Genomic DNA, 572,148 nt, shown 5'->3' with positions numbered 1-572,148 from the left:
CAGTATTCAACAGATGCAGTGTCTCTATAATGCTATAATAATTACCCTGCGGTACTCCTGTTAACTTGAGTACGCTGTATGATGTCTTTGTGAGCAACAGTAAGAAGGCAAAAGCAAAAAGATCCTTTTTTCGGGCGGCCGGAGGGGTGGTACTGGGTTCTGCGCTGGTCATTTCATTTAGCAATTTTGTAGAAACTAGGAAATTTAAGAGCAGCTGGAAATTCATTTTCTTTTGTTTAGTCATATCTTTGTACCTGAATAAGCGGTGTCTGAAACGCAAAAAAAAACTGAATGGGCATTCTTGGACAACGGTGGAAAGGGAACAGCAAGCCGCTGTGCGTTAATTCATGAAAACGTGAAGACATCAGACTCCCTTGCTTTCCTGACACGTTCAACTGAAGCTCTTTCTTTAAGGTTGTCATCATTCTCAAGAGTAGAAAGAGAGGAAGGTGTGTTACTGTACCTTTTGAAACCTGCATTATAAAGCAAGGAGACAAGAAACTGTACGAGATAACACCTTAGATTAAGGGTGCCATGTACATTATCAATGATTTGCATTAACACGATCATTTCACTGGTCTGTAGCTATGTTTTGTTTATCATGAGCAGACTTGTTGTTGTGAGTGTTTATAATCGGCAGTTACAAAGATGGTGGCAAGCCCTCTACAAGTTGTAATTCTTCATTCCTCAAACCTTTTGCTACTTTTTGTTCAGCTGAGGACTTGGGAAGAGGCTCCTAACTGATATGTATGTTTATTGATCATCTATACGGGACTCTGAAGAGTTACCAAACATTTAACGCAAACGGTTTATTTCACTTTTTAAACAAAGTCTTTCCAGTAGGTAGTACAGCAGCTCAAAATATTAGCGAACTCTCTTATTGAACCTTCTTCGGCAGAAGGCCTTTGTGATGCATGGGCCAGGGCTAGCCTGGTGCATCAAGAAGACGGTGTTACTCATCCTCTCCTGCCTTGTGCATGGTGGGCTGTGTTAGTATTAACTCTCAGGAAGAGTTGGGGCAAAGCCAGTGGAGCTAAATCCGGATCTCCCAGAAGACAGGCGTGGTGTTAAGTACGCGTGTATTTATGTGTGTGTGTGAGTGTGTGTGTGAGTGTGTGTCTTTCAAGTGCTTCCTAATTTTCAAGGTTGATATTGACCTATTTTTTGGATGTAATGAAGTAGCCTCAAAGACATACTGTATTATAGAAAATCCAGACCCACGTGTATTTATTTTAAATTAATGTATGTAGGAAAATCAAATAGAAAAAGGTATACCCCCAGAGCATGTAGAAACGAATTTTCATCATTATTTTAGGGGATCTGATCTATTTTTATTTATGTTTTTTTGTACCAGTTCAATTTTATGTGCACTGTTGCTCTGCATTTACCTGGAAATTATTTTTGGTTTTATGTTTTGTTTTTGTTTAGACAGACAAAATAAATATGCTCAATTCAATTGTGTTTCTTTTTTATTGTTCCCCGGTTTTAAAACTGAAGAACCTTCCAATTGATTCTCAGTCTCTCCTGAAAAAACTGCATTTATTTTGTCTGCCCTTAAATCCATGTTTTATTGTAACTCCTGATTCCTTGAAGGACTTTCCTTTGTGTGCAGAATTAACCTGATTGTCAGGTATTTTGTACAGGAAATAAGAGTCAGTATTTGTTGCAATACTACAGTATATGAGCTGCTAGCAGGTTTGTAAAGGATTGATAATGATAAATGTACAGTTAAAAAAGCTGACTTCGCCATTACTTGAACTCACAGCTGGCTCAGAAGCCGATCCCGATAAGTACCATGCTACTAAAAACAATAAAAACTTGTCTGTGTGCCAAGAGAAGAACAAGAAAGCAATGCATTACAATCGAAAGATGTGATAAAATGAACTTCACGGGTATTCAAGCTTCCAGGATTCAGGCATTATCATCTTTCAGTGAATGCACATAAGATGGGTCGCAGTAAGATTAATAATGGTTTATTCAATTCTACGCACAAACATATTTCTGTATCTAATTTCTTACAGCAACTTTTTTCCACATTTTATATCTTTGAATTGTTTGATGATTTGTTTAAACAAGTTCATGAACAGGAACTCCGAATGCTGTTTGGGACTTGACCTCTAGCATATAGGTGCAACCATCTGATTATACACTTCGAAACATAGGCAGTTCATGCTCAACAAAGGGAACACATGACAACATCAGAATTAACTATAGCTTCAAGTTGCCCGAAGAAAAAAAAACACAATGCAAAAAAAACTTTCACAATGTAGAGACAGAGACATTTCTCTCCGGTATATAAAAAGGTAGTCATCATATCTATTTGCCTTAATTTATAATGTAGCATTTGAGCACAACCAAGACTCAGGGTGAGAGGGAGGAGAACCTCGTCCCTCTTTTAATGTATAAAGGTTTTTTTCTTTACATTATTAGTTTTTATTTAAAAAAAAATGTCACAACTCATTTTGAAATGTTCTGCCCATCAGCAAAATATTAAGCTTATGTGGAGACCTTACTGAGACCCATCTTTTGCCTTACCAGTCAGGATATAAAGCAGTCATTTTGCTGTCTTGCAGTAAATCTCACTGGACAAAGATTTGTTGACGAGCTATAAGATAGTGTTCTAAGGCAAGTGAAAGAGTTTTACAAAAAATACTTTTTGACAAGTACTACAGTGAATAACACATTTTGGTAGCATGTTCCTAGACTTTCCAGTAACTGACTTACTGAACACGTCTTTTCAACTTTTGGGTACTAAAGCTACCTATGATACTTAACTGAATATTAAACTAAGTTTTAGTTATAGTGGGGATACCAGCTGTATAATTGAATATCTGCCTAATTTTGTATTTTCTTTAATAATTAAAATTATAATTAAAAATTCAATGCCTGCCAATTTACAGAAGTCCATTTTAACACTGTGTTGTGTTAGTGGATTAAAGTATTTCTTTTTCATAACTTGGGCAAATTAGTTTTGCGAGAGGCAAGTGAAATAAACTGAGATAATGCACTAACATTACACTTGTTTACTTCAATTACAATCTCATTTGTTTTGTTTTTATGCTTTTTGTAAAGAAAAGGAAATTAAGAACGATTCACCTTTATTTTTCGTCAGCGAAGTAGGATACAATTTCATTTGTTCAGTATTGTATGGTTTAATTATGTATTTTATTTTATTTTATATATACAGTTTGAATGTAAGTTAGCAAATCAGTATTCCCTGATTAATTTCAGTTTGTCCTGAAGGGGGTGACAGTTCTGAAGAATGTAAGAAACAGTGAGTTGCTAAAACAAGGATTTTGCTTTGATATGCTACGTGATTTTCAGAAGAGACTGGAAATAGTTTGTGTATGGATTGACCAAACCATAATGAAGGAATATCTGTAAATATATGAATGTTTCCCAGATGTAAAAAATAAACTACTAAACAATTATACATTTTGTATCATTATTATTACTATTACTGTTAATGTGATTGCATGTGGATGAAAAGGTCTGCATTAAAGAGATTCTTTAATGCCTTCACTTATGTGGTAACCGAGTTTCATTTTATTCAGAGATAATCGGTACATTTTCTTTACATTTTGCCTAGTGTTTTTTTTTTCATAGTGGCTAACATCTTTTTGTTCAGGAAAAAAAAAACAGATGTCTAATTCAAATCCAATCTCAGGTTGTTGTTTCTTTTTAAAGTCTTTTGCTTTTAATGTACCATTCTGGAAATAAATGAATATAACCGTAATAATATACATGACCATCCATTTCCAACCACTGCTTCCAATTCACAAGAGCCTATCCCAGCAAGCAACGGTACACCCAGGTCAATATGCCAGTCCATCACAGGGCACACACAGACACAAACACATTCCCATCAGGGTCAACTTTCCCTGAAGCCAGTTAGCCTACAGGTATGTCTTTGGACTGTGGGAGGAAACCCACATAAACACAGGGAGAACACACAAACTATGCAGACATCACCCAGATCCAGAATTGAACGCAGGGCTCCAGTGCTGCAAGTCAAATCTAATCACTGTGACAACAAATGTGCAATATCAATATATAATAAATGATGATAATCTTGTTTTTTATGCTGGACTAAAATATGACATCATATGATAATGTATTGCTATTCAGGCGGCTCTTTCTACCTTGGGACAGTAAAAACTGCAATACCCGACTTGCCCAGAATTCTGTGGTTTGTGAGCAACTTAAATGTACTCTGCATCAGATAACTCCAGTGACCAGTAAAATTTACATTGGACTTTAAAGCTCTCCTATATAAGGCACCCAATGTTACAACATCTTTATAATTATACCGTACTTAGTAGGCTAGATGGACCAAATGATTTCCTTCTGTTGAGTGACAGGTTATCTTAAAGACGTATTATATAAGAAGAGATTACAAATCAGTTCTTAATCTGAGATCTGATGAGTGACTGAGCCTTCTCATGAATAGCACCTCATCTGTGGAACTCACTGCCCAAGTCTAGAAGCAGTAGTAGAAGACATTTTTCAAACTTGCTTAAAGCCCTACGTTTCATCAGTGTGATTTCCAATAATTCATCTGACTCTTTTTTTCAGAGATGATTGCTGTGCTTGTGTACAGTGTTTTGGGATAGTCGCAAAGCTTTCTTATAGACAACGTATTTCGTATTAAGCAAAGCTAAACAAAGAGATGAGGATGACAATGACAGCCTGGAATCTGGCATCTGGGATATAGAGCGGTTGTGTAGACACATAAGATCAGACCCAGAGGCAGAAAAGACCCCTCCATTAAGCATTCTGAATAACAATGACAGGTCAAATCCTAAGAAAGTAAAAAGCAAACACAGACTTCAAAGAGATGTGACGAACAGCGCATATTCACTTGTTAATGACAGAACAACTCTAATACCGAATACCATACAGCCACTGCCCTTCGGCATTTCCCAGAATGCCCAGCGCTCAGCATAAACAATGCTCTTCCGAACTGTAACAACTGCTCACTCTAGAACCATGACCTGGAAACCCATGATCTAGATGGAGGCAAAAGAGCAGCAACAAAAAGATGCGAAATGCAGCCACTGCCAGATGAGCCGAGGAACATTTTCCAGAAACAAGAAGGCAGCTGATCCCATGCACAGCAAACTTTAAGCAATCACCAGGACTCACAACAGACAACACTATTCCACCCCCGCAGTAGTTCCACTTCCTAGAAACCTGGACCTGTGGCCACTGACATGAAGTCTCATTGGCCAGCAGCACAAGTGATGGGAATCATCATAGCACTACAAAAAGGCCAGAAATGAGAGACAGTTTTTGGCCCATCAAGCTTTGTTGGTAGTTAGGAGTTAACTGATGCAGGGATCTTTGAAAGAAGCCAGGATATCGGCTTTGACAACATGGCTGGCGAGCTTGTTCCATACTCCCACCTCCCTTCGGGTAAAGAAGTGCCTCCTGCACACAGATTGAAATGCACTGACAAAGTTTCAACTCATACAGTTTAAAAAAAAGGGCAGTAAACAGTTTTAAAAACACGGCAATTTTTTTCCATGCACTTGCCTTGAGACAGAGCTCATCAAGTACAACCGATATTCATTAGCATTAGAGAGAGCCCTTGATTCTTTAGAGAGCGGAAAAAGCCACCCATATGTAAGTCCAGTATGTTGTCTGGGTGGCCCCACAGAGACAGGAGCATGATGATGATCATGTCATGATGGTGTCCATGACATGAATTCCCTGCCTCCTGAACTATTCCTCCACACATCTGACAGTTCAAATACATGTGCATTGTAGAGTTGAGATTCACTATTGTGTATACACACTTACACAAGTAAAGGAAAGGGAACTGGCACAGCTTCCCAATAGTCACTGGTCTTGTCAGGTAATTTCTCCAAACGCACTGATAAATCTTCTAGATATTAGCCGGTGCAAAATGTCAACAGTTTACTTTTGTTTAACATTCCATTAACTACTTCGTCAACTCACCCCAAAAAGAAAATATTGATTTGGCTGAAGCAATAGATGTCGATGAAATAAAAAACAGAGATTTTGAGAAAGGTGGCCAAATGCAAAGGCGTTGAAGCGACAGAGCCCAATCCCGGTGCACTAGCAATGACGCCAACAAAAGAGGAAGCAAAAAAGGAGGATTTTGTGTTGGAATCTGCATGTGGTTTAAATCAGGCTGAGGATGTCAGCACAACCAGTAATTTCAGCACGAAATGATTTTATTCCCATTAAACCTAGATAAGCCCCTGAAATTTCAGGGAACATTTTTTTTATCCCTTTTAAAACTTTACTTCATGTACTTCAGAAATTACTTTAGAAATTAGATGATCTCGGGCATAAGCAGAAAACATCCTGGCATCCTGTGGCCCACTCTCCGAAAAACGTTTGTTCATGGGCTACTTAAGCACACTTGCTAAGCATGATGAAACTGTGGAAATGCGTTGCTGAAAATTACTTTGCAACATGTTAATGACGGGGAGCATGCAATGAAAAGCTTAGACTGAAACCTGAACCCTCTTGTTTTCGCCGGTAAGAAGAAATTATACAAGTAGGGCCTTCACTGGCAACAACTGCAGCTCTGACAGGCCATTCAGAGAATGACACACCTGGGTGAGACGCACAACAGGACAAAAACACACTGCAGCTCCTTGCTTTGCTTTCCATTTAAAAAAATGCAAGAAAACCCCTTTGTTGCTTTGCGAAGATCCAACAAACGATGCACACTGAGACATCCTAAATCAAGAGGGTGCTTACAAATATAATTTCCTGAAATAGTAAAGAAAAGCTATGGTAGCAGATGTGGCAGGTACAGTACCCTTTACAAGTCCAAGTTATGTTCTTAAGTACTGCAACGTATAGCAAAACGATTTACTGTATAAAGGGGAAATAATATGCATAACAAATAATGTACAGTAATAAGCTTCATATATGTACGTTGCCAATGCATGTACATATAATTATAGCTATCATCCATGAGAAATAGAAAAACAGCAGACAAGTGTGTTATTCTTCCTAGTTTGTAAATGGATCTGCTGAAAAGTAATCCAGGAAGGGCTATCCCTGTCAGCAGCTGCTTGATGGTGGAGGAGGTGTCTTTTCACAGCGAGAATCTCACTAACGCATCGCCGCTCACAAATAGCACATCACGTTATACAAACACATGATTTCCCAGTCATGGCTGAAGGTTTACACAATTACATTGATAAGATGACGCAAGTGCTCTTCAAAATTTACAGCCAGTGAGCAGGACGACGCAGAGGAGTGTGGTGTGACTTCTGCTGTCAACACTACAGCGCCTACAGAAACGCATCCAGGCTGCCCGGCCTACATCACTGACTTGTGGCAATCTGGAAGCAACGTAAGTGAGGATGTGTGTGACATATAATTAATTTACTTTCCTTAATTAATTGCTGACAAATATGTGCAAAATGACAAATTTCAAGGCAACAGATAATGGTGACCCCCTGTAACAGCTTTGAATCAGTCAGCCTCCATCTTCACGTACAGTATGAATAGTAATATACTTTATGTGCAAGGGGTTGTTTTACTGATGCCAGCCTAATTAACTTTACTTAAGCAATTATTTGTTTCATGCACGTCGCTGTGCTGCGCTTGCTATCTCACAAATGGTTAAAAGGAGACATCCGTTGAGGATGCTTTATCCTGACAGTCTGAGCAGCCAGTCTTTGTCTGGAGGTGCTGGTGGCTGGGGGAAAGGGGAGGAGGCCTGAATCTTTTCAGTAGTTAGCAACACCCCGCTGTCAGATAGGCACTCATCAAGGTCAGAGTGCACAAATGAATCCCGTGCCCCCATGATACCATGAACCCCAACACAGCACACATTCACATTCTGCAGGAGGAAACGCATGCAGACTCCAGAGCAATCCAGGGCAATCTGTTCCCAGTCCTGGTCCTGGTGACCCACATGCCTGCCGGTTTCTGTACCAGCCGAGCCCCCAGTTACACAATCAAAGCCAACAGAGCTTCAGCGGTTGTATTTTGCCAGTGAAATAAAATCTCAAATCTTGTGCCGGGAAACAAAAGCTAAATATTTCAGTGAAGTGACTTCTTAGATCAAGTAAGGCTTCACTTATGTACTGAATGTACTGGGCTGGAATTAAAACCAGCAGGACCAGGACTGGGAACCACCAGCACAGGACAAACCACTGGCCCCCCCGACGGGACGCCACTCTGCAACAAGGGGGTGCAGAAAGGGATCCCACAAACGCAGAGGGGGCATACAAACCCCCTAACCACCGTGCCACATCTGCCCCCGATAATGAGTGTCAAGAATAACAATAACAGAGTTTGCATTTTGCACCAGTTAAAGGAAAGCTCTATATTTTCTCAGGATCCCTGCCAAGAACACTAGTATTTGAAGTGAATCGTTTGAGGCCAATGGCATTAAAATAAAACATTTTAAGCATGCTTTTATGTTGTCAGCTTAAAGCAAAAATATGACTTTTCCATCTACCTTGGTTTTCGATACTCGTACCATACAGACCCTTCAGAGTTTTGTTCCTGCTTAGATTAACTTACAGACAGGGCAATTTCTAAAGGAATCCTAAACAAAACCAGCAAGTCTGGTACCATTTCAAGCACCTCTTTCCTGGGGAGTAGTCCTCATCACAGTAGTAAAATCTCTTAAGTGCTATTAAATCATATAAGTATCTTAAAAGACCAATAAGTTAGGAATCTGGGCATACTTATTCCTTTAACGCCACCAGCATCACTCTATACATCACATCTTTTTTGCTCTCAAGGCATTTTGTTTTTAATTGCAAGGCCAAAACATTTACAAACTGATGTAAGCAACACAATCCGGGATACCTACTCTCACTGCTGGTGAAGATAATTATTTAATTTCATCTGCGTTCCTTAAGAATACCATTAACTACAGGTAATTTAAAAAGTTTAGCGATTCACCTGTGTCTGAATGAAAAAAAAATAGTTGATGCTAACCTATATATATATATTTCACAAAATACTGGACTATATAAAATTTTAGCATTATGTTGATTTTTAAATCTTTGAAATATTTCAGGTTTAAGCTTTAAGATACCAATTAAAATTGTGAGACCTTTGGAATAAAAAAATGCAAATCATAGGACTTTTGTCTGTCTTGGGGTGTACTAAATGTTTCAATTCTAAAGATCCAAGTAAAAATATTCTAGGTCTAGGTTTCGGTCAAGCTGAATTAAGTTGTGCAATACACTTTTGTTTCCTCAGCAACAGCTATCTGTTACAGACCTCATCCTCCATACTCCTCTAAAAACAAAATAATGTTTATATTAGGATAATGACGTATTGCAAAAAGACTGTGCATTATTCATCTGAGTACCAAAGTATTTGTACAAAACAATCTTTATTGAAACAAAGTGACCAAAATTTGCCACAAACATTGCACAGTACGAAAGTAAGAAATCACATAATAGGGTGTCTTCTCACATTATTGATGCACAGCGTTATTTAATTTTCATCTAACAGTTTTTAGCGGTGATATAAAAAAGTCTTGAATTCTAACTAGCGTAGTGTTGTATTTCCAGTTCACGCATATGATACAGGTCCCACTAACGTGACACAAGGCACCTTCTAGCGCATATGTTCCCTTAGCAAAGTTACTGGCCATTTCTACTCAGTATCATGGCTCAGATAAATGTGGAACTGCTACAAAAGTAAAGTTTAAATGCCCCCTATCAGTGAGAAAAGCTAACAAATAACTGAACAAAAAATGACCTCTCTTTCAAAAGTAAAAAAACTATACTTATTTATAACACGAAACAAAGAACCTCTTAAACTACAGTAGTGACTAAGCTCATCTTTTATATCAAAAAAAGGTACAAATTAAGACAGGGAAATGACCTTTTTGGCCCTAATGTGCAAATGAACAAGGCAGAAGTATTGCAAACTTGTTTGCAAAAAAAAAAAACACAACTGGAAACGAAGAGTCCCACTGAGACTTGATTTTATAATAACAAACCATTTATGTTCAGGAGACTCCCGTCTCAGAATAAGGGATTGTAAGAAAGCTGCAGTCTGCCTTGTTTTTTGGTCCTCTGTTTACGTAAGAAAATAACAAAAGTAAACAAGGCGTCACAACACTGTCCACCAGGTCCTCCATGTGACTGGATGAGTCCACCGAAATGGAAACGAGCAGGCGTGGTCTCCAAGGTGGCCCGTCAGCGGCGTAGTTCAGTTCGGACCATCCAGTTGACGCTTAAGACACGAGCTGTTTGGCCTGCAGTTCCATCTCCGCTGCCCGTTTCAGTGCAACATCCACCAGCAGCTGAAAGCCACTGAAGTCCTGCGTCAGGTCCGGGGGGGTGGGGGGAGGAGTGTTGAAAAGCCCGCCCTGAGGGCTGGAGTTCCCCTCCAGCGGTCCCGCGCCATGGCACTTGTGCAGGCCTGGAGCCGCCGAGGAATGCAGGTCTGTGGGTCTGTCCGTGCTGATGGCCTGGTAGTAATGCACAGGGCCGCCCTGCACCGCGGTGATCGTAGTGTGGCATATTACTGACGGCCGGGGGAGTGCGGGCCCCGGAGAGGGGCCCTTCGGGGACGGGCTTTTCTTGGCCAGGACAGGATCCATGCTCGAAGGGTGGAAGGACCTCTTGTCCACGCCTTCTGAAACGAGAGACTTGGGGGACAGAGAGCTCTCCGTCGCACCGGCCTCACAAACCTTACTTCCCTTCCGCGAAATGGTGAACTGGTTCGGGTCCTTCCCGTCTTTCCTCAGCATTTCTGGGAGCAGTCTCCGGCGGGCATTGATGAACCAGTTACAGACCTAGAGAGCACAACGTCAGGAGGCCTGGTTTTTACAGAGGTCTTCAAAGCTTTTATTTTTTTTCACGGATACAGCTTTTTTAAACTACTATTGCTGCGGAAAATTAGACACCCGAAATACACAGCTTTTATACAGCACGGACTGTTTAAAACTCACACTTAACTAGATGATCTTTTCCAGATGTAAATCTAAGGGGATAAGCCAGTGCACTTTGACAGAGACACTGAACCACCAATACTTCACATACTGTACAGCAGTTACAGCATTGAAGGAAAATCTTCCCAGTCATCCCAGTGAGGCACGTCTAAATCAGTAAGCGTAATCAAAACCTAATTTTGGACATACTGACCACGGGATATTTAAATACTTCAATCTACTGACAATCACCCTTCTGCTAAATGTCACTACTGTATTTGAATAAGATTTAAATAATTAAACTATTTTTAAAAAAAGATTTAAATAATGAAACTACTATCAACTAGTGGTCTACCTTGTACTATCAGCATATACGGGCAACCAAACCACAGAAATAATGTTCTGTGAGAGAGAGATGTCAGCCCTAGAAACACCAGTAATTTATTAATCCCGTGAGGGAAATTGCAGAAAAAAAGTACCAGGAAGAGTAAAACAGCGCTTTTCCTTTTTTGTGCAGGCAAAAGACAACGTGAGGGGGAGGCTGTAGTCGGCAGGACACATGCACTGACATAAAACAATAAGACTAAATAAGTAAAAAAAAGCCAAAAAAGCTGCACTGTGTGAAATGTAACCATTGAGTTATAATGCTACTTGAACTATCATCTGTAATTATAAATGTGATAAGGTTAAGTACTCAAAGGCCCTACAGTACTTAGGGAAAACAATGTGAAGAGCAACTGTCTTGGTTTAGAATAGATGGCTCAGAAATGCGCAACACTTAACATGCAAATGTCTCTGTCACACTATTGTTCACAAGCAGCAGGGTAATGAAAAGCAGGGGAAATTCCTGTGTGAATACTGTAGCACCTCCCACAGAAAGTGAGTAATTTTCCTTGCTCAACTGACTGTGTAATCTTCAGTGCCAGGCATTACGTCATCTGAATTTGACTTTATCACACTGTTTACATATCAAGCCACTTTTCTGCTCTGCAGCCAAAGGACTGGGTAACATACAGTTTTGTTTCTTTTTTGAAAAGTGGAAGGTTTGTGAACTTCTAGACATGGCTTTATCACAAAAACACAGAATGACAGCTCTGTCAACACAAGTCAACTGTGTGTTCCTGAAAGCCAGTGAGCAAACAGGCACATTTTAGGTACCTTTCAAGAGCATGCCTGAGTCACATGCACGCTTATTCACACAGCTTTTAAAAAGGCACGACAGAAATTAAAGCGACAATACAGTGCCATCGAGTTACTCCAACATTTTGGAAAAACTGAATATCACTCTGTAAGCGAGTCTTACTTGTAGTGTTGAGAGGCGTGTCTGCTTGGAGAGAAGTGCTTTCTCTTGTTCTGACGGATAGGCATTGTAGCGGTGCTCATACAGCCACTCCCTCAGGATCTGCACCGACTCTTTGGGAAGATTCCCCCGTCTCTTCCTCTTCCCGCTCCCCGTGCTGGAGGACAAGTCCAGCGGAGCGTCCATGCTGTCCTCGTCCTCCGTCTCGCTGCCGGACAGCGATGGCATGGCTGTGAAAATAAGGCACGGAGCTCAGTTCGCTCTGCGGGCCTGAGACAGGCCAACGGCTGATCCCCCCCCAAAAAAAAACAAAAACCTGCTCAAAATCCACAGTCACTGTCCTCAAGCTACGTTGAGAGACAAGGTGAGAGGGAATCACACGCTCCAGTGCGACGAGGTGTCAAGTGAAAACCTGCCCAAACAGACGCAGAACACGCCTCCATTTCTGGCAGACGCACAACACTTCAGGAAGCCCGTCTCAGGGCTTCAGGGCCAAAACCACTGGGACAGGTCCTTCGATGGAAAAAAATCGTCCTAATTTGTGCAGGAAAATACCAAGTGGCCGTGTGTAGTGGGACAGCAATGTGAGTGCACTTCACTGGTGAACCAGGTGGGGCTGCACACAGGTGGAGGTGGAGCAGAGACCCCATTACCTGTAAAGCGCTTTGAGCGGAGTGTCCAGAAAAGCGCTACATAAGCATAAGCAATTATTATTATTTTTACTATGTGTTAAGTCAATACAAATACAAATGCAAGCAGTTATTGTTGTAAAGAGACTTGAATTGATCAATTACATGGGAATTGTTTTGGGTTTTTTTTTGGGGGGGTGGGGGTTGCTAAAGCTTCTTCAGAAATTCACTTGTTGTGTGTTGAATGTGCTTTAACTCATTTTCGAAACACAAGAGAGGGACAAGATTGACAAATTAACCAGGTTGCCAAGGCCTCTACACAAAGCTTATAGGCCTAGAAGGTTCAAAACCGCAGAACAGACAGTTGTCCGAAACCTTAAATCTCACCCTCCCCTCAGAACTTCCTCTTACAGCTAAGAGAACATACAGTAATTTCTGAAAGTCCCAACAAATACAGAGATGCCAAGACGGCATGCAAAGTTCTAATCAAATTCCAAAGAGCAGCTATATAAATGTGCTCTGAATCCTTTATCCTGTCAGGCAACTTTCTCTGACAGCTGTTACAACTGTGTAATTAACTCTTTGCAACCCAATTTCCCAAACGCCTCCCATAATGTCGAAGCAGGCGACGTTAGCCTTTGGTAAACAAATAAATCCACCAAAAACACATTACAAAACATTAAAAGGAGAGGAAGCTGCTTTAAACTTTTACTCCATTAAGGAACATAGATGTTCACTCACATCTTTAAACAGAAAATGTCTGAGACACACGTGGCATGTTTTCAATGAAGTCATGTCGAGGTTTGTCAAATTGTAATTCATGAAAGGACACATCGCTAAGAGGCCAACCTAAAAACCGTCTGACTACTCCGGATTAATGAGTAATTTTATAGCTGTGTCGCTGTCAATGGTTCGATGACGTTATCTTTAAAATTGGGGTAGAAAACGAGACAAGCACCGCAAAGTATGCAGCCATGACGTAAAACGTTTTTAATTAATATAGACGAAAATCACTAAATCAGTGGATGTTTTTGTTTTGTAAAGATTATTCCCTGGTTAACACACGTTTCAGGATTTATGTTTCTAGCGTCAAATCTGTTTTTCTTTTCTTAAAAGAAAACTTCACGCTTCTTGAAGACCTGTTGCAGGACTTAACAAAAGAATCTCAGTCTCCGTCCGCGTCCTGTGCAATTCAATCTGTGCTATTTCACACTTTCCAACCGCACATTTTGAAAAATAAAATACCCAGGTTTTACCGGGGAAAAATGCTACGGGGGAAATACATCGAGTCCTGATTTTATTTTTTAAGTCGTTTGCAACACGGGTGAAAAACAAAAGGAAAAAGGCTGATCCGAAACTAGTTCTATTGTGTGCTCAGTAACACGAGGTTGAAGAATGTCTAAGCCCAGCCTGAGGCAGGAAGGAAGACAAACAGTAACTTGATAAAGGAGGTCAGGTTATAACGTTTTGTTACCAGACGCTGAGCTAGACACAAGTTACACGAGTCTGCACGTTTCCAAATCTAATATTAAACAAAAAACCCGAAAGAAAGTTAAAAGATGTAACCACTGCACTGACCGTGTACGTATAAGTGCAGTCGAGTGTGAATAAGTGAAAAGTTAAAAAAAGAGACTGCGTAATAAAGCTAGCGTTTCGAGCACACGGAAACTACCAACTTTAACTGCGTTTCTCTTATTAAACGCGTACTTTTGAAGCCGTCGAAATTCATTCTTTTTTTTAATTTAACAGATAAAAGTCGACCCGTCTCAAACTAAGTTGTAAACGAAAACAGCATGCCTCACGAAGTCCTATTTGTTTTACAAAAATCTTGGGGGTTTTTATCCTACGTGCTAAGTGAATTTAAATAAATTTGAACACGTTTAGTCCGTTGTATTACTTCAGTTTACGTTAGCGTAAAAAACAAGGCGAACAAGGAAACCAAACAATTTTGACAGCCCGCCAGCACATGGAAAAAACATGTTTTGTCTGGAGCGGAAAAAAATGGCACACACGCCTCGAACATCATACAAAGCCTTTTTCAAAATGTAAAGTGCAGGTCTGGGTTACACAACATCTACGTATAACAATATTACTAAATTGGGTTTTGAAAAACCAACAGTTTGCGAGCGTGACACGTACCTTTTTTTGCTTTCATCCTGGTCCACAATTTCCTTTCACGTTACAACAGAAATGCAGATACGAGAGTTTTATATTCCAAAGTCGCAGTTCGTCTTTTCCAGTTAAACCACACCGAAAATCCAGAGAGCGAAATCGTTTTTGCGCTGGTTTCTTGAGGTCTTAAATGTCTCTCCGGCGTGCTCATTTGTTGCAAACAAAACACATTGTCGAAGTACCTGAAATCTCCAGTTACCCTCGGCTTCGCTTCTTGCTCAATGTGTGTTTGATCATTAAACAGGGTGACAGCTATCTTTGACAGCTGCGTGACTCAACGCTGTAAGGTCCACCCACCAGCGCGAAAGAAAAAAAAATCTGACATCAGCATGCTAAACCCAGTGAAATGAAAACTTATTTTCTCCAACTCAGCTTGTACGTTAAGGACAATCAGCTACTCTAATTGAAAAGGAGTATATTACGAAGAAGGTGGCTGCTTGCTGAAAGAGAAATTAAATAATATTTTACAGAAGCCGAGGTAATGTTTAATCGGTCTTTTTAAAAGGTTAAACACATGATTAATGACAAGAAATTGACTCAGTGAAGCGGTATTATTTGTTGTAAAGACAGTAGTAGTGCCTGTGGTATTTAATCTTAAGACTCTGTAGTATTTCCACATTTTTAAGTGTAGTTGTAGCTGTAATAGGCCCATTTTATTTTTTTCTTTTCAATAAATGTTTGAACCTCAGACTAATGCTAGGTATGTATTTCTAAAATACATTTCATCTTATTTCTTTGACACAAAACCTAATCTTTTCTGTATGCATCATTCATCTGTCGTATAACCTTATATAATAAGAAATATACAAAAGTATCCAGTTACTGGTAACTTTCTAGGGCTAAGCAAAGACCAGCGTCATTGATTAACATATCTGCTTCGTCTAGCACATCTGTAGAGGTCTATAGATTGTGCATCATGTGAAAGAGAGAGTAAGGTTTATTTAGTTTTTAGATAACATGAACTATTTCTCAGTTAAACATGAATTTCTGCAGAAAGGTAATTACGCAGTGATGCAGGAACTACCTGAATATTCAATATCCTTAAGGTGCTGTGTATGGATTTTGTTGCCATGTAATAAAAAGAACTTTGCTGCTCTGGAATCAGATCAAGGCAGGGTAGCAGCAAACATCATCGCCTTAGTGAAAGGTAGTGATAGGTTAAGGAAAATGAACATCTTGAGTCTCAAACAGAGGACACTACGAAATGACCTGATATTTTAAAAATCCTAGAAAGTATTAGGCTCGTCTCTAAAAAGTAAGGAGAGATCGTTGAATTTATGAATTTCCATTTTTCCTCCCCTCTGAGGAAGTTAGACACAGACATCTGATACTCATGTTAAAGTTGCCCATTTCTGTTACTTCAGCTTGTGTGCTTGTGTGGGCTGTGTGCAGCTCAGGTGTGGCAGACCCGTGCATTAACATGTTAATTGCAAGGTTCACATTCCAGTCATCTGCTGCTGTGGTTGGACTGTGTACACCACTGCTTTGATATTCAAACACCTTTCAAGACAGGGCCATTGAAGCTGACAGACCCCTGAAAGAATAGGTGTAACTCTCATTTGATTGCACTAGTCTGACCAGCGAATATTTAAAGAACCTGAGAGTGGTGACTAACAAGATGGGGCCATTTGGCGCAGCAAGCTCATGTGGTTTTTCAGTAGATAAATGATCCAAGGATGTCATCCAGCCATTTGTTGAAAGAAGCCAGGGTATTGGCTTCAATAGCATAGTTGGGCAGCCTGGTCCTTACTCCCACCTCCCTTTGTGTAAAGTTATCAGGTGTAAATGCACTTCTCTGTAGCTTACACTTTTGTCTTCTGCTTTATGTTGACTCTGAAGACACCCAGTGGGTTGACTTTATCACTGCCCTTGAAGATGTGAATACTTAAATTGCCTTCCCTGCTTCCCCTCTGTTCAAGATGAAAAAGGTTCAATGCTTTTAAACTGTCAGTGTAGAAGATTCCTTTTAACCACAGGAATGTTTCTCATTGCTCTTCTGTTGACTGACTCAAGAGAAGAAATATCTGTTTTTGTATCTTGGTGACCAAATTTACACACAGTATTTTCAAAGAGGTCTTACTAAGGCACTCTACATTTTCAACATAACATTAGCGGATTTGAATTTTACAAATTTAACTCAACAGTGTATTCCTTTTGATTGTTTCCCCACAATGTCTAAAAGATGAAAACAAAGTGTCTACATAAATACCGGAGTCTTTGTCATAAGTAGCCTACAACACCTGCAAGAAAGAACTGAAACCAGACTGAAGATTTATTGTTTAGACATCAAACAGTATTCTGTGCTCTACATGGTAAGGAAAGGCTTTCTGAGCTGTGCCCTCTACCATCAGAGATACAGAGACACTCTGGTTGTTCAAATAAGAGCACTCTTCACAAAGTGTTGGATTTGTATAAAGAATGTGATGGATGGCAAGAAAAAGTCTGGGAAGGGACACAATTTTGTCCTCAAGGTTATAACTTTGAAAAGACTTCTAAAGACCAGTGTATTTGCCCCTATCGGTCTATTGGTCCCAAACTGCATCCTAGCCTCTGAAGGAGAGACAGCTTGAATCCCATCTTAAGAGTGAGTCATTGCACGAAACCGTTTACATTATAGTGCAGCAAATGCAAATGAAGGTGGGAAAGCTATCTCCTGATGCAAGTTGCCTGTGGATATTTCAGTTTCAGGGGGGGAAATGAAGTGCTTGAACCCAGATGGAAGCCCCATTATTGTTTCTATTAATTCCATCAACCTGAGAAAGGTATGACATGAAAGATGAGCTTCTTCTGTGCACAATGCAAGGCACTGTTGAAAATCCAGTATTCTGATAAGTGACAGAGTGACTATTCACTGCTACAATTTCAGGTATAGCCCCCAAAACTCAGAGGATTGTGAGCAGACATGCCACATTTGTATATCTTGAAAGCAGTGAGGGAATGCACAAATGTATTATATCTTGCTTTGTTTTTTTTTTTGTTGGGAGTCTAGCTGAGATTTGCTAACAGTGAAAGGAAAACTAAGCTAAGATGCAGTGAAAGCAAACCACTAGTTTGATATTTATGCCCTCTGAAAAGATTTGATGTGTTAGACACTGAAAAATGTTAAGCTTCCACAGCAGGGCTCTGGAAGAACAAAACAACTTCTGTCATGTTATTCATGATGATAGAAGAAACATTTGAAACTTTAGAGGCAGAACATAGCACCTCTATGTTTATAGGTGTCAGCATTTCTGAATGTGTGTGGTGATGGGTACAGCACTTTTACTTACTTGATTGCTTATTCAGAGTTTCCTCTAATAAAGTCATGCATGATTGCTTTAAAATAGAAACCTTTCTGATTGCTTTAGAACAGAAACATCTCTGGGTTTTGGGGGTGCAAAAATTAAACCATTAGTATATTAATGAGTCTACAGATAGTTTACAATATTTTGACCAGTAAGCTTAAGCATTAACATTTCAACACTTAGGTTGCACAGTGACCCAGTGATTAGCATTGCTGCCTCGCAGCGCTGGGGTTCTGGGTTCAAATCCCAGACCTGGACTGCTGTCTGTGTGGAGCTTGTATGTTCTCCCCACGTTCGTGTGGGTTTCCTCTGAGTGCCTTCGTTTCTTCCCACAGTCCAAAGACAAACTGGACGGTTATAACATTGGATTCTTGGAAAACTGGCACTGCTGTGAGTGTGTGTGCCTGTGTGGCCTGTGATGGACTGGCATCCTGTCCAGGGTGTATCCTGCCTTGTGCCCATCTCTTGCCAGGATAGACTCCAGCTGCCCCTCGATTTCTTTGTCCTGTATTGGATAAAGCAGATCACAAGTGGAAGGATGATTTTTAAACTGTTTTCATAGATGCTGTCTTTTTCACCCAGCTTGATGATTTTATTTGTGGTTTCCATATAATAACTCTTTTCTTAGCAGTGCTCGGCAGCACCAGAGAGGGGTCATATGACTGTGTGCTAATGCAACGGGGCCCGGGAGCCGACCTGATTGTCTTGAACGGTCTTGTGGTGTTGGGGAGTTCGCCAATGTCTGAATAGTTGTGCAGTGTAGGCTCTGAGCTCGCATGCGACCCTAATCCTGCCCCAGGAAGAACATGGCAGCATCCACCACATTAGGACTCTGCACAACAGCTTTGCCAAGAGAATGACCCCAACCCTGAGGATGATACATTGGTACAAGTAGCTTAGAGAAGACCAGTTTTTAAAGTGATATCGACAAGATGGCAGTTATATAAGCTCTTTACACCCTGTCTCTCTCTGTAGGTTAGGATTTGCCATGCAGCAAGTGTGCCCATCCCAATACCAGTGGAATATATACTTGTATGTATGTGTCCATATGTCTGCATCAAGGCATCAAGGCGATGAAGGTTTCCGAGAATCCGCATATAAATATGCTCAGGAGAAAATTGAGAAATTGGGAATGAAAGCAGTCATACCATTCGCACCAAAATAAATGCAAATACACGGAGAAATAAATTTGTGTAATAGAACACAGCTGAGCCCTGGACTCTTACTGGATGTTAGTTAGAGGTCACATTAAATAAATTTCATATTCAGAAAACGTATCACATTAGTGATATTTGGCATACCAGAAACAAAATTTGCCCAGATTTAGGGCGTGGAGACCAAATGTCGTCATGCAGGCACAACACCAGAATTATGGGAACACATCTGTGTACAATCTGTGTAAGTGTTGTGACCCCTAAACTGCACCACAAATGCAAACAAAGAGGCGTGCTCCCTTTCCAGGAGTTAGCATGTTTTAAAACATTCTCCTGCAGCCCAAGGCTTGCTCGATGAATTTGACATTTTCTGTACTAATCGAGCTTCCTTCACTTCATAAGCTATGAGGAAAGGGACATTGACAACTGCCCTTCCTCACCTTAAAGATTTTCATCCTTGAAATCCATATGCCCCTGTAGCCGACTGTTAACAGCCTGAATTTTAAGCACATATTTAGTCTCTTCTTAAAGTTTCTGGATCATGATTTAAAAACCCTCCGAATTATCAACTCCAGACATTTTGTTCATAGTCTTCTCCACATTGCAGAAATGGTTTTAATATGCTTCTGACACTCTGAATGACTACATATTAATTACTTTTCCAGTCCGACCCCACCAGGCCTGGAATATATGAACTTCACAGTATGATGTTATTGCCCAGAGGTCTTGAACTAGGCACAACTAGAATGTTTATATGTGTGTTGTGTGTCTTGTAAATCCTTGACCAGATTCACAGGGGTTCACTGTTGCCCACTAGCTCTTTACTTATGATATTCAAATCCATGTCATTTATGAATGCACTGCAGATATGTCTGTAGAGATACAGTATCTCTGTTGGAAGATAATAGAGATTTTGTAAGAAAAAATAATAAGTGACTTAACATGCATAAAATGAAAAATAATGAAAAGACAGCCTTTACAAATGTACTGTATGTGGGAACTCAGTACAGGAGAGGAGACTTTGCTGAAAGGAGTGCCAAGTATTGTTGACGGACTGGAAAATGTGGGGAAAAAAGCATATAGATTAACCCGAGAAAATCATGAGATGACTGTAAAAGATCTGACAAAAGACGTGACAGAATGGCTCAGAAGATCCTGAGCAAACAACTGAACGATATCTTTGCAAGATAAATTTTCATAAAACCAAGGTGCCAGCCTGTTTAAAGCAGTATGCAAAAGGAAGTGATTGGTCTTTTCCATTCATTTTTCAAAGATGCCAAATTGTCTGGGGTGAGAAATACAAAACGTTTTTTTTAACTAAGAAAGTTACAGAAGAGGAGAACGTAAAGTTGTCGGAGATTAAACATGTTGGAGCTCATGTGATGTAATGATCTCAATCACGGATCAAAAACCATCTACGTTCTACATTTTTCTGTGTTAATCAATTGCAAAAGGCTGGCAGAAATTTGTATTCTAGCATCATACTTGTCCACAGCATTTTGTGAAGTCTTCAATGGAATTTCTTCAAAAAAGAAAATCCGGGATGTGCATTTGCCTTTTCAGTCCTCAGACTCGAAGCCCATTGAGGTGTTGTGGATTCTCTCAATGGCTGAGTTTGCAAAGAGGAAGTCACAGTCAATAACAGATCACAAAGATGTATTCGTTGATGAATGGGCGAGACGTCATGAACTGATTTCAGAAGTACATCTCAAACGTTTAAGCTATAAACCACCAAGGGCTTGGGCAGACAAAAATCCTACAATAAATTCTTGTTCTGGATATTGATTTAGACTCATCATGATTAATTGATTATTCACGACTTGCTGTCATACCCTCAAGTGACTTTGACTGATGATTAATCATTAAATCACATCTTTAGTGAGTCGATGGGTACAAGTGATTTAACCTGACAAATGTCAAGTTTGGAGAAAATTAAAAAAGGAAAACAAAGGAAGGGACCAATATTGCTCACATACAGGATCTAGAGAACGCCATCAGTGTGTTACAAGCTGAACTAAAATGCACAAATGATTGCAATGTGGGTGAGCCAATTTCTGACAACATGACAAATCAGCACAACCAAACACAGCCCGTCAGTGATAGGCTCTGATCTGGGAGACCGTGAGTGCATGTGTGAAGGTCTCAGCAGGAGTGTCTAGCTGCTACAGAAACACACATGCAGTGTGTGATCGCCACCACACTACATGGCCCTGCGTTGATCAAGCAGCAGAGCAATGCGCCCTCTTGTGCTGCTCACGTAACAATAGCCCTCTTGTGTGCTGAGAATATGACTCTGATGCTGGAGTTGCCTTACTCACCAGACTTGAGACTCATTGAACTTTTATGGGATGACATGTGGCTTCAGAGCTCAGAGACCAATAAACATCTACAGGAGGAAGAGGACAGAATCTCGACCTGTTGTTAAGCATGCGTCACAGATTTACAGCACGTATTGCTTCCTAGCCACAGATGCTACTAGGCTGTGACTTTCACAGGAGATCCCCTGTTGTTCAAGGCTGTTATTGACAATTGTTAAAGAGCTTAATTGATTTACTTACATCATGTCTGTGAAATGAAACGTCAGTTCACCTGCTGCAAAAAAGGTTTGTTCCTCTTAACTGATAATAACATTCAGGAATGGTTGAAAGTTTAAGCGATACGCTTCTTTTGATGTGTAGTATGCATACTGAGAGAAATTCAAACCACAACCAAAGAGTATTAGAACCAACAGAATTGTTTAATGTCTCAGTATATATTATGGGAATGTGAGTATTACTGTATATACAAATAATGTGGTTCACTTCTGTCATCTAAGAAAAATGTGTGGACAACTGCAATCTCTCTCATTGGACAGCCAAAAAGCATTGAGCTTATAAATCTTTTACAACCAAGAACCGGGACTGAATTCTTCATAAAGAAATACGAGAGGTTTCTGCACTGCACATGAACTAGAGGTTTGAGGACAGAGCCTTAGTGTGGCTCCAAAGTCTGGGACACTGGGAAAAGATGGGAAACATGGATACACCAGATCCAAACCCAAACCTACTGCAAGTGTGGAGTGGCATCAAAGACATTTTAAAAATCAGCATATCTACAGATTGTTCAGAATAAATATCTTGAAATTTTCGAAGTGGCCATTGTATGTTCCAGGCTTTGTACTGTATGTTGCTGTTCATCTAACACTTCGACTCCGTTAAGGAACTTTGAATTTGCAGCAATATTGCTTAGCCTTCCCTGTTGTTTCTTCATATTTGTATTAAGTGTGGTGTACCACTACAGACATGTTTTGATTAAAAGCAGTGGCAACAAAAGTTGGAATGTCCTACTCCGACAGGTTTAAAACACAAAAAAGTTCATCTCAAATAGAGGAGACTAAAATGAGAACCCACTGAACCCACTTCAAGACTTTTACAAAGTTAACCCAATGGACTTCTTCAGAACCAAGGGAGAAACACAAACCAGAGGACACAACGCAAAACTAAGGGACAGTGCCTGAGACATGAAAGGACTTTTTTTTACACAACATTATAGTGAGAGTGTGGAACAGGCTAGCCAGCTGTGTGGCCACAAGTGACGGGCTTCTTTCAAGACCTGGGAGGATGGGATTCTCTGATCAATGAGCTACTACAATTCCAATGAGCTAGACAGGCTGAATGGTCTCTTATTTGTGTTTATCTATACACATCTTTGGACAAGCAAGGGGGGAGTATTTAAGCCATGTCAAGTAAATCATGTCAAAAACCAAATTCACATTCCCCAAAAATTATTTGTGCATTATAAAATTATAAATTATAAATGCTAAGGAACAAAGGAACATACATAGTTACAAAATCCAAAAATAAATTTGGGCTTCTATTCAGACAAAAGGTAAAGTCTTTTTTTTTTTGTTTCGTTATTATTATTGAACTAACAATTTCTTCAGAAAGCAGCTGTGCAACATGTTCATTCAGTCCTTGGCCTTCAAAACTGTACCTGTTCAGCTGCTGGCACAGGTTTAGTGCTGCCACCTGCTGGTTATGAACTAATACAGCATTGAAAGTTAAGTTCATCTATGCTCATTTTAGAAAATCAGTTTAAGAAGTCAAAATCGAAAAGCATATAAATACAATGTAATTCTGTTATTTTAATTTAAAAAATATAATATTTTAAAAATTAATTAAGAATAAAAGAGAAATATTAAGAATAATGACAATTCATCTTTACCTTCTTCAAATGTCTGCAATCTTTCAAACTGAATTTACTCTTTGCAATTATTCACTGACTGGGAGTGTTTTCATTTTTTGTGTACGCGTACTATAACACAACATCAACAAATAATCCTTATTTAAATCGAACAGATCAGGTCATTTAAAGTCAGGTGAAAACTAAGAATTAATTCTGATTTACAATGACGAAACTTGCCAAGAGAAAACAAAGCCATAAAAGGGAGAAAGTACAATCAAAAAAAATTATAAATAACATACCAGGACATGGTAGTGTTAGATTGAATGATGCAATTGAATAGCTTCAGATTCAGAGGCGGGTAGTTCCTGCTCACTTTGCAGATCACTCCAGAGATTAGTGGTACAGGGAGATCCTGTCTGATAAATGTACTGCACCTTAAACTGGGAGGTGGGACAGGCAACTACAATAAATGATTAAGACAGAACAGTGTTCTCTCAATTAAAGATCTGGAAATCATTCTAAACAAGTGAAGGATTCATCTGGTATGAGGAAAGTATATGTCATGAGTATATGTCATAAGTATGAGGATATGTCATTGGTATGACAACATTTAAAGAATCTTGATCACAACAATGAACCACAACAGTGATAAATCTATTCAGAGAATGATATAACATCAACAAGAACAGCTTTTTGTAGGCCACCGTGAACAGTACACCACCCCAATATAGATCAAGGTGTGGACATTTAAGTAGTATATACATAGAGTAATATGCAAAACACATTAAATCTATTTGTCTGTAAAAGGGGTTTGTTGATATAAAAAAATCAAGAAATTAGCTTTAATTTATTAAACAGCATTTTCATTATTCCATATTTCTAAACAGGCCTTGCCCCATCTTGGTTTCACTCGAAGTAAAAAGATCATCATCATTACTAAGCAAGCATTTTGAATGTTTTTTAGAGGCATTAATGTAGTTATATGACAGTTTAGTAGAAGATGCAATCCAATAAAATCTGATTAATTTCATTCACAGACTCAAATGTTAAGTCACTACTGGCCATACAATGGTATGGCTAGCACATAGGCGGCTATGAGACCTATTGACTGAGCAAAATCGTTCATATAGATGGAAGAAAGTGGAGCAGCAGCTCTGTGGCTGAGGATCTGCGCCTGTGGCTGGAAGATTGCCGGTTCGTATCCCGCGGCCAGCAGAGGAATCCTACTCCGTTGGGCCCCTGAGCAAGGCCCTTCACCCCAACTGCTCCAGGGGCGGACCCTGCGCTCTGACCCCAAGCTTCTCTCCCTGTCTGTGTGTCTCATGGAGAGCAAGCTGGGGTATGTGAAAAGACAAATTCCTAATGCAAGAAATCGTATAGGGCTAATAAAGTGATCTTATACGAAATAGGAGGGTCCAGGATAGAAACCTAGAAGACTCCCTAAATAACAGGTATAGGATATGAAAAAATATTTCAGATTTTAAACATTGTACATGGCTTTGAAAGTATTCTGACACCATACAAGGGTGTTCATATCAAGCCAAACACTACATTTTTTCAGAATATTTGAGTCTTCTGCATTTTCAAGACTGTTGTGTATCAGGATAGCGCAGAATGATATTAAAGGCCAAAGCACAAACTCACCATAACTGAAACATGGTAGAATAGCGATTCTCTAAAGGCAGAAAAAAATGAATGTTGATTCGTTCAGTCAAATGCGATGAACGCAGGGCGTTGAGAAAGACGTACAGAGGGGAACTCAGAAGGAGAGTTTTTATACGCTAGAGTGCAGATTAGAATCTGATCTTCTCCTGAGCTTCAAAGCCTTTTATTCCAGCTCAAACTCTTAAATTAACTTAATTGCTTAATTGATCCAAATTGATCTCAAATTATTTAATTATTATTCTCAGAGGAAGAAAATAGAGTAGAGATTTCGCCATGAATAGAGAGGTATTTAGATGGTAGAGGTGATTTTGCTTTTGGAAACCTTTAGGTAGGAAGTCAACTTGTGGATGAGATAGAGTAAAGCCCAGCTCTCGTCGGGAGTGTACTGTATAGATGAAACAAAGACCAGATAGGCATACTAAAGTCCTGGAACTGAAATTTCAGTCATTAATACCAGTGTTTATCAGCCATCTGGATTGAGTAGCTTGATATACAGTATGAATGGTGCAAATTATAAATTAGTTTGTGAAAACACCTGGTTGAGGAATCTTGCTCTGCGTTCACAATATGGTGAATTTTGATAACAACCTAAGTTCCGCCCTGCAGTCCAAGGAGATGGAGGGACACAGAGAGCAGACAGAAGAAAAGACAAGGAGACGTGGTGTGCCTATGAAATAAATATTACTTGCTGTCTGTTTCACTTTGGGGTGTCGTAGAACTACGCTTCTGAGAAACGATGTACATAGTGAAAGTCAAATGCCCATAAATAGTGAGACGTTCGCACTTTGAAAGGGAAAAAGCAAAGGCAAGTGGAGAGGAACTTGATGATATGATCGCTTGTGGCAAGCCCCAGAAACTAAAGAACTAAGGGGGGTTTCATGTGAAGGAGTGTTGAAAAGTTTTTTTGGGCTTTTCTAGAAAATGTATTTGTGCGTGTGAACCACTAGATGGCGCAAAGGCATTACACAAATGGTAGGAAAGGAAACTGTTCGAGCTCCACAATTTGAGGAGGGGGACGTCCAGAGGAGTTGATTCCCATAGGTACAGTACATGTAATTTGTAACTCAGTCTCATGTACTGGTCAAATAAAGTCTTAATTCTTACACGAAAAAGTAGAACTTATGACCGTGAGATAATTATACCAGATAATTACACATTGAATGGTCAAATTTACCGCCGACCTAATTTTGTAAAAATAACCTGAAGGTATCCGTATATACAGTACCGTATATGTCCAGAATATCTGTAGAAACCTCAAGTCTATAGAGCCTGATATGCCATTAGTTGGTTATTTTCATTTGGGCTGATTCAAGTCTATTTCTAACGGCACTAAAATATTAAACATGCTCTACTGAGTAAATAACTGAATCAGATACGTAGCTTAAAAGTAGAAAACCTTTACTCCTGAAGGACTGGAGTTTTTTTTTGTTTTACCAAAGTACCAAGTCTTCGGAAAGCCCTCATGGTTTTGAAACACCGATCTTTACTACATCTTGAAAATTGTGAGCAAACAAAAAATGGGACTTAATCTTTATAAAAATATATTAGATGGAACTGTTCACAAATATTTCCAAGTACTGTTCTTCGTTGTTATTATGACGATTATTATTTAAGCTTAACTCATTACCCTTACAGTCATCTGTAGATATGCTGTCGCCTAACTGAAATGATATATTGTAGAAAAGTCAATTCAATTTAGAAACGAAAAAGAAATTGGGAACCAAATGCACTAAAATTTCACAGCTCCGTGAAGTTGGCCACCCTACAGACAGCACAAACGATGAAACCCACCTCATTTGTTAGTGCTACGTTTGTGTCGGTTTGTGCCGTTGAAAGTAGCGTTTGTGTGACCAGTATCTTCTGGGCGTTTGTGTGAAAACGGCGAACATTAGCAAGCAACTGCATGTTCTTAGAAAGAGGCTTTGACTAGCACGTCTCAATATTTCGTAGCTGTGTCCTGACTGTTACACATGCTAGTGAAACTTGAAAAATAGTGTTACAGTTGTGAATATAGATCACCCTGAAGATACTGCTATTAAAAGCAAAATCGACCGCCGCCCCTCACCCGGGCAAACAGAGAAACATGATTGCAGAGCTGTTACCCGTGTCAAATGTGCCAGTGAGCAGGTGAACAGTCCACAAGAACTTCATCCCGACCGTGGATGGTAGGAGTATCGTGGTTTGGGTCTGCTTTGCCACCACAGGACCTGGGAGCCTCGTCGTTATTGATGGAGCCATGAAGTCAGCAAATTCTGGAAGAGAATGTTGCATGTTTTGGATCGGCCATCAAGGTCTGGACCTGAGCCCAGGAACCCAGGAACCCAGGACTCCAAGAACAGCGAGGCTATAATAATAATAATAATAATAATAATAATAATAATAATAATAATGGCAGCTGGCTCAACAGCCCTTCCTTGCGTTGCTACCTTCCTGTCCTTGCCCGAGTGAATAGCAAAAGAGATATAAACGAGTGAGCTGCAGTTCCAGTCTCCTGCCTCTCTTCTTACACCGCCGCTCCCCTGGAGAGTGAATTAAGGGAGAACGGCTGCAGTATTATTCACTTTATAAAGAGCTTTTTCATCCCAAGATACTTTAAATAATCCACCCCAGATGAGCTACAGTACCGAATGTATTCTAATATGCTAGGAGCACACCATGAATAAATAACTCGCCATTCTCCCATCTGTCAGGTCACTTACATCGTAACTGTGAACCTAGATATGTATACAATAGGTTATCCCAAAACCGAGCGGGCAAGAGAAAACTAATTCCAAGTACTGTATATAAAAAAATACAGACCAACGTCGGTAGAGGGAGCACTCGTATAAATTAAATCTTGAAACCTCTACAGAGAGACTCCGTTTTTCTTATCGTCAAAGCCAAGAACACCGTGATCGCAAAACAGAGAAGTAGAAATAATATTTTAAAAGTCTGGTTAATCCAGGTCCTTCGCAAACCTTGCATTCAAAAGAAAGGAAAATGTAATACTATGCATTATTATATTATTAATATTATATTATTATTATTTTAAATTATATAGCCCTTTTATGTTACACATGTAACCATTATATTAACATAAAGCAGACAGAGATGTCACAGAACGGCTGGAAGTGATATCTTTCACAGACGTATTTCACTCTCCCACCTTGTGAACTAATTGTGGTAAAACTCTTCTTACAAGATCACTCATCCAAGGGCACGATGGGCTCTTCCCACCAATTTAAGGCTCCGTAATCAGAAGAAAATTCTGATCCGTGTAGAAAAAAGACAGTTCTACAGGGAAGTTCTGTATAAAGCAATGTGTTGATCAACACATTCTGAAACGCAATCCGCTCAAAACAACACAATCGGGCAAATGTTAACACACTGAACGATAAGGCTGCAGGTTCTTTCTTAGAGACATGTTGGCTGTTGAAATGTATACCAATCAAAAAGTGAAGTAAGCGTGCTCTTGCATCGTGTGTTGCAGCAGGACACAAAAGATGTCTAGCGGGAACGCAAAAAAAGGAACAAAAAAAAACACTTAAAGAATTAATTTTAAACACCCCAGCACTTTATTACTCTGGCGCCAGAAAGACATTTGTCATTCAACCAGAGCATCAGCCATCCTCAGAATTAACTTGGGGAAAATTTGTCTGAGGAGCCCTCACAGACTCTGAAAGAACTCATGAATGGGCACAAGGGGAAGATGTGCACATTATTTTAATCGAATATTTAAGAAACACGACTGAATATTATGCATTTTACATTTTATTTATGTCACATGTGCAGGAGATATTTTGGCTCTGACACACACCAGCCAAATTCTAGCAATGTACGAATAACCCAAAAGGATTTCCATGTTCTCTATTTGGCAAGTTTAAGCAAATTGGATTGGATTGGCATTGCTCAGTGACAACCAATCCACATGTACCCCTCACATACCATTCAAGTGAAAATTACAGCCAACCTCGATGCAGGCGCACCTGTTGAAGTAATTTACCTGTTGAATGTTAAACCCAGTGAAAATCAGGTCAGATAAACATAGAAAGGAACCAATATTGCCCCCTTATCTAGAGACAAATGCCTTTGTGCCAGCTGTGTGGACTTTGTAAATGCACTGTCACTTATTTTCACTGCCAGCTATTTCTCATCTGGCGAGACATTACAACCAAGTTAAAAGAGTTAATGAATGCTGTGATCTGATAGACCATGAGACCTCTTCAAGATCGATGGGGGGGTCTGGCCAGGAGTATCACGTTGCTACAGAACTCCGTCTATACTGACTGATGGATTGATGACAATCTAACTACTGTGCCCTCCACTGATCAAGAGTTAACACCTCTCTTCCTGTTCCTGCGGGCTGCCCACATGACAACATTCCTCTTGCTGCTCATGTGAACACAGCTTTCCTTTGTGATGAGCACCACCAGGATGCCAGGCTTGCCAGACCTGAGCCCCACTAAGCATTTGTGGGATAAAGTGGGACAGCATGTGGCATCTAGGATTCAGAGACCAATGAGCTGGCACATGCTTGTCCAGACTCTGCAAGAGGAAGGGGACAGAGTCCCACAAAACAGCATCTGCAACATGGTGTAAAGCACAGCTGGTACTGCTTCCCAGCCAACACTGCTAGCCTGTGATCTTCAGTATGACCCCTTGGTGATCATCCCTATTGATGATAAATGTTTATCAGGTTAATGGATTTACCTATGCCATGTCTGTTCAATAATATATCAGTGCCCCTGCCCCTGCTACTAAGATTTTGCTTCTTTTCCAGATAACATTGTTAATCTGTTACAGGTAGAAGTGATACAGTTTAGATGCTCAGCATATGCAATGAGATGCAATAAAATGCAACAAAGGAGTATTTGAATCAATAGTATTTTCAATGCCTCTCAGTATAAATTATGGGACATGAATGTTAATTAGCTCTGTCTGTTTCACAATACTAGAAAGCAGTCATCTAAACAGTCTTCTAATTCTGCTTTGCATATACTGTATATACAGCCATCCACGACTGATATTTGATATTTAATAGTTATTGTCTGTTGTTATAGAATACCACAACCCAAAAGGTAAAGGTTAGAACATTTAAAATTGGCTTATGTATATGCTGATGTACAGAAGAAATACAACAGTCAGGACTAATGAATTAAATTAAAATACTTAAAACTAGATATCAAATGTGAATGAAATCAAATCTGCTCAAAAATAAAGACCAAGAATATTTTTTTTCAAACTTTCTCAGTATGAAACAAAGCACTCATAATTAGTATTGGGTATGACCTCCTAGACCTTTAACACAGTCCTGGAAGTATTTACACAAAGACCTAATTAGCCCCTGGCCAGACTGCTGTGAGCTGTTATTTGACTCTTTCTGTGCAGTTACAGACAGGTAGCAAATGCTGGCTGATTGCAGTTGTCTCCTGTTGATGGAATTGGCGAGTTGGTCCCACAGGTGTTCTACTGGAGTCAGGTTAGCAGAAAAAGGTAGCCACCAAGACAAAGATCATTTCTTGAAGCCATGCTTTTGGAATTCCACCACTGATAGGTTTTGCATTTTTCTGATCAGAAATCCTACACATCTGGCTTGACGTGCAAGACTGGAAAAACTCTTGCTTCATTACTGAACAGTAAGATTATCATCACTACACTGAAATCATTCTTGTGTCAGAGGAGGAGATTCTCTACACATCATCACACTTTCTCTAGAACTTGGCTTCAATGAGGAAACAGTTAGCATAACTCCCACCATGACATCTCTGCACACCTCTCCCACCACTCTCTGTGCCTCAACCTCAGATGTTCTCTAGACCCCACAAAACATCAATTTCATATCTTATCTGTCAGCAGGTTACCCCCAATTTTTCCCATGCATCCAGATCATTCTAATTCAGATAGTAAGCTACAGTCATCCTGCTCATCATCTGGTTACTTCTTCCTTGAATTTATCATGCTATGCTCAATGCAGTCTGAAAAATAGATTAAACGGATAGATCAAAAGGCTATGATGGTTCTGGTCTGATCCATTTCTGGGCTTCCTCTCTTTCAGGATATGGTTTGTGCTTCACAGAGTCTGTTACTTGTTTGCCCTGGACTAGACTGTTAATTACATGAAGATGAGAATATAATAATAGAATTTTTCAGGTAGGTCTCACCTGAAATGTGATTGTTATTTACAGTGCAAGTAAATAAATCTGTTTATGCTCAACAGGCTGTTGATACACAACTTGAGATGTTGCATTTTCTTTGTGCATCAGTGTTTTAAGTAACTTAGCTAGAACTAGTAATAATCTCTGAAAATTACTTTGTAATAACTTTGCTCTTTTTGAGATAATACAGTCACAAAATGGCAACAGAAGAAAATAATATATCATAGAGTGTTTAATTTAAATCCAAGCAGGTAAGACGTTTGTCATTAAGTTTCCAGCTGAAAATCTTCCTACTAAAGCATCCCAGTTTGGACATCATAAGGATAATACTGCTCAGGAGATTGTTAAAGATACATCCCATATTCTGTGGACAATGAAACTTAATATCTTTAGTCAAATTGCAAAAGAAGAGTTCTTCACATTTCTGAAAATATTTGCAGAGACTCCACTCAGAGCATTGCTTCACACTCTGTTCAGAAGAACATAAGTGTCAATAATGTAAATCTATTCAGAAGTGATGACAGAAGACATGGTTACACAGCGGGCTGGAGATTTTTAGAGCAGTCTGCCAGCGAATTGTTGCTGACTCACTGAGACGCTAAAACACTGAAGATGACTCTAAATAGGTTACACTTTGAAAAATAAACTTTTGGGAAGAGGAAAACCAGGATACGTCTTTCTTTGGTATGTAATCATTCCTATGTTTTTTTTTTTTATGTATGGGGTGATAAAGGATTAAACAGAAATTTAGGAGACAAAAGTAAGAAAAAAATGTGGAATACAAATAACTGTAAACTTAGTACCTTCTTATAGCTTTGTAGTGGAAACACTGCGAATCCAGTGTCAAAATTTAGCATACAATGAGAGCCTTTTCATTCATTCATCTCACTGAATAGATCGAATCTCTCCACACCCCATGACCATACATTTTAATTTGTCTGGCAATCTGCAAAGCGAGCGCATCCTGTTTATAACCTTAACAGGCCATTTCTCCGGCTGAGGCACATGTGCTCGGATTCCCAGGCATCCGCCGTGTTTCGCAGCTTGCGCTGGCAGCCGGAGCTGACACCCTGACCTCCTTAATCACCGCTTGAGACACAGCGGACGGGACGGCCCGGCCGCGGCACGTTACCAGCCAGAACTGGAGGTAGCAGGTCAGGCAGTGTTCAGCCCTAACTATTATAGGCTATTCAGCCTTGCTCTCACCTCGGTACCGAAACGTGTGCTAAGGCGCGTGCTTCGCCTAAAAATAAAAAAATCGTAATAATAAGACGTTCAACTTCAAAAGACGTCTTTGCTGAATGTATTAAAGTGTCCGCAGTGTTTTAGAAATCACAATAACAAACAACAACAACAAAAACAAAAACATGTTTGTTTATACTTACTGTACCTAACTACAGTGAATTTCGCCGATATAATGTTTTTTTTTTACCCTTTTATGGAATAAAATGATTCCGGAATGATTCATTAGACTCGTTTTTGTTGCCCCAAAACACTTTGCTGAAACCTGTACCATAATTTGATTTTGTAAAAAAAAATGTCTTAGAAAAAACTGAATACCCTATTTGTTTTACTCATCAAACAAGCATTTATACTATTTTATTTCGACTATTAACATTATTGTCTTTTCAAATTGTTCTAACCCTTTTCTGTTTGTTTTTCCTCGGCGGGGGGAAATAAAACCGTTATCAGAATGTAAACCTTCGGTACAAACACCTCAGAAACGACGTACAAACGTTGAGGTCTTTAACCCAGGATATGTACCAATGGGCCTGTACAAACCAGAGAGCTGACCTGTGCACGACTTCCCGGTGCCCGCGTGACAAGCGCAGCTGTGCTCTGCCCTCGAGCACGCGCGGCCCCCGCGCGCCTCCCCACTGCCGAGGTGTCAAGGAGGTGACGGTATTGAGCCCTCGTAAACAACACATCACAGCTTCTGCCATTTCTAATGCTGTTCTTCTTATAAAACCATAAGAACGTGACAAGTACCCATAACCGGGAGGTAGATGGTAGGCACTCCGTGATCTGATCCCATAGACATTTAAAACCTTGTAGCTGGTCACTCATGCGAGTCCCTTCCTGTCGCATGTCACCTGCAAACCCTTCGCAAAGCTACAAAGCCATGTGCATGATGTCACTACTAGTGAATCTGGCTGGGCTCCTGGCCACATTTTTCTCTGGCCCTTACCAATCATGGCCTCCTAATAATCCCCATCTCTGAACTGGCCTCATCACTCTGTTCTCCTCCCCACTGAGAGCTGGTGTGTGGTGAGTGTTCTGGCGCACTATGGCTGCTGTCACATCATCCAGGTGGGGCTGCACACTGGTGGTGGTGGAGGGGAGTCCCCATTACCTGTAAAGCGCTTTGAGTGGAGTGTCCAGAAGAGCGCTATGTAATTTTAAGGATTATAATTAGTAGTAGAAACAGCACTCAATACCCCTCTTACTAACCATAATACAATTGTGTTACCTTTGCAAGACCTTGAAGTAATGAGTGCTTTATGGGCCAACCATGGCATCACTGTCATCAGATTGAAGACAGAAAGCATGGTTATTATAACCTCTTAGACAGGCTACTGTACACTGTATTTATTTCTTAATGAAGAATCTCTTGATTTAGAACTGGAGTAGCATCTACCTGCCTTTTACCGAACAAAAGTGGGCTTGAGAGAATAAGATTCACATATATGTAACTGTAAACTAATAATCAGTTGTGTTGGACTGGAGTCACACTTTAGGTTGTCACCCACCCCAGTCAGACAAACTTTTTTACCAGTTGCCCTGGGGCAGGAAGCTGAAAGAGTGGTTTTGTCCCTGTTTAACAGAAATTGTATTGTTTTCATCATCATTTCTAAATATGTTACAATTTCTATAAGTATCCCATGTTTCATTTGATATATACATGCAGATCATGTAATTGGTGCATTATTTGCAACAAGAAAACTTGAGTTCAAGTTAATAAAACAAACACAACTGTGAAACTATGGTTTGCCTTCTATTTGGCCCTACTTGTCAATTTAAAAGGAAACAGAAAACGGTACCTGAACTCTCACTGAATTGAATTCTTTAACTGTAACATTGTACAGTTTCCCATGACAGTCCATTCCTTTTTCTGAAGCCGACAAAGGCCTAATCTTCTCCGACTGCTGCATTCAGCTAAACTGTTAAATGTTCGGCTTGTTAAAACTTGCTTTCATCGAGATTTACAAACCCAATTTTGTGTTCTTGCTGAGAGAAAAAGAAAAAATCACTACAAGCTTATCTGTTAAAGGTTTCTCTGTAGAACGAAACGGCTTCTTCCTTTATACCCCAGCAATGTCCGCTCTCATTCTTAAACACAGTATCTGAAAACAGCCAATCGCCTGAACCTCGACAGAACCATGGAGACCTTCTCCACTGGTTTATACTCTGAATTCTAATCCACCATGACTATGTTCAATGAGAGAACATCTCATTTATAATGTTCCCTGTTGTACTGTCTGCTCAGGAAACGCAAGTGTTGGTATTCCCATGGTCAGCGTGCGCTCTGCAGCTACTGCTGGCAGTGAGATGTGTGACACTCGTAAATCCATTGTAGGGAGGTGGTGGTCACGGTCCCGTCTGAGCAGAATCGGCAAAGGACTCCTTCTGCTCAGCGACCAGGCAGAATTCAGGTACCAGTCCAGGGTTCCTCTGTGGGGTGACAATCAATCGTGCAGGTGTTTCCTTTGGGTCGCAGTGCCACACGCAAGTTTTCCAGTCACAGAAAGGGGTTTTTGTGGCGAAGCATGGCTTTTTGTGTTTTGACATTCTGTGGCAGTAACCCGTTTGAGGGGCTTAGACTCCCTTACTTCCTTAACGCCTGTGAAAGTCTGCTCGAGGAAGACACGGGACGTCCACATCGTTAGCCTATTGTACTGCATTTTCTTGCAAATAAACTCCATTAAATAAGTAGCATATACTCTTGGCAATTGGTGATGAGGGCAAATCTTTTTTACTCTTTGGGTTACAAAATAGGTCAATTCACCCTTTATCTCTGAACAAAAGATCCTCTTTGTTATATAAATAATCTTTTTTATTAAAAATGTCGGTATTTAGATTAAATTTATATGAAAATATACATTCATTATATTAAAATAACAGATTCTTTCCTCCTTTTTTACAGTAATAAGAGCCTAAAGCAGTCGTATATCCTGTATAGGTTTTCCTCTCCTCACAAGAACATGTGTTAGACAAGGCCAATCAAGGTTATGAGTGACAGTGGAAGAGAAAATAAATCCCTTATGCAAAGCCATCTGTACCAGCTTAAATTTATTTAGCAAAAAAACGGACTTCATGATAATTGTAAAGAATGATATTACATCGTTGCTATGGACTTTAAAATTAAAGTAGAACAATCTGAAGATGACTCAATTTTCCATACCGGAAAACACATTTACAGAATGTTAGGAATAAAAACGCTACAATTTCGAGCAGTTTTCTGTCGATAGGAAGATGCAATATCCTATTATCTTTTTCAGCGCGGTAATCCTCTTAAGGGTCACTCGGCCCCTGGGTCGCACCCTTGTGATTTGTGTCGTCTGGGGGAATTAAAGGAGACGTGAGAGCGACAGTCAAAAGACGATCGAATTCAAACAGGAGCAACACAATGACAAAAAAGTTTCATATTTTTGGTAAGACGAAGCCAGTATTGTGCCGCATTGCACGTTAAGAATGGTCGCAGGCGGGAGCTGCTCTTCCCGATTAATGACGCAAGAACTCTCCTGTATGTGAAACACCTCGGAATGGAAAGCATTATCGAAATGCGAGCTTTAATTATATTACCACTAACTTTGTTTCACTTTTGAAGGCGTGGATTATTTTATTTTTTATGTGTGTTTTAGGTTTTGCTTTCAACGCTGATTTTGTATTCATGTTTTGTATAGACCGATGTATAATTTTCCACGGATGATGCATTTTATAATTCGTGACGGGTCTGCAAACGCGCAAGTAAAAACAAATAAAATGCGCAAGTCACTTAAGTACCAGAAGGTGGAGCTAAGTGCCACGGGCAAGCCGAAAGACTACATCTAATCGATATAACACGGCATATCCGTGTGTTTCAGCATTTTAAGATATAGTTCACATATGTGAACATGATCAGAAACAATTGGCACATTATAGAATCGCATATCAAATAAATGACTACATGAATTTGCAAAAACTGGTTACAATATTGTGTCCCAAACTCTGGCACCTTGATTATATATTTAATTGCAGCAACTATCGATCTTCCCGGGGTAAACAGTGCACCCACACAACCTCTGAGCAGTGTGAAAACAGTACCATCGGCTTGTGGTATTTCTTGCTTGCCTGTCCACCTGTAATACAGTTTGAAATCTGACTAATCTTGAAATGTATTACCCTTTGTAGTGGCTTTCACAGTTCAAAGTGAGTTTTGTGAGAAGTTGGTAACCTGGAAGCCTTCAGGAGGGCTGATAAAGATGCAGTGAACTAAACGACAGTGCAGTAAATATGTGCGGCAGAATAACTTCTTGCATCTTGAACGGGGCGCCACACGTCTTGACAGTGTTTTGTGAGAACAGTAGATAGACCTATAAAAAACGTAACGATAAAAACGATTTCAAGTCCCTTACCAGACCGCTTCTGCAGAGTGTTGCACTCGAAACCCACTCTCAAAACAAAGCGTTTCAGATGGAACAGAAGCTCTGTAATGCTTGAGTTCATTTTTTAAAAAAATGTAGAAAAACAAAATAAATATCGTGCCGTGTGTTTTATCAATTTATGTTAATTATAAGGGCAGCCTTTATATAAAAACTTGTTTCTATGAGCACAAACTGGGTTAAAACCCAGAACGCGGCAGACCCAGGGAATCTGAAAGGTCTTGTGTAGTTGTTGCAACATGTAGAAACTAGAGGTTATTTCTCTCCAGGAAACACGGAATTTCTAAAACTGGACAATAGCCTAAATGTTTGAGTGTGACAATTAAAGCCTCCAGGTTTCCTTATAAAAACTGACTTGTTCGTCTCTCAGCCGACCCGATTGTAATGTTTCAGCGCTAAGCAGAACCTGATGCATTAATCTTGAGAAATAAGCCATCTATTCACTGACTCCTTCCCCGAAAACAAAGTCGGGGGGGGGGGGGGAACCTCAAGCGTCTCCACTGTACCAAACACTTATTTGTCTTACAAGCTGCAAAGCGAGCGCAGCTCATTTATAAAGTTGGCTGGGTGTTTCAGTGACTGGAGCTGAGCAAGTGTTCGGATTCCCACGGACCGGCGTTCGCGGTGCAGCTTGCCTCGGTGCTGCGCGCTTCTGCACTTTTCAGACTCCGCTTTCTGTTCCTAACAAAGTGACCCCCACTGTCTTGACATGAATGAGTGTGAATACGAGTTGTTTATAGATCACTACCAGTAAGAAGCTCAGGTACCAGCGTAATTTGTTTTGAGGTGTCTGACAGACGGCCTCTTTGGCTACTACTGTGAGGGCACACAGCTTTTATTGCTACACCAGCACCTTCATAATAAACCGTACATAGTGCAGTAAATAACCTTTTGCTTCTACACTGGTGTTCCCCCCCACCAGTTTTTCAAGGATGTGGATAATTGCCGCAAGCGGAATACGCATGTGATATCAAGAAAGGACGTTTTAAAAGCGCACGAAAAAGCTTTCCATTTAGGGCAACCATTAATAAAATGACGAATAACAGACCCAAGAATAAGAGCGTACAATTCTGGCCCCAAAAAGACTTCAAAGGTTTCGTTATAGATCTATTCAGTGTTTTGTCGCTCACCTAAAATGTAAATGCTTTGAAACATTAAATGTATAAGTTTGAGATAAAAGTTTTTTTTTTATTACTCCAAAGTTGACCCAGAATAATCTAATGAAAACTATTCTACGTTTTCACCAGCCGTTGACAGGTTTATCAGTATGCTGGACTGTTAGATTTTAAAGAGGCAACAATCAGGGCTATAGATCGCAATATGATTTTAATCCTATTTTTGTAACTATGGCTCAACAAGTTGATAGCGGCTGTGTTTATACACCATTTCGCAAAATAGAAAACGAAATGCTCAGACACGTTTTGGAAAAAGGTTCAAACGATTCCATAAGTTAAATAAATGTTGGCACCATTTCATGCAGCTTCGGCAAACTGTATCTGTCAGAAAATTATTTTTTATGTCACTTAGTTTTTACGAAAGTAGCCAAAAAAAACGATATTACACCAAGTAACATTACCGTAGTTTGTCAGTCACGCAAAGATGAAAACTCTTAAATTTGACCCAAAAATGTCAATTGTACGATTAAGGTGCCACTGAGTTATCGGAGACTGGAATAACTACCTGTATGTCAATAATACCTGCGTTGAATTGGGATTATTCAGAAAACCATAGTTTTGTCTCTGCTGTTAAAAACAGTTCCGTCCGCATGACGCACCCCAACCACTCTTCTGTTGACAGTGAACCTGTCAGAAGAGAAATGCATTTTACGAAACAAACCTAAAAATAAGCACTGGCGACGAGGAACACTCCATTTAGCCAATAATCCGGAGTCATACCCGTTTAATAAATTATTGAAAACACGAACAAATGTAAATGCACCTCGAATAAGGTCAAAATCGAAAGCGTTTGCGAATATCAAAACGAGGTGCAATACAGAGTTATTTTAATGATTCTGGGTCTAATCAGTCACCAATTGTAAATTACCTTGCAGCAATAGACGTCCTCTGTCGAATATTAAACCATTGCTCTACATTTAAAAGCTTTAACCTTACATACTGTACACTGGTCTGCCTTTATTCTCTAACACATTACCACGGTGGAAAAGGCTTCCAGTGCTTTAAGACGTAGTTTTATTATACGAAATTCTGTTCTAATAAGGCGTTCCAATACCAATGATGATCCGCATTGTTCAACTTTTTAATCCAAAGCGTTAAGCAGTTTTTATCCTTTCTCTCGTTTTCGCCATATCACCTATTTCTTATATCGTCAAGGACCCTGATTAAAGAAAACGCCCATATTGCACCAGATGTCCGGAAAAATACAATTTGGTTTCTGTGATTCTCAAGGACATTTGGATTCATATTTCCAAAGTCTGAAATGTGAAAGTGTTGGGTTTTTTTCATCTTGTCTTGGATAACTGCATTAATAGTCTTATCTGCTCCTTTTTCTGCAAAACTGTTACCCATCTGATTGTGCGAAACACGTGCGATCACAATGATTGCAGATTAGAAGCATCAATTTGAGTGCCGTTTCCAAAAGCCTGTTAATTTGCAGAAACATCCCATTAGCCCAGATAAGTGATAATCCTCTCCCATCATTTACCGGCGCTTTAAGCTTGAGCCTTTTTTTTTCTCTATTTGTACAAAAAAAAACATCTTTCCAATATTAGGTTCTTCCTTTTTGTCATTTCTATTCATTCAAATAGTCGATTCGCGGTTTCTAAACACAAGTTTAATGAGACTCTTTTGGCTTCATAAAAAGCAATCTTTAGAGATGGAGACCCTCTTTAGAAACAAATGCTCTGGTGGACCTTTGGTCATGTAGCAAGTGTCCACTCCGCTCGTGTTTTGTGGTCGTTTCATTATGTGTTCCTTTCAGGGTTTTTAAAGATAGAGACACCTTATTGTCATAAATTAGCCGTTCACGGTGACTGAAAGTAGTTGCCTTTGAAAAGCAAGGAACGCCCCTGCTTTGTCAGTAAAGTAGTCTCCCATTCTCCGTTGATTGCTGCATGAACAGGCAAGTGTCCACTGCACAGACACAATCGCGCAAACCACCGCCGTAAAACTCGTGATTGATGAGGACTCCTTTCCCCTTATGTGTTTTAGCCTTAAAGGACGATGCCTTTCAATGGGGTCAGTCTTTTACAAATGTTTGTGCTACATTGTATAGGTCTGTGCGCAAAGCCAGAAAAGAGTTAAAGTGAAGGCGGATGCCCAGACAATTAATTAGGTAGTCGATGCAGCAGCTTCTTCCAGCACGCTGCAGGGATTAGTAGTATTGTGTGACGGAGACCTACCTGTATTATGACACTGTTTTTAGGCGCCGTCGAAGGTTAATAATAGGAACTCTTTCCCTGACTTATCCAGCTAACAGGTGATAACCAAGCTGCCTTTAAAGTGTTCAGAAATGGTTAGCACGTTAGAAGGAGCGCTGAATGAAAGCGATGGTCTACTACCCATGCCCAAGGCGCACGGGTAGTAAGCAGAAGGAAGTTGCATCTGCTCGCGTTAAGAGAATCAGCTCCCGTTGAAAGCATTGTGCGTCGGTGTTGAACATCCTTAAATAAAACCGACCACCGCGGAACGAAGCTTCTCACGCGTCGAATTCAAAATGCAAAGGTCGTGAAGCCGAACTTTTAAAAGTAGGTGGTGATTTTAATGGCAATGACGCGCCGGACCTTGACGACGCTTCGGTGGTGCACCTGCTGTAAGACCTGGGGCCTCCGCTGCCGGCCTGCAGTTTCCATTCGCCAGGAAGACAGGCGCTCAGACTCGGCCTTTAGAGGTCATTTTGAGAGAATATGCCATGTTTTGCCACATGTTTATTGGGAGAAACCCCAAACACTTCCCTTTGTCATACGATGCTTTGACGCGGTGGAGTTGTGCTCATTTTTTCCAGAAGAAGATATAAAACTCTTTCATGCGCGTAAACCTTATGTGGGTTTTTAAAATTAAATGCCTGCAGCTCCCGATAAAGATGATTAACCATACTGTAAGGCAGACTATTCCATTCAATTCACAACTAACGCGACTTCCAAACTTTTGGAATAAATACGACTGGCGCACACCGGCAAAGCTTTACAGACGCGTTTATTAAGATATGACTCGTGTTTGATGTAGCGGATTGAGTGAGGGGCTGCTTTAAATGACGAAGTCAAACGTAAAAGTCAAAAGTACAGATGAGCAATTGGAAAACAGGACTGTATTTTCCGAGGCAGAACAGAATGCGATTCTGGTTTGGTTGTTTTTTTTTTTAACCTCTGGATATTTCGGGTGATGTAACACAATGTCTTAAGCAGACACAAAAAATACCCTTTACCCCCCACACAACAACCTCTTGTGTGCCGCTTTGTCGGACGCACACCGACTCCGGAGTGAACTTCAGCGCTATCTGGCCGGCCGGCCGGCGGCGGCCGCAGAGGCTGTCTCTAGGTGTGTATCCCTCTCTCCCAGCGCAGGGATGCCTGGGCTCTGATTGGCTGGCGCCTCTGGTTAATGGCACGCGACTGTGGATGTAGTTATAAGAGTCCTCGCGTGCCAGCCTTCAGCTGAAGCAACTCTTGAACATCCAGAAGACAGAGCAAAGAGCAGGCAACCGCTGTTACTGGGCAACAGGGAGACGAGTCGAGAGAGAGAGAGAGAGAGGGGGGAAAAATGGACACAGTGTTGGATCAATTCACGGGGCTGGACTCCTTCTCCTCCCCTTATTTCGACGAAGAGGATTTTTTTACAGATCAGTCCTCCCGCGACCATTTGGACACGGACGAGTTCCTGGACGAAGACGTGGACTTCCTGACCAGCCAGATCCAAGACTACTACCAGGACAGCAGGGTGGTGGCGCACGATGGGGAGTACTGCGACGCCGGCAACTTCTCGTTCTCCTCCTCGTCGTCCACGTTTTCTTACAGCTGCGCGGACAGCACTTCCGAGATGTCCCCCCAGCTGAAAGGAGAGGGGTCGCTGCTGAAGAGGCGGCGGCGCTTGAGATCAGAGGCCGAGATGCAACAGTTGAGGCAGGCTGCCAATGTCAGGGAGCGCCGGAGGATGCAATCCATTAATGACGCTTTTGAGGGGCTGCGGTCCCACATCCCCACGCTGCCTTACGAGAAGAGACTCTCCAAAGTCGACACTTTGCGCCTGGCCATAGGCTACATTAACTTCCTCGCAGAGCTGGTGCAGTCCGACATGCCTATCCGGAACAGCCACAGCGATGCGTCCAGCCAGCCCAAGAAAGTCATCATCTGTCACCGGGGCACAAGTGAGTGCGTTCGAGAGCAACAAGAGCACTACCGAGACAAACCCCAAGCTTGCGCCGCCGCAGTCCCGCGGAAACGAGATCAGCACCAAGCGTGTGCTTTGGCTAAATTCGCGAGTTCTCAAAAAGCTTAGACGTAGGCAGGTAAACTTTAAATCAGGGGGTCTCAAATACAGTTTCTGGAGAGACTTCTGTCTGCTGGTTATTGTGTGAACTTGTCCTCTCAAGTTCTCAGTTATATAGCTAGTCTAATGATTTAATGAGCTGCGTAATGGTAATTCTTCTCATCAGGATCGGGGGTGCATTACAGGTAACTGTACCTTTAATGGAGTGGACGTGTGGTGTAATCAACTGTAAAAGACCTCAGGCAAACTCCTATATATATGCCTGACGTAGTAAATAATTCGGTTAATTGTTTAATTGAGTATTCAATTTGGGACAACAAGCAGCAGGCCCTCGGAGAGTGAGTCTGAAACGCCTGCTTTAGATATTCGTTTTTTGAAATACCGCTATTGAATACAACGCTTCTGCTTCACCGTGGTTTTAAACAGACGCTGTTTGCGCGGTACTAACCGGTTTATCTCTCTTCTCAGGATCTCCGTCTCCGAGTGATCCCGACTATGGGCTTCCTCCGCTGGCCGGTCATTCTCTGTCCTGGACGGATGAGAAGCAGCTGAAGGAGCAGAATATCATCAGGACCGCGAAGGTCTGGACTCCAGAGGACCCACGGAAATTAAACTTAAAATCCTCTTTGAACAACATTGAGAATGAACCTCCATTTGAATTCATATCATAGGAGCTCCCGCGCCTTCTTGGGAATGATGTTATTTGTGTGTTAACTAACTTAATGATGTGGATGTAAATAAGCGAATGTACAGATGATTGATTGTAAAGGTGTGTATATATTGAGGTTTTCAAAGCTGTTCAATCTAAATGGGGAAAAAAAGCCAATGGCAATCAATGTATTTATTGTATTTATTGAAGAGATTACATGATCTAGAATCATAGAGACTGAATGTATTTGTATTTAATTGTTTTCAATTAATCAATAATATATGATCTAATTTAATTTAAAAATAAACTTTTGCTACGTGTAAGTAAGGGAAATATAGATCTATATTTTGGAATTTTTAAGAATATTTTGAAATTATTTATTTTTCTTGTGTGATTTGCGAAATAAAAACGATCAATAACGTGTACTCGTTGTATTTTCTGTTGTGAATCCAAATCATTTTCAAAAATGGAATCATTTTCAAAAAAAGATGGAAGGATTATACGTTTTATCCATTATAAAACATTAAGCCAACATTACCCACGTAGTTGACCATATTGTCCAGCACAAAATCCGGTTTGATTTTGAGTTCTCCTTAAGAAATAAACACCTTTATTTCAAATTAGATTGTTAGTAATCCGTAATGTGGAAGAAATAGTTTCCACCCCTTTAAACACTCCTTATCAATTATGTTAAATAACAGCTTTATATGTATGACTTTAGAGTTACAAAGTCAATTTGCATATCAATAGCACCAAAATGCCCCTGGTATCTAACACTTATCTTTGGAGTGCATTGGAAATAAAATGCATATCAAATTAGTTTCCTGCATTCAGAGCTGTACTTTTATACGACTAATTCCATTGTTTCTTATGGACAGCTTTAATAATGGAGGGAGACAACTAAGGCTATGGTTCCATTAGTTCAAGCGTTTTCTAAGTTATAATAAAGTTTATACTACATACTCAGACTGTTTTTGTTTCAAATGAATGACGTGTTCCACTGCAGAATATAGGCATAAGAGCAAATGCGCTGGAGTCTGAGCTCTTTGGAAAAACGCTTTGCTCAAAGCACAGTAATGCAAAATCCTAACTGGGAAAAGACGCAGACTGACATAAGCTTTTTTGCATATCACTTTAAAAAAATGGATATAATATGGTCATTTATTTGTGCCACGGAATCTACCTGATTAAGAAACCAGCCATTTCTGATTTGGATAAGAAAGGTTAATTAAATTGCTCAAAGAAGCATGACAAACCCAGTTCGCAGCAGCATGACTATCTCCCTACTCGGCAGGTGCGCCAGGAGAGAGTTTTCCCGTGGTACCAGTCCTGGTTCTGCGGCCCTGCTGGCTGTTCCTACGTCAGCTACCCTAGGAGTTAAGAGGTAGTCCCAGACTAGGACAGATGTCCATGCGTAGACATTCACTTGCACACCAGTCACCCACGATGCAGGTTTTGGAAAGTAAAATCTCGGGAGCGGATGCGAACTGGAACACCGAGCTGAAGGTATAATTATTTCATTTACTAACTTCCTACAATGAATGAAAAAGATATACAACATTAGTTCAACAGAAATGACCGCGTTCCGTATCACTCGATAGCCTTTTATCCTTATTGGTTAGTGTACATATGTCTGTTGTGAAGTAAATTAACAGGTACGTAAATAACGCTAGCTTTCAGACATAACTAAAATAGTGTCAATTATTATGTGATTGTAACAACACGTTCTAAAAATCTATTATTTGTATTATTATTAAACACGCTCTGCCCGATGCACATAGTAAAGCAAGGGGTGTGCATTCACAAAATTTCAATAATTTGATTTCGTAATGCATTAGAGCCTCATTAACAGCACTAACAGCACAGAAGTTCGCGTCTGAAACGCGATACAATCAGCCATGTAATCTCATTACATTCATTATAAAGTCAAATGTTAGCAAGTCAGACTTTAACCTAATAAAGGAGATTGAAAGTCTTGTACTGGCTTCTTCTGTTTTGTCGAGGCAACATTTCAATTTGATTTGGTAAAGTGGCACCGCACAATGAAACAACACTGCAATCTTTGTTTATGGGCACCTATAGCTATTGAGAGGCAGTGTTTTTGCCAGCACAATACTCCAACACATCCTTTAGTACGATGTCGATCAAGCGGAATGGTTGAGCTTCCAACGTGAAACGCCAGGGTCTCTATCTTGTCACTCTCGTGCTCTAGCTTGGCAACTCGTTCAAGCGCTCTCTTCAAAGCCTGACAGGTTTTATCGTTTGCTTACGCTATTAAACATTCATACTGTCGCCGTCCCTCACCAAGCTTCATTTCGGCTAGCTGGTTTGACTATAGGACTTAAAAGGTTTTGCCGTGCTAGGTCTTACTTTGTCAAAATATTAGACCTCTCTGAATACCTGTTGCACAGTGAATGAGCGACTTTGGCATGCAAGTCGAGTTTGTACTGGTCAGTAAGTGTGCTGCAGGGTATTGTGAGCATCAGCGTGTGGGCAGCCATGAAAGACAACTATTCAGCCACTCTCTAATCACCGTGCCTTTTCTTAGAAAAACGCACTCAGAGAAGTTATTTTCTGGGGTTTCATAGAAAAAAGTAAATAATATGGAACATGTAAAAACCCTACACTTAAGGGCAGGCGCATCCTTTCCCAAACTATTCTTATCGTTTCTTGTGTCGAGTAAATGCTGTACAGTATATTTAATTTTAATAAGACGATTAAATAAACGTGGTTATCAAATGTTTTTTCCCCCCAAAACTATAACTGCTGTAAATTGTAAAATGTACGTTTTCAGTTTCGGAGACTCTATGTTATGATTAAAAATGATTGGGGAAACTTCACCAAAAATATTTATAAATAGAAGAGTGGGGGGAATAAACACATCACATAAATTAAATTTAATTTATTTGCTTTTAAAATCATAGTCAATCTTGCTGGGTTATGTTAAGATATAGTGATATTGGTGTTTATGTTTTAGGAGTTCGTTAACTAGTCTCTCTCTTTGAAGAAACATCAACAGTAGTATAGATTACGTTTCCAACATTTACAAAGGTGTGTTTTCCATTGTTTGCGAGCAAATTTATAAAAAGCAAATTTAACATCACTACCAAGGAGTTCCATCCTCTTTAAATCCCGTGTATTCATGGCGGAGTACAAATCTGAAATACAGTATCATTGATTAAAAGAGTTTTGATATTTATGTTGTCGCTAAACCTAAATGGGGCAAAATATGATAAATATTTATATTAAAAAAAAACGCTGAAAGAGCAAAACAAACGCGCTGTCTTCGCGAGCAGCAATGCGCGCTAAACTGGTCAGGCACTGAGAACCGCTCCTAATAAAATTCCCATAAGCTTGGAATCTGCTAACATTGGGATTATCGCACTTAAATATATAGGGTGTGAAACCCCTTAAATCCACGAACTCATCACATTTTCATCAATGTATTTTTTTTTCTGTGGCATCGAGTACCAGCTGCGAGGCTGTACAAACACCAGTTGAGTCTCCCTCGTACACCCTCGTGAGCAAATCCCTTCCAACCACGCATTCTACAGCTTGTGGGAATGGCCGGAAAAATAATTCCACAACAAATTTTACATATCTGGAATCATTCAAAGGAAACGATTCCCACGACTGGATGTGAGGTCTGGCCAACAGGTGTTCGGATTTGGCTGAGGGAGATTTCTGGCTTGCAGGGCAGCCCAGGGAGGGAAAGTATCGCTGCCAGAAAGCAGGCAGCTCTGGCGCCTCTCGTTTTACATGGCGTGGAAGCTCCTAACAATTGAAATGATATCTTTATTGCTAGGTTCATGTCCTAGGCTGTAACATTTCCATCCCCGTCGTGGTTCTCTCGGATGCACCTGGTATTTCAAACTTGTTCTTTTTGTGTCTCTGGGTCCTGGACTGCAGCTGCTTAAAACAAGCAAAGAGAGAGGCCCTTACAATGTCTCCAAGACGTGTTGGCATGGTGTTCTTGTCTTTAATGTACCATTAACTATTGTCTTTACACAATATGGGAACTGTAAAGCATGACATTTGTTATAATAAAACACATTTTCAATGATACACTTGGGCTGAAAGCTCGAATGCGAGCCAGCAAACAGTCCAAAATCCCGTTTTGTCTCCCTGGCTAGATCTACTAGCAATTAGACTCAAGCCTACAGCTTCAGGCTGATCAGCCAATTAAATTTATGTCCTCTAATTTTTCACATAGAAAAAAAGGTCTTAGTGCTGGCCCCTAAAGACATTGATTTTCTTACGATCACCTGGCGTTCAGATCTTAGTTCCATTTATCAAGGAGGGAAACGTCAGGCGTTACATGAAGTGACTCTGTTACCATAAGGCTCTCACCATCCTGCCCCATTGTTTTCCCTTGTTAATAACTCATTACCAGGATTTAACAAATCAACCATTACATATGTTTTGTGTCTCCATATTTTGATCCGTACGATTAAGCAGATGTTACGATTGAAAATGGAAAAGTCCAAGGCTACTCTCGTCTGAAAGAAAGAGGCCAGACTCAACGACGAGCTAACAAAGAGCTTCAGGAGATCTTCAGAAAAACATTTACGACCAATAAACAGACTTCAACCTGCTCTATTTCAACCATTGTGTCGTTTTTGAATAATTAAGGTTAATAGGAATAGGTTTGTATACTTTGAATGCCAAGACCACAGGTGCGGGGTGGCATGATGAATGATTTGCCTGATTTTTGCCAAGCTCAAGGGCCCTTCTCCTGGACCTTCAAGCTGATAGAAAATATTGTCATTTCTTTAATTCACAGCATTACTTTCATTCCGAACAAAGCCGAGTGATGAAAAGCTTATGCTGTAATGAAACACGCTACGTGGTGGCCGCTACGCTTCCTAAAGAAAGGGCGAGTTAATGCCAAAAGCGCGCTTTGGTTTGTGCGCAAGTACTCCATCTAAATCAAATAAAAGACCCTTTCCAACCTTTAAAAGACAACGTTTTACCTTTATTAAGCTTTTAGGGCTTTATTCACTAAGCATATGGTGCTAAGGAACCAGCCTTTTGCATCGGAGAAGCCCTGGAGTCAGCAGCGCGTTCAGGCACCGAGTTATTGTACCTTTTCCAAACTTCTACCAACTTACCTCCCCTAACAAGTGCACAAAGACGCGCATGCGTGCAGGATTGTCTTTAAACGAACTTTGTGCCACGGAGCGTATCAGTAGCAAAGAAATAAGATGAGCATCAAGGACGTACCCCTATGTAGCCGAAGGGAACTTAGAATCGCCCAGAAATAATCACTGATCTTTTTTTAGAAGCAAGTGAAACGAATATCGGCGAATGAGGCTCTGTGGCGCATGGAACTGCCCGTGGATGAACTGAACAGATAGAAGTGGAGAGTTAGTGCGCACTGTGCGCTCAGGAAGCCCGGGGGTGTGCTTGCGCTAGAGCTACATCAATCCACAAAAGACCCACAAATATATATCGTGCACTTGGTACCTCTCCAGCCCTTATCTTTTCCTAAAATGACCATAAACAAGATATTCAGAAACCGCCTTTTTGGTACTCCCCAGTCCTTTTTTTTTCTTGTTTCAAATATTTACAAAGCCAAAATGCAGTTGGTGGTTTCCCACGAGTGGCCCCTTTCCACAGAGTCTTGGCACAGAGTACCGAAATAAAAATTAACCTTTTATTGTGAAGTCAGACCTTTTTCGGCCTTGATTAGTAACACCCAAACATAACTCCTGAGTAAAAACAAACTGCTACGTACACTTTAAACGATTTCATACTGCCGTTTTTAAACCAGAAATGCGCAAAGCACAGAACAAGTAAAGCACTGAATTAAACTAAATTAGAAAATTGTAAATATGGTTTAAACATGGACACATAGAGCTGACATTGTTTGTTAGGCTTTAGTAAAATAAAACTTCATATATTCAGCATAGAGAGTCAAATTATTTTATAAAATTCCTTTGTCAAAAACACACAAACCCACTGTAAATAGCGCATGACAGAAAGTCAGAAATGCTGACGAGTTGATTACGCAAAATAATATTAATGACTAATATTTTTGTTCTTCAAAATGCCTTCAGTGTTTGTTTTTTTAAAGAAAATATAGCTACAATAACTGTTTTTTAGCTAACTTATCGGAAGGCTAGCATGGATGTGAGATCTCGCACTTTAACTACCTAGAGAATTTACAGTAAAAAAAAAACTTCCGCAGGTAGATATTGTTTTCTTAGTATTTCAATATATTCTAGATAATTGCGTACATTTAACCTAAATGTCTTCACAAGAAGTGAAAAACGACATAATCTAAGACAGTTAGTAATATCAATTTACTGTATATAAAACACCAGTCTGCACATTAGCATGTTGATCAGAAAACATTCCACTTACATGATTTTACACCAGTAAAACACGCGTTTAAACGTAAAATGCATGTTTATGAAAGAAAATAAGTATTTTAAACTGGTCTTTTAAAAAAAACTACGTCTAAAGAAGGGAAAATCCTAGCGATGGAGTTTCCTGATAGCACTGATTTATTCTGTTTAAAAACGACAGTAAGAGGGTACTTATAGGCCACATGAAGTGGTGGGGTACTATTATTTGTTTTCTCCGTGCGCGCATAATTCAAAATTAAGGCCGGAACAAGAGGCCCTTCAGTTTAGGACAAAACTATTACACTTATTGCAATTATTTGACCGTTTTACCAAAGTTTTGAACATGAAAATCCTTTGATGTGGGCCCCACAAGGGCGGGCTATGTTTCTCGGCTGGTACATACCCAACTACCCCATAGTTTTCAGTGCTTTTTTTTTTTGCCAATGGTCCCTTTGTTTTGCTTGAATTCCTTAAACAAAAAAGTTGAAAAGTGTTGGAAATCAGTATATTTTGCAGGTGTAGAATGGTTCTAACAGCCATGCCCAGTGTGTTCTCTCCCAATAGTGAGAGTATGACAGAGACAGCTGGCTCAGTCTTTGCTGTGAAAACACCCCCTTGGTGGACCAAACACAACGACACTGACCTTTCTGCAGGGGAATCAGGGATGTGCCTTTGACTGAATTAGCCATAAAGACGTCTTGCTATGACTTTTGTTTGACACCAAAGAGAAAGAAGATCGCGTTTAATATGAGGAGCATTGTATCCAGATTTTCGGTGCCCCCTATGAAATATTACAGTTCTTTATTTACTGCCTCATTTCTTAAGCCTGGGATGTGTTCTTTTTATTCCACAGGAACACTCACTCCACTGTTAACTCTCGTGATTCTGCTTGGCCTCTGCGTTCACTATAAATAAATATTGGTGCTTTAAAGCATGCATTTGAACACACTGTCCCTGTCCCTACTAATACTTCATATATACGCAAAAGGCTGGGAAACGACTCACTGAAGAGGTATGGTTGTGGTTTGGATGTAGTTGCGCACTCAGAATATAACGATTTTTAACAAAATTAATTATTTCACGTTTTTAGATGGTTGAATGCCCTAGCCATTTTACTCACTTGTGATAATTGATGTTCCTTAGCCTTTTGACAATTTATTAAATCCAAAGACTAATCCAAAGGCATATTTAAGGGAATGTGCTTAGTAGCATACAAATATCGCGAAACCGTCTTAATGTAAACAATAAATAGCCCGACTCAATCTTACAGAGCTGATATTTTAAAAGCAGTTGTTCTTACAATGTCTGCCTGAATAAAATGTATTGGAAGGGCTTGGTGTAGCCTACTGATTTATTTCAAACCTTCCTTTTATGTATACCTCTTCAAAAGCGCAGTAGGATGGTGGAATTAGATTTGTTCCACAATTTTGGTGCGTTTTCTAACTTGCAAGAACGTTTTGATAAACGTGCCTTCCCTTTTTCCCGAGAAGAGGGGAAACTTGGGTGAATTGTATAGCTTTCTCTATTTTGATGATTGATCTGGTTTTATTCAGGGCACTTTTTTACCTTGCAGAAAAAAAAGTCGAACTAAAATGTGATAAATTACTAATATGCAAATTTCTTTCAGCGGTCTTGTAAGTGTGTCTAGCAGGAACTGAATAACGCCTTGCAGTCAGTCTGTGCGCACCCAGGACCCCAGTGAGCTGATCAAAGCTCCCATTCTCTTTCATCCCCAGTATTCTCCTCCAAACTATTTCGATACAATATGTTTCCATGATGCACGTAATGTGCTGGAGACACAGAACTCGTTACAACTTAGCTCGATGTGTCGACCTCTTTTGTTCAGCAGGACGAAGTTAAAAAGGGCTTTGCCAGTTGCCAGCTTTCTGAAGTGTAAAAGCATGCGTCATTTTTCACCAGGTCTCGTTTTAATATCCTCAATAGACAATCTATGAAACCGGCTCTTGGCTTTTTCTGGCATTAATTACACTGCTGTCCAGCTGACCCGTTTCCCTATTATATGCATTTCTCAGCAGGCACTTTTTTGCAAGACAAATGCAGCTGGGAGTTGAGCTATAAAAGCATTTTCATTAAGCAAAATAAGGTGATAAGCGAATTCGCGTTCGCGTAAAAAAAGTCAAAGAACTGTGCGCGTATTTATCCCTGCGAAATCCGAGCTCTGTTTTAACAGATCGGATTCCTCTGTGTTTAGAATGAATTTAGTACATTTTTAAGGCATGAACTAGACTTCTGCATTTGGGAAGTACGATTCATTTAAGCGACGCAAAAGTATTCCGTTCATTAATTAAAAAGGAACAGGATCGTTTCCTTAGAATTTCAATTAGCATGACAGAAAAAAAAACCCATAAAATACCCTGAAACGGTTTCTTTAACCTAACAGTAGTTTTAGTAAAGAATAAATATAAAAATTAATTAATAAAAGCTGAAATGGCACATCCTGTTTTACCTATTCGTGTTTGCCCTTTAATGCAAAGTTATTACAGGGTGATATTTAAGACTGGCACTTGACAGTTTTATTATTATAGGAGTCTCATAGAGACTGTTAACAGTTGTGCAGTTGTTTTTGAAGTAAATACAAACACCATAGGGACATCTTGAATAGAGACCGATCAGCATAATCTAGCTATAAGTTTGGGTGATTGGTTGTAATGGCTGGAAGCCAGTTCTGGGAAAGTTTCCAGCACTGACTCCGATTAACCCTCTATGGTGAAACTCTGCTGGAATCCAACTTACCAGCAATTGCCATTTATCTAACAACTAATGAATCCAATTAATTTCCAGAGTTTAAAAATCGCCTTTTTGTTGTTTTACAAACCAATGGAGAAAAAAAGTGAAAGAAGTAGCAAACTGCTTTAGTGTAAACTTTCCAAAGAGTGTTAAGGTAATGATATATATCTGACACCTGAAGGAAGTTTCTATGACAACAGTCTCTTTCCAACTACACCATTCTCCATGCAAGTAGTTTATTCAAAACTACGCTTGAATGGAAAAGGCTGTATGTACCTGGTCAGGCCTCATCGGTTAAAGAAAATATGGGGACCTTGGATATTCTAAGCTCATTTCTAAACTTGGGAAAATGTTGTTCAGTATGAAATGAGACATGTCAAAGATGGAATTGGTAATTGATTATAAGCTTGTAGTTGAAGGTCACGGGGTCTGAGACACACAAAGCTTTTTGTTAATTCAATAGACATCGTGATTGAGATACTGGAGTTTCAGACTGTTAATTCAGTTGTTAACTAGAGTTAAGAGCCTTTTTCCTTATTTGGACAATGTATATCATAGTCAAAATCCACCTAACAGACAGAACCATAAAAACAAAAGAAAGTAAAGGCTTCAGAGGAGAAGCCTTTACTTTGAAGGAGGAAAATCATTCAGTGGATTCAGTTTTTTCCTTAGAGCTGGCAAATATCTTACAGCTCCCGAACCGAAACCAGAGCTGATTTTTCGCTCCTTTGTAGCTGCCATGCATGTTTTGCTACCTCTGTATTTCACTGACGTAAATACAAAAGCCCACATGAATCAGAGCTAAAAAGTGATTGTGAGTGTACCCACATTTCCATTGATTGTATCCCAAAAGCCTTACATTCCAGCCTTTTGTGCTGTATAGAGCATTCGGGAAGCTAAATACATTCTCCAGTGCAAATGTCAAACACTGCAGTAAGCCAGTGTATTCCACAGCTCTTGTTCCAAGAACTTTACACTCAAGAACAAACTGCCTTCTGTTTATGTGATATCTGATCTAAAAACAGATTAAAATACAAGAAAAACAGTATCAATGGAATTGTTAACTCAAAATATGACTTAACAATGTCAAGTAGCTAACTTAATTAAACGTTCTCTCAATTACTGTGTGGCAGATGCATTCAGAAATATAATACAATGATAATAATCAAAACAATAATACAATGAATCAGAAAAGATTCGAAGTACTTGTCTTACAGTATTTCTATAAGTGAATTACAGCTGAAATATTAAGAGATAGTCATAGCCATGTTTGCAGCAGAATACTAGATTCTTTCTAGCCATTTGGAATACATTCTATCTCATGGTATTTCAAAGTTTTGACGGTACTAGGTTTGCCGGTACATGAAGGGAGGCAAAGAAAGACACCTATATCATGGGACTCTTTGAGCTCGTTTAATACTTTCTCTTGCAATATCTCTTTACTCTGGTGCACTCTGCTACGGAACATTTGGAGAAGACGGAGACTGTCTGCAACTGGATGGTGGACACGGAAGAGGAAGAGCAGAACTTATCTCCTCTTCTTCCTCATCTTCAGACAGTATTTGGGATTCTGGAAATAAAAGACATTCTTACTAGACTCCACAAAAGACAGGTATGAAGCAGAACAAATGAGTAGTTCTACATTTAGAGAGCATTCTTAGGCAAACATAAAGAGCCTTTAATGCATCTGTATATGTATTAATAAACACATGCTGGAAATACCAATTAAAAATAAAAAATCCACTGCCCCAAAATTAACACATTCAGATAATAAGGTAAACAAGTAAATAAAATACTATTCAAAAAATCATGTTCTGCACGAAATACTTAAAAATAAGACTAAATGTAACATATTATTATATTTAGAAAAACAAACAAGAGAAGAATTGTCTTAAAAAGACTAATAGCATTTCACAGGTAATGCAATTTGGAAAGAAACATTTCCATGTTTTCTTTTCCAACAATGTGCATTTTTGTAAAGTGGTATAAATTGCAATTCAAAAGCAGTGATCTAACCATCCCCAATCATTTTTTATTCCGATCAAATGAATGCAGATACTCCCATTGGGAGGGGCAACATGACATTTCCCTGGGCAATTCTAAACAGGTCACAGACCTTTTACAGACCCCAAGGCAGTGGGAGGAGGCACTTAACTAAACCGTGTAACCGAATCAAGCCAATGGTCACCCCTTTTCAATACCATTGGAATGGTGTGCACAATGCTATTCACATAGCAGCACAGACGAAACAGTCCTGCAAGACTGGGAAGCTGTTTAGTGCTTAATGTTAGAGAGCTCTGACACGCTTTGTGCTTTCGAATGTGCTTTCTAAGAGTAAACCTTTGTAAAAGAAGTTTCGATGTCAAAACATATACGGGATCATAAAAATAACTCCACAAGCAACACGTTTAAAAGGAGACACAAAGAGACAACAATGATGCCCTGGTGATGACCTATAGCTTTCAGGTTGCTTGAACACATCAGAATTTCTATTGTTAAAGTTGATTAATTGAGACTGATAAGTCACCATGAATAAAGATTGTTTTTCTGTTTAATGTGGTGGGCCTGATTTTGTAAATGCCTTATTCACGTGGCTTTGTAGTGCAGCATATGGGCAAGACGTATTCAGCAGCAAAAAGTTACACAATTTATTATGCTTGTGCGGTTCAGCAGTTTTTGATTTTTTTCCCCCCTACTTTGTTTGCACTGCTCAGTTGTACTTTCTGTTACTCAGAACAAAAGTAGGAAAACTGTTCTATAGAAGAATTAAAAGCTCGAGAAAACTCAATGGCATATGTACCGTTGCTTATAGAATGTTTTAGACAGTGTACTGTATGTAGAGATTTTAGAGATTAGAGATTTCAGAGTGTACTGTATGTAGAGCTTTTATACTAGCGTTAATTGTAATTTTAAAATAAAAGGACAAGTATTTGTACTAAAGATACAATCCCAACATTGCATCTTTATATGTGTCATTGGTATTAAAACATTCTGCTTTTACTATGTTATATTCTCACTAAAGAATTCATTTTCAATATTGCAAAATACACTGACCATTATGCTTTCAATTAATGCTCAATTCAATATCCAGTATATATTTTGCCTCTGATGTGTCAAAAAGTGTTTATTTTTGTTCAGAGTTGATAAAAACACAGAGTATATGTTGGGTTAATATAAGTAATTAGTTTGATTAAGCATGTAAAACCTTCTTTAGATGATCTTTCAGGCAGAACATACATACTGATTCCAAATCTGTTTACCTGCTGGTGCAAACAAAACTTGTAACATTGTTAATATTTCCACACTGCCTAAACCAATCCCTTTAGGCAAAGCCTATATTTAAGCCAAGGAAAATCACAAAAATGTCTTGCTTCTTATAAGAATCAATTCATCCAGGCCACTTTGGATCACCACTTCACAGAATAAACATTCTGCTGTGCGACAACACTGTTTGTAGACTCTTTCCAAGTGACAAGACTTGCACAGGCTGGTGTCTTATCTCTAATGTTTCAATTAAAGAGTGTCAATGCTGATCTCTGGTCTGAATTCCCATGGCTGAGCCCAGGGCTCACTGAATCTTTGAAAGGTCAGTGCCATAGTCCTTTCCTTCCTGCTGAAGACCAGTGGCTTTAACATTTGTCACCCTACAGCACGCTGCTTGTCACAGATATAGACAGACCCTATTATAGCTTATCAAGAGCTCTGCCAGCCCTTCAAATACAAAGCCTCCATACCGAAGTCATGTATTGACACTTTCTGGTTAAAGACTTGTGAGAAGACGATTATACCCAAAGCTGCAACAGCTTTAGGACCTTTGTACAGCTACTGTATGTTTCTATCATGCATAATATATATATATATTCCTTAAAATATTTTTCACTTTCAATTAATTCATCTACAATTCACATAACTGATTAATATAAAAATAAAATCTGAATCATTTCTGGTCGTAAATTGTTAATGCAAAAATCAACTTTATGCTGGTATAAACCTTGAAAGAACCTCACAAAAGTGATAACATATTAAATGGACCATGTTTCTTCCAACCTTCACAATTCCATAGCAAAAACAATAGTAACAAACATGCTATTACAATATATGTGTAATAGCATGTCAACAAAATAAATATATATATTTTTTAAATTATAATATAAAACATTCTTAACGTTTTATACACATGGTAAAGAGAGAAAAAAGCTACAGAAAATAACATAGCTTCATTGTCTTTGATTATTGGAATGTATAGATACTTCAGAAAAACACAATGTAATCTATCAGATTAATGTGTTAGCTCCTGTGCATCAGATACCTTTGTTAGAGCACTTCCATATTGACAAACAGCATTCAAACACTGCTATCTATGAGAGTCATATCTGTGAAGATCATTAGTGAAGTTTCCAATGATCAAAAAATCAATAACTCACAGGTAGAGGTTAAATACAGCATTGTGAGAAAGATTCTGCATGTGCTCCTCAAGTAAAAACGATCTTAGATTACATAATACAATGTTTAACGCAAAAACATGCTTGAAAAATAATAAAATAATAACATTGAGAAATTATGAAATGAACCTATAACAATGCGTGTGGCATCCTTTTCAAACTGCAGTAATAGCTTATGTCTGGAGCTATCTAGCTGTAATATAAGAACTCACATATCACACCTTGACATTTATTCAAATCTTTTTTGTTTCACTCAGCCCTCTGGGATACAAATATCATTTTAACATACTGTAATTTGTTTTCCCAAGGCTGTATTGTTTTAGTTTTAAATGTAATTAATCCTATACAGTAATGCCATCAGCTATATCACCCTGCAACTGAAAAAACTGGAAGCCCACTGAAGCTCTGCAGGTGTGAGCCTGGCTGGCAGCCGGATGGGAGACCTCCTGGGAAAAACTAAGGTTGCTCACCCTGTGGTCTGTGTGGGTCCTAATCCCCCAGTATAGTGATGGGGACACTATACTGTAAAAAGACACCGTCCTTCGGATGATAGGATAAGATCACTTTATTGGCCATATACAATTTCTTGCATAAGGAATTTGTCTTTTCACATACCCCAATTTGCTTTCCATGAGACACACAGACAGGGAGAGAAGCTGGGCGTCAGAGCGCAGGGTCAGCCATTTATACAGCACCCCTGGAGATGTTGGGGTGAAGGGCCTTGCTCAGGGGCCCAACAGAGTAGGATTCTTCTGCCAGCCTTGGGATTTGAACCAGCAGCCTTCCAGCCACAGGCGCAGATCCTGAGCCACAGAGCCACCACTCCGCCCGTTTTATGAGACATAAAACCGAGGTCCTGACTCTCTGTGGTCATTAAAAATCCCAGGGCATTTCTTAAAAAGAGTAGGGGTTTTACCCTTGTGTCCTGGCCAAATTTCTCCCTGGCCTCCTAATAATCTCTATGAACTGGCTTCATCACTCTGTTCTCCTCACTGGTAGCTGATGTGTGGCGAGCGTACTAGTGTACTTTGGCTGCCGTCTCTGTAAAAGCACTTTATACTGTATATAAAGACATTATTATTATTTTAAGTTAGTCATGATAATTGTAGTACCAGCAGTACAACTTTTAACACACTAAAATCTTGCTGCAGTTAAAGCCTGAATTGTATATTTCATGGGAATCTATAGTTTTCACAAGTAACATCAGGCATTATATGAGTTCACTTGTACCTATCTGCAATTTAATTAATTTTGAAGTTCTATTTGTATTAAAAATGAAAGTAATAAACTAACCTTTGGATGGGAAAACATCTGATCCCGCTGCATTGAGAGCATCATCATCAATGGCTGCCTTAGTCTGGGGGGAAGGTCCAGAACCAATATCAGGCTAGTGAACAGGAAAAAAAAATGTAAAAACTTCCAAAAATAATAATCAAGAATTCATTTTAATTTAAAGTTAGAAGCAAATAAGCAACCAGAGGCATTTCCGAAGAATAACTTGGCATTCCAAGTCCATCTTCTACTGGGGCCTTTCCATGGAACGCTGCAGGCATATCAAACTGTAAGGAAGACACAATTATTCTAGTTAGTGTGATCCAGCCTTTCCTTTCCAGGGGAATACTTACTGCTCCTTCATACAGCAGAGGTACGGGGCACAAGATAGGATTCTACAGCCCAGATACTACAGCAAAAAAAAAACAACACCTTTTTTATACAACCCCAGTCAACCAAAACCAACTTTGTTCGGTACAAAGATTCTCCAACAAACACCACAAAAAGTGTACAACATTTGTCAATGAACACAAAGTTTGTACTGTACAAGGTATGACCAGCCCTTCAATTTAGTTCCATTGAATTAAGAAAATAATTAAAAAACTCCTTTTGGACAGTCAGAATACACACAGAGATTTATGGTTTTATGAAGGTACTCTAAAAATAGTACCTTCAAATAGTTGAGATTCTGCTTCTATTTGTTTAACGATAGAGCCTTTGGGCAAGATACAAACACAAGGTATTTGGGCTGCTTTTTCTCCTTTGTGGAATAGAGAACTGAACAAAATAGTAAACAAACCGTATCTACACATTTTGAACAGACCATACACAAAAATACTTTCTTTATGTCAAAGCAGTCTTTAACCTGTTGCTTTTATTGCTTCCAAGGGTGGTTTCAGGGCTGTTTTTCTCTTGTAGTGGTTAAATAAAGAAATGTCAGGCAGACTTCTCCATTGATATAATAATGGTAAGTGAGAATACACCAACATGAGCCAAAACTTATGAATATTTATAAGGCAGCAACAATCATGGAAGGGGATGGAGGGCTTAATGGTGCTGCACCTGTTAATTTCTGTTTTCTTTTATTTCTACATGTGTTTCTCATAAACAGTCAAGAGAAAGAAGATAAAAGACAAAACACAAGCTCGACACATTTTAACAGCTGTGGAGGACTAAAATAACAAATAAATACTGCAGGGCTGTGTTTTAACAAAATTCATATACAGCAAAAATAAAAAATATATATATATTTTGCTGTATGGTGGAAAGTCAGGACAACTGCACTTTATTTACTCAGTTGTTATTAATGGAGTACGTTGTTGGGTGTAGATAATACAGTAAACCCTCAGTTTTATAGGACTTCTCTTTAATGGACTACAGATTTAACAGGCACAATCTGCTGAAGGGGAATTCTGTCTCTAAAATCAGAAATACTGGGCTTTTCCCACAATAACAGACAACATATCGTGTTGTTTTGTGTTTTGTATGCTTTGGCAAATTCAATGTATTTAGAAATACTTTAAAATGCCTACAAAATGTCTCTGTAAAATAAAATGCACAAATAATAAAACAAGGTAAAAATAAAATACATGGGACTCAGGAGGTTTCAGAATTCCACTGAGGTAGGTCAATTTCTTACAATGGCGGTTGTTTGTGTTTCGTGTGCCTTAGTGAATTTTATACAAATATTAACATGACACAAGAAATAGAGAGCTTGGGTATTTATGGTAATAAACGGCACAGGAGCAACTGTCACTTGACTGTGTTGATTGCAACTGTTGAAATATAAGATCTATAATTCTCATATAACAGAGTGTTGATGCACTGAAAAAGTGTCAGGATATAATGTACACTGAACGTACGTTCAGCAATAAGGCACAGCCTTTCCCCCTTCCCTCAGTTTAATGGACCAAAAATTTACTTTACATACATAACTATGTTGGTACAATGCCTATCTCCCTATTGCAAGAAAGTCATATCCTGTAGCGGTGTAGATTTTATAAGACCTACCGTATAACTAACGGAGGCGTGGTGGAGCGTGGCAGCCTGCCTTTGCAGCATCTGGCGCAAGAACATCTCGTCCTTTATGGCATGGAAACTTTCCGTTTGTGGAGTTCATTACCGGAAAGCAATGGAACATACACTGATTAAAAGTGATCAAATCCTTCAAAGAAACAGACCTCATAATCAGGCCGCTGCCCCACTAGAAGTGAAGACGGAAGGAGACTATTATTACTTCTGGGGACGGCCAGTATCGGTAAAAGGTACTGTATTCTGCTGAACTAACGCTTCTGAGATCTACTGTACTTCACCTGAGGAGTTTCTGTCAGCACAGTTGTTGGTTTTAACCAGGAGCGTCCTTAAGGAACATCCTAATAATTACAACTTTGATTTTGGAAGCCTGTTATCTGTTCTTTAAGCAATGTACACAAAATTTAAAGACAGAATAAAGGATAAAATGTCAGTAAGCATAGATGCTTTTTTTTAATCTGAGCTCCTAATTTTGCAGTACCTTTGCTTTAGAATGTCAAACTTCTTCTCCCACATTCGGATTGTCCGATCGAGTTGTTTTCTCAAGCTGCGATAAAAGACAAAATTCCACTTCCAATAATAAGACATTAAAGTAAAATGCTCATTTCAAGACACCCAAATCCCATGATTTAGAATGTGTGCTGTCATTGTTAAGCAGGCAGCATCAATATTGAGAAACTTGCATTTCAAGAATTTCACATCTCCAATTCTACAAAGAGACAGATATGGCCAAAACAGTAGAAAGTACAGTATAAGACTTCCATCGTCTGACCACTGCATGGTGGTGAGTGAACCATTATTAGAAATTTCACTTTCAGACACAAGCTCCAGTGTGAAAATAATGGTAATAATAACAATAGCAATAAACAATAAAGAGTTTTGAGGCATTAACAGTGGTTTAAAGTTTGGAATCTTCCTGGACAAATGCTTATCAGAAACATATTGAGGTAAGACATTTTAATCCTCCTAGCTCATGTGTGATTGTGTTCAAACTCTCCAGTATTCGAGGCATTGTTCACTACTCTGGCTCGAGGGAACCAACAACTGTTACTTATTATAATGAAATACATTCTGAAAGCTCTGAAAGCAAAGTCTGAAGTAAAAGGTTAGCATGATCACATCCCTGAACGGATAAAAAACATCACCTGGAGAATGATGCATATCACACCTATTACAAAAGTGAAGTCTTGACAGTAACTTCAGTAAGCTCAACTACTCCCAAAGCTGCCCATGAATCAGTCAGACTTATTTCAGATGTTTAAATCATGATGTTAATCGAAACCACTGGCCTGGTTATTATTTTCTGTTATTTTAACACTGTATTGCATCATGAAGGTATAAGAGAATTGTGGTTATTGGGAAATAACCTATTCTGTCAATTGGTTCTCTGAGGTCTCAGATCTTGTCTGTTATTTTTTCTTTTAGCCATTAGAGCTCCATATCACACCATATAGCCATATAGCCATATAGCTCCATATAGCCATGCATTCAAGGTTACTGAATTTCCTTCATCTTTGGTCTAAACGTAGGTTTAAATGGCAGATGCCTCTGAAACCTGCTTCAGTCGTGCCCACAGATATCCACCTTTCTTTCCATTTTCAAACCCCTTTATCTATTTTCAAAAATGGGTTGTTCTGTGGCTCAGGATCTGTGCCTGTGGCTGGAAGGCTGCTGGTTCAAATCCCGTGGCCGGTAGAGGAATCCTACTCCATTGGGCCCCTGAGCAAGGCCCTTCACCCCAACTGCTCCAGGGGTGCCGTATAAATGACTGACCCTGCTCTCTGACCCCCAGCTTCTCTCCCCGTCTGTGTGTCTCATGGAGAGCAAGCTGTGGTATGCAAAAAGACAAATTCCTAAAGCAAGAAATTGTATATGGCCAATCTGATCTGATCAAATCCAGGGCCATCCCAGCAAGCAAGGGATGCAAGGCAGGCTACACTTCAGAGGGGACGCCAGTCCACAGCAGGCAGACAGACACACACTCACAGCAGGGCCGATGTTCTTAGAAACAGATCGACCTGGACTGTAGGTGAAAACTCACATGAACAAGGAGAGAACGCGTGAGTTCTACAAAGATTGCACCTCAAACTGAGCTCTGGGCTTCAACGCTGTGAGGCAGCAGTGCTAATCACTGCAACACCATGCTGCCGCCTGCTTTATATTCTGACAATTAAGTCAACTTTTTGTGGTGGTGAATCACAGATTATTAAATAATCTGTGAATGAACACTACTCCTTGTGCAATGTACAGTAAAATGTACAGACCTGATTTACTGTTGGGTAACCAAACCCAACGTTTCGCTGCTTACAGAATCAGTTATGATGTTCCCCCATCATGCTGAAACTATTTAGCAGTACAAACATTGAAAGAGTGCTCCTTTAATAGTGAAAAACGCCTGATATTATCAGTTACCTTTCAATTTGTTTTCTCTGCTGCTTTTCAATCCTCTGTACTCCTTCAAGCTGTCCCAGTAGCTCCTGTTCACCATTTTTTACCTGTTTAGAAAGGAAAATATTAGGAATTGTAGTTGCAAATAATAAATAAAAGTCATCATAGACAACGGGATGCAGTATAGTTACCATTTTTGGCTGAGCAGGCTTTCTTAAAATCTCTTCCTGTTCCCACATAAGTTGCTTTTCTTGTTCTATTTTTGCCAATCTTATAGCATTTTCTTCTTGCTGGTATTAAAACAAAATCACAAATTAATTCACACACACATCATAATTAAGTTGTTAACAGTTAACATAATTAACAGTTTTAACGTCATTATGGATTAAAATTAAATTGACCTTTTTACGTCCAAATAATGTACTGAAAAGTACACACACTGACAGCATATAAACACTCTTATTCTTAGAAAATAAAAAAGCAGTTCTTAGCTGTTTGAAGTGACACAGATTTTGTCCTGTATAATTCTATAAACTTACACTGTGGTGACATCATAATTGCCAATTCAAAGTTTACTCAGCATGTCCTTCTAAGCATGTCAATTCAAGATTTAAATGTCTTTGTGGTTCTTCTTGTTAGTTGGTTTTGTCTGAATGCCTGTGGAGGTGTGAAGAGCATGTTAACTGCTGGTTTTCTTAACCATTTAACTTTCCAAGGAGACACGGAAGGCATCTCCAGAGTGGGAGTATTCCAAGGTCTATCTTTGTGTTTTAGATAATACAGGATTGAGGGCTTTGTTGATCTTGTACTCTTAACCTTATTTAGGAATGGTGACAGCAATATCTGACTTGAAAAAGTCAAACTGTTTTTTTGCATATTTCTGATCTTTATTTTTGGCTGGAAACATCTGATTGATCACAGGATAGTCTATGCCAGCATGATGTAAGCACTGACCCCAAGACTAGAAGTGAGTGCTCCAGCTAGTAATGCAGACAAACACTCAAAAACATGAATAGCAATTGAGTTCACGTTCAGTGCAATGCACTGCAGAACTTGGCATTTAGCATTTGCACTTCAGCTTTTTCCTGATTTAGTTCAAAAGATTAATTAAGCAGTTAATATTAACGCATTGCTTCCACTATAGCTTCCTGAATAAGGCTTTCTAGAACACAATAAATATCCCTATCAGGAGGCACAACCCAGCCTGTATTGTTAGCTCTTCTCTATGAAGTGGACTTTCAACTCTGTCATTGTACAATACAGTGAATCAGGGCCCTTCCTCTCCAGACCATCACTTTGTTTTGTCAGCTGCTGACACATTCCACTTTCTCTGCTTTTGAGACGCTCGTCTCTATGTGGTCAGTTTGTTGACAGAATCTCTCGTGTGACATGGATGAATAGGTAGAGGTGATGAAGCATTGTATTACTATGCATGCGGCAAACAAAATAGGGTGGCTTAGTTCTCTTACAGTTAACCCGTGTCACCAGAAGAAAGCCGCGAGCAAATTTATTCCACGGCTGTTGAACGGGTTCAATTTGTGCTTTAGTTAGAGCACAAAATAACAACAAACAATGTATGCATGAATGTGAAAGTAGCTCAAGTAAAATAACAAGAGAAATCTGTACCATCAAAGAAATAAAACACATTTTTCAAATCCATATAAAAATTATGAAGGACAAAACATCTTAATTTAATGTAGAATTGGAGATGTAGACATTTTCATGTGTACAAACACAAATGCATTTGAATGCCCCCAAATATCAGCCAAAACACAATATTTGTAGACGATAATTATTTAGATATGAGTGCTTAATTTACAATGTGTAAACTTACTTTTCTTTTTCGGGAAATATTTTATATATAATATGTAATAAAAAAACATAAGTAAAAATTACTAGTGCAATCAATACTAGCAGAATGAAATGTAGAGCCTGACAATAAAATACAAAGTTTTATTATTATTATTTCTGTTTTCTTTTTATGCAGTCTTTGAAAGTCTGAAACATTTGGGGATTAATTTAAAAAGAATCAGAATTGTGTTTCTGATGTAAACACCTTTCTCCCGATAACACATCCTGCATGGATTAATAGTGTTAAAATCACGAGGAGAGAAATGGGGTGATAACTCTGAAGTCCACATTATAGGAATCTGGAGATCTTGTCACATTTTGTCTCTGTAGTACTGTATACAGTACCTAATGAAGCCAGGGAATAAATTATAAGGTACATAACATTGTGAATAGCTCTTCCTTTCAAATACATAGGCAGGACATACAGACAGTAATGATGTTAAAACATAAATAACATGTTTCAATCAACCTGTTGTTGTCATTTATAAGTAAAAATATTATTAAATAAAAATACCTCTCAAACTTGTTATTTGTGATCATTTTAATCCTATTGGTTTACATGTGAAAATCTTAATACTTAGATACAAGAATGTGTCATGACATCTTGATCAATGCTTTTTGCTGTTGATACAATGATGCAGATTGCTTTTTATCAAACCCACATGGCTAAAATCAATACCTGGGAGACACAGCATGTTTAGAGTACGTTATCCTTTCTTTGTTTTTAGAATCTTAAGTTTTCATTGACTGGACAACTGGCCTTCCAGATATGGCTTTGAAACCTCTGAAGTATTGAATGAGCTACCATCATTAAAATTGATTAAGTTAGATGTCCTTACCTACTTGCTCCTCATGCTGTACACGTTTTTAAAAGAAAATGCTTCACTCTTTTCCTAACTGCAACTAAAGAGTTTCAGTATGGTTGGAAAAAAAGAAAGCTTCTGAAAAACCTTTAAAAGCTTACCTTTACCTATTCATATTACAAAGTCTAAAGTCTAATAAAAATTAGTCCAGTGGAAACATTTGACCTTTAATGTTTCAACACATAAATACTAGTCAACAAATTAATTGATGCATCTTTGGAAAACAATTAAAACGACTTCATTTTGACATTTTAAAAGTATTTTTAAATACCTGCATTGCAAAAGTATTTGAATACTTGCGCCTTCGACAAGTTTGTGGTTTCAAGATCTGTGGTCATTGTACTTTGATGTAGCAATTAACATTTGTTATATAAACAACCTGCTCCACACATTTAAAGCAACAATCATAGGAATTCTGGTAACGTTTCTGCTTTCTGCTTTAAAGTAAAACCCCACAAAATTCTTCAAGCATAGCTAATTTCACAATCCATAAAACGAGTGGGGAAAAATCCAAGGTAAGTCTACCAAAACAGAAAGCACAAGAACATCTTGCTGTGAGAACAGAAGATGATGCCAAATTCTTAGAGCTTCTTAGAGCAAAACATGGAAAATGCAAGTTAAACCTTATGGGGAATCATCATGAGCCTTAGGAAATATGTGATCTGAAGACTGAGATGAAGAAGGAACTCAAGGAGTTAAAAGATGAATTTAAAAGAACTCGAAGATCTCAATAATGATACAGTATAAACCAGAAGGTACCAATGTTAGTGACATACTGAATGTATTTAGGAGCTCGAAGTAGTCAAATGTTGATCTGAGGGACATCCTGATCCATGCACTGAGGCAACAGAGCAACACAGGCTAAAGTGACTAACCTCGAGGGAGATTAATTTTATGTTTGGTAGAGAAAGGCATAAAGTGAAAGAATACTGATCTGGTGGATCACTCAGCTGTGTTTCTTGTTTTACATTTAAACAGTAGACCAAGAAGCACAGTTTGGAGAATGAATACAGGTATACTCAATAATAAATCAGCTGCTGAACAAACAAGAACTGGCCTTTAGTTATATTCAGTAAATAATGACAACAAAGACGAGAACCCTGCCATACTCTGGGATGCTGCCAAGACTACTTATAGGAATGAATGATAACTAACACCAATCTCAGAAGAAGTTATGGTAGTAAAAAAAATAGAGGGCAAATTAAAATGTTTAGAAGACCAACATAAGAAGAACAATGATTCATTAGTCTTGGGACAGATTAAAAATACAAGGAAAGAAATAGATGCATAATACAAGGAAGAACTTGGGAAGAAGTACAGATTTTTGTGGCAAACCTACTATGAATCAAGCCCTAGGGCTACAAAAAAGTGGGCAAGAAGGCTGTGTAAACAGCAAGCCTCAAACACAATCTGATGTATAAGACCAAAAAAATGTCCAACACCCTCAATGACATAGACAAGGCATTTGAGAATCCTATTATAAAACTCTGTATACCCAAACCAGCACAGGAAAGCAATGAGATTATAAAAACCTTTTTAGACTCTTTGGATCAGCCATCAATTGGAACAGAGCAAAATGCCCTCTTGACAAAAGAAATCAAACAAGATGAATCAGACACGCCAATAAGTAAGAAAAAAACTAACAAATCACCAGGTAGCGATGAGCTACCATCAGAGTGGTATAAGACTTTTTGAAAAGAAATGTCCACTCTTCTCCCTTCTTCTTTCAGTTGGACCCTTAAATAGGGGGTTGGTCCCACCTCTTGTTGAGAGGCAATAATCTCATTTACTCCTAAGAGGAAGAAAGACAGGGAACTACAGCATGCAGTTTGTTTGGGACAATTTCAATTTTAAATATGGACTTAGAGCTATATGCCTCGATTACATCTAAAAGGTTGGAGACTTTTAAATCAGAATTTACAGAGGAGGATTAGACTGGATTTATTCATGTTCGTCAAACTCAGGACAATGTTTAGGCCAGGACTCCACACACTTCAACATATTGAAAATGAACAGATCAGCACAATCCTAGTGAGCTTAGATGCAGAAAAAGCTTTTGACTGTGTAAATAGGGAACATTTTTTCAGGTATTGGAGAGGTTTGGTTTCACAGAAGAGCCAGTTAAGCCTTTTAGAAGTCCATACTCAAATCCCCTAGTCAGAGTGTGAGTAAATGGCCACCACACAAGCAACATTGTTTAAGAAAGCCAGACATGTCAAGGATACCGACTATCTCCCATCCTATTTGTTCTTTACATTGACCCCTTGCCCAAAGAATCAGATCAGGACATAAAGCATATATATATATATTTAAAGGAACACAAGGCAGCCCTTTATGCTGGTATTCTGTATCTAAGAGATCGTGAAATCTCCCACACCAACCTATTTCATCTTTTTAACAACTATGGCTGATACTCGGGTTACAAACTCAATGTACAGAAAACAGATTCTGTCTTCCAAAATTTAAATGCAATAAAGTATTTAGGGGTTTGTTCATTCTAAAATCATATTATAAGTGTCATTCTAAAATCATTCAAACAATACTAACACTGTTAGAATAAAAAGATTTTGAAAATGATGTACCTTTACACTGTATAAGAGCAGTTTCATTACCTACCGTTTTCTTGCTTGAGGTCTGCATACTTTGTATTTCTTTTTCCATTTCCTCTTTCAGTTTCTTTAACTGCAAAAATATAACATTTCCAGTTAATTGTGCATACTGTACTTCCATAAACTTCAAAAGATGTATTATAGTCATCTTTCAATGTTTTACTCAGATGAATACACAAAAAGTATTTGTTTATTGATGTTTATTATTAATTATTAATTATTTTATTTTCATATTCAGAATAATGCACAAAATCATCCATCCATCCATCCATCTTCTAAACTGTTTTATCCAGTAGAGTCATGGGGGAGCTGGAGCCTTAGACTACAAGAGAGCAAGCACCAGGCGCAAGGCGGGATACACCCTGGACAGGATGCCAGTTCGTCACAGGGCAATGCCAACAATCATTATCCATAAATACTGGGTTTACAAAACATTTTGATCCAGTAAAATAAATAAATGGAGCTGCCTGTTCCACCCATATATGTCTGCAAGACTTTTAGTTACGGGTTATGGTCTAAAGTATAGGTATGACCAGATATTTTATAAGACAACTTAAGATAAGATAAGATCATTTTATTAGCCATATTACAATTTCTTGCATTATGAATTCATCTTTTCGCATACCCCAGCTTGCTCTCCATGAGACACAGACACAAAGATAGGGAGAGAGAAGCCTGGGGTCAGAGCGCAGGGTCTGCCATTGTACAGCACCCCTGGAACAGTTGGGGTTAAGGGCCTTGCTCAGGGGCCCAACGGAGTAGGGAACTTCCAACTTAGTGGAAATGTGTAGATTTGCAACATCGTACCACATGAGTCACCTCTGTTTACCCCCAGGACTAAAGTGCAGCAACCATCTAAATTGATGTTCTAAAATCTATGGGAAGTAAGATATTAGTAGCAACCTTGTATTCGCTAGTATTACAAAAGCTGTAATTAACTATGTGTATCTAACATCTGAGATTTAGAGAATCGAATCAACTTCTTGTGCGAAGAAGACCACACAGGGACTTTCAGCAGCAGAAGATCCAAGAAAGACTGCCATCTACATTAACAGTGTGAGACAACAAAGAAAACAGTGAATACATGAAAGACAGGCAAACAGAATCTCTGAGGCCAGATCTAATGCAAGTGTGTGAGATATGGGCTGTACAGGGCTCATGTAAGAGAAAATGAAGTTCCACACTGCATACATACACGCTTGCAGAGGATGCAAAAGAACCTTCAGAGCGCTCTGGTGACAGAACATTATTACAGATTGTGTTGAAATTGAAATATAGAATCACTAAGATAGATCCATACATTTGCAGGTCCCTTATCAACCCAGCTCTTGTTGAGTCTTTTCCTTAGATGCAGAGAAGGCATTTTGTCAGTTAGGACAGAGCTACCATTCGGTTGTTCTGGAATGGTACAGTTTTGACCACTTAAAACATCTGTACACGGTCAATTAATTTGTGTTCGGATTGGGTCAGTGATGCCCTCTCAGATCAGAGGGCACAGGGAGAGGTACAGTACAGGGCTCTCCATTGTCACCTCTAATATTTCTTCTCTTTTTACAACTACTAGCTATTAGACTACGTGTTAGTGGAGCCCCTGTTGACTTACAGTGATCAAAAAAAGGTTTCACTTTATGTGATCATCTTCTTTTTTTCTCGCAGATATTTCTAGCTCAGTCCCTCATGTTATGAACTTATTTGATAACTTTGGTAGGTCTCTTTGGCGAAAAAAATAAATCACTGAAATCCAATCTTTCTGCCCCTGAATCCTGAAATCGGAAAAAGGTTTAGAAAAGGTTCGCCTTTACCTCATTGTCCTATTCGTTACATATCATTTCAAAATTTCCAAATGAACAACAAATTCCTAAGGAGGATGTACATGAGATCCTAAATAAAGCAGACTTGGCTAGATCTTTTTCTTCTCCAGGTGACACTACATCGTAAAATGTGTGAACAAATATTACAGAAAAGTCTCCTGTTAGTTATAATGTTGTTTGCTGGCAGGTCCTCCCAGTACCAAAAACATGTTATTGTACTAGGCTGAGAGATACCAGATATACCTCTGGAACAGATTTGGCTGCATTCTCTTACAGACATTGTTTTGCAAAATGAGATACGAGTATAGAAATAGATATAAACCATAAATATAGAAATTTAGAGAGTGTTATTTTCCTTTGGGTAGCTCCAGAGTAGCTCAAACCAGTAAAAGACCTTGCCTAAGCACAGGGTGAACTCTATGATCCAGGCGTTACAGCTCTGAGACCGGGTCGGGTTGCAAGCCTGGGTCATCGACCACAGTCCCTGAGCCACAGGACACAATGGCCAGCGTGCTGCCAAAGAAAAGGCTGTGCTTAGGCAGCCAGGACCCTCTGGGCTCCCAGCAACTTGTCCTGGACATGTGGTTTAAAGCAACGTCCTACTCTGACAGGCGAAAAGAAATGAACCCTTTGTCTTGAACAGAGAAGACTATGAGGGTGACAGATCCAAGAATTCAAAAGCCTGAAAGGCACTAACAAAGTTAACCCAGTGGATTCCCTCAGAATTAGATCTGATCCGGAGTCCTGAAACTGTGGTAACATTACTTAACATTGTCTCAGAATTAACTAAACATTAACTAAATAAGTAAACATTCTGATGATTGACATGAATAATTTACCTTAGGTTATTTTAAGATCAGGTTTGTGAAGATTCAGATCATTGATATCATGACATATACTCATCCACACTAATAAAATGAGTATAAGTCATGATATCAATGATCTGAATCTTCAAAAACCTGATCTTAATAAAATTCACAATTGTTATAATGGTAGTGGGAGCTTTGAGTAAATAGTGGATAATCATATATTGTAACTGCTGATGGTGGCTAAGATGTATAAGATTTTTGCATGCCAATGGATTTACTAAATAAATCATTTTAACTATATTTTCTTTATTGAGAGTATAATTTTCTCAAATTATATCATCTTACTTCCTGATTTGAATTCATCAGGAACTCTTTAAATGATAAGCTAAAGTATTGAACTTTGTGTCTACTGGTCAGAAGTCAAGTGATTAGGCTGTGGCTGTTAAGTCTTTTCACCAGGAAAAGCTTATTTCCAACTGTGCTTTCTAAAGAAAACACTGGGAAATGCTATGGCTTCTCATTAGGAACCTCCCTCAAAGATTTTCAACTATGGAGGCAAATTTTCTGCATCATTGATCAAAGTCACCAAAAATAATGTGGAAAAAGTTCCATTTTTACATTTTTATGCATACGTACTATGTAGAACTTAACATTGAGTTTGTCAGTCACAACACAAAGGATATTGTGGCAATGCAAACAAAAGGAGAAAACGTCAACTGCTACACTAAAAATGTATAATCCTTTTCACTGATGATTGAAATGACATTAAGGAAGTCTTTATTGGTAGTTTTTCATTTTTTTTAGAACATTAAAGGTCTTGGGCGCCATCTGCTCTCGTGCCATAACCTTTCTATTCCCAGTTGTTTGTTTTGTATTTGTTTAAGCACATAAAATATATCAGCAGCCAGCAAGGGCTGTCACACGTCATTGTCAGAGAATTCACTGGGGTTCTTGAATACGTTCAATGTGGCATTTGCAAAGAAGCAGCGCACCTATTAAAAACACTTTCTAATCTATAACATTCAGTACTGCATACAGCACAATAGTGCAGTCAAACAAGATTGTACATAAAAGAACAGCAAACATAGTTTAGCTAGGAAAAAAATACATTTTTTGTCTATATATACTTCCAATGTTACAATAAGTTATTAGCAATAACAAACAGGATGAAAACTGTAAAAAATATACATATTTATGTTGTAAAATAGCATCATCTGAAAAGAACTTGATCTCTGAATACTTTTATTACTCTATAAACAGGTCATTATCGTGAAAACTGAAAAACAGATCTAAAACATGAAGTAAAATGTCAAAAGCCTTATTTAGTTACTTATTCAGTTACTAAGGCAGGAAGCAGTAATGACAGCAGGATGTCATCAAGATGTGAGAATGAAGTCAGCATTAGGGATATTCTAATGCACAATGTCTTCTATCTCTTCATTAGTTTCATAAGGTACACAGTCAGCCCAGGAGTGAATCCCTTGCAAACACTCCTCTGAATAATTTGGGAACTGTGCAGATGCAGCATAGATTTTAAGCTCCTTGAGAATGAAAATATCTTCTACTTCGAGGCATGGACATTTGAAATTCATTCCCAACATTTCAAAGCAATTGCAACCAGCCAGCTTCTCAGTCTCAACAAGAACCTGTTGTTAGTTTTGTTTTTGGATCACACTATGAAGTTTGCCAGTAATCATTTCCCAATAACTGCAGTGTAGATTCGATTTGAAGATTCTAACAGACATAAGTAAACTTAGATTTAAGACAGACATTAGGTAGGACAAAAATAGATGTATTCTGTTATCTTTGATTGTGAGGCTACTTACTTTGTGCAATCAGGATTCTAACAAGCACTCCTGAAACTCATGTGCAACATGAATTCATGCTTGCAAACCCCATACAGTGATGAATATGCTGAGTGTCATATAGCTCAAAAGCATAAATGCAATTTGAGTGTCATCGGTTGGTGAAGACATTTCACAGAGATCACTGGAATGTTCCTACATTCAATCTGTAAAGAAAATGACAGATCAGTGTGGCTTTCTTTGGCAGTGATTCAAATTAACATGCCTGTCTGTCAAAGTGTGCCATACATTAGACTTAAATCCAGTCATACAGCAGCAGGCCTTACATGACTTAAATTTCTGTTTAAGGTGAAAGTTTGGTGTGGTCCTTGGTTTGCAGGTGTATGCATTGTTTTACTGAAAGATGAAAGAACAGCTTTATCTGCAAATTTGTCATTAGAGTATCTAAGCTTTATGTTCATAATAATAATGAACCTTTTACAATTCACAGGGAAACATAAAGCAGAGGAAATGGAAACTAGACAGAAATGCATTTAAAGCCGAGAGCATTTTCTATCCAAATTGTTATGTGAGTATGGAACAAGCTACCCAGCCAAGCTGTGGCTAATACCCTAAGTTCTTTGGAGAGTGGCACCGATCCTCCAGTCAGTGCTAACTCACCTGCAGGGCACTACAGAGCGTGCGTGCAGTGTGTGTAATGATCAGTGGCCCAAAATGTAAGACTTTTAGAGGAGCATTTCTACATTTCATATTCTCTTTCAAATGGTACACGTGCATCTGCAAAGATAGGTCATAGAACCTTGGCAAAACTAAACTTGATAATTCTAAAACAAAACAAACAATTGGCAAATTTTAAAAAGCGCATCCAGGGCAGTGCGATCAGTGGCTGTGACAGACTGACCACTGGTATTAATGACTCGTCAATAATGTTACCCCCACAAAGATATTGTTTCCTTACATAGGCACAGTTAACTTGCCATAGTTTCTCCATTATGAGTTGTAACATTACCAAATAACACATATCAATGGGTATCATTAGAAAATACCAACCTCTGACAACATTCGTTCATGTTTAAATACCAACTTCAGGAGTACAATCCATAAATTTCCGCGGCATGAAGTTGCCATTGTAGATTTATCAAAAGATTGTAACCAAAATGTATGCATTGTCTCCAAATCTGAAGATCCAGGAACAGCTAACTGGGTCTGGGTTGTTCTAGATGCTCATCAGCTGGTTGTACTAAAAGAACTGTAGTGATGGTCTAGTAGATGCACGGACACTATCTGAATGAAATCTCCTAACCTCTTCAATGTGATGATGCAGTGATGAAGTGTCACTGCTTCAGTCTGGAATCAATGGCACCCCCCTATGACATATCGGGTATGTATGTATTGCACAACGGTGTCAGTCACTGCTAGGTTGACATCCATGTGGGACATGTGTGAAGTCACTGCCAGTCAATCTCATATCTTTTGCACGCTTGAGTTTGAGCTCTAAATGAACACAGAAACTTTTGATAACTTGAATAGGAGTACCTGACTAAGATGCACCACATGACCTACACCACATTCCCCACTTTCCTGTCATAAATGTGTTTTAAAACGATAAAATGATGCCATAGCCAAAACCGAAATCTAGGGATGTGTTTCACTATGAACATCAATGCTTAGCTTTTACCTTTTGAGCAGTATTCCCACTTTATACCCAATTCACAGTACACCTAAATAAATTTACTGAATGGAATTCGTAATAGAACTTGATGTGTTTGTAATGTCTGCTAGTATATTAATAATTCTTACAGGACATTTTTTTAAAAATGACATATAACCAGAAAGGGGTGTTTTTGGTAATATTTAACTACCCATAAACACTCTTAACATGAAAGACAGGTATTTCAGGGTCACTGATAACATTATCAAGAAAGAGTTAATTCAGAGAATACAAAAAAAAGATATGGAAACTTCAGTTTGTGGAAATAAACTTAGTTTAAGAATTCATAATAACAAAGAAAATGTGAATATTCAGTACTTCTGTTTATATTATAAAACAATTGTTGGACGTTGTCCAACTAGAACTATCACAGAATCAAAAAAATGGAAATTTGGGATATGTGTTGCAAATTAACTTTATCCCAGAAACTGAACAGCTCCATTACACTACAGGCTTTTTATGAAGTACAACAAAAAAAATGAATAAAAGCATTAGGCATCATGAAATCTCATGCAATACACTACAAAAGTAATTGTAATGAAAATGGTGGTAGTTGCAAGCTTCTTACTATAAGTTGTGCTAAAATGTTCATATGTCTGGCACTTTCCCATGATAAAAACTAGAACAGTTAATCAACAAAAAGATAATCAATCTTTATGGTGATAATAAAAGATCAAAATGATTCTTTTCCAATTCACATCAAAATAATGCCGACAAATCCCATTTGCCAACTGGTGTTCATTGAATCCATGAGACATGTTTATACATTCCTATCTGTAATAGGATAGACTTTACACTGTCTAACTATTAACTTGAGTGTTCTCATTGAAGACAGATAACCCACCATAAAATAATTTAGGCTTCACTTTCTTCACTTACCAGTTGCTACCCAATCTGAATGTGTTGGTTAGCACTATTCATCCTTCATGTCTATGATAAACACTAACTGTGCTGAAATCTTTATAAACACAGTAGCCTTTAATTAACTTCACACATGGTGTAAGGTTTGAGAGGCGAAAAAGAAGTGTCAATAAAAAAGTGCTAATATTTTTGTTATGGCTGTTGATATGGAAGGTTTTCTTCCCCCCATTTTACATCTGCAGCAAGATTTTTCTTTTATTTTCTTGTCTGAATCAAACATACAGGACTTTCATTAAAACAAAAGCATCTCTGGGCACTTCTGTAGGGTAAGAACTAGCTAGTGAGAACCACAGGGTGAGAAGCAGTCAGAAGGCTGAAGAAAGGAACTGCCTGCAGGAAGCCCTGGGGCTTTTTTTGCATTTTGTTTCAGTTTTCAACCATATAAAACAGAAAACAGAGCTGCAGTTTGCTGACACCGATCCAAAGATTCTTAATAGTTAGGCAGCATAGTTCATCATCAAGTGAAAAAAAAACACATAAAGAAAAGATCTCTTCAAAATTAGAATAAATAAATGGACCTCCTGCTCTCCCTCCAGCAGAAATATTCCCTGCTTAGGACTGGGTTAGTGGATGGAGTCTGTTCGCAAGGTTAAAGTTATCCGGATGGTTTCCATTGACACGAACAAGGAAAACAAAAGTGTTTTGTTGGGGCAAACACATTTTTAAGACGGAGTCCCGGTAGCCTGTTTCTGTATGTTTACAATGGTAAAGTCAATGAAATCTGCTCCTTTTGAACGATGTGTTTTCTCCAGGAGTACAGTACTAAACTGGCTCTCTATGGTTCCAGATCTGCTGAATGCCACCCCGGAGCAGATACAAAGGGAACGATGCCACAAAGGTGAGATGCTGTCCAATAAGGCAATAAGTTTGGCTTTTTATCACATTTTTTCTAAAATACTCCAAAATAAAATGAGGACAAAAGGAAACTGTAAGGAATTACCCTAATACCATTTCACCATTTCTGCTAGTACCACCTCTGCTCTACAACAGAATGGTCAGCTCCTGTCCATTGACCTGACTCTCTATGGAAGCACTGGGAACACTGCTCCAAGCCTCTGCTGTCAGAAATCCACAGATCCTATTAAGGGTCCATAAAAATTAAAGTTTCCTATTAAGGTAAGACAGGGTAAACAAGTTTTATTCGAAGAGACAATGCAACATCTAAACCTCAGTGGGTAAGAACTGCTTACGTAAGGGTCTTTGATCTTTCAGTATCTGCACATTATATTTTTAAACAGTACCAAAGGTGTCATGTACATGTCGCCCACAGGTCATTGCACATTTAAAATGATGACAAAATAATCTACCTACCTTACTTCTGCCTGCATCTTTTTCTACATGTAGGTCTCTTTTCAAATTCTCATTCTCAGCAACTAACTGGAAAGAAATAACAATAATACATTAAAATATGTGATTAATAAAAAATAATACGCATAATACATATTTATTACTAGTAGATCGTAAGAACACATATTTAATATTGCTTTTAATTACTCTCATACCAGTAACATATTTTGAAGCTGAACTTTTAAAGTTACTGACATAAATGTATGTTCCATCAATGCTTTTTAACAAGTCTATTTAAATATTCATTTTACAAATGAATAGATTTTACATTATAAACACTACACTCGAGAAATAGAATTATTCAAGTCAAATATAAATTGCCATCTAATTAAATGACGCTTGATGCCAGTTCTCAATTTGTTGAGATAAAGAGGAAATCACAAAACCGAGAAGTTTATTTTTAGTGCATTGCATTTTAAAAACTGGCTCAAGATTATATATAATAACTCCTTGCATTAAAACAGTGCATATAGGAGGCAACCCACTTCACTCACCTGGGTGACACATGGCATTCAGTGTTCAACTTTGCTACACAGCAAATCACATAGTGCAATAAGACACTGCTCCACCAGCTGATACAGGGAGAGCTTCAGCTAAGCCAGGCTGTACAAGCCAAGGCTGGACGTTAGCCACGACACCCCGTTTAACACCCCGATAATTTTGAAGAGCGACATAGGATTGTTCATTGCCAAGTAGTCAGGACCTTGGTTTTTAACGCGTCACCCGAAGGAGAACACCTCCTACAGTGTCCACAGTCGGCACACTGGGACAATCGTCTTAGAAGAGCAAGAGTGACACCTGCAGGTCCGCCAACACCACTTAAAGCAGCAATCAGGTTTTCATCAGTCAGGAGAGGACAACCACTGTGCACCCTTACACACAGCGGTTGGTGTAGCTGCCGAAGAAGGCAAGGCTCTGAGATGGACAGAGCAATACGAGCAGACGTGTCTTTGAGGGAACACAGTATATTGCCGATATGAGTTGGTAGCACAATGGATACATCTTTATAAAAACATCTAAACACCTAAACATAAAAACATCTTCCACATACAAAAAAATAATCTTTTAGAACTTGAAACTGAATTCCTGGTTATCTTTCCTGCTCTTTTTAGATTATTGTTACTTCTGGTGCCAAATGTAACTACTCATGGGACTACATCTGTAGTCACAACTATCCACAGCCCAGCCTGATGGCTTTTTACGATTATGTGGCTTTCACATACAAGAATAACACACTTAAAGTTCAATTTGTTTGTAGATGAATTTTAATTTTCCTAGTGCAGATTTAAAACTAAACACACAATTATAGCTAGTAAAGCAAACCACAATGCTTTTCTTTTTAGCGGCATCTCATAAGCTCAAATTCATGAATAAAATATTTTGATATTTTTAATGGCAGGAGAGTAAAACCCAGCTCAACACACATCGGAACATGTTCCGCTGGTGTTTAAATAATTAATCAGCTCGAAAAACAATTCATTACAAGCACACGACGGAAATAACAGTTAACACCTTTTAAGTGCTATTTAACAGGTATTTAACATAAAAATGGACAATGATATAATTGATCTATTATCTGGAGGCAATTAAATCATAATTAAGAAGGCTGATGACATAAAGTGCACTGAGATGTTCCCGATCACTTCCCGAACAAAAACTATCCAGAATTATCATCATCAGGAACAAGACGTGTACCTTATTTATGGTGATCTGATCATTTTCTGCCTTTTCTTTCATTGTTTGAAGACTGAGGCCTGTAAACAATAGAGGGATAAAGCAGACCATGAAATGATATGCCTACACCCCTTTGTTTTCCTCTGGAGTGGTACAGGTCAGCCTGAGAAAGTCCACTTGAACTCAGTGTAGCTCAAGGTCCTGGCAAGACTCTGACCCTTAGCTCTGCCCTTGACGTTCACTGGCTTCCTCCCGCTGCTCAGCCGGCTGGACAGAGAGATGTTATGGGGTAAGTTCAAGGGCCAAGTGTGGGTCTGTGCCCAGTTTTCTTTAGCAATGCTAACCCTGGACATCCCCTAGAGTTTGTCACAGCCAATACAAAGTGCTTTAGCAGGTGGTTCTTTATTTGTTGAAAGGATCATACATCAAAAGACGGGATGCTCCATTAAATCAGAAAACAAACAGCATTAAGGAATATGGTTGATGTCGATCGCATCTTTTTAATATCTACTAGATTGCTGTGTCTAATCCATTTGAGGGAATGGAGGTCTGAGAGCCTCTGTTTTCAGATAAAGATTTTTGAACCTGTTTTGTCTTTCTGACCAAACTAAGCAAGATACTGTGCAGCATTTAATATTTATTTTGAAAGCACATCCCCGACAAAGCCTATTCGAGCTCTTTCCTAAGCTACAATAGCAAATGATTTCATATTAAATATGTAGACAAACAAAAACCCAAGCACCTGCCTTAACCCTTGGAGATAATCCACCTGCTGTATTTTTACTATCTCTTACTTGCCTCTCGCATATGGAGATAACAAATGTAATGCTTAAAATGATCAAAAATGATGCTGCATGACTTCTGATTAATATAAAAATAGGACAATATCCATACTACAGTGGTGCTATAACAGCCATAGAGAAACAAAATATCCATAAATCCTATTTCTCTGAAAAGAACATATATGTGGTGTGTACAAATAAAACTAAACTAGAAGGACCTTACATAAAAAATAAATAATATTCTTTACTGTACTGCTGGATGCTGTGCTATTAGTCTTTGTTCACCTCACCCCAATTTACTTTTTGATTAAAAAAACTACAAAGTTAAAAAAAATAACCTACAAAAAGAAAAAAGAAAAGCACAATGATCATCCACATCCAGTTCCGGTCACTTCGGTTCCTCTACTGAAATGATTGAGGCTGGCCAATCCCACATATTTCGCAAATCCAAAAGCTATAGACCCATTGTAACACTACTGATTAATCAGCAACAATGATTTTTAAACACGGCGAACGTTAATACTTTACAGTACCAAGGTGCTCCAGCTGCTTGTCTTTGCAGTCCAGGCAGTCGCTGAGCCTCTCAATATCGACATGCAGGGTGTCAATCTCATCTTTTAACTTTTCATTCTCATGTGCGAGCAGCTCTTTCTCAGGATCCTCGTATGGCTGCAGGCTGGTCTAAAAAAATTACAGAACTCTTTTGACTTTTTTTTTTACCGGCAAAACAAAAGGCGCACACTTCAAGCTGCGTAGCAAATATGAGTGGTATTCAACAACAAAGCGATCGTACAACTTTCTGCCTCCTACGATTGATTCTGAATAATAAAAGGAAAAGCACAAAAAAGAAAAAACTTGGGCCCAGAATAGTTTTGCCGGAAGAAAGAAGCCAGTACATTATATACAAAGACCATAATTCATGGGGACATTTTTATTGACAGGAATAATACATATCATACTGTTTGTGTGCCCCTGTCATTCAGGTCAATTTATTATGGAAGTCCAGTGAGGCAGCTGGGCTTTTCCACCCACATTTCTCCCTGTGCATCTAACAAGTGCTCTTGGTAACTAGGCAGAGAGGGGGAGTATAGATGGGGCAACACCAGGGGGTTTGCAAAGTGCACGGCTTCGGGGGGGGGGCTTGTTGCCTTTGTACCATTCCTCAGTGACTGTGCTGCCAGTGTCAGGAGGATCACATCACATGTCAAAGTGGTGAAGTTTGCAGACTGGAAGCCACATGGAGTCCATCAGGTCCTGTGATATCTCCACAGTTGGTTTTCCACTTTGTGCTGGAGCCACCCGGAGGCAATTCATATTCTGAACATTAACATGGCTTTGCATGCCTGTCACACTTAAGACTGCGCAAGGCGTTTCAAAGGCTTTGAATGCTTCAGGGTGTTTTTTTTTTTGTTTTGTTTTTACATTTCTTTTGCCTTTTGAAAAGCGGTCGGTACCTTGTTAGTAGAGCTCAGAATAGAATTAGACAAAAGCTTAAGTTTTGATTCCGTGAATATGGTTTTGTTTTAGATGGGAATACTGTAAAAGTCACAGACCTCACTGTCCAATTGATTAGGTACGTCTGAAGAAAAGGACAGTTTTTAATTTCAAAACTCAGCAAAATATCAGCATCACCATTATGTGTTGAACAATGTCATCTGTTCATGAATGAAGTATTCATTTCACTGTACTATATTGTTGTTCTGCAATGATGTTTCACAGCTACAAAACATCCAACTACTAATTTAGTGGAAGGAAAGATTATCTATAAATATAACTAATATATACAACAAGTGTTTAATTTGACATTTTCTGCTAAAACCATCAGTATTACAATAATTGGCCTCAAACTTCACAGCTATAAATAGCTAAATGAAATGTCCTATCAGTCAGACTATGTAAGGATGGGATAATTTACACATTGACTGATTCCATGGTTGTAAGGGGAAATCATTTCTGTTTCATTTAGCCCGACTTTTTAAATTGAGGGAACACAAGATGGAAACCGCATGTGAAACCGTGAACGTACTTCAGACACGCATGAACTATGGAACTGTACCAACTGCTCTTCATCCTAATAGGCTTGGGCATCAGTTTCTCTGCTTTGGCAGAGTTTGAGCATCAACAGCTGATTGTATGCAGATCGGTTTTTACATAAGCAACACATAAAAAAATGTTGCAATTAATTTTGTGAACTGAAGTGTGAAATTTCTAAACTGCCCCTCTTCAATGTGTTTTTATGTACTATTGTCTGACATGACTTAAGTTAGAAGAGGATCTCTGATTTCCCTTAATAGAGCAGTAAAAACTGGGTTTTGGACTAGTTTCCCTTAGCTCTGGCTCCACCATCTGTTTCAGAGCAGAACTGCAGATGATTAACTATTCAGTCTCCTGTTGCAATGAGTACCCTCATTAGCAAAAGGAACAAAGAAACAATTCTCTGTAGCTACAGTCATCTGTTACACTTTGAGTGGCAGGTTTTGTGCTGGTGTTCTCTCCACCATCTGCCCACAGCAGCAGTCCTTAGTCTGATGAAACTAAAACACTAAGGGCAAGGGGGAGTGGGAAGAGGAGCGGGTGAAACCCATTAAAAATGGCAATTAAAACAAATCACCTCACCTTTTGATTCCTAATATCTAATTAATGAAAATCTTCTCTGATTTTTGTTTTGCTACAACAAAGACGTAAGTGAAGGTGAGATGAGACTTTGATTCGCCCCAATTGCACAAAGCCCTGCCTTGTCTTTCGCAGGTTAAAAAACAAAACAAAACAAAACTTGCGATGAGCCTTTGACAGCCTGATAAAAAAAAACTCTGTTTTAAAAATTTTATTCAGATAACTTAGTGCGTTTGGGTGGAAAATTGTTAAAAAAGAATGAATCACAGGCTATAAGGAACTCAAGAGACTTGGAACGCAAGCCAGAAGATTAGTACAGTATGTGACAGCAAATACCTCTTCAAAGGCCTGTTCTTCATATTCCTTCAGCTGTGCACTTAGATAGTCAATCATAGCATTTTTCTCCTGGACTTCATTGATGAGTTCGTGCAATCTGCCTGCCTTCGTCGATCCAGAAGACTGATCTTTTTCCTCCTTCCTTGAATAATATTTCTTAATCGAGAAAGAAAAATGTTTTGGTAAAAATTTTAAAGAAGATAAATTAAAAAGCACTTTTTGTAATTGCCATACCACACAAAAAGCATGTGTTTGATATCAAAACATCCTTCAACATTTTATAACAATGAACTACAACAAATTGTATATGATGAATATCCAGTTATTTAAGGCTCAGAAAAATAAAATTAAACACAAAACACCTCTTAAATTTGAACTCTTAATGTTAACTCACACATACCATTAATATATATTTTTATTTTGTAAAACACACAACACAAGCATTATATTCAGGTACTGAATTAATTTATTTGACATACACTTAAATTAAACTCCAATTCAGTTACATTTGTGAATCTGCAAACACCACAAATGTTAATTAACAGAGCAGTTCAATATATTGAGATAGCATTCTAGTCCAGAGTAATTACCTGGATTCAAACTTGCTTTGTGATACAAACAAACACCTTTTGATTCTGTGCCAGAGACTATCAAAGGATTGCAGACATGACTGTAAGATTTCAGAGTATCTGATCATCACAAATATGGATTTTTTCTTGGAAAACAGAAACAATTGAGTTGTATGTAGAATATCAACCTTAACATATTGTATTATGTTAACTAGAAAATAAACGTTGCATATATATTTAAAAATACATAAAAAATAAAGCAGGCCACAGCTTCTGAGTTACTAATATTTGAAGAAGCCTAATAGTGGAAATAGCGTTACTAACTTTATTATTGATTATTTGTCAGAATAGCTACCTTTAGTATTTTATTTTGAAAACTAGTATTATAATAATTCTGCAATGTCAAATAGTTTGCAATATCATGTTGGGTTTTTAAATTGGGGATCTCCACTGAAAATAATACCCTAAAAACATAATCCTTCAACCAGAAAATTTTCATTATCCCAGATCTGGCTTTTTAATTTTAAATATCAAAGCTTAGAAAAGTCTCTTACAATATCTTGCATTATTAATTTCGTTGTCTAGTTTGAACTTTTGCACCAAGTTCAGTGTTTAGCCTTGGCTATAACAGACTCGATTGAACAAAAAAGGCAACAGTCTCTCAAATGCCAACCAGACACTGCTGTACAGACAGAAGGTGCTGTGTGACTAAAAATAACAGATGCAACATGACAAACTTCAAGGACCAGGCACCTGTCACCACGCTAAAACAACAATAATATCAATTTACAAATGGAAAGGTTTAATAAACATCAAATATGCTTTTTTTTAAGATGTTACCTCTGAATTTCAATAAAATCATAAATGTGATCAACTAAAAAAACAAACTCCTAAAATTCAGACCTAAAAAAAAAGTTTAGGAGAGAAATTTAAAAAATGATTGAAGCAGATGGCTCAAACAATTGATTTCACACTGCATGGAAACACCTAACATGAAACATCCACACAGGCGAGCTGCAATAAACACGCCTTTGTAAGGCTCTAAAATCTGTGATCCCTCTTCAATGAAACTGTCAAAGAAAGAGGACTTTGTCACATACACGCACGGCTCTGATGAAGGGTACAACTCTTACCTATACTGAAATCAAAATTAACAACTAAGATCCTGTGAACCATGAAATTATATATTTTAAACAGAAATGTTGGAAAACACACAACCATTTTCATTAAAATATCATGTTCAGTATATATTGTGCATATTACCTGTATAAAACCTTCATAGTTTATCTATGGCAATAAAACCTGCTCCCAATTTGTTACATGCTCTGTCGTTCATATGAGGTATATTCTTCATCTTGGCACCAATACTAAAATTTATCTCTGTAAAACCAAAATACCACTTAATCCATAAACAGTGATGATCCTTGTCACTTACAGTACTTCTTGTCATTTCTCAGTGACTATTACCTAACTCGAAACTAGAAAAAAACCTTCCTTCGATCAGTGAGCATTGATTATTAAATGTTATTTGTAAGTACTTAAAAAAAAAACATTATCCACACCAATTTCTAGACCAAATATTAAATATTAAACACGTAATGGACAGACAGTCCCACGAAACTGTTGGCAAACAATTCAAAGAGTTTTTAGCTGTATAATTCTTACCTTGTAGCTGGCTCTAAGGACAGCGAGCCCATCACACAGTTGCTGCTGAAAACTTTTTCGGAGAACTGCAACTTTCTAAATAAAATGATACTTAATTACAGACTTGAAAAATAAAAAATCGTTGGTATTTTGGTCATTTCCTTTCTAAAAAGCAAAATATAAAATAATATTTTCCTGATTTATGGACTCTTTTTGAAACAGGAAAATATCTTACTGTATGTTTCTTTATTCAAATGTGCTTTAATATGACTGTCGCACCCACAAATACCAACAGATATAATTATATTTATTACTATACAAAATACTAAAGAATATGCAATGTTTTCATGAATATTGTTCAGATAATAAAATAACTGAAAATTGTTCACATATTTTTTAAAAACAATTCTCATACACAGTTTATAAAAGATCTTACTCTGAAGAACAGAAATTACAAACCTCTTTGTGTTGACGTTCTAAATCTAAAACCTTTTCATTTATTCTCATATACAGAAACAGTGAATGTTGTTGTAGTTTTTCTTCATAATCTGTCTGCAAAAACTTATGTTTATACTCAAGGTCACTCTTCACAGCCTTCATATCCTAATAAAAATAATGAAAAAGAGAGAAAAGCTTTAGATTTTGTAAAACACACAAATCAACATCACACCATCTCTTGTGGACATTAAAACAAAAGGAAGCAAGCCAGGCCATAAATGCATGATCCCTCTTCACAAGATTTCAACATTTTTGACACATTTACTTTACACGGCTACATTAATTTTCAGCACACTTGGCAACTCACCAGAATAAAATTTGATTTAACAAGAATAATTCAAATCCATACACTAACACTTGTAATAAGACTGAGGGGTGGCTGGTCAGGTATGCAGTCTAAACACATAAACCCACATGAACCTGAAAGCATCAAGAGAGGTTAATACCACACTGAGAAGTGAAAGAAAAAACATGATTATTCAGCTGTGGAAGCATAGTGTGTTTTTGCATTTCCCTTTAATCGTAGAACTCACCTCTCATTTGACCACTCTAGCTTGTCCAACCTACAGTATGTAGTACTAGCAATCAAATGGCTTTCTTTGGTGGTGCACTCTGCTCTCAGAGATTTTGTAACCAGAAATAGCACCCAACCCGCAAGAATAATTCTGAAGAAATCTCTTTCAGAAACACAAAACATGTCAAAACATGAAGTCCTTAAGTAAACTGATTTAATCTTAAACTAGTTTAACACTTAGGTTTCATAGGGTTTAACTTTTCATTTTATTGTATTAAATCCAGGATGGCAATATTATTCATCAATTAAGAGAAAGAATAGGTAACTCGTGAATCCTTTGGACTATTTAAAGATGTATTCTGCTGGCAGGAAGAAGAATCAACACAGTCTTACATTGCTTGATGTCGTACAGTATTTTGGTATGTTTATTTTAAGCAATCAGTGAAGATGCCATTCAGAATGGGAGAAAAAATCTCAACAACTGCAGTCAAAACATTGCAGTTTTCAGTGCATGGGGGGAACCGATAAGTAGTTATAGGTGCTGAAATATTTGGCTTCTTGTTTATGTAGGATGATGCTGAAAAGGGAATCCAAATTACTTTTTATAATTTTCTTACAGAAGTGCATGAATGAAACATCAAACTGTAAACAAAGACACAAAATGTGGACTACATGTGTTACGTGAATTTATAAATTAATGTTATTTAGTTCAGTTTCTTCTGGTGAAATAACATAAAGAAATGTCAAAGGGCCTTGTGAGAAATGCTTCAGACGTCCAAAGGAACTGTACAAGCTTGCCGCCAGTTGATCAATTTGTCTTTCTCTGCAGGAAGAGCTGTCGAGGACACTAAACATGTTTTCCTTCTTTTCCAAAGCCCATCTCAGAAGAAGGGCAGTGCTGCTACCAAAACAAAGCCACCATATGTCCTCTCAACAGGGAGCAAGGTTTAAGTATGGGTCTGACATACAGAACTGAAGTCATACTGTATATTGGAATTTTCCTCTTCCGATGAAAGGAGTGCATCATGAATAAATTAACAGGGGGGAATCTTTTGGTCTATAGAACCAGTGGACCTATAACTTTACTTCCTTAAATTGCCTCTCTTGTAATTGTGCTAAGTGCTTGTTTCACAAAGAGACGATCATGTTTGTGTGCTCCTTAGACCATGCCTTGTGAAGTGTTGTGACAATATGGTTCAGCAAATACTTTCATCTTGCTGAAGTCCCTTCTGTAGCCTACATTGCATCTGCATGTTCAGAAACAAAGCTGGTTATCTCATCTAACATGCAGGTAACAGACAAAAGGCAAAAAATAAGGGAATCAATTCAATTTTATGTATAACAAGAATATCTGGCTTTATATTAGGCTAAGGAGCAAGATTTCTAAGTGTTATAGAAAACTGCAGATTTTTGCAGAGTAACCCTATGATGTTTTTAATCAGTTCATGATTGATTGATCTATGCCGTTTGCATGCCAAGACAGGTCACAAAAAGGCACGGCCATTGTTTACTAACTCGGAATCGATCAATGAGCCAACAGCATTCCGGATCATGCGAGAAACTGGTAAAGTGGAAATAGTGCACATTTGTGTGTTCTTCCCTCGTTCGGTTTCCTCCGGGTGCCATGGGTTGCTCACACAGTCCAAAGACTCTGCTAGATTAACTGGCTTCTGGGATGACTGCGTGTCTGTGTTTGTGTTGGCGTGTCTAGCCTATAATGGACTGGTGTCCCGTCCAGAAATCAATATAGAGATCAGTTGTTTAAAAATGTTTAAGAGTTCTTTAAGGTCAATTTTCAAGTACACCTTAGTTCAATTCTTGAACAAGTTGCCAGTATTAACAAAAAGAGTGGCTATAGGTTTTTCAATTTCTTCAATTGTTCAAAAAACATAATAAAAATATGAAGGAAATTAATTTTACTTGACTAAGAGCTCACACCCGAAGAAGGCTCCACGGCCGAAACTTTGTGTTTTCTTTCTTCTCTTTTCAGCATGGAATAAACCTATCACTTGTTCCTTAATAGCTAACATATGCAGATATTTGTCTGTGTGCACTGTATTTTTTTAGAGTTAACAAGCTCATTCCCTGATACAGGTCCAACGGCACATGTAACAGCAAGCTTCTTCCTTGCCAGGAATTCCAGGCCTTTTGGGATCCAGTAATGTGCCTGCCTGCAGTGCAAGAGAGCTCCATGCCCTGGCTGGTCCATCTAACCGTTTACCACGGGATTAGACAAAGTGCAATCTGAAAGTAAAACTTGGCTGTCCAGTCAAGCAATTGGCATGCACAGTCACGAGATCAATGATAAAAGCAATGTAATATACATTTATATTTGAATTATTTAATGTATTAACAGGAAATTGATTATATTAGGACAAAACAATATTTTGTTTACACCCCAGTGATTTCAAGTATCCACACTGTAAGTCTTCGGCTGCAGTCACTTTAAGTACACTTCAGAATGTAATCGTGAATAGATGGTTACATACCCCTTTTATACCATAACTGCGTGAACTGTGATACCCACTGAGCTCACCATCTCATTGAGATGCTTTGAACTGGTGCCTACTCTTGGAGTTTACCGACTTCAGTCTATTCTTTAGTGTGTGAAATGATGCTCAATGGCACTTAAATCTGGAGGTTTACATGACCAGTCTTCGATTTTCCATCTTTTTGTAATGGTGAACTCCTTTACTTGTACAGTATCTGCTACTTGTTTTGTCATGCTACTCGTTTTAAAGCACTGCTCAATAATTATGGAAGCACTTTCTTTTACTGAAGCAGGCAATGGCAGTGTCAGTAGTCATTGTTTTGTTGCATCACCAGTACAGACAAGTGAGCCAGTTACACTGCTGGTGTTAAGTGGTGTTGGCAGACCAACAGGTGACACTGTCTCAAGAAACTTTAGGATTAAACACATGATTGCAAATTCAAGGAAAGTCAATTTACCAGTTTCAGACACATAAATAAAACAAAACTTTAACTACACAACTATAATTGACTGCATGAGTCAGTACTCTGAAGAAAATTAAAAATCGCGTAGGCAGGGGCAGAAGAAAACTTAATTCTGAATGTTAATTTTCTCTGCTTGAAAGAAAAAGAGTAGTTATTGTTTTGATGCATCATCAATACAGAGAAGTCAGCCAGTTCCAGAAGCAGCCACGCTGACTTCAATGGCAGTGGAACAGACTACTTCCTTGATCAAGTGACAAATCTGCAGCACCAGTCGTCACAAACAACAAAACCTCAAATTATTATTTTAAGGAAACAAATACGCTATTAACAAACACCATTAGCAACCCAGACACATTGGTGAACCTTTAAATATACTTTTTAAAGTGCACATGACTTTAAATTGCACATGGTGTGGTCTTTCCACAACCTTTGAAGATTGATAACAATATCCTGTTTAATGGACTAAGGGGCACTAGTCATGTAGTAATAATACACGACATTGAAAGATTTTGTTTTAGGATGTGAACTAAATTAGACTGTTTGAAGTACGCCTCATCCATTTCCCCTAACCACATTCTTACATGTCCTTGCAAACATTTTGCTTGCTAGACTACAAGAAAATGTCTTAATAATCATTACTTTACCCTTTTGGTCTCAGCAGTGACGAGCACAGTTTTACCTCGAGTAAAGTACAGGTGACTTCTGACAGCTCCTTCACTCTTGGCAGTTCAATGACATCGGTCTGTGTGGAGGCGTCTCTTCCAAAGTAACCGTATCTCAGTTGATTTCCCAATGAGTACCTTTAAACGCGTGTTGTTAATGAAAAAATAAATACATTAATGTGACAGTTAACACATCTTACAATGTTTGGTGTTTGGAGTAGTGGTCAGGGGAGGGTCAGTGGTCCAGCTCGTAACTGGAAGGTTGACATCCCATTTGACACACTGGTGTTGGACCGAGATATTTCACCTGAGACTCTCCAGCAGAATATCCAGTTATAATAATTATTATAATAATAATAATAATTTCTTACACTTATATAGCGCTTTTCTGGACACTCAAAGCGCTTTACAGGTAATGGGGATCCCCTCCACCACCACCAGTGTGCAGCTCCACCTGGATGATGCGACGGCAGCCATAGTGCGCCAGAACGCTCCCCACACACCAGCTCTCAGTGGGGAGGAGAGCAGAGTGATGAAGTCAATTCATAGATGGGGATTATTAGGAGGCCATGATTAGTAAGGGCCAATGGGAAACTTGCCAGGACACCGGGGTAACGCCCCTACTCTTTTCGAGAAACACCCTGGAATTTTTAAAGACCACAGAGAGTCAGGACCTCGGTTTTACGTCTCATCCGAACGATGGTGCCTGTTTACAGTATAGTGTCCCCATCACTGGGGCATTAGGACCCACATGGACCACAGGGTGAGCACCCCCTGCTGGCCCCACTAACACCTCTTCCAGCAGCAGCCTTAGTTTTTCCCAGGAGGTCTCCCATCCAGGTACTGACCAGGCTCACACCTGCTGAGCTTCAGTGGGCTGCCAGGTGTAAGTTGCAGGGTGATATCTACAACTATCCTACAAAGTTAAAGCCTACACGTTATAAACCTGATGCGATATGTAACCTATCACAGCTATGATACTTGTAGTGCATGGAACAAAAAAATAATCATTTGTATTGCATGTAGGTTTAATATTATTTAAAATATTCTGTTATTAATGTAAAAACCAAATAAAAAATAATCTGAACTGAACCCGAAGGCACAACATCACTTTGCGAGGCGGTAGGGGGGGGTTGTTTTTATTTTAACCCGACTGCCGGCAGAAATAGCGCGGACAACAGAAAAAAAAAGACTGAAACCCATCAAAACCCATTCAGTACCAAAGATTTATACCTCTCGATATCCCGAAGTTCTGAGGAATACAGTCTCTCCTCCTGCTCCTCGGAGTTTCCCTGCACAAGCACGTCCATGTTACCGGCGTGATCGACACGGGGGCGCCGCTTGCGTCGGTTTCCATAGCGACGGATCTCGCCCGCTCGGCGGTCAAGACCCGGATAGAGTTGAAGGAAGCGATGGGCACGGACAGTTTGCCTTATTTCCTTCAGGATTATTATCGGTATAAACACAAGTTTCAAGCTGCTGTTTGTAAAAAAAAACCCCACACCGTCATGTAGTCAGATCAGATCGCTGTACGCTGACCATTTACGTTTGTGCAAAGCCGGTGGTGTTAAGGGAGGAAAGGCGCAGTGTGCTCTTTGACACACTTTCTCATTCGGGCTCCCATTTGGGACTGAAACGGAAAAACCTCTGAGAATAAATGCTTATTTGAAATGCATTAAGGAATAAGGAATACAAATGAACGCGTAAAAAGTTATATAAAAAATAATAAAAACCGTAACATCACTATACTGTACTTGATAGGGATCCCTATGAATAAAAGGGATTTCAGAAATGGGGCAGTCTAGTCAAAAGTGCTAGAAGGTTGTTTGAATAATTCAGTAATAATGAAGCATTTACAATAGGGAATAAAAACCCATCCTTCACAATACAAATGGTATAATATACTCTATTGTTCAGCAGAACTGTGGTGACAGTTTTAAAATGTTTTCTACTTCTGCGCTGCTTCCTTTGTCTAACGAACTCCTGTGAATTTAGAGCATTTTCATAATTAAAATGATAACAACGATTCGACTGACAAAGTGGGTGAAGTTGCTGGCGTTGTTACCTCACAGCCCAGGGCTGCCTGGGGTGCAGTTTGTGGGGAGTCTGTATGTTCTGCCTGTGTGGGTTTTCGCCGGGCGCTCCGTTTTCCTCCCACACTCATGGGGGAACTCGACCCTGCTGTGGGTGTGTGTGTATCTGTGTTTGTGTGTGTGTGCCCTGCAATCGGCTGGCCCAGGCACTGGCGTCACGCCCAGGGTGTTTTATCGCCTTGCGCCCTTTGCTTGCTGAGATCCTAAATTGGATGGAAACGTTAGCAAATTGATGGGTGGACTTAACGAGGTCTTCCCAAAATCCAGCGTGACACCAGTCTTTATTTTGCAAATGCAAAATGAAGCATACTGACTGCAGATGGGCAAGGCATACAGTACCATCCAGCCGACAAGCGCAAGGCTATGGTTTTCGGAAAGTGTTTTACATCACTTGGTACATTCGAAACAAAAAAAAAAGGAAAACTGTCAACATAAAGAACTGCAAAGGGCTGTGTTATAAGGCAATACAGGACCGCACTGTAGTCCTTAGTTTGATCATGACGTGAGCAGATGCTGAATGTCTTCCCTCTGAGACACCCATGAGAAATAATGCGTCACATCCCGTCGCCCATCATCTTCTATAGACGTGTGGATGCACATGCCGTTCAGAGCGAAGATGGCCCATCGGTGACGGCAGTGTCTTTTAAAGCGCGGCTTTAGCCAAAAGGTTGTGGAAACACTACGCGCATTACTATGGCCATGCTCACTACTTCACAAGGGGGGAACGCCCACCCCCGTCAGCGTGGGATATTTTGCCAAAAGGCTGGTGTCAGTCTCTGCGCGCTTCCCCTCCGTGAAGCCCGCAAGCCGGCGTAAATAAAAATAAAAAATAAAAGCCAATAAGATCGCGGTAGAGGCGGAACTTCCTGATTTCCTCCCCCCCCAACACCACCTCCCTTGAGGTCAGCGCAGTGTGTTTAGTAACTTACGCGTAATGGTTTTCCGTCAGTGCTGGCGAGGGTCTGGCATTCCAGCGCACTGACGCCACAGGCTTTAGGGGGGTAAACAGAGCTCCAGCCGAGCGCAGTCCCCAAAGTGTCCCGTGACACATCAAATAGTTCCCATTCCAGCTGCACAGTCAGCAGCCGGGGCAGGCGCCCGGGGGGACTCTGTTATAAGAGGATATGAAGAGAGCCGGGGTCCGGTTACATTGTTCCGGGCTATAATTAGCGGAGCTCAGCGCTGACGCAAGATGGCTAAAGTTGGATCTTCTGTGTGTGACAGCGGGAATTAGGATCAGGAGCGCCGCAGGAATAACTTCACGGCCCGGACTGCGATGAGTGATGACACTGGCTATTTTTGAGCGGCGGGATCATCGCGTGTGGCTACCTGGGACCTCGGCGTTTCATATATAAAGGGTGCGCGGTTGGGAAAAAAATGCAGCTCTACAGCAGCGCGTTGACACATTACCCCGGGTCGTCCTGCAAAGTTTCGATTCCCATTGCAAATATTGACGGTAACGCGCCAGCGACTGCGACTGCAAACACCGTTGCCGCGAGTAACGCTGATTATCAAATTCCTGCACACGGAGTGGAGGAGACGGGGGCTACGACTGCGCCTGCCGCGAAGATGCCTGCCTTTTCCTGTTATGAACCAGTTCCCAGCTCGGCGAGCAAGCCGAGCTACTACACTTCCACCGCTCAGATCCTGGTTACCAAGCCCGGTGGGGTGGAGAGGTTCGTGCCAGTCCAGATTATGAAGGACTCCCGACGTGGCGCAGTAGACCTCTCCGGAACATACTTCGCTAGTCCGGCAAGCTCGCCGGTTCTGGACGCGAAGGGCTCCTGCTCGCCCAGCGCCCTGTGGCTGGGGGACTTAATCGACACGATGAACGGCGAACTGGGCGCGCTGGACGAATACCAGAAGGTCCTGGAGCACAACATGATCAGCTTCGACAGGAAAGCGGACGGAAAGCGTTTCACGAAGGGCAGCGCCCTGAGTGGTCTGGACCACGAGTGGCACCAGAGCGCCTGCTCTCCGGGCGAGGGTCCCCACGACGCCGAGGCGCCCGACACGCTTTTGAACGACAGGGTGTCAAACGCCTGCGAGGATTTGGCGTCTCCAGAAGCTCGGCTTGTTGGCCGGCGTTGCCAGGAGAGCACGGAGCCCGCTGGCACAGACCTTGCCGGGGAAGCGCCAGGCGACAGCCTCCTTCAGCCCTCCGCCCCCGGCGTGGGGGGCAGCCGAGGTGAGAAGAACGAGCAGGTGGCACACTATCTCGCCGAGGTGGAGAAGCAGAACAAGTATCTCCAGGAGAGGGAAAAGTACAGGTTCCACGTCATACCCGACGGGAACTGCCTGTACAGGGCTGTGAGCAAAGCAGTGTACGGCAACCAGTCGGCGCACAAAGAGCTGCGGGAGCAGACGATGCACCACATCGCGGATCACCTGGACGAGTTCTGCCCCATCATCGAAGGCGACGTGGGCGAGTTCTTGATCAACGCCGCCCAGGACGGCGCCTGGGCTGGGTATCCGGAGCTGCTCGCCATGGGCCAGATGCTGAACATCAACATCCACCTCACTACCGGGGGCAGCGTGGAGAGCCCCACCGTGTCCACCATGGTCCACTACCTGGGCGACGAGGACCCCTCTAGGCCGAGCATCTGGCTAAGCTGGCTCAGCAACGGACACTACGACGCCTTATTTGACCGGCCCCTACCCAACCCGGAGTACGAGAGCTGGAGCAGGCAGGCGCAGGTCCAGAGGAAACGGGACGAAGAACTGGCCAAGTCTATGGCGGCGTCTCTGTCCAAAATGTACATCGAGCAGAATGGATCTACGTGACCTGCTCTTAGGGTTCCGAGATGGCGTACCGTACAATTGTGCGTTCTGTCCGAAACCGAAATGTATGTTTCTGAAATAGGGCACCTTAATCACAGTTTGATGGCACTTTAAAACGCATGCAACATGCCGTACAGAAATTGCCTTAATTTATTTTTTTCTAAACCGAATGTTTTTAATGCATTCACGTGGAGCTACTGAAGGTTGCGGTGCACCTGCGTGTTGTATAGATTTTTTTATCATTATTTTTGTATGGAAGTGCTGAATTTATATCCACAGGTCGGATTCCTTACGTTGTGCGTAGAGGTCGCAAAGAAAGAAGTTTACATTACTGTGTTACTAGTACCAGTCCAACTAGAGATAAAGCACAGGACTGAAGTTTGGGAAGAGAAAGAACAGTTTTTTGACAACTTATTTTTCAGGTGTGCGAAATTATATATGTGTACATTTATAAACTTTATACACTTAACCGCTGATTGGTAATTGCGTAATGAGTCTATTTAATTGCCTTTTTGTGTTTTGCTGGGTCGAACACTTGTTTTGCTGCAAGATCATTCTATTCCAGGCTGTTTGCTTGTCTTGAAAGCGCGGTATTTTGTATCGAAGATCTGAATCTTATTTTTTTAAATACTATTTTTTTTCTAAGTAGATTGCTGGATCGGAGACGTACCATTGTAAGACTGAAAGTTTTGTTTCGTGGTTGCATTATCATTTTGAAGTAAAGGTTTAATTTTTCTGGACGATTTAAGGTGTTTCGTTTTTACTATTTGTGCTGTTCATTTTGGGAGGATCGGTTTGTGATGTATTATTTTTAATGATAATAATGGCGGTAGGAGCACTTTCGACACCACCAACGTGAAAGCTGACAGGAATAATGCCAAGGTCATTACAATGTTGTGAAATATTACGAATGAGGTAAAACCAACTATTCCCACACAAGAGAAAATTCCAAATCTTCCACTTACTGATAAATGTCGGTATTGCCAAATATCAGGCTGTGTGGACAAAGCCTACTGTTTTCCAGACGTTGACTTTTATCAGTACTATGTTTTAGTTTTAAAATAGTTATGCATTGCATTTATCAATGAGTGATTATATTGCACCCTGACCTGAATATTGTAACGCAACGGGGGCTCAGGCGGGCGCCCTTGCCGCATCTGGTCGGCCCAAAGTATAGGTGGCTCGAACCCGGGACTTCCGCGTCTCTCTGCAGCGACCCAGCCCCGTGAGCTAAAGAGAGATCTCTCCACAGCCCAGTCGCTGTAGTCCTGCTATCACAGGGAAGGGCGGTGACGTCACCCGCTCTGGTACGCCGGCTCTTACACACAGTGCTTGTCGGCCGTAAGCATTACAATATGAAATCTAAGAACAACCAGCACAAGTTGGTTACCTGTTTTTCTTCTTGCTTTTTTGGTATCATAAAATGAAATTATAATAATAATAACAATAGTTGCTTACACTTATATAGCGCTTTTCTGGACACTCCACTCAAAGCGCTTTACAGGTAATGGGGATCCCCTCCACCACCACCAATGTGCAGCATCCACCTTATTGGAGCCCCCCCTAATTTAACTTCACTTCTATGTTGTGTAGGAGAGAAGGAATGTTCTACATTCTTTTTATTACATGTTTTATTGCAGTAGCAAGTTGATGGTGGAAAAGCAGTTGACAGTTTAAAAAAAATAAAGCTATTACTGCTCTTAAATGTTACGTATAGGCTTATAGTTTATGAAATGCTTGATTATGAAATGTCTGAATTTTGGCAGGGAGCTTGGGGGCAGTTTGTAGATTTTTAAAATGTTTTTGTTTGTTTTTGGTGTTTGTGATTTAAGAATATATTCTTTTCATTCCTAGAATTCCTCTAAGCTCCCCCTTCAGTTCGTGACTTCATGTAGTCAGAATGAGCAAAACAACTCCTGATGAAATAGTTGGGTCATAAACCAGTTAAGGGCCAAGATAATTCTCTTTTTTTTTCAAGCAGCGTTGATACAACATTCAGAATAAGTTTTCTTCTGCCCCTGCCTACATGGTTCTTAGTTGTCTTCAGAATACTGACTCATGCAGTCAATTATAGACGTGTAGTTAAAATTGTTTTATTTCTGTATCTGAAACTGGTAAATTGACTTTCCTTGAATTGGTAGTAATGCGTTTAATCCTAACATTTCTTGAAAAAGTGTCACCTGCTGGTCTGTCAACACCACTTAACACCAGCAGCCTGATTTTCCTTAAACGTATCTTACATGACCAGAGTCAGAAAAAAGTAAAAACAAAATAGTCTCTTATTTATAATGGACTTCTGAAAAAGCAGGAAATTAGCATTGCATCTAATTAAGGTGCTTCAGTGCTAAGGACAACGAGGCAGACTAATTAATTTGGCAACATATAAACTGTGGTTTAATGTTTATATACATTGCCATATACGCGGCTGTGCAAAAATACGGTATAAAGCCACAGTATAGCAATACAACTGTACATAGAAGCACAAGTGACTGAGAAGTCCACAAATCTTTAGTATCTAAAGCCAGAAGCTATGATATGCTGATGTAGGCTGTTGTTACCATGTTACACATGTTTCTGTTATCACTGTTCACACAATACCTAAACAAAAGAATAAGTGGTTACTGTCTGTTTACAAGATAAGTGGGTGTTGAAAACCAGCAATGACTGACAGTGATGTGACGTTTGTCTGTATTGGTTTTGTACAGTTATTTTCATAGCTTTTCATTTGGTCTTCCACATTTTTACTTTGTTGTGTTTGTGCACTCATGTTGCACTTTTCAAGCTCCATTAAGAAATGTCTGTATTGAACAGAGTTGCAAATAAGTTAGTTGCAGTAATAAAAATGCAGGCTGAAGAGTTACAGCAAACCTTTTTGAAAACATTCATAACCTTTATTGTACCACAGTGGTATAAGAAATTTGATCCAACAACTTTACTAAAGTGAGTATTGATATTGGTCATAGTATGTTTCTTACAGCAGTTATAGAGACTGTTGTCTAGGTTGCAGGCTAGGGTTGTGTGCTGAAACCCGTGTCCCACACTGGAATGAGTGCTTGTCGTGTCCTCAGGAGGCTACCAGAGCAAGCAGCAGTGTTGGCTCAAAACTGGCCATAGTCTGGTGCTGAGCCAAAATGGCTGCTGAGAGGCCAGCAATTGAAAGCAGGTGTTGTTTAAGCCAAGCGTGGCTGGGCGTTACTTACAGCGAGAGTTACATGCATACAAGAGAGAAGGGTAAAAGAATAAAAGAAAAAGAAGACTGGTTGGGAAACAGATAGGTTCATGGGACAGGCAGAAAGGGATTGTTTGCCTGCACAGTAATAAACATGTTTTGGGTGAGGGAGCAGGATTTAGCCTTTCCTGCAATAGAAACAGGACTACCTCTTATCTAAAGTGCAAATAGAGTTTGATCTGTGTTTTTTGCTTATGAAAGTGTATAAACATTCCCAATAAAAGTCCCAGATGCACCAACAAAGTTGCATGAGTCTTTATTCGTTGCAGAAGTGCAAGTTAAATCCTGAGCAGACGAAGGCTACCTGACAGGGGGTCTTCAGTGTTTGGAGCTGAAGATCCTGTAGCAGTGTGACAGCATGGCAGGCTGTTGCACACCTTAAAGAAAGTTATTACATTGTTTCCATCTTCACCCTCGCAAGTTCAGAATACTGTAGCACTTTCAGGTTCACATGGGTATGCACCCTCACTGCTGCTTCCTCAGGTCGGCCCCCCACAGCTGGGGGCTTGAACCCAGGCCTCTGGTGTCACTCGAATGGGAACCAGCCAGCTGAGCGGAAATCTCCCGACAGCCCGGCAGCTGAGGTCCCTCCTATTCACAGAGAAGGGCGGTGACGTCACCGTGCTGGCAAGCCGGCTCACACAACCTGTAATGTCGGCCGTATGCGTTACAATACATTCTATCATGCAAACTGTTCATGTGGTTTGTACAATATTTTTGGATGTGGTCTTGATACTATATATAATTAATTATATCAAATCCAATAAGAGAACATTAAGAATGTCATTATATGCTTAAAACACTAATCATACCTTCATCATTCTATTGTTTAATGGCTGTGTCTCATAAACTTAAAGAGTGATATCGTGTCAGGCAAAAAGTGCGTAGTTTTGGGTAAAAGCTTTGTACCTGACTTAGTCTTTTCTCCCTTTTCTATACATCAACGGCAGTTTCTTTGAAATAAAACTGACATCTCCTGTAACAATACCAGGTGCTTTCTTTCTCCCTTGTCTCCTCCTGCCACACGGCTCATCAACCCTGCTGGGACCCTCTGGAGTGATCCTGTGGGGTCAATTAGGAGTTTACCTGTGGGTGGATGAAGGTGGAAAACTTGAGTCCTAGCTCCTGAGCTGATGGGTGTTTGACTGGAGAAAACCCACCCGACTTAACATTGAATCATGACATGGCATTCAAGAAGATTAAATGCTTTCAAGTTACTTAGAAGAAGGAGTTTTCCTCATTTGTAGGGTTTTGTATGGCTAAGCCTTGCTAAAAAAGTTTCTGTACCAGAGCGTTTTGCTTGCAATCATTAACAGGTCTGTGTCAGTCAGACCCCAACTCCAGGACTGGGGTCTCAAATTCAGTTCCTAGATTATCTTCTGGTTTGTGTCCCAATTTAAGTAGTAAATTGAACCATTAAATTAATTATTTTAATTAAGGCACATATACAGTACAATGGGGAGCAACAGTGGCACAGTGGTAGCATTGCTGTAATGCAGTGTTGAGGCCCTGGTTTAAGCTCCTGGATGTGGGGGTGCTGTCTGTGTGAGGTTTGTACGTTCTCTCAGTGTTTGTGTGGGTTTCCTTTCACAGTCCAAAACCATACTGCTGGGTTAATTGGCCCTAGGTGTGAGTTTGTGTGGGTCTGTGTGTCTGCTCTGCAATGTCCTGAGCCTGCCTTGAACCTATTGCTTGCCAGGATAGGCTTAAAATCCCCCACAGCCCTGCAATGCAAAAAGTGATTAGAAAATGTCTGGATGGATATAAACAGTGTTTGGGGACAGTGAAGAGAAATTCTTGTACTTCAGGTAAAAAGAATAGTATGAGGCAGAAGTGTAGAATTTCAGCTTTTGTCTTTGGATATTGCTCTGCATACATTTGTAGCCACGGTAGGACAATGTCATATGTTGTGTTCAATCCTCCCCATTTCAGGAGTCTAGGCTGCCAGGTGATTTTAATTTCTCAGGTCTTCCATGTTGTATTAATTATGAATACATAAAAAAAGCTGCCCATATACACCCTTGGATCCAGACAACAAACTTTGGAGTTCACCTTTTGGGTTTGCCTCTTGAGGTGAACAGCACTAAAAACCAAACAAGGTTTTATGGATAGACAAGCTGAAGATTAACCTTTATCACAGGGATGGAAAAGCAGGAGTGTGGAGAAAGAGGGGAACAGCCAACGATCGTAAACACATCACCTCATGCAGTCACTGCATATAAGGGGTATGACCAAAAACATTAGTTACACTAGTTTAATTTACTAGTTTTTTCTTTATTTAATTTGTTCCAGTACTTATGCTGACCTGAAATTGGGGGAGAGGGATTGAACACAGACACATTTTTGTTCTAACAGGCGCAAAATCTTCTGATCCAAAAAACAAACTTTAAAAGTACACAGAAAATGTAAAAAAAAATCACTTTACCTTCCCAAATCTTACACTTTCAATAGTAGGATTTTCTTAAGATCATTTACAACTGATTACGGTAACAATCACTTCATTATAGTTACAGCTGCCTACTGTATAACTCAGGGGTGGAGGGGTGGCTCTGTGGCTAAGGATCTGCACCTATGGTTGGAATGTTTAGGGGCCAAATCCCATGGCTGGCAGAAGAATCCTACTCTGTTGGGCCCCTGAGCAAGGCCCTTAACCCCAGCTGCTCCAGGGGTGCTGTACAATGGCTGACCCTGTGCTCTGACCCCAAGCTTCTCTCCCTGTCTGTGTGTCTCATGGAGAGCAAGCTGGGGTATGTGAAAAGACAAATTCCTAATGCAAGAAATTGTATAGGGCCAATAAAGTGATCTTATCTAACTAATCACCTCTGAGCCTGGTTGGAAGTATTACAATTATGCATTTAATTAACTAATTAGACCAACTATATAACTGTGAATATCGACTCTTGGACTGGATAATTGTCTTGTACTTGTCTGTGGTGCACTGGTGGTTCTGGGAACTGCAAAGAACCTGTTGTGGGGGAAAAGGGCCCCAGGCCCCTTAAATAATAATAATAATAATAATAATAATTGCTTACACTTATATAGCGCTTTTCTGGACACTCCACTCAAAGCGCTTTACAGGTAATGGGGATCCCCTCCACCACCACCAATGTGCAGCATCCACCTGGATGATGGGACGGCAGCCATAGTGCGCCAGAACGCTCCTCACACATCAGCTCTCAGTGGGGAGGAAATAGTCAGGGGGCATAGCTGGCTACAAGTTCAAACTTCCTGCAAAACTGGCACTACGTTAGCGAGGGTGTAAAAGACAGGTCGCTAATAAGCGCCGGCCTAGAATGTTGGCTTTGTGCTAAAATGGCCATTCTGTCTTCTGTCTTCTGTCTTCTGCAATTCTGCTATAGGGTTTGGAGTTCATAACAGAAATCTGGGAGGAATGTTGGATCCTAATCTGCCACTCTTCCATCCACCTGCACCGATAAGTCTTGCACCCAGGATGGTCTTCCACGTATCTCTCTCACATCTGCCCCCCTGCCTCCCCATCTACAGCCCCGAGCAAACTGCCCAGCTCAATCCTCACAACAGCCCGAGCAGGTGGGCTGGGAAGCCTGTCCAGTCCTGGATAGGCTGCCTTTCCCTCAGCTGGGCGAGTCAGGCAACATACTCTGTACACATTCATCTCTGTTTCACCATCTTTAGGACACTGAAATGCTATTTGGAGAAAACACTGAAGGTTAGTTATGTGTGGCCAAAAAGCTTCTTAGATGTAATTCGTCCTGAGAGGGAGTTTAAAAATGTTTTAATAAACAGCAGAATTCTGAGACGCAATCATCAATGTGTCATTCTCAGGCATTTGCTCAGTTAATACAGTATTTCCTGATGGCTGTAATACAGCCTCCAAAACCTGAACCTTACTTTTTAATGGTGTTAAATGGACTCTAGGTACTCAATAACAGTTTACATAGGCTGCTGCACATATTATATTAAAAACTACCACATGGGAACTGCTTTTGAATTCATTTTAAGTTAAACCTTTCCTTTGACGTACAGAGTTTTTCTGTTTCAGATTGCCATTGGCCGCTTTCATAATTGTCAAGTGAAACCTGTAAAGCAATGAGATTTGCAAAGCAAATTTTTCTCATTTTTTTTCTCCTCCAACTGTCATCTGTTTGATCGAGTGTGCAGATGCTTCGTTTATCTTGACTAATAATCCATCCATCCATTTCCTACCCAGGTCGTCCAATTCAGGGTTGCAGGGGAGCCGGCGCCTATCCCAGCATGCAGCGGGCGCATGGCGGGGTACGTCCCGGACAGGACGCCAGTCCATACGAGGGCACACACTGCCCAGGGCCAATTTTCCTAGAACCCAATTAACTTACCAGCTTGTCTTTGCAGTGTGGACGGAAACTGGAGCACCTGGAGGAAACCCACATGAGCAGAGGGAGAACATGCAAACTCCACACAGACAGCAACTCAGGTCTGGAATGAAACCCAGGGCCCCAGGGCAACAACACATTGACTCTATATCTGCAATGTAGGACATGACACCGTTTATTCAAATTCTGTTAAAGCAGTAAAGTTAGTCTGACACTTGAGAAAAACCTGAAAAGGCTGAAATGTTTTGAATTTAGATGACTTACTCGATGGTGAGAGAGAATAAAAAAAACAGAACATTGCTGTCGATAATACCAGGTTAATTAATTTCCAAAACTTCAGCCTGTATTGAAATCAGTCCAGTTCCAATACTGTTCACAACTGCAAGTTCATTGAAAATTTAAAAAACATCACTTGCAGACATACTGTACAGTATGTGGAGAAGAAAATTCTTTATTATTCTTCACTGGAATCCAGTTCACTAATCTCTAGGTAACTCTGAAGCACTTTCCTCTTTCATGATGTCTGACTTTGATCATGCTTTTTTATTGTATGAATTTATCCACATATTTTATTAATTAGAAAGTACAAGCTAAAATAAAAGTAAACAACATTTAAATGCCTTTTTTGTAACTATTAACTCGATATTTATGTCACTTCCCAAATTGTTGTCATTTTATATGAAAATGATCAATGTTTCATGAATGTGGTCATATGTGCGTTTGGATACCAATGTGCTCTTCTTTTACTAGGAAAGAGTTTATCTGCTGAATCGACTTAACAGCTTTGCATATCAAATGTTACGGCTTTGTCTGAATACAAGTGAAACCATCATAATCATTTAATATCTATTCACTCTTTTGGATAAACAATATGTAGAAAGAGATTAGGGACATGTTGGTGGGCCTTCTTTACTGTAACTTTTGTTCCCTGAACAACCATCTGTCTCCTTTTTTAAACGTATTACACATATTGATGGAGATGTTGTCTGATGAAGCTTTTGCATGATGGAAGCTAAGCTGATCCCCCTAGGAAAGCTGTGCAGGTCTTCAGGGTGAGTGGTACCTAATCGATTGTTTTATAATGTACGTATCTGAAGTGTTATGTACGAGTAAAAATCTTGTGTACTCAGAGAAACTAATATGCATATGCTAAGCTGATTTATTTGGTTAAACACACAGAAGAACAGTTTTTTTTTCCTTTGAAAGCTCCCTGTATACAGTGTTTCCAAATGTTTATATGGTATTGTAGGCCTTATAATTAATACACACCTAATGTCAAGTGGTCCATTCAAATAAAATGCACAAATTGATTAAACCTAAAGGCAGACCAGAATCCTCAAATTCTTCCTTGTCAATGAAGCCCAGAGTCCGAGGCAGTTTATAAAGGCTAATCTCTGGATTGGAAATGTAGTGCAGGCTTTATCCAAAGTCCCACACAAAAGCGGACTTTTGGTCTGGTCTGTCTCCCCCCCCACATACACACACCCCCACAGAGATAATGCGCTGTTTCTACTGTAAGAGTCTGCCCTCAGGGGAGCAATATGGCGCTTCAGTTAATTAAACTGTTATTCTGTCTCTGAGGAATGACAGCTTATGCTGTTATTATTTTTTACTCATTCTCATGACCTGAAATGTAGTTCTTTCTGTAAGGTGGGGCTGAAATTAAAGGACACTTCATTTACAGATTGGACAATTAGCGTTCTGTAGTAAGTGAACTGTAATACTAGAGACACTGTCACATCACAGTAGCCAGAAATAAATAGTCAGTTACAAACTGCTTTGTTTTCCATCCTGTGTTGTAAATGAACCAGGAATTTAGTGTAAAGTAAAATGCATGTCTCAGAGAGATTATAGGAATACATCTAATAAATAACACTATTTGTTTTATGTTTCATAGCAGTAGTGTGCTGCACCTTTTAGATACTACAGAGCAGAGTCATTTAAGCCTCAGTACATCCAAACAATAGACCATCTGCAGCCAAGAACAATGTCACATTTTCTGGAAGAGCACTGGGGCTTATATTCAGATACTTTTAAACATGTATTTTCAAAAGGACAGTTGATGTGCAGAAGTACCAAAAAAACTAAAGCAGTAACATAAGGGAGATGAAAATGACAGTTTAATCTGTAATTTCAAGATTCATAGGAAAATAAAAAGAAATTGACCCAGAAAGACACCCATTAATACCCACAAGAGTTCATGTAATGAGATGATTTATTGTACCGTGCTTGATAGGTAGGCAGTGCTGCATACAACATCTGTGTGCACTTTATTTTTGTTATATTGAATATAATATCTGTTTTTTAATATTGATAATACTCCTGAAATGGTAAAAATCAAATCATTTGAACTAAATATTAAATGGACGATAAAATGCTTTCAAAATATGAAGCAATATTGTAATTAAAACTGTTGAAACAAGGGCCAAAGTGATTTTGTTAGTGCACCATCAAACAAATTACAGTTTTAGTAAAACAACCTTCAAAATCTATGACAGACACAAAGTCAAAACAATATTAAGATGATTTTTATCTCTTCTCCCCTGTGTACAGTATGTCTTTACCATTTTAAGTTTTGCTCATAAAAGTGACTTACATCTTTATCTTGCATCTAATTCTAATGGCTACCCGCTTGCTAACTATACCTGTTCATGTTAAAGTTTCTGATCAATCCCATTCTAAGGGAGACCTTCATATAAGGCTAGCTTTTAAGCAGGTCTGCTACTATTGGAGCTTCCCATACCAAACCAAACAATGTTAATTTGAGTTTTCTCTCTCTTTGAAGGACATTTATTACAGGTGATGTTATTTTTAATTGACCATGGAGTTTGGATTTGCACACATTTCTGCTCAGTCAATTGTCCTAAATTGGAGACTGTAATACTTATGTGTGTCGGATACGTATTTCTAGGAGCTACTGTATAGCTAAAGGCTTAATAGTACAAGCAGAAATGTACTAGAATGTGCCACTAATTGTACCTCAATGAAAAAAGGTTTGGAGTATTTACGAAAGCCACTTTTACTTTATGGTCAAGCCGAATGTTCAAACAATACAAAAGCCAACTTCAGCAGCTACAGACCCCAGATTGTAAATCAGGACTGTGTGCACAAAATTCCCCCAGACCAAGCCCCTGCTGACAGAGGAATGATTTCCTTAATTCTCTACGCCTAGCCAGTCGGCCAGCAAAGTTCCCTGGCCCCTCGTGTCCTACATCAGAACAATTTCTTCAGCAGGCTGTCACACTAAATTTAATTGACTATTGTAACTACCAGACCTAGCTTTGCAGTACTGATGGGTCAGTGTAGAACTACAGGAAACTGAAAGAATAATTGGAAAATGTGTTTCCTTAATTGGGAAAACATGAGAAGATGTCATTCACTTGTCACTAATTGATATTAGTCCCTCAGATATCTTAGAAGTGTGGCTAGGCCAGCCTTTGTTACACTTTAATTCATTAATTGCAGCTGACAGGACAAGAGAAAGAGATCTGATATTTTAAATACTTTGACACAGAAAAGGTAAAGATATTTACATCCATGTACAGTAAATCTTTAGAGTGTGTTTTGTAGCATGGTCTTTAAATGTGTCTCTTAATGGTAGTTACTGCTGCAGGAATTTGTGTAACTCTCTGTGTGACCTGAAATTAATTAAAAAGGTTTATTAAACAAAACTTGGCATCTAGACTGACTTTGTCTGTTTCCGTAGAACCCCCTACTGGATATGCAGTGCAATTGAAACAACTCAAGCTACAGTAATGCCCTATAGCCTCCAGGACATATGGACATCATATGATAGGATAATCATATGATTGGATAAACTGTCTGATTTCTCAGAACTTTATCTTGTATCAAAGCAGCTATGTTTCATACAGAAAGAAACTCACATTACATTACGTTATTTAACAAACATTACAAGTAAACAATCCATTCAAAATAAATAGAACACTGCATATGGAATTGAACTAAGAGCAGCAAGACATTGACTAATAATGTTTTTTTATATATATCTGCAACGTAGGTTATGACAGCTTTTATTAAAATTCTGTTAAAGCAGTAAAATTAGTCTGAAACCTTGAGCACTTGAAAAGGCTGTAATATTTTGACTTGTGATGAATAGATGGTGAGAGAAAGAATAAGAAAACAGAATATTGCTATTGATAAATTGCATAACAGAAATCAACACATGCACATTCATTTAACGTGAATCCTACAGGAATCCACACAGCTGTATCAGAACCCTGTAAATTTACACCTCCACCCCAATTACACTAAACTCATATAATTCCACATCACCCCCTCACTTTTGCACATAATCCACTGATTGCATTTGCTCATAAACCATTATTTGATTGAGTATGGGATAAAACAATTGCTCATTTTAATATGTCTGCTTTGAGCAACTCTAAAACACCTGTTTGAAGGCATGAGTTCATATGCTTCATGCAGCATGTGTGGAGGATTAGAGGAGATACTAAGACACAGTCTCAACAGTCTCTTCTGTAGACTAAGAGTACAATTTATGAAAATGCAAACCAGGTTAAATTCATGATGAAGCAAGGTAAATGCCATATGGATTGATCACCAGTTTGTAAAGCATATTTTTGAAGAACAGGTGATTGAGAAGGGAAACAATTTCAATTTCAATTTGGTTCACACGTTTTTATAGCATGGTCTATTTATAATTGTAACTCCTCATAATAGATTAATTATCTAATTGTTGGTGGCAGGTACTGTACATTCAAGGCAATGAATGTATTTGAGAACTGGTAAACAGAAAACCGAGAATACAGGGAAGGGGTGAAACTGATGTTGTGTAATTAATTATTACCACAGGTATCTGTATAAGGACCACTGTTCTACCTAATTAAAAACAGTTATTTAGATTCTGGTACATTCAGTAAAATAGTCACAGTTACAGATGATACAAGAACAGGAGGATTAGCAAACACCATAGAAACTGAAAAGTTAATTCAAAAAGATTTCAGATGAAATTCAAGACTGTAAAAACACCTGGCAGACAGATGACTTTTGATCAAGTAGACCCTGAGTTTATCAGCTCATCCCCTACAGTACAGGGTCCCAGGTCACTGTGCTGTTCTGAAATGACGAAAGATTTCACAATTATGGTCCCCTGATTAAATGGACCAAATTAGAGCTGTGAACCAAGAGTGATTTCTGGATATTTTATTTGTGTGAACTTTGTATGAACTTTTGGCCTTTAAACATTTTGTATATGCAGGAGAATACAAAAGAGAACTAAAAGTTTTAATAATAGTCGTGATTCAATAATACAAATGTATATTGTTCAGATAAAATGATGTATACGTTACACTACACAGTATTAACAAAAACACGTCGTTCCTTATAATTTCTATGTTACACACTGCCACCTCGTGGTGAAAAGTATTCAGAAATATTGACAGACACCAACAATATTTAGAAACTGTACAAAAAAGGTTTCGTAGAAAATATATATACTTTATTTGAGTACAGATCAGTTAATTTGGAGAAAATATCATTCAGACACAAGGAGTGAATTAAAAGAAAATTTTGCGACTTCATTAATATTTTCTTCTTATAAATCTAGGAATTATTTGAAAGCCCTGCAAATAGGCTAAATCTACTACAACCATCGTCAACAAAATGAAATGCTCTCGATCCTCGATCCTCATTGTGTAAATCACCACACCATTCATCCTGTACCAGAAATGAGGTCAGCAATCTGTCTGGCTGTTAGTTCGAGCAGCAAAAGTGGAATTAGGCCTGGAGCCAAATACTCGTTAGGACTCCCACAACAGAAGTTTGTGTAATACAACTAGTGCTTATAAATGGATGTATCTGTTATATAGCTAATGCAATTTAATCCATCATCAAATTAACCTATTTCTTTTTGGATTTGGATTTGGATTTTTTTTTGTATTGTTCAGTTGTATTTTAAAATGTTTTTGAAAGCTTCTTCATGCTACAAAGTCATATTTCAAATTATTATTGTACATTACAAAGCACTTCTCTGACATGCGATTGTATTAGCCGAGTGGAAAGAATAAGCTGTGTTATTACAGGCTAATGCAATTGTTAAATATCTTACAAGCTGAACATATGATCTATTCTTAAAATGAAAGACGTGGAGTAGGACAATTATAATAGGCTTTAACATTCACAGCATATTAACCCTGTAGGATCTGCAGTTGACGATCTCCTATGCTGATATCAACTGAAGCTTAATTGATGCACATATATAACGCAATTTTGTGATGTGAATGTGGAAAAAACACATGACTCTTATGCTTTCCAAAACATACGGACTGATTGTGTGAGTCCCGTAGTGGTACATAAACACGCCATGCAGATGCAGGTTTGTATACATCGGCAGAGTTTGCTGATTTATACCAACAGGATTAAAAAGCCAGGCTTCCTTTTATTAGGGGGCTAAATAACAGGAATGAGCGTGAGAAAAAGAGATTTAATGGAAACAAAAATGAATAAACCAGTCAACAAAACCACAAAATGCTTTCATATAACAGTCAAGACCAAAGCTACAGTACAATTGTGTTTTCACCAGAGGGCACCAGAGGTACATTTTTGGGTTTTATTTACTAAAACTTGCACTGTAACGTGTTGCCATCGTGCATTTTGCACAAGTGTTTAGATCCCTGGAGCTGCCTTCTTCAAACAGACTTACGAGAGTCTAAGGCATGTTGTTGCAACCAATCCAGCAAGACTCGTTGGCAGTTCTCAACTTTCTCCATCCGGTTTCGTCTTGTCTTGGGATCAATGTGATTATAATTTGACCTCATTTTTTGGGGAAAAAAAGTGAGATCTGAAATCATAAGGACATAAGAAAAGGCGACAAACGGCGTCTTCTCGTTTTGTAAACTTTCTTAAGCTTTTGCTGTCGGGGAGGGAGTCGACCGGAAACGGGAAGAAACAGCGGGAAGAACGGAAGAGGGGGGGCGGCCGCGGTTGCTCGGGCTACGGGTAGTCAGCGAGTATCTGTACGTGCAGTTGGAGAGCGGAAGGACACGATTAGGCTTTGACCACCTCTTGAACTTCTGTTTAACAGCACCAATTAGCTTGATTGCTTTAGCCCCCTTTCAGTTTACATTACTGTAACACTTACATCTACCCTCACTTTGACTGATAGACCCAAAGAAAAAGGGTTTATGCTTATTGGCACCCAGTGGCGGATTAAGGTGATCAGAGGCCCCTAGGCTACACGTTGTGTACCCCCCCTCCCCCAGCCCATTACCAAAAAAAAGCGAGAGAAAATACACGTACACAGGGAGCCCAGATACACACACAGTACTGTAGCCTGTAATGCAAGTACAGCAATGCAACCAATAAATCAGATTCACAGCCAACCTGTGAGCTGACAACAGAAATCATGCGCACGCTTACTTTAAAACCGACGAAACACAACAAGATCAGCACAGCAGAGAACAATGACCACCCTGTTTGACCGCATTATTTCAAGAACAGGAGGACATGCCCCACTATCATTTATTGTACCCCAGCATGCTGGGTCCGAGCTATAGGAAGCAGGAGCTGCTGTTGTGGCCTCTGTTAGCTCCATGGCAGCAGGTGCAACAGCCATGGCAGCGGCTCAGACACGGCTCGGTGGTCTTGTGGCGATGGTGGTGGCGTTTCAGATGGCTCTGCCTCGGACTCATGTTCCTTTGATTCCGTTGTGGCAGCTGCTCGTCCTCATGAGCGGCGTGGATGTAGACTGTGCCCAGGCTAACAATGTTAACCGTAAACTGGGGATCGGGGTCCGGCTCAGCAAACTTGAAATAACCAGTCAACCTGGGGATCTTTTTAAGTAGATCCTGTTCTTTTAACCGGCTTGACATTAGACCCATATGTGCAACATATTGTCAAAACATATTTTTTTCACCGCAGTAATATCGCTAGACTACGTCCTATGTTATCACTAACTGTGGCTGAAAAGGTGGTCAACAAATTTGTCTTCTCCCGATTCCGCTACTGTAATACTCTACTCACTAGGGTTTCTTAATCCACATTGAACAAACTCTAGTATGTCCAAAATTCAGCAGCCAAAATCCTGACCAGGTCTAGTGCAAGTGATCACATTACTCCTATCCTGGAGTCCTTGCACTGGCTTCCTGTCAAGTTTCATGTCGACTTCAAAGACCTCTTGCTCACCTACAAGGCTCTACGTGGCTTAGCACCTCAGTACCTGTCTGAACTATTATCACCCTACTCCGCACTTCGCAACCTTCGCTCTTCTAATTCTGGTCTCCTAACTGTCTCCCAAGCCCGTCTACACTCTATGGGTGACAGGGCCTTCTCCTGTTATGCCCCCAAGCTCTGGAACTCTCCGCCCAAGGTTATCAGAGAGTCACCTTCTCTAAACTCCTTCAAATCCAGACTCAAATCCTTCTTCTTTAGCAGAGCCTTTACTGAACTGGTTCTGTTCTTTATCCCTCTGCTCCTACTGTATTCAGTACCCCCCTACTGTCCTACTGTCTCCTCTCACTGTGTATTCTCATCGTGCTTATCTTGTGTATTTTTTATTGTTGTTGTCATTCTGTAAAGTGCTTTGAGAAGCCACCTTTAAAGGCGCTATGTAAAATAAAGTTGATTATTATTATTATGATGATGATTATGATGATGATGATGATGATGATGATGATGATGATGATGATTATTATTATTATTATTATTATTATTATTATTATTATTATTATTATTATTATAACTATAAAGTCAAAGCTTCTACGGTATATTAGATTTTTGAGTTCAATTAAATTTATCAATACAAGATATCTTAGCTCCTACCCGGAATGTACCGTTCCTGTGCCCCTTGTCCCTTCTGTTCTGACTCCCTCTTCCCACATTTTTAAAGCCCTATAAAAGGACTGAGAGGCCCCTGCTTGCACTCTTTCCTCCTGGAATCATTCAGGAGCAGCATTTCTCTGTTTGTCTCCTACCCCCTCCTCCACCCCTGCTGTAAATCAAAGGCCGATAAAGCCTCCAGCCTCCCTCCTTCCACTAACTGCCTGAGAAACGCTCAGTAACATAGGGTTGTTATCTAAATATGTTCAGGTGCAAAAAAACTGACATTGTTGTCTCGTAGTGTCTTTCGGTTGTTTCACAGATGTGATAAACGAGCTTTTCCAATAGCCCGGTCAACAGAAAGCGTCTTTAAAGACAATGATGATATTTAGAATAAGCTGAAGTCGGCACTGTCACACTGTTCAGATCGTGAAAGATAAAGAGCAAATCTGAAAAAACAATGCAGCATGTATAAGCAGGTGGTGTGCTTTGAACTCAATAAAATTAGAAAAAAAGATTTGTTGAAACACAGCAGAGTTTGCTGAATCCGCAAAATCAAGATGCATACCTCATGATAAGAAAAGTCACCCTGTGCTGCAAAGAGCTGGCACTTTTCATTTTGTAGGACACCGGTTAACCTGGGGGATGTGACATTACAGAGCAGCGTTTGCTGAATATATAATTGCCAATTTGGGATAAAAAATGGTTGGCATTACTCTCACGAGCTTTCACAATTAAAGAGCTATCATTTCCTGAGAGGTTCAGGCAGATGTTGAACATAAAAAAACTCCACATCTCAAATTTCACAATGTCCACAACCTTAAGCAATAATTCCAAAAGACTTCCTGGTTTACATCTCATTAATGAGTAAAGCATTCTTAAGCATAAATGATATAAGCCAGAAGATGCATCAAAGACAGTCGAATAATGATATAAAGTTTTAAACCAATACACTGTAATTACGTATGTACAAGGTATACAGTATATCATACACTTTGATGTACTTGTATGCTCTGCAAGGAAAAAAAGAAGGTACAAGCACAAAATGGTATTCAGATAATTTTCCAGTTACCTCCTCATGTATATTCTAAAGGTATATCTTAATACACTTGACTTCACAAAACAGGAAAACAAAGAGAAACTGCACCAGGTATGATATTGAAGTAAAACAAAACCCAACAGAAACATACTAAGGTTTCAACTAAATGCCATAAAGCCCTGTTGTGTGAAAGGGCTCTTGGGTCCTGAGTGAAACTAAATGGCTCCACTGAGCTATCATCTAAATACAGCTGCGATTTCTTGTTCTTCAGATAGCACGTGCCGACTTCCTCCTTCTGTTTTGTCAGGAAGCAAACATTTTACTGCGAATCCAAATCCAGAGAGTGAGCCACCTAGCTTGTATCTTGGTAATGCTCAGGTGTGTTTTCAGCTATGAACATCAAAGACATCAAAGTGCAATTTGTTAACTTCCAGCTTGCTCTATCCCACCCTAAGGTTTGCGTTGGGGCCTTTTGCATTCTTCTCACCAACAGCAACAGTGGAAAAAGGGTGGACAGAAATTAATATTCTGCAGTGAGCAATGCATGTTAGTAGGCTACACATCAACGGTAACAGGTGCCATTTAAACTGATTAAAACGAATGACCTCCACAAGAAAGTCTAATTATCTTCCACTTGTGGAGTGAATGCATTTATTATGTCAGAAGACCTCAATTTAAATTAGCTAAAAAGCTTTATTACTTATTAGATGACCACAGCTTTTTTACTGTCTAGGAGTTAACACTGTTTTTTCCATCTAGGAGTTAACACTGTTGAAATTTGTGGAATCAGGCAGTTTTTCCATTTTTTCTTGGCATGGAAGGCCATACTGTACATGCTTTAGATACAACCATTTGTGTTAAAGTGTATCTTTTATTTCCTATCCATACTAAGACTCGTCTGTTAATGAAAAAAAAAAAATGAAATCCTGGAGTATTTCTATTAGGTGAAATAAAAAGCGTTTGGATTATAAAATATCTTGCAGCTTTTGCATATTCTGTCTGATGTCAGACTGGGGAGTCTAGTTTCTCCTAATTTCCTGTGAAGAGGCATGGGAGCACACTAGCTAGTTTAACTGGAATCCAGCCTTATCTATGTGCGTGTGTGTGTGTGTGTCACATTCGTCATCCCTCCTCTAGGCGGCGCTCCGTCCCTTTTGTATTTTAGTTTCAATATCACGTCCACCTGCCCCTTGTTCTGTTTATTATTTCAACCCGGTGCTCTGGAAGCTCGGAACTCTGCATTGGAAGACAGACGCCCGGTGGCCCGCCAAGCATCAAGTCGCCCTACGTCCGCGGCTTAAAAGCTTAGGCTTCCGATCGGCATCCTGACCTGCTGAGTCCGGGGCCTGGAGCGCCTGGCCTCGTCACTCCGTTTTCCATTTCCTAGTTCCTTGCCCCCGTTCCTGTTTTTAATCGTCTTGTCTTGGATGGTCCTCCTGGTTTTGAATTTTTGGACCGCGCCCGGGATTTCCTACACTGGACTTGTTTCCCTGTGTGACCGTGGCGGTTCCGCGTGAAGCTTGGGCCCTCGCCGCTCCACCCCGCTGATTCATACCGCAACACCTGGGCGCGAACCCGGGTCTCCGGCGTAACGCAACAGGGAACCAGCCGAGTGAGCTAAAGGAGACCTCCCCCAGCCCAGGCGGCTGAGGTCCCTGCTACGCGCAGGGAGGACGATGACGTCACCGTGCCCAAACGAGCTCCGCTACACCTGCGCTCCTCCCTTGCACCTGGATTCACTGTCGGCACCGCCCCCCGTTCGCCATCCCTTCCATTCCTCACTGTGTTTTCCCCATAGCCCTTTTCCAGCCACTCCCGGATTTTACCGTCTGCACAGGCTCCTGAACTACACAACTACACGGGAGTCAGGACTGGCTCCCGTTACAGTGTGTGTTCCCTACCCTGGGATTATTTCCACCCACTCCCACTATGGGTTTGTGATCAGAAAAATCAACTTGCACCAGAATGAGCTGCTCTTTAAAGATTAGACACACAGCATCATATTTCCCTGATTCCACTAATTGTGTTTGATATTACTCTGGTTTTTAATTTAGTGTGTACTTGACATTGCTTGATTGCACTAACAGAGTACACTAACAGATTGTTTTGTGTTTTTAATTAAGACTAATTATCTAGCAAAGACTCTGAAGCCAGACATACTCTACTGTATGTACTCACACACTGACCACGTTAATTATATGAAAACTATGAAAAACAAGCTATGAAAGACATATCAATGTGTAGAATGACAGTGAGGAGGAGGGGACAAGCCCTTTAATTTAAAAGGACATCCCACAAAATTCCCAATAGCACACAACCAAAACTACAGTTTATTTTATCCCACCACCATCCAAATTAACCAAATATGTTCTAAACATTGGAATTTGAATTTATGTGTGATTAGAAAACTCTATAAAGCTATCATTTCCACTCCTGCACACACACATTCATGTTGAGAAACCCAATTTCCTATAAGATAGTCAATACTCTGAGAGGAAATCAATGTTACAGTGATCTAATTGTGTTACTTTCTATACTATACTGTGCCTAATTCTAATTGGGCAAGAAATGAGGACAACAATGAATACATCAGTGAACATTAAATAAAGTTTTGGATACATGCATCCTATCTATATAAACACCAGGAGAATATAAAATAAATGTTGTGACTATTTACAGTGGTGTAGTGGGGCGATGTGAAGTTCAAAAGGTCACCAGAATCTAAGTTATGTAGCTCACTTTAGAGTGATCTTATCAAGTAAACTCTGATAGATATTCATCATATTCCATTCAACTCTTGCACCTTTTTTTTCCACCAGTTGTTATGAATATGAAATTTAAAACACTCAGGCACTTGTATTTTCATTGCCTCCTAGGGGCTTGTAAGTGAAGGTGTTTTTTTAATATAAGGCTCTGTGTATTAATTATTGTTTGCCAGAGTATCTTAACAATTAGTCAAACATTATTAAACGATTTCAATATGGGACCTAAAACTGAATGTTGTGCAATGAGCTGCTTTTCTATATCTCAGAAAAAAACTCAACAATAATTACAGCAGCTGCCTTTTGTTATTCCATGTTTGCCCTCACTAGATGATGCCATACAGCATCATCCAAACTTCACTCTTTACACAGTCCTGTGTAGCGGCAGTGTTTATCGCCTCGTCGGCTTCACCAGACGTCGCAAGCTGAGTAAAGCTAGGCCTTCATGGAAAATCAGGATGCTGTTGGACACTGTAAGAACATGATCGAGGAGAGGCCATTCGTCCATGTAGCACATGTGTAGTTAGCGGCTCACAGATCCAAGGACTTCAATTAAATCCAATGATTTCAATGAAATCAGAGTGTTAGCTTCAACAGCATGGCTGGGTACACTCCCGCAAACGTTTGTATCAAGAAGTGCCCCCTATTCTCAATTTTAAATGCAGATCCGCATAGTGTCCATTAGTGTCCTCTGGCTCAGGCATCACTCTTGATGCTTAAAAAAATCTGCAGGATTGACTTTGATGACGCCTTTTGATTAGGTTGGACTTTGAACACATAAATCAGCTCCCCTCATTATCTTCTCTGTCCAAGAGAATCCTTGGTTCTTTTGCAATGTCTGTGGAGGACAGTTCTTTTGAGCCCAGGAATGTTCTCAGTTGCTCTTCTCTGGCTGGAGTCCAGAGCAAGTTGTGATGATGGACACTCCAATCTCCAGACTGGAATTTCAAAACCAGGGGCCCCGTGTAACCAGAGACACTGCGCGGCAGGTGGTGATTACTGTCAGACGAGAAATTAAACCAAGGCCCCAGTAGACTTTTTGGAAGAGTTGTTAACCCTGGTTTCCAGCCTGAATTCTGCTCCACTATAAAAGACTTCCAGCCCGCATGAAGTTCACGAAAGTGTCAAAGCAGTTTTTCACTTCTCTTCCTGAAACTCTGTCTGATTGGGCTGTTGGTGCATAATGGCCACTGTGTGTCACGCAGGTGAGAGTTGCCCTTCAAGACTGAATGAAGTGGATCCACTCCTACACTTAAAGCACTTTGAGATCCTTTGGGTTTGAGAAGCACTATGGAATTGGAAGAAATTACAAATAATCAGGATAATAAATACACCTAAATGGACTTAATGTGTAATATTTAAAGATTATGAAAAATAAAAATAACAATGCTTGAATAATTATTGTAGATGCTTTATGACATTTCAGAAAATTAACTGGTACTGTGATGTACCATAATATCAAACCAACTGTTTGTTTTTCCAAACTGTTTGTTTATTGGTCTACAGAAAGCACCTGTTCAAAAATACTCACGTTGGTGACTATAACCCAGTGTCTGTTTAACTCAGGCAATTTCCTTGATGTAATTCTCTATTCTGTAGAAAAGGTGCATTCTCTGCCACAAGCAGCCCAGAATTTTTAATTGTACCATTTTTTAGATTACTTGTTTGTTCTCGGTGCCTTGCAAGCAACATTTGAAAGGTACACAACTGAATATTCTCACCCCTCACAAAAGTGAACACAGTCATAAACAGAACATTTAATTCAATATTACAATAATACGACTGCTTACTTGAAAGGAGGTATTAATCTCTTTGAAACCAGTCACTTGATTTCACAGTTAAGCCTCCAGCTCCTTGTCGCTGTCATTTGATTTCTCCTGAGAACATGTTGTTCACTTTACATTGATTAAAGGAAAATTCGCATTGCTCGTTTTCCAGACAATACACAGCCCAGTCCAACTGAAGTCACTGAACCTAAGTGGCACCAAGCAAATTATATATTTATATGTATTATTTTCACCATTTTATTTTATTCACTTAGTCACTGTTTTGGGAATTCTGCTTTTCCCATTTTGTTTTGTGCAGAGCTACTGTAATTGATTAAAAATGTTAACTCATTAAGGAACTGGTTAGTTAAGACGTCTTTCAACTTTTACTTATATCTCGTCACTGCCTCCTCTCTTGTGCACTGGCCACTGTATCTGCATCTTTTCATATGATCTAAAACGTCTTTTCAATAAATCTTAAACAGTGTAAACATGCACAGCCACTGTGTTGTTAATGCTATTGTCCTTAGATTTTAGTGTCTTGAGTACAGTCAATAACTGCTTAAACATGTATCCTGTCTCATTGCTCTGCTCAGACAACATTTCTCTCCTTGATTACAAGAACCTGAGTTTGGCCAAACAGCTCCAATAACAAGGATGAAGGTTACATTTGTATAACATCCCCTGGGTGTACAGTGCTGTATAAACTATAATGACATATTAATAATGAACACATTAATAATCATGTCCTTAAACAGGGAACAGACTTACCATTATTTGAACTTTAGATATACTTTAGAGTCAATAGGAAAGACCTAATGTTATAGGAAAGACCTTGTATAATATTGTCAATATCATACTAAAGACAGCAAAAGTAAAGCAATCGTGATTCATACACCGTTGAATGTTTTTCCATTACACTCTCTCCTCTTTATTTTTCTACGGTCCTTTTTTTTGCAAATCTACTTTCCCACATGTGGATTATTTTAATTATGTTGATTGCTATACGGTATGTGTTCTAACCCACAGATCTCAACTCCAGTTTCTTAGTGGTCTTAGTGTGTCTGTGGTTTTGTTGCCTTGTCAAAATACTGTTCCATGGAAAGGTTAATTATGGGAGGCAGGTGGAAAAGGGAATGGGGTTGTTAAAGTTGGATGCTTTGATTTCATTAAATCCCGCTGTTGGTCTTGTTTGTACAAAAGCAAGAAGCATTTTATATCCAAGAATGGAAAGCACACAGTGTGGATGACATAAGCTAACATTTTGTGCAGGAAGTTGTTAGTGCATCAGACATTCTTAAATATCTGGATGGAACGTTCTTTGCACAGCTAAAATAATTTCCTGCTCTGATAATATCCTTCACAGGTAACATGTTTGCACAGGTCTTTGTGATATCCTCTTGAATAACAGATGGTGTGTTGGGTATTGGGATGCCAGACCGTTTTAGCCTCATTAGAAAATCTGTGGTCCTAATTTTCAACCTGACAAGGTCTCAATGCTCATAATCATACGCAATGCGATGCAGAGGGAAATTTGGCAGTTTGAAATCGTCCCTTTCCTTATTGCCCTGCTATGAAATGGCATCCTATCTCAAGCTTCTGAACTAAGCTTCCAGGATACACTCCAGCTTGATGTGAACCTTACCAGGATGGACAGGTTTCTAGTTATGACTGGAAGAAGCATTGTTACCAGGTAAAATCTGTCTACGAGTAACACGTGCGAATAAGAAGACCAGCTTTAGCTGGCACTAGCTAAGACTCGAACAAAACTGTGACCAGTCACAGCAAATCGACCCGGTTGTTTTGGGTTAGAAAGATTTAGAATGGTTGAACAATTAGCTGTCATCAACACTGAAAAACAAAAACAGGAGTAAAACCTCCTTCTGGCTTTCAGCATGTCCTGAGAACTAATTTAATCCTGCCCAGAGGCACACTTCATGTTGGTGTTCAGGTTCAGGAGGTTTGTCGTGTACTATTTTATTAAAATACTTATTTCTTTTTGCATCACCTGCTTTCTCAGCAGCATTTAACACAATGTTAAAAATTGCCAGGGGCAAGGTTTCAAAGTGTACAAGAATACTGGGTATTAAAAGGTGTCGCCACAATTCAATTTCTGAACAGTATGACAGATTTTCCCTAGGGCGGTCATCCAACAGGGAAAGCATAAATAATCCCTACTGTGCTCGCCAAAATCTTAAGTATTCATCATCGTGACCTAATATTTAAAATAATTATGTAGAGATATTTGATTTTTAGTATAAAGTGGCTTTTTTTTACTTATGCAGCAGTAAAGGTTATTGACTGAACAAGGATAAGGAAAATGGGTATTATTTATTACCTGTGTTGGCTCTTGATGATGTTCTATGTCTGTCAATTTAACTACATCATCAGATCAAGCTTGTACAGTTGGTCTCATTGGCCCCACCCACTTTTTCAGTCCTCCTACACGCTGCTAATGAACTTCAGGGCAAACACCAGGATGCTAATGTGAAGAGGTTTTGCAATGTTGGCGGAGACATCTCCAAAAAGACTCTGCTGTTTTTGCTGCCAAAAGGGCTTTGGCAGAAGGCAAGTGTTGACTCAGGAGAGTGAATACTTACTGTATGAAATCAACATATTTTGTGTCTTGGTTTTTCTTTGCAGTTTTTTGCTGACATTTAACTTTCACCCACAGAAGTGTTCAGTTTGGCCATTTAAGTTTTTGATTAAAAATATTCAGTGTTTTCGCAGAATGTGTATACAGCATTTGGAATTCAGCAGAATGGGACATCGTTGCAAAGGAGTGAATACGTTTTCAATGCACTGTATAAATACAAGGATGCTCAATTATAATGCAGCACAGCAGTTGACTATTTATATTTACTATAAATACTTGCTTATTTAAAATCAGTTCAAAATAGCTTGCCTAAATATCCACTTTAACTGCATTTTATACAGAAAAGCACATAGGCAACAGGCTTATTTTGAAGACGTACTGTATTTTCAACAGAGAGCTTACATAACCAGCACATTCCATTCATAGCCTTTACAGATGTACTGTAGTTCACTGTTGTGTGGTCTACATCTCTGTGGCATTTCCTTCCAGACATTTGGTGTGGGCCGTGGTTTCAAAATGTTATTTTAAAGCCAAAACAAAATAAGAACAAAACAAAGTGGCGTATCAGAAGTGTGTACACTGTGTCCTGTTCATCAGTGGTATCTCCTCCTGGAACACCTAGACACAGCTGTGATCGGAGCGCAGTTCCGTAAGGATCTGTCTGCCGTCACCCTGGACAACATGGACCTGAGCAGGAGAAAGTTCCATATAAACGATCTCGAAATGCCGGATTCAAGACTGTTATAGCAGAAAGTGTGCCACCACTGAGCTATCATCCTATTAGCTGTGGTGAGGAATAAGGAATGTCCTTGTTTAGATTAGTAAGCAAAGGAGAAGCCGTCTGTTTCTAAAACCTAACCATATCCGGACATTTCCAGAAACACGTATAAAGCCGTCAACAATGACTCCTGGACAAGGCACACACACAGAGGGGACTGTGGACAAGCTTCATATGATAGTGTCTATGAAGGGTCAAGTGCACCCTGTGAGGAAAATTTCACTGAAGCATTTGATGGTTAGGAAAAGATTTAAATGCACTTCCTCATAGTTTCCACATGTGTCCTCTGTGTTTCGCTGGTGACCTGCTAGTTGCGAAGAGATGGACCCTATGCGGGTGACGAGATCACGAGTGACCCGTTAACAGTATAAACAGTGGAATCCGAGGTTGAGGTCTAAAGACCAGCAAAAGGTCAAAAAGACAAAAGGGAGACAAAGCATAAGATACCCAAGACAAAATCCAGAAATCGAGATCAAAAAGTCAAGCCAAAAACCAAGAAGGAGTCCCAGGGAGAATAACACAGAGAGAAAGATGGGCAGCTCACAAGGTAAAACCCAATACTGAGCAAAGTTGGAACAGAGAGCAGGGTTTACGTAGGCTGGGGAGGGGAGGAGTGGTGATGTAAGAGGATAGCAATTGATGAACGAAGTCTGGTTGATCTGCACTTCGCCTGAGTAGATGAGGTAGGCACCAGCAGTTAAGGTGCCCTCTGGTGGCGGGATGCTGGTACTGTAACACTCTGATGTTTCGCTGCTTATTCTGAAGGAATCCCTTGGGTTGACTTAGTCAGTGGTTTTGAGGATTTTGAATACTTCGGTTAGGTTGTAGTTGTAACATAGCCTTCTCTGTTCAAGACTAAAAAAGTTCTGTTTGTGTGTAGGACACTCCCTTAAGCCCTGGTAGGTATCTGCTAACTCTTCCCCTGACTGATTGCAGAGCAACAGCAATATTTTTCCTACAACATGCTGACAATAATTTACACAATATTTAAATTATACATCCTGGCATTTTGATTTTCTTTTTAATGCTTCCCGGCACTATCTAGGGGGTGTAAATAACATAATTGACATATTCTTTGCATGAAACCAGTTACAGAAATGTGTGGAGGAAACCAGCTGAGATAAATGCACTGGTTAGTGTTAAAACACGAGTGTGCACTATGAACTTGCAAGCATAGCCTGAACTCTGGATACTCATCACAGACTTGCAGTACTTTAGCTCAGATGTCACTTCATGGAAATCATGAAAATCAGGAAATGGACTGATAAAAGGTGTCCCTCAGCAGAACCCAGCGTCCTGGGACCACTCCCTCGGCACGGCACTCGACGATGGACGATGTCTGGCTGAAGTCTTACGCTGGCTTTTTCCTCTCGTTCGCCCGCATTTCCCAGTGGTTTGCTGTTGCGAGGGTCCCATCGCTCTTTGCTGCCTTTACCACACCACCCACACCCTCCTGACCTAACAAAGCGGGTTAAATGAGGGCCCTGGGTGAGCTGTTTCGGCTTCCTCTTTGCCTTCTCTAGTCCATTCACCAGCGATGTCGGTATCTGGTCAGGGTGGCATCCCGCGGGGGCGTGTCCAGCGTGGGGGCGGAGCCGTTGTCGTCCCAGTAGTCCTGGCTGGTAGAGGATGAGCTGCAGCGGTAAGGGCTCTATAAAGGCACACTGGACACCCCACCCCACCCCAGGGGACGAGCAGGGCCACCCCCGGAAGGGGAGCATCTTTTCACAAGCAGTCCCGGAGAGAATTGTACCTGCGTAAGGCGTTATTTTTCTTTTCGCCTTTCCCCTCACATATTTTCACTGGGGCAGGCAGATATTCTTCACACACCTCTTTTTTTTATTTTGTTTTTGGTCTTACACACCCTGCTCTTTCAGAGGGGACCCCGTTAACGTCCAGTCTGGTCGCCGCTGTGCTAGCGGTTCTTCTTTTTCCCAGGCTGGACCCCGTTAAATAGGGCAAGCCCAGCCTGGATGTCGCGATGCACAGCAGCACACTTTTCTTGTTGCCATTTTGTTTCATTCTTCGCCCCTCTGTGTGTTATTCTCGGTCCCTGCTAGCCTCACAGCGGTGCTTCCGACCCTCAGGGAGGGGCGTGGACTTGTTACCGGTGCTCGCCGCGGCTCCGTCCACTCCCACACTGTTACAGCAGGTCGCCACCAAAATCTCCCACCTGACAGGAGGACAGCGTGTGCTCCGCACAGCGTGCAGTAAGGACATGTATGGAGGTTGGTTAATGTGGGAAAAATTAATACAAATAAGAATGTTATATCTTCACTTTGTGACAGTATTGCCATGTTCACATGCTGCAGTTAATTTTCTGAGCAGTAATTTGTTGCAGCTCATATAAAATAATCAGATTTGAAGAAATAAAATCCCCAAAACTTAATTCTTATCTCACATTCTGCATTATATAAAACATCTGTGCTTTAACTGTTCATGTACAGTATACACAGCTGGCACACTGTGGAAAGCACAGCGTGGGTCTTTTTAAAATGTTAACCATGTAATATACCGCCCCTTGAGTAGGACTTAAACCGCAGCTGTGAGTTGTAAGGTGAACTGTGGAGGGGGGAGGCTGGCGAGGGGAATGGACACTGTGGTGTGTGCACTAAACACGCATATGTGGGAACAAACACAGGAAACAGGATGTCGTGGTCAAGCGCAGCAAAGGTTAGAATCCAGGAAGGTACGAATCCCAATACGAGCCTAAGTAGGCAAGCCGAGTCCGCATCCGAGAGCAGAGTGTAAAGGGAAATCCAGAAACCGAGGTCGGAGCGAAGCAGGATCGAAGCCAATTAACAGGGTGAAGCATAGCAGGCACAGGGGTGATCCAGAAGTGTGGATCCAGGAGTGTGGAGAGAGGGCGCTCACCTGCAGTCTGTGTGGGTCCTAATGCCCCAGTATAGTGACAGGGACACTATACTGTAAACAGGCGCCGTCCTTCAGATGAGATGTAAAACTGAGGTCCTGACTCTCAGTGGTCATTAAAAATCCCAGGGCGTTTCTCGAAAAGAGTAGGGGTGTAACCCCGGCGTCCTGGCCAGATTTCCCATTGGCCCTTACCAATCATGGCCTCCTAGTAATCCCCCTCTGAACTGGCTTCATCCCTCTGCTCTCCTCCCCACTGAGAGCTGGTGTGTGGGGAGCAGACTGGTGCAGTCTGGCTGCTGTCACATCATCCAGGTTGGTGGTGATCGAGGGGAGTCCCCATTGTGGACCGTCCAGCGAAGTGCCATATAAGCGAAAGGAAATATTATTATTATTATTATAGAAAAGGGCAATAAAAACACATATTGAGGGTGAAATAATTTTATGACTCCAAGAATATTCGCTTGCCAAAAACATTCTTTTAGTTCATCAATACAAGTCAACAGTCAAAGGGAAGCAAGACGTCCCAGTGTACTGCAGTGTATTTGTGAAATACGTTTTTTACAGAAGACCGTTCAGAGACTAAGCAGAGACACCACGTTCTCTTCAAGATCAGCTTTAAAAGCACACAGTGTTTCTGCATGCTTTAACACCAATAGAGACAACGTGAACTGACTTTTTTGTTGCCAGAAATGTCATATTGGGAAAAAGAACCTATGTGGAAAGAATGTATGTTTAAACGGCAACACAGAAAGAATATTTCTGACCTTCGCAAAATGCCAGCCTTTAATGTCCATTGTCCTAGTCAGTCTAGACTTGTGTGGTAGTAAAGGTAGTGAACCAGCCTCTGCAAGAGGAAACCACCACAGTTTACACTGGCATGGACTGACAGTGACAAAGCAGATATCAAGAACACTGGCTGGGATCACTGATAGCTGGTAATGAGGGTGACATGACCAGTTTCCCCCCTGATGCATTTCTGAAGTTGACAGCATGTCAGCCAACACAGACTTTTCACAAGGACCTGTGGGAAAGCTGCTCAGTGATGCAGCATGACAGAACAACACTGCATTGGCTTTGGCTCTGAATGGTGCAGAGTTTCATCATGCCTATTGAATAGCTGGTATAGATTTGGCGATCCTGGAGGTCAGTTCTGTGCTTGATGATTGTGTAACTTTAAGTTGGGTAAGTTGGGTGTGCATGTAAGGTAACAAGCTGTATGGGTTACATTATGAGATATGCACTGAAATCAGTGATCAGGATTGCTGTCTCACAGCGCTGGGGCCCTGGGTTCAATTCTAGACCAAGGCACACAGACACAAACACACACCCTAGACAGGACACCGGTCTATCACAGGGCACACAGACACTTGAACTTGAATCAGTAGTTAAACTAAGTTTGGCACATTTGCAGGGCCAATACGTCAATCAGTCAGAGTCAATCAGTGCAACACTGTTCATGTTTCGGTAGTAAAATGTTTTGTCTATTTTTTTTTGCTGATTTTTTTTATCATCTACATAGTGTGACAAGTCAGGCCTTGCAGAGCTTGAATGTCATAAGGGATCCTGTTGCAGGACCTCTGTTGAGGTCTCTCATGTACTCTCCTTCATTATTACTAACATGTCTCAACTTCGTAGTTCCAGGAGAAGTGTAAACAGAGGACACCACATCTTTGTAATTATATTTTGCTTATTGAAAATAAGTATAGTTCATGCGTTCGTGTGTCAATGTTGTTGTACTTGTCTTACCTGTTGTGACCTCACAAGGCTGTCCTTATCTCTAGTCTGTCCAACCATTTTGCATCAGGTTACAGACTCTGACACACCCTTAACTGGAGCCTGACCTGCCCACGAAGAGGAGCTGGGTATTTAACATGGCTCTCTTGATGCTGCAGTCAGTCTAGCCTCGTCTTAGTCTTCGTGGCAAGTCTATCCATGTCTGTGTGCTGTCACACATCTTTGTTTATATTAAAGCAGTACCAATAAACTGCTAGTAGAAAATTCCCTGGAGAAACAATAGGTCATAATCTTTGTTGAATATTTTATCTTTTCGTCTTTCTTGCACATGAGAACTACTGTAAGTAAACGGGCACTTTTTGCACTTTAGTTATTCATCTGGCCTGTATTTATATGGCTTCTGTGACCAAACCCTGGACCGTTACAGGGAACAGAAATGTGGGTTTCACCTACAATGAAATTAAATTTGATGCCATTCCCAATGGTAACCTATAGATTCTAAAAGACAGCCTTGAGTGATGCCAGATGTGATCTGGGGCACATTGAGGAGCAACGAACAATTTGTACAAATTTCTTTCTTAGTTAGTCAGTAAGATAAGCTTTAAACCACAGCAAAGCAACTCCATTAGTTCAGGCAAACCTTTCTAATCTATTCAGCAAGATGGTATGATCACCAGTATCAAAATACAGTTTTGAGGTCCAGCCCAGAGGGAAAATAGATAAAAATTCACCATCCATTAGCAGATCATTAGTAATCCTGACAAAAGCAGTTTCTTTACTGTACATTGACATGAACCCAGATGGTAAAGACTTGTGTAGATTATTTATACATAATTGAGGTTACAACTAAACATTTTATTTAAGGTCTAATTTCTGTGTTTTTAATAGAGCAATAATAACAGCAAATTTAAAGGCTGAGTGACCAATTCCAGATCTCGAACATTCATCAGTATTACATGTGACAATGGGGCAGAGAACTCCAGAACTGGAACACAGCAGGGCAGTGGGAATAGAATCCAAGGAACAGGTAGTGGGTTTCAATTTTAGCGATCATTTCAGATAGCGGCAGAGGACAAACTGTTTGAAACTCTGTAAGGTACGGGACACTGAGCTTGAGATACAGAAATTATTCTTGGAAGTGCAACCACAAGATACAATCTAACTCAAGATGTTATCAACTGTGATTGAACATACCCTGAAAAACCATTGCATTGGACCATAGACTCTACAGGGGCACTATTCTTAACGGGATTTAAGAGGTGATGAATTGTGGAAAAATAGTTCTAGGATTACTCTTCCCACATCAATTAGCTTCCCAAAAATTGTTAAACATATAGCAGGCAGTGCATTACTATAAGAGTGCTGATGTTGCCTGAAGGTCAGCAAATATACAGACAAGCCAATTCTGACTAAAAATAAACTTAGATTTAATTAACTCCCCATATGATCACTCCTCGTCCACAAAACTTATCTTAATCAACAACACATTTCCGTGTAAACCATTCTCTGTGGTATCAATAGACAAGGAGTTGGCCATCAGAAAATCTCCCATTAAACATTGATTAATCAGAGAAAATAATCTTCCAACCTTTCTGTGCAAACTGAAGGCCATAAAGCATGGTGTGCTGGAAGTCGTCAGACTGTTTTGTCACTAATTGGGCTGTTCCTTGTTCTGATGATGATGACTACAGCATTTGTTACAGCTTTGGCCAATTGAAACCCATTGAAAGGTGTTGAAGATGAGTTTTCAGATCCTGTCTTGCTTGATATGTGGAGTACCAGAACTGTGACAGCCCGGTATTTCTCATCCTAAGTGCCTGGTTCCTCTCTCTGGTCATTGTATTGTTTTTATTGAGCTGGGAAATGTATAGCTCACACATATCACTTTCATTCTTCAAAATGTGTGCACTATTTTTCAAACGTTTTTATTGCAAATTCAGATTACTGACATAAATGACCTGAGAATTTACTTTGGGATTTCCTTAAGGAGTATGTCAGTATTGTTTTATTTCCTCTGTGTAAATAATGATGTGTTCACAATTGTGTGGGACAAAGTGCAAAAAAATGAAGGTTTTGCATAAGGGAGTGCACTCAACAGATGCTGAAAAACTAGTTGCTATGCAAACAAAAGTAGAGAAGGCACAAAGATGTCTACACCTGAATGAGAACATTTTATAAATATATGTCTTTTTAAGTCATTCTTGTAGTAGGGAATAAATAAATTCCAGGTCTCTTCTTTGTTCAGAGCAAACAGCACAGATGAACACTGAATTATAAATATCGTTAAAAAGATAAATAGATTAGAGTTGCAAGAGCAAACAATAGGTGACAAAACTTTTCAGCTGCAAAAGAAAACAGTCAAGAGAAGAAAGAACAGGAGATCATCAGAATGTTTTGGAAAATCAGAATGCTATTGTAGATGGAGGGGGTGATACAGTATGTTCCACAGTATGCTTATGAAGATGACTTGATAGTGGATGGTTCCTTTTCCAACATTCTAATGACACACAACACACAGTCCAAACCTAAGTGACCAAAAAGAAGAGGGAAACGTCTGGATATCAATGTACTCACCTCCCAGGTTACTACATACTGTATAACCCAACCGAAATCTGGTTCCAGAAACCTAACTGGGATGAATGTCATACTACAATGAAAAAGATTGTAGCTGTGCAGACGAATAACTACAACAAGATGGGTAAAACAAACAGACACCTGCTGGGAAAGCTGTTTGACAGAACTCCTATTCTGTAGATTGCATCATGTCTAGAAAGCAAGTGTTAGAGGAGAAATGTTCATAGTGCCAGCAAACTTTTTCTGCTGCTGTTGTGTTTTCATTTGAAAATGTTAAAACACTTTCATATAAATTAGTACTTTATGATTCTCCTTTCTTTCTTTGCTGCGTTTCAGAATGACTTCCTTTCCCCCATAATTTTGGCCACCAGTGTATGTCCTGATTCTAAAGTTAGCCTGACACGCTGTCCTCTAATTATAACTCGGCTGGTTATGTCTTTAAGAGAATAATCCCTATAGTCTCTACATGCACAAGAGAAAAGGAAAAAAACATTCTGCAACACACACTTTATAGTTTAATTATCACATTCTAGTTTAGATTTTAAACTTTAGTGTGCATTGGGTCTTCCATGGAATATCACAAAGATACTATAATTCCTGTACACACATGCTCATTTTACTCTATAACAAAACAGTGCTGCAGTAGTTCGGTCATTGTTTTTTATTACCATTGCATACTGGAAAGAGAAATGCAGTTCCTATTATATTTATTATAGTTATTAGAAAAATGTGAAACAGGTCTGTCACTAGCTTTTAAAGAAATGTACAGTATATTGTCTCCTTTTGGCAGGGTCTCATTTAGATTTCAGCGAGCATGTCTATTTCTGAATCAAAAATATCTACAGCTCTGGAGAAAACGTAGAGTATGATGATAGCAATGTTTGGAAAAGATCACCATGTAACAAGGTTAAGGGAATTATTTGGAGATTAAATTGATTCATTAGTGAATACCGGGCCAGTAAGGTGATCTATATCTGTATTTTTTCAAAGCATTCAAAGCATATTGTTTGTTGGGACTGAAACACTAAATAAAGCGTCATTTTCGCCATTTATTTTTATTTGAGGACAAACCCCTATCTGTGTGGTGTTTGTATGATCTCCCCATGTTTTTGTGGGGTTCCTCTGGGTGCTCTGGTTTCCTCCCACAGTCCAAAAACGTGCTGGCAGGTGAACTGGATGCTGTGAAAACTGGCCCTGGTGTGAGTGTGTGTGCTTGTGTCTGCCTGCCCTGTGAAGTACTGGTGTCCTGTCCAGAGTGTATCCTGCCCTGTACCTGTTGCTTCCTGGGATAGACTCCTGCTCCTTTGCAATCCTGTATTGGATAAAGCGATTGGAAAACGGAGGGATGGAATACTGAATAAAATTGTATTCATTTCAAAATCAGAGTTTGGCGTGCTGAACTGGAAAACTACATGAAATGTTAGATGCATGTGAAGGCCAGAAAAGTACTTTTCTTAAAATGACATCTCCTGTAGAATCTTCATCAAGTTACAATTGGAGCCAATCTTAATTCTATTAACACCTGTACAATTTAGAAGAGATTATGTTGAAGCCCCAAAATAAAAAAAAAATGCTTGAGCAGTTTAGAAGGTTATTTGAAGAAATTTCAGAGCTTCATATATAACAAGGTAAATTTTCACTGCATAGGAAAATATTATACAGTACTAAACATCTCCAGATACTTAAGTTAAAAACTTAACGTAACCTTGCTTGTGGTCATTTTCTCTATGCAATTTTGTTTGGGGGCAGGAGGCTATAATGTTTTTCAAGACTGTTCGAATTAAATTCACAATACCTGTGTGAGCTAAAAGAATACTGGTCTTCACACAGCAGCTGCTCTGTCATTGTTTATATGTACTGCATGTCTTGGAATCACGATTTGCGGTGCAGCTGGTGTAGTGGAGCCACCTATTGATTTTTCTCATCTGCATGAGGGATTCTTCCAAATTCAAAACCTCTGCACCCTTTCTGACCCATCCTGTCCTGTACTACAAGAATACAAGTATACAAGCAACCAGCGAGAGTAAACCTATAAAGAGGAGACGTTAGACGAGCAATCAGATGAAAGTGCTGAAATTCATATTGCAGAAAATACTATATAGAGTATGCAGTGAATACTGTATGCTGTTAATAACACTTTAAGGTGATGTGTTTAACATTAACCACTTCTGATAAGTATATTTATGTTACAATAATAAGAGGGCCTGAAAAAGTTAAGTTGCTTAAGTGGATACAGTCAAATGACTATTAATATTACTGTTGCCACACCCAGTGAGAAAAAGATAATTGAAAACTAAGGAGCTGAAATCCATCCCAGCAAGAGTTCTGTTCTTTTCACTGAGATTCTGCTTAGTGCACAGAACGGATCTGCAGTTTGGCTACAAGTTTATAAAAATTTAAGAGAGAAACATCCGACACCCAGTCGTCAGCTCTCACACATTTTACTTCCAGTAATTGTCGGATCACTTTTTTAATGTCTTGAAATACATAAATAACATTCTAAAATAAGGCTACAGAGTGCGTTATGCCCCTTTATTTGTTGACCCACAGCCCACTAAAAGACTGAGACTAATTCAGTAATTCAATAGTCTGGGTTTACAGGACGGAAATGACATTTGACAAGCTTTCTCCGTTTAACGTGTGCCTTTTTATAGACGGCGGTTACGGATAGGAATAAACTGATACCAAATGTAGTTTCTTTTACCCACAATCATATTTCAGTGCCTTTTCTGTAGTGACGTAATGCCCGCAGTCATGTGAAGATTGAAGTTTTTTTTTCCCACTACACTCAAACATCCCTGTTCCGATAATGCCACCCTCTTCCCCAAGTACTGAAATGCCTTCATTCCCGTTCGCTCCGCGTATTGCCATACCATCAGGTGAAAAACGCTGTTTCCGGAGGACAGGGACTGTGCGTCTACTGCAGTCTTGGCATGAAATGAAACTGCAACTCTGACAGAAAAATTGAAGGCAGAGAAAGAGAGAGAGAGAGAAAGGAGATTCTACAAGCAGATGTCTAGTCGCGCAGAAGAAGGCGTTTCCTAAACGAGACTGATTCATTGCTTTAGTTTCGGACACTTTCAAAGCACAACCTAACATATAAGATCCCGGCGCAAGCTTGTCCGTGAAAGGTGTGGGAAATGTCTGGGAACCGGGTGCAATTTGCAGACCTTCCTCCTCAAAACGAGCGGAAAGGGAGCCCGAAATTAACTAGTAAGAACTTTGAATTTCTGCTGGCTTTGGGGTCCAATAAGTTGAGATAACCGCGGTTTGATATTGACCTTGTATGTACTGCGCTGTGTGAGAGATGACGGTACACTGGTGCTTGCGTTACGAAAGCTGCTTTTTGAATGATGTGGTCACAAAGTCTTCATCTTTCATGAATGCTGACAGTAATTAATTGACTGATAACAGTCGAAGGTGATGTTGTTGAGTTTAACCCTTCCTTTTCCAATACACCATGTCTTTGTAGTTATGATCTCGCTTTGATGGATTTGTGACAATATATTTTGACGTTTTTGGCATGTCGGCAGGTAAGAAGTAAGAAGTCTTACTGCAGTGCAATAATCATATTCCACAGAAGGTGGGATTGCAATCGATCGTGTTCATTTGCAGTCCCTGTGTATATACAGTACCTGTTGCATTTTCATACACATTTTCCTATTGTCCATGCTGTTATCTCATGACTCGGAACATTTATTATTTCCATCGATTTGAAAATCAAATAGGTTACTTTAAAGGGGATATCCCGGGAGCAACGGTGAAGACAGGTTTGCAGTGGAAACGATTACAGTAATAGATTAAAAATTTTGAAAAACACCGCTTTGCGGTACAAATCTCGCAAACTTTCTTGCTAGAACTAGTGTTTCGTGTGACAAACTATATGGAGAATGGAACCTATCCTAAGAAAAAAATACCCGAAGTTTACAACTTTACATCAAGCACGAAGCTAATAAACAGTATGACTGTATTTCGTAAGGAAATGTATTTCGTAAGGCGTTTTAAAAAGGGCTATTTAGCTTTAACAGCAGCTGTAATAGCATTTATGAATACGCTAGGTTTTGTGTGTAAATTTATTTTAGTGATGAAAAATGTTGATAGGAGAATCATAGTCCTGGAGTAGCAGTAGCAGAGGTATTGGAAGAGTAATTAAACTGCGCTGTGGAGCAGACATTGTTACAGTCTCCCAGTGTTTCGTAGCATCCTCTCCCTTGCCTGATTTCACAAAGGCAGCGTTCATTAACGTTTATTTTACTCCTGCCCTGTAAAAAATAAACAGAATGGTTTGTTTAGAAAACAATTATACAGTTTTGTTTACTTTAAAGAACAGACGTATTTGCTTTGTCTTTAATATTAATGATTATATATGTTTGTACACCACATTGTACCACACGTATTTGGCCAGTAAGGATTTTTTTATATCTTTATTTTATAACGCATCTGTCACGATATATCACCTCAGCGCGCTTGGCAGTAAAACAGTAGAGACTAGTATGCTGTACATATGTTAATACAGTAACATTCTGTGATAGTCGCTTTATTATTTCAGCAAAGACTGAGATACTATTACAGTAGAAAGGTGATGTGGCCAGAAGCCCTATCACCCTGCAACTCCCAGCTAGCAGCCAAGTGGAGCTCACAGGTGTGAGCCTGGTCAGTACCTGGATGGGAGGCTCCTGGGAAAGCTGAGGCTGCTGTTGGAAGAGGTGTTAGTGGGGCCAGTAGGGGGCGCTCACCCTGCAGTCTGTGTGGGTCCTAATGCCCCAGTATAGTGACGGGGACACTATGCTGTCATCAGATGAGATGTAAAACCGAGGTCCTGACTCTCTGTGGCCATTAAAAATCCCAGAGTGTTTTTCGAATAGTGTAGGGGTATTAACCCTGGACAAATTCCCCCCTGGCCTTTACCAATCATGGCCTCCTAATAACCCTAATCTATGAACTGGCTTCATCACTCTGTTCTCCTCCCCACTGAGAGCTGGTGTGTTGGTAATGTACTGGCGCATCATCCAGGTGGGGCTGCACACTGGTGGTGTTGGAGGGGAGTCCCCATGACCTGTAAAGCACTTGGAGTGGAGTGTCCAGGAATGTGCTATATAAATGTAAGAAACTATTCTTCTTATTCTAAGGTGCCTGTGTTTTTTTCTGAGAAGAGAAACAGCGTTGCTATGGTTTGCAGCTGCAGGGTCGGGGTGACACTCAGACAACTGAAGTGCAGCTCCATTAGAAGTCAGGTTTACAGCACAGGACTGACCATATAGGGTCCATTGACATGTCCGACGATTGACGTGAAGGCCCCAGCTCCTCCTGGCACTTTGTGCCCAGCTGCATGCCCTCTCTAGTAGTAGTGTGCCTGTCACGATTGTAATCCCTCCTCTTAAGGGCGCTCTGGCTCGATCTTATTTTGCTAATTACATGCACCTGCCCCCAATCCTGCCCTTCATATTTAAGCTGGGCGCTCTCGCTACTTCTGGCTCTGCATTGGAAGACGGACGCCCGGATGCCCGTCTACCACCAAGTTGCCCTATGCCACCGGCTTGAGGGCATAGGCCTCCTATTGGCATCCTGACCCAGCTGAGCCTGGGGCTTGGAGCGCCTGGCCTCGTCGTCCCGTTTATATTCCCAGTCCGTGTACTGGATCCCATTGTGGTTTTTAACTCTGTTTTGTCACGTCTTGGCTGGATCACCCCGTTTGGACTTTTGGACTTCGCCAAGGATTTCCCCCCTGGACTCCTCTGGACTAGTTCGCCCTGGTTACACCCCCCCCCCCCCGAGCACCAGCTCACTGTCGTCAACCCCTCCTGATCCTCATCCTCTCCTCCCCACCCTTTTCCACTTACTTCCGGATTATACCGTCTGCATAGGGTCCAGAACTACGTGCCCCTCATGGGCACAGACTTTCGGTGCCACAGTATCAGAGACATACAGTATGAAGTATCAAACCCAAAGCAGATACTTTTTTGTCCGTGGCCTTGCCACATCCAAATGGCTGTGTTATATTCATACGTTTCATAATAATATGTGTGAAAAAATATAAATCCTGAAGAAGTTTTATACTGAAATCAGGCCTACCTAAAATAGAGATAACAAGGATATCAGAGAGTCACCTACCTTGAGCGCATTCAAATGCAGACTCAGAACCTCCTTCTTCGGAAAGGCTTTTATTTAATTGGTATCTGTGTTTGCTTCTAGTGCATTTCTAATCCCTTGTGGTTCCTTGTGCTGATTTTGTTAGTTTTCTCCTATCATTACTTTTTTGTTTAACTGTTTGATATACATTTCCTGTAAAGAGCTTTGAGAAGATACTTTTAAAGGCACTATATAAAATAGTTTATTATTATAAAGACACAAATATCTAATGGAAATAAGAAATTGAATTAACAGTTTTTATCTGTTTGACTGTTTTACCAATAATACATGACCTTTAGTCTAGGTTAAGATAATTCAGTTTTCTCTCTCTAGAAATCATTTTTAACCAATCTGAAATAATATCCTCTGCAGTCCTTTTCTTAATAAATTATGCTTTTATTGATCTTTTTTCCCAGATGAATTTCATTTCAAACTGACACTGTCTAGAAAAAAAAGCTTTATTTCTAATTTGGTGACCCAATTGGACTGTAAGTGTTCAAAATGAAAACAGGAATTTTCAAGTGCAAAAAATGTTCATTCAGATCTACTAGGTAGTCATGCAGCTGCAAATGTTATTGTGTGGAATGCTCTTTTGAAAGCTGGTTTGATCTTTTAGAGAACATGAGAAGCTGATAAACTGTAATCAACTGTAATCCTCAAGCACCAGTGCTTCAGACAAGGGTTCGACTGGCCCCTGACGGCCTAGCTCAGGGGTGTCCAGTCCTGATCCTTTAGGGATTTTTGAGGTCGCTTTAAAGGAACAGCACCCGAAGAGCTGAGAGAAGATGTGGAAAGCGCTCCAGTTAAGCCAGAAACTAGCATGTTTTGCTTGTTAAGAACTGAGTTGGGATGAAAACCCATAGACTCACTGGCCCAGCAGTACCTGGGTCAGACACCCCTGGCCTAGATCCTACCCATTCAGCCACTCTAGCTGAGTGTCCTCCCTGCCTCCAGGCCTATCCGTCATGCCCTCTACATCTAGGGGGCACTCCTGCTCTGTCCTGTTCCTAGTTTCCCTGTGCTTTATATTTCCGGGTCTCCCTATCCTCCTGGCTCAGCATTGGGATTCAGTTGTCGAGAGGCTCGCCTCACCAGGTCGCCCCACGTCCGCTGCCTGAGGGCTCCTGTCTCGTTCCGACTCCGGCCGATACCTTGAGCCCCGACCGAACCCCCATGTTTGCTCCGTTCCTGCCACTACGCATAGGGTCCCCCCGTCTCGCCGGTCTCTCTCCACGGCTAGCCCCCGGCTTCCTTGACACCATCATGGTATTAGTGGCTTCAACAGAGATGTGACCATGGTCTCCTATAACCTCAATGCATTTTCCCGTGCTATTGATCTGATCCTAGAATCTCCCAAAGATTCCAAAACCAAAATCCTGCGGGATGGTAGAGTGCATATGAAATTGTGAAAATAACCAGGGTTATTTAAAAAACTCTCTGTAAGATGCCTGTACATTCCAACTCCTCTACAATTCTTAATTTAATCACAGTAGGCCAAGACCTAAGTTATGTGAAATACTTCTGCATTCAACTTTGAAGTTTCCTTAGTTTGTTGAGTCTTGATGGTAAGAAAGGAAAGAGCATTCAATTTAAACCTGACTATTTTGACTATAATAGCTACAGTGAGCATTGATTATTCAGACAAGAACCCAACCAGTAATCACAATAACTGTAAATAGGTTTGATAGGATCAAAGTATTTAAAATAATCAAATCCATTTAATCTTTGCCTTATCATGGTGTTTCTTTAATTTCAGGGTGATTTGTCTTTGTCTCCAGGCTCGTGTTAATGTTAATCTTAGCCAGTCAAAACAGATATTCAGCAAGTAAAAGGGAACAACTAATCAATTTGTCATCTGACAGCGCATGAAAAGAGATGTTGAAGACAGAAATTTTTATGTCTGAGAGTGGAATACTCTTGAATATGTGAATACTGAACTATCATGTTAATATATTTGGTGACATTTCATCTGTTATTTCCTGTAGTGGCGGTAAAGTCCTGATATGTTTCTCCGTTTCTTAAATTGCTGCTGAAATGCAAAGAGCTTACTAAGCAAAAACAGGCACAGTGATCACAGTCTTGATAATAATTTAATATTTAGCAGAAATGACATTTTGTTAAAATGTGATTTAAACAAAATGCTTATTATAAAACACCGCCATGTCTGTTAAAGTTTGTTTTCTTTGCTTGTATCAGCACAATCTGGTATCTGGTATTTCTTCCTGGTAACAGCTACACACATATTTCAGTTTTAATCATCTAGCCTGGAGTTGTGGAGGTAACAGACAGCATGGGTGGTGACTGTACGTTCCTGTCAAGGTTTTAACAAGTACAACCGTGATTAATTCCACATGTGTATCAGAAGCAACGTTTTGGGACTGCGTTTAAAATTCTTTACACATTTCTTCTAGGTGCCTGTCTACCTCTCCCAAACAGTGGCCATTCTTTCTTCTTCACTGTTAAATGTTTAATGAGGTCTTGCTTCAGTCTTTTCAACCGCTCATTTTCAGACATGATTCTGTTGAGCATCAAGAGAAACTTATCACTATATTTCTACATGCGTGTTTTAAAAGAATACAGTATGGGGATTATGGATATGGCTTAAATGTTATCTGTGTCAACTTGATTAAGTCATCATTCATCACTGGCTGTGATGCACTTGACTGACTGCTGCACTAATTCACCTCATTAGTGAGCGAGTTGATCGGCCACAGAGGTCAGGAGGTGATTTAACCTGCCGGATATCAAGCCTGGTAAAACTACAAGAAGGAAAGACACAGAAAGGAATCATTATGTTGTCTGGGGTGCTCACAGCCAACAATTTATAACCTGACAAGACATTCCAGCCAAGCACAATCTGTCAATAATAGGTCACAACCTGGAAATCACAAGTCACAACACCTCACTAAAATCTATGGGAAAGCGCATGTACTTAGGGCAGGTGTGTTTAGTCAATACAGACCTCTACTTGTGTAGCAGCACCTTTCTTGTTAGATGAGAATCTGACAGTGATGTTGTGGATATCGGAGCTGTGCTACAGTTGTCAGACTTGTGCTCCGTTGAACATCTGTGGGAATGAGCTGGGATAATGTGTGTCATCTAGGGCTCAGCGACCAATGAACAGGCACATGCTTGCCCAGGCTCTGCAAGAGGAAAGGGCCGAGTCCCAAAAGACAGCATCTGCAAGCTGTGTAAAGCATGTGGTGTAGATGTACAGCTTGTACCGACTCCAGTGGTGGTCACACACGCTACTTGCATAACCTCAGATCAACCCTGTTAGTGACAAATGCTTGTCAGTGTAATGAATTTACCTAAGCCATGTCTGTTCGATAAATAAGTTAGCGCACCTGCTACAAAAAAAGATGTTGTAATTTTCCTGATAATACCCCTGTACAGTCCTTGCAGTTGTAAGTGATAGTTTATTCTTTTGCTCAGTATTTTATTTAAATAAATGATTTCATCCTCCAAGCATCTGTGATCTGTGTACTTTTTAATGTGAAGATTAATGTAATTAAGGTAAATTACCTATGATTCGCTGATTATGTAATTAACCTTGAACCACACCCCAAAGAGCTACCATGTTCCATCCAAACGTTGCGGAGAGGTTAATATCGAAGGAGATCTGAAACTGAATTGACAGAAAACCAAAGTGATGGTTAACAAATATGCATTTTGAAGGAAATTATCATAAATTGTGGCAAGCTTGGAATGGCCTGAAATTGTGTGCATTACTATCATGAGCAGAATACCAGATGCCCTTAATAAGAAGAAAAGGAAAAATGGGTTGGAGTGCTTTGGAAGATTAAGTCTAATTCTTTAGGGGTAAAATGGATTTATGATTTAAAAGGAAAGTGTTTGAGCTGCTAGTATTAACATCTGGATGGGAAATCTGGACCCTGAATACAAAGTGATCTAGAAATTACAGGTGACTTGAAGAAGCTTATCAGGATGTATGTTCTGAATAACAAGAGACAGTAGGTGAAATGAAGGGGTCATTTCACATCAAGACACAACTCATTGCAGGAGCAATGAAACACTGAACTGGGTGCAAAGAGAGCAAATATGATATCCTATACAATTCGAAGTTCACTACCTGCTCACCCCTGGACCTGTGAGCCAGTGATCACTGGTTGGTATTCCAGTAATTTGAGTGAGATTCCCTTACTTTTACTGTATACTGTGAATGGTACAGCAACTTTTTATCCTGTTAAAAATCAAGTTTCCAATTTTTTGTAACATAAACAAAAAAGCAGTAATACTAAACATACATCTACATCTACTAATACATCTACATCTACATCTAATAATACATCTACTAATTATAACAATGGTAATGAAAGAAGCCTGTCATATGTATTATTGAGTTCAATAGTACATGGCAAGCTTCTTTAAAACAATGCCTTTAAAAGAAAACCACAAAACACTGATGGTTGTTAACTGATGAACAAATAGACCTGCGTTCAAAGTGTGTACTGAATATTTCTGTATATTTTGTATTTGGTGGAGAATGGACAAAAAGAATTGCAGATTTCTTATATCATTACAGATGCCTTTAAGTGAAAATGGGATAACAGACTAGTGTAATTAAGACCATGATTTTTACTGCTAAATCTTTTTTTCTTTCCATTACAAAGGTGGTTTTCTAATTTGGACCCACAATTTAATCTCCTGGCTCTTACTATCATTAATGTAACACTGTAGAATCATCACACAAACTCCCAGGCTTGTTGTTAACTAGCAGGAAAGTTGTATTCAGTGGGTGTTGGAGAGCCCAGCTCTGGGAACTGGCAAGTGATAATTTTAGGGTATACAGAATAGAAAAATTACAGGACTTGGACTCCATTGTTTGATGTTATTTGTCTTGCAGTGGTTTGAAAGTGGGGGTAATTATAGAGGTTAATGCAATATTCCATCATGGTAACGTATGCTGTCGTTTATGAAAATGGTACATATACAGTATGTGGCTTTTAACGGATTATGTTTAAGGTAGTGTTTCATTTTTTAAGAGCATCATTGATCTCACAGATATGGCTCTGCACTGAAGCTCCGTCTGTGACAGTTCTGTGGTCTCTTGACTGCTGTTTACATCTTCCAATTCATTTTAAAAAAGCAAATGAGAAGTGGTTCTGAGCCTTTTCATTACCATGCAGAAAAATACGTTATTTTGTTCAATGATGCAGAGCAGATGTTTTCTGCAGTTTAATTGTACTGACCAGGATGCAAGCTGCTGCCTATGTCCTTTTTATAGAAAAATATAATACTTTAAGCTTTTCCTTAACCTGCATTGGGGGGGGGGAAGGGGGTTGAGGTACAAGCCACCTAAAAAAAACAACATTTCCTTGCAGAACCTTTGCCAGCGGGTTGTGCACAAACACGATCAAAATGATAATAAATCTGTTGAGATTTGAAACTTGGTTCCAGTCATCGTGAGCTGCACATTGAGTCCCTATAAATACGGAAGAAAAGGGGTTTCTCACTTATTCCTTCCATGTGTGGGCCTTGTAAGCAATTAAGACGTGACGTTTTCTGGATCACAGTGTCGAGATTCATTCCCACTTATTACTGAGGACTTGTAATCAAGCACTAGTTAAATGTAATATATCTGAGAGGTCTCATAGTCTTGACTGTGTATGCACACTTCCTCCTAACCCTCGTTTTGGCATAATCGTCCCCAAGCTCGGTTCCAGCTGCGCGCACTTCCTGTTTCTTTCTTCGCTGAGCTTCGATACCGTCGCCCGCAGCCCATGCGTTTTCGCCCAGAAATTATTTTGCCCCCGTCAAAATGAGCAAACGGGGAAAAGCAGGGGAAAGGAGTGCACTTCGCCATCCTCGCTGTCGGATTCACCGACCGCCCGCCTCCTCGACGCCTCGTCGTGCGTAGTCACCTACTGTACCGTAGTGTCGTCACGGCTTCCTGAAGGTTACTGCTCTCTGTAATCACAGTACAGTGCGCACTTCATGTGCATTTTAATAGTACCTTTGTAATACAAAAATCTTTATACTAGTGTATTCAATTTCTGTCATGGTCTTTTGCTCATTGGGATATTAATGTTAATTAGCATGGTGTATTAGTTATATACCTGTGGGATATTTATTGTAAGGAATTGTTTGTGTTAGTTCAGGAACTTATGTCGTGCAAATGGTGAGGAGGGGCATGTACATATTTTGTTATCCCTTAGCTAAGAGCCTTCAGATGTATCCACACACTAACCACTGAAATAAGACACTTCTGACAAAACTAATAGACTGTCCATGTCTTCCCTTCATGAGTGCACACTCGATATTTGTTGTGTTACCTTGCTGGTGTGTTAAATGGCACATTTCACAAATATTCCATTTTAGATTAGAATTCATCCTGACTAATGTTTTAATGGGAAGCGTATTGGCTAGTAATTGTTTAAAAGAGCTTTGATATCACAGATGTCACAGTGTAGCATACTGTAAAAACTTGTGCCGTACATTTGAATTTATGTGTAATAGTTGATGAAATAAAGTCATGTTATACAGTAGAAGGCTTTGAACCTTTCAATGGGTTTCAAGAAGTGTGGATGTTGGTCATGGTGGATGATTCCAGTTGGTCATGAGCAGTATTTAAGATTTAGAAGTCATATAATGTTTTTATTTGTGGAAAACCATTAGAGCTTCAAATGTAGACCTTACAATAAACTGCATATATTACATTACTATATTTTTAACACTATTAATGCCAGAATTACAGCCCTTTTCAACAAGGATAGCAGGATACCCTATCTCCCATATGAGATCATACTGCTGAACTTTTTTGCATTCATTTTTGGAAACATTCAGGGTTTTTGTGGTGGGCTCAGAGAAAAAGAACATTATGATACACTGAAATGAAAAATAAATGGTTGATTGGTGTCTGTAAAAGAGATAGCCAGTCCGTAAACTGAAAAACTTTCCAACCGTATAGCCAAGCACAGTGAGACAATTGCAATGCAAAAATTAAACAGCATTCTTATTTGTTCCTTTCAGTATCCTCTGTTCTTTAACCATCGGGGAGAATGTAAGCATGTGATATTGTGGCTTTAGAAAAGCATGTAATTCTATGAGCATAAATAGTGTTATGCTATTGGAAAGTGAACCACTCTATGTGCAGAAGAGGAATGATTCTTATTCTGTATGTGTGCCAACAAGCCTAACCCAAAAGCTGTGTGAAGTGTTTAACCTTATAATGCAGCTTGATTTGAGTTTCAATTTACTGTAGGTTTCAGGAAAAAGTAAAGACGATTTTTTATTTCCTATAAAACATTTGTTTATTGGAGTTGCCTACTGATTTTTCCAATTGAAAAAATAATGTGAATTGAATACATTATTAATGGTCTGTTGATGTTTACAAGACCCCTAGTAGTGTGGCAAAAAACTATTTTCTTAAGAATTTTAGTGTTTCGTTTTTCATTTTTATTTTTATTTTTGATTGTTGCAGGTTTGCATGAACATATATTTTAAGTGTACTTGAAATCCATTCTGATTTTACTTTTGAACTTTAACATTTTTTGACTTTCGACATTCTTGTACTAAATCAGAAACGCAACACAGTCTTGTTGGATTTAATCCAACATTTTAAATATTGATATCAAACAAAATTACAGAAAAGCTTAACAAGATCCAGATCAAATAATTATGATGAGTTTTGGCATGAAACATGACATTCTGTCAAAATACAAATATTTCAAGGTTTGTAATGGGTATGACCTCTCTGACCATTAACATACTGCTGATCTGGCTCTGAACAGACTGCTGTGGAACATTTCCTGTACAGCTTGCCTGTTGAAGAAATCAACATCTTTCCCTTGCACTCAGTTCAGGAGAAAAAGCTAGCCATGGTGAGACCCTGATATTGGTCAAATTCTTGAAGTTGTGCTGTTGTGCCACTGTAATCCTTGAACTGAGTGGTCTTGCATTGCCCTGCTGGGAAATGTATACTTCTGGATTGGCTTGCAGGTAAAGGACTATCTGTTGTTTCAAGGATTTTGTAGATGTATAGCTGGATAGTAAGGTTGTCGTCATCTTTTAGTGACCCACTGGTCGGTTTTTGAACAAATCCACAGTTGGCATAACAGTCACTTCCAAGAGCAAAACTGTATTTATCTGTGAAAAAAATCACCTCTTCACGCCTTGTAACAGCCTCAGATGTTCTCTGGCCTACAAAAGACAGAGATTCAACTACATGCATGCAGAGCACTGTTATACAGTATGTACAGTGCACTGCTGTCGTTCCACTTACTGTGTATAGGGGAAACCAGTTACCCAGAATGGACAGGATGGCTGTAACTGTCTTGTAATCAGCGTCTTGGATCGGTCTTGGATCAGAGCGGTGATCCTCCGCCTTCCTGGACTTGACCTATTCCTCACAGAGCCGGTTTCCCAATGTCTCTGAACTCGTCTGGTGATTATAGCAGAAGAATACAGTTTCTCTTTCTCTTCCATCTCAGGCAACTTCATTCAGAGAGAGTTCTCCTTCTATCATGCCAGTAGCAACCAGGTAATTTGTCATTACTCCTGTGGTATATAACAATATCTCACTGAGGTATTTGTATGAAATCCCATTTATTATTTTGTAATCTGAAGAGACAATACAATAAACCACAACCTAGCTCTGCACTATTTAAAATTTTAATATTATCTAGGTGCCTAATCAGCACAACATAGACTGTTGTGTTTTCATTTCGCGTCACTATGGTCACAACTTGTTGACGTTCGTGGATAGTTGTCATATTTCTCATGTGCACTCCTGGTTTGAAAAACAAATTATATCACTCATGTCATTAAGACAGTGAGAGGCCGCTAACTATGGCAAATTGCAATGAAAAATGTAATGCAAGCATTATGAAACGTGTGAAATGATTCTCTTTGAAGGCATTTCGCCAGTGGTAATTTAATGATTACCTATGATGGATATTTTGGAGAATATGCTTGTCCAAAAATAGCAGCCCTCTGAAATGTTAAACAGCTGTTTTCACATTGGTTTTAAAACAAAATCCCCTCTGGATACTTAAATTGCAACAACTGAAACAATAGATTTTACATCATCAGTCCATGAAATAACACGTTCTTCCTGTGCACTGAGGGAACGTTTGTAAAAGAAAGACTCAAGTGGTAGTTTTCAATAAAATGTTCTGTCTGAATGGAGGTGGTCCCCTTTTTTGCAAAACGCATGAACATTGCCGCAGCTCAGCAGCTTGTTCTGAATTATCATAGTTTTTCTTATTGTCCCCATTTTCTTATTATCCTCATTTTTAACAAAGAAGTTTCTCCAACATTGACAATTCTCTTCATGGACAGTATGAATTCCCCAAGTACTAAATAGTGTTACCTGTGAGTGTAGCAAGGGATTATTTCCAGACTGGTTGGAAACACTTTAGAACTTTTGAATGTAAAGAAGTTTATAAAATATGGAAGTAAAGGGCAGTGTGGAATAAATTATTTCTGTCTGAAGACTTGACAGCTGATCAGGAGGGTAATTTGCTTTCATAGCAGACGAAGGAAGACAGTTGAACAGGACCTTGGGAGTCCTGGGGGAGATCAGTTTACGCGCAATATACTGAAATCAGGTTTGCTCACTTTGAAGTTCTAGTAAGCGAAAGAAGAAACAAAAATAAACTGACAGTTTAAAAATGTGTCTTTGAGGTTGTTTGTTTATCACGGCGTCCACCGTTGTCAGGCATGGTGTTTTCTTTCCCTCATGCTACGCTTCTCATTTCCTGTAAGAAGAGTGGGGGAGTTTCTGACCCTCAGCGCCGCAGCTGAGAGTTGAAATTTATACCTGTGTGAAACACTTTTCATAAGCTTCGACTTCTCCTTTGGAAGCACGCTGTGAGGCAGGTGCTAGGCTCATTTCAAACTGGATGTATCTATAGCTAAAAAACATTCAAATCCTTAGATAAGGACATTCAGTCCTGTGAATGATTAAAAGCCTTTGGATTTTATTTACTGTACAAGCCGTATGGCCATTAGCACAGCTACCTCACAACTCCTGTGTTTGATTATGTACTGGAGTCTGCATATTTCACCTTTGGCATGGAGGGTGTATATTCTGGTCAGTCTGTGTGACTTCAGCTTATACTTAACGTACACTAAGTGTGAGTGGTGCCTTGTGATGCACTCTTGTCCAATCTAAAAAGTTAGATTTGCCACAGCAAAACAAGTAAGTAGGATTTGTCTGCGAAACTGTCTCGAAGTCTATTGGATTAAAGTGTTAAGTGTTAAATTAAGTGTCATATGACGTCACACCTCACTGGAAGTTTTGTTTCCTCGTTCTGAATCACAGACAATGACGGCAATATGGCGCTGTTCATACCTGGAGCTTTCGTCTATTTTGTTATGTAAATTGGAGGTTTTACAGGTTACTGTGTACATTTCACTTTTATTGCAGTTTGAAATGCACTCATCAGTGCTGATTCTGTTTAACCCCTAAATATGAAAATGCCATTGCAGTTCCCCTTTAATTAATTACTTAATTAATTTTTTTCATTTTATATAAGATAAGATCAATATTGGCTATATACAATTTCTTGCATTAGGAATTTGTCTTTTTGCGTACTCAAACTTGCTCTCCATGAGGCACACAGACAGGGAGAGAAGCTGAGGGTCAGAGTGCAGGGCCAGCCATTCATACAGCGCCCCTGGAGCAGCTGGGGTTAAGGGCCTTGCTCAGGAGCCCAATGGAGTAGGATTATTCTGCCAGCCGCAGGATTTGAACTGGCAGCCTTCCAGCCACAGACACAGATCCTGAGCCGCAGAGCCACCACACCGCCCTAACAAAAAGCAATTTCAGCAATTGCGTTTCAAGTCAGTAGAAGGGGGGTCTTCACAGAAGCACCTGGCAGCGGTGGGACATGTTACAAGAGTAAAGAGCAAGAATTTCCTTGGTGGATGAATACAGTGGCCTGAGCGCAGTGCGTCTCCAGCAGGGCTCTCTTATATACTTCATTCTCTCTTCGCTTTTTCACACGTATGGTGACTTCTGCACATTATCTTGCACTTTTGCACGGAAAGCCGTGACTAACCAGCACTGCACTGTTGCACTGTCTAATCACAGGGTTTTAAAATGTTTTCATTTATTGTTATGTCATTGCATTTGTTTTCTCAGTTATCTGTACTTCAAGTGTTTTACATATTTCTGCCGGTTGGTCTTCGTTTTGCCTAGGCTTACGTTTATAGGCATTTGGGATCCAAATCCTGTTAAAAAAAAAATCCTAAAAAATCCTTTTTAGGATCCTTGACCAATGAAGGAAATTACTTGCTGGCTCAATCTCTGTTGGTTTATTGGTTGCCTAAAAATGTTCTTTGCTTCTTTTTTGTCTTTTGCCACAAATATTCCATTCTAAATCCAACGGATCAAGGGCAGACTAAACATTTAATCAATTCCCACCACAGCTGCAGTTAAGCTTGAGGGACATTCAATAAGAAAGGTTTTGTTTCAAGCTTAAATCACCTATTAGTTTGAAGTATGAAAGCAGCCATGCATCGTTATTAGTATTGTGTTATTTATATGTTCTGTTTGGTTATGTTGTTCTGAAATATTATATCCAAAAACAAAATCTGTTCAAAAACGGCATTATGTTTTCATAGAAATAGAATAATAAATTAAAATGGAAGTCTTTTTTTATCAATTAGAACAGTAAGAATGTGATGTATGTCTTCTGGCACACCTCCAGTATAGTTTTTTTGGCATACACTTTTGTGTATTTTGTTTGGTTTGTTTAACTTTATCTTCTTAGGAAACTGTTGTTGACAACAGGGAATTTCGAGAATTTGGCTGCTGCCTCTCTCTGTAGTGCTGAAGAAGGTTTTAATGCATTTTCATTTCCCTGAAGGCCTCTAAATTGCAACATGCAAAATTGCTCAATAGAGTCACTCAGTGCTTGCAGTGCCTTGGGATTAACATCCTGTTTTAAATTACTTGTGCTGCTCTAACTGTATTCTAGTAGGCTATGTTAATCTCTGATCCCATATTAAGTTAATATATTTACTTCATTGCCCTGAAAATACAAACTACAGCAGCAGTAGATGTGATTAAATTATATATCAAAAGTGAGAATTGACATGGTGTTTTGCCAGATCTTTGAATATTCAATGCTGTTTGCACAGTACTGATAGCAGCATAAGAAAACCAATCCACTACTAGGAAACAGCCCCCTACAAGGGTGTGTCACTGCAGAAACTGCAGACAGAGCCAATCTTCTGAAGGGCTTGCTTTAGAACTCCATCCTGTATTTATTAATGTAATTAATAAGAATGGGATCAGAAAGGCCTTCCTGCAGTGCAGAATAGTGATTTACATGTGCATCATGGATGGATCTGCTGTGCATTATGTTCAGCATGATTGTTCTGGAAAGCACAGTTATCCGTTGTTATAAATATCTCCTGCCAGTGAGACCAGTTCACCCCGGAGGCAGAACTGGACTACAGTGTGGTGCACGCCCCCGAGTTAAAAAAACGCACTCGGTGTCGGGGCTTGACTGTTGTCATTACTCTTAGAACCGAATGAATGAAGGTAAGAATACAGGGTCCTTCAGCTGTGCTTCAAATCAAAGTGTCACGCAACACTGGCTGTGGAGCCTGGTTCACATTTTCTAAAAATAATAAAAAGGTGAAATTGTAGCCTACAGAAAATGGCCAGAGAGGAGGAAATTCTGTATGTTGAATTTCTTGTAGCTCTCCTCTCAGACAAAACAATGTACCTTCTATGTAATTCTCCTTGTTATTAAGTTACATTTGACTTATATGATCACTTCATTAGCCATAGATAAAGTCTTGCATCAGGAATTTGTCTTTTTGCATATGCCAGCTTGCTCTCCATGAAACACACAGACAGGGAGAGACGCTTGGGGTCGGAGTACAGGGTCAGCCATTGTACAGCATCCCTGGAGCAGCTGGGGTTAAGGGCCTTGCGCAGGGGCCCAACAGAGAAGAATTCCTCTGTCAGCTGTGGGATTTGAACTGGCAAACTTCCAGCCACAGGCACAGATCCTTAGCCACAGTGCCACCGCTCCGCCCCAATGTAGGGCAGCATGGGGGTACAGTGGTTCACTTGTGTGATCCCCCCATTTTCCTCAATGCGTTTCCTCCAGGTGTTCCAGTTTCCTCTCACAGTCCAGAAACATACTGTACTAATGGGTAAATTGGTTTCTGTGAAAACTGGCCCTGGTGTGAGTATGTGTTTGTGTCAGTGTATCTGTCTGCCTTGTGATGGACTGGCGTCCTATCCAGGGCGTACCCTGCCTCGCGCCTGTGACAGGCTCGGGCTCTCCTGAGACCCTGATCTGGAAAAGTGGTTAGGAAATGAATGGATGGATAGATGGGTGGATTTTACTTGTGTCGTCTTTTTATACCATAAGTTGTGAAACAGGTTTTCTTCTTTCGACACTTTGTTAAGAGTAATATTACATAAATATGCAAATAATGCAAAATTTTCATCTTCAGAAGCAAAGCAGGAAATGCAGCATTACTGTTTAGTCATTTCGATAGTCTTTATTTTTGTCTTGATGTCTTTGTCCTAAAAAAACAAAGGAGAAAAGAATGCTAAGAGTTATGGGGCTGGAAATGAACAGCTTTCACATCTTGTTTCATTAAACAGACAATATACTTTATCGTGCTTTTATGGAGGCACAATGTAAGACGCTGAATGTGCTTTAAACAACTGACTCCTTTTTGTGACCTTGGGTGTGTCAGATGACTTTTTGTTCCATTTCAATCCCACCCAGCTGTTACTTTGTGTAGAATATTACGCAGAAGAAGAATGTCGGAAGGAAAAGATGTTGGTCCCTGGCTGGAATTTGCAGTTTCTTAAATTACAGCTGCAAATGGTAAGAGTAAATGAAAGCTTTAGGAGTGTTCACATTTTCTGGCATGTGACCCGGCCCTCCCACAAGTGTCTGAGTACAGACACATACATTTTAAAGAATAAGAAAAGATAACTGAGCCATCCACTCCATTCCTCAGACATAGAAGTCAGCTGTTCTGTTTTCTTGAAAGAAAGAAAAGTCAAAAAGCGTTCAAAGTTTATGCAATAGAAGATACATTCTATGACTTGTCAGATGTTTTTAGATACTGTTTTCATCTGGCACTGAAGAGAACCACAGCTCACACATTTAGTTAAAACACAGGCCTGGGTGAAAGAGCATTCCATTTCTAATGCTGCAAGACCCAGCGAATGAACAGGAGATGACAGCTCTGCTTACTGAATGTTCGCGAGAATCTGATTTAATTTGTACATTAAAACCACATGCCAATAACCGGACTGTGGTCAATTAATTTGTCTTAGCAGATCTTCATCAGAAGGACAAGCATGGACTGGTGTAAAGAAAAAGTATTTAAAAAATTGTATAAATGGTATAATTGTATAAAAAATATCCTAGTGTTATATCTGTAGTTAGAAAACATTGATTTATATTGATTCCTAAACCACAAGACTGAGGCCACACAAATTGGATATATTGCAAAGTTTATTCAGAGTTAAGCCTGAAAAACAAAGAACAAAGAACAGTATAAGGTTATTTCATCCACCCTGTTGCACATACAGTACTTCCCAGTCTTTAAAACCCATGTCTTCAAATACATGAGGCAGAATCATGTCCTGAATGCCAAGAGATGACACATTTCACCACTATGGGGCACTGCTTTTTCCCTGGGACACTAAGAAACCAGACATTGTTTCTGACTTTATCTTCTGAATTTACAGACATAAGAATTGATAAAGTGTAACACTTTATAAAAGTGTCACAGTAGCTTATATTCAGAGGCAGCAATAGAATTCCTTTCTAATTTTGCACAGCACAAATGAAGATAATTGATCGTAAATAAAGGTTTTTTTGGTTTATTTGAGAATAGTCATTTTCCACAGGCATACTCACACAAAATCTTATTCTCACTTTAGGTCAGGGCTTTGTGTGAATCAGTGAGTTAACATTTGAGCGAGCTTATCTGGAATTGACTGAGTCAGTTGAAAGTACAGTTAAGTCGCAGTAAAAGGCAAAATAAACAGTAGGCTTGCGTAAGGATGTTCTCTTTCTTTTAAAAAGGTCAGGATTTTGAGACGTCCTGAGAGTGACTTGAAATTGGCAATCCCTTTGAACTCTGTGCTCCTTGCTCCTAAGAACGCTGTGGGTGTTATTTAGCTTTGTCCAGGATCATTTTCTGAATCCCAGGTGACTCTAAAAAAGTCTAACAACCGCTGCTCTCCATATGAGGCCCACATTGATGTAACAACCCTAAATTTACCTGGGCTGCTGAGAAAAGTTTTCACATGTTTATGATGTACATTGTTACGCTCAAAAGTGTTGCTCTACATCAGTTACAATATGTTGCTCTCTTTTGTGGATTGTACACCATACTAGGGGGAAAGTATAAAAGATATGGATGTTTATAATGCCTCTTTTTTTAAAAAAGGAGAAGCTCTTATCAGGGTAAAAAGAATACAAAATATATAAGTATGTGGAGGCATTTGTGATGAAATTCTTATAATGGTGTGCACAGAAAAACACTTAATAATAGTAAATGGTCTCATATACCTTGAAAATGTAATGATCCATAAGAAAAGCATGATTGTTATTAAGATTTGGAGAAAGAAATTGGTTTCTCCACAGATGAGTGAGAAGTCAAATAATCTCTCTTTGAATTTGTAGAAGAGGTCATGTTCAGAAGGGCAGCACAAATAGGTAATGGGAGGAAAACAAGTTGGAAGAGAGCCCAGATCTCAGTGCTGATGTGGAACGACAGAAAATATAATTTGTGACATTGTGTTAGCATTACTACTGTGCTGCTAAACTAGATCTTATTGATGAGTTAGAACCGAAATACGAAGACCTAATGAAGACTGAAGCTGTGCTGTGAGATATTCGGTTCATAATCTTGCAAATGCTTCATTACAACACTTACAAGGTGGTAACAGTTTTCTTCCCTTCCTGGTATAGTTTAACTTGGAACCATTTAACAGAAACTGTTAAAAATTAGCTGCCGTACTACAGTATATACAGGTTATTTGAATTATATTATATTTAATCTTCTGTATTGGTTTTATTATGTTCTTAAATGTTTAAAATGACCAGAAACACTTTTGCAATGTACCTGCATTGGGCGTGACAAGAGTCAGCTCTCTGAGTCACTTTTCTTTTCTTCTCATCCACACAGATTCCTAGACGTTTCCTTTACAGAGTTTCTACTGTTTCACATTTGAATTCCGAAAATCAGAATCATGCCTACAGTATATGTTTTAGTATAATGTTGAACCTCTTTATCAACTTAAATGTATTATTTCCAACCGTATTAAAACTCATAGTTTGCACTTTTTTGTGTCCTATTTGATTTATGCATCAGGCCTCAGTGATATGTGAGGTAAAGTTGATATATAAACTTTCTACCTCTGAAGATTGGCCTACTGAAAATGCTTAATTGCAGTTAAAAACATAGTCATGATTTTGTATTTGTTCTTGCCATGATATCTTAATCTTTCATTTTGGAACATTTAGGGCCTCTCACTTGGTGATTGTGGTCACAGTAATGTTCTTGGAGCAGCTACAACACATTAGTGTGTTGTTTTACAGTACCTTCTATGAAAAGCAAAGCGAGTTAGGACTCTCAGAATACTGTGTGTCTCTAGATGAGAATGAGTGAAGTGAACAAGTCTCTGCTTTACAACAAAATTACGCCATAAGAAGTCTTTATTAACCCTCATTTGAGATAATGCGCAGCTTTCATTCACTAAATGTTTATTGTCTTAAAATACATCTCATGCTATTTAACGGTGTTGTATAGCTGTATTTTTTGAGATGCTAATAGTAAATGAAACAGGATATGTGACAGTGAAATTGAGATTGCAAGACGAAAAAAGGTCAAGTTTGCGATGAAGAGTTTCTCACAAAGCAGCTTCGTGCTCTTTTGGTGGTGAAGTGCCTCAAAAGGAGACTGTTTGTCAGGGTTTGAGCTGTCATGGTGAACGTTGAGCCACTGCTCTTCTAATCAGTCCTGGAGATCTGAATGGCTCTCAGCCTTGTCTGAAATCAATGGAAGTGTTTTGAAAGAAGAAAGAGAACGATTATGCAGTGTTAAGCAAAATGAGATTAATTTTGTATCATTAGTTTCTGAGGGGATATGAAGGGAATTGAATTGAGCAGCTACAGAAAAGCTATTTTTAATTGCCAGCATTTTTAATAAGAAGTTAAACTAGGCAACTGAATTGATCATCGTGCACTGCAGAAGAAAGTGTCTGGGGGAAAAAGCACTCCTTGACTATAAATGATACACTTCTGAATGTTACAGTCAAAGAATTTGTTGGATAGAAAACAGAATTCTTTAGGAGCTTCAAGAAATTGTGCACGGTCGGCAGGGAAAGCTTTATTTAATTTTGTTGAAATGCATGGTGTCAAATAATTCTAATGGAAGCCTGTATTTTGTTGACTTTTTATTGTCTGAAATTTATATTTCTGAATATATTTGATTCCTCCTGTCTGAAACTGAAATTCCAAGTTCGTAGACCTTTTTTACATGGTTTATAGTTTCTGAGTTTTAGGTTATGTTTTCATGTGTATCAAAGCATTAACGTTATCCACTTCTTTGATGGACAGGCAGATCGCTTTTTTCAAATCTGCAGTCATTTTCAATGGACACTCCTCTGTTCTTGCAGGTACTGTACTGTATATCTTTGGAATCTGAGCAGTTCCAATGGAAATGCTTTGTGCTTTGTGCTTGAATACCAGTCGACACGGATCTTTTTCATCACGTGATAATTGTATGGAACTGTAGCATTTCATTTATTCTATTTTTGATTGGGCAAAATGAGTCTTTCTCTGTTCTTTGGCTGTGTAGAGCCGCTTATTTCTAGAATCCCATGTAGTTTTATTCCAGATTGATTGCAGACTGTTTATTAAAATGGACAGTTTTCAGAAAGACCATTGCCAGCAAACGCAGATGTAAAATTCCTTTCATTCATACTAAATGGGAAACGGGATGGCCAGAGGTGGACTCAAGGAGAAGGTCATGCTTTCTACTTCCAGCTTGGAAAACAAGATAAAGCCTAAACCTATTACAATGCTGTGCATTGTGGTGGTTAAATGTTGATCATGCTGAGAAATGTTTAGAACAGCAGGCTTTTATGGCCATCTGTCCCAGATGAGCTCTATTCAGCCAATTACAGCTGTTTCTTTGCACTTCTGTGTTCAAGGGGGAGTTGGGTATCTGTTAACCTTATACAAGGCAAGGTCTTTCAAAGGTAAACATGAGCGAAGAACTTAGCGTGTGCCACCGCGTAAGCAGCAGTGGTATTGAAACCAGGCCTCAAGCAGATGGTTCTCTTGACTGAAGCGCATGTTTATATAGACTAGGCAACAAGGAGAAAAAATGCCAGCAATAAAAAATAAGCCAGTGAGAGAAGCTTTACAATGAGAAGAATGTGTTACCAATATAATCATTTTTTTTTTAGAAAAGATTCTTTTTAGAGGCTATGTTTTATTTAATCTTTTTGTTACTTATTTTGATTTGAGTTTTGTATTTAACTCTTTTGAAAATAATATCAGCATTAGTTTCAAACATTACACACATCACACTACCCTAAGTTGCAACAATTCTCTCTTGACACATTTTTGCGCTAATAATATCAGGCATGTTAGTGGCAGTCAACTTCTGTAAAGTTTTTATCAAGCCACTCAGGTTGTCAGGCCTTAATAATTAATGGTCCCTTTGTCCATCACATTGTTTGTTGAGAACATCTTACGTAAAAAGGCATTGTTGTCTTGAATGCTTGGTGTTATACGGAGATTTAAAAGAAACATAAATCCGTTTCCAGAATAAAAAAACCCTTATTACCTTTTTTTTATAAACAGATGAAACACGGTCCTAGACAATATGCAGATACTTCAGCAGTGGTACTCTTCATGTTTTCAACAATGTTTAAAGGGGAAGGTTCTATCTCTGCTGTTTTCATGTGGATTGGATGGATGTTGGACACACCTTTCCCTTTCCAATGAAATTGTGGGATTTCCAGTTCCAGACTGGCTGTCGTTAGTAATCACTGGTTTTCTTTTTAACATCACAGACTCTCGCCGCTCGCACAGCTCCCCAGTCTGAACACTGGACACAAACCAGTTGTATCAAGGCCTTACAATCCAGTTTGAACAATGCCCAAACTTATTTTCTTCTGCAGACCCCCAGTAAATAAATTGGACGGGTAATCTACACAGAGATAAAACTGGGCATGAAATATTTTGGCTGAAGGAAGCTTTAGCAGAACATCCATAAGCAACAGCTCTTTTAAATTAGAACTGGCAAAACTATTCTTTATATTCTAAACTTTCCAAGCACAAATGCTAAAAATTAAAAAAATGTAAAACTCTGCACAGATTTCGATGGCTTTGGATGGGGACAATCTCCAGCCCGTGTACACTAGATCAGGGGGCCAGTGCTCGGTAATGTTTTTACTTGCCAAATTTGTACTGGCAGACACAGAGAACTGGAATGGATAAATAAAAAAAACAGCTTTTATTTACTTTTTTTTTTACAATTTGAACAATACGTGTTCTGCTTGATGAACTGCATTAATTTGGCACCAAGATATAATACTCTGTTGGTCTACAGTCACAGTATTCATATACCTTCTGAAGCACATTTTAGGATAAACAATATGTAGAGAATGTCGTTAAAAACCACAAAACTCTATTTACTCTCCGGCATTCATTTCTTTCTCACAGAGAATGTTGAAAATGCTGCAGTGTCATTTTTTTTAATCCTAGTCATGTCACAGTAGTCTATATGCCAGGAAGCTGACTAAATAAGAACATAATAACTTACAAAGAAGAGGAGGGCATTCAACCATCTAGCTCGTTTGGAAGTAGCTAATTGATCCAAGGATCTCATCCAACCATTTCTTTTAAAAAAAGCCAGGACTTCTCCGAAGTCTTTTAAATGCACGTCCACCTAGTTATCTCGTGTGTCCTTTAGTTCCGGTTTCATGGTGTATTCTGAAAAAGTCTGTTGACTTGATTATGTCAGTGGCAGTCCTTGAATCCATGGAACGTAAGCCAATTGGATAAAGCGGAGATACAGTAGAGCATGCATCGTCCGTCATCTCCAGACAGAGCGTACCTCCCAGAGGAAACCAGGTAATGGCGTGCAGTAGCCAAAAGAAGGTGCTGGCAGTGCACAAACAGAATCATGGCTTTGAATAATGCCTCAGTAGAAAACCTAGATATCAGAATTTGAATTTAGACACCACCCTTCTGATAGCCGGGCTGGGCTTGATCTGGCATCTATCTCTGTTCCATACCCAGCCGAACACAGATCAGATATTCCACACTGGACCAGCCATCAGCCACATTAACACAAGGGATTGCATCACCTTGTAAAACCCTCTGCTGAATGCAAACGTACAAAAGATGGATCTATACAACTCGTTTTGGTTTTGGGCCAGCAAATATGCTCGTTTGCTATAAGGGACCCCAGTATTTATCAAGAGACACTTCTGTGTATTCTGGCATTCGTACTAATCAATGCAGAGTTTTCAAAGTGCTATTAGCAATTGAACAGAAATAGGCTTATCTCTTGATGAAGCATTCTGCAGAGAGACAGGCTGATAAAGAAACATCAGGCATTCCACTGCAGCAGAGCTGAACAGTTTGATTTCGTATTTTAACAAAGTTATGAATATGAGACACTAATTAATCATCTGGGAATAATAACAGCTGATAAAGAAATACAGCAGTTTATTTCCATCTTTTCATAGTAGGAATTGCAGTATTATTCATTTAAGAATGAAGTATACTGTATGCAGAATGTATTTATGAAGGAAGCACACATTGATTTTGGAGTTAACTATTGAACCTTATATTCAGTTTCCTGGTTTCATTTACTATTTACTATTAACATGAATAATAAGTAATGTCAATATAATAGTTCCTAAGTTTCCAATGTGTGAACTCACTAAAGGTAATATGTAAGTTTAAACTCACTATTCTTCCTTTTAACCAAAAGGCTACAGTATACAAACCAACAATATACTGTATAAAGTCATATCATTAAAAATTGAAATCTGTTTTATTTGGACTATTTCATGTATTTCTGTGTGGATGCTGTTGTTCAGAAGCAGTCATGGTCCATAATCTTACGTTTTTCTTTGGGTGACATACTTTACTATAACTACTGCTGAGGTAAACAATTCTGTACTTATTGCTGCTTTTTAATACAAACAATCCTAAATCAACTAAACCTTCAAAATAAACGCTATGTCTTATATACTCTCCCTCTTTCACTAAAACACATACTGTATAGATCCAAAAATTATGGCATTAAAGTACTGTATAACTTAAACTGATCAAGTGGTTAGTTTTCCTTTAATTCCTTGCCGATCAAAGTTTTCAGTCCACTTGCTGGGACAAATATTACAAAACACAGGAAGAAAGGCAGTGGTTTTGTGCACGTAACACAATCCCAGGAAAACTATATATATATACAAACAATTATTCATATCCAATAACGTGATAATTAATCTAAATAATGTGTGATAAGTTTAACATCTAAGTCTTTGATGATAATCTCAAAGTTATTAAGTTTCATGCACTAGAGGGCATGGTTTGCATATGGAATGTGTAGTTGAATTTTGCTACATACAGTATACATATACTGTAATACAGAATGGGTGCAGAATTATTTGCAACAGTGACATTCTTGGTGGGCAATGTGCCAGTAATTACCCAGTGCTATTTTAAAATAGACACAGTAGACAATTAATCGAATTACCACTAAAACAATGAGTGATATTATTTCAGGCAAATGGCTGCACTGTGTCTCTAACCTAATGGTGCCAAAAATGACTGTTAAACAGAGAGCTACCATAATTGCTCTAGAACTAAGTAATTATTTCATTAAAAGAGAGGTAAATAGATCATACAGTAGCCTTACATTTTAGGTCTGAAAGTGTATTATGAATAGCTTCTGATGGATATCATGAACACTTAAATTGGAACTTCAGCACAAATAAGAGCTTTTTTCCTTCAAAGTTTACGTAAACCGTTCCTTAATAGTTAAAAGGAATAGTGGACAAATGGCTGGGGTTTGAGCAGGCCAGTAGTTCTGAGGAGTTTCAGCTGACCTACTAGAGGTTGTGAAGGGCTCTATATAGGTTCACACGTGGCACATTAGTTATTTCATTAGATAATTGGTGAAGGAATGAGAGTCACATTCTCACTTAGGGATCAGTGGGAATAGTTTGATGTATAAAGGGACTTATGGGGTAGGTGATGTTGTGTTGTTTTAGAGTAACTGTTTAATTTCCAGAGAAGACTATTTTGGGGGAGCAATTGTGGGTGAATAATGTCTGCAAAACTAGTTTGCTGTCCTTTGTGATTTCCATGTGCTCACGCTTCACAAGTAAGTGTTAATTCAGGCAGGCATGTCACATGTATATATTGTAAGTTGTTTTTCTTGTACAATGATACAATACATTCAACTTAATGTAATACTAATTGATGTACGCAATTTTGTTCATTGTGTTTTATTACAAGTCTTATGAGTGCCTCTGTAACACATTCCATACTTACACCTGTGTTTCCTGGTTTAACAAGCCTGGTGTTAACGAGCCTGTTTGGACATTACGAAACTCCTTTCTGGAAAATTTCATAAATACGTGTGTCAGTCTAAGAGTGTGAGAACAGACGACCCTCTAGCCCAGGCTTGGTGAAGTCATGCATTTCGTTCTTCAGCATTGACTCCCAAAGGAATCATTCCTGGTGCAGAGTTCTACTCTTCATTCTGTGATAATAATGTGAATATTTGGAGTTTTCAGGTGAATTATGAGCTATGCTGCAAGACTGTTACATGGTAGTGAAAAAGGAAATACAGAAAAAACAATTCTGTAAGAGTTTCTCTAGCTGTGCATATAACACGATGCTCTACTGTTGTCTCTTTCTCAAGAATGTGTCATTCCTGATTCCCAACAATGGTCTCCGTGTAGTTTCGCCAACTTAAAAAGGGCACCCAGGTCAAGCAGACAAGTATAGAAGCTTTTGAATATGCTGAAGCCTTTCAAGACCTAGCAAAAAGAAAAAAAGCACACAACAAAACAGGATCTGGGTTTAAATGAGAAAACTGAAATGTGCGTAATAAATATTTGCAGTGTTTTGGTGAAGTAAGGAAGGACATTCAGCAAATAAGAACTTTCCTTAAAATATGTGGTTTAAGTAGAAATTATCAGTAACAACTACAAGTTCTTTAGTGCTCTTCATCAACTTTAGGATACCCGACTGTCACGGAAGCCGGGTTGGTCTCCTGGGGAGGGTGGTGTTTAGACCGTATGCAAAGCAGCTATTCTGGAGCCGTACACAGGGTCCAGGGGAGACACACAGGGTTTATTGGTGCTCACAGTGAAGTAGGGAAGTTCGTGCAGGTGTGCGGGGCTAATCCGAAGGCAAACATATCCAGGGACGTTCAAGGGGATGTAAGGAAGCAGTCCATATGTCTATAGCCGAGAGATCGCTCAGGAGACCCAGACGCATGGGAACACTGAAGAGACGAGACGAAAGTCCAGCGAATATGGGGCTCCCTTGCAAGCCCTGGGCTCAGCAGGTCAGGGAGCGTAAACAGGCCTGTGCCCTCGGGCTTCCTCCCGAAGCCTGGCGGTAGGTGGCCATCGGGCTACCGTGTACCAAAGATCAGCCCCAAAGGCAGGAAGGAGTAAACTTAAACAGGGAAACTAAAACAAGGCACACCACGAAATAAAGCAGGTAAGAATTAAAAGAACTAGCATGAGGAGGCTGGAGGGCCCTCTTGAGGACAGGATGGTGACCGTGACACAGACCACTCAAATTACTCCAGCTGTAATTACAGCATTACTGTAATTACTGCATTACTCAAGCAACAGTTGTGAATTGTCACCATCTATAATGTTACTAAAACACTAATTTCAAGACAATGATGGTCTTTATTTATTTTGATAAAATGTTATTTTAATATAATATTCAATTGAAATTCCATATTAAAATGCTTAATAAATCGTTCGCAGATAATGCAGCAGTTTTCTGTTCAAAAGACAAAAAAAAAACTGAAAAAAATGTTGCTTCATGGCTAACCCTGAATTATATAGGGTTTGCACAGGAGTTCAAGGTACGTTTCTCCAGGCTCCATGTGTGGTAATTAAGCTGACAGACAACAAAATGAATGCTCAGGGAAAAATACTAGTGCTTAACAAGTGAAAGTAATTAGATCAAGGAGTCACACTAAAGCAGGCTTGCAGCAGTTCCAGTCTAGGCCATGGTTAATATTAAAAGCTTTAGACTGCTAGGATATAGTAAGGTGCCAGAAGCAAAATAAGCTGTAATTGTGATTAGAAATCAAATCTTGTGCTCATTGTACTGTTGTTAATGACATGTCTCTATACCCTTTTATTCCTTTTTACATTATCCAAGTCTTACATTATAAGGTAAAACATTGCATGCACCTAAGAATTTAGAGTAAATATTGTTCTTATTTGCTTGATTTTTTAACCACTTTTCTTTAATTTTCTTATTTCTGGAAGGGGTTGAATTACATGAGATAGGATGTAAAACTGGGACAGTGCCTGTTTTTTTTACTAAGGATACACTATGTATTATGTTATGTTACTATATAGTTATGTAATGCGATATGTTAGGTGTGGTGGGAGAGAGCAGCCGATGTGAAGCTCATTAGATGACTTCATGCTGTACTGTACATCCATCACTTGAAACCGTGGCGCAAGAACATTCTTTTGATTTCCCGTGAGTAAACGAAACTTACTGATGGGTCTTTCCTATTCCTATTCCAGCACTGTTGCTACCATAATCCAAAGTTTAACTAGCAACCATTCTAAAGACAAAACATCCTGTCCTTGTACTTTATTAACAGGGGTCGCTCAGCCTTACGCTCAGACAGATGCCGTTCAGACAGTATACATGACCAGCGATATCAGGAGAAGAATTCTGCCAAAAAAGAAGAATGGGGAGAGTCAACGTGAATATTAAAATCTGCTAAAATTCACATCTGTGTCAAAATCAGGCACTGGTTGACTTCATAAAAAAGGGCTGAACATTTAAAATAATCAGAATTGTGCTTTGGCGGCTTGTATACAAAGACTATTGCTATGGACAACTTAGAAATGAGTTTCAGGGCCCTGAATTGCAAGTTGTACAACTACCAGCCCCAACAGACAACACAGATGTTTCATTTTAATGATGCTAAAAAACTCTAGTCCTTTCTTAGTAATAACTTCATTCAGTAGTAATGCCTTGTTGGTCAGGAAGTAAAATACTTCCTGAAAATACAGTATTTTCAGGTGAATTGCTGCAGCAGGCAACATTGGGAAGACTATGCAAACATCTTAAATCAATACCAGGACATCTAGAAAAAAACTGACAGTTTCACTGAAGTGGTCCTGAACATAGCTCTTATCTAAAAAGCTAGTGTCAGATGGACGAGACATCCTGCCTCAGAGCATTTCACTCTGGATCTGGAGAGCAGGCACTGCGTGATGCTGAATCCTAGGGCACGAATTGCCCACGAAGATATTGTCACCATGTTGTCTAGTGGAGTTTAGAAAGGCTGTCTTTTCCTCCTGGTGTGACTAAAGTGACACTGAGTAAGATTTGGTGCTGTGGGTTTCACAGTATCTATGTTTAGCAGGCATGTGCAAAATGAAAGACTTTGCAGTGAATCAGTGAAAAGGCAGAATGGAAAACATCTGACATTGATTTCTACTGAAGCCCGTTATCACCCTTAATTGGCTTTTCTTCCTGGTCCTTTGTTTCATGCAGTTAAAGTAAAATCAGATGCGATTTCCTTTTTGTCTGTTAAATTTAAACTACTGTAATGCTGTGCTATTCTAATGTTTCAGATTTCTCAGAGCAAATCTTAAGGTAAGTAAGAATAATATTCTGCCTCCTCACAACATACTGACTTCCCATGAGAGTGAAAAAATAAAAAGTGAGATTTTGACTACAGTGCAACAGAAAAGTTGTCAAAATGTTCAGTGAACAAAATGAAAAATGAACAAAATGTTCAGTGTAGGTGCTAGCAAAACATTGATGGTATGAGACTAGTTACTGTACTCTGGAGTGAAGAAAATAAAACCCTTTACTAAAAGCTATTGTCTGAACTGTACATGAGCTTCTGAATTGTGAGGACCTTTTCCCATTCAAAAGATGGCATTCACTATTAAAACTGTATGGAATATTGGGTAGTGAATGTCAGATGGCATTTTTTAGCTTAGTCCTTTCCGTGTTTTTTAATAATAGCCGCCTGTATAACAGACTCCTACAGTAAGTGCATTTAAAGAGTTTGAATTTAAGCGCCATCATGCTGACAGAAGACATTTTATGTATGTAAGTATGAAAGAGTAGGGCGAAATTAGAGGAATTGTTAAAATGAGTCTAAGCTGAGCATCATAGAGAAAAATGGCCATAAATGTTTGAAAAGAGTATTGAGATGTTAATGAAAACTCCCAAAGCAGATGCCCTGCCTGTGGGATACTAAAGTGAGACCAGTACAGTTTTTAAAGAAGAATGAACATACTGTACAGTAGCAAGATGAGAAGAAGGCACTTATATTAATGGTTCAGAATAATTGGGAAAAGAACAATTTTTTTTCTGGAAGCACAAAATGCTCCGATAATACAAGTGTAAATGACTTATCGTCCTTTACTGTAAAAAGTACAGCACTATTGGTTTAAGAATCTTGGCTCTAGTGTTTTTATTGCTTACAGAAACTTTTTTCTTGGCCTTACAGTACCCCCAGGGTTGTGGACATTGAAGACCTATGAAGACTGCAATATTACACATTCAAGAATCAAGCCACAGTTAAAAATGTGATGTGATGTGATGCTTTTTTTTACATAATGTTTATTTAATGTTGGAAAATAACACTGAGAACAGTAATAGTGCTCTTTTAAAGGGACAGTTTAGCTAGAACAAAGACGCTCAATAAAGACGTGTCTTTAATAATAATAAGAATCCGTTACTTAGGTACTTCAGAAGTAGTTCATATCAGAAAAACATTTGTCTTCACGTCATGCTCTTATATTAATGATAGTTACTATTCATAGTTCATAAGCTATCCTGGTATTTAATTTGCAAATAATTACCCTCATGGCTTTTGGGAGCCTCGTGGCTCACATTTGGTAAAGTATGTTTTTAAAGATATGTGATTTCACAATATACAGTTTCACATAAACTGTTTTAGTTACAGACCATCTTTGCTAAAAGGCTGAACTTTTTAATCACCTTTTAGAATCACACAACTGACATTAGTTTGTCCTTTAATGTTAACATTTACTTCATTTTCTGTGGTTGTGCTTTCCCCCGCTGATTGAGACGGAATAGTTTAATTGTGTTTTTTTTTCGTGTGACCTCTCGCTGCTGGGTTTCTTTTCGGGTAATCATTTCTTATTAGTAAACATAAGAAAATTCCAAGCAGATGGCAGGTAACATTAATGTCCTTGGAGTGGTACGTCTGGGTTCAGACCTCAGCTGGGTTTGACTCACTGTTGTCATAAAGACATAATCTTTGTGTACCATTGTACCTGCTGTGTCCCTAATAGAAATCCCCCCCTCTTCCTCTTTCCTCTTGTGTAAGGGAAGTAACTTGAATCATTCTTGTCATATTGCCAAGACCCCCTGATGGAAATGAGATGTGTATCTCCACGGTTCATCTCCTGGTTAAATTAAAACTGAATAAGAATCTGTGAATCATTAAGCTGGAGGGGAGATAGTCTGCTTGTTTTGGTTGGTTAGTTTCTTCTTTTCAAGTTTAGAGAAACAGGAGAGAAAAATGGGGGCAATCCTTCTACTTTGTGATTGGGTTTTACACATGTGTTGCTGACACATCTCCCCAGTACCTGATCTCCTCAGTTGTGTGCATAAAAACCTAGGCGTGATTTCCTTTGATCTTCCCCACTGTTCAGGCAGTTATGGGTTCTTAAGAACAGCAAAAAGAGAATGAAAACTAGTATTACAACTTGCCAAGCTAAATTTAAACTGAGACTATGGAGTTTTGTTTCAGAAAAAAAAAAGAATCTTCAATGTATTTTTTTACTCTTGATGGAGAGCAGACACTGATCTTATCATTGTCTACTTCCAGTCCATGCTGTGAGGAGTAGAAGAATATACAGTAATGTCCAAACCAGCTGTTAAGTTTCATCCTTAAAGCAGCGTTGATTGCTTTATATGTCTATTCCCAGAGTGAGTTTGTGTGTTTGGCAGAACATTTGTGTGATGATGAATATGAATCTTGTTTGTAAAACACTCCATGCTCAGTAACAATACCTAGGGGGACACAGAGGCGTGATTGCATATTCTAAACAGAAAGATCGTTGATAGAGCTGGTAAATATGCCTCCACTCCATAATATAAAGCAGACATCCCTAAGGAGCTCACTGTGGCTCTGAGAAAGGGCTGTGGCAGGAGAGGATACACTGTGTCAAACCTCAAGGCCTTCATGTCTCCCTAATGAGCTCAATTGTGCTTAATTACACATCATGGTATAAGTCTCTGGCTCGCAGGGCGTGAGCATTCTCATGAAAAGGTCTTCTTTAAAAAAGGCGGACCTGAAGACAACAGCTTGTTATAAAGTAACTTTCATCATAGACAAAAGTAGGAAAGCTTACTACTGTAAGTGCCAGGGAGAAAAAGTATTTAGACGAGATGATATTGTGTTTAAACAAGATATGTTTTGTGTTTAAATGTGATAATATTGCATTTAAACAAGATTTTTTTGTTTTTACGTGAGATAATGTTACATTTAAATGAGATACATTTTGTGTTTAATGAGATAACTTTGCCTTAAAACACAATAATTACTTCATAAACAATATTGCCTAATGTGTTAATATCTTGAAATATATATTCATTATTATTGTCCCATGCAAAGTAGCTTTGTCATTAATAATGGAAGAATATCGCTACAATCCTCTTTGTACAAATGAATTAGTCAAAAGGGGCATCTTTACTGTCTTTTGTATACAAGAAGTAAAACACTTGTGATTGAACATTCCTGGGATAAACATGTGTCTTTTTCTCCATTTCTGTTAATAGCAGAAATGACATAGATTTACATATTTTATTCTTTATGTGAAACTGCAGAAACATGTATATAACCGCAGAAACATGTACTGTAGGTTTTTCCCTAATCTTTAAACTTTAAACAGAATGTATTTACATTGACCTAACAGTAAGACTTTCTGTACCTTGCTATTGCCTTACTCTTATTATTGGTCAGTCATTAAATATTTAAGAACAAAAATCTCAAAAGCTTTCAGCCTATGCTGACATTAAATTTAGAATTACACAGCCAAATCCAGGAAACGTGTCATTTGAATGGAAAAGAAACAGACAGTATTTCTGTGTCTATTTGCACAGACATGAATGTGAAGAGATATGGGAATGCAAGATGAATTGAAAAACAATTCCAGGGCATCGCGCAAGGCAGGGAGGGATGTGTTAGCAGCACTATCACATTTTAACGTAACTTTATCTTGCTTATTACCTCTTTTAAAAGCAAAAAGTATCTTGTTTTAAGGTAATACTATATTGTTCAATCCCATAAAGTATGTAGTCTAAACTCAAAATTGTCTCGTTTAAATGCAATATTTTAGAATTGATAGAAAAGGCTTTTGAAATTGGTATGATGGTGTGAGGTTTCTGACCTTCAATTTTTGTTATTATAGGAAACACACACCCCTGGCTGGATGTGAGGGATGACTTTAAAGTAAAATGTTCTAAGAATTCATGGATAGCATTACAATTTTTAGCTCTGCATGGTCAATAAAATAATAAAAATTTATTTTATATCAGGTCTTAAAAAGAAGCCATACAGGTAGCAATACATAAAAAGCACACTACCCAAATTAGCCCAGGAAATCACTGTACTTTGAGCCCTGTCACACCCAGAGTGTAGATGAAGAGTAAACCAGTAAACCAGAATCAGCTGAGTGAGGGTCAAATTGAGGGGAGTAAACAGACATCATATTGGGATTATACTAGGGAGATCAACCATCCAGATCCTTGAACATAAGGAGAAGGATTTTACAATGAATTAGTAACCTGACAGGAAGCCAGTGCAAGGACTCCAAGACAGGAGTGATGTGATGACTTACATGTGTACCAGACAGGATTCTAATTAATGATTTCTAGACACTTTGTTACATTTTGCATGTACTTTTAGACATTCCTGCATGCAGGAGGTTAATCAGTCCTTCGTATTGTCCTCTCTCGTTTTGTCCTGGGCATTTTCTTTCAACAACAAAGGACAAATGTGTGTTCAAAGTGTACGGATATTGAATCACATTGAATGATTACTCGTGATTTAAAAGGAAAATTTTGTGTGTGCTAAAAGTGTGTTTGCATTTAAAAAAGTTCTCCCACATGTTAATTTGGGAACAGGGTACTGTGACAATAATTTATTGTTACCACAGGAAATGGGCAGTGTGCAGATAATGATTTATGACTCATGGATGCCCTAATCGTTCCTCATTTATAGTGAAGCCTGCGTTTGTATCTAAGAAACCAACAGGACTGACCGAAACTTGGGGGAGTCTGGAACACTATTATCATTCTTCAGCCAAAAAAGCTTCTTTCTGTGAAATTGATTATTTTTAGTACCGTATCTTTATTGTTTAGAACAGAACTATGTTCTATAAACTCCTTTAAAAATGGTCCTTTCATTAGAAGAATAAAGACTTTTTTTTTAAATTGGACCAACCCACATGTACAGTAGCTGGTGTAAGATTTAAAGTATCCCTACCAAGAACAATGAGTGGACAGCCACAGAAAAACTATTGTAAAATACTTATGCAATTCCAGTAGTTTTTAATAGGTGTGCTTTTTTGAGATAATGATTTTTACACTGGGTGTACCCACCTTTCCATTTATCTTAGAACAGAACTCGGTGTTTCTAGTATGTTGTATGAAGCAGTCCTGTATATATCATTCAAGATGTGAAGGTAATGAGACCTGTGTTACTGTACATACTGTATATTGGAACAGAAGATGTTTAGCCCTGCAGGAATGCCAGACATTTCATCTTGTGTAATTTATTATTTCCTGTATGGCTTATAATAATCTCCCTGTCTACCTCTGCTTCGGGTATTCTGCACTATTCACCTTGTTTAATCCAGGTGTCTTCAACACCATGGAGCTGGACACCAATCAGAACCTTTACTTTGACTTTCTTAAGGGCTCATGTTTCCTTATCAGTGGCTTGAATTCTCAGCTTTTTGCAGTCTTGGGAAGTATGTCAAAAGAAGACCCATTTACCTTTCTTTCACTCTGAAATTACAATGAACTGTTGTTAGCCAAGCCGCCATTGGTACTGAACAATAGAATCTGGAATTGTAATAATTTGATAATAAACCCACAGTTTGTTGTTCACTGTAGGGTATGTATTCCTGAAATATCATGGCTAACATAACTACAGTTGCTGCTGTTATGCAGAATACTGTTATGTTTTCTCTGTGAAATGAATTCGCTGGAGAGTGACGTCAAAAACAAACCCAGGGGCAGTCATTGCAATCCGATGTTTCCTAAGCATCCTTCACCCACTGAATATGGTTAATGGTGGGAAAAACATCGCTGGGGAGAGGTAATCATGTGACAAAATAGGATTGTTCTGTTTTTTATCTCATTTTTGCATTGTTCCTTTCTAAAAATGGTATCCCAAAACAGTGAGGTGGTCTTCTTATCTTGAGCATCTCAGATGTAATCCTGCTATTTGTTTTTCCCCTGAGGCAGACTTGTTTTTCACAGCATTGCATGAGAGACTGGTGCTGCACCCTTTTCCATTCGCTCAGAAGCAGCACGAAACTCTTCATGCTCAGTATTGCTATCCTTACGCGTGTACCTGCATACCCTGTAGTAAACTGTTATCTCATCTCTAAGTGTGCAAACCTTGTATTCTGAAAGGAAAAACCAAACCCCGGCGATTATAAACATGTGTGTTTTAGTGAGAATTCACCATGTCTTCCCTGTAGCAACTGTAGTTAGAAAAAGCAATAAAACTTAGCAGCAGTCTGTGGAGGACAAATTTGCATTTACAATGATGGCTGGGACAGGAGATTTACACCACTGCTGCGCAGCAGAACACAAATCCAAGAATGAAGAGAATAACACTCAGTATGATGTACATGCTGTAGCCTACCAGTATGTGGCAGAATAACCAAATGCTCGGGTCAGGTTTCCTTACTGATTATACTTTACCCTTATGTAAAGTTGTTGTAGAAGCTATTGTAAAAATTCTAATAAGAACAAAACCCATTAAATACATTTATTTTACATGAAAAGGAATGGGAGTTTGGAAATTGCAATGTTCTGGACAGTGTGGCACTGAAACTGCAGCAGTTTCACTAGATGGGAGTTGTCTGTCACTTGTCTAAAACTCTGAGTGACTTACTTAAAAAGCAGAAACCTTTCAAATTTCCTTAATTTTGGATCATTTATTTTTAATTTAGTTTTTAGGCCATTTTATTCCATTATATTTGCTTTGTATGATTTTATTCATTCATATCTTTTATAAATCTTATCTTTTCTAACAGATGTGAATTTGATATGTACTGTACAGTATGTGTATGATTACATACAATCAACAAACAATTAAACTAATGTAATCTAATAATCTCTAAATAGATGAGTGAAGGGAATATATATTAATGAGTGAAAATAACCTTATATTTTGAGTAATTGGCAACTTCTGCTCTTGTTATCGGTTAATGGTGAAAGGTGGAACTAGAGTAGCCATATCACCCTGCAACTCACAATATTATTAGAATTATTATTATACCCCGGCCTCCTGGGGAAATGTCCCATTGGCCTTTACCAGTCATGGCCTCCTCTCAATCCCCATCTATGAACTGTCTTCATCACTCTGTTCTCCTCCCCACTGATAGCTGGTGTGTGGGGAGCGTTCTGGCGCACTATGGCTGCTGTCGCATCATCCAGGTGGGGCTGCACACTGGTGGTGGTGGAGGGGATCCCCATTACCTGTAAAGCGCTTTGAGTGGAGTGTCCAGGAAAATGTTATATAAGTGTAAGGAATTATTATTATTATTATTATTATTATTATTATTATTATTATTATTATTATTAACTGAGGGTAACACTCAATATTTAACGTTTAGCCGTAATTCATTCAAGCTTTCAGTTCCACTAGAATTTCAAAGCAGCATTAGAAAGTGAAGGTTTACAGCCTAGGAAGGTTTTTAATCTGCAATCTAGATCTGCGGTTGAAGTTTTTGTTCCATTATTAATTCAAAACATTTTGGCTTATGGTTGTGTGTAGTTACCGGTTACAAAGGTACAATAATGATGAAGCTAAGTCAAAACAGCAAGTTAATGTTTTGTTAAAAACCAGAACCATTGAACAATGACAAAAGAAAGTGTTTATGAAGAGCTGAGAACTGTTTCTCTAGATCCAATGAAAAGTGATCTTAATGAGGAGTCGTTAGCTTTGTGAAACGCCCATTCAATGATTCCTGTTAATCTTCTTGTTTGCGACATCATAACCAGTAATATACTGGTTTGGTTGTGCTACTGTATATTGTGTCTTCAAATGTGATTCTTTACAGCAAAAGCATGACCATTATTGAAAGGTCATTTCGCACACAGGCAAAATACTGAATGTTTTTAGGTCAGTATGAAATGGTTTTGAATCCTGTAAATAATGTAGTTTTTAAGAGAGTTTTTTTCTGGCAAGTCATTTCATCAGTTGCCTGAAAAGTCTTTCTGAGAGATGCCTTTTGTTCTGCTAAAATTTCTTATTTTCTCTTACACCTGAGAATCTATATGGATGCAATTAGTCTCAGATACTCTCAAGGGTACTTCACGAAATGGCATCTATCCTATGTGCCGCTGAGGTGATGAAGACAATCAGCGGAGGTAAGCTAATTGATTTGTAGTGATTATAAGACATCGCTGCAATTGCGTTGACAAGTCTGCAGTATAATTGATTAAGAATGTAATTCGCATAAGAGCAGCAGAGCACGTTCGGATAGAGTTTAGTAGTATCAGATTGGGCTGGTTTACAGGCCTATGGACTAAACGAATTACGGATGTGTGAGAAAATACAGTTTAGGCAATACTGATGGGTGACACGGGCATTGGAGAGGCGGTCTGTACGGTAGTTTGGTTTTCAGGTTCAACGTGCTGCTGAGGAACACAGTTGATCCTGGGCTGACTAGGGGTGTTGGCACCTGGAGGAATGGGGTGTGTCTTAGCGGTGTAGCAGCGTAGTTTGTCCTCACAGCAGAGAGAGGGGAGTCGAGATGGCACAGGTGTGAGTCCCAAGTGCTCCCTGTGCCTTCCCATCTCAGGGCACACACATGGTGACAGCCAGATGACATCATATATTCCCAGCAGCCTCATTTTCTGCTTCTCATGCAGAGGTTGCCGTTTACACTGGAATGAAAGGACGGAGACAGGCAGACCAATTCAGGGAACATGTCAGAGCTGTGAGGATCAAAGATCTCTCCAAACCGACAGTACCCTATTTCATCTCTAATGACCACGATCTTTCTGATCTTTCCATCTGCGTCCTCACTGAGGAGTTCCAGAACTCCTACTGCAGAAAGACACCTGAAACCCAAATTAAAATTGTTCTGAAACTCAGATCACACCTTCCCCCTTCTCTCAATGACGGACTCATCTCCTTCTAAATCTTTTCCATTCATTTTCACATTTCAGCTTTCCACTCCTCTCCTCCTCTCTCTCCCTGAGCTTGGACACTCATTCTCGTCTGCTTCATGCCCATTTCCTCCCTGCTCCCTGCTTGTCGGGACTGAGTGATGACAGTCTGTCCATGAAGCTCAAGGAGCTGGAACCCCGCTAGTGGACCAGGCCAAGGTGCAGGCCCAGGAGTTGTGCTGGGGTCAGTGAAGGGCTGAGCAACAGTGAGCGCAGGGAAACTAGAATTGTACTTTGCGTTACTTTAAGTAATTTTGCTTTGCTTTATCAGGGAAGTGCCAAACAGGTAAGTACCTCATTTTACTTAAGTAACCTGAGGGATACAAAGTACTGTATATTGAGGGCAGGTTCTTCCAGACAGGTGTGGTAAATTAAGCAATTATCATCCCATCATGCTCAGGGTCATGTATAAAAATGCTGGACAGGCCCAGTTGTCCATTATTTAGTCCCCGTGGCTAGATGAAAAGATCTCAGTGACTCTGAGAGAAGGGTGATTGTTGGCAGGAGCTCCAGTGACAAAGACTGTTCAACTTGCTGATGTTTCATGAGGAACTGTGGCTGGGGTGATGTTGGCATGGACGTCTGAGGGAAAGACATCTTTAACTAAGGGTAACTGTGGAGAAAAGCAGAAACTCCTCGATCGTGATGTGTGTGAATTGGTTCGAGATACAAGGTAAAAAAGGTGAACAGCTCTGAGTCAGTTGACTGTAAATGTCAATCCAAGGCATGGACAGGCAGATTCATCAAGTGCAGTCTGTTGAGAACTTCACACAGAGAAATACTATGGTTGGGTTGCAGTGCATCAATCCCTAATTACACCCAAAAAAGGCACTTTTACGAATAAAGTGGTGCAAACAACACAAGAGCAGTGGAAAAAAGTTATGTGGTCAAATGAGTCATCCTTCACCCTTCTCAACACGTGGATGAGTACATGTGCAGTGCACACCAAAAGTAGCATACAGGCTTGAGTGCTTGTTTCCCAGAAGGGGCAACAGCTGTTCCCCATGCAGGATTTGAACCCTAAACCTCCAAAAGGTTCAGAGCCCTAACCACAGCTTCATGCTGCAGTGACATACTGTAGAGCACCATGCCCGGACAGCCAGAAGAATCTGAAAGTGGAATGATTACAGATGCTCCAAGTACATTTTGTTCTAACAGGAGCAGTCTAACACTGTAACAGAGCTGGCTGACAATGTAGAAGGTGACAGAATATATGTAAAGCGTGCTTTTTAAATACATGTAAATTACTTAAGATTTAATAGGTCAGACATGTAAAAGGCGTAACTCTTGAGTTAATGACTGTACCTGTACATATACTGTTGATAATCCCCAGACCATGAAGTACTGAGTTTAAGTATTCAGTTGATTTCACAAATGTCTGGAATATTGATCAAGCAGAAAAGCAGTTATTACTGCCCTGAGATGGAAGATATCTGTTATTAGGATATTTGAGTTGTCATTTCAGGTGGTAGCACTCACACAGAGCTCTTCATGTAATTTTAGGGGATAAATAGCTTTGAGTGTGAGAAGAAAACGCTTCTGAAATTTGAATGAACAAGAGCAGACCAGGGGAATGGTCTCTATTAACTGCCCAAGTGATACATGTCGTGTTTTTTACAGTTGGCAAGGTTATCCGTGGCACTTACTATACATGAGATACATAGTGTGAATAAAAAGGGATTGCTCTGGGTTATTAGATCATTTCTGTAGTTTCATACACTGGTAAAATGCAGCTGATTATGTCTGCACTCATCAGGGCAGACAAAGACAACAGGATATCTTTTACAGGAATTAAGCTTAAATGAAATTCGAATCACCTTACCTACTGTATATTTTACTGCTTTCCTTTACATCTAAATACTGATCAGAAACATGTAGAACATTTATTCTATACTAAAAAGTAAAACCCAACATCTTGGCCGGGAAGCCTTTGGACAGAGTCTCTTGACTTGCCAGCGTGAAATGAATCTCTGTTCGCTCTTCTGCAGCTCTGCAAAATCCCGTGGTGCAGCTCACTGCTCTCATCCTCATCAAAGGCCAATATCGCAGTGGATTGGGGGTGTGATGTAACCTCCATGTACTGTAAAATGTTTTGCGCTTTAGTACTTGTAGGAACAGAAACTCAGCACATTTCTTAACTCTGGCGACAGAATTGATGTCCAGCCCCTGTGCTGTGCTGGGGCCTGTTGGGACTGGCACTCTTAAGAGAGCAGTATCTTCGCTCTGCGTGGCTGAACAGTGCCACAGCCATCGCTCTTCCTGTGCGCCATCCTGGATTTCCGTGTCAAGACTCGACAGGATCAGCCCTAGGGCTGTACATTTCAGCATGCTGGAGCAGGTCATTTTCTTAGCTGGGGCACAGTCCCATAGTGCCCAGCTTTGCAGGCAGCTACAAAGGCATCAATCTACGAGGAAAGAAAGCCAAGGGATTCAGATATTGCTTTATATATTTCCATAGAATATGATAAAAAATCTTCACATAAGCATAAATGAAGATGCAGTGCTATATTGCATTGGAAGATTAGAAGGAATTGCATTAATCCTCTCATGGCTATAGATTATCACATGCAAGAGCCAGATTGAGAAGCAGGAGAAAGGGTAAAACAAAGCCTTCTAGTCATTAACTAAGAGGCGAGGAATCGGTATCAAAACTGCTGCAATTTAAGAGGAATATTTATATTACAGTGATATGTATCTTCTGTAGGTTTATCTTGTAAACTGTCATCTGTTTAATCCCCATATTCACCCAATTATTTTTAATTTTTTATACATTGTTATGCATCAATATATCATTTTTAGAAGTCGCTGTTTTACTCCCCTCCAGCTAGGAATGACCCATATAAAAAATATTCTGCTGGCTTGTCATGATGTTATGGCTTAATACTGTCATATCTGATCTACACATTTTTTTGCATTGCACTTCTCAGTGTCTTACTCTTATTTCATACATCCTGAGTCTTACATGCTGAGAAGTTACTCACCTTGTTTCCTGCCATTGAAAAAGTGTGGCTAGCTGAGGTTAAGTAAAAAAAATAACTTCCATTCTCACATTGTTATCTATTTTTGTATGGCAAAGTCCCACATCTTGATTATTTTTATTAAGGTTACTTAAAGTTCTAGTCACCCTGAGGATGACACACAGTGACACAGAGCTCATTGCGGACGATGGACTAAGGGAGCCCCAGACACCCTCTGCAAGTAAGAATGTTCCTTACTGTTCACAAACGGGCTGTAAAATTGCCCAATATCAACAGTCACAGTAGGTTATGGGGTTGAAAAGCAGACACAGTTACTGAGATGAGGTAAAGTGAAATGTACAGTCTGTGCGCAATGGAGAAGCCTTTGATTACTCAGTCTTCATTGTGAGTCACTGAAACTGTGGGGGTTTGCTTTGTACGACGGAATCCCTCTCCCTCACATTTTGTCTGAAAGAGATCCACTTTGTTGAGCAAAGAAGAATATTCTTAAGAAAGAATATTTTATTTCTTGTGTACATTGTGAGCTCAGATGTGCCTTCACAATAAGCAGTACACCTGGCTGGGTCAATGCCGTTAGCAACAGCTTGGCACATGGAAAACCTAAAGAAAAGTTAAACTCCCACCAGAGTAAATGAGAAAGAAGAGTAAATCAATATAATTGATTTCCAAAGACCCAGGGGCTCTGTTCAGCATTCCAGTAAATGCTTGATGAAAATATCTTCACAATATGCACGGTAACTTTAGGTGCTGGCAAAGCACCTAAAAGACGCTTGACAAATGCATTGCACTAATGTGTTTCTAAACCTATTATACATGAAAATAATTTTGCTATTTTAAATAAATATGTAATTAATCATTATTATCAGTGGGTTACAAGCATATAACTGACTCTCTCTTAATATGCTTTGTGTTACAAGTTACAATAAAATTATAAAGGCAGTTTACATTATCTAAACTAAAGTGCTTCTATAGAATGGTTGAGCAGAGAGGGAATAATGGAATAGTCTTATTTCTTGTGAAAAACTAAGAAATTGTAATCAACTTAATCTGCTCTTGGCATATTTACATTCTATTTGTGATCTGATTGAATCTTTTTTTAAGTAGTATTTGTTTCATGGTTGGTATATATCTCAAAAAACACTTGATTTAGGAAGTAAGAGTTGAATGAATTCATTCATGTTGCACATCGAGTAACAAAAAAGGGCATTAAAGCAAACAATCGTAAATAAGAAACTCAATGGGTGGAAAACTGAGAACTGTCAGTCATTGTAGCCATCACTGCTCAAGGCCAAGCACAGATGCTTCAGTGATGTGGGTGGAACCTGGTCTTTAAATATGAAATGTGCGAATGATGCATAGGGTTGTATTCAAAAAACAGTTTTACCTATACCATCGTGTTGCATTTACACAACCATTTGTCCAAATAAGAAAACAAACATTATGTTGTAAAACATCCTACAGTGAAATAAAAAAAAAATCAATGTTTTAAATTGTGTGTCTTTATGTGCCTTTTGTCAAAGAATGACAATGAGATTAGTGTGGCAGACCAGTGTATGAATTATGCCCATTGTCTTCAGTATGAATTGTAGGTCTTGTTGCCATTTTTCCAAAACAACAAGTAAAGATAATATTCCTGAGGGAAGGTCATTTATATTAAATGTGATAATTATGTGAAAATGGCACTCTGTTTCTATGTGCGTCAGAGTATCTCTCTGTAGAGCTTAAAAAAGAGTTGATGTTATACATGAAACTACTGCATATTCATTTTACCAGTGATCATTTTTACAGTTACTTTACACTCTGATTTCTTATGGTATCTTTAAATCTGTTATTTCCTTAGAAAAGAATATCTAAGAATTAAATATATATGTTGAAGATGAAACATTATTCCAAACTTTTGGACAGTATAATGTATGTTAAATAGGCATTTATTTTGTCTTAACACACCTTAAGGTTAATAACCTTATATTTTTGGTTTGGCTCTGGGGATAGACCCAGCGAAGCAAAAGCCATTATTGCCTGGTGATCCACAAAAGTAATGAGCTTTTGCTTTGCACCCTAATTATACTCCATAAATAAACCATTTTCCAGTCTTAACATTACACAGAGTGTAGCACACAGAATGTCAGGCTGTAATAAAACACTGGAATATTTTACTGCTGAAACTCGACTGATGCAAGAAGAATGCAATTAAAATGAATGGCCATATTAGAAAGTTAAAGAATGTTCTTAACATGTAGCAGAAACGTAAAACTATTTGACTTGCTTAACAGGGCTGGGGATGGGTGTGGAGGGTTGAGAATAGAAGCTGAAGATGCTGCTTAGTTTTAACTATGAAATATAACCATGATATATGGAGAAACCATAGGTATCCAAATTCCACACTCTTTGAAAGTAGTGATGTGACAGCAGAATGAAAACAGCAGATGTGTAGTACTCCTTAATCCTATGAGACCTACAACAAAATGTAAAAGATTTTTGGTCATGAGAAAATTAACATGTGATTATTTCAAGAGAACACCGTATTGTAAATTGGTACAGTGTAATAACCTGTGAAGCATAGTGCACTTTCTGGTGGTATTAAAACATTTTAATGTTTTAATGTCTGTTGCTAGAGTAGAGTAAAGGAGTTTATTGCTATATGTACATGCACATTGGAATTCTTATGTGCACTGATCTCTTGGGACATACACAGTACAACAGACGGCACCACACATTGTAGACAACAGGAGCAATAAATATGTAGCAGAGAGACAAAAAAACGTGGTAGACCATGCAAAGTGCGTAGTGCAGATGTGTACTGAGTCTGAGGCACTGCAGTTAGCTGTTGAGGATGCGTACTGCAGTGGGATAGAAGCTGTTCTTGAGTCTAGTGGTCCGTGCTTTAACAGTGTGGTACCGCATGTCAGAGTGCAGGTGGGAGAACAGTCTGTGGCCGGGATATCTGGGATCCTAAATGATGGACTGGGCTTTAATGTGACAGCAAATGGTGAGAATCTTACCAATTAATGGTAAATCACATCCTATAACCCTCTGTGCCGTTGTCACAACCCTTTGTAGTGTGTCTCTGTCATGCCTGGTAGTACTGCTGTACCACACAGTGAGGCCTCTAGTGAGGGCACTTTCTATGGTGCTGCAGTAAACGTTAATGAGGAAATGCTTCCCCATACCGCATCTCTTCAAGCACTGCAGGAAGTGCAGGCGCTGTTGTGCCTTGTTCAGACTGCCAACAGTGTTGTGAGACCAAGCCAAGTCAGTGGTAATCTGCAGGCCAAGGAAACTGCTAGGAAAACAGTTTTGGCTCTCTGCTACTGTACATACTGTAGATTTTTCATAGTTTTCCAGTTTTCTACCCTGGTTCATCTTTTCTTCTTTTCTCTTGTTTCAAAGTTGAGGATTTTGAAATGCACAATCGTCTGACACCTTGGAGTCAGTAAGCAACAATCCATCCAGTCATGTTGTTGAATGGCTTAAGTGAATAAAAAGCTTAATCAGACCCTTGGCTTATTTAACTACTAACTACCAAACAGACTGACTAGTTGGAATGGTTTCCTTGTTTTTAACTGTTATTATATTCTTGTGTGTTCTTATGTGACACTTATGATCAACAGTAAGGAGCCTAACTCCTTCTGGTAATTAACTCCTGGAGTTAATTGGTCTGGTCATGGTAGTAGGTTTGCAAGACATGTGAGGGAAAGTGAATGAACCCATCTTCCCAAACATGACTTTATGGAATGCATTTGTATTGTAATATTTTATGTTATAAAGATTCAAGTTCCTCCTTACAACCCTAATTCACTCATTCATAACACAATGCTAACAAGAATGCACAGAAGCAATATTTATCTTTTGATTATCTGTAGCCTGCTTTAACACATTTTAACCAGTATTCCTTTCTATCTTGTATTAATAATAGAGGGTTCACAATTCAAAGATCTTTTTTTCAAAAGTTGAGAAATAAAAACAGACTTGAGTAAATATACAAAATATGTTATTACAAGTTTGTGGTAGACTTAATCACAGAGAGGGATTTGCTGTCAAACAGCAAGAAATGACATTTCAATTACTTAATATGGGACCTCGTATCAATCCCTAGACGTTTGTCTAGCATTTTTATAGCAAGCTTAATACCTTATATAAAATGTTGGCAGAGAACCAGAAAAATTGAAAAACTAGTTGTTGATGTACAGTATATAGTTCTGGTCTATCTCTTGCAGAACAGGCCCATTAAAAACAGTATTCTTGCAAGTGCATAGTAGTGTGTCTGTCATGGTTGGCATCCCTCCCCCAGGGGGCACCCTTACTCTTAGACGCTACTGATTCTAGTATAATCCCTGATTGCTTTCCTGGTGTGTCTAATCAGTGTTTAATTATAGGAGCCTAGTACCTCCCATGCTCTGGGCTCAGCTTTGGAAGAGGGATGTCTGAGCTCTGGAGTAGCCCGAGGGCATAGGCCTTATTCCCAGACGTCCTGACCTCTGAGCCCGGGGCTTGGAGCGCCTTGTCCCGTGTCTGTCTGATGCCATGTTTCTCCCTGTCTGTGTTCCCCCCTTCCGGGGATTTTAATCCGTCTTTGTCTTGATTGATTGCCTGGCTCAGGAGTTCTGGACTGATTCCTGGTTACCCCTTGGACCTGAATGGATTTGGATGTTATCGGATCTTTCCCCCTTTTTTGCTATGGCACGGATTACCACTGCATCACTATTGTCACAATAAACCCTGTGTGTCTTTCCCGAAGTCCGTCTCCTGAACTCTACGGATAAACAGCCTCGCACAAGGTTTTATTACAATCCCACACGGGAGACTGAGCTCTCCATCCCCAAACGCTGAGTCTCCCGTGACAGTGTCCCACGAAGTGATGAACTGGCCCCTGGCAAAGGCTGCAGGTACAAATGCGCTGCTTGTAGGGTGTTGTTATGGGTTAGCTAGCAAAATGCATTTCTGAGCTCCACTCCACCAATGGGAAGTGAAGAGTATTACAAGCTCAAAGTGCTACAGGTTTGGTTAGAATCTCGTAAATATGATGGTTTTCCTAGATTCTAAAACTGAAAAATAGATCAGATATTTGTTATACAAAAAAGTGTTAGTGTCTCAGTTTAATTTTAAAGTCCTTTCTAAAGAGATATATTCATCTTTTTCTATATAATCTAGGTAATGTTTTTTAGATGTTTTCACTTTGTTGGCCCTTTAAAATAGGTTGTTGTAGCCCTGCACGTGAATCTCCATAATGACTCAATGGTTAGAAATGCCGTGATCAGTGTTTTCATCTTCCTAGTCATGGATGCTCAGATAGTGCTAACTTGGGGATTATTAGTGTTGGGGGACTTTGATTTTGCTCAGCAGTTTGATGGACTGGCTGCTTGTGATGATAAGGGATTACAGTTTGCTTTCACAGCTAATTGTCTATGCATTGTCAACGTGCACAAAAGAGAGCATGTCAGCATTCGAGTCGGCACACCCAGTTCCACCGGTAAACATAATGGGTTACTCACTGGCAGAAATCAGGCGTGTTTTGTTTTCCATAAGATTGCAGCAAAGCCTATCTCTATGATTCCTCTAAATAATGAAGTACTGTATCTTATAACAGAGCCAGATTGGTCTATTCCCTGATAATAAGCAAGCAGTTGTTCCATTGAGTTGAACATACTTAAGAACATCCAGATAAAAATTGCCCAAACACCAGCCAACTTGTTTCCTTGCCACTCCTGAATTGTCCCATGTCCAGGTATAACTACAGATGCTTCTTTGTAGCTGCCAGTCAGCTTCTAGCTAAAGCTTCTTCTCTGCTTTTTCCTCCTGGCTTGCTCAGGATTTCTGTGCTCTTCAACATATCCCCTGTCATCTCCACCAACCCCACAGCCCTCTCCCAGCTATGTCCTGTCACACTCCCCTGGGGTCATTGGACTGCTGATCTCTTCCTTTTGGCTGTTGTGTGTCCCTTCTTCTCTTTCCTCTCTTTCTGTTACCTGTACATTACTAGAAACTTTCTGCAAAATCTGTAAATTCCTGTCTTATTATTATCCTGTATGACTCATTGTCTCAATAATCTAGGGTTTCCCCCTCCGCTTCTGTGATCTTGCTAGATGGCTGCAACATTCACGTTGCCAATTAAAGCTTCACAGTTGGGCTACAGGCTCTTATGCATTCTTCCCAAGTGATTGTGATGGCCGTGAACTGGAGCTTATTGACTGCATGCTCCTTGTCGCCCCTCCTGACTATTCCATCTCCTTTCTTCTCCTCTCCTTTTGTTTTTAGTGCGCATCTCGTGCCTCCACCAGCTCCTGTTCTTACCTTGCACCAGAATCTCACCCTCCACCTTCTGCCTCTTCTGCACTCTCCAGCTATTGTCCCATTCTTTGAATGAAGTGTAGACTTCACTCTCTTCTCTCTTCTTAGCTCATCCCTTGACTCTACTCCGTGTCACCTCCTTCCCTGCCCACTCTTGTTCCCAGCCATGGTTCTCCTCTGTGATCCACGTGACCTGAACCAGGCTGTACTCAGACGAAAAGAAATAGAGGAGGTCTAAATTGCCTTCTGCTTTGAAACTCTGTCATTTGTTAAACCTTTCTAAGCACATCTGCCAAGCCCTTCCATTTTCAATCAATCACCTGGTCTTCTCCCAACAGTCTTCACAAGCTGTGATCCAGTTTATTCTACCTCTTCCGATAAAAACAATTTTGACGTTTTTTTTAGCCCTTTTCTCATCCAGATATTCTGACATGATTTTTTCGTACTGATTGACACTTCATCTCCTTGATCACCCTTCAGCTCCTTGCTCAGCCTGCTCATTTCCTGTTTTATCCTACTTCCCAGTGCCTCTCCCTGTTTGACATCTCCTTCCTGCCCCGGGGGCCTGTGAACGTACTACTTGCATTCAGGTAATCACTCAGTTCTTCCAGTCTCTCCTTGCTGCCTTACACCTCTCTGTCCTCAGGCTGTTTTACTTTGCATTTAAACAGGTCTGCATTACAAGTGTTACAAAAAAACACCCTTGATCCATCATCCCTTCCGAGCTATTGCCCTGTGTCTTTTCTCCACGGCCTCTCAATACCCACAAGCAGGCAGTGCAGCTCAGGCTCTCGGTTTTCCTCTTGCAGCACTCATTGCTTGACACTTTCCACTCTGTTAGTTTCTTCACTCAGCTCATGGTGCCTTCCAGCCCTCTTACTTACTTCTTCTGGATCTCTCTGCCTTCTTTAACACTGCAATCAGTCTGTTCTCCTGTTGTCCAGGAATTGGCTGGCACGGTGCAAACCTGGCTCTCTTCCTGCCTTGACCCTACCAGGTCTCCTGGTGCGGCTCGTTCTCTCCTCCTTGTACTCGTTCCTCTGGTGTGTCCCTGGCATGCTGTCATTGGTCCCCTTTTTATTACAGTTCCACCTTCTTGCCACCAGAGGGCGCCTCAGGCACCAGTTGCTGGCCTGGCTCCGCAGTCCTGCACAGACTGACCAGTGCAGGACTCCACACCTCCCTTACCCAGTTCTTTATATCCTTCACTCTCATTCACTTCAGTGCTCAGTCATGTAACCTCTGGTTTGAGCTCTGGACTGTTACTGGTTTTTCCTGATTCTTGTAGCTGGTTTCTTGCCTCACTCTTCACTCTTGTCTCGTTTCAGCTCTTTGTCCTTTTCTTTGTCTAAATTTCTTTTTTTTCTTGTTTTTTTCCTGCCTCTACCATCTACCATCCATCTAACAGCCTCTTGTGTTGTTTTTCCTTGGATTGCCTTCCTTGGTTTCTGAATTCAGCTTGTTCTTGGACTTCGTCTGTGGATTTAATCTTCTGCTTATTTCTAGTTCGCGGTCTGCTGGTATCTGTGCAGATTTCACATTTCTGGTCATTTGGCAGTCCCTGAATTTTAAACTCTAAAATAAATGAAGAAAAAGCCTTCAGTCACTCTGTTTTCATACTGTATGATGGAGCATTTCCTTCTTTGTGATGTGGCAGTGTTTTACTGACACAGTAGGGTGCTAAAGACACAAAACAAAAAATGAATTCATTTTACTACTGAGAGTTTTGCGTATAATGTCTTAATATTCAGAACAATAATGTCACTATGCAGCAGACTTTTGGTCGCTCTCATCTCAACCTTTGCCTTTATTGTCTTAGGTGTCTACACGAATGACCATTTCCTCTTGTCTGCCCTGAAATAGCTGTATTATTTCTTTAAAAAAGTTGCACATTATTGGATATATCATTGGTTGATATTTTCGGTTTCATGCACTACAATGGATTGCTGTCCTAAAGTGTATGTTGCCAAGTCTTTGTGTCCTGTGCTTCTGGAACAGGCTCTTGGTTACCTTTACCCCTACTAAGACGTCTTCCTGGTAACAGATGGATGGATTTTCTGCTTTAGAAACAAGCATTGGAACACTTGCATTTGTTTTAAAATTCAGTATTTTGGCAATGGTCACATATGAACATGTTCGAGAGGCCACTGCTTATTTGTGTGCCTTTATTCATATATGTCACAACTTGCAGCTTATTTGCTGTCTGGTTTTTAAGATGCTGTGCTCTTTATATAGGTTCTGAATTGTGTTTGCTGTGACATGTACAAATAGCCTAAGTGTACTTTGCCAGTGACAGAATGCTACCAGCTGGTAGCGAATTTACTTTCTTGACAAAACCAAACAGGAATCCACATAGCTTTAAAGAGCATGGCTGCAGCACAATCATCCTCATTGCAGTCTATAAAAGAGAAACGTGATTGGGCCATTACATTTATAAAATTAGAGTAAAGTTTTTTCAGACTATCTGTAGTCATTATTTTGAAATATAAGCAGCAGGCAACTATAACAAAGAAAGAAATCAAACTCTGAGGCTTTACTCCAGTGCTACTTTTTTATCAAAGGCACTTTTTGATTTTTTCCTCTCTGCTTATGTATGGGGACTGCTGACCAATCTTTGTATTTGCCAAGAAAACAATGATATATTAATGTCATAAAATTATTCCTCATCAGCTTGTCTTTCTTAAAGATGGCATTTACTTCTTTTAGTCTGCAATGTAAATGTAAATGTAAATGTAAAAGGAAATGTAAATGTAACGTACGTGTTCAGTACATACTGAACTTGCCTTCGTTTTTTTTGTAATTTAAGAAATACTTGGTGTTCAGAAGCACCGAGCATTTTGTCGAGGGATTTGAATTGACATGATTTTAATAATGCATGCTCAGTCACTTTGCAGATCAATTTTGAATGCACTTCACATATTTCTCAGTTGACGGCTTTTCTCTTTAAAACTTGTAGGTTAATTGATTGTTGACAACAACATTACCATTGTTTGTACGGTGTATATTTCTTATCATTCTAACTAAACAGTATTATTCTGAGCAAGACGTTATTTGATCGCAACTAATCTGATTTAATAGGATTCATCAATGATGAAAGCTCCCCAGATGTTTCCTGAGAGAGAGCTTTCTGTTTGAGATGCGTTGCTCTTTGCGATTTTCTGTCTGCGTTATCATTGTGTTCTTTTTGCTATTCAGGCTCTGTTTATTATTTCGTGTGTATGGAGGTATTGAGGTAATAAGCCTTTTTTCATTTGAATGGTGTGGCAAGTGACACAGGGACACATTATTTGTATTGATTTCCCATCAATGATTGTGATTGCATGAAAAAAACCCCAGTGGTTAATTTAACAGAATCGCAGGTCAGAATTCCAAAATTTGTATTTATTCGACCTAGACTTGATGCAAATGCAGAACAAGGGATGGGACGTGAGATTTGGTCCCACTGCCGGTGAGACTTGTGAGCTGTGTGATTTTGCAGCATCGCGGCTGCTGGCTGGCAAATGATCTGGACTGGGGTGATGACAATGAAACAGGAGGGTCTTGAGAGATTTATTTGAATATGTTAGGAGTGTGAATTTCATGCACACTCCCGACTAGTCTCTTTAGATCTCTGAAGCGATGTGTAACGACAGCGTTCTTTGTGGACCCTATGCAGAATATACAGAATCCGGGGAAGAGTGAGGAAAACATGAGGGGGAAGCATGCAGGAGTCGGGAATGAAAACAGGGGGTGTGTCCATGGTGCGCAGGTGTTCTGGGGGGTGAGTCCGGGGCAAACAGCCCAAAAGGAAGTCCAAAGGGAAATGTCCAGAGCCGGGTGGTCCATCAGAGACAACACTGTTGTAGGAGTTGCCTTCCTTCAGAAGAGACATTAAACCAAGGTCCTGAATACTTGGTCCTGCGATGGAAATTATAATACCTGGAAGAACATCAGTGCTTTATCTTTGAGAAACACAGCTCTGTTGGAGACCAGCACACAATCCCTTACGTGTCAAAGCCTTTGTTTGAAGGATTAATGTACGAAAGATAAACAACACGAGACAATAATATTATAATGTGGTGTCACCTACAGTATCAATTAAGTAAAAAATGAAAATATAAATTTCTTCAATTAATAGCTTAAAAAGGTTGGTTTGTCCACCATATACTGATTGTGTTAGCTAATTACTTAGATGTATTTTACTTCAAATTCACATGAATGTATATGAAATTATACATTACGTTATATATTTAAAAAATAGTAAATTTGTATGCTCAGTATACCGTTGCAGAAACTTTTGGAGTGTTCTTACCACATCTTAATTTTGGTAGCTAGTGAAAGTCTGGAAACACGACAACCACGTTGCAAATAGGCCAAGTGACAACAATTGGGTCTACTGAGTTACATTTTGGACTGTTTCTACAAATTAAGTCTTTAAAGTAATTCTTGGAAACATAAATTCCGAATCTTCTTATTAGTACACAAAGGTGCCTTATAGTACGTTGCCATAGTTACTCTTCTGTACACCTTGTTATTTGGGTGTCTCTATGTGTGTTGTAAACTTTCTCATAAATAAAAGGCACTATTTGTACATTTACTGTCCTTCTTTGATAGAGTCCCTTTGGAAACAGTTTCCTAGTTGCAAACATAAAATGAAGAAAAACGTATGTACACGAGTTTCTGAACTGCATCTTTTCCAAGCAACTTTTCAAAGATGTTATAGTAGAAAAGGAGCTCTAGGGGACAGAGGAATTGGCCAGTCCTATGTCTGTGGAGATCTGCACCCATAATTGGCACAGCATCAACACACAGAAGCTGATAGAGTGGACCTGCAAACAGGCAGTCAGGATGCCAACATCACAAATGCCCACACGCCCATAAAATATCACTGATATTGGATCCGCTGCTTTGTTTTAAAATCAATATTCAAGACATCTCGTTGCTCACAATCATAATCTCATAGATACTTTTTTTATGGAGTTATGGGCAAATGAGTAGGATATTTTTGATGGAACATTGGTAAGAAATGTTGGCAATAAGCTACATGAAAGAAACTACTGGACACGATCCAGACAACATACAGTATTCATCAGGGCAAACACTTCACTGTTTTTTTAAATGACATATTAGTTTTTCATATAACAGTGATATTTCATATAACACCCTTTTTCAGGTGTGACAAATTCTCCTCTGCACCTGTTAGGCATGCTGTGGCAGGTGTTTTCACTTTTTTTGGGGGGGGTCATTTAAATACATTTTCCTTCATAAGCGTTTTGACTGAGACTCCCTTCCAACACACAAACAAGAGAACATATCTAAGGGAAAAATGCTTCAGGAATACATAGTATTTTTTAGTACCTCTTTTACCTCTTTAGTTTCCACTTGCTCCATACTAGTACAACCCAAAGTACCCAAATAATATCAATTTGGTCTTTTGGGTATTAATTTCTATACAAAATTGATAATAAAATTGTGGTTTGTGCAGAATAGAGGATAGGAACTGTCTGAATATTTTAAAGCTAAGATCCTCAGTATGACAAGCTTGCAATGGAAAAAAAACCCTTTATTTAGGTAGTTATTAAAAGCTTGAAAAATGAACCTAAATCTCTCTCACTTGCTGTCTTACTGATCCAACAAAAATGCTTCACAACTTGGAAATTATCCCACACAAGCTTTTTTATCTCCATACCTGAGCCCCAATTACTAATTTTCACATATTTCTTTTGAATAAACAATGACAAGAGGGATATCAATCAGTACTCCATGTGAATCACAGAAATGTTTAAAAGTTTTATTTTTGTTTCCAAACGAACTGTACTGTATTAAAACCTGCATATAAGGCACCCTTTTGTCTTAATATCGTTTACTGGTTAGTCAAGGAAAGACTTGTACAGTACATATTTTATAGAAACAGATGCAGAAATAGAAACAACTTTTTTGAGGCAAAGAGGTTTAACTACCCAATCAGCCAACAGCTTTTGTTTAGAAAGCCTTAATAATATGGGTGGTAGACTAATACATAGTCATTCAAGCAGGCATGGCTGGGGTTGATTGACATTTATAGGTGTTCATGTTGCAGAGACCTATGATCGCCTACGGACTGTGCTGTTGTGGTGTTAAGGCAGAAATCACTGACATGCAAGCATAGATGAACACTTTGAAGAATTGCACACCTGAAAATCGTTGGCAACAAACTGAATCCTTATAGGAGCTGATCAAACACAGCATGGTCAATTACTGCATTGCAAAACTAGGATCATAATCCATATCTAACATGTTTAGTTCCCCTGGCAGTTCTCCAGTTTTCCTCTGTAATTAGATTCTGGTGGTGGAAAATAAACCTGAAAATAGAGCTGAATGGAAAATACACTGTATTAGTCCTGTTCATCTGTAGCTTGCTTTCAGACACTGAGATAATTAAATCTTGTTCCTTTATAATGTACACCTGAGTTTCATTTCACTACAATGTAATGAAAGAGTAGTGATGAAAAAGTGAGAAATGCAATGATAGAGACATGAGGAAAAATGGAAAGTACTTTAACCTGCTGAGATAAAGGGCATTCTCATTGAACACAAGGATGTGGAGTTCTGTAAAATGTTCTCTTAGAAGGGCCATGGGCAATTTCCTTATGCCAGCACTGATTTTTGTCACACTGCAAAAAAGCATGCAAGAGATTTCAGCATTACATTTATCCTATCAGTTTTAAAGCAAAAAAAAAAAACATCTTGTTAAAGTTGCATGCACCTTGACCCCACTACAGCACATGGAACACAGGTTCTGTTTTGTGCAGGATCTGGTTACGGAGCATCAGGAAGAACCCTGTGCAGGTCAGTCCTGTAGGCAAGAGCAGACAAATCCGAAGGGGCCAGACGAAGTCAATGTTGGTGAGGCAAGCAGTGTCAGTATCCAGAGCAGGACAAGGGCTTATTCACTGAAGGTCTTCAGGAAGACAAGGAGCTCAGGGAAAACAGCAGGCTGTTCAATACCGAGCAGTGCAGTCCAGCCTGATGAGGGTTTAAATAGAGAGTCATGTGCGGAATGTTGATTGGTAGTTAATGAGGTCCGGCTGTGCCCGTAGCAGATCCTACAAAATGGGCATTTTTGTACCACTACCAGAGCCTAAAACCAAGAAAGAAAATGCCTGAGTGACATTTGAGCCATTCAACACAAATGCTGAGGCAAGTTTGCCATTTCATCTTTGCATTTTTCTCTTCAAGTTACCAAATGAATTAGTGGAATAACACAAGAATCTGTATTATGACCATTGCTCTTCCTAATACATATACCAATGTTCTAGATCTGTAGTCTTCACTTCTGGTCCTGGAGGGCTGCAGTCCGTCGGGTTTTATAGGAAACTTATAATCGTCTATGAGTAAACACCTGCTAATAAAGACCATTAAATGCATAAGTGAGTCAAATCATTGTGGAATGGATTCTAAAAGACAGGGCTTCAATACAGAATCACAAATGAATATCGGTGATCTCGATTGCTGTAGTCACTAATCAAGTTAACAGATGGTACCAAAACTAGAGGGTCATTCTAGTGCTGATGTGACCCACCCTTTTCTAACCTCTGAGACTGCCTGTCAGGAGCAGATGAAGAAAGCCATGTCTTCCTGACAGGCTCAAGAATCCAATTGCTAGAGCCCAGTGATAGATCAGAGACAGTGGAGAGTTGATGGGGACTGCTGAAGCAGGACAGAAAGTGGAGGCGGACAGATTTCTGGGACAGGGCAGAGAGCGGTGGCACATGAAAGCAGACGAATGTTGCCATCAAGGCTGATCCAGGCGGGGTGGCTGTGCTGCCACGCGGGATTATGGGAATAAGGGTTCAGAAACATGGCACTGGTCCGGGACTCGGCTGAACAAACAGGGTGCAGACAGGCAGAGCGGGTTCGACACAGACGGAGAATCTCCTGGGCAGGCCGAGGGTCCTTCTGAGACACAGGTTAGTAATGCTGAGAGCACTACCCAGGTTGGAAGTAGCTCAATGACAGAGCACTGGCTTAGTGGCAGATCAGGCTTAAATATCCTGTTGACTGGAGGAATGTGGCTGGGACAGTCAGCCTGGGAGAGTCCAAACAGTCCCAGGAGGTGTTTGCATCTGAGGAGGCCGAGGGCGGCGAGTTCTAGTTCACCAGGCTTAACAACTACACCTCAGTTTATTGAATTGCTTTCTTTTTATGCGTTTTGTGTGGGCTAAAGCTCTTTTTGTGAAATACCTTTATTGGCAGTCTGCTGGGTAGTATGCAAATTTACCAGTCTGCAAGAAGAAGGGTGATGCGTGGACATGTACAGTGGCTATCAAAAGGATTCACCCGCTTGGGACTTTTCATTTGATTGTGTACAATAATGAATCATAATGTTTTTAATTGGGATATTTTGCCATTGGTCGATACAAAGCGCTCTATAGTGTCACGTTGCAACCAAAATTCTGCAGATCCTTGTAAATTAATATAACAAAGGTATTTACACACCTTTAAGTCAATATTTGGTAGAGGCCTCTTTTGCAGAAAAGACATGAGTCTTCCTGGATAAGTTACTACCAGCTTTTCACCTCTGGCCAGTACACATTTTGTTGATTCTTCTTTGCTGAATTGCTCACGCTCTCCCTCCAGTTGGATGGGGACCATGGGTGAACAGACATTTTCAGCTCTTGGCACAGATTGTCGACTGGATTTAGGTCCAACTCCCTGGTCTCTTGCAGACTGCTGCAGGTCTTCCTCCAGGATTTCTCTGTACTTTGCTGCATCCATTTTGCATTCTATCTTCACAAGTCGTCCAGGCCCTGATGCAGTGAAGCATGATACTCCCACCACCATGCTTCACTGTAGGGACAGTGTTCTCAGCATGATGTTTGTGCCAAACATAGCACTTAGTACTGAGGCAAAAAAGATCACTTTTAATCACAACAGACCACAGAATCTTTTTCACCTTTGTCTCAGAGTCTCCCACATGCCTTCTGGCACAATGTAGTAGAGATCTGGTGAAGCACCTGGGCAATTGTCATCTGTATGTCACAGTTATTTTCTTTATTGTGCTTTGGGGAGTATTCAATGCCTTGGAAATGTTCTAATATCCTTTCTCTGATTGGCACTTTTCAATAACCTTATCCTTGATTTGTTTTGAATGTTTCATTGTCTTTTTTTTGTTGGAAGCCATCCTAAGGAACTGTGGGACTTTCCAGAGACAGGAATATTTAACCTGAACTCATGTGAAAAATCTTAATTGCACACATGTGAACTCCATTCAACTAATTACATGACTTCTTACAACAATTGGTTACACCAGAGCCTGCTCAGGTTTGGCATAGAAAACGGGATGAAATCAGTGCGGTTTTGTGTTTTATAATTAAGGAGTATCTGTAGCATTTTGTTTTCACTCTGACATTATAAAGAGTTTTGTGTTGATAAGTGGCAAAACAATCCAAATTAAATACATTATGATTCCATACTGTAACACAATGAAATGTAAAAAAGTCAAAGGAGGAGAATACTTTCGATAGCCACAGTATTTCCCATGTTATTGATGCATGGAGATTTCAAGATGTGACTCATGTTACAGTACCATAAATTCAATTTTTCTGATATGCTTTGTCCTGCATATGTCACCATTTCTTTCTGTGACACTGAAATGGAAAGACAAGCTGTCTATGCAATCTTTGAAATAATCTAAAAAAAGAATCATTTGATAGCATCTTCCTGGCCATCTGAAAACCAACATGTCCTTCAGTCTATTTTACCAGTCTGAAATTAGTCATTCTAAATGTTTTAAGTGTTCACTGAGTTTGTAGCATTTCATTTCCTGTGGGAAGGAATGCAAGAACATAAAGCTGTAACAGATCTCAGCAGATACAAGAAATGATTTTGGTGCAGTGTGACTAGTAGAACTAAATTTTAAGGCATGTCACGGAAACCTTTGGTTCACAGTGTAGACAGGACTGGTAGCCTGTGATTTACACCAAGAGACATTTTTATAATTCAAATGTATGTCCTATGGACAATTGTGCTTATTGTCAATGTGTGAACTGATAAATAGTGATCAGTTGTTTGTGACCTAGAAGGACATACTGTAGTTTGAGGTTTAAAAGAAAAAAAGAAAACATGTTAGAAGTTATAAACTTTATGCCCAGACTTAATTAATAAGAATAAGAATCCTAACCTCATTATATACAGCATGCTTATAATACAATGCACTAAATGTATAAAAATATAAAATGTGACATTACTGTACACTAAGAAGCACAAATAGAAACAGTTTACATAATCAATTTGAATTTTCAGATTTCTGGTTGAGAGGTCTGTTTGGGCTTTTAGAGTACACTAATACTACAGTACAATTCACCGCTTCACCGCAGTGTCCTGACCTCTGAGTCCGGGGCTCGGAGCGCCTTGTCCCGTCAAGGCTTAAACTATCCGTATTCCTAGTTCCCTGTTCCCTGTGTTCTGCTTGGATGGATCTCCCGGCACCTGGACCTTGGACCGCGCCCTGAATTCCCCCAGTGGCCTTCCTGTTGGACTGGTTCACCTGTGCTCCCCCGTGCTGTCACCACCCCTTGTGTTTCTACCCACCCTGGTCCTGCTGTGTCTTCCCTGATGTCCTCCTCCAGTCACTTCCGGATTATACCGGCTCGCATAGGGTCTTAAACTACGCATTTTACTACGCCGGTTCTGACTCCCGTGGCACAAGGCTATTTTTATTTTTTGGGGGTTAGAAAGAATCAGCATTGATGAGTCTATTTCAAACCACAATAAAAGTAAAATGTACACGGTCACATGTAAAACCTCCAGTTTCCATCACAAAATTTATGAAAATTGCAGGTATGCACAGCTCCGTGTTCTGCGATTCAGAGTGAGGCAACAAGACTTCCAGTGACATGTTGCAGCCTGATTACATTGTAAACAAGCAGGCGTGTGAATAATCCGACAGAAATATTGCTTTCGATCTCAAGATTGGGTTTTTCTGACAAATACTACTTGTTAACTCAGCATGTAGATCATGTTGAAACATTTCTGCAGTGAAATGTCTGATGCACAACCTGTACTTATTCAATTGTACATCTCAGTACATTAGTAATTACAGGGACTAGCGAGCAGGAAGGGCTGCTTGATGTCACAATTCGTGTGAACTCGAATGCGAGTTTTGGTAACTTGGTGACGCAAAGTACACAGTTTTGTGCTTAATTCAAAATTTGTCAAATTCGTCAATGAATTTGTTTCTTTACCGAGATTTAATAACCGGTCTGAGAAACTGGGACTGCAATTCCCGTTTATGGAAATTGAGGGGGCCTTGGATAAATTATCCCAACTCCCCCCAATCTCATTGTCGGCAATCAGCATATTGTCTGCCACCATTTGTGGCTGGACAGCTTGGTGAAGTGCGTTTTCTTGCCTGTACTATTTCCCCTTTAAGCTTGTCAAGGATTAGAAACCTGGTTGTTCTGTCTTTCTTTGTAATAAAAAGTGCTGCCACAATTTTTTTTTTCCCTTTAGACCCATCTTCAAATCTGTTGTTTTGCAGGCTGGGCTGTTTATGATAATAACCAAGATAGTTTATTGTTCATAGGTGTAGAACATTACACAAAAATAATCTCAAATTACCAAATACACAAAAAAAAAACTAAAAAAAATTGAGCTTTTAGTTCTCACCATTACTTTTTTGTTGTTCTTCAAGCACAACACCACATGCACATTCAAACGAATCAGAAAGCCTTGAGATTCACAATGCACAGAGCATTCCATTTTTTTCCATTATGGAAAAAGATGTGGTCCTGAGAAGATAAATGTGTCCTTGTGCAAATATAGCTATTAGCCATGCCTTCTTCAGATTTCTAAAATATCTTAGAACACTGTGCTTCATCTCTAGGGTTTGTAGTATGATACTACTGTTCTGCAAATAATCATGAGTTGGACACAAACATTCCTGTGTGAATAACTGTTGTTGGTTTCACATCAGTGAAATCAATCACATTGTGTAATAAATCACTGTTTTCATCACCTAAAAATCAATATTTCTCTGATAAAGCAGTTTGTTTTGTAGTCCATTCCTACACAAGTATCTGATCCTTGTTTTGTCTGTAGTAATCTTTCTCTTACTCATTAAGTTGGTAGTAACCCAGAATGAAATATATCTTTGTACATCTGGCTTGAGGAGACTCTAGACTTTACTTTTTTATTTTTTCCAATGTCTAAAATTTATGCAGCATTTGATTTTTTTTTTCTCCAAATGAAAACAAGAAATCGATACTTTCGAGAAGCTGTTCTCCTTCTATTCTTTATTTAAATCTTTGGTGACCAGGTTTACAGTGAGACTGCGGTTGACGTGTTCTGCTTTAGAATCACTCTACGTACCAAAATTTCTTTAAGTACAGGTCATCAAACCAGCAGTACATTCAAACAAGCACAGTCAAATCCAGCCTACAAATACACAATGTTTTGTATGTGGATCCTTAAGTATTTCACCAGATTTCTGTTTACTCTTCAGTCAAGAATTAGCCTCCACTTGTTTCTTTGTACCTTGTATGCTGATGTACTATAGCTGTCTACTGTCATCACTGTGGCTCCATATACAGCGCCTGTATGCTGCTTTCTTTCTGCCATGGATATTTAGCATCTTACAGTTTTTAGATCATTGTAATTCAGTCATTTTTGCTGTCTTGCTGTATTTATTTGTTAAAAGAACAATTTTATTCATTTTCTATGTTCATATACATCTGTGACAGCTTTATGCACAACTTACAGGTGACAGAAGGTTCTGTTTTTTTCTCCCATGCCCAGAAAATGCAGCAAGATGCCAGATCTCCCTTTTATGGTATGCATGTTTTGTCTCGATTGCTTCTGCTGTGCCAAAACCATTTCTTATAAGACCTGGCATTCTCTGGAACGAAACCTTCAAATCACATTGTGCTCTCTGTGACAGATCTGATAATCCTCCAAGGTGTGGCTATGATTTTAATCAGGGTTTATTTTTTTTTTGTGTTCTTAAAAGGAAATGATTGTATAAAGATATGCCACAAGTATTATATTTGGACCCTAGAAATAACGAACCCCATATTTAATTTCACTACTTGAATATAAGTGACATCTTTATTATCTGGTCTAATGGAGAATAAAAACTTTCAGTTTCAAATTTAATTTCTTTCTACTTTCAAATTGAGCTCAGTCATTCTACTGAGACAATAAACTTTCTCGACACTACCATCAGTCTATCTGGCCAAATGTAAAATAAAAATCAATAAACCATAAAGCAACTGACAAACCTTCTTATTTACATCACCTAAAACATCACTTGTGTTCCCCTTAGATGAGGCACTGTAATGCTAAAGGACTTATTTATGTGATCTGCAGATATAATCCTGTCTGGTTTATCCCAGAAAAGCATTAAAAGATTAAGAAGATAAAACCTCATTTGTTGATAAATGACTCTCTAGAATCTAACCCTAAAACCAAAATCAATATTGTTGCTACAACTGCTCACGCAGATTTCTGGTTGATCACTATCTACTGTACTTACTTTGTCCCCAGGAGTTGTAAGGATTACCCAGAGTTAACTTAACTCCTTCGGGTTATTTTAACCAGGACCACCTGCATTTTTATTTGGAGGTGTCTGTATGTTTCATAATGCTGATGCTCTTTCTGTAGCTATGTTAACCCTGGATTTTCAGGTTTGCTGTTATTTTGTAGCTAAATTACATTTTAGCCCCTTGTCCACAGAAATTAGAAATAAAAATTATATAAACATTAGACAGTTTGGAAAAAGATCTCTATGTTCTTAATATGCATTCTTTTTTAAACTACACAAACCAGGGGGACACAAGTGGAAACTTTGTGGAGGTAGATTTACAACCAAGATGCGGAGGCACTTCTTTGCTCCAAGTGTTGTGGGAGGAAGGAACAAGCTTCCCAGCCATGTTGTTGAAGCCGAGACCCTGGTGTCTTCCAAGTAAGGGCTGGATGAAATCCTGGGATTCATTTGGAACCGGAAGTGTTACGGTTGACATCCCTCCACTAGAGGGCGCTTCATTTACTCCTGTCAGTAGTCCCCTGGGATTGTTGATTATGCGTTCCAGGTGTGCCTATTTAACCCCAGCACCTCCAGTGCTCAGGGCTCATCATTAGGGTACAGATGTCGCGAGGCCCGCCTAGCACCAGGATGCTCTACGTCCGTCTCCTGAGGGCACAGGCCTCATCCCCGACACCTCCCCCTTCCTGAGCCCGGGGTCTGGAGGACCTCGCCCCGTCATCCCAGGCCCTCCATGTTCTCCGTGTGTTTGTGTTTTCCTCCTTCCCGGGGATTTTATCCTCGTCGCGTCCCAGGATGGATCGACTGTTGACGGACTCGGGGGCTGTGCCCGGACCTGCTCGGATCTGGTCGCCTCTCTTGGTTTCCCCCCGCTCACCGTCCCGCCAGCTATCACTGTTACTTTAGCGCACCATTAAACCCCTGTGTGTCTTCCTGTGCTCCACCTCCTGTCTCCTTCAGCTCTTGCCGCTTCTCATGGGGTCTAACATAACTACGGAGCCCTTCGTAACAAAAAGGAATAGATGAGCCAAATGCCGTCCTCTCATTTGTCACGTTTGTGACAGTTCTTATTTCACAGTGCCCCACCACACCTACAGATATAATTATCTTAGGGCTGCGTGGAATGTGCCTCTAATGACAACATATAACTGTTGCTGTTTGGCCTGTTTACGGATGAGAAGAAATCCCTTTACTGTATCTAGTATGTGGTTGTAACCTCACAGACGGGGAGGCTCTGAGGTGGGTTCAACATACATGTGGAGTAAAAACGCAGTGTGCAGAAACTGAAGGGAACGCGCCTTGTGAGCAGGGGAAGTTTGAATTCCCCAGCAACACCAATGAATATGAGCTTCAGGCACAGTGAGACTTTAAGTTTTTTAATGCACTGGTTCTTAGCTTTCATTGTTGTAAAAAATGGAAGTCGTTGTTTCTTGCCGATAAAATGCACTGAATTTATTTTTTTTCATTCTTGACGGAAATGGGAACTCAGTAAGGCTCTTTTAATTTCACGTTGATAGTTAATAATCTTTTGACTGTATTCGCATTTGTCTAAATGTTTGTGCTGTGTTGCATACATTGTAAAAATTCTGAAACATCCTGAACTCAATATGTCATGTTCTATAGCAGTCTCCTTTCTGTAACCTACAGTAGCGTGATGATCTACTATACTAGGGCATTAGGACTCATGCAGTCCACGGGGTGAGTGCCCCCTACTGGTCCAGATAGGAATTATTCATGCTCTTTAGATATTAGATTTGTTCAGGGACAGCAATGAATGCTGCTGTACAAGGGCTAGAAGCAGGGATCATTGTAATGGTCAAGATAAGTAATTAACTAATTGATGGAAGTACTGTATCTAATCAGCTGTTTTCTGAAAGAAATCAGGGTATCTGCTTGAACAGCCTGACTTTGTAGCTTGTTCCACATTCCCACAACCCTTTGAGTGAAGACGTAAGCTCCCGTTCTCAGTTTTAAATGTCTTTCCAAGAAATTCCCAGTGGTGCCCTTTGGTTTGGGTTTCACTGCAAATTCTTGTTTCTTTCGAGGGTTTGAAATGCTTGGAACAGGTCCGCTCATGGTTTTCTCTATTCAAAGACTATAGAGAAAAATTATTTAAAAGATGTAAACAAGGTGTCAACAGAAACACCGAAGTCTTTTTTCATCACGTAGACTCTTATGAGTCTAGGTCACCTTTTCCTGTTCAGTATCTATAGTTTGCGTACACTAAATCCTGCACTTGTCTATATTAGAAACCAACTGCTGGGTGTTTGGCCTGTCGTGAGTTTGCTCTAAATCTTTAAGAATTAAATTTGCTGCTTCTGCAGTGCTTGCTAATCCTCCTGTTTTGGTATCATTATAGGCTCCAAGTTGCTGTGGATCCCACTAGTATAAGTGACTTCTGACAAAAGATGGAATTCTAAAAGCTTTACAATCTACGTTTCCAAAAATGCCATTTTTACCTTGCCACAAAAAGTGGTGGATTATGCTTTAAGAACTGTAAATGTAAAGAGATTTTACTTTTTTTTTTCATTCTATACCTTACAAATGTTAAGCCGACAGGCTCAGAAAGATGTTAAGGTAGATGTCAAGTAAGACAGTAAGGCGGATCGGTGGCTCTGTGGCTGAGGATCTGCGCCTGTCGCTGGAAGGTTGCCGGTTTGTGTCCCAGGGCCAGCAGGGGAATCCTGCTCTGTTGGACCTCTGAGCAAGGCCCTTCACCCCAGCTGCTCCAGGGGTGCTGTATAAATGGCTGACCCTGCGCTCTGACCCCCAGCTTCTCTCCCTGTCTGTGTGTCTCATGGAGAGCAAGCTGGGGTATGTGAGAGGACAAATTTCTAATGCAAGAAATTGTATATGGCCAATAAAGTGATCTTATCTTAACTAAAGTACATATTATGAGATGACAAAGGAACTGCAGTAACTGTCTATACATGACAGTGTTATACTTTTGAGAATATTGCCACATCTAAACCAAATCAGTTATCTTTCCACATGTATGACTTCTTCTTAGGTTACTCAACAAAATAGAAAATATTATTTGCAGCTGCAGTGTTTGCCCAGTACTAGAAAATACCAGAAGAACTCAATATAGGGGCAAAACATACAATACAGAGTTATACATCTTTAGTACTTTTGAAGGCTGCACTACATCATTTATTTAATAAAGTTTTTCATTTAAAACACAAGTAATTTTGCAGAAATGTGTTTAATATTGTGGGTCATATAACACTGGTGTCTCTGTTCTTTTCATCTGAGATTAAAATAGTCTTAAAATCCCGTTTAAGGCGGTTAAGATAGACATGATCACAACATGTAATTCAGATGTACTTTAATTTACAGTGACATATGTTCTGTTCAAAATCTTAAGGTTCTTTTTTTTGCAGTGCCTTGATTCTGCATCATGTGCTTGTCTAAATCCTTCCTAAAAAAGAACCACAGATGGCACGACATCATCAGCCTTATTCTGCTGTAGAAGTGCACAGGACTGATACTCAAAGACAGAGCCAGCCTGCTGCCGCCTCAAGATAAATAGCAAAATGCTGCACAAAAGCAAACAGACAACTAGGGACAAAAGAGCCCAGATATCCAGGTCTGTTTTTTTAGATCAACTGTTGTGCATTAGCATCCTAAATTTATAGGCGGTGTCTAGTGGTAAAACTGCATGTCGTGCCAGACCTTGTTAAGTTTGAATTTTCCAAACGATTTTAATTTTAAATACATTACATAGCCATGAGCTAAATTGCTTTTCTAAATTGTGGTGTTGCTTATGAGCTATTCATGAAGTTGATTAGCTTCATTAGTTGATTTATTCTTGATCTGAGTTAATAAAAATGAGAAAAACAAAATATTTGCGGTATATATATTTTAAATTTTTGTGCATTGGTGACTAATTCTTCCCAATATTTAGGTGAATTTCCTCCTGGTACTCAAAAACCTGCTAGATAAATTTTATTGGTTACTCCTAGGTTTCAATCCCTCATCCCCATAATTTGTTCCTTATGTTCAGAATCTAGTATGAATTGGATAGACAGCCAAACAGGGAGACATCTGATAAATTAATCTCTTCGTCTGACTGAACTGTCGTACAACTTCATATGTCTTCTGTCGTCTGACTTTTTGCATGTATGAAAGATAGCAAAGTTGATGTGATTGGACAAAGATCTAATTTCAACGTATGTCCATAATTCAATGTTGGTAATAACTCCCACTGTAACCTGGAAGGATCTTCATTCTAAAATATTTTTAACCAGAATAAAAGACTGTTAGTTACCCAAAATGTTAGTTAAGGAAAAAGTAAACAACGGTTTTGTTACAAATCAGATTGGTTACTCTAGTCAACTTAAATATGGATGAACTTTGCCTAATACCTGTTACATCAAGCACAGCAGAACACTCATGGTATCAAAAAACCCAGATGGTGGCTAATCTAAAGTGTGTATCGCATGTCCAGTGTGGAAAAGGACAAAATTAAGGACTCAAATAAGAAAGCTACAGTAAGTCAGCACGCATAGGCCGCAAAAAGAACAGGTAGAGGTTAATTCCATGCTAGAAAGAGAAGAAACACAAGGTTTCAGCTGTAGAGCCTTCTTCAGGTGTGGGGAGGGAGGGAAACCCTACAATGTCAGTCATAATTTCTCTTTAGAGCACATCCAGGATGTTCGTGTGTGTCCAGGATGCGGGGGCGAGACAGGTCGATCAGGGCCGCTGACATCTGTGATCGCCTTCAGACAGGAGACACGACACACAGAAGAGATGGCCTGTAAGAGGCACAAGTGCCTTACTGTCCTTGATTTACCTTATGATGAATAGGCAATGACATTCAATGGATGTTAAGACCTTAGCTAAATTGTGTTTGTTGTTGTTTATGTTGATGCTTTTAATGACATCATAAATTACGTCACAACTCTTGCATGTCATGTCTAATTCATTAACAGGGCATACCACTTCCTTGATTATGTCAGAGATGTACCAGTTTTAGTGCCCAAGGGTTACATTAACTTATTATATTTTTGGCTTGATGCACTTCTCCACATCAATGAAATTAGTACACATTTGAATATTCTATGTACTAAGAGTATTTTTATCTGCATGCCTGGAAAACATTTGCTTACAGCTTTTCTGTAGCTGCATTTGATTGCAGTTTTGTCTAACAGCTATTAGACAAATGGAATTATTTATTGACATTTAAAGTTAAACTTGTTTATATTCAAAGAGAAACTCAGATGGGAAGCTTTAATATGTTGTTGTTTGCATTCTAGAGATACAGTACATTCTAACACTTTAAGGTAGGATAACTGTCACATATGGTCAAGTGCTGCACTTACGAATACCACACAAAATGTATATTTTAATATGATCCTCTGTCAGACTAATGTGCACACATGTTTTTTAGAGCTGTCCTGGAAGAACAAACTGAGTGCCTGTGTCATGACATGGGCAGCTGGCACAACATAAAGACACCATGTCTTCAGGGGCAAGTGATCCACCAGCACAATGGATCAAAATGCCTGATGAGTGCTTCCTCTATATCACTCAATTTTCCTTTCTGTCGTGGCTTGCTAACCAAATACACGCATATATTCTGAACCATAATCAAGTCCTCTTGCCCCCCGATGTGAGATATTGAATCACCCTAATCACTCCGGGGTAGTGTGGCTGTAGAAGCAGTTGTGATTCTGTTAACATACAGTATGTATAGTTCTTATCCCGAAGGATCCCAACGTGCTTTCCCTATGGGCATCCCCGCGACACAACGGATCACATGGAGAAGTGAGAGTCCAATCAGTTAAATTAAAGAGGGGCTTTAGGGAGGCCGGATAGTCGAGCCCAGAAACGAATTTATCCAAGACACCAGGATAACACTACAGTTAGGCCAATGGGATCTTTAATGTCGAAGTACTGTAGTCAGGACTTCAGTTTAACACCCCTTCCATGGGCCACACCTCCTACAGCAGGGTTTCCAGTAACCAGACCTGGGCATTGGTTACAGGAAAAGAGTAGAGCGCCACCTTGTGGTTCACTAGGACCATGTTCAGCAGCATCCAGATCTTCCTTAGACCAGAGGGTTCCCAGTCCTGGTGCTGGTGAGCCACACACCTGCTGGCTTTTGTTCCAGCCAAGCCTGCAGTCACATGAGCATTTAATAATAAGAACTGAACTGTTGGCTGCCAGCTCTTACACATGGAGCTTCAGCTCTTGTATTTTTTGTAGGTGAAGATATGAAAACCAGTAGGTTTGGGGGTGACCAGAACCAGAACTGGGAACCCCATTCTGTAGAGGTTTCCATCCCAGTGCTGACCAGCCTCACAAGACTGGGCAATAAAGAGGTTATGCAGGCTGGCAGACAATTTTGTGAAAATAACTTTTTCTTTATATTCCTGTGAGTCAAAAGTGACGTTCGGAAATATAAAGGAGATTCAAAACTCAGCTGTACAAAAGTGGGACTAATAAGAGAAATCAGAAAGAAATGGATATGCCGGGGTTTCAGATCTGTAAAGCATCTGGCAACGTTGTAAAAACTCCACCTTCAGTTAGTTTGGAGCCCAGATAAATCCGGTTTTCCTTTAATCTGAAGCGATTTAGATTACACTTTGCTGCAAACCCTTTGATACATCTTGTGGCATGTGGTTCCTTGGATTCTGTGAGCGAGCTTTTAACTCGAGTATGGTAATTGTAATGTCTTTGCCTCAAGATTCAAAGCTAAATATCTAATTGCAGAGAGCTCATTCTGAAGTTCAGAAGATTGAAACTTCTGCTGTATTTGAGATGTCTTCTTATTAACTGCATTAAGAAGATTCTTTCTGGCATACAGTAGTTGCTGGCAAGTTTCCAGATGTTTCTGAATTAAATCTGCATTTTAGTTAAATTATAAATATAATCTAGAGCTACTGCTGCATATAGAGCTTTCTCACCCAAGCCTGATTCCAGTGTAAATTGTCTTTGTCTGTAAGATGTTCATGTTATGTTAGATTTTGCAGTGGTTAAGAAACACTTAATGTGCTTAATCTTCCTAACACAAAAATCACAACACTTAATGTTTATCTGCTGTGTACATTGTTTTGTGTCATGTCCAAATGTATGCTGACACTACTTTAAGTACAATTAAAAATCTAACAAAAATATTTTAATCAGAGATTTAATTTACTTCACAGCAGTTCCTTGTGAGCGCCTTTGATAATAGTGATGAAGAAGTTTTGCATAACAAAGAAAATAATCATTTAAGATTTAGAAATAAAAGCACATGTTCCTATCAGAAGTATACCATAAACACCCCAACTATTTTCCCTGTATTCAAGGGTCCTCTGTTAAAAAAATGAATAGGCAGAGGCACCTTACAATAATAAAGTACTGGTGTTATTAAAGAATGAAGTACCGGTACACTTAGGTGGACTTAAATGGGCTTACTGCTGAAAGCATTTGAGCTGCTACAAAAATTCTGTGAATCTGTGAAGTATTTTTTTTTTCTCTGGTTGATGTGTACAGACAGACGCGATCATGCCATGAATTGTTCTGAGCCTTCATGAATCCACACAGCCAGAAATTCTGCCCCAATGTGTATGTTTCCCTTATGCAGTACTTGTGGTGTTTTGATGTATTATGCGCGCTTTAACCGATAAATTAATGTTTATTTCACATCACACAATAAAGTAGGATTGCTGCTGTGTGTGCCTGTACTTTATTTGGATCATGTAGGATGTAGCATGGAAAATCAGCATGAATACAAGAAGCTTTTACTTACCCTGTCATTGTTATTAACTGTAGAACTCAGAGCAGGGGCAGGATCTTTATAGAGTACAGTACTTGATCCAGAGCACAAGCATTCTTTCCAAATTCCCCAAGACAAGAGTATTACAGTAGATTCCTTTTTGTTTAGTATTGTATGTTGCTACGAGCTATGCCAAGATTTTTTCCTCCTATAAATTGAGAGTGCTTGTCAAAACCGAACGTTTAGCCTGCACATGTGAACTCATTTGTTCAATAAGTTCCTCTCAAAGATTCGACTAAGAACTTTTCATAGTTAATGAGGACTGTACTAATGAGCAAAGATATGGCACAGAAAAGCCAGTACTTGCAAGGTCAGTTTGGATTTTGAGGACCAAAAAGGAAAAAAAATGAAAACATATTTTGTTTTGAACAGGGTAAATCTGCTGAAATGATTTTTGGAAATCGGTGCCTGTGTGTAACTAGTTAAGTTGTCTGAATTATGCAGAACTACCATTAATAAATATTAGAGTATAATACTTAGGGACCTTATTCCATATTGATGTTTTCCCATCAACATGAATTTCAGCTTTTAAAAGTCTGCCTACTTTTCACAAGGTAGTGCAGTTATTGGTGCTAGATTTTGTGAAACTTGGACTCTAGAGGGTAAGAATGAGTATACAGATATAACAGGGATGTGTTAACAGAGCACTGTCACATGCTATGATACTGAAACTTTTGGGCACAAAAAGTCTTTGTAAATTTAAATCGTCGATTTTCATTATGACAAAGTAACACCAAGACTATACTAACATCACTTTCTATGTAGGTATTGTAGTTGATAACACAGCACATAAGGCTTTCTATTCAATATTAAGAAATGTTTTGAAAAATATTTAGCAATTATTCAAATTATGGAAATTGTTTTTTGCCTATCTACATATGCTTTGTTAATCATTCTCAAAAACTGGAGATCAGTGCTGAACATTTGACTTTAAGCTCTAGATACTCAATTATTATTAAAAAATCAATTATTATTAAATAATAATAAAGTTCTTGTTGCATTTGCTAATGCAATATTGAAGAAAAGAGCACATTACAATCAGAGATTTTTACAGTGTTGCTGCAGAATAATAAATAATATTTTATGAATATATGTCTCTTTAATACAGCATACATACTGTAACTGAAAAAGAAATGGAGGGTTTTCTTCCTGGATGTACAGTATGTTTATATGCTTTTCTGTTTGTTGTTTCAGAATTAGACATTAGAAATTATTCTGTATACGGTATGTAGGAGACATGGTTTTGCATTAAATCATTTAATTTATAGAAAGAATGACATTTTATATGATCTAGGATCATCTATACATTTGGAATATATATGTCTGTATGTAAATTAAGATGGTATTGCCAAGATTCCTTTCAAGTATGAATTTAACATATTAATATTTCAATAAGAAAGATTTCAGGATAATTGAAAAAATACTGTAGCTGTTGTTGTTGAACAAATCATCCATTAACATGTTAAGAACATGTTTTAATGTACAGTAGCCAGTTGTTAAGTACTTTGCACTTAAGAAGTTTGTGCTATTTAACTCATCAGTACTTGATACCTTATTATTTCTGATCACATGTAGTAGAATTTTCAGTGACAAATACTGTCAATACAGGGTTCTGTTTAGAAGCCATTAAAAAGTGTATTATCTGCAGATATCATCGTTCATATAGGTGAAGTAGTAGTTAAATCTAAGTATAATTTTGTCTATGTTGTGATAATGCAGTCACTGCCCCATTCCCAAAATGCAAGATAAAGACGTCAGGAATTAAGCAAGCTAAAAATACCACTATAACTCACAAGTGACCATTTTCCTGCAGCCTTGTTTTCATAGCACACAATATCATACAACAGCTATCGAGTACTCATATCTTCTTTTGTTTCTAACCTTCAAAATCCATTCTGCCTCTTATCAGTTCTTGGAAGGACATTTGGTGATGCTTGTGTATTAAACACACACATAAAAACACATGATGTTGCATACTGAAAGAAAGTTGTCTATTTCTGTCTATATTACTAGGTCCAGATATTTCCTTTTTTTGGTGTAACACGCCGTGTGTTTTTCAATGTATTTATTTGGTAGCATGGTACACAGGTAATATGCTTTCCATTTTTAGACAGCAAGCTGATGCAGATCAGTGACAGGCTGGGTTGCAGTAAGAGGTAAGCCTGGTCTAAAATGAAAGACTGACACCTCATTCCTTATTGTATTAAAATGTAGCCAAAAGGCTTCTGTTCTTCGAGTCAAAGCAAAATTGTAGAGTAGATTAAATATCAAAATAATGTTGACAGCTTTTTTTACTTTGGTGCTCCTGCAGAAGATTCTGTAAATAATTTACAAGCTAGCCAAGCTTATTTGTGAGATTTCAGATACAGTATTATTTTACAGCAATAATACATGATGTTATGTACTATATGAACACAGAATGCTTGTCTAATTTACATGCTTACTATCTGTTAAAAATGTATGTGCTGCTTCTCACTGTATAGACTAGTTGCACAACTGCCAGGATGTGCATTTACTAACAAGCTTAGACTTTAAAAAAATATTTCAACTCCACTGTGTTGTAATAGTTGTGCTTTCTCAGCTTTCTCACGGTTAGGAAAGCTGGAAAAGGTTAAGCGCTGCTGGCTCTTAGAGTTTGTGGTAGGAAATGATTAATGCTCAAAATAGACTAGAAATTAGGTTCATGGATTTTAATGCTTTGTTTCTTTCTTAAAGGCCAAAAACAAAAGCTGTTCACATTTTTCACCTCCGTTTTAAGTCAACTGTTTTATCCATTTTCATTGTGTGTCCAAATGGGTGCAGAAAACCAGTAAGTACAGGATGAGCAAAACTGGCCCCAGTCACACCTCTGGCACAGTGACAAATGGAAGTGAAGTGCGGGAGACTTTATTGAAGCCCTTTTCAGGACCGCAAAGAAAAAGTCAGCATTCAACGTCAGCCCTCAGCTGCAATCCCTTCCTAAGCTGGCCTGCCACTGTGATCAATGCAATGTTAAATGCTGGCAATAATGATCAAGTTGAAGGATGTGTTTTTCTACCCAAGCTAACATAGCACCTGCTGTTTCCTGTAGGGACCACAAATTCCAGTGTTTTGGAGCTGAGAGCTCCAGTACTGTGGGTTACTTTGTACACAGAGCACCACTCTATAGTTTGCACTTCCCTGTGCTTTAAAACTGGCACCCAGAGCCTCAGCACACTGCCAGGCAGCAGTGCTTACCAGTGCGCCACCATGTTGCCCACAAAGACACATAAGATAAGAAATGTATCTTAGTAAAAACCTACACTGTTGATTTAAAAAAAAAACTCTCATGCAAATATTCCCCTTTGAAGGTCTGATAAGATTGTAAATGTTTCCCAGTGTATACTGTGCTAGAGTATAGGCCATCCTCACCGACAGCCCCAAATTATGTATCATAATGTGCCTCTTAAATGTTAATAACAAATAGTGGGTTGATTTTGTCAATGCCCTTCAACAGCCCTTTGAATCGTTCTGTCAAGTCATGAGTACACACTTTCATGTGCAAACAGCAATTAAGTAGATTTGATATGTTGAGTCAAGACATTGCCATTGTAGGGGCACCAGGGGAGTGGAATCGATCTACTATGTTAGTTGAAGATGTTCAAGAAGGTAGCTGCATCAGCATGCGTCCTGTAGGCTGCAAAGGAAGAAGAAGGCTCCACAGGCAAAACATTGTCTCTTTCCTTTTCCTTTCAGCGTTGAATACACCTTTTCCCGTTCCTTTACTGTCTTATTTATAAGACTTTAATTTTATGAAGCGTCTTCCATGATGTCAAAATAGCCGTTGTAAATGCATCTTGGAGCCCTCTAACAATCTTGTTGGTCCATCACAGTTGGTTGTCCCTGTCACTGGTGCTCCTGCAGTCACTTCTCTGCTTTGACAGAAAGGACTAGTGCTAGATTAATAACTAGATTAAAGTATATGTTATGTAATTGAATTATATGATGGGGGGGGGGAGTACAGTCATTGATGTACTATTTGTGATGAAAGTTAATTGCTGAGAAAATCCATATACAGTAAAGCATTTTGTCATTGGGGAAAATTAGAAGAATTTCGAGGTGGCAGTTTTTGAATACAATTGCATTTATTACATCATTGCTTCTTCACAAAATATTGGTTGAAATAAGAGATACAAGAGCACAAAATGGATTGGCTGTCTTCTTCCCAGAATTCTGCATCTCAGAATTGAGGAAACAATTATTCTCCTGAGTGCAGAATGTATTTCTGATGGTAAGTCACTTGTGGATGTTTCAGTGCTTTGTTGATATGGAGGACAGTTTAACTCAGAGCTGTTTTTTATGCAGTTGACAGGACTTTTCGTAATTAAAAGTAGCAGACTTACATGCCGATAACATCTGGGTTTTTATCCTGGGCCATCAGCTGACGTCTTTGAATTGTACGATACTCCTGATAATGACAAAAAAAAGCTCTTGCAACTGTTGCTACAGTATGTCAATAAATTGCACAGGCAAAATAAATAACCATGGAGGGTTTGCTAAGCATGACTGCTTTCCATTCAAACACAGTGAACTGAGATTTATTTTCATTTATTTAATTTTGCATTTGAGTCAAGAGCTGAAAAGAAAACTGAAAGAAAACATACTATGCACAACAGAAAAACTGGTCATCTATGGGCTGCAAAGACAGAAAACAACAGAAGTTTCTCTTCTTCTGATCAGTTGTTTTCTTTCAGGGCTTTGGAGGTGTTTTATATATTGTTGTAGACAGTATATGTGCAGCAGACTCCTCTTTGTATACCAAAAGCAGAAATGCTTGCAGAAACTCCAGTGTGCAGCAACAGAGCCTCAACCATCCCAGGAGTGATATGTTTACCTTGGAAATTCTGACACGTAGTCACGGTGCTCTGTCAAACACATTGTGTGACTGATGGTTAAGGCAGGAGAATAAAGAAGTCTACACACTGCGTGCTTTGTCTCTCACCACCTTCTGGAGACAGCAGAGAGATCCCTCTGTCATTTCCACAGTTGGATTTGCCCCTTATTCTTGAAGATTGCCATAAAGGTCACTTGGGACTGTGTCTTCATTCCAGATCTATATGACAATAGCATGGAGGAGTTGTGTTAGTTTAAGTATTTCAGAGGGAACTCAATCACTTCTGATGCTTAGTTGTTCTACATCTGTGTGATGGCTTTCATCACATATGTAAGTGTTGGTACACGTCCAAGCTCATCTCTTGTTGGGATGGAATGTAAGATTGAATTATATCTTGAACCAAAAATGCAGTACAACATTTCGGACTTGCAAGTATGGATAATCAAGGGTCCAGGTGGCAAATTTTAATAGACTTTTGTGTTTTTCACCCACATAAAGATGTTCCTTCTGCGATCCAGTCAGAAGTGAGGAGGCAAACTGTGTTTACGACAACTGAGCAAAACAGATCTTAAAAAGAGTTACTCAGTCACAGTTACAGTTGCTAAAATATGATCCTGGTATAGTTGCTAATTCTGTAGACATTTCAGTGTTTTTGGTATTAGGTGATCATTGAGGTATTTAATCTGATGGATTTAGAGCAATTCAAGGTGCTTTGAAGGACATTCATGCACCCATGTAAAAGGCATGTGACATGTTCCACCTATGCTGCAGAGCTTTTATTTTCTCTGTCTAGTTTTATCATGGCCGTAAAACACATTAGTGTGAGAGACCATATTAGCCCAAAATACTGCTCTCACGAGAAAACCTGGTGGTTATTTGCAGTCGATCTTCTGTCAATTTAAAAGTAGAAATTGACCATTCATTACATTGTGCCAAGACTGGTACATCGGTTGTAAAAATACAGCAAAAGCTTACACTTTGATAGCACTTTTCATAAAGGTTCTGAAAAGTACATTACATACAGTATAGGAAACAACTCCCTTCAAATATTTGAGTACTTCGTGACTGTGTATTCAACCCTACTACACAACAGATCGGGTGATTAGAGCAATCTAATCTCATCCACCATCATCCAGGTGGGGCTGCACATTGGTGGTGGTGGAGGGGAGTCCCCATTACCTGTAAAGTGCTTTGAGTGGAGTGTCCAGAAAAGCGCTATATAAGCAATTATTATTAATTAATTATTTATTAAAAATTAATTATTATTAATTTCTTTACCAGCAGAATTGAGGTAGAACCTTATGGAGGCCAGGTTGTATGAGCCTATATTGGAATTTAATCAGGGCACTGGAGTTAACACTCATATATGTTTTAAAAGTGCCCTTATTAATTACCTTGGACCTAATGATCCCAGTCTATTGTCAGATATGAAGGAGGACAGTGTCCTTGTTCACCATATAGAGACATTGGTTTAGAAATACCGGCCCACGGAGAAGATCACCATCTATTATCTACTACTATTAAAATGTATATTGTCATTTTTTAAAAGACTTTTTGTCTTTTTATTGTTCTGTTGAAAGATCTTCTACAATATGTTCTTAAAGTTAGTACTGAAGCTAAAATTCCCATTTAAGTAAAAACAGATATTCATTAAACAGCAGCTTTCAGTGTTGAAACAATTGAGAATCTTAATTATGCTTTTCCTGCTTTCACACATTTATTTTTACACATTTTACTCTAAAGAGATCAGCAGTATGCAGTAGCTTTTTATTTTGACAAATGGGTTAGCGTAGTGGCAAGTGGAGAGATGAAGAGTTCATTTTTATTGCTTGGAGAATTTGCTAAATTTGCCAATTAGTAAAACTGAAACAGAGTTTCATCTTATGCCATGTTTCAGACGTGCCTAGCTAACATATTGGTGCTTTACTCTCTTGCATAGAAATAATATCTAGTTCCCATTTTGATGACAAATTTTGTCATATTTTATCACAAACAGCAAACAAAACTAATAATTATCGGACTTCAACTTTATAGAGCTTAACATTGATTGGCAATCTTGATGCAGGGTGACTTCCACAAAAAAATACTGGGATCCTGTTCCCATTGACATATTGACCAACTCCTTAAGATAATATCAACTATGTTCCATGTTGTGTGGCATTGCCTATTCTAAAATGATTAACTTTAATTATTAATGTTCTCTCTTAGTTACGGCACTTCTGAAAGGAAAAACAAAGTGCAACAAAGGTACTATAAAGGACTGAATGAGAAAACAATTTTGTTAAGTTTTAATTCTGTTTAGTTTTTAGTAATTAATTGATAAAGTTTAAGTGTTTTAAAGATCCAATATTCACTTAGATGCTTGCATGTTTCAAAAACAACTGAGCACCTGCAAGGGATTATATTACAGTCATACGGTATGCTGCTTCAAAATGAAAACAGTACGTGGAATAGCACAATGGTGTATTACTGACGAGTACGAAACCCCAACAAGAAAATAACTCAATCAATGAATATAACATGTATACAGAAGAAACCATAAAAGGTTCATTGAGGTCTGTGTAAAGGATCAAATCATTCCTAAAACTGTGTGCACACCTCACTTATCCAAGTTTTAATGTTTTAAATCTTGGTTCCTAAAATATCACACAGAGGGGTAAATGTAAGTCATGTGGCCAGCATCATGGACATCCTGAAGGGCTCTAAATTACAGTTATGTTTGGAACTGTAGCATCTGTGAGGCAATTACACAGATTGTGTTCCTGTGACATTGGAAGCATTTTGCTACAGCTTTCTGGGACAATCCAGCCTCAACAATAGACAAGCTTGATTACATTCGTTACAGAGTAATTGTGACATCACTATGAAGGGGACAGAGATTTTCCTATCGAGAATTTAATGATGCCAGATTCATGTTTTTAAGCAGGGCACATGTTTCAGTGAATGAACTGGGTCAACACTTTGTGTATGGAATTCAAGGAAATTGTACCAACATGCTTGGATAGTTTTCTTTGTCACTCGTTTTCATTTGAAAGATGCGTTTCTTTGCAGTACAGACAATGTGTGAATCACAAACATTAACTGGACAGTATGTACTTTCATTTATGGAGGCACAGTATCAAGACAAAAAGACAACGATGTAGTTTATGTCAACTGAACAGGATTAATTCCCTGCCTGTGAGATCTCAATCTTTTTTTTACTCCTAAATTTTCCTGCAGTGCCCTTTTGTAACTGTATAAACAGATTAAAGCTGAGTATTGCTATTTTTTTTACTGGTTACAGAGGAAGAGCACTTTGATACAGACAGTGAGCTTTACAGGGGATAACTCACCAGGCTGATGAGGTTGGGACTGAAAGACCTCCCTGCCCTTTAATGAGGAATGAGCCAGGGAGCTGCTGAATGATAGGGTTGGGGTGGAAGGAGGGATGTCAAAACAAGTGAGCCAGTCAGCAAGAATTCAATTCAACTTTTCAATTCAACTTTATTGTCATTAAACGTACACAGGTGCATAGTATAATGAAAAGTGTTTCTCATTAGTCACTCAGGTGCAGTATATAAAAAGGACAGAAGATAAGACAATTGACAGTTACACAATAGCAATGACAGTAGCATGTAATAACATAACATAAATAACACACATGTAAGAAGCAAGTTATTTACAGTAAATGTGGGTTGGCAGAAGTGCGGTGGAGTGCAAGGTTAATTTAATATCTGACCTCCTACTGCAAATGTGTTTAAAACTCCATTTGTTACGAATAACTAGAGCAGGGGTTCCAAACCAGGGTTCGGGAACCCCTAAGGGTTCATGACTGTACTGCAGGGGGTTCGTGAGATTGTGATGGAAGCATCAATGTAAGATTAAATAGTCCTATTAATAAATAACAATGTCATAATAAGAATAAGAAAAACAACAGTATTGATATTAATATTTTACCAAGTGAAAAGAAGAATGTTCAGAGGGTTGCTGTAGCATTTATCTACATTCATTGCAAGGTTTGATTTAGTTAAAATCTCAAGGGGATACTTGAGGCAAATAATTTAGGTTGAAGGGGTTCAGCTGACAAAAAAGGTTTGGGAACCCCTGAACCAGAGTATGTGATCAATACAGACAGATAGTCATCTGGTACATCACACATTTAGCAGTACTTATGTCCTGATTTACTTGTTAGTTTTAATAAGATACAAAAAATGTTACACTCAGTTTTGCCACCAAAGCTGAAAATGTCCTTTCAGAACTCTGATGAGGATATCCGGTGTTTGCAAAGACTGTAGCTTTGGCATCAGCTGTACTCATCCCCTGAGGCTGAGACATTGGAAGAGTTCCATTAAAGCAACTGCACTCCTTGTCACAGCTCTACAGTGCGTCTGATGCAGAGGTTTGTATAAAGGCTTTTTTCCCCTGCCGTTCCTAGCTTCTGCCATATCATATCATACGTGTCTGGTATCTCTAACTAAAAATGAAAGAATATGACTGATTTGTTTTAAAATGGTACCGGTAACTCATTTTCAGGATTTATTTTTGTTGTTGTTGTTGTTGTTGTTGTTGTTGTTGTTGTTGTTGTTGTTGTTATCAGTAGCAAGACATGAAACAAGCACCATTTAAACAACGAAAATGCAGGTCTGGAAGTCAGGTAAAAGTCTCAGGTACAAATGGCTCTAAGGGCGACTTTAAGCTGAATGTGAGCATCCTGGTGTGTTTTCAATTGTGAGCCAGAACCATGCGGCAGGGCGTGGAGACCAGCCTTGCCTGTTTGTCTTTTTGGTCAGGTGAATTATCACTATAAGAGTTTAGGAAGCACAGCCTCACTGCAAAGCATCATTGACTTAGAACTACAGCACAACATCTATGTTCCACTTCAGTTCTTCCAGTTCATTGAATTGGCCCTTTCTCTCCACTTGACTTCTCTTTTGCAGCCTGTAAGCGTTGGCTAGTTAGGAGTACAGTACTGTATATAATATAAAATCGTTTTTCCCAGGACTTCCTGAGAGGGATACTTAGTTATCATGTCCTGAGGCTAAGAAGCAGAACTAACGTTAGTTTTTTCCCATTGTCTTTGCATCACTCCGTGACTCCCAGTGCCTTTCAGAATTGGTCCCAGGGGGCAATTTAAAACAGAATGGACATATCACGTGGAACTAAACATCCATACTTTTCTCTGCACTGTTGCCAGAGAAAAATCTAATATGGCCATGGATAGTGAACTATTTTTATTTTCAAACTTTCCTTTTCTTGTGGAAATATTAAAATGTGATGTTGCAATGTGACTACGTCAACCTTTTAAAACCTTTTTACATATCTGGTTTTACATAACTACATTGCACTGAATATGCTTTTGTTAAGGTTTCTGATGATGATATTCATCACCGCTGATTTTAATTCTCTTCAATCTCAGTGCTGCATTTGCACCACAGTGCTGCGTTCGATCCGCAGTGCTGCATTGGTGCAGTTGGGAGTTTGTTTGACATCTCTATAACTGCCCTTAGGTGTTATACTGTACATCATACTGTGTGTCAGGGTTTTATTGCTCATAGAGGCTTCAGTTAGTGAGATTGTGTTAGTTATGTCTGGTGTTCCACAGGGCTCAGTACTGGGAACACTGCTATTTACAGTATCATGTATACATTGGCAAGACTAAGGCTATGTCATTGGGTTCCTTCCATCAGCTAAATAAAATTAGTGCTGTAATCTTGTAAATTGATAGTAACAGTTCATTTTGCAGAATATTGTAATGAAATCGAAGAAACATTGCCGCACTGTGTTCATAGCGGAAAAATGGTGCATATGATGCAGACGTATCAGTGACTATAACATATTTCTATTTGTTCAGGATACACCCAACATGTGCTGCCTATCAATTTCAGGACGCACACTTGGGGGTCAATTTAGAGATTGCTAACTAATCTAGATGCCATGTTTTTGTATTGTAAGAGGAAACTGGAGCATCCAGGAAAAACTGAGCCAGCCATGTGGAGAACGGCATGCTCCACACGGAACTCACCCCTGGCCAGGCCTTAAATGCAGCAAGACTAAAGATCACACTATCATGACACACATTATAATTTAACATCAAGAGCTGGCCCAATTCAAAAACTGACTGTAATTTAGGTGCCAATTAACACTGTGAAACACACTAAAACATTTAAAGTCAGCAAGGGATTTCCTGACCATTCTAGCAGTCACACAACAGAAATAATGTGTAGTCATTAGTGTAATTTGATCATTCATTGTTAGGCTGGTAAATTCTCTTTTGAAGAGGGTAATTGGACTGCAAAGCACAATGTTTTTAATCTCCGCAACTATCAACTGTTCTTTTCGGTCTTTCAGTTACCACAAGCTTGGCTGTCAGCATCTGAAAATGGAACTGTTTGTCCTAAGAAAGGCAGTGCAGGATACAAAACAATCTTATTTTTTTATTACACGCATGCCAAGTGTTCAAGAATTAGTAGAGTTTCTTCTGCAATTACAAATATGAGAACCAAGATTTTACTGTATTCGTCTGCCCTTAATTAGCTTGAAAAGCATTTAATTGCCTTTCTTAGCACACTTGCCCAAATCCTGAAAATTAAAATACCAGATCCTGTTGAGGAAGAGCAGGTGTCTAAAAAAAAAACTGTTAATTTTGCACAGAGTGAAGCTACCTAACCCAGGTAGATTCATGGTGAAATGTTAATTACTTCTGTCAATCACAAGACATCAGAAGCAGCACTGTCTCCTTAGTATTGCAGCATTTTGCAACAACACTGTTAGATTTTTTAATACAGTAGTTTCAGAAAGGGGATGGTGGTATAACTGTAACGCACCGGAAGGTACAGCAAGGGGATTGGACCCTATGTGGTGCTGAGCTAACGATGTTAGACAGGGGAATTTTATGGAGAGCGGAAGCCGGGTGTACTTAGTCAAGTCAGGTTGCCAAAAGTCGTGGGCAGGAGGATGTGTAGGTCTAAAAGCCGGGTTTTCTCAAGACGGTGCTTTTCTCAGACGAAGAGTTTATAACGAAGGGGAGCTCTATAAGTACAAACTTAATACTGAGCAAGGAGGTGCAGGTGAAGAGCCCTTAAGTAGGGGGGTGGTTGGACGGTGTGGTGCAGGACAAGGGACGTGGTTGAATAATAAACAACAACAGCAACATCACTTTATTAGCCCTATACAATTTCTTGCATTAGGAATTCGTCTTTTCACATACCCCAGCTTGCTCTCCATGAGACGCAGACACACAGATGGGGAGAGAGAAGCCTGGGGTCAGAGCGCAGGGTCAGCCATTGTACAGCACCCCTGGAGCAGTTGGGGTTTGCTCCAGGGGCCTTGCTCAGGGGCCCAACGGAGTAGGATTCCTCTGCCAGCTGCAGGATTTGAACCGGCAACCTTCCAGCGCAGATCCTTAGCCCCAGAGCCACCACTAGGACGCGCGTTGGGGTCTGTGGGAAGAAGAACCAGGTATCTACAAAATTACAAATCTTTGCCGAAGGTACACCAGCTCAGGAACTAAGTATTCACAGATGCAATTCCCGAATTTGGCACCCCCTAGTGTCCCTTTGTAGCCCCTTCCTTAAAAAATAGGTTCTTGCCCTTTTAAATTTGTGTTCATCTACTGAGATTTTCTTATTTTCTCATTGATCAAAAACACTCGATCCCAAATCTGAATGCATTGCAAAAGAAACATCATCATAGAAAGTATGACTTTATGGAGGAATTAATTTGAATAGTGAGCACCAAGACTAATTGTTCTTGTTAATTTGAGTATTTTTTTAACTATGAAGAATATTATCACCTAAATTGTGGTTCCTGGAGATCTGAACTTGTAAAAAAGAACCCAAGTTTGTTAATATTAATAAGAATCTTTCTAGTATGTTCAAAAAGAGTGGAATATTGGTATAAACATTTTGATAAAAGTCTATTGGGATCTGTTTGGATTATTGAAAATGAAATAATCTAATCTATTCATTTGAAAATGGAGAGAGAAATGAAGTCTGATTTTCTTTTAAGATGTATTTCTCTGTGGCCTATGCAGTAGTTTCTCAGTCTATGGTTCACTTGGTACAATAACAGACTTGACAGCTGCAAAGGTTTGCAATAAGAAACAGCATTAGCACAAAATGGAATAAGAAAGTACACGCTCTAAGGCATGGGCTGGAGACAAAATTCATGCCTTTCTTGGTATGCTTTTTTCACGTCGAGGGTCTATGTGAGCATGCAGAAAATAGACTAACAGCTATTAAAAAGAGATTATGATGACAGTAAACCCAAGGACTTTAATTTATAGTCCTATTACTTGACAAAGTGAGTGTCTGAAACCCTAAATAGGCTAAAGAAGAAACAGACTTTGATAGAGTTTTTATTATTTCATTGAAGCAATTTTTGCAGTTTTTAAATATATGGAAACATTTTTCGCATATCACATTGTGCCTCAGCATGTACAACAGAAATTGTGTTGCAGGTAAAATGCGACTCATCATGTCTTTTTGTGAGCATCACTGTGATGGAATGTGAAGGAAATCATTCAGAACTCATACAGTATCTGCTTTGGTCTAATGGAGATTCATGACACACACTCTTCTCTACTTCAGACAAATGTAAGCAGTGCACTCACCATGCATAATTTTGATTTTCTACAAAATGAAACATTAGTGCATGTTTACATACTGTAGGTATTTGCAATGAAAATACAAAAACATATTTATAACAGATAGCCACAGGTGAGGTATAGTAGACTGAACTCTTTTTCTTATTTAGTTAAAACCCTGTAGCCTGTAAAAAACAGTGCCCCAAAAGTATTTGTACTACAAAGTCAAAACATTTATTCTGGATTTATTGTATAGTCAAGCAATTTGTATTTGTTATCATGAGATTTATAGGGGAATGACAATCTAACTTATCTTTTAGTTTTTGGCAGTTCTGTGTCTAAATTGTAAATCATTGTAGAACAAAAGGATACATTTTGTTAGACTCAGTGATTTCAAGTGATTACAGTATATGTATTGGGACATTGTAAATTAAGTACATTTCATAGTGCAAAAGTCACAAAAATCTGTGACCTACTGTGACTTGCACCTCTGTGCAATCATTTCAGATGGTTTTCCAAATCCCTGCTGCAGCCACTCTGAGTTCCTGTCTGTTCTTGGGGTGTCCTGACAATATTTTCTTCATTGTGTGTATTGCTGCTCAGTTAGACTTGGTCACTCTTAGATTTTCCACTTTTGGTGTGTGATGAATTCCTTGGTTACACCAGCTGTGGGTGTTTTGGGTCATTATTATTCTGCACAGTTAAGGACTGCCCAACACGTAGGTACACACATAGAAGCATGTTCTTCTGCATGCAGACAGATTGGCTCTGCAGACTTCAGACTTCATTCTGCTTCTGCCATCTTTAGTTACACCTTCAGTAACAGTGAGTGAGTCGGAGGCGACCATGCATTCCCAGGCCATGACATTACCTCAGGCATGCTCCAGAATTTGCTTGGACAAAGATGAACCGACAACGTTTTATGGACAAATGAGGCCAAGATACACATTTTTCAAAGTGAGGGAAAAGTTAAAGTTTGAAGAGGGAAAGGGACTGCAGATGCTCCAGAGATCACCACCTCATCTGTGAAGCATGCTGGAGGTAATGTCACTGGTCCTTGTTGATGATGTACTGTAACTGATGAGAGTAGCAGCAGAATGAATGCATCATTCAGATAATGTCTATGTATTCTGAACGTGCAACTGTTCTTTCTCCCCTTCCTTGTTTTCTTCTCTGCCTCATTTGACACGGACATTCGTCATAATCTTAATTTGGCAAAGAATACGAATTCACGATACCCAGTGGAGAAAATGAAGTTTTGATTTAGGCAATTCAACTTCTGTTCAGAAAATCAGTTTTAGACGTTTCCCCCTGGCTCCTATAACTTTGCTCTGCGCTGCCTCCTGATGTAGTAAGATGTGTGACTTGCAGCAGTAAAACCTGTGGGATTTGTACTTTGAGCCACCCTTTAAATACCCTCCACTGAAGTCCATGAGACATAACGGGGACAAGTGATGTCTTTACACAATCAGCACTCGTATCATCTGCGCAAAACGTGTCAAAGCCATCAGTTTCTATCATGAAGGCAGAGTCAGAAAACCACATTCTGAAAGCACAATCGTCATGCACTGGGTGAGCAGAGTGACAGCTGTAGTGGGCAGAAACTACAATGACAGCCGAACGCTGCAATATGAGAGATATCCCATCTGATGAACTGCATTTGAAATAAATGCTAATGAACCCTCAGTACATTGTTCATGGGAAGCTACTGAAACACAAGAAAAGATTCTTACTCAGTAGAGCATGACTTAGCTCAGCCTTTTTTTCATGCTTGTCAAGTCAATCTGAGCAATATGCGTAGTTTATTCTGGGGCTGCTCCAAGGTGCAAATTTAGTTTGAATCGCTTAATTATTTAAATATTATTGGTGCAAAGTTATGTGAAGGTATAGATGGTGCCGTATGCTACAGTAAGCTCCATAATATGAGAAAAAAATCCTTTTTCAGCTTTGTTTGACAGAAATGTAACTTACTAAGGCAAGTGAAAGCGACCCTGCCAAATCATTCCAATAACTTCCAATAATAAAAAAATATAGATCACCTTTCAAATTACAGCAAAAATAAAATATGCAGAGGTCAGTAAGTTCTTAAGAGCGCTCTGACTTTTTTGTGTGGATACTGCCATAGAACAGCCTCAGTGACCTGGAATAACACCCACTGGCCCTGGACTCAGAACTAGGCTCTACACCACTGTAAGTTAATTAGAAAATACCAGAGAATCACTCAGACCCATTTCCTTCACTGCTTGCTTTAACCTCTGTCAAAGCGTCTTGTCAATTGCCTTACCAAGTGAATGAGTTGCCTCTTTTCCCTGCCTCTGTTTATGTGTGAGATCTCTGGAAACAAACTTATGTAGCTCAGCTCACAATGAGAATACAGTTTTAGCTCTGGCTCATACTAATCCAGAGGTGAGCTCTGCACAGAGAGGAGGGTCTCTACGAGAGTGGAAACACTGTCATTAGTGCGGGGAAAAGCTTCAGGGGATAAGAATAACTATGAATCACTGCAAATGAAATGCATAGCTCACTTCTTTCTCTTTAAACAGGGAAGCAAATTGATACTGGTAAGGCGGGGAAACTGTCTCTCTCTCCATAACTTGTCTAAACCTGTAAACTCTTGTAAAACATTAAATCTTTTACAAGAGTTTGTCTCTTGTAAAACATGAAAACATAAACAGTACCAACAATTGTATTGCAAAAGAAATATTTTGAGTCCTTATAAACGTTTATCATTATAACACCGCATGGGGTTTTTAAAAGTTCTTGTATTTTATATGCTTGGTATTGGACTTGACTGTACTCCTCACTGTGCTTTCTCTGTGTTATATAATGGAAAATGTTCCCTTAAAAGAGAGTTGAGAATAGCAATGCCATTTTCTATTTGAGATAGGTGACTGATGGGACTTTTAGGATTATACATCCCAGCTGGTTACATGCCCACACTGGAAGGAAAATAATGGTACTGTAGCACTCTGACTGTGATCACCTGAATACAAGTACAGACACATCAATGATACTTTCATTTTCATGATTCTTTTGTTTGGTTATCCAAATTGTTAGCATACAATAATGTTCATATCTCTTCTAGAAGAGCAATTTTCATTTTTGTCATTTAAAGTACACACAGGCGATTTGTTTTTGACTACATGTCAAAATTCATACGGTATTGGGGTTGTTGCTTTAGTGACATGACTAGCTCAAGACTTTATATGACAATATAAAAGACTTTTAAAAAATATTTGAAAGGTTTGTGTTTTGAAACCGTAAATGTTCTGAAGTTATCAGCTGCTGAAAGATACAATTTTGTTTAATTTAAGAAGATAATTTTAATTCCTTTGCAGTTTTACATAATTTACACTTTATATCAATTTAGTTTACTACTCTTCATTTTAGTAAACATCTTTTATTTACTTATTGCTACCCCACTGCAACATACTCTCCACTCATAGTAATATGTTGCAGTTTTGCTCTTGTGCTTTATAGCTACTGGATATATAAAATATTACAATGAGCATTCTAAATATGCATTTTCTTGTTTTTTGTTTATTCCAATATTCTCTTGAATGAAACAATTGTGTATTCTGCAGTTTTAGGTTGTTACTAAAGTATTTCCTATTTCAGAACAAAGTTTATTTTTTCTTTTTAGTGATAATGAATTATCAGAGGGACTAAGGTTTTCATGTTTTGGAGTGTGAAAAGATGAATAATTGTGAATAATTAGTGAATAATTACTTGGACATTGTAGAAAACACAAAAACACAGTAGACTGTGGCTAATAAAAAGCTATATAGAAAGTACAATTACGCATTATCATCAGTTTTGAAAATCACTGTACTTGAAGATAACAAATTATAGCGAAATATTTCAATAGGGCACAAGCGAGGACGATGTGGTAGTGCACTTCAAGCCAAGAACAGGAGGCATGTCCTTACCCACAGGGCTGTGGGAGACTGGAACAAGATTGTGTGTTCCTAGCTGTTGAGGAAACTGATACCCTGGCTTCTTTCGAGACATGGCTGGATTAGATCCTCAATCTGTTAGCTACTAACTACTGCTGTATAACAGGTTAGATGGGCAGGACAGCCTCATTTCTTCTGTAACCTTTCATATGTTCAATAGAAATCATTCTTAACAGTGCACATTTACAGGAATTTGACTACATTTTAGGGTAAAAATACATAACAAACAATACAGGAAAATGAAAACAGTAAAACAGAATGGCATAATAAATGGAGTTTGCCCTAAAGTGTGCCCCAAGGGGGGAGAGACTTTGATTGAACAGGAAGAGGTCCACTGGAGGGTTAGACTAATTTAAGGGAAGAAGAAATGGTGGTCATTCTTTAAAGAATGGACACATTCATGTCAGAAAAATTCTTAAAGGAAACAAAAGATTAGTACAAATAGATACAGTGCCTTGCGAAAGTATTCGGCCCCCTTGAAGTTTTCAACCTTTTGCCACATTTCAGGCTTCAAACATAAAGATATAATTTTTTTATTTTATGTGAAGAATCACCAACAAGTGGGACACAATTGTGAAGTGGAATGAAATCTATTGGATTTTTGAAACTTTTTTAACTAATAAAAAAATGAAAAGTGGGGCGTGCAAAATTATTCGGCCCCTTTACTTTCAGTGCAGCAAACTCACTCCAGAAGTTCAGCGAGGATCTCTGAATGATCCAATGTTGTCCTAAATGACTGATGGTGATAAATAGAATCCACCTGTGTGTAATCAAGTCTCTGTATAAATGCACCTGCTCTGTGATAGTCTCAAGGTTCTGTTGAAAGCGCAGAGAGCATCATGAAGACCAAGGAACACACCAGGCAGGTCCGTAATACTGTTGTGGAGAAGTTTAAAGCCGGATTTGGATACAAAAAGATTTCCCAAGCTTCAAACATCCCAAGGAGCACTGTGCAAGCGATCATCTTGAAATGGAAGGAGTATCAGACCACTGCAAATCTACCAAGACCTGGCCGTCCCTCTAAACTTTCAGCTCAGACAAGGAGAAGACTGATCAGAGATGCAGCCAAGAGGCCCATGATCACTCTGGATGAACTGCAGAGAACTACAGCTGAGGTGGGAGAGTCTGTCCATAGGACAACAATCAGTCTTACACTCCACAAATCTGGCCTTTATGGAAGAGTGGCAAGAAGAAAGCCATTTCTCAAAGATATCCATAAAAAGTCTCGTCTAAAGTTTGCCACAAGCCACCTGGGAGACACCCCAAACATGTGGAAGAAGGTGCTCTGGTCAGATGAAACCAAAATTGAACTTTTTGGCCACAATGCAAAACGATATGTTTGGCGTAAAAGCAACACAGCTCATCACCCTCAACACACCATCCCCACTGTCAAACATGGTGGTGGCAGCATCATGGTTTGGGCCTGCTTTTCTTCAGCAGGGACAGGGAAGATGGTTAAAATTGAGGGGAAGATGGATGCAGCCAAATACAGGACCATTCTGGATGAAAACCTGTTGGAGTCTGCAAAAGACCTGAAACTGGGACGGAGATTTATCTTCCAACAAGACAATGATCCCAAACATACAGCAAAATCTACAAAGGAATGGTTCACAAATTAACGTATCCAGGTGTTTGAATGGCCAAGTCAAAGTCCAGACCTGAATCCAATCGAGAATCTGTGGAAAGAGCTGAAAACTGCTGTTCACAAACGCTCTCCATCCAACCTCACTGAGCTCGAGCTGTTTTGCAAGGAAGAATGGGCAAGATTTTCAGTCTCTCGATGTGCAAAACTGATAGAGACATACCCCAAGCGACTTGCAGCTGTAATCGCAGCAAAAGGTGGCTCTACAAAGTATTAACGCAAGGGGGCCGAATAATTTTGCACGCCCCACTTTTCATTTTTTTATTAGTTAAAAAAGTTTCAAAAATCCAATAGATTTCGTTCCACTTCACAATTGTGTCCCACTTGTTGGTGATTCTTCACATAAAATAAAAAATTAATATCTTTATGTTTGAAGCCTGAAATGTGGCAAAAGGTTGAAAAGTTCAAGGGGGCCGAATACTTTCGCAAGGCACTGTATGTCCGCACCAAAATGTTGGTTCCTTCTCCCTTTCTGTGCAAATTTCGCACTCACTGTAGCTGATGGCCTGGCCCAGTAACCTGCTTCACTCCATTTAAACCAGAATTAATTCTGCAGAGGAGCTGTGCGTCTCTATGTCCTCAGAATTTATCAGCGGGAAACTGTATACCTAATATGAATGATTATCAAAACTTCACACAGCAATTTGCAGCTTTTAAGTTGTAAATGTAATTGAAATAATGCTCCCCTTTAGAAATAAAAAATAATAAACAACATCAACAATATAAACGGCGCCATCTTGAAAAGATCGTTACGATTGCACAGAGATTATTTATAACGTTTATTAGTGGGGATGTGCCAGTCTGGTGGTAAGTCGGGAATTATTGTAAAAATAAAACTTCTATTCATGTGCAATGTGGCGTAGCAGTAAGCAAGGCCGCAGCTCTCCCTGGGTGTCAGTCTCTGTGGATCCTGCTGTTTGCTGTTGTTTTTCCTGTGGTCTGTCACTTATTTTCTGCTCTCCCAGCTACATAAGGGATCGGTTTTAATCAATCCTTCCTTGCTCCTCCCGGACAGTCTTCATCTTTCTACCTACCCTACCAGAATAACTGGAATAGTGGTAATATATCAAATGGATGGATTATAGAATAATACTGAGCATCAATTCACTTGAAAATAGGTTTGAAAAGTACCTGCTAAATATATGAAACGTTTAGAATAATTACTATACAAGGAACTGAAAACATTCATCATACAAGCTCTTTTAAGAACTTGCTTGGCATAGATGAACATGAAATAGCATGTATGCTTAAACACAAAATTCTTGTTGTATGCTAGCATAGTAGTCCCTGTGCTGGTTTTCAGATGCCCACTTTTCCCGTAAAATAGGTTGTTATTGTGGAGTATTACCTCTCCTTAGCCACTTTGGGTTTGCATTTCAGCAGTCAGCAGTCCTTATCACCAGATAATTAGTCTGGCATTCACTGGAGACTCACACAGGATTTAAATGTCTTTCAATTTTGTTCCATTTTTACACATTTGTTTTCTCGCTGGCCTTTCAGAGATTCATATTACAGACCAGAAGTCAACTACATGGTATACATCAAGCTTGGGGAAGATTGCTTATCATTGTGTTGTGAAATTGCCATTATTATATATTTTTTTTATTGTGTTACAGATAAAAGCACAGATCCCAGACTTTTTTTTGCCTCACTGAAAATAAAATTGTTTTCCTGTTACTGTACATAGCTCTCCAGGAAAAGCAGCTATTAACATTACATAGGTATAATCTGATGTTCTGGTTTTCATTAGTTTGCAGTCATTAGAGAGTACTGTAATTTTATTCAGATGTCATTTCAAGTGAAACTAACCTTTGCTGTTTGTGCGTTACGTGCTTACGCAAGAACAGGTGAAAAAGTTACTTTCAATACCAGTTGTGTCTGCCTCTCACAGTAAGAAGAGGCATAGCCACAGTGACCTGCTCAAGTCTACTCCATTTCTGAGACCAATCTTTTTTAAAATTTTCATTCCATGTTCTTATGATCTCCCACTTAGTGTCCATTTGGGGTCTGGGGCAGCTTTTGAAAAACGCAAACCTAACAATTAATTATGTACCAGAAATAATTATTCAGTAGTTCAGTCAAACCTTAATTAGGGCGTAGAAAGCTCAGTTAGTGAGCTTTAATGGGGTAACTCGGCAAACTCTGGCTGAGACAGCCTACAGTATACATAAGTATATATATGAAGAAAACACGCAAGCAAGTGACCAAGAAGCATGATATTTAAATGAAGTTAGGCAGTAATGGGTGAGATTAGTGTTTGACCTCCTCCTGAACGCTTCTTATAAACTCTATATGAGATCATGGATCATCCCGTCTCCTGGAGCAAGACGGGAGTGCTGAGCAGGCTTTCAAGAATGGATTTCTCTTTCGCTTAGACACCTCAGAATAGTACCGGTGCCAATCCTAGCATGTCCAGTGACTGTTTTCACAGTTTGACGAGCCTTTTGGAAGTGTTGATAAAGATTCTTTCCTCTGATAAAATGGTCCTGGGGGAGGACTCTCAGCTCTTAATCATCCACTTTGATGTGGGTTACCTGGGGTCTCAGTTGCTTGATAACAGCTTCTGAAACTGTGGACAGTCATGCTTGACACATCAAAAAGTCATGCAGTATGTAGTTAAGGAGCATGTCTGTAGGTGTCAAAAGATGTGATTCCCCAAACTGAGTCTGAAAAAAAAAAGATTTTACATTGCTAATGTTTTTCTTTGTAGACTTCAAGCTCTAAACATTCACAGTGATGTTCAGAAAAATAGGTTCAATTTCTTCTCTGAGGTACAACACTGTGAATAGTATTGTTTATAGTAACAATAAAGTATTATTGTTTTTACTTACAAATGCAATAATAAAAAAGTTGTATTTTCAGTTAAATCTCTATACAAATAGTGATTCACGGATGAGTTTGTTTAAGATGTAACTCAGTGCCTCAGCATTCCAGCACCAGAATAATCCACTGCTGAAGTGTTTTTTCTGCACACTACACACTACAGGCAAGTCTTACTGCACCAGCCTATCAGAGCAGCACACATGACTGAACATCTTTATGTCTCATTAGCTTTATGTTGCACAGAAGTGAGGCACAACTGCATGCAGTGGCTGAATGATAACCCCACTCTTCTTTTAATTAATGTTTCTTAACTGCTTTTCACGGCGTACAACTGTGTCTCCAGGAGCTCCTGCTCACAAACAATTCACTTATTTTTGGAGTTTGCATGCAGAGTCCACAAAGCAAAGGGGGGAAAAAGTGATACAAGCTGGCAAAAATCCTCTGGCCGGCTTGTGAAGCTGTAAGAATAACAGGCTGGCTTGCGAGAAAAAAGCTCACATCTGGATTGGCTTCCTGCTGGTATACCTGAGGAGGCGGGCTCTGTTGGAATGTTTTGCTCGGCTGTAGTTCTGCCCTGTGTCTAGTCTGTGCTTGCTAGAGGGTTTTAACAGCCACTGACAGAGCATCTGTTCTTCAGTGTGCCGTGAGATAGGGAGCGAGCCAGAGAGAGAGAGAGAGAGGGAGAAAAAGGCAGGATTCACTGACACAGGGGCAGATTATTCATCTGCTTTTATCCCAGCAACATCCTCACATTCCACAGGTCTGATAACTGTCTGCCGACCACACAGTGCCTTTTTTGTTTTGAAGGGGAGATGAGCTCCAACGGCAGGGCATGTTAATCCAGCTGCAGGAGCGCAACTTCCAAAGCAAACAACCAGCTCTCCCCTCACCTCCATCCCCATCGTCAACTTTCCGAAACGGGACCCAGAGAGTAGGGATTATTACAGCACGACACAGCCGGAGAGGACTGGACGGGAGCAGATACAGAAGGGCTGGAAGTAAATCCGGACTCTCAGCAAGGCAAGATGTCCAAGCCTTCGCGTTTAGCAAGACCCTCATCAGCTGGTGCCATGTCCAAGCTCCCGTCGGCCAGGAAGGAAAATTTCAACAGCCGATCCAAAACAATCAGCTTAGGTGAAAAGCTGCTGCGAGCTGGCAGTGAGGGGAACCTGGTTAAAAACAAGCCGCAGCAGCAGGTGCAGATGGAAGATGTGGCTTCTCACAGGAGAATCGGTCACCCAAAAGGTAGGATTCCCTCAAGTGCTGAGAGGTTACAGGAGTGGTGAACATACTGTACTGTGGAGTACAGCAGTGCATTGAAAAGTCCTGGGGCCAGTCTGAGTTACACTTGTCTGTTCTGTGTGAAAAACGGTTCCCAGAGCAGTTTGTGGTGCCCAAATTGCAGTGCCCTGAAGTTCATTCTCATGTTTGTGTTTGCAGTCACTGTGATAGTTGTCGACCTCTGTGTGTCTGTACCTGGGTCCCTATGTTTTTTTGGTGGCGGTGATGTTCAGTGCAGCAGGACTGTTTTTCTCCATTTTAACCCCAAATTGTGCTGTGAAATCAGAGCATCCCAGCAGTTATGTTTCCTATTTTGTCCACAGCACTGCAAGGCACTTTGTGACTGCAAATCACATGAGCCTACAGGACACATTGTTTTCTGAATCCCCTCACAGTGAGGGGTGGATTAAACTGGGGTTAGATTTTTTGGGGGTTAGATAGATGATGTGGCTGATTAGGTACTTTCCTCGAACATTATGTTTCTTCAGTGGAATTGCATTAATCCTGGAGGTGCTGCAGTTTTAAAATGGCCAGTTAATTGTTTTTGCGTAACTCATGGTTATGAAAAGTAACGAGGCTTCCTATAGCATTAAACAGGTAACTTAAGAAATGCTAGCACAGAATGCAAGTGTAAGGTTTCAGGTTTACAGCCATGTCTTAAATGACTCCTTCTGCCTAAATTTGTGCAAGTTGGGTATGGCCACAGGATTCACAGATAAGAGATAAGCTTTCTAAATTAACAACATGCTTTGTCAGTCTTGTTGAGCTCTGCCTGCAGAAAACACTGGGGAAATTAGTTTGAATGAGAATGCCTTTTAAAGTATAGCTTGTATGTTTTAAACAGTTGCACTTATTTTGTTTCTCTTTCTCATTGTAATATACAAATGATCAATCAATATTGATGTTTTTCTCTTTTTTTTTTTTTGCATTTCTGACCAATTCAAATAAGAAAGTTTTTTTTCCACTGGCCCCAACTTAGGGTTAATAAAATGCCAAGACATCCTAATATTCAGTCACAGCTAAGTTTCTAACTTTGATATCCATTTTCTGACCTTGGGCAACTTTACCTGCCTATGCCACAGTCCCACCCTCCAGTAAATCAGTTTATTACAAGACGTCCCTTCTGAAAACCAGATGTCTCATCACAGCAGGTCTTAAATTCCATTTTAAAATGGAATCATGCTAAACATCTGGTTCTGAAGAAGGATCCTCAATCAGCAGTTATTTTAAATGAGCAGCATCACTATTTGAAACACAATGTGCTGTTTCTTGTGTGTATTGCTGGAAATCTGAATTTATTTTAAAGTGATGGCAGTTACAATAACAAAGAACCATGGACAAGAATGCACTGAAGATAAGAATGCACTAGATATTGGAATTTTTTTTAAATATTACAGTAGGTGAGACCCTGCTGAGAAGCAATCTTGGCCTTTTGTATATCGGTTTACTGGATCTTAGCTGAAATGAGTGTAGTTTCTCAAACAAACGTTTCCCATTGTGATGTTAGTGGTGTCAGTACCAGGCAGCACAGCAGACTCAAGTAGTTATTTATTAGCATGATGAAGGAGAGGCAAACTGTACTTTGTTTCATGTATTACTTCAAACGATCAGTAATACATTACTTCTGATTAACATAAGCAGTTAAGAAATGTCTGGGAGCCTGATTAGTTCCATTAATAAACACTAGCCTCTTTCTTGAATGTTTCTTTTGATCATAGAACAGTTGTTTTCCCACTTGTGTAGGCTGTGTTTAAAGGCCGAAACGTTGTGTTTTCTCTCTTCTCTTTTCAGCATGGGATAAACCTATTACTTGCTCCTAAAGGGATTGTGTGTGAGGCTGTGCTTGACTCTGTTAGTGGAAAGGATAAAACTGCTGCATCTTTGCCTTACATTTCTTTAAAACTGTGGTGGTGAAGGTGTAATTTGGGATGCTTAACCCAGTTAAAAGGGGAAGTTATGAAATGCACCATCTATAAAGTGTTTATATTTAACCTTTTAAACAGACTAAGGAGCACACAGGTATAAGAGAGCTAAAGATTGTGTTTTAAAGTTTTCAATGCAGACGTACTGAATACAAAACAGACTAGCTTGCAGTTCCTTGAGAAGAAGCAGAACAGGGATATGTCTGCAGTGGTGGGGGTCTGTGGAACATGAAAGTCGTCTTAAAACATTAAGGATGTCTGCACAGCCTCATTGAAGACTGACATTTCTAGCATGTGTAAATCCTTCTCTGCTGACAGTGTCTAGAAACTGCCTGGATTTTACTTGCTTGAAAGGCTTGCTTATCCTTTAAGACCTCACTTTGAAAATCACAATCACTGGAAGCATGATGCAAGCTTGTTCTCCTACACACAACTTTTTTCAAACATCCAGCAAGAAGTATATTTCGTCCATACACACTGGTTCTTGTTTTCAGTGTGGGCAAGCTGTAGGCTCTCTGCCCACTCTACAGTAAATGACTTAGATGGGTAGTTTCCACACAGTTTGCCCACAGGGAAAATTAGGCCCTTTGTCTTTTGTGCAGGGGCAGCCTGGAAATATTTTGTAATGAAAAGGGCTTAATCATTATCTTGACCTAGCTCGAGGTAACACTTGTAAAAAAAACACACACACACATTTCTGTTTGTTAGGGCATTTTTAACTTCCATCAAAAAACAGACTTAAACGTTTAAGGAGCTCAGGGGTCAGGTTACATTTTTATAACGTTGTCGTGGTTTCCCCATCAGTATGCGTGCGTCTCTTAAAAGGTACGCCGTTAGTGCTCCAAGTTATCTACCAATGTTTCTGGCAGTGAGCCTCAGCACCAGGTAGGGAACGAGAGTGTTTGTATCTGGAGCACTCCCGACTCAAGAAAGAGAAATGCTTACTTCTAGCCGTGGAAGCCTTAAGAACTCAATTAGGGCAGAACCACCTCTGGTTTAACAAACTTTTTTAGGAGTGGCTGTGCTGCTGTGTTGTGCAGCCAGGGTCTGTTCAAAGGTTATTTGCTCACCAGCACCTGGGCCCCTGAAGTTAACATTCCAATGTCTATGTTACAGGAAGGGTTTGTCAGGCTCCAGAGCTGACTGGAAGGCAAGACAGCGATGACACCTTATTTGGCTGAGTGTGACTGATGGTGTGTGTGCAGGGGGAAGGGTGGAACAAAAGGGTTAAGGTTGGGGGAAAAGTCAGCAGATAAAGCACCCTGTTCAGCAGTGGTTTCCTCAGAATGTCCTCCGGCTCTACGAGAATTTTAAAAAGCACACACCGTTGAGTGTGGAGCCTTTATTCATCAAGTGATGGACAGCCAAGTTTCTTTTTTTAATTATTGGAGGCAGATACGGTTTTATATGGGATTTGTCCTTACAGGATCTTGAGTGTTTATTTTTCCTGTAACATACCTGTGTTCAAAATCTGGATACTTTTGCTTGTGTACGTGGGAGGAATTCGCACAGACAATGCCTAGTTTAAGAGTTCTAACGACTTCCTCTCGTTATCCAAGGCATGTATTTACCTGTTTTTACAGAAATAGTTTTTTTGGCTTCATCATGTTCAATGGCCCATTAATGAACTGTATTACCTGTATAGTTTTTCACATACTGTAAGTCTAAGTCTTTTGGTAAAGCATTCTGAATAGGTGGCCTGGTATTTGGTTAGGTCAATTAAGGCTTTTTACTGGAAATTACCCCAGTACCTTACACATATGTTACTTGTTAATGTGCTGTAGGCTTTTAATTCCCATCCTGTAAAACGCAGCTTAAAAGCAGTTGTAAAACTAAGAGAATGTTCATTGAAGAAGACTTAAACAAGACAATGGGTTACATTAATGCTATTCATCAGGGCAATGGGACATCTCAAAGGCAAGCAATCTAACTCCCAAGGATAATCTGTGATTTTAGTTCAGATAAATGCTGACCACTGAAAAAACTCAGCGAGCTATGCCATGCAAAGTTTTCATGCATATCAGTGTGGGGTATGATACAGACACAGTGTGTTATTCAGTGGTTCAGCCTAGTTTAAAGAGCTCCTACATGATTATTAAGTACTGTAACTCCATAGGATATCTTTTCTACTCATGCTGTTAAACTCCCTGTTTAACAATGGTAAAGCTGTTTATGTGGATACTAACGAAATTACTGTCCTGTCAAAGCTCATTGAAGGCTTGTTAAATAGGCCAGCTCATTCTACTGCAAGCTGACTTTTTTTTAAAGTGCATCACCATTCTGTCATGTTGTGATGTGTGTTTTCTCATTTCTCGCAAGAGACAACATGTATGTTTATTCAGAATGTTAAAAAGTGTAAAATCCCTGATAGGTACTTGCCTGACACATCTTGTTGTCTTAAGTATACATACAGGTTAGTGGCTTGGGGCTGTTGGGCATCATTCCTTGCCTGTCTCTTTGAGAAACCACTCAGTGTATGAAGCTTTATACATGGGATAAGATGTCACATTAGGAATATACATGGATTTGGAATAGGTGGCGTTAATACTTTAATTTAGAGAATAACAATTATAATAATAAAATTTATTTATAAGCACTTAAAATAACTTCAATAAAACTTGGTTTTCAAGAAATTGCATTTCTGTTAAGATGGAATACATTGGCAGTGTGTTAAATGCATCATTAAAATTGTAGTGAGGGCCTGTGCTGATTAATTGCATGTCATTAACAAGCTGTGGAAGATGTACAGTACACTGTACCCATGTTTAGAAATGAAATAATACTATACATTTAGATCTCTTGAATAATTCTATTTTATCTCTGACCAAAATCAAACTGTATTTTCAAAAAATGATAGTAGCTTACGACCTATTTAATATAAATATATTATTGTTTTCATCCCACCTGTATACAGTAAGCCTGTGATTATGGCTTTGTTAAAGGAGATGTGTTCTCCCTGCTGAGCAGAATGAGAACAATTGTGGTTCTGTAACACAGTGTGCTGTTCTCTAGAGCTTGCACCTGGAGGGAGTTAAAGATATTTTTGTTACAGGAGACTTTTGGTATTTACAGCTGTGTAAACTAATATTTACCAAATACCTGGCACAAGTGAAAGGTCTAATGATTTGTTTTCCAGGTCCTGGTTGAATATCATTGTAATTCATTTCTGTTTGTCTGTACAGTCTACAGCTGGAAAAAGAGCAGTTTGTTGTTTTTTAAGCCAACATTTTGAAGCATGTGTTGATAAATAAGTAATAAAACCTGTGTATAGACGCTTCAGTCAGTTGAGGAGGCTTACCACTTTGAGTTAAAACATTCTCACTTTTACTGTAAACACATGAGGTGTGAAAAGACTCAAAACAGTTCATAGCCTGGCCCAGAAAAACAGAACTAACCCATTCTTAGTCATGGGTAACAAACCCCAAATCTGATCTGAGCTTTCTATTTGTATGAAGACTGCTCTTCCTATCCCAGTGGCTCAGTATCAGTATCCAGTGTGGTCTGTAATTTGTGATTGGCAGGTGCCTGCAGTTTGGATGTGGCCCGATGTTTTAACTACAGTATGTTGATGCAACAACAGTTGTCAGATGTTGAGAACAAACATCTGAAGACATCTTCAGGCTGCCGCAGAGTGGCTGGGAAGATTACCGCTGGCAGACTTTGAGAAGTGCTGGCTTGCTAAGAAGGGGAATAGCTGACCGTTACAACAGCTGCCAGGACCGTTTTGTCATGTGAAAAAAACCTTTTGTCATCACTTCTCTGTGAACCCTGAAATCTCACTAGGCTGGATATACACCGTGAGTTTCACTGTATTCACGTGCGTGTGATTTCCCATCTGGCAGAATCAGGAAAGATGCATTCGTATTTTTTAACCCAAATACTTTTCATCGAAATCTGAATTCTCAGGCTGGACACTTTCAAGGGTTCAAGAATGTAAAGGAGGATGTGAATGAAAACGTGACATTACATATTTTAATTGATGGTTGACCACTGATACAGGTAGCAGGCCTTTTGGTAGTGCAGTCATTGGCTTTCTTGTTAAGCCAATAACCTTAGTCTGATCCTCGCACACTGTGTATAATAATTATAATGTCTGGATTTGAGATAAATTATTTTCTAAATAGGGCATCGTTTGTATAAATTCCCAATCATTTTCATAGTTTCTGCAACAGTATAATTTTGAGGGGGATATTATGAGAAATGATTAATTTTAACAAAAAAACATTTAATAAAAACATTAAGTACTGTATTTTCCCTAATATTGGAAGGGTAAGCCAGTGAGACCTTAGAGATCAAGTGGGTACGCTGTGCATTATGACATTTACTGGAAATGATATTAAACAAAAAACACTATCATCATCAAATTGTAGTAGGAAAGACAGTAAGATGTCTTCCCAGTCTGCTGGAGTTCTTTTTGTCTGAATCACAAAAATATTTTTTTATGGACTGGAAGTGTTAGTTCTAAAATCAAAATCCCTGGAGGATCAGCTTTTGTCTGGCTCCTACCCTTTGACCACTCCTGCATCAGACACTCTGCCAGAGGCATCGTTCTGAGAGTCCGAGGTACAGTCGAGCTTCCCATCCTTTTTAGAGTGCAAATCTCTGGGATTAATCAGATTTAAAAGAACATTGAAGCCGTTCTAAATTTGGGGGATCTGCAATCTTTATAATTAAACAGAAAGTCTGGAGGTACATTTAAGTGTTCAAAGTAAAACATGAATCTTAAACCCCTTCCTCTCATTTACTCCTAGTTATTGATCTTCTCATAATGGGGTTCCTTAGATCTGCTAACAGTGTTTATATGTTTAGCCTGGAGTTTTTACATTATGAGAACCTAATGATTTTTTTTTCACTCCAAAGGCGGTAGACGCTGTGCTTCAGTTAAACTACTGCCTCTATGTTAGGAGGTCCTTCTTTGACTCCTGCTGCTGTTGTAGGCATCACCCAGTGTATTCTTTCTATGCTTCATGACGCAGAACAAGTTGTTGGCAAGTCCTCAGAATCGCATGAGCAGTTGACAGAAAGGTTGTGGTGGCACCACAGTTAACCTTGTGCACCACAGGATCATGCTGTGAGTCCTGACTCTTGAGAAAGTCCATCCATCCATCCATTTTCACTTCGCTTTTCCTGGTGAGGGTCGCGGTCCTGAGAAAGTCTAAATGATAAAATCAAGACTACTGCTGCAGTGCCCTTCACAGGTCCTGAAAGTTAAAAAGTTGAAAACATGCCTCAGTTTAAAATACTTAAATTCTACATCTTCTCTTCAATATAATAGATAACATGTTTAAAACAGAGGAAGGAATTTCTTATGTCCAGGTACAGATTGAAATTTAAAAACATGATCTACATATTGCAGCTTGTCTACATTACTGAGATACATACATTTCAGTCTATTTCACTAAAAGTACTGTACAAGTCTTTCATTTACACATAAAACTTATTCAGTTTTCTTTGAAGACATTAATGTATGTTTTGTTAGAGAAAATTAAAAAACCCTAATCGCTTTGCTAATGTGTCACACAAAATTGATATTGCTCACCAAAATGCTGCTGTGGTGGGATTTTGTTTGGGGAGTGCTGTTACACAGCTACAACGGAGAATATTTTGACAAATTAATTATAATGCAGATTCTATTGACTAGTGTGTCAACATTTTGGATAATGAAAGCTTGATTAATAATTAACTCAGTTTAATGCACATAACTTCATTATAATTATTCAAAATTCAAATCCACTGTACTTTGAACTGATATATGGTTTCCCTTTGAATTCTAATTGATTTTACTGACAGAGAGGATCAATAAATACTTTACTCCTATGCAGTGCTCCAATAATTTATCAGGAACGGAGGCTTTACTGGGACTTGCACATTTCGTACTGTATATGTTAAACGTGGGTTTCCTAGGGGTTGTGTAAAAGACCATGTCCACAAGGTTCAAACAAGAAAACTAGGATTCCTCCCACTGCTGAATAACTGTGAGCAGTGTCCGAGACCAACAGAAATTTACATTAACTTAATTTTGTCTGGGGAAGTTATCAGTCAGGAAATAAAAATTCCTCGCATTTATATAGCACTTTTCATCCCAAAGGATCCCAAAATGATTTACATATAGAACAGGGCTCACTTCATCCGCCACTGAGCTTCAGCACTTACTGTAAATATCTCCAGCCCCACCATCCTGCAGATCAGGTACAGAGGTGAAATAAGCTGCTTTACCAGTTGAATTAAGGCGGAGCATTAGCTAGGCCAGACTGTACCGGCACAGAGTGGATTTTAGCCAGAACACCAGACTTAACACCTCTCTTCTTACAAACAGTGTCAGGTGTCATCTTCGTCATCTTTAATACCTCAGGAGTCAGACATTTGATCTAATATCTCATCTGAAGGACAGTCCCTCCTACAGCACAGTGTCCCGGGTTTGAAAACTGTTCCAGAGGAAGAAGTCTCACCTGCAGGTCCCCCAACACCTCGTACAGTACAGCACCAACCCGCTTTTTCCTTAGAGGCCTCCCATCCCCAGTACTGACCAGACCCAAGACTGCTTACAGTAGCTCCTGACATCTGACAAGATCAGCCAAAAAAGAAATATTCAGACAAATCACATGAAACGATAAAAGGAATTTGTAAATACATCATTCTCCATTGTTAAAAAAAAACGAATAACTCTGAATGTAAGTCATCAGCATTTAAATGACAACGTTTTCTTTTTTGTGAATAAAATATTTTCACTTTAGTCAAAAAGGAAATCGCAGAATGTCCTCTTTGCCATTCTGTAACTTTTAGACTAATATACATGCATTTCTGTTATTTTTGGTTGCCTCCTCTACTGATTTGACAATCCTATTTAATTTGATCCTTTTATATCAAAGTGTGTGCAAACAGTTGTTTGTAAATTCTGCATCTTAAGTAACTTTTTTTTCATAAACAGACATTACGCTCTTCATCTAATCAGTGGTGAGTGATTAGGTCAGACAGCTGTTATTCCCCAAACGATGTACATAAATAAACAAGTTATTTAATAGTTCCTGAACGCTGTGTAACATTTACAATGGGGAGAATTGCCCAGTGGAGCTGTTTGTTATGATGCATGTGCAGCACAGCAAGAACCGCGCTTGGATTGATATTTAGATTCGGGTCCCTAATCATAAATGTTGCAGCATCTGGGTCAGTTTGTTTCTCATGTCAGCCCCCCCGGATGGTCCTGGGTATGTAGAGAAGCACGGTCTAAGCACTGTTACTCGGAGTCTCAAGCCGCCTCACAGCTGTTTGTCTCCTTCTTGTGTTACGTGCAGCATGACGTGTTCGAAAATGAAGGAGCTGCATCAGTGGTCTCCTCCATAGAATAATGTGACCTGCGTATGAAGAACACTCCAGGGATTACATTTCTGTTTAAAAAGCCATGAATGTGAAGTATTTAAATCAACTGGGCCTGTAAACTGACTTTGAAGCATCATTGGAGGTAGAACTGAAAGCTGTGTGTAGCTTGTGGCCTTTCCTATGCTATTGAAACAGGGCACTGTTGGTACCAATAATACTATATAGATGGCTAATAAAATTACAGAGATAGTATACGACAAAGCCTCTACCTTCTTGATTCTATTAATATTCAGCTTTCCCTGTGACATTAAGCATTTTTGTTGGAGAGACAGTCCATATTTTAAGCAGTATTCTTGTTGAGACATGTTTACTCTGTCACAACTTCACACTGCACTGAAGCCCAAGGCCTGTGTTCAGGTTTTGTCTCTGGCGTGTTAATCAATGGGCTGTGTGACCAGTGGTTCCCCGGTGGGTGATATTCACAGTGACCCTGCCTGCTAAAGCAGGTAATTTAGTCTGACTCCCTGTAGGCAGGAGGAGCTGCTGCCTTTATTCACTTTGGCTCCCAGCTCCCTCTGTGCAGGTTCTGCTCATTTGTAACTCATATTTTGGACTTCAGGCTGTCATGGTACAGGACATGTGCAGTACAGTATATGATTGTCCAGACTATAGCTATGCAACTAGTAATATCCCACAGATTTACTTTTTTATTTTTAGTATTTTTCGTGGTGCCCATTTCACATGCCTACTTGCTCCCTTTCTTGAACAGTTTTCACTGTTACTGTTTGGTTTGATTTGATTTCATTATACATTTTAGCACAGGATGGCCTGTTCTTGAATATATTAAAAGTTTAGTCAACTGGTAGCCTCTTCTACTTAAAAAATGCCTTCATACAGAATATATAAAATTCAGAAAGAAAAGCATAGCAATTTGAAACTCGGTATTGTACGAATTAATGCTGATGTTGTCAGTAGCAGCATCTTCGAAAGGTTACAGTACATCCAAATCTCATGTTTTGGAAAAATGTAGTCTTCTTTCATAGCAATGACATTTTTAGCACCTGCCTTCCTGCAACATCTTGCAAATGCCTACCCACGATTTCTGTTAAAAACGTCAAGACTTTTTGAGTCATGTGAGGGCCAGGCTGTCGCGGATGTCGGAAGGGCATGCTGTGGAATGACAAGGAGAGCAGTAGAGACCCTATGCCTAGCGGGAAAAGGGGCAACACAGAGGTTAGCTCAGGCTCAGGGGGTCAGACAATGTTGGTATAGAAACCTATGCCCTCAGGCCACGGAGAGGAGTGACCTGGTGCTAGGCGGGTCTCAGGACATCTGTACCCTCAGTGCTGAGCCAGGAGCAGAGCAGACACAGGAAGTAAACAGGCTACACAACATGACACACCAGAAAAACATGAATAATCACAGGGAACTAGGAACATGACAAAGCCAAGGATATGACCAATATTTCTTGAACTTGAACTTTATTGCCATATGTAACTGGTACATGTACTGGTACAATGGAATTCTTACTTACAGAAAGTCTCTCGACCGTTAAAAACAAAGTGTAAAACACAAAGTGCAGACAGTGCATCAAATCAATATGCAAACAAACAGTAGACAATGTACAAGCAAACAAGTAAACAGTTTGAATGTATACAATGCAGACGTGTAAACAATGACTGGAGATGTACAATAAATAAGAAATCATAATTAGGTAGATGGTGTATAGGTGTGGTCCGAGGGGCACGGCTAAATGTGTTCACCAATCGCACTGCTTGTGGGTAGAAGCTATTGAGGAATCTGGTGGTAAGTGTCTGTGTGCTCTTGTATCTCTTGCCTGAGGGCAGTGGGGTGAAGAGCTCATGCCCGGGGTGGTGACTGTCCTCTGTGATGGCCAGAATTCTACCACTGCAGTGGTCCTCATAGAGCTGTTTAACCTCGGTGAGACCACAGCCGATGAACTTCTAGGCCATATTGACCATTCCCTGCAGTGCCTTTCTTTCTCGAGAAGAGGTGTTGCCGTATCAAACGGTGATCCTGTTGGTGAGGATGCTCCTGATGGTGCAGCGGTAGAAGTTCACCAACACATGTACTGGCATCCCCCATCAGTAGAGGCACCTCAATAAATAAAGGCGCCACTGAGCCTTCTTCAAGATAGAGTCAGTGTTCAGAGTCCAGGTTAGATCTTTAGAAATCTGGATTCCCAAAAACCTAGAGCTGGTGACTGTTTCAACTTCTGTTCCATCAATACTGAGTGGGCTGTGAGTGTGTGGCCTGTGTCTCCGAAAGTCCACTATAAGCTCTTTCGTTTTATTTACGTTCAAGTCGAGGTTATTGCCATGACACCACCTAAGCAGCTGTATGACTTCATCCCTGTAAGTGGACTCGTCATCATCGCTGATCTGGCCTATTATAGTGGTGTCATCCGCAAACCTAATGATGCGGTTGTTGCTGTGTCTTGCTGTGCAGTCGTGAGTGAACAGGGAGTACAACCTTGGACTCAGACAGCAGCCTTGTGGGGTTCCAGTGCTCAGGGTGAGTGGTGTTGATGTTTTATTGCCTGTCCGCACCACCTGTGGTCTCTCGATAAGAAAGTCCAGCAGCCAGTTGCAGACAGTTGCACAGACCTAATCCCCTGAGCTTTGCCACCAGTTGACTGGGTATGATGGAATTGAATGCTGAACTGTACTACACAAACAACATTTTCACATATGAGTTCTTAGTGTCCAGGTGTTCCAAGGCTGTATGTAGAGCCAGGAAGACAGCATCATCCACTGATCTGTTGTTCTGGTAGGCAAACCGCAAAGGGTCCAGGGACTCCTTGATGGAGGAGTTGATGTGTGACAACACCAGCTTCTCCAGGCATTTCATCACCACAGATGTTAATGCTACTAGGCAGTAATCGTTCAGGCACGTCACTTTTTCCTTTTTGGGGAGTGGAACAATAGTGTTTTTTTAGGCAGGTGGGGACAATGGACTGTGACAGGGAGGAGTTAAAGATGTCTGTAAACACTGTGGTCAGCTGGGCTGCACATGTCCTCAGGACGCGAGGTGGTTTCCCATCAGGCCCTGCAGCCTTATGGATTTTCACCCTGCTCAGAGTCTTCTGCACGTCCTGCTCTGAGAGTTTCAGAACAAACTCACCCTGCACATTTGGGGTCTTCTCAGCAGTGCCCGTGTTCAGAGCATCAAAGCAGGCATAGAAATGGTTCAGCTTGGTGTTTTCATAGATTGCTCTGACTTTTAAGAGGGGGTGCAGGGGGTACAATATAAATAATTTGCAAAGTTTGATTCAATAGTCAGTAAATCAATAGAAAATTTAAAGGAGCCGGGTGCAATCCATTTCGCAATTTTATTTATTGAATTCTGTAAATTATTTTTACTGTAGATGTTGTTGTCATTCCCCTTGGAAATTCTATGCCAAGAGTGTCCAGGCATGTTTTTTTTTAACTCCAGAAATTCGGTTTGAAGTTTTTCAAAGGAGAGCTCTCGAAGGAATGAAGTTCTGCATCGGTTTTTCCCCAACAAAGTAAAACTCGAGGTAGTTGTGTATGACGGTTTTCTCCTTCGCATATCTTTTGAATGCTAAGAATATCTGACTGTGGTTTTTTTTTATCAAGACCTGTTTTGACAGATATTTTGCTAGTACTGTACCTGCTGTAAATATTGGTTGTTTAAAAGCATTAATATTTAAGGGTTTATGAATAAGAAATGCAGTGCAAATCATCATTGCAGGCAGTGAAGACTATGCTGGTATGGTGGTGATGTTATACCCCCGGGAAACAGTTTTTCACCTTTGGAAACACGCACAATTATATTCCTTGTTCATTGAATACCGTGTCTTGGCTGCCTCCCAGATAAAATGTTTCCTAAAAATGTTTGCTTTTCCTAGAGCACTACATGTTGGATGAAGCGCATTTGTCCAGTTACCAGAGAAAACTGGCTGTCCATTTGTTTTAAAACGTCACACTTTTGAGAACAGAAATGTGTTTGTTTTGCATACAGAATCACTAATGTGAGGGGGAAATTAAACACTAGTGCAACCTCAGAATTGGATACTATGCGTTTTCCTTAATTGATACAAAAAATAAGCTACTGTTAGGCACAGTATTCACCTTTTTATTTTTTTCTTTATTTTTAAATGAGACATGTTTACATAAATGCAACATTAATATTTCATTATTAATATTTCAATTGTATTTTGTGTACAATTTGTATCGCATCAATTATACCTTCCAGTGCAATTAAAAATGTCTTGACTTTCAATTGCAATATGGCTGACAATAACATTGTTAATAAGTACCACGTTCTGAGATGTCTAAAGTTATATGAAACTCTGTATAAGAGACTTACAGTATAAAGTCTCAGGATACCCCAGAAGATGTCCCATAACTTTGATATATACTGTATGTACCGTATATTCTGTAAATATAATAAGAAAAATGTACCCCTGATTAATGAGTGCATGCATATGGCACATTTTTTGTGTATACTTCTTAATAGGCTGAGTGTTTTGTCATTAATGGATCCACCAAGGCAGAGCCTACTACCAGATAAATAGCAGTCAGGGGAGTGGAGAGACTACAGGAAAAGTAACACACTCATAGAGAACATACAGTATGTTAGACTGATTGCCACTTTGAGACAAAGAGCTATAACATGCTGTACTGTTATTGCTAAAATGTTTCAGTGCTGTTTGTTCATTCACATTCAGCAGTTCAGAAAACATACTGTAATTGTGTAATGCTGTTTTTGCAAGTACAATTACAAATGAGAGGAGGGCATTCTGGCTATCTACTATAACACCTCTGGTAGTTAGCAGCTAATTGCTTCAAATACCTCATCAAGCCACTTCTTGCTGTGATATAGACGAACATGGTGCAGACTAAGACAAGACATTTTATAGACTTATTTAGTAAGTATGAGACAATGTGAGATGAATCCAAGTGACTCATCCCTTGGCACAACTGGGTATTAATATTGTCTTGACTTCTCAGTCAAGTTGCCTCAAGTTGTCTTGACTTCTAAGTCAAGTGAGAGCTATTTGAGAAATGATTGAATTTTTGAAGCACATTACACCATAAAAATCAGAGTATGTAAATGAAGAGCTATCAGTACACCATGCCATATGCTCTGCATACTGTATGTGTGCTGTTTCTTTATTGTCCCATTACTGTTCTTTCTTGTTTAAAGAACATTAACCAGGTAGTCAAACAAGATCTAACTTTTCAAAATCTAGGTAGACATTTTTCCAGAATCTGATTTTCGATTAAGGTGATCCTCTAGTTCACTTTTAAGAATTGCTTCCATATCTTCACATGTAGTAGGAGTCAGACTTATTGGGTTTTAATTATGTTTTTCATTTTTCTGAACCTTGTTATAGATGAGCACTATATTGGCTGTTCTCCAGTCTGAGGGTAGAATTTTGGTCTTCTGTTGGAAGAGTTTATTGAATCAAATGTAACATATTAGACTCTTGGTCAAATCTTTAGACCAGAAACTCATTATTAAAATGTTATACAATTTTGAATACTCAGAGTTTTTGGTCTTCCATTAGGTACTTCCCCTAATGTTTGCAACTTACACTGTGGATACATGAGGTATGTGAAAGCCCACCCAAAAACATATTTGTAATATGAGACTCTGTTTTGCCTGTGGTATGTTACTTGTTGTTGTCAGTCAAAACAAAAGTAGGCAACAGAATGATTAGAGACCACTCCCTGTTATTGTTGATGATAAAAGGCTTGAAGTGAGTACTTTGAAGTTATTTCAAGAACAAAAGATTGATTTAGACATCCTGTCTCATGCGACTGAATTCAAAAGGCACATCTTTTCCACTATGGCAGATGTGCAACAGGTAATAAACTTGGAGAAAAAGTCCTCGAATATAAGACTCTGCTCCAATCTCAGATAAAGAGACATTATGACATATTTTGCTGTTTTAGTTCCAAAATAAATGTGCTAATTTCTCCAGTGAAAAGGGTAGGAAAATAACTATTTTAAGAGAGACATTTTAGGACAACGAAACGTCTTGTATCCAGCAATTTGGGGATCTTTGTTTTGGCTGCATCATGTCCAAATAATATATTTGATCCTGTCTAAAAGTGCAGTGTTCTGAATGTAAATACTGTAGCTGTTGTTTCCACAATGAAAGACTTGAGTTAAAGGTAAGAAAAGCCTTTTGCCTTTGAAAACATTTCTTCTATGTTCAAATATAGGTCTGTGTTTTTTTTTTCCCCAGTTGAGGGAGACCTCAAAATTTAAGATGAGAGAAATGATAAAAAAAATGTTTAATCATGTTTGCAGTGTGTATGTTTTTATTTTTATGGAGTTATTTTGTTCTTTGAAAAATGTTATTTCATTTTAAAGGTTGGAAATGTACTAGTATTTGCCATACTTTTTTTCCATAAAGGATATTTTTTGTGCGTGTGTGTAACATATTTTACATTTGTTACAGGGGGTGAAAATGAAGTAGAAGATATCTGTGACATTTGTGATTTATACCTGCAAGCTAAAACAGCATATTTTATGCAGTGTATTCATCAAAAGTGTCAATGTCTGTTTATGATAACACTACATGGTTGGAACAGCTAGATGAGAAGCCCCTTTATATGGAATGATGGTTTTTCTGGAGATGTTGTTTTCAGTTTGTCAAGTAGGGAATTTAAGGTAAATTAAAAAAGTGTTTACTGGCAAGGAAGGGCATCACTGAAGGTAACCCAGAGCCTAGATATAGAGGCAAAATGTGGTAATGGTCTAAACATTTCAATAAATGTAGGGAAATCTGGTTTCTTCCAAATAGGTTTTAGAAAGCAAACAGAAAAATCTGTCAGGTGTAAACTGGGAATTGAACGACTGTTCAGACAGACCCAACAAGAGCAAAATATCAAAGATAATCTGCTCGCAGTTGTACCAGATTATTTTAAATGCCAAAAACATTCTAAACTTTCCATTGATGCTAAAAAAGTTTATGTTCACTTTGATCACACTTTAGTATGCAAAAAAAGTTTTGCATAAATTGTAATGTTTACTGGAAAATATTAAGATCTTATAAAAAAAGAATGGAAAACATTAATAAATTATATATCTCCTCAAAACGACTCCATCCTCTTTAAAACTTCATCTACTCTAGAGTTCCTCTGTTGACAGTTTTTGAAGTCTGAGTAGTTTGTCTGAATGGTGATATATATGGAATCATAAATACTCAATAACTAGACAGGTTAGCAATAACATTTTAGAAGTCGGTCCTGCAGTGTTCTTTGGTAATATTTCTCACAGTAGATGGTCTAAAGTCCGATTCAACATTTACTGCAAAATGTAAATGTCAGACTTTCGAATGTGGCCTGGGGCCACAATAAGGCATGACGTGATATAAAAATGAAATCATCTGAATTGTAATAGCCCCTAGAAGTTCAGAATAGGATTCATATTTCTCTGTAATACACTGGGTAGTGTACAGTACAAGGATATCTGAATTATTTTCTAGACCCCATGGTATAATAGGATACACTATTATACCTACCCCAAGCGTTCATGTTATACTGTACTCCATAAATCATGGAAAGGTTCAAAAGGGAATGTGACTTTTATGTCTTTTATCACTGCATTGTACTTGCGAACCCATTCAGCATTTTCATGTCAAACAAAATGTTGTTCCCTAATTGAGAAAAATGCAAACATGAGTCTGTCTCCTAAAAATGAGAACATTCTGACTTCAGTTGAGGTTGACCCCTGAGGGGAGGAGGTAGAGAATACTCCACTGTCTCCATTACTCTTTCGTGTCAGTATGGACTGTTCCTGGGTTTCTGTAGAGGAAAAAGCTGTTTACAAAAATACAGTGAATCGTGTCGCAGGACGTGTGAAGTGCGAGGCGTTTTCATCCAATGAAGAGAAGAGAGGAACACTACAGAACAGGCAGGTGACGTACAGTACAGGTGGAGAGATTAGCTGATTGGAAGACTTCTCTATCTTTGTATGGACAACATGGTTCTGACAGCCATCAATGCTATATCTTATTGGGTAATCACGCAGTCAGATGATCTTCCACTGGCCTCGGCGCTCAGAAGGAAAGACACATATTGTCTTCCTATCTTACTGTGATTTTGCGTACCATTCTTGATATTATATGCATGGTGCCTTGTAGTATCATATTGCCCTGCCTGACACAAGCTAAAACATTTCCCAGGTTGTATTTCAGCTTTTAAAAAAATAACATATTAATTCAATGAACTTTTGTGGTGATAGTGCATTCAACAGAGACTGTAAGCTGCTCTAAAACTGGCAGCTTAGCAATGGCAGATGTGCTTGTATTAGACTTTTGCTCAGAGCCAAATTAAAGACATATTAGCATGACCTGATTGGCATTGTGCTTAAGAAATGCTTTTAGGACTAACGATTTATATTAGAGTTTAAATAATCAATTTTAAAATGAATGATGTGAAACTGCTGAGCTATAATCAGTAAAGTTTTATCTAGAGATTTTCCAGAATGTGTATCGCTCCCCAAATGTTTTGACTTTTTTTCCACAATAATTTATAAATTTACTCTTCCACCTTGAGCAAGTACTTTTCTCAACTCTAGAGAAACCAGCTCAAGTTAGACTCAGTGCTGAAATTCAGTGTTAATTTATTTTCCCCCACCTAAGACTACACCAGATGTTGCAGAAACTGACAGACTCTTGCTTTTTGTGCAACATTGTATTTGATCGCACATTTCTGAGTTAATTTTATGTTTTCTGCTCATAAATCTACAGTTTTTAGAAGGTCCTCTTACATAAAAAGTTATCTTATATAAGTCAACCCCTCATCGATATTATTCAACTGTAACTTCAGTTTTGAGACAGTCAGCTAAACCTATTACTCCACTGCTACAGCATTTCACACAGCACAGAGAATAAAGAGTTTTGACTTAGCTTCTGAAGTGACCTGAAGCCCCAGGGCACTAATGGATTCAGAAAAATGTTCTGCTGTAAGAAGACCCTGATACAAGCATATTCTCATCTCTATAAATGTTAGCTCTTCTTTGCAGAACTTCAGACGATTGTTTTTTTGCAGTGGTTATACCCTGCTAAATCATGTTGGGAGTGCTTTAGCACACAGCATGAAGTCTCAGATCATTTGTATATTATTTTTTGCAAAATGCCAAAGAAAATCCCAGATCTTGGCAGTTTGTTGGGAAGACTCAATGGGTTAATTAGAAATATGCTGTTTAAATATTTATTCAACGCTTAATAGGCAGTGGGTGAGGTCCTTGCATCAATGAGCTATTAACTGCCCAACAGATTACACAGTCTGATTGGCCTCCTCTGTTTGTGACATCTTTCTCATCTTTTTATTTTATACTGGTTTTTAATGTTCTGTCTTTGTGGGTTGTTTTTTTTATTTGCATCCTGTGATTTTACCGTGCTCACTCAGTGAGGTGAAGTAAACATGAAATAAAAGCATCTGTTTCTTTTCTACCCTCACATTATAGTTGTTAAAAATGAGCTTGTACTGCGTGTGTATAAAGGAGTAGAGCTTTCATGTTGTGGAACCCATTATTTCACTCACTGTGAGGGGAACATTTGTGCCCTTTCTGGATTTTAACACTTGCTGAATTTAAAACATCATAGTAACAGTACTGAAACAAAACAAAGTTTGTCCAGTGCTGACACCAAAGCTTCACCCTTACTTCGTCATCCTGTAAGAGAGAAAATATTTAAATAAAATGAAACAATTTAAATTCCTGTACCCATTGAGAAGCCCTGGTAACACACCTAAAGTGGACACAATGGTCATTGATAGGTAAACTGTCAATTCACACAAAATCAGAAACGTTTCAGCCTCTCTTATATGGTACAATTCATGACATGAGATTTTTATTCTGAAAATATTAAAATGTTGATAAAGTAGTAAATGATCCTGTTGTTGCATGTACACATTTGAAACTTTGAAAAGATCACATTGTTAGTTTTATTATATTATTTATTATGGTGGAGTTGCTGGATCACAGCTCTTTGGCCCAGGGATTGTGGATTAACATGTACTGGGCAATCTTCTGTGTGGAATCTTCATGTTTTCCTTGTTTGTGTAGGTTTTAACTAGATGCTCCAGTTCTTTCCCAAAATCCATACTAGTGAGGTTAAATTATGTTCCTAAATTGTCCCTGTGTGGATACACTGTGATGTACAGCCATCTACGTATTCTTATACTAAGACTATTAAGCCAAGTATATGAAAACAATTGCTACTTTTTAACAGTTAATTCCTAAAATTATACAATGCAGAGTAAAAGACACCATTTTGATATACAGTTTGAAATAGGGACATAGCATTTTCCATACAGTATCCCATCAGTAGATTCCCAGTGAAACTTTCTCCATAGCATTTTCAGTTTTGTAATTACCAAAAACACTGCAAGTATCTGTAACAAGTGCAAACTGTAAGGGAACCATTTCCTGAGAACAACAAACATTTTCCTCTCCTAAATCTTCTATTAGCATTTGCCAATTATGGTGATGTACATGTACTGTATAATCCACACTCTCTTTGCTGATTGCTGGAGTTTTATGTGTAGAACAGCCTAATGTATACTGTAGTTACACATGATCATTACCGCAATGACACTGAATGGACTTAATATTTTGAGTTTCTTGGTTGTGCACCTATTAGAAATAATTCAGGTGGGGAGCTGCGTCAGCATGCGTGGGCTGCAAAGGAACAAGTAATAGGTTTGTTCCATGCTGTGAAGAGAAGAAAGAAAACACAACGTTTCGGCTGTGGACCATTATTAGAAATAATGATGTGACAACAGAAGAAGTAATAAAAGTTGACAACCGCGAGAAACGTTTCTTAATAGAAGTCATTGCATCAATGTTTTAAGATTTGGACTATTTAAAATAGCTCAGAAATGCTGGATTTTAATGGCTTTGCCGTAAGGGTTATACCACTATGAGTACAGGACAAGCATGATGATAAACCATGTTTGTGTTTAATTTTATTAGTCATCTTACCTACAGTATCAATTGAGTTTTGTATTCTAATTAGCTACATCAAACAAAATTTCTTAGGCTTGTTTTACACTTCATTTCTTTTCATCTCTAGGATAAAAAAGCCTTTGTCTGCTTGAAGGTACTTACATGAATTGGATTAGATCAATCGTGTTGGTAAGACAGCGCTAGCAGAAAACCCATTTGTTCCCCTGAGGGTATGGATGACTTTATTTTAATGGTCTTGTGAAAGAGCGCCTTCAGAAGTTGCACGTGAGAACAGTTACAAACACTGGGATTTGTTTTTTTTCCCAAAATATGGCTACTCAAGTTCAATCCCAGGTCATGCAAATTAAATTATACATATGCATTTACTGTATTATCTATTAAAAAATCAAATTATCAAAAGAATCTTCCAAAACAAGATTAAATGTTTGATTTGGATTGAATTCTTAGCTGTCCTCTGCTCTTACTGTTTTTAAGCATCAGATGTCTTTTTTGCAAACAAAGTCCACAGGAATAGAATATCTCTAGATTCAAAACACTGACATTGACATGCATACATTTTGCATAAGAGTATAATCTGGAAAATTCCAGATAAATCCTGCATCTTTATTTGCGTTTGTTTGTGGGATAGTTTGAAATTCGGTTATGCTAAGAGTCAGCTAGATAAATTAAAGACGGGTATGAATCACTGGACTACACGAAATGAGTAATTGTTTTAAAGAAGAGTCTGTGCCCATATCATGTAACTACTGTCTGATGGTCATTCCTTGGTTTAGGTTTCAAAACCACAGTTAAATATTTTCAGCACAGTATTTTGCAGATTGCTTTGAGAACAAAAGAACCATAACTAATATGGTTATGAGTTAAAGCTTTAAATATAATTAATATAGTTTACCTAGATAAATCAACCATTCAAAGGGCATCGTGTTAGAAAAATAGTGCAGAGCACCATATTCAATTCAAATAAGAATTTTGAATGTGTTATATAATGAAATTAGGGATGTATTTGTAAAGGAAGAAGTGTTTCTTATTGAAGATTTTAACTTCACTTGTACAGATTAGAAAAAATCAGTACGAATGCCTATAATGAAATGGTAGACACGACTCATGACCGCTTACTTACTCTTACCTTTCAATCACTTCATAACAATTCTAAAGGAAGGTAAAATAAATCTTTTATACAGAAAAAAGGGAGGAAAAAGTATCTTTTGAGGCATTAAAAAAACAGAAAGCTAAAGGAAAAAATACACAGCAAGTACTGTTTAAGAACATAAACTACACATTTGAATTGTGAATCACAGAGATTGAAGAGGCTTCCTATGTGAAATGGTGAGCTGTTTGTGTACATACAGTCACTTTTATATTCTAGTGTGAGGAAACAAAAAGAGAAAAAAGTATTATAGTTAAAAATCCTTCCCCCACTTTCTAACTGCTTTATCCAGTACAGGGACTCAGGGGGAGCTGGAGTCCATCCCAGCAAGCAACAGGTGCAAGGCAGGATACACCCTGGACAGGACGCCCGTCCATCACAGGACAGACAGACTCAATCTAGGACTGATTTTACAGAAGCCATTTCAACCTACCCACACTTCCTTGGACTGAGTGGAAAAACATGGGAACACAGGAGAACATACAGTACAAGCCCCATGGAGATAACACCCCTGGAATTGAACCCAGAGCCTCAGTGCTGTAAGGCAGCCATGCTAGCCACTGCGCCACCATGCCGCCCTATTGCTGTTACAACTATGGAATTCAAATCAATGTATGTTAAAATCACACAGGGCAATCGTCAAACCCCATTTAGAATATTTAATTCCATTTAGGACACGAATGTTAAAAAAAATTGCTGCTCTGGAGTCAGGCCAGTGCAGGATAAGCAGGCACATTCCAAAGGAAAGTTCTGCATTCACAGGCTAAAACATCTGAACCCGAAGACACAACTGTGTCTTCATACAGTACAGCGTGTGGAAGTGCATTTTCAAATTGAGAAGTGGAGGCACTTTTCTACAGAACGAGTTTTGAGGGTCTGGAACAAGCAGCCCAGACGGTATACTGTTGTCTTTCAATGGCCTTTCAATGGCTTTCTTTTACTGGCAACTCAAATGAGTTAGAATGGCCAAATGACGCATTCACCTTCGTAACCATTTATGACCTTATTAGAAACCTTTGTAACCTTATGTTCTTATTCTAGCATCTTAGCCTAACATTCTTTATTCAAACACTGGACATGTGTCCACTTTCATCTACACCAGCCACCAGCTGCAGGGGGCACCAGGATGCCACAGGGGTCAGCGTTACTGCCTTGCAGCGCTGGAGCCCCGGAGGTGGTATCTGCGTGGAGCTGGTCGGTTCTCCCCGTGTGCGTGTGGGTTTCCTCCCGGTGCTCCAGTCTCATCCCGCGGTCCAGAGACACTCGGCCCTGCTGTGAGTGCGTGCACGTCTGTGTGTGTTCTGCGCTGGACTGGCGTCCCATGCAGGCTGTACCCAGGCACTCTGGGATAGGCTCAGGCTCCCTCCCAACCCTGAACTGGAAGAAGCTGTTAGTAAATGGATGGATGGATCAGCTGTATAAGGGAAATAGAATTCCTATCATTGTCATTCTGAGTGATGAGCCAATAGCACCTCCCTAGGTCAAACACCACCAAAACAACAGGGGCTCAGACATAAGACTTCACCCTACATTTCCTTGTTAACTTGAGATCTAACAAACCTCAGTTTATTTAATGAAGTTCAGTAAAGGTTACAGAAGAAGGAAGCATGGAAATGACCCCTGCATGCACTAGTTTTTGTATCACTGATGTCACCACTTATGAGCTCGTAAATTTGTGCATTGCATTCTTCTGCATGAACCCCCTTTTGGTCTATATGCCACATAAATCGTCAGTGTAATTTAGATCACATTTAACTTGGGAAGATATCTGGTCTGCCTTTCATTTCTTGCATTTCGGCACGGTTTTCAACAAGTTATCTAATATATCACTGAGGTCGTACAAATAGGTTAGCTCACTGTTGTTTTGCCTTCTAGAGGAATTTTTGTGGTGTCTGAAATTTAATACAAGATGAACTCATTGTTACTGGTTGATCAGGCAAAACATTGTTTAATGATTCATGTCCTTGGTATCATTAACTGACTGTGAACTCAATGTGAACAGTCTCCCTGTTCTTTTTGCCTTGAACTTTTTTTTTAAAGAATCCAGACATCAACAGGAAAATGGCAGGACTGCTCAAATAAATGCAGGTATTTCCTTGCTACAAAATTTATCATAATTATATTTTCACCCCGAATAGCTGCTATGTAGTTAAACAGTACATACTGGATGCAATTAGCTGCAATATATGGATATTACAAGCTTTCCACACATCTGCTGTGTCTGAAAAAGAAATATACAAGGGGGGTACAGGGATGTCTTGAAAAGAAGAATCCCTGAAGGCCAGGTATGCCTGAAGAAGAACAAATTGTTTGAATGAATTTGTAAGAGATTATGGGGTAAGGTCTATGAATTAGATAAATGGTTATTTAAAATGTTGATGTCTATGGCCATGCGTACATTAGTACTAAAGCAGGCAATGGTGACATGATGCTTGTACCATATAAGATCACTTTATTGACCATATACAATTTCTTGCATTAGGAATTTGTCTTTTTGCAGACCCCAGCTTGCTCTCCATGAGTCACACAGGCAGGGAGAGAGAAGCTTGGGGTCAGAGCGCAGGGTCCGCCCCTGGAGCAGCTGGGGTTTAGGGCCTTGCTCAGGGGCCCAATGGAGTAGGATTCCCCTGCCGGCCGCGGGATGTGTACCTGTGTACTAGTCTATTTCAGTCTTACTTAATTCTACTGCGATCACCTTCTTTTCACTGCCACACGCAGATATTTCTGTGTGTTCATTTTATCTTGCCTTTTCTATCCATTCTCTAAGAAAGCGGACTTAGTGAGTTATCTAGAATTGCTTTTATCTTGATTATGAGTTAGTACAGTGCTCTGGCTGTGTTTCAAGGACCAAACAGGTCTGTAACAGGTATGTAAATACTCATAGAATGGTCATTGTTTTAACTTACTGTATAGCAGTGGTTCTCATGTACCAAGTACCACCCCTGATCAAACCAAAGCATCCAAGTACCACCTCCAAGTCACCTTCTCATAGGAACCCCAGAAAATCTCAATGACCAACATGAGCGTGTGCACACACGCTCACACACAGCTAGAGGGTAAGCAGCTTTTTCCTCATGGCTAATGTGTCATATGGGGCAGTGGCCACGTTCCAATGTCCTAATATGGTGGCAGGAGACACTGTGCTGGTCATTAAAGATAAGAACACAACAAAGGTTGCAAATGAGAGGAGGCCATTCAGCACACCTCATCCATTTGGTATTGAGTAGCTAATTGGTCCAAGGATCTCCTCTGGCTGTTTTTTTAAACAAACCGGATTATTGCATTTGAAAGAAACCAGATCCCATGGCACTGTTCATAAGAGTAGAGCTGTTAACTTAACCCGGCTGTTCTGACTAAATTCCTCTGTGGGCTTGCAGAAAGTGGTTTATCCAACTTCCATTCTTAATTGAAATGGTAAAGTGATTTCACACCCCTCTAGCTGATCTGTGAGATGGGGCTGCTGGCACATAATAGCTTTGTCTGCTAGCTTGTTTTTCTCACCTATTGTCTTTTTTGTTAATTGGTTCATGTCGTGCTACATGTATTAGGCATCGTGTCTCTTACCTGCCACAAAAACAAAGGTGCCACCCGAGACAATAAAGGAAGCAAGGAGGTAGCTGTGTAGCATCATCCAGGTGGGTAATGCTCTTCTGTAGTGGATGAATTGGATCTCATCCTACGGGATGTGTAAAACACATTGGAATCCTTTGAGATAAAAATATAAGTGGAATTATAATGGTAAATGTGCCAGATTGCCACTGGCCATAGAGCTTCTTCATTTTCATTATCTTGAAGTTGAGGATGTTTATTAACATTCTAAAAGATGAAGAGTTTATGCTGACAATTGACTTGCTGTAATAATAGGTGGGGTGCAGGCATTACAATGTGACCACAATACTGCTGTGTCAGGAGACTGAACTTCAACAGCAACAAGCCAGCTCTTTATACTAATGTCACACCAATCCACCAGTTGGCCACCAAAGTAGTGTTGAATCACATGATACTGTGGGAGTTCTGTGTGGGGGTTGTAATAGGATTTAGGAGTTTTCTGTGGGAGACAATTGTTAGCAGCCATAGTTTTTACTGGAAAATAGTCATCTTTCTTGTGGTCCCTTTCAGAGTGGTGGATTTTACACACAACTGTGATCCCAAATACTGATTTGTGCGTATGATGTGTAGGTCTTATTGCCATTTCTCACAGTGAGCAAATTTCAGGGGTTTCTTTTCACTGCAGCTAGTAATGGCTTATGCAATGGTGATGGTTTAATTATTTGATGGGCTGTTACATTTACTGAATATGTGCTATTTACATACAGTAGCAATTATTATAAAGACAGTTCTCATTCAGTCCTGAGTAACATAGTGATAAAGTTTGTGAAAACTCACTTAAAGACCTACTGTATATTTTCACTGTAACATACTGTATATGTTCAATGTCTAGTTTTAGTATTGATTTTATTTTCTGTTTTAATGCTGCTCTGTGCTTTAGGTTTGTGGCATTATATAGCACTTTAAGACCTTGAGAACCATTCATAAATAAGATTGTATATTTGTTTTATTTATGAGAGCATAACTATTCAGTGTTGTGACTTTGAATTAGGTGGTGATGATGCAATATGAGAATCCTGTTTTCTGCAAAGGGCCTTAAGGGTTTAATAAGCAGGTTTGTGAACATTGTGGCATTGAGTCTAGTAACATGTTTATATAGCTCATTATAACTCTGGGTTAAGTCAATATGCATTTTTGGGCTTTGTAAACTGTATGTGAGAAAGAGACAAAGCTAAATACTGAACTATATACAGTTTCATTAAATATACTGTATTTTCCTGGAGCTGTGAAATACATTATAGGTCTCGATAAGATATTTTAATATTTGAAATGTGAAATACACTAAAATCCTTTGCATTAACCAAGAGACGGCACAGAGAGGCAGTGCTTAGCATTGCTGTCTTGCAGCGCTGGGTTCAGCTACTGGATTGTTGTCGAGTTTGTATGTTCACAGTCCAAAGGCATACTGGTAAGTTCACTGGCTTCTGGGAAACCTGACCCTGGTGAGAGTGTGTGTTTGTGTCTGTGTGTCTGCCCTGCACTGGACAGGCTGTCCACTGGTTGCTGGGACAGGCTCTGACACCACCTCGATGTTGTATTTGAATAAACAGGTCAGAAAATGGATGGATGTATGGCATTAACAACCGTGTATGCAGACATTACTGTACATGATTGACTTTGCTTTGCTTTGGAGCACATTACAACCTACGCACTGGTTAGAAAGTCTTTTAGTCACATCATTGCCTGTTGGCCATTGATGTTTTTAGTCCAAATACGATCATAAACGTACAATTATTTTACAGTGAAAGAATCGCAAATTATGGAATGACACCCAGTCCTCCTTTTTCGCGTCCCTGCCTAAACTGTCTGCAGATTACAAACACTGCACTACCATAAAATAAACCATGGGTTTACCTACACTGTGTAAATCAGCCAAGTCACAAAAGTACATGACGGAAAATGAATACAGTACTGGCTGAATTCAATTAAATTCAAGCTTGATTATCCTCTGGGGGAAATTTGTTTTATGGCACTGCCCAAAACAATAATAAAAAAAGGAAGACAAACATTACCAACAGAAAACCTGATACTGGTGTTACAGGTGATAAAAGAGTAATTGCATTGCATAATGTTGCAGTGCGGATGAAATATTTAAAACTAATATGAAGGGAAAAGAAGAAAGAAAGGCAACTAAATAACTAGAAAACACTCATGGACAAAGACAAAGATGTGGTACAACAACACAAAGCATGTACCTTAGCGAGTCACTGAGTTTAGTCAGCCTCTGGAAAATGTGACGAAGAGGGAAAGATGCAGAACAAAACACGTGTGAATTTTGCACTGAGCCTCAGAGACAGTCTGAGAAACTTCAGGCTTCCAAGAATGTTCTAGAAGCTCCAGGCCTCAAAGAATGTTCTAGGAGCTTCAGGAATCTGAGAATATTCTAGATGCTTAAGGCTTCGGGGAATGTTCTAGAAACTTCAGGCCTCCGAGAACCTTCTAGGTGTTTCCAGAATGCATTTTCTGAGTGACACAGCAACTCTATAACAGTTGTTGAGAAGGAAGGGGTGTATAATGCATCTGTCTCTTAATGAAATCTGTCCAACTAATGTAATCTGGTGGATATAAAGATTTATCTAATTCTGAGAGACATTCTTTTGCATAGCACTATTGGTACAATAGAGCAGTTGATCTAGATAGTCCTGAGGGTGGATTTGTACTAGATCAGTCAGCTCAGCTGCATTAAAAAGAAACCTACAATTCTCTGTTTCCCATCTGTGTCCATACCGAGGATATTTAGTGACTGTAGTTGCCATTCTGTAACCTAATTATGTCATGTTCATTTGAGGAAGCTGTATCTCACAATTTTGATGTGAAACTGCAGATATCTCATATTTATTTTAAGATTTTAAGCATTAAAGAAAAAATACTGGACTTTAAAGAAAAATATGTATTTGACTGATATATATTTGTCTATGTGCATATACAAAGTTTCAAGGAAAAACTTTGAACTCTGGTTTCCATTTTAATGGAGGGAGAGCACAATATTTTACACCACAGAACTCTGCTTACTGGGAAATTAATGGCTGCTGAAATTCCTCAACTGAATGCTTTAGAAACATTTCTAATACAGCTATTCAGGTAAATGTTTGGTCTTTTTAATGCAATGGAGCTATGGAATGTCATATTTATGGTCACAGTGAGCATTTGCATTGTCTCAGACACACAATTACATGGTGAGTTTAGCACTTTATTGGACCTTATTGACATGTTACTAGATGAAAAGTGTCAGAGTTGTCCCTTAGCAGATTCTAGATCTGTAAAAAGATATGCCCTTCTCTTGCAATTTTTTTCTCTTATGAAAATCTGTGTTAATACAAATATACAATAATAGTACACAATATAACCAGAGGCAGAAAACTTCTGAGAATTGAAAAGTTCATATTAAATCAGGATTTTCCTGCTCTTTGGATATTGCTGCCCCAGTTCCAGGGAGTCTCAAACATCACAAAAATGGAGAAAAGAATCAACAAAAGAGCGTTTATTAATTTCTCACTTGTGAGGGCTAATATCGATGATCCCTTGAGATATATTGCTGCTATGAGCACTGCAAAGTATATTCCACTGTCTTAGTCAGACCAAAGTGCTTTAGAACAACATACTCATGGTTATACTCAGGCTGGTTGAAATGTAAATGATGCAGGTCCCCACACCAACTCTTCAGAAAGGGCAGAGTAAGCCAGAAGAAATAAAACGAGACACAAAATAATTCCAACCTGTTTGTAAGTAACAGTTTCAGACCTTAGATTGACATTGCTTTGAAATCCTTAAGAAAAAAAAACATGTGCCACATTCTCGTCGTGAATTATTAAACCCTTTAAAGCACAAACCAAGGTTCGGACAGGCTCAATATGTAGGATGTTATGGTCTGGAGTGCTTCCTATAGAACAGATTTGTTTTGTACTGCCTAATCTGAATGTGTATGACCAATAGACTGTTTACTGAACAAAAAAAAACTTAATCCCCAGTCATATTTATTTCCTTAACTCTTAACTAACATAAATTGTAAATTAAACTAACTGTAAATGTTTAATTAAAAAAACCAACACATCTAGCTAGAATTGTTATCATTTTAAAATAGTTTGGGTAGATTAACTGGGTTTCCTTGGAGGCTTCTACTGTCATAAACAGGCCTTCAATATAAATTACAGATATGGTGAAGTTGTCTTCAATGGCATATGGTACATGCACTAACCCGAGAGATTAAACTTTTATGAGGATGAGGGAACAGTATCTGTCCAGGTGCTTTTACAGTCTGGGGGTGAAAATGACTCTCTGAGCTGTGCTACAAACACTGTGCACAAAGTTTCTGAAGTGTTTACATGTCCAAGGGGCTTATACAGCATTGTGACCCTTCTTTCAAATAGTCCATCATTTTTGTACTGCACTAATGAGCGAAGAAATACTATAATTGTTTACTCAGGAATGCAAACAGAAATAAGCTAAAATGGAACAAAACTCTTTCACTCTTCACTTTTAAACTTTCAGATAAAAGATATATTCTACACATGTGGAACTGGCGTGAGCAGCCTTTTGCTACTGTACGCAATCTGAGCTCAATCTCCAGCCTGAGCCGAGTGAGAATGTAAGTAACAGCAGCGCTGTCAACGTTTCCCCTTGAGGCCTTGATTGGGGGGGTAATGAAAAGGTGATTTCTCACTCAAGGAATGAAGAAGCAGCGCTTTGAACTGGAGTCAGGAGCTCATTCATCTTCGCATGGTCCACCTCTCGCTCTGTTTATATCCGCAAACAGTGGGACTTAACCAGTACATTCCACACCCCCTTAAAGTTGTGCCTCAGTGGGAGTCCACAGCAGGAAATCCTGCACATGTTTCCCTTTAACTGGCAAGGAGCTCCCGGCCCTGCCTGACACACTCCACACTGCTGGGAGCAGAGGTGGGCCGTGCAGGGGTGCGGATCACTAGGATTACAAAAAACCCGTTCGGGAGGGCCGGCTACGCTCCCGTTTCATGAAAAATTCATCCTCCGAGGCTGCTGAACAAGTGCCCCGCGCCAGGTCAAGCAGGGGGGCGGGGAGGCGGCAAGAGCGTCCCAGCGTCTGAGATGATTTAGATCACCGGCCGGGGAAGACAGAGCTCTGGGAGCTTCAGGAGGGGGAGAAAAAGTAAAACTGAAACTAGCAGGGTGGACTCTGTTCAACAGCTGCATCGCGCCGGGCTCCTGTAACCAATTCAGCACCAGCAAAAGGGGGTGAGTACGTAGCGACCCACCGCCCAGACTCTCATGAGGTCTGCGTTATTGACCACCTGTGCCTGTGGTCGGGGCTGGAGGAATTCGTGTGCTAAGGAACTTGCGCATGGTTTTTCGAACACGGAACTCATTTTTCTGCAGTGCTTCAAGAAGGACACTTCGGCTCCTTACCAGATTAGTGGTTTTAAGACTAATGAAGCTGAAGTCTAAACCGTCGTGTTATGAGACTCGGTGGCCCAATTCTAGTCATCTGGCATATAAAAAAAAGGAGTAAAGAAGTCATTATGTGTTATAATATTGATATGAGATAAATGTTTTGCTCCTGTGCTGCTGTTCATAGATGTGTTTAATTACTGATGGGGTTTGTTCTTCAGGCACACACATTCTCTGTTGTGTTTGAAACTGTTCTGTAATGCTAGAAATGTGTAGATAATCCCATAGTAAGAACAGCTTGCTCTCACATTGTGCCAGTGCCTCTTTTATTAAACTCATTCATATTGAAGGACCTGGCATGCTGGTTTTTAAGGTTTTAAATTTCACTTCTAAATGTCTCCACCTTTGTTAACTTCAACAAAAGCAGTTTATTTGTCTGCATCTTAAAAAAAGCAAAGACTTAAGGACTGAGAAAGCAGAGCTCACAAAATGCCTACATTTGTGTTTTTGCTTGTAAAATGTTGTATTGCTAAGTTGATAACGAATGTGCCAATAATAAGTAAAGGAAGGCTTTTTTCTGCTTCTACTTCAGAAAAGCACAAATGTACTGAGGATGACAGAGTGGCACTGCAGTCCTAATATACATTTTTAATGCTAGTTTGTACTGTACCAAGGTACAGTACGTTTAAGCCTGTAAAACAATGGCAGAAGTTAGTTGAAAAAATCTGGTTTGAAATTGCCTAGATGGAGATGAATTCTTCTTCCTGATGAGAATGCGACTCGGTTATACAGTATATGAATAAAAAATACATACATGTGAATTATTCATGTGTTTTTCGTAATTGAACAAAAGCAAGTTGTGCTCATTGTAATAATAATGCTGCTTGGTGCAACACAGATCTCAGCAAGTGTATACAGAATGTTTTTAAGTTAATTAACATTCCATTATGTTACACTGTTCCTTTTTTTAACAATGGCAGTGTGGACAGCTCCCTCTTCAACAGGTCCCTGTTTTGTAGTTCAAATATTTTTCTACTTTATAGGCCCTTTTTATAGCTTGTTGGGAATATGCACAGTCTGCAGAGTAGCCCTCCTTATGGAATATCAACCTTACCATTTAAGGAGATTTAAGTACCTCCAGCACTACTGCACTGCTCATTTTGAATCAGTTTTCAATAAAACAGAACAACCGTATCAGTAGTTGACTTCAATTTAAGTTATCTGTTGATGATACGATTGTTTTCTGAAATTTTAATAATTCTGTCTTTTACAGATCCTCTTTCTCTACACATTAACTGTTGTTTATTTCAGTTTCCGAAGTTAAAATTGTTTCTTCTTTCTGGGGTAGCCAGAATATCTTCTATTATAATACATCTGGGATTATGAAAGTTCGGGTGTACAAGGACTGCGTACAGTAGGGGCTCCCTAAATCTTCAGGAAATGCACTGCTGTCCACTTCTGTTTGAGGAACAACTGCGAGCGCCAAGGCAGATACATGGTTTCAGATTAAGATTAAGGGGACGGGACATTTAAATATCTCTGTCAGATATTAAGAACAACAGCTGATACTGGAAATTGATTGCTGCCTGTTAATTTCTCCCCGTGTTCTCTGGAATGAACAGGGTGCTGTCCCACTGTGCTCATCCTTATCGTGACCCTAAAGCGACTGTCCGAACCTGGATGGATGTTTATCCTATGAGAAGCCAGCTATGGGTTGCGAGGGTTAATAATGTAGTGGTTAACATTGATTCTCGATATGTAACGGGCGTGAGGTCGGCTAATTTCAGATGATTTAAAGTCCATCTCCCCACACCTCGTTGTCCACATAAAACGATTCCTTTTAATTAGATTACCAGAAAGTTGTGTTTTTGTAATATCCTATATAAACACGCCTGTGGCAATAAATTATTAAAGATTCACTTTACTTACGCGCAGCCTTTAATATCTTCGCTTTGACACAGCTGGTGTTCTCCGGGATGTCGGGGTGCTTATTTGCTGAACGCAGGTTACAGCTAGGCGAGTTGCCTAGGGCAATTTTTTTCTGCCTCCAGTATAAATGCTGTTTTCAAAACGTTTATAACGTAAAGAAATAGGCGATTTCCGGTTCTGACGTTTTTGCTGATAGTCTAAACATTGCGCTTCGAACCGATATGTACCTGTAAACCACGACAAAGTTTCTACAAAGCGTTTAGACATTTAAACAAGTTATAAAGATATTTAAACAAAAGATTTTCACCTCTGCGTGTTCCGTGATTTATGCCTAGAGCTACTGAAAGGTTATCTCAGGACCGAGGAACAAATAAGTATTACTCTTGCGCTCTTCAGTAGTGTGGTATTTTGAAGACAAGAATCATTTTCTGCTGATTGATTATTTGCATTATGCTTGTAAGCTTGTATGCAGTAAGCTTCGTACTAAACTTCTGAAAGAAAAATGATCAAACCTATCTGCCAACCCATTTTAAATCCCAGGTAGTACAGATCGTACAGATTGCTGGAAATAAGAACGCTGATGCTGAATGAAGGCACTGTGAGTTATTCTTGGACTCACAAACAGATTTGAAGGACGTGAAGTTACTGTGGTGTGTCAGTAGTTGTCTAAACGTATCTTTCATTCACTGTGTTCTCTGTGTTGTTTGTCGGGTGGCAGGGAAAGAATTGCGACATCTCTGTCCATAGTTTGATTTGAATGCACAGACTCTCGTGACTCCTTTCCACGAAAGATACTGTGGGTGGTGACTGGAATTTACTTTTTCAGCTTTCAAAGACGGTGTCTCCTTATCTCCGTCACTGAGTGTATCTTTGTTTATTCAGACAATAACTCTTTTTCAGGCCCTTGAACCTGTTCCTTGCATTTATGTAACTATTTTCACCCTCCGATGCCGAATATGCCGAACTATAGATCATACAGTCATACTTAATGTGCTTCTTGTTAAGCACCGTTCCAGTCCAAAAAAAATGTCATTTAGTGCCCAAGCTACTTTCTGTTCTGTGTAATCTGTTTAATAAGGTGGCTTTAAAAAGTGCTAGCTACTGAAAATCAAATGCATATCCAAATGCTGATGTGCACAACTCCATTGTGTCAGACCCAGAGCACACCACAAAGCTTTTGATCCATATTATTTGTGAAAGAGGTTTCCTGGTTGGCTTTGTGCTCTGTCACATTCCTTTGGTTTGCTGACAGAGGTTTTAATTGGTATACAGTGACTAATGAGCATGAATACCCCAGAGGAACCAGAGCAGAATTCTCCTGGCATGTACTTAAGATGTTGCACTAGACACAGCCAGTGCAACAGCTGTTCATGGGCTGAGGTTTGGAGCGAGGGTGCAATTAGAAAGTTAGTTGCATTAATACTAGACAATGGAAAACACTGCATGCCTGAGGACAGCCCGCTGTGTAGGAATTGAAAGTTTGGAGATCAGCAGACGCTTGAAAGAGCAATATAACAGATCACACCAGTTTTCTGTCAACATGGTGTCAATGTTTTTAGTGGACTGATTCTTGGTTGTTTAATAAGACACAGTAGTAAAGCACAGCATTTTGCTAGGCTTGAAAGCTGTTTTTTTTTTAAAGAACAAGAAAGACCTGTGTATCAGTCTTATTCTGAGTTTAATGTGCTTTTCTTTCCACCTCAGACAGGCTTTTTGTGTGTTGTGGTTTAGTGTAAGAGACAAAACTGCTTTCTAATAGAAATGCCATGCCGTTTGAAGTCCCCAAATAACAAGCTGCTCTTGGTGCACAAAGAATACTCACAAAGTCAATCGTTTGTTTAAAACAAGAAAGGAGAAAATAAGTGCCTGCTGTCTTTGTAGATTTCATGCCATAGTCCTTGCTAAAGAGGTGGGTAAGAAGTTCACTCACCAATCAAATAAACATACAAATATACTTTACAGTTACATTTATTTGTTACAACTAATTCCTTTTAAAGGCCATCATTAATGACCATCAGGTGTGTCTTTTACTAATTATATTGTTTATAATGTAATTGGCTAATGCTTTTATCCAAAGCAATTTAAACTTGCACCCATTTACAGTAGATACTGTACTGGAGTAATCTGATGGGTATTTCACTGGAGTAATCAGGTATTTCACTGGAGTGATCTGATGGGTATTTTACTGGAATGATCTGACAGGTGTTTCACTGGAGTGATCTGATGGGTATTTCACTGGAGTGATCTGATGGGTATTTTACCGGAATGATCTGACAGGTGTTTCACTGGAGTGATCTGATGGGTATTTCACTGGAGTAATCAGGTATTTCACTGGAGTGATCTGATGGGTATTTTACTGGAATGATCTGACAGGTGTTTCACTGGAGTGATCTGATGGGTATTTTACTGGAATGATCTGACAGGTGTTTCACTGGAGTGATCTGATGGGTATTTCACTGGAGTGATCTGGCAGGTATTTCACTGGCATAATCCGATGGGTATTTTTAATGAAATAATCTGATGAGTATTTCACTGCAGAGGTCTGATAAGTATTTTAGGGGTGTAATCTAAGTAAAGATCCTTGCTCAAGGCTGCAACAGCCGTGTCTCACCCACATAAAACAGCTAAGTAACAGGGGTAGCATCTAAAAAATCTATCTGCTTCTGAGACAAAGTTCCAGCTTTCTTTGCTGCTGCTGAAAAATTTCAATTCCAAAAGCCGAAGTACCAGAGGGTTTAAATTACTATACATACCAACTCTGGTACACCACATATCCCATAATAATCTGGTCCCTAGGTTTTAAGATTGCACTAATGGGCAATACAGTACATAGTTACAGTATAGTGAAAGGCGACCTTTATTATTGTATATTGTATTGTACTGTACATGTACTTGTGTGCATCATATGCTTTTTGTGCATCCTAGCAGACGACCAGAAACTGTAATTAGTTGCCATTAATAAGGATCCCAGCTGCTGGGACTCTAACCCCATGTTTAAGAGGGACGGTGCTAGTTGGATGGAGGGATTTGGAGTGAATGATCAGAGAGCAGGGCCTTAATCTCAGCGACTGACTTAATGCATTTATTGTATTCACTCCGTAGGTACTGTATGTACATCACTCTCTGTATCTGGACTAATATACTGCTCTTTTCATTTCATTTAAACTGGTAGAAGAGTTCATTTTTTATTACTTAATACAGGGAGCATGTGGTCTCCAGTCATCCTCTGAAAGTCTTCAGGACTCACAAGGTGACCTGCTCTGGCTAAAATGACAGAGACAGATGTGTGACTATAAGGTGTAACTATATATGGGTTTTAGACGTAATCTTTTTCAATGTGTACAATACAGTGTTGACCCATGATAGCCATTCCAGACTAGACTTTTCATTCTGAGAATGTTTATTGGAGGCCACTACTGGAGAACTTCATCTCTGAAAGCTTACCCTCCCTGCTCTTGTCATAACACCAGGAATGCCCAGAAAGAGATGAAGAAGTGATTATTATACCACTACTGTCAGGCTTCACATTTTACTTTGATATTTCCTGTATTACATAAAACCCAGAAGCAATACTGTACATATATAAATTCTTGTTTTAAATGAGGTTAACACACTGTGTGAAGGAATACATTTTGTGCTTATTTAATGTAGAATTTATATAATCCATATGCATAGCTGAATATTGCTTCTTTGGCAATTATTATTATATTATTTGTTTACCCTTGTAGACTGGCAATTTAGTGTAATAATACTAAAATTAAAATACTTTTTCATTTTTTTTCTTTGATAGACACCTACACTTGCTGTTTGTTTCTCAAACTCATTAGTGTCATGTTGTAGATCTTTTAGCCACTAACTCCAGGTACATGTTGCTGCTGTACAGGGACTTTCCAGGCAACTAAGGCCACAGACGAGGCCTGCACCCTGGACAGGACTGGTGTCTGTCACAGGACACACATTCACGCACAATTTGCACACCTCAATCACCTAGCAAGCATGTGACCCGACCCGTCCCCGGAAGGTGGGAGGAAACTTGAGTTCCCAGTGGGGGAAATTCACTTGAGCATGCGGAGAACGTGACAATCAATAATAATCATATTTATGAATATATATGAATTTATTTGATAATGTGAGAGGAATAAAGAAGTAGGACTTTCATGTTTCTCCTATTTTTGTCCACCCATATAATTTGATGCTACAGTAAATGTGTTTGCCACCCTCAGATCGATATTTCACCAGACAGTAATAAAACTACCTTAAGTGAAAATGGAATCCCAGGAGATCACACTTGAGACTAAGAGCATGGTATTGTGTATTTTTGATTATTGATAATGAAAGAATAAAATTATGGTATCTCATATTATGTTTGATCATATCTATAGTTTATAATATCATTGTTTATAATGTCTATTAATTCTTTTTTGATCAGCGCTTTAAAATAGTTTTTTGCTATTGTTTTTAAGAATTACTACGTTGCTGAAGATAAAACATCCTTTATTTGTTAGAAATGTACTATACTTTTCCTTTCTGACCAAATTACAAAAACTCATAAAATTCCCTATATAAATACAGTGTACATTAAATGACGTTCTCTAGGATACAAAGACTGGCCTATCTGTAGAGAAAAAAACATCTGTTGATAAGGTTCTATGGAAAACAGATTATTCTATGCTTGGCTCTGCACCAAGAGCCACTGTAATTGGTCGTCTGCATTTCTTTAGAGTTGAGAAAAAACATATATGTACTAAAGAATGGATAACAATGCTGTATTGCAGGAAAGTTTTATCTGTAATTGCTGGTGATGTCTCTTACATCCAGTCCAATAAAGAGACAGCAAAGCCACATCTAAGTCTCACTATTGCTAATCATGTCTTTGAAATTAAAGTGACTTTAAAACGAAAATGTACTAAAGATCAATTTAGATTAAGCAAGTGATTGTTCAGTAGTTTGTAGTGGTGCTTTGTTTTTGGTGGTTAAATGTACATCTGTTTAAATTGTACTTGAATTCCTAAAGGTTTATGATAGGAGTCTTAAATAAAGCACAGTCTTTGATGCAAATCGTAGCACGTTGTTGCAGATCTCTTCAAGATTAGTCCCCTATCAATGATCAATAACAATGAGTCTGAGCAAAAATTCCATATTCAAAACTATAGTTTATATATAGTCCCCTGCAGACATATTCAGACACTTCCAATGGTTTCCTGGTTTGTGAAATAATAAAAACATTATAAGCATTTATGAACTGCTCATAAATGTTCAAACTGAAGACTTTTAAGGGTCTGAGGTTTGATCGCAGACTGTGGCTCCTTCTGTCTGGAGTTTTCATGTGGTCCACATCCAGACATGGAGAACTAATCGAGCCATGCAGGTTGGGTGTGTTAATGTCTAAATTATCCCTGTGTGTGCACACCAGAGCACAGGCATGCTGTCCCAGGTGTAATCAGACTTGTGCCTTGTGTCTCCAAGATTGACTTTGGGTTGTTGTGACCCTTACCAGCATGAAGTTGCTTTGTGATAATGGTTGGATGGATGGATGCAATTTAACTGGTTTGCCATTATATTAAACGTGATATTTTATAAATCAGATACAGTAGGTTCCCAATATATAGTAAGAAGTTGTATTTCAGGCAAGAGTATAGAGTTCCAGCTTTTGTTTCTGGGTATAACATGTTTTGCATACATGTTTAGTCATGTTAAGAACAATATCATTTGTTGGGTTCAATCCCCCATTTCAGGTGAGCTTAAGTCTTGGGACAAATGGCTGACAGGTGATTAATTGCTCTGGTGCTCCATGATGCATTAATTCTTAAAATATAAAAGAGCAGTGAATGCAAAACCTTGGTTCCAGCCTTTGGATTTTACTTTTTGGCTCTGTCTATTACAAAATAGAAATTATAGTGTTAATTAAGCATTACCCAAAGTGAAGACTAGAGAATTGTCTATGATGGAAAAGAAGGCAATTGTGACAATCAGAGCAAAGAAAATTTCCAGTTAGGCGATCGACAAAGACCGGGTCATCTAAAGAACACGACAGCAGTTGCTGACAGAAAAATCATCAGATCTGCAAATAAAAACCTTAAAATAACAGCCAAAAAGATGGCAGACAATCTCCAGAGTGCAGGGGTGAAAGCATCTCAATTCACTGTGCGCTGAAGACTTCGGAAGGAGAATTACAAAGGCTTCACTGAAAGCTGTAAACCTCTCATCAGCACGAAAAACAGAAAAACAGGCCAGGATTTGCAAAGAAGTACAAAGATGAGCCACAACAGTCCAGGAACAACATTTTATGGGCAGACAAGGCAGAGATAAACCTTTATCAGAGAGACAGATAGGCACACATGTGGAGAAAGAGAAGAACTGCACCACCTCATCAGAGAAACATGGTGAGGCAGTGTCATGGCTGATTCTGGAACTGGCTCCTTTCTTATTGATTGCATAACTGATGGTGGCAGCAGCAGAATGAATTCTGAAGGGGACAGAAACGTCTTGTCTGCCATGTCCATAAACTGACTCCATACTTATTGAGCAGCAGTTCACCTTGCAATAAGAAAATGACCAAAAACATACTACACATTTACCAAGGAGTTGAGTTTACTCTCCCAATACTTTAAGTTAAAGCAATGAGGCTTGTGTGTGTTTCACTTGTAGACACTTATAACATTTTAATACAATTTTTACTCTAAAGTATCACTTCCGTCAGTACATTTACAGTATCTTACACCATATCATTTTATGCACTTTGAGCGAACTACTTTATATAACAACCATATCCTATCAAAACACTTGTTTATACGATTTTACATTGAAAAGTGTAGAAGCTGTGCTCGATTCTTAATGCTTTTGTGCTTCTTCACTAGCACTAACTGGAATGGATGAAAAGATAAAGTGACACGTTCAGCACCAGCTACGCAAAACAAGACATTCAAGACTCTTCTAAACAAAAGTCACTTTTGTGAGAATTTGTATGTGTCATTCTCAAAATTTTAACCATGTTAGCTTGGGGAGATATACACCATGGAAACTGACAACTTGTATTTTAATTTAGAAATTTCACAAACTTAGTTTAACTTTCAAACTTGAAAAAACTTTTTGATTTTTGACAGAAATTTGCTAAAAGAGCCTGAAACCACACTCTATTTGCACTACTGTATGTTCCTTGTTGTTTGTTTTAGTTCCTTCATCATCCTTTTCTCAGAGTGAATAAGTACAGAGATAAAAGTACTTTAAGCAGTTAAATCACTGAGCTGAAAGTATGGCCTTGAAGATGCTGAAGTTTTGTCCTAGGACTAGTGCTGAGTACTTTGCTGTGTGTGTGCTAGAGACTGAAAAGAGGAATGTAAACTAACACAAGAGTGTAATTTCAACTTTGGCTCTCAGAGTAGTTTATCCAATATGGGAGATATTTACTTTTCATTGGTAGATGTCAAAAGCTCCTTCTTTGTCTGAGAATGTAGGTGGTTTACCACCAATATAATAAAAGTGGGAGACGGGATCAGTTTCTGAAGTTCTATGTTTGGTTTAAGTTAAATGTATTTAACCTTACTCGAAACGTTGTATACTGTATAAGGTAAAAAGAACAGTCAGTTATTTTTTCTCCCAGGAATCATAATCTTTTTCTATCTTAGCTCACATAATCAGTTATTGTTGTTCCAATGCCAGCAGGATGCCATTACTTGCAGGTGACTGTTAGACGAAGGGCAAATGTTAGTACACTGTTACTAGTCCAGCTTTGCAAATTTGCTGGTGAAACCAACAGAGTATTACTGTTTGTGCTGTTTAGGGTGCATTAGTCATGGGTGTGGATGAGAATCTGGGGTCCTGTGTAAACGGTGAGAAAACCTTTGGGAGTTAAGACCAAAAGAGAGGTTACAGACATGAGAAGTGTTGAGGGAAACACCAGCTGTTTCTTGAAGGAAGCCAGAGCATCAGCTCAGAAACTTGGCCGGGTGGCTTGTTCCATTCTTCCACAACCCTTAAGGTAAAGAAGTGTCTCCTGCTCCCAGTTTTAAATGCACTTCCAGGCAGTTTCCACTTGTCCACTCCAATTCGTGTGTCACTGTTCTTTCAGAAGAAGTCCACTAGGTTGACTTAGTCAGTGGCCTTAAGGAAAAATAACACTTTTATCATGTCCCCTTGTAGTCTGCTCTCTGTAGAAGAGTCCTTGGTATTCCCCAGGAAGAGCTGAGTATCTGTTGACAGAAAAATATGCTTTTTTCTTCTTACTTAAGTATGCGACTACGACTGCGACCGGGACAAAGGGGCTGAAAATGAGCAGATAATATTAAAATTATAATCAGTGATCTGGTGGCCAATGAAAAATTGCATGAACATCATTAATATTAAATAAATTCACTAGTATAGGTTGGAGGCAAATTTAAATACCAGGTAATATATAGATGTTTGCTTTAACATATGTGTTACCTACACTATCATGATGTCCCTATTAATAATTCTGAGGTACAAGCCAGTGAAAAGAAAGCATTAAAAGCAAAAGGAAGAAAGTTTCCTACAGCAAGGCTTTCAATAGACTATAACCACACACAATGCCTGGAAATGAAGAGCTTTCTATAGATTTGTCTTTAGTTTTAAACTTCCTGTTCTTTTTATAGACCCGCACAGTGCTGAGTGTTGTTTAGATTAAGAAGTATGCAGGTTTTAAGAGAGAGGAAGGGATTTCTAAATCAGGCCCCAACTGTTATAGAATTCCCAGCCATTCATGGCATCCTTTTTTAAATAATCAAACAGTTGTGACAAGGGTTGACAACTGGCGTACTTTCACTGCAAACCTATTCATGGCAAGAATTCTTTCAAATTTATGTCTGGTATGGTTCACTGCAGTAATTCCTTACCTAATTTAAATAATTAATGACTTTTTAGGCTGGGTGCATTTTTGCTCACAGTATAGCAAACATTTATACTTTGACTGTACTAGTACTAGTGCAAACAATATCATCTTTTTATACAGTAGTGAGTGCATTGAGAAAGTGTTCACTGTTAAGGTATATAGACAGTACAGAGAAATTTTAAAAGTGATTGCTACCAAGTACCTCGAAACTATCAAATATTTTACTTTCACATGACTCTAGATGAAAACATATCTAAAAAAAATAGGTATGTACCCGATTCCCAAATTAATGGAAATATATGTGTATCCTTAAAATATGTAAGGCAGTTTTCTGCTCAGTTAAATGGTGTTCACAATATATTCAGTATTTTTTACCAAATTTGGGAGGGCGTTTGTGCCTTGAGAAGGTGGTACCATCTACATTGGCCACTGGTATTCCTCAAGAATTCATCTCAGCTTTGAACAAAAAACTTTATAATGCACTGCACGTTGAATGATTAAGTTAGGATGTATAGGAACATATAATACTTGAATAATGTGGGTTTTTTTTTTGTTTTCTTACCACAAAAACAATTGTGCCACACTGGTACCATACATGATTGTACCATACAAAGTAATGCCAACAAACAGATTACTATAGTAGTAAGTAACAAAGATGTACATTAGCATTAAATTCCCTATATTTTCTGTCCAGATATACAGTATCTGTCTGCCCAGGAGATCATGTCCAACTTACCAGTTTTCAGATTTACTGTAGTGGGCAACACTAGGCTGTTTGGTGAAGTGCTATTTATTCAGGTCATATTTTAAAATCAAATTAGGATCTTATTTGGATTGACTCGTTGTTGTGCCTGAGAGGTTATGTGAATAATCCCTTATGACCATTAATGCTGTCTTTAGTTATATCTGTCTTTCTGATCTCCAAAAGGCCTTATTTTATCTTCTCTCCAGGGGAAGATGGAAAAAGCAATGTTTACTGAACTGCCATAAAAGGAACTGTACTTAAACATAGTGCCCAATTGTTTATCTTTATGAAATCACTATTTTTTTACCAGAATCTCTCCTAAAGGCAGCTAGATAAACAGAAGAATTAAAGAAACTTTTATGTAGGTCTTGAAAGACATAACGACTATAGTATATATCAATATACAGTTGTTATATAACAATAACTATAGTTGTAATGTTTTTTTGAAGTGATGTGCCATGTACTTTATGTATTTATATAGTATGTGCGTGCAATTTATCAAGCTTTTCATGCACAAATAATCCAATTTGTGCACAGCATCATTTTTACACAAGAACTTTACAAGGATTTTTGGTTAATTTGTGATGGTTTTGCAGTTTCAATGTCTGAGGGTTTCTATCACAGGAAAATCACAATATCACTGTACAGCTGACTTGATTGGCCTTTGTAAGTGATGTTGGAACAACAACTCGTAAACAGGTCAGGAAAACAATGATGTTCAGTTATCAGACATTAAAAGTTAGTCTTACCTCGTTAGTTGTACCAGAGGTAATATAATAATTTCTAACTGATACATAGTATATGAAAGTACTTAGAAAATAATAAACATTTTTCAACTGTATTTATGTATTAGTGTATTTTTTAAGAACCACTATGACATTTGAAACCACTGCCATACTGCTTGATTGACGTGAAGAATCGGAAACTAAATTAAGTGGAGATTAATACAGACGTATGCTTACTGAAAATATAGGATTTCAGAACTTTCAGACTAATGATCAGTTTGTGGAAACTGCAGATTGCCCCACACATGTTTGCTTTAAATGCAATTTAATTTTATGTCCCTTTCCTTATGAGGCCTTCATGTTCTTGAACATTAATTATCCTGTTTTTCACTGCTTGTGATCCAGGAAAGCTGTACTTTCTCTCTTTTGTGGAGGATTTAATGAGGCATCAGAATGTTCTTAAAATTAGATTATTAAACTCCACTAATCCCAAGGAAATGCCGGGACATATTCATAATATGAGCAATCTGGTGCCAGCCTCTTTCTTGTGACTTTTACTGTATTTCATAAACTGTTGGAGACATAAATTAACTGTGCTGAAAATGAAATCCATTCTAATTCTTGATTATTATGGAGTGTTTTAAAGTAGATCACTTCAACAGAAGCAGCTAGACAAATTGTAAAATGTACAGTAGTGATTGTGTAGGTATTCAGCACTTGGAAGAAGCACCTTTGGCAGAAATGACTGATGTCATTATTTTTGGCTGGGCTCTTGATCTGCTTTTCACACCGCGATGGTGTAATTTGGCCCATTCTTCCTGGCTCTAGCAAAAATACTCTAGTTCTGACAAGTTTATTAGGGATCGTTGACCGCAAATGCCAAACCTCACCATACATTTTCTGTTGGATTCGTATCAAGGCCTGGCCTCATCCAGTACTTTTTTTCTTTGGCCCAGTTTTAGATTCCCGGGTAATCCAATGGGTTTTCCTGTAGGATTCACCCGTTCTTTAAACCATCCATTTCTCCTTCGGTCCTCACAAGCTTCTCGGTCCTTAATGATGAGGCACGTCTCGAGAAAGTGGTTCTGCCACCATCAAGCTTGGCAGCTGGGATGTTGCTCACTGGCTTTTGTACTCTTTTGGGTCGGCTCCAGACATTTTTATGCTTCATATTCACACCAAAAAGTTCAATTTCTGTCATGCCTGACCATAAACACCTCCGCCACATGTCTGCAATGTATCTCATTAGAGATTTCAGATGGGTCTTTCTCTTTGAAGGACTCTTTCTTGCCACTTACCCCTGCAGGCCAGATACAGTACAGTATGTGTACAGTAGGTCTCGCATGTCGTATGAACAAGCACTTGCATTTCAGTCACATAACCCAGCAAACTTTTCAAAGTTAAGGTAAAGTAAAGGTTTATTCCATGCTGAAAAGAGAAGAAACGAAACAACATTTTTCTGAAGGTATCACAGCTGAAGAAGACTGCACAGCCAAAACGTTGTGTTTCTTTTCTTCTCTTCTCTGATGCAGCTACCTACTTGAACTAGTTTTCTTCCTTGCCCAGTTGCTCAATCTGGAAGGTCAGTCTGATATAATGACACACATTCCACTTTTAAATGGTGGATTTCCCTGTACTCAAAGGGATAAGTAACCTTCTCCTGATCTGTGCCTTTCTGCCACTTTATCCTTGATTTGGTTTGAAAGCTCTTTGGTCTTTATGGTCTATTTCCTATGTGCGTTAGACCACTTTGATTACACACAGATAGACCATTCCACTCACATGTTTCTATGACTTTCTAAACTGTTTTTGTACCTGAGCTCTTTGAGGGTTACCATAGTAAATGGGCTGAATACTTAAGCAACAGAAAATCTTGAAATTGTCTTTAAAATCTAATGTATTTACTGTACATACTATCAGTATTTCATGACTTTATCACTTTGGGGTAGATGGTGTATATTTTAAATATATAAAGTATATATAAAATGTATAAAGTCTTATTTTAAAGTGTCATGATTGTAACCTTACAGCACCAAAATGTGGGCATTTTGTATAAGGTGAATACAAAGGAACTGTATGTGTTTTGAGAATAAGGCTTTATATGATTTATATAAGCTCCAGTATCATTATACAGTAGATTAAACATCTGGAAAGACGCATACTGAAAGCAATAATTGTGATTACTTGGGCATGTGTGTTATGTGGTTGGAAGAGAAACAGCCTCTTTTTTTACCAGATTCTCCCTGAAGCAAAAAGGCAATACCATACGTATTGCACAAACGTTTACAACATTTCTTTAGGCAAAAGCATCTGAAAAAATGGTTTACAAAAGAAGTGAACAGCTAACTTTCGTTTGTCCAAAACATACAGAAGCAATAACAGTGGTGGGTTTCAGAATACCATGATGTAATTTTGATGATGGAGACTGTGGATATTTCTAAAATTCCCTGAAACTGTAAATAAAAGATTGTTAAAAGTATGAAAAAAAAACAGAATATTGTAAAATGTAAAATCTGCTTGTCTATAATGATTTTGGTCTAAAAAACACAAGGCTTGAGGCTTTCCAATTTACTGTATAGCACCTGTTTAGCATATCCTTTAAGTGCAAAACAGAATTTTGTTTAAACTAGGTCAGAAAAACTCATAACAGAGATTTTAAATCAATTTTTTTTAATGTGTCTAAAAGTAATTATCCACATTTTTTGCTTTTCTTCTTCAAAGATGGAAATTGTAAGTACGTTTGTGAAGAAAGATATAAGAAAATGTAAACAATTCCGTTAAATTAACCACAGACTTAATATATTGAAATACAGAAGTCAATCTATTATCAGAAAGCGACTTATTACTGTTGTCACAGCATTATTGAATTATTTATATATAACACGTTGTGGTACTGAAAACATCAATCTATATGTATATCCTGTAATAGTGAAGCACTTTGGTTTATGGTTGATTCCATTTTTATTTCTATGATTGACAAAGCTAATATTTTGGCTTTTCTACCGTATCTTTGAGAAGTGTAGTAAAAGGGACTCCTACACGCTGAGAGTAATGAAAATAAACATAATTTACTGCAAAAAGAATTGAATTGTCTTTGAAACGAGACTTAAATCGTTAGATATTTTCTGTCCACAATGCACGTTATCATCTTTATAATATTTTTCTTTGTTTCTTTTAGCAAGGTCTTGAATTGTCTTTTCCGAGAGTAAATTGACAATGGCTTCTTGTTTTTTAGTCGTTCTTTTTGTTTGTTCTCATCCATCAGGGCGTTTGTTTTGTCAGCCTAGTACATGAAACAGTGTGCTCGAACGCTCAAAGCCATGGGCCAAAATGTATGATCATTTTTTATCTTCCATTATATCGGTTCATGTTGTTATGAATGTGTCTTTGATTGATTGTAATTCTTTGGGTTTGATGTTTTGGAGAATCCCCCTAATGACCTAACACTGAAATGGTACACCTGAAGAAGCTCCACAGCCGAAACGTTGTGTTTTCTTTCTTCTCTTTTCAGCATGGAATAAACCTATTACTTGTTCCTTTGTAGCCTACGCATGCTGACGCAGCTACCCACCTGAACTACATTTGATAATAGTTGTGATGGGCTATGTACTGTATTACATCAATGCATTTTTGTACTAACTCCTTTTTAAGTGGTTAAACAGTGCCTGTTATTTCCTGAAGAAAAAGTACAATTTCTTACAATATTTCTGTTATATTAACGAAGTTCTAATTGTGTCACCTGTCCTAGATAGTAACTTTCATATGAATAAACAAAAACCCTTTAAACATCTACACTGCCTTGCAAAGGCCAGACTTTAAGATGAGTACTGAAGAGTTTTACATATCTATGCTGGTCATGATATTGTGCCAGCAAAAGTAATTTTCCAAGCTATTCTTCCAGTGAAGGTTCTGTGCTGATTCTCATCTTATAAAGCACTCGTTTAAGACCAGACGTTCAGAGGATTTGCAGGAAAAGTGTTTTATTATTTTTTTCCAGCTAGATAATTTGGTAAGCATACAAAATATGAGTCAATAATGAAAAGAAAAAAAAGACACAGACTCCCCAAATCAAAATGAAATAAATTTATTTTCTGACCTGTATAAATATGAATGCAGGGTAGACATTGTAAGATATTTTCTTTAGGTTTTTAGCATTCAATTTAATACATATAATTGGATTTCCAATGCTACAGGAGTGGTGGCATTTTTGAAATATTTGTGTAATCATATTTTTAACAGCTTACAGAATGGTGCCACATCCTTTTGATAGACATAACATTTTCTGATCTGAAAGAATGTCTGACCAAGAGAAAAAATGTTTTGACCTTTCCCTGCATATTTCAAAGAAATCTGTTCTTGTATTCAGACTGGATTGGAGCTTACAACTTTTGTTACATCAAAATAAGATGTTTAGGAACACACATCAAGACCATGGAAACTTTGAGACAACAAATGTTTTCTAAAATCTGTTCCTACCTTTCTGCAATAAACTGTACATAAAATGGAAGAAATGGTTTTCAAATAGAAAGTAAATAATCAAAGACCTTTAAAAAATAAACCATATAAATAACTGTAGGTACTCAAGAACAGAGAGCAAACGTCAGTAAAGATGAGTATAAAAATGCTATTGAAATTCATTAGTAGACATTTTTCTACCAGGAAAATAAAAAGCATAAACTGCTGAGTTAGAAACCATAAATGTATATTCTCCCACTTGTCTTTTATATTGAACTAATATTGAAATAATTCATTTTGCACCAGCTAAATAAAATATTACTCCCATTTACTCGAGCAGATGGCAAATTAGAGTATATCTTTTTTTCAGAATTTTTATTAAAGTGCTGATTTACTTCTGTTGCGTGTTGGAAAAGGCATAGTAACATGCATATAGTTTTTTAGGTTTGTTTGTGCTGAACATCTGGGTTTAAATAGAACTGATTTTGCATTAACTTGACTTTCCATTACCAAACTGGCATTAACATAAGAAAATTCAAAAATCTATTCTATTTGCTAAGCACAGGGAACCATAAGAAGAACTGTAACATCACTTCCATTTTCAAACACTTGCTTGAATGGTCATTTTATATATTGTGGGTAATTTGGACAGTACACTGTACGTTCAAGAGGAACATACCTTTGTATTCTGATGGCCCCAGTTAAAAAACGAGCAAAGAAAAGTGAGTGGAAAGATTTTTTCCCTGAAGGATAAAATGTTTAAGATGTTTTTTCCATGACTGAAAGTTGTGGATTTTTTCTGCTGCTGTCACACTATAGTTTTGCGCTGGCATATAGTATCAGTAAAGTTAGCAAAGAATATTGTGGCTCCTAGAGAATATAATCAAAGGAAATAGGTGGCATGCCAAAACCCTGAACAATAGTATGTGCTCCACTAAACCCTGAAATTCTGTATTGTCTTCAGGCCTTCTTTAAAAAGTTTGCTTTCCATCTGTTTTCCTAATAAAAAAATCTGCATTGTTCCCACATAATAAAACAATAACCCGTTTAACTGCTGCTGTGTGAAGTCACTGGAGTCATTTACTGTTGCGTGTTTCTGCTATTAGTGTCAAGGTCAGTTCACGGAAAAACAGACCCATTCAGACTGCCCACACCATATGTGGGTAACAAATAACACTACGTGAAGCAGTGCTTCACTTTAGTGTCCTTATGTCACTAGTTCAGTTCCCCTGCTATAAATTGCAGTATTAATAAGGTTTCTATTTGTAGTAACTCGTTTTTTTTTTTATAATGCAACAAAGGGAAACAGCTGATGTCTTAACTCCTAGTATGGCATGTGTAAGGAATAAATAGGGAAGATCTTTATTTTATTTTGATATGGTAATAATAGATACATGTCATGCAATGCAGAGGAAAAGTACTTGTTCCCAGTTGTAGTTATCCTACAGTATGTCTGTTACACTAAGACCCATAACACACGTCAGTCTCCTTCAGACCTGTGTATTAATGGTTAGCTGTGGCTGGTCCTTTCTATTGGTGAATTAAAAAAGGCTAATATCTTCGCTTAACACTGCAATCCCGGGGAAGTTTGTCTTCTTTTCGAGAAATATCTTAGAGAAATATTTTTATCGTTTGTTAGTCAAAAATAATCTGGCTACATTAAGTTTGCTAATATTTCCCACATTCTGAATTATTCATACATTCATGTGGGCGGAATATTTTGAGACAATTTAAAAATAGTTTTTAAATTACAACAAATGTCTACCAACTACTTTATCATTTGGCTCCTTGAAAGAACTAACCTACAATGACACATGCAATTGTATTTTACAGTGTAAAGAATTGTTCTTTATTAAAATTCATAAACATAAATGGAGTTGTTCTGAAAGCTATTCCTATTATTTAAAATGTCTTCTATTATGTGCTGAAGTATGTATCTAATGAAGTAGGCAGCAGTAAATTTTTGCTTGCTGTAATACTTTTACATTCCACTAAAACTTAAGTTATTTCTTTGTCAGACCTGTAGTTACTGAAAAGCATGCAAACTAAGTTGTAGAAAACTACATATTTGCTGTGACAGATTTTAAAAACCTGGGATAAACAAGACCAGGAAGGCATTTAACATATTAACTGGTGATCCCAGTAACTTCCAAATTGTGTGATAATGACTGGCAGTGAAAATGTAGCAGGAATGCATACAACTCTTTTTCTCATATTATTTTTTGTAAAGCTCAGACATGTTGTACAAGGCCTTGTGCAAGCTGACAAACCTTGTACACCTTCTGCAAAATATGCAGATCAAAGAGATTATGTTGGAAACCAATAAAGGGCGGACCTACACAATTCATATACTATCACAATGGGCACACGAAGTTACTATAGGAATGTGCATTCATTTCCACCAAACTATATTGTGTACCAGAACAAGTAATAGGTTCATTCCATGCTGAAAAAAATAAGAAAGAAAACACAACGTTTCGGCCGCGGAGCCTTCTTCAGGTGTGAGAAAGACAAGGCAGCAAGCTTGATTGGCCTCTCTTTCTGTCCCTTGCTCCCTCCTCTCACTCCTCCTCTCTCCCAGCCTTTGTTCTCCCGCTACATTACCTTTGCTTACTTCCCTGTCTTTCTCACACCTGAAGAAGGCTCCAAGGCCGAAACGTTGTGTTTTCTTTCTTCTTTTTTTCAGCATGGAATAAACCTATTACTTGTTCCTTTGCAGCCTACGCATGCTGACGCAGCTACCCACCTGAACTATATTGTGTGCTTAAGAGCAATGTTGATATTTGCAAACTGGGGTACTGTAATAGATCCACAAAAAGAGAAAAGCTTGGAGATGCATTCAAAAAGTTTCATGCACAAACCACTGATCGCAGAAAATGACATGATTGCAGTCATCTTAATTTACATTACTCCTATCCTAAAGTCCTTGCACTGGCTTCCTGTCAGGTTTCGTGTCGACTTCAAAATCCTCATGTTCACCTACAAGCCTCTGCATGCACCTCAGTACCTGTCTGAGCTATTATCGCCCTACTCCCCACCTCGCAAGCTTCACTCCTCTAATTATGGTCTCCTAACTGTCCCCCAAGCCCGTCTACACTCTATGGGTGACAGGGCCTTCTCCTGTTATGCCCCTAAGCTCTGAAACTCTCTCTCCAAGGATATCAGAGACTCACCTTCTCTAAACTCCTTCAAATCCAGACTCAAAACCTTCTTCTTTAGAAGAGCCTTTACTGAACTGGTTCTGTTCTTTACCCCTCTGCTCCTACTGTATTTAGTACCACCATCTACTGTCTCCTTTGCGTAATCTCATCGTGTTTAGCTTGTGTATATTTTATTGTTTATTTTTAATTGTTGTTACTGCTGTTGTCATTGTGTAAAGCACTCTAAAAAGCCACCTTTAAAAGCAAAAGCCACAGCCATGTCTCTTTTCTTTTCAGCATGGAATAAACCTTTACTAATTCCATTGCACTGTGCAATATGCAAGAGAAAAAGGCAATATTAATGATCCGCCCACAAGGTCTAGCTGAAACTCGGTTTATTTGAAATGAATACGAGATTAGCTGAAATCTCCTCATTCCCTCAAGACCACAGAAAAAGAAATTGCAATCTCACTTTGAGAGAATACCCTAGAATGAAAAATCCCTTTGAATGTGGATGAAACACTGACAGCTACACACTGATTTGTGCTTTATACAAATATAAAGGGAGCTCACTTTCATTATATAAGCTTAGTTCAACAGGTGACTTTTAAAATGTTCCAACATTAAATGTCTTCATTATCTACAAATAGTAGGGCATACCACAGAGAAAACGCAAACTAGTCAGGCTTTAATTAAAGGGCCTAACTTTAATACTATACTATTTAATACTATACTAATACTAATAATATATGTACAGTAAAACCACAGTAACCACACCCTGTGGTTTCCCCCAACACATTTTTGCTGTAATGTGTAAAAGAAAATGGTTGAAGTTTCACCATAGCGTGATCGATCCTTGAAATGACTTTGCGGAATCTAGGGTTATGTCTCAAATGTATGTGAACATCATTCCCCGGAAACACTCTGATGCTGGAAAGAGCTACATAAATCTTCTGATCCCCACTTTTTAAACCTGATCTCTTCTGATACCAGGGCACACCTCAGGTCTGTCCTTGTCATGCCGGTGGGCTGCAGCACACAGATTTGGAAAAACCTCCACAGGGAATTCGGTGTGCAGGAGGAATCCACTTATTCAGGACAGTGATCTGGCAGCCCCGTGCCTATCCCAGAGGCACAGACTGGAACGCTGGAATATTCCCAGGAGGACGCCAGTCCGTGGAATGCTGTGCATACAAAATGTAGAAATACTGATTAACCACAGCCAGCATGTCTTAGAAAGGAGGGGAAAAGCTGGAGCACCCAGAGAGAACCCAAATGGACACAGGGAGAACACACACATGCCATGCTGCTGGCTCCACAGCCTGCAGATATATAAGCCCCTGCAACTCACCAGTAGCAGCCCACTGGAGCTCAGCAGGTGTGAGCCTGGTCAGTACCTGGATGGGAGACCTCCTGGGAGAAAGCTGAGGTTGCAGCTGGAAGAGGTGTTAGTGGGGCCAGTAGGGGGCGCTCACCCTGCAGTCTGTGTAGGTCCTAATGCCCCAGTATAGTGATGGGGACACTATACTGTAAAACACAATGCTGTCTTTCATTTACAATGTAAAACTGAGGTTCTGACTCTCTGTGGTCATTAAAAATCCCAGGGTGTTTCTTGAAAAGAGTAGAGGTGTAACCCTGGCTTCCTGGACAAATTGGATTTTACCTATCATGACCACTTAATAATCCCCATCTCTGAACTGGCCGCATCACTCTGTTCTCCCCACTGACAGCTGGTGTGTGGGGAGTGGACTGGCGCACTCTGGTACAGAGTGGTGGTGGAGCAGAGGAAGCAGAACTAACAACTGTGCTACCATGCGGCATCACGCCGAATTACCTCCTGAAGAAAATGGCTGACTAAACAGCCCATTAATCCGTTTCAGTGTTGAATCATTTTCACATGGACAAGCTCAAAATCTGTATCTGCCACTCCTGATTAGGACATTAGTGTGGACCTTTTCATTTAAGATTACTGTGTATCCTGTGGGGAAAAAAACTTTTTTGTTGCTTATTCAAGTTCGTACAACAGACGGGGTACTAAGCCAATTGTAACAGAGCCAGAAAGGTGAAGTAGAGTTATTTTAGAAGTAATGTCCTTTGCACCTCTTATCTTACTTTTTAGGTTTACATTTTGTTCCTTGAAGGTGGATCAAAGTGTTTGCTTCATTTGCTGTCACATCACACACTGAACTCAGAACTGAATACAATTATCAATAAATGCAGAACCCTACTTCATTATTTGGAATACATTTTAGGTAATGATACTTGTAATCAAATTGGGCTTAGCCCATTTTCAAAGCTCAAGAAAGCATGATCCTTCATAATCTGCAATGCTAATTACCCATCAAACTGTGTTTTCTGCTGATTATATTTAAACATAAACACAAGTTACTTTCAAGAGTTTCTGGCACAGGGATTCACAATATTTACATTTTACAATTACATTCCTTTTCTGCTTCATTAAGCAACCATTTAATCAATTTTGTTTAGTATGCCTGCACAAAAGTGAATGTTAATAAAGAATCCTTTCTGAAAATAAATATTTGAAAACTGGGGATGTTTATGTACAACTAATATTCTATTTTTAAATATTATTAATTTCTTAAATATCCAACAACAAAGCTAAATACTTCAATCATATATAGACCAAAATAATCTATTTTAAAATGCTTTACTTTGGAAGCAAAAAATGAAGTCGACCCCTCTCACAGTAATCTTAGCAATACAGAGAAGGGTGCACTGGAGCTCTAGTGATTAGGGGAAAATTAATGTAAAATCCCTTTTAAACGCGTATGCCTAGAATCATGCAAGTAATGTGATTAAAATAACCGATGTAGCCAATTTTAAAAACTCGTTGTCCTCTTTTTCTAAACTGCTGTCTGTCTGCAGGACCTCATTACAATGCTAACGACAGTATGTTGTAGTTTCAGGTTTACCGACCTAGCAGTGTAGGAGAATCTCCACGATGAACGTGAAAATGTGGTTCTGGAAATGGAGGTTTACCTAAATCCGATTTCACTCTAGAGCCACTACCAATATTAGGAACAAGTAATAGGTTTATTACTATTATTAATATTACTATCAGGTGTGAGCACCTGAAGAAGGCTCCACGGCCGAAACGTTGTGTTTTCTTTCTTCTTTTTTCAGCAGGGAATAAACCTATTACTTGTTCCTTTGCAGCCTACGCATGCTGACGCAGCTCCCCACCTGAACTAACTATATTATACTTTGATGGTTTCCTGTTCTATGCACTGCTTAGCTCACATCAACAGATTTTGTAATACAGCGAATCCACTGTATTTTTTTTGCAACTGGATTATATCTATTTAAATGGATTAAACAGTCTGCAGATATTATGTAAAAATAAGAAAATAAAATGTCACGTGTTAAATAAGTTTTTCCAAAGGTACGCTATTTCGACTCGAGTAGCTCCTGCTTGTATTTCCAGTTTAGCCAAATGTGTTTTTACGTGGAACTGAATTTGCGCAAGTGGAGCGTAGCGATGTAACGTACCTTCAGAGTGCCTGTATATACGTAGGGGTTTACGACACTACCGCGCTTTACGGTACTTGCGTGCCTTGGCGGGTTTTTGCCATTCTGTGTCAGTGACGAGTTATGCACGATAAAGAGCGGACGATTGTGATATCTGTCCGTCTCTGTCCCTGGTCTTCCGCGGTGTAACAAGTAGCCACAGTGATGTTGATGCCCATGTTTGACACTTGTCACCACACTTTTTTCATCTAAATAATTGAACTTGCGGGTGTAGTTCAGGCGTGCGTAGTAACTGCAAGTTAATCAACCCCCATTAGAACACTGTTTTCATCGACCCGTTTCCTAACTGCTTCATCCGCGTCAATCATTTCCTTAAGTTATAATGGAAGAAGTGTATAGTTTTAATTCATCCCATCCGTCCGTTGTCTAATCACTTCATCCAGTGCAGGGTCGCAGGGGAGCCGGTCTCAGTCCTTGGCAGTAAATCCAAACTTGTTCATGTGTAAGCTTTACTAGTTTCATTTTTGTTTTCAAGTCCCCTTCTTCCTCTGCTGTTGATTGTGTTTTAAATGGCATGTAGTGGGCTTATTAGGAGAAGATGCCTAAAAATATTTTGTCTATGTGAGTATTTGTGGTTTTACAAATTTAAAAACGTGCTTCTGTCGACACCAGGGGGCGACAAAAAATTCCACATATTGTATTTGGTTGAATAAAAAATATTTTCTGTCCAGATAGTTACAATTTGAATTTTCCTATCTTCTGCTTTTACTGGGCCCTCACTTAACTCCCGCGGTGACTGTTTCATCAGGCCTAAGAACCATTTCAGTCATATCAGGCGCTTTATTTTTCGTTTTTGAACAGGTCTAAATAACACATTGTGCAGCACTGTTTTGAATGAGGGAGGGATTAAAACAGCAGCATTTTAAAGGTTTGATAGTCAATTGCATATTTAAATGATTTGTGAGCATGGATCCATTGTTTCTTTGATCAGTCAATGAGGCAGCAAACTTCAGATAGATACACCGGTTCTAAATATTTACTGCTTGCCTGCTACTATGGACAACCTAAGGCTTTATTCCATTTGCTCATACAGCAAGGCTCACTGGACCCAACATCAAGAGTTTGCATATGCAAAGAGTGCACCATGAATGCTCACATTGAATACCCTCTTCTCTGCCTTTTGAGTGCTTGCTTGTCAGGATCAATGCAGTTAGTGTAAGAGTTGGGCTGTGAGGAACCTCTGCAGTACAGCTTCTTTCTGGAGGAAAACAAAAACTGACCAAATGTTTTTTTTTTAAAGGCGAGATTTGAAAACAATATTTTCTACATGGAGGGATTTGCTGAGATTGTAATCGGTGAAAATGATTACAGGTCAGGTTCAAGTTTGAATTAAATATATGCTCCACTGTTTGCAGATTGTTCATACACTAAGTAATGCAGATATTCTGCAATTTTATTATCATGGGCAATAATAAAATATTGGTGTTGTACTATAATCACTGTGAAACATTTACATCAGAAACACTAGATGGCAGTGATGAGACAGTGCCTTTTATATGAGAAATTATTGGCTGTGTTCAGTTCATTTGAGCAGCAAGTTTTACAGTTAGTCCTTGTTTTGCTCGGGTCTGTTTGAGGAAATTACATATCTGGTCACTATCATGGTTTATGAAACTGTGCCATTCTGTGGTGTGAAATGGTTGTAAAAGCTTTGGGCAAGGACTGGATCTTTGATTCAGTTTTGGGTTCATGTCTCAGGTGTTTCATGTGCTTGCAATTCTTAAAGAAAAAATGTTTTTTTTCGATTGTGTTGTTTTATGACTTTCCATGCACACAGATTTGTGCATGCTGTAAGTCTGTTAGCCATTGCTTTGCTCTTCAACAACGGATTGTAGGTGTTTTTCTTAGGGATCAGATTTCCATAATCAGGGTCTTCTTTGCCTAATGAACACTAACACCTATTAACTACCTGAACCCTATTTCCCTAAACCTCTTTTATTTTAAGTTTCAAACTACACAGCATGGAGACCATGAGACAAATATTTCACTGTGAATCCTAACACAGAATTCACCTTGTATTGTTTTAAGATTTTTTCCGTTCTTGACTTGACAGATACGCAGATTTACTGTGTTGACCATTGCCTACTAAGAATGCATGGACAAACAGGGGCAGGTTTTGAAATAAAGACCATTTGAATATTTTGGCATCTATACAGGAATCCATCAAAACGTTCCACTACTGTGGTGTAGTGAAGTGCTTTATAAAATCCTGCAAAAAAATGAATGAAGATGTAGTTTGCTTCAAGGCTGTACAATTATTTTTGCTATTGTTAAAGCCCTGCAGCGATTAAACCCAAAATAAAAGAGAAATAAAAATGAAGTCTTGTAAAGTAAAAATGTAATTTTACTGCAAATAATGAATATCCTGCAAATTGCTTTGCACCAGTGATCGATTGTTCCCATACAAAGTTAATGAGACTGTGTAAATCTTTAATACAAGCAGTAATAAACTGAAGAGGAGGAAAAAAAATGTTTTCAGTAAAACCAGGCCACAAACGAGAAACAGATACTGCCCTGCATGCTTTCTCATCAAGAAAGAAAAAATATATTATCAAGACCCTGCGATGAAGTATTTCTGAAAGTAGCTTGAGACCTTATTCAGGTCATTTGCACGAGATTTTGTCTTGTGGGACCCCCAGCTCGTTTCCACTGCTGCGTTACGAATATCCCAGACTAAGTCTATTTCTGTAAGAAGTTTTGGTTCTCATTTCCTCCATGTAACGGTCTACAGCGTGTCCATGTGGAAGCAAGAACTGTCTGGCAGCAGCTCAGGCCACATCCAGGCATTCATACACAAGTCCACTCGGAGCGCAATATAGCGCCACAGTAAAAACAGCCACTTGATGTGTGGCAGGCAGGAATGCACTGTGGGAGCCCAGAGCTGTTGCAGTGTTTTTCTCGAATGGATGTCAATATAATTAAAACGTTTTCAGAGAGGTAGGAGAAAAGTAATGAGAGGCAGTCAATAATCCGCACGAATTTAAATGAAAAAAAAAAAACAAAGTCTCATCTACAACAGAATTAGAATGCAAAATGCATTAAAACTGTAAAACTTTTGTTTGTTTTTTTCTTGGGGGATGTTTTTCTTGCTGTCATTAATCTTGTTTGTGCCAAAAAGATTTATATGAGGTTGCATGTAGCATGCTAATTTTGCTTTCTTAAAGTTTTCCCGTTTTGTTGCCTTTTCTTTTTTTTTTCTTCCGTGTAAGACTTTTCACGTTGCAGTTCGTGATAAAAGGACATGTGAACTCTTGCATTGTCATTTGTATTACAGTGCATGTTACTTACTAGTGGCATTAACTGAGTCCATATTATTATATAAAAAGGAGTAGACAGAAGTCCACCACACTTGCCTCACAGTTCTTGAAATCTCTATTCACTAACAAAAACAACCATATATTTTCTGCATGCTTAAGGTTAAGTTGCTTGACACCTCCAGCTACCTTCGGTGTTGCAATAATGCCATTTAGAGAGCCGTTCCAGTATTGTCCTTTCCACCAGTGATCTGACTGTCAGTGCTGAAGCCTGATCCATTATAATTAGTGTCAAGTTTTTAAACACTTCCACTGAAGCTGTCAAGGAGACTCGTGGGTACTGTAAATGTATTGCTTCCTCCTTGTCAATGTCTCCTTCCTTGTACTGTACATTGGGAGAAGCAGACCACATTCTCAACTGTCCTATAGTGTGCGGGGATACAGATTATTCTGGCTCTGACCAAGGCAGACTGAAAGCTTTATCATGGGATGTACTCTTGTACTCTTATCACAGGTGGTATCTATTGTACTGAACCTCCGAGAGCACTTTTCAAGATGAGGTCGTTTATTTTGTGGCTTTATCATTTTCTCACAATCCGCATTGAATGGATAAGTTCCTGGTCCTTGCTGCTTAATGTGATTTATATATTTTGATTGCTGTTTTGATTTCCAGTACTTATCTCATGTTGGGCGGTTGGTGTTAGCATATTCCCGGTTGTGTGCTGTCCGCTGTCACTGCAGGCATTACCTCCTTCCAGCTTGATCTCGGAGGGCCTGGGTCAGTACCGAGCTGGGGAAACCAGGGTGCTGCTAGAAGTGGTGATAGTAGACCAGTAGGTGGTGCTCTTTACTCTATACCACGATTTCCAGAAGAGTTGCCCCAGTGCTTGTCACAGCGTGCGATAAAGACAGTATAATCCAGAAGAGGCTGGAGACGGACATCAGGGAAAGACACACAAGGGTTTATTTGGATTGACAGACAGGGGGCGGTGACAGCAGTGGTCCGGTGCATGGGGAAAAGCAAAGGCAACCAAGTCCAGAGAGGTCCGAAAGGGTAGTCAGGGCACAGTCCATATTCCATGAGCCGGGAGATCCATCCGGGACAAAGACCAAGACCAAGACCAGGAACACAGAGAAATAAAACCTTAACGGGACCTGGCGCTCCGAGCCCCGGGCTCAGTAGGACAGGACACCGGGGTGAAGGCCTGTGCCCTCAGGTGCGGGCCTGGTGATAGGCGGGCCTTCGGACGTCCGTCTTCTCCCAGCTTACACAACACAAAAGAGACAAGACCCAGCTGGGGATAATGAAACTAAAATCAATACCAAAGAAAGTAGGAGCGCCCTCTAGAGGAGGGAAGACGACCATAACAGTGCTGTCCTTTAGTTGAGATGTTAAATGGAGGTCTTGACTCCTTGGTTTTTAAGGCTTCTCAAAAACAAGGAGAAAAGGAAGGGACACACAATATACACCCAAAGATTATAGATGTGCTGTCTGGGAAAAAAAAAATCAATGAAATTAGTAGGATCAACTGAGATCTCGCTCTTACTACTGTAAAAGGATTTGTTTGTTAACTCTTGTCAATGTTTCGTCAAGCTCTCATCATTAAAGATCCCATAACACCCTTTGTAAGAGTAGAGATGTGTTACCCTGCTGTCCTGGCTAAACTCCACTTTAGGATTCAAGTCATCTGCAAGCTCCGTGAAGTTGGCCCCCCTACAGACAGTACACACTATGGAACCCACCTCATTCGTTAGTGCTAAGTTTGTGCCGTTGAAAGTAGTGTTTGTGCTGCTTTCATTCCCGAGATAAAGCACCTTGTTTTTCGGGTGATCACATGACCAAGCACAGTGACTTTGACCTCTAGTGACCCCGTCTGCAGAGTTCAAGCGTCTGTTACTGGTGCGAGAGTAACAATTCTATATATATATACGAATTATATCTCAGCAATGAAAGTAGCACAAATGCTACTTTCAACTGCACAAACGCAGCAGTAACGAATGAGACCGGTCTGGTTCCCCTACGACATTGTAGGGGGGCTGAGTGACGTCACACCCCCAAAAAAGAAGGTGCTATATTTCGTGAAAGAAAGAAGCTGGGGAGTTACTTTCAACGGCACAAACTGGCACAAACGTAGCAACCAATGAGTTGGTTTTCATGGTTTGTGCTGTCTGTAGGGGGGGGGGGGCAACTTCACAGAGCTTCATCTGCAGCCGAACGTTTCTCCCTTCATTCAGTTTCACTCGTCTATGTGATTTGCTGTGTAGTGGGGCCACTGGTGCATCGTGTCTACTCCACATCCCTTCAGTGGGGGGTGAAATGGGTCCTCACCTATCTGCTAAGCCGAGGATGCTTTGGGATGAGAAGAGCAGTATAAACGCAGTTCATTACTACAGTATGAGCTGGTTAAGTAGGTCTCGTTTTGTAACATGGCATTGTTTCACACACTTCAATTCTGTTGCCAGACTGCAGAGATCCAAGCGTGCTGAGTAAATAGGCATATTATGTACATTAACCTCCATTTCCCTAACTGGCATATTAATATTGTCTGAAGAGGCTCGGGAGGGGAGGCTCATCAGCATGTGAGCTCCCAGGGAACAAACAGCGGTTAATTCCTGCTGAAACTGAGCAGAGTGAAGAACGTATATCTTCCCTTTAACTGTATTGACAGTATGCACTATCTGGGCAACAGGGAGACTTGCAAGAGGCTGGGACATATGTGTATCTTGCAGGATTACAGTAAAGGGAATTTTAAGTGGGTTTGGTTTAAAGGATACGTTTATTTTTGGAGCAGGGAAAATCAGACTAAAAACGAAAGAGTCAATTACAGATTGCAGAACAAAGTACACATTGAATAAAGCGGAGCCACACATTGGAAATTTCTCGATTCACATTTAAAACATGGGATTTTCATTTTAACAGAGTTCAAGCAACAGAGGCACTTTGTAGTTCTGTAATTTGAACCAGTCTTATAGTAACGGGCTCTAAAATGCACTGAAGTCCCTGACACCAGTCCTCTGGCAGAGTAGCCTCTACTACCATTCGGGCAGTGTGGGCTCAGGAATTTGGAACTGGGCCTCTAAAAGTAGCTAAGTTCTGATGCTCAACCACTTTCGATACATTATCATGTCCCTTGACATGTGAAGAACAATATTTTTTGGAGATTTTCCCAAATTCAAAACCTATTTATTGACAATCTGCCCTACAGCTGTGTTTACCTTTCTGGTTCAAAAGCATAATTGGCATGGGCTACTTGATTCTAGTGGGATACCGGTTGGCACTACACAAACAGGAAGTAGCTGCCAAAATGTGAAGTTTGTTTACCTTTTGTTTATCACTGTTGAAACCTTTGTACTGTAGATTTGCTAAAGAAATGAGCCAACCTCACTCCTGGAAATTTATTCTGGTTCCTTGTAGAGGGTGTGTTGAATTTTTTTCCTCAGGGTGATGCCTGAGTTTTCACCTTCTCATATTCAATCCAGTCCAAACCAACCAGTTTCACACAAATAGGCAGGCACGCTAAAGTAGTAGATTTCATTAAATGACTGTAGCAGAGTGGTAGGAACTTCATTTTCACATGTAAATTCTCAGTTTGGTTTAGCTGATCTGTAGAGCACAGTTCTTTTATAACCTTTCACATAGTTATGTATCAAGTTACACAAGTAGTCTATATCTTGCTACCACCTGCCATACATAATAACACTAAAATACCTCACATAGTGAGGTTCAACATACCAGTAATTTAAAATCTTAAGTTATAATAAATTCTCTTATTTCTTGATAATCCTTTAAATTAGCATGTGTCTTTGTTTTTCCCTTTTCCCTCTTAACGTTTGGCTATTTTTGAAGTAAAGGTTTTCTTTCTGCCTTCAACTCATAGTTCTTTATGGCTTGCGGTATGAGTTCATCTGGGAATAACATCAGCTAATTGACTACCATGAGTCCAAGATCCATGGGCTGGAGACTCAGCTTACTGATCTTCAGCAGAGAAAGAGCAACAACTAGTTAACATGTCCTATAGGGGTGATTCTAGGAGTGTATTTAGGGTGAGGAATAGGATATCCCACTCCACTCAATGGGTTGGGATATCTGGAACAGGCCAGGTGGTTGAAGCTCACACTAAGCAGCTCCATCAAGGAACGACTGAATAAAATTCAGTTACCACACTACCAAGCAAGCAAGATGGGCTCAATCTGCTTCCTTCAGCTGTAACCTTATCTTATGTTTTTTTTCAAAAACAGGAAAGTTTAACAGGCAATATTGTTGGCATGATAATTCAATGTATTTCTCAAATACACAGGTGCTCTCTAAACCAAGGAAAGCACTAACATTGGTTGTGCTTTTTCTCAGTTTATGTAAAGCAAAATGCACAAAATTCAGAGAAGGTATGTCCTGTGTCAGGATAAATGCAAAATGCTGTCTTTCAGGCTGTTACCTTACTCCCACTCATCAGACTGCAATGCAGCTGAGACTCTGATACCGGTGTCAGCTTGCTTTTGAAAATATGTGATGGCATTAACAGGTATTATTATAGGTGCACTTAAATGAGCCTCTTCATACGTGCTGTTTTTTAAGCATTGTAGCTGAAAAAAAATGAATTAAGCTGAAATTCCAGATTCTGTTTGCTCTGATATTATTTATGGACTCTGTGGTAGAGCTTTTTTGCTCTAGTTTTTTAAAGTAATATCTTTTCATGTTTGGACCATGAAAACTTCAAAGCTTTGAAAATCCTTTGTGATACCCCTGACTATCAGCTGGGAAGACCGAAAACCCAAGAACTTAAATGACCCAGCCAAGCTGTAACATTTAGAGACTTTTAATTTGTATTATGATTCAATTCAGAGTTGGTGTTTTTATATTTGCAGAGAACCCTAGGCTGTACTCCTCTTTGTTATCTGTTATACCTTCCCTTGTGAAAGTTAAAAGCCATGTCCTCCCTCTTCGTGTTGTTTTATCTGCAGTGACTGGCACCACAGAGCCAGACTTGTAGTAATTAGGATGCTGCACAGACAGCTGGAACATTCATAGGTTTGTCTTAGGAAGCATTTTAAATACTCCTGTTTCAAAAACTGTGCATTTCCTTCAGGAAATTTGTAAAATTGTTCTATTGGCTCTCAATCTGAAAGTCTCTAAAATTCATCTTGTAATGTTTTGGTGTTTCTAAAATATGTGATTACAGAACCAAATAAACAAATAATGTACGTAAAATAAACATTTGTCAAAAGAAACCAGACCAGAAAGCAATAGAAAAGAAGTCTTCGAGTGGTAATTTAACACACAAGGCAGCGTATGCATTAAATAAAATGGGAGCTGGTGAAAGTCAGTATGGGCTTCCTCTCCTCTTTTGTTACCTGGAGATCTAAAGTAGTTGTGTTTTGACAGTGACATGTAAAAAGAAAGACACGAGGGTCAGTATAGGATCACAGATGCTTTGTTGGCTAACAATGTTCAGGACCAAAATACAGGCATTACAAGTGGAGGAAACAGCCTGGGATTCTACATGGGAAAATAAGACTTACAAGCCCATTGAAGACCTGAACCTGAACCTGATGATTATTTCATCATAGAAATGTGTGATGCCACTCTCATTTCCCATTATTAATTATTGTTATTATTAACATTATAACATTATTATTGTTGTTATTATTACAAGTTTTCATGCATTTAATCATTAAACAGATCAATGCATATTGCTAGAATCTTTAAAAGATATAATTTTGTTTTTGCAATTAAATGTACACTTTTAAAATGATGGTTATGGTCCTTGGTAAATCAAATCCACAGATTAATTCACTGCTCGCCTACATTAAATCAATCCATCCATATAGGATATTGAGCATATGATTGGAATTTCTCTGGTGAATTTCACATGTTGAATTCTGCTGAAAGCATTTTAAAATCCTCCTCGGATTAATACCAGCAATTTCAAATGATCTTCGGGGACTACTGTTTAGAGCTACACCAGATCTAATTAAAAAGTGATTCACAAGCTGCCATGAGATCTTAAACGAGAAGAACAAGCAAAATAAAGCAAAGCCTTGACAGCACATTGCACTTGCCTGAGGACTGAGGATGCTTCAAATACGTCTTGCAGGAAGAGAGCTAAAATGTCATTCTAGGGGACATGTTTGAAGTAAAAGCACTGCATGGTTTTGTAACCTCTCTGCTACAGGGATCTATGGCAGGCCAGTGGCTTAGTGACTTATTGAACCACTTCTATAGTGGAAAAAGCTGTTGAATTATTGTGGGTGAATGCATGTGAGTATTTGATTAAGTGGATAGACTGACAGAGGTCACTGTATAATTGATTACAAAGTTAACAAGGTTCATAATTATCCACAGTGATGTTCCAGCACATAAAGCCACCTTGTTAAGTGGACTTAATCAATAGGATAATTAACTTTAGCATCGATCTCCGTGGCCTGACTTTATTAGTCCGGGTTGCTGAAGTACTTAAACAACTGAAGGTTGTTTTAATCAGATCCTTGATGTTATCCACCATCTAAAACTAGACAAGCACATGATTTAAATCCCCAGACTGGGCATCAGTCCATTTATTTAGCCCGCAGACTACAGGTAATATTCATCATAAATATAACTTAAAAAATCTTCATTTCTCTGTAACTGGGAAGTATTATTTGTAAAATGATACAGAAAGGAAGAATGTAATATTGTATTCACCAGAACTATATCATAACTACAGTGGGATGAGAATTGGACTCTCAGCAGGGCAGACTAATGAGGAGGAGTGCAACTCTTGCTCCTCCTGCTACAGGACATGGTCATTTAGTATAGCAAGCAACCTATCAGCATCATGTTTTTGTGAGCTGGGAGGAAACAGGAGCACCTGGAGAGTCCATTGTGGACTAAAGGAGCACATTCAAACCCCACACAGAAAAATCCATCTTCAAACCCTGAACATATTACCCTGAATTCCTGCAGGTTCTAGTTAAGCTTTACAGAAGGACCTCATCAAAAGGTTCTGCAAATTTAATATATCATACCATATGCTTTGGAGATGGCAACCTTTACTGTTGCTTGTTCGAAAAATCCTAGCAACATGGTGAAAACATGCAAACTCCACACAGACAGCACCCCACGCAGAATTGAATCCAGACTCCAGGCACTGTCTGACAGCAGTGCCAACCCCTGCATCATCGTGCCAAACTTTATCCAATCCATAAGAATAAATAAGCTGTTAACTAAGAAAGTACTGGTATCTTTTTTGCTTGCATTTTTCGAACAAAAGCACCAGATCATGTTTTAATGCTGTAATGATCTTCATTTCTATTATTTTATAATAAGCAAGGGACTTTTCTGAAATTTAGAGTCGCATAATCCACTTTCTCATTTCGCTGGACACATGCTTGTAGAAGAGAGGATCTTTGATTAAACTGAAGGTGACAGATGGTTTCCAGTTAACAGAGCACAAGCCCTCTAAAGCTGCTCAAAAAAAAAAAAAGAGCTCGAATTACTTGTTAATAAACTAAACTGAAGTGCTGTGCCTGCAGAGAATATAAACCTTAATTGCATAGCCACACAATGTTACTGTCAAATGCGTGTTGTACCTGTATGTGGTCACTTTTTAAAACTGATTTTTATTCACTCAGCACTCAACTACTGTAAAGGCTTATTGCATGAATATAGTCTTAATTAAATGAACACTTAATTTCAGATCTGTGGATACAAGACTTCTTATTCTGCCTAAGACCAGGCTCCACACAAAGGGCAACAAAACCTTCTCCCGCGCAAATCTATGATTGTGGAAGTCATTACCCAAGTTCAGAGATTCTAGAGACTCTGTGACAGGGGGCGTCTTTTAAACTCTTATACATCTCTTTTTACTATACTTTTTGCCATATAATTTGGTTTTACTCTTGACTTCCTTTGGTTATTGTATAATGCAGTCTTTTTAAAACGTTGTTCTGTGTTTTTCACATGTAGTTTTGAGTACAGTAGTGTTTTTTAGATGTTTTGAAAAATGGATATTGTATTGTTATTGTGTACTGCTGTGTCAGTGTAGCATGTTTGTTTATTTCCTTACATCTTTGGAAATTGCTTGCCACCCACAAATTTGCATTCCAAATCACCATCACTCCTACCAGTATCCACTTTCCGATGCTGTTTTTAGAGTTGCTTTTTACAACGGACACAAATGGAAACCAAGAGAAAGTAGGTTAAAGACTGAGAACGGGAGGCCCTTTATCACACAAAGGGTTGTTTGGAGTGCAGCATTATTAATACCCCGGTCTCCTTCAGAAAATGGATGAGACCGCTATGATCTTTTATCTGCAACCAAATAAACTAGATTGGCTGAACGGCCTCTTCTTGCTTTGCTAATGTTTGGAGAACGGTGTTTATTTTAGGTTGCAGTTCCTCTTGATACAGAGAAAGGAAAGGAGAAAAAATGAGGGACAGATCCTATGAAAGCTACCTGTTCTGCCACAGGTGGCCATACCATGCCTGCAGAGCAGTCTGTCCTTGTCTTGAGTCAACCAGGGACAGCGTCGAATTCTCACTTCCTGGCTCGGCTAAACATGAATTCCAAAGAACTTTCAAATTAAAATATAATCAATGCTTTGACAACATTAGTTTCAAATGCAGGAACTTTTCGTAAGGAATTTACTATCACTGTGTAATAATGATGGTGTTATCCTATCCTTGAGCCCTTCTTCACTGCAAGGCAAACAGCTCAGTGGCTAATTTGAGCATGGATTATCCTGGAACTTCCCTGAAATCATTTCTAATTCGACTTTCATTTCGCAGGCATTAGTAGTGGAAAGTAGCATTTGAAGTTCCTCTGAAGTAAAAGGTGTATAATTTCAAGTTTAAAAAACTAGCAAGTATTCATAATATTTGAGCAGAAAAAAAGCAGAACCTACATTAAATAATGCCAATAAGATATTTAGAGCAGAAAGATGCCTTTTATTTATGGTTTTGAAAGTTCAGACTCCCTTACTCATTTTAACAGGCCCTGCCAACCCTGGGTTTAAAGACTAAAGGGTTTGAGAGTGAAACCCTAATGAATGTCTTGTTGATAAAACTAGGTAAACGCAAAAAACCAACAAAGTGTACAAAAGGTCACCAGGCAGCAACACAAACAGTCCAGTCTTGGTCTTTAGCTCTGTCTCCAGCTTTTTTTGGGACGTCGTATTAATGTGGAAACTTGAGAAGTTGTAACAATGCCTAATCAAATAACGGTATCCTGATGAAGACTAGTGGATATCCTGTTAACTGCTCGGCTTAAAACGTGCAACCATGTGCTGGAAAAATGTGGAAGCAATCACTGGATTTCCTACGACATGAGGCTGATGGCCGTGCAGGACTTTTGGGAAGAGTGAGGAAAAGGTTGACCATGTGGCCGAGGGTATAAGTTCATGGTGCAGAATTCACAGGGGCTTCCCACATGTCTGGTGGTTTCCTAAACGGAAATGTGTTTCTTTGGCAGGAAGCTAGAAACCAATACTGCAGGGAATATACTACAGCTAATGGGTGGATCTGAGGGGGACCTTCAGTACTTATGTCAACAGCTCAGATTTTTTTTATGTTTAGACAAAGTGTTTTATATGGCCATTCCATGACTTTCTGTGTTCCATATGGGAATTGGCAATATGTTTATCAAGGAAATGTTAGAGTTTTCGTTCATTTTTAACTCTCTCACTGCTTAAGTGTGTTTGTGTTTTGGCATCAGGGTGGTGGCAGCAGACAAAGACTGGATTTAGCCTTTCATTGTCAAACCACAGCCTGGATCCTGAAGCACCAAAGGATTTTTTTTTTCTTCCTGCCCGATGTTTCTTTGGTGTGATAAGTAACAGACAAGAAGAATGTGAAACAATGAAGGACAACCAGGCCATAGTAGTGTCCCTGTGTAAAGAGTTTAAAGTTCTAAGCTTGAAAGCTAACAGCTACGTTAGTGGAAGATGTGTTTACTCTCCTGTGAAGTACTGTGGTGTTAGAAGACTGTCCTTATTCTCCATACTTTATACCAGGAGCACAGTAGCCAGTCTAGCTGTAAAAACGAGTTGAACCGATTCTGCTTTTTAACAAACATGTTAAAATCAAATATTTCTGGTGCATGGTTAAAAAGACAACAGCAACAAATAAAGTGCACTGCAAATGTTTTCACGATCTCCCGTTTTGTTTATCACAAACGATGTAGACACATTTTTATTAATGAATATTGTTAATCAAAACTTGAAGGCTGCAATGAATACTTCTGTTAAAGAAGTTAAATGTCAGCTGCAAAGATAAATCAAAAACTACTTTACATACTGCATACATCTTCCACCCCCTAGATCACTATGTGGTGAATGTGTCTTTGGCAGCAATAACAGCTACAAGTCTTTTTGGCTCTCTACCAACTTTGGTATCATTGGGATGGTGCAATTGCCACCCATTCTTCTTTGCAGGTCAGTTTCAGCTCTGTCAGAGTGGTAGGTAGATAGCTGATGGATAGCAATTTGCTAGTCTTGCTACCGATTTTCTGTTGGATGGAAGTCAGGACTTTGACTGGGCCACTGAAAGACAGTTTCTTCTTGTTAAGCCACTCGTCCTGATGAATCGTCCTGATGAAAGTTAAACTTTGTCATAGGTTTACATCTGCAGCAAGTTTTTGTCCAGGGTAATGTTCCATCACTCTTGCTGTATCGGTGCACCCAGCTGGTGAAGGCTGGCAAGCTGCAGTTGTATCCTGTTAGCGACACTGGGGAGTCAGTCTAACAGATTCCCATTGGACTGAGTCAGGAGAAAAATCCTACCTAGTCATGGTCTTGACCATAACAATCACATGCTTTCTTAGAGTCATGGGAACCGTAGGACTGTGTAGTTTTGCCTTGTCCTGTTGGAAAACCAATTCTTCTAGACGGGTTAGAAGAAATAAAACAGTCCCAGGATTTTGTCAATTAAAAACATATTGTAACGCAACGGGGGCTCAGGCGGGCGCCCTTGCCGCATCTGGTTGGCCCCATCCCGACTGAGGCTCGAACCCGGGACTTCCGCGTCTCTCTGCAGCGACCTAGCCCCGTGAGCTAAAGAGAGATCTCTCCACAGCCCAGTAGCTGTGGTCCTGCTATCACAGGGAAGGGCGGTGACGTCACCTGCTCTGGTACGCCGGCTCTTACACAGTACCTGTCGGCCGTAAGCGTTACAATATCAATAAGGTTGCAACTTGTACAAAGACATTCTTACATTAAAGGAGATTCCACTGCATCTCAACACACTGCTACCAACCCGCTGGTTGTGTTGAACAACACAATAGTCAGCTCAGTTCTCACCGTGTCATCTCCACACACATCTTCATCTGTTTGGGCCATCAAGGGCAAACCGGTATCAGTGAATAAGGCTACCAGTCTCTCAGTCACCTCGTCTGAAGACAGTGATTTGGTCTCCTAGAGGTCAATATTGTCACGATATTAGTCCCCCCTCCTTAAGGGTGCTCCAGCCCTTTCACTTAAGACTTTATTCTCTGCACCTGTTTCCCATTCCCAGCCCACCTTAAAAGCCAGGCGCTGACACTCATCCGGGCTCTGCATCTGATTTCCATATCGTGCGAGTCCGGGACCTGGAAGCGCCTGGTCCTGTTAAGGTTTTAACCTCTGTTCCCGTTCCTGTTCCCCGTCCGCCGGTTCCGACCTGGCCTTCGTGGTTTTTAATTCTTTGTTCTGATGGATCTCCTGGTTTTGGACTTACCCTTGTGTTTTGGATATTCCCTAAGGACTTCTCTTTTGGATTGTTCGCCTCGGCCACACCTCCCCCGTGCACCAGCGCACCTTGGACACGCCCCCCTTGTCTTCAGCCCCGTTTTCCTGCATGACGTTTCCCTACTGTTTCCCCACTCCGTCGGACTGTGTCGTCCGCATAGGGTCCGGAAAGAACTGTTCGTTACAAATATGTTAACCCTGAATGGCCACTGCAGTCTGACAAAAAAACTCTGCTGATGGATACGACAGTGCTGGTCTGGATTCGGGACATGGCCTGCCCCTCCCCAGGCCAGTTTCCTGCCTTCTCTCTCCCACTCTACTGACTGATACAGCAGGGAGTTTTCCTGGAGCCCTGTTTCATAAAGGAAGAAGAAAACTGGGACTCTAAGAGAACAAAGGTCATTAAATGTAAGCCATTTTTTTCTGGCAATTTTAGAGCACGTACGATTTGTTTTTATTAATTCTATAAAAGCCTTTTACTTTGTGTTAACTTTCTGGATTTGTCACTGGGGGTACCGCACAAAGCAGCTTTATTAATTAAGCTCCTGCTCGGTGTTTCCTATATGACAGACTTTCAACTTTTGCCAGGACTGCTGATCTTATTCTGATGAGCTGTTTTGGATTTTTCTCCTGAATCACTTTACCACTCCATGTCCTTTGAGGGTGTGGAGCTAAGACATACTAATCTGGAAAATCTTAATTTTGTACCTGCCTCCGGTTTTCCATAACATTTCTTATTGTCGAATCCTGTCGCTCCTGTTTTTACTGCAAAGGTCATGTATGGTGCAGACAGTATGGATTACACTGGTCACTGCTTTCTTACCTACACATACAGTACCCAAGGAAGTCATCATTCAGACATCATGTAGGCACATCAGTCTTCTGCCCTCTGTTTTGATTTCTGGCCTTTGGATTGTCTGTTTTTCACGCAGTTTGCTTTTCCAGGGTGTTTTACTGGTCGTCTATACTGCAGTAGTTCTGTCTCTGTTGGGTAACTTGTCCTGCAGACAATAAAATATAGTTACTGAATATTTCATGAAATAAGTCAGATTTTGATTCCATTATATCACTTCCATGTAGTTCATTCAACACTGAAGCTGCGTAACAACAGCAGCTTGCAGGGCTATTTTGTTTTCTGTGTTTGAGCTCTGTGCTCGTTTCCACTTCAGCGAAAGGTTTTGCTTTGCCCATCTTTATAATGAGCCAGGAAGTGAACTTTTTACTGAAAGCAAACAGGAGGTCTGACACCGCATTGTTTATCTGACCCCTGACCCTCTCAATTGCTCAAGCACTTCAGCCACTGGGTTTCAAATAACAACTTGGGGTAACGGGTGGCAATTGGGCTTGTCAGCACCCCTGCAAGCGTCCTACTAATTTTTGGGTAGTAATGGCCTGCATTTCAGCAGGGGATACAGATTTCCAGGGGATAGTGAATTGCTGAATTGAATATGTCTTCAGAGAAGTAATGTTTTTGTCTTACCGTGATTTTTGTAATTTAAATAGTCTAGGCTTTCTTCACCTTAACATGTGTGGCCAGCCTCTTAAACTTCATCAACAAATAGTCTTTGAGCTGTCACCAGATCCATCCATTTTCTCACTGCTGTATCCAGTTCAGGGTCACAGGGGAGATGCAGGATGCAGTCCATCCCAGCAAGCAACGGGCACGTGGCAGGACACGCCGTGGACAGGACGTCAGTCCATCACAGGGCATACCAATACTCCAGATGGGATAGTTCCTTCAGATGCTTGGTTAAAATATCTCTTTTTATACTGAAGAGTACCTAAATTAATGCGATCTGTTTTGTGCATATTGATTTTGAGAGCTGCCAAGGGACTCCTGTGTCCTACTGTTTTCGGTTTCCAGTTTTAATCATTAATGCTAAATCTTGCCTATAATTCAGACTTTTGTGTGTCTGTTTTTCCACTCAGTTGTTGTTTTCAAAAACAACCAGCGTCAAGGGTATTCTTCCAACATCGGCGTACTAATGTTATACTGTCTCACTTTTTAATTTCAGCAATCGCTCCTTTCTTTGTGTCTGAACAGCTCTGAATAGGTGATCGATTTATACTGAACAGACACCGCTGGGAACAATACTGTATCAAACACTGCTACAGTAAGAACTGATCAGTAAGAACTGCTTCTGTCACCATTTCAGTCAACCTTGTTTGACATCATACTCACTAATACCTTTGCCGAGACTACTTGACTACAGTATGTTGTGTAAGGATCTCAGCAATCATTGTTTCATAGCTGGAGTTAGAAGCAGCTTGAAAGAGAATGGGATTTCTCTTTCAAGCTGTTCTGGGAGAGAGAGTTAGAGGGAGTTTTTGACGGCTTACGTACATTTATTTCCAATTTGCCCGAAAGCCATTTGGATCTTCAGAAGCTTGGGCCATCTGCCAAGCTAGAATCTACTTTTAATTAGACTTGAAATTGACAGTTTGAGGCAAAACCAGGGGACACCGCGGTTTTACCTCTAACCCTGATCACTACTGCTCGTCTTTTGACAACATAATTGTCAAAACCATTAAGAAAAGATTTAAGTATCTTCCACTTATGGGATCGGAGAAATTCTGCTCCAGTTTCTGAAAGTCAGATCATATAGAGAGGCCCACTCATTCAAATTCTTAAAACCTCTTCTATGGGCAGTCCCCCCTCACACATAGAACTGCAGAGGCCAGCGAGTGCTACTTGCACACTCACACATGTGGCAGCTTGTTACTGTTCCTGCACTACCTAGGCACATACCCCTCCCTTGGGATGGCGTGTGTGTGTAATACTCCCTTCAGCATGGACTTCTACTGCGAGGCATTGCTCCTGAAACTGAGGTGCAGCATTCCCTGTACAATCCCAAATGTAATTGCCTCTGTCTGACCCTACTTCTCACCCAAAGGCCAATAGCACGACAGGACAGTCTCCTATATCCCTGCCTGTTCTTGCAAAGCAAGCAGCACTAACATAGTGTAAAGACATCCACAGCAGCCCCAAATAAAGGCAAAGAAACTGGCGTCTTCGTTTCATTTCATTCTTGTTGGTCTAGGGAGTACGATTAAAAAATTGTTGTTAGAATCATAACGCTGTGGAGACACCGTCATATGAACTATGACTTAATTATACGTTAATTAAAATGGCTCAGGCATCTGAGTGGAAATCGTTACTTTCTAAATAGAACAGTCTTAGAAAGAAAAAATAACTAAATTCAATATCACCCTTTCAGGACAATTTTGAACCTTAAAACTACAGATGATTGTCCTAGAACCATTGAGAATGGTGACACTTTTGCTTGATTTTTACATTTTTATTGCTGGGCACTTGGAGGCTGATGAAAATGTGTTTCTGAGATGTCTTTAGCCCACAAACCAACAAAAGGATCCCCGGTGAGCAGTCCTGAATAGGAACATCGCTCTAAAGAATCGCATCAGAATGGACATGCTGCTGAGTCACTTATCTAATCCTCCCACGCCAAAGCAATGGCAAGCAATCTGTTTGAATTTCTCAAAGCCTTGCTGAAGTCATCCCCTCAGGTCTTCATCAAAACACCAATTACTGACGGGGAAAAAGATCCGTTTTGTGAGGTGAAGTAGAACATGACAAAAGATCGGGTCTATGCACATCAGCTTTCTTCCAGTTTTTTACATCAGACTCTTGTATGGTTCTTTCTTTTTATATATTTTGTAACCACAAATAGTTGTGACTGTGCTTAATTCACTTTGAAACTTGGATATGTTCCCCAGAAATTAGCTACTTTGAACGACATCGTAATGAAGACAGAACAGGCATGAGCTCTGTAGTACTGATATTTATGAATCCCAATATATGCAATGGTTTAGGAACCTTAACACATTGGTCATTTAACAATTTTGTTATTTTTTTTAAAGCTTAGAACACTTTTTTGAGGCATTCCTTCGAGAACAAAATGCAAAGAAAACTCTATACAGCACGTTCAGAAATATAACAGTGAAGAGTTAATTGTTTGATATTTTTATATGCCTAAAACAATTTGTGTATTTGTGAGGCAGAAATAATTATTTTCTCAGAAGGCTCAGAAAGAAATGAGAAACAGCTTACCATTCAGCTCTTTTTAAATTACAGTTTCTGGCAAAGTGTACTTAGCTGTGAAAATACCCTCTTATATCCTGTTGTAACCTTTAATAAACTGAACATCTAAATACACGTACTGTATGGAAGATGTTTCAAAGCCCAGGTCAGAGTTTCTTTTGAAAAAAAAAAAGAATAATGTTTTTTCACAGACCTTTTAGGCTAATAACCCATCTGATCTTCAACCACACAAGCAATTGGAATTTTATGTCAATTTAAGTGTATAAAAACACTAAAAGTGTCTTCAATAAACTGATGAATAACATGTAGATACACTGTCAGCCATTTGCCTATCATAAAATCTGTTTCTGCAAATTATATGCAGCAGCTGGGATAAACATCTCATAACAATAACTGGCATAGCTACTGTACATTTCTATAAAATCTCTCTCTCTATATAAATATATATCTTGCAAGTTTTTGAAAGTGAAGGTGGTTCTCATGGTAGTCATCAGGGCAAGATCGTTCAATCCAAGATAGCAAAACCAAGTACACACAGCTGCAAGACATTACTCACAGACTAAACTCTTCCCATTAAAGTTGAAAGATTAAAATAAATGTATGTCTTTATAAAGAATGTCTATCATTGAACCGGAGGTCTTTGAAGAGTTTTTTGCTCCTCTGCAAACTGTGGCAGATTGTCTCAAAATCCAAATAATCTTCAGTTAAATGTCTAAAAGTATATTTAATTGAAAAATAAGTTAGCACAAAGTGATGTGATTACTGTCTTTGTATACTAGGAAGAATTGTATATGTAAAATTGTAATGAATTAATGCGATAAAAATCACTTTAACAGAGAGCAGTAAGTTTTATGTTCAGCATTTAATGTTTTCTGCTTTGTTTCTCTGTGGCTTTTTTTATAGAACATGGGTACATTTAGTTTGCCTGTGGGTTACAGTGTTTCGGCTATAATCTCTGGAAAGGTTGGATTCTGTTTTTAATTAAGCCAGAACTGAATGAATTGAAATGTGTTTGCTGTCTGACCAGCAGGTGAACTTAGCTTCACAGAAAGCAGGTTTAAAGTAGGTTAGAATCATAATAAACTTAATACCAGCAGACACTGGGTAGTTAAAGCTGTGATTCCATATGTACAGTGCATCTTTCCAGTTATTTCTGAAAGAAGTACTCTCAGGAAGGAAATTTTAAGGTATTTTCTAAGAAGGCCAAATCTAAACACATTTGTCTGCTGTTCACACTAGTATTGCTTTAATTCTTTTTTATTAACCTGGAGACAGTTTCATCACTGTCAACATCATGTAGATTGTATTATGTGTTCAAGGATATTTCAGATTTTCCTCCAGACCTCAAAAGAACACTCTGCATGCCTTAACACCTCGGCTCATTCACCCAGTGTAGAGTACAGTATTATTTTAACAGCACTGATGAGTGAGGGGCAGCATCTGTGTGGAAGCAGGAGGTGGAACAATAGAGGTTAATTTCATGCTGAAAAGCAGAGAGAAAAAGCACAACCTTTCAGCCATTAAGCCTTCTTATGTGTGAGTGCAGCAGGTGAAACTGTTTTTCTCTCTGCTATTCAGTGTGGAATTAACCTCTGTTTGTCCTTTATTTTTAATACTCCCTTCAGTTATAACATATATTTCCTACTTAAATAATTAGGCATGAAGCATTTTTCCTGTGCATCTAGCAATCTTTTTTGGAGCAATATTTTCCCCTCCTATTGTTTTGGACACCTGGGATTTTGGGCAGAGTTCCAGTGAAACTGTTCTGAAAGTATTTTTATTAAAAACATTCTGGCCTAAGCCCGGAAAGCAGAAGGTTGTTAATTATGAATGCAATCAAATACTTGGATTTCCTCCGTGATCACAAGTATTGCAGAACGTGATTTTTTAAATGTTTTCACTAATCACAGAAAGAAATTTAATCTGTTGCATTGACTACATCCTTCTAAATGGAGTATTTTGAGACTTTTTAATTTCACAGTTGTATCCCATTTGTGCAGTTTTTGCACGGTTGTAGAATTAATTATGTGTTTCATCCTTTGTTCATTTATTTGTTTTTATTAAAATGTGTTTATTCGTTGCATTCTGATCTTGTAGGTGATTAGTAGCAACACATAATTTCATGCCCTGCAAGGCATGTAAGTAAAATCTGACTTGAGCTAAATATATATCACTTGGAAACCTATTCTAAATGTAAATGTTGACTAAATTCTTAAGAAGTTGATTGTAATTTTCTAGATAGAAAAGAATGACGGTGGATAATGTATTTTGCAGTCTATAAATCACAAGGATATACAGTAGTACTCTCTGGGTTAAGAATGCTTTTCTGTAAAGGGTTGGAGAATCACCAATGTTACAAATTAAAAACAATACCATAAAACATTTCTAACCCGCATAAAGGCAACCACCATGCAAATCCGAAAGAATCCAGAGAAATAAGAAAGGCTGTGTTCGCTTGGAAAACAAGGTTTGGTGTCCAGCAGAAGGGACTTCAGTCACACTAAATGGAAACCTTTAAGTTATTTATTTACAACCCCACATCATTTCTTCCTTCATATATTTATGATAACTATTGTAAACATTCTGCTTTCCTACAGCGGCGGCGCATTTACAGTATATATGGGACACTTCCCAGTTCAGCAGCTCTTTTGCCGTGCTTTTTTTGGAGGGACCTAATGTATAAGAAACGCAGATGTGAAATGCATGTTTGTCAGGGCTGAAGTCAAGCCACCCTGCAGTCTTGGGTGTATTGAACAGCAGCTGAAAAGAAGTGATTGGGCTTGCCTGGTGCGTCCTGCACAGGCTGACACCTGTTGGGCCTCTTGGTGCAGCTCAGAGACCATTTTAGCCCGAGTTTAAAAGCACTGCTCACAGTTCCAGCGCTGTGGGCAATTCCTTCTCAATGGAAGACAGTCACGGCTGTGGTATGCAGCTTACTTTTCGAACTCCCAGAGGACTCTGTGTGGGGTTAGGCTCTTTTAAACCTTTTTTCGCAAAGGCAGATTGGAATTCGAACTCTGCAAATGCGGGGCTTTCCCTTCCTTTCTCTCGCTTGCTGTTCTGATCTTGTTTAGAAGAAAATGGATGAAGACTCAGCGGGCGAAGAAAGTGGCTGTGGTTCACACAGCTGGCATGCTGAAGGTAAGCGGTTTAAAGATTAAAACTGGCCACAGAAGCAGTCGATTTTATTTCCTTACGCTTGTTTAACCCCATATCCACGTGAGAGGCTGTAGAATCTGTGGCTGTTAAAAATAGGTCTGAAATTGTGCCTGCTATCCTGCAATGCTAATCCGGGGAAAGGTATTTTTTTAGTGCCCGCTGCCTGGTATGTGTATGTCACCCAGTGTGATGGAGGATGTAATATGACACTGGCCAGCATTTACTTAAAGGCAAAAAGGGGGAATATAACTCGGTGTCTAATGAGCTCTTTTATTTGTTCATTCCCTTTACGCAGCTTTTTTAAGGATCAGTAACATGCATTATAGCAGCATATAGGAAAACCTGAGACTATGGCTTAGCAAAGTACTTTTCGTCTGGGATGTTCAGATAAACTGGATGCTGTGCTTTGGAACAATACAAACTGCGTTGTGGTGTAATCTCACAGATAGCCAAGGAACAATGGATATCTGAAGTCACTTTACATTTTGTTTTTGTAACCCTCCGTCTGTAAAGTTCATAGATGTGTCATATATATACCATAGATTTTTATATGTACTGTATATATAAGGACTTTCTTAAAAAAGCAGATTATTGTGTGGTGGCCTGGTCTATCACCAGGCTTGGCAACTGTGGGACATTTTGGGCAGTTAAAGTGCTGGTTAGTACATATTGCAAAAGGTTTTATGGTACTGTATGTCTGAGAGTATGTAATGTGTCTGGAATGCTCATTCAATTAAGTGCACAATCACTTTTAAATTAATGCCTCTTTGAGTAGTTTTTCCCATACCATCGAAGCTTTGCAAGTAAACCTAATCTTGATTTGAATACCTGCAGCTAACTTTTTCCTGGGTGTGTTCCAGATAAGGATTCTGAAACAGTCTAAATCCTATCAGATTGAGCAGTGGTTTTGTGATATGGTTATGCTGCTAGGTCCATCACAATACTGAAGGTGAATAAACTGCTAAATAGTTCTGGCTTGCCTTTACTTGCAATTCAATTTACTTTTGAACTATTTATGTTATAAGAGTTTAGTATCCAGTCATGCCCCTTTTGTATTTCAATAAACATATGCCCCTTCTCAGAAACCTTAAAGGAAGTACTTTATTTCTCTGTAACTTTAGACAACTCTGTAACTTTCCATATGTTGGAAAAAATGAAGCGACTTTATTTAACCAGTCCTCTCATACTACTTGATTTTAATCACCGCAGTTCAATTTTATAGGCCTTAAATATGTTTTTCATGCAAATGTGGAGAAAGTAACTGTGACATTGTAATGCAGATGTTATTGTGGAATCCAAAAGCGAAAAGTATCTGGCTAGGGGAAAAAACTGAGTTATAGAACTTTGGAAGGAAGGTTAGATCCTAATCATGTCTACTCCCACTCTCCTACACATATATATCTTGCATCTTGGACTTAATTTCACCCTTCTCCCTCACATTCTCCTCGGACCCCCAAGCTACACCCTTGGAGCAGCTCCCTGGCTCATTCCTCACCGTACTGAAGGGGGCTTTGGGCATTTGCCATTCCCTCAGCTAGGGCAGTCACAGCAAGTATGCTCTCTACACATTTTGTCCATCCATCACATTCTTTACAATACAGTATAAATATTTTACAATATTCTTTACAAAATTCTTTACAATACAGTACTAAAATACAGCACAGGTCAATTGGTAACAAATTCTCTTTTTCATAACACAATGGTGAGTGCTTGTTTACAGAGCACGGCCCTTAGTGGAGCCACTGTCAGTGAGAGATACAAGGCAGCATGCAACAGCAGCATCTGATGTAGGAGTTGATCCCATGACTTTGTGATCCAGAGCCCTAGACCGTAAGCACTTCTTCATGCTGCCAGAGTGGTGGCTATAGTTCATTGAAATAGGTAAGCATTTGCTGAAATTTATATATATGCAATGTCAGTATACATTAGTTTATACAGACTTCCGTCAGGACTGAGCAATATAAAAATATCAAACAGTTTCACAGAGAGTCGATACTACACAGATTTCCGCAGAAATCAGAATAGATCATTTTAAACAATTTTGTTAAGAGTTACAAGGTAATCACAGGAGGAACATTGTATTTTACACTTTTGTGCTTAAAGAATAACAATTACATTAAAAAATAAAAAAGGGTTTATAATTTTTTTAATTATAGTTTAATATTATAGTATATAGTATATGTTCAGGTGGGGAGCTGCGTCAGCATGCATAGGCTGCAAAGGAACAAGTAATAGGTTTATTCCAGGCTCAAAAGAGAAGAAAGAGAACACAACGTTTCGGCCGTGGAGCTTCTTCAGGTGTGAGCAACCCGTGAGCAACCCTCACACCTGAAGAAGGCTCCACAGCCGAAACGTTGTAGATAGTATATGAGTCAAGAAAGATTTGGACCAAAGCTCACACTGGTTTATGGACAGATGGGATCTTGATAACCCTTCATGAAAGGTTCAAATGAGGAGGTCAGAAAGGAACTTCTGATGCTTCAAAGAAACCACTTCTACATGAAGCATGGTGATGCTAATCTCCTGCATGGTGCCTCTGGAAAGAGCTCACTCATTCTTATTGACTATACCATTAAAGACAGTAGCAGCAGAATGTATTATGGGGTCTGCATAAGCTTTTGGTTTGATTATGTAGAAGAAAATGCTTCCATACTTATTGACTGGTGGTTTACCATAGCAGCATGACAATGACCCAAAACATACAGGGCAGCCATACAGGACAGCCCCTAAGGAGTTCATTAGGCGAAAAGAACATTTTAAAATCTTAGACTGGCTACTGTTTGTCAGTCTTCAGATTTATATCTAATTGAGCATGTTTTCTATGGGTGGAGGAAGTCAGAGCACCAAGAACACAGGGCAGCTGCAGGAGAGCATTTCATATGGGTCACAGACTTCATGCAGTTACTGCCTCAAAAGGGTATGCAACCACTTACTGACGTTTACACTCTGAAATGTCAATTAATTAAATTGAATGTGTCCCAATACTTACCGTCACTTAATGTAAGTAGATTGCATACAGATGTTTTTCTATTCTCATACAAATGTATTGGGACTCCTGGGGTTGGTGGTCACTGTACGTGGGCCTTTTCTTGTTTTTTTCCTCAAGAGTATGGGAGAATTTGCTTGCTGCTATTACTTAAAGTGAAGGATCTAGCGTTTCACTTCTTCAAAGGAAGTCTGAAAACTGCCTACAACCTACAGCTGCCTACAATTCTCCAGGTGGATGCTGCACATTGGTGGTGGTGGAGGGGATCCCCATTACCTGTAAAGCGCTTTGAATGGAGTGTCCAGAAAAGTGCTATATAAGTGTAAGCAATTATTATTATTATTATTATTATTATTATTATTATTATTATTATTATTACAACCTATCCCAGCACCATCCCTTGCAAGAAGCAGGCCAGGAATGTCCTAAAACAAAAAGAATGTACTCCCAGAGAAGGAACCTGCCAGCTTGCTCCATGCAAAACTACCTAACCACCCCCAGAGGAAAAGCACTCAGTCTGCAGTTTCCTTCAATTCAATTCAATGTTCAGGTTCAAAAGGTTTTTACTTTTCATTCAAGCTGTCGCAACTCGTTGTTTTATTGGGCTCTATAACTGACAATTTAATCTATTTGCTGAACTCTTGTATATACTCAGCGCAGGCCACTATTGACACCACCTGCAATTATCGTGTGGTTAACTAGGGAATGTAATTCCCACAGCTCCTGAAGAGCCCCTCAGACTCCCCAGACCAAATATGGAGAGATATAGGCATTAAGGACTACCTCTGATTATCACCAGAATCTGGTTCAGCTGCTATTTAACACTTTAGCCTTGTAGTGGCGGTAATATAAAATTCAATTTTGTAACTTCTTAAACTGAGGACGCTGTTATATTACTTTGTTTCAGCCCAGGAACCAGTGTTCTACTAATCAGTGTAATTGCGACTCTGCAGTGCACAGAGTGATCTCATGCTCAGTCTGACCACAGAGAATTTTTGTGAAACTGGAAAGAACTTGTTCAGTCAAATAATATCTAAGTCAACAGTGCATCACAGCAGGTTTGTAATTTGAGGATTTTGGCTGTTTGCATGCAGAAGTATAACTGAAGAGCCATTTCAATTATTGCTTTACTTCTTAATGCATGTGAACCTATGTGCCTGTTGTGTGCACAAACACCACTTTCCCAGGCGCCGATTCGCCAGGGATCATTTCTTTCCATGCCATCATAGAATTTACCATTATCACATGCCATCATGGAATTTGTTTTTCATACTCAGAAGGTAAAAAGGAGCATGATAGCAAACTTAGATTTTCACAAGTATATTGTATTGTTTATTGCAGTCATCTCACAGCATTTGTAAACTCTGGTGTTATATCGATACTGTTGATAAACAGCCCATGTATACACACTCTGGCTACAGCTGCAGGATCTCCAGTCAGATGAATACACGCTCAGTGGCAGGCCATGAGTGGGTGGTTTGAGTCGGAGAACAAGTCTGCTATCACTTTTCCTGACCAGAACAAGTTGCAGACATCAGTCCTGTTGTAAAGTGGAAGAGCCAGTGGAATGTGCATTTCAGTCTGACAGATTATTTATTACCTTTGTCACAAGCTCATCTGAAAGTGATTTGAGACGGAAGAATGAAACCAGACTGCATTTCAAGCACGTCGAAATCTTGAGACGTACATTCTGTCACGGCTGTCTTGCTGCTCGAAGAGGCCCAGCACATTGTTCAATGGGGGGGTGTATATACAGTACATGCGTATACCAAGAGGCATTTAAAACGCAATTTGAATTCCACCATGTACTGTATGGGGTGTTACAAAACCCAGGTGACCGTGATCTGCTTTTTACATTTGTTTAATTGATTTCTCTGAAAGTGAAGTGAATGAAGTGATTTTAACTGGTAAAGGTAAAGTCTATATTAGAGCCTAGAGAGTTTCTTTAGCATCAATTGGACAAGAGAGCATGTGACTCCTGCCCTCTATGGAATAATAGTCCTCTGTTCCTCAGTACTGTACAGCTTATATCAGGTACGCCTCCTCCCACAAACTCCTGTTTGGAGTTATCTTGTGAACTCAGGAGGATAGAACATATATATTCTATACTTTCTATATTTTGAATGTAATTTTTCTTTCAGAAACCTTTTCATGGAATGGCTACATTATGCATTTCCCTCGTGTAGAACTTTTTGTTTTTCAATTATTCTGAATGACGATTTTGTGTTCATAAAACCTTCTTCTGCTCTACAGCCCAATGTTCAGAACAAAATACAAACTGATGTATTTGTCTTTAAGATATTCATGTCTGAGGGCATACATCTATAATATAATGCATTAAGCTCTGAGATCTATTTCTGAAATTAACCGCTGTAAAACATGCTAAAGCAGTCTTTAAAGGCCACAGAGCTTCACACCCCTAGTAGGTTATGGTAATCTGTGTTTTCCAAAGTTATTTTCCTCAAGCTCTGTTATTCCAAGCATTTCACAGATTATGTACTTATTTATTTATCATTTCCTTAGTGTCTAAAATAATCCTATTAATATAAGCTCTAAATCCTTTAAATGCACAACTGAGTCTTTCTCCCATTGTTTTGACCATAAAAAGTATTATCACATGACACAGTTTTACACTTTACTGGAAGTTGAGCCCAGCAGTTTCCAAAAAACATTCCCATCAAGAGGATGTTGCTATACTGTGCAGATATTGGTGTGGTTAAGAGGTTGTTTAAACTTTGTAGTGTGTTTCCGGAAGGAAAAAATAATTTCCACTGTACTTTACGTATCTTACAAGACATTGTAAATGACTGTAGTGGTTGATTCTGTTTTCTTTCAGGGCCTTGATATCCTAAGTAATTTAAACAAGAACCAAAGCAGACAGTATAAACAAAATTAGAGATGTCAGCTTTTGATAGATAAAAATTAAAGTGCAGCCTAAAGTCTTATTTGAAAGCTACCATGAGTACAGTATGACAGTTTCTCAGAGATAATGTTTTTATCTTTTTGCTTAGATTAATTTGCTGTCATGTTAAATTATCTTTTTGAGTGAATGGGTGACTAAAATATAGAATACTCCGAACTCTCTTAGAATCTATAATATGGTATGAAACATTGTTCTTCACAAATTACATCACCTTATCAAATATCAGGGCAGTGAATTTTTAAACTGCATCACAATCATGTTCAGTAATTATTTTAAAAGGTTAGGATGTTTTAGGATTGGTGACTGGGTTAAAAAGCAGGAAATGTTTTATTACAATAAAGTTTATTGTAAATTTAAATATAATTTCTTTTCTTAGGAGGTGTTTTTGTGCATGCATAGATGTAAGGTTGCCTTTATTATTTTATTTATATTATTGTGTAATCAACTGATAGGTAAAATGTACAGACATACTGGGAAACTTGTACAATTACACAAGATAAGGACACTAAATGTTAATTTTGCAGATCTGCACATTCTTTTGTTATACTTTTCCTCTGTGACATTAATAACTTTTCAACTCTAGATTCCCTTTGTGTGAATGTATTGCTTTCAGATTACAGATGACACTGATAGGGTGTGAATGGTTCTGTCATCTCAGCATTTTCCAGGACTCACTTTTGAAATCTTTAATTGTAGAGGGTTTATGAGCCCTGTACATAAACTCATAATATAAGAAAAATAATAATAATAAAATAAATTATATATTAATATGAGTATACTGTATATTAATATATTATTAATAAATAATAAAAATGATCTTACTGCTAAAAATGCTACATTCAAGGAGGTTGTGCAGCTTGGTTTCGGATGAAAAGTTGTAGATTATCATTTCTCTTGCTTTCTGTTTTATTTTCTTGTGTGGTTGATTGTAACTTTAATTTCTATGTCACCGTAAGTGAAGTGCAGTAGAGAGCTCTGAGAAGAGAGGTCTGGGGAGAGGGATTTTGCATGTCTTAATGGAGAACATAATATACTGTAAAGCAAAGGAGGGATGGAACTTGTGACACTTTGATGTGAGAAAATTGACTCATGTTCTGGTTGAAATACAGCAATAATTTAACTTAGTAACAGAACAGTTATTATCTAGTTGTCACCTTTTCTTCTCATAGAAATGTTGTGTTGTGTGCAACTGTTAAAGTATGAAAATGTTTCAATTTAGGTAGCACTTCTCAGAAAAGATATGGGACAGCAGTGTTTCTTTTCACGTCATTTAGATACACTATCTATTACCTGCAATTGAACTTTAAAAATGGTACAATTAGTGTTCAAACTTTCCATCACATCTGAAAAATACTGTAGCACATTGATCGGCATTTCAAACATACTTCAAAGTGTCTTCAAATATGGAATTTATTTCTCAAATTAAGTGTTTGAGCTTAAAGGATTGGTATTGTATTGTTAAATATGACATCCTGAAAAGTAAAAGGAAGATGTCTCTGCCACACTGTAAAATTACCAAGAGCATTACTGGAATTGAGAATCTGCTTGATAATGAGTTAAATATGCTCCAACATTCTGTTTTTTCACATTTATGTAAAAACATTCTAAATAGAACTTCTTTCTGTCCAATGATGGGAAGAGTAATTAAAGTAATTAAATGTCAAATTGATTAATTAGGTAGGAAACCATCATTGAAAAACAGCCCAGAGTAACACATATGAATAATCCCTGTCTAATTCATTTTTAAAAGCCTGGCTGGATGAAGAACTGGCAGGTGTTATTGCCAGCGACTCCTTTTTGTGCTCTGTCTTTTTCTGTGTAAATTCTTAGTGGAGTTCAATATCTTTTTTGACTTGCACACAATCTCATACTGTACTTGGGCTGCTTGGCTCCAAACTGGCATTTCAACACAGCCTTGGTCTGCTACTGTACGAACACACGTTTTAAACCAGCATAAGCGTTTGTTTGACATTTCCAAGAGCATCATTCTCATTAGAAATGCATATACGTAAGAACCCACAGTACTAGGCAGTGTATTAATATGAATTTCTGTTCATTCTAGTTATGTACAAAATACTACATTTTTTTTATTCCGTTTTTTTAATAACAAATTTAGATTTTTTTCCTGAGGTAGCTGCCTGAAATGTGTTGTGTGACATTGGTGGTATATCAACATATGGTACTGTATCTGGAGGTGCCAAGGGGAATCGTTGGCTCATGTTTTTTCCTATGAAATCTTGTTTGCAGAACAAGGGAAAAGCAACCTGAGAGTGACATCGCCAGAGGATGCAGAGCACCTTAGCAAAAAACAGGGCGCAGGTAATGGGAGTAACCGGACAGACTCGAAGCCTTCCAGGAACATCCCAAGAAGACACACTGTAGGAGGCCCCAGGAGCTCCAGAGAGATTCTCGGAATGCAGCCCTCGGACATGGACAAGAAGAGAGAGGCCTTCTTGGAGCACCTGAAGCAGAAGTACCCACACCATGCGTCGGCGATCATGGGGCACCAGGAGCGGCTCAGAGAACAGGTAGGGTGGACCTAGCCTGAAACACAGGAAGGCAGAATGGGGAAGTGCAAGCAGGAGAGCGCAGTTCACATGGTGTAAACCGCAGAAAACGCCAGCTGTAACGAACCAAACTCCACATAAGTGATAAAACATCATCCAGTTGCACAAATCTTGAATTGTGAGAAGTGTGTATGCACTGTGTATGATTTTGTTTGAAAAGCATCTGATCTGTTGAAAAGCATCTAAAGCACTGGAGATTGGACTATTCATAGGCGGTGCACGATGGTTTTTCCACAGTGTTTTTCGTGAACATTAAAGGACCGTGAATTGTAGGAGAGGAACTGTTGTGATTCTTCAAATACTGGATTAAAACTCCCGCTCAGGCAATTAAAAGGAAATATCCATAAAATACGTTTGCCGGCTCAGTTGATGAAGTAGGTCACATGAAGGTCTGAGGGAAAATACACCTAAGTAAAGAGAGTAATTCACATTTCATATTTCTTCAAAACAGGAAAAGTTCTCAAATCCGTACTAAATTTCTTAGAGCGATTCGGGACCAGTTCGCCATCCACTACTGCAGGTTTGTCTGAATGTTTCCCGATTTGCTTGGTTTGGTGCTTTTTCAAAAACATTTCAATCACATTTATGCGTGGAAATATGAGGTTTTCATTTTGCTTTTTTTTCCACTCAGGGCAGACAGGATAATTGCCTTAGGAAATTATTAAATACGTCTATGGAATAGCTATATACAGTGCCTAGCAAAAATATTCAGACCCTGTATGTGGTGTCCAATTTTTGTGAAAGAATGATGCATATACCCTTTTAATCTTAATATTTTGTTCCAAACCTGAATACTCAAAATGAAAGACTTTTAAGGGTAAAATGATATACAGCAAATGTCAGCAAAAACCATAGAAATAAAAAACTGAAATGTCTTGATTTCAGAAGTATCGAGACCCATGAACTCTATTGGGTGAAAGCACCTTTGAGAGAAATTACAAGCAAAAGTCTTTTTGGATAAGTCTCTGCCAGCTTTGTATGCCAGCTTGGTGCAATTTTTGTCCATTCTTTGTGGGAGTCTTTCTTAAAATCTCTCACGTTGCTTTAGTGATTGCTTATGGATGGGGACTTTCAGTAAAATGTATGTAAGAACCCTGACTGGGTCACTCAAGGACATTGGGTTTCTTATGGTTAAACCATTCCAGTGCAGCTTTGACCTTCTGCTTTGGGTCATTGCCCTTCTTTAAGCTGAGTTTTTATTCCCTGTTTTAGATCTGAAGCAGGATTTCTTCTAACATTCACCAGTACTTTGCTCCGTCTACATTTCCATCGGTCTCGACAAGCTTCCTAGTTTCTCCTGATAAGAAGCAGAAATATAAATAATGCCGCCACCATCGTGCTTGCAAGGAGGGATGGTGTTGAAATGTCACAGGGGGACCGAACACTTTGAATCAAGAAAAAATGTCCGAGTTACGTACACCGCAGAGCTTCTTTTCAATTCTCTCCGTTTTCACCTCCGACTCCACTCTCCTGTCTGTAGGTGAACAACGTCTTTCACTATTTATAAAAGTTCCCGCACTTGTCTTGAATCACAATCCGTAAATCGTTGTCTGTTTTCGTTCTTTGTATGTCACCGTTTAGGGAAGTTACCACACCAGTCCTGAATCACAATCCGTAAACCGTTGTCTGTTTTGTACCAGTCCGTTATTCCTTAAGTTCAAGTTCAATACAAATTTTAGTTACCACCCAACACTTCCTACTTCTTACTTCCTGCTTCCTGCTTCCTGCTTCCTGCTTCCTACTTCCTACTTCCTACTTCCTACTTCCTACTTCTTGCATCCACCTACTGGCTTCTGCACCGCTTTATATTTTGTCCTACCTAATAGAGCTCGCTTGTTTCCACTTGTATTGTTGGTTAAGGCCCTTCTTTTGATAGGTCAGCTGCCATCTTGCTTAGGTCCTTTCCGAGTATTTTAAGAATATCATTGCGGAAATACCTATTGTTGATGATCCTCCCACGGGCGACCTTACAGTGTTCACTGTGTAATGCACTGTGGTTCTTTGAATTGAGACCAATATTGCATTGTCTGACCACATTTGGACACATCTGCAGTGTCAGCGCTGGGTTTTCCACTCTGCTGCACAGGCCAGCTTTGTGAGGGGACTTGGATATTATTGAACCATTATTGACATTTTATCCCACTAAATTCTGTCACGCCTCCAAAGTCACCATTGGGTCTTTGAAATGTTTGTATACCTCTCCCCTGATCTGTGTCTTTATACAACTTTATCCCTGCTTTGTTTTGAAAGCAACTTGGTCTTCATGATTGAATCTTTGCTAGAAATTCATGACCTCACTGAGGACCTTACCTCGTATCTGAATTCTGAAATGAACCACCTTTATTGCACACATTAAATAATTTTAGATTTGCCACAGAAGAGGGTTTGAATTCCTGTGGAATCATGACATTTCCATTTTTATTTCAGATTAGTTATATTTATTTCTTTTTGTTTTTGTTTTGAATGTGCTCAGTACACTGCGTATATAACAAATTTTAATTGCTACTTTAAAGTGTCATGACTGCAATGAGAAATGAGGGTCAAAAGTCAAACCAGGATTAAACATCACCCCTAAATTCTTTAATTCTGATTGAAATTCAAGCACAGTGCCATTCATAGACAGGGTTATTGTACTTGCTGTACAGAGGTGGTGGGAGGTGCTGAGTAGCACAACCTCAGTCTTGTTCCAATTTAAGTGAAGGAAACTATGAATCACTCAGGTTTTTATATTAGAGGCGCAATTAGTGCAGAGATGGCTACTTTTTTTGTCAGGTTTAGTATGGGCATAGATGTGAGTAGCAGCAGCATGGATATGATCGTTTAGAGCATGTCATTTCAATCCATAACCAAGTGTGAACATGTAGATGCTGAATCGCAGGGGGTCCAGTATCAAGCCATGGGAAACAACAGACTCAACAAAACCCAACTTCAGAACTAAGAACCCCCAAGAGAAATAAACCAGAGCCGAGAGTCAAAACCAGAACGAGAGCAAAAGTACCAAAACCGAAACCAGGAGATGTAGACGGAGAACAAACCAGGGTCAGGAAGCCAAAAACCAAGTAGTGAATAACAATGTGACTGGGAGTAGCTCTAGCCAGGAAAACCCTAATTCTGAGCACCAGGAAGAGTGTGAGGCAGCATTAAACAGGCTGGGGAAAAGGGATAACTGGGAACAGTTTTGGAATGTCAGGTGGAATGCCGATTCCTCTGGGGGCGTGGCGTAACACACTTAGGTCTAGGAGAATTAGGATGTGTCTGTTCAGAGGAACGTGTGAGATCTTTTCTAACTATATAGTTATTTTTTCAACAGTATCATTCTTAAAAAGAAAGTGGAACTTTGTGTACATGAAAAATATGCATTTGACCATTTATTGCATACTGAACAATTGCTCAATTGAAAAGGTGTCCTGTGGGTAACCTGTCTATAACCAGGAACTATAGCATTACTGTACCTTATTTAACAAGCTACCTGCTGTTGATGGTGTTTTGTAATTTCTTGTGTAATTTTTCTGCAACCCTTAAGACACAAAACTAGAATTAATTCATCTAACTTGTTAAAATCTTTCTTATCATCTTTTGAAATACTGAAGACATAAAAAAATCTTCAGAAATAAATAAATGTGGACTGTACGTTGGATGAATCTGCCTGTTGGGTATGGTTGTTTTACAGTAAATCATTAGGTCTTTGTCATCTCTAAAAAATGCAAGTCTAATGGGGTTTCCTGTTCTTCTAGTTCTTTTCTCACAAGTGTCATCTTGTATAAGGAAAACTGTCAACTGACAAAACAAACTACACTCTTTCTTTCGCTCAACAACTGCACTCAGACTCCACCCAGCAAAAAGTTTCATAAAGTTTGCATTGTTCATAACACCAGGCTTCCAGCCTCCGAACAAATTAAACAATATGAATTAAAGTATTATATTTTGTCTTATGAATCATTTTCTGTACGCTGTCAGAAACTAGGAATCACTATATGTGTGCTATCATTAATAAAGGTTAATTCCAATAAAGGCTAATTCCACAGTGTGAAACAGAAATACTGAAGCTGAAATACTGTGCTTCTCCTCTGTATTTCTCATCATGGAATGAACCTTTACTTGTTCCTTTGCAGCCATCACACACTGGCGCAGCTCCCCACTCCACCCTCTTCACATATTTAATACATCTCATTTGTCACGAGGCTCTGAATGGCATTTTGAATTAAATAAAATGAATCGTTATAAATTTGAGCATTTGTAATCAAAAGGTGATTAAGCGGAGTTGAGCCCATTTCCAGTGGATTTAAAGAGGCTGTCAGCCTGCTCTTGAGTGATAAACTCTGAAGTTTTGATTCTTGCCAACCAGAAAGGAGCTCACCAGGAAAAAGATAGTTGCAGAGTGGAGAAGAGTAACGTGATTTCTAGTAGGACACCGCAGTGCTCTCTGAACGAGTGAAAGCTTCCATTCCACTTTAGTGCTTCAGCAGATTAAAAAAAAACACATTGTGCTGAGGCAAAAGAGTATCTAGAATCATACTGACAGGTGCTCACAGACAGTCCTTCTCAGACAAGGTTTTAATTGACTTTATATTTCAGGTGCTTTTTAGTATTGAATATTTGGCAAAGTTCAGCAAGTAAATAACTAAGACATTGAAAAGAGCGGCACGTGTTCCCCAAGGGCAGGGAGGGAGCATGAGGAACTGGACTGTAGACTTTAGCTTTCGGTGTTTAAAGGCTCAGTGGCAATCAGGGTGCTTACTGGAGCTCAACAGACACAACACCATCAGGGCAAGCCTGCTTTGCACAGGCAAGTCAGCCTTGTTGTGACTTTCATAGGGTTTACTGCAAACCCCGTCTAGCAAAACACTCATATGAATGGCAGCCCAACTGCAGTGCTGGAGAGTAACATGGACTTGGGGGGTTCTTGGACACATGACTGAAAGTGGCCTACAAATCATTTTGAGTCAGTGCTACAGGCTCCTTTTAAAACCATGTGACTTGGTAATTTACAGTGCCCTCCAAATGTGTCGCTACTGCTGTTGTTTTCCTCTTTATAATGCAATTTGTATCTGTGATCATGAAAGTAATATGAATTATGAGTAGAATATAGAATATGATTTATTTTGGGTAACTCATATGCATATATTCAGTCATATTAGAATAGAAAACAGACTGGGTGTTGACAAACCCAGTAATGTCAAGTGATCAGAAGTATTTATGTTAGTTTACAGTATACAAATTACATTATGTGGTCCCATAGCTCTTTCAAACAATAAGAACGCAACTCATTGGCAATGCTTTGCCAAGACTTTGCTAGAGGAGCTTGAGTTCTTGCCCATTCCTGGGGTATTCTGTATTCTGACCTTTTCCTCAGCATGTACAACACATGTTGAATGGGATTTAAATCTAGTGATTGATGATTTTCTAAAATTTGTTTTCTCCTGCTGAACATCTTGATTGCATTGGCTGTATATATATTATAGGGGGTGTAAAACAGAAGTTCAATCTAATGTTTTTATAGAATTCATGTAGTAACTAATTGCTTCTTGCCAGTATTCCAAATACAGTCATAAACATTTAAACTGTTGGCTAAAGTTTTCAAGCTTGACCAGTATTTAAGACCTGTTTGGAGACCTGGAAACACAATACTGTATACTGAAAGCAGTTTAAAGTTTACCCTAGTGCTTTTATATTAGTCAGTTCAGTATGTGTGCTTTACGTGTGGCTGCAAAAAGGTCAAAAATGGCTAACATTTAGAAAGCAATAAACAATATATTTACACACTGGTGCACAATCCAAACACCACAGCCTATGTTTTACATCAACTGTTTATTGGGCACATACCATACGACATTGTAATTTACATTTCAGGTCACGAGAAGGTTTTGTTGATTGTTTGAGTTGTACTAATCCACGGGAAAAGAAAACACTGAATTCAGGTCATGTGGTTTTATGGAAAAAACAGGTGTTCATAAAATTGCCAAAATTAGCTGCTCAACAGCCAATATTAACAGCCATTGAACATGATTTTAATTAGCAATGAAGATCACCTTCATCAAACAACATGCTGACCAAGAGAAACCAGGAAACGATAGATAGATCATACCCTGAAAGACAATGCATCACCTCTCCAACTCTGGACCATCGCACCCAACTGATACATTGGGCATGTTTTTGGACTCCAGTGGCCAGAGCAGGAGAACTTTCAGCTTTGAAACAGCTTACAGTACTCATCAGAATGACTGTAGATCTCTTTCTGCGTGAAAATCATCTGCATGTACAGGGAATATTCAGGAGAACCGTGGTCACAGCCGAGTGATGAAATGATGGTGATGAAATCACCGATGAACATGTAATTGTGAAGTAATTGTGCAGGAGTTGTGATAAGCATTATGCAGCCTTTTGCATTGTTCAAGCCAGAAGGTGGGATGGTAGAGGAACTGATGGGAACCTTGAACCAACAGATGTGTCACTCCCGCAGCCCAATCTAGAAGTGCAGATTCTGCAGCAGGACAGTGCCGTAATTGGTAAATTGCCGTAACCACAGTTGCACATGTTCAAGGAGACAATGTAGAGATTTATGGGACCACCTTTCCAAAGCCATCAACAGGAGAGACCGAGGTCATAGTAAGCCCTCGCCAGCTGGCAGCAGCTGCACAGAGGAGTGATGAAACATCACAGCAGCCTGTGCAGAGGCTGATCAGATCTGTGCATCAGGACCAGTAGGAATGTGTCAATGTGCAGGGAGCTTTTTCATGTGTTCATTTTGACAGTGGCAGACTGAGAACATATCATGGATCTTTGTTTTCATGGATCTGCTTTGATTTTTAACATTTAAAATGTTAATTAGGTCTTGAGGGTTGAAAATCTGAGGTTGTAAGCTTGAGGGTTGTTTCCTTTGTACATTTCTGTTACGTAGCTTTGACATTTCACATTAAATTATAAAGCAAAACATATGGCTGTACTTTCTATGTCCAAATAGAAAAAAAACATAACATAAGTAATACAATAAGTAGGATACTGCTTCTACCGTGTCATTTAAAACAAGAAAGATTCTCAAATCTGATAAAAAATATAATTATTCTAAAATGCTAACTCTAAATACCTCGGGTTCACTTATGATTCTATGAGAGGATGTTATCTATGGTCTTAAGTTGAACATTTTAACATTTTTTTCAGCAGAAAATATCTCATTATCAGACTGAATAGAGAATATTAACCCTTTTTCAACAGCAAGTGTTTAATAACAATAAAACCAGAAATAAAAGCTTTTAGTTTTTAAAAAGATTTTTACCATGGAAATGTTATATGAAACATCATGTACTATATAAAGAGTATATTTATATATTGCGCAGTCCAGGAAGTCCAGGAAAAGAGTGCAAGTCACTGCTTCTCCAACACCACCTGCAGCAGCAACCCACAGAGGCTGTCTTTACAATTCTCCTGCTCTGGTATTGATAACCTTTGTTTGGCTTTTGAGACCTGACAAGAACAGACCAGGAGGCTCTTGAATTTCACCCCCATTTATTCCTGTGAAAATAATATTCCCTGTGTGGATTTTACACAACCCCTTCTGCCCTTTTAGTCAGAGGGCTTCACACCTCTTTCACAACATAAGGTATTTTAGGATAACACTAAAGGGAGCTGAAGTAACAAATTAGCGTGTGACCTGCAAAGGAATGGGTAGAGGTACTGTAAATACCACTCTGAGTAACAAGATTTCTTCTCATTTTCCACCATAGTATTATCCTTTACTTTTATTAATAGAATTATTTTAGACAAAAGACCCATAAAGAAACATGGGACCAACCAAGGCAATTGTCTAGGTTAACTTCAAGGGTACCTAAAGGGGAGCAGCAATTTGTTAAGTTCAACATATATGATTATATACCCCTTACTGTGTATACTATAATATACAACACCACCAGCTCTATAAATTATAATGTAATGTAAGGCAACTCACTGATTACTGATGTTCCTGTGAAGGTAGAATATGCAATTAGAAAAAAAGCTCTCTTTAGGAAATGGTACTCTATTAAAGAAACTGCAGAAAATATCTGCCAAGAAACTGTTCATTATTGGAGTACCACAGGGTTCTATAGTAGGACCACCACTCTTTTTAATTTATATTACAAATCTAGGTTTCGGTATACTTATTAAACTAGCCAAGGTTGCAGATGATACCAAATTAGGAGGATAAGTAAACATTGAAATTTAAAAAAGATGTAGAACAAATTAAAGACTGGCCAAACTCGGCAGATCATGTTTAATATAGACAAGTGCAGGGTCTTGCCTATAGGTAGAAAAAACATCATATGAAAATACAAAATAAGAAATGCTGAGCTACATGTGAAAAAGTTCAAGTAGGTAGCTGCGTCAGCATGTGTAGGCTGCAAAGGAACAAGTAAAGGTTTATTCCAGGCTGAAAACAGAAGACAAGAGACACAAAGCTTTGCCTGTGGAGCCTTCTTCGTTGTGTCTCTTTTCTTCTCTATTCAGCCTGGAATAAACCTTTACTTGTTCCTTTGCAGCCTACGTGGACAAAGACTTGTGTTTATGTTGCCATATCATTTAAATCTACTAGACACTGTGCAGAAGACACTAATAGAGCAAACAAACTGGTTGGAATATATTTTAAATATAAAATACATGATTATTTATTTTAACATAACATTTAATAATATTTACTTGTAAAATATATTAAATGTGTAAAACATATGGCAGTGCATTTAAACCCAGGAACAGGAGGAACAATACACAAAGGATAGTGGGAGTATGGAACAAGCTGACCAGCTATTGTTGTTGTAGCTGACATCCTGGTTTCTTTCAATACATGGCATCCTGAGATCAACTGATCACTTATTGAGAAAAGACAAAAGGCCTTCTCTCATTTGTAACCTGTCTTATATTTTTATGATAAGCACCACAAATCTAAGGGGAAAAAAACCCATCCTGAAAAATACAGTTAAAAGGTAATAAAACACATTGGCAGGTGGAAACAGAATGAAAAATAATTTTACAGACTGATAAAAACGTCATATTTTCAGAACGAAATGGTTGTACGTGGATAAAACAGGACAGGGCAGGCCAGAATGCTGCGTAGTGCCTACAGTAAAAGATTGATGTGATGTAAGGCATCTTTTGGGTGAAGAGGTTTTTTTTTTTCACGGCCAAACTTTAAACATACTATCAGACTGAGTCTAAATTACTCAGATAATAAAGAGGAGCAGTGAGTATGGAAACTTATGCAGCAGTTGCTCTGGTGTCCTGACTGCGGCAGTACTTTGGAATGCTAAAAAGCACCAAAAGGCACCTGCAGGCAGATCTGACCCTTTTGTGAGGAAGTGATACTGTATGTGCCTCTTGGGACTTGAGTTTGCTCACCCTGTGCCCACACAACCGTGTTTCAAAAAATGCTTGGAAAGCAGCCAGTGGCCCTTAAAAGAGTTGTTGCAGTGTGGCATGTGATTCAAGCCCTCCGGTCATCAGTGAAAGGGCAAGTAGGCACACTGAGTGCAGTGTAGCATGTTCCCCTTCTTTGCTTCTGAGGGATATTTCACTTCTACATCAGCACACACGGACCTTATAGCACACACACGTGGGTACGGATAATGTTATACAGTATGGGAACAAGTAACAGGTTTATTCCATGCTGAAAAGAGAAGAAAGAAAACACAACGTTTCGGCCGTGGAGCTGTACATGTTATACAGTTGGTCTGGTTTTAAAGTAATAGTGTTGCTTCACAAGAAAAGGAAATTATTGTATTGATTATTACACACAATAACCTCCTATAGCATGAGAACTCAAATTGAATTAAATATTGAGGATTTACTGAGTCATGTGCAAGCTGAATTGGCTGCCTTACTTCGCAATTGGAACATAATACTGGATGTAGACTATAGGATACTATTTGAGGTAGGTAGATGCAGAAACCCTTTATGCAGTGTCCTGCAGCTATTATCAGGTTTATAACATGGTTATCTGACTCTATGACATGTAAACAAGAAGGTAGATGATATCAATAAATTAATTTAAATTATTTTTTCAGTTCACTCATACTGTTCACACTAGTTTTCAAAAAGGTCATCTAGTATTAACTTGTTAATTACAGGTTGTCAGATGTAATGGCAACTAAATGCATCTTTCTTTAAAAGGAAGGCTAGACAGGTAAAAGATCAAGAAAGAGCGGCAAACTTTAATTTTCAAACATTGCACATGCAGATTTCAGCACAACGTTACGGTTGCAGGGATTTAAAATTGTGAACAAGTTATACAGAAGAAAACCCAATTCACACTGCTATGACAGCAATGTACTCCAGGGTTAAAGTCCCTGTATGGATGAGACTACTATGGCTAAATGAGAAACTTCCTGGGAAATATATTTTTTTTACTTAATTGCACACATTACAATAAAAGTGTACGTCAAAGGACATTTAATTCATAGGATTTTGTTTTCCTTCGCTACATTATGCGGACGAAGGAAATACAGTTTGCCGAAAAACAAGCAGCATTTCCAGTCGGGCCACTTGTACGTGAACCTTTGGGTTGTGTTTGTTGCTTTTCAGAAAAGTGATGTAATCATGACCCAGAAAGATTCAGTTCTTCTGCATTATGGGTTTGAAAGCCCCTCCTTGCATTTTCAGAGAGCCTCATAATCCCTGTAAATTCGATGCCCAAGGGTTTTACATTCATTGCCGATAAGTGACAGCAGGACCGGCCCTTGGCACAGGCGGACTAGGCGATGCCCTGGGGCCCAAAGGCCAGCAGTAGGGCCCTAGGCCCCTCACTGTGCGACACAACATATTGATTTTAAATCGCCAAGTTCAAATGTGATGGAAAAATTCCCTATAGCGGCTCTCTCTGTTGCTGCTGAGGATGATCAATAATGGACGCCAGGCCATAAAAATGACTAATTATAATCGAGTACATAATATGTTTCTGAAGCGTAGAAAAGAAGAGCGGGACAAGCGGTCTCGGACTGGAGAGAGACACGCCTCTCTATCTAGATAATCAAGTCGTGGTAATAACGCACAATCTGCGGAGTAATGTTATCATGTGTATTTCGTCTGGTTTGGAGTCCGTCGGATACGCGTAAGTAGCGAACCACGTAGGTGGACATGTCACATTTTCAAGATACACACGTGGACTGCTTGAGGTGTTTGAGTAGGAGTTGACCGATTCACGTTTCCCGCAATTGTACACAGGCCGTGCGGGTCGCCTGGCTGGAAATCGGCGCTGGTCCGCCGAACACAAACGTGGCGATAGCGAACGTGCAGTACAAGAGACTGTTCAGCGATTATACGTAATCTGCACTAAAACGCGTTGTTTTCCTTGCGGGTTCTCCTGTATGTCATTAAATGGGGTTATTCTGGACCCTTCGGATTGCAATCTCTCTCCCAGTTACGGCAGCAGGAGCAGAGAGGAGCTTTACGAAGCTCAAATTGATGAAAACGTACCCGAGGTCGAAAATATAGGCAAAGTGATTTATAGAACGATTTTCTTAATAAAACTTTCCCTTCTGCTCTGCCTTTCTGATCCCACATCCCTTGTTATTTAGTGCGCTTGTTTTTTTCTTATTTCTTAATTTAATATTTCTGCATATTTCTTTCTACAAAGGTTTCCGTGCAGTACTTTTGAAGTTATGATTTGCTATAATTTGGAAGTAACAAAGGTCCCGTTTGGCATTATTTATTGTTATTAATGCTCCATTTTATTACTTTCAATGTTAAAATACGTTATCATTTTGCCATTTTGTGAAATGTGTGCCTTGTGTTCTTGTTTATAAGTTATTTATAAAGTGTTTTTCAAAGCTGGTTACTGAAACTGTTCTTGTTATATAATTAATTTATTTTATTGTTCTAAACAGTGAGATAAGGTTGAGTTGGGAGCTAATAGTAGTAGTATATGTGCAAATCTTACACTGCCCTCCTGGGATGACTGAAGTATTTTGAATTGAATTGAAATGTTATCTCAAGGGGGTCTCTTTATACAGTCTTCACTAGGCCCCCCAAAAAGCTTGGGCTGGCCCTGAGTGACAGTGTGCAGTCGCTCATACAGAGTCATTTTCCTCTTGATGTTTGATTTTAGCCCTGCTAGTCTTATTTATATAGCCTTGAGGGGGTAATTGTCTGGCTCTGAATCTCCATCAGAGGAGGCTCTTGGCCGAAATGAGCAACAGCTCCCCGGAACAATGTAGGCATGTCATTCTGAGGGTAATAGCGCACAATACATTTGACTAGGGCTCTGAGTTTATATATAGAATCACTATATACCAACAAGCAGTACATACAGTACAGTGACTTGCAAAAACATTCCAGTGATGTGTATCCATCCATTAACTTATCGCTTTATTCAATACGGGGTCGCAGGGGAGCCGGGATCTCTCCCAGCAAGCAGTGGGCGTAAGGCAGGACACACCCTGGGTGGGAGGCCAGTCTATGGCAGGGCAAACACAGACATGTACATGCTCACGTCTAGGGCCAGTTGTCCCAGAATCCAATCAATCTGCTGATACAGTCTGTCTTTGGACTGTGAGAGGAATCCGGCACCCGTGGAGAAACCACATATACTGTACAAAACTCCACACAGACAGCACCCCAGGAGCTGAGCCCAGGGACCGCGCTCTGCAAAGGAGCTAACGCTAACCACTGCACCTCTGTGCTGCCCTCCCAGCAAAGCTGTTGAATTCCCTAATGATGAAAACACATTTTCCTCACTCTTTTGTTGATCCAATACATATTCCACAAGAGTCATACAACGCTGCTCAAGCCTATTTTGTTATGCATGTTAGCATGTGAAACGTTTTGTTCCTCTTTGTGGTTTAGATGAAAATACATAAAAAACGTAAGAAAAGGAGATTATTTGACCCAACTAGTCTGTTTGGTAGTCAATTGGTAATGGATCCAATGATCTCATCCAGTGGGTTATTGTAAGTAGCCAGGTTATTACATTCAGAAACATGGCAGGGTAGCTTGTTCCATGCTCCCACAACCCTTTGGGTAAAACCAGAAGGTTGTGGGAGCATGGAACAAGCTACCCTGCCATGTGTCTCCTGTTTTCAGTTGTAAATGCACTACAGGACTACGACATCAGTAAGGCAGATTTTTAAATCTGCTGCTCAGTCAGGTTAAATGAAGGAAAGCAACTCAATGCAGCTGGGCGTTTGTGGGAAAAAAAATGATGAGTTAAGATGTTCGAGATCATGAAATGCCGTTTTGCAGAAATTTGACATGTAAATGACGGCAACTTTATTTATTGCTTCGGTACTGCTGAATCCGTGTTCCAGTACAGCTTGAGAAAATGTTTCGTTCTGCTGCAGGCACTTTTATGCATTTTAAAAATACGCTTAGCCACAGTTTCAAGGCTGAAGAACACTGGGGTGTTGTTGTTGTTTTTTTTCCCCCATGAGAAAAAATAGTATACAGGGTAACAGCTCGATCCCCAAATAGGAGAGCTTCGCAAAGGCAATGAAAGAAGGTGCGGGGGACGTTATCCCCAGACCTGCGAAACGGTTTTGATGAACAGGGTTTCACTCTCCGAAAGCTCCGGCGGCAGTGTCGCCCGACAGGTAAATTGGGCGAGCAGCGAGGTGGAGTTAGTTACCATGGAGCTGCCGTGATGTCAGTGAGCGCGTCCAGCTCGTTTTACATGTACATGCCTGCAAGTCGGAGCGGTAGCCAGCGAGCGCTCTGCCTGGGAGCTGCATGCAAACAGCCGAGCGGCACTCGAGAGAAAGTTAGGAAACCTGAAATGCGGTGGAGCCGTGGAATACGCTCGTCTCGTACCTGGCTTTCGTCTTTTGGAATATAAATAAAACTTCTGCGTGCCGAGGGGCGAGCGAAGCGAAATACTTAAAGATTGACGGACCAATACCGCCGCAGCGCGAGTGAGTATATATATATAAATGAAACTGGAAAAAAGTTCGGGGGTGGAAAAACTGCAGGAACACTCGAGGTATATCGGCTGGCTAATTGCTTTTCATGTGTGGGGATTTTTCTAATAAAAAGGTGGGGGGGACAAACTTTTAAAACAGTTATTAGACTCTCAGGTGACACTCCGGGCTTTGTTGAATGATTGGAGAAACCAGATGCAAATGCCAGTTCTCCCGAAATGATAAAAGATTTACATTTTTGATGGGCTGCAGCAGGCATTCAAATGGTAATTTAGTGTAATCCTAGCACTCGTGAGCTCCTACTAGGGTGCCCTGGGCAGAGTTACGAGAGGTGGAGTTTAGGTTATGAAGCCGTATTTTTTTTTTTTACGACAGTGGTTAAATCTACCAATTGTACTTAATCGTGGTGGGATATAACGTTTTATTTAGATATTAATTTGGTAGTACTATGTGACACTGCGTACATGATTAAGGATAGTTAACCAAATTCTTAGCAAGTACATTTTAATAATTACCGAGGAGCAACTTCGAGCGCCATTGCTGTAAAAGTTAAATTGCTCTGTGCCTACCTGGATCACTTAACACCACGCTGGTGCACAGTGTAACGATCGTGTTAGGAAGACTGGAGAAATGATCGTGTTTCTTCGGTCCTGAAGGGATACAAACGCACGCACAAAGTCTGATGCTATCCAGTTAGACGATAACACAGTAACACTCGTGTTCCGTCTCGACTCTCGATCAAGGGATTGGAATATCAATCTTTGTAGACTGCGGCGACAAAAGGGGAGGTGGTCGATAAGAGTTTCACATGGTCGGGAGACAGCGTGCAAAAATGAATCGAGAATTGCCAGTATTCCCAGCCCCAACTAGAATATTGCCCTGCTAAAAAAAAATATATATATATTGTTTTGGGAACATTGCTCAAGAGGGTGTATGTGCCCTATGTATTGGAAATTAAGCGGGTGGTTTCCGAGGCGAGAGAAGCTTTGCGTAAACATTAGATAGCATCGAGTCGATACATAACACTTTAATTCTTGAAACGTACTGTAGATAGACTGTGTTCACGTGTTGCGCAAGCTTCATTCGATACGGCCTTTTGGGTTTTAACTCTTGACCTTTTCGTGTTTTAGCGTTTGGTGGTGCCATCAATTTCGAGTTTAAAAACCTCTCCAAGCGACGCATGCTTAATATAGAATAGTCGGAAAAACATAAAATATTGAGGAAAGCTTGGGTCTAAAACATTTTTTTTTTACTCATTTGTTTATTGTTAAATTCAGTATAAGCAATAATAGTAATAATTTTAATGTTACTGTACATGCTGTTTTGAAACTTCTGAAATCGAATTGACCGGTTATAATTATGTGCATCTTTAGTTACGGCTAACTAGTCATTTTGGATGCATTTTAATGTAATTCAGTTATCAGACATTCAACACTTTAAAATATTACCAGAGATATGGGCCTTATATAAATCCATCTTATGTTGAATACATTTAAAAAACGTGACGTTTGTTCTTATTTTTCTTTGCATGGCACACTTTTCAGAATTTGAATTCCATGCCGTGAAATGTGGTTGACACTTAAAAACAAAAATAAACATTCACAATTCAACATTTCACATTGGGTTTCAGTTTAAATTGCCGTAGCTTCCTGTAATGTGCTCTATGTAAGGCATGGGAATATTTAATTGGAGATATATTGCAGAATTTCGAGTTTGCTTTCAACTTCTTGATGAATGTTTGCTCAGGGTGCTGTTGAATTTTGCAACGCGTGTGCGAAGGCTTCTTGAGCAATTTGCTGACGAAGAACTGTAGCTCGAAATTTAAAATCCATGGATCTGAATAACGTTTCTAAGCCCGTGATGTAATGGCAGTGGGGGTCTGAATACCTATGAGAGATGTCTTCCTCTTCACGGTAGAGTGACATAAAATATTGTGCCGGATGTCATGTTAATAAAACAGTATGAAACCAGCCATGAGAGTTCGATTCCTGGAACAAAGTGAAGAGGTGGTCATATTTCCTTGCTTTGTCCCTGCCCAAGACGGATAATTTGCATTTAAAAATAATTAAATATGCTTAACCTCAGCTGTTCTTTTTTTTGTTTTGATTTGCGCTGAATGCCTTGTGATCATTTGCTTAACTGCAGGGTTCTTACATGCGCTGAACTGGGCAGGTGCTGTCACGTTTGGGTGTCTTTTGAAATTTGCCAGCAGCAAAACAGTTCCAAATGAAGAGTTTGTGGAGGCCGATATCCCGTTGTAATAGCAGAAACGTTGGGAGCCACATCTGGGTGCTGAAGCTTTAGTCGTTGCATCTGTTCAAGTTCAAGTTTATTGTCATTATAGTCATATACAGGTATATGGTATAACGAAATGCTATTTAGCTAGCTCTCAGACGATAAGTAGTACAAAAAAAACCAACAGTACAATTGTATAATAAAACAAAGACAGAGACAACAACAGATGTGCAAAAACATGCATCAACAGAATGAAATAAAGGATAGAAAATTATGGTGAGTGAGCTTTTTGACATGTGAGGTAGAGGCAGATTTCCATGTGCGTTTGAGTTTTTGGTCAGAGAGAAGGCACTGTGAGGTTCAGATCGTAGGTGAGAGGGGCTGGGAGTTTAACACTTTGATAGTGCGGGGGTAAAAACTGGATGCCCCTTCGGAATATTCTCCCCTATCTGTTATTTTCTTGCTGTAGTCTTTAAACATTAGGTAACCCTAAGCGACGTTAGTCTTCGCAGCCGGACTGTGGTATGCTGCATGATGGGGAAGGATGCAAGAGCATCTTTCTCACGTCAGCTTGTGTAAAGCCAGAAAACCAAAAGCAGCTCAGTGCAAAATGATCAACTCGACCCCGAGGACAGTGCCCGTGAATCCCAGGAGAGAACACGGCCCCCGCAGTGGCTTTCCCTCCAAGCCAGAAGGTTATTCTCTTTTTATTTTGTTTTTATTGACAAAACCGTAATATGTGCTGTGGGCCTGAGAAACCTTTTCCTCAGTGCTCTTCTGTTCCACGTCGTACGTGTTAACCAAGTGTCGTGCTGTGCTGCCTTTAGGGAATCCAGGGGTTTTTCTGGTTTGGGATTTTTGTTTTCTGCTTTTTTGGTGACTTTGGTAACGGGAGGAATGAAAACCACATAAGTTCAATACAGGAGATTCAGATTTTAAGATGGAAAAAGGAAGTAACTTACTTAAAAGCAGAAAGTAACTATCTTGGAATATGCATGCCAAAGAAATGGACTGAAGATTCCTGAAGTATTGTAATTTGGTGAAAAGGGCCAGAATCAGTGGCTCACCTCCAAATCTACTTTTGATAAAAACGTTTTAACGATTTCTACCAGTCTGCCACTAATTGGTTTTTGGAGATGATTTGTGGAATTATCTGGGTTGTAGCTTTGGATCGATAAGCTTCTAAAAACAGAACACTCAGGATGTATGGCTTCCTGTGGCGAGACCAGTGCATCAAGTTCCAGGCTTATTGGTCATTGTTATCTAGGCAGTAATCTAGTGTGATATGTGGCTGTGTGTTTAATGTCATTATCATGTGGACAAACCTTGCCTTTGCGCCACCTTTGAGCAGATGCTACATGATGCACATTCTAAGAACAGAGTCACATGGTGCCTTTACTGCTCTATGCAAGATTGATCCATTATCAATATATTTTTGGGGAAGAGCCCGAGTCTCCATGTTAGTACACCTGTGTTTCACCACCACATTCTGCACACCACCTGACTCCTTGTCTTCTTCCAGGCTGTATTCTTCTTGGAAATAAGAAAGGTGTCTTTGTGGGTCCCTGCACTCTTCTCTGTCTTTATGTCATCCTAGACCGTTTTGTCTGTTTTTATTATTCTCCCACATTGGGATCGCCAGTTATTTCAAGCTCTGAGCTTTCAGGCAGTGCCTGCTGTACTGTTCAGGAGTAAATAAGGCTTGGGCCTGCCCTGCCAATGTGCTGGGCTGCAGGACGGCTCCATACTGCAGTGTGTTTCAGTACCTGACAGCAGAGTAAGGGCCGATGGAATGAGCTGCGCATCTCAAACCGACAGTATTGCTGAAGCCTGCAGGTGTCCAGCAAGCCACTGGAATTCGTACTGTGTTCTTTTTTCAAACTGCAGCTGTCAATGGTGGTGTCTTTTGTCTAATGGATTCTTACACAGTAAAGCTGGGAAGGACCACAAAGTTTAGAAGGAGAACTTGAACCCTGCATGCCAGTTAAAGTTGCTGTATTGAAATGTTTGGGTTACTCTCGAAGGGATGCCAGCATACGGGATTCGATTATTTAGTGAAACAGTTCTTTTTAGTTCAACAGGAGGATTGAGCAGAAGAGTGACTCATTCATTGTTATCTTACCAATCACCACTCTTGTGTAAATAGAAAGTTTGCAGACCTCAGCTCACCCCTCAGTTGTCTCAAACCACAGCTGAAAAGATGTGTCCTTTCAGTCTATCACACTGGCTCTCATCTTTCACTCCTTCAAAAAGGAATCATGTCTAGTTTCCCTCTTTGTAATAATGAAGTATCCCATAAGGTTATATTTCTTGGATTCCAGACATGAGTCAGTGTGCTGTGTGTGGTCTGTAATGGGCGTTTTACAATATTTCGGTGTTTGATGTATTTATGGCCTTATGCAAATATTATTCATACAGTACATGCTTCGATTCAAATTTTAATTTCCTTTCCAGAGGGCCTAAATGATCCATACCAGATAGCTCATGCCTTAAAGACTTGTCTCCTTTGCAACAATCTACAAACCAACAATAGATCTAGATACTTATAAAGACGATTTAGTAAAATCGATCTATCTTGTAACCTTTGCCAGCAATTCATTAATTCATTTGTTGAATTTCTTCAAAAAAATGTCGGGAGTTTGTCCAGCAAAATCTTTGTCTACAAAGCCTTTTATTTTGCTATCTTTGCAATAGCTTTGGCTGTTAAAGACTTTGCTTCAGTGGATGCAACGCAGGTCCTAGCTAACTTGTAACCAGAGGTGTCTGCTTCTCTCTCAGGCATGCATAGGGTACACCGCACACAAGCCAGTTTCCTCATTCCTGTGTGCAGTACTAGATGAGGGCTTGGGTCATAATGACCTGGTTTGAAAACAACCAAGGGAGCAGCTGGGCCTGTTCTCTTGGTGCCAGCGGTGAGGCCTTGTGCTTGGTTTGTTTATTTGTGCTTTAAGACAAATTTGCATTGTCGTGTATAAAAATCTTTAGCTGCTCTTTGCATACTGTTTACAGATTTAATTATTTTAAAGTTGCTTGTGTCTGGAGACAAAGGGGAAAAAAAAACATTGTTTTTGGCCATGCTGATAGCTGCCTTCACTTTGTTACCATGCTTAGGAGAAATGAGAAGAGAAGAGATACCGGTTTGAGACGACCTGAGTGTCATAATTAACACCATGCTCAGACCTCAAGTGGGAAATGTGTTGAATCTAAGTCGAGAGCGCTGTTAATCGTTGTTTGAGAAGCCTAATTATTTGGCTGTTTTCAACAGTTTATTAAATAAAAAACAAAACCTCAAGTAAAAGCCTGCAATAGTTAGATTGTGGAAAAACTGAAATGCAGATTCATTGGTGGATGTTAACGCAATGTGAGCGCATCCAAAATATGTTCACTTTATTAAACTGTAGAACAGGTGTTTTGCAATAAGCTGCCACCTGATCTGGCAAGTCAACTTGCGTTTTATTTTCAGAAGAATTCGACATGTGGGCTCCTTCCAGTTTAGGCGTCTGTGGCCTTACTCTTACACAAGCCAAACCTTTGAAGACCTGGAGCACGACCAACGAATAGCAATAGCAGATAGCAACAGCCCATTCATCAGCTTTGATAAGATGAGGGTGCAGTGAACCATTAGAACATTCACTCAGATCTAACGTTTTTTTTTCTAATGTCAGCCGACCTCTCTCCCTCTTTGAGCTCTGGGAAAGGTGTGTCGTGTTAAAACTTATAGGAGTTGACCGAAATATTTCATAAGTCTACCATATTAGGTAATTTCTCAAGGTTCTTGGCTGTACCTGAAGGTTGAGGCTATCCTGTATTTTGGTTTTAGTTCACTGGGCAGAGAATGAGACAGACTCTTCTCAGTGTAGCAAGTGAAACTTGCTTTCAGACGATGATTCATTTCTACAAGTTGTAAAACTAAACAGTGTTTACTGGCAGAGCTTCTCACTAATGAGTACAACACAAAAAACAAGTAAAGGTTTATTCTTTGCTGAAACAGCGTTTTGGCTGTGAAAAGAAACACAGTGTTTTGGCTGTGGATGTTGTTTTTCTTTTCTTCTCTTTTCAGCATCAAATAAACCTTTTCTTGTTCCTTTGCCCGCCTACTTGAATTGCTTCAACACCAAAAATGTCTGCTGTGTGTGTTCTTCACCTGTTTTGGGTGTCCTGCAAACTTCTCATGGATTTTGACTGTCTTGAGGTGTTCCGAAATGTTGAATGTTGTGTAGGTACAGGTGACGTGTTTTGAGGCTACTATACATCTTGAAGATTTTAAGATATTCCTTGAAAAAAGGACTGCATACAGGTTTTAAAGGTTTGCTGTTGAAGGACAGTCATGTGGTTTACCTGTTCGATAAATACTTTTTCATGTGTATTTCTCTTATGTAATTTGTCTCAGTTTTGAAACTGCTCCTGACAGGATGTCAGGAAAAACTCAGCATGTTTGTCTTTTCATCTGCGCACATTATCCTTGCTTATCTCTGTGCTCTTGAAGTGTGTTTTAATTAGACTGCAGGGCAACGTCTCTGACCCAAGGATTCAGTGAGATATGCGGTCACAAAAATGTTATCAAAACCAAGTTCAGACAAATTGTTGGTTGACTGCCCTCATTACCCAGTTTGGTAAAGGAAGATGCAACATACTTTGATCATCCAAATACATTTTGTAACTAATATTTAACCGTAAATAGCCTTTACAGCCCCTAAAGTGTTAAACAGCATGTTATGTAGCCTGAAATCTTGTAGTTTGTTAACGTATAGCCCAAGGCATAGTATTTACATATGAGTTTTGCTTGTGAGCACTTTTTAAATTGCATTTACGTAGCTTTATTTCTTTTCAGTACTGTTTTCTTTTTGCTTTTTGTTTCAATATAAAAAAAGATATTATTTGTATTTTTCTGTATGTTATGATAAATTTGGAAAAGAAGTGGCCTCTACCCCCAATTACTGGCATGCTCTGCTACCTGAAATGAGGGATAAGTCAAGGCATTTTAAATAAGGAACATTTAAGGCACAGATATTCATAAATCACTGTTTGGTTTTGAACAGTATCAGAATTGATTTACCAACCTGCGCTTTGAATAACTAATAAGAAAGATTAAAAAAATGAACAGTTTGGCACAATGAATAGGTTGGCACTGTCAGAATAACAAAAATCTGACAGTAATTAGATCCAGCAGGTTTAAATTTAATGGCAGGTTTTCCAGTCCTGATGGCTCCACAGATATGACCCTTTGAGGTTGAATGTCAAGGGACAAATGAGCCAGGAATAGGCCCCATCTTCTGAACTAACTAATCCTCCTTGATGGAAATGAAAGAAAAAAAAATCAAAGAACAAGCGTGTCTGAAAACGGACCTGTTGTCATAAATAAGTCACTTAAAGTTCAAGAACTACAGGGCCAGTTGTTGGATACAGACCAACCTTATACAAGAGCAGCTGTCTGCAATTTTGTTTGTCTCTGTTGAGACATAAGGAAGAAGATACGTATACTTTTCATTATTGTGTGACATCAGGGCAAAAAACTTTACCAGATGATTGTGATAACGTTAACACTGTTCCCTGTGCTGAGTTATATATCTAGTGCAAAAAGTGTAATGTAACAACTTTTGTCTTTTTTTAGTAGGACAGAGCTTTCTCGTGCTCTTGTTTTTAATAAGTTTATTTTTTTTAATGTTTCATTTGCGTAACTTGTGTTAAGAACAGCAGTGTTTAATACCAGGGCTATAGTAGTTTTTTCTTTGGGAAATGCTGAGCAGTGGGTTCCATGCAGTCACAGTTTCGAAACTAATCCCGGTAGCAATGTAGCCATAATAATGTAGCCATAAGATCTAGTAGTCCTGAATGCCGCTGGTGTTCAAATTCTCATAAAGCTTCCACATCAGTCTTCACGGTTCTCAGGTATTGTGGGTAAAAATGGTCTTTGTATGATATACAACCAAGCCTTCTTCTGCCTTTTCTAGTTATATTTTTTGTTCCTTCAAAAATCAAACACTGTTTCTATATTTACAAGAGGTATGTTAAGCATAGTAGTGTGTGCACTACAAAATAAATCTAGACAGTGTCTCTAAAATATTTCATTTCTAGAGACATCCACCTCCCCAAAAATGCACATAATTTTGCTTAGAAATTCAGAAACCGATATCCTTTTATATAAATTGTCCTTTTTCGTGTTATGAACTTGTACTGGGATTGGCGTTTCTGAGCTTTAGAGCTGCCAAACTGAATCGAGCGCTACTGTAGACGGCGGACTGTGATGGACTGGCGTCCCCCATCCAGGGTGTCCCCCACCTCGTACCCGTGTTTTGACGGGACAGGCTTCGGCTCCCCTGCGATCCTGTATTGGATAAAGCAGTTGGGAATGGATGGATGGATATGAATAGCAAAACTGTTCCTTTTCCACACTGGAATTTACCTGTGCATTAGGTCGTGCAGTCGCACCAGTCCACAGAGCAGTGTTTTCATATTTCCATATTTGCTTGACACATACCAGAGCTGTATTATCTCAATATTGGCACCCAATGGCTTGTCTGTGTCTGCTGTGTGAAGACATTGAGTTTTCTTCACACCCAGAGTACAACTATTATGGAAATACTAAAATGGATTTATAACCTTAGCTTTAAATTATATCTAACTAGGTACCATTATGTCTTATAATGATACCTAGATATAATATATATATCTACTTTGGTGCCATTGTGCCTTTCACAGCTTGGCAACATTTTTAATCCAAGCTTTTCATGATTGTGATCATTAATAATCAATATAATTATCTGAAAATGTCAGTCCTAGTTAATGAATTGAACAAATCTCTGTAGAGCAACGTCACGGTCATCGATATCCATTTATAGTAATAATAAAGCAATAATAAAGCCATAGATGACCATTACTACAGTTTAATTATTGATAAATACAACAAAAGTGAAAAGAAATGATCTCTGCCCCCCGTAACAACTATATATATATAGTATGCAGCATGGAGGTCAAGTCAGTAAATACAAGAGTATAAATATTAATGTAACGTTCAGCCGCTAAATTAAAACGGTGTCATGCTGTGCTGTCAGTGAAGTGTTTATTATCCTTTATTGTGTCAGAATGATTGACACTGTAGAACATGCCAGGTTTTTAAAGCAGTGTGTCTGTGCCACGCGAGTACCTTTTTTCCTCCAATGTTACACAATCAGTATTAAAAATCTTTTTTTTCTCAACTATTTGCTGACACTATCGTGCTTTATAGATGTGTTCTGAAAAACAGAGCTGTTGGACTGTGTTCTCAATAGGAATCCCAAGAAATTTTGCACAGCTTTGATTTATTGGGAGCCTGATTCACCAGCTTTGCCAAACTGAGATAACAAGTCTCCTAAAACGTGGTGCTAGAGAGATAAAGATTTGAGTTTGAATACAAATTTAAATGTCATTATTCTGTTATTGGCAGTGGCAGAAAAGTGAAAGTGCCTTGTGCTTCCAGATATCTGGACTTCTCTCTCCAGCATTTTGGAGTTGTAGATGCCTTGTGTTTGCTAATACTTGTTAGTTTCTGTTTTCTTTTAGCACGGTTAGTTGTAACTTGGATGTGAGCTGAAATGGCTGTAACTGTCTAAAAATATTTTTATGCTGTCTGGCTGAGGCATTTTGTATCACAGAGCTAAATTCTGTGAAGTTTGTTATATTAAAATCTTATAAGAAAACTGTTAAATTCTAATTGTCGCTGTGCTTGGTCCAGGTATGTATGCCGTAGTTCAGTTATTCAGTTATTTAGCGTTTTAAAGCTTAAAAAATAAATGTGACCATTTTATTTTCAAAAATTGATGTAAGAAAATAAGAATTATTTCATAAAGCCACAAAAAGAGACAGTATTTCCTTAGATATTTTATAGAAGTTGGATATTTTCCAGACAATCTTATAAATGGTGTGTAAGTGTACCTTCTGAGTCGTAAACTTTAGAAAACTTACAGGATTATAAATCTCTCCTTCCACTGTATTGCACATTATTGTGCTAATTTACTTATTGATGAGTGATTATACTATTGCCTTGCAATTATCCTTGTCATATAATGATGAAGTTTGTGATTCTATGCCATTGCTCATTAGATCCATTGCGTGTTCTGCAGCAACTGTAGCAATTTCAATATTATGAAATATGTATATACTTCCATGTGATGTCTCTGTGGACACTTAAGGAAAGTGAATAAAACTCATCAGGTTTTATTATGTATTACCGTAGTTTGATATTTGCTGTTGAAGTGTGGTTTTAAAAAAAGTTACAAAGCCTTGAGTGTTGTGGGTGTTACAATTAAGTGTTTTAGCGTATCCAATCACAATATAACAAACCTTCATGCTCTGCTTATTTTACAAAAACATCGCTGTGTGTGACCGTAATCTAAAAACATCAGACCAATAGCAGAGGAACTGATTTTGTTGAATAAGGAGAATTTTCTTTTGTTAATGAACCTCTGCTTGCATTAAAAAAAATGAAGGAAAACCTGACCAGCCGCCAGCCCGTTTGGTTGTGTTTCCTTGAGTGAGCGCCGAGATGTGCTGGATGAAAGGTTGTGTGAAGGCGTGACAAAGCCTGACGCTTTAGGGGGCTGTGTTGTTTGTTGACAGATAGTAGTGAAAGGACTGGCCGTTGGAGGTTTCGTCGCGAGGGTTTGAAGAAGAGGCAGTACAGAGACATTAGTAGCTATCTTCTGGAAAAATTTGCAGTATGCCATTCAATAATGGCATTTCTGAATTTGAATTCAATCTCCTTTAGTTGAAATCCTACAGGGGATTTAGCCTTAGCTCTATGAATGTGGTTTTTAAAGGCCAAACCATCCCAACCCCACATCTGGAGCGCATCTTGGGCCAGACCTTACAGGTTTGACATCAAAGGATCGCAAGGAAGTACGAGCATAATGACTCACAGTCGGGCAGTCCTGAGCAGCCCCTGGCCGCTTGTCCACTGTTATGTCTCTCATTCGTTTCCACAGGTGCAGAGACCGTTTTCTCATTAAACCCTATAGTCTTAAAAGCACCCTGTGACAGAGTGGCGTCCTGTCCTGCCTTGAACCCCACTCTCTCAGGATAGACTTGGGGTGACACTGATCCTTTCCAGGGAAAGTGGCTTTATTAAAATGGATCAATAGATCAGGCTACTGACCAGGAACGGATCAGTATTCTTCGAGACCAAGGCAGGCAGACATGCCCGTTGCATCTCAACAGGTCCAATTTGGGTTTTCATACACAATCGTTTTTTTTAATAAAAAAATATGATTAGCCATACCGTTGTCTAGTCTTGTAAACTTGCGGCCTGTTTTGCTGGTCGTATGTTCAGCCTTTCCAAAAGGTGTCCATCTCGTTTTGATCCTAGTCCAAAGGAAATGTCAAAACGTTCTGAAACTGGGGGAAGATGTTTCTTTAAAACAACAATGCTTCTTTGCTTTTATAGAGCGCTTCTCACCCCGGAAGGAGTGCTTTGCATACAGAATTTAACCCACGTCATCCACCCCTGGAGTCTAGCACTCATCTAGGTCAAGCAAGGCTGCGAATCACATGAAAGTTCGTTAGGTGCACTTTTAGCCAACAAGGTCCAGGTGGAACAGTGTGTGATCAGGTCACCTTTAGAAAGGCCTTAATTAAGGTTTAGGTCACTGCAAGAAGGCCACAATTAGTCAGCTTTCTGTGCAGTCCATAATGCCTTGGATGTCACCAGAAGCAAGGGAGAGGGCCATTGGCATGCTGCAAGCAGGCCTGTCATGTGCCAGCGTTGCCAGACACTATGGAGTGAGCTGCTCCACTGTGTCCCGACTGCAGAGAAGGTTTCAGCAGACCGGCAGGACAGATGACCGTCCAAGATCCGGTTGCCCTTGAGTGACCACAGCAGAGCAGGACCGACACATCAGATCTGCCACCCGTACTGCAGCTGAACCTGCCAGCAGACACAATGCCCGCATCAGTGACTGGACAGTGAGGCTCCGTGCTGTTGGCCTTAGAGCAAGGCGACCTGTCAGAGGCCCTCTGCTCACACCTCCTAGACCTCACACCCAGCTGGCTTGGGCCAGACAGAGGCTGCGATGGACTCGTCAGCAGTGGCATCAGGTCCTCCTCACGGATGAGTCCCTCTTCAGCCTGTTCCACCCAGATGGGAGGGCCAGAGTGTGGAGGAGGAGGTGTTGCGTTTCTTTTTTCCATTAGTATATTTCAACGCAAATGGAACTGTTCTGTGAACTTATAACATATGTAAATTAAGCAAATATATACATGTTCCTACATGTCAGTAGCACAGCCAGTATTGAAGTTTGACAGAAGCATCTTCTTTCCAAATCTTGGAAGTGTCATGTGTGCTTTGTAACATGTTTTGGCTCATCTATAATAAGTACTGACTTGGCTTGCAAGAGAGAACTTTTGTTCTCTAAATTAGTTCTATGTTGTTCTTATAATGTCATAAATAACATAACATAAATAGCAGTTTTACAGTAACCAGCAGTTCCATATAAATGAAGCTGTAGAAAGACTGTAAAATGACTTGGCAAAGTGTTGAAATTTCCAGAGGTTTTTTTTCAATCACTTTGAAATACTAACGGCAGTTAAAATACAATATTAATATACAGTAATTACAATTATGATGACATCTTTTTCACATTCTACGCATTTGAAAAATGTTCTGTGAGTGAAGGGATATAAATTAATGTCCCTCAACACGTCCCTCAATACTGTGAATGGGTTTCCTGTTGCAGCAACGGGTCGTGGACACTAAAAAGTTTGATCAGTATTCTCTCCTGTGCATTTACTTCAATTCTTGTTGCACCTTTCAAAATTACTAAGAACTTTAACATCCAGGCCTGTTAACAAAACACGGTAGTGGCACAATTCATAGAATGGCTGTATTGAAAGTTTTTTGTGAGCAGCTGTTTCTTTCAGAAGTCATTTTTTGTGTGGTTCCAAACGGCTTTTACATGTTGTGATCTGGAACGTGCTTGTTGTGCCTTTCTCCCATGGTGAACACTGTCACGTTTTCTAGAAATATAAGAAGACACGGTTAATGAAAACTACATGTGCATTTTTCATTTTCAAGATTGCTTGAGGATTGCAAAGATCTAGACAGCATAACGATTCAGACAGTAATTTTGTATCATTTAAGTAACAGCGGCGATGGTTTTAAATTGTTTCGTTTAAAAAAGTCAGTTTAAATCCCTTGTCATTACACTACTGATTTAGAAGAGAGGCTTAATCACACAGAGCTGGAAACCTTGTGCAGCACAGTGTTTTGCAGACAGTTATTGAAGATCTGTACGGAAAGTTTTCTGGCTAAGGACTGGGTGTTTCAGATTTCAGGTTGGTTTGAAAACATTTGTTCTTGTGCAGGTTAAACCAGGGTCAGGAGAGATAGTGGCCATGTGGAAACTAACGGAGAACGTGCGTGTATTTAATTTCGGCAGACAGGAGCCCACAAAAAAGCTACAGAATAGAAGCACTTGGAAACTCCTCATAAGATTCACCCATGTTCACATAATAAGTTTAAATTGAATGAAATAAATTAAATCAAGACTGGTTGCCTTTTTTCACTTTTTTCTCTGAGATTTCACTTATAAATTCAAGCCCTTTTTCAAAGAATTGGCCTTCTGCTTAGGGCATGAATCACCCTTTTGTTGTTGAGGAAAACTCACAGTGGCATATACAGGGGATTTTTTTTTATTTTCATGGGAAATGTCAAATATTAAAACACAGAAGCAGAAAAAATGCATCTGACTTTTCCCAGGAGATGGTAGGAGAACGTTAAAAATCACTTAATACCAGTCATGGCCCCTACATTCAAGTATTCTGTAGGATTGCCAGAGTTGTTTTTGGGTTAGCATTGGATCTGTCTGACAGTAATTTGCCAACATTTGAATAACTGTTAAACTCTTTATCTGAACTTATTTGGTTTTCTTCATTTTTGAAGACAGGATCTGAACTGATGCTAAAGTTGATTTTGCCACAAGTGGTGGTCAAAATATCATTGTGGTTTCTGTGCACCATCTGTGGACATCTGGTCTGGAAAATAAATTTGTTTTATTGTACTATTTTAAAATAGCACAAGGGCAGAGGCAAAGATAAAATAATGTAATAATAGGGAGCTGGAAGGTGTTACTTCACAGACTGAATCACTGCCATTCCATTTCGATATGTCTTACCTTTGTTCTTATAATGCTGTACACTGATGTAGAAATTTATTGCGATGTGTATTTCTACCTAAAAAGTCAGTATTTGTCACAAAATGGACATTTGGAATACGTTTTGATCCACATGCTGTTCTCTGACTATATAAGCCAGTCATATTAGTTTTCTGTTTTTAAAATATGTTGTCATTTAGTATGCTGTATACCAGATGTATTAGGTTGTAAGCTGCATTGTTTTGCTTTGTATGCAGAAATTAAAAAAAATCTAAACATTTTGAGAGAACTGCTCAGAAGTTTTAACCAAATAGATATAGATACTCCGACTTAGAATTATAGAATTCAAAAGAGTACAGGGTTGAAGGTATACAGTGGTTATCGAAAGTATTCACGCCCCTTAAACTTTCACATTTCATTGTTACAATTGAATATACATTGTTACAATATGGAATCATAATGTATCCCGATTTTATGCCATTGTTGCTGTTCGCAGCACAAAACACTCTATAAAGTCAAAGTTAAAACAAAATTCTGAATATTCTAGGGGACTGCTTTTGATGGGAACTGTAAATGAATTCACTTTGTGCTTGCAGAGCTTCCCTGTGGCAGGCAAGGGTTTCTTTTCTGTTTCCTTGTGAACTTTGGGAGCTTTTTTCACAAAAACATTGTTTGACGTCCACTAGGTGCTACAGTTTTAAAATTCTACCTGGAGAAGATGTGTGGTGAGGGTGCTGTAGAATATTGTATCACCGTATTGTATCAGGTCAGTTTGAACAAGAACACCCCTTCGCACGATTTCAGGATCTTCCTTTGGGGATTCTAGTTTACTAGTTTATTCCTTAAATAAAACCTCATCTGTGTTAAGCCATTAGACACTAGCACAAACATTCCGCAGTGTGTGGACAAGAGGACATGTGTTGGACTGCTACACATGTGTAAACACCTCCTATCACATTCCAGACTGTGTCCACTTGTCCCCTCCGAAAGAGAGGCCGTATTCCAACGCAGCCAGTTTAAATACTATGGGTAGCAATCCTGGAATGTTTCTGGAAAGTCTCCAGTGTGCACAGCAGCTGTTATTCCAGCCCAGCTAGCTGCTGATTGTGCCCTTATTTTCTCTTTCAGCCTAACTGGACAAGACGAGCTGTCATTTGCTCACACTTTCATTATTAGCTCTGTGTTTCAAGTTATGGAGAAACTGGTTTTTGTTTTGGTGTCTTGGGGGGGGGGGGGGGGGGGGAGAGATGATTTTATTTAGAGTTTCAACTGCTCCTTTATATTGAAGAAAAGTTAACATAGAAGTTAAGTTACGCAGGTCAACAGCTTCTGTTAAACGTGCACTGCTACTTGTTTTGCTCCACCAGAACACCGGTTTCATAGTGAGAAGGTCTCAGCTTTCACTTGTGGGAACAAGATTAAACTTGCTACTAGTTGTGACAAATAAAACAAGCTGCCAAGTAGATGAAGCCTCACAGGCAATTACAGAAAACCTGGTTTGTCAGTGAATGCTGAATTTACCCTTTCCCACTCTTTGTTCTTAGCTCATGCTTTTCATCATTTATGAAGTCCACATGCCAAACGAGAGAGGTTGAAAATTTAGCTTTTTTCATGAACTCATCTTATGGTGCTGCCGAAGTGTTGATTTATTGTATGCATTTTTGTTATTTGGGTTGAAAGTTACATAATGTTTAGTGTTTTTTGAAGATAACAAAGTCAGATTTTCTTGTTCCCCAACAACAATGCAAAGTGAAGACAGATAATATGGATTGCTCACAATATCAGGATATATTTTGATTTTAATATGGAATCACTCCAACAATACAGGGCACAAAATATTTATGGGAGTAAAAAAAACTATGCCAAGCATCAAATAGGCAACACATTTGGAAAGTTTTGATATTGAAAGATATGATGTAAGATATAAATATCTAAATAATCTGGTGCCATCACACATCTCTGAACTCCTCCATGTTTACGCACTCTCCTGTAGGCTCTGGTCAGGTGAGGCTGGTCCTTTGCTAGTACTATACAGGATTAATTCTCGGCCTGTTGGTAACTGTACGTCTTCAGTCGCTGCTCTTTTGTTATGGAAAGCCCTTCCTCAGACCTTACAAAAGGCACATTTTACATTTTAGTTACATAAACCTGTATGCAATTGGATTTTGGGGGACTTTTTATTTCCCTTGTTTTTCTTTATCACTATGTACAGTATCTGTGGGTTTTGGAAAGGTGCTTTATAAACATTATTATTATTAGAAGATCATTTATTGTGCTGTTTAAGAACTGTCATGTCATCAGCAGGGTGTTTTCTATCAAAGTCACTTGTAGCGTGTGTTGCCAAACCCTTAATCGATCCAAGCCGAACATCACCGGGTAGCACAAGTGGTTTTGTCGGTTTGTGCCTTGTTCCTCTTGTTGAGTCTGGACGAGCACAGTTCCCTGGTCTCCGAGCTGTCAACGCCGTCCTTCTCCCCAGCTTGTCCCACGGGTGTCCATCACTCGAACAGGGCCTTGCAAGAAAGCTGTTGTCATAGGAGGACGTGTGAGTAGGGTGTGAGTAGGGCATCCTTGGCACAACTGTGACTCTCATTTCACAAGAAATTCTTTGTTACTCAAGCAGCAGTGGGACGTGTGCTGTCCTGCTGGAATGGGCATGATGTCGCATCAGGAGGAGCTCACAGGCAGGGCGGAGAGTGGGGCCCCAGGACCGGATCAATGCTTTGATCAGAGTAGCGCTGTGCAGTCAGGTTGCCCTCAGTCACAGCTGGTGGACCTCTAAAGCGACTGGACACTCTAGGCCATCGCATCTATGGATCTGTTCCGTACAACAGTTAAGGTGACGTTCTGCACATCTTCACCACACTTGTTACTTCCATCAGGGAGGTCCGCTCCACCTGGTTTCCTTACTAAAGAGGACTCAGTTCCACTCACTGACTGGTCCACTGGAGGCGACTGTCCAGCCACTCCAACATGCCGATGACTCAGAGGCGTTGGGTAGGCGTGTTGATTCCTTTTCTGGACCTTACAAGACTTGACATTCACCTGGTTAAATCACCTCGGCACCTGTGCTCGAGTGACTGACGATGGTGATTGAGTGCGTTACGGTCAGTCGTGAAAGATTAATTGATCAAAATTGCACCAAAAATGTTTAATCAGCGTCTGAAACCAATATACTTCTAAAAACACTCATAGAACAGGACACGTTTATTTTTATGATTCGTAAATATGGTCAAATCTGTAAAATTTCAAAGTTTCAAAGAAATGTATGAGGAACGGACATATAATCACGAGCAGGTAGTTTTCCTTTTACTTGCTGCCCCAGTTTGGGGATTAATGAAGTAGCCAGTTAACTTGCTGGCGCTGATTCAACAGGCAGCTAATCCAAAGGGCTGCCAGGCAAGGAGTTTATCTGTTACTGTTATTGACTAAATCGGTGTCATCTTACAGTCTCCGGCCCCAGCACTGACCTGACAGAGCCGCTGTTAAAGAGCGGAAACCGAAGGAAATGAAACAGAGGGAAAGGAGAACTATTTCCATTACGTTATTGAAGTTTCTAATGAGCGGGTCGGCCTTCAGATTTGACAAGTAAGTCACCTTCAGAACGTGCCCTGGGTGAACAGAGCCTCTCCTAAATTTCCCAAAGTGTTCCAGGCCACAGTCTCGACAGCTGAATTCGGAGCTGTATTGTACGGTTTTCGCGAGGATTCGTGTACGTTTTCTACAGACTGCAAAGGGACTGCAGAGGAAAAAGCATGTGAACTGAGACTTCTTTTCCTGGCTGGAAGCCTGACGTCTAATTATTCTGTCGTCATGTGTCATCCGTTGTCTCCTGTTAAAAAAAAATGGAAACATAGCACAGGAAAACATTTCTGTGTTCAGCATCAGTAAGTTTTCCAGTCCAGCACAGAAATCGCAGCTGGAGACGTTGAGCCATTCATCTGATACGGAGGTAAATATTGATTTAATTCGATAAGTGTGAAGAAATAGGATTGTTCTTTATACTTTCTTTTTCTTTTTACTATTATTAGTAACAGAACGGTTTTGGAGCAGGTTCAGTGCTGAACGGAGTTGTGAAAGATGGGCTGAGTTTATCCCACACATCGCTGGGTGGGCTTCTAACAGAACAGTATGTATTATAACACCTGCACATAAATCCAGAGTGGTATGCTTTACTGTGGAGATCGGAGATGTGTTATATGGCTGTTTAATATCTGAACACATAGAGAAAAGCGTCCTGATGACCCAACATAGCAGTTATTTTCGTTGCCTGTGTGTACATTAAAATTGGGGGTTATAAGAGACCAGTGTTGTTTATAGGAGCCATGTGTAACAGCATCATGGTTAGTAATACTTTATAGTACTTTTAATCACATTTTTCCCACTTATGTTGCCCAGGTAATTATAAATCATTATTTTAGAATAATATATTTAGTATAATCATGTAATAAATCTTTGTCTTTTCCATCTGTAAACAAAACAGTTTTAATGTATGTTAACGAAGATGGGGTTACCTTAATTTATTTTACTCATGAAATCCAATATGTGAATTAAAATAATTACATTCTCACAATTAATTGTCTGAAACCTTCCATCTAAGACACATATCTTTTTGAATTTCTTCGTGGTTCAGCTGTACTCTTTTCAGAAGAACATGCAAAGCTCCAGAATACTCTTGTTAAAGAGCTTTTAGACGTTTTTTAGCAGTGTAGACGTTACGTTTGTATGAATACATGATTGAACGGTTGATTCTGATGGGTGTTCTAAAATGGTTTTTACATGGTAAGCTGGTTCAGGACAAATTATGCATTACTGATAAAATGCAAAATGAGCAATAATTAAACAATTTACATACTTTTTTATGCCTTGTTTTTAGCTTCAGTCAAAGAACAAATTCATTGTGAGAAGGACAGTTTTAAAGGAAAATTATATCACCTTTAAATGCACACATAGTGGCTGGCTTGCTGGTTGAACTGATTGCTTTAGCAAATCAGGGAGCATTTCTACCTGTTGCAGAGCCTGAAAGCTATTCCCCTCAAAGCGGATTAGAAGGTTATTGAAGTGTTTGTTAGCAAACTGTACAGGTTCCTTGCTCTGTGCATTCACATACAGATCAGAGTGATGGGGGGTTGCATCTATGAGAGAACTATTAATCGTTGTGTGCATGTGGATTTCTTTCTATCATTATTAGCTAATAGAATGTGCATTGGCAAGCTGAAATATGAGATATAAATACTAAACAATTTACAGACAAGAAGTCTTTTAGTTATAAATCTGTCCACCTGCCAATTATTACAAAATTGTAATGTAAGTGTATTTAGCTGGCTGGTTTAGTCACAGTTGCAGTGTGTCTGAACCTGGGGAAGAGGTCTGAGCTAGGAAGCATGAATACCAGTGGATAAGAGATCAGGCAGTGGTATCTATTAACTTGTTCAGTTTAATTGATATCATCTGAAGTCCCTAAATAGCTACTTATACCCAACCTAACATGGAATGTTTAAGAATGCTTTTCCAGCAAAATTCAGTGTGCCATTTCTAGAAACCTTGAAAGAACTGGGCTATGGAAAAGATGATCTCATAGGTAGATATAGCTGTCATTTGGCAAACTCTGGCCATTTAGAGACCTAGGGAGGTTCTTAGCTGTTCTTTGTATTGTCTGTATTTTTTTCTATCAATAAAGTAAAGATCACATAGCCTCTTGTCCATCAGTAATCTTTACAAAACCATAAATACACACCAGAGGTTTTCAGAAATGTGCAAAAACACGTTTTGTCACCATAACCATCATAAGTCGGCACTCTAGCACTGCCTAAAGTCACCGCAATAGAAAAACAAATGAATAATTTATGCTTTTTTCATTATTTTCTGTCATTAATTTCACATTTCCTGGAAGGCAGAGAAAATCATTCCAGGTCCGGACTTCATAAAAATGTATGCAGAATGTATTTGTTCACTCTCAAATTTTTATCCAGGATAGAAGACACATTAGAGAAGACCAAGAAAGAGAAATCTACACCCTACGTGTGCCACAACATGAGACATTGCCTCTGGTGTGTGTACTGAGTAAGACGTATTACAAATCTGAAGATTTTGACAGGATGTCCCAGGGGTTCTCTTTAATTAAAGTCCCTAACTAGGCCTGTACTGTGTATACTTTACAAGATAACTCCAACTATTAAAGGGTCCATCCATTGCAGGAGAACGCTGACCTTGACTTCCATTTTGGGGGAGGGGACGTTGTGTAACTGGACAGTATAGTTCTTCTTGGGTGGCATTTTATAAGAAGAGTGGAAGTACTAGAGACCATTATCCAATTATCCATTATCCAGGACCATTAATTCCGTGGAGTGGGGGACTTCTGTGTCGTTATTCCAGAACAGGAGAGGAGTTACTGTCAAGAGGCAGCCGTTTGGTCCCTGGCTCATTTGGTTGCCAGTATCTAACTGACATGAGGAATTTGTTCTGTAATGTCTTGAATGTAGCCAAGTTTTCGACTTCCAACAATATTACCGCATAACTTATTTCAGGCTCACCTATGTTTTGTCACCCTTTATTATGGATGTGCAATACTTTAGCAATCTTCCAGTCATTGAGTATTATTACACCTGTCTTGACAGACTGCTGGAAGAGTTTTAGCAGTCTCTGAGTAACATCTGGTCATTAAGAACAACTGTAGAATACCATCCAGCCCTTGAGATTTGCTTGTTCTGAAGTACTCTTTGATTATCTAGTATCACCTCTGCCTCTAATATGATATTATTATTAAGCATAGACATTATCTTGTGGTGTCGCCGGGGGGAAAAGCAGGTATAAAAGGGATGTTACTCACACCACACTGATCTTCTTCTTTTCTTTGTCCGTATGTTTTCCAATTCCGATCCGTTATCCGTCTCCAGTAACCTTAAACAATCCAAATTCCAAAGTCCATATGTCCACACCAATCCATAAACCGTAGTCCGTAGTCCTTGTTCCTTAATCCTTTCAAACACAATCCTAATCCTCTTCTTCCTCCAAAACGCATTCACCTTATTGGCTTCTGCACTGGCTCGCCACTTCTGGGGCATTTATATTCTGTTTCCTGATGTAGCTCAGCTGTGTCTCCTTGTTTCGCTGCATAGGCCTTTTCCAACAGCGGGTCAGCTGGTTCACCTTGGCGGCCATCTTGCTCAGGTCTATATCGAGTATATTAAGTGTTTTGTTCCGGAAATACCAGTTATAAATGAACCTTCCCCTGGTCCTCTCACAATCTTCAAAGAAACAAGTAAAGGTTTGTTCCGTGCTGATAAGAAAAGAGACACACCTGAAGAAGCTTCACAGCCAAAATGATCTGTCTCTTTTCTTTTCAGCCTGGAATAAACCTTTACTTGTTCCTTTGCAGCCTACGCATACTGATGCAGCCCCCTACTTCACAATATCTTTACTCAGCCTGGGGAATGTTGTTGATTTCTTCCTTTGTGCACACCCAAGCTGAATTGGATATTTCATTTTCATCATTGTGGATTCTGTCCTGCAAGTCACTTTGTGACAATTACAGCATATTGTTAAAAGGCAGAAATAAGAAGATCTTGTGCAACACTTCACTGAACAGACATAAGGATAAAGTGAAACTAGACCAGTTGTGTGCTCTCAGTCATTCACAGAGCTGTTTGTACTAGCAGCATCCTCAACAATCAGAGCTCTAATTTGTTTCCTATTGAAATAAAGCACTGTAATTAAAATAAGAATTTCCCTTCAGTGAGAGTTTGGGTTTAATCATTACAGTCAGAGAAAGGGCCTTAAACCAAATGACATTATTCAAGGACTATGGGTAGTAAGTATCACTCAGTTAATACTTACTCACTCAGTTAATATCATTCAGAGGTTGTACATGGAGATTTTAGTGTTTGCATCAGCTTGAGCTGGATGATCTTAAGTCAGTGCAAGACTCTTTTCCGTTTGCTGAGAATTGCAGAAAGTTTTTTTGCCTTAAAAAAAGACATAATTCTAGAAAGTGAATGCTGGCTTGTTGTACTTCCTGAAGGTGTTTTTGCTGTTCCTGCAGCTGACCTCGTTGTACTTCATGTTGCTGGGATGTCATATAAAAACCACAGGCTGACTTGATCATTTTGTAATGCTGGGAACGGATTTTCTGGGCGGCACCTTTCCTCCAGGGCTCATCGGGTTACCTGCTGTGCTTTGCATGCCTCAGCCGGCTCGTGGTCTAACCCATGTGTTCAGCCTGACTATCACTGTTTGTCTATGCTGGCCTCGCATTGCTGTTTTGCAATGCTGGAGTTTTGCCTTCAATTCCTAGGGTGTAATCTGTACAGGGTTTGTACTGTATATTCTCCCCGTTTTTATGAAGTTATCCTTCAGGTGCCCCCGGTTTCCTCCCACGGTCCAAAGACATACCTGGTATAGCTTCTGTGAAAATCAGCCCTCATGTGTGTTTGTTTTTGTCTGCTTGTGCCCAGCGATGGACTGGTGTTCTTCCCAGGGTGTACCCTGCCTTGCGCCCATTGCTTGCCAGGACAGACTCCGGCCCTATGACCATGAATTGGAAAAAGTGGTTTGACAGTGGATGGATGTTGCAATACAGATGGCTTGAATTTGGACTCTTTTAGATTTATGATTTGTTGTTCCCTTTGTTATGATACAAGCTGGACATAGACAAGGAATGCTGATGGAGATCAGTCTTCTGAAGTGAACCACCGCTTGTGCATTTGCTGCTGAAAACACCAGGTGTTTCAGGTATATCCAAATTTGCATCTTTAAGTGAAGATTGGACATGCCTGCCACATAAAAATTAATTTACTGGTCATTCATCAGTTCAGCTGTTTTTCAAGCTTTAGGTTTCTGTTTGTAGTAGATGTCCAGATAAGACACACACATCAGAAAACAAAGTTGACTGCCAGCTGTTACCTGGTGAGTGCTTTCTGTTTTGCAAAACAATATTGAGTGCTGACAGGTCGTAAGATAAAGTTACTGGCCATGGAAATAAAACCATTGGCCTGTTAGCATGATGGCATCTTATTATGCTTTTGTCTTTTTACTTACAGTATCCTTGTTGGTGCATATTGATTTATGGTATTGATTCTGTGTGAATGAACAGGGGCTAGCTGGCACTGTGAGGCTCTCTAGACTTTTAATCCTTTCTCAATGTCCGGGATTGAAATTGAGTGCCTCCTTGAGTAACTACCTGCCTGGAGAGATCCTAAAACTTTCAGCTGTTCACCTGTTCTGTGGATGAGGCAGTTGTCCCAAAGTGTGGATCAAGGTTGTCCACATAATCTGAAAATCATCTTGAAAATCATCGAATATTCAGGACGCGTCACATATCCTGGTGTTACATAGCGCCATACATTAGTTTTGTGCTGAGACAAACTACATCTATATAAAGATGTCTATCTCTTTAATTTGTTATTTTCCCAAATAATCAGAAGAAATAACACATGCGAAGTCTTTCATAGCTTCTAGCAATATTGTTAAGACCTGTAGTGTAGTAAAGCCAAAGTATTTGTTGGATAGCGAATAGTCTGGAAACGTGTAAAGTTCCTTTCAATAACTGAATGTTTTAATTCGTTTTTTATTAACTGTGTTTCTTGTGGAAGAAAAATATTTATCTCGGTCTTGGCTTGAATGTGTGTTTCAAATGGCTGCATCCGAAGAAATTCTTTGACTCCCATAATGGTATGAATTATAGGAGGGTGACAAAGGAAATAAATGCTCTCGCATTTTGGGTTGTTAAATGTGCATATCTGACACGAAAAGGCAGGCTAATGTGTAGCCTGGAAAAGCAACACAACTGCTTAATAGCACCTGAAGAACAACTGAAGGGATATTAGGAAGGACATGGTAGTGGGTTCTTAGGCCTGTTTCTGCACAGTCACCTCTTCTGATGTATTATTTTTTTACAATATGCATGCATCATAAAAGCAAATTTCTTGTATTTTTCATCTCAGTGCTCGGGAATGACTTGTGATGATGAACACTATACAAGAATACATTGGTATTGTATTGATTTGATTGACGTTTTTGTTACCGAGATGTTTTAGTTCTAGTTTTCAATTAAATATTCAATGTCTGGGATTAAAAGTGAACTCACAGATATAAAAGAAATCAGCAGTTTGTTGAAAACTCGAAAGGATTGTATTTCAGTTCAAGAAGTCATCCTGTAAAGGGAGTTTCATGTCGGCGGAAGGCACTAATGTTGAGCAGGTACAGTTCCAACTTTAAATAATGTGGATGTGAAAGAACAGGATGCCTGACTGTATGAAAAGGAGTGGCAGACAATTCAGAGACACACACCTGGGACTGGAGAGAAAGACCTTCATAATGTACATAAAAACCAAAGAAGTTAAAAATATTTTTTGTGATGACAACCATTAGTGTCATAACTTGCCAGTATCAAACAAAAATGTTTCCGACTGAGAAAAACCAAAGCAGACTTCATCTCTGGAATGAACCTCACAATCTTCGCTAAATATTTTCTTCAAATCGATAATTTGCTGCTGTCTTATCATTGATAGGACAATAAACAAAGGACTTTTTTCTCTCAATCATGTTCTGTCCTTATACACATCAGTGAGTGTAGAACTAATATGCTGAAAATTCCAGTCTTTTAAGTAATATGGTTTCTGGTTGAGTTGTGATCTTCTTACCAGTTTTGGTGTTGGGTTTTGTCCAACAGTCATTATAAAATATACTCACCACCCCCAGAGGAGTATTTGCGCTTTCCCAAGTGAAAGAGGTAAAGGTAAAGACAGGTCCTCTGTAAAAAGAATGTTCTGTAAACCTGGTTCCTACAGAATCTGAAAGCATAGCCTTAAGGAAACAGTTTGCTTATTGTCTTCAAAGTAATAATAATAATAATAATAATAATAATAATTGCTTACACTTATATAGCGCTTTTTCTGGACACTCCACTCAAAGCGCTTTACAGGTAATGGGGATCCCCTCCACCCCCACCAATGTGCAGCATCCACCTGGATGATGCGACGGCAGCCATAGTGCGCCAGAACGCTCCCCACACACCAGCTCTCAGTGGGGAGGAGAGCAGAGTGATGTAGCCAATTCATAGAGGGGGATTATTAGGAGGCCATGATTGGTAAGGGCCAATGGGAAATTTGGCCAGGACACCGGGGTTACACCCCTACTCTTTTCGAGAAGCGCCCTGGGATTTTTAATGACCACAGAGAGTCAGGACCTCGGTTTTACGTCTCATCCGAAGGACGGCGCCTGTTTACAGTATAGTGTCCCCGTCACTATACTGGGGCATTAGGACCCACATGGACCGCAGGGTGAGCGCCCCCCGCTGGCCCCACTAACACCTCTTCCAGCAGCAACCTTAGTTTTTCCCAGGAGGTCTCCCATCCAGGTACTGACCAGGCTCACACCTGCTTAGCTTCAGTGGGTTGCCAGTTGTGAGTTGCAGGGTGATATGGCTGCTGGCTATGTACAGGTGAGTACAGGTGAGTTTCACAAAAACTGAATGAATGTGGAGGGAGGAAGTATTCATATAACTTTTCCAGACATGTGGGTTGCAGCATGAACAGAAAAATGATCTGATTTCTACTATATTTGAAGCCAAATCAGCCTTTGTTTAATCATCAGTGTGGCACAGCCTTTTAGATTTTGAAGTTTTAGATTTGCCATCTTGTATTTTTGCTGATCTTTTCCTTCCTTTATTTCCTTCACCGTCCATTAGGCCAAACAGTGCATGTTGGCCTCCCTTCACTCTGAACTTGACATTCAAAGGTACTTGCTGAAAATCGAGTCATCCCAGAGAGTTAGTATGCTATTTATCTTATCTGCATCCTTTCCGAGTTGAGTGTGCTCTTTATTCTGCGCTTTGCATATCAACTAACCTGTTTGCTTTCCCACTGTGCACTTCGCAGCTTCACAGCCGTGCATGCCAGCAACAGGCTGACATGGAGGGGTTTGTGAAGCCATTTGTTTTAGCAGACAGTGAGCTTTTTAGCCGGAGCATATCCGAATCTAGTGTCTCTCATAAATGACTTTCTGTTAAGTGACCTTTTGGCTACAATTTAAACAGTGCAGGATGGTTCATGTTACAGGATTTAATGGTCACTCGCTTTGACATTTTATGAGACCATGGACTAAGGAAAAGCATTCGAGGGATTTGGAAGCAGTTCAGAGGACAATGACTGCCAATGAATCAATAAACCAAATTAACAGAAGTTTCAGTTTGATTAGTTGCCATGCAATTAGGCATTCCCTTGCTGTACATATTAAATAAAATTTCCATAATGACTTAGGATTGCATACTGTGAAGTGTCTTACAGTTTTACTTCATCTTATGACATACAGTCAGAAACATGTCAGAAATGATGTTTAAATAAGTACTGCTGGTCCTCTGCATCCCCATTAAAATTAAATGTTTTTTTAATTGTCAAGAAAGGAAAAAAATAACTTTGACTGCTTGCCGTGGCTGTGGGTTTCCAACGTTGTGTGCTGTTTGAATTGGTGCATGACGCTGGTTTTAAACACCAGCATGAGCGCAGTGATGACTGGTTGTGTTCGATCTGGTTCAGAGTCTTCCTCTCCTTCAGAAGTGGTCTAATCAGATGCGTGTGCTAAAGTGTGATGAGTACATCGAAAATAAAAGTAATTTCATAGATGTTAGGATTAAGACTGTACATACCGCGCATGTTTTTTATATTTATTTACTGATTCAGTTTCGTTATTCAATTATTTTAATCTTGTATACGACATAAACACTTCTCTTCTGGTTAGTGATTTCTGCTCTGCAGCTTAACCTTCATCCAGCCCCTATGTGCAGATTGCTCTGTTTAGGAGAGGACACAGCGTACTGTCTGGAGAGAGTGTGGAATGCAGACCTAATCACTGTTTAACCTGGATGTTAGCTTTTTATTTGAGTGGTTTAGTCTTTGCAAGCATGTTGTGCAAGCATGCATGTTGTGCTCTTTACAAAAACTAAAGAACTGGGGAGTGTGCACCTCCTAACTCGCATCGTGCAGGGTTAATAAACCCCAGTACTGGTGGTGTAGTAGGTTTGAATGGATTGATCTAATGCCACCTTTGTGGAGTGATTGAATGCAGTTCCTGTATCATTAATTCAAGTGTCCATTGACTGTACATGTAAGTCAGGATCAAGCTAGTCTCTACAATAAAGCATTGAAGAAACAAATACATTAATCTTCATTGTTCAGCTCATTCTGACCAAGGGTTACTTTTTAAAAAAAATCACAGACTGGCTTTACAGAGTCACTTTCTATTTCTGCTGAAACTGAAATTATTTCAATGGGTGTCTCCTCCTGAATCAAGGAGCAAGCCCAGGCCATTGAGAATGGGGTCCCTCTCTGCTGAGGGGAAGAGTGTCTGACAGCCAGGTTGAGAGATGGCATCCGTGGGTGGGCGCGTGTGTCTGGAGGTTTACAGCGTGGCTCCCGGTCTTGTCTTCCAGAGCAGGAGCCCGAAGCACGCCGCCGGGGAGCAGGCAGAGCACCCCTCCGGGGCCGCGGCGGAGTCCGGGGAAGTCATGTCCGAGGGAGAGGCTCCGGCAGCCTTCACCAGGGGCAGCCGCTCCAGGGCCAGCCTCCCAGTGGTGCGCTCCACCAACCAGACCAAGGACCGGTCGCTAGGTACGAGGGCCCGAGACTCCGCTTGACTCATCGGCGTTCCTTCCTGACACAGCGCCGTTCTGGACACTCCACTCACAGTGCTTTACAGGTCATGGGGATCCCCTCCACCACCCCCAGTGTGCAGCCCCACCTGGATGATGCACCAGAACGCTCCCCACACACCAGCTCTCAGTGGGGAGGAGAGCAGAGCGATTAAGCTAGTTTAGAGATGGGGATTATTATAGGAGGCCATGATTAGTAAAGGCCAATGGGAAATCTGGCCAGGACACCGGAGTAACACCCCTACTCTTTTTGAGAAACGCCCTGGGATTTTTAATGACCACAGAGAGTCAGGATCTCGGTTTTACGTCTCATCCGAAGGACGGCGCCTGTTTACAGTATAGCGTCCCCGTCACTACACTGGGGCATTAGGACCCACAAAGATCGTAGGGTGTGCGCCCCCCTACTGGCCCCACTAACACCTCTTCCAGCAGCAGCCTTAGCTTTCCCAGGAGATCTCCTTCCAGCTCCTCCTGTATTTTTTATGTGCAGTGCTTTTCTAAATAACAGAAGCCTGTCTTCTTGGCTTTCCATCTACCCCTAAGTCCGCCTTCCTTTTATTTAGTCAGAATCAGGTGAAGTTTGCTCTTGTAATAAGCACAAACACTCCAATAGCTTTAAGCTTTACAGTTACAGTAAACATTTAAAATTATCAAGTAATAGGTATATTCCATGCTGAAAAAAAGAAGAAAGAAAACACAACGTTTCGGCCGTGGAGCCTTCTTCAGGTGTTCTTCAGGCCTTCTTCACACCTGAAGAAGGCTCCACGGCCGAAACGTGTTCTCTTTCTTCTTTTTATCAGCATGGAATAAACCTATTACCTGTTCCTTTGCAGCCTACGGATGCTGACGCAGCTCCCCACCTGAACTACTACATACAGTATTAAATGATCATGTGAGAAACACTCCTCTGTAATTGGGAGAGGCCAACACATTCAGTATTAACACCAGTTACTTTCTCTGTTGAATGTTTATTTTAAGTGGTTAAATTCAAGCCTGTGGTGAAGACTTTTGTTTGCATCGCCGTTCTGTAGCTCTCCTTACTTTTAACTTTAAATATGGCCTGTTTTTTTATCCAGAATGTTTTTTTTCTAAAATGACAAAACCTCTAGTATGCTTTTTTCTCAAAAGACTGCCTTGCCAACTATCTTTATGGTAAAGGATGCAGAACCAGTGACCGTATTTCTAAGCAGCTAAATATATGTTTTGAGAACCATGGGCTGGCATTCCTCTAACTCTTAAAAATGAGTTTCTGCTGACAGCCGGCTCAGATAGGCCTGTTGAAAGAGCTGGAAGAGGGAGGAACTGTGTTGGGAGGTGGATGTGGACTCTAGCTGGGCACGGTTATAAGGATTCCTTCAGACATCAAGCTACAGGGCTGTGACGGTGACCAGCTTTCTTCCAGCTGTGGAACCTGGGGGAAAGTGAAAAGTGATAAATGTGACCTTGAGATCTTGGGATTTGTCTGCAGTACTTTTGTAAGTTGCTGGTTTATTTTTTTTTATTTCTTTCAGTTCTAGACATGTTAAACCTCAGTTACTTCTTTTAGACCACACAGAGTGATTATTACAATTCAAAGACTAACTGCACAATGCCAGCTGTTGGGTGGAGCATGGAGAAATTAATATTTTATCAGTTTTTGTTCTGAGAAAGGGACACGCAAAAATGTTGTATGTATCAACACAAAAATATTTTAGCATCATCAGAGCTTTGAAGTTTTCTAGATTACATTTGGAAAATATGGATTTTGGAAATAGGAACTCAGTTTGATTGAACACAGATGTTTCAGATTATAAAATGTGGTGTGAAAATAATGAATTGTGATTAAATTGGAGAACAAAAAAGGTAATCTTAAAATATAACGCTGTTGTGAAAGTAGAAGGCAAAGTGAATTGTTTGGCTTCATCCTTACTCATAGATTGGTTGCTACTGAACACCGTGGCTGAGAGTCTGCAATGAGATTAATTCACTTAGGAGCCCATAGGCGCAATAAATCATTACATGAAAACTGAATTGACTTCTGTGTGCCTTAAATTGTAATAGTTATAATTTAAAAAAATGTTTTCTTTCTGAAGTAGGCTTGAGTGTGGCGTATAGTATTTCAGTAACATCTGGTAGCTTTTACAACCCCACAGTTAAGAAGGCCACAGGAATAAAATCACTCCAACTCCTCAGTGTGTGCTGGCAGTTGACTGCTTACGTTGCAGTTCATATATCCTCCATTTTCCTAACAATGAGGAGAACTTGGAGTGGAGCTTTCATGTATCATCACATACTGCTGACTGAAACCACTAAAGTGACTTGAAAGGCTTTATGTTGGTAAAGGAGGGGTAATGTGTTTTAATTATTTAAAAAAGCATGAAGCTAGCGCCCATTGCTTGCCGGGATAGGCTCTGGCTTCCTTACGACCATGAATCGGATGAGGTGTGTAAAACATGGACAGAAGAGATGGATTCAAGTATAGGCAGAGAGAGCATCCAAAAGATTGTGCTTTATTGAAACAGAAAAATGAATTTCATAATTGTACTCTGTAATTATTCCTGTATGTCTTCGAGCTAGAATTTCATCTGAATTTCATCATCAATCCGAAAGTCGTGACATTACAGTAATAGACTAGTGTCTCCTCTAGGTAAGCATTCTCTCGTCTGAGCCAGTTGGGCAAACAGTAGGTGAAACTGAGCTTTCAGTTTCCGGATGCAAGTGAAATTTTGACCTGCCGATACAGTGCCTCAGCTTTGATGCTTGTGTTGTACTTTGTGTTTCTTATTGTGGTTAACCGATTGCGTTCGTACATTTGTGTTTCATTGGTTAATTGCTTAGAAACTATTTTTATAGTTTGCCTTTAAGATGGATTGCTGATCTGTTCTAAAGGCCAAAGCTGAGTTATACACCTTTATCAAATCTGTGTTGTCTAGGGCTCATGTCATTGTACAGTATATCTATTACAGTGTTTTATTTCTTAATCCTTAATTAGCATTTCCCTTTCCCTCTTTGCTAATATATTGAAATGTGTACTGGCAGGCCTACTCCACCCTCTCTAGATCTCGTTTGACTGAATTGCACGAACCAGTAGCCTTGTTGCTTCACAAGGAGATAAACATTGCCAGTCCTTTAAAATACCTTTTTGTTTCACTTTTCTCAGATTTAACATTGTCTAAAAAACAGAATAGTCTACCTCATTTATTATTCAGCTAATTACTTATTATTCAGCTAAGTTTTGTCTTTTTTGCTTTTCCTTTATCTGACATTCTATTGCACAATTTATTCTCACATTACTTTAAGAGCATGATCTGCCTTTTATTGTAATAATTATCAGTTATATTTATCAATGCCATGATTATAAAGAAATGTTCTTTTTTGTAAATATGGTGGACATTTGAAAAAAATTACTTTGCCTGTATCACACATATCCAGAAAACAAGTTAGTAACTGCATTTATTTAACCTCAGTGAGACAATGTACAGTATCGATACGATCTTCAAGGTTTCAGGCAGCAGATGGAGACAGAAGGTGATTTATTACTGAATTGTAATAATTCTTATATTTCTCATTGATTTTCCTATCGCATGTTGATGAGCGCACTGTTTTGCCACAAATAAAACATATTTTTTTCTTGAAATATTGGCAGATTTTAAATTTGCAGAAGTGAGCCAGACATCTACTGAAAACATTGTAGTGCCATCAAAAGTCCATTTTCATTCATCCTGTTATTCTAGCAGTTCGATAATACAATCCCTGCTTATTACATTTCAAATTAAATTTCAATGAAAATGCTTTAGGTTTAAGACGCATTAAGCAACTGAACTTTTTATTTTTAATTCAAGCGCTGCCAGAGTGTGTGTATGTCCTCTCTAGCACCAGACACTACACATCAAGACACGCAGCCTGTTGTTGAAATATGTACAGTATTAAGTGTGGGTAAAGGAGTTGGTGTCTAATTAGGCAAAAGTACTTTCTGAAATGAAGACTTGATTGAGCTTAACTTTAAAGTTAACATTTTCTCTTTGAAACATGTGAGGTGTGAAAACAGTGAAGCCATCCAATGCTTAGTTGTCTCATTGTGATGCTACGGATGTCAGAAGAGGATTAAAATCCTTGCACATCTGCTGGCGGGCTTTGCAGTGTGCACAGAGCAACCACTAAAGCATTTTAGAAGGTGCTGGCACACAGTAGATATTTAAGAGTCCTGGAATCCAAGAATTGTCTCACCAGAGCAACGTTTTGCCAGAAATGCACAAACACTCCCAGGACGTGAGGATTAGTAAAATGAAGGATTAGTGCCGCTGCTGTTCTGAGGTGCCTACATGAAAGAGGAATCTATGCTTGAAGACGTACTCAAAGATCAGATCTTGGTTTTGGGAACACCTCCACTTTTGAACTGACCCGCACGTTGGCTAGATTCAGTTAATTAGTCCTGTCAAGCACCTGTTGTGCATCAGTGATCTTCAGAGAGTGTTCTTGACATGTAGTTCAGGCCAGCTTGATCAGGAGCTCCTGAGACAGATTCCCACGGACAGATTCAGATACTTTATAGGCCAGTGATGCTGTATGGTCACTGCTGCACAGAGCAGAGATGCCATCGATACAGTCTGACCTCACCCCCGCAAAAACACTGGTGACATTTGATTTGAAATGCAACATTAACAGAACTGCTTGTAAGGGTTTAGTGATATTAAAGCCATCATATTTCTAACTGCTTCTTCCACTTGGGATTATGGGGGAGCCAGAGCCTGTCTCGGCCAGTAGTGGGCACTATGCAGGAGACACTCAGGATGGAACATCAGTCCTTCACAGGGTAGACGGACACAAACACTGACACACACGCCCACATTGGAGCCAATTTTCCCAGCAGCCAGTTAACATAGCAATATGTCCTCGGGCTGTGGGAGAAAAGTTGGTGCACTCGGAGGAAATCCATGCAAACCCAGGGAGAACATGCAGACTCCACACAGACAGCACCCCAGGTCTGGAATTGAACCCAGGGCTCCAGCGCTGCAAGGCAGCAGTTCTGACCACTATGTCATTGTGCCACCCCAGTAACATTAAAGTATTATGGGTAACCCTTGAAAGATAGACTTACTGTTTAGTTCTGTTTCTTGTCTGTTGTTGATCAAGAAATGACATCCATGTGAAATGTAGTTTCTTTGCCTGGAGAGCATGTGTTTATGTATCTGCATGTGCACATTTCCACAGAAGGCTTGCATCTTCTGGAGCACTGCCTAATTCTTTCTTATGGTTGTTTTCTCTGCAGTCTGCCTTTTTGTTGGTGAGTCGAACAGTCTGTATGTATAGAAGATTTCTACCCACTTTCATGTTTTTCCCTGAGCAGATTTCGTTGTTAACTTCTAAAGGAATGTCAGCTTCAACATGCAGAATTGCGTCGTGCCTTTTGTGGCGTGCGCTGCCGTGTTTGTTTTCCATTCTGTTTGATACAGCAGGATATCAGTGATAAATCCACGATTGATTTGTGTGGTGTGTCTGGTCTTGCTTTGCAGGTGTGCTGTATCTTCAGTATGGAGATGAAACCAAACAGATGAGAATGCCAAATGAAATAACGAGTGCGGACACAATCCGTGCTCTGTTCGTAAGTGCCTTCCCTCAGCAGCTCACCATGAAGATGCTGGAGTCTCCTAATGTTGCGGTGTACATTAAGGATGATATGCGGAACATGTATTACGAGCTTTCTGATGTAAGGTAGGTAAATTTGTTTGTTTTTTTGTAAAGGTTGATAGTTAGAAAACCTCTAAACAAGTTCAGTCATTGTATTCCTCACATTACCTTCTGGTGTGTCATTTACAGACACCGTATTTCTTACTTTTAAGATCCTCTGACACAGTAACTGAGTTAGAAGCTGGGTGAGTCAAGACTTAAATTATTTTAGGCCGGATTATGACTGCATATATGCGTTTGTACCGCTGCTGTTTCGTCGTTTGTCAGAAACTGCTTGTTCTTTCTCCTGTCGTGGAAGTATAGGGTGCAAAGTTGGGTTATACCATAGATGGGGTGCCAGTCCATTGCAGGGCAAACCCACACAAACACAGTTTAGAGGTCGGTGTTAAACTAGTTGGCGTGAGATAGAAGCCCCATGTGTAGTACTTCAAGAGGCTGTGTCAAGGGCAGTGTTAGAGGGGTGTGTGGTCCATAATTATACAGGGTCAGCAGTTTGGGATTGTCTCCTTCGTCAAAGTTTTTTTTTTTTTGAACACATTTGTGACTGTTCCTTTGTGGGATTTTTTCTGGATTTGTAGAAGTTGTGAAATAGTGGAATCATCTTTATCTTTCTCTTTAGGCAAATAGCTGACCATGGCCAGGCAGTTAAATGCTTGCCAGTACACAAAGCAAACTAAAAAGCTGTCCTTTACCTGATTTTAGTTTTGCCTAGATTAGTTGTCTTTACATACTGTACACTGACAAAGAATCTAAAGGTGAAAAAGGATCATATAAACGCAATATGAAAAATGAAGGCACAAGAAACAGCAGATGATACATTTCCTAATACATTTGTCGTCACATCTGTGAAAAGAAAATGGCAAAACATTTGCTTTTCTTAGCAAGGATTTAACAGGAAATGAAAACATATGAATAATACAGAAATGGCATACTTTGGTATATTTTCTGTAATTTTTATATGAAAAATTGAGTTGAATTTGAAGTTGTGAACATCCCTGCTTTTAACATTTAGTTCAACAGTCGGTAGAATCAAAGACTGCACTGATTATCTTTCAGTACCTCCGTAATACAGTATGTAATTGTTAGCACTTAGCCAGCATTGTCTTTATTGCTTTGCAGGCACCGGAAAATCTTTGATGTCTGTGTGTTTCTGTGTGTGTTTTACTCATTACTTTACAAGGGCCCTATTACATTTCTGTTGTTGAGGACTCTCCCCCTGGCCTCCGGTCTTTTCAGGATCTCCAGACGGGTGTGATTCTCCCACTGTTGTGTGTAACAATAGGTGGGAGGGCAGCCTCTGTTTGATGTTTTGCCGAGAGCTTGGTTTTCATGGAAGGCTGCATGTTCTAACTGGCTAGATATGCCATCCCATCGGTTCATGTACAGAAGGGCCCTTACAGGAGGGAATGAGGGCAACCCTGTTATCCTTCAATACGCATTGCTTTTTAACAGTCCTGAAAACTGGGATTGGTCGATTTAGGAAAAGAAGCACACTGCACATGGGGTGAAGGAACTCTTGTACAGCCAGACAGATTCGGAAACTGTGCACCACTGGGTGTTTGGGATTCTTTATACTGTTACGACCTCATGATCAGCTGTGGCTGCTTACATGGTGATTCATTTGCATTATCAAAGAGACTCAAGGCTGAAAGATTTCACATGCAGTAGTCCCTTAAAGGTAAGCATGTCTTAACAGTTAACAGCCTGGCATCATATGAGATCATAAATGTTTAATCATACCCCTGACTGCGGGATAACCATGAGTTTTTCAGATGCAGTACTTGAAATGAAAGGATTGCATTTTTAGAAAAATACTTATCCTTAATAGAGACTTTTTCCCATGGGGTTTAGAGAAAAACCTCAGGATTTGAAGCTGCAGTGGAATACGTGTATTTTTTCGTATTTCATTCCTGTCTGACTGTACTGTGGCGAACATTGGACTCTTTAATTGAACATTGGTGCAGGAGTTGATGTGTTGTTTATGATGAGTGAAGGAAGAGAGCTGTGAACACAGTCTATTTGAAACCTGTTCTGTTTGCCTTTCTTGCCCTAAGTGAACAAGCACAGCAAGGTAAATGTCAACAATTTTCACAGTCATGCCCCACCCCCCCCACCCTGGACGTTTTGTAGCATGAAATCTGTACTTTGTGCCTGCTGTCCTTTTCCTGTATTGAAAGGGTGAATTCAAATTACTGCCACATGACCTCATGGGTGTGGTAGTAAACCCACAGACCACATAGACAAGAGATCTTTGATCTTGTGTAAAGGTTTGGGCTCCTCGACAAATGGGATGGAATATCTGTTCAAATTTGTCTCATACGTGCCCTCATTAGTTCACTGTCAAACTAGAAGCCCTTGTAAATCGCTCACATGAATCTGCTGTCCTCATCCGTAGTTATTGATGTCCTTGATTCCAGGAATATTACGGCTCACTCCTGCCTAAAAGTGTACCACAAGGATCCTGTCCATGCATTCAGTCACAGCACCAGGCCTGCCAATGGAGATGTGAGGGTGAGTACAAGCACAGTTTTTCAGTGTGGGAAAGTAATTCCAAACTAAGTTTTTGACCCTTCTGTCTTTATTTCCCATCTGCTGAGTACACATGTATAAAAATGTTCTGAAGACTTTGAGTTTATTGCCACCATTAATCCCAGTGTCTCTGATCCATGTCTGTGGCATTAGTTTAGAATTAAAATTTGAAGCTTCCTTGTGGGATTCCTGCTAATTATTCCTGTGCTGCCAGAGAGTCTCCATCTCGCTCTCTGAAAGCTGACATTTCCTGCTGATGTGCAAGAACTACACTAGATACAACTGGTGTCTCTAAAATTCCTTCAGGTGGCAGAAACGTGTCTACTGTAACCGTGTTCAAGGTGTCTAACACTTTATTAATGCAACTGCTAATTGTAAAGTTTTCTTCCACACAGTTTTCTTTCGTGTGCTCAAGTGATTTTAGAAATGGGAACTCGCTCAAATAACCTTGCTGTGTTATTGCCAGCTCGCAGTCCTGGAATTTGAAATATGTGTGGCTGGAGTTTTAAGCTCCTTTTATAATACTGTGTGTTTCAAAGACGCAGTGTAGCAAATGTGGATGTCCAGAAGCACTTGTATTAACATGCATTTTGTAAAAGCTGTAAATGGAGCATTTTGGTTTTAATTGGGGAATAATGTTTTATCTCAGTAGTTTGCAGTTAATTGTATATCTGTAAGATTGTTTTATTCATCTGAATAATATTGCTCTTTGCTTTGTTACCGTGTTCTGTAGGTAAGGCTGTTTAGCTTTTTTCAGTAGTTCTTTCTTTGTAAAGAGTAATACTGGATCTGCTTCTCATTTTTAGTTTAATAACTCAGTTGTTTGTGATATGGTTATTGCAGCTTTAAAGGACTTTTGAAAATATGTTCAACCACTTCTAACATTAGCAATAATCACTCAATATCTTTACTAGTATTCACATTCTGCGCAGGGGGTTGGTTTTATTGCATTCTAGAGTTAAAACATAATCCTGGAAGTCTAAAGAAAGCACTCTGTGGACTTGGGGTATTACAGTAATACAAGATACCTAATAAGAAGACCACAGGGTAAAACCCCTGAAGTTTTTTTATATTATTAGTTGACGATAACCCTCTGGCAAAGCTTGACTGTACAGGGGTCTTTTCAAGTGCTATGATGTTGTTGTGTCCAGTCTGATATACTCCATGAAAACTGAAACTATTTCCTCTCTTGCTCCAAGCACTGAATAACCAGCGATTTTTACTTGAAATATCATTAATGTAACACTGTGATGATTTTAGCCACGGATTCTATTTTATTCCCAGAAGCCATTGTATTTTTGCCAACAAGTTGTATCAAACTAAGAAAGATGGATTTGTGCATTCAGAAAAGGAATTTTGGTTAGCTTTATCTTGTATGTGTTATTCATATGAAGTAAGTAACCTGCATCTTTGGCTTTATCACTGCCAAAATGATACTTGCAAGACAAAAAATGTTACCCGCAGGAGTAATACTGCTTTGAAAAATGTTTTTGTTCCCCAAGGTACTGTTGTCAATGCCTAGTTATACTATCAGAATTACAGCTACAGTATCCAAGCAGTATTATTTCCACTAAGAATGAACTTTATTAAATATTGAATGTTTGTTTGCAATACACTTCTGAAATCAGAGTAGGGGCATAATGTTGAATAGAAAAAACAAATAATATCAGAATTCAGAAGTGGAGTTGTGATACCTGCTTAACTGTGCTCATTTTGCAATCTAACGTGAGTATAGGAAAGGTTACAGACGAGAGGAGGGCCTTTGGTCTCTCTTTAGACATTTTGGTTGGTATTAGTGATTTAATGTTCACGTCCAGCAACATACTGTAAATACCTATATATTTTTAATAAGTAACCCAGTTTTGAATTTTCTAGTATTGTTTTAAAATTCCATTTGCTGCTATTTGCTGATCCTCCAGCCGCTTTTAGTATCATCTACACTAATGACGAGTTTCCTTACTATACCAGAATCACAGATGTAAATTAGCATGTAAAAGAGCAGTGGTTCCAGTACAGACCCATGCAGTACCCCACTAATGACATAACCCCTGTTTGAGCACCTTTTTCCCCTTATGTGGACTCTCTGTTAACTGATACTCAATCCCTGAATTATCTGAGAGGTGTCTGACTGTGCTTGACCATGGGTTTTACTCTTCATTTTTCCGTTTGTTTACCTATCCTTTGAGGACCTGCGCTAAACATCTTGCTCTGATTTTCTCACCTGGACATCAGATTGCACTGCTGTTTCATGGTCAAAGCCCCCCCCCCCTCTGTCGCAGAATATGCAGTAGGCTCTGGTAGTCTACCATCTGTCATCGTGCCTGACTGAATTCATTTCATTTGATTTTCTGTGATCAAAATCGTTCCATTACTGTTAAGCAATGCCTGCTTCACCACATTTCACAAACAATTTTTAACTAAAAGATTTCTTGGCTTTTTAAAAGTTAGGTTCATTTGTTTTGGCCAGGTTCAGTAACAGAAGTACCAGCATAGTTTCATTCTCTGTACTTATATACTGTATACTGTGTACTGTATATAGTTCTATATAGCATATCCTATTGTATGCTATTCACACACTTTAAATTTGTCTTTAAATCCTTCTTGATGTATGTCTTTTATTACATAAAACAGTTTCAGTTAAGACATTTTCGTATGCTGTTTTGGCTGAGATGAGATGTTTCTGACCAAACATATCTTCCAAAATACCCTAGAGCTGTCAAACTGAAATGGAAAGAAAAGGTATTGCCAGACATTAGTCTTCCTTTAAAGTGTTTAAAAACACTAACGGAGCTTAATAGTATCCTGAGGCCACAACATTTGTTTATGAAAACCATTATTCATGAAAATTATGTAGCTGAAGCGGGACTGTGCTTCCTTGACATTTTTATTTAACCTTCAGTAATGCAAGCGCGGCGTTCGATGGAGTTTTTTGAATTTCCGTTGCTTTTCGATGGTGAATCGCAGTCATGAAATGAACAGAGAACAGTGAAGAATCTGCTGAAACACAATATCTTATGTATAAATGCCATAGTGTGCATAGAACTCCCAGTATTAAAAAATAGAACACTGAAATTGATAACTCTTAACTTTGATATCACTTTAAGTTCCCGTGAAATTAACAGTAGCCTCTCCAAAGAACGTATTGCTTCAGGAAACTTTAGTAGTGCTGGAGCAAGTTTCACTTTGGTATTACTTTCAGCAAATAGTTAACCCATTTCATCAGCCAATAAATGCAGCTTTCAAAGTTCAGCGTTGCTGCTGAAGCTGACAAAATCATTTAAGGATATGTTGAATGTCCAGAAAAAAAAGAGATATTGTTTCTGCATAATGGCTATTTATGGGTAGAATCTTTAATGATCAGAATCAAAATCAAATTGTGAATGGTAGCTCTAATTGTGTAACAGGTGCCATTTCATGGAGTTTAATGATTTAAGGGGATTTCCCTTGTATAATAAGAGACACCCTCCAGGCTAGGTATTATCTTAAGAAACGATTCTCATTGTTGTGGTCTTGAATCAGAGAATATGAGATTTATTTATAGGTAAGCGAATGGAGATAACATGATTTAACAGCCCTAATTCAATTTGTAGTAATTGGCTTTTATCTATTTATTGCAGTTTATTACTTTTTTAGTAGTCTTTTGTTGTGAGGTGGTGAGATCCCTCAGCTCATGCAGGAACAGTATGAACAAGAATCTCCGTGTTGTGTTTTTGTTTGTATAATTATGATTGGCATGAATACCGTCCTGGTAATTTCTGTAACAGTTATGGTTTACCAGTCTGGTCCAGTCTGTGCAGTGTGTGTGATGCCCTGTTGGTCTGGGGGTGTGTCTGGTCCAGTCTGCAGTGTGTGTGATGACTTGTTGGTCTGGGGGGTGTGTCTGGTCCAGTCTGCAGTGTGTGTAATGCCCTGTTGGTCTGGGGGGTGTGTCTGGTCCAGTCTGCAGTGTGTGTGATGCCCAGTTGGTCCGGGGGGTGTGTCTGGTCCAGTCTGCAGTGTGTGTGATGCCCTGTTGGTCCGGGGGTGTGTCTGGTCCAGTCTGCAGTGTGTGTGATGCCCTGTTGGTCTGGGGGGTGTGTCTGGTCCAGTCTGCAGTGTGTGTGATGCCCTGTTGGTCCGGGGGTGTGTCTGGCCCAGTCTGCAGTGTGTGTGATACCCTGTTGGTCCGGGGGTGTGTCTGGTCCAGTCTGCAGTGTGTGTGATACCCTGTTGGTCTGGGGGCATGTCTGGTCCAGTCTGCAGTGTGTGTGATACCCTGTTGGTCTGGGGGCGTGTCTGGTCCAGTCTGCAGTGTGTGTGATACCCTGTTGGTCCGAGGGTGTGTCTGGTCCAGTCTGCAGTGTGTGTGATGCCCTGTTGGTCTGGGGGGCGTGTCTGGTCCAGTCTGCAGTGTGTGTGATGCCCTGTTGGTCCGAGGGTGTGTCTGGTCCAGTCTGCAGTGTGTGTGATGCCCTGTTGGTCCGAGGGTGTGTCTGGTCCAGTCTGCAGTGTGTGTGTGATGCCCTGTTGGTCCGAGGGCATGTCTGGTCCAGTCTGCAGTGTGTGTTATATCCTGTTGATCAGGGGGCGTGTCTGGTCCAGTCTGCAGTGATGCCCTGTTCAGTTGGGGTCAGGGGTTGGGGGTGTCTGGACCAGTCTGTGCGGTGCAGTGTGTGATTGGTTGGCATGTAGATGTCTTTAGATATTTCAGTAAGACAGTTCATAAAAACCTACACAAATTCTGTGCAACCTCTTGGCAGCAGAGCATTTAAAGCACACCTGTTCATTGTTATTATTCACAGACCACATCTTTCATGAAAATCGTTGAAGGATGCAGTCATTCTTGTGTGATTTTATTGTGTGCTAAGCTGGACACTGCGGATGACCTTCTGCAGTTGGGCAGGCTCTGGTGGAGGCAATGAAGGGTGACATGGGACCTGTGCCCTGTGCCATTACGGAGGGCGATCAGCACAGGGCTTTGCTGGGACCAATTTAAACCTGGCACAGAACTGAAATTCCTCCAGCGGGTGTTGGCCTAACCACGTACCAAGACGGCTGTGTGTCTGGAACTCAGAGCAATTGTTTACACTCAGGACCTCAGAATCGGTGCTCCCCAAACGTGTGGGCATGAATAAAATGTGTGAGACACAGACTATCTGTGGGGTTGAAACATCTGTTCTTCTCAGGAAGGAGGGCAGAGAATGGGAAAGTGTTCTTTTTGTTATGCAAAGTGCTTGGTAACGATAAAAAATCTAAAAGGGTAGATTTTTGGTTCTCTCGTAAGTAAGGATGTAATGGACCCTTTTGAAACATAAAGTGATGCTGCATAACAGTCCAGTAGTGTGAGCCCTCTTCCGTATGTAATGGTTTGCAATTTGATCAAATCTAAATCTTGATATGAATATTATCTGTTTAACTATTAACTGTGAGAAGCTGAAGTATTTAAGGGTGTTGCCGAGGTCTTGAGATTGTTGTTCGGGTGTTACAAGACTCTATCCAGTGATGGTGTTAATCAGGGTGATTTGCCACTAATGGTTGACTTTCTGCGCCAGGAGTGCGGGATGATGCACTGGTCTCAGATGGGGGAGATTGAGTTTCCGGGCAGATTGTAAGCTGTATTATTGCCAAGGGCTTCGGCACTGTGACTTCTCCCTAGTTCAGCATTTCTGGCCTTCTGCAGATTGGAATTCAAATTAATGTATTTTTTTTTGTCCCTTATAGGGACATAGGAAAGGAACTTACTGCTGGAAAAAAAATAGTCTGAAATGTCAGCATTACGCTTAAGGGCACTTTGCAAAGTGGAGGGAGTAAAATTAACCTAAAGACCTACAAAGAAGCTTCCCGAAACATTTAAAAAATGAGGTCTATTCATCCTGCACCAGGATCTCAGAAATATACGTTGAAACTGAACATACAGCCACTATAAAATTTCAGAAGCCTTCGTATTTTTTAAGCCTGTTGCTGAGCAATCCAATTTAAGAAGGAATCTATTGAACATAAGAACAGTTAAAAACAACAGACAGTAGGCCATTATGTCCATAAAGCCTGTTTAATAGTTGGTGTCTAATTAATCTCATGATGTTATCCTGCTGTTTCTTGAAAGAAACCAGGATGTTGGTTTCAAGGCCATGGTTGTGCAGCTTGAACTATACTCCCACATCGGCTGGGTGATGAAGTGCCTCATGTTCTCAAGCACTTAAAGGCACTCCCAGTAGTTCCTGTGCGTCCCCTCTGGTTCAGGTTTCACCGTTCATTCAGAAGAAGTGCATTGGGTTGGCGTTGTCAGTGCCCTTTAGGATTTCAAGTGTCCTCATAGCCTTCTCCGTTCAGGACTGAAGAGGATCCGTCCCCTTGGCATGTCAGTGTTAGCCCGTAAGGTTCTGTGTAACGGTAAAACGGGAGGACGATTGTACAGGAGGCAAATGTTTTGTTACCCTTCTGAAGTTCCTTGCTTGTTTGCAATTAGTGTGTCTTTAGAGTAGTTAGTATAGGATATATAACAAGATTGAACTGCAGGAGAGCGAAGGAAGTAGAAGTCAGAGTTGGAAGTAAGACAATCCTGGAACAGAGTATTAGGGAGTGGACCTACATTGAGGTCATCAGGAATGTTTAAGTTAATCCTTTTTGCTGGTCCTGACAAAACATTTGAGTGAGAAATGGTATTGGAATCATCACAGTACTAAAAATTTACTTTGGTTCCATAGACGTGATTGATTTGAGCTAAAATTAATAACAGGGTTACTCTTTCAGGCTGTTTGGGACCCGGGTGGTAAATGGTATTTCTGGACAGTCCTATGTGGCTTATTCTTATGTAGTATTTTTTTTATTGCTTTTTATATGCATTAAGAATTTAGCTGAAGCAATTGTGATTTAAGAAAACAATTTTATTTATGTTTTTATGCCTTCAATTTTCATTTTACTTCCAACAGACAGGAATAGGGGTATTATTAAGCTGTACCTCTTGTTTGTCTTAGAGAAGAGTGTTTCTTGGGGCTCTAGCGTGGGTGGCTATAGGACATTAATCCCAAGGGTGTGTCCCAGTCTTGACTCTACCCCTTCGGTGAGAGAGGGTTAATGTGTGTGCACTTGAAAGGTGAGAAAATGTACTTGACTGTGAACTCAAGTTCAAACAAGCTGCATACCTGTGAAATGTCATTCGCGTTTCACTGTGTGACAGTTTGAAAATGGTAAGAAGTTTAAAATGGCTTATAACAGTGTGAGGTAACAAGTGATTGTGTTCAGGAATCAAGCGCTGTTGTAGGTACAAAGGAAGCTGGTTTGAGTTAATTCTTACTGGTCAGACCAAAGAGATCTTGGCAGATCAGCCTCCTTTTGAACTAATGTGCACCAGATGATTGCAGCTCCATGGCACGTTTATCTCATAAAAGGCTCTTGTGGTGCAGAAAATTTTTACAAGGTGTTTAAAGTAAGACCAGGGGTCATTTGTTACACATTCCTTCTTTAATTGTAAGGCGATGGGCCTTTGCAGATGAAAACCCGGTTTTTTACTTTCAGTGTAAAAAATTATCTAGGCAGCCACTGACAAGGGAAAATTACTGCTCCTTTGTATTGTACTTTGTTTTAACAGGACCCCTTATGTGGTTATGAGCTGTTTATATCCGATATGAAAAGTCTGAGTTGGTTATCCAGTACAAGTGTGAAACATGGTGATATCCAAAAATTGTTTTAGTTTACGACCTGTTTGTGCAGAACAAGTTTATGGATAGTAAATTAAATTCTCTTTTAATCATCCCTGTTTTTCCAGACAGTATCCTTTTATATATACTGTACATATACCAGCCAAGTCCAAAATAAAAAGAACACTAGTGATATTGAAACTGAAATATTCCTTAGATGGAAATTAATTACTCTGCTTACTAATGTATGAAGGCTCTATCCTGTATCAAACATGTATGTAGTAGTAACATAGTAACAGGGGGAAAATAAACTGTGCATCTAGTCTTGAATAATGTTAGAATAGGGTTGGTTTTAGGGCATAATTACTTGATATTACAGTGAATGCTAAATGAAAATAAAATCAACCATATTTTACAGAAATTAATTTGGAGTTATGACTGCTGTTGCAGAAATAGTCTTTTGTTTTTGCTGATCACACACAACAAAAGAAGCACTAAATACTTCATGTAGTAACAGGCTTCTGAAATTGTGAAACTGGACACTTGATTTCTCAGAGAAATTACATGCAGAAAGCAAAAGAGAGTTTGCACCTGTTTAAACACGCTTGTTCAGGGCAGGGGAACACCTCTGGCAATCGGATACAGTAAAGGAATTCTGTACACAGTCGAGAATTTGTTCGGAAACCGCCCATACTGAAACTGTACTGTTGATTGTTGGCTTTCTGTGAAGTTGAATCTTGATTTTTTTTCTTGAACTTAACCAGGAGGTGGTTTTAAGTGTGAAATACTCAGCACATACTTTGGAGACAGTGAGGGGATGCACATGCAGTTACAGAGGTGACCTTGTGCTATTAAAGCTTTCCAGCACCATAACCTCACACAATTAGCTTGACCCACGCAGTGTTGCTTAATAGAACGAGGCTCAGTATCATCAAAATTTATGATGCTGAGGGTCATTACTCTGTTGCAAGAGCTGATTACTTAAAGCATTTCTTCATTTATCTGACAGCACTTTTGATTTAAGGGGGTGTGTTTCTCTGAAAATAATTGGTGTAGAATAATTTGTGACAGAGTGCAGATGGAACAGCAGGCTTGCTTTCAGTGAAGAGTAATATTTTATTGTAGCTTGGTGGTAATGGCCCTGAGGGGGAGGCTACTGCTTGAGACCTAAGAGCGAAGCACATTATATTGCGGAGTGAAGTACCAGCCTGAGCTCTTCATCTCGAAAAGCCTCTCGTAGGTTATTTGTGCTACAGAATAGAATTGTCATGTACATGAGGTGCATTTGATTTTTCTGTGCCTGCGTTGTCTGCTGTCTGTAGGGGATTGGGAATAATTATGTGTGGGGCAGGTTAGGGTCTATGTCTATTGGCACTTGCTATTCCAGTCCTTTTCTGGCCACTGGTGAATGTCCCATCCTCTCAAACTTTGCGTAGTTTCCCCAAGCCATGGTTCAGCTGGTGCCTTGTGGCATAAAGGCGCCTCCTTGCAGTATGTCCAGCTGATGTTGCAGCACTGATCCTATCCAGTGATAGGATCTCATGACGTCTGGACGTTGTCTCCCATTGAGCTCCCACGTGAGCTTCTGCATCGTATTATTCCACTGTCCTCACCTGCCCCTGCTCAGGTGTTGTGGCTCACTTACACTTCTCCCTCCCACTGAAACGAAACATTTTATTTGAGCGCAGCCATTCCATAGCAGACAATATGCGTTTGTGCATGATGAGGTACCGGGAAAGTGGCAGCCCAATCCAGCATCAGTTTTCCCAGGAATTTAACTGGGTGGTATTCCAACAGCACATATTATAACGCAGACCTACCACTGTGTATATTCTACAGTGTACTTTTACTTGTGTTTCCTAGTATGCACTGCAGTCATGGACAATTCATAGATGGAAGTACGTTCTTAGTTACTGTTAAATTGTATTTCTAAAACTGAGTAGCAGCCCAAGGAACCCAGGACAAAATTGGTCCTACCTCTGGTGTTGAAGGTTGGTAAGAAACAAAGACAGCTGTTTAATTTCATCTTCTGCCTTTGTCTCATTGTCAAATCCCCTTCAGGACTGTGGGACTTTCCCTCATGGCAGTGGCAGGGCTGAGAATACCCCTCTGTCGTTGAGGAAAGTCCCACACCTGTGTGTTCCCCTAGAGGAATGGAGACGGATTGAGTTACAAGCAGACAGTGCACATCAAAATCCTGAATAGACCTTATTCAGGGGTATATGTAGTGAACAAAACAATGGAAACGCTAGTGTAAAGTCAATTAATAGGCCGCTGGACCACCATGTGTGGCCAGTAAGGTCTGTAGACTCCACAGAAGAGAGTCTTAACTGGTGCCTGGAATTCTGCAGGAGAGATGCAGCTCTATTCCTCGAAAAAAGCAGCTCACAGCTTCTGGATGGAAGTGGAAAATGCTCTAGAATATCCCATAAGTTCTCATGAAGCCACTGGGGGACCACACAGTACTCCGAAAATATATTTAGACATGTAAATGAATATAAAAGTACTTTCCGGGGAAGTAAGAGTTGTTTGTTGTTCGTGGTTAAAATGTGTGTTCTGAAAATAGCTCTTAATGTTGAACTACTACAGATGGAACCAATAACATGTAGCAGAAGAAGAGCTTTCCCTAGCTAGTAAAGAATGTAGATTCAGTAAGGTTTGCAAGATGACATGCAATTGAACTACCTTGATCCAGAATGGAATGCAGGTATGTGGTTTGTCTTTAAAACTCAAATAATTTAAATATAAAACAGATGGCCTTGTGGTATAGTTGTGCTCTTTAAATCTTTTTCGTCTTTCAATAAGACAAACATACTCTGCCAGTTCTACCTTTTAAGGTAATAGTGTTTTGAATGGACAGAAAAAATAGTTTTGATATGGGAAGTTATGATAAAGTGTTTTATAGGAGTTTTGAAAGATGTTGACGATGAAAGACTTTCATTATTTGACAAGCTACATCTGTTAATAATTGGGTTCCAAGGGATTACTGCATGCGGCTTTATCTTGTATTAACATTTTTAGATGGATTGATGTTGGCATGAAGGATAATGCTCAGGGCAAGGATGTCTTCTGTACAGACAGTGTTGTAGCCGTTTTAAAGAAAAGGTAAAACTAAAAACTAAAATTAGAAATTATTATTTTTTAGTTCAAAGTTTACCATTTAAGTGTGAAATAAAAAAAAAACGAAGTAAAAATGAGAAAGATAACGTGTGAGTGGAGACTCCTAGGCCCATCTGGCGTGTTGTGTGAATAGTTGCATAGTGATATAAGCATCTTATCTACCTTTTTCGGATAAGCCAGGGTATCAGCTTCAACGACATGGCTGGGTAGCTTGTTCCTGAATCCAGTAGCCTTGTGTGTAACAGAGGGGCTCCTGGTTTTGTTTTAAAATGCACATCCACATACAGCAGTTTCTGCTGGTGCCATCTGGTTCGTGCCTCTGTGGATTTTGAATAAGTGAATCAGATCCCCTCTTGTCATCTCTCTTCAAGGCTATAAAGATTCAGCTCTTCCATCGTTTGAGGTTTTGAAGTCATAGACAGTATGACATTCGTTTAAGCCCAGGGTGGTATTTGGTTACTGCTTCCAGAGTCGCGGTATCTTTTATGTCACGTGGAGGCCATCGTTGTGCACCGCACGTGGAGGAGCAGGTCGAAGTTAATTCCTTGCGGGCAAGTAGAAGGGATTTCTAGTGATCGCGGGTCGTTAGCTTGGGTTTGATGAAGTCCATGGGTTTGTCCAGCCACCTGTCGCTACAGCTTTTCACTCCTGAACCCGGTGAAAAATTATGCTTCTTTTATTTTTCATTGTGGAGTTCACCTTTACTTTCGTTTGTGCCCAGTGCACACACAGCTCACAGTACTCGGAAATTGTACATTTTGAACTTCAGTGGACATCCCCAGACCTAACTTCTACACTTTCGATTAGTCTATACGTTATTTCTGCTTTTTCCCTCCCTTGTTTTCAAAAGCTACTATATCTGTATCTAGATCATCGTTAGAAATTGCGAAGAAAGACTGGTCCTAATACTGTACATACCCTGTGGTGCTCAAAAAACAACATCATGTCAGTTTTACCATCAAAGGATGTGCCTTACCTTGAATGCCTACTTCCTGCAATTTAAAATTTCAACTTAATTGCTCAATGAGCGACGTTATGAAAACCTGTAAATATCCCATATCATGTACTTCCTCTCTCTGCATTACTCTTGCTGCTCATTCAAAGACTTGTTCCGTGTTAATTGAGACCTAACTTTTCTAAATTCATGGTGACTGTTTTAGTTTTAAAAAAATAGTTTTTTTAATTGTCTTCATAACACATTCTTCCACATACAGTGCTAGACATAAGGAAGTAATTACAGTAAGTAATTACAGCAATTACTTGATTCAGTTTGATTGTCATTTTTATGGATATTACCAATGATGTATTTTATAGCCAGTGGATATTAAACCTGTCTTGACAGTCGGAAAAGCTTTGTTAATGGCAAATAAATAAGATCTTGTTTTCTGAAGTACAATGTTAGAATACCATCAGTTCCTGGAGATTTATTAATCTTCTGTGACCTGAAAAATGTCTGCTTCTTTCTTCTTTCTAATACTGTTTAATATTCTAGCCTATTCACTCTTACCCACACTTAGGAGAAGTCTGTCCTGCGTTTCAAGAAGAATGTCTAAAAAACATTTGCCATCCATTATTCACTGATACTGATACCATATCTCCCGTTCCGTTGTAGTACTCTGAAAGACTACGTCTGTAACGTTGACAGTTTTCCTGAAATTAAAAACCATTGTTTTGAATTCTAAATGTCAAGTTTTAATAAACTGTTCTCTCAACTCTGTTTTACTTACTCTGTGTGGATGTTCTAAAAACCATGTTTTTCACAAGTGTATCTGAATATTGTAACTGCCTGCTAGACAACCAAGAGTTGTAAGGATAACTCTAAAGCATAATTAAGAAAACAGATAACCCTAAAATCATTAATTTTAGACTTGTATGATGTGATAATAGAAATTATATGTGCTTTGCCTTCTTAATTATGCACCTTCTTGGAGAAAACTAATAGCTGGACCAAAACAGAAATCTTTGTCAGAAAGTCTGTATTTACAAGGTTACTTGTTCATTTCAGTAATAAGCTGTACTGTATCTCACCCTTGTGTTGGTGCTCTAATTATAGCGAAGGGATGTTTTGTGAGAGCCATTCCAAATGCTGAGATATTAAATACCCTTGGCATTTCCTTTGCCACCGATCTGTTCAGGAAAATCAAGCTATCACTAGACCTTGCAGCAGGAACACCGAGAACCACACAAACATGACATGAAAAAGAAAAGACAGAAAATGTAATGCCAATATTGCCAGTTCATTTTAGTTTCTTAAGGGTTTAAGGTTCACATTCATTGCACTTTATTATTATTGTGTATTGTGTGGATGATCTTTATGCTGTTTATTTATGTTTTAGAATATGTTTACAGACTTATCCACTGTGAAATCCTTAATTATATGACTCCAAATAAGGCATTAAATTGTTATACAGTTAACACAGCTTCTTAAAGTGCATTCATCATTTCACAATTATCTAACTTATGGACTCTGGGATTTTAAGTGTCTCTTCCATTTTTCGTGCTGTTACCTAATACATGCAACATTTGATACAGTCGAAGGTTGTTTTGATTCTCTTGATCCAGGAATAAGATCCTACAGCTCTGGGTCGGGTTTCTGTTTATTCTAAGTTGAGTAAAGCGGCTGTGTGTTGCTCCACAGCCTTTGTTTTGGGGCTGCTTGTTATCTTTCTTTCTGGTTACAAGTAAACCTGTCTGAATATTTTATCACTATTCTCCTGGTACATTTTTAACTCTGTTTAGAAGTTTTCACACCTTTTGTATCTTAATCAAAGTTTTTTTTTCTTATTGTCCTAAAATGAAACCTAGGCTCTTTAAGAATTCCCCAATTTGCAATTTAAAGCTCTTCTCCATTACATGATATAGAAAGAGCCTACAGGCAAGGGTATAAAACTCATAAATCACTGGCTTCCTTTATGTTCCAAAACTTAGAACGTACAACAGCATTGACTTCTGAAAAAAAAATAGCCATTAGCAGTGTTTGAGCCAGTCATTCAGGTAATCAAGATCAAATTCATTACAGTCCAGCATATTGAAGTAGCGCTTAATCATTTCTGTAATTAAGCTGATATTTTTACATGGTGTGATTAACCTAATCATTAATTTTAGACTTGTATGATGTGATAATAGAAATTATATGTGATTTGCCTTCTTAATTATGCACCTTCTTGGAGAAAACTAATAGCTGGACCAAAACAGAAATCTTTCTGTGGGAAACAATTTTGTGTGAATTGATTTTTAAAAAAGCCTTTTGCGGTAGAAAAGGTGTAGTTTTGCTGTTATTAATTCTGCATTTTTTTGTACTTTAAGATTCTGTTTGGTGACAAATTGAAGGGGAAAGAGGAACTCTTCATAAATTTATAGATTTTTTGTTTCCTCATTTATCTTTGCACTGTACGGATTTGGCCAAAAATGTTATTTTCGCTATATACTGTAATATATTGCTCAATATGCCCAACTAATTCTGTGTAGAGTATAAAGAGCAATTATTGAGGTTCAGGAAAAAAAATACACACCGGTGTTACATCATGTTTCTAGAACAGTTGTTTAGTAGTCGTTTACCATGCAACATTCATTTTCTATTTGCATAGACGTTTTGGTGTGCTGACAAGCCTTTAATCATTTCCTGCGCACCACCCATCTGTTTCCTGCCCGCTGTGTCCAATCCAGGGTAGCCTGTCCACGAGGAGAGCGTTTGTCTCTCCCCTGCCCACGACCTGAGTGGGGTTGTTGATTGTGGGGAGCTTGCGCGATGTTTTAAAGGTCGGCAATGGTAACATGTGAACGATGAAGAAACGGGGCCTTTAACTTCAAGAGATGGAGCGACGGTTCTTCTAAAATAACGCAGTGTTTTTCAGAACCCTCCCCTCCCTTCTTGTTTCTCGAAGGGCACAAACTGAAGAGGATAGAATCAATAATAGGTCCAGATGCGGCTTAGCAGGGTTCTCTCCTGCTGCTAAAGCTGTAATTCTCCAACTGTTCTAATAAGTTACCTGTTGCTGCAATGTCAATATTCAGTTACGTTGAGGGTGTGCAAGTCACTGTGTTGTGAGATTTGAGCATGTGGAGCTCATTTCAGTATAGTCCTTGAACAAGCATCCAAGTCAGCCTACTTCCCGAGTCTCCCCCAGTAAGGATTCTGTGCCAAGAAGAGGATAAGTGCTCTCTTTGCCCATCTTGTCCCCACAGTTTTCCAACATACTGCTGGCTACAGCACAGTGGCACACCTGCACTGCACTGCAATAGGGCACCATGTATGTATATGTGTCTTGTGTCTAGTCCCCTGCTGTTTAAAAGAAAGCCCTCATCCAGGAATGTCAGTATTTCAATAGAAAAACATCTTATACCTGTATCATGTGGAAAGTGAGTTTGTCAGATATACTTACAGAATCTGCAGAGTTTATAGTTTGTGATGAATGCCATGATAAATAAGGACTGACATTCTGTGAGGCTAGGCTGTCATTAAGTGTGGTAAGAATAAGATCTATGGAATGCTGTTGCAAGTGCTCTTTCGTATTTCTAAACTTCATTACTCTTTTTTGAATAGCATTATAAAATAAATCTCTTCTCCACACAGTTATGCAGTCTTAACAATAATTATTGAAGTATTATATTTTTAAGAGTGCCTCACGGGGTTCAGCCTTGCTTTCCTACATGTTCCAGAAGACCTGTCCTCTTTATCTCACACTCCTCAATTGTCATGAGGTCAAACCTTTGTACAGGTCATATTTTGCTTTAATGTTGTGGAAATTTTTTCCCTACTTTGTTTCCAAGCTAAAGTGCTATAAATCAGGCAGTTTCCTTTTAAATGGCTGAACAGTCATGTAGACCAAACTGAATCCTAAACTGACAGCACCCAGTCCTGTGGCAGTGCCTGATGTTGTTATGGTTTCTCTTAAGAAGCAAGACCATTGGCTCTAATATATGCTGGGGCGTATTTGTTTGTAATGTTTACTGCAGTCAGAAGTTAAGTAAGAAAGGAAATGGTAGACCCTTTTAAATGAACAACCAAAGGTTAACATTTAGTGCATTGAAATACTCAGGAAAGAGAAACTTTGCCCTCAAATGATCTGTGTTGATAACCCAGTGGCTCAGAGGAACTCTTTAACAGTGATTTTACATGCCCCATCATTGTGCATTGGCTTCTCCCATTGTATCCATGGAAATGATTTTAAAATGTATACAACAGGAACATGGTTCTGTGTAACCACATATTTTTGCCCCCATGCTATAGTCTGTTAAAGGTAGTGAACTTTAAATGTTCATCACAAAGTTCAGGTTAATTCCATCCTTAAAAGTGGGACAAAAAAACCGCAAAGTTGAGACTTCTTCAAGTTTCTCTCCTGCTGAACCCTTTTCCCTGCTCTTAAACCAGCTCTCGCTGAAGCCGCTTCTACTCGAACACCGTGGAGTTTGTATGTTAATTTAATACAGTTCTTATTTCACCTGCAAGCTCAACCTTTACCGGGTTATTAACTCGATAGTGGACATTGGAGAGTTTGGAGAAGTAGTACAGGAGTACATCATTTTTTTTAATTAGTAAAAAATGTGTAGTAATATGTAGAGTGGCTCTAAAATATGAAGTGGATAAAATACCACTCTGACACGTGTGTAGATTTTAGTGTCGTTTAATTATTGTGTGTATTGGTTTTAGTTGAGGCCATTTTTAGTGCCACAAGAAAGTTTGAACAAGAATTTTCTCTTTGTTTTCTTTCATACAACCTATGGTCCCGAACGGATACATGTACCGGCTCCTGGCTGTCCAGCTGATTTGCACTGTTAATGAGAAGATGTAGAAAAAAAATCCCAAGAACTTCTTATTAGCATCTTGTAAGGAGGGATGTGAAAGGTGCAAGTATTAATCACAGTAAACTGCTTGTTTACTACAGTGTCATCAGAGGTTAAGAAGAACTGAGAAAGTCTTTACAGTATATTTGTAGCTTGTGAGTCATAAGGGGAAACCTAGGTTATATTGTAAAGAGAATGTGTTTGTGTTAAAGTTAGAATACCCCTTCTTTTGTTTTTCTTAGTTAAAGCTGTTACAAGGGGAAGGTGTTGTTGTTTGCTCTGGTTCTTTCTTTTTATTTGCCAAAACAGAAGCGCAGCATGTTCAACTCAGTAAGCATGAAAATATTGGGCTGTTGTTAAAGAGAAATGAGAAAGTAGGAGGATGATCTTCAGTCTTTTGATTGAGTAAAGATACAAATTAAATCTGCGATGAGCCTACAAAAGAAACAAAAGGATATAATGTTAAGAGTCCCAAATCTTATTCACAGAATGGAAGCAGATATTGAAGCCATTGCTGAGCCATGGCATAACATTATTCTCATAAATGATGACAGTGGAGTTGTAGTTCATAACGGTATTGCATATCGAACTTGTTTTCATTTAGACTTCTGTGGGTTTCATCCCCATAAAAGAAGGAAGTGTTTTTACTTGTTTGTTACAAAAAGCCCGTTTCGGCTAAACATATCTGACAGAAAGGCAGCAACAGAGCAAAGACGTGCAGCACCCTGGATAAACAGAGAGGAAGTCTTGTAACTATTAGGTTTCTTTGAAAATATAACTGTTCCGCGACCCACGATACACATCTTGTGTTCAGATCAAATGTAGTTTTAGGAACTAATTAAGACATGTGTTTTTAATACACGAGGAGAAAAACTGCTTATAGGCAAGTTTTCTATCTTAAGATCGCAGCCTAGGTAACCTAAAAACAAGTCCAGGTAATTCAATGCCTGCTGAAACTGTTGCACTCCCTCCAAAACTGTGGTTCAAAGTCAACGTTCGAAGCAAACGGCAAGCTTTGTTTGTAGTGGACTGGCTGCAGAAACACAGAACGGATTTGCCTCCAGTAACCTGGAGCAACGCACTTTTAACACACCGGAGAGGGAGCTACCCGAAATCTTGGTAGTCTGGGCAAGCAAGCTGCCGAAGGCCGTTCTTCTTGCGATGCCCAATGCCAACGGGTTTTTGTTTGTTTTTCTGTGTGCTGTCTTCCAGATGCACAGGGAGGTGGTGTACACGACCAGAGAGGCGCAGCACGCCATGCGTCAAACCATGGGCCCCCCGCCCCCTCATGCCATTCAGAGCCCCCTGCCGCCTCCCAGCCCCCTCTCCATGCCCCCTTCGCCCTCCAGGATCCCCTACGGGCCGCGGGCGATGGTCATGCCCGGAAGTGCCACCGTCCCCAGGGACCGGCTGGCGAGCATCCCGCCCTCCCGGTCCATCTCGCCCTGCCCAAGTGCCATCCTGGAGCGCCGGGACGTCAAGCCCGACGAAGACATGGGCAACAAGAGCGTGGCCCTGGCGCGGGGCGACGGCCTCTACGCGGACCCCTACATGCTCCACGAAGGCCGGCTGAGCATCGCTTCCTCCCACGGGGGCCACGTGGAGGTGGTCGACCACAGCATGGGCTTCCCCCGGGGCTCCATCAGGTCCACCAGCTCGTACGCCAGCTCCGCCATGACCACTGAACTGATGGAGCACCAGACCCTGTACAGGCAGAAATCCAAGAAATACAGCGACAGCCATCTGCCCACTCTGGGCTCGAAAACCCCCCCTCCCTCCCCTCACCGAATGACTGACGTGAGATTGATGGAAATCCACCCAGCTCAGAACGCCCACGTGCCTCAGACCGTACAGCTGGAGAGGTCTTCTCCAGTCCGGCAATCTTTCAAGAAGGATGCAGGCGGCTCGGTAGCTGTGGAGACTGTAACCAAGACACGGAGCAACATGGCTTCTCCCGTTGTTCCCGATATCCCCCTGGCACATGGGGATAAACCGCTCCTGGGACACGGGGCGCCTGCATCACCCAGCGACCCTCAGACCAGGTAAGCTTGATGTCAGGCTTTCGCTTCCTGAAGAGGCCAGCGGTTCTTTCTTTAATTCTCAAGGTTGTCTTTTGTTACGCACTTACACTTCTATGTTTTTTTAATCCCCACTCAACTTCAGATTTACTGACACCCTGGGGGAACGTTACTTTATCTCTTCTGCCTGTGCTCATTCAGCTGTAAAACTTTCCCCATCTCAATAAAATGGGTTATCTCCGGGATAACCTTCAAAAGGATTTCAGATCTCCACGGTTGCCAAAATAGGCATCAAGTGCTGAAAAGCTCCTCTGCCCTCTATTTCCACATAATCTTCTTGTATATAATAGCATCATTTGTCTTTTGCAGTATGCCCTTTTGCCACTCTTTATTCAAGAGGTTGGCTTTATCATCCTTGTGTTTTTGAAAGGTTTTTTTCAGCCATGGTGCTTTATTTAACTCAAGGGCAGAACAAATATTGATAGTAAATGTTATGAAAAAGGCATCCCAGCTAGAAAATCAGAAGTTCTTTTATTGAATTGTATATCAGGAGGGGCATACAGCTGCCAAGCTCTCATGAACAGCTAAGAAAAAATTGACGCTACGTACCTCTTGGGAAAATGTAAATCTGGGTGAATTAGTTCTGAGAGCTGAAGAACAGAGGGGAAAAAGCAAAACCGACAATATTTCTACTAGAACTATCTTAACAAACTCTTTGCGTGCATAAAACCATAGCTTGTTAATGCCTGACAAGGAGTTATGCAGTTAACTACCTAAAACTAATGTAAAATCTTCATATTTACAGGTTGGTGATTGTAAATCAGAACTAAAGACAGACCGCTTGAACAGTCTGACCCCCGAATGCGTAAGACTGTAATTCGCAGAAAGTGAACTTTACATTAGCAGGTAGTTAAATAGAACAGTTCAGCCAACAAAACGATTTCTGCTGTGTTTGAATGACGAGCAGGCGTGCAGTTTCAGGGGGAGGAAGGCAGTGTGCGGTGAGCTGTTCAAAGTCTCGAAGACAAGTCGCCAGCCCAGAAGGGCGTGTTCTTTAGAGTGTTTAATTCTATTTCGGTGAACGTCAGAACAAAGAAACGACTGTTGTACCCGAAGGCTTTCCGTCGCTGGTAGTTAAACCAGGTAGAAAAGAGAAAATTCTTTAAAAATCCTACGTCAGATTTTCTTGCCTATCCTTCCACTTCGTTCTTTGAAGTTTCGATAACAGGTTGCGCAGTAATGAAAGGAGGAAAGCTTCTGCCAGCATAACCATAGTTCAGTGATTCCATAAAACTGTCTTATGGATTAACTATTATGAAGTGCGGCAGCAAATTTTGTTTTGTATTAGACTGATCACCAGCTTTATATGAACTGGGGAAGTTTTTGTATTTTGATTCAAGGAAGTCATTAGGTCGGGACTTGTGTCTAGATTTTCCTGATGATTGTAGAAATGACAGTAGAAATGAAATTTAGCTCTACCTTCATTTATATTAAATTCTGCACAATTATGAGTGTCTAGTAAGGGAGGAATAGATCAGGCGTGGCTACCTGTTGATCTTAACCCATGGTGCACTTGGTGTTTTTTTTACAAGAGTTGTTATCTGTAATCGCATTTCCTGATAAATTTTCCATTGAACTTGAATCCATGCTGTCATTCAGACATGTTTTAATTTAAATACTGGAAGAAGTGAAGTGAAAACTGAGGTCTTGCATCCTAGAGACTCACTTCTTAATGCGGAACAAGTCTGTTTAAGGAAGTGAGCTGGTTAATGTAGCGCTTGTTCTTTACATATTTTGACAATCTTATATTGCACTTGTATGCTATCTACGTTGTAGAAGATATGTATGATTTTTGTTATCAGTATTTTGTTTTATTCCCTTGTGGGAACAGTGTGCTTTAAATTTGTCCATTGTTGGTTTTGATTTTAATGCCCAGCCTGGATCAATTAATATTGAGAATTGTCATGTATTCCTGAACTCCAATAATAATAATTTCTTTTTAATTAATTCTGCAGTTAAATTAATTGTTTGTGTAATTATGATCTGTATCTTTCTGATTGCAGAATAATATTAAAAGTAATAAACCTAAAACTCACAGACTTTCAGGTCTGCTGCTCTGTACAAGCCTTAGGTCCTATCAGCTTCCATCGCTGTAAATTGAAAAAAACATAGAGATTATGGGTTTCAGTGTAGAAAATGCATATAAGTAATGAGGAATAATAATAATGAGGAAAGCAAGAAAACTGCATCGTATAATTTACAGTCTGCTTTTTCTGTGGCGAGATGCAAGTCCCCTGATATTATGTTAATGAAATTCATGAGCCTTTTCACTTCTAATTTAACAGCGGCAAAGGGGATGGTGTATGTACCCAATACTGGCTGAGTTTAAATAGTTAGAAATGTAACTGTGAGCTTATTGGGGTTATTACTTCTAGGTTCATCGGCACAACAGTTTGAGTGTGATGTGTGTAATCCATCACCTTTTTCGTAACTATTAAAAGTTCTGAAGGTGGCTTCTTTCGTTTAAAACAAATTACCTTATTTGAGTTTTTAATCTAGTAAGCGTCGTAATTCAAGAAAGCTGGTCTGATTAAGATTTAAGACTTTCTCAGGTCCTTAATTGCATTATTATGAATCATGTGTTTTTTTGTATTCTTTGCATATAAAAATGTCTCTTGCATATTGTTTTTTCCGCTAAAAAAGCACAAGGAAATGTGTTGTTTTGTCCCTTTTTTCTTGATATCAGTCACTGACAGGCGTCGCTTGTGCACAATCAGCAGTCTGAGTAAATAGAACTATTGCCACACTTTAAGAGGCTAGCTGTTACAATGCAGCCATCAGGACACAAACCCTTTAATTCCCCAAACTCTTAAAAATCGACAGCAGTCTGTTGTGTGCCCGGAGCTGAGGTGGCAGACAGGGAGTGATCTCATGACTGTTGTTCATTTTGGCACATTATTGGCATAAAGCACACACTGTTCAAACAAAACCCTATCAAAGACCTTGGGGGGGGGAACCTAAACAATAGGACCATATCTTTGGTTTTCTTAGAGATCTTGTCCGCACCTTACAAGGGAAATTGTAATCCAATCCAGCGAAGAACATCTAGATATATGAAAATAATAATGTCCTACCATGACAGGCTAAAGACACTGAATCTTAAGTCTTGGGCACAGAAGAATACAGGGGAAAGAAAATAACAAAAGCAGCAGGGAAACACTAGTATGAGGTCACAGTTGGAAATAAAGAAGCACTTTCAAAATAGAGAACAGGAGATATTTATACACTAAGAGTTGTGAGAGTTTGGAACAGACTACCCAGCCTCAGATCTTTCCACAAGTCGGTTATCTACCAGCAAGCGAGCAAACTGAATGGACTGAATGGCTCTTTCTCGTTTGTCACGTTTCACATTTTTTTTTAAATGTTTTTATTAATCGCTCAAACTCTTTTTTTATTTCAAAATCATTTATGTTGTTATATTTGGAAAAAATGGGCTATTGGTAAATAGCAGCATTTAATTTATTTTTAAAAAGGTTGTTGGCAAAAAAATGATTAGAGAATTAATTGAAATGTTTAATGTAAATGTTAAAGATCACTAATGACTTATGGAAGGTCTGTCAAAAACCTTTGAGATGTAACTCCTGCGAGCAAACTGTCCAGTTTGAATGTTCAAGAAAGCATTTTTCTTACAGTTTTCCACACATACAGTATATTTTGAATCATTTTCAGTTTTTGCACAGTAACTGTTAAATAAGTGTCTAAAAGTCTTCTTATCTTAGAAAATGTAAACAATGTTATACTTTCAAGGTTTTCTGTACTTCAAAGCCTTCTTCAGGTTGACAACAATCATAAAATATGAAGGAGTCTGGATTTCTCTCAATGATGTGTGGTTTATGATGAAAGTAGGCTGAATAAGAACCTTGCTAAGACAAATGTTTTTTAATGTCTTCCGCAGAGAGCGAATGAAGGCCATGGAGCAGCAGATCGCTAGCTTGACGGGGCTTGTTCAACACGCACTTTTTAAGGGGCCAAATACAAGTGGTGCCAAGGACCCTGTCAGGTGAGCGAGAGCCGAGCATCGTGGGAGAGATGAGGCACACCTCCCAGGGAAGAGAGACTCATAATGACACCAGATAAATTAGGTGCTTTGTATCAGCTCTGCCTACCAGAGAAAAACGTTATCTAACTGGAAGGCAACATACAGTATAGGTTGTGGAAAATATGCTCATGAAAGCGTTTTGTGTAAGTACGGCAGCAGTGCTCTTATATTTTGGAACATTTAGATGAGGGGGTTTAGGGTTCCTAAGCAGTTGAATTAAGGTATTTTTTTCAATTGCCAGGAAAAAATATTTGGTGATAAGATTCAGCTTTGCAGTGTTATGTAAATTATACTGTATACGCTTATGATGCTGAGCTTTTACATATTTCTACTCATCTTTAAAAATACATAAAGTAACAACACGTATAAACTCTGAATTTGGTTAACTTTTGAAAACTTTAAAACTAATTGGTATGTTTGTCGCTGTTTTCATACATTTATTTGTTCAGATTTCTTTTGAGTGTTTTATTTCCTATTCTATTTTTTATTCAGATCAGTCTCTTCCTGTGGTGCTCTGTGTGCTCTGTTATGTTGGTTATCTACATGATTTATTCACATTCACTTCAAAACATGCTCATCTTTCATTTGTTTAGATATGTTCATCTTTTCTTTCTCAACCCCTCCTCAGTAAACTGATTTTAGGTTGCTTTTTTCTGTCGGTGTCTAATTATTGAGTGGATTTCTGGTGTGCTTGGCTGCACGTTATAATATAAATACAGTTGCTTCCAGTTCAGGATCGAGCCACAATCATGGTTTAACTTTTTCAGGAGTGTTATTTGTGTTTGGAAGCTCATGTTGAATAGCTTGGAAGCAGTAGCATCAAGATCTTCATCCCTTGAAGTACTGTGAGATGGAATGTGATCGATTCTTCCTGTGATCTCATTTCAGTGAGAAACCAGCGAGCACAGCCTCTCCAGGCCATAATGCGAGCAGTGGAGGTGAGAAGCTGTATGGTTGTTTTCTTTTTTGTCCGTCTTAATGCGAGGAGTCTGATAGAGTTCATGAGGATAAGGCCACAGCAGGTTCCAAGGCGTTGGTAAGATTTATCCGCAGATCTGACAGCCGATGAGTTGGTAAACACTAGCATAGTAAACAGTTTCACCCTTACTGAGACATTAATGGACCACTTATTTTTCTAGTGTACATTTCTCTTATTTTTGTAAGACAGACATTAAATTAAAAAAGCGTATTACGTTTATCCTTAGGGTATGAATCTGTGTTTGGATCTGTGTCAAAAGTGGTTGAGCTTGTCTTGCCTGTTAAGTGTTTTTTTTTTTTTAATGACGTTATGAAACTCTACTATTTGAATCCAATTTAGATGTTTACCATGTCAGGAAAGCAGACTTGGAAAGACTGAGGCAGAGCTTAAGAGCAGCATAAGGGAGAAGGTAGATATGGGATCAGCAGGACAGAAACAGTTTATACAGATTCTGTTTGAAGCACCATGCTTTACCATGCTTTACCATGGTGAGTAATGCAAAAGTTAAAACCACTATCTCAGATGGTTTGACAGATCAATTAGGATGAATATAAGGGAGATGAAGGAATTTAAAAAAATGTTAAAAACTCCAGAGTCTAGTTAAGGAAGGATTATATTAGAAAGGCAATATAATTGAGAAGGAAAGGATATACTGTAAGAGAGAAGGAAAGGAATATTGCAGTGAAGGCTGGAATGAAGGTTATTCCATTACTTCAAAAGTAGCAGAACCATTAAGGATTAAGAAAACTGTGTCTGGTACAATAATAGGCAACCTCAAGGCAATGACAGTGTCATTGTCAAAGAGAGATGCGAAGTTCCTCATAGTGTTAAATAGTGTTCATCATAAATAGTGTTAAATAGAAGCACTTGATTAGCAAACTTCTGGTGTCCTAACTGATGTACTCAAAGAAACTAGAAGTGTGCTTCAGCCTCTGGTGCAACTCTCCCAACTGGCTCAGGACAGGGGTGGTGCCCAGGGACTGGAGAATTGCTGATGTAGTAGTTATCCATGAATTGGTGACAAAACAGGATCAGTTATATACCGGCAGTTCTGCTTTTGGTTAAGAGTAAGGTGATGGAAAACAATTGTAAACAATCATCTGTAATAAAATAACATCCTGGGGAAAATTCAGAAAATGAAGGTTGTCAAGCGGCTAGGCAACTTGTTAGATTTCTGGACACACAGAGTAATGGACAGTAATGGACACACACAGGGCATCCGATATGCTGTCTTTAAATTTTCAGAGGGCTTTTGTTTGACATTCCTCATTAAATGCAGGAAAGTATTCCTCGAAATGCAGGCAGTATGCATTTGGGGAAATACTGGGGAGTGAATGCTCAAAATGGGGTGATGTAATTAGTGAACCACAGGGATCAGAACTGGGACCACTATACTTCCTAATTAATATGAATGATCTACATTCTGATATAGTGTAGATAGTAGCCTAGTTAAGACTGGAGATACAACAGGAGGATGAGCAAAACATATAGAAGCAGCAGATGAAAATAAAATAGACTTGGGTTAAATTCAAGACGGGGCAAACACCCAACTTGTGACATTTAATATAGACAGGTGATAAGTGCTACATGTACATGCAGGTAGCAAAAACACCAGCTAATCTGAAGTTTGAGTTTGAAGAGTCCTCCTGTCAAAAAGACTAATGTGTCAATGTTGACACTTCATGTACATCTAGACAATGTGGGGAGGGATTAAAAAAGGCAAACAAAATGCTAGGGTATGTAATTAAAGGCAAAGAACTGAAATCAAAGGATGTTATTTTAAAATTGTAAAGTTCACTGGTAAGACTTCACTTAGAATATTGTGTACAGTTTTGTTCACCGCATCAAAAAAAGATTGCTGGATATGTTCTGGGGCTTAAGGGAGTGTCCTACACTGACAGGCAGAACAAACAGAACCTTACTAGTTTTGAACCGAGGAACTTAAGATGGGACCTGTTCCAAGTATTTAGCATAAACAGTGAAAAATCAAGCAGAGGGCACATGTGGAAACTGCCTGGAAGTGCATTTAAACCAAGAACAGGAGAAACCTCTTTACAGCACTAGGGTGGAGGGAGTGTGGAAAAGGCTACCCAGCCCTTCTGTTGAAGCCAATACTTTGGTTTCTTTCAAGGAAGTGCTTAGATTAATGAGTCACTAAGTAGAACACAGGCTAACACAGACAGAGCGGCCCGCACCCCTTTGTCTTCTACTTAAGGGCGGAGTGCCTGTGGCTGGAAGGTTGCCGGTTCAAATCCCGCGGCCGGCACAGGAATCCTACTCCATTGGGCCCCTGAGCAAGGCCCTTAACCTCATCTGCTCCAGGGGCGCCGTATAAATGGCTGTCCCTGCGCTCTGACTCCAAGCTTCTCTCCCTGTCTGTGTGTCTCATGGAGAGCAAGCTGGGGTATGTGAAAAGACAAATTCCTAATGCAAGAAATTCTATAGGGCTAATAAATCGATCTCTTAAGCGACGGGAGAAGCTGTCGAAGATCAATTTTTGAGTTTGCCAATGAAAGAATTCAACCATTATTTTTCCATTGCGACACCATCCAGCCCCGACGCCACACAGTGTGGGGTGAGCTGCTGTGGCGGACCCTCAGGGAGAAAAGGGGCGGAGCAGTGGCTCTGTGGTTAAGGATCTGCGCCTGTGACCGGAAGGTTGCCGGTTCAAATCCCGCGGCCAGCAGAGGAATCCTACTCCGTTGGGCCCCTGAGCAAGGCCCTTAACCCCAGCTGCTCCAGGGGCGCCGTACAATGGCAGACCCTGCGCTCTGACCCCAAGCTTCTCTCCCTGTCTCTGTGTCTGTGTCTCCATAGAGAAAAGCTGGGGTATGCGAAAAGACGCATTCCTAATGCAAGAAATTGTGTAGGGCTAATAAAGAAACATTATTAACATTATTATTAACATTATTAAATCACTGGGTTGCGTCGTTGTGACCGTGGGAGGCTGAGGCCTGATCCGCACCAGCCTCTTGTCACGTACGTTGTGTTCAGTGTCACGGCACGGCACAGCACTTATAAAGCAATTTTTCTTCACACCATCCTGATATCATGTCCCACAGGCGTCGCTAAGGGGGGGCATTAGGGGGGCAGTGCCTCCACCCAAAGAAGTTTCTAATAAAGTGGGGGAAAAAAGGTTTTCGTCTATTGTTTTTAGAAATATTGAAAAATATTTATGTAAGTAACATTTTTTTTTACATAAAAGTTTATTTTTCTGTCATTTCTGATGACACATTTGAGGTTTTGGTACGGGATTTATAACGCAACACACAAGGCGGTTTTGTAGCCAGAAATTGTTTAATCTCATTTTGTTAATCAGAAGGCTAACAGTAGTCTAAATAATGGATATGAAAAAGGGCCATCTTCAGTCACCACCAAAGGGGTGTATTTGCTGAAGTACATTTGACTTTGCCTCCTATATTGTAGCATTAATTAGGTAACTATCATCTGTAGAGTCACGTGTCTCAAAATGGCGCTCAAACCCAGCCCCCCCAGTTAAAATCAAATGCCCACCCGTTTGAATTGTTCTGGCGACGGCCCTTTCATGTCCCAGTGCTACCCCAAACAAAAATTCGTAGGACGCTTGCAGGGGTGCTGACAAGCCCAAATGCCACCCGTTACGCCGAGCTGTCATTTGAAACCCAGTGGCTGAAGTGCTTGACCAGTTGAGGGGGTCAGGGGTCAGATAAACAATGCGGTGTCAGATTTCCTGTTTGCCTTCAGTGAAAAGTTCAGGTCCTGAATCATTATGAAGATGGGCACAGCAAAGCCTTTTGCTGAAGTGGAAACGTACACAGAGCTCAAACAACAAGAAAGATAAGATCATAAAGCCGATTCTCCTGCTGTCAGTATACAGCTTCAGTACACAGGTTCAGCATTTAATGAACCTCATGGCAGTGACCTAGTGGAATTAAAATCTAGTTTTATGCATTAAACAGCTTAATCTGTTGTATAGTTCCTGAATGTTGTTTTTTTTTTTTTAGTTTTGCATTTTGGTCGTTGTTTGTGCGAAGATGAGGCTGAGGAGCCTGTGTTGTTGAGCACTAAGCAGCAGAACAATTACACTGTGTAACACAGTGTAACACAAGCTGAGTGTACATGTGTCAGAAGCAGTGTACTCCTAGCTTTTACTTTTCCTTTCAGCTTCACACGTGATCTCTTCATCCCTACATTCTGCAGGCAAAAGTGCTCAGAAATCAGTCCTCTAAACAATAAATACCGTCTGTTCAGAATCTCCGGTAATCAGTCTCAAAATGATTCGGAGGATTAGCATTAGGAAGGGTCAGTTCCTGTCTCATTTACGCATTGCAATGCTCCTGGTTTGCAGCCACAAAAACCGAAGAACCAGAAGCGTCAAAATACACTGCAGCATTCTGGGTCAATAGACTGCCGTCTTGTGTGACAGGAGATGGATTAGCAGTTCAAAAAATAGAAAAAATGCAATTAACACTTGGATTATGCTAATTAATTGCTTAGTTTAGACAGGAAATTATTTTCAGAATCACTGCAATCAAAGTTCACAGGACCTTCTTTGCATGAGCAGTTGTTTTGCTTGATCTGTAAGGACAACAAATTTATATGCAAAGAGATCTCTCTGGTGAGACTAAACCATTATAATCAGATCTGATTTTAATTTTGTACAAAATAGAAAAATGATATAGCCTTTCCTTCCTTATGTGCTCTCTCTCTTACCTCAAGTTTATTTAGTAGTGATACAGCCTTTTATTTTTTTTAGCTATTTAAATGGGGATTGCCTTTTCTTGTCAAATGATTTGCTTGTTTTGCACATTTGATATTTGCATTTGCAAACTATTAAGGATTTAGTTGATTTTTTAATTTAGTTTGGATTCTTAGCTGATGTGATTGACGTGGAAGCAGAAACTTTTAAAAAGAGATAATATGCATGTATTATTTTTTTAGCTGACTTACACTATGTAAATCCTGTTGTGCTCTGTCTTCTTAGACCCTGTGTATACTGTGTCTGTGTCATTATCTATGTAGTTATTTCTTGTTTTGTTGGCCAGAAAGTATTCCAAAGGTAAATAACATGTCCTTCATTCTTGAAACCAATTGAATTATGCTGACTCAGTTTTAATTGAGCATTCTGGCAGCACTTTCAAGCGTCTGTTTTATTAAACTCCCTTAGAGAATTTGCAGCATGCACACATCCTTTGTATAAACATGAAGGATTGTTAGGTCAAATCACACAGTGAGCTCTAGGAATGTTGTTTTTGAGCTATTTTTGCACTTTGTACAAATGCATGATGCAGTGAAAGATAAAAAATAAGTTGTTTTGTAAGCATGTGGTCATTTTGTTCTGTTTTCTGTTCATCATAGTGGCATGACACATAGCTGAGAAAAATGTCAGGGGCAGTATGATGTGACGTGCTCTGATTAGTGTTTTGTGGTGCCCGTCACGTATGGCTGCCAGTGAAATTTGCTGTGTTCACCGGGAAAGAACTTGTTTTATAATGAGATGTTTCTAATGCCTGTAGGATCTCCAGGCACTAGTTCTTAACGTGTAAGGGACCCCAGATTTACAGAATTAATTTTCCTTTTTCTTTACTAAGGGCCATTTCCTTCTGTTCTAGACAGCACTTCTTCTGGCTCCAGCAGGAAAGGTGTTAAAGAAATCACATTCAGGACAGTTTACTCTGTTGGTGACTAAATTCAGGATATGGATTTACAGTCTTTCTCGCCAGCTTCAAGATGTTATCGCTATCCGGTCCCGACACACATCCCGTTTGATGCCATGTTGGAGTTGAAATACGATTTGCCACTTAGAATTCACCAACAAAACCTCTCTAATGACGGTCATCTCCCTACAGGAGGTTCTAGTGCACCATCAGCCAAGAGCACTGTGAGTGGAGTGGAGGCCACAGCCCTGGCTGGCCTCCCTGCCCCCAGCAGCCCCACACCGGTTCAAGTGAATCTCATCAGTTTCCGAAAGAATGTCTCGGACCTCCGACTGCAGCTTCACCAGATGAAGCAGCTGCAGGTATCTTCTTGCTCTTTCGTTGTGGGTGCGCGTCCCACCCCCTTTGAGAGTGTGTGTTCTCTCCAATTCATATGCCCTGCATACAGGGTAGCGGACTGAAATGCTCAAAAAAATTATTTAAAAGTTGTGGTGGGTACTGAAGAAATACACAAACTTTTAACGAAGTTAAATTAACACACGTATTGAAGCGGAACTAAGTCATTTGCTGGCATTCAAGTAAATTCACTACTACTCTTGGCCAGTCTCTCCTGAGTTTCTAAAAGACAAGTTAAAAACATAGAATAATATGTGCACATTCCCAGCTTGAACTCCGAATCGAGGTCATTAATCTCCATAGTGCCATTAAACTAGCTGCTGCTTTGTGCTACACATACAGTACATTAAATATATAATCAAAGGGGGTGAGTGTGAATGGATATTTTTGGGGTTTTTAGTGTCACCAGTGATTTATTATGTTCACTCCTAGCTGTAGGTTTGGCAGCAAAATGTTATTAGAGCTGTTCTGAAGAGTTAGCCATTTCATTTTGCACCATGAAAAGCCTGTGTGAATTTTAACTAGATCCCAGAGTTAATTAGAAACAGTAATAATTAAATTAGACAGATTGCCTGAAGTTTGAATTTGAGACTTCCCCCCTCACGAAATGGTTAATTTCTCAATTTTAACTATAAATGTCCTCTGTTTGGATGTTAAATTATGCTTACACGCAGCTATTTAGATTCTGTATCAGTGTAATACCTGGGTTTCCAGCTGGCTGATTTAGCTTATCCAGTGATCTGTAAAAGAATTTCAAACTGGCTCTTCCATGGTTTTGACAGCTCCTTTCCTGCCATTCATGATCAATTATGCTGGCTTTTATCAGGCTGGATCGATTGTTCTTAATAAAAGTGACACTGGCAAATCATTAGTGCACTTAAAACTGAAATATTAAATTGCCTATTTATGTATGGTAGATAATTATGTAAGGGACTTATTCGGTAAATAATTAGTCATTTATAAACGGGGGGCGAATGCTGGTGAATGAGAACATAATGGGCTATGTATTGTATACAGTAGCAGATCTGAAGTAAGAATAATGATAAAATCTATTTTTATATAGCGCCTTTAAAAATGGCTTCTTAAAGTGCATTACGGAAAAAGAATCCACACAGTGGAGGGAGGAAGCAGAATGAAACGGAGCAAGGGTTCGGAGTACAGAAGGAAAGCAATGGGCAGACTGAGGACCTGTTAAATAAAGGCCCTTCGCAAGAAGAAGGTTTTACAGGGGAACTACAAGGCTTTTTTTTATTTTAGGGTTATCAGCATTGATAAGTGCATGTCAAACCACAATAGACGTAAAACGTACACAGTCATTTGTAAAACTTCCGATTTACACGACGGAGACGAAATTTCCTGGTTCATGCAGCTCCATGTTCTGTGACTCAGGAGGAAGCAACAAAACATCCGGTAAATTTCAAGGTGGTTCTGCGGACAAATCCTACTTGTTAACACTGCATGCAGATCACACTGGCCCATTTCTGCCTATGAATTAGTCAATACGGTGACTAGTGAGCAGGAAGGGCTGCATCACACCACAATTTGTGGGAACTGAAATGTGAGTTTTCGTCCACATGGTGACTTGCGGTGCTTTCCCAAAATTCACCATTTTGTACTGAATTCAAAATGTGTCAATCTTTTAGTATTATAAAAACATACCAAGGCATTTATTTTGTTACCAAGATGTAATAACGGGTCTGAGAAATTGGGACTGCAGTTCCCCTTTAAATGTGAAGGTTTGAGAGAGCTCAGGGACGTTGAGCTAAGACGGGGGGGAACCCGATCTGTGTGCCGCAGCTGCAGAACCAGGAGGCCCTCCGGGCGATGCTGAAGAGGGCCGAGCAGGAGATCGGCGCCAGGCTGGCCGAGACCCTGAAGCGGCATGAGGACCCCGTGCAGAGACAGAGGGTGCTGGTGGAGGAGGAGAGGCAGTCGTACCTGGGCATGGAGGAGAGGATTCTCGGCCAGCTCTGGTAAAGGCCTCCGGCTCCCGAAACGCGAGCGCGCTTGGCCTCCCCCGTCACTGAGCAGAGACGTCTGGAATTACTGTTCGTTAATCCCTTTGTTTTACAAACCAGGCTAGACTGCAGTTCAGACTGACATTCACACGTCAGAGGAATCACTGGTACATTGAGTAATCCGCGAACACAGTAGACCTGCTTTTTGGGAATTGGGGCAGGAGGAGGTTTAAATCGGATGTTTTTTTTATTGGTATTTAGATGGGTCGTCACCAGCTTTGCCACTCCTGTTCAGAAGAATGTTAATGGGCGCTGTTAGTCGTTGGATTAGCTCCTCTTCCGCAGGAATGCGGCTCTAAGAAAACCACACCTTAAGTGCTGAGGTGGACTCACCTTCTTGGGCTCGGAGTAGCACACTGCCTTTGAACTTCCTCGGTTCAAAGTTTATTAAAGAGACTAGCGCGTGACAGCTCCCATTACCTGACCCTTTAACACTCCTCTCACTCATCCGGGAGCAGAACAATAGGCCTTCGAGTCCCCCAGAGTGTAGCAGAAAAGCATTTATAAGGAATCTAGCATGACTGAAAAATGCCATCTTTCCTTTTAATATGAGTATAAAGCTATTTTATTATTGCCTCACTAGCATAAACCTATTTTGGTACAGTCATTGTGGAAAGGGACAACTCTTTTATGGTACAAAAAGGAAAATTTGGAAGCTTCAGTTAGTTTTGCTTAGGACTCCACATGTCTAGGAGTGATACTCTCTGTTTGAGTGCGTCTCTGCTAATAAGGTCATTCTGCCCTTTTGAAAGAATGTGTCTATTATTCTATACATTGTCATTTTTACTTGCATACTCAACTTTCAGCATTTACCCTTTTTCCTTTGATCTCTCGCAGTGCCATCCACAGCCCCATAGTTATTTGATCTTCTGTATCTTTTTTTCATTTTTTCTCCTCCCCTTGTTTTTGTCCAGAAATTAAACCGTCTGCTTGTTTCTGTCAAAACCTCTTGTGCTTTGTCCTGACTCCTGCTGAACACGCAGGCATGCTTGTTGGCATATAAAAACATATTTTTATGTTACAATTTATTTACCGATTTATATTGAACATAGAGTATACTCTGAAACTATAAGATTTAAAGCGATATACTGTACTGTAGCACGGTTGCTACTTCTGAAGGTAAGATATCTAACCGGGACCAATTAAATTAGTTGCTTTATCACTGCAACTTAACCAAAATGAACACTTGTAGCATGAGTTGGATAGATGCACATCAACATACACTCACTGATTATGACATTCCTGTGATGTATGTTCAGGATTTCTCTTAGTCTGTACCTGAAAATACATGTATACCTTTCCAATCATTTACTGCTTATTATAGATTTGGGCTTTCTGAAGTCTGAAAGTTCTGAAATCGAAAGACCAGAAATAACTTAAACTGTTAAATGTCTGGATTTGTATTATATTAAAAGCTTAAAACAACAAATGCATTCATTTTAATGCACTTAAGAGTACAGTACCTAACTGCAAAAAGCAAAGCTATTCCCAAGAAAAGCAAGCTTTTTTGATATCTCTCTGCTTTTTGATCATGATCAATTACATTACACCATAGAATCAATTATATGAAATAACAAACAATTGTGATCTCTCTGCACCATAATGAATTTGTCATTTTTACTACAAGTTCCAGAGTTTATTGCTGTTACATGAAATTCAGCAGGAATTTGAAACTTCACAGGAATCCAGTATCTTTCCAGGGGTTCTGCCATTTTAAAGCAGCTTTAACTGAGCTTTTAACTCAATGGTGAGGTGAAGAAGATGATACAGAAGATCAAATAAGAATTGTTTAATCTACTCTGCATCCGGAACTCAAAATAACAACCTCTTAATTGCCCATTAATTCCTTTGTTAAACGAGCTAGTTTAAACGACAGTTCCTGTTGACATGTACCACATGTCAGGGATTTCCATTTAAATATTGTAATAAGTATTTTGAACACAGTAGACCTGCTTTTGGGGAATTAGGGCGCTGGGAGGTTTTAATCAGATGTTTTTTTTATTGGTATTTGGCCAAAGCATTATCACTGTGCTGCTCCTATTCAGAAGAATGTTAATGAGCCCTGTTAGTCTTGGGATTAGTGCTTCATCTGCAGGAATGTGGCTCCAGCACTACCACACCTTGAAGAGCTGAGGTGGGCCATTGTGCTGGTTTGTATTGCCACGCGATTCCTGCTGTGCCCCCAACTTTAGACCTCAATGCCTTAATTATGAGGCAGTCAAGTGTGGGAATCTTCCCCCAATCCATCTAGATTTAACCTGGAACATTTGTCACCATTCCATATCTTTTTTTTTTTACAGTGCTATGAAGAGCACAGACATAGATCTAGACAGATTAGGAGTTTGTTTTAAACAAAGGAAAAGCGTGCACTAGAATTCTGTAAATCCAAATGCACAGTGTTTTGTGTACTTGCTGCTTTCATTAGATTTGACAGATTTAACTATGCTGTTTAATATCACAAGAGGGATACTGTTATAAAGACATGTAATCGCTTGTTTTGGAATTTATAATATCTAACAGGAGCCGTTAGGACAGAGGCCTCTTTTGTTTTGTTACCTCCACCTGTTCATTTGCTGTGTTTTTGCACTATAAATTATAAAAGTAGAAAGTTTTTAACTTTGTTTAAACAGGCATGTCTTGGTATCTGGCTATTTGAAAAGGATTGAATTGAAAATTCAGTGAACCAGTCCGACCTGTTTCCATTGTGTGGCCTTTGGAATTTTCCCAGCCTGCGAGGAAGCTGTGCAGATTTGAAGGAAATCTCATTTTTTTTCTCTTAGAAAAAGTCTTAAAGACATAAAATACATTTTTAACCAGATGTATTGTGATTAAAGTTAAAGCTCAAATAAGCCTAATGCTATCTCAGGTATAAGCTTAGTTTTATACAAACACACAACTAAGTAAAGAATACATTTTTACTAAAGGTTTTTTACAGATAGTACTTAACATGATCAGCAGCTGTACCTTAACATGATCAGCAGCTGTACCTTTTGTATGCCCTTCAAATTAGTTCAACTTCAATCTGTTTTGATAAAGATTAATATAATAATCACCGCGGTGCTGTGGCTCTGTGTCTTAGGATCTGTGCCTGTGGCTGATAGGTTGCCAGTTTGTATCCTGTGGCCGGCAGGGGAATCCTACTCTATTGGGCCCCTGAGCAAGGCCCTTCACCCCAACTGCTCCAGGGGCTGACCCTGCGCTCTGACCCCAAGCTTCTCTCTCCCTGTCTGTGTGTCTCATGGAGAGCAAGCTGGAGTATGCGAAAAGACAAATTCCTAATGCAGAAAATTGTATATGGCCAATAAAGTGATCCCATATCTCATCTTATCTTACTGTATGCTCATCATTCAGAACTTCATCCCCTCATCTTGCAATTTGTTACATCAGATGTCTCCCCCCACCCCAGGGCTGCCCACTGTGTGGAATTACAGAGAGAACGGAGTGTTTTCTCCGGGCGCAGCCTCTGAAACTCTGAGCTGTCTAAGAATCTCTGAGCTTCTCAGAGAACACTGTGATACACGTCTTCACCAGCCTGTATTTTAACATGTGCATCAGGTTCATTTTATCATTTAAAAATCGTGTTTAACCATTTCCAGACCGATTTCTTTTTTTTTTTGGCTAATTGAAGGAATAAGACCTAACCTTGAAATCCCTAAATCCACATAGATGACCCTTAGTTTCCTTCTTTTTTTTTTGCTGTAACAGTTTGTAGTGAAATGGTTCACTATTTTTTGTGCCTGAACATGAACTCGCAGTGCCCCCTAGTGTACACACACAACATTTGAGCTACTGCAAATTCTGGCTCCTTTCCAGACTGCCAGGTGTAAATTATATTTAATTCTTCTTCTAATTTCTTTATTTCATCGAATTCTTCGAATGTTCTCTGCTGTTGCATTTTAACTCATCATTGTTTCAACCTAGAATCTTACCCATCAGTAACAAGATGGGAGAAGTTCTCCATAGTGCCGTAGCTGTAGTTCGTGGCCTTTGTCGTGGTTTCTGGTTGCTCTCATGGCTTTCTCTTCTTTAGTGAGCTGGAGGGCTATGTGGATGAGCTGAAGAAAGACTCGGCCTCTGCCACCGTTCACAGAGCCGTCACCCTGAAGGATGTCGAAGACGGGGCTGTGAACCTGAGGAAAGTTGGGGAGTCCCTGGCTACACTCAAGGGTAAATAGGGTCTCCTGTTCCAAAGTTCCACTCCAGCTTGTTGCAGTGAATTAAAACAAATGGATTAAAACAAAAGATACACCCATAGAAGGCTATTAACTTTCTCTGTTCTAACACCTCTGTGATTTACTGTAGCACATCTTAGGTGCCTTTACACATTTCATTCACTGCAGACGCAATAGAGGGTCCATGAATCCATAATCAGACAGATGCTTGTTCCTGGGGATATGTGCGTACGTGTAGGTGCTGGTGTTCCTCACTCCATTGTAGGACACACACACTCCGGGGCACTGCGTGCCTAAAAGTAGCAGCAGCTGTGTCCGGAGGTGGCTGGAAAGAGCTACCTGTGTTCTAGTAGGGCTGCTCCGGCCTTGCCTTAAAAACAACAGCATTTTTGCCTAAGCCCAGGGTTAATGAATAACCTGTTTTGGAAACCTGTCCAGTTTCCTCCCATGGTTACACATGGCTCAGTGTGTGACTGTCTGCGGGGGCTGGTAGCCGGGAGGAAACTGGAGCACCTAGAGTCAACCCGTGCAGACGCAGGGTGGCAAGCAGACCCCTCACGAGAGGCGCCCCCAGCCAGAATCGTGCTGAGCAGCCAGAGGCGCTGTGAGGCAGCACTGCAAATCAGCACCCGATTCCCTCCGGGACTCCTCTTTTACAGAACTAAAAAAAAAAGCATTGGCAATATAGACAGCTGCTCAATTAGCTGCTACTAATAGTTTGTGTTATTTGTCTTCTGTTTAGATATGCCGAAGCTCTGCAACTGAGTGCACTAAAGAGAAAACATCATAAGATATAAAATAGTCCATTTGGCTTACTTCAATGTAGTTCAATTAAATATAACTACTTATTTATCCTTGATTTAAATATTATAAACTCGTGTGACTATTCAATCTTGAATATTTAAACATTAAGCACAGAAGGAGATTAATATTGCATTTACATGCAGCTTGTTTGATGATGTATTTTGTATCACTGTTAAAATACCATAACAGGAATATTGGTCTGTAGACTATTAACAGAAAGTAGGTTGAGGAACACATGTACAACATCTGTTTTCTTTAGTGTTTTTTTTTTAAACTGGAGTAAAGCTTGGACAGCATAATGAGTGTAGACATCCAAGTTGATTTTAAGAATAAAAAAAAGGTAGTAAAAAAATTATTTCATGTATGTCAAACCGTTTAAGAGGACAGACATCTCGTGGAATTCTTTCCAGCTGAAAAGCTGGGCGTGTAAAGACATAATAACCACGTCAGAAAGACATGTTGTGAGAACAAGTGTTTTCAGTCGCGCTGGCGTGTAAAATCTGTCTCCGCGCTGCGCTGTCGGCTGCCGGCCGTGAGCTGCAGGTGCAGACCGCTGACCCCGAGGGGCCGCGGGCCCCTGTGCTTGCCCACAGGAGAGTTCCCCGCCCTGCAGGGCAAGATGAGGGCGGTGCTGCGCGTGGAAGTGGAGGCCGTCAAGTTCCTGAAGGAGGAGCCGCACAAGCTCGACAGCATGCTGAAAAGAGTCAAGACGCTGACCGAGATCCTCAGCGGTTTGAGAAGGTGAGCCTCCATAACTTTCCTCGTCGGCAGGCGAATGCCTTTCGGTTTTCCGGTTCGAGAGGTCCAATGCAGACCATCTGGGCATGTATCATGGGTATTTGTCTTCTTACTGTCGCTATCTTGAAGCATATTATCAGGGTTTTTTTTTTAAATTAATCTCATTGTTGATTTAATGTCTTGGAAATGGGGTGGAAAAAGGTTAAGAGCTGCCTACCCCAGGAGTATCAAGCAGAAGACCCATGGGCTGGGATTAGTCTGCCAGTTCCATCCGCTTGGCCTGTGTGGCCGTTGATTGGGATCCAGGTCGTGTCTGGTCTGAGCCTGCAGAGCCCCTGCCTGAAGCAGGGGCACTTGGTTGACATGCTTCACCTGTAAACCAGTTAGCTGCTTACCAAAGAGCAATAGCAATAGTTGTAGAATTCTATGTATATTCTGCTGGCCTGTTAATTATAGCATCACAGTTTCCATTCTATCAGTATTTAATTAGTCTACATATAGATATTCAAAGGGAGAGTGAATTAAACCAGTTCATACCAATTAATTACAGTTAATTAAGTAGTTTCTGCTGGAAACAATAGGAATTTATTTTCTGGCTTTGCCACTGGAGGCACGTACATAGCTGATATTTATAATAATAGGCTTGACCCAATACATTTATCTAGTTTATTGATTTCACTGTCGTTGTGACAATAATATGAGCAACAGTTGAGTTTGTGGCTCTCTTTCCTGGATAACGACCTTTGCTTGGGGGGGGGGTTTACTGTATATTCCGCAGGTATGCCACAGATAATCTTTTAAAAGGCTCTGAACCGGCACAAGTCAAAACGACCCTCGCAGAGAGCGTCGTGAGCTTCACTACATCCGAGTCTCTGCCTGCTGTTGGCGCCCCCCCTCAGGAGCAGCCTGCACCCCGGCCTCCCTCCCCCACAGGTCTGCCGGAGCCCCAGAGCTCCTCCGTCAAATCGGAGGTCATGCCGGCTTCTCCAGTAGTGATTCACCACGTGCAGAGCTCTCCGGTGCACATCCAGCAGTCGCAGCACTCGGCGGCGCTGTTCCACCGCTCCGGCAGCCCCCCCGCAGCCGCGTCGCCGGCCCCGTGCCTGGACTCCCCCCCCCTGCTGGCACGCGGCGGCCCGCAGGGCCCCACTCCCGGCGGGCCCCCAGGCCAGGAAGCCGGTGCTGCCCCAGTGCAGCAGCAGAGGGTCACCCGGGCGGAGCAGACTGCCCCCGCGTCCCCAGCAGCCAGCAGCGCGGCGCAGAGCCTCTTCATCGAGGAGATCCACACCAGCCGGAGCAAGCACAGAGACAGGGCCGTGACCATTGAGGTAACGCAGGACCTCGCCGTGCTGGTGTGGACTGCAGTGACAGAATGAGGGTCCGGAGTGCGGGCCGGTTGAGGGAGAAAGGTGTGGATTCGAGTTTAAAGTGGTGTTTACCGATTGGATTCAATGCTGAAGTAGGGTTAGAGGAGGAGGTAAGGGCTGCAGGAGGGGAGTGGTGGGTATCATTGAGTTAAGCTTAGAGTTATGGGTACACGTAGTGTTCCAGGTACTGTAAGTGTTCAAGGTTTATATATATCTAGTGAATTTGGGCCTGAGTGTAAATGTGCATTTCGATACAGATAATGTTTATGAAATAGGGTTACTGCTAAACACATAGCTTTGGTTCAGATTTGAGATTAGTGCACAGATTGGACTGAGTTAAGAATAACAGTTCAATTAAAAACGGGGTCACTGTGTGCTCAATCACAGGCCCAGTTCGTCTTCTGAACCCCAGCTGCTTTTTGTACATACAGCAGCTCAGAAACAGCTCTGATATATTCCTGCTCCAGGTTCCAGATTCCAGCACATACCTACTTTAATTTTAGCTTTAATGATCTGCCTGGGCTAGTCCGTGTCCTTAAATCACTTCAACAAGCGTAGCCCTAAAGTTTTCTGTTGACTGGACATGGGACAGTAAATCTACAGTGAAGAGGCGAATTGCCAAACCTTGCAGCTACTTTATATCACATAGTGTGTGAATGTTTGACAGCCTGCAGTGTTTGTGTGTGATTTTGTGTCTGGAATGCCTGAGGTCTTAGAGACCCTTCTTGTATTGCCATCACGGAAGGAATTGCTTAGCAGTGTGATGGCTGCAGTCTTGAGTGGTTGAGTTTGAGACTTGACCCTTCTCTTTTGTTTGCATTTCCACACTAGTACTGTTAAGACCTGCGGAGTAACTCCAGCTCATTCCATCGCTCCTGCTCTTAAACGTCTCTTCAGGACTGATTCTGTCGCTCTGTGACGAAGGTGCGATGGCTCTGGAGCGCTCAGGGGTGTTTTCTCGCGCAGGCTGCCGAGAAGGAGTGGGAGGAGAAGCGGCAGAATATGGGCCACTATGACGGGAGGGAATTCGAGAAGCTACTGCAGGAAGCCCAGGCCAACATGATGAGAGGCATACCCGACCTGGAAGTGGCGGCCGAGGCGGAGGCGCCGGCGGTCCCTCCGCTGCCTCGCCAGGAGGAGGTGGACTCGGCCTCGTCGCTGGGGCAGCCGTCAGGTAGGACACGGAGCCGCTGGGGGGAGGAGGAACAAGTGAAGGTTTAATTCGGTGCTGAAAAGAGGATAAGGGAAACGCGACGTTTTGGCTGTGGAGCCCTCCTGGGGTGTGGGCGAAGGACGCCTCGGGCGCTCGCGGTGCAGCGCGGTACTCGGCTTGCCCGGCAGAATGTGTGTTCGTGATCTGCTCACGGCTTTTCTCCCAGCTTTCTCACATGTGCGTTGTCATCACAGCTACCCCCCGACGGGTTATGGAGTTTGAATGGCGTTAAAAAGAGCTGCCGGAGGTATTTGTTGAAGGGATCTGAAAACCTGAGAGGCTTTTAATTGGACAAATTAGCCTTCCAAGAATGAATCCTAGAAGAGGTGTCACATTTCATGAAAAGATGAATTCATAAGACAATTTGCTTTATATAAAGGCCCGGAGAGTGCAGAACTCACAGAACAGTTGTCTTTAAATAAAGACGTAGAACTGAGCAGAATTTGCACAATAATTGGCAGGATTCACAAGCCAATTGGCTTTAAATAAAGGTGTGGATCCGAGTGGAATTCACAGAGTAATTGGTTTGAAAAACATAATTTGAGACGATAAGAAGAAAATGTATTTGAAAGCTTAATTGAAGTGAGGTTTGGCCAGAAGAGGAGTATGATTTAAAAGGGAAAAAGTTTTTTCAAAAAGAAATTTTGATTGTTATTCAAAACGTTCATTAATATTTTACATTAATAGTTTTTTACTTGGACTTTCCTATTGACAAAACCAAACACCATTCAGAAAATTCTTAAAATATTTCTTTTTTTTTTTGTTATTTTAGGTATCTGTTTTTCCTTTTTCACAACTAGGGAATGTTTTGAACACCGGGACACCAGGAGTGTCCAGTCCAGGTTCTGGAGGGCTAGCGTGTGTCTGCTGGTTTTGATTCCAGCTGACCTCTTAATTAGCTAAACCAGCTGGTTACCGTGTAACCTGAGTTTAGATTGAATTAAACAGCTTCTCCCAGCTCTTCGGCCCCTGCGGCATTGCAGAAGCCTCCCCCGATATCCACTGTACAGATACGGTGTATTTCAAGGTTCATTAATTAGCATTAAACACACCTTATCAACTTGTCACTTGAACATTTACAAACACAACAGACTAATTATACAGAGGAAGTTTCAGTTACGTGTCAGTGGTTTTTAAAAAGTCAAAACCTTCCACCAGCCACAAACCTAAAAGAAATATAGCCTTGCCACATTTTTTTTTTACTTTTTTTTTTTTGCTCCCAAACAGTTGATGAAGTGTACACATTCACTGAAATTACATAGTTTCTTCCCTGTGTCAGTGGGTGGCTTTGGGCTTCTATCCCTCTTACAACTTCTCTCCTGTTACAGTATATACTTGTGCTCCTCTCCGTCTGTGTCTTTAAAGAAGGTAAAAAGAAGCTGTGTGCATTTACCCCCACTTAGAGTTCACAGGGCAGTTTGGGAAGCACAATCACTTAACAGAATTTCATGGACAATATTCCAAGAAAATTCACAAACTGTCAAAATTGTTTCATTACGTTTAAATTGTGTATCATGTGGTATGTATTCTGTGTGTGTGTTTTTTTTTAATTGCACTTAATTATTTCCTTTAGCTATTCTGCGAGGGGGACGTCTTCAGTCAATGTGAAAGGAGGTCATTTTAAAGCACAGTTTAAATAATCTCTGGGGTTTAGACGCCACCTTAATCGAAAGCAATTTACATGTATTACAGTTTTCATGAATTGGAAGATTATACATATTGTTGAAGTTACATCTCTGAGTGGTGGAACACAAAACTTGGAATACATCATAGTAAGATGAACTGGATAAGGTCCTGCAAGAAAAGGCAATTTTGGGGCGTCCTTGCTTCACAGCTCTGTCACTTGCTTCCTGCTAATTTGAGAACTGTTAGCTCTTTTACAGTTTTTAAATCAAAAGACCCATCTGTTAAGTCTGGCTTTTCATTAGCGATTGCCTTTTCTCCTTTCTCCACGGTTTTTCTTTCTGTCTTTCTTTATTTCTGTTCCATTCATTCTTATTTATATTTTTCTTTTTCTCTTTTGTTCTACCCTGTAATTTGCTTCAAGCACAGTTGGTGCACAGGGACACTGAAGTATATCTGTGCACCCCTGTAAGGTTTACAGCTGTGTCCTCTGAGGTGTGCTCATACTGTTGACCTGCCTGTGGCTGTGGTTTGCATTACTGTAGAAATATGTGCTGTGGTGGGTGATGGCAGGGTCAGGTATCAGAACTGTAAAGCTGCTGTCTTACTGAGGAATGTGAACTCAGTGCAACAGGAGACTCTTTTATCAGAGTACGTCATGCACTGTTGACATAGTCTTTGTTCTTGGTCTGCACATTGACCACAGAATCAAGCAGAGCGCTGGATGATTTTGAACATGACACACTTCTTTCTTTTGGACTGGATTTCACTTTACTGTAAAATCCCCCCACTGCTGTGAGACTGAGATTGTATTTCCAGTTGTCTGTAGGTGCAGGAGAGCTGCAGAGTTTCTATCTCTATAACGGTGTCACTATCCGAGTATTTGTTTTGCTTTTGTATCCCTGGGTCTGTTAGGTGTTTGAGAAAATTAGCGTCAGTCAATATATAAATACGAGCCAAATGTAAATAAAATTGTGTTAGCTGTTATTCAGTGTTTTGGCACAGATGCAATAGGGGTGAAGGCAGTTTAGGTCAGCCTGGAATTATGCAAGTTGAAACCATTTGACAAATCTGAGGGGTAAAGGCTAACTTTACTTCTATTAAAGTCCCGTGACTTCTGTGAGTCCCGTGTTCAAGCCACTGTGTCTTTGTGTCTGTCTCCAGTGGAGGAGGCTCCATACGCAGACACCAGCGCTGACAAAGCTGGTAAGTCTCCACCCCCTCCTCCTCCCAGAAGGAGCTACCCCCCAGGCTCTGGCCTCACTACCGGAAGATCAGGGGAGGTTATCTTCACGTCCAGGAAGGACGCTGCCGCCGCTCAGGTATGCATGTTTCTAAAGGGGAACTGCCGTCCCCATCTCTCTGACCGGTTCTTAAATCTCGGTAACAAAATGAATTCATTGACGGTATAGAACATTTTTACAAATTCCGAATGAGGCCCAAAATGGTGAACTTTGTGAAAGTACTGCAAGTCGCCATGTTGTGGCAAACCCCTGGTCTCGCCGCGGAAAGTTCCCGGGAATTGTGAGGTGATGCGGCCCTTCCTGCTCACTAGTCACCTGTAATGACTAATATAACACGACGTGCTGTACGAGCGATTAAGTACAGTTTGTGCAGCAGATATTTCACCACAGAAAGTCTCTAATGTGATCTGCATGTTAACAAATGTTAATGTCAAAAAAAGTTTGATTTATTAGCAATTGTACAGTATGTGTATTATTTACCAGCAACACTGAATCCAATCTTGTTCTGGTGCTCTTTTCTGAAGTAGCAGGTGTTTCTCTCAATTTATACTTGAAATATCCCCCAATCTGACTCTGAAACAGATCATCTGCACTATTCAAACAGCAGTTTTATTATCCTTATGTTAAACTTTGTCTTAATGCAAATAACACAGGTCTTGACAAATCAGCACTGGGATTTATAATTGTAACATTTATAATTGAGGTAAACACTGATACTAATAAGGAACAATGTACATTTAAGTGATTAAGATTTAATGCTTTATCCATGTATTAAAAGTTTCATTGGGCCTGTTGAATTACTTCCTGATAAGTTTGAGATGATTGAAACAATGAAGCCAGGTGTGAGCTGACATCACCTCTCAGGGAAGAAAGGTTGTGAAGGACTGCTGTTTCCCCAGGCTGAGGCAGAAGAGGAAGGCACACAGGGACACAACCAACCCTCCAAAGTCTCCTCCGAGAGCAGGGTGGTGACTCGGAGCCCGCCGCCCGCCGCCGCCTCTGCCGTCCCGGACGAGGAAGACGAAGGGGGCAAGATCCTGGCCGAGCTGCAGGTAAAGACGGGCGTCCTTGATCGCACCTCCTGGAACGCTCTGTGTGCCTCTTGTTGAGCGCTCTGGTTTGGCAGGACTCGGTGTGTGCGTGTGAGTACGGCACAGTCGCAGAGCAGGAGACATGAACATGAACGTGGTGACTCTAGATTGGACACTGCTTGGGCTCTGTGAAAAACCAGCCCTGCTGCTTTTGGAGTCCATTTCAAATTGAACGAGGGTGACAGAAACAATCCAATTAGCAGGGCGGATGAAACAGCTGGGTCGGAAGTCTAGCTGAGCTTTCCGTTCGCCTCATTTTGTATCAATTACAATGAGAGTAAATGCACAAAAATCTTCTTTTTGTTTTATGTTAAGATTACCAAAATACAACAGGCAACACTGATATTGTCTTGTGTAATTTAATAAGGTTTACAAATATTGTGATTCTCGGGCTGTAAAATCTCTTGCATTATTAGGTTCTATGCTTATAACTTTTTATGTGTGTATATGAGTGGTAATTCTCATTTTCCAGATATTTATCTGAATTTATTGGCATTGACGGGCTTTTCGAAAAATGTTTTCCCTTACGGTCAGCTCTTGCCCTGCATTTAATTGGTAGAGTAATGTGCTCTGTGTATCATAATAATGTCTGACATTTTGAATAAGCCTGTACAACATGTGATAAGGGATGTTTTAGCCACATCTGCTTGGTTTGTATGTTCTTTACTCTGAATTGCAGAGTCAGCTTTACCACTGATGCTGTGCACAAACTCTGTGAGCCCCTTAAGTATTGCTGTCTTCACCGAAAAAGAGTACCAACTTCAGCTGTACAGAAAATTAATCAGGCTGTATTGCTGTTGAGTTATAATGTGACACATATATAACAGGTTCTTTGCTAGAGTTTTTTAAAAAGGTCTGTTTTTTTTATCTGTGGTAAAAAACACCCTTTCTCTGGGTCTTTGTAAACTTAACCAGTGCTTGGTATTTGTTATTTGAAATCCTGTAATGGCACAAGGCCTGAAAAACAGTGATGGCTGACGTGTTTGTTACGAAGAGACTAGAGGGAAACCCCAGACGCCCATGTGGCTCCAGAGTCCCAGGGGGCAGTATTTGTGTTGTAAATTGGGAAAAAAAAAATCATTTGAATAAAACTCGTGTATAAAACGGCCTCAGGATTCTAATCCCAAGTGTATCTTGATTTCTCAGGTTTTCCAGAAGTGCACTTTTACGGATGTAGGGGCAAAAAGTTTTGTTGAGCATACAAGAGTTGACCCCCAAGTCAGAGAGCTAAGGCCTGGAGCCTTAACATCACCCAGAGAAAAGAAGGTAATATCCGTGGCGCCACTGAGCTTTGCCACCTGATTACCTGCTTCAGCCCCCTGTCTGAGTGGGGCCTTTCCAGTCTTTACCCAGTGCTGCTCTGCTACCTTGCGTTTTTAACACCCTGGTGCAGGTTCCTTGGCCTGCTTGTTTTCCACTGTGTCTTCTGCTGTCCACAGGGTGCTCTCACTCTTTGTACTTCTGGGCCTGCATGAGCTCTTTCCTTCTGGAGACAGCCCTGTTTAAGCCAGTACCAGAGACCTAACTTTCCTTTTTCAATCAATTTGATGCAGTAAATATAAAAGCTTCACAGCACGCAGCTGCCGGTCAGTCACATTCTCCTAAAACCTATTAACATATTTTTAGATTTTCACCAGACTGGTCAGAGAGGAACACTTTTTGTTTCAGTGTCAATAAATTTGGCAACTTTTCAGTTAAGGTATCCATTCCATGTCTTTAAACAATATACTGATAAAGGCAGTTGCATCAATGGCAATTCTAAAAGTTACATACCCCTAACCGCCTGCATTAAAGATTAGTTATTGTCACACGTCACCTTAATACTGTAAATGCAATTTGTAATAGTCTTAGAAAAGATCATACATTTTCTGTTATACCTCAGTAGTTCTTTATTCCAATAAATGGATGGAGGAATTGCAAGAATACAGTATACGTACGATGCATGAATAACTACTTCTATTATTTCTATGAGCAATCAGGAACTCCAGTGGGTTTCATTAAAGTTGCTCTTGATGAGACTCTGTTTTTAGGCTGTGTGCCTGACAGCAGTGTCAGTAAGCCTGACTGTGTTCTTGTAGTCTTGTTTCACAGTCCGAAATGTAGTGTGTATTCCACCCCTCCTGCTTTTTCTGTGCTTGTTTACTGCTGGTATTTGAGCTTTGTGTTTCGTTCAAACGGTGCTGAACTGTTAGCGGGGTGAAACCATGCGCTGAATCTCTTCTCTTGCAGCAATAACTCCTGCAGGACCTCTGCCTGTCATGCTGCTGCTTATGTTGCATATGAGTTTAATAAGTGAATGTGTTATCTTGCCTACTGAAGTATTAAAGTATAGTTAGTATTAAAATAAAGCTGAATCAATTCTGAAGCACTATAAACAAGCACATTTTAGGGTGTTTGAAAACATAGGCATTGTCCATTCCTAAGCCATAAGCATAATCATGCAGTAAATTTGTATCTTGGACACTTTGATACATTTAACTTCCCCGAATAACATGATGTCACATTTCAGATTCATGGAATATTTAATGATTAAATGGTTGGCTCCCAGTGGCAGTATCCAACATTTTGGGGAAATTGACAAGTGTTTGAAGCAGCACAATGGGAGCTTGAAAATATTTATTTTCATGTCATGATCCTTTTTAATAGTAGTTTAAATTAAAGTGTATTTGCAAGCATGATGTCAGTTTCCTTATTCTGCGCATCTGTGTAACACATGACCTTATTTTGACTCTTATTAATGGAATCATTATGAAAAAAATGTGATTGCTTCATGTGGGTTTAATAATGCGGGGGACTGTGGCTGTGATTTGTAAATGTCTGTCAGTTCATATCTCTGATCACGTTGAGTATCGCAAGATTAACTTTCATGATTTCTGTTACATTGAGAAATACCCTATTCCTGTATCTAATCTTTCATCGGGCTGGCACATTGTGTTTTTCTCATCTTGGGTGATCTGTTTATGATTGACAATGTTCAGTCAATTGCTGCAGCTTCTTTAAGGAACATGAAAAATACCTTTGCTAACCTGAAATGTCTTACTAAATTGTACATGCATACTAATAGTGGCTGTTTAAATTAATATTAAAATAAAGTTTCTGGTTTGTTTGCATTTGCAATATTTTGGTGTCTGTTCAGGTAAAATGAACTTTCTTTTTCTTTCTAGACTAACATGCCGAACTCTTATAATGGTATTGCACTTTACATGACATATTAGGTCTACAAGCGTATGTTTCATAATACAATTTCCAATGCATCGCACTGGACACTGAGGAAATTGCAAAGTCAAATGAACAGAGATTATAACTGCATGATAATGAAGAAAATTATCTGTTGTGAGGCATAACTACTGTTCCACGTTTTCACTGTTTATTTTACAATGACACCCCCTTTTAAAGTGCATTTAGACTGGTATTCACAGTGCATCCCAGTGTAGCAATACTTATTCCTTAATCTCCAACTATTGAATCTTGGCTGTCATTAACTGTAATTATAATAACCGTAACTGCGATATGTTTATGAATAGATCAAATATCCATATGTGATCTTAAAATACTGTTGGATATTAGGGGCAAAAATAAATGTGCAACCATATAGTGCATATCAGTTGGGAAACTGAACCACAAGTTAAACAGCCTCTGGGATTGATGATCGGCATCACCTATAAACTCTTTCTGAAGGAAGGACCCTCAGCAGCTGTGATGTTAAGTGAAAAGCAGTTTGGGAATTGGTTGATAATCAGCAGAGATGTGGTGCGATTAACTGGAAAAGGGAATCTGTGAAAGTTTAACGGGATGTCACACAAAGAAAAGTAAACACCATAAAATGTGGAACAATGGCTATAAGGCACTTTTTTTTACCCCTAAATCATTACTTTAATATAAATCCACCGTCATTGTTTTCCCTACTAGTAAATAATGAGGGTCGCACTTTTAAAACTGCTAAATGTAACACCACCAGCTGAAACGGCTATTTGGCATCACCAAAACTTTTGCTTTTTATGTTTAACTTTTACTTTGTGCTAACTCCTGTACATGGGGCCCTGGAAAAGGTATTACTCGATCTTGGAGTGAGTCGGTGTAATCCTAATCTAGGTGTAGGGCCCTTGGTCATTTCTCAAGGTCTGTAGAAAACCTGTTGGACACTGGATCCCAGAAATTCAGATATCCCAGTTTTGGGAATTCCTGCTTTATGTGAGCATTTGAGGAGAAAAATGTAGCTACAGTGTTCCAGAAATCTTGTTAGGCATACATTTTTACAACTGGCAAAACCTCATAATACATTTAATTTGGACTCTTGCTTTCAGCCAAAGTTACTTCATTCTTTTTTTCCCCCTAACTCTTTTTATTGCCCAATGCTTCTTTGAGAGCCCAGATGCACTCATTCTTAGCATAAATAGCATACATTAGTGCAAACAGAATACTGAAGTCCATCTGGGTCTTGCACAGAAAGCACTTGTGCAATAATATTGTCCTCATAAACTGTCCTAGCAGAGTGTGGAGGTGCTCCATGAAGAGAAACAGTCGAGCACTGATGAAAATGGGAACGACACCGTGCTGCAGACTCAAGGGGTAGGTCAGCTTTGTGCTGCACCACTTCCAATACATCTTTCTTTGAGTCGGCATTTTTTATCTTGGTGCTCGATTTAACATATCGTTTTCTCTTGTGCAGGTAATATACTATGTCACCGGTCAACTTCCCAAAGAGCTACCTGCGGTAGAAATGGAAGACCATAAGGAACGCAGAGAATTCCACAGTGAAACAACACTTTCTTCTTCACAGGTTGCCAGTGTGAATGCTTATGAAATTTCAGAAAGTCAGCAGTTAGGGACAGATGAGATTCCTGTTCTCTCAGAGCGTTCATTGAGGGAAGGCCAAGAAACCTTTTACACCCCAGAGCATCAGGTGCAAATAGTGTATACAGAATCCCATCAGGAAGATGGTTACTTGGCAGAAGCACCTAGAAGTATTCCTCAGCTGGATACAGGAAGCAAGGAGGAGCACTGTGTCGAGATTGTGTCTCATCAAGTCAGCGTTGACAAGCATGTAGTGTCAGTTTCTGTCGAGGAAGGTGGTTTTCGTAATGAAATGCTGGTGGCTGCAGAAGGACCTTTAGTCCTTGACCGTGATGCTTCCCCGACTCCAGAGTCTGTGCAAGAAGGTGCAGAAAGTGAATGCAGCCAACAGGTAGTGATGAGACCTTCTAAAGGTAGAGTAAAGTGTGCTGAAGAAGCAGAGTCAAACTCAAGCTCTCCCAGTGAAGAATTCCCTTCTCCTACAGATAACATAGCCTTCATGATAACTGACACAAAAGTGCAGGCTTTGTCCTGTGGAGAGTATGAGGAAATAGTCAACACCAAAGGAGAAAACATCCAGACTGTGAACGTGGATAACAACAAGGAAATGACAACCCAGGATAACAGCTTTGACAAGAAGCCAGTGATCATCATATTTGATGAGCCAATGGACATCCGTTCAGCCTACAAAAGACTGTCCACTATATTTGAGTGTGAAGAGGAACTGGAGAGGATGTTGGCTGAGGAAAGGATTGAGGAGGAAAACGAGGATGCAGAGGACGTTTCCTTGGACAGAAAAGATTGTGCTGGGGAAGGCAAAGCAAATGAAAGAGATGGCATATTGAATGTATCCGCTACTCGGAGCGATCCTTACACCTCCAGTATGGTTAAAGAAGAACACGGTGGGTTACAGGACCCCTTGAACACGGAGACAGACGATTCCAAATCCGAGTTTGCAAATGACGGCAAACAAGATGCCAAGAAAAAGTTTAAGTTCAAGTTCCCTAAAAAGCAGCTCGCGGCTCTGACTCAAGCCATTCGCACAGGTACGAAGACGGGCAAGAAGACCCTTCAGGTCGTTGTGTACGAAGAGGAGGAAGAGCTGGATGGGACTGTGAAGCAACAAAAGGAAGCCAAGAGATTTGAAATCAGCCGGACGAAGCCTAAAGCCGACTCGGCCACCGCCTCCCTCACCGCTGTGACGAAGAACGTGACGGTCGTCCAGCAGGGCTCATCTGATTCCCACCACAGGACTGACGAGATCCGGAAGAATACCTACAAGACCCTCGACAGCCTGGAGCAAACCATAAAGCAGCTAGAGACAACGATCAGTGAAATGGGCCCCAGATCACCCGAGGAAACGTCCTTCGAGGAATCTAAAGCGTACTCCATTCAGATGGCTGAATCCTTAGGCAAAGATTCGCCGCCAGAGGAACACAATTCCATGCAGGAGTTACCCCCCCCTGTCTATCAGCCCCATAAGGCTGCGCATCATAAGAAGCATAAACCACAGCTTCTCCCAAGACCTGCTGCCATCCCCACCACCAGCGATCAGGTCTCATTTTAGCTCTTCTTGCTTCAAGGTGGCTTGGTTTCTTTGGGTCTTTTCTAACAGCTGATTCTACAGATGATTAATACATTTTGCAGGTGCTGGGAAATGCTGGGAGACCTGTGCTTTTAACCTTCTGGTGTGATTACAGTTGACATAATCGCGAACTGGCAGTTTTTTAAGGGTTGCTGAATTTTGATTTTTCTGCTAAAACTCTAACCCCATATTTAGGCAGTGGAAATCTTTTTGTTGTTGTTGTTGTTGTTCTAGAAGCACTGTGTTGTCCTCTTGATTGTGTTTTTACTTGCGCATGTCGGTTTTCCGGTTGGGTTACTGGTGCATGAGGCTTGTCGTCTCCCTTGTTGGCAATCATGAATGTAAGATGAACGGTTTGTTCCGTCTTCTGTTTTCGCCCATTTCCTTGCAGAGCACCAGTGTTACTACATCTACCAGTCGGATGCCAGTGCCTATGTCCGCAAAATCCAGACAGCAGCCAGGGGGTTCGGAAAAAGCAGGAAAGCAGCAAAAACTGCAGGATCCTCAGAGGCAGTTCCGACAGGTAGTTTTACTGTAGAGGCTTGAAAAAAGGATTTTCATTCGTTTTGACACAATTAGACAAAAACAAATATAGTACAGAGAATTGGGAATCTGTAAAAACCAAAGCTTTTAAGTTGCTGAAGTGTTCTGTTAATCCTAATCGACCACACCAATCTGGATCTGTTGATGTCTGTTTCACCTGCTTGGATGGCATGTTTCCAGACTTTTGACTGTTACCTGCAACACTTCCACCACACGCTTGTGCATGTCTGCAGCGTTAACTTCTTTTGCTGTGTTAACGGAAAAGTTTTAAAAAAGCAGCACAAAAAGAAGAATCGTGCCTGTGGCCAACAACCGAGATGTCCTTACTTCAGATTTGCAAACGGCTCATATCCCGTCGTTAGTGTTATGGTTCCCTGCAAGGAATACGATGCTTGACCTAAACACAGCCCTACTAACTGCTGTTGGACACCGGACGCTGTCCTCCTGCAAGGCAATCCCAGTTCGCCCACTTCCTTCCCACAATGCATGGCAATCCCAGTTACTAACAGGGGCAACCACACTCGCACCACGTCTCCCCTTTCTGCCTGTTCTCTGTAGTAACCCTTTTCTCCAGGTCTGAAACTAATAACTAAGGGTGAAATGACAAATCACTTAGTCTGTTAACTCTTCTGTCTTTTATTTGTGAAATTCGTTAAGAAAAAGAAAATGCTGAAACACACTTTCCGCAAGCCCGAACCCTTTAATGGTTTACAGTGTTGTCTGGCTTTTTTATTTGTTTTCCTTTTTTTTTTGACAAACCATATCTCCTGGCATCTTTGTTTACAGGCTAACGGAAGTGCTAAGAAAGCTGGTGGGGATTATAAAGCTACTTCCCCTCCTTTACCTGCTTCTAAGATCCCAGCCTTTTCTTCCAGCTCTGGGAAAAGCAGTACTCTGTCTGCTTCCAGCTCAGATGCTACTAACCCTGTTGTTTCCTCTTCCAAGTCTTCCATCCCCTCTCCCAGCCTCCTGAACTCACACGCCACCCGTTCGGCTCCCCACCACCCCCCGGCACCCACCCACATCCCCTCTCTGTCTAACGGCTCTCTCAAGCCCCAAAGCCCCACTCACACCGGTAAAGGTCACAATCTTTCGTTCTCGCCACAGAACCAAAACGGCCGACCACCCCCTTCCTCTTCCTTCTCCCCTTCCTCCTCCTACTCCCCCTCGGCCCCTTCCCCCGTCTCCCACACTTCCCTGAGTCAAGGTGCGAAGAGCATCCGGACAATACACACACCCAGCTTCATCAGCTACAAGCCACAGAACGGGAACAGCAGCAAATCCTCACTGCCGTCTTCTTCATCGTCCAAGGACGCAGCGTAACCTTTTATCTGAAAGAAAAGCCTGAAAGGGGACACAACGTGCTTTGCATACTGATTTTGTTGTGTAAATATTTGAGTTTGATTTGTTTCTTTTTTTTTTTCATGCTTTTAATTTTATTTTTACTTGGACGTTTGCTGCATGTCGTTCTCCGGAGATTCATACACAGTAAATAGACGAAAAAGGTTCAGAAATGCAGTTAATGGTGTGGCTCTGCTCAGGAGGTGTTACAATGAATGAGCTCTGAAAAGCTGTTTCGTTTGATGACAACTTTCGTTCTTGCTGAATGCTATTTAAAAAGCATTTCTAATACATTTTTTAAAAAGACATAAAAATACATACAGTAAAATTTAAAAAAATATCCATGAATACGATAAAAAAGATAACTGGATGGAGCTGTTCATTTTGATTTTAGTTTTATTTGCCAACAAATACTAATTCATTTTACTGCTTTACAGCCCAGCTAACTTACAAACATTTTGTGTTGGTAGCTTTTCCATGCACTGCCAGTTTCTTTTAAAAATAGTATATAATATACTTGGTTTTAGGAGACGCTATTCTGTGTTTTAGTAGTTATTCCTGTTTGCCAAAGTTATTTGTACTTCACTTCCAAATTATACTTATATATTGATTAAAACACTGTGTGGAAATTTTAAGTTTAAAGCTTGGGGTAAAACCCAATTTTACCTTAAGATTTTCAGTAGCTTAACAGATATGTGCTACTCAAGTTCATGGTTCTTGGTGTTTAAATGTATACTAAATGACAGCAATTTACAGTGAAGTAAACCTGTGTATATAAATGCTTATATATTCTTTGGGAAACTTAGTATAGTTTTGTTAACATACCAAAGTTTATTTCTATGCATGCCTTTTAAGATATTTTAGATGAGGTGTTGATGCTAATGTAAAAGAGTATGTTTGCACAGATAGATTTTGTAAATATTTTTCTTTCTTTTTGTAAAGCTTTAAACCATATTGTACGATAAAGCGCTCTGGAAAAGAGAATTGTGAAGGTATTAAAAAAGATAAATAAAGGGCTGCATGCTAGTGCATTTTTGTTTTATTCTTTTATCCCTTAACATTAGAGTATTCTAGCAGGAGCATATAAATATACCCAAGTGCTGATCACTTTATTAGGCGACATCCTCCGCAATACTTGTGAGGTACTGCCGAGCTTTCTTCTCATCAAATTTCAGTCCTCTTTTGGCAGCTACTTGTTTCATTTTAACATCTAAATCGTGAGAAACCTATGAGCTAGGGGTTTACCATGAGATGAGTACATTGGAGTCGGAAAGCACTACGTGTTCAGAAGTGCACAAGCTATGGATAAGGGAAGGGTGAATAGGGAATTATACATGCAAGAAAAATAAAACTACCTAATAGACGTTATATTTTTCCCCAATGTTTAGCAGTAGAAGAACAGAGATAAATGTGGAAATGTTTTAGATTACAGGGAAATGCCTGTTGTATTAAAGGAATATTTCACTTGGGTATTGATCCAGTATGGAACAGCTATTCCATTGCAGGCTGACGGGGAAGACCCACAGTAGGGGCACAGGAGAGCCAGAAATCTATCACTTAAGGAAGCAGGATAGTATTTGTGGGCCACTTCTAGCTGGCTTGCAAGACTACCACTACCTAACGAGCACCAGGAGCAGTGGATATAAACAAACAGGATCTATGACCGGGTGTCTCTTCACAAGCCTGCTTGCATGTTCAATAAGCAGCAGTGGGTGGATGTACAGGTGCCATAAATTAGTGAGAACCTAGAGAAACATGACACACATGCCTACCGAGCTGAACATGCATTCCTGGAATTCAGTCAGTAACTACTTTATAATATACATGGCCAAAGTGTGTCTGATTGAACATTAGTCTTACAAATTCTAAGAGCAATGGTTTTCTGACATTAGTCATGAGGAATGAGGGTATACCACAGGGATCTTTACTAGGTGCACGGCTTTTCTTAATTCATAGCAGTGATCTGGAGTTTTTGTACAGCTAGCACTAGCAAACGAAATTCAAAAGGTAACGCCTGGAAGGTATCATTTAATGTGGAAAAGTGCAGGGTTTTGCTTACCTGCTTTTAAAACTAAAGAGACTACTGAAAAAAAAACATACATGAACAATACCAGAATCAGGAAAAGATCTAAGAAATGGAGTATGGTTTTTATTCTCATTTTTAAATTTCTTTAAACCTCATCATTCCTGATAGTGCATGTGCATGGTTCTTGTATGCTTAAAAGCTGCAATCCATGATTATTGGGATTTCAAATGCTTTTTGTGCAAAAGGAAAGAAACATTCCATGCCAATGACTTTACATACATTTTTCATTAACAACAAAATCCACCTTTATTTCCTGCATTGCAGACACTTACAAAAATAAAAACTTCATAAACTCCTATGTAGTGTATATCTTCATACCTGCATCTTTACAACACCACCACCACCACACGAATTAAATCACAAAGATTTTTATTTCCAGTGTGTTTAGGGGTTAGACCCCTGTATAACTGTACACAGGCATGATACAATGTCCAGTTTCATGAAACATTTTTTCATGCAGTTTCAGAGATGAAAAAACTTAACCAGTTTTTCCAGGGTCCAGTATCTACATGCCTATGTTACAACACTTATCAAATCCGTTTGGAAAAAAAAAAACTAAACATGAAATATATACATTTAAGTTACTTATTTTACAGAAATACATACATTTCAAGTCCCATTAAAAACAAAAAAAAAATTAAAAATCTGAATATATAAAACACTTTCAAGACCCAACTGGAATGCCTAAAGAATGGAAGCTCAAATCTGCCTGTATTTAGATCTGTAAAATTATTTCATGAGTTGTAGATAAAATTCAGTCATTCACAGTACATTTTAAATATTTTAACAAAAGACAATATGGCACCCTAACTAACCCAAAACCAATTCAATGAGGCACTTTCTTCTTGGATAAATGGGATTTAAAATCTGGTTTTTGCAATCTGTTACCAGAAACTGACAATGCAATGGTAATATAACTGCAACACAACACAGAGCATATTGCATCAGAAGTGTTGTTCAGTACTCATTTTGTTACACAGTCATATAAAAACGTTTATTTTTATTGTACTAGCACAGAGTGTCTGGCTGTTACAATGCACTGCAAAGGGTTTCCACAGTACACAGCACAGAAACCAGCCCATACGCAGGCTGAACAAAAATAAGACAGTTCAAGTACAGAAATATTTACAGTTTAAGAATTATAACAAGCAACTAGATTTAATCAATATTTCAGCAAGCATATACATTCTTCATAGGGTTACTGTAGGAAGAATGGAACTTTTGTCTTGCTTCTGTAAATGTCTACTATAATATAAGCAAACAAATCATCAGTAATACTTAAGACACCTATAGCCTGTAGTTTTTAAAGTAATAAAATAAATACCCAATGACTTGAAGCCCTTGTGGTCTTCCAGCATTACTGGGGTATGACAAAATGAGCAGAAGGCCAAATTCATTTTTTGCTTCAAAGCCATGATGTTGCTAAAAACAAGACAGTGTATGAAATTTCAGGTATTTACCAAGTACTGTTATATCCTTATATATATATAAAAAAAAAACTTGCACAGTAACCCATATTATATATGCAGAGTCACATTAAAAAGGCAACAAATGAGTATTGGAAATCAACTGCATTTGTGTTCTTTAGTGCTTCTCAGCATATACACAGTGTGTATATATACACATACACTGTCAAATTTACAAGGACACCAGCAAATGTTACAGAAATTCAGGGAAACTGAACAAAAAAAAACATTAGCAGAAGTTTGATATCTCATCAAAAGAAATGTCAGACTTGAATGCTGAAGTAACATTTTACCGCTCCTGTTGTGGCATTTGTATTCCTCTCAAAATTTTATGGAGCAGAACTAATTGAGATGAGAAAAACTGGGACGAGCCAGGATTGGCAAGGCAGGAAACGCATCCGCTGGCTCTTAAAACTCTTTGAAGCCTTATGAGAGTAGAGCAAAAGAGTACAACTTTGATGGCTCCGTGAAAGGAGATACAAGAGGATGATCATGGATCTTTGAAAAGGGGATTGCTATGCAAGGCAAACTCGAGAGTTTCATTTAACGATGAAAAATACAAAAATGGAAACCGATCATTAGGTGAGCAAAGCCAATTGTTTCCTATGGTGTGTTCATGTTGATTTGTATTTCCCATCAAAGAGACAGCTTCCACAAACTCGTACAACGGCAATAGAAGTGCCTTCTCACTACTGCTCAGACGAGAAAATCATGAATATCTAGAACATTCAACTGCAAATATTCAAAACAAACTGCCTTTTGCTGAAGTTTAAAATGATTTAACAAAATTAACATTCTAGAGCACATAAAATACTAGAGGTGGCAGCACAGAAAAATTGGGTGCGTTTTTGTTGTAACAGTGCAAAAAATGTAAATCAAATAGAGTAGGTAGGTTCCTAAAGGAACCATATAATATATAATTAATCCCACTCTTCGACATCACGCAACACCCCCAAGAAGGTGCATTGTGGGTGAAATTGTTTTCAACGTGACAAAAAGGCACTGACCTCCAGCTGACCTGAACCCTGCTGAGATTCGCACAAGATGAAACTGAGACAAAGCAGCAGCGTACTGTGCAAAAAAAAAAGTGCTCTGGGAGATGATTAGGTTCACATGGGGAAGTAGGTAGGTCGCAACACACTTCTAACCTTTCACATCAAGTAACAGCACGCCTTGTGTATGGGCAGCTGTCTCTGTTAACACACTGATGGGAGGCAACAGGAGGGGGGGGCTTTCAAGTCCCTTCACAAAATACCAGCGAACCATCACGTCTCTCTCTCATGAAGGCCAAGACATTACCGCCACGTACTGCCAATCCTTCCTTCAACTGTATTTCAGTAACATTTCCTGGTGTCCTATGATTCCAATCGGGAGTGTACATGCACACATACGCACACACTCGCTCGCGGTTTTACAGATACTGATAGAACCGTGACCTCACAACATGGGCGCCGGATAACTTGTGCGGGTGTGCGTCCGCCGAGAGGCTGAGGCTCGTTTTGCTCTTGCTCTGAAGGCTGTCGCCGTTCGGCTGCTCGGCTGTGCGGGGGCCGGGCGACGCGGAGGGGGGAGGCCTGCTGATCGCGGTTAAACCGCTGGGGCCCTCAGCATCATCCTGGGCGGAGAAAGGCGTCGTCGACTTGGAGGGGCCTTCGTCATCTCTGGCGGCTGCCCGTGGCTCCTTTGCCGAGTCCACGTCGACTTCGGGGTTGCTGGCACGGCAGCGCTCCCGCGCAATCCAGTCCCTGATGGAGAAGTCCTGCGAGTGGCACTTGGGCTTCAAGCGGTCCACCGCGGACAGCTCCGACTCCAGATCGCCCCCTCCCTGCTCGCGGCCCCTCCAGTCATTCATGACGGCCAGCTCGGCAAAATCCCGCTGCCCGCCCATCGTGTGCCTGCGCTTGATGCTCTTCTTCTTGCGCGTCTCGGGCGACCTGGCCTTCGGCGGCCCGATTCCAAACATGTCATCCGCCGAGGTCTTCAGCCGAAATTTTAACCGCTCTGTAATCTTCAAACGCCAGGCCGGCTCCTGCTTTTCGGACTCGCTCCTGGCTGAGGAGCTCAGGCTCCCAGTTGACTTTCCTTTCTTCATCACCTCCAGGACCCGCGACAGCCTGTTCGACTCCTTATCGCTCTTTCCCTCAGCTGAAGACTCGCTGTCGGTTTTCTGATGGATCGTTTTTTTCCTGTAGAGCACGTCGCTCTCCGACAGCTTCTGAGATGGAAAGATTTGCCAGCCGTCTAACTTCAGCGTGGTACTTCCCTCGGTGCCCACAGGCTCGCTCCCGTTGGACCCTCTACGACGTTGCTGTGCTTTATCCTGGAGGGACTCCCGCAGAATCCTCTCTGGAGCCGAGCAGGATGCAAACACGGAAAAGTCGCTCTCGCTGTCCGTCTCCATCGGTCTTCCGTCACTGATAAGCTCACTCCGCTCATCATCTGCCTCGTCTCCTTTACTTTCTGCTACCGACTGGACCTCGGGGCTCAGCATGCTGGACTCCATGCCCGTTAGGTATGTCATGGATGAGGTGGTAGAATAATCTGAGGTGATGGAGCTGATCTCTGCCGCAATGGACTCATTGCCTTTGATGTCAGGGGTTGTCCACTTTTTAGGCCGTGCCCTATGGATAGAGGCCTGGGAACTTGTGCTGTTCATTGTCCCCAAGTCTGACACGGCATCATCAAACTGCGAAGGGGGGTCAGAGAGAGAGGATTTGCCACCTTGCTGCATTCGAAAACTAGGGCTGGGAGAGCTGGTGCGTTTTGGGCTGGGAGAAGGGGAAGGAGAGGGCTGTGCAGAGGACGCTTTCTCTTTCAAGAAAAACGAGTTTCTGTGGTCCTTTTTGGCCTTGGTCCTCAAATCAAAACTCTTATTCTGTTCTTTGTCATCCTGAGTCTCCTTTGTCCATCCTTTTTGGTTTGATGCGCCAGTCTCTTTCCCTGCTTCTGCACTGCCATCCTTAGACCACACAGTGTCATGGTTCTGCCTTGAAGGCTCCTTCTGCAGAAACACATTGTCCAGGTCATCATCTGAACTGCTTGGCTGTGGCTTCTCCTTCTGTTTCTTCCTTTTACGGCTTGCGGCAGCAAAAATAGAGGACACCAGCAGATCTCTGCTGTACTGATCCTTTCCAGATCCCCAAGACCCCTATGAAAGAAAGAACTTGAGGTTAATTCTTAGTTACACATCAGCAGGGAGCTCAAATCCCTTGAACGCCTACATTAAGCTAAGTAGTAGCTAAAAGAATTGCATCTTTCATTGAAAAAATCTACATCTACAATTCTCAATTAAACAGTGAAGGATCTTCTACAAGGATTGGTCAAGCAAGTCACAAGCTGCGTAATCCTTTAACTAGGCAAGTCTAGGATATCAAGTTCTCATTTACAACGCTGACCTGGAGACCCGTTTGCACAGCAGGACATTTACTGCAGCAATGTTAGTGAAGTACCTTGCTCAAGAACACAGTGCAGCAGCAACCCGACAGGAATCTGAACCCACCACGACTTGGTCCAGAGCCTTAACAACTAGATCATACTGCTGCCCATATTAAGAGAACAGTGCTTAATTTCACCCTTTAGATAAGTTCTTAACATAAGAACATAATGCAAGAACAATTCAAAGATGAAGAAAAACAAAGATTATTTGTGAGAGCCCAAACATGTTTTAAACATTGAGCACAAATATTCTCATCCTATAACAACAGAATGGCTTAAGTTCAACTACACAACATAATGGGCCTGAAACAAAAAAACAAAGATACCGTTCCAGCTAAATTCAGTCCTCCCTCTTCAATGATATTAACTTCACACCATTTTAAGACTAAGCCATAAGGGTTTCACAAAAAACGTGATGCACGTTTTCAAAGTATTTGTAGTGGTGTTATCCAGACAGAGGCAACTACAGAAACAAAAATCTGGTGTTACTAATTCACGTTTCACATTCGATATTCTGATAATATATATTCGTGGAAATAATGCACTTTTTGCGCTTTAATATTTTTTCTAGTTATCATATGACAATTTTACAAAAACAGAATTTATGTTCCGGCACATCTACAGTCACATCCAGTGAGCAAGCTAATGATCCAATGATCCAAAGTACAGGTTCTGTTTATCGTAAAGACTTTTTACTCCTTAAACTAATTTGCTGCAAAGAGGCCATTATTAAAATCATAACACATGATGTGGTTGGCAATCTGATATTCCATTGACCCTGGAAAGTCAGGCTAAACGGGTGTGTACTCAGATCTCTTACCTGCTCAATTACAACTAATGTCAGCCTTTTGTGTAAAAGATCAACACTCAAACAGCAAATGCAAAGACTCACCTTTGATTTTGCAGAGTCACTAGTGGCTGAATCTGAAATGGACAGAACAAACACAATCAGCCAAATATTCACCACCTGAATTTTTCAACTTAAATGAAACTGAGAAAGACAGATCCACACATCCACAATGCAACAGAGAAAGATCAGAAGATGTCGAACAGTCAGAGCTCACAGAGATGAAAGCACCACAGAAAGCCACCGCCATGAACGAGAATGCTGTGATTTGTGAGAGGAACCTGTTCAATGAGAATAATGGAAAGGGAACCCTGTTCTCCAAGACAGAAAGCAGATCATGCATTATTTTACAAGCATTGCTTTACACTTAAAAGAATTGCATTCACTAGCATTGGCATTCTTTCCCAACTCAAAGAAGCTATGAAGCAAAAATCAGCTTAAATTTTTAACCTAACATTTGAATTTGAAGTGCCCCTTTCCCCCATTTTCAGTTCAAGTGTGTGGTGTGTATGATGAATTCACCAGCAGGCCATTCATAATTTCCACTTGCAAATACAGGTATACAAAACATTTGGTACGTGTACAATGTGTGATTGAGTGTGCCTGCTGAAGAGCAAACATGGAAAATCTATCCACATGATCCAAAAGCAAAAGGAAATTTCAATTTCTTCGATACAATTTCAAAACCCCCGTTTGTATATAGAAAAGGAAACCTTTGCTTTCCTTGCTCTTCAAACTAAAATGGAAGTGACAATCTACTTTAACATGTAATTCATGATATGGCTTGATTATGTGATGTGAAACGTGAGAAAATGTCTATACAATGCAAGTTTAAAAAATGGAAATATCACTGGCTATGTTTGAGTTAATGATGCACAATGCTCATGACAACTACAACACCATGGTCTTTAAAGAAAAGTTGAAACTGGAATTTTACTACTGCCCTTTACATTTTGAAGACCAGTTATATTATGAAAGGCCTGAAGACATTTACGGGACTGAAACATGTGTCTGCATTTAACAATCGAGGCGAGCAAAGCGATTTATTTACCTATTATGTTTTAAGCTAACTGCAACTAAGGTTAGAATTATTAGCATGAAGGTTTCTCATTTAGCCTGAACATAAACATGATGGGTTTCTTACAAAACGTTCACTACGCCTTTTAAAAAGGCCTCAAGGTTTATTTGGGGCAACACCAGGCACGAGTCGTGTTCTGAACGACAACCGCTCCCCGGTTCGAAGCAAATAAAACCGAGATTCCTAAAAAAGGCTTCACCAACACGATTTTCCTATTCCCAGCTGCTGCGGCCCCGTTTCGAACGGTGAAGGGTTGTGGAGCTGTGGTGTGAGATGCAGGATGAAGACTACAGAGCGGATATGAGGAACGGAGGCCAGACATGACAGGGGGCAGAAAGGGGCTAGCTAAGAGAGGCGTCGACAGGAGGGGCAAACGAAGGCCCTCCAAGGCACAGATCAAGATTCGTTCCAGATTTGTGTGTTTGCTTCACACAATTAAAACTTTTGCTTTATCAGATTGGTTTCGTTTGTATTTTTCCTTCATTGGAAGCAAGCTCAGCCCCGGCACCACACCCCTTGAGACACATGGTTTTTTTTTAAATGCTACACGACTATTACAAAACTGGCGCACCATACCATGCTATTTCTCCTCAGGGTCTGCTTCAGAAATAATAAGAAACAGCAGAAACACTTTCAGAAAGTAGCATTGGTCTGTTGGAAATATTCTTAAAAGTAAATGTACACCACGGATGACAATAATTGTTTTGTTTTTGGATTTACAAGAAACGGGGGTTTCTGCAGACTAGGCAGCTACATTGGGGGCAACAATCCTCCTTCTTCCTACAGTTCCAGCTGTCCATCAGTGACATAACAGAATCCATCAGTGACATCACCGTGTGATAGACTCCTCCCACTTGGCCTGTTTCAAGATCAGTATGTGTAAATGCTGGAAAGCCCTTCAAACACTCAACAAGAAAAACTAGAGACAAAGGGATCAGATTTTTTTTGGGAAAGAACATGCCGGGTTAGTGCAACAGTAGGCAGGATCACACTCAAAAGAGTATTGAAAGAAAAAAAAAAAGCCTATGAAAATCAAACTAAGGAAAAGGACAGGAAGACCAATGAAATGTGCAGGAGGAAACAAAAATCAAATTAAAATAATCAAATCAAAAGTCTGCTCGTTTTAAATAAAATGGTAAAAATAAATCAAATTCTACACAACAAGAACAAACTATTTTAACTATTTTTTTCCATTTATTTTCAAATGGACTCTTACCAGATGGCTACATTCTACAAAAGTCAAAATAGTTTGCCCTTCAGAGACTGACAAATGCTTTGAAAGCTTTTTTCATTTTACAAGAAATACTTTAATGAAAAGCAAATGAATGTGGCTATCATTCTGAGGATTACACTACATTACTCAGCATTAATATAATAGCCCTACTATTTTTACACACTTCCATTCTAAGCAATAACTTCCACAACAATCTTTCAGCTTACAGTTGTAAATGCAATAAAGACGTCGTTGTTAACCCACCCCACAGATCATCTGGTGCAGGCCAGTTACCTGATACATCTCCTGGAGAAGTGCCAGTCCTCCCAATGTTGGGGAGCAAATGATCTATATTTGGCACTGGCTGAGACTCAACTGTATTCTCCTCACGGACTGGGGTCTACAATTGGAGAGAGAGGAGGCAGTGAGCCTTCAGGGTGGAGTCCCAGAAAGATGCTCTTCCCAGAGATCACAAACAGATGATTCTGAGACAATGGACATGTCAACACTAGCATAATCCTAGACCCCAGCATCTTAGGTTTGGTTATATATGGTGCATTGCAGATTACTCTATTCACCCAATGAGCCAAGAACAAAACAGAAAGGTTGTAAAAGAATGTTATAGATTGGATATTGTGACTTGCTTCTCCTGTCTGGAGAAGGAAACAAGTGGTCTGGGAGGCAGCAGTACTGTTAATCTAAAGGCAGCAGCTGGAGAGCTCCAACACAAACTGGCATCTTTGCGATATAAAGTAAATGCTGAAAACCACCACAGTGAAATGTGACTGGGGGGACTGTAATGGGTGGAGACTGTTTGGCATCCCAGGGCCCCAGAGTAATTGTCAAAAAACACAAGATCCTCATAGCTCATTACAGGCAGCGCCTTAAATGCTACAGCAACCCTTCAATTGATTTAAATTCTAACTACAGGGGGGTGAATAAATAGGACCCTCATGTTGTCTGGACTTAATCTATGATTAACGACTTTGCTCCTGTGCAATGCAAATAAAACTGCAGAATACATTTTAGATTTTTTTTTAGACAAAATATAATGAATTCTATAAATCTGTTACGTTATGTGTAAAGTTACGCACTTTATCTGGGCTATGAATAAATCTGAAGCGCACAGCACATAAGGAATGGGAAATCATTTTTACAGCACAAAAGAGGCTGTGAGGATGTCATTGACTCGTGTTTCAATGAACTGACTGGCATACAAGATCAAAAATATACCAGCAAGCCTGCACCAGCAGTATCAGTTCATCGAGCAGATTCATGCCACTACTATACATTTTTCTAACTAGAATGTTTCACCAGAGAGAGTCGTCTGATTCTTCCACCCTAAACTGATGTCAAACACACGAAACTACCTTCAGCTACACAAAAACTCTTCTTCATAAAGGCCTTTTAGAGCTGTTAAGTAGGTTGTTCAGCAACAATGAAGCGCAGAAATGAAAGAAAGCAGCTGTGCATATTATACTTCTCAGACATACACACCCGAGGGTCTTCGCTGGCTCCTTCTGTGAAAAACCAATCATACTGAAACAGAGAAGAGAAAAGGCATCTTCACAATCCGCTGGATTTAAACAAACAAAATAAACAGATGACACCACAACTAAGAAGACATACATGCTGAATTAGTGTCTCCACTATTTTGTACTGGTCAGGCATGTGAGTCACCATGTGAGTCATGTTGTCCTCGGACGTTCTGACCAGGGTTGGGCCAAAAACTATTGCAAGGTTCCGCGGCTCCATCTATAACACAAGGAAAAGTGTTCAGTACTGCACATGGACACACAGGGGTGTCTGGTTCAAGCCATCAATCAATCCATATTAGCGAGCAGTGGAAAAATAAACTCTTACATTTCCCCCTTAAAAATGTTCTTCACCAGTTATTCTTCATTTTTACATTTTATTCTTAATATAGTGTAAGAAATGCAAACAATATGGCATCACAATCACTGCTTAGTTACATTTTCAATATATTCTCTTGAGAACTGTCCTTCGCATTACTTCACCTTGTTTTTTTCTGAGTTTTCAGCCACAGTTTTGAGATGTGCAGAGAGGAACTTCAGAGTCTCATAATGATGGTCTGGCAGCTCGTGAAGCTATAAAAGAAAGGGTTTCAATGGGCTCTGCCTAAATCAATTATACATAAAACAATGCGGCCACTGCTGTAGTGCCACATACCAGTCTTTTCAGTATTTTCAACCTCTCAACTGCGTCTTCAGTTCTGTTGGCGTCTATGAAATCGGCATATTTTTCTAGAAGAAGAAAAGATCATGAACAGACAATCCAAAAAACAATGAAGTACCCAAAACACCCACTAGATGGTGGACTTTACAACAGATTCCATGTCCAAGCAGGAAGTCATTAATGCTGTCACTTCTGGGAGGAACCATCTGACAAAATACCTACAACTACATATATACATTCACAGAAAAGACTTCATGATGCTTTTTAATTGCATGGTCCTAGACAAGCCAAATGTCCTCCTCTCTCCTGTCTTATAGTCTTAGATTTGGCTGTCGCCGATCAAAAAAATATTCTTAAAAAATCCCAGCAATGCTTATAGTTTAAACTGCAATGCACAATTAAATTAGCTTTTTCAAGCGAGTCAAAAATACTACCTGAAAGACACTCTACAAAAACGTATCAACTCTTATGTTTTTTAGCAAAGATGATCAATGCCCAACTCAATAAATCAGACTGAAATGACCTACGAATTGCAAATTCTATGAATCAGGAAGCTGCATGCTCTCACCGTTTGTGAAGAGAGGCTCTGGAAGTTTTCGGAAAAAGGATTTTAGCAAGCTGCTGATCACATTCAGATCCCGCCATTTCTGCCCAAGTCAAGAGAGAGAGAGTGGGGTGAGTTGACCTGAGCCCCTGTGCAGAAACGCGCCGTTCAGGGACGAGCACGAAACGGGCCGGAGGAGCACACTCACATCGTCCTGCACGTCGATGTCGCTCATGCCCTTGTTATTGAGCTCCTCCTGCATGCTGGAGATGGCAGAGTTGTTGCCTGGAACACGATAAATACCTGTGTACTCCAGACCCCTCTCCTCCACCAGCTTGCAGCAGATCTCCACGATTAACGGCACGAACTGGAACACAAAGGACACCGCGTGGTCACGCACACAAACCCTTACACACTTTACATACTGCACTGAATCAAGCAGAATCCGTTCGCCAGAGCAGGAGGGAGAAAAAGTCACCTTTTTCATGTCACCTGGGACATCTTAAAGAAATGAAAGATCAGGTGCACAAAGGTGGAAGACAAAAATGCTAACAGACTAAGGACTAAAATCAGCTCCAGGAACATTTAATTTGTAAAGGGGACTCAGGACAGACAGAATGCCCTTATAAGAACAGGGCTCAGAGTTCCTTCATCTGAAGCACCATGCATCAAGCATCCCTTTGGTCATACCCAAAATCATTGAAATCATTTAGTCAAATTTTATTAATACAATGAATTTTCTGTTGACTTCTTGAGTTAAACAAGTAAAAAAAAAAAGCCTAGTAGCTACCTGAAAATTAGTAAAGTGACAGTGAACTGCGCCTTACTTTGTTTGTTTGAGCAGGTGGGCAGTCGTCCAGTCGAACTCCAAAAGTCACCCCAGCTGCAGTCTTCTTTTCAAAAGGTTTCCTCATTAGCCCAGGAATGCCTTTCCTCCAGGTTCCCTTATCCTTTGGTGGACTGCTGTCATCTGGAAAAGGTAATAGTATTACATTTTCTACTACAAAAAAAGCTGTCCCAGAGAGCTCAACTTGCTGAAGCTTCATGAGCAATGGTCATCGGCAAAGGACAATAGCAGGCATGACGCACAAACCCCATGAGTGTGATAATCCGTGCATTAATTCAACGCGAGAGGCAAAACAGGCAAGCATATACAGATCAAAAGACTTCAAATTTCAACCTGGGGCCTGAGCTGCTGGTTTCATCAAAAACTGCACAGAATACCACAGAGCAGTATACCTACCATAGTCGGGTTGCAGTGCACAAACTACTCATCACACCTGACAACACAACTCTATGAGGACAGTGGTGCAAAGAGCACCAGAAATGATTTCTCAAGCAGTGGAAAATGTGATCTGGTCCGATGAATTATCCTTCACCATGTTGTTGACAAATGGATAAGTGCACATAAGGCATCAACCATAAAGAACTCCACATCCCTGAGTAGTTCTAGCAGTTCTGTAATGCTGTGGAGCGCATGATTTGGGTGCATATTCACAAATGCTCATAAAAAAGCTTTAAGAAAGTGAACAATGTGAGGATTTACACTACAAAAGTGTAGATATTAAAGCAAGGAATGTCATCTCAAAGTGGTATAATGCTTGCAGGACCTCGTTTAGAATACCGCATACAAATATGGTCACCATGTTATTAACAAGTCTTCTGGCATGAGAAACGCTATTTAATTTCTTGACTTTATGAGGTATTGCTGCTTTGGAGCCGGTCCAGAAACAGGAGATCACACGTTCCAGAGAAAACCAGGAAGATGAGAGAAGAGCTCCACTGCACCACCCGAAGTTAGGGGTCACTACCTTTATGGAGCGGCTTTCTTTCGGAATCGTGCTTCGGCGAGTGCGGGCTCTGGGCCTTGGGATCCCCCTTGCCTCCCAGGAAAGCCTGCCGGATGGACTGCCGGGACGGCTTCGGCGAGGGCTCCGTCCTGCTGCTCGGCGAGCTGGGAGACGGGTGGAAGCGTCAGCCGCGCACGATGGGAGAAGGACGGTGAGCACAGGGGTTTCCGACAGGCCCCTCCGGAGCACTCACCTCATCATCGTGTTGTACTCCTTTATCTTCCGGCTTATTAGATCTCGGCTGGTAACGGCCGCGTTCTAAAACAAACCACAATGCCTGGGTGAACTCCTAAAACCTCATTTTGGTCAATCGAAAAAAAAAACCCCAACAAATCTCATTTTATGTACTTGGATAACATTACAAAAACCTTAGGGAAAGTATCGACATTCTTTAACCTCATGTACTACAACACGTTACGACAGAAGACATGCACATTTTCCCAGCACAATTCCCTTGCGAATGTGGAAGACAACTACGTCGTGTACTGTGCTAGGCTCATCAGTACAAGTAAAAGAAAGCAAACATTCAGGGATTTGCACAGAAATAACATTTTTACTTCTGCGTTCAAGAAACGCGGGAGCACGTCCTGCGCAGGCCTGCCCACCTCTTCATCCAGGTTACTGTTCTCCTGAATGACCCGTATCCAGGAGAGCATGTCCTCCCTGTCCTCGGCCTGGAAGAGGTGCTCGCAGTCGGAGGTGGTGAGGCGGAACACGTTCTTGCGCTTGGTGTCGCTGTAGGAGATGTCGATCAGGCAGGCCCTGATGCTGATGGGCTGCTGCAGCTCCTCCTCGGCCTGGGAAGAGCCGTGCGCCAGCGCCTCCTTCTTGTCCTTGTAGAGGCACAGCGAGGGACCTCGCAGCACCGCGTACATCTGCTTCCACGGGCGGATCCCGCCTCCCACGCGCTGCCGCACACAGAAAAGGAAAGACGCGGCCAAGTTTAAAACGTCCGTTCCAGACGAGGTCGCCACTGTGCGACAAGACGGAACACTGGGGCAAAATGTCAAAGGTGTTAAATGAGAAATTTCAATGAAAATAAAAAACACTCTACTTTCTACAAACAAAAATTCAATTTTTCATCTGTGAGGTCTACAGCACTTGAAACATCCAATAAACTCATTTCTGGACATGTCAAGTGCTTCATTCTTGCATGAAGTCTTCAGACAAGAGCAGGCCATTTGGCACACCTACGGGGTTTGGTGTGCAGCTGATCTGACTGATGTGAGAATCGCACCCAGACATTTCGAGAAGTAGATCATGGTATTTGTTTCAACAAAGCTTGTTCAAGTCCCTCAGAACTCCTTATACAGAGAAGCATCTCTTCTTTCCTTAAGATCTCCACTACTGCATTTCTCATGAAGCAATGTGGATACAATTGTTCACTATTCACAATGAAGCAAAAAGAGGAGACTATTTTTAAGTCTAAGATTGTTTATTATTTCCAATAAAAGCCTAGAATTTCCCATTTTTATCAAGAGGCTGCCTTTAAAAAAAAAGTACAATAAAAACCTCTATTTTCATGAGTTTCTACATTCATAATTTCAAGTACTTTCACAAAATGACTCATTCAAGGGTTGCACAGTAGGAGAGGATATGCGGACCCCCCCCATCTCACTGATCTACTTCGCCCGACCTGCATCAGTCTCAGTAAAGGACTATCTTGGTTTGTATGGAAAGTGGCGTTTTAACATTGCCTCTAATTTGCAGGAAACTCACTGCAGAAAAACATCAGGGCAAAAGGGAAAACTGTATATTTGTAGACATTTTAAACAATCTTTCACCGATACATAAAGAAGCACGTTTTCAGGAAACTGGCACTTTAGATCACATTTCTCTGAAAGGAACTTTTCCCTCAAGACTTCAAATATGACAGTTTACAAGGGGATATTTGCTACATAAAATTAAGTTGGTCTATAAGGTGGCAACATCTTTTAATCTTTTGCAGAGCTACTCTGACTCTTGCAAAATGCATCACTATAATTTGGTCCTTGGTTTAATTCATAATTGATAAATTGACAACCAACTTGATTTAATAATTAAGGCACCGGTTGAGTTGAAGTACAGCAGTATAACAGCCTGGGGGGGCCACAGGTTCAGCAGGTCCAACAATCCAGTGCATTAACAAGTAACAGGTTGCCAGTGTTTAAATGCATTCATCTGCTGTTGAACAGTTTTCAACTAGTTTCCCTTGGGTAACAGTGACAGTATGTAACTACAGCACAAGCCACCATGCCCACTACTGTACTGTGAAGCAAATAAAAACTGCAAATGCAAGTGTGTGGGTACAGAAAAATTCTGATTTACATTCTCTAGAGAACTATGAATAAAAGGATGTTATTTAGCAAACTTACAATTACACTAGTTTTAAGGTTATTTGGAAACAGTACAAAAAACATTTCTGTGGGAGCTGATTAGCTGATCTGGGCACTTGAGATATTTCTGAATAAAGCAGAATGAATACAGACAAACTGCAAGTTTTTCTGTAATACAAGCTTATGAAAGGATCATACAATGGAATTAACAAAAAAAACATGTTCAAGAACATAAGCAGTAAAGCTGCAGGAAATATGGATGTAACCAAAACACTTCTAATGAAAGCAAAATGACTAGATACTGGAGTTTGACAATCAACTCAGCTCTTAGGCTATAACAGCTAGTTCCACACCTAATTTTACCAAATGAACAGCTTTTTGCCAGCTCGAAGTGCTGCTGTTTTAAAGGGACCTACAGAACAGTTAGACACTAGGCCAGACAACCACGGTCTGGACAAACACTTCCACGGAAAGATGTGAAACCATGTAAAGAGAACGTTTAAAAACATCCCTCTCTTTAATGTTTCTGAAGGGAAAGTCAAAAATAATTCAACCATTAGTGTTTATTACAGGCTGATCAACTTATGTTCAGCAAGGCAGCTTCTACAAATGCTTATAGCAATGGAGTTCAGAAAAACGAATATTGTTAATATCCACGTCCTTTAATTTCTGTGTTAAATGTTTAAAAGCAATGGGTTTCAGATCCCTTCCATTTTCCCAGGACTTCTCTCCCACTCAAGAGCCTGTGCCCTACAGAGCTCTGAGCTGCACGTTCAGAAAAGGCTCTTACCTTGCTCTTGTCTGTGGACAGCTGGCGGAAATGAAGCCACCCTTCCTTAGTCGCATCACTAAAAACATCAGAGGAAGAATCTCTTCTCGACCCCGAATCTTCAGAAGACTTCTGGCCGTCCACAGCCTAAACACGAAAACAACCGTTACAATTCCTACAGACGAAGAAGCCTGAAGCAACATCATCTCCACCGGGGAAACACTTCTTTACCAGTGACATGCTGCCCATCTTGCTTGCCTGCCTGCACACCGGCACTTATTACATACTAGAAGACGCTCTGTACAGCGAATCTCTCCGGCCTTCGGCTGGACCTCCTCCTCGCAGCTCTCTGGCCACTTGAGAAGCGTGACTCTGCCCCTCCTGAGCCCTCAGGCCCGCGCGGGGCGGCAGCTTGGGCCCGTCACGGGCAGAGGCAGTCCCAGCGGCACGGGCACAGCGGAAGAGCAGCAGGAGGGGGGCTTTTCATTTCACTGCCAGCAACTACTGCTGCACGCTGTATTGTTGTGCATTTGATACATAAACTTTGATTGTTGCAAAAAGCTGTGCCTCAGAGGCATTCAACAGCTGAAAACCCACTATATTCACAGGGATACAGGCAACAGACATTTTTAAACAAGTAACAAGCTCTCCTCTTCCCCTCGTAACATGTTTCTTGAACTTTTGCGGCATAAAAGGAGAAGAAATATTAAGAGGTACAACTTTATTACACTGTAATACCAGCACACTGCAAACTACTACTGCTTAAACTGTTGGGTTTGACAGTAGAGTGATTTAAAGGAGAGCTGGGCACCATGGTATGACATCTTTATCCTCCAGGGCTGACTGAGGGAGACTATGCCTTTAAGAGCCTGTTGTCCGAAACACTCATGGTTTTTAGGTGCATATACAGTAGCTACATACCACACAGCAATGCTAAATCCACTTCATTCCCCTGCCCATTCCATCTCCCTTTATACTTTTACTTTAAGGGTTATAGTGATTATCCTTATCACTAAGGCATCAGCCCCACTATTACATTATAAGGAGCCGTACAGTTTATAGATGTGTAGATCTTTTTATAAACACACATTACCTGTGCTTTGAAGTCAAGAACAACACTGAAGTATAGGACAAAAACACAATACCCCCTTTCTCCAGATGACTGAAATGAACGGAAGAAGCTTTGATGGTCTTCATGCTGTATTCACCTTAACTGAAAGGTTTAAATGCAACTCTGTTCCTCCTTTCAACTCAGAAACTTGCTTCATTCATACAGACAGCTTATTATTCCAGAGGCCATGTCTTTACTTTCAGGGAACATGAATACCTTAAATTACACACTACAGGTTTCAAACACCAGAGCTTCGAGTTTCTGCTTTTGTTTTGTCACCTCATTCATGCTTTGGGAACTGCTGTAGCCTTAATTCCCGATATAAATTTAGGACACAGAATTTGAATATGAACTAAAAAAATAGATTTAGATTTAGGACAAGGGTGAAATCTAAAATTTAGAGATTTTAAATCTTTGAATATTTGTTAATTTGAGAAAAAGGCAATAAAAGCCATAATGGTGACCTGAAGCAGAAAAATCCCGAAAGAAGCAATGGGCTTCTTTTAAACAACAAGAACATCTTGAAAAAATTGAAGTTGAACATTTTTTTTGCTTAAATAAGTGCAGAAAGCAGAAACTGCCTGAACAATGTGTGGCTCGGGATAATGTGTTTGTTTGCACTCACCGGCCTTTTTTTTTACACGAATAAGTACAGAAGGAACTTGCGGTCTTCTTCACACAGTGTTCGAAAGTATAAATCAGGGGTGTTGAGTTCAGTTTCTGGAAGACCAAGTGTCTCCTAATGTTTGTTCCAACTTGAGTAGTCAAACAACTAAGATAAATCTCTTAAGACATGGGCTCTTAATGGCTTCAAGGACTTACTCAAAATATTCACTGCACTTAATGTACACCTACCAGTGAATCACCTGTGATACAGTTTAGAAATCATTATGCAGTGAATTAAATGATTATAATAACTATGTGGCTTGTGTGGAACAAAAAAAAAACAAGAATATCAATGTGCAACTCTTGAAATAAAGTTATCAGGGTGTGACAACATGGGGAAAAAAAATAGTCCTATCCAACACTAACATTCTATATCTATGCTTGTTATAGTAGAAATTATTATACATGTATTTATTGGCAAACAAAAAGGACAAGCTTGATATTTTACAGGGCATGCTAATTTCATACCCATGTAGGCTGACTGTACAAGCACAGGCAGGTATCCGATAACTGCCCTGTGCATATAATGATGACTGCACACAGCTCCTGTAAGATATCTAGCTTAGCTACGCATGGAGAAAGGACGGGGAAATGGGACAAAAGACTTTCAGCACGTTTTTCAAAACACACTCACAAATACAACTTATTTTAATATTCAAATCTGAAAGTGGCTTTCATCCTGATGAAACACTTGACTCAGGACAATACTGACTTGAACTGTTTGACTCACCTTTTTAATTCCCTTCAGACTGGACACGTGTTTAATGGATGATCTTCTAACAAGGGTAGAAATAACATTCAATTAGATATCTGCAATATCCCTTCTTAGGAACAAAAAAATAACGGGGAAAAAGCCAACTTACGATCTTCCTTCTTCTCTGTAATTATCCAATCCTTCATCGTACGATTTTGATCGCTCTGTTTTCGTACCAGACTGGGACTCCAGAATAGTGATCCTAAGAGAATCTTCAGGTGAAGATTAAAGAAGAAAAAAAGAAGAATACAAACGACTTCATTACAGCTGCCAGAGAGTGCAGGAGAATGTCATGTGAGCAATGCCATGTCAAGTACATCAATGCCAACCCAGCACACGACAGAAACCCAGGTGGAGTCCAGCCCTTACCTTGGTCATGAGACAGCTGGCGCCGAATGACAGGAGATGGAGAGGTTGGGCTGGGGGGGATTGTAGTTATGGCTGGTGCGACAGAAATCACAGCAGAAGCTGGAATGTGTGCGACGTCATGGTCAACGCTGGGGCTGGAAGGCTCATCTGGAACAACGCAACACACGCAAGGGGTTACTGACTGCGGTCACCATGTCACGCCAACACGGCCTGCTCTGTTTGCTTTGCCGCAGCTGAGACACCCTTTACAAGTACTGCAGAGGGCCGCACTTCCCTGTGGACAATGAGGTTCGCTCTCCATTACTGCGTGTTAACTGCACAAGTAACTGTTGAAAACGTATGAAATAAAATCCACTGATCAGAATACTACTGAGATCAATGCTGAAAAATGAACCAGTCTCCACTATCACTCAGTTGCGAACATAGGATATTTAATATTTAATAAACGTACCACAAAGGAAATTGTTTTCAAGTACTCGATTATAAAATGATCAGTGCCTCATGAAGAAAAAACTACTAGTTCAAGATAAGCATATTTGGTTTTCCAATATTACAACATTAAAAAATTGAGACATTTTACCACTGTAACACTGCACATTCACATGCTTACTGATCAGGTACAACAACAAGCAGTGTACTGTAAATTTTCAACATGCTGAAACTCCTTTATATTTTGTCTCCTTTATATTTGTCTATAGCACATGGAAGAAATCTCAGTGTAAGTTTTCAAATCCTTACAGTAACTGCTACAGCTCCGTCACCAGTTATTTTTAATATCTGAAATGCAAGTGGCTTTATAAAAGGTACTTCGATGGATAATAACCTACTTATATAGCTCCTTTCCAAACCCAAGGACACCGAAAACTATACACAACATAAAAACTTTCACTACTTTTATTTTTTAAAACTGGTTGTGAATCTTACTAAACAACTGTAAAATGATGCCTTAAGGCTCAGAAGAATCGAAGCAAGGCAGCACCTGGCCTAAACCTAAAGATTCCTGCTTCGGCATCTTGCTACTCAAGAAAAAGCACATCAAGTAGCCGTAAGGGAGCAAATATGAGAGATCCGGTCTGACACTCCCCGACACTTTATTTGGAGACTTGTTCCAAGTAAACAGCAAGTAGCGACACTTCATTTCCCAAACTGAAGTGCTCATCTGACTTATCAGATGACCTAACAGCTGCAGGCCTGAGTAATTCACACGCACAAAAAGAAAAATCACAAAGCCAAAGGTGTCACGATTGAAAAGAAAAGAAGGGGCAGCTTTCACAACGCTTCCTTTCAGTCTTTCGTCACGGCTATTGGACTTGCATGCGTCGTTGCGCCATCAGCTGACGAGAGGCCGTGAAACGTCAAGCCTCACAGATGAACCTAACTCAGCATGAGCTGCTTCAGGTAGAGAGAGGTTTATTCACACAGGGTTGGACACTCCCTGTCCAATTAGTGCACACGGTCCAAAGCTGTGCAAGGAAATGCTGAACACACAGATGACTGATGATTAATAAGTAACCCAGTTAGATCAGCAATGTCTGGCTTTGTGTCTGTGAGATTACTTGCCCTTTTCTTTCACATCAGGAACAAGCACATACTATTCCTATCTACACAAAGAAAGGCCTCCCTCAGAACAAAAGCAAGTAACCTGTTGATCACACACTTCAAAGGCATGTCTACATTAAGTTAGAATATGTTCAAAATTAGCCAACATCATTACTTCATATACCATCTTATGAACAAAACCCTAGAATAAAAAGTTTTTTGTATTCTTCAACAAAACTTCAATTCCCACAGAACAATCCACAGAGCCTGTACTGAATGAGGACATGTTTTATTTTTGCCCTGTCCCCCTTCTTAAAAACAGGAATGTTCTACATTTTTTCAAACTCCTTCCTGAAATGCCCCAGTGCGCAGCTCTTTTTGAACTTCCAGAGTGCTGCCATGGGGGTTTTGGTTCTAAAATTAAGCTGCTGCCCTAGTTTCTGTTTCTCACTCTTACCCTGCATGTTCAGAATCAAGCGAGTCAGTGATATGTTAATCAGCTGCTACAGCGACCTACCAAGTGGCTCTTCAACTAAATGCTCATAGAGCTGATCGCAGTCCACACAGGTCAGGCATCTCATGTCCAGCAAAGCCCCTGGGCTCCCCAGGCATCGCCACAACGATCCCTCCCTCGTCTGCAGCCGGGATTCTTCCAGCAGCAGCATTTGTGCGAAGACGAATTACCCAGGGACAAATTCCAGAAGGAAAATATTCCACCCAAGTCCATCCTTACTCACAGACTCCAACTGGGGAAATGTTAGTTTTTCTGTCAACCTTTGCACAAACGGCGAACAGAGGCAGTTCTGTGCTTTACATTGGCTATTCTGACTTAACATGATACTGGACATCGAGCTTATTGCTTATGCAGGGCCTCTTCAAACAGCCTATTGAGATGTGCCAACTTCTCAAATACTGGTTTGTTCTTCTTTGCACGTGGACCAACAGAGCGTGGGTTTGGAATTGTGCGGCGTGAGTTCTGTGAGATGCCTTTGTCTGCACCTGCTGGGTGTCCTGTTCAATTTAAATGCAGCTTTCAACAAATCTAGGCTATTATCAATATCTATTCACAATTTTACTCTTCCACTATTTGTTTTCCACTTGTTGAAATCTCACTCAGATCTTTAAGCCACGTCAGGGTTACAGTTTCATACTTGACTTGTATTATATGCCCTGTATGCTGATCTCTCATCTTCTGTTGTTACTCAGATACCCTCAATTGTTCACGCTTTGGAACCCGTTTTAAACCTTGTCATTTGTTAATTTAATTTATAATTTCTAGTGATTCTAAATGTAAGTTGTGCATAGTTTTTCTTGCTCTACAGAATTACAGGGAATCAAAAAGAAAATCTCCCATCTGAATAAAGTTATTTAAAAAGCTGGTTTCGCATTCAACAGCACGGTATCTACACAGGAGCAGGGGTGCAACTCTAAGAAAATTTAGACCATGACAAATGATTCAAAAAGCGCTAAAATTCAAATTGTTAAAAAATGGCACGAACAAACCTGATCCGCTCTAGGCCAGTGCCACTATACAGTAGGTGGCGTCAGCGGAGAAGCTGACTCATCGAGTGTCCCGGCATAACTAATGCTCAGGGAAGGTCCCATTCAAGTTCCTGCAAGTTCTCCACAGCTCTGAAATCTCACAGCTGTGTTTTCCCATAAATTAACACGTCTCCATTACCATAAGACAGGGATTTATGAATGGCTGGCAATTGATTTGCGTAGCAAAAACATTCCCATCATTTCTCACGGCATTCCATATAACCGAAGATCTTTCAGGTGGTATACATTATACCCCACCGGACGTTAGAAGGAAGACGGAATATGCCGCGAGACGTGCGTGGCAAGGAAGAGCGGGGGGCGAGCGGGGCTCCCCGGGGGCTCCCACAAGCGCGGACGGTGCTCGGTGACTCTGTGCGCACCAGTCTGAGCCCAGGTCCCGCCAGGACTTGACCTGCTGCCGGGATTCTCCAACAGGCACGGGCCTGCTGCCGGCAGGGTGGCGCTTAGCAGCCCCCCCGCCTCTCCACCGATCGGTGCTGAACCCCCGCACTGGGCTGTGTAGCCTCTGCCACAGCAGAAGACGGAAGAGCAGGCAGGTCAGGGGCGGAGTGAGGCCGCAGGTTCCACAGCCAGCAGACAGGAGGTAATAAATATGCTCCAAATCGGGGATGCCATTTTAGTTTGAAAAACCATTTATGGTCACCGGCTTTAAAAATACTGCGCCCCACTGCACACCTGCAGAAAATGTAGCATTGTAGTGCAACCGATTCCAATACGGCACAAAAGGTGTGTTGTCATGCGACTGCAAGACTTGCAAAGCACTGCTTTCAAAGGGATTCACGATGCTGTCAATGTTTTTGCATTTTCTTGCAAGTATTGCAGGGAGTTGCAAAGCTTTCTGCCTATGACAGGTCTGTCTGTCAATGCACTCTTGTATTATCACCATAATCCCAGCAAACCCTGCGACTGCACAACATGGAAGCATCTGATATACGCAAAAAGCCCAGAAGGCAGCAAGAACCATACTGTTCTACCGCCTGGACATTACCACTGCATTACGATGAATCAACCGGGAGTCAGTTTCCCCGAAAGCTTGGCAGCTACGTGACAACTGCCTGATCACTCTAAAGCTAAATGAAAAAACATGTCATCCTCCACAGCCTACGAGGTTAAATGTGAACAGGCAAACTGCCACCTTCACGTTAAAAGGAATGACGCAAGACTACAGTCTTGAAATGTTACTAACATTTTCTTGGGCTTATGTTACTATATACTGTATGAACAGATCACCAGGCTCATTCTGCAGCATGAAAGCTCTAACATTGAACACAGATCAATCCAGTAGTAGCATCGCATAACTAAACTAAGGCCACAGGTCTGAAATAGTTTTAAAGGTATGGAAATGCCTCTGTTCACTCTTTTGCATGTGGTCACTGTTTAATTCACATTCTTGGGACAGTTTCATTTGGATTACTATTATTGGATTTTGGCAGGGTGTTCTAGTGGTTATGCAGGCTTTACAGACATGAATGTGATACACCAGTAATTAGTGAAAACTGGACAGTAACAGTCTTGTGATCTGTTTTTACTAATCTTTTGGAAGATTTAAAATTGACATCAGGCCAATGGGGTTTCAGACCTGCATAGTCGTGCACAGCTCAACTACTCATCTACTTCAACACACAACAAAAACTTTGCTATAGAAGCTAGATTCTTATTATTTTCACTCACCAAACACTGTACTGTTGATTCTGGTTGTGCAGATGATTGAGCACAACACTGCACGATCTCAAGGCTGCTTGCAGAAGAGAGGCTGGAACTAAATGATCAGGAAGGGTAGACAGCTCTCCCCAGACACAGACTGACTGAGAGCAGTAAGCCAATCAACAATCAGGTCCTGTTTTCCAGATGTCAGTGTCTCATGAATGCTGCTAATCTTTGCATCCTGACACAGCGGAAGAACTCTAATATAGAAATTCTTGAAAGGGCACTGAACGAGGTACCAGATTATAAACCGAACAATTGTCTCAAATCTAACCCAGACAGAGCACAGACAGTCTAAGGGTCATAAAAATGAGAAGCAGCTGGTGTATTTAGAGGTAGTAATGGACCAAGTACTGAGTTACAAAAAAACATACCAATAGATGCCAGGGTTAAAAAGAATCGAGAAAGCTTCCAAACCAAGCAGGTAGCACAGTCTACTCTACGCTCTGCGGCCTTCATGCTGTGGCTGAATGTGCCTGTTCTGCTCAAGTCACCATCAGCATGTTGATGCCACCTTGTGTCATAGGATTCTGTACTCAACAGGCTGCCTCAAAGCCATCAGGAGAAAGCGTGCCTGTCCCTTTCCCGAGAACAGCCTGCTGTCCTGACCCGTATTACTGACCACAGCTGCAGAGAAAACAGGTGAGGAGCCTACAGAGGGAGGACAGCGAGGAGCCAGTGCAGGACTCCCAAAAGCAAGAGGCAGACCCTGAACGGGCAGAGCAGGTGTCAGCAGACGCCACGTGGCCCCTGTGCCACCAACGAGTAGCTGTTCCAGGAAGAGAAAAGCACAATGCCCTGCGGCACTGAATGACACTCCACAAGACATGGCCACGCCCGAAACAGTATCCTGCGCAGGACCCCGGAAGTGCAGGGATGCAAGGAGTCACGGTTGGATGGGTTGAGATGCGTTTAAGATGTGACAAAAAAGCCCATTTCCCGAGGGAGAAGACACACACAAGGTCCTTTCCCCACAGTGTCCTAATGCCAGATCTAGTCAGGGAGATTAAGATAGTCTGGGTACAGCCACTGTCACCCTATGTTATTGCCATGAATGAGGGTTTATGAGTGACCGTTGCCCAATTTCTTCTACTCATGGCTATAGCCAGTGGCTATTCCCGATATGATCTCTGCCTTTCACTTATTTCCGAGATGTCGAGTACAACAACAGGTGTCTGTTGAAAACGCGCTCATGCCAGATCAGGAGTACTGACCCCAGGCCAGAATCACATCTGTACAGAAGGGGACCATATAGCAAGGTTGGGCTATGGACAGGAAAAAGGAAACTAACCAACATGTTTCAATGTGGGAAAACGCCTGAACAAATGTAACGCCTTGATGTGCAACTAGCAAGCCTGGGGTGTCCAGCTCATGGGAGACTGAAACGCTGAGAACGTTTGCAAGAATAAAAGTTCTGACTTGTGAAACCATCGTATGACGTGGTTACTGCACACGTAAAAAGAGCCTTATCTTTACAAAATTACAGCACCACACCAGTAATTTCAAGGTGACTCAGACAAAGTAGACAGCAAGCCTCCGCCTGATCTTGAGCAGTGCTGGAGTCGAGTTTTGGCAGGATGTTGTAGGTAATAATGGTTTTCAGGCCACTCCTCCTGCTCGGTTTACTGATAGTATACAAGAAATGGGCCAGGACTCCCAAGAAAAACAAATATTCCGAGAAGAATAAGAAAGCTTATCACCCATGCCTGGCACACAAAGCTGACATGCATTCTAACAAAAGGCGTAACGTGCTTATCTAGCCAGAGCTCATAATGTGGTAGAAAAATGAGATCGATTCCACTTTGGAGCGGAAAGTGGAAACACAAGCTCCTTTCAGTAGCAGAATCAAACTACCACCTGAAAAAGGTGAAACACCAGAATAATGAATTACAAAAACATGTTGCCCTTTTAGGCAAGTGATTATTCAGCGATAAAGAAGCGCAGAAAGTTTATAAATGTTTACAATAGTCATAAATGTGCAGTAATGTGCTGCGGATGTCAAATAGCCATTTCATCAAAGACTCCAGGATGCCATTTTCAACACCATGGCTGGGCCAGCTCGCCCCACACTCTCTCAACCCTCTTAGTTCTTAGTTCTCAACCTACCTACCCTTAGCCTAACGTGGTGTGGAGAAAGACTTGGTTAGAAACATGTTATGAGAAATATGAGAAGTTTAACTACTAGAATAGTATCATAGTAGTGATTCACTTCCCCTTTCCAGCTGGCTGCTCTTCTGCTCACCTGTCACCTTACATCACAACACAGAGTTGTGAAAGACAGCAAATGGTTCTTTCCACTGAATAGAAAATCCCGTAAAAACAGATTCCTCTTACTACAGCGGAAAATGGGGTGTCTATTACATTTTGTATATTCTTTTGATATCAATACTCTTTCTGTATTGGGCTCTAGAGTAGTTTCCCAGTAAAAACCGATGTGAAGGACACAGCCAGTCCTGTTCATAACCTGCCTCACCTTGTTATAGCTCTTAACTGGAAAATTTGTCACAGTAGCCACACGTTTCGGACTAACTTCCACTTACGACATTATGGACTGAATTCACACACAGAGTGAAGAGTACCGCCTTAAAACAGTTACAGCATTGTTTATCACATTCCAAAATTTCAAAACGGTGCCAAAAAACCCAATGCTATGGGTACCTGAAGCTTCTCCGCTGTTGAACTGCTTAAGTAAAACATCATTTCAAACTCTTCTGGTCTTTTAGAAGGAATACAATAGCTCAAATTTCACTTTTCATTGATTTATGTTAGGATGAGAGACTCCCAACATGAACACAGCCCTGACACTGGCACAGGCTTGTTATTTAGCTACCATTTTTGTCATTTAGGTGTTGGACATTTGGGATTGAGGACCATAATGCCTTTGAATCCCCCCGACCAAGAGATAATTACATAGCTAAATCATTGCCTAAATTTAAAGACACAGGGATGTTAACAGAGGTGAGCGTCTAGGAAAACCGACTTCAGACATTGCACAGATAATTAAAATGCCCAGTAGAACAACAGAAAACTATTAGTATTTAAGAACATGTGGATATACCCACAGCACCCTCTACAACAGGACACCTGGAGATCCCTGAAGACACCCCAGACAAGGCAGAACGGATCAGTCCCGTTACACGAGGCTCCTAGGTTCCAGACCGACTCCAGTGTCATTCCGATACGGTCATGATGCACAGTTTTAGGAGTCCCAGTTCCACCTGCCTGGCTCGGGGCACAGCAACAGACAATGCTAAATGTCAACAAGACAAAACACTGACCCAGTGAGGCTTGAAATGTACGATACACTTTGATATGCAGGTAATGAGACACTCGCACCCTGCAGCATGGGAAAACGATACTACAGCACGGAGGTCGTTCTGCCATAATAAATTCATACACAGGCGCTGTGCCGTCTTAGCACACCTGGGAGTGTGCTTCTAAAAAAAACCCAGTGATAAGCCTTGGCTCTCACTAAAGTGAGAGTGCACTATTTCCATAAGCTGATAATCTTGACAGAAGATTTAACTTGAATTCCTACGCCCATGTGCTGAACACCACACAATCACAACTTTCTAAAGCAAAAAAAAAACAAACACTGAAATGGAAAGTTCCCTTGAAATATCCCCATTTCAACAGGGTTTCTAAAACTTCTGCTCCTACCACATTTCGCTGAAAAACAACACCGAGGGCCCCCGACACCGCCGCGTACCAACCCACACCGCGCGGAACACAAAGCAGGGAACAGAACTCGCTCCGTCGTAAACGAGACATGAATTTCTCGCCTGTGGCCCTTCGCGAGTCGCCACTGCTGCCCGGCAGCTCGTGATCCCACCCGGACCCCGGTCTCCGCGGCAACCCGTCCACGCCAGGCCCTGGACTCACCTATGAAGGGGATAGACGCCAGGGAGTCATCCGGAGGACTGGAGCCCGACGCCCTGCGCTGCTCCCCCAGCCGCTTCATGTTGACCTCCCGCCGGGCGTCGTTGGGCAGCCAGCAGGTGGGCTCGGCCGGGGGGCCGCCCTCGGGCTCGTTCACCGCCAGGATGTAAGACGGGTGCCGCAGGGGCTGAGGCGTGTGCCTGCCAGAGGGGGGCTTTTCGCGCAAGACCACCGCCAGGCCCTCGGCCGCCCCGCTCCCTTCGCCCTGCTCCTTCCCACCGCTGTTCCCTCTGAAGGCCGCGGAGCAGGACGCAGGCTCCCGCGCGCCATCGGCCCGGGCCCGCGGCTGCAGGTGCGGGGCAGCGTGGGGGAGGTGGCCGCCGGCGACCGCTCTTTGGTCTTTGAGTGCACTTGAGCCGCCGGGACCCTGGCCGGCGGGCACCGCGGACGCGGCGTAAGGGGAGGGGTCCGTGACGGGGGTCTTGCCCACAGCTCGCGAGGCTCTGTCCACAGCGTGAGGGGCGTCATGAGGCAGACTGTCTGCCCTTGAGGTGTGCAATTGTTCTGTACCTTTCGGAAAGGGAGGGAGGACAGAAATTCCCCTGAAACTGCCCCCGCCCATGCGGATGTCCGGGCTGTAGCCTGTCGGAGTCCGGTGGGGTGGGTGGGCAGTCCGCACGGAGGAGGACTGCCTGCTGGGCTGCCTGGCCCCCTCGTAGTAAGGCAGGGGTCTGTCCTCCAGCTCGGCCCTGCCGCGGGTCTGCCTGTCCACGACCCGCCCGGGGGCTCCCGCCACGAAGCCGTCCCCTGGCGGCGTCTCGGTCTGCCTGCCCAGGTAGTCGCAAGAGCGCGCGCGCGGCTTCGGCGGCCCCGCCAGCGGCGAAGTGAGAGCATCCTGGGAGGCACTCCTTGGCCAGTCCTTCAGGGCGGCCGCCTGCTCGCCCCCTCCGAGACGGTCCTGGGAGGCGCTGCGCATGGGCGCGGCCGCCGCGTTCGAATACGCCCGGTCGTGAGACGTGCTCCTCCGGCGGACCTGTACGCTTCCCACCCCCCGCGGGCCGGGGGCCGCCGCCGCCTGCTTGTAATCGGCCGAGTTCTGGGAGGCGGCCCGCAGGCTGTCCAGCCGCTCCTGGATGGTCCGGCAGCCGTACATGTGCAGTCGCTTGTTGTCGATGTACTCCTTGTACGTTTTGTAATTCCGCCAGTCGATGTGCTGGTGGGCTGCAGGCGAGGTAGAGGAGGAAGAGGAAGAAGAGGGGGAGTAGTGATTCGGCCCCGCGGGAAAGGGGTCGCCAGCAGCGGTCAGCGCGGGGCCGACGGAGCCCGAGGGGCCGTCGGGTGACCCCGGGAACTGGACCGGCCGGCCTCCGGAAGGGAATAAAGGAGACTCCGCTGCCCTGGACAGGGGGAACTGCTTCTGCCCGCCCGAGGAAGATGGCGCAGCGGGCGCCCTGGCCTTATCGGAGCCGTACCGGTTCTCCTCGGTTCTGTGAGGGGGCCCCGCTCGGCTCGCCCGGCCTCCCCGCTCGATGGCCTCGGGCGGCACGACGACAGTCCTGATGGCGTCCTGGTACACGCACACCAGGGCCTTGGTCTTGGGCAGCTGCGGGGGCGAGGGGGGCACGGTGATCTCCCGGCGGTACCCGAGCTCGGGGGGCCCCCCCGGGGCCACGGCCGGCCAGGCCGCTCTGCCTGCCGGCCCGCTGCCCTGGGGCGCGCCCCGCGCCGCCTCGGGGGACGGGGAAGCATCGGGGACCTGAGCCATCACGGCAGGTTTAACATCTATCCGAGGATAACACAGAGGAGGGGGTTCCGGGATGTTCTGGGCATTCCCGCTGTACGCTTCGTTGCCCTTAAGGTACGCATCTTGGGAATACGCCTGGAAAAGACAAGGCAGGTCAGTGGCGGACTCCTCTGCTTCTCGGGAGGAAAATACCTTGAACGCTGCACAGTCACACTAAAAACGCCAGTCGACATCAAAAGCCCCTTGACATCTCCTACTACTAGAACTCCAACAGAGGGAAAACAAGGACCTTTTTTCTCGAGGAGCTGAAACATTTAAAATGTCAGTTAAAAAATTTACCACTTCACTTCATACGTATGGGATGTGCACAAGGATCCGTACAGTCCGCGCTGTGAAACACCGCCAGGCAATGTACAAGGAAATCAGATAAAAATATCAAAGGAGAGCAGCGAAAACAAAAAACGCTCGACCATTTCAGCAAAGCTTACAGCAAAAATATACAACAGCAACAACATTTTAAATGAGAAGACGATTCACCTTTAAAAATCTCATGATAAAATAAGGCTGGCGCCATGATATCTTAAGCTTCGCGTTCTGTCAAAGCAACAGATGTGAATTAAAGAGCAGAAGTACGCCAAGCCAGGAGCAAAAAGAACTGGTAAGCATCTGACAGCAGCGTACCTACCTTTCGCTTCAGAGACCGTTTCCTCACACATACAGCAAAAGTAAAAGAGGGATGTTTTCCCACACAGCCCTTGGTGACAAACGACACTTCAGTAATCATCTTGAATTAACGTAAGACTCCAGGAAGATGGAAGTGAAAAATTAACTTGGCTGAAGGAGAAATGAAACATCTCTTGTTCTTCAGTCTATCCAGAAAGCTGCCTTTACGATGCCACTAGACTGCCTTATGCTCTTGCGCAAAAATGACAGGGAAAATATTAAGCAGGAGAGTTTTATGCACTTTACCTGTGGCGTCAAATTGCATTTCCTGTACAATTCCAAACATGTCTGATGATCTTGCCCCAGTGTCAGTCCCTCCCTTCTATTTGCATCAGCGTGGCTGTAAAGCAATAGCTCACAGCCGAGGCCAAAGTACTCCAGAGGAGCATGATACAGAAAAAAGGGGCGAGGCACTTCAAACACGCCAGCAGTAAATGTTTGGTGTGTTGTCAATCGATCAGCTATCAAACAGGTACCACATCAAGACCACACAATGCACAAACCATGATGAAACTAAAAGGAATAATGGCAGTTTAAATCAAAATAAAAATCCACAGAGCAGTGTCATGGTTTGGGTCCGATTTGTTTCAGCACCAACAAGATGAAAAATGGAAATGAGATGGGAACTGACAGGTGAAAACACCCAGCTTTATTTTCCTTCTTACCAGAGCTGTGATATCCCTTGAAAACTGCAGCCAGTAGGGCAGGCAGAACCATAGTACGCAGAAGCAGGGAGAAAGGAAAGGAGAGTAAAAAAAAAATACAGCAAGCTGCTTACTGATGCAGAGAGAGAATTATTCTGTCATATTGATGCTGGATACGAGAAGCTAAAAATACATCTTCTCTGAATTTGCTGGAAGGTACCATTGAGGTAAAAGGGCCACGTAGCAGATGAGCAGTGGAATAGTCTCATGTGAACACTCCCACCTGCTTCTCCCCGGCATTTCCCAAGCCTTGAGAAAACCTCACAGCTAGCAGGAGCCCACCTGGCGGAGCTAGCTCTGCAGCGTGCTGGGGGTCTCGTCTCCACAGCACCAACGGCAAGCGGCAAGGCTACCGGCTCCCGCTAACACTCCTGCTCTCTCTCTCCCTCTCCTCCGCTAAGCTGTTCCCATTCAGATGACGGAAGCAGCAGCTGCTTGATTATACATTCAGTTCAGATGGTACGGCCTCCACCAACCCCCCCCCTCACCCCCACCCCTCGGCAACGATATCGACCTGACCAGAACCAAGAGCTGTCAGCTGACTGCAGCTGTTTTTTCTCCTCCTCCTCCTCCTCCTCCTTCATCTTCTTTCCCCCTACCACCCACACCACAGTGCTCAAATCCAAAGGCTGATGCTTCCGGAACCTCTCCTGCTGTGCGAGGATTTTTCAGTTCACATCCATTTTCTACTCCACTGGAAACTCTTTCACAGCCCGCTGCATCCTTACAGCCTAATCGGCTGCACCCTGACACCCCCTTGCCTGCTGCAGTCAGATCAGGGGCTCATTACAGGGACAGGACAGACACCCCCCACTCTCTTCGCGTCTCGCTGATAACGATGCGAGCGAGCTGCCATGATAGCAAGAGACGTGTTGCATATTCTGGTGTGCAAAAAGGGGGTGGAGACAAACACATCATCCCTCTTGACTGACTTCATATGAACAGGCCCGTATAATATGGCTGGAGAATTTCTCACGACATCAGCAGCAGTGAACATGCCAAGTCTGACTTATTCCTGGTAAAATCAGAAGGTAAACTTGCCTTGCCGGGGACTTTTTAGGTCAGGAAGTTTTAAAACCAAAACTCATTCATGGCATGTTATTTGAGGTCATCACGAGTACATTACCACAAGGGATTCAACAAACTCCAGAAATAAACCTCTTTTTTTAGTATATAATAACTTGAAATTTTAAAATAGCAGATTCTTCCAAGCTCCCTACAGTCAACAGCGGTCACTACAGAAATTGCTAGGAGCTGCAGTTAATACACAGATCTGAGTACAGGCCTAGCTCACAAACAGTATATAGAAACCGTTCGGGATGGGCTATTAAATATGCTCTGATGTGAAGCACCTGGATTGTGTATTTCCACAGTGAATTTCATATATAAAAGGGTAAATACAACACTAGTGTACAGTATGAGATGCATAAACTACTGTAGCAATATATTCATAACCCCTAATGAAATAGGAACAAAATGCATTATGTAACGGATTGGCTAACATAAAATATTCATGCCCGCTGTGGAACACAGCAGGGTTTCTATTTTAAAACAAGCAGAATTATCGACCTCAACACATTCCATAAGACTGTTTGTTTAAAACACTACCTACAGAGGTGTGACTAAATATAACCCTAGTGTTTTCTGAATTTATGACAATTGATGTTTGCTCTGTGCAATGCTGTTTAGATTACTGTACAAGCATTACATATTATTCAATTCATAACTCATTCTGGACTATGATGTTTTTTTTGCTCTTATTTCACAGAATTTATTAACGTGTAACTTGTTGTTCAAGTTTCTCTACTGCCTCAGCTTTTAACTATGTTTTGCCAGCCTTCAAGTACTTTTCCACAGTTTTTATCAATATCTAGAATAGGCGGTATATGTTACATTCCACTTATCACAACACTCCCTGTCCAGATCAGGATATAAAGATATACTGTATGCGGTTCTCTGTGAGAACGTGTTATTAGGCCGGATGCCTCCTTCACCACAAACCATGAAAAACACCAACCATACAGTTCACACAGTTCAGCCTTTTGGTTACCTGCTAAACCACACGGATCACTGTTGTGTAACAAGTTGAGGGCCTCCCTCATGGCTAAACCCATCTCTTTGAAGGAACCTGTTACAAGTACTTTCATGCTAGGACTCCCACGGTCGAGACAATATCACAAATTAAAGGCAATACAGCATCTTTTAACCTGTAGTGTTCACAAAACATATTGTTATTGCACAAGTGAAACCTACACGTTCAACTGGTAGGCAACTTAATTGTTGGCTAAACATTTAAACCAAAAAGGGTCACTGACAGACATTTGTTTGGCTCAAAGGCATAAAAATTCTGCTTTGTGATTTGATTTCTTTTTCCAAAATAGTGTTGGTGTTATGTAATAAGCAATTCTAACAGAAGCACAGCTCATAACTTGTTAACTTTGTATATGTTTATCTGTTCAGAAACTGACCTGCTGTGTGAAAGGGTTCATTCTCAAATGTGTTTTGCAGGAAGACAAACATCTGTTGTACATTTTACAGAACATCTCAAAGGCATGGAGAACCACTGCCAACCATTTTTCCCTTTGAGGAAATCTCTGTACAAGTTGTAATGCATGTGCAAAGGTCTCAAGTATAAATTCAGGTTAAAAATACATGCATTAAGGGAAGATGCTCTGTGTGTTTTGTGTTCTCGTTACAAAATATTACTGAACTGCGCTGTGACTTCTTGCAGTACAGCAGGATGCGGATCTCATGTGACCCTCACCTGTATGGTTCTGCGTGTTATTATATTTTATTAAATTCTCACATTTTATTTTTAAATATACCATTTGAACTTCAATTGGATTGGAGATCTCGGAGGAACCAAGTGGTCTGACACTCACTAAGAGAATTCAGGTTTAGGGGCAGTCTGTCCTCTTCTGAATGAGCGTCATGGAACCTTTAACATCAACAAGAACAACCCTCATTTTCTCTTTGGAAGATTCCCAAAGGGATGATGAGAGGGATGAAGATCTACTTTTCTAAAATACTTTCCCATTTTGCACTTACACCCTTCATGAATTGAGAAATGATATAAAAATTCCACGCTCTTACATTTCCAAGGCACCAAATGCCAGGAATGTAGGTGGTTCTTGCATTATTTAGTAATAATAACTTCAGAAATAAAAAAAAAATATTTTGAATAGTTATGCCCCAACAATAAAGTTGAACTCACACCAAGAATCATGGATGAAGACTTGATCACAAATTACAAATCTCTTCAAAAAGAGTTGTAATTATTTCTATTTATTGTACTTTAAATTACATTAAATGTATAAATAAGAAGGCTCCACGGCCAAAACGTTGTGTTCTCTTTCTTCTTTTTTTCAGCATGGAATAAACCTATTACTTGTTCATAAATATGTATATACCCATATCAGAACTGCTGTTGAGAACATCTCATTATTCCTTATGGCTAGTAATTCCTCTAAGTAGTTTTGCTATTAATTGCATTATTTAAGAATGTAACCTAGACTTATGAGTAACTGGACCCTCTTACTATATTTATCGACAGGTGAAAAACACAGTCTAATGTATGGTCCCTAGCCCAACTCTTTTCCATTAACTCTTAAGAGAAAAGACTTCTGCTTTAAGTCACATGGGCCACGTTTATGCTCTTATGGTCCAGAACCCTCCAGATTTACACTGCTCTTATGGGGGGAAAATTCCCCTCCATTCTTGTGATTTTCTGGCCCCTGAGCCCATGTATAACAGGATTGCCTGTATTAACAGAAACATGTATCCTGTCAAATATCTCAAAGTTAAACAGATGAAAGGATGAACAAATCAGGAGATTTCTGTGACGATGGGTGATATACGTGACGAACTGTGATATAAGATAAGTTAACGGTGGGATTAAAATTTTACTGTAGCCCTTTTCTCCAATAGGTAAATAATTATACAAAAGTCACTCAAAAGTAATTTGCCACATTAAAAAAAAAGTTTCCTGATGTAAGACTTAAAAAAAAAGTTATGCACATAGCACATACAACCAATAAATCTGCAAACTATGAGTTTAAAATTCCTTCATTGCCTTGACAGAGAAAACTGGGGGCACTGCTGTCTGGGGGGCCTTTGTATGCCTGCAAACACGTTAACAAGTTAACTTTTTCCAATTACCCACTTTTAGAATTAAAGAAGTGTAATTCATAGGGAATATCCACCCACACGCTTCAAGGAATGGCCCTCTTATCTTTAATGCACTACCGTACTTCAGTGTGGCCTCACGCTCAACAACCACAACCACGACTGCCCAGACTCTGTCCTGCTTTTGTTCCAAGCCGTTCGGCGTCCTGTTACAGAGAACACCAGCTACAGCACCTTGACAGGTGCCCTGCAGAATCTGGAAGAAAACCATGTACACGCCCCTGAGCCGAACCATCTGGCCCTGACAGAGAACACTGGGGTCACGAGGGGATGTAATGCTTGCGTTGCATATCCATAAATATGCACAAATATTTCCATCTCATAACTGAAATATCACTCTGCTTCTATCCAGGTCAATGTTATACAGAACTGCAGATATATTATGTGCAGTACCAGAACAGTCTCAGCTAAAAACTCCAGCCCTCAAATTTCTGTTCTTGATCTCTCTGCGCACTATGCGTCTGAGAAGACAAAACAAAATCCCCTTGAAAATGACTCCACAGCAGGAGTCTCAGACTCCCAAGCAGCTTTGGATAAAAACCATCAGCAAAACGAATGCTGTAATTATCAGAATTGATATTTTCATGTATCTGTGAAGACTGCTATGCAGGTTAGCACATACTACAACCACATCTGTGATTATTGCATTTGGTTTGCTATCCTTTCTATCAGCTATGTAAAGTAGTCTATAAACCTGCACAACCAGTAAGAGTCCGCAAAAAAGCATCTCCCACTGGAAAAAAAAAGGTTTTCATGACAAAGATAATTTTTCCTACTTCTAAGTGGATTTCTTCAGTGCTTAACAGACAAGCAAGACTGACCGTGTCCACACCACAAATTCTGGCTTTGGTGAATCATTAAGGAACTTTAATCCTGTTAAAGAAAGCAGTCTGACAGACAAGAAAAACAATCAATTCAATTTCAGTTCCTCAATAATTAGGTAAGAGGGAAGCAGGAAAGTGAGGACTTAATTAGTGGAATACTGTCAGTCTATCTGACAATTTAGAATAAACCTGATGTGTTTTCTGATGAGCTCAATAGTATCAACTATACAGGTGTATATAAAGTCTGCCCAGGATAGACTACAAAAAAAAAAGGTAAACTGAAGATCTATGAATTCTCTCATGGGCCAATTTTATTCGATGTAGAGCTTTAAAGTAATCTGCAACACCAGTTCCTGTTTTAGAAGCAGGAACTAACGCTTAGATCTTGGGCACGTCCTCTAAGAATGAACACTAAATCATTTTCATATGTAGGGTGTTGGTGAAAGGAATTCCGATACATGAAGCTGGAAACTGGTACCCGGAGGTTTGGCAGCAATGCAAACTGCACGTTTTCTTTACCAGTGACCTTTTCACAATATTAAAGCAAGGACCACTGCACTCAAGAACAGCTTCTATCCCACTGCAGTGCGCATCCTCAACAGCTAACTGCAGTGCCTCAATACACAACCACACTACGCACTTTTTGCATGGTCTACCATGTTTCACTACTATATATTTATTTTTCCACAACATCTATTGCTCCTGTTGTCTACAGTGTGTGGTGCTGTCTGTTGAACTGTGTACGTCCCGTGAGATCAGTGCGATTAAGAATTCCAGTGTACATATGGCAATAAACTAGTCTACTCTCTCTACTCTTTCCCTCTTGACAGAACTAACAGAGCACAAGGAGCAGAGATGCCCGGTTGAGCAGTACACTGACCACCGCATTGGTCAAGCCAGCTGTGACAATGTGGGGAGACATTTCCAGCACCTTTGGTGCAGATTAAGAACCCCACAGTCCAGGATGTGTTTAAGTTCTTGACAACGGCAATTTAATTCCTGCAGGCCAATCCTGAAGAGCTCATTCTTCAGCAGGACAAATCAAGACCGTGAAGATGACAATGACATGGCTTTAAAACTAACATCTTGCAGTGGCCAACTTCTTCCTTTGACCAACTCACCCATACCAAGAGGAGAACTGCCATTTGCCAAACTTTGCCTGCTGCATAAGAAGAGAGGAGGAACATTTCAGCAGTCTAGAAATGAAGTCTACGCTGCCAGCACTGTGTTAATGCTCAGGGAGCCGGTGCAAATTTCACACAACCAAAGTTTGTATCTTGACCCATCTTCTGTTCACAGTGTCATAAGTTGTTTAAAAACACTGCATATTCATGAGACCTAATTGCTGGGTTTTCCTTTGTGCATTAGAATGACAGCAGAATGACCCTTCACTGTGTTGAATGAGATCAAAGATGCTCAAAGACCCTATTCTGCTGCTAACTGCACAAATAAAATACAATCATCAAATGAATAATAGTTTATGGCTTAGGAGCAAAAGAAGTAGGTATGAGTCAAGGCACATCCACAATGTTCACCATACATATTTCCTTTTAGCTTCCTTCAAAAAAAACTTGCTAATCTAGTTTACAAAGAAGTTTTGACTTTAATGGAAAATGAAGGTCAGCCATAAACCTAAAAACTTTAACTGGCACATAGTGTAGTCCCAAAACTCCTTAACTAACATTAACTAAAATTAAGCACAAACTGCAATGATACTCATTCATGATGTTCTTAGCCATTATAAAAATGAAGGAAACTGTAGACACAGGGAAAAGAAACTGAACACTAAGTTTGTTTTCTTTTTTAAAGCCCCTGTAGCTGACACAGATTTATTGCAAATTGCATGTTCCTGCAGTTCAAGTGTTATAATTAGGGCATGTTTCTAAAACTTTTCCAGCATCCTCAGCAGTCAGAAGTACTTGTACTAAAAGAGGACATCTCTCTCCTGGCTGTTCTGAAATATCACCTCTTGGGATTTCAAGGTGACTGAATTCATATGTAAAAAACCTACAATACCAAACAACGCACCACAGCTGAATCCATTCTTACAATAAACAAATTCAGTTTATACCACCGCTGATATTTAAAAAATATAGCACTTTTAAAATACTTAACTCTGCAAAAACCAGTTTGTTACATACAGTATCAGTGATGACTAATCAGACACCCCCATCACACACGGCTATGAACTACAAGACAAAATGTGTCCTTAATTCTATTTTTAAAAGATATGCCTGAAATAATCCCCGTGGAGAGAAACTGCAATTTGGGACGAGTGATTTTACACCACACTGCCTACTTTGTGATATTTCCTCACATTGAGAATTATTTTTTTTCATTGTTAGTAACTGTCAGTATACTGTTAGCAGTGAAACTGTGGCAATGGCTCACAAAATGTGTCCCCAGAATGTTTAGTATTGCTATTACGTTTTAGACATTGCACAATACAATGAAATACAACAACCCTTCTTGACAAAATAAATTGTCCTTTACACCTTTCATGTTAAAGGTTACAATTTAGCATCCAAATACATTAACAATCCCCAATGTGTTTAAACTAGACACTGCTGGCAGATTTTCCTTTTTCAGAAAAAGCAATTTTGCTTTTGATAAAAAAAACACTGAAACAGAAATTACCAGTAAATAAAAATTCTAAAATCAAGTTATTCACCCTATTGCATTTAAATACTTGCAATCTATATGGAGCAGAAACAAATTTCTGTACAGTGCAAAAATCTCTTTGGGAGTCTTGCAGCTAAGACTGCAAGGGGCTGGGCTCTACAGTCCATACATTGCCAGCTCACACCTGTGCCTCCAATTGTCAGCTCTCACTGGGATTACTCATAGCTGTCTGTGCATCACCAGTTTTGAGTGGACTCCAGTCAACAAAGGTATGCAACTGCCAAAAAAGGCAACTCCTTGACTTTACTGCACAAGCAGACTTACTGGGTCACCAGGAAGAATCACACTCTCCTGTAGCTGTAGAGGAATGCACAAACAACCCCTTTGCTGGTGCAGGGGCTAGCTTAAAAAAAGTGCTAATGATAATAAATGATTCTATATAGCGCCTTTAGAAGTAGCTTCTCAAAGAGCTTTATAGTAAGAAAAAAAGGCACACAATGAGAGAAGAGAGCAGAATTACACAATAACAACAAAAGTTTGGAGAATAGAAGGAAAGCACAGGGGCAGACAGAACCAGTTAAATAAAAGCCCTTCTAAAGAGGAGCTCAGGGGCATAGGAGGAAAAGGCGTTGTCACCCACAGTATGTAGACAGGCTTGATTCAGGAAACCAGAACTAGACCAAGAAAGGTTGTGAGGTGGGGAGTAGGACGAAAGTAAGGCAGACAGGTACTGAGGTGCCAAGTCCTGTAGAGCCTCACAGGTCAGCGTGAGGATTTTGAAGTCAATGTGAAACCTGACAGGAAGCCAGTGCAGGGAATCCAGGAGAGCAGGTATTATTCTGGCTCCCAAAACTCTGGACCTACTAAAGTTTGTTCTGTGTGGATTTAGATAGCCCAGCGAGTAGGGCATTACAGCAATCAATTCGAGAGAAAACAAAAGTGTTGACTAGCTTTTCAGCCCTAGGTGGCCACGACAGCAATATTAGAATGCCACGCGACATGTTTCAGACTCAGACATGTTCTAAAGCAGAGCTCGTTACAATTAAATCAGAACCACAAATAGTTTTACTTCAACTGTCCTATATAAGCTTTCATATCAGAATGTATGAAAACAATCGTCTTCTCCAAAACAGAATGTAAATCTCAGCACATAAACACTATTCATATCATTAACAAGTAACTAGCTAGTGATTTGTACCATGTAATAGTCATAATTGTTACAGCTCCTAAAAGAAGTTAACTTTAAAGAACACAAAAATAAAACATACTAGGAAGAATACACAGGCTGAAAGCAATGACTGAAAGCATTCACAGCTCTTGTTCTGTATGAAATACAAGAAGCTGCTCAGTAAATTCAAGAACTACTGGTAATGATATTCACGTTTAACCATAGGTGGTAATTTAGCTTACTTATCTACACTTTAAACAGTCAACAATTTAGTATATAGTTGAAAAACAATTTGAAACCTTTAGCCTTCCTGTACTTATGAGATTTTTTTTCAATTAAATTAATCTATATCCAGTAAAGGCTGGAAATAAACACTTCGATGTACTGAAGTACCATACTGTTACTCCAGGAATTGAAATGACACTCATAGGAGGCTACAGATGCAGTTTTACTTGTGACTCTCATTCTGCAAAACAGTTTATAACCAGATTTCAAAGTAAAAAAAAATATGTACTGTTACAGTTGTGACCAAGTATCATATTGGCATCTTAATGAAAATATGCTCTTTTTTTTAAACTTAATTTAGACACTAACCAATTCACCAGAAATGTATTTCTCTACAGGAACATCAGCTTGACCCTGTTACTAGAGAAACTGCACATCAAGAAAGCACTTGGTGTGCAGTTTGTCGTCTTACAATGAACTAAAAATAAACGTATCAAAACCAGATAAAGATGAATCTTACGTTAAGCAATTTTCACTTACCAGCTGTAGAATGTCTTCATCTTTTGGCATCACACACAGCTCAAGAAACGTGTCACTAAAATTTAACACATCATATAAATTAGAAGATGAAGTCAACATAAAATGTAAACTAACAAGTAGTAGGTTTATTCCATGCTGAAAAGAGGAAAAAAAGGAAACGTTTCAGCTGTGGAGCCTTTATCTGAAGAATGCTCCACAGCCGAAACGTTGTGTTTCCTTTCTTCTCTTTTCAGCATGGAATAAACCTTTACTTGTTCCTTTGCAGCCCACGCATGCTGACGCAGCCACCCACCTGAACCAAAATGTAAAAGGCTCTTTTTTGCTTTGTGGGTTGCTTGATGAGCTCAGATGAAAAAGGATAAGCTTAATATCCGTCTCGGAATCTTTGCTCAGAGGGCTGAGATGATGAAAAAAGAAGGTATACAGCCGGAGTCTATTATGGAATAAATCTGTACATCTCCAAATTCTTTATCGTTTCCTCATATGCCTCTCAGCCTCTTCCACTCTGACTGCAGGCACAACGCGGGTATCAGGAGAACTTAAACACACTTTTGGTAAAAACAGAGAATTGTGTGACGGAGGGGGCATTTAATATTGGCGTTTACTGTGCCTTTGGCCTCGGCGCACAGCACCAGTGAAGGGGCTCTTCGTTCATGTGAAAAAGCAGGGGACGGAGGAAAAGCCAAACGTGCGATTAGAAAGGGCTCTGTGTTCGGGTTTTCACCCCATGCTCAGTGCACATCTCAGGGAACTTAGGAGAGTGTAAAATTGTAAAATTGATTCCCCAAAATGGCATTCAGAAACAATGAATCGACTGGCACTTAAATTGCCCATCACTCATCCAAGTGCTGTATTTATAGATATGAAAAAATAATACTACAGTGACTGAGCAATGTTTTAGTGAAAATGTACAAAAAATGTATTGATAAATACACAGACACGTTTCTATACAATTGTTCCAAAACAGTCATTACAGTGTACAAATGCATAAAAACAATATTAAAAGATACAATACTAAAGCATTTTTACATTGCCAACCGAGGTCTTTACAAAATCTAATTCAGTGAAAGTACAATTTGGATTATGAATTATCTACAGAACATTTTATTTAAGCAAGCTTTCTTACCTGTTCTGAATCAAGGCTATTACTTGGGAGTAAGTCTTTCCAATTATACTTTCTCCATTCACTTTCACAATTCTGTCCCCTGAAGAGAAAAATTAAACCACTTATTAAACTGCAACAACATTTAAATGCATTGCAATTTACGTATTCAGTGAATACAACTTCTAGAATATTTACAGTAGATACATAGCTCAAAGTGGATTGCATTTAGAGTAAATAATGTTCAGCAATTTAAACTGTCTTTAGGAAAACAGGCAGGACTGCATCACAAGATCCTGGGATAGAGACATTAAATACAGTAAACATGTGCTGTGGAAGCTGTTTGTGCTAGAAAGAAAATTGTTAAAATACATATTATAGAATATGCTAGCACCAATTTCGATTAAAACCTCAAGACCCATGTACAGAGTACTGTAGAGCTGTACAATGCAATATTATACTATTTCTTGGTAAACTGTACCACTTGAACATTTCTGCATGATGTCCCCATTGCCTGTGCTATAATAAATTCTGTTTTCTGAAGTCAAAAAAGTCCTTAATTGCTGCACATTTCTCTACAGGCCACTGATGGCCCTCAGAAAATAAAATGTTATGGAGAAGCAGAAATTAGCAGATAATTCCAAATGCTTGTGAAAGCGTTTCCAAAAACAAAGTGAAGAAGTCAAACATACTGTATACTCCACAGCTGAAAGCAGAAAATAAAGTTACTTTAAAAAGCTGAATGGAAACAAGTCTGAGGAGGTACAAACAAAATTGAAGGGATTTACTAAGTCAAACTGAATAAACCCAATTTTTCCTAAGTGTTTTTCTTGCAGGAAAGATATCTGATTTCTGAAAGATGTTTTGTAAGGCAAACATACACTGTCTGGAATCCACCAGTTTGTCCCTTTAAGAAAGGTGTCAAAGTCTTTTCGGAAACACACGTACGGTAATAAAGTCTGTAACTGCACGCTTGTTATTTATTTAGTTCAGGAATACATGGACTTAAAACTATAGTTTCCGAAAGAGACTGGAATGGCTCCAGTTACAGGTCAGTAGAAGGGGACATTGAACACCTGACCAAGGACTGCAGGACTGCGAGAATTCTGAAGTACTCGAAAGCAGTACAAACCTTCCTTTCAGGTTAATGTGTGCAAAAGACAAGTTTATACAATAACAGACACCAAAGCTGGTGTTCATGCTTTCAGCGACTTAATATGATGATTATATTAACATGTCAAAGTCTGAAATAAGTTACAGACAAAACAGAACTAAAGTAATACATTACCGAGATAAGAATAAAATGTGAATGGAACATACAGTATATCCTATTGACAAATGGTGCCTGTTGGTATGTAAAGAGAATCACGATTTCTGATTTCAGACTTGTCACTGTTAGAAAGGTGAAGATCACAAATGAGAACTGGTAACTTAACACTACTGTCTCCAAACCTGTTATACCACAGAGAAAAGAAAACATCCTACAGAGAAACGACTGGTATTTAAAATATTTACAGCACAAGGTAAACCTAGTAGGAATTTAACAGTGAAACCGGTAACATCTGTTTCACTGTTTGCCAAAAAGCTTCCTAGTAGAACAGTCTTATGTTCTCCTATGAAGGAGATAGCTGTTTAAAACGGATGTACATAGGACAAAGGTGTGTTGAATCATGGCTACATTAGTTATTCTAGTAAAGCTGAGCATTTTTACAGCTGGGTATGCTTCAAAAGGTAGAACAGAGCACAGTCACAGAAACCCCATCAAAACATTACAGTAAGCATTTGATCTAATGACAAATGTGAATGTAGTGAAATATCCAAGAGCAGCAGCAACATTCAATAAGAAACCACTTTAAAAAAATGGCAGAAAAGTTAAAATAAATGCGAGTTTGAAGATCCTGTTTACTAGTAACCCTTAGCTCAGATATGCAGGCGAGTTAAAACCCTACCTGTGCAAAGTCCAGCAGTATGGGCAGGGCCTTCCTCCTTCACCTGCTTCACAAAGATGGTATCCATGGGCTCCAGTCTGTTTCGCTGTCTCCCTGCACGACACGGTGATACAGAGTCACTGCACAGGCATGCTAGACCACTTTCTGGCTCACACAAAGCAAACGCACAGGCACAAAACACGAACTTCACTTGAGTTCTCTCAATCAACTTCCGTACAACCGCTGGAAAGTTAACTCTTTAGACCTGTTTTTGTTCTCTTGGGAATGGCAATGAATAACTTCCAGTTTCACATGCATTCCAAGTAAATTGTTCTTCTCCCTTCCTAAGTGTTATTCCTTCTTTACGCCTTCCTTTAAGTTCCTGACCAAGTGAGCCCAGTGGATTTCTTTAGAAACACGAACCAGACGACACAAGTGGAAACTACAGGGAAGGGCTTATAAAACAAGTGCTTATCCTTCATCTCAAGAAAACCCTGATCAACCATCTCAAGAGCATGCATTGCTTTGATAACTCAGACTCGGTATGATCATCCTTCCTATCATCCTAGCAGGTGTACAGTCTTGTTATTGGAGCTCATTTAAGTGTCCCACGGCGCATGCGTAATTGGAAGCGCAGTGCTTAAGACACAAACCAGAACAAGTTATACAACAACTAGTTTATCACACAAGCCAATATAGTAGACCACTGGCATCTCCTTAAGTGACCAATCGCTTTCACTGACTGAACCCCCCAGCTGCTCTGCAGTTGAGATGCATAGGCCAAAGTCCCTTAAGCAACACAGAGGGAAAGTGAATAAAAACTGTGAAAGACTGCAGCAGTAAGCAGCACAGAGTGCCCTTTCACTGACCGACATAACCACTCTCCCACCTATACATGTTTTGTGGTATCCTAGTTCAACCACCAGTGGAAGGCCAAACTCCTAGGGCCTCCTTACAATCGTGTCAGCAACTCTGCCACCTCTGTCCAAGCGGGAGGTTGAGCTAATTGCAACACCAGCACTGCACTGAAATGGGGCCGCATGCCTGATGTCCAGTGGCGTGAGTGGAGGGAGAACCCAGAAAGGACTGCTTCCTCCCCGAACCCGCAGATACGCCGACATGACTTTCAACGGGCAATCTGTGAGCGCTTGGACTGGGAGCTGTGGAAAAGTCACCACCTGCCAAGCACCACGTAAGAGCTGCTGTGCAAACATTGGTTCAAACCGGGCAAAACCTGAACCCAACTGCCATTCAGGCCGCAGGTTCTTTGTACACATGGAAACCTACGTGGATCTAGACAAAAAGTGTTCTAGTTGGGCTAAAATAATTTCAGTCTTGAAGAAAGAAGGCTACATTGACAGTTGATACAGATATTCAAAATTATTTAAAGTACTGACATATTTAACCCGCTGGATATGTTTTGAATCGGTTGAACCCCAACCAGAGGGAACAAAGTGGAAACTACAGGAGTGGGCATTTAAAACAGAAGAGAAGGCACTTTCATTAAAAAGGTTTCTGGGAGTACCGAACCAGCCAAGTTGTCAAAGCCAAAACCCTGGGTTCTTTCAAGAGAGCAACACAACCTCCTTGAGACACATGAGAACCTCCTCTTATTTGTAACCTCTTTCGTTCATACGCTGGGCTGTAACCTAACTACAGTAAACCCTCAGTTTAACAGACATGTGGTGGAAGGGGTGTCTGTTATTGCTAAATATCCGTTAAATCAAAAATGACATTCTTTCATCCCAAAAGCATTGTGCATTGCTTTGTACACTGTACAAAAGCATTGGAAAACATATATAACATGCATATATATATATTCTTTCTCAATCTGTTGACTTGTCATATTTAAATTGTTCCTAATTACACAAGCACTTTGTTTCATGATGTTAATATACTGTATATAACTTACTAAAGCACATAAAAAATATCTATAGCAGTAAGCAACCCCCAATAGAGCATCACTGATGTGAATTTTAAAACTATGCAGTATTTAACATATTTTTTATTTATTAATTTCCCCATTATTGTGTGGAGACGTTTTGTATTTCTATCAGTTAAAACCAAAGTCTGCTGAACTGAGGGTTTAATGGGATGTGATTTTTACACCATGGAATATCATTACAAGAAGGCACAAGTGTCTCAAACAAACGCAATTAAAGAATTTTAATTGACCCCTTATTTTTTTGTGTTTATGCCTCTGGAACGTATGCATAGCAAGATATTGGAAGCTTCATGCATGTGAATTCACTTTAAAACTACTAAAAAGAGCTAAAAATAAAGTTACCTGTATGGACAGGCACCCATTTCAAAGCCCCGGCAAGGTATGATACCACAGCAGAACCCTTCAGCACCCCTGTGCTCAAGGGATAGATGAATCACCCATCCAAAGGCAGAGACAAGGCAGCAGGTACAGTTTTGCTGCACACAAGTTGTGCAATGGGTTCCTGGACCCACCTGACTAACCTGCAGGGGTAGGCAAAGGAGGGAGAAAAGGCGAGCTAAAGCATTATCTACACACGTCAAACAAGAAAGAACAGCTATCTGAAAATGTCTCTTCTACACACAAGCTGGAGTGTCTCCAAAGTTTGCAATAACTGCAGTATTTCCTTGATTTCCTAGATATATTTAGAAAATGTTTTCTTAATTATCCCTAAATTAAACATTTGGTGATCATCATTTAAAAAACAATCATTTAAACTCTGACAGAGGCCTAGGACAAGTCCAGGTAATTTAAACATGTCTATTGATCGTTCTATCAATATCAATGAGGTTAATTTCTGTAACAACCCAGCTTTGTACAGTAAGAACTAGGACAAAGACTGTTGGACTAAAGAAGGTTACCTAAATCTACCCAGGATGTATTTTTGGTTTGTATCTTGTATCCGTGTCACAAAACGGCTCCCTAAGGAAAAGAGCATACCACAGACAAAAGTCCAGGTACACTTGGCCAGATCTACAGTACATTTAGTGTTCTGTTGCTATATAAAAAATGCTTTGCAATGAAAAACAAAAGAAAGCCACTTTCTGGCCTGCAATTATATAAAGAGCTTAAACTGGAGAAGTTTTTGTTCAGGAAACAGAAGTCCATTAAACCAACTGCAACTGCATTTGACAATTTTACTATATGAGGTTACAAAGGGGGACATTCAGCCAGTTTGGTAGCAATTAGCTAATTGTTTCAAGGATCTCAAGAAGTTTTTTAAAGAAAGCAGCATATCAGCATTTACAAAAAAGGGTAAGCAGGTTGTTCCATACCCCCACAGCCCTTTGTGTAAGGCGGTGTCTCCAGTTCTCAGTCTTAAATGCTCTCCCATTGAGTTCCCTGGCTCCTATTTCACTCCCATTATGAAGACATCCATTGGGTTGACTGTTAATGCTATTGAAAAGTTGCAGACTAAATTCAGACATATTTCTTGCACATACACAAGGTTAAAATATTACAGCTTCATTATTTTATGGAAGTATTAGAGTATTTGCTGTAGTTATGTACAGCCTATAGGAAATAAAATACAGCCAATTTCCATTAACAGCTGCAGTAACGAAGGGCCTCCTACAAGATTTTTAAGAAAATACAAAGAACTGGATGAAAACCACATCATGTGTGAAACAAGCCAACCTGTCACGTACCACATGGCGCTGTAGTGTGTACAGAACAGGGAAACCCCAGCACAGCCGCTGGGTGAACTGAGCTCAGCAAATGCTGAAACCACACAAGAGTGTCTGCTGCTTCTCCGTTAAAGAGTTTTTAGTCTATTTGTGTAGGACATTCATTTACATCCATGAAATGAAAACAGAGGAGTAATAGCTTGGAATGTCATGACCAATCATGTACACATTATCCGAAATGAAATCTTACCAGATCATTTAATTCCGAGTGTTAACATCCTGTTTTGCCCTTTCTGATGTTTCCCTGCATTGTCTTTGTGAGAATGTGCCAACGTAAACAACTCTTCATACGGAGTTTGTTTCTGCTTGCAGCAAATAACACACTCTGCTCTCCACTAGCCTACATTAAATGTCATCTGTCAGGCCCAGAATTACACAATAATTTGTCTTTTTTTATTTAGGAAGTGTTTGGTAAAACTGTTATTTCTGTACCTGTGAACTTGACAAATCTGGATCGCTGATATGTAGTGAAACGCCTAAGCACTGGGACAATTAAGAAAACAATCATTTTTACTTTGTACTAATGAAGTTTGTATTTAAGATCGAAACATTAATAAGAGGCAAAAACACAGGTAGAGCAGTGGTCCCTGTGGTATTCCAATAGTTGCATCACCTCAATGTACCAATTCATTAATCATTTCTTAGTACAATTACAGGCTTTAAACAATTAGTCATTACAATTTAAGCAGCAATATTTTGTGGAATTTTATCAAAATGCTTCTGAAAAATTAAATATACAACATGCCATTTCTTTCATCAATAAGCTCAGATTAATCTGTCTGAGCAAACTAAAAGGTGCTTTAATATTAGGGTATTTAATGATTTGCCCTTTAAAGGAGTGAGAGCTCTTCCATCACAGTCAAAGGACTTTGCAAGGGAACAAGATACAAGCAGTCAGGAAGACACTGACAGGCAGCCCAGTGCATGACCTCATCCTCAGTGACAATGCTGTGGCACAAAATGAGGAAGTGTACTTTGAACAAAAACAGGCATTTTACACAAAGTGGCAGGTGTGTATAAACCGCTGAGCCAGGTATCTGAAGCCCATTGGTTCACCATTCATTGCAAAATCTAGGTTTTATATTTAATTGGACAGCCTTAACACAAATTATAAAGTTTTTACTGCAGAGTACAAACTGCTTATATGGAGAAAATATTACCATTTTAAAACTATCGCAATTAAGGTACATTACTTTGTTATAAATGCTATTTTTCCCCCCCAATAGTAAGGTTGGTAAAAACTGATGATTCTTTAAATAAAATGAATAGTCAGGTTTAAGTAAAGCTGATTTCTAGAGATTTTTGTTTTGTGTTTGTCTATAAAAGAGAAAGTGGAACTAGATCAGTCCAGTTTACGTGCAACACTTTACAGAAATTTCAAAACACATTTAAGTGGGAAAGGCAAAACATTGTCGCCAGGAAAATGAATGGAATGCAATGCACCAGACACAATTATGTAAATCATACAAGTTTCAGCAATGCCTCTCAGATTACATTTCAACAACAGTTTCCCTTTTCCCCATACTGCCAGCAAATACTTTTCTGGAACATTTCCCTTGGAATTTCATAAACAGCTCCTCTTCCTACAGGACTAGGAAGAATAATATAGAGTACAAGTCAAATCATTTTTTAAGGACAATTCTCCTACTCTACATTACCACTATAGTATGAAAAAATGAACTGTTGATTGAATCCAAATATATATATATAGTTCAGGTGGGGAGCTGCGTCAGCAAGCATAGTCTGCAAAGGAACATGTAATAGGTTTATTCCACGCTGAAAAGAAAACAGAGAAAATGTTTCGGCTGTGAAGCCGACAGAAGGCTGAAGACACCTGAAGAAGCATGGAATAAACCTATTACCTATATTTTTGATGCCTTATACTGGTTGTTCTCAGACTGTGGTACGCCAGACGACCCTGGAAATGTGTTGTGTGCGCTGAAAATTTGGGAATTAAAACATGAACAATTAAAAATGATGTCAATTTTTCATCTGTAATTTACTTAATCGGTTTTTCATATTTTCTCTTTTAATAAACTTAGTTTGTGACAAATCCGAAGCCTACGTACTTAGCTACGTCCATACAGCATGCTAATACTCAAGTGTTCATACTCCTCTCGAGCTTTCAGAGACACAGTTTAGTGCCACATTCACCAACAGAACAAGCAACCGAAAATGAATACCTCGCAATAATCAAGTATTATGTCGTGGATGAAAGGAATAGACGCCAAGCGTACTGACACCAGCTCCGATAGATCACGTACTCCCGTTGACAATGAAAGAAATGCAGTAGTGCCTACAGTACTGTAGATATGGGAAATGCTACAGTACACAACAAGGCATCAATATTATATTCACGTAGAAGCATCAGTTGCACATTTGTCTCTGCTGCTTTCCACAGCACAAACACACCACTAGATGATTACACTGTGCAATACAAAGATCTAACAAACATGAAGGAATTTTAGGGGAACAGCCTTGTGGCTTAGTCCAGTGTGGGGGCTATATATTAATGCTTATATATAGAGCCGAAATGTGTCCTGTGATTAATACAATCATGCGCACTATGAAATGAAAGCTTAAGGCTTTGCACCCTCAGCCTTCTGGCTTGTCCAGACCCTCACTGGGATTAGCAGATCGTGAACGGACGAATAAGAAACCAAACTAGCTCCACCTTGCTTTACTGTTCAAAATGAAAATGAAATAAATACATGGCTTAAAACTTATATTTAGGACAACACCGTGGAAGATCTAATACCCTTTGCAGAAAAATAGGTTAACTGGAGCTCAGCTGTTAAATTCACCTCCTGTACAATACCAGCCTGACACGTTGAAACTAACTGCACTAGATGCATTTGCTCCAGTTCCTCCACGAATGAGTGGGCGTTCAATCCCATGGAATTGTCACACTTGTATGAGCATTAACGGCTTTAAATCTCTGTTACAATCTTGCTGTGCTGCTGTTTTCCCCCCTCGTGTTATTTAACCTTTAGTCTTTTAAAAGAAGGACAGTGAAAGTGAGATTCACAGAGTGGGCAACATCTTAAGAATGTCACTTAATGTGCATCGAGTGTGCCGTGAACAGAGGGCAGAGCGTTATGTAAGGCAGCGACATCAACCTCACCCTTTAAATAAACAGCTCTGCTCCACTACTATATTATACTCCCTCTCATGGTGAGAAATGGGATCACAAGTACTCTTGTGCAGTGTCACTACAGACAACAGCTTTGTTGAATAACTAAATGATCTCGCAGCGGAGAAGATCTGTAATGTTGACCATTTAAGCTACAATACCAAAATCTTTCACTTTACACATACCCTGCATGTAACTAACAGATTACTCGTATTTACGTACATTTTATAATCCCTAAGAATCCCAAAGTGAGTCCTTCCTACAGTACATGTCTAGTACTTTGCCCACCACTGAAGCTGTGCTTAGTTAGCAAAGTCGAGGTGATTAGCAGCAATCCCCATTATACGCTGAGGTTAGGGACCAGAAAGTTGCCCCCATAACTTTCACCATAAGAACAATGTAAATGAGTCAGGGCCAAGACAGTAAGAGTGCAAAAGCTTTGCACCCGCGGCCTTGTGGCTTGTCCAGACCCTCACTGGGATGAGCCGATCATGAATGGATGAATAAGGAACTGAACTAGCTCCACCTTGCTTTACTGCTCAAAATTACTAGACACACCCTTTGATGTATGAAGAAGACGATGAGAAAAATGTATGACCTAGTTTTTCCAATTTCCCTTTTAAGATCAATTGAAATTTTTTTTTTTAAATGATGATTCTTTAATCTGGCTTTCTGCAGTTCTTGGCTTAGAGGAGGAATCCCCAGGAGAATATAGCACAATTGGATTTCCTGGGCTCTAAGCATATAAGCAGAACAAAAGCATTATGTCCACACTCACAGATTTACAGATTTAAGAAACTGTTACAGCAAAAAAAGCAAATTACTGAGTTACCAAGGAGGTGAATATGATTTATGAATTTATCCTAATTCATACTGAGCTATGGCCTGCTTTTATCATTCTCGTACATTATCCTACAACTGACCACAATTGCTTTATAGTCAAAAGCAATTAATGTAGCTTAACTGTATTCTATCCATGCTACTTTCTTTCTAGGGAGCTCACAATTAAAAAACTATCATGGGTTTAGAATCTGATACTTGTTGACTGAAGTCTTAATTCAGTGTCCACATTGGAGAAACATACAATTACTCCTGCCCATCATTTAACATTGTAAATCAGCTCTAAGAAAAGCATGCCAATCTCATATATTGTCTGGAATGAAAGCAGGTACTGAACTCAATTATACCATAATTAAAATAAGGCTCCCTCCTACAAAAAGGTGGTTGGGACCTTGGAAATCAGGTCTTTTCATTTTAGGAACCACACTTTCCGGTTTCCATGATAAAGCTCCATCTATGCAGGCTCTGTGGCTCTGGATATTTGTATGTCTTACAAAGTCCTTCCAAAAAAAAAAGTTTTTTTTACACTGCAAGACTATGAGCACTTGTATGCTAACAGATATTGGAGAACCTTCCAGTGGAACAGACATATGTGCATAATTGCTGGAAACTTGTCCATGCTTTCAAAGTCAAACTGACTATCTCACCAATTACAGCTTACCATACAATATCACAAAGCAGGTTTCATTTGTTTATTGTGGCATAATACAGACACAGGGAACTTTACTCACACAATGGCTCTTCTTTATCATCTATAAATTCACCTCATAAGAAAATTCCACACAACGATGTGCTACACTTAAGAGTAGTTTCATTTAGACAACTACTTGCAGCATTAGAAAAGGTCCCGTGTACCCCCCTGCGTCCTTCTCCCCCGGCTTCTCTCTAAAACGTTTCAAAGTTTGAATCCTCATTTTACCTGAAGGAGGATTTCGCTCTTGTAAAACAGCATGGCAGCCAGCAACTGGTGTGCAGCTTGAAATAGTTGAGTCACAAATGCAACATTAAAATCTGCAAGGTCAATATACCTAAGGATGTATGAATCAGATACAATGGAGGTGATCAATCACCAGAACTATCCAGTTAAAATGTCTATTTTACACAGTCCTCCGAGAGGATGCTGTGAAGAGTCTCCTAGCAGGGTCTCAGGAGGCCTTATCGGGAATAATTAGATTTCTCATCACCAGCTCTAAGAATTAATGCAACATTTTTAAAATGACTAAACAACAAAGGAGGACTGTTTGTTTCCTTGAACTGAACAGAAATGTCCTAAAAAATAAGAAACAAGAGTAAAAAAATAACTGCAGGCTATTGAATACGTCGGTGCAAAAAAACGTCCACACATTCCAGAATTGCACAGTAACACATTAGACATATCAACTCCAATGCAGAAATTAAATGAATCCGTTCAATTGAAACAGATCTTACTTTGTCTAAAACAGGGCATGATTCTCCCAACAATGGCACTTTGGAAGGATGGGATTTAAACGCCTCAGCTTCTTCAAACACTTCGACAGCAGGGGAAAGGTCAGTGAGTACAGTACACAGCACCATGTTTGGTGTGCTACCTTTCACTCCTAACCAATTTCCTCTGAAACGGTAAAGTTTCGTTTCAACAAGGAACAAAGTCTTTTCTATAGAACAAGCACGGGGTGTGACTAGTTCCTCTAATAAAGCTTCCCAGTTGAAAGGTGCACTATACTGTACATAACCCACAGAGCGAAACACTGCCTCTTGTAACAGGCCCTTTTGATGTGAAATCTCTTTCATATAAGCCGATGAATGCAACACAAAAAAGTGACCCTCCAGTGCCCCAATATAGTGTATAACCTTGATTTTTGTTCTACAAAAAGTTTGATTACATTTGTACTCTAAAGAGCTGAAAACGTCCCTGTGTATACATTTTGCCCCCTCATTAAACTCCAAACGTACTCACAAAGGGGATCGGTTTTCATTCAGTTTTAAGACTCACACACAGGTATCTCCCCATGACTCAGCATACTTTTCTAATGCTTCAAACCCTTGTGTTTGAGGCTCTTCACTACAACACTGGCCAGAGAGAGAGCGATCGTGAACTCAACAAGAATCTCTAGACGGAGGCGTTTGTGAAACGTCTAACCGTTCAATCAATAAAATCAATGAAATGGAGCAGGCAGGTGGTCCAGGCTATAGAAAAATCTTTAGGCTAAACAGTACTGCACATTTCCTGTTTACTAAAGGGCATTACTTCAACCGTTGCTTTAAGGGCCCTTATTTCTCCTGTGCGCATCTTCAGCCTGAACACTAGATGGAGCTAAATGATATTATGTCTTTAAGTGACCTGACAGGAATTAACCGCTTCAAGGCAGGTTCATCCAATGGAAGACGAGTATTCTCAGGGCAAACAGAGCAGCTGTTTTCTTTGTAGACACCATGACACATGCTTACAGCATTAAGCTGACATGTTCCTGGTTGCCCTCTTTCTAAATTAGCATATTATAACATGTATTCATGAGAACACGAAAGAAAAGCACAGAACAAGCAAGGCTTTGTTTCCCTATGCATAAACAATTCAAATGTGAAGCACTTCACTGAAGTAAGATTTTGAAAAGCTCTAGTTGAGATTTAAGTCATCTTTCAAGCGATTTTAAATACCGTAGGTATGAACCTTTAAACATACTGTATACTAATCATCTTTTGACAGATAAAAGGTCTAATTAAAACTTTAATACCAGATCTAAAAGGTAATTCAATAAACAATTTAATGCTAATTAAAATACAGAAACCCATCATCCCACAGACTTGATTTAAAATGGTCATTTTCATCGACACTCACTTCAGTCTACAGGGCTCAGTGATGCTGAACGTGTCTGACGGGTGAAACCGAGACATGCGCTCGATGAGCCAGGAGAGGGGCACTGCGTCTCCGAGCCTGTGTGCAACTATTATCACATCTAGAGCAACACCAGTCACACTGGCTTCTCTGCACTGTTTCAGCTTGTCTAACCTTAACACCTTTCTCCCAAAGAAAGAAGTGAGGATTTATAGTTCAGTGCCCATGTATTCCCAGGTCTTCAAGTTCCATCTCTCCCTGCCAGATCACCTCCTTTCTTCATGTCCTCCTCTGGCGGAATGAAACTGGACACAGTGTGCTTGTTAGGAAACAATTCGCCTTTCACTTTCGCACAATGACGTTGCTTTTACTTGTTTTTAGTAATCCCCCCCCCCACTTTGGCTATTTTTGTCTCGGTAGCAACAAGTTTGTACTGTCAGATCTGTTCTGCACGCCATTATGCAAACCATCGACTTCTCTTCCCTCTTTCCTCACAGAAAGCCCGTCTTTGTGAAGGCGCTAATTGTGGATCCGTGGTTATGTTTGTGGCTAGGCTATGTTTTTACCATGGTAACACACACTCCTCCTCCACGTCTTCAGGGCTGACGTGCCATCTAAACTTGGGAGAGGGATGCGGAACACACAAGGCCACACGAACAGATAAAAGCCCATACCGCCATCCACTCTCCCGTTTGTCATGGGCCACGGGAGAGGCTGCACCAGCCCGTGGTGTGCACACGCCAGTTCGGGAAGGGCCGACACTGGCTGAGGGGCAGAGAGGGCACAGCACTACAGCCAGCAGCCACATCACCCCCCAGCTCACAACTGGCAGCCCACTGGAGCTCAGCAGGTGTGAGCCTGGTCAGTACCTGGATGGGAGACTCCTGGGAAAAACTAAGGCTGCTGCTGGAAGAGGTGTTAGTGGGGCCAGCAGGGGGTGCTCACTCTGTGGTCCATGTGGGTCCTAATGCCCCAGTATAGTGACGGGGACACTATACTGTAAACAGGCGCCGTCCTTCGGATGAGACGTAAAACAGAGGTCCTGACTATCTGTGGTCATTAAAAATCTCGAAAAGAGTAGGGGTGTAACCCTGGTGTCCTGGCCAAATTTCCCATAGGCCCTTACCAATCATGGCCTCCTAATAATCCCCATCTCTGAACTGGCCTCATCACTCTGTTCTCCTCCCCACTGAGAGCTGATGTGTGGGGAGGGTTCTGGCGCACTATGGCTGCTGTCGCATCATCCAGGTGGAGCTGCACACTGGGGGTGGTGGAGGGGATCCCCATTACCTGTAAAGCGCTTTGAGTGGGGTGTCCAGAAAAGCGCTATATAAGTGTAAGCAATTATTAATTATTATTATTACTACTACGGCCGTCACCGGGACCCGCAGCGTGGCCGCCAGATCGCCGCGCCAATCGCCAGAGCCACAGCGCTCCCCCACACCCACGCCAGCTCCTGCACGCTGGCCGACGGCGTCCGATTGGGAGGGTAGGAAAAACGTCAACTGCAGGCAAAACAAATAAATGGAAGGAAAAAAGGCTTGTCGGGATCGGGGGGGGGTGTTGGGGGGATGATCTAGAACTCGAAAGTCCAGAGACAAACCCAGGGACTTACACTATACTGTACATGTGCCACGAAAAAAAAGTTTTAAAATGAACTGCTTTGAAATGTTCCATATAAACACCTTAAGATTACAATCGCTGATGGTGCAATGCCTACCTCATACACTGTCACAAGGAGCTTCTCAAGGCAATACGGCTTTTGAAATGAAGACAAGACTTTTTCAGCTTGGACCCCATTCTGCATTTCTGGCTTCAGTTTCCTCTAGCCCGGGTGGCAGTTTTATGCGGACTTGGACATTGCTGTGTTGTTTCGCATTTAATAATGTAATTCTGTGACGCTGGGCACAGTTCCATTCAATTTCATGTTCAGCCATGATGCAACAGAAAATTCCTTCCTATTTTTCTTTCACAAGCTCTCAGACATTGGGAAAAGATATTGCAGCAGAGCCTTTAAACATTAATTTCTGTTTCAAAGGCTCAACAAGTCAAACAAATCAAAAATCAACAATCAACAAGTCGTTGTTCAGTTTTGTCCAAATCACCACTGGATCCACCAACACCATAAATTTACTTCCCTAATTCTGTCACTGGCAGATACTAAACTTGCTTGTGAGAACGATCCATTCTTGCACTGTGCCGAACACTTTCACAGTCCTCAGATCCTGCCTCAAGACATATCCTTTGATAATCTCTTGTTAAAAGCTTTCATTAGCCTTCAAGTAATATTTGCAAGACATTGCTCACTAGAACCGCACAACACTTGTCGAATGTTTTTACACCCAGTAAAATTGTACACCCATGTTAAAAATAACATGGACAGTGGTTGATGTAGCAATGACATGTAGATATATCCCACACATTAAGTTCTTTGGGTTCATTTTAAGTTACAAATTAAATGGACTAATATTGACTATCATGAAGCTTTCACTGCCAGCCGTGCCAGTACCGGTGTCAGGAAAGTCTCCAGTGCCCTAAACTCCAAGGATACCCAGGCCATGTCTAACCCACCCAAACCCAGAGACATGTTAGCTGCACGGTGACCCTTGGAGAATCCTGGTTATCTGATCTGGTGAAATAAGTGATGTTTAGACTACAGACTTAGACTGCAGTTCTTATGCATTTCAGGTTTGCACATCTAAAGAATAAAAAATGAGGATGCTAAACCTCCCATTTTTATGAGCTAGCATAAAAAAGCAAACTGCTTTGAATGTATACAAGAACCTGTAAGTTAACTGCACTAGGTATTGTGTATATCAATGTGTGTAATTCAGTAATTATATATGGAGCTTTTTTTTAACAGTTAACCACCACTGCAAGAGCAAAAATGTGAATGTGAATTATTTTACAGAGCTCACAAGGTTCCTCCAACAGGAAAAAAACACTGTCATAGAAGGACTGTTTTACCTTTAAACTACAAATCTATGGTATTATTCAAAACATGCAAGAAAATGCAGGCAGCATAAAAACAGACTTATTTCTTGAGCAGAAATAATTGAAAACTGATAGCACTGAATACTAAACATTTGAATATTTTTGATTAATAAATACTTCTGATTAATAAAAGTAATAAGCTTTATGGCAATGCCCAGTTACTGTACTTATCTTGTCAAGCTAATTTACATGACAATAAAAAGCATGCTCCTTCTAGAAGTTAAAGTGGCAGGGGAAATTAATCACCACTGATCAAATAAATTGAACACATGAAGATCACATCTGTTCCTTCATATTAAGCACTGACTGTGCAAATTGCAGAAAAAATATATTTACCAGTACTAAAGCAATGTGATCATTTGTGATCTGCAATTTACCCCAGGATTAATCAAGTATCTATCAATCATTTGTCAGAGGAATGTATTTACTTATTTACCAAAGCGAAACATAACTAGCTAAGTAAACCGCTGTCGGGAGACAAACAGATACATCTCAGAAACAGTGCAGTTCCTTAAGGAGTGGGGCTGGTTCTTATACCAATAAGCCATTGGGGAATTTCTGTTGTTCACACGATTACTCACTCTGCTGTTTGCATGGAACAAAAACAATCTCAGGACTTCTAACTTGCAATTCTGCTTTAGAACAAAAAACAAAACAAATATTTGAACAGCTGTTTTAAATGCCTAAGTTCCCCAAATTAAGCTTGTTCAAAAAACTTCTGAAGCAAAATACTTGGAACATAAATTTGGGAAGTTTACGAAATGTCTTGAGCAATCGGAATCACAAAGATTTTTTTTTCTCCCTAGAGATGACAAAAATGATTATGCTTCCATTAATTGTAAGGGAACATACACCATTTAAAAGGGACGCTGTGCTCAGACTGGAAAAAATCCAGATGCAACACCCTTTACATCAGCATGTGAAATTCTTACCAAAATCCAAACGCTCCTTCACATATGGCATCCAGTCAAACAAACAAACACGATCTATCCTTCAAGTATTCTCAGGATGAAGAAGGAACCACAGATGTTTTGCAGCAGGATAGCAATGGAGTTCCATCAGGGAAACAGTCAAATGTAAGGAAGAAAAACAGAAGGAACACCAGTGGTATGGTATTATAAAGGACAAGAGGGCAGTTTTCAAATCAAGAAAGGGGGCTAAACGGAGGGAAAGGAGCGATCCAAACCTGATTGACATGGACACAGATTCGCACATGGTAAACATGAAGCAGAGCTCTCCTATGTGCTGCTAATGTCACGCATGCAGGTAAAAAACGAAATGGCAGAAATTCGGTTGTATCCTGTAAAGAGGGTGACATGAGTGCAACATATCCAAGGACCAGGGAAGCTTTGAATACATGTATATACACTAGGGCAAGGTATAAAGCAGCAAAGTGTTACCATTAAATGCAATCAACTTTGCTACGCTGTTTAGGAAGAGCACAACACTAAAACCTTCAATGTGTGTTTCGAGTTCGTCCTCACAGTGCCCACAATGTCCAGTGACTGCTATTCCAAGCCACTATAAATAAAACCATGCAGGAACATGTCTGCTTTCTGGTTAGAGAGAGCAGGCCAAAGACATCCGTTACCTCAACATTTATGTTATAGGAAGCAGAGAGTACCATACCAAAGAGCTGAAAGCTAACAGCCCTAGAAAGATTAGGCTACCAACTGAGTACCACAGGAGCAATCTTCAGCTGCTTTAAGAGGTACAATTAAAAAGCAAGCAGTTGCAGCGCAGCAGAAAATAAAGTGGTCTTAAGTCAAAACCCACATCTTTTCAAAACACAGAACCATCTTTAACACTACAACGCGTGCTTGAAAGACTACCGAATTCAGAAAAAAATCACATTAAACGATGAAAGACCTCATCTCGTCTTTGACTACGTGCTTGGTCCACTCATTCTCCAGCTGCCCTGTCTGATACAGGGTCGCAGGAGGAGGCAGAGCCCATCCTGGCACACAACAGGCGCAAGGCCGGACACACCCAGAGCCAGTCTTGCACACTCCCACCAGGCCCATTCTCCCAGAATGCTCGCTTCATGTGCTCCCAAAAGCGGCCCCAAAAAAGTTCTTGCTAGATAATTAATAGAAATAAAATTACACATTTACAATGAATTTGAGCTTTCTCCAAATGTTCATCTGTCGCCTGTCTCTTTGGTCTCCAGACAACACAATGCCACAGTAGCATGCAAAGCACAGACAACTGGGATTCATTATTTCCATGCAGTGGCACTAAGTGGATTGTGTGACCACTGTCAATACCCGTTTCCCAGTCGTTACGATCATTTGCTGTAGTGTAGCATGCAAGAGACAACAATATCAATTTGGAGTGGTTAATGTTTCAGAGGCAAATAAGACACTTCAGATGGAAGTACTTATTTTATTACTGTAATACTAAATCACAGCCCCTTGCCCCACATTTATTTCTACAAACTAGACCAGCCTCGTTATTTTATTAAGTCATGGCAACTAATTTTTCAAAAGTAAAAAAAAAAACACTTCACAAAGTGTGACATTCAGACGATGTAAAAGATCAAAAGCAGACATTCAAGAGTCTATGCAGCTTAAATTCAAGTGCTAACTACAAACCTGAAGCCAACAAGATACAAGTTTTCACAAGCATCCCAAGCAATTCTACATGACAGGGAAGTTTAGCAGTTTTGCAGAGCTCTTTTAATTTGCCTATGACACCATAACATCCTCCCCACCAAGTTCTCTTGCAAATAAGACCTGCTCACAAAAATCCAGAAAGAAATTCCTCCATTCGTGTAAACTGTCCTTCATTTGTTGAACAAGATGAACGAAGGTGTGTGCGGGGGAGTGTAACATTCGTAGATTTTAGCAGCATCTTGCTGTACAGACAGCTCTGACATGTGCTTCTCTCCCAGCAGCTTTCCTCCGAATGAAGAGGCAATCAGCAACAAACTACGCCTTAAACAGCAATTATCTACTTCAGTTCTGCCCAGCCATCCAAGCTAAATGGCATGAGAGTAATTCATTAAGCTACGTTAATACAATTCCAGGGTGCTTACAGATGGAGCTGGTAAACTTTTTTTACTACAAAATCAAGTATCTTACCTCTGTTGCCATTTTCTTCATCCTGTAAACAAAAAAAAATAAAAATGAATATCCCAAGTGATTAGGCAAATATTCCTTTTTAGCCTTCAAATGTAATCAGGTAGTATTAAATGAGTTAACTATAAGGCTATGGAGTATATTTGTCTGCTTGTGGGACTGTACAACTTATTTTGAATCAGCTGATTGCACGTTATCAGACAATAACGAACCGCATTCTAGCTTCCTGCAGAATGTGCCCCTATAAAATGTTAAAAAATGAACTGAAAGCAATAAAAAACTTATAATAGGTTTACTGTCAAGCCAGCTTACAGTAACAGAGCAGTTGTATTCACCATTTTCCAAACTCAGTACTGAATAAAGCACAGATGAATGCTGAATTAGCGTGGTCACAGATTTCTCTGTTAATCTCTGAACGCTGAAGCGCTTGGTGCAGTAGCTCTGACACCGGATCAGCACTTCTTCTAAACTGCTCACTGTTCTCTTCCTTTTGTTTTCCTTGCTGGTGCAGCAATGGAAGACCTCATGAATTCTCCATGAGAATGGGCAGGTTTGCGTTTTCACTCTTCCTGAAGTCACCTAGTTACAGTATTTATTTTACCAACAACATTCCTATTGATTTTAGCCGAGACTCCGACACTGCCCATAAAAAGCATATGGAAGTGATTAAGGAAACCCAGCGAAATCCATGGTCTGTTCTTGACAACAGCTCCAAAACAACTGAAGGGGTGCACAGGATTTCTTTGTGAGCGGTCTGCTGAGTCAGACACGTAATTCCCCTCGTTAAACACTTCTCAGACCCTGAAAGCGATCAATCATTTAAATACAATAGCAAAGACGCAGTGGCAAAGGGCAGCAGGAGGAAACCCAAAAATCAGAAGGGAACAGAGGGGGTGGGGTGGGGGGGTTTTGCTCAAAAGGTGTTGATACAGCACGATTTTCTCGGCCTGCAACGCTGGCCCACGCCAGACAACGCCCTCCTGCCGCGGACTGAGCGAAGTGACACTCCGGGGGCGTGGCATTTCAAACCATAGGACCGCCAGTCCTTCATCTCACTTCCCCATCCCTTGAACAAAACCAGCTTTGCTCTTTGGGGGGGGGTCCACACGGGCCCAGCTCCAGCAGGTGAGGAGGCGGTGAGGTTCGAGTGTTCCTCCCCTCGGGAAACCCTTCAGTCTCCCTCACGTGGCTCCGCGGTCTACACCGACAGGGCCCCCCCGGGATGTCCCTGCGGCTCTGTGCCATGGGGCAGGGGGAGGAGGCGGCTCACTCGGCTCGGCTTGCCTTCAGGGACGAGTGGACAGCGGACTCGGGCGGGTAGACGATGAAGTGGCGCAGCGTGAAGCCGAAGCCCTGGGAGGTCCGGCGGAGCCGCAGCGTCTTCGGGCCGGGCCAGGAGAAGGGCTCCTCCTCTGCGGGCGACGCCAGCGCGCTCTGCTCCTGCGCATCCTTCTGCTTGGCCTGCAAGAGCGAGAACACGCAGCTCAGTCGCACAGCAGGCTCCTCTCCTCGCCTCCAACGTCTTGCCACTTTAATCAATGGAGGACTTGTCCACTTCTTGACCAGTACCACAAAACACTGCTGCAGCTACGGCAAATAACCCTCCATTCTCTACTCACTAGGAAAGCGTTATATATAACCATTCAAATTATAATGGAACTTTTTAAAGTTTGAAGTGTTGGAGCACCCTCGACTATCTGCACACGCCTGCCTGTGATCTTCCTGGCGCTGAAAGAACGCAGGTTATTTCATTCTCAGGCAATATCCTCAAAATGGATATTAAAATCCTTAAAAATGAGATTTTAAACCATTTTAACTGATCCACCATCAACCCGCTCTTTCTGCTCTGTTTCATACTGCTCCAGATGTAGGAACGCCTTTTACTGTACAAGAGAGCCATAGGGTTAAAAATAAAATAATGACTTTCAAACACTCATGATTCCTGTAGCTTTGCACCCCACAGTGACTTTAATACCTACACTCGCTCAGGCATATTAACCTGTCTGTCTTGCAAACCCGGGGACCAGCTCAGTGATGAAAAACAACACAAAAAGGGGACTTGCTTTTGGCAGTACTGACACGGTCTCCCCCAAACCACATTAAAGTTTAGACAGTCTGGGCCTTAAACATAAGAAACATGACATTTTCATTTTAAGTGGTTCAGAAGCATTTCTTTGAACAAATGTGTATTTACATTAACATGCAAAATTTTTAAAGATCTTTTACACAATCAGGATTTTAATCTGTAGGCCTATAAGCATCACTAATATAAAAGCCTCCATTAGTGTTTTCAATTACAACAACTTTACTAATAAAGCGTAACATGGGTGAGAAAAGAGTTGGTCATTTATCAATCTTTAAATCACACTGATAATCTTCAAGAATTGGACCACATCCATTCAAAAATATTATCTAAAAGCAGGCAATGCCAAGTGTTAGAGTAGTCAAGTATCAGGTGCTCCTTTTCATTTACATTTGCTCCTTTCTACACATACAAACTTAAAGCTATTTTTGTGTACTACAAACAGACCACAGCCTGGAAGAAGTGTCAGCTTAAAACAAATTGGCTATGATTTCAGAATGATGCCTATAAATTGTTTCTGCATAAAAACAAATAGCACTGAATGACAAGAATACAAAATATCTTTTACTCAGCGTCATATTGATAAACAGTGAAATACCTGCCAAGAAACGGAACTTCTAAACAATAACAGGTTGTAAAATTATAAATTTCCCTCTTAGATGTATTTTTTGGTTTCTTTAAACACCTACAGATTTTTACAGAAAACAGCATTATTCCTCATGGCCCCTACCAGCTGTACAGCCCCTCCAGAGGATGGGCTGGGCTTACATAACATGGGCTGATGAGATCATCTTGACCCAGGATTCTGGATGGAAATGTTCAGCAACAGCCCAAAGAGGGACTGTTATTTAACAGGGAAACTTTTAGTCAAAGCAGTGGGAGCGCCACAATGCATAAGGATTAAAAAATTCAGAGGCCGAAACGTGAATTTTCAGATGGATTTACCGAAGAGGTATTTAAGGAAGATAAATCCCAAGAATTTCTGGTGTGCCGCGATACAGACTGCGTACTTATCTATGCATAAGTAACAGAACCTTAACAGACAGATGTATACAGAAAATCTTCAACACAAACTGTAAATTATGTCCCCAAAAACAGAACTATGAAGATGTGTCCTTGCCGTCTGCACAAACATGCAAGCAGATGCACCTGAAGTGCACTATGGTGCTGCCTGCTCCTTAAAATATTTATGAATTTATGTAACTCCATTCCATTAGTCTGAAAAAAATATATACTAACCGGAGTAAGTTTTAAAATGCTAAGAATAACTACAATACAAGAAGTGACTATACAGTAAGAACAGTAGAACAATTAGGTTTATTGTCCAAAATACTCTTTTACTGTTTTACTGAACAGCTGTGCAATCTCAGACCTGTGTACTCATTGTCCATGTACCTTTCAAACTCCGCAATAACCCAAATCAATACTATCAAAGAAAAGTAATCGATTGCAAAAGCCATTAAATAGAATGGATTTCTTGTCAAATATTTATAAAAAGACTTTCACTCCTCTCTTTACTGTTAAAAACTTCACAAGGCTATTTTGTATTTGAAGTGTTTTTATGTTAAACGATGCACAGCAGGTACTCTTGTTGGACTGATTCTGAATGTTGGAGAATGAAACCTAAAGCACACCAGGCTGCTGACAGGACTGCTGTCTGTAAGAGGACTTCAACACATCCCCGCCACGTCTCTCTAGAGCACTACAGCTCTTATGTAACGAGCAGAAAATAACATTGGCTGACACGAGGTGCGGAGGTTGTCTCCAGGAAGCATTGTGTAAGAATGCTTACCTGTTAATTGAGCCAACCTGCCTGGGACATTCACTTCTAAATCTAGCCTCTTCCTGCCGCTTCCCACAGATATGAGAACTGCACTAACCTCAAGACAAACTTATGGCATTTAAATCTCCTATTAAACAGAAAACTAAGGGACTTTCTCCCCAAGTTGCTTTTGGCAAAATAAAGCACTGCATATCATTAAATAGAAAACGAGCTATAAAGAAAATAATACTAGATGAGATAGCAGCTAGCATTTAAAAAGGGACGGGTAACAAACGACTGATGATGCGAACTGTGAAGTGAAGCTCGTCCAAAAACCACTTACCCCGTAATCGCCACAGTTCCTTTCAGAAGACACTAGTATTCTTCCCCAGGAAACCCCATCACAGCACTTGAGACCCAGCTCCACGTCCCTGCAGCCCGCCCGAGCGAGGAGCTTGAACCAGAGGCCGTCTAACCCGGCCAGCTGGGCCCACTGGCAGCCCAGCTCCACCGGATCGGGGTCGCACATCCCGGGCTCTTCACTCCCGAGGGTCTCCCCGGCGACGCCCCATTCCCGCGGCCACGCACACCAGGCTGGGCAGAGGGAGCGGCGCAGGCCTGCCTCCCCACCTCTCTCCTCTCGCCCGCGGGCGTCCAGAGCCAGAGCTGAAGCCCGGCAGTGCTTCCCCGGGACTGACCCTCCTCGCAGTGCTCGAGCGCACCAGACACGTCCGGGAGTGTGTGCGAGCCTGCTGGCTCGGCTGAAGAACGGGGAAGGGTAAGCTTTGGCAGCTCCCTGCTCACTTGCTCTCTCTCTCTCTCTCTCCTCTCAGACAGAAGCAGCTGCCACTAGCCTGCACATTACAGCCCCCGAGCACCCCACCCAATCTCTAACGCACACAGGTTGGATGCACGAGAAATTCCACAGGCCACACATTCTAGCACCGCCGGGACAAAGGCAGCAGGGCTGTGCTACCCGGGACAGAGGGAGAAATACTTCGGATTGTTTTGCTGCTTTGGTAAAGCAGACCAGAGAACGAGAGGGATCCTGTATGATCTGACTCCGTAAAAAGGACCACTACTTGATAAGAGGGTATGAGGTGTCTTTCCTCCCGTCTCTCTCAGTATTGGACAAGATGAAAGTTTGATACAATGTGCTTCCTTCTCTTCAGCGGACTGCAGCAAACAAACCCCCAGGTACCTTAGTCTAAGTGTTTCAGTCCTGTTGCTGAACAGTCAACCAAGACCAGTACATCAACTGAGCTACTTCTGTAGGGATGTCAAATACTGGATTTTTAAATGTTCTTGACTGAGGGTATGCACCTCAACATTAAGCACTGTTCACAGTATCAAAATACTTTAATCTTGAAAGTCACAGGACAGCTTTAGTGGAAATAACTTTGCCCACCTTTTTAAATTTAGCTAAAACATTTCAGGCCTAATTTTGCAGATCAAGAAACACGAAACAGAAAAAAATAAATTGCAGAAGGTTATTTTCAGATGAATCTCCTTGAGAATTAGATTTGAGTTGAAAATTATTTGAACTTGTTTTCTTAAATTATATACTAATGATACAAATATAATGGAGAAAGTTTTAAAGTTGATAAGAATATTTAAAAGATATGGTTACCAATAAAAAGTACCTTAAGTCTATGTTACTGTATTATATTTATACAGCTAATCAAGTAATTAGATCAATTGTGTTAGAGACCTTGGATGGATCAAAAACCATAATATTTAGGCCTCCAGGAATCAAGTTCTAAATCCCCTACTGTAGGGTAATTCTGTGAACTATTCCATCATCTCTGGGATATCTTCAAGGGCAGCCAAACCAAACATTAAGGGTATCACAAGTTGAGGATCATACACACATTTTGGTTGCTTGATAAAACTATACTATTGCTACAAAAGGTTAAAGGGGGAACTACAGTCCCAATTTCTCAGGCCGTTTCTTAAATCTCAGTAAAATAATAACGGAATTTAACAAACTCCAAATTAAGCACAAAATCATGAACTCCGTGAAAGCACTGAATCGCCGCCTGTACTGTATGGTGTCTTCACGGGTAAGAGTGAACTGCGATGTGAGGCAGCCCTTCCTGCTCGCTAGTCCCTGTAATGACTAATGTACTGAGATGTACGAGTGAATAAGTACAGGTTGTGCAGCAGACATTTCACTGCAGAAATGTTCCAACGTGATCTACACGCAGAGTTAGTAGTATTTGTCTCCAAAACCGTCTCCAAGTCAAACGCAAAACTGGCTTAAAAGAGATGTTGAAACTGGATTAAAAGAGATGTGTTCACGAGCCTGCTTGTTTACAATGCCATAGGGCCGCTTCACCTCAACCGACGTTTTTGCGATTTGTTCTGAATCGCAGAACATGGCGTTGTGCATCCCTGGAAATTCTGTCAGTTTTGTCATGCAAATTGGAGATTTTACACATTCCTGTGTATATTTTACTTTCATAGTGGTTGGAAATGTACTCAACTCTGAATTCTTTATGACCCTGAAATATAAAAATATTGGTGCAGTTCCCCTTTAAATAGTGAGCATTATCTACTGACATCTGAACAGGAGTGACCGGGTTCTGAATGGTCTGAATCCAGCAGAAGATCTTTTGTTCAGTGTATGTTTTGTTTTTTTTTAGGACAATGTCAGTCATTCTGGAACAAGCTCACTCCCTCTACACAACACTGAAGTGGTCCGGTTTGTCACACTGTCCATGTAACCGAGTCACTGTGACACTCCAATATGCAATGAACCGTTCAAGCATATAAATGTACCGCAGCACGCACGCATGCAAGACGAAGAGAATAAGACATCAAATCTGACCAGGTTCAGGTTCAGCACCATTGCACAATTATGATAAAGCCGAGGTGTATTTGAAAACCCTAATGTAGCTCTCAACCTCCACTGCTGCCTGCACCGCTTTGGTTGTCAAAACATGCTCTCGCGCCACTTATCAGCTCTTTATTATTAAGAATTAAGAAAATTAAGAACGCACAAAATCTTCACTTTTACGTTGACCACAAAATACAGAGGTTTGCTGAAACAAAGCAGTTGCACATAAACGCCTGCGCTTAACCTGTGTCTAATTTACTTGACCCAAAAACAAAATCTGGCCTGATTCGCACCCCCAGAAAGGGCTTCTTACACCCCCAGGGGGTGTGCACCCCAGGATAAGAACCACGGCCCTAAGTATCTGACAACTAACCGACATCGCCGTACACTCCTTACAGGCCACGGACACTGAGTAACGCCCTGCATTAGGGCTGCAGTTGCCATGCTTCACTCCAGCCCCCCTTGCAGAAGCCCCCACCCCTCCCCCCAAGAGACCTGCTGAGGTGCTGCACGAGTCACGTCGTCAAAATGAATTCAGGGAATCCTCCCCCCCCCCCCAAAAAAAAACAGCAAATGAAGTGCCAGCGTGTTTCAATGTATTTCTTATTTTAAACAAAGGAGGCCGCAGCAGACGGGGCTGTGGAAAGTGAGCCCCAGGGAGCAGATGGGGAGATGGCAGGGCTGACGGGGCTCCTGTCTGCAGGCTACCACCCAGCCCGCACACACGAGGATCATTTTACAAACATCTGCGCCTTTAGCTCTTCCGCTCTTCATGTATGAAGCCTTCTGGGATTACATCCACGCTGAATATTCATAACATCTGAAAAATGTCATCGCCCTGGAAATTCCTGTTAATGACTATTGTACAAGCAGCAAATCTGAAATGCACCCAATAAAGAAATTCTTCTATAATAAAAAAAATAGAACTGCATTGGTAATTAAAATTACAGACTACCCTTCTTTTAAGAATTAACAATACCTGTGAGGCAGAAGACAGTTCCCAAACATTCATTGACCAACCAATACTCTATTTTGAAAGGCCCAGTAGTATACAATGCCACAGCAATACAGTACTTAATTCTCCCAACGTCAGTATTAGACGTACTGCGCACTAGAACCCAACAGCAGACACCTCTGTGCCTCGTTATTTTCTCCCCACTCAATTCAGAGTGCTGAACGTCTCTCCCCAGTCTATATGGTTAGGCTGGCTTGTGCACATGCAACCTTTTCCCTTTATGCCCTGAGCTTTCATACTGCCTGATTTAAAAGGTGGAGAGTGACAGATTAAACCAGACCGCACCAACAGCCCTCTTCGCTCCGAGAGGTGAGGGAGCGAATCCCATCAGCGGACTGATGGCAGGAGCTCTGAACGCAGTTGACTAAGTGACCCCGAGCTCAAGGCTCACCAGCCGCCCCGTCACAGGCCAGTGCGTTTCCAGTAAGGGCGGCAAGCATGCTCCAAGAGCTCTTGCCCGGTGTGTGCAATGCACATTGCTCTATAGTAAACCTAAAACGTGTTGTGTACATGAAAATCTTGGACTCGTCTCATCTGTATGCTTGCCACTGAGAAATGAGGAGATTTGTTTATTTTTGTTCGGCTTCTTACTTAACACCACTTGAGCCAAAACAAACAAGTGAAGTCACGGGGCCTGACTTTCAATGTTAACTGGTGGATACCCAAGACCGGTTTTTACCAAGCCATTTACGGAAATTTGTCCTGTAAACAGCCATTAATTAGCCTAAAAGGCATCATAACGATCTGCAAATGACTGCTGCTTTCCAAGTTTTAAATTCCCTTTCTAAGAGCGGATCACGTTTCTTGCCCCAGCGGAGGAAATAAAACTCTATACCGTGCTACTCACATATGCACCAGTCGTCATCTTTAACAGAAATATACAGCATCTCGGCACGTGCTCTCTATTAACTATCTAATATATCATCTTTAAGTACTAACATTCTGTAGCAGTCCATCTACCATCTCTACACCACACACTCTGAAAATTGTGAAGTCCGAGAGGGCCTCTGTAAACTCCTTGGTACCTTCAGGCAAGACGGCTGATTTGCTTACACCGAACTGAAAGTAAACACCAGGCGTTTCATTCATGGCATGCGGCGGCAGCACCTTTGTTCGCAAGCAACTTTCTTGCGTTTAATCACAAGAAATTGCTGTCAAAGTATATTCTGCTCATCTGAGCAAATATCCTGAGAAATCGCAACATTTCTCTTTCGTGAGGGTCGAGAAAACAGCTGTTACTGTACTTTTCCAAAAACGTATTTGACCTCTTCGGCTCCAAAAGTCCTCTTTGCTCACAGGTCACCACCTTAACCTTCAAAGTTCATTTTCAGTGTCACTCCACTAAAGGATGATGAAGAAACCTTTCACATTCAGTTCACGAAGGAAGGTAGTATAAGTTTGTATATTTTATTTTTCGGCAAAGCATCACAGAAAGGTTACTGTAACCTTTTCAAACTTCTGAGCGGTGAGATTTGTTACACAGCTGAATATGCAAAGCATTCCGAACCTCCGATACGGATGTACGGTCTTTATTCAAAGTGCAAGAAAAAAATAACTGGCTCCACACAGGAAATAAAAACCACATACCAGGAAGGTTTGTAGAGATTACAGAACGAAATGCTCCAGTTATAAAAGCTGGAACATATGGAAGCAAAATATGTGGAAAACACATTTCTACGATCATAAGGCCTGTTTAAAAAAGGCATGTGAAAAGCCTAAGCAGTTTACATCTAAGTCCAGTTCATCAGTACCAAGCAATGCATAGTGGACCAAAGGCCATTAGCAAGGTCTGGTAGCAGTCTGCTCTGAAGGCCCTTGTGGCCACAGGATCGGCAGGAGAAACCCTGTCAACAGCACAGCCTAGCTGCTGGTCAGACGTTTTTGTTTTTAACCAAACGTTCCCTGAACGCGAGAACACTTGACATTTGTGAGCCATCTTGCACAGTCCAGTGTTGCGTGTATGACATCATTTCAAAAATTTACTGCAGGATGTGAGAACACCCCATTAGGAGTTCATTATTAACATTTGGACATTTTAAACTCCAAATGGAAAGAACTACAGCATACAATAAGTTTATTATGAGCTGCGTCGGCCAAATTTTGTCTTTTAGTAAAATGACACCAAGTATCAGTTTATAGTACTGGACCTTCTCTACACAATTAAAAAAAAAAGTCAGAGAAAGGCTTTTCATTGTGATTTAACTGAAACCCTTGGAAGCTTAGTGCAAAAACAAGCAGAATTAAATAGAAGTGAATAAAAAGAAATCTGAGGATTGGTGTTTTACGAGCTAGCTAGCCGTCTTGCGTATACTTTTAAGGGTGTAAAGTCCTGCAGGGGTGAAAAAAGGTATTTTCAAAAAATGACTGGCGCTTCATGCTGGAAAGCAATGTTGTAGGTTCCCTTCAAAACGCGAAGCTCAGCAATGTGATTAAACAGGACACTCAGCAGTGCTGCAATAGAATCTCCACTCTTATTTCCACATCGCCTGCCGAGGGCCCCAGGCAACACCACCACGGCCACCCGCAGACAGCAGGGCCAATCATACACAAGGCATGGGATCGGGGGCGCGGAACTCCAACCGGTGTGACTGATGAAGAGTAAGGACTTTTATACCCAGATTAATATGTGCTAATTTTCCGGCTTTACAAATAAACCTAAATTACCCCCTTAAAAAACCTTGGAAAGAGATTAAATATTAAAATTCATTCAGAGACACTGTAGTAATTCCTCAGTCAAGAAAAACATTCTTCCTTCTCATGCAAGAGCAGTGTCACCACCTTCACAACTCGGACCTCGTGCACTGCAGAATGCGATTACAACTTGCATCGCTTCACCTTGTGTCAACCGTACAGCTGGGACCAAAGCTTTCTTTGACATTCGATGCACTGTATGGGCGATGTAAGAACGTGAATCTCTCATCTGTAACTGGCCACACCAGGTTTGAATTTTCAGAAATCTAAATCTACAACACTTTTACAGAAATAAGTGTATGCAAAGTCTATAAGTCTGGTTAAGATCACGTAACCAGGCTCCTACTTGGAATTCTTTGGAATATTAGGAGGAGTTTCCTTCTACATTATGAAACATTCCACTTGAATAATAATAGGGGTGTGCATATGTTTCATAAGAGCCAGAATATCTGTAAAGAATCCCCCAACGCGTTCCTGTGCTATAGAGAGGGGAGTGGCTGAGCATGCCAGTGGCGTGCCTGACAGACTTGTCACTGCCCCTGACACGCTGTGGTGTGATGACAGCACTAAACAAATTCCTCATCTTCAGACAGTCGTACCCTAATCACAGTCACGATGTATTTTTAGCTGCATTTAAGAATTCAGGTCATTTTTTTCCTGCTTGGCTGTATGCTGGCATTATGGCGTGATCCTGAAATAGACTGGGTGTTTCTCCATTCCGCACACGTGTGCTTCCCCCCGAGGAGGCTGACGGGCAGACGGGGTACGAGGCGGAGCTACATCCCGAACGGGGCGGCAGTCCTCTTACAGGGCACCAATTCACGAAGCCAGCACGCCTGTCGCACGCTCGGCATCGAGAGAACGCAGTGCGGATCCGACTCGGGACCGCAGGCAGAGGAGATCTGTAGGCAGAAAGCGGACGCCCAACGCTGAAAATTGGGGAGGAAAAATTGACAACGTAACAGTGTTTGGAGGTAGTCACTTCACTTTTGCAGGACATTGTATGAATGACAGCATGCCCCGACATTTAAGGACAAAATCAAACCTTAACACAGCCTTCATCCCCCTGCGTTCCCACTCTGATCGAAAAGGGTTTTGCCAATGCCTTCCGAAACCAACCCACCTCCAGTTCCCCATTCCTTTAGGAGGGCCCAGTTCTTGATGTTAGCCAATACAAGTGTTTCAGGAAATCTTTCAACAGAACATTGTTACCACAACAATTCACGTCTGTTTCCGAAGTCCTGTTTGGTGGGAAGGCCAGTCCCATATTCCCCTCTCAGTTTCAATGTTTGGAAAATCAATGTTACAAACAATCTTAACGCACTATTGTGGTATTGGTACATGAAGAAATCAAAACTAGTTTACATTATTAAAACACAATATTTGATAGCATCTAAATATGGATATTCTGAAGTTCTAGTTCAGATAAGACTATTTGAGATCTTGCACCTGTACATGGCTTAAATCTCCTTCTCCGATTAGCAATAAAAAGCTTTAACTGTTATAGGCTGACAACGTGTAGCATTCCATTGAGGCCAGGAATGAAGCTGTTGATTCCTCTCTGGACTGATTCCAGAAAAGCAGTGTACTTTTTGCACTGTGGTGACAGCAACTGTACATTTCTACAGTGCTGTAGTGAAAAGATTCTTACAGTGCAAACGAGGCCAAAATTATTTTTCTTACTGTTGCTATTTAACATCTTTTAACCTGTATTTCCAGTTCACTATATTGGTTTTCCTTAACTTGAACATGGTTATTTTTAAATGTTTTATGAGGTTTGCTTTCTCCTTATAAACTTCACTTAATACTTTGATTTTGATCAGATTAACCAATGGGATGTACAGTACTTATTTTGTGTTCTAGACAAATCTTTAACCTCTTGCCAGCCATTTCCTAACAATGTAAATTCAGTATTCATCCTCTCATCCTATTGCTCTTAAACAGTATTTGTCTGCTTTCCTGAAAGTGTAAACCTAAGATCTGCACAAATTATTTTTCAAAACATGCTATATTATGATCACAGTTGGCAAATAGTTCTATTCTTTGCACTCGTTTAAAAAGTAGTAGATTAACATAGAAATTACATCTACAGTACATCTCTGACAAATTAAATCGTTAATCAAATTAACAATCTGAACATCAGCCACCAACCTTCCTATTGGTTTTGCACAGTTCACGTAAGGAAAATTAAGATCTCCCTCGACAACCACTTCTTTCAGTGCACACATCCCCAGTTTCAGTATGTTAACAGATATCGGACTCAGATTTCTGCAGCATTCCTTTGAATGCATAAAGCTTGTGAATCACCAAGGTCAAATTGTTGTGCCTGAATGTGCTTTGATATGCAGTATAGTGCTAAAGCCTCTATATCCTTGATATTATATTTAACTTCACAGGTCTGTTGGCCAATCTTTAACTTCCCCCTTTTCGGTTCAGTTTAAATGCTCTTGAATTTATCTGTATATCCGTGCCCTGAGCTGACTGGTACTGTTGTGTCAGTGCAGATTTTGGCCATAAAAAAGGTTTTGAGTAGTTGAAAAGGCTGAAGCCTTCTCCTTTTCCTGTCAGTGCAGTAAAGGCAGGTTAACACCTGTAGTCTTTGTATGGTGCAGGAAGGATCACCCAGAAGACCACGGTTTACTCCGAAGTGTATACCCTTTAGGTATTTGGGGCAGAGAGGTGGCTCTGTGGCTAAGGATCTGTGCCTTTGGCTGGAAGGTTGCCTGTTCAAATCCCACAGCCAGCAGAGGAATCAGACTCTGTTGGGCTCCTGAGCAAGGCCCTTAACCCCAACAGCTCCAGGGGCGCCGTATAAATGGCTGACCCTGTGCTCTGACCCCAAGCTTCTCCCTGTCTGTGTGTCTCATGGAGAGCAAGCTGGGGTATGCAAAGAGACCATTCCTAAGGCAAGAAATTGTATATGGCCAATAAAGTGATCATATCTCTAATCTTTATCCTCACAAGGGTTGTTGTTGTCAGGGCAGACTTCCACGTTTTACATCCTTTAGCAACTGTGGACCTTTCTGTCAGTAATTTGAGATGCTCTGATAATGTGGGGTTCACAAAATGATCACATGCATGAAACGGGGGTTTGCCAATCCATCCATTTCGGCTTGGAGTTCAGAGCCCAGGCATCACGGTTTATATGAAATGGAGTTGAAGGCTGTTTTTAAAGAGATATTTCAGCTCCTGGGCGTTTTCCAGGAAGCTCCATATGTTAGACAAGTCACAGATCACATGGCCCCGAGGACCACCTTATTGACACTTCACTGTTGACTGCCGATGGATTTCTTTGTGCTCTGAATTCCTAAGCCAGCTGTTTTAAAAGCAAATACGGACAATCTAACTAGGTTTGGGGTATACAAGGGCAACGCTGCTTTTCCAAAGCTGGCTAATGACCCAGCTCAAGACGGTGGCTTGAGCTCAAGAGGGCGGAGCGGTGGCTCTGTGGCTCAGGATCTGCGCCTGTGGCTGGAAGGCTGCTGGTTCAAATCCCCTGGCTGGCAGAGGAATCCTACTCTGTTGGGCCCCTGAGCAAGACCCTTCACCCCAACTGCTCCAGGGGTGCCGTATAATGGCAGACCCTGCGCTCTGACCCCAAGCTTCTCTCCCTGTCTGTGTCTCATGGAGAGCAAGCTGGGGTATGTGAAAAGACAAATTCCTAATGCAAGAAATTTTATAGGGCTGATAAAGAAACATTAAAACATTAAACATTAAGACAGCCTGCGGGTTAAGTTACCCATACCCAGGGAAGGTTTGGACACCATTTTGCAAGCAATACAATAATTACTATGCTTATCGATCCACAACAGCATCAACAATGGTCAAAACAGACAAAAAATATCAAACATAAAAAGAGGTAAAGAACCAAGAATCCCAACTACAGCATATAAAGGACCTCACCTATGGTACAAAGTAATTCTTCTAAGCATCTAACAGCCAACATCAGAATCGGGAACTGCAAAAAATGTCTTGCATATGAAAAACATACAGTCATAAAACGGAGCCACTCAGTTCTCCGAAAAAGTATTCACACCCTTTCAGGTTTTCAGATTCTTTTTTAATAATCGCCACAATATTATCAGAGCTTCACATGGGCCCTAGTGATACATAAAGGAAGGCCAAGATTTCAGGAATATCTTTTCAGAGGGGCATAGATTCTGTGTGGTGAGCACTTCACTATGATAAGAGCCAATGTTTGCGAGCTCTGTACAGAGCAGGGCTGTACAGATAATAAAGTATTCACATAAGTGGCTGCAGTTCTCTTTAACTGAAATAGAGGAGTGTTCACTTTTTCACACATGAACGCAGATGTCAGAGGACTTTGCTTGTGAAACAAAACAAGTACTTAACTTTGGCATTCTGTTCACTCAAACTCCCTTTATATAGCACTAGGACGCACGGGAATCTGATCACGTTCAGCGGTACAAATAAACAATATGCAAATATTCAGAAAATCTGAAAGGGTGAATACTTTACGGAAATATAAATGTAACCATGAAGTAAACTGCTGGCTGAAATTCTGGTGCACTGCATGGTCAGCTGTGACATGGGTGGCAGATGTGGCATTGATAATACTAATGAAACCTCCCATGTAATAAACAGGACTGCACATTCGTTCTGGGGAACACCTGACATAATTCCGCCTATAGGCATAAAACAAGAGAGATCCTCTGTTCTGTGCCAATGGGTGTGCCATTCTGATCAATGTACTCTGACTACCCAGATGGATCTAGCTGAATTCATGGCGACCTGTGCACACCTTGGTCTTGCTTCCACAGTTTCATAATTGTGAACTGCCAGATTCAAACCCAACCTTATAGTATAAACCAATGCGACATTTATCTTTTTTTACTAAAAAAATTTTGATCATATCAAAATAGGTAAATGATATTTATAATTGGGGTGATGTGTTCAACTTCATACTCAGTTTATTTAGCTTAAAAGAGTCTCTCCTTTAAATTTGAAGATATAACACTGCTTAGCAGGGATCTGGCAGTAGTCCTAGTCAATTTGCTTAGGGCTCCATATTTTAAGTCATCAATAGCCTGTCATGTCGGCTGCTTCTTCACTAAAGGCACAAAGTTAGTAATCGTTTATGAAGGGTGGAGAAAATCTGACTAATGTCAGCCTCTACATTAACATGGCTTAAAGGAATGCCGTCTCTAGTTGTACATTAATGGAATTTTATTAAGTCATAAAAGCAGCGTTAAACAACAGTTATAACTCTTACCATGCCACAGAAACATCAGTATTTTTAGTGTGAAAACAATTGTCAATAAAACTTCAAACATGTCTTAAAAGCTAATTTCACCTTTCTACAACTGAATTCTCCAATTTCACAGATCAGGAAATTGCTGCAATTTCCGATTGTATTTTACAGCTTTCTTAGAGCTTCTGGCACCTAAGGGTACTTTTACAGTCAGTACTGCCTGCATCCTAATTCATTTATAAAATTACAGCACTACAGCCACGTGTGGTTGAAGCCATCATTGTTTTACAACATGCAAAGGAAAACTATTGTTCTAAAAATACTTAGGGTCAAGGTATGGAGGACGTGTACTGATGTCAGAAACCCCAGTTTGTGTAACCAGGAATCTAGCCATAAAAAGAAAATTCAGTGTAATTCTGAGTCAGCCTATACCTTTAGCCTAGTTGCACAGCTGACTGAATCACTAAAACCTTTGCTTCGTTATTTGGACTGGAACTGCGGTTACTGTGATTGTTTGAACAGAAAATCATCAGTGGCCAAAGAACTAGAAACAGGCAGTTCTTTTATCAGCAGAAATAGGTAACCCGAAACTCCAGATACTGTCATCATGAACCTAGAGGGATACACACAGGAAAATGGATAGAAGAGCCATCTTTATAAACAAGCACACATAATTACACAGAAAACTATGAAGCACAATTTTAAGGCAAAATGGCCCTTATGTCATTGGGATTTTAAAACATGTTACACCACACTAGCAGCCCACTACTAAGGGGTTATAAGCCCACACAGCTGGCCCAAGATTCAAGATGGGGGGGGGGGGGGAGATCTCACTTCTCTGAAAAACAATCTTGCAGGACTCAAGTTCTTACTGTGCAGTTTTGTGTGCAGCTTCCACTAGGCGTGGACCGAAAAGGCTGGGGCCACTGGGGACCGCGTGCTCCTGCAGGGGCTCTCCCAGTGCCCGGGCGCCGCCACTCCGAGCCAAGCTCTCTGAGGGGCGGGACATCAGCCAGGCCCGGGACAGCGACGGGGCCAGTCAAGAAGGGAAGGAGTGCAGCACAGCCCGGACCACCGGGTGCTGCCGGCAGGGTGCGAAGGGGCACGAGACCCTGCAGGTCGAGGTTCTGTTCCGCTGCCCACTGTACTTCCAATCGACAGCGCTTTCAGGAGAGACCCCAGCCCACTGAGCGCCGGTACAGGCCAGGGTGGCCCGGCCTGCGGCTGCGGTGTGTGCCAACCCGCGAGGTCCCGAAGCCGTCGTTTCAGCCTCCTCCCCCCCAAATGAAGACATACTCAAGGCACTGCACGGTGCCAACATTAAACTGTGGGCAGGCATTTTGTGGAACTTTTTAACGAACTATTGGACATTGCTATATTGTAAAACAAGGGATGTGCAGGTGTTTAAATTGTCATTTCCGTTTCCAGTCAGTTTTATAAAAAAAGATGCAGTTTTCAGTTTCTAAGTGCAGCATTGGTATTTCTATTCTAGACCATAACATGCTGCGAAGAAAGCATTTATTCGTAAAAAAACATGTTCAACTGTGTATAATACTGACACACAAATACTAATACTGAGTTCATAATTGAAATTAATATTCATGTACAGCGCCAAACATCTAAACGATGCATACAGCTGGTCTTCAAGTAATCGGCAAGTCAGGCGTCTTAAATATTTCTTCGAAAAAAGGAGTATGCAGAGGCAGTAACACTACACTCCAAAAAAACATTTTGCTGACATAATTTAAATTAGTGAGTGACAGATGAGCTGTCCTGCACAGCCTCTCTCATGGAGGCAGCCTGTGAGCCAACGAGCTCGTCTTCATTTCCCGAAGATACGAGGGATCTAGTGCCTAAAAGCCATGAAAGACTGACCGAATAGCTGGCCAATGTCAGGTTCTGGGCCATAAAAGTCATCAGGTGATATCTAACTACAGAAATGTTGCCAGACACCAAAAATCATCACAGATATTGTGAAAATATTCACAAAAACCAGGTAAAACCAGGTATGTCCAAGTCCAGTTTCAGTTTATTTAAAACTGACCGACCAGCGGTAGTTTCTGATTAAAATGAAGATGTCCAAGTTTAACACTTCTGAGAAAGAAAATCCCTCTCTCCTTTACTGCATACATACCCCAAATGTTAATTTTTGCTAAATCAAGCATGCGTGTATTTTTACCTGTAACCTCTATTAAAGCCCACACCTCCCAAATTTTTCACCTCCCAAAAAATAAATCCTGTTTTATTTTTGTAATAATGCGAGGGAAAACAAACAAACTTCTGTTCACTGTTGCAGGAAATATTAAATTCACACCATTGCTTTGAATACCCAGGAGTGTATTTACCAGTAATAAAGTGTTTGGGATGTGGGTAAGTCAGTATGAAGTTACGGATAATGCTTTGTCTTTTGATTTGATATATACTACAGCATACCAAATATATAGTTTGGATATTTTGCTAGGAAACTTTCCAAAACAAAACCGATAGGATCACATTCTTTACACATACAAAAGCTAATCATTCAAGTCGCCAGCAAACAGAAACCGAATACCTTTGGCATTATTATTAGTCAACCACTCCTTCAGAAAAGATATGGTTATATGAAGCCTGAATATCAAACATGAATACTAAGAAGAGCTGGACTAAAACTAAAAAGCCCTTTTCAATATATAACTTCAATCACCTGAAATATTAACTAACCAGGAGATTTACAAACTAAGCCATTTTTTTTCCGTCTAACAACTTTCATGGGAAACGAACTGAAAATGTGTAAGCAAGTACAAAAGAAAAGTTACTCACTTTTCAGGCAGTCCAGAAAAGTTCATCTTTCTGCCTGCTGTTAGAATGAACGACATTTAGGCATTTCGCTCTTGAAAATGGCAAAGTCTGCATTGCAGCGAATCCAAGCAGTTTCCTCAATTTAAGAGGTATTCTCAGCACCAGAGGTAACATACAAATCACTTTCATGTTGTTCCAAGGCTCACCGAAAGCAAGAGGGGTAACTTCTGCTCGTGCTCAACCTCAAGGACAAGCCGAAAACGATCCCAGGCAGACTCCTCAGCATCTGTCTTCTCCTGTATCTTAGTCTGTTCCTTACAAAGCAGCTGTACTTCATAAACTGATGGATGTACCTGAAGTGGAAAACTACAGCAGTATTTGGAAACAAAGCTTGAAAAGGTCACTGGAAAGAAACTAAATCTGATGTGGAAACGTGCTATGATATAGTTACCCTCTGGCACATGCCAGAGTCTGTGTTCAAAGGCCCCGGTCTTCTCAGTCTGTGAAGAGTCAGAATAATTTAACTTTTAAAATCAATTATCATCCCACCATGCCACGTGATGTATCCCAGTCCTCTGGTTTCTTATACCCTTGGGGACACTTCTTCATGCGCCACTACAAAGACGAATCAACTCAATCGCTCAACCCGCCTTCCCTTCTGTGAGGGTGGCCACAGCTGAGGCAGAACAAGGACACCATCTCATTTATCAATTACTGCTTTCGTCATGTGAAAAAGTCCCACATTTTACCACAATTTCCCACTAAGATTAAGATCACTTTATTGGCCATATGCAATATCTTGCATTAGGAATTTGTCTTTTCGAAGACCCCAACTTGCTCTCCATGAGACACAGACAGGGAGAGAGAAGCTAGAGTTAGGGTTAGGGTTAGGGGGCTTGGTCAGGGGCAAGCACCTGCCGGCCGTGGGATTTGAACCGGCAACCTTCCAGCCACAGGCGCAGATCCTGAGCCACAGAGCCACCGCTCCGCCCACTACTTGAAGGTATCCACTAACCAATGATGAATAAACCCATTTTGGGCTCAGCCATTCAAATGTTTACTCTGTTGAGCTACTTGAGACCTTATGTGCACAAGTCGTTTGAAATGGTCTTCCTGAGCACCTTCATGACCAGTCTCCTGCAGAGCTTTGGTCCTTAGCGGGTATTTCTTTCACCAAGCACATACCTTCTGACCTGTTCTCTCAATTACCAAGCAGCAGACTATAGATCTGGACACCCTTAAAAAAATATCTGTAGTGGCTCTCCCTGCAAATTCAGAAGTTCAAATCTAAAGGCCACATATAACCAAACAACTGCAACAATTGTCTGTAGACTTTACTACAGTCCATTTTTCTCACATTGCTGTGCATCGTCTTGTACTGTAAAAACTGCAGTGACTAAGCATAACTGCAGTGACTAAAACCTGCTGAATGCAGAAGCACAGATTGAAGGACAGGTGGCTTAACAAAATGACTCAGCTAAAAAGCATTCCGGGTGGGAGCACCGATTAACTTCCAACCCGACATTAATCTTGCGGAAACAGAACCTGAACAGACAACTACAAGGATTCACCCTCTCTGTCTCTTCAATACGGAACTAAAAATTAGAGCCGTCTGACTTTTAGAACATCCAAGGACAAAGCTTTAAAATACAAACAGGATTGGAAACGTACAGTCGCTACCAGTAGGATTAGCAGCATGAGCAGACACCTTGACTAAGACCAGGCTAAGCAATGTCTTCCTCATAGACCTCCAAACCCCCCTTTTAAACTAAGAAGCTTCAATGTCAAAGGCAAAAAACAGGCCAGCAAAATTATTTTGGCTAAGGAAAGCTGTGGAAAATCTGAAAACCTTCCTTCAGAAAGCAAGAGAAGCTAGTCAAGGTTTAAACACTCCTAAACTAGGATAATAAGGTAGAAAAAATACGAATGCAACCTTAAAGACCTTTCCTAGAATAACTGTCCATACTTTTGCAAGCAATCCATTTAGGTTTACTGCTCATGTGCACTATACACAGCAATTTGGAAATAGTAAACGATTACATCTAAAACTAGTGCTGCAACACAAAGCAGTGGTTTTTACTGGAAAAACAATCTTTACTTTCAGGGTCAAAGAACAGATGCAAAGCAGGTTAGCAGAGCTTACCCGTTTTAAAATAGGGCAGCTAGAGACAGAATTGAGAAATTTTGAAAAGAGTTTTATCAGAATTTTACTTTAATTGTAGGGGAGTGTTCACTGAAGTCTTTCTGCAGAAAGAAAATACATGAGCAACTCGGGCCACAACACCTACTGCAAGTTGCTCTTACTGAATGCAGTACAACAGCCTGGAGAATGAGGAAATATCAGGGACGGCAGCTGATACAGGGAGATGGGAGAGACAGTACTACAGACGGAAGAATCACAGAGGTTCATCCTTCTGCAAGCCAGCAAGGAAATCGCTGTTAAATCAATAGTTTTTGGAGGAAAAGACAAGTGAATCATTTTTAGACCGGGCCAATTAATTTTGGTTAAAGATTTCTAACACAAGCTTTGTTCTGAATAACATCGAGGCTGGTTAAGGATTTAATTAAGGCTGCTAACAAAAGGAGTCCCCTTGTGTAAGAACACACAGTCTTACTAATGCATTGTATAACTTTAATTATCCCTCGATTTAATTTTACATTACATTATTCTATACATCCAAACATGCTTGTGTTTTTCATCCTTTCCCCACACTGTCTAGGAAACAAAAAATGTGTCAGTGAACACCCAAGTCTTTTCCAGCGCTTCTGATTTCATATTCATAAACATTTTTGGAAGCTGCATGCAATATTTAGGACTTGTTAACATTTAATTGTATCATCTACCGGGTGTTTTCACAGTCTTCCCTTTTACGATCTCAAAAATACCATTTGATGATCCTCCCGTTTTAATATAATCTAAAAATCTATAAGGTTTGGAGATGTGTAGACATACAGAAAGCTATTGTCAAGAAAAAAAGATGCTTTCCATGATTCTTTGTAAATCTAAGGCAATAATCCAGGTTTAGAGTAACAATATCAGTGTTACTGTATATTGTGTAGCATGAAAACACCTTTAGAAAAGCTACAATGGGAGGAAAACATGTACGGTTCAGGGATTGCAAGTTAGAACATCATGAAGAAGTCCTGGTTTCAAAGCCTTACAGCAACACATCACACTGACCTGTAATCTATGCAAGACTATCAAATAATCGTATTTGAGTAACATGAAGGTGCTGTTGTGTTCAAAGTCAAATACATTAGGCATCAGTTTTTCTAGTCTTGCCTCTCCAGCAGTTCAGCCGATTTATCTCCAGGATGTCTAAGGTGTTAACAACAAGTCTTCCCATGCAGGGAAGCGTCTGCGTTAGATGCGTGTGAGCAGGAATTTCCCTTTTTAAACTCATAGCCAAGAAACAAGAATGGAAATTCTTCATTGTTCTTCAGCAGCTATAAATCCCAGCATACTGACATCTGAAGGCAATATGGAAACCTGATCTTAAAGTTTTCAAGTTTTGCTCTAAATAGCTCCAAAGCATTATCTCATTGAAGTGAGAATATACAAAGACTTAAAATATGCAGGTTTATGTATCAGATCTAACAAAATGCATTCCTCCAAAGGCTAGCAACGCCCAAAATTATCATTCTGAATTTAAGCTGGGAAAATCGTGTTTTAACACACGCTCTGACGCCTATTATTCAGCACAGTAGAATCTAGAGCTGCACTTCGCAATTGATAAGAGTTCTGCTCTCTGTGCCAAGACAGCCCCAGAGCAGAATGCCACATGCCAGGTCACGGAGTAAGTCATTTCCTGACCACAGGCTGCAGGAGATGAGCTCAGGCCAGCGGCACAGCTAGTACCAGGCCTGCTCCGGAGTGCTGCTCTCCGCAGCTCCGTTATCTGGAACAGGTCCTGATCCATCAGCCCTTGAAGAGGCACACAGGGAACGCGAACAGTAATAAAATTAAATCTGAAGACAAAACTCTCACAGAAAACCACATTGCAAAAACCTTGAGTTGCCAAATATGGGTTCAGTTTAAAAAATATTTTGAATGCTGGATTTTTACAACCGAGTACCAGATGACTCCCATTATTATCGTCTTGTTGCTCAAGGATGCCTTCCATGAATCCTGCCCAGCTGACACGCGTATGGCAAGTAACGAGTGGGTAAGATAGTTATAAATTCAAGAGAGAAAAGGCTAATGGTTTTCAAGGCTGTGGCCCAGCCCTTGCCTTTGTCCTTTTCAGCTGCTGTCTAACCTAGTTTGGCCACGTGTACCTGGAGGTTTGGAACATACCCTCTGAAATTCGGAAAAAGGAGAAGAGAATCTAGCTGCTGATGTACAGTATATAGACATTATGCACAGAATTGTACGTCTATTTGTCAATTATAATTCTTCTCCAGCTACAACCCCAACATGCTCTGTCACACTACCTCATCACTAGATCTTTAAAAGAGACTGGAATTTAAATACTATGAACCGCGGATAAGCAGTTATATGATGCTACACTGTATAATGGTATGTGCTGGAAATGGAGAGGAATGCCTTAAGCAAGATATAACAAGTAAAACAGCTAGGAATAAGCTGGATTCAACATGCACAAAACATAAGAGAGCAGCACTGACTTGAATTAAGAAACCAAATATCAGCGGAAATGCACAAAGGAAAGAATTGACTTCCCTCCTTTCCCGTTTATATTCTCTGCTTTCAGATCACAATTTTCTTAAACCTATGAGTCAGATTGTTTGCAAAACAAGCTCCTTAATCATTTCACTAAAGACTAACAAAATACTCCAGCACTGACACATTTGCCCCCTACAGACTACAAGTTTCACAACTTGCTGTCCAGTCCCACTCTGTGGTCACAGTTATAAACAAGAACCATCAGTGCATGTTTCACTTCAATGCAGATTGGGTCTCTCTAGTAGAGGTTTGCTTTTTTCAGTCACAGTAATATGTGCAGTGAAATACAGCACTAAAGACTTACCAGGTAGTGACACCTTTTCCACTTTTTCATTTCTGAACAAAACGACTTTCAATTTTTGACTATTATGCCTGTAAGAGAATGTTTAATGTTTAAGGGCACACAAACACTTTAGGTGACTACAGCAAGCTTAAAACACTTTACCTCTTCAATGTTCAATATGCAACAAAAGCAAAACGTTAATTTTATTATCCTTAAGCAAAGAAAAATAGAATGAATTCTAAGATAAAATTATGGATCTCTGTAGTCAAATGTAAATTTCATTTCGTTTTTCTGAAGTACTGATTTTGGAAAAATGTTAAAGGAACAGTATTTTACTTAGGGAAAATAAGAAAAGAGATCTTTCTTAAGCATGCCAACCACAAAAGTAATAAGTTGGGGTTAATTCCATGTTGAAAACTAAAAAAGAAAAAGGTTTTAGCTGTAAAGCCTTCTTCAAGTGCTTATAATTAGGACAGCAATTGGTTAATACCGTAAATATTGCCCTACCAGTCTAAAATGTGAACTGAATTATTGTTCATTACAGAACCTTCCTACGTGACTAAATCTGAACTGTTACCCTAGTCACATTAACCTCCAGTACTGTATAATAAGCAAGTTACCAAAAGCTATAAACCAAGATGGAATGCAGCTGTGATGCTGTAATTTGAATCCAATCCTGAAAGAAATAATTAAACTACAAGAGAGCAATGCAGATGCACACAGCTCCTTTTACTGACATGTTGAAACAGGGGTTCTCATCAGGCCCAGGTTAGCTGGCTGCTACGGAGATGTGCAAGATCTGAAATTTCCATATCTGCTTTCTCCCATGCACACTGCCTTTAATTCACCCATCCCAACAAATCCCTAGACTTCCAATCTGATTCTGATTCTAGCTTGCTCCCCAGAGAGGGTGAGGTCATATGGGAGGACTGCAAATGTGCTCAGGATTAGGAATCTTCTTCGCCCCACCCAAACTGCAACATCTGGCAAGCCTCGTGACCCTGCTGATGAAAAGCAGTTGGATTCAGCGAGATCACATGTGGAATGTTGTGACTAGGACACAAGCAAACAGCTCATTCAACCCTCTGTTTGTTGTGTCATTCTAACTGCAGCAGTTGCTAATCAAGCCACATCTTTCACGTCCATCCTGAGCTCAAGACTGTTTTCCTTTATCTTGGAATTCCAGCATTTATGGCTGAAACAACAACAGGTGTTCAGACCAACACCTTCCTAAGGAGTGTGTAAAATGCATAAAAGAGTACACCTAACATGCAAAGCAGTCCCATTTAAGCCAGAATATGAGGGAAAAAAGTCAGGAAAATGGACATACAAGTATACTTACCTTTATGCAACAAGCTTCTGACTTATCAACATGAACACGGCAGGCTCTATCCTCAGAACTCTGAAGCCCTTCGGTCCCCTTGCTTCATACTGGGACAGCACCGAGGACCCACAAGCTCAAGCCGGGTTTCACAGCACGCGGCCACCTAACTGAGGTGTGCCCTACATTTCTCTATGGCACTTTAAGAAATTCAGGAAGCCCCAGGTATTTCACAGGTCTATTTTTCGGCCTAAATGAGTCAAGTTTAAAAGCGCTTGAGAAAAGGCTTTCTTTATCCTGATTAAATGTTCATTTTTTTTTCTTCAAACTGCACCATTGCTGGTAAACCGATCTTTGAAAAAACCCTATAAACCTAATTACTACTAAATTGCTTCAGACCAACAAGTTTATCCATCAAACATAAGTCTTCAATATTCCACAGGCTGATAATCAGCACGAGATGACAGTTTTTAAAAGAAACTGTTCTGCTAACCTGCAAAATCAAGGTGCACATTTAACTTTCCATTCATGTTTTTGTTGGTCTGCAATATCAATAGCACTGCTGTAAACAAGTTTTCACTGGAAAATCTTACAGATAACGTACGTACTACTGCACTGGTTGGCATTATTCAACTGTAAGGTTTATGAGGATTTTCCCTTAACGGATCCAAAACTTTACAAAAGAAGGAGCAACTTGGCTTTCATTGAGCTAAACCAGCTCGTTACTAGCTGTTCAACTGCTGCTGCTGAACGGCTTCCTCTCTACAGCATCTATTTCTTTAAAAAAACCTTAGAAACTGGCAGACACCCCGGACAGCTCTGGTAAGGTAAGTCTATTATGGATTAAATCCAAAAAGTAACATTTTTGTGCCCCAAAAATGAGAATTTAGTTTATGATTTATTGTGTTATTTTCTGCTGTTTACTTCTGGGGACAAGAGGAAAATTTGAGTATTACTGTCAACAGAACTTTTCACATTTCGTGGTAAACAAAAATAAAATAGAGGCCCCTACACCTCTGTTTCTTATTCAAAGAACTGCACATCCAAATGGCTAGGAAGGTCCCTTACTAAAAATATCAAAGTCAGACATTAAAAAATAGCTGCGTGTGCAATTCTGGTCACCGCATTCTAGAAAAGATTTATGTCAGATGAATGTAGTTGAAACTCGGGCATCTTTCATGAAACCACCAGATTAGATCCTTGGATCAATCAAATACAAATACTTGGATCAATCAACTACTAACTACCTAAACAGGGCAAAAGGTTACAAACTAGAGGCCATTCTTATGTTCCTGTTTTCTTAAAACACTTACAATACTTCCTTTCACTTCTGACCACAAGACCCCCAATGACATGTTTGTTCAGGACCAGTATTTCTATGAGGCTATTAAGTTATAGTTACAAACCACTATTTCCTGAGAGGAAGAATGTACTGCAACTGCCAAAACAGGAAAATATACAGGTACTAAATGCAGCTTACCCACTGCCTACATCCTTAATATAACCTACTACAAAAAATGTCATATTGTAAAGCTATAGTAAATAGCAAACTGGGCTCAGTATTTTGCAAAAGGACATTTCATTAGGCTGATGAAGAAGGAATTGATCATCAGGAAACTATCACCCACTGTTACCTTACAGGTCTACTATACAATAAAAGCTGTGTAAATACAACAGATATGACCTGTGTATATAGTCTCAAGATCTAATGCTATAAATAATTGCTAGTGCTGTAAATAACTGTTTTCATAACAGTTAGAATGTCAATTTCCTGGCATGCACAACAAGTCTCGCCTGTGAGAGTTGTGTCCGTAAAGCAAATCTGAGTACATTCTTTTAATAAAGGAGTGAGGTTTATAACACCTAATTAAGATTGTAAAACTTAGCAGAAAAGTTTACTTAAAATTCCAAATTACCAAGAAAACTTGCATTATATTTGAGATAATTTTCATGTTGCAAATGTAATCCTTCTCAATTTGAAAAAAAATGAGTTTTGTAGTATCTACTCTTATTTCTCACAAGGACCCCAATCTCAAAAACAGAGACACCCCCATATCATGACCGATACATGTTCGCGTGAGAGCTGTGGACATTCTGTATTGCAGCCTTCACCATTTCTTCTCCAAAACAACCAGAGCAATACCCAACTCTGCCTTGCATGCAGACAGGATTGGAGACAATATTTTTAATTAAGACTAAATGATTGAATGCACGCATCTTCCATTCCACCATTTACCACTATAGTACTTACAGGGGGTCGGATTGTTGAAACACGCGAGTCTGAACACAGACTGTCATCTTATTTTGAGCCTGTTCATTGGCTGTTCCTCGTTTCTACTAGCAACAAATCGGTTCCCTGAGCTACTACTACTGGTCAGCATCAACATCAGTCAAATTACCACATGCCATCAGAGCTAGCTTTCCCACGCTTAAATGCAGGAATTGATGATGCTTTTAAAAATGTTTCCTTCTTAAAGGTATTTTAAAATATCTCGAAGCATAAAGGAAGTGGTACAATAAACTTTAAATGAGCAGTTAATTTATATTTTGCTATTAAAAGGAAGCACCACAGGACAAGAGTTACTATGAATACAATTTAAAAAATTCAAATGCTGCCCTTATTTGATGTACATTTGGAACTTCTGAACACCAAAACAACTGTTCGTCTTTCCAGGTACTCACTGGAATCGCAGTGTCAGAATACGTGTTATAGAAGCAAGTATTTAATCTGTGTTAAAATGTCCAGTTCTTATTATAACAGCTGGTGACCCTAGACCTGAATAACCTTTCTGCATTTTTATGAAAGGCTGCGGTGCAATTTGATTTCAACTACTTAATTTCTTGAACTTTAATTATAGCAGAACATTTGTAAATGTATATGCAGAAACACATCCACATTATCTTCATATGCTTCAATTTGTCTGGTCAAGTACAGAGCACAGTAACTTTTCTCAACAAGTTATAAAACTTGTCATTATTTCTTATCCGAAATAACCTCTGTCCATATTTTTCAAATTGATTTTTTTTTTTTATACATGAATGCATTCATCTCTGTGCTTTATATGGAATTACGAGAAGTTTAGGAACTATCAGGAGTGTGACCACTAGTAATTGCTGATGGCCACAGTCTGAAACCATTCAACTTACTTCCACATCTTAAGGAGGCATATGATGAATATCGTTATGTAGTCAGTCACACTCCGATCATAATTAAAACTGGAATCATTTGGTCAGACATGCTGATGGCAGGTAAGGCCCCTGCAGACACTACTGACAATGGTGAATGAACTATGTATACCAGTGCCGATGCTCTCCCCTGCGCTTCAAGAGCAGCTTTATGATGGTAGCTGATGGTAGCAATCAGCATAAAGCTCATCGTTTTAAGGTTTATCTAGCCAAATTCAAACTAAGCAGATGTCTTAACACGCCCGTATCAGAATCATTGAATCCCTTAACCACTCAAATGTTTTTCTCTGCAATCTGATCAATGTGGATACTCAGAATAGGAAAAAAAACACTTAATTCTACAACCACTGCCACGGCACCATCATAAAACTGTGTCCAAACTAAAACGGTCAGAAAACAGAGCGCACACACACGGGTAGGCAGAGAGCCCCATCTTACTGAAAGAAGCAGCCTCAGCAGAGATGATCCACAGAGGTCTTAGCATTTTGCCATAAGCTCGGCAGACACAAACACTGATATTACATATCATCTGACCTTGAGCACCATGAACACAATCAAACAGAAAGCTGTTTCTATCAGTTTTCCCCTACAAGTACTTCTGCAGCATGACAAGAGTCCCAAGGTCAGGGCGTACTGAACTAGCAAAACATAAAACACATTGTGAAAAGCTTCTGACAGGTGGAGTCTTCTTTAAGCAAAGAACTGAAGACTCCACTGGCCTTAACATTTTCTTGCTTTTCAGCATTGAATTAAAACTTCTCAAGCACACACAGCACCCCAATTAAAAAAAAAACTGTAACACACACGTTGGAACAGTGCGCAAGAAACAGAACTGAGTAGGCACAAAAATTAAAAATCCAGCCTTTACTGAGCAAAACAGGTCTCCAGGCCTAGCGCCACACCCCAGTCCCAGCTGACCAGCTGCAAGAAATCAGACAAGATTCTCTTCTCTCCAGCCTTGTGTGCCTGAGGGGGTGGATCAGCGGCTCGCTGCTCAGGCGCAGGAAATACTGCGCTGGTGAGCCCTCTGCTCTGGCAGAGACAAGATCGGAACAACACCAGTGTAACAGATGCATGCGAGTTAGCAGATAAGAACTTCATCATTTCTGAACAAGCATCCAATTGACAGTTCAAAATAGCGCTATTTTACACTCAGCAGACGTCCTAAACTTAGAAAATCCAGTCCATTTCCGAGAGATTCCAAAAGCCTAGCAAAGTGGGATTTTAACTGTTGAATTTAAACAGGCAGTGTGATTTCTCTCTAGAATGTGACACCAACTTTATAGTGTCATAGTTTGCTGCGACGTTCACTGCTAATGAGGTGTTGTGGATCCCAATTTTCTAAAACAGAACAGACAGCTAATTAACACCTCTGTCTTTTCAATAATTGCTCCGTGTTTCTAATTTCTAGAGGCTAAACAGACTAGTTAGAGTCTCCACTAAGTACGACAGCAAAAACAAAAGTAGCTCAACTCTTTTTGAGCTCTAAGTTCATACCGTATAAACTCACTAAGCTACCCTGTGGACCAAACAGCAGAGAATGAATTTTTGGATGAATTAAAAAACAAAACCAACCGTTTTGCCACTTGACAAAATATACAACACGCCCACTTGAAATTTTTGCACAATACTCAGCCTTGCACTAATTACAATAGCTGGCTCAGATTACTTGAGGCCCGGTAGGTCAGTTAGCTTTATTTCATTGTTTGAAAAATGTTGGCCTCACTTTCCAGGTACGATACAGAAAGCAAAATTGAATTTTCTTCACAACAACTGATACCACCCCAAAGCACCGCTGCGCCCCACCATCAACGACAGAAATCTCATAAACCAGAATGATTGTTTATGGCTCTGCCACAGGAGCTGTTGCCACAGCAACCTATTTTTCCCAGCAGGCCCACGTTATCATGGCCTTTTTTTTTTAAACCTTCTCTCTAACTTGCTGGCATTGGAAGCTTTTCCAAGAGCTACTGAAAACTCGGAGGCTGCCCCGCCATTGACTCTGTTCAGCTGTGCATTCCACACATCGCTGCTCCGCACAGACTCGGACAGCAAAACAGCTCCCCTGTCCGAGCTTGTTCCCACCATCCACACGCCATATCGGTTACAGTTTAAAGGATACAGGATAAAGGCCTTTTACCCTGATAAAATATTCTGCTGCTAAACGGCGCACTTCTGAGCAAGCAGGTCTATAAAAGCTTTATTGATCATGTCTGAAAAGGGCACTCTTCTGCAGCTCTTTAAACTAAGCAGGCCGAGGCTGTGGGTTGGAGAGCTGCACACCTGTATTTCTCCCTCTTGTGTCTGGGACACATGCTTTTATAACCATTCCACCCCTCACCTTTCCAGCTTGAGAGAATACCTGGGAGATGGCACTGTGGCGAGTCAGCATTTTCTTAGAACCCTGTTTGTCTAAATATGCCAGAGTGTGGTTCAGCCTTATTAGCTTACTGCTTACTTCTTTCCTATGGTAGTGATGAAGCTGTAATCGAAACTAACATGTGTGGTGTAACTGGTGAATTGATTTTCATATTAACAAAATACTGTCTGTTGAAAGAAAACAAGACTTCTGCTGCTCGGGCAGCTTTGAGCTTTCAGCAGCCTGGGCTGAGGCTCATGAAAGCTTCTCAAAGGGATTCCTCAGTCTCCAAGGGCATCCACCTATATTCTGACGCCGAAAGTAAAATGATTTTCCTCGCTTGTACATATTACCTACATTATTTTTCCCCAGGATGTGTTTAATTCCAGAAGGTACAATTAAGTACTTACACGCTAACAAAGCGCTCTCAAAATGCAATGAGAAACACCGTCAAGCACGTCTTGAACCACTGTGGAACAGTGTCAGAGAATACGCCCAAACGTTCCTACCAGCATCAGCAAGGCTGGATTAAACGAGAACACAGAGGTGTGCGCCGAGAAACAACTGTTAAGATCTCCTGAACCTTTATGTTATTCACCAGGCATTCAAAACAGAAAGAACTGGTACTGTAATTCACAGGCTGTTCTAAACCAAAAACATAAAATAATTCAGTTCTTAAACACAAAGAAGTTAAGAAGACTGTCATACACAACAGTGCAACTAAAGGAACAGAAAGTGTCAAAAAACATCCAAATGTTTCTTCCAGTGAGAAAGTATCACCATTTTCAAGGGAGGGTTAAAATGTGGGAGCACTGATAAAGCTGCTTTCATTAATATGGACCTTTTCCCCATCAAATTCCTTTTATTAGATTTGGCATGCAAACACACGTGTGTTTTAGCTGTCGTTTGTGAGAACAGAAAGATTCCAGTCAAAAAGTTTCTTCACTGGACAAAAGCAAATATACTGGAAACACAAGGACAAAACTGTGATCAAGACTCGGCTGCACTGCTAAACTCCAATTACGATGGAAGCAATTTCAAATAAAATGAATCACTGTGCGTCATTTTCTTTATTTCGGAGCTTTTATTCCCGAGAATCTCAAAGCTCTTTACATAGAGGAGCATCCACCTGTGTGACATGAGGCAGACACTGCACCAGCAACCCCGCTAACACAGCGAAGTAGCTAGAAAAGTGAGAAAATGTTCCACAAACTGAATTAAGGAGAAAGTCGAGGCAGGCTAGACCGGGCAAGCCAGGAGTACACCAGGATGGGAAGCCTAATGCTTACAAACAGTGCCGTGACATGTCTGAAGGAGACTGGTTTAATGTATCATCCGTAGGACAGTGCCTGCTCCTGGTCCCTGGACTGGGTGCTAGATTAGAAATACCAACGCCACTTGCACACCCAAGCTGCTGTCTCTCCCCCCAGTACTGTCTAGGCCCAGTCTGGCTTCACTTCCGAGACCTCTCCAATACAGGGAGAAAACGCATCTATATCAACACTGCCTCTGACTTCCTCGCACCTTACACATCCTGCTGTTTCTCCGCGCGGGCAGGAAGGAGTGAATTTCTGAAACCGCGAAGGCGTTTAAAGGGGGCGCGTCGCATGTAGGTCCGTGTGCGTTCTGGCGTACGATCAGCAGGAGCGGGAGACGGAAAGAGCAAGGAAGGATGCTGTACGTTAGACAAAGGCAGCACAGCCCCTGTCCCCCGAGCCACACACCCACCCACCCCCTCCACCATTATTCACGGTGTCAGAAAGATCTGGGGGGCGCCACGTCCCCGGACCTTAACGCCAACAAGCCAGCGTGAACACACGCCGATCAGGAGGCACGAGACCGTGACTGAAGCCACACCACCTTCCCTCTTACTCACTTCAGGAACAAATGTTCAGAAGGGTGTGAGCATTTGCACACAGGCCTTCCAGTGCAGCGAATACAGCAGCTGCAGTACAAGCCCCTGACGCTTCACACTAACCCTGCAGAGCTCCGAAACACTGCGATTTAACTTCCATTGTGCCGGCCCAGAATAGCACACATGCTGAATGCTGATCCCACGAGCTTTGTTAAAGCTGAGGTCCAGGAGATAAGTTTACCATGTCCCATTTTACCATGGCAAACAACAAGACATTAAAAGAAGCCACCCTTTTCATCTACAACTAGTTACAATAAGCCTTAAACAGGAAAGTTCACATCGGAATAAATGCTTGTAGCTAGAAAGCACTTTTCAAAGTCTAGATCTGTGACTTGCAATTGTATGAAAAACAATGTGCCTCACAAAAACGCAGCAGCTTGAAAATCTGCATCTCGTCCTCCGAACTACACCCTGTATTATCTTAATCCTCCCCAAGCGAAACACTCCCCAGACACCAGCCCACAGGACCGGACAAAGGCAAGGCGAGGGAGCCCTGGAGGAGAGCAGGTGGACAAATTTGAATCCCAGACGCCATATACACAGCGCCAGACCAAAATAATAGGGGTCCTCACCATTTGCTGGAATGAATAATTAATGGTTTGTTTTTAGATTTAAAGATAAAAGCTTCAAAATACCCCATAACAGATTGGACTATAACAAATATACCCTGTACCTCCCCAAAACAGCATTCTCAGTGTTCTCAAAGCGCAGTCAAGTCCTTTCTGTGCAAGATGGCTTGCTTTGTCATCAACGCAGGTTCTTTTTCCAGGTGCTTGAAAATGAACATTTTGAGTCAGTACTGCAGCTGGCACAACATCAGTTTTCAATGTCCTCAGATCAAACAATGTCAGCATTTTACAGAGGGCTAGCTATCCACTCAAGGCTAAAAATAATGCAATAGGTCAGTGCTCTAAAATTAAATTAAGACCCCATGAAAGCTGAATTACTTCTGACAGCACATAACTTCTTCTGCAGATCACGCATTTTCAAAAGTGCGTACAATAGCTACAGTGTTGAAGTTTCCTATGACAGTGTGCTTGAGGACAAATCTTGCAAGAGCTAAAAGGCAGCAGATTGTCAGCATAGGCCCAAGTTTAAATGCCTAGACTGTACAAAGATACAATAGTGCAAAATGTCTGGCACTTCACTCAATTACCATCAGCTATTCCGATTTGTTTTACAGCTAAGGAGGAAAAAAGATGGAGCAGTCTGGTTTATAAATGAATCTGTCCTTGTAATCAGTAAAGAACCGCCCAGAGGTCACAGTCTCAGTTAAGATTTAGGATTCCTGAACACAGATCTGAAAAGGGCCATTAATACTGCAGGTATCAGAGGTGCTCTAGTCAGATGCTTACAGAAGGGGGAGGGGGGATTTCTGCAATGCCCAAACAAATACAGACCTCTAAGAAGAATAATATCCCCTCTTCCGTTTGAAACGGAGTTGCAATCAGAGCCACTATGAAACAGTTTAATCTACAGCTGAGCAAAGCAAAGGCTAGGACAAACCTGATTGCTCCAGGCGCAGTACAGGTTGCAGATCAAACTCCAGTTCTGGTTGATCATGCAGTCAAACACTCTGAAGTGAGCCATGCCAGGCCCGGCTGCGGCGCAGTCCGCGTCCCGGTGTCAGCTCCCCTCTCCCCGTGGCACCCCGCACCGCAAGATCAGACAGGGGGCTCCCCCACCCCCCGCCCATCTGTCACCCCAGCGGGCAGGCCGGCAGCATCTTCACGAAACTAATGAACACGGAACTCATACATTAATACATTAACCTGGGAAAATGAAGTGCAGGGGAAAAAAATCCCACAGAGGCCGTTTCTCTTCTTTCCAGCAAACCAAAACAAGATCCCACATCCAAAGCAAAGCTTCGTGCCCAGTGCTTCCGAGCAAATCAAGAGCCTACGTGAAGACCGGAGCAACCTGGAAGCTGTAGAGCTGGTGAATCACAGGGCTACTGCCATCTAGCCCAGCAAAAGCTACTGTAGCTGCATCAGCAGCAGCAGCAGAAATACCGCAGGCTGATCCTTCAGAGGGGCACTGAAACTGAACCGTATCAGGACATGCAGCACAATCGCTCCTCAGATAGGAGCTCCTCACACGCACACAGATTTAACAGCCACTGGACACCAAGCACACACTGAACACACAATTATAAGTGCTCAACTGTCCATACTGGATCGGAAAATGATCCGTATAGCTTTAGTTTACGAAAAAGGAGACGTTTAGAAGAGATACAAGGCTGTTTCTGTCTAACAGATCAGCTGGCCATTTTTAACAAGAGCTTTTTCTTTCCCTCGTTTTCTGCATTGCAAATCAACTCAGCAACTGCTATTCAGAAGACCTACAAACACTTAATCAGAGGAGCCAAAAAAACACTTTTCCGGCTATCCTTCCAGTTCTAAGATGGTACGGCTACCACCTTCAAGCTTAGCTTCGGGAATATTACTAAATGCAGTAGGTCATTCACAGCGTTAATGCAGGAACCCCAGACACAATCACAGCCACGCAACTGCTCCAAATCAAAGAGCTTTACACTCGACACACACACACTCCTCTTCCGTTTTGCTGCGTCAGGGCAAGCCTAGCCCGACAGGCACTCGGAGGTTCTCGGACCGGCGCCGAGGCTCGGACCCCGCGCAAGGCTTCTCCTCCGAGTTACCCATCACCTGTCCCACTCCATCACGTCCTCCCGACGACGAGGAGCAGCACACTTCTTACAGAACACTCGAAACCCCCCGTTTAATAGACTAACAGAGTGGAAGGCGTCCATTATTGCCCAATATCTGATAAATCACAAATGAAGCTGCTTTAATACATACACACTTTTAAATATCGAGAGGTTTCTATGAATATGCTTTCTGCTTCTTTTGGCTTATTTTATTAACAATCACAATCAACACAATCGATGCAAATTATTCTTGTCTTACTATAAATACTCTATTTAATGCGCCATTAATATACTGTATAAAAGTTGCTGAAGCATGCAAAACAACCAACACCCATTGTAAGCAACTGACCTACCCCTATAGGGCACCAATGTATTAATGAATTTTAAACCTCTGCAGGACTTATTTTTACTTTGTTTTATTATTTGTGCAGTATTCCAGGTTTTAAAAAAATTCATCGGAACAAATGCTTGATTGAGAAATGACATTCCTGCATAAAGGTTAACATTGAAAAAAAGCAGAAAAAACACTGATGAACAACCATAACAGGAAGGCTGTTGCATTAAACAGGGCACAGAAGGAAACTGGGGACCTGAAAAACATATTCAAAATGCTCAAAAACACTGACAAAGTCAACCAAGGCAGAAGTGGAAACTACATGGAGGTACATTTAACACCAAGAACAGGACACACTTTACTCCAATGGCTGTCCTGCTTTCTTTAGGAACTGCCAGATGTGCTCCTTGAATCGATTAGCTGTTAACTAAACAAGCTAGGAAAGCCAACTCGCCACTTGTCAGCTGTGACTGCTTATGTTCTTAAGGCAGAGCAAAAAAACCTGGTTGCCCAGTACTCCTTTATCCGAGGGATCTAATCACTCACCTGGATGTGCTGGAGCTCAGACACACAATAGTTCAGAGATTACAGCACAGTCACCTCTTGGAAGCCTGTATGGATTATGTTATGATAAAGGAGATAGCGAATCATGCAGGTCCGTGGGATCCAAAAATGTCCCATGTACAGCCATGTGCCTGCCCTCGGAAAAACTACAGTACAGAGCTGTCCACTTGCATATCACAACTTGAATCATTTCATTAACAAGTGGAAGAAGTTAAAAGTTTTAATTTTAGTGCCTCCTGGTCTTCTGTTTCCATTTTACCTTTTAGTGAACATTGAAGCTCTATTCGTAAAATCACTGATCCAAAAAGAACTGTAAACATTAATTAAATAAGAGGCATGATTTTAATTAGATAGAAAAACTGAGGTTCACCACACGTTGCTTCTAATATTTTGCACAAAGGTATACATGGTTCATCCATTTTCTAACCACTTGATGCGATTCATGGCTGCAGTGGAACCAGAGCCTAGCCCAGCAAGCGATGGGCACAAGGCAGGATACACCCCGGACTGGATGCCAGTCCATCACAGGGAAGACGGACACATTTTGCCCACAAGCCTCTTTTCCCACCAGCAGGTCTTTGGGTTGTGGGAAGAAATGGGAGCATCCAGAGGAAACCCTCCAGGAACAAGGGGAACACATGCAAACTCCACAAAGACCACAGCCCCAGCACTCCACGACAGCAATGCTAAACACTGTGCCCCTGTGCCACCAAGAACCATACAGTCGTGAAGATTATATTAAGCTGAATATACAGCATAATCAACACAGTAATACAACTAAGATGTATTTTTTTGGGTGTAACTAGTCACAAACCACCATTTGTGCCATGCTAAGTACGTTAAAAGAGTATCTAAAGATTTAAATTCTCAAAATAAAAATAACCAACCAGGTTCAACAGGGTTAAGATCCCAAGATTACAACCTGACAACAAATAACACACAAGATTTCCATTTACAGGTTTAGAAATCACACATTTATTACACCAGTCTAGAAACACAAGCACACCACAACAACCAATTGTAAGTTGCACACTGGGATAAGTTAGATTTTTACATTAAGTTTGCCAACACAAAGATTTGTAGCTCCTGAACTGTGACGAATTCACATCCCACCCACTTAACAAGTGTGTTTCTCCTCCTCAGGGCTATTACATCATCTCCTCAACAGCACCATCTCCTGTGGACTGTTTATTCACTCGGAAGCCAGAAGACAAACCCACAAACAATTAGTGGCCTTGTAAGGGCAGCGGTAGCACGGCTGGTAAAAACATTATGGATTAGTCAGTTCTGAAGATACTTTAATGCAGTGTGATAATAAAAACTGCAGCTGCACAGTCTAAAATTGAAATCAGAAACTGAAGGCATGGTGTTTTTTGGTTCCATTCCCTGCCACTGCGTGAACCGGCACAGAACTTGTTCATTACGATGGTCTGAACTCAAGTCCACTAAATGTCACAATCTTACAGACCTGCGGGAGTCGGAAATCTTGGTACTTCGTACTGTGAAATGCAGGTGTGTAACCTAGGTGCCTTTTTGAAACCGCTACACTATTGAAAACAAAAGCGCTATTTAACAGAATTTAGGCACAACTAGCATTCTCATGCATCTTAATCCGAATAGCTGCTTTTAAACACCTCCCCTTGCAGAAATATAGTAAGTGTTTACAAGTGTGTGTTTGACACAGGCATATCTGCATTTCCACAACCTTCTAACGACACTAGGAGAAATTACCAAGGACAACATCAGCTTCCAGACCTGGTTATGCCTGTCAACACTATTTGCCCTGCTGTGCATCGGTCATTAATTTGACTCTGAAAGTGTTACTAAAACTATAAACCAAAGAGGCAAGGTGGAACTCGTAAATGAACTTATAAATTCAAAGGGAGGGTGAACGGAGCTAACCCTCCTAAACGTTGTGGTCGAATCAAGCTGGATGAAAACCAAGAGGATTGGGAAGAGCTGTGTTTGGACTATTTATAGAAACAAACAAATGTGGTGTGGCAACCCAGTGCGGAATGCATTCCCCAAGCCGGAGTTCAGCCACTTCTTTCATCACACTACAGCGCACACAGTAAAAATCAATGCTGGTTATAGACTAGTACTCATTCACAGGGCTGCAATCTCTCATCACCCAGATCAATGGATTTCCAGCATTATACAGGCAACAGCTGACGCAGGAAAAGTGCACTGCGAAAACCAGCAGGTCACACAAAGTGTGAAGTCTAGGATAGCCTTAAATACAGCTATAGTTTATACAAAGTTGATTCAGATGTTGCGATGGCTGTTACTGGCACATGTGCCTTTTAAAACTTAACATTAATATTAAAGTACCCATAATACCTGGTTTATAAAGATAGCACAACAGACTAAGTTACTTTCAATAAAAGCTGGTCACTTTTAAAAGAAAGGGTTAAAGGTTTAATTTGCTGCACTGCTTAAAACAAGTTGAAGACTCCAGTCCATCCCACCTGTTGTCCTGTAACCACACACCTGTGGTCGCTGTCGCATCAAAAGCGAAGAAGAGTCATCCTGTACGTTCAGCTGCCGCCATGTCTCACTGAGGAGTAGTGCATCATGGGAGACGTGCAGTATCATGCAGTATAAACCACAACACACTCGTGCGATCCACTGCAAATCCACTCAGTTTGTTAAGAATTTAATCCAGGCTGCTCAATCACCCTAGATATCAGTGGTACGAGACCAGCAAAAAAGGGGAAATCATTCTGCAGCAGACAGCTTTTTTTGTATTTTATGAATTATTGGATACTTCTAAGTTACCCTGGAAACGATCACCAAACATAAACGATAGGTACATCACTGTAACTCTTCAAAAAAAGACTTTTTTGGCTTGGTATCGGCCAAAGCTCAAAAGTTCTCAATTGAAATGAATTACATATTATACCTAGAAGCGGTAACGACCACTGGAAGAGTCTGGCTCTTCGGAATGTGAAACAGGACAGCTCCACAGAGTGTGGGAATGTTAATGAAAGACTTCGAGGAGCTCTCTAATTCACAGAAAACTACCTACAAGAGTTCTACAGGCTACTGACAAGTATCAAAACAAGGAATAGACCAAGCTCTACAAACTGCTGTCAGTGCGAGGACAGCATACTTCTGATTTCCCTTTTCTGAGGTTAAAAACATAGAAGTGGCACCATATAAGAAGCCTGACTGCGAATGCAATCACTAGCAGAAGGTATGAACTAACCCCATTAAAAAAAAAGAAAATTTGATTCAATACAAAACCCAGCAGTGGTTACACGAACAGGAAATACAGTTTCCAGCACAGACCACAGGACCCACATAATCAGATTTTACTTTATCCTGTAGTGTTCATGTACAAGCAAACAAACCACATACCGTACCATCATTCCAGAACATAGACCACGATCGATACCTCCAGGACTCGAGGTACTAAACGTGTTTTTCACAGTTACAAAAAGAGATGCAGAGGTACGATGGCACGGATTTGTTCAGTTATGATTTTCACGCCTACATATTTTTCATTCTTTTCACATCACACTCAGCCCACATGTTAATAAGCCATCTTCAACAGCACCTGCGAATCCAAAGCAGCGCCTCAGCAAGCACACTCAAGTCTTCAGGATGAGGAAGAAACAACAAGCCGGCCGTGTCACGGGAAAGAGTCCAAACCCATCCCATTGGGTCTGGATGAAACAGGCAGGATAATAGCCTTCCATGGCATACGGGCAATCCTCTTTTTTTTGGCTGAACAAACTACACCGGAGGCTGAAGGCAATCTTCGATGTGCTTCATGCTACAACACATCAGAGCAACGCTTCTCAAGCACGATGCCCTCAGAACATGTAATGTATCCGTCAGGATCAGCGTGTGATAATTCATGCCGCATTACCCGCTGCATCTCCCCCGTTCATCTCAAAAGGGAACAGGCATCCAAGCAGAAATAATTCAAACTGAGCCGCTATGAAATCCCTGCATATTTTCCACCATGTAGCCTCTTTCCTGTATCCTAGACGTCTCAGATGGTACTCTACTTATCACAGTGAATATACTCCTGCTAAAGAGATAACATTCTTCTGGACAGATTCAACAAAGAAAGGAAAACTGAAAGAGCACTGTGAATTAGATAAGGCTAACAATGCGCAGCAAGGCAGCTTATTTCTATAAATAGGTGACCTTCAGTCCCACAGAAATCAAGGAGAAGTAACATACAACCTGGTTCTCACAACAGCAGCTAAACAGCTTGAGAAGCCAGAAGCTGAAAAGTATAATTGGGTCAATCATTGGAAATCCCCATCACATTTAACAAGCTGTGGGAAACACCACCATGCTACAGCACTATTTTACTACTATTAACCTATGAAAATCCTCACAGGAAAGTAAGGGCAGGTTTTTGTTTTCAGACCCCATTTATCTCTTGTAACCATTTACATCGATGCAGGCTGAGCACATTCACATAAGATCAGATCACTTTATTGGCCATATACAATGTCTTGCCTTAGGATTTTTTTTTTCGCATACCCCAGCTTGCTCTCCATAAGAGACACACAGACAGGGAGAGAAGCTTGTGGTCAGAGCACAGGGTCAGCCATTGTACAGCACCCCTGGAGCAGTTGGGGTGAAGGGCCTTGCTCAGGGGCCCAACGGAGTAGGATTCCTCTGCCAGTCACGGATTTGAACCGGCAACCTTCCAGCCACATGCACAGATTCTTACACACAGCTCAGTCAAGATCTCTCCCTTTGTGAAATTCAAAGGCAATGCTCCTAATAAACATCATGTTCAGGGTAAATCAATTTCCACAAAGACTGGTTCCCATACACAGTACATACAGGCTTTTGATTATTTTTTTTTACACATAAATTTCACTGAAAAAGAGGAACTCAATCTGAACAAATATTTTGACTGCAGTAAAGACAAAGATAACATGCATAAGCTGCACTTTCTACAAAGGTGGCTCAGTCAGTTTTTGGACACGTTATGAGATTGAAAGGCCTCCAGTGTTTAATATTTCAAAGTGAAAAACTCCTGAACACTATCCAAAGCATTACTTTAATGGACTGCACAGAATCTTGTCTTCGGTCCAGGACTCCTACTGAAAACGCCGATAACCAGCACGCTGTGGTTTTCCTCCCGCCCTGTGGCCACGGTACACCCCATCTGAACGCCACCCTCATCCAACCCAACCGCTTGCAGAGCGCGGGCCTGGTGCACAAGCACACACCTGAAAGAGTTCGACCTCCTCAACACACAGCTCAGTCGAGGTCTCTCCCTCTGTGAAATTCAAAGGCGATGCTGAGCAATGTTTCCCACCTTGGACCGGGGGAGGGAAAAAAAACTTCAACAAGAAGAATGCTTCCTCACTACTGCAGATTTGTATAACCTGCGGCCTGGCTCCACCATTCTTCTCGCCATCTCCAGACAAGACAAATCCCTTCACTCGTGTAACAGGACAGCACCCAGCATGCCGTCACTTCAGAGGAGCTGCAGCCAGGGGGTTTGTGGCTTGGCTCTGCACAGGACAGGACAGTCTGCTGTCACCACAGGCAGTGCCACAAGTCTCTGCTAATCTCTGGACTTCAAATGACCATAAAAAACCCCACGCAAAGTTTATTTAAAACAAAGCTGTTGTCTAGATTTAAACAAATGAAGGAAGCAAATGAAGTTCCAGGAAAAAGAACTACTTGTATTTAACAGCCGTACATTTTTTCTGTCTTTCTTCAGGGACAACGAGGGGTTCAGAATTTGATTACAGGAAAGCAGACAGAGCTGGGCAGTAGGAAGACAAGGGCACAAAAAGAAAAACACCTTTCACACGGGGCAAGAAATGACGGCTTGCCGCTCGAAGTGAAATGAAACCCCCTCGTGGCCAGCACATCCCCTCCCTCGCATCAAAGAGTAATGAGGGCTCTCGCCGTGAAAGCTGATCCCTGGAGAGCTGTGCAAGGCCAGCCCCGAGCGCAACAAAGCGCCCGCTGTTCTGCCCTGCCGGTGCCCTCCCCCGGCTCACGCACGCAGGTCAGGCCCGGGGAAGGAGGCGGCTCTACAGACCACAGGCCCCGCTGGCAGGACCCCCGCCGTCCACACCCCGCCGGTCACTCACTGCACAGAAGGAGAAGCCAGGGAGGGTCTGGCGGGATGTCCCAGAGTTCAGCATTTATAGATGCTCTATCGGGCCAGACAGCAGCTTTACAACGGTAATATAACACCTGTGTGCTCCTTCACTCAGCCCTCGGTGCAGAAGAAAGAACAGCGTGCATTAAACTCTCCCGAACAGACCCCAGTCGCGTTCTGCTGATGAAAGACAAGTCAAGCACTCGAGGCGAGCGCAGCAAAACGTGAGGACAGATATTAGTTACTCAGTGTAGAGGGTCACCCCCCCCCCCCCCCAGGCGCACAAACAAAGCAGTTTGCCGAGAGCGGGACTCGTGCCGGCAGGCTGACATCAGGAGGGGCTCAGCTGGCACAGCCCCGAGACCACCTCATCAGGGACTCCCAGCTTAATGACCAGGCGCAGCTGCGCATGAATTAGCGCGACGGCAACCGAGGCCGCGAGCGAAAGGAGGAGATAAGGCGGGAAGCTCCCAAAGACGACTCATTAAAAACCATACGAGAACGAGAGTGCCTGCCAGTCATAGCTGACATCCCCAGCCATCATTCAGCCGCCACGCAGCATCGCAGGTATCTGTATCAGCTCCGCACAGCGCAGCAGCTGCCGAAGTCCCGCGTCAGCCACAGACCAGGACATTACCGCTTCCAGATGCAGGTCAAAACTGGATGCAAAAAATACACGGAAAGAAACAAACCATAAGGGAAGATGCACCTTCAATTGAGCGTGACCACGCGCTATTTTCACCCATTAGATAAAGAAACGCTCCGTTAGAGGTCTTTGCACTCCGTACGCGTTGTCGTCTTGCAACCAAGGAGCCGCTGTGTACAGCAGAGAATAAGCAGCAGTGTGCAGCAGCGATCAGCGCTCTGAACTGGTAACTGGAATGTTGTGGGTTCAAAGCTCCCCCGTCGTACCCTTGAGCAAGGATCTTCATGCCTATTGCTCCAGTCAAATGCCCAGCTGGATAGATGGGTATAAGCTGATGGGAACGAAGCACCCCCTCATATGACTGCCATCACCACGCATACATTTACACAATACCAGCTGATCTAAAGAACATCTGACTAGCCTTTGGGTACAGTATGCACTTAACACTGCTATGAATATAACCTTCAAGGGAATTAATAAAAACTGCAGCAACCACGTTTCCATCATGCCCTGACTTAATAAGGGTAATTAGAAAAACACAGGTTTTGAGGCACAATTTAAGCAAGCCTGAATATGTCTGAGGCAGATATTTCTTTATTGGTAAATTCCGATGCCTAACAGCTCACCTGGGAGACTCAAAAAAGATAACATTTAGATTTGTACAAGAGAAAAAAATCTGAAAATGTTCTCAGCTGATACACAGATTAGTCCGGCAAGAGACCACCTGTTTTCAAGATGTTTGAAAAGACCAGTTTCTAGCATCTTCTAAGACCACTGCACAAGTCAATGAACTGGCAACACTGGATGTTTTTATACTAGAAAATGCCATCTACAGACATGATCTCTGTACCATGGCTTCTTCATCTGGAAACAAGTAACATCAAAAAACAGTATTCTGACAACATAATCAGAGAATGTATTCTTGCCATTTACAAAGTTCTGGTTAAGCATATTACAATAATATAAGTATTCACCAGAGTGCCACTTCTCAGCTTTTGCAGGTTTCAGTAAAGAAAACTCTTTATAATATATAAACAGGTCTCACACCATAAAAAAGGCACTCTGCTTTAACAACTGGAATGTCCTCAAAAAGACCAGCGACATCAGGTGATGTGTGGGGTAGTGACACCTGAACAATTTTTAGCATGGTAATCCAGACAATATGAATAAAATGCTGTAAGAAAATATGCTGAGCAAAACATGAAACTATAACAGCAACCTGTTAATTTCACTGGCTGTTCCTTTCTTGACTTGTTCACACAAAGCTAGGACCTTCATCTGTGAATGAAGTGCCATTTTCTTCATTTGCACAAATTAATTTCCTGCAGTAAGGGGCTGATCTGAATAAAAAAGTACTCCTTGATTATCCATAAGGCTATAATCACACGGCGTTAAGGTTTTAACTCCATTCAGCCAGGAATTTGTGTGGTGCTTGTGGAGTTGGACTTGGGGCAGGAGTAAGGCTCATCGGGAGCCCAGCTTTCTGGATATGATCAACCCCTCTTTGTGAACGTCCTCCACCAGGCCTGTGCCCGCAAAGTCAGCGCACAGAACCATGTTTAACCAGCACGGGAGACCAGAAGCGTCTGCTGACCTCCCGGGAGATTTCGCTTGAGAAAGTCAGGCTTGAGGCACTCCCAGACTAATTTGCAAACAAAAGCCCGTGGAAAACGAAAAGCCGTCGTTTTCCTGAACTCCCGTTTAACCTCGTTGAATGAAGGCCTCTGTTGACCCAGGTGCTGACTTGACTCCCCCACGCATGCACATTACCAAGTGCGAGACTTACCAAGAAACACGCAACAGAGGAAATTAACATGAATAAAAACAGGACTGAACACAGGTGTCTCACACCAGAAAACCAGGGAAAGGAGCGTTTCTTTTAACCAAAAAAATTCAACACGGCCACCCCTAAATCGCAAACAAGCTATGAACACAAAGCAGACAGGACTCAGAACACACCCAGAGCTCACACCGTGCAGACGAGGCACAATGCACAAGCACACCTCCACTCGTTCGTGTGTGTGTCCGCGTCTGCGGTTTGCGAAAAAGACACAGTGTGACCCCCGGCTACACCCCGACGCGTGGTCTCTGCGCACAGGGGAGACACCCGGCGAGAATAAACCCGGAGATGCGGGCTTCTGCTCCAGTAAACCCCCGGCACCCGAGTGCCAGGCAGAACCGGGCCGACCCAAACTTGCGAGTCGCTTTTACTTGGACGTGTTGTAAAAAAAAAATGAATTCCGCCCATCGGCTCAGCAGATGCTCCCGGTAGCGGACTGTTACTACCTGAGAGCAGAGACGGGAATATACAGAATCGGTCCAGTTATTATAATAATAATAATAATAATAATAATAATAATAATAATAATAATAAGGAACAAGTAATAGGTTTATTAATAGGTTTATTCCATGCTGGAAAAAAAAGAAAGAGAACGTTTCGGCCGTGGAGCCTTCTTCAGGTGTATAATTTATTATAATAAATAATAATAATAATAATAATTTCAATTATAATTAAAATAATCACGCCCCCTCCCCAACACACACTCACAGTTTGATTACACGACACCCACTAGCACGACTATCCCGCCCGTTCGGGTCGCCTTTAAATAATAGGATTTCGGTTTGGTGTTGTTTTTTTCCCCCACAACTCGTCGCCTGTTCTTTTAGAAACGGTTTCGTGTCGCTTGTGCGTGATTACTCGAGGGGGGGCAGCCTGTCCAGAAACTTTATTTCGAAACTTTTTTTTTTTAAAGACACTCGCTCCAGTACACACACACAGACACACACACACAAAACCAAGGAGCCTCTTACCTCCCCGGCCGCCGCCGCCTCCCCCGGCGGAACCGTCCGGCGCGTCGCCATCACTTCACCCCCGCCGGGGCCCACATCGAGGGGCAGCGAGGCGAGGGAAAACAAAAAACACCCCCAAAAATAGACGACGACGACAAAACGAAAACTAAAAAAAAAAATAAATGAAGCGGGTCCGATCCGAGAGTTGAAGGGAGAGTCCAGCCCTCCGGAGGGGGGCGCTGCAGGGGGGGGGGGGGTGTCGTTTCCCCCCCGGCGAAAAAAAACAACAACAAAAACAACAACAACAACAACAACATCCACTAGTCCTCCGCGTCGGCGTCCTCCTTCATCTCGCCGGGCCGGGTGAGGCTGGACACCGAGGAAAGAGGGAGAGGGAGAGGAGAGGAGGGAGAAAAGGAAAAAACAGCTGATCTCACCGTGGCCGGGTTTGGGGGGGTCGTGGGGGCGAGTTGGGGGGGGGGGGGCTGTTGTACCCCCGTGTCGCCCCCACTCGCTTTTTTTAATTTGTTTAATTTGACACTCAAGGGTAGTAGCTCCGTAAAGTGGTTTTTCAATCCCATTTTAAAAAACGAGGGGCTGCGATATTGATTCGCGGGGGGGGGGTGTCAACCACTGAGCAACAGCCCCCCCTCCTCCCATCACACACACACACCCCTGCAGGCCCGCAAAACACACTCGTGTCCAACCACACCTGAGGAGAGAGGGGGGGAGACCCGTACCAGCGGCGTGGGCAGGTCCACTGTGCCGATCAGACCCCCCCGATGTGCTGCTGTTCGGGGGGGGGGCGAAACCCGGGAGGTGTGTGAATTATTCGACTGTATAAAACCCGGTTTCCCCCGCGACCACGACCACCACCATCAAGACAAGGAGGGGCCCGGTGCGTGGAGCGGGGAGCGGGGGGGGGGGGAACCCACTCGTGGCCGCGAACACGCGTGCAAGGAGGAGGGGGGGACTTCTGCACAAACGGGACAGTCTCGAGCAGAGAGCAGCAGCAGCAACAGCGTCCCGGATTCACCCCCAGGAAACAAGCCGAAAGTTGGCCACCGAGCAAACTTGGGCGACGGGCGGGCAGGAGAGGGGCAGCTGTCCCGCCGACCCCCTCCTCCTCCTCCTCCTCCGAGGTGCCGTTTATTATTCCACCCGAAAACGTGACACTTTTTAATCCACCAGGCTACTTCACTCCACCACCACCACCACCCTCCTCCTCCTCCTCCTCCCACCCAGCCCACGAAACCCCACGGCCACTCCGTCTCCCGTGGCTTTCCCTTTCTGGGGGGGGGGACACCCAACAACACAAAACCGCCCCCGACAAAGCGCTCAGACCCGCCGGAGGAGGAGGCGGAGATCGTCCACCTACCTGCTTCACCAGCCCGGGGAGACGCGCTCCTGCACCGCGGAGCCGCTCATGATCCGGTTATTTTAATGGGGCAAAAAAAAAACAAATTCAAGTCGCCTCCTCCTTTCTCTTCGCCTGTCGCTGTATCAGAAAACGATATTGTATCGGGGGGGGGGAAATTAAAATCTCCGCTCCGGCGGGCGAGCCGCCTATCGCGTTTCCCCGACTACCTGTTTTGCGGAGCAGCGCACAGCAGAAACGTGGAAAACGTCCATAGCTGGGAAGCCGCTGAGCGGCATTTTTAATTTTCCTCCGATAAGAAGGGGTGCGCCGAATCAAAAACGAGCAAGAAGGAAGAAACGCGGACCACAACAAAACATTTCCTATTTTGTATCCATAGGTAACTGTATAAATAACACAAACACACACACGCGACCCCCCAAAAAAAAAAGGAGAGAGAACGCGCGACTCCGTCCCCTCGCTCCTGCAGCGCGGCTGACTGTGTGACTGACGGCTCTCCGATTCCCTGGAAACGGGGCCCCGCCCCCCCCTCGGCGGCGCAGCCCCCGGCCAATCGCAGCCGCCTTTGCAATTCGCCGTTCGAAATCCGGCCAATCGGGCGCGGCCTTACAGGACGACCCGCGCCGACGGAGGGGCGGGGGGTGAAACCCAATTCCCACCGCGAGTTCAGTTCAGTCCGCTGCCGCGGGGACACAAGGTACGGCTCGCGCGGGGAGGGGTCGCCTCTGCTAGCCCGCCCCTCAACAAAGCGCTCAAAGCTGCACCGCTGCTTTACAGGGATCTAGAAATCAACAGTGCATCGCTTGGCCAAATACATGTGTATTTCAGAGGGGGGGAAAACACACGAAAATCTCATAGGCTTGTTGAATGGAAAACTAGGATATCGTGAGCTTTTAAATCATTCCGGAGAAAATTCATGCCTTGTTTTTTTTTTTTAAAACAAATGTGCTTTCCGACAGTTTTCTCCGTGCATTTTGGTGGGTTATAAGTAGCATTGCACGGTTGCCGTTGTGTCAGCTTTTCCGGGAGACATAGTGGAGGTTGTTTTCACTCAATTCCTGTAGTTCAGTTTACGCTCACTCTTCAGTCCCATAAGCAGAGCCTGTTACTATCAGTAGACGCTGAACTCTGCCCTGCCTTTTGTGTGGAAAGGGAATCACCGTCTGCAGGCTTCGGGCATGTGTCCGCTTAAAGAACAATATCGAGAATTGAGGGTCTGGCGTGCTTCTAGACACATTTAAAGCTCACGCACTGTTCCTGGCATTTCATGACGGAGCAAAAGCCTTACAACTCAATTAAATCTGGTAGCAGCGGAGAGCTTTTATGGATGTTTACTAATACGTAAAAAAAAACTGTTTCGCTTTGATAGAGAGCATTACGGGTTGGCAGGTGGGTTCCATGTAGAATTTTGTGCTGTTAGAACACACTGTACTGTAATGCCTAACTTTCTTTACACTCCTCTCAGTAATAAGGAAACTCCAGATTTCCCCATAATACATTATGTGTCGCCTCAGCAGTTGGTATGAATTTATCCAGGATCTGGGCACAAGACAAGATGCTGCCTTCATTGATTTCAAAAAGCTTTGTCTACGGTTGATTACAACCCCCTGTTATCTGACTCCCAAAATTGCCTCTTTCTGCTTCATCCACAAAGGCGTTGTCTTCTAATCTCAGCGACCAATCGCAGTCTGCTGAAACTCACGCCACTACATGCCCTGCTCAAGCGAAGACCCCCAGGGACTGATCCCTCTTGCTATTTCTTCTGGAAAGCAGAACCGGCTATGTCATCTGCTATGAAGACCACACGGTTCTGTGGAACTGCAGTGTCGGTAGGCTTATCTTTCATTACAAGTAACAGGTTTATTCCATGCTAAAAGAAGAAAGAAAGCACAGTGTTTTGGCCGTGGAGCCTTGTTCAGGTGTGAGCTCACACCTGAGGAAGGCTCGACTGCCGAAACGTTGTGTTTTCTTTCTTCTCTTTTCAGCGTGGAATAAACCTGTTACTTGTTCCTTTGCAGCCTACGCATGCTGACGCAGCTACCCTGCTGAACGTCTTATCTTTAATTACTTACATTACTTAATGATGACCAATTCTCACCTACTAAATGGCCTCATTCAAAGCCTTTAATATTAAAAAGAAAGTGATTGTGTCACAAAGCGTTTGTTGTCAGTTATCCTCAGAAACATCTTGCAGGCAACGTGAACACAGATGAATCCAAAAACCCATGCAAAAAAATTACAAGTTCATACACTCTAGCTAATGGTTTACCTGTTGACTTCTGTGACAGATTAGGTGCTACTTTTCTGTGATACACTGCCTATCATCTCCACTGCTGGTCACCTATGACTTGTAGAGCGGAGTTATTTTTCCAATCGTACCTGTAAACCATGTGCTCAACTCAGCCCCCCAGATGTATTACTTCCATTTGCCTGTACCTCCCCCCCACATGCTCTTCACTGAGGTCATCTCGTGTCTTCTCCTCTGTTTCTCCGTTTCTTACCTGAATTCCCCTCCTCCACAAATGCCTTAAGGGCACCTTTCCTGCAGATATGTGGAACTCGGGCCTCTTATCTTAAGTGGGGAAACCAACACCGCATCTCCAACACACCCACATTAACTCTGTGTGGAGAACCTGTCTCTACACAGATTATCACAAGGGGTATGGTAATGGCTGCAATTAGCTCAGGCTGTATGTGCAATTACAGTCTCCTCGAGAGGCAGCCTATAATATGAAACAAGCAGGTGAGGCTAGTACAGCACTGCGCTGTCTTGTTGCAAGCAGTGTTTAGCCAGTAGTTGGAATATGCATTATAACACACTGGCTTTCAATCTTTCCATGTGTTCAAGCAGTCTGCATGATGTTGGGAGATGCTCAGATAAACAGCTCTAGTAATCACTGTTCTTCTCTATAGCCAGTTTTCAGTGCATGTGATACAGACTGAACACTGAGAGATGCCTTTACTGTGCTTTAATATACAGTAATTCTGGCAGAAACAGTAGTGTGGGTGTGTTGTCTGTAAAAATAAAATTCATAAAAGCCATTTGTTAAACAAAAAAATAGTGTCCCCCAGAATGAATAACAAAGTTGTTCTTACTTTGAACTATCCCTTAAATGTGTCTGCGGTTTATGTAATTAATAAGAACACTGTTTCTAATGAATTCTGCCATAGTGCCATATTCTTGAAGTGTTGGATAAAGAATGTGTTTATGTTGCATGAAAATGTCATCCAGAATTGAAAGGCATATTGTTAACTGTGAATTCGTAAATCCCTCTCCTCATACTGATGTTTCTGATCTGAGCTCTGTTTCCATTCAGGTGCCTTTTTGCAGATTGCAAAAATAATTAAGTACGTTTATTTAAAAATGTTTGATACCATTTTGGATAAAACATCTCCTTTCTGTCTGGTTTAGTGTTGCATTAACTAAATGAAAAGAGCTGCGTGCCACAGTGTTTTATGACATAGTTTTAGTTTTGGCAGCCTGTTGACAGCTCTGTTTATAATGGAATATCCTGTGACATTGAGCTTTGGATAACATTACATAAGCATGAGCCTAAGGTCTCTCCATTACTAAAAAGACATGACCTACTAATGACAGGATGTCCTTGACATTTTGAGCATCATAAGGTTGGTATTCCCTTCCTCTTTGTGTAAGAAACATTATTTCCTGAAAAAGATACAAATAAATGATAAAATATACTTTAATGCAACAGCCTTTCTCCTGGTGGGCTTTTTATGTTGCCTTTTAAAGGATTTTGCCTTTAACTATCGATAAGGTTTTCTTTACAAAAAGTACATTTAAAAGTTATTTTACCTGCTCGGTAACTACAAAATGATTAGAGTTAATCGTTCAATTGGAAAATAATAGAGACAACATACATTTCTATGACATCTGATATATTTAGAAACTGGTGCCTGAAAGAGCTGCATGACCTAGTATGTTATTCTAACCTCAAACACAACTGTGTTTAATAAGATGTCATTTGGAGCACACAAATTTTGAAAGATATCAGAATGAAATAATGAATTTGTATTCGGGAATACTACCTTGTTATCATTGCTGAAATGTGTACGATGAAAAATGAAGCCAATTTAAAACAAAACAGGCATGGCCTGTTTGCTTTTAAAATTAGGCAGGCTGCATCTTTTACCTTCCTGGTATGTGTTCTTACAGAGAGACTTTGTTCTGTTCATGCTTTAGCATTCATTATACACATTCGTTCATTTTTTAGGCCTTATCCGTCATCTTGGTATTTAAGGAATACTTTATGCTCTTCCAGTGGAAACCGGAGTTTACAGTGAACATTAAGTATCATTATTTGTGTGACGCTGAATCTTTGAATTCATTTTAGCCCATACATATTTTAAGTAAATACATGAACATGCTTAAACACCGAGATACTCATCTCTTAAGACTCACATAATTATAGATGTTCTTTGTACCTTTGTTACTGTATATGTTCTCAGTTTTGTTATTTTGTTATTGTACTGGAACAGGGGAAACACAGCACATCCGATTATGCAACAAGCAATAAGCATTCTATACCATCCAGATTAATTCACACCACACTTCTGTATTACTTTCTGAAGATCACATCAGAGCATCACACTAGCACAGAGGACCATATTTGTGACTTCACTGCTCTGGGTCTCATGTGGTTTTGGCACTGTAGTCTTTCTGTCTCCTCATTCATTGCACTTGAAAGGGAATACTCCAGAACTAGGATACTGTAGTAACAGATCACTGATGGTTCTTTATGTAAGAAAAAAAGTGTGGTTTGTTCTCCAAGCCTTTTTATCAAGTTATTTTGTCTGACACAGTTACAGACCCTCCTTTGCTTAAATGCAAATGATTATCAGATCTTTGAATATGAGCGACTGTAGTGAAAGTACAATGTGAAGAGATGTCTCAAGTCAAAGATGTGGCCTGCATTGCAGTGTAGCATACAGAATAATTGTGGTTTCTGCACCTGCAATAATTATGGCTATTCTGCTTTCGTTTATTTCCTTTAAAATTAGCCTTTTTAAAGGAAACTGCAGAACTTAATTGTCACATTTTTATTATATTAAAGAACTACTGAGTATTATTAAATAATGTTAAATTATACCTATATTGTACATATCTGTGGTGATGTACATGTCTAGAAATAGTTTGATGGCCAAAATGAGTTATAATAATATATAATAACAAAACTGCATTTAACAAACTTTCAACTGGAGCGCTTAAATATAATTACATAATTCGCCACTAAAGTGAACCCGTTATGGCTTGTTAACTGTGAACATGAAATTATTCTTATGAAAAACAAAGATGATTTTTGCCAAAGAAAAATGAGGTCCATTGTTTTCTTAGCCTCTTAATTCCCCATTTATTGTTTTTTAAAGAGATGCGTCTCATGTCCAGGTTTAATATCTACTTTAAAAGGACGTCTTTAAAAAAGCTGCCTCTAGAGATGTTTACTGTGTGAGATATAATAAGTTGGTAGGATTCATTAAATCAGTGCAAGTTAACTGTGATATTTCTCTCTCTATGAACTCCATTTCTGTTCTTACATTGAAAACAATATATTTCACTGAGGTTATATCGATATTCTCTGTATATAATTTGTGGAACTTGGACTTTAAATAGTATCATATTTCTCTATGAAATCATCTGGGTGTCTGGATGTCATTGTAGCAGCAGCAGGTAGGGCCAACAGCTGATGGCTCACAACTTGCTGTCTAACATTTTGAGTTTAGTGGTCCATAAGTACAGTAATGTAGCTACAGTTGTGAGAAAAAGTTTGTGAACCCTTGGAAAATTATATGGATTTCTGCATGAATGGCTCCTAAAATGTGATCTGATCTTCATCTAAGTCATAATAATAAATAAAGACACTCTTATTTTACAAACAACACACACAATATTTTACACTGCCATATCTTTATCGATCAAATAGTTTAAACAATCAAGGTCAATGATGGAAAATGTATGTGAACCCTTATATTTAGTAACTAGTGGAACCTCCGTTATTGGCAATAACCTCAATCAAATGCTTTCTGTAGCTGCTGACCAGCCCTGTGTAGTGATTAGGAGGTATTTTGGCCCATTCCTCTACACAAAACTGTTTCAGTTTATGAATATTTTTGGGATGTCTTGCTTGAATGGCCTGCTTCAGATCACGCCACAGCATTTCAATGGGATTGAGGTCAGGGCTCTGACTTGGCCATTCTAAAATACAGAATTTCTCTGTTTGAGCCACTCCTGTTGATTTACTGCATGACCCAACTTCTTTTGAGTTTTAGATCACAGACAGACTCCCCGACATCCTGCTGTAGAATTTCCTGATATAACTTGGAATTCATTGGTCCCTCAATGATTGCAAGCCACCCAGGCCCTGAGGCAGCAAAGCAGGCCCACACCATTATACTGTACTCCCTCCACCATGCCTCATAGTTGGGATGAGGTCTTGGTGTTGGTATGCAGTGTTTCGTTTTCTCCAAACATAACGCTGTGTACATTTACCAAAAAGTTCAACTTTTGTCTCATCAGTCCACAGAACATCGTTCCAGTAGTGCTGTGGAACACCCAGGTGGTCTTGAGCAAACTTGAGACGGGCAGGAATGATGTTTTTTTTGGAGAGCAGTGGTTTCCTCCGTGGTAACCTCCCATGAACACCACTCTTGCTCAGTGTTTTTCATATGGTAGACTCATGAACACAGACGTTATCAAGTGCAAGAGATGCCTGCAGATCCTTAGCTGTTACCCTAGGGTTCTTTGTCACCTGTTTGAGGACTGTACAGCGTGTCCTTGCACTGATCTTTGTAGGACACCCACTCCTAGGGAGAGTAGCAACGGTGCTGAATGTCTTCAATCTGTAAACTATCTGCCTGACTGTGGACTGAAGGAGGCCCAAGTCTTTAGAAATCCTATGTAACCCTTTCCAGTCTTATGAGCTTCAACTACATTTTTTCAGAGGTCCTCTGAAATCTCTTTTGATCGGGCCATATTGCGCTTCAACAGAATTCTGCTGTGAAGAGCAGGTAACCAGAATTGTGTGATTTTCTATACGGCAGGGCAGGTCAGACCCACACCTGACTCCAGTTACCCTCTTTTCAAGTTGTCATTATCCCAGAGGTTCACATACTTTTTCCATCAATGACCTTGATTGTTTTAACCATTTGTTCAATATAGATATGGCAATGTAAAATGTTGTGTGTGTTGTGCGTTAAATAAGACTGTCTTTATTTATTATTATGACTTAGATGAAGATCGGATCAAATTTTAGGAGCCATTCATGCAGAAATCCAGATAATTCCAAAGGGTCCACGAGCTTTTTCTCACAACTGTATATTTTCCATACATTAACAATACTTCTTTGCTAGTTATTGTGTCAAATGGCACATCGATGTCACATGGTCCTCTACCATGTATGAAAAGATTTCTAAGCTGCTGTGGACAGACAAAGGATGACAGTGTTCTGTTTGCAAGTGAGGCACTCTTTAATACAATAAAGCTGAACAATAGGAGGACTCTTTTGACCTTAGTGCAAACCTTTCTGGCATTGTTAAAGGCACTGGACCACAGTTAGTCTGAATAATACACAACTTGTGCCCCACAGAATTTAAAATGGTTATAGAAGGAATTTAAATAGAACACGAAAAGCCAAATAGTCTATATAAGAGAAACGGGGCCTCAGTTGCAGATAAGATCATGTCACTTGATTACATGTTATGTTATTACATGTTACTGTTATTGCTATTGTGTTACTGTCTATTGTCTTATCTTCTGTCCCATTTATTTACTGCACCTGAGTGACTAATGAGAAACACTTTTCATTATACTATGCACCTGTGTACGTTTAATGACAAAGTTGACTTGAATTGAATGTAACTGATGTTTTGGGGTTTTTTTCCGGAGCCAATTGCTATTTAAATACAGTTCCTTTCTAATGCAGTATCAAAAATACTTAATCAGGAGATAATTCAGAGACTAACAATACTGGGGTGTATAATGTAAGATAATGATGATTGATGTATTGTACACTGACAGGGAAAAAAAATCAATTTGTGAATTTTGCATATCTCTTAACAAAGTCTCCCCCAATCATACCCCTTTCTATAATGATCATATTTAGTGTCACGGTGTACCACCGTCGAACCGGCAATTCTTTCAGGGAAGTGTCACAACAACATCTCCTCCGATTCCACAAGTTTATGTCCCAGATGCGTGGTAAAAACAATTATTCTACGCGTTCGACCATCTTTGAATAGTTTCTGAAACTGGAATCAAAAACAACATTTTCTGCCTGCTGTTAAGGAAGAAAAGACACTGTGAGGAACACAGATACTCGCGGTACCGGTTTGAGTACACTAACACGAAACGAATGCCTCAAGACACATAATTTATATCCAATTATCCCCTTTCATATCTCATCTGTGATGCTTGCCAAGAGAGTCGCATACCTAACATAGCCTGAGAGCGTCACTCTCGACCTTCAAAGCTCTTTCTCCTGCGCTAACATGACCCCTGTCGGATTACAGTCCGGAGCGCGGCTGTCCTGCAGAGGGACCGAACAAGTGGCTCCCAGCGCGCCCCGGCCTCGCTGCACAGCCGTGCGGTTGGCCGGCTGGAGCCACGTGACGGCAGGTTCAGTGTGAGGTCACAATGGGCAGGAGGCGCGGGTGGCGTCGCGCTCGGGCGAGCGGCTCTCCGAGGGGCGGGGCGGGGCTGAACCCACGTGCTTTTCCCCCTGCGGTTTTCTCCTTCTCAGATGTGTCAGGAGAAAAAAAAATGTGTCAGGAGAGATCCTGGACGGACGAGCCCCCTCCCCCCCGTCCCACCTCCTTTGTAGTGTTGAATCCCACTTCAAATCCTGTGTAATCTCCCGGTAAAAAGTTACTAGTGTTTAAAATAAAACAATCCCACCTCTGTCTTTTGAAGTCAATGCTGTGGAGGCGAATGGCACCCAACTTGATTTTCGGAGTTTGATTTGGTTTCTGGAAGAAGCGACGAGAGAAATTATGAATCACTGGGTGCTTGTGAAAGATAAATGCTGCCCTGCTTCTATTTTTTATTGTTTCGCGTCTCCTTCTGTGAGACAGGAAATTTCTGAAGCTTTTTATACAATTGTACAATATACAATTATTTTGAATAATTAACCCCAGAATGCAACAGCACCAGAAAGTGTACATTATATTTAGCTATTTTAAATCATATATGAGTAAAGCAATTTAGACTGAATATATCGTGAGTTTCTATAGTCAAACTACGGACCGGCGGATTCAAATGTATCTGCAGTATACAAAGAGACATTAACTGTTTTGTTTTTTTATTTCATCGTAGGAACGAAAATAAAAACGTTTAATCGCTTCCTCACATTATGACCCATTCAATTCAAATTATGAATTTACAAGTGATATTGTGTTGCTCTTAAGTAATGACAAATATTTAGTGTTGGAGTAACTTTAAATAACAATGCATTATAGTAATATGTACATATGGAAGGAATTACTTTTTACATTTAACAAGCGGATGGGAGAAATGTCATTTATTAGTTTACTTAGTAACTATACAGACAATAGAAATCACTGAAAACAATTACTTCTTAAAAATACTTTTTTGTTAAATTTAAAAGGTAATTAGTGTAATTTGCTGCTGTAATGCGTTTTTAAAAATGACTTTCTATTTATACTGCAATATATGATGCTTTAAAACATTGCCTTTGGTCTGGTAACATACTTTCTCTGAAGCTTTCTCTGAAGCTTTAAAAAGTGGCAATTTCTTGTTCTTATTTACTGGAATGCACAGAAATGTTCATCAGAATAAATCTAAAATAAATCTAAACACAGAAATAACATTCCATTCTAATGTGTATCTTTGAAGCTAAATATCTGGAGATTCTTTGCCGTGTGATGATAAAGCAGTTCCTTTTAGAAACCTGACTCAACCTCCTCGAATGAATTTCACGGAGGATAAACGCTTTGCACTCCCCAGAAGACTGGTTTTGACTCATCAAAAAGCAAAAGGCAGTGTTTTAAACACACGGGGCTCAGGTGACAAGTCCGGCAGAAACCAGAAAGGAGCACTCCCGTCTCTTCAGTTCTCTGTCAGACTAGCCCGTCTCTCAGACTCAGCCCTCTGCGCGTTGTGCCGCCGTCGCCCCCCTGAGTAACCGCACGGCGCCCCCCTGCCGGGGCAATCGCTCTCCTGCGGTCTCAGGAGTCCCCCCAAAGCCCCGAAAGGGTTCAGACAAAGAGCAAGCGAGCACGCAGGTCCGACAGACACGTCCCTCGCAGGTGGACGATGAGTGCACGCACCTGCCGGCGAGCCTCCGACCCAGTCAGTGACAACGGCAAGAGAGTCACTGAGCTAGTATCAGATATATATTTTTTTAGCAGGTGCACTGCCATTTTGTATAATAATAATAATAATAATAATAATAATAATAATAATAATTGCTTACACTTATATAGAGTTTTTTTCTGGACACTCCACTCAAAGCGCTTTACAGGTAATGGGGACTCCCCTCCACCACCACCAAAACAGACATGGCACAATGTCACTACGCTGATGAGCATTTGTCATCTACAGGAGGCCCACTGTGCAAGTCACAGGCTAGCAGTGTGTGTGGCCATCGCTGGACACAGAACAGGTTGTACGTCCGAGACTGATGCCTTTCACCAGTTTGCAGATGCTGTCTTGTGGGATTCTGTCTCAGTCCTCTCGGAGAGGCAGGGCAAGCCTGTGCCTGTTCACTGGTCTCCGAGCCCTAGATGCCACATGTCTTCCCGCCATGTGGTTGCTATAACGACAGCTCCATCTCCGAACACCCCGTGACACGGCTAGAGCTAATTAATATTCATACCCATAATTCATAGTGACTGCAGGCTTTTTAAAATCCAGCAGAAGTCTGGAGGGTCTCCCCTGTGGAATTCTAAATACCTATTGACAAAAATGTAATTTTTTCACTTAAATACAAGATATAGAAACTAAACACCAGCTACATACGGAAAATTCCAGACACTATGTACTGACAAAGTAGTAGCTTTTTAGATGTCTAGACAAAGGTGTCCCATTTCGCTGGCATGCTCTAAACCAGAGCTAATTGTTTCATTTGCCCGATGCAGTTGTATTCTTCACCCTTATGGAGAAGCATTGCTCTGCTGGGCTGAAAGAGAATTGTATATATCTGTGCTGGAGGCACAGGGGTGCAGAGGTTGGCGTTGCTGCCTCACAGTGTTGGGGTCCCGGGTTCAAGTCTTCACCTGGGTTGCTACCTGTGCGGAGTTTGCATGTTCTCCCCAAGTCTTCCTCCCACAATCCAAAGACCTTTTTTTTTTAAGATCACTTTATTGTCCAGATACAATGTCTTGCATGAGGAATTTGTCTTTTCGCAGACCCCAGCTTGCTCTCCATGAGACACACAGACAGGGAGAGAAGCTGGGGGTCAGAGCGCAGGGTCAGCCATTTATACGGCGCCCCTGGAGCAGCTGGGGTTAAGGGCCTTGCTCAGGGGCCCAACGGAGTAGGATTCCTCTGACCTACTGGTTGGTTAAGTGGCTTCTGGGAAAATTGGCCCTGGGTGGGAGTGCGAGCGTCTGTGTCTGTGGGTGCCCCGGGATGGACTGGTGTTCCTCCCAGGGCGTACCCTGCCTTGCACCTGCTGCTTGCCAGGACAGGCTCCGGCTCCCTGAATTGGATAAAATGGTTATAACCCGGATGCACATATTTATACTGTGTACATTTGAGATTTTAGGTAAAGGCCGTTTCTCAGAACGTTTGATGGCATTGTAGACTATTTCTAAAATATTCGTCTTTTTTATCACTCTGTAAGATAGTGTGTTCTTAAAGACACGCAAAAGAGACACCTCCTTGTCCTTTCGATTGAAAATGGGTTACTAATGAAGTTAGCGTGTTGGCTAACAGTGAAACATCACAGACATCCAGTACAGTAGCTCCCCAACTATACTCCAATAAACCTGACTAACTGCTACTGTTGGCCTGATTCCACTATACAGGTATGTTCACCACATTCGTGAAAATAGCTGCACACATACAGGTAATCAATGTCTGCAGTCGAATGTGGATCTTACACCTATCTCCATTAGTCCTTCTGTTTTGCTGGTACCTATATGCACTGCTGAAAGACTACTACTTCTGCATAAAAGTTCCTAAAATCCTACACTCAAATTCATTAATCACGACATAAAAATCAATATTACAAAGAAGCTTAATTAAAGTAAAAGCTGTTTTTGAGCAGTGGAAGATGTCTGTGGAGAATAGGACACTTCATTAATTAACTTCACTCAGATCAATTTCTTTATGAAAAACTGCTGCATCAGTTGGTATAAATTGTTTTCTCCTCATCACAGATAACTGCAGACGTGAAATAATTTCGCACACAAATACCGGCTACTACATTGATTTTGGCTTGAAAAACAAGATGTAGTATCTTCTGTGACTTATTGCCTTACTACTAGTTAAAAAAGGTTGTATGACAAAAAAAAAAAACTGTGTTGGAAATGTAAGCTTCAACAGTTTAAAAACCCCAGTGGTCTTAAAATCCACGCTGGGCTGTTCTTAGAGAAAATAATGGAATATGTTTCAAAGATGAAGGGAAACTGGCTAATATATTACATTTCACACAGAGATTGAAACTGACAACATTCTCCGAATTAAGCAATATGAGCATAGAATAGATAGAAGTGTTCTAGCTACTAAGGGAATGTTTTGTTTTGTTAATGTTTTGCGACCAATTGCACTCGCTAAAGGAAATTAAAGGCATTTATAGACCTTGTTCAGCAGCCTTGCAGCTTAGGAGTAGTTCCTAGAAAGTCACATCCATTACAAAGGGAACAAAACTGTTACAGGTAATTAAAGACCAATAAGTCTTACTTTCTATTTCATGTAAATTTACAGAAATGATAAGTAAGACTTAACAACAGGAATATCTGAATAGTAATAATGTGATTCAGGGAGACAGCCGGCATGAATACAGACAAGGTCTTGCTTAACAAGCTTGTTAGGCGTCTTCAAACAAGCAACAGAAATAATGAATACAGAGAGGGTACATGATATGGTATAGTTATATTTTCAAAAACATATCATATGAAATAAATTGAAGTCTGTAGGCTTGCAAGTGGTTATCTGGATTGAGAAAACAGTGCAGATAAGGGAAGAATGCTCCCATTAGGGTGGAGCACCACTAACAATAAACAGAAGATGCAAACAGTGATCTTGCCTCAGGTCCCCATGAAAAACAAACTCTGTGTTTACAGTGTGTTGACATATTTTCCTTCATTAGACAATGTGGAGAAACAAACAAAAAGGAAAGTAAATGTTAGGATGCATTTAAATCAAATTAAAATAAAATTGAATTAAAATAGAATTTAGACCAAGAGCTATTGTGTGAAAATTGTACAATGTATTCCTAAGATCTGGTTTAGGATTTTAAGTTGGACTTTGGTACAACATTACAGGAAAAAGAGATATTTATACTCTGTAATCAGTCCAGAGAATAGATAGATTTCCAGGTTTAAAATCATATAGTGAAACCCAGGTGCAGGGCATTCAGGAAAATGTGTGCTTTTGTACTGAGAGCTGGTTAATGACTAGAAAACACAATACAGTTAAGGGGTGAATATTCAAAGTGGGGTGATATAATGATGTAGATTCTGGTATAGTAAATCAACTAGTCAAGTTTGCAGGCTATACCAAATTAGGAGATTTGACCAACACTGTAGAATCAGCAAATGGAATTCAAATAGATTTAGATCAAATTCAAGCCTGGACAGACACCGGGGGAGGGTGACATTCACGCTGCCTGAGGGGAGCTGTGTCACTGTGCACTGGTGGCAAAGGGACAAGAAAGGGTTAATTCCATGCAAGAAAACCAGGAAGAAGAAAAAGAAGAAACACAATGTTTCGTCTGTTGAGCCTTCTTCGGGTGTCACCTTTCTACTTTTCAGCATGGAGCTGATGTTTAATGTAGACAAGTGCAAGGTTTTGCCTGCAGGTAGTAAAAACCTAACCTCTACATATAAATTGAATGCCTGTGCTGACGCATGGTTGAGGTTTTCTAGACCATGTCTGGCAGCAATACAAAATGCAAACACATTGTCAAAGTGTAATCAAAGGATGTTATGTCAGAATTACACAATGCACTAGCTAGGCCTCATTTTGAATACTGTGTACAATTGTGGTCACCATGTTACAGAAAATGTACCGCTGCTCCAGACTTGCGATTTCAGGACGTAGAGGAATGTCCTGTGCCGACAGACTGAGAGAACAGAACTGAGCAGAGAAGACGATGAGGAGACCCGACAGCAGTATTCAGAATCCTCAACGTCTCTGCAGTGCAGTTTTACAGAAAGAAGAGTGAAAGACAAATTAACTGGACACAAGTGGAAGTACATTTGAAACAGACACCAGGAGGCACTTTCTTTACCTAAAAAGACGTTAGAGCATGGAAGCTATCCAGCTATGAGCCTGACTCCCTTCAATAAATGTCTAGAAGAGCTCCTTGGGTTCACAAAAGGGCTCCTCTTATGGTCTTATTCCCTAAACTGACAGACTAAAAGACTATGGGAAGACAGGATTCCAACATTCAAACTCCTCATACTGTACCTACTGACAAAAACCAGTGGATTTTTTATCCACTTTTTATAGTTTATCTATATAGATGTGAAGTGGTCCCTTTTTGCTTTACTGGTAAAAAAATATTGTTTTTTAACAGAACAAAAAATTAAGTATGACTTGTTGTAATAGTTACACATACAGTACCCTTTTCAAGATAAGAAGTACTGACAAGTTCCCTGGAAAGGTACAGAGGTTTATTGTGTATTCTGTTAAGGTAGGGCAGCTGTGTGTGTGTTTTTTTTAATTCAATAAGGAAAGCACTTTTTGACAAAGAAACTCATTGTTAACAGTGCAGCTTCAAAAGAAGAACTATGATATTCAGTGATTCATGAACTGAGACAGCTTTCTACAAAGTTAATCCAAATGTCTCTAGCAGCATACTTAGTAATTACACAATAAAATGGAGAGACACTTATTTTTAAAGAACCTTACTGTGCCTGAGGAAAAAACCAACAGAAACAACAAATAAAGTCATTAACAAATACTATGTCTTCTTAAATTCAAGTGGTCTATTGAATCCCACTTCTATTTCATTTATTTAAAGTATCAGGTCATATTTTCTACCTGAAGAGAAGACTGCTCTTTAGTTCAAAAGGGAAGCAATCACAAAAGACTGGAAGTTCTGTGACACAAATTTCCTGGTCTGTTTCCAACAGTACACGCAATCACAACCTGATGACACGCAACAGCACAGATCTCAGAGACAAGCTTGTTGAAGCCTTATTGTATTACCACACTATTCACTCCTTTGTCATATGATGAACGTAGTCAGCATTTGCTGTTTTTGTAGCACAAAAGCACAAAGCTGTCTGTCTAGTCACTTCAGGAAAATTAATCTCAAGAATTGTTAACATATATATCTGCTGCAAGCTAATTTTGAACTATCATCCCGAAATGAGGCACAGCTTTGGCCATGGTATGTTTAACTTATCTTCAGTAGTATAATGCCCCCCAAAAGAAACTTGTCTGACAGACTTTCTCATAAATAAAGCAGAGGAATCCAAAACAACAAAATCCTGTAAATGTTCATTTTCAAAATGACACATTATTCTTCCATACAAGTAGTTCCATATAAAAATTTTAAAAATATGTTTCCTAATGCTCTGTGATATTTCAAGAAAAGTTTATTGATGAATCACTTGAATATATAAGCAGACCATTGTAAAATTGCAATGAGTGTATAGCCTTTGCTAAGTAATGAATAGTGTGCATAGCTAGGCAGTACTGGTGCTGTTTTTCTCAGGAAGTAATGTTACTTTGGCTTCTTTCAGCAAGATATTAGAACAAATGTCAAACAGAAAATTATGGTATCCATCTTTTACATTATATTATTCCTTTTAGTGTGAAACAGCACTGGACTACTTCTTTATTTTGTATGCTTTTATATGTTGTATTAGAAGGTCCCTGCATGTTCCTAATTTCTTTCTAAATATGTTACAATTAGCTGATGGCTGATGAGTTCATTACCTTTAGTTCTTCTTCATTGGCAAGGCTTGAGGTCTCAGATTGAGAGCTGTCAGCACATTCAAATTTATATACTCCAGTTTTTGCAGGGCCTTAGTTATGGAAATCTTCAGTTTTCATCTCTGTTCACTCAGGCCTTGGCACATAATTTAATTTAGCTACTAGACCAGGCTTGGTCCTCTAAAGTTTCCTCGTTGCTCTAATAAAGTCTTAGAATTCTTCGGGCCTCATTTTATAGTGTATTTGGCAGCAATGTACAATATTTTACAGTCTTAACCAATTTTTATTCTCTTAAGAATGACTTTTCGATCCCATCCAGAAGGCAACCCTTTCTTCAGGAACCTAAGGCACACTGTCTCACTGTAATTGGCAAACATTACACCTGCACTCGGGCTCCATGAATCTCCTCGCTTCACCTACAGTAGTTTCAACTCACAACATGCACACTTCGAATTCCTGTAAAGGGAAACAGAGATACAATATATTGTAGTATATTGTAGTATATATTGTAGTAAGTCAATAGGGCATTCAGGGTCCGTCCTTCTGACCTTTTCGCCTGAGATCAGCCGAAGCCCAGTTCACCCCTTGTATCAAGGTAATATGAAGGTAAAACGGAAAGCTTGTGAGTTCAGAACAACAGGCACTACATTTGACCAGTAATATAACCCCCTAATCTTTCATCTGACAAATGTCAGGACTGTCTGCATCACTCTGGAATTGATGAGCTGTGTAGATATGAGCATCAACATTAACCTTCACCTCATAATGTCACTGGTCCGGTCATTTCTTTATTGATGGAATGGATGAACAGAACTAGCGTTCTGCTGCAATATCACCATTCTAAACTGTTTAATTTAATTTTAAAAGTGTACACACAAGGTATTGACCACTGAAGCAAGTGTTCCCGACTAGACTATTTAGATACATATTTAGATATTTAGATATATACAGATATAGCACTATTTGACCCATACAAAGGTTCTTGTCAGAAGAAAATGTGTACAAATGATGAGATGGTATCACACTTTCCCAAAAACTTAACTTTATCCAATTTAATGTGTATTGTGAATCTGTGGTTGCATCCTTGAAGCAATTCAAAGTATATTTTCTTTCCATACTGTGAAATTACAAATTTCTCACCGCAGCTTCTGACACATTCAGGATGCCCATGGTGTAAGAGCTGAAGAGCTGTAACATGTACAGTATGCTGAACAGCCAACTCAAGCTGGTGCATCCAGTATTATATATCTCACCCCTATAATCACATTTTAAATTTAAATTTTAAAAATAATTCAGTATTAATAACATTAAGTTATATACTTGATCAGTAAAGCAAAGCAGACATTTCTAGACTTAACGGAAACATACTACCATCAATTGTCAATCAGCTTGTCCTGGTGATAATCACAGCCAAAATATATTTGTGTTTATCAAAACATCCTCCAAAACACTATTAACACTTAACAAATTCACAGTTAAGAGCCCTGAGAGGCTTTTACGTTTTTAACAATTAAAATGAACAGACTGCATTACATTTATAGCACAGGTGCCAGTTTTTACTTCAGACTTTCAGGATGACTCATGGAAAACAACAAATGTGAGGAAGAACGTTCTTCCCTTGATATTGTGTCGTGCCAGGTTCACAGATAATATTATGTTCTCTGCGTTTATTAATGGCACATTATCTGCACAAACAATGATTGAATCAGTCAAAAGCAGTCTCCTCCTACGACAAAGGGTTTATCCGTACGAGGTCTAGGCCTAGTCACAAATGAATTATTTTCAGAGGTGATTTATTAGTTTCTGCAGATAAAACACATTTCCTTTGGGAGGCTTGAGGGGTATATTTTTCTTATGAGTGGTGCCACACTGACTGGAGTGTCTTTAAGAGTATTCGTTGGGGTATGTGATACGAGAACAGTTACTTTCGTCTCTTTTCAAACAACAGCAACTTCAGCGGAAAACAAAGACACATTATTAATACAACTATGAAACTGTGTCTCTCTGACATATTCACAGTTTTTATTATTTCCTAATTTACGGACAAAAAATATCCAACTTTTTAAAAGTGATATAACAGGACATTTAAAAACCCTTTTTCTTTGATTTTTTTGTAGCGTTCTAACTTTATTGTGTATGTATCTTTCAGATACTGTTTTGAGGACATTATTCAGCGCCCAGCAGAAGTATTCACTTCCTTGCTATAATGTTTTGTTTTTTGAATTACGAATGACCATCCACATTTTTCGAGGGGGTTATTTTGAATGTTCAAACTGAACACTTTTATGCAATGAATTCTCGCCGTATTGTTAGCTATATTAAAAAAAGTAAGTACAGGCAGTACACAAATTCCGTAGACTTCATTTAGTTTTAGACCTAGATAGTAAATCAATCTAGGAAACACAATATTCTAGAAAGAACTTTGTTTACAGAATATCAGCAAGGTTGTGCATGAGAAGAGGCTGTTTAGCCAGTCTACCAGTCTAGCTTGTGTGGCTGCTAGCAGGTTCTTCAAAGAAGTCCAGAGTATTAGTTGCACGCTCCTACAGCCCTTTGTGTAAAATAGCTCCTTCCTTTCTTTGTTTCAAAATACACTTCCTTGAAGTTTTCTCCTGGGCTAGCGCCATTGTTGATCGTGACGATACCCACTAGAATGACTTTGTCAGGGTCTTGGAGGACTCTGAATGCCTGGATCAGGTCGCCTCGTAGTCTTCTCCGTCCATGATGATAGAGATTTAATTTTTTAGACTGTCAGTCTAGGATATTCTTTAAAATCCCAAAATGCATGACTGATCCCAAAACAGACATGGTTTGTTTGTAACAAGGTGACCAAAAATGTACACAATATTCGAAATGAGGCTTTGCTAGTTTTACAGGAGAGGCATCCCTCAATTTACAAACAATTGATTGACAGATGTTTGCCACAATGTGCAAATTTATAGCCATTTATGAAAAACTACCCTTTTTCACCCTTCAGTGTGTAACGCAGGTCCAGACATCCCACCTCCCGCACTGCATTCGTAATTCAAATTTTGCTGCAATGAAACATGCTACTTTATATTTTGTGAAATTCGAAGTCTCGGAACTAGAACATACACAAAAATCAACAACGATAAACTAATTAGAAAGTGATACCACATTTATTAGTCCAACAATATACCAGCCTCATAACAGTACAAGCTGAAATGAATGAAAGAAATGGACATCATGTCTCAACAGTAAGCCTTTAACAGCAATATAAATTACTTTCAGGTCATGTGACTTGTCCATAACTTCACAAATCCATTTTTAGCAAGGTATGTGGTGTCTTTTACAACAGCACAGCTCCCACCAAATCACTCCTGGAAAGGGATTGATCCAGGATATATGCAATGTCACAAACATCTCTGTCAACGTGCATAGTTACAGAACAGAATTATCTGGGTATCTGGGTAATGGACCTTTACTTATGCTAAAAAGAAAAGTAACCATGCCTGAACTGAAAAGATCAACAGGCTATACAGCATAATGACCATAATGAATGACACTGAAAAAGAATTCAACATCTGTTTGGATCATAAATATTTGCAAGAAAATAGCACATGAGTGCTTATGAAGGAGTACAGTTGCATCAAACTCTCTTCCATAAATTGGACATTCCAATGATAACTCAGACATAAAAATGGTACTTTGATGCTCAACCACCTCAGATCTTGTCAGAAAAAAACTACTTGGGAGTCCAGATATGCTAGTCATTTTTCTATTACCACCCTTTCCCCTCAAGCTGTGACACAGTCAAGTGAGCTTGTCTAGAAAATCAAGCAGGGTTCAGATCACATGTTATCATGAAGTGTATTACCTCGCACAACTTCAAAACAATAGTCAAGAAAAGATACAATATATAGAGCCCCTAAGTCACTCTAGCTTAAGGGTGATGCGAGTTCTAGAATGTTGTATTGTTGTGAGAATCCCAGGGTCTGTTCTTACTGCTGCGGCTACAAGCAGGTGCAGCGATCAGAGGTTGTGGGCTGGATCCAAAAGCAGGTAAAAGTGGACAGCCAGGCGAAACACACAGCAGCAGGTGAGCATTACACAAGGCGGGGAGAAGCAGGCAAAACAGAACCACAGTCCAGGGGTGTAATCCAAAAAAGGCAGAGGTCAAAACTGAGGGTTATAACTGGTGAAATCTGTAGACAGAATCGAGACACTCCAAGCAAGTTCAAAGCCAGGAAAACTCAGCAAAGTAATACAAGGGAAATTCAAAACACAGATCAAGCAAACACGGTCAAAGCCCGGAAAGTACATACGATGAGAATGCCAGCACAAGCAACAAATCAAGATGACTGAGCATCTTAGCATTGTAAAGGCAGCTCTTCAATAAGCCCACATTGAGTGTGAACAGGTGGGACAGATCTTCTACCGAAGCTGTAGTTGGTTGACGGGCAGGTCCACCTTTTACGTTAGTGATCCTGATGGAATTCCAAGTCCTTGGGCAAGAGTGTGTAAGATAAGGTTCTGTCTAATTTTGTTTAAATGTTAAAGTTCAAAGTCTCCACCAATGATTATTAATACCCAGGTGAGTTTTTCTTGGGTATCCTGAGACAGCTGGGAAATGGTATGGAAAGACTGAAATATATGAACAGCCTGCTTCAGATTCATTCCTACTTGAAAAAACCAGAGGTCAGCAATCGGAAAAACATTCACATGGAAAACTTCTTAAGAGCAAGAGAAATAAATACATTTAATTCTTTAATTATTGGTACTGATATTTAAAGGCAACTGTTTTAACTGAATTACTAAATACCAAAGTAAATTACTATTCAGGCTTAATCCAGTCTTTGAATTTAATACTTAAGATAAACAGTTTGTTACTATTCCTATGTTCAGATTGTTTTGGGGGCTGTTGGGGCTGTAATACAGTTTGTGGTTGAGAACATCTGAACACTCAGCAAACATACAGTACTTCATCCACTGACAGCATGTCTTGCAGGAGCTCCTTATGAGGAAATGTGCTGTCATCTGTATCCAGACTATGTGAGGAAATACTGTCCATTGTGTCCAGATGTCCTATCTAGGAGGTAACATGCTGTGCTTTGTGTCCAAGCATCATGTAAGCAAATATGCTCTTCTTTGTAGGCTGGAAAGGGTGATCTTCAGACCTTATACTTTTCTTTGCCTATTTCGCTGATTACACATATGTGCTGAAAATCAGAAAAATGTTTGAATCAGTCACACACTTACACAATCTAGTGAATGAAGTGGTACCACAATTTATCAATCTGAATAACTGTTTATTAGACTTAGTACTAAGTACTATGCTGTTTTTTCCAAATTAATAATCAGAAGTTACAACAAGGGAAATATGCTGCCTTTATGACTTTATACCACTTATATACTGCATTTATTCCTACAGTATATGTTTGCCATTTTGTTGTTATTACTGAGCCTAAATTTAACTTTATGGTGCTGTGCTATTTCAAAAGATTTCCATTTTAACACATCTGACAGATAATCAATATCTACTTATTATTATCATATAAGCATGACATGTAAATGAGAGAAGTTGTCATTTTTACAACAAGATCAATGAGAGATACTGTACAGTTTAATAACAATACAATCAATATCATGACTGTTTTAGCAGATTAGACCTGCTATCATAATGGGTCAAAATAACATAACACAACCATGAATTCTTCCATGTTCAAATGATTCTTCATGGAACTTCTAGATTTCCATAAAGGCATATTGTTCCACAAGATGTGTACAAAAATGTAACACTTACAGTAGTTTTCACTAAGCAAGGCTAAACGCTAGCCATTACTGTACTTCATGAATGTATTCATAAGAATTATTTTATAATAACTTTACTTTTAAACACAAATATGAAAGTATAGTCATTTTAAAATATTTTTTCCTTTTGTATTAATCTGACCATAGGCAAAAACCCGATGCCTTTGTGTGTTGCGATAGGATAGCTCCGTATAGATATACTTGACTGTAGCACAACACGTGGCTTATACAGGGTTGATCCAATAAATCACCTCAGTGTCTGCAGTATCCTTTTAATAAACAAATTTTTATTTTGATTCAGTTCAAATTTGGGAACACTAACTCAGTGCAGATAGTTTTTTATGTTCGATAATGTCTAAGGAACCTTTCAAATCTAAAAAATTATAAATAGTAACCATCTCTCTATCTCTCTCAAGTTCTCTAAATCGCTGTGTTACTGTACTTAATCATTCTAGCAAGCATCAATAGATTTCCTGTACTTATTAATCATATCAGAAATCATTTATCATAGCTGATAATATCAGTGCTCTATTGGGTACAATTTTGTATGTTAAATCAATAAAAAGAAGGTACTTATTGCTAAGTTAATGCAAATAAAAAGAAATATGTTTTTCTAGTGTCGTATTACAATGATAGAAGAAATGTATTGCTCCAGACTTTATTCCTGCTTTTGTTTTTTTTTATGTCTCTGTAGACTTATTACAACACTAACATAACTGAAATCTAACATAAAAAGATTCCAGATACCTAAAATGATAAAATACAAACTGTATAATTTTTATTTTAACAGCAGGATTAGGAAATAAATTGGGTTTCACCCATGTTTTCAAACCTACGCCACATCAAGATGAACGAAAGGCAGATGAGAGACGATCCTTATTAATATTAATTAATTAATAATAATTAATAAGCTTAGCTAACTCTACCTAACACTGAAACACCCATGATACCTGAGGATACGTTATGCCAACCTATTATTCCTAAATCAAGATTAACAGCAATTATTAGTAAAATTCTCTTTTAAGCCCATAAAGGGACTAAACTTGCAAACGTGATTCCGGTCACGAAATTTCAATAATGCGCCTAGATGTGTCCTTATGTTGAAATTAAAGTCAGGAATATCACAACATGATATTATCTTACATTGAGGTCTCTAAAATGCTCATTGTAGTCCAAGGCATAGCCCACAATGAAATGGTTTGGAATTTCAAATCCAACATCTGCCAGGAAATAAAAAAAACAAAACATAAATGCTTTAATTAATATGTTTTGAATTCATTCAAGTACGAAAAGTAACCTTACAAAAACGAATGTACAAAATTGATAAAACTCTCATCATTGTATTGCGCCCAAAGTAGTATATAGTATGAAAGATTATTAGCAAATGAACAACTTCAATAAAATTCATATTATCAATGTATGCCTGGCTTTACATGCATATAGAATATTTCAAGATCAACAACCCACATAAAAACATGCAATTAGCATTTGATATTTAAAAATTACGCTTAAACATAAATAAGATGCAATTGCGTTATTGGAGCTTTTAATTTAATCTAAAGCAGGATGTTTGGAGTTGAAGTGGAAAGTACGCACAGTCTGGACGACAGCCTCCTTCGTTTGGTACTCTCTTCACCAGCAAGCTGAAACAATAACAGTGGCACTTTGGTACCAAGCCTACAGTTCTTTCTCTTAACGCAAAGACAAAACCGCAAGGCGCTGTACACTCACAGTTCTACTGAGGCTTTTTCTCATGCACAGACAGGAAAGTGTAAAAACAGTCACCAGAAAAAGGATGATAAGGAGAATATTAACAGCAGATTACAGCTTTTAATCACAGCATGGAGCAATATCTACCGAGAGGCAATGTCAATTCAACCAGTGATTACTAGAAACACTAACACACGTTGCCTTTGAATGCCTCTCAGTACATGTTCAAATTTAAGGAACAAGGTGAACACTGGTCTAAATCCTGCTTATAAACAGATTCAGATTCAGATTCAAAACACCATGTTTACAATGGGGAGCCCCACTCTGGTCTGCAGACATACTGTTCAGCAGGTTTTATATTTCTCTTCAAATCTCCAGCTCCCTAAGAACAACGAGAGGTTTCAAATTGTACAGTTAAGCAATTAATGAGACCGGTTAAGTATTGAAGGGCTCAGGTGGAAAGAAAACCAGAAACCTTCTGGTGCTCCCAGACTCTTGGTTTACAACTTCCGGAAAGCAGACTATGAAAGCAAGACATAAAAAAATTATATAGGACATATTACTTTTTTTGTTATCTCTGAAGCATAGAGATACTTAACAGTAAGGTAATTAAAGCAAATTAATAAAGTTGAGCTCATTAAATATTGAGAAATATACAGAATGGCAAAGGAAGAAGAATTCACAGGAACAATGTTTGGTTAAAGAAGACGGGTGTAATTAATTGCGAGCACAACTAAAAAGGGATATTAGAAAACAAAGATCTAAAAAACAATCCTGCAATACTGGAGGCTGGAGGCTGGAATAAAAATGACTCTTTCTGTATTACAGAACAGTAAAAGGTGAAGCAAATTGTTCCAAATAATAATCTCAAAGCTTCTGACAATGAGAGAGAAATAACTGAAGTGAGAAATTAATATTGCACCCAAGTGGTTCTCAAGGAAGAAGCCAATAAACACATCTCAATCTGAGAAAAGACAAAGTTCTAAATTAAGAATTAGGAGCACAGATGAACCAGAAGTGTTTCAGGCTCTGAAAGAACCTGACAGTATTCTACCAACTGTACTTAAACAAGATATGTGATTCGTAGGTTGTTAGCAAAACTCTTCCAACAGTCACTCAAGACAGGGGAAAACCCATTGACAGGAAGATGGTATACAGTGCCTTGCGAAAGTATTCGGCCCCTTTGAACTTTTCAACCTTTTGCCACATTTCAGGCTTCAAACATAAAGATATACATTTTTTATTTTATGTGAAGAATCACCAACAAGTGGGACACAATTGTGAAGTGGAACGAAATCTATTGGATTTTTGAAACTTTTTTAACTAATACAAAAATGAAAAGTGGGGCGTGCAAAATTATTCGGCCCCCTTGCGTTAATACTTTGTAGAGCCACCTTTTGCTGCGATTACAGCTGCAAGTCGCTTGGGGTATGTCTCTATCAGTTTTGCACATCGAGAGACTGAAATTCTTGCCCATTCTTCCTTGCAAAACAGCTCGAGCTCAGTGAGGTTGGATGGAGAGCGTTTGTGAACAGCAGTTTTCAGCTCTTTCCACAGATTCTCGATTGGATTCAGGTCTGGACTTTGACTTGGCCATTCAAACACCTGGATACGTTTATTTGTGAACCATTCCTTTGTAGATTTTGCTGTATGTTTGGGATCATTGTCTTGTTGGAAGATAAATCTCCGTCCCAGTTTCAGGTCTCTTGCAGACTCCAACAGGTTTTCATCCAGAATGGTCCTGTATTTGGCTGCATCCATCTTCCCCTCAATTTTAACCATCTTCCCTGTCCCTGCTGAAGAAAAGCAGGCCCAAACCATGATGCTGCCACCACCATGTTTGACAGTGGGGATGGTGTGTTGAGGGTGATGAGCTGTGTTGCTTTTACGCCAAACATATCGTTTTGCATTGTGGGCAAAAAGTTCGATTTTGGTTTCATCTGACCAGAGCACCTTCTTCCACATGTTTGGGGTGTCTCCCAGGTTGCTTGTGGCAAACTTTAGACGAAACTTTTTATGGATATCTTTGAGAAATGGCTTTCTTCTTGCCACTCTTCAATAAAGGCCAGATTTGTGCAGTGTAAGACTGATTGTTGTCCTATGGACAGACTCTCCCACCTCAGCTGTAGTTCTCTGCAGTTTATCCAGAGTGATCATGGGCCTCTTGGCTGCATCTCTGATCAGTCTTCTCCTTGTCTGAGCTGAAAGTTTAGAGGGACGGCCAGGTCTTGGTAGATTTGCAGTGGTCTGATACTCCTTCCATTTCAAGATGATCGCTTGCACAGTGCTCCTTGGGATGTTTGAAGCTTGGGAAATCTTTTTGTATCCAAATACGGCTTTAAACTTCTCCACAACAGTATTACGGACCTGCCTGGTGTGTTCCTTGGTCTTCATGATGCTCTCTGTACTTTCAACAGAACCTTGAGACTATCACAGAGCAGGTGCATTTATACAGAGACTTGATTACACACAGGTGGATTCTATTTATCACCATCAGTCATTTAGGACAACATTGGATCATTCAGAGATCCTCGCTGAACTTCTGGAGTGAGTTTGCTGCACTGAAAGTAAAGGGGCCGAATAATTTTGCACGCCCCACTTTTCATTTTTTTATTAGTTAAAAAAGTTTCAAAAATCCAATAGATTTCGTTCCACTTCACAATTGTGTCCCACTTGTTGGTGATTCTTCACATAAAATAAAAAATTTATATCTTTATGTTTGAAGCCTGAAATGTGGCAAAAGGTTGAAAAGTTCAAGGGGCTGAATACTTTCGCAAGGCACTGTATATATCTATAGAGGCCATCCATAAAAAGGGTGACAAAACCAAGCAATTACAGATCAATAAGTCTTACTGTACGTCTGCTATGTTTAAGGTTATTGAAATAACAATTAGACACCGAGGATCATTAATATGAAAACAGAATTCCAGGCTAGCATAGGTTTGGAAAAGGAAGGACTTTGATAAAAAAAAACAGCAGGGATTAATACAAAGCATATGGTATATTTTAAATATCAAAAATATTTGTCTACTTGAATTCTCAATTTACCAGCAGTAGACATTAAAGGAAATGCATGTATTTGGATTACAAAAGAGTTAAGAAAAAAAAACCTGGATAATAAATAGGACAGGAAACAAAAGCATAAGGGATGAATACTCCAACTGCAGTACTGTATTTAGCAGAGTACCACAGGGACCTGTATTAGGAACACTGTTAGTCCTAGATTATATGATTGATTTGGACTCTAGTGTAGTTATTAAACTAGCCAAGCTCACAGGTGAAGATGATGAGCAAGCACTGTAGAAGTGGCAAAGGAAATTCAAAATGATGCGGATAGAATTCAAAACTGGAAAAACACTTCACACCCGACATTCAATGTGTTACATGCAAGTAGCATAGAAATTCAAAACGGAAAACACTGAGCTTGAGTAAGCTCCTTATGAAAAAGGTCCACATAACACTTAGACAATTGACTTTCATCTTCTAAACAATGTGAGGAGACAACACAAATATTAACAGCTATACGGTTTAAAACATTGCACTGAAATCATGGAATGTTGAAATTGTACAATGTACTTGCGAGACTGCATTTAGAACGTTTTGTACAACACTTTGGTTACAACAACACAAGGAAGACGCTGATGCTGTGGAATTAGCCCACAGAAGATTGGGATAATGCCTGGCAAAAGTATTCAGACCCTTGCAGAGTTTACACATGTTGCTGCTTTAAAGCCTGCTGTCATGGCACTTTGAAGTACAGTTAATGTTTGTGATATACACATCCTACTCCACATAAAAGCAAAAAAGTAGAGAAGTAACATGAAAGAAAAAATAAATGATAAATATATATAAACCTTCTGTTATGGCAAACCTAAATTGATTTAGGTGCACAGAATTACCTTAATGAGTCACCATAATTAGTTTAAAGCAGGAACAAAAAATAATCTTTCAGCTGGAAAATGATCCAGAGCGCAAGGACAAATCTACATTGGAGTGGCTTAAGAGTAACAAAGTGAATGTTCTTGAATGGCCTAGTCAAGGTCCCGAGAGAAATGCTGCTGAGAATCTGCGGAAAGACTAGGAAACTGCCCTCCGTAGGTGATCTCCAGGCAACTTAAATCTGCCAGGAACAAGGGGCAAAATTGCACCAAGCCTGTGTGAGAAGTTGGCTTTCATAAAGCCTCTACAACTGTAATTGCTCTCAAAGCATTTACTGTTATTGTACTTCACCCTCTTTCCGATTTTTCTGTCTGGTTTTTGGTCACATTTACTGTAACTTTTGTTACCCCTTATGTAACAAAAGTTTTCTGTTTGAATAAGATATTATGTTTAAAAAAATGTGTTTGTGGGAAAGAAACTACACTGTGATGGAGTTTTAGGAGCAAAACGCCCTTTTATTCTCCTTTAACAAATACAAAAGAACCTCTTCTTGCTCATTGTCTCTGGACAAACTATAAGTATAGTGTCTCTTGTGTTGTCACTCTTAGTCTCTCAGAGCTCTGTCTGCAGGGTTAGTACTCTCTCTCTCTCTCTGGTTCCCTTGCACACTCGACTAAAGCAGCACCTGTTTAAATAACCGGGAGCTCAATTACACTACAGGGCACTACAGGAAACGTGTGAATTCTTCTGCAAAACATTGCACACCCCCTGACTCACAGGAAGTGCCCTACTCGTACAGTACGTCTCAAACATAGAAGACTAGAGGGACCTTATTAAAGTACTGTATTCAAAATCCCCAAAAGTAGTGACAAAGTCAACGCAATGCACTTCTTCAGGATTTGCAGTGAAAGGTGTACCCAACCATGCTGTTGAACCCAATACCATTTCTTCTGTTAAGAATCGGCTACAACTGATCCTCAGATGAAGTATCTACCGTCAACTAAATGACCTAAACGGGCCTCCTTTTTTATCATTTTCTTAAAGAACCAGTTGTATTTGTTATACCCACCTGAATGGAATAGCTAACAGTGTTTTTCATGTCCCAGCTCAGGGCTACAAACCCCACAGCCGCACACAGGGCAGAGTGACAAGTCGGTGGCCTGAACGGTTTACTTTTACTATCTTTCATATGAAACTAACCTCCATCCTCAACTTTCTCACATACTTCAAATGCTAATAAGACTATGTGGCACCATGACCTGTATGAAATTAACATAATAGCAAAGAAGAACAACACCGGATTTTTTTTCATCATGTACAGTGTCCTTGGTTTTGAAAAGGTGCTTTTTTAAAAAAAAAAACAAGCTTTTGTTGTTTAATTATCAGTAATATTGTCTAATGAATACTTACCTTGGTCAGGTACTTTATGGATTACAGTTGAGCAGTTTTAAATAACAGGTAGTGGCACCATTTTCACTACACAGGAAAAGTTATAATAAAACATTAGGTATATTGTAGTTAGTCGTAATTGATTAGGAGTACTAGGTAAGGTGAAAAAAAGTACAAAAATACATGAAAATAAGTGAAGAGTATACTCTTTAATTGAACTGTAGATTTTTAACTTACCTTGCTACTTTGATCATCTTTGGCTTGTAGTTCTCAACATGTTTAAGGAGAGCGTTCATTGTCTTGCCTGTGTCAACTATAGCCTATGAAGTAAGATTGAGGTCCTGCTGAGTCTATTATTAAAACAACACAGTGAACAGATGCATGCCGTGACAAAATTTGTACCCCCTGTCCACAGTGAAAGTGGATGCACATCATACATCAAGTTTAAAATGTCTTATATGATAAGCTGTTCTGAAAAATTTAAAAAGACAACACAGAAGATGAAAAGACTTTCATTTAATTACTTGGCCAGTTTGGAGTGCCTAATTTTCCCTACTGTGTACCCAAATTATTGTCACTGACAAGTATCTTACATCAGTGAACTATAGATATTAGAATGTAAGTGAATTCAAGGTCTCAGAACTATTTCTGTCCAAATTGCATTGCTGTCCTACTGAACATCAAGGTCAACTCAGAATGTTTGTACAAGGAAGTGGGACAGCTAAAACAGTCATGTCATGGAAATATGACACATCATGGAAAATTGTAGTTTTCAGCGGTAAGACTTTGGAAATCATCTCAGTCTATTGTTCTCTTTAATGTTTTGTTGATTAATGACATCTCTGCTTCTTAACACAACACATAATTATCTCTCTTTATTATTCCAGATACATGTGCATGAGTCCTATGTCTGCAGCTACAGTACAGGAGGGATATTGTATGATGCCTGTATTGTTTTGCTATACAATCATTTTATGCTTTTGCAACTGTTCAAACCTCTTTTCATATAAATTTAGTTTGGCAGTTTTATTTCAACCAGTTTTGTTCTTCAAGCTTACTGGGTTATTTATAAAAAAAACACACAAGATGGCTCAAAAAGGTTTGATAAGCTATTAGAGTCTCTGCTTCCAGACAAAAAAAAATCCTTTTAATCTGAACATCCTACTGCCTGTACAGATGTTCTCCCTGGTCATAAATGAGTCATTTTCCTCTGTTTTTTAACCACAATGCTGATAGAGAGAAATTACTGGCACAATTCACCAGGAAGCATGTTGATATTTGATGTATGGAGAGCTTTTCCTTCTGCCTAATAGGAAAGTAGCTTGGCTAGCTCTCCAAACTAAGAATAACTACTGTATATTCATTGATTTACATCTATATTTGTAGTCAGGTTTGCTGCGTTTTGCTTCAGATAATGGCCTGTTCTCTAATTGAGTGTGGCAAAATGAATTGTGGGAATGAAGTGCACTAAAAAGAAACAAAACTATTCTGTAATTTAAAAAACTAAGAAATGTGAAAACCGCCCGGTCCATTACTGGAAAAGCTAACAGAAACAAAATGCTGTACTTTCATAATGTTGCAATATTAAGTGTTGTGTTAAGCGTGACACACACTTGAGGTAAGCATTGCTAAGAGTTAAGGGTGTTGAGACAGCTGGTCTGGAAGTACTCCCAAGCAGATCTCAATCTGTTCTGCTCCAAAAGAATCAGGAGCACCACAAGAAAAGCAAAAGGGTTAGTCACGATGTTGGGTTTCCGAAATGAGGACATGAAACAAAGGCACAGACCTCTGAATGGTTTATTATTTTGCCTTCGTAATCACATTTAATTGCAGAAGTTACAGTACATTCTCACTGAAGGCAGCCTCCCAAGCAGACCAATTCAATGAATTCTTAAACAATGTGTTCTTAAATGATGGGTCAGTTGGAATTTACTCTAGATCAGCTTTACACAGTGAGTGGTCTCTACTGTGTGTGCAGCACTAGTACAATGTGTAGCACTGGCATCACAAAGAGGTCAAACAAACGTCTACTTCATAAAACAACTTAGGAAATGAATGAGAGGCACTCTGTGTACTTATGCCTGCGCAAATGTAAATGGATCTTACTATAGTGGGCATGCTGATCATGCAATCCACGACACAACCAAGCACACTGAACAACTCAGGAGATCATATTCCCTTTTAATTGGTTTATGAACATTTTCGATCTTACCTCTACAATCAAGACATTCTTCATTGCATGTAAAAGAAAGAAAAAACAATTAAAGGTTTTGGTTAGGAATGCATAATCACACTAGAAATATACATTTTAAATTACAGTAATCAAACCAGCGAAGAACCGTTATTTCAGATCCTTCTCAATTAGAAACAAGACTGTTCTCATCATGTTTTAGTTACAATTACAGTTATTATGCACAAGCTCTTGAGTGTATCTTTAATTTAGGAAAATACATGCAAAGAATCTTTGCTGTTACAGAGCTTCATACCATTTACCGAAAATCAAATTAAACGTCTAGCTCAGAACAGCAGCAAATTTACAAAGTGCACAGGAAAATGACAATCTGTTTTGTAGCAGGTGTCCTGACACTTTCTTCATCAGACATGGAATAGTCTGTTGCTCATGACACAGGACTGATTAACATTTGTCATGAGCAAGAGGTCTGCTGTGAATAAGCTGGTAGACTGACCACCCCAGCAGGCACTGCAAGCTCTCCATCCAGTCGATAATGCTGCCTTGTGGGGTTCTGTCTCATTGCTTTAGTAGAGCCTATAGACTAGATAGACTATAGAGTAGATCCACATCAGCCCAGCTAATCCCCACAGATGGGTTCAATGGGGCTCAGTTCTGGCAGGCAAAAGTGCCACTTTCTCATCTTGAGCTTTACAGGTAATGGGGACTCCCCTCCACCACCAACCCACCTGGATGATGTGACGTCAGCCCTAGTGCACCAGTACACTCGCCGCACACCAGCTATCAGTGGGAAGGCAATTCACAGATGGGGATTATTAGGGGCAATGAGAGGGAAAGACCAATAGGAAATTTGGCCAGTATGCCGGGGTAACACTCTTACTCTTTTCAAGAAGAACCCTGGTATTTTTAATGACCACAGAGGGTCAGGACTTCCATTTTATGTCTCATCCGAAGGACGGCACCTTTTTACTGTATTGTGTCCCCGTCACTATACTGGGGCATTAGGACCCACATAGACTGCAGTTGAGGGCCCCCTACTGGCCCCACTAACACCTCTTCCAGCAGCAACCTTAGTTTTTCCCAGAAGTCTCTCACATCTGCTGAGCTCCAGTGGTCTGCCAGTTGTTGTGAGCTGCAGGGTGCTTTGGTTGCGGGCAAGTGAGGGCAATGTAGAAATGTACAAGCATGTTGGCACCAATAACTACAAGCAGGGCTCTGTAGTGACCTGACATGTCCGTCAAATCATTAACAGGACATTAACGTTCAGCCAACGCATTAAATCAGGACCTCCCCTCTGATCTGCTGTACACAGCAATTAGCAGATCATCCTGCACATAAGCACCACACTGAGGTCCATCAGGCAAGACTAAACAGAGGACTTGGCTCCACTGCTGGCGAGTTCAGGCAAGGTGTGACTCCAGAATGTCAATGGCATGAGGCTGTTGTTCCTTTCAGTGGTCTTGTTACATCTCTGTCAGTCCTAACGAGGTGATTTAGACTTCATGTAACAGAGTCACTCAAGTGTATCACAGTCACAAATGATCAATAAATCAAAATGGGGCCAAAACATTTAATCAATATGCAGCACCCAGACTCTGTATGTCTCTAAAAACATGCACATATAAAGTGAAAATTTCTTTTGATGTGCAGTATAAGCAATTTTTATTCACTTTTATTGACATTTTGATTGAACAAAAGGTTTTTGATAAATTTTAGTACCTGGACTGCCGAGTACTGATTCTTTGAGCTTTCTTATGCAATTATTGTGGATTCAAATATTACCGACAAATTCTTTCAAAACCCGAACATGTAAGAATTGCAGGTAAATTCCTCTACCTCCCCATATTTATTTTAAAATAAGCCGCGCTAAAAAAAAATTTAAAGCTTCAGAGACACACAGGTTTCATGTCAATACATATGCTGTTCAGTGCCTACCTCTGCTTTAAAAAGATTTGCAAGAATTCGGGAAAGGGCAAGAAACTCACTAAATCACAAGTCAGCTGTCTGAAAACCACTTCACATTGGATAGCTCCATTAAGGAGCTAATTGTACTCAAAGTACATTTCTAAGCCCTTTGATTTTTAAGCTTATATATATACACACACACTACCTTTTTCAAACCCAGATGTGTTCTTAACATGGTTTCATGGAATGTATTTATCCCACCTACATCTTTATATTACAGCGCTTAATTCAGCTTAATGGGGCTTAAATTTCCATTATATTGTCCATTAGGACTGTGATACACTCGTTCACTGTTTCGAACACAGATACCGTTCAGAACGCCCACATGGAAAGTTATATAAATGATGTGTGGTTGCCAATCAAACAGAACTGCCTGCTGGCACGACTTCACTATACTGAAACACTGCCTACGCCCAAAGTCTGGTCAAACTCTTCACAGCAACGCATGATGTGCTAATATATGACTGAGATGTAAAATTCGAGTCTTTTAAAGATGATTGTTAAGAAAGGAGGCCAAATTCTTCTCATGAGTGTTATTTTTTCAATTTTCAAAGCCTCACAGCAGAGGTTTAACGAACGCAATTCAGATCTTATCGAGGTCCTAACAAAAATACCTGAAATTCATATCTTTTATTTTCATTCAGCGGTACATAAGAGGATATTAGGAGGACCAGTAAAAGGAAACACAGTTGTAAGTAATGAATTTAAGTGTCTAAAATGGATTTCAGTGTTTTTCCAGGTTACTTCACCTTTATCACGATAATTCAGTTTTACCACACTAGAATCAATAGAATAAAATATGATGAATCACGAGCTTCACTAGTCTTACGTCTGACTGTGAAGATAGAAGTTGACCTTACTTCCTTGTCAAGGTTAGTGCTAGTTTTAACAGGCCCTTAAAACTGGTAATCTTAGAACTAATACAAATACAAAAATCTCTGCGAGGCATTTATTTGAAAGCATGTTGCGGATTATTTCATATATTAGGGGAAAGATCCTAAAGGAAAACAGCCTTTGAGTCAGTTTAACATTCACATGTGAGGACTGACTGACCAGGGAATCCTAACCATGTAGGGCAAAGATCTATACAATTACAGCAAATGACAAACATTAATATTGATTGTGCATTATTTCTGTTCATGCATCTACTCTATCTTTACTGCTGTATTATCTTTACAGGGGTGGAGCAGTGGCTCTGTGGCTGAGGATCTGCACCTGTGGCTGGAAGTTTGCTGGTTCAAATCCCACAGCCAGCAGAGGTATCCTTCTCTGTTAGGCCCCTGAGCAAGGCCCTTAACCCCAGCTGCTCCAGGGGCACTGTATAAATGGCTGACCCTGTGCTCTGGCCCAGAGCTTCTCTCCCTGTCTTTGTGTCTCATAGAGAGCAACCTGGGGTATGTGAAAAGATGAATTCCTACTCCAAGAAACTGTATAGGGCTAATAAAGTGATCTTATCGTATCTAAATGCTTCAAATGCAAATGTTTTGCTATTTGGAAATATCCAGATTTCTCTATGATATACTTAAAACAAGACATAACAAACCTGGCACTGTTCAATCCAAAATTGTATGCTTTCAAAACACGGCTTTCCAGTTTCCACAAGTTACTCCTGACATTGGCAAATTCGCAATGTCAGATGGGAAAGCTGCTGTGTTTGTAGCTCGTCCTGCCCTGAGCACCAACAGACTGCAATTTCAGATTAGTGTCTGGACGATGTGGACTCCTGCCCTTCAGGGATTCTTCACAGGACCTCTGTAACAGCCTGAGAGCTGAGGAGTTCCTGCTGTCCTGTGGGTGAGGAGTGGCGTGCCTTCGGACAAGCTGACTCTACATGACAGCACCCGTCTCCTCCCTAGGCACGGCAGTACGACCAAACAGATACCTCATTTCCAGGCTACATTTTTGTAACCAGGAAGTGTTCACTCACACATTCTGACAGCCATCGGAACAAAGAGCATTGTTGTTCACTGATCTAACCCCTAAAAGGAAGCCTTGCAGTCTCAAGACCTTAAACTAGACTAAAATAGATCACAGTACTCCCCTCGACTAAATACGAATTAAGTTTCTGCTTAAGTTTCACCCTTGGGTAAATTTTAATACAGTGCAGTGGCTGTCTAAAAATGCGCACTCATGACAAACTGTATAATATACTGTATAACACAGGGCCTGCTATTTGGGCTGTGCTTACAAGTATAATATGGCTTAATCATTGCATATCTCGTAATACATGTCATTATCACAATATGATAATGCGGCAGACAGAGTGAGAAAACCACCTACGAGGAGTGAAGCCCACAGACCTTTTCCAATGTTCACAGTGGATGAAATGCAGTGTGCAGCAACTGAAGTGTCTCAAAGGGCACCTCTTTTCATACAAAGTTGGTGTCCGAGAAGGCAGTCTGTCTCGGTACATTATAATGGGAGAGTTGCTCTCCTAGATTCCTCGTAAACCTAAATTTACGTTAAAATGACGTTTGAGTAGCTTTTTCCGTGTCCTCCCTCGGGCAGGTCGCAATCTTCAATGGCAACAGTTAAAACCTGTCCCAAGGCAAGACTGTCTTGGCCTTGAATGAGAGACACGACGTTTCAGCTGGCGTCGACACCTGCAGAAGGCACAACAGCCGAAATCGTGTGTTTCTCCTGCCTACTTTTCACTTTGGAATTATTCACCTGCGCCCTCGCAGTTCCCCAACGCAAAGCCCCTGCTTGTTTCGATGGCCGACTTTTTAGATGTAGTTAATTGAGGCAGCTGTTTTAGTCCCAAAATTGATTTGCTGTTTGCAATCCTTCATCTAGTCCGTCACGACCTATGCCTATTATTACAGAGAAACCTACACCGCGTTTTCCCAAAGGTACGGATTCCGCGAAGCAGCCTTTCACACTCCCGGCTCGCAAGTGAGAAAATACCGTACAGGACTGTGGAGAACTGCTCCCCCTTGTGGTGTCAGTGTATCTCGCCAGTCCTGAAAGGGGAGACCGACCCGCCCTTTTAGTACCAGGCCAGGATCCATAATTATAATGACACGTACTTTTAATCAACTAGAGTGATACAATTAAAATAACATCTCAGTTTGATTTAATGGGTCACTAAGAGTGTCTTCCGTTGACAGCCGCTTATATCAGAGGACAGCCACTTCAGCTGCATTCCCAGATGTTACATTATTTTCCGGGGGGAGGTACTGTACGCTCACTTCAGTTTCTAGGAGTGTGCCGTCATGTCATGTGAAGGGGTTATTTTAAATGCTGTCCAGAGATGACAGTGCGTACTAAGGAAGTCCCTCTTGTCTGAACTGTCATGAAACAGCAGCACATAGAGCGTTTTGTCACATTATTTAAACTCCCCTTAGAGATTGATTCACTTAGGGCTTTCCCAACCTTGCCATCTTCATTATTTATGCTTCTATCCAAAATGACTTACATTAATAAGGCAGGGCTTTTTAACTGGAAGCAAAGTTTCTCAAGGATTCAGCAGCAGTGCTCCAAGTGCAGTTTAAACACACTACCTCCAGCTATTGAAGGCAAAAACACATCTTCCTGTAAGCTTAAGCTACAGGCAAATCAGTCATCTGTAGTACAGGTATAAAAGTATTTGTTCAATGGTCTTCCAGCCCTGTAACTCCCACCAGACCACACACTATATATTTAATAAAAGCACATCCAAAAAGAGAAATACAACCAGCCCAAAGCATTTTCTGAACCTTGCGTTACAATGAGTAAATAGTTTCAATTACATTTTGTATGAAAATAAAGAAAAGGCACATTTTGGTGAGGACACAATTCTCTTTATAACCTATTTTCCTTGTAATTTTCTTTTTTGTGATAGTCTGGAATTAGTCCTTGTCATTTATTCTTTGACACTATTTTCGATGATCTCCAGACTGATTGTGAGGGAAACTAATGAGAATACATTATCTCAGAAGCAACATAAAGCATTCTGCCTTTTTGAGCAGTCATTTTTTTAAAGAATGACACGCATAAAAAGTCTTCGTGTATAGGAACACAATTAAAAACAAAGGCATCTTAAAAAATCGTTCTAAGCAATCTATGCTAAATCCTTGTACATACCTTTCCAGTGAGAACTGTCAGGTCATCTCCTCCTATTATCTGTATGTCTTCTGTTGATTGGTCATTCTGTAATTTACAAGAGAACATTAACAGGACTACACAAATGACCACACATTACAAAAAAGCACCAGTAATTTAAGAACAATGAGTACAGTAACTATTTTAAATACATTATGGAAGACTAAAAAAAGATTAAATATTAAGAAGCTTTTAGATATAGCAGATTACAGTAAGATGCTCTCTGTATGTAGCTTGTAGTCTTATTCATCTTGACTTAGGTGACAAATTTGGGAAACACTGAGCTAAAAGAGGCTCCTTATGTCCAAGGCTGAGATATTTAGGATAACAACTCTTACATCTTCCATGAAATGTGAGAAAGCAATAAAAAGGCAAAGATAATATTAGTTCAGGTGGGTAGCTGCGTCAGCATGTGTAGGCTGCAAAGGAACAAGTAATAGGTTTATTCCACGCTGAAAAGAGAAGAAAGAAAACACAACGTTTCGTTGTGGAGCCTTCTTCAGGTGTGAGGGTAATCTTAAGCTATTAAGCTAAAGCTATTAAGCTTAAGCTATTAAGTCAAAATCACATTTGGTCATTCAAATCAAGGGATGTCATGTTATGATTGTACAATGCACTAGTTTGGTTTCATTTAGAATAATGTACACAATTTCTGTCACCACATTACTAAAAGATATTGCTGCTATGGTATCATTCCATAGAAGAGCAAACAGATGCAGTCGAGATCTTAAAGGAATGTCCTACACTGACAGGCTGAAAGAACTGAACATTTTGAGTCTTAAACTAAGAAGATAACGAGGAGACATGACACAAGTATTCAAAATCATCTATACTGATATAGATCAAATATTTGAATTGTTTTGTCATTTTGACACTAACAAAATTTTTCAGCCGTTGATTGATGTGTAATTAGTGGTTTTGTGATACACGGGTCTTATTGTATTTCTGGCCAGATGGATCCACTTAATCTCATGATTGTCTTTTTACATTTTAAAGGGGGCTGCCTTCCACCTGGAGCGCCGTCGGTTAGGGAACTCTTGCTTATGGCAGATCTCCATCTAGCCAGAAAGGTTTGTACTGATGAATTACAGTACCATCCAACAAACTACTGACATATTTGTTGCAGATCTGCAATCTCTAACTCTTACTATACACCTTCTATCGTATTCTATAGAAAATCAAACACCAGGACTGTTTGGGCCCCCTCTCTCCTTATCAGTTCACTCCCGTATGGCTTTGGCCTCATCCTTCAGGTCATTATCCTGCAAAATTGTGAATTTTTGACCCACTTGTGGATTCCTGACTGACTTCCACCATCCACTTCCCCCCTCAGTGCTGACAATTGGGATAACTCAGTCCCTAATGATGACAAAGCTGCCAGCACAGATGGTGTCGGCTGTATCAGGCTTGCAACATATACAACGGATTGCATCATCAAAGAAATCTGACCATAAACCTTTCTGCTACATCTGTATCATGATTTACATGTTTCGTCACAACCTCCATAGGAGATTTAAGGTGGGTTTTCTTCAGTTAAAAAAAAACACGCAGATTCAGACAAACTTTGTGTTGGGACAAGGATATTGTCAACATACCCTTCTTGAAGCAGTTCTTTATACTTCTCCTCCCATGTGGCTACACACCTGTAGCTAATTCCACCTGGGTATTCTCCTGTTCAGCACATTGTCACAAGCCTGATCACAGTGCTGTCTGAGCAGCCTGCTCCTCATGGAGAGCTCGTCGCCCCCTTGTGGTTTCTTACTGGAATTTCATGCGGCCAGCCTGCCACACCACCTAACACTCTAGAAATGGACTGAAGGAATAGCCTACACTTTTTTGTAGCCTTTATCATCTTCTTATGCCTTTATATGCACTTAATTCAATTTTCACGATTCCATGTGTCAAACAAAAGCATATTTTAAGTATCTTTTCATTCAGTATTGATAGTAGTGCTATCGAAGAGCAGCCTGGGTACAATACCTGGATTCTTTCCTGCTTGGCTGAGCAGTTTAGAGGTGGGGACAGGTCCCTTACCTGAACACCAACTGGACCAACAATAATAATATTTTGCTTTCAGACCACCGGATGGAGACTTTCATTCTTCCTGCCTGGAAACTTAACTAACAAAAAATGGAAACGTTTGACCACAAAGACTGGTAAAGGGATGTTTGAAACGAAACTATCTGCAATTTGATGTGTACTGACTATTTTAATAGCAAATCCTTTTAGAGCGTCATGATACATTATCAAACATGAACTCAATTATTTTTAATTAATTAAATCCCATTTGAAAAACGATTAAACCAAAGGCTACTGACAAGCAACTTCCAATATCTACAGAGGATCATCTCTAATGTACAAGGAGCCCTTTTCAGAAACTCTTCCAGCAAGTGACACCTCTGATTTGTAATGATAGGTATATCCTGGCAGTATATCTTTGTAATACAGGCTATACTGACAGATAGCTCAAATGAATTCCTGTCGTGTCAAGTTCCAACCCCAAAGAAGGAAGACCATGTGTCTGCAAAGATGCTGAGGCAGAATTTACAGCTGATATCCTGTCTGTTTGAAAGACATTCAGTCATTGTCTTATAAGTGAACAGACTGCTGAGAAAATAACTAGATTTATGACACAAGACAGTATGTGCTATAAGCTCTGAAGACAAGAGTTTGTAACATACAGTAACGGAATGTTCTTCAGAAACAGGGAATGTAGTGTGCATGTATGATACTATTTTGCATTAAATTACTCTGGATGTCATAGAACAGCAGAATATTACCCATTCAGATGCTGAAATGACATCATTACAAAAACGTTTTTATACAAAAATGTCTTGAACAACATACAGGAACTTTTGCCCATGCTATTAACATAACTTGCCAGCAGCTGTGTAGCAGCTACATGTGTAGCGGTTCTCTTACCCTGGAATGCACCACTGGCAGCCCACTGGAGCTCAGCAGGTGTGAGCCTGGTCAGTACCTGGATGGGAGGCTCCTGGGAAAGCTAAGGCTGCTGCTGGAAGAGGTGTTAGTGGGGCCAGCAGGGAGTGCTCACCCTGCGTCTGTGTGGGTCCTAAAGCCCCAGTATAGCGAATGGGACACTACACTGTAAAAAGGCACCATCCTTCTCTGTGGTCATTCCCAGGGAATTTCTCAAAAGAGTAGGGGTGTTAACCTGGTGTCCTGGCCAGATTTCCCATTGGCCTCTACCAATCATGGCCTCCTTATAATCCCCATCTCTGAACTGGCTTCATCACTCTTCTCTCCTCCCCACTGAGAGCTGGTGTGTGGGGAGCGTTCTGGTGCATCATTCAGGTGGGGCTGCACGCTGGTGGTGGTGGAGGGGAGTCCCCATTACCTGTAAAGAGCTTTAAAGTGGAGTGTTCAGAAAAGTTCTATTTAAGTGTAAGAATATTATTACATATTACTGAACATCAGGTCTGCCTTGATGTGTCCATTGTGTTTTTACAATAACCGCCCCCTGCTGGCTGTTTGATAATACTACAGATAATTTAGCCAAGCCAAACACTCAGTTTCCTTTCAACTAGATTGCTAACAGGAGTTCAGAATTAATAAGAATTTCTATTAATTTAATTAATAAGAATTTTAACTTTTAATTTTAATTTTTGGTTTTAAATTTCATTCTAGCATTCAGAAGCTCAAAAACCAAAATAATTTGACTTGATTTCCTTAAATGTACATGTGTTTTTGTGAATACTTGGATTGTGTAATGATTGGACTGTCTTTAATGTTTTTAAAACTCCTGAATAATACTTCAAATGTTACTGACCAACCTCTGAAGAAACAGCAGGCAAATAACATTTTTACTAGTGTTGCCATGGTGAAAAGAACTTATCTGTAATGTATGCAAGCATAGCAGTACCAGCCAAAATGCGTTCTGAGTCAACAAAATCTTGTTTTCTGTAGCCTTTTTTAAATTATGTGGTGATCACAGTGTTGAGACAAAAGGTCTTTAAAGCTTTTTAAGGCTTTGGATTGGGTTAAATCTGCTACTGTATTTTCTTTTTATAAGTGCCCATTACTAAAAGTGCATTTTGTTTCTAATTCAGAATACAAATACATACAATGTATTGACAGCCTATCTTCTAAACTCTTAAACTTTACAAAGCAAAACACACCATGCAATGTATTATACAAGAAGGTCTCTTGACTTTGTGAACCTTTGTGAAATTAATCTACCCAGTCAAACTTTAATTAAATCTGGCTAGTGATGAAGTATAGTAAACCAACAGAAATCAGTGTGACCTTTCCACTGGGGAGTCACTTTGAATCAAAATGCTAATTTAGCAACTGTCCATTCAAGCTAAGTCTCTGTCCAGAACGAATCACAGAACCCAACAATTAATGGAGCTATCAACTAATGCTATAGAGACATGCTGTACACTGCTTTAAGATGACTGCCTGCTGTGGTCTAAAGCTAGCAATAATCAATAGGATCATGCACTCACGTCATGAGGCATGAAGACACATCACATTATTGAAATTATAGCACTCTCACGAAACTATAGAACCTGATTCAAAACAAATGTAGCTGCTATAGCTTTTAACCCTTCCAAGCTGTATGAGACGTTCACATCCATGGGCCACTTGTACTCAATCCCAGGGTGACTCAGGGTGTCTTACTTGTCATGAAAAATACATGTCACAGGCAAAACAAAAAACTACAAAGACGTACTTTTGCATTAACCATGCAAACATGAAATATTCAGTGTAACAAAAGGGGATCAAAATTAGATTTGAAAAAAATCACAGTAAGACACTGTAGATCCATTAAAAACACACTACATATTATTATCAAACTCCTTTTGAAATGATTGATACTTCTCCTTTCACCCTGTCTACTAGCTCTTAGCATGTAATCCAACATGATTTAACATTTAATGCATTGTAAAATGGACAAAAGGCACATATAGCCTTTCACACTACAGTTACAATATTGACCCCATCTTGTGCCCTTTAACTTGTTTATGAATGAACAAGATCTAATTATTTGCTTTACAAAGAAGAGCTTGCAGATCTGGCTAAGAATACATCACTGTTAATCACAGTCTTCCCAAAGGGTTATAAGGATCGATCCAATTTGTGCACAAGCTCGGGGGCACTCATAATGACTGCTCTTGAGGGTTTCAAGTCTACCGAAGTCTTTCAGACAGCTAAGCACGGTTTCATATGAAGGATGTTATGCATAAATCAGAGAATGCAAAACCTACTGATTTTGTCCCCTGATCACAATCGGACGAATGCCCGGTATTACAAACACCCCCCTTCAGTTAGCTCTCTATTTTTAATATGTGCCAGCTTCCACTTGGTTTTTGTTTAATCCTTAGCCTTTAGCATCACAGCAGTGACGTACAGTACCTTCCTGCCTAAGCCTCAGTTTTAGCTATTACCTGCTTCATTCCATACCGATCGCCTCAAGGTGTCCCTGTCTTTTACCTGCCTTTCCTTTCCTATTTGGTTTTAAGGAATACAGAGTGCAGGACCTCGAAAGCAGATCAAAGCCATTCCTCTAGAGATTTAACAAAGAAAACTAATTAAAATGCTATTTAAGTGAGATAATACAGGCTACGTCAAACTTACAAAACTCATTAAAGCATTATCTTCTCTACTATAATGTGCAGAGACAGCACAAACATATCAGAAAGTAATAGTAAAGAAAGTCAGCCAGACAAACGAAGGCTGCGAGGTGGGGATAGGAAGACAATGAGTCAGAAACTCATCAAGCCATGAAGAGCCTCATAGGTGAGCATGAGGATTTTGAAGTTGACATGAAATCTGACAGGAAGCCAGTGCAAGGACTCCAGGATAGGAGTAATGTGCATACGATCTGGTAAGGATTCTAGCTGCCGAATTCTGGACATACTGTCAGTCAGAGTCAGTGAGGATTTAGATACCCCAGCATGTAGGGCATTGCAGTGATCAATTCTGGAAATGACTGCAATGACCAGCCTTAGCAGGAATCAATACTGGGAATGTGATGACCAGCCTTTCAGCTATAGTCAGAGACAACATAGGACGTAGTCTGGCTATACTATGACAATATATATTACAATATGTTGACTGCAAAAGTATTTATCTCTTTGAGTCAAAACCTTATCCTGGTAGAAGCATCTTTGACAGCAATTGCTGCTGTGAGTCTTTTAGGTAAGTCTCTACCCAGTTTGCACACCAGGATGGTGCAATTTTTATACATCCATTTTTGCAAACTTACTCAAACTCTTTCAAGTTGTTTGGGGGTTGTTGATAGAAAATTTCTAATCTTACCACAAATTTTCTTTGTTTGAAATTCACTACTTGATTGAGGGACCTCACAGTGTCAGGTGTATTTATTCCGAAATCATTTCAACCACTGTTCACAGACAACATCCTTTCAGGTAACTGTCAAAGTAAGTTTGTGCCCCTGAACTAACTCAGGTTTGCCACAGCGTATGTAATAATAAGCATAATTCAGTTATTATATTTTGACCTGCCATTTGTGCTGACATTTAACATCTTGCATGCACAAACGTGTTAAGTTGGAACATTCGAGTTTTGTTTAAAACAAATAACAATTTGTAATTAAACAAAATAGGACATCATAATGTACAGTTCATTTTGATAAATATATAGAACACAATATTAAACTCACAAAGAAAACGGTTACAAATCAAAGGAGAAAAAGTGAGGTTTATTCATTTTTTAACTTCAGTGTTATAGTAAGGAATTGACCATTAAAATAAACTCTGAAAGAACCCTAAAGCTGAAGGGCGTTCAAGGCCTAGTCTTTTCCATACCAGGGAGGCCTTTCTAAAAGCTGTCAGACCAGGTTTTAAACGAAGAACAAGGAGTTATGCCAGATCCATTGGCAAGCTTGTCATTTCCGTAAAACCAAAGACGACAAAACGGGCTTCCAGGAGTAAACGCAGGTGTGTGTGAAGACCAACATCAAGCAATATTAAAAAAAAGAAAAAATACAGCAAGAATGACTCTTCAGAGAGGAAAAGATCATTCAAAAACTATTTTCCTTAGGTAAGACACTCTGGATTCACCTTAGGGTCAAATCCATTCCATGTTTCCTCAGGGAACACAAAGCAAGTATTTCTATGGAGGCTTGAGTCTTATTTTGCATGCTAAGACTAGTCTAACTGCCTGTAATTATTCACCCAGCCCTCACAGTCTTTCTTTCCTTTATTGCAGCAACATGCACAACATGTTTCTTCCTCCAGGGTAAACACGAAGCTCCACGCAGCCACTACAAGATCCCGTATAGATTGGAAATCTTTCTGTTTAAAAGACAAAATTGTACCATAAAGTGGCTTGATGCCCTTTTGTTTTTCTTTTCTAAACGGAGAGGAACAAAGAGCATTTCAACCCAGGCTGCCTGAAAAATAAAAAAAGGAATAAAGGACATAAAATCCCTTTCAGGGCACGAAATGAAAAGAGCCCTCAGCCTTTCCCTCCAGCTGGAACACAGCATCTAAGTCCTCTTTGTTCTAAAATGAGTCAAGCCAAGAGCTGCTTAATAAGTTCTGCTGCATGACTGCCAACAGGTGAACCTCACACACAAAGCTCCTCAGTACACAGCAGCAGAACCGACGAATAAAAAGACAATTTGGGGCCAGTACTGAAAAAGGTGGCTTACATGCCACATTAAAAAGGAGTCGAACAGGGGTGAAGTGCCTTTAGCACATTTCCCTTTGACTTTCACATCCCTCGGTTACAAATATGACTACATTTTTCTGTACGGCACACAACCATTAGTACCCCCACATAAAATCACTGGCAACTTGGCTCTGGTGATCCTTTTGGACAAGGCTGATGAATTCTCAGGCACGTCAGCCATTACTAGCTAACGAGTTTAAATCAAATGAAGAAAAGGTTTTTTTTTATTCTATTTAGCAGAGAAAGTTTTCGTATGACACACACAACAGTCATTTCATTACATTTTCAAAACATTTTAGGCCGTGGCTGTCTCATATAACTCATCTGAGGTTTTATTTACAAACAAGTTTACTGTACCGACCCCTTGACAGTGATGATGAGTATACCACTTGTTAGAATACACTTTTAAGGTCAAGCTGACTTCAAACCTTAAAGGCTGCAGTGAAACCTGATTTTCTCTGAATAAGTAATCTGATCAACTCCGATCCCTTGCGCTGAGGTCGAGAAGTAAAACTTGCAGGACTCTTCCCTTTGACAACTGGTGTTGTCCATCACTGCTTTCATTTGCTCAACAATAAGGGGTTTTCCTTTGCTTCACCTGGAGAACAACACCTCTGATTCAAAATAGGTCTCTCACAATATTTTTTAAATTCCAAATAAAAAGATTGTTGCAATGCCTGGAATCTGACAGGAATGTGATGTATTTGACCATTAGGAGAAAATAACATAAAATAATAAAATAGGAATAATTATATTATGGAGAATTTCCCAAAGAATTGTGTACTACGGTGTCTGTTTTCTAAATTAATTAAATGAGGTATTGAGTATTGTTTCTTTAAGTTTTTGTTAGAGAAAACGCGTTTCTTTAAGAATTGAATTCAGGATACTAATTAAAATATAAAGTTCCATACGTACATACTGTATAGAATTTCACAGTGGTCAGTTTCAGAAACCCACATAGCTGGCTATCTTAAGGAATAAACAAAAATGAACATCATAGCTTAAAACTGAAGTAAAACTTTTTTTTAAAGCTCCCAGCAGCAAGAAGGGGAAAGCGTGGCCAGATGAGATTTGAGCCCAGGTCTTCATAGTGTGAAGGCTAGTCTCTCATCTTATCGCACCACTGCTTCAGCTGGGAGCCAGCAGCGTCTCTGAGCCTGATAAAGAGCTCCTCCGCAGTGACGTCGCCCTCGACAACCTGCCCCGGGAGGGAGGGGCCAACAAGGTGAGGGCTGGCAGCTCACCTCTCCTCCTGCTCTACCGAGCTGCAGCTGAGGGAACTCCTCCCGGGGAACACACGCCCCCCCCGTCAGAAACAGGCCAGACCGGCTGATCGTGGATCTGAGTCATCTAGGCTTCTAGGCAGAATCAGACTCATGTCAGGTGAGGTCTTGCGCTTGACAGGAACTGCAGCCAGTGAGATTGAGCTCTCAGGTACATTTCAGTGAAGGTAGATTTTACTGGTGTTAAAGGTGACGTCACTGCTGACGAGCTCTTTATCGGGCTCAGAGGCGCCGCTGGCTCCCGGCTGAAGCAATGGCACAGTAAGATGAGAGACTAGCCTTCACACTGTGAAGACCTGGGCTCAAATCTCATCTGGCCACGCTTTCCCCTTCTTGCTCTTCTGACTTTTTTTTTTCCTCAGTTAATTGGTTTTACTTCAGTTTTCAGCACTGATGTTTAATTTTTTGTTTAATTCCTTAAGGTAGCCCGCCAATTAATCAGAGCCTATTCAAGGCTCACCTCGCCGCTAGACCAGTGCTCTGACACGGAGAATCCCTGAGCCACCAGACTAACTAGCTCTCTGTTCACCTTTGGACCGCTTAATAATCATTTCAATCTTAAAGCACCAATCTGGCAGAGACCTTTTCTCCTCAGGCTAACCTGGGCAGTAGTTCTCCAGCTGCCCCAGCTGCCTGCTGCTCCCCAGCATCACTGCTCTGCCATTTCTCACCTTCCCTCAGATGCCAGCCGCTCTCCAGTCTACCAGCTCTGCTGCGTTGCGAACTTGCCATTCCGGGATCTCCTGGAGAATCCCAAACTTCTGCATTTGAGTTTTGACCTGACAGCTCACCGCAGCACTGCTCTGTGCTCTCTGCTCTGTGCTCCAGCAGCGGAATACTTCTAAGGTGCATATGTATACCACATATTTTCAGTGAAAATGAAAGCCCATTGACATATCTAACACATTGCAAAAATGTGAGGGTCCTACGAACTATTTTGTATTAACTGATAATACAAACACCCCCCTTCAGTTAGCTCTCTATTTTTAATATGTGCCAGCTTCCACTTGGTTATTGTTTAATCCTTAGCCTTTAGCATCACAGCAGTGACGTACACTACCTTCCTGCCTAAGCCTCAGTTTTATCTATTACCTGCTTCATTCCATACCGATCCCCTCAAGGTGTCCCTGTCTTTTACCTGCCTTTCCTTTCCTATTTGGTTTTAAGGAATACAGAGTGCAGGACCTCGAAAGCAGATCAAAGCCATTCCTCTAGAGATTTAACAAAGAAAACTAATTAAAGTGCTATTTAAGTGAGATTATACAGGCTACGTCAAACTTACAAAACTCATTAAAGCATTATCTTCTCTACTATAATGTGCAGAGACAGCACAAACATATCAGAAAGTAATAGTAAAGAAAGTCAGCCAGACAAACGAAGGCTGCGAGGTGGGGATAGGAAGACAATGAGTCAGAAACTCATCAAGCCACGAATAGCCTCATAGGTGAGCATGAGGATTTTGAAGTTGACATGAAATCTGACAGGAAGCCAGTGCAAGGACTCCAGGATAGGAGTAATGTGCATACGATCTGGTAAGGATTCTAGCTGCCGAATTCTGGACATACTGTCAGTCAGAGTCAGTGAGGATTTAGATACCCCAGCATGTCGGGCATTGCAGTGATCAATTCTGGAAATGACTGCAATGACCAGGCTTTGCAGGAATCAAAACTGGGAATGTGATGACCAGCCTTTCAACTATAGTCAGAGACAAGAGTTGAGTTCTGCTGCATGACTGCCAACAGGTGAACCTCACACACAAAGCTCCTCAGTACACAGCAGCAGAACCGACGAATAAAAAGACAATTTGGGGCCAGTACTGAAAAAGGTGGCTTACATGCCACATTAAAAAGGAGTGGAACAGGGGTGAAGTGCCTTTAGCACATTTCCCTTTGACTTTCACATCCCTCGGTTACAAATATGACTACATTTTTCTGTACACCACACAACCATTAGTACCCCCACAAAAAATCACTGGCAACTTGGCTCTGGTGATCCTTTTGGACAAGGCTGATGAAATCTCAGGCACGTCAGCCATTACTAGCTAACGAGTTTTAATCAAATGAAGAAAAGGGTTTTTTTTTATTCTATTTAGCAGAGAAAGTTTTCGTATGACACACACACCAGTCATTTCATTACATTTTCAGAACATTTTAGCCCATGGCTGTCTCATATAACTCACCTGAGGTTTTATTTACAAACAAGTATACTGTAGCGACCCCTTGACAGTGATGATGAGTATACCACTTGTTAGAATACACTTTTAAGGTCAAGCTGACTTCAAACCTTGAAGGCTGCAGTGAAACCTGATTTTCTCTGAATAAGTAATCTGATCAACCCTGAGCCCTTGCGCTGAGGTTGAGAAGTAACACTTGCAGGACTCTTCCCTTTGACAACTGGTGTTGTCCATCACTGCTTTCATTTGCTCAACAATAAGGGGTTTTCCTTTGCTTCACCTGGAGAACAACACCTCTGATTCAAAATAGGTCTCTCACAATATTTTTAAAATTCCAAATAAAAAGATTGTTGCAATGCCTGGAATCTGACAGGAATGTGATGTATTTGACCATTAGGAGAAAATAACATAAAATAATAAAATAGGAATAATTATATTATGGAGAATTTCCCAAAGAATTGTGTACTACGGTGTCTGTTTTCTAAATGAATTAAATGAGGTATTGAGAATTGTTTCTTTAAGTTTTTGTTAGAGAAAACGCGTTTCTTTAAGAATTGAATTCAGGATACTAATTAAAATATAAAGTTCCATACGTACATACTGTATAGAATTTCACAGTGGTCAATTTCAGAAACCCACATAGCTGGCTATCTTAAGGAATAAAAAAAAAATGAACATCATAGCTTAAAACTGAAGTAAAACTTTTTTTTAAAACTCCCAGCAGCAAGAAGGGGAGAGTGTGGCCAGATGAGATTTGAGCCCAGGTCTTCACAGTGTGAAGGCTAGTCTCTCATCTTATCGCACCACTGCTTCAGCTGGAAGCCAGCAGCGTCTCTGAGCCTGATAAAGAGCTCGTCAGCAGTGACGTCGCCCTCCACAACCTGCCCCGGGAGGGAGGGGCCACCAAGGTGAGGGCTGGCAGCTCACCTCTCCTCCTGCTCTACCGAGCTGCAGCTGAGGGAACTCCTCCCGGGGAACACACGCCCCCCCCGTCAGAAACAGGCCAGACCGGCTGATCGTGGATCTGAGTCATCTAGGCTTCTAGGCAGAATCAGACTCATGTCAGGTGAGGTCTTGCGCTTGACAGGAACTGCAGCCAGTGAGATTGAGCTCTCAGGTACATTTCAGTGCAGGTAGATTTTACTGTTGTTAAAGGTGACGTCACTGCTGACGAGCTCTTTATCAGGCTCAGAGGCGCTGCTGGCTCCCGGCTGAAGCAATGGCACAGTAAGATGAGAGACTAGCCTTCACACTGTGAAGACCTGGGCTCAAATCTCATCTGGCCACGCTTTCCCCTTCTTGCTCTTCTGACTTTTTTTTTCCTCAGTTAATTGGTTTTACTTCAGTTTTCAGCACTGATGTTTAATTTTTTGTTTAATTCCTTAAGGTAGCCCGCCAATTAATCAGAGCCTATTCAAGGCTCACCTCGCCGCTAGACCAGTGCTCTGACACGGAGAATCCCTGAGCCACCAGACTAACTAGCTCTCTGTTCACCTTTGGACCGCTTAATAATCATTTCAATCTTAAAGCACCAATCTGGCAGAGACCTTTTCTCCTCAGGCTACCCTGGGCAGCAGTTCTCCAGCTGCCCCAGCTGCCTGCTGCTCCCCAGCATCACTCCTCTGCCATTTCTCACCTTCCCTCAGATGCCAGCCGCTCTCCAGTCTACCAGCTCTGCTGCGTTGCGAACTTGCCATTCCGGGATCTCCTGGAGAATCCCAAACTTCTGCATTTGAGTTTTGACCTGACAGCTCACCGCAGCACTGCTCTGTGCTCTCTGCTCTGTGCTCCAGCAGCGGAATACTTCTAAGGTGCATATGTATACCACATATTTTCAGTGAAAATGAAAGCCCATTGACATATCTAACACATTGCAAAAATGTAAGGGTCCTACGAACTATTTTGTATTAACTGATATTCAGCATCATCTGTTCAGCCAGCAGCCATGTCACTCTGCAGCTCACCACTAGCAGCCCACTGAAGCTCAGCAGGTGTGAGCCTGGTCAGTACCTGCATGGGAGACCTCCGGGGAAAAACTAAGGCTGCTGCTGGAAGAGGTGTTAGTAGAGCCAGCTGGGGGTGCTCACCCTGCAGTCAGTGTGGGTCCTACTGCCCCAGTATAGTGACGTGGACACTATACTGTAAACAGGGCCGTCCTTTGGATGAGATGTAAAACCAAGCTCCTGACTCTCTGTGGTCATTAAAAATCCCAGGGTGTTTCTTGAAAAGAGTAGGGGTGTAACCCTGGTGTCATGGCTAGATTTCCCATTGGCCCTTGACCTGCAAGGTCATGCAGCTTGCTTCTGCTTGTGTGATAGTGTAGAAGTTTAATGAAACTATAAGCTGTGTTCTTGTTTCACTGCTCAGTGTGAAAGTTTCCTGGGTTAACCCAAAACCTTAGGATCATACATCCCAAGATCCATGTATAGTTGAATAAATTCTCTTAAACATTTTTGTTCTCTGCTGAACAGGTTTATCAGCAGTTCAGTCAGTTCAGTTCAGAGATGGGAGAGAGCTGGTGTGTTGGTAGTGTACTAGTGCACTATGGCTGCTGTTGCATCATCCAGGTGGGGCTGCACGTTGGTGCTGGTGGAGGGGAATCCCCATTACCTGTAACTGCTTTGAGTGGAGTGTCCCGAGAAGTGCTATGTAAGTGTAAGCAATTATTATTATCATTGATCCTGGTGTGTTTCTGACATCAATACATCTGTTAGTTTTTGTACAGCTAGCTCATTTCAAATGGTAGTCTTTCATCTACCAGTGCTATCTTTTTATGGTATATACACTTATAAAAGACAGAAGAAAAGAGGACTTTCAACTCACATTGATCACTTGGGTACTAATACCTTATCAATTATACTATAGATTCTTGACCATTTCATGACGGATCCGAACAATCAGCTCAGAAGTTTGATCACCATAACCCTTTGTATATATTTAGTCCTAGATGAAATTTCTACCCATTATCCAGGTTTCAACCTCTACATACACATGATTATCAGTTTATTTCGGTGACAGTTTTACGTATAACAACAGACATTCGAACCTGTTCCCTGGAGTAGTGCCTCACCCAGGATTTCAACACACAAGTCTCCCAGTTCTGAGTCCAAAGCCCTAACTCCTCCTCCACACTGCTGCCTTAAACCTCTTATTACCTTGGGTTCCTACAGCTTTCAATTTTAGAATTCACATTTGAAATGGAACCTTACCAAAGGCTTTCTCGAAATCCATTCACACCATGTGGCACGTTTTCAATGCATCTACTGCTTGTGCAAATAAACCTAGCAGGTTTGCTGTCTAGGCTGTAGTTACTCAAGTAGCACAAAGAATACATGCTGGCCTGCTGGAATGTTGCTTGATCAGGATGTGCCTGCCAGGCACACAGCAAGTGAGGTCCCAGGACTTGTTCAGTAGAACACCGTGCAGTCTGGCTGCCATCAGTCCTTACAGGTGGAGTTCTGTGAAGACTACAGGCTCCTGCCAAAACCATCACCGAACTTCCAATTGGCTGGCCTGTTGTGCACAACAATGAGTGAAGTGTTCTGCATGTGTTCTCCACACTTGCTGACAAAAAGCGATTCATCACTGAAGGGGTCTTTGATCGAATGCCTGATCTCCTGATGTGACTTCACCTTGTCACCAACTCATCAAGTGTTTAGAGGTATTGTTCTCTGGATAAGCAGAACATCTGGACAACCTTCTGTATTTTTCTTACACGATTTTCACCAGGCTTGATATTCAACAGTTTAAATTACCATCTGTTCCCAGTCAACAGTCCTCTCAACTGGTGTGATTTAGTGCTTATGCAACAAAGGCACTCAAGAGTATTTATGTCTTTTGATATAAAATGTGTTCTTCTGCAACACATACAGTACACCTTTGCTGATTTTGATTTTGAATTTTGATGTAAATGCCATCTTCACTTAAATCCGCAAAATGTGTTACTACTGTAACAATAAAATCACTATTGTATGCCAATTGCCTCAACAGGTAAAAATATTGTTTTTAAAAATTGCCTGTCTTGTGTGTTTCATGCATTTGTGGACATTTCTTTCTACATTTTGTTTTCTGAAGAGAATATCGAGAAAATGACCACAGGCAGCATGGTGCAGATGTGAAAGTAATAAACTGTTCTGATTTGTACTTACACAGTAGCTTTTTAGTCTGATGAAATTGACTCTCATCAGAAGGGATTTGTCAGAGCTTCGGCTGAGGACTTTGATGAATTCGACCAGGTCAGCGCAGAACTTATAGCCTCCTTTCAGGACACAGAGGACAACAATGTCATGACCGCCGATGTCATCCATGATGTTTCTGGCCAGGCGCTCAGTCCTGCCAATCAGATTTAAAACATCACAGGACTGAAACACATGGGGAGCAAAAACAAAACCTTATACAGCAGCACAAATACATTTACAACATACAGTATATCTGACACTGGGTAATGAATGAATTTATTGAATATAACTAATATTGTTTGTTAAGGTGTTCTTTTCTGCACCTATATTGTGCACTTAATCTAGTATTCAGTGCTTGAAACACTGTACTGAATTTCATAATTTAAAACATTAAAACAGATGGTGCTAAAATTTGTTTGCATACAATATTATTATTATTAGAGTATTTCTGTGTCTGGACTACATTCCCCAGAAGTCTCTGGGAGAATGAGCCGCTGCTCTAAGTCACCTGACCAATTGCTCAACACTAATTGGTCAGGAGACAGTTTAAAAACCAGGAAGTGGAGGGTGTATGGCTTGCTGGTCAATCTGCAGTATGGAGTCACAGGTCAGATCTTCTGCTGTATATGCTCACCAGAAGAATGTGAGAAAGACTTGACTGACTGAGGAACATGAAATTGTGAGTTCTGAAAACTTTAGAAGTGCTTGTTTGTGAAGATTTGCAGAGGGAGTCCTCAATTTTGATAAGAGTCTGTTGGAAACTGAGTTTTGAAGTTGGTAAACAGTTTAGCAGCCTGGCAGTGGTAATCTGGAAAGTTGTGAGGAGGTTAGTTGGCTTTTAAAAAGGATCTTAGGCTTTTGTTTTGGTATTTATTTTGTTTGTGGTGTTTTGTCATATCATGCACTGTAAATAAAAGAGCACTGCTGTTTTGAACTTTAGTTGTTTGGTGTATCTGTTGGCCTGGACCCACCTATTTTTAAAGATCCTATTATACCATGTCACAACATTGTTTTTGAATTCTCAAATTCTTCCAAAAACATTTAACCTGATATGACTTTCTTGTGTAATGTTACTATTTTTTCACAAAAATTTAGTATTAATAGAAATCACTCTGTGAATGAATATGCTAAATGTGCAAAATCAACAAGTTCTCCAATATTGTTTTGGAGCATATCTCTTGTATGTTTTTTCTGAAGGTGTATATCAAAGTAAGAATTTAACTTTCTGTATTGCTCAAGTTATTTAAGCATGGTGAATTTGAAATGAAACCTTACCTATCCATGATTACTCCATGTGGTATGTAGACGCATGCTAAATCTTCAAAGTAGTGCTCTGGATAGGAGAACAGATCCAAGCTGTAGCCTGCAAAATCATCTTTGATCTGAAAGAAAATATTAATCAACTCATTAGCTTATTAAAGATTAGGGACTTTTCCACCTGAATGAAGCAGCACTTTTATAATTGCTTTTTTGAATGAAGCACTAAGGATTTAACATGGAATTTCAGCTATGTATTTGGCAGTTTTTACAACACCAAATCAAAAATGTAACCCTTAAGAGTTTCAATATTGTATGTATAAATGCATACTGTACACTGTATTTATTGTACAGTGCTTTGATAGTCAAGGAGGAGGGTTCTGTAGCCTTGTGAGCAGTTACTGTCCATGCCTCCATGCACATCTGTCCAGTTTCCCCAGGTTGTGTGATCTGCCTTCAACTCTTCCCATTCAATACAGACCTAGAACAACCCAACTGTGATTAAATAAACCAGTTATTTACTAAATGAGAAGTGAAATCAGTAAGTCTTTCAGTCTCCAAGCACCAGAGTTCCTTTAACTCAAAACATTGCATGCTTATTCCATCAATAGCTTGCAGATTGTTTTCAATCTCGCCTGTAAGATTAACTGCAATGAGGCTCTCCAGGCTCAGGGAAGGAGTGTCCTGTTCTAGAGACTGTGATATCCAGTCAAGAACACTGAGTTTTCAGTTTTTTTATGCCTTCTTAACCTATTGATCATTGAGTTTCATGCATGCAGTACATTAACCTTTTGTGAACTTTGCAGGCAAACAAATGAGGTTCTTGTTTTGAACAAGAATATACTGGGGAAACTTTCCTACAGTTCTGCATCTTCTGGTCCATATAAAACTGTTTATATGCTTCACAGAAGGGATGGCAAGGTCTTTTCAATATTTCATCTGTTCTAATCATACTGCTGATAAGGCTGTTTCACCCAACATCATGTTTCTGAAGTGGGACTCCTATATATTGCACATATCCAGCACTTCAATATTACTACTCAATCGTATTGCAGAAAGGATAAGAGTAATTCCTGATAGAGATGGCTGAGGCGTTGCCAAACACCCACAACAAGCATGTCCTAAAACAGGACAAAACCTCAAAGAGCTGCAGGCAACAGGACAAACAGAACTTCTGTTACATATCAAGAACAGGACAACCACTCGAAGTGTAAACTGATCTCCTTTCTGAGCCTTACTGTATGCAAGAGTGGAGAAATCCTGTCTGCTCTAAGAGGCAGATCCAGGATTGTGCTGCTGTTCATATGGAGCTCAATAAGAGCTGAATCTACTGAATTGATTAGTTGGCAAATGCATATCTGTTTGAATCTCACCCATTTGAGCCTATCCTCCTACTGATGGGACACCAATTTTGAAAGATTGTATCAAATCTATCAATTTTTTTCTGGAGCTGTTGAGGGTGGGATTCTTTGACCTTGCACTTTATTTCAGTTCTCTTATTTACCCCATGATGTACTAAGTGTTTTGCACTGTGCTCGGTTTCATGGAATACAAAAAGGCAATCAAGGATGTGTCTAGAAGAACAACCTGATAAAATGTGTGGATTACATTTACAGTGTTTGATTTAGTATGAACATGCATTCAGAAATGTACTTATGTTGTCAGTTTGAACGTTGTGAGTGATGAATCATCTTTAGGCAGTTGGTCAAGGTTGTGAAGAGAGTCAGAGGCTACTGTACATTAACTGGTCCAGAATTACTTTCCCAGTAGCACTCAAGGAATGACTGGGCTGAGTGGTGCAAGACCTCTCTCTCCTTCTGCAGGCAGGACTCCAGATCACCAGCCTACAGATGGCCAGTGGAACACAGCTCTGATCCCACACTCCACTTCCCCATCCCAACTGCAGTTGAAGGTGATCCTGCTGTAAAAGTGGGATGGATAGGACTACAAACGTTGAACAATCTAATGGGGTTCATGCAATGCCTATTCAAGAAGTTCGTTAATGTTAAGTAACATTAATTTCTAACATTCTGACCAGTGTCCACAACACACACAGGGAGAAACGCACCGTTATAGACGGCCACTAAGAACGTTAAGTTACAACACCGAACAATGTTTTTTTTTCTTGACCCCTGTACATTACAACATATCAACAGCTTCCATTTTTCACATTTCAGGTTCAGTGTAGCATCACGTGCATGCATTTTAAATTTTATCTAAGCTCCCCCCCGATTTGGATTGACTGACAATCTTGGTCTCAACTTTTAAAACGATATCACATCGCTGCATACCACACGGCTGTCACTTCCAATTGCGTTTGCGAGGATTTAAAGTCTTCGTTGTGAATACGAATACTGTTTTACCCTCATCGCACACAAAACGTTACTTGCTTGCTTGCTTTCCAGAGTCTTAACTTTAGTTAAAAGTTTGATCGGTTTTGCAGCGGTCAGCTGCTCCCAGTTAACCACGTGTATCTTATTATTCCTCAAGTAGGCTTTGCGGCGTCGTACGACGGTATTCTGCAAACTTGAAAAAAGTTGACCACATCTCAAAGGAAAGGAATGTGGTTTAAAAGCACATCATACTGCAGATTAAGAAATCCGAATTACAAGTAGAGGTTTTCTTACGGATAAGAAGAGTTATGAAACGGAAACTTTTTTTCGTTCAGGAAAAAAATATTTTGCATAATAGAGTAGTCGGTGATCAATAGTTACCACAATGCCTGCGTCTTGTTCCACACTTTCGGGTGAACCGCTGTCTGCCATGTTGGTTTCGCACGACCTGTCAGGTATCCCGCAAACTTGAAGGGATGCAGGACTTCTGAAAGTGAATCAAAGACGGCAGACGGGGGAGGGGAAGGGACTGCAGCTCTCCGCCTACTGCTGCGACAGATCAGATGTCGGCTGCGGGGGAAAAGTTTAATAACCCCCTTTGCTCTCATTTACTTCTACTTTGCGCAGATGTTAAGTATTTTACTCAACACAAAGGAATTGCTTTTGGGCTCCTTTGAGCAGCGACACGAGGCGTGACAGAAAAGCGTCATTGCAGGAGTATTAAACCAGCGCAAAGCATTTACAATTATTAAAGTGCCTGATTACGTATATTTTGTTGTTTGTACGTTTGATTTCTAGTTTTAGCTTTTAAACTTCTAACGACGTTAGAATACCGTGACTTATGACTTGAAACACGATTCAATATTATCCCCCCGGATGAACGTATGTGTGAAAATTACGTGGTGGCAAGGGCTTTCGTATCTAGGAGATGTCGCACATACTTGCTAATTCATACAGTATCGGCTCTTTAAGCTGATCCGTGGACAAAGCTCTCCTTGAGAGTTTTTTAAAACAAGCAAACTATCAGGAGAGAGAGGTTCAGTTTAAACCGCATGTTCAGAAGATCTTTCAATTATTTTCAGTTTTTATATTCAGACAAATAGTCTCTACATAGTCCTAGAAGGACATAATATTTATTATAGAT

General features: G+C 40.2%; 7 protein-coding genes and 2 long non-coding RNA genes across 43 annotated transcripts; 3 read left to right on the top strand and 6 right to left on the bottom strand.

The window, feature by feature from the left end:
* Nucleotides 1-9,327: 9,327 nt before the first annotated feature.
* tgif1 (TGFB-induced factor homeobox 1) lies at nucleotides 9,328-15,257 on the bottom strand. Its single transcript, XM_006633880.3, has 3 exons — nucleotides 14,966-15,257; nucleotides 12,201-12,427; nucleotides 9,328-10,762 (listed from the first exon to the last, which is right to left on the bottom strand). Exons 1-3 carry the CDS (start codon nucleotides 14,979-14,981, stop codon nucleotides 10,199-10,201), a joined length of 807 nt encoding a protein of 268 aa, XP_006633943.2. The 5' UTR covers nucleotides 14,982-15,257; the 3' UTR covers nucleotides 9,328-10,198.
* A 25,132-nt stretch (nucleotides 15,258-40,389) lies between these two features.
* ptf1a (pancreas associated transcription factor 1a) lies at nucleotides 40,390-43,509 on the top strand. The gene is made up of 2 exons (XM_006633881.3): nucleotides 40,390-42,360; nucleotides 42,951-43,509. Exons 1-2 carry the CDS (start codon nucleotides 41,757-41,759, stop codon nucleotides 43,151-43,153), a joined length of 807 nt encoding a protein of 268 aa, XP_006633944.1. The 5' UTR covers nucleotides 40,390-41,756; the 3' UTR covers nucleotides 43,154-43,509.
* Nucleotides 43,510-53,620: 10,111 nt separating this feature from the next.
* Nucleotides 53,621-91,480, bottom strand: c6h10orf67 (chromosome 6 C10orf67 homolog). 3 transcript variants are annotated; one of them, XM_069191592.1, is made up of 17 exons: nucleotides 91,359-91,480; nucleotides 89,570-89,815; nucleotides 88,354-88,474; nucleotides 84,167-84,310; nucleotides 83,729-83,803; nucleotides 81,495-81,650; nucleotides 79,079-79,226; nucleotides 77,785-77,843; nucleotides 76,054-76,119; nucleotides 67,693-67,758; nucleotides 62,554-62,652; nucleotides 62,387-62,469; nucleotides 60,456-60,521; nucleotides 59,954-60,041; nucleotides 58,297-58,352; nucleotides 57,965-58,058; nucleotides 53,621-53,799 (listed from the first exon to the last, which is right to left on the bottom strand). In XM_069191592.1, exons 1-17 carry the CDS (start codon nucleotides 91,478-91,480, stop codon nucleotides 53,758-53,760), a joined length of 1,731 nt encoding a protein of 576 aa, XP_069047693.1. In that variant the 3' UTR covers nucleotides 53,621-53,757. The 3 variants fall into 3 exon arrangements, with proteins under 3 accessions (XP_069047693.1, XP_069047692.1, XP_069047694.1); XM_069191591.1 differs by lacking the exon at nucleotides 58,297-58,352 and adding an exon at nucleotides 58,147-58,230; XM_069191593.1 differs by lacking the exons at nucleotides 58,297-58,352; nucleotides 89,570-89,815 and adding an exon at nucleotides 58,147-58,230.
* Nucleotides 91,481-91,806: 326 nt separating this feature from the next.
* Nucleotides 91,807-96,063, top strand: LOC102684803 (OTU domain-containing protein 1). Its single transcript, XM_006633968.3, has one exon. The coding sequence runs from the start codon at nucleotides 91,807-91,809 to the stop codon at nucleotides 93,211-93,213; it is 1,407 nt and encodes a 468-aa protein (XP_006634031.2). The 3' UTR covers nucleotides 93,214-96,063.
* Nucleotides 96,064-115,109: 19,046 nt separating this feature from the next.
* On the bottom strand, nucleotides 115,110-128,687 carry LOC138239455 (uncharacterized). The gene is made up of 2 exons (XR_011189949.1): nucleotides 128,563-128,687; nucleotides 115,110-121,677 (listed from the first exon to the last, which is right to left on the bottom strand). It is a non-coding gene; the product is annotated as an uncharacterized lncRNA (long non-coding RNA).
* Nucleotides 128,688-128,707: 20 nt separating this feature from the next.
* si:ch211-285f17.1 (sickle tail protein homolog) lies at nucleotides 128,708-416,135 on the top strand. 23 transcript variants are annotated; one of them, XM_015353446.2, is made up of 23 exons: nucleotides 318,134-318,381; nucleotides 335,368-335,583; nucleotides 336,195-336,332; nucleotides 336,776-336,873; nucleotides 346,171-346,348; nucleotides 351,882-352,080; nucleotides 354,474-354,567; nucleotides 372,318-373,147; nucleotides 377,079-377,183; nucleotides 378,111-378,160; nucleotides 384,030-384,199; nucleotides 386,031-386,206; nucleotides 390,282-390,418; nucleotides 391,821-391,968; nucleotides 392,744-393,293; nucleotides 394,299-394,506; nucleotides 397,333-397,490; nucleotides 398,312-398,464; nucleotides 399,650-399,769; nucleotides 402,992-403,072; nucleotides 403,173-404,852; nucleotides 405,274-405,405; nucleotides 406,212-407,798. In XM_015353446.2, exons 5-23 carry the CDS (start codon nucleotides 346,246-346,248, stop codon nucleotides 406,746-406,748), a joined length of 5,631 nt encoding a protein of 1,876 aa, XP_015208932.2. In that variant the 5' UTR covers nucleotides 318,134-318,381; nucleotides 335,368-335,583; nucleotides 336,195-336,332; nucleotides 336,776-336,873; nucleotides 346,171-346,245; the 3' UTR covers nucleotides 406,749-407,798. The 23 variants fall into 23 exon arrangements, with proteins under 23 accessions (XP_015208924.2, XP_015208926.2, XP_015208927.2 ...); XM_015353438.2 differs by lacking the exons at nucleotides 318,134-318,381; nucleotides 335,368-335,583; nucleotides 336,195-336,332; nucleotides 336,776-336,873 and adding exons at nucleotides 128,708-128,902; nucleotides 304,197-304,477; nucleotides 344,431-344,511; XM_015353440.2 differs by lacking the exons at nucleotides 318,134-318,381; nucleotides 335,368-335,583; nucleotides 336,195-336,332; nucleotides 336,776-336,873 and adding exons at nucleotides 165,632-165,696; nucleotides 304,197-304,477; nucleotides 344,431-344,511.
* On the bottom strand, nucleotides 409,205-515,543 carry LOC102685199 (rho GTPase-activating protein 21). Of its 11 annotated transcripts, none has more exons than XM_069191587.1 (26): nucleotides 515,046-515,543; nucleotides 513,689-514,036; nucleotides 469,728-469,904; nucleotides 468,447-468,468; nucleotides 451,937-452,029; nucleotides 450,012-450,090; nucleotides 448,886-448,940; nucleotides 439,283-439,306; nucleotides 436,154-438,029; nucleotides 427,466-427,612; nucleotides 427,206-427,308; nucleotides 427,073-427,118; nucleotides 424,587-424,712; nucleotides 422,087-422,389; nucleotides 421,675-421,739; nucleotides 421,443-421,585; nucleotides 420,459-420,601; nucleotides 419,840-419,998; nucleotides 419,656-419,734; nucleotides 419,082-419,155; nucleotides 418,910-418,999; nucleotides 418,521-418,646; nucleotides 418,389-418,430; nucleotides 417,156-417,291; nucleotides 414,646-414,677; nucleotides 409,205-413,466 (listed from the first exon to the last, which is right to left on the bottom strand). In XM_069191587.1, exons 2-26 carry the CDS (start codon nucleotides 513,737-513,739, stop codon nucleotides 411,730-411,732), a joined length of 5,928 nt encoding a protein of 1,975 aa, XP_069047688.1. In that variant the 5' UTR covers nucleotides 513,740-514,036; nucleotides 515,046-515,543; the 3' UTR covers nucleotides 409,205-411,729. The 11 variants fall into 11 exon arrangements, 9 of the variants coding, with proteins under 9 accessions (XP_069047688.1, XP_015208942.2, XP_015208939.2 ...); XM_069191588.1 differs by lacking the exons at nucleotides 513,689-514,036; nucleotides 515,046-515,543 and adding exons at nucleotides 416,255-416,275; nucleotides 472,632-473,077 and having other exon boundaries at nucleotides 413,410-413,466; XM_069191589.1 differs by lacking the exons at nucleotides 513,689-514,036; nucleotides 515,046-515,543 and adding exons at nucleotides 416,255-416,278; nucleotides 472,632-473,077 and having other exon boundaries at nucleotides 413,410-413,466; nucleotides 417,186-417,291.
* A 2,952-nt stretch (nucleotides 515,544-518,495) lies between these two features.
* On the bottom strand, nucleotides 518,496-523,797 carry LOC138239372 (uncharacterized). Its single transcript, XR_011189830.1, has 2 exons — nucleotides 523,491-523,797; nucleotides 518,496-518,712 (listed from the first exon to the last, which is right to left on the bottom strand). It is a non-coding gene; the product is annotated as an uncharacterized lncRNA (long non-coding RNA).
* A 10,453-nt stretch (nucleotides 523,798-534,250) lies between these two features.
* LOC102685401 (hypoxanthine-guanine phosphoribosyltransferase) lies at nucleotides 534,251-571,675 on the bottom strand. Its single transcript, XM_069191590.1, has 9 exons — nucleotides 571,386-571,675; nucleotides 568,690-568,796; nucleotides 567,385-567,568; nucleotides 552,101-552,166; nucleotides 546,092-546,109; nucleotides 544,117-544,199; nucleotides 538,498-538,544; nucleotides 538,045-538,121; nucleotides 534,251-536,309 (listed from the first exon to the last, which is right to left on the bottom strand). The coding sequence occupies exons 1-9, from the start codon at nucleotides 571,434-571,436 to the stop codon at nucleotides 536,262-536,264; spliced, it is 681 nt and encodes a 226-aa protein (XP_069047691.1). The 5' UTR covers nucleotides 571,437-571,675; the 3' UTR covers nucleotides 534,251-536,261.
* Nucleotides 571,676-572,148: the final 473 nt, after the last annotated feature.

Source organism: Lepisosteus oculatus, chromosome 6 (assembly GCF_040954835.1).
Source record: "Lepisosteus oculatus isolate fLepOcu1 chromosome 6, fLepOcu1.hap2, whole genome shotgun sequence".
Lineage (NCBI taxonomy): Eukaryota > Metazoa > Chordata > Actinopteri > Semionotiformes > Lepisosteidae > Lepisosteus > Lepisosteus oculatus.
The sequence above is the reverse complement of the archived record's forward strand: the minus strand, read 5'-3'. Positions and strand labels throughout refer to the sequence as shown.

What these genes read in the sequence shown, in the direction of transcription:
- c6h10orf67 (XM_069191591.1), bottom strand. Translation starts at nt 91,480, where the DNA reads ATGTGTCACGGGACACTTTGGGGACTGCGCTCGGCTGGAGCTCTGTTT. An exon ending in AAGAACAGGCCTTTGAAGAG is followed by an intron (nt 79,227 to 81,494) that starts GTATTTGCTGTC and finishes TAATTTTTTTAG; the next exon opens with ACCAGCCTGCAGCCATACGA. An exon ending in CAAGCAGCTGGAGCACCTTG is followed by an intron (nt 77,844 to 79,078) that starts GTACTGTAAAGT and finishes TATTGTTTACAG; the next exon opens with GCCTCAGTCTTCAAACAATG.
- si:ch211-285f17.1 (XM_015353435.2), top strand. Translation starts at nt 219,894, where the DNA reads ATGTCCAAGCCTTCGCGTTTAGCAAGACCCTCATCAGCTGGTGCCATG. An exon ending in AGGATTCTCGGCCAGCTCTG is followed by an intron (nt 386,207 to 390,281) that starts GTAAAGGCCTCC and finishes TCTCTTCTTTAG; the next exon opens with TGAGCTGGAGGGCTATGTGG. An exon ending in ATCCTCAGCGGTTTGAGAAG is followed by an intron (nt 391,969 to 392,743) that starts GTGAGCCTCCAT and finishes TATATTCCGCAG; the next exon opens with GTATGCCACAGATAATCTTT.
- LOC102685199 (XM_015353453.2), bottom strand. Translation starts at nt 472,817, where the DNA reads ATGTGCGACCCCGATCCGGTGGAGCTGGGCTGCCAGTGGGCCCAGCTG. An exon ending in TGTCCACAGACAAGAGCAAG is followed by an intron (nt 422,390 to 424,586) that starts GTAAGAGCCTTT and finishes TGTGTGCGGCAG; the next exon opens with CGCGTGGGAGGCGGGATCCG. An exon ending in ACAGTAACCTGGATGAAGAG is followed by an intron (nt 421,740 to 422,086) that starts GTGGGCAGGCCT and finishes GGTTTGTTTTAG; the next exon opens with AACGCGGCCGTTACCAGCCG.
- LOC102685401 (XM_069191590.1), bottom strand. Translation starts at nt 571,436, where the DNA reads ATGGCAGACAGCGGTTCACCCGAAAGTGTGGAACAAGACGCAGGCATT. An exon ending in CATGGAGTAATCATGGATAG is followed by an intron (nt 567,569 to 568,689) that starts GTAAGGTTTCAT and finishes TCTGATTGGCAG; the next exon opens with GACTGAGCGCCTGGCCAGAA. An exon ending in TCAGACTAAAAAGCTACTGT is followed by an intron (nt 552,167 to 567,384) that starts GTAAGTACAAAT and finishes TGTAAATTACAG; the next exon opens with AATGACCAATCAACAGAAGA.
- ptf1a (XM_006633881.3), top strand. Translation starts at nt 41,757, where the DNA reads ATGGACACAGTGTTGGATCAATTCACGGGGCTGGACTCCTTCTCCTCC. An exon ending in CATCTGTCACCGGGGCACAA is followed by an intron (nt 42,361 to 42,950) that starts GTGAGTGCGTTC and finishes CTCTCTTCTCAG; the next exon opens with GATCTCCGTCTCCGAGTGAT.
- LOC102684803 (XM_006633968.3), top strand. Translation starts at nt 91,807, where the DNA reads ATGCAGCTCTACAGCAGCGCGTTGACACATTACCCCGGGTCGTCCTGC.
- tgif1 (XM_006633880.3), bottom strand. An exon ending in CACGCCTCTCAACACTACAA is followed by an intron (nt 10,763 to 12,200) that starts GTAAGACTCGCT and finishes TGTGCTCTCTAG; the next exon opens with GTCTGTAACTGGTTCATCAA.